Genomic DNA, 523,388 nt, shown 5'->3' on the forward strand with positions numbered 1-523,388 from the left:
GTCCCCCCGTGTCTCTCCCCCAGCCATGCCGAGGCTGTGTGAGACTTGCGGCGAGCGCCGAGCCTCCCTTTGCCGCCCCAAGACGCGTCGCTTGTTTAGTTAAGGCGGTCAGCTGTGGTGAGGGTGGAGACAGAGACACGGGGAGACAGAGACACGTGGTGAGGGTGGAGACAGAGACACGTGGTGAGGGTGGAGACAGAGACACGTGGTGAGGGTGGAGACAGAGACACGGGGAGACAGAGACACGTGGTGAGGGTGGAGACACGTGGTGAGGGTGGAGACACGTGGTGAGGGTGGAGACAGAGACACGTGGTGAGGGTGGAGACACGTGGTGAGGGTGGAGACAGAGACACGTGGTGAGGGTGGAGACAGAGACACGTGGTGAGGGTAGAGACAGAGACACGTGGTGAGGGTGGTGACAGACACGTGGTGAGGGTGGAGACAGAGACACGTGGTGAGGGTGGAGACAGAGACACGGGGAGACAGAGACACGTGGTGAGGGTGGAGACAGAGACACGTGGTGAGGGTGGTGACAGAGACACGGGGAGACAGAGACACGTGGTGAGGGTGGAGACAGAGACACGTGGTGAGGGTGGAGACAGAGACACGTGGTGAGGGTGGAGACAGAGACACGGGGAGACAGAGACACGTGGTGAGGGTGGAGACAGAGACACGGGGAGACAGAGACACGTGGTGAGGGTGGAGACAGAGACACGTGGTGAGGGTGGAGACAGAGACACGTGGTGAGGGTGGAGACAGAGACACGTGGTGAGGGTGGAGACAGAGACACGTGGTGAGGGTGGAGACAGAGACACGTGGTGAGGGTGGAGACACGTGGTGAGGGTGGAGACAGAGACACGTGGTGAGGGTGGTGACAGACACGTGGTGAGGGTGGAGACAGAGACACGTGGTGAGGGTGGAGACAGAGACACGGGGAGACAGAGACACGTGGTGAGGGTGGAGACAGAGACACGTGGTGAGGGTGGAGACAGAGACACGTGGTGAGGGTGGTGACACGTGGTGAGGGTGGAGACAGAGACACGTGGTGAGGGTGGAGACAGAGACACGTGGTGAGGGTGGAGACAGAGACACGTGGTGAGGGTGGAGACAGAGACACGTGGTGAGGGTGGAGACACGTGGTGAGGGTGGAGACAGAGACACGTGGTGAGGGTGGAGACAGAGACACGTGGTGAGGGTAGAGACAGAGACACGTGGTGAGGGTGGTGACAGACACGTGGTGAGGGTGGAGACAGAGACACGTGGTGAGGGTGGAGACAGAGACACGGGGAGACAGAGACACGTGGTGAGGGTGGAGACAGAGACACGTGGTGAGGGTGGTGACAGAGACACGTGAGGGTGGAGACAGAGACACGTGAGGGTGGAGACAGAGACACGTGGTGAGGGTGGAGACAGACACGTGGTGAGGGTGGAGACAGAGACACGTGGTGAGGGTGGAGACAGAGACACGTGGTGAGGGTGGAGACAGAGACACGTGGTGAGGGTGGAGACAGAGACACGTGGTGAGGGTGGAGACAGAGACACGTGGTGAGGGTGGAGACAGAGACACGTGGTGAGGGTGGAGACAGAGACACGTGGTGAGGGTGGAGACAGAGACACGGGGAGACAGAGACACGTGGTGAGGGTGGAGACAGAGACACGTGGTGAGGGTGGAGACAGAGACACGGGGAGACAGAGACACGTGGTGAGGGTGGAGACAGAGACACGTGGTGAGGGTGGAGACAGAGACACGTGGTGAGGGTAGAGACAGAGACACGGGGAGACAGAGACACGTGGTGAGGGTGGAGACAGAGACACGTGGTGAGGGTGGAGACAGAGACACGTGGAGACAGAGACACGTGGTGAGGGTAGAGACAGAGACACGTGGAGACAGAGACACGGGGAGACAGAGACACGTGGTGAGGGTAGAGACAGAGACACGTGGTGAGGGTGGAGACAGAGACACGGGGAGACAACTGCTGTGCCACCACTCCCCGTGTCTCTCCGTGTCTCCCCCCGTGTCTCCCCGTGTCTCCCCGTGTCTCTGTCTCCCCCAGCCATGCCGAGGCTGTGTGAGACTTGCGGCGAGCGCCGAGCCTCCCTTTGCCGCCCCAAGACGCGCCGCTTGTTTAGTTAAGGCGGTCAGCTGTGGTGAGGGTGGTGGTGAGGATTGTGAGGGTGGTGAGGGTGGTGGTGGTGGTGAGGGTGGTGGTGGTGGTGGTGATGGTGGTGGTGAGGATTGTGAGGGTGGTGGTGGTGAGGGTGGTGGTGGTGGTGGTGGTGAGGGTGGTGGTGGTGGTGAGGATTGTGAGGGTGGAGACAGAGACACGTGGTGAGGGTGGTGGTGGTGAGTAGCGCGCTAACTGCTGTGCCACCACTCCCCGTGTCTCTCCTCGTGTCTCCCCGTGTCTCCCCCCGTGTCTCCCCGTGTCTCTCTCTGTCTCCCCCCGTGTCTCTCTCTGTCTCCCCCCGTGTCTCTCTCTGTCTCTCCCCGTGTCTCTCTCTGTCTCCCCGTGTCTCTCTCTGTCTCCCCCCGTGTCTCTCTCTGTCTCCCCCCGTGTCTCTCTCTGTCTCTCTCCGTGTCTCTCTCTGTCTCCCCCCGTGTCTCTCTGTCTCCCCCCGTGTCTCTCTCTGTCTCCCCCCGTGTCTCTCTCTGTCTCCCCCCGTGTCTCTCTGTCTCCCCCCGTGTCTCTCTCTGTCTCCCCCCGTGTCTCTCTCTGTCTCCCCGTGTCTCTCTCTGTCTCCCCCCGTGTCTCTCTCTGTCTCCCCGTGTCTCTCTCTGTCTCCCCCCGTGTCTCTCTCTGTCTCCCCGTGTCTCTCTCTGTCTCCCCGTGTCTCTCTCTGTCTCCCCGTGTCTCTCTCTGTCTCCCCGTGTCTCTCTCTGTCTCCCCGTGTCTCTCTCTGTCTCCCCGTGTCTCTCTCTGTCTCCCCGTGTCTCTCTCTGTCTCCCCGTGTCTCTCTCTGTCTCCCCGTGTCTCTCTCTGTCTCCCCGTGTCTCTCTCTGTCTCCCCCCGTGTCTCTCTCTGTCTCCCCCCGTGTCTCTCTCTGTCTCCCCCCGTGTCTCTCTCTGTCTCCCCCCGTGTCTCTCTCTGTCTCCCCCCGTGTCTCTCTCTGTCTCCCCCCGTGTCTCTCTCTGTCTCCCCCCGTGTCTCTCTCTGTCTCCCCCCGTGTCTCTCTCTGTCTCCCCGTGTCTCTCTCTGTCTCCCCCCGTGTCTCTCTCTCTGTCTCCCCGTGTCTCTCTCTGTCTCCCCCCGTGTCTCTCTCTGTCTCCCCGTGTCTCTCTCTGTCTCCCCCCGTGTCTCTCTCTGTCCCCCCGTGTCTCTCTCTGTCTCCCCCCGTGTCTCTCTCTGTCTCCCCGTGTCTCTCTCTGTCTCCCCCCGTGTCTCTCTCTGTCTCCCCCCGTGTCTCTCTCTGTCTCCCCCCGTGTCTCTCTCTGTCTCCCCGTGTCTCTCTCTGTCTCCCCCCGTGTCTCTCTCTCTGTCTCCCCGTGTCTCTCTCTGTCTCCCCGTGTCTCTCTCTGTCTCCCCGTGTCTCTCTCTGTCTCCCCGTGTCTCTCTCTGTCTCCCCGTGTCTCTCTCTGTCTCCCCGTGTCTCTCTCTGTCTCCCCGTGTCTCTCTCTGTCTCCCCCCGTGTCTCTCTCTGTCTCTCCGTGTCTCTCTCTGTCTCCCCGTGTCTCTCTCTGTCTCCCCGTGTCTCTCTCTGTCTCCCCGTGTCTCTCTCTGTCTCCCCGTGTCTCTCTCTGTCTCCCCGTGTCTCTCTCTGTCTCCCCGTGTCTCTCTCTGTCTCCCCGTGTCTCTCTCTGTCTCCCCGTGTCTCTCTCTGTCTCCCCCCGTGTCTCTCTCTGTCTCTCCCCGTGTCTCTCTCTGTCTCCCCCCGTGTCTCTCTCTGTCTCCCCCCGTGTCTCTCTCTGTCTCCCCCCGTGTCTCTCTCTGTCTCCCCGTGTCTCTCTCTGTCTCCCCCCGTGTCTCTCTCTCTGTCTCCCCGTGTCTCTCTCTGTCTCCCCCCGTGTCTCTCTCTGTCTCCCCGTGTCTCTCTCTGTCTCCCCCCGTGTCTCTCTCTGTCCCCCCGTGTCTCTCTCTGTCCCCCCGTGTCTCTCTCTGTCTCCCCGTGTCTCTCTCTCTGTCTCCCCGTGTCTCTCTCTCTGTCTCCCCGTGTCTCTCTCTGTCTCCCCGTGTCTCTCTCTGTCTCCCCCCGTGTCTCTCTCTGTCCCCCCGTGTCTCTCTCTGTCCCCCCGTGTCTCTCTCTGTCTCCCCGTGTCTCTCTCTCTGTCTCCCCGTGTCTCTCTCTGTCTCCCCGTGTCTCTCTCTCTCTGTCTCCCCGTCTCTCTCTGTCTCCCCGTGTCTCTCTCTGTCTCCCCGTGTCTCTCTCTGTCTCCCCGTGTCTCTCTCTGTCTCCCCCCGTGTCTCTCTCTGTCTCCCCCCGTGTCTCTCTCTGTCTCCCCGTGTCTCTCTCTGTCTCCCCCCGTGTCTCTCTCTGTCTCCCCCCGTGTCTCCCCGTGTCTCCCCGTGTCTCCCCGTGTCTCTCTCTGTCTCTCCCCGTGTCTCTCTCTGTCTCTCCCCGTGTCTCTCTCTGTCTCCCCCCGTGTCTCTGTCTCCCCGTGTCTCTCTCTGTCTCTCCCCGTGTCTCCCCGTGTCTCTCTCTCTGTCTCCCCGTATCTCTCTCTGTCTCTCCCCGTGTCTCTCTCTGTCTCTCCCCGTGTCTCTCTCTGTCTCTCCCCGTGTCTCCCCGTGTCTCTCTCTCTGTCTCCCCGTGTCTCTCTCTCTGTCTCCCCCGTGTCTCTGTCTCCCCGTGTCTCTCTCTCTGTCTCTCCCCGTGTCTCTGTCTCCCCGTGTCTCTCTCTGTCTCCACGTGTCTCTCTCTGTCTCCCCCCGTGTCTCTCTCTGTCTCCCCCCGTGTCTCCCCGTGTCTCCCCGTGTCTCTCTCTGTCTCCCCCCGTGTCTCCCCCCGTGTCTCCCCCAGCCATGCCGAGGCTGTGTGAGACTTGCGGCGAGCGCCGAGCCTCCCTGCGTCGCCCCAAGACGCGTCGCTTGTTTAGTTAAGGCGGTCACGTGTGGTGAGGGTGGTGGTGAGGATTGTGAGGGTGGTGGTGAGGATTGTGAGGGTGGTGGTGGTGGTGGTGGTGAGGGTGGTGGTGGTGGTGGTGAGGGTGGTGGTGGTGGTGGTGAGGGTGGTGGTGGTGGTGGTGAGGGTGGTGAGGGTGAGGTGGTGAGGGTGGTGGTGGTGGTGAGGATTGTGAGGGTGGAGACAGAGACACGTGGTGAGGGTGGAGACAGAGACACGTGGTGAGGGTGGAGACAGAGACGTGGTGAGGGTGGTGACAGTGACACGTGGTGAGGGTGGAGACAGAGACACGTGGTGAGGGTGGAGACAGAGACACGTGGTGAGGGTGGAGACAGAGACACGGGGAGACAGAGACACGTGGTGAGGGTGGAGACAGAGACACGGGGAGACAGAGACACGTGGTGAGGGTAGAGACAGAGACACGTGGTGAGGGTGGAGACAGAGACACGTGGTGAGGGTGGTGACAGAGACACGTGGTGAGGGTGGAGACAGAGACACGTGGTGAGGGTGGAGACAGAGACACGTGGTGAGGGTGGAGACAGAGACACGGGGAGACAGAGACACGTGGTGAGGGTAGAGACAGAGACACGTGGTGAGGGTGGTGACAGTGACACGTGGTGAGGGTGGAGACAGAGACACGTGGTGAGGGTGGAGACAGAGACACGTGGTGAGGGTGGAGACAGAGACACGTGGTGAGGGTGGAGACAGAGACACGTGGTGAGGGTGGAGACAGAGACACGTGAGGGTGGAGACAGAGACACGTGGTGAGGGTGGAGACAGAGACACGTGGTGAGGGTGGAGACAGAGACACGGGGTGAGGGTGGAGACAGAGACACGTGGTGAGGGTGGAGACAGAGACACGTGGTGAGGGTGGAGACAGAGACACGTGGTGAGGGTGGTGACAGAGACACGTGGTGAGGGTGGAGACAGAGACACGTGGTGAGGGTGGAGACAGACACGTGGTGAGGGTGGTGGTGAGGATTGTGAGGGTGGTGGTGGTGAGGGTGGTGGTGGTGGTGAGGATTGTGAGGGTGGAGACAGAGACACGTGGTGAGGGTGGTGGTGGTGAGTAGCGCGCTAACTGCTGTGCCACCACTCCCCGTGTCTCCCCGTGTCTCTCTCTGTCCCCCCGTGTCTCTCTCTGTCTCCCCGTGTCTCTCTCTGTCTCCCCCCGTGTCTCTCTCTGTCTCCCCGTGTCTCTCTCTCTGTCTCCCCGTGTCTCCCCGTGTCTCTGTCTCTCCCCAGCCATGCCGAGGCTGTGTGAGACTTGCGGCGAGCGCCGAGCCTCCCTTTGCCGCCCCAAGACGCGTCGCTTGTTTAGTTAAGGCGGTCAGCTGTGGTGAGGGTGGTGGTGAGGATTGTGAGGGTGGTGGTGAGGATTGTGAGGGTGGTGGTGGTGGTGAGGGTGGTGGTGGTGAGGATTGTGAGGGTGGAGACAGAGACACGTGGTGAGGGTGGTGGTGGTGAGTAGTGCGCTAACTGCTGTGCCACCACTCCCCGTGTCTCTCTCTGTCTCCCCCCGTGTCTCCCCGTGTCTCCCCCCGTGTCTCCCCGTGTCTCTCTCTGTCTCCCCGTGTCTCTCTCTGTCTCCCCCCGTGTCTCCCCGTGTCTCTCTCTGTCTCCCCGTGTCTCTCTCTGTCTCCCCCCGTGTCTCTCTCTCTGTCTCCCCGTGTCTCCCCGTGTCTCCCCGTGTCTCCCCCAGCCATGCCGAGGCTGTGTGAGACTTGCGGCGAGCGCCGAGCCTCCCTTCGCCGCCCCAAGACGCGTCGCTTGTTTAGTTAAGGCGGTCAGCTGTGGTGAGGGTGGTGGTGAGGATTGTGAGGGTGGTGGTGAGGGTGGTGGTGGTGGTGGTGGTGGGTGGTGGTGGTGAGGGTGGTGGTGGTGGTGGTGGTGAGTGTGGTGGTGGTGGTGAGGGTGGTGGTGGTGGTGGTAAGGGTGGTGGTGAGGGTGGTGAGGGTGGTGGTGAGGGTGGTGGTGGTGGTGGTGAGGATTGTGAGGGTGGAGACAGAGACACGTGGTGAGGGTGGTGGTGGTGGTGAGTAGTGCGCTAACTGCTGTGCCACCACTCCCCGTGTCTCTCTCTGTCTCACCGTGTCTCTCTCTGTCTCCCCCCGTGTCTCCCCGTGTCTCCCCCCGTGTCTCCCCGTGTCTCTCTCTGTCTCCCCCCGTGTCTCTCTCTGTCTCCCCCCGTGTCTCCCCGTGTCTCTCTCTGTCTCCCCGTGTCTCTCTCTGTCTCACCGTGTCTCTCTCTCTGTCTCCCCGTGTCTCTCTCTGTCCCCCCGTGTCTCTCTCTGTCTCACCGTGTCTCTCTCTCTGTCTCCCCGTGTCTCTCTCTGTCTCCCCGTGTCTCTCTCTGTCTCCCCGTGTCTCCCCGTGTCTCTCTCTGTCTCCCCGTGTCTCCCCGTGTCTCTCTCTCTGTCTCCCCAGCCATGCCGAGGCTGTGTGAGACTTGCGGCGAGCGCCGAGCCTCCCTTCGCCGCCCCAAGACGCGTCGCTGCGTCTGCCGCCGCTGCTTCTCGGCCCTGCTGGAGGAGGAAGTTCACAGCCACGTCACCGCCTCTCGCCTCTTCAGGCCCGGCATCACCGTCGCGCTGGGAGCCTCGGGGGGGAAAGACTCCACCGTGTTGGCCTACATCTTGAAGGTGGGGGGGGGGAGGTGGTGGGGGGGGGGGGGGGTGGTGGGGGGTGGTGGTGGGGGGGGGTGGTGGTGGGGGGGTGAAGACTCCAAATCAACCACTCACTCACCCACTCACTCACTCACCTACTCACTCACCCACTCACTCACCTACTCACTCACCCACTCACACACTCACCCACTCACACACTCACTCACCTACTCACCCACCCGCTCACTCACCCACTCACCCACTCACCTACTCACACATCCACCCACCCACTCACTCACCTACTCACACACCCACTCACTCACCCACTCACTCACCCACCCACCTACTCACCCACCCACTCACCCACCCACCTACTCACCCACTCACTCACCCACTCACCTACTCACACATCCACCCACCCACTCACTCACTCACCCACTCACTCACTCACTCACCCACTCACTCACTCACCCACTCACACACCCACTCACTCACTCACCTACTCACCCACTCACTCACCCACTCACTCACTCACCCACCCACCTACTCACTCACCTACTCACACGCTCACTCATCCACTCACTCACCCACTCACTCACCCACTCACTCACCCACCCACCTACTCACCCACCTACTCACCCACTCACTCACCCACTCACCTACTCACACATCCACCCACCCACTCACTCACCTACTCACACACCCACTCACTCACTCACCTACTCACTCACTCACCTACTCACACACCCACTCACCCACTCACTCACTCACCCACCCACCTACTCACCCACCCACTCACACACCCACCCACTCACCCACCCACCTACTCACCCACTCACTCACCCACTCACCCACTCACACACTCACCCACTCACCCACTCACCCACCCATTCACTCACCCACCTACTCACCCACCCACCTACTCACCCACTCACTCACCCACTCACCCACTCACACACCCACTCACCCACTCACCCACCCACACACTCACCCACACACTCACCCACCCACTCACCCACCCACCCTTCCACTCACTCACCCACCCACTCACCCACCCACCTACTCACCCACCCACTCACCCACCCACTCACCCACTCCTCACTCACCCACCCACCTACTCACCCACCCATTCACCCACCCACCTACTCACCCACCCATTCACCCACCCACCTACTCACCCACCCATTCACCCACCCACCCACCCTTCCACTCACTCACCCACCCACCCACCCTTCCACTCACTCACCCACCCACCCTTCCACTCACCCACCCACTCACCCACTCCTCACTCACCCACCCACTCACCCACTCACTCACTCACCCACCCACCCTTCCACTCACTCACCCACCCACCCACCCTTCCACTCACTCACCCACCCACCCACCCTTCCACTCACTTACCCACCCATCCACCCTTCCACTCACCCACCCACTCACCCACTCCTCACTCACCCACCCACCCACTCACTCACCCACTCACCCACTCACTCACCCACCCACTCACTCACCCACCCACTCACCCACTCACCCACTCACCCACTCACTCACCCACTCACCCACCCACTCACCCACTCACCCACTCACTCACCCACCCACTCACCCACTCACCCACCCACCCACCCACTCTCCCACCCACCTACTCACCCACCCACTCACTCACCCACTCACTCACCCACCCACCCACCCACTCACCCACCCACCCACTCACTCACCCACTCCCCACTCACTCCACCCACTCACTCACCCACTCACCCACTCACTCACCCACCCCACTCACCCACTCACTCACCACCCACCCACTCACTCACTCACCCACTCACTCACTCACCCACTCACTCACTCACTCACCCACTCACCCACTCACCACTCACTCACTCACCCACTCACTCACTCACCCACCCACCCACTCACTCACTCACCCACTCACTCACTCACCCACCCACCCACTCACTCACTCACCCACTCACTCACTCACCCACTCACCCACTCACCCACTCACTCACCCACCCACCCACCCACTCACCCACCCACCCACCCACTCACCCACGCACACACTCACCCACCCACTCACTCACTCACTCACCCACCCACCTACTCACCCACCTACTCACCCACTCACTCACCCACACCTACTCACACATCCACTCCACCCACACACACTAGCACTCACACTACACACCCACTCACTCACTCACGCTACTCACCCACCCACCTACTCACCCACCTACTCACCCACTTCACTCACTCACCCACTCACCCACCACCCACGTCACCCCTCACTCACTCACTCCACTCACCCACTCCACCTCACTCACCATCACTCACTCCACTCACTTCCACACTCACCTCACCCACTCACTCACTCACCCACTCCTCACTCACCACTCTCTCACCGTCACTCACCCACCCAACTCACCCACCCACCCACTCACCCACCCACACTCACCCACTCTCACTCACCACTCACTCACCCACTCACCTACTCCCCACCTACTCACCCACTCACTCACCACTCACCTACTCACACATCCACCCACCCACATCACTCACCTACTCACACACCACTCACTCACTCACTCCTACTCACTCACCACCTACTCACCCATAACTCACCACTCACTCACTCACCCACCTACACACCCACCACTCACCACCCACCCACTCACCCACCTAGCTCACCCACTCACTCACCACTCACTCACTCACTCACACTCCACTCACCCACCACCCACCCCACTCACCCCCACTCACGCCACACCCCACTCACCCACACACTCACCCACCCACTCACCCCACCCTTCCACTCACTCACCCACCCACTCACTCACCCACCACCTACTCACCCTCCACGTCACTCACCCACTCACCCACTCCTCACTCACCCACCCACCTACTCACCCACCCATTCACCCACCCACCTCTCACCCACCCATTCACCCACCCACCTACTCACCCACCCATTCACCACCCACCCCCCTTCCACTCACTCACCCACCCACCCACCCTTCCACTCACTCACCCACCCACCCACCCTTCCACTCACCCACCCACTCACCCACTCCTCACTCCACCCACCCCACTCACTCACCCACTCACTCACTCACTCACCCACCCACCCTTCCACTCACTCACCCACCCACCCACCCTTCCACTCACTCACCCACCCACCCACCCTTCCACTCACCCACCCACTCACCCACTCCTCACTCACCCACCCACCCACTCACTCACCCACTCACCCACTCACTCACCCACCCACTCACCCACTCATCACTGACCCACTCACTCACCTCTCTCACCCACCACTCACCCACTCACCCACTCACCCACTCACTCACCCACCCACTCACTCACCCACTCACTCACTCACCCACCCACCCTTCCACTCACTCACCCACCCACCCACCCTTCCACTCACTCACCCACCCACCCACCCTTCCACTCACCCACCCACTCACCCACTCCTCACTCACCCACCCACCCACTCACTCACCCACTTACCCACTCACCCACCCACTCACCCACTCACCCACTCACTCACCCACCCACTCACCCACTCACCCACTCACTCACCCACTCACCCACCCTCCACCACTCACCCACTCACTCACCTACTCACACACCCACCACTCACTCACCTACCTCTCACCCACCCACCTACTCACCCACCCTACTCACCCACTCACTCACCCACTCACCCACTCCCCACCCACTCACCCACTCACCACTCACTCACTCACCCACTCACTCACACATCACCCACCACCCACTCACTCACTCACTCACCCACTCACTCACTCACCCACCCACCCACTCACTCACTCACCCACTCACTCACTCACTCACCCACTCACTCACTCACCCACCCACCCACTCACCCACCCACCCACTCACCCACCCACACACTCACCCACTCACTCACCCACTCACTCACCACCCACCTACTCACCCACCTACTCACCCACTCACTCACCCACTCACCTACTCACACATCCACCCACCCACTCACTCACCTACTCACACACCCACTCACTCACTCACCTACTCACTCACTCACCTACTCACACACCCACTCACCCACTCACTCACTCACCCACCCACCTACTCACCCACCCACTCACACACCCACCCACTCACCCACCCACCTACTCACCCACTCACTCACCCACTCACGCACACTCACTCACCCACTCACCCACTCCACCCACCCACTCACCCACCCACCTACTCACCCACTCACCTACTCACCCCACTCACTCACCCACTCACACACCCACTCACCATCACCCACCCACTCACCCACACACTCACCCACACACTCACCCACCCACTCACCCACCCACCCTTCCACTCAACCCACCACTCACTCACCCACCCACCTACTCACCCACCCACTCACCCACCCACTCACCCACTCCTCACCCACCCACCCACCTACTCACCCACCCATCCACCCACCCACCTACTCGCCCACCCATTCACCCACCCACCTACTCACACTCCCACCCATTCACCCACCCCCACCCTTCCACTCACTCACCCACCCACCCACCCTTCCACTCACTCACCCACCCACCCACCCTTCCACTCACCCACCCACCTCACCCACTCCTCACTCACCCACCCACCCACTCACTCACCCACTCACTCACTCACTCACCCACCCACCCTTCCACTCACTCACCCACCCACCCACCCTTCCACTCACTCACCCACCCACCCACCCTTCCACTCACCCACCCTTCCACTCACCCACTCACCCACTCCTCACTCACCCACCCACCCACTCTCACCCACTCACCCACTCACTCACCCACCCACTCACCCACTCACCCACTCACCTACTCACACATCCACCCACCCACTCACTCACCTACTCACACACCCACTCACTCACTCACCTACTCACCCACCCACCTACTCACCCACCTACTCACCCACTCACTCACCCACTCACCCACTCACTCACCCACCCACCCACTCACTCACTCACTCACCCACCCACTCACTCACCCACCCACCCACTCACTCACTCACCCACTCACTCACTCACTCACCCACTCACCCACTCACCCACTCACTCACCCACCCACCAACTCACCCACCCACCCACTCACCCACCCCCACACTCACCCCACTCACTCACCCACTCACTCACCCACCCACCTACTCACCCACCTACTCACCCACTCATCCACCCACTCACCTACTCACACATCCTCCCACCCACTCACTCACCTACTCACACACCCCACTCACTCACCACCACTCACTCACCCACACCACACACCCCCTCACCCACTCACTCACTCACCCACCCACCTACTCACCCACCCACTCACACACCCACCCACTCACCCACCCACCTACTCACCCACTCACTCACCCACTCACCCACTCACACACTCACCCACCACCCACTCACCCACCCACTCACCCACCCACCTACTCACCCACTCACCTACTCACCCACTCACTCACCCACTCACCCACTCACACACCCACTCACCCACTCACCCACCCACTCACCCACTCACCCACACACACCCACACACTCACCCACCCACTCACCCACCCACCCTTCCACTCACTCACCCACCCACTCACTCACCCACCCACCTACTCACCCACCCACTCACCCACCCCTCACCCACTCCTCACTCACCCACCCACCTACTCACCCACCCATTCACCCACCCACCTACTCACCCACCCATTCACCCACCCACCTACTCACCCACCCATTCCCCACCCACCCACCCTTCCACTCACTCACCCACCCACCCACCCTTCCACTCACTCACCCACCCACCCACCCTTCCACTCACCCACCCACTCACCCACTCCTCACTCACCCACCCACCCACTCACTCACCCACTCACTCACTCACTCACCCACCCACCCTTCCACTCACTCACCCACCCACCCACCCTTCCTCTCACTCACCCACCCACCCACCCTTCCACTCACCCACCCACTCACCCACTCCTCACTCACCCACCCACTCACTCACCCACTCACCCACTCACTCACCCACCCACTCACCCACTCACCCACTCACCCACTCACTCACCCACTCACTCACCCACTCACCCACTCACTCACCCACTCACCCACCCACTCACCCACTCACCCACTCACCCACTCACTCACCCACCCACTCACCCACCCACCCACTCACTCACCCACTCACTCACTCACCCACCCACCCTTCCACTCACTCACCCACCCACCCACCCTTCCACTCACTCACCCCCCACCCACCCACCCTTCCACTCACCCACCCACCCACCCACCCTTCCACTCACCCACCCACTCACCCACTCCTCACTCACCCACCCACTCACTCACCCACTCACCCACTCACTCACCCACCCACTCACCCACTCACCCACTCACTCACCCACCCACTCACCCACTCACCCACTCACCCACTCACTCACCCACTCACCCACCCACTCACCCACTCACTCACCCACCCACTCACCCACCCACCCACTCACCCACCCACCCACTCTCCCACCCACCTACTCACCCACCCACTCACTCACTCACCCACTCACTCACCCACCCACCCACCCACTCACCCACCCACCCACTCACCCACTCACTCACCCACCCACTCACTCACCCACTCACCCACTCACTCACCCACCCACTCACCCACTCACTCACCCACCCACCCACTCACTCACTCACCCACTCACTCACTCACCCACTCACCCACTCACTCACCCACTCACCCACTCACCCACTCACTCACTCACCCACTCACTCACTCTCCACCCACCCACTCACTCACTCACTCACCCACTCACTCACTCACCCACCCACCCACTCACTCACTCACCCACTCACTCACTCACCCACTCACCCACTCACCCACTCACCCACTCACTCACCCACCCACCCACCCACTCACCCACCCACACACTCACCCACTCACTCACTCACTCACCCACCCACCTACTCACCCACCTACTCACCCACTCACTCACCCACTCACCTACTCACACATCCACCCACCCACTCACTCACCTACTCACACACCCACTCACTCACTCACCTACTCACCCACCCACCTACTCACCCACCTACTCACCCACTCACTCACCCACCCACCTCATCACTCACTCACCCACTCACCCACTCACTCACTCACCCACTCACTCACTCACTCACCCACCCACCCACTCACTCACTCACCCACTCACTCACTCACCCACCCACTCACTCACTCACCCACTCACTCACTCACTCACCCACTCACCCACTCACCCACTCACTCACCCACCCACCCACTCACCCACCCACCCACTCACCCACCCACACACTCACCCACTCACTCACCACTCACTCACCCACCCACCTACTCACCCACCTACTCACCCACTCACTCACCCACTCACCTACTCACACATCCACCCACCCACTCACTCACCTACTCACACACCCACTCACCCACTCACTCACTCACCCACCCACCTACTCACCCACCCACTCACACACCCACCCACTCACCCACCCACCTACTCACCCACTCACTCACCCACTCACCCACTCACACACTCACCCACTCACCCACTCACCCACCCACTCACCCACCCACCTACTCACCCACTCACCTACTCACCCACTCACTCACCCACTCACACACCCACTCACCCACTCACCCACCCACTCACCCACACACTCACCCACACACTCACCCACCCACTCACCCACCCACCCTTCCACTCACTCACCCACCCACTCACTCACCCACCCACCTACTCACCCACCCACTCACCCACCCACTCACCCACTCCTCACTCACCCACCCACCTACTCACCCACCCATTCACCCACCCACCTACTCACCCACCCATTCACCCACCCACCTACTCACCCACCCATTCACCCACCCACCCACCCTTCCACTCACTCACCCACCCACCTACCCTTCCACTCACTCACCCACCCACCCACCCTTCCACTCACCCACCCACTCACCCACTCCCTCACTCACCCACCCACCCACTCACTCACCCACTCACTCACTCACCCACCCACCCTTCCACTCACTCACCCACCCACCCACCCTTCCACTCACTCACCCACCCACCCACCCTTCCACTCACCCACCCACTCACCCACTCCTCACTCACCCACCCACCCACTCACTCACCCACTCACCCACTCACTCACTCACCCACTCACCCACTCACCCACTCACTCACCCACTCACTCACCCACTCACCCACTCACTCACCCACTCAGCCACCCACTCACCCACTCACCCACTCACCCACTCACTCACCCACCCACTCACCCACCCACCCACTCACCCACCCACCCACTCACCCACCCACCTACTCACCCACCCACCTACTCACCCACCCACTCACTCACCCACCCACCCACCCACCCACTCACCCACCCACCCACTCACTCACCCACTCACTCACCCACCCACTCACTCACCCACTCACCCACTCACTCACCCACCCACTCACCCACTCACTCACTCACCCACCCACCCACTCACTCACCCACTCACTCACTCACTCACCCACTCACTCACTCACTCACCCACTCACCCACTCACTCACCCACTCACCCACTCACTCACTCACCCACTCACTCACCCACCCACTCACTCACTCACCCACTCACTCACTCACCCACCCACCCACTCACTCACTCACCCACTCACTCACTCACCCACTCACTCACCCACCCCACTCACTCACCCACTCACCCACCCACCCACTCACTCACCCACTCACTCACCCACCCACTCACTCACCCACCCACCCACCCACTCACCCACCCACCTACTCACCCACCCACTCACTCACTCACCCACTCACTCACCCACCCACCCACCCACTCACCCACCCACCCACTCACTCACCCACTCACTCACCCACCCACTCACTCACCCACTCACTCACCCACTCACTCACCCACTCACTCACTCACCCACCCACCCACTCACTCACTCACCCACTCACTCACTCACCCACTCACCCACTCACTCACCCACTCACCCACTCACCCACTCACTCACTCACCCACTCACTCACCCACCCACCCACTCACTCACTCACTCACCCACTCACTCACTCACCCACCCACCCACTCACTCACTCACCCACTCACTCACTCACCCACTCACTCACCCACCCACTCACTCACCCACTCACCCACCCACCCACTCACTCACCCACTCACTCACCCACCCATTCACTCACCCACCCACCCACCCACTCACCCACCCACTCACCCACCCACTCACCCACCCACCCACCTACTCACCCACCCACTCACTCACCCACTCACCCACTCACTCACCCACTCACACACTCACCCACTCACCCACCCACCTACTCACACACCCTTCCACCCACCCACCCACCCACTCACCCACCCACTCACCCACCCACCCTTCCACTCACGACTTTCCTGAGTGAGGCTGTCCCGGTTACCGTGACGACCCTGCCTCCCCCGGTTACCGTGACGACCCTGCCTCCCCCGGTTACCGTGACGACCCTGCCTCCCCGGGTTGCCGTGACGACCCTGCCTCTCCCCGGTTACCGTGACGACCCTGCCTCCCCTCCGCCAGTTGCTGAACGATCGCCACGGTTACGGCCTCAAGCTGGTGCTGCTCTCTGTGGACGAGGGTATCGCCGGTTACCGTGACGACTCCCTGGCAACGGTGAAGCGTAACCAGGCGGCGTACTCCCTGCCGCTGACTGTCGTGTCGTACGAGCATCTCTACGGCTGGACCATGGACCAAGTGGTGCAGCAGGCCAGTTCACTATCACTACTATCACTACTACTATCACTATTACTATTATCACTACTACTATCACTATTACTACTACACTACTACTACTACTACACACTACTACTACACTACTACTACACTACTACTACTACTGTCGTGTCGTACGAGCATCTCTACGGCTGGACCATGGACCAAGTGGTGCAGCAGGCCAGTTCACTATCACTACTATCACTATTATCACTACTACTACTACAACTACTACAACACTACTACCACACTACTACTACAACTACTACTACTATTACTATCACTATTATTATTACACTACTACTACACTACTACTACTACACTACTACTACTACACTACTACTACACTACTACTACTACACTACTACTACACTACTACTACAACTACTACTACACTACTACTACTACACTACTACTACACTACTACTACTACACTACTACTACACTACTACTACAACTACTACTACACTACTACTACTACTACACTACTACTACACTACTACTACTACTGTCGTGTCGTACGAGCATCTCTACGGCTGGACCATGGACCAAGTGGTGCAGCAGGCCAGTTCACTACCACTATTACTATCACTACTATTACTACTATTACTATTACACTACTACTATTACTACTATCACTACTACTATGAGCATCTCTACGGCTGGACCATGGACCAAGTGGTGCAGCAGGCCAGTTCACTACTATCACTACTATCACTATTACTACTACCACTACTACTACCACTACTACTACACTACTATTACTACTACTACACTACTACTACACTACTACTACTACACTATTACTACTATACTACTACTACACTACTACTACACTACTACTACTACTACACTACTACTACTACTACACTACTACTACTACACTACTACTACACTACTACTATCACTACTACTACTACACTACTACTACACTACTACTACACTACTACTACACACTACTACACTACTACTACTACTACACTACTACACACTACTACTACACTACTACTACCACTACTACTACTACACTACTACTACTACTACTACACTACTACTACACTACTACTACACTACTACTACACTACTACACTACTACTACTACTACACTACTACTACTACTACACTACTACTACACTACTACTACTACACTACTACTACCACTACTACTACTACACACTACTACACTACTACTACTACACTACTACACACTACTACTACACTACTACTACTACACTACTACTACACTACTACTACTACTACACTACTACTACACTACTACTACTACACTACTACTACACTACTACTACTACTACACTACTACTACACTACTACTATCACTACTACTACTACTACACTACTACTACTACACTACTACTACACTACTACTACTACACACTACACTACTACACACTACACTACACACTACACTACTACTACACACTACTACACTACTACTACACTACTACTACACTACTACTATCACTACTACTACTACTACACTACTACTACTACACTACTACTACACTACTACTACTACACACTACACTACTACACACTACACTACTACACTACACACTACACTACTACTACACACTACTATCACTACTACAACTACTACACTACTACTACTACACTACTACTACTACACTACTACTACTACTGTCGTGTCGTACGAGCATCTCTACGGCTGGACCATGGACCAAGTGGTGCAGCAGGCCAGTTCACTACTACCACTACTATTACTACTACTATTACTATCACTATTATTATTACACTACTACTACTACTACACTACTACTACACTACTACTACTACACTACTACTATCACTACTACTACACTACTACTACTACACACTACTACACTACTACTACACTACTACTACTACACACTACTACACTACTACTACTACACTACTACTACTACACTACTACTACTACACTACTACTACTACACACTACTACACTACTACTACACTACTACTACACTACTACTACTACACACTACTACACTACTACTACTACACTACTACTACACTACTACTACACTACTACTACTACACTACTACTACACTACTACTACTACACTACTACTACACTACTACTACTACACTACTACTACTACACTACTACTACTACACACTACTACACTACTACTACTACACTACTACACACTACTACTACACTACTACTACCACTACTACTACTACACTACTACTACACTACTACTACTACTACACTACTACTACACTACTACTACTACACTACTACTACTACTACACTACTGCTACACTACTACTATCACTACTACTACACTACTACTACTACACTACTACTACTACTACTACACTACTACTACACTACTACTATCACTACTACTACACTACTACTACTACTACACTACTACTACACTACTACTACTACACTACTACTACTACTACACTACTACTACACTACTACTATCACTACTACTACTACTACACTACTACTACTACTACACTACTACTACACTACTACTACTACACACTACACTACTACACACTACACTACTACACTACACACTACACTACTACTACACACTACTATCACTACTACAACTACTACACTACTACTACTACACTACTACTACTACACTACTACTACTACACTACTACTACTACACTACTACTATACTACTACTACACTACACACTACACTACTACTACACACTACTACAACTACTACACTACTACTACTACACTACTACTACTACACTACTACTACTACTGTCGTGTTGTACGAGCATCTCTACGGCTGGACCATGGACCAAGTGGTGCAGCAGGCCAGTTCACTACCACTACTACTACTATCACTACTACTACTACTATCACTACTACTATCACTACTACACTACTACTATCACTACTACTACTACACTACTACTACACTACTACTACACTACTACTACTACTACACTACTACTATTACTATCACTATTATTATTACACTACTACTACTACACTACTACTACACTACTACTACTACACTACTACTACACTACTACTACACTACTACTACTACACACTACTACACTACTACTACACTACTACTACACTACTACTACTACACACTACTACACTACTACTACTACACTACTACTACTACACTACTACTACTACACACTACTACACTACTACTACACTACTACTACACTACTACTACTACACACTACTACAATACTACTACTACACTACTACTACACTACTACTACACTACTACTACTACACTACTACTACACTACTACTACCACTACTACTACTACACTACTACTACTACACTACTACTACACTACTACTACTACACTACTACTACACTACTACTACACTACTACTACTACACACTACTACACTACTACTACTACACTACTACTACTACACTACTACTACTACACTACTACTACTACACTACTACTACACTACTACTACTACACTACTACTACACTACTACTACACTACTACTACACTACTACTACTATACTACTACTACACTACTACTACTACACTACTACTACTACACTACTACTATACTACTACTACACTACTACTACTACACTACTACTACACACTACTACTACTACTACACTACCACTACTACTACACTACTACTACACTACTACTACACTACTACTACTACTGTCGTGTCGTACGAGCATCTCTACGGCTGGACCATGGACCAAGTGGTGCAGCAGGCCAGTTCACTATCACTACTATCACTATTATCACTACTACTACTACAACTACTACAACACTACTACCACACTACTACTACAACTACTACTACTATTACTATCACTATTATTATTACACTACTACTACACTACTACTACTACACTACTACTACTACACTACTACTACACACTACTACTACTACTACACTACCACTACTACTACACTACTACTACACTACTACTACACTACTACTACTACTGTCGTGTCGTACGAGCATCTCTACGGCTGGACCATGGACCAAGTGGTGCAGCAGGCCAGTTCACTACTACCACTACTATCACTACTACTACTACTATCACTACTACTATCACTACTACTATCACTACTACTATCACTACTACTATCACTACTACTATCACTACTATTATCACTACTACTATCACTACTACTATCACTACTACTATCACTACTACTATCACTACTATTATCACTACTACTATCACTACTACTATCACTACTACTATCACTATTACTATCACTACTACTATCACTACTACTATCACTATTACTACCACTACTACTATCACTACTACTATCACTACTACTATCACTACTACTATCACTACTACTATCACTATTACTACCACTACTACTATCACTACTACTATCACTATTACTACCACTACAACTACTACAATTACTACACTACTACTACACTACTACTACTATACTACTACTACACTATTACTACTATACTACTACTACACTACTACTACACTACTACTACTACACTACCACTACACTACTACACTAGTACTACTACACTACTACTACTACAACTACTACTACACTACTACTACTACCACTACTACTACACTACTACACTACTACTACTACACTACTACTACTACTACACTACTACTACACTACTACTACTACTACACTACTACTACACTACTACTACACTACTACTACTACTGTCGTGTCGTACGAGCATCTCTACGGCTGGACCATGGACCAAGTGGTGCAGCAGGCCAGTTCACTACTACCACTACTATCACTACTACTACTATCACTACTATCACTACCACTACTATTACTACTATTACTACACTATCACTACTATCACTACAACTACTACAACACTACTACTACCACTACTACTACAATTACTACACTACTATTACTATTACACTACTACTATCACTACTATCATTACTATCACTACAACTACTACACTACTACTATCACTATTACTACTACCACTACTACTACACTACTACTATCACTATTACTACTACACTACTACTACTACTACACTACTACTACTACACTACTATCACTACTATCACTACTACACTACTACTACACTACTACTACACTACTACTACTACTACACTACTACACTACTACTACACTACTACTACACACTACTACACTACTACTACACTACTACTACACTACTACTACTACACTACTACTACTACACTACTACACTACTACTACTACACTACTACTACACTACTACTACTACACTACTACTACTACACTACTACTACTACACTACTACTACACTACTACTACTACACTACTACTACACTACTACTACACTACTACTACTATACTACTACTACACTACTACTACTACACTACTACTACTACACTACTACTATACTACTACTACACTACTACTACTACACTACTACTACACACTACTACTACTACTACACTACCACTACTACTACACTACTACTACACTACTACTACACTACTACTACACTACTACTACTACTGTCGTGTCGTACGAGCATCTCTACGGCTGGACCATGGACCAAGTGGTGCAGCAGGCCAGTTCACTACCACTACTATCACTACTACTACTACTATCACTACTACTATCACTACTATTATCACTACTACTATCACTACTACTATCACTACTACTATCACTACTACTATCACTACTATTATCACTACTACTATCACTACTACTATCACTACTACTATCACTATTACTATCACTACTACTATCACTACTACTATCACTATTACTACCACTACTACTATCACTACTACTATCACTACTACTATCACTACTACTATCACTACTACTATCACTATTACTACCACTACTACTATCACTACTACTATCACTATTACTACCACTACAACTACTACAATTACTACACTACTACTACACTACTACTACTATACTACTACTACACTATTACTACTATACTACTACTACACTACTACTACACTACTACTACTACACTACCACTACACTACTACACTAGTACTACTACACTACTACACTACTACTACTACAACTACTACTACACTACTACTACTACCACTACTACTACACTACTACACTACTACTACTACACTACTACTACTACTACACTACTACTACACTACTACTACTACTACACTACTACTACACTACTACTACTACTGTCGTGTTGTACGAGCATCTCTACGGCTGGACCATGGACCAAGTGGTGCAGCAGGCCAGTTCACTACTACTACTATTACTACTATCACTACTACACTACTACACTACTACTACTACTACACTACTACTACTACACTACAACTACTACTACACTACTACTACACTACTACTACTACACTACTACTACTACACTACTACTATCACTACTACTACTACCACTACTACTACACTACTATCACTACTACAATATTACTATTACTACTACTACTACACTACTACACTACTACTACTACACTACTACTACTACACTACTACTACTACACTACTACTACTACAATATTACTATTACTACTACACTACTACTACTATCACTACTACTACTACACTACTACTACAATATTACTATTACTACTACTACTACACTACTACTACACTACTACTACTACACTACTACTACACACTACTACTAGAACTACTACACTACTACTACTACACTACTACTACTACAACTATTACTACAACTATCACTACTACTACAACTATCTCAACAACTATTACTACCACTACAACAACTACACTACTACAACTACTACAACTGCACCTACCACGTGGTATCTACACGTACCACTGTGCTGCTGGTTCTAGGTAGGTACCCGTGGTATCTACACCTACCACGTGGTACCTACACCTACCACTGTGTGGTGGTTCTAGGTGGGTCCCCGAGGTACCTGCACCTACTGTGGGGTGCTAGCTACACCTACCACGTGGTACATACACATACCACGTGGTACCTACACGTACCACTGTGTGCTGGTTCTAGGTAGGTACCCGAGGTACCTGCACCTACTGCGGGGTGCTAGCTACACGTACCACGTGGTACCTGCACCTACCACGTGGTACCTACACCTACCACTGTGTGCTGGTTCTAGGTAGGTACCCGAGGTACCTGCACCTACTGCGGGGTGCTAGCTACACCTACCACGTGCTAGCTACACCTACCACTGTGTGGTTCTTCTAGGTGGGTACCCGTGGTACCTGCACCTACTGCGGTGTGCTAGCTACACCTACCACGGTGTATCTACACCTACCACTGTGCTGCTGGTTCTTCTAGGTAGGTACCCGAGGTACCTGCACCTACTGCGGGGTATCTACACCTACCACTGTGTGGTTCTTCTAGGTAGGTACCCGAGGTACCTGCACCTACTGCGGGGTATCTACACCTACCACTGTGTGGTTCTAGGTAGGTACCCGTGGTACCTGCACCTACTGCGGGGTGCTGGTTCTAGGTAGGTCCCCGAGGTACCTACACGTACCACTGTGTGGTGGTTCTAGGTAGGTACCCGAGGTACCTGCACCTACTGCGGGGTGCTAGCTACACCTACCACGTGGTATCTACACGTACCACGTGCTAGCTACACGTACCACTGTGTGGTTGTGCTGGTTCTAGGTAGGTCCCCGAGGTATCTACACCTACCACTGTGTGGTTGTGTGGTTCTAGGTAGGTACCCGTGGTACCTGCACCTACTGCGGGGTATCTACACGTACCACGTGGTACCTACACGTACCACTGTGTGGTGGTTCTAGGTAGGTACCCGAGGTACCTGCACCTACTGTGGTGTATCTACACCTACCACGTGCTAGCTACACCTACCACGTGCTAGCTACACGTCCCACGTGCTAGCTACACCTACCACGTGGTATCTACACCTACCACTGTGTGGTGGTTCTTCTAGGTAGGTACCCGAGGTATCTACACGTACCACGTGCTAGCTACACCTACCACGAGGTACCTACACGTACCACTGTGTGGTTCTTCTAGGTAGGTACCCGAGGTACCTGCACCTACTGTGGTGTATCTACACCTACCACGTGGTATCTACACGTACCACTGTGTGGTGGTTCTAGGTAGGTCCCCGAGGTATCTACACGTACCACTGTGTGGTTCTTCTAGGTAGGTACCCGAGGTACCTGCACCTACTGCGGGGTGCTAGCTACACGTACCACGTGGTATCTACACCTACCACTGTGCTGCTGGTTCTAGGTAGGTACCCGTGGTACCTACACGTACCACTGTGTGGTTCTAGGTAGGTACCCGAGGTACCTGCACCTACTGCGGGGTGCTAGCTACACGTACCACGAGGTATCTACACGTACCACTGTGCTGGTTCTTCTAGGTAGGTACCCGTGGTACCTACACGTACCACTGTGTGGTTCTTCTAGGTAGGTACCCGAGGTACCTGCACGTACTGCGGGGTGCTAGCTACACCTACCACGTGCTAGCTACACCTACCACGTGCTAGCTACACCTACCACGTGGTACCTACACCTACCACGTGGTACCTACACGTACCACTGTGTGGTTCTTCTAGGTAGGTACCCGAGGTACCTGCACCTACTGCGGGGTGCTAGCTACACGTACCACTGTGTGGTTCTTCTAGGTGGGTACCCGAGGTATCTACACCTACCACTGTGTGGTTCTTCTAGGTGGGTACCCGAGGTACCTACACCTACCACGTGCTAGCTACACCTACCACTGTGTGCTGGTTCTAGGTGGGTACCCGAGGTACCTGCACCTACTGCGGGGTGCTAGCTACACGTACCACTGTGTGGTTGTGTGGTTCTAGGTAGGTACCCGAGGTACCTGCACCTACTGCGGGGTGCTAGCTACACGTACCACTGTGTGGTTGTGGTGGTTCTAGGTGGGTACCCGAGGTACCTACACGTACCACTGTGTGGTGGTTCTAGGTAGGTACCCGAGGTACCTGCACCTACTGTGGTGTACCTACACGTACCACTGTGTGCTGGTTCTAGGTAGGTCCCCGTGGTACCTACACGTACCACTGTGTGCTGGTTCTAGGTAGGTACCCGAGGTACCTGCACGTACTGCGGGGTGCTAGCTACACCTACCACGTGCTAGCTACACGTACCACTGTGTGGTGGTTCTTCTAGGTAGGTCCCCGAGGTACCTACACGTACCACTGTGTGGTTGTGGTGGTTCTAGGTGGGTACCCGAGGTACCTGCACCTACTGTGGTGTACCTACACCTACCACTGTGTGGTGGTTCTAGGTGGGTACCCGAGGTACCTACACGTACCACGAGGTACCTACACGTACCACTGTGTGCTGGTTCTAGGTAGGTACCCGAGGTACCTGCACGTACTGCGGGGTGCTAGCTACACCTACCATGTGCTAGCTACACCTACCACGTGGTACCTACACGTACCACTGTGTGGTTGTGTGGTTCTAGGTAGGTACCCGAGGTACCTGCACCTACTGTGGTGTACCTACACGTACCACTGTGTGGTTGTGTGGTTCTAGGTAGGTACCCGAGGTACCTACACGTACCACTGTGTGGTTCTAGGTAGGTACCCGAGGTACCTGCACCTACTGTGGTGTACCTACACGTACCACTGTGTGCTGGTTCTAGGTAGGTACCCGAGGTACCTGCACCTACTGTGGTGTACCTACACGTACCACTGTGTGGTTGTGTGGTTCTAGGTGGGTACCCGAGGTACCTGCACCTACTGTGGTGTATCTACACCTACCACGTGCTAGCTACACCTACCACTGTGTGCTGGTTCTTCTAGGTAGGTACCCGAGGTACCTACACCTACCACGTGGTACCTACACCTACCACGTGGTATCTACACGTACCACTGTGTGGTGGTTCTAGGTAGGTACCCGAGGTACCTGCACCTACTGTGGTGTATCTACACGTACCACTGTGTGGTTGTGGTGGTTCTAGGTAGGTACCCGAGGTACCTACACGTACTGTGGTGTATCTACACGTACCACTGTGTGGTGGTTCTAGGTAGGTACCCGAGGTACCTGCACCTACTGTGGTGTATCTACACGTACCACTGTGTGGTTCTAGGTAGGTACCCGAGGTACCTGCACCTACTGCGGGGTGCTAGCTACACCTACCACTGTGTGGTTCTAGGTGGGTACCCGAGGTACCTGCACCTACTGCGGGGTGCTAGCTACACCTACCACGAGGTACCTACACGTACCACTGTGTGCTGGTTCTAGGTAGGTACCCGTGGTACCTGCACCTACTGTGGGGTGCTAGCTACACCTACCACGAGGTACCTACACGTACCACTGTGTGGTTCTTCTAGGTGGGTACCCGTGGTACCTGCACCTACTGTGGTGTACCTACACCTACCACTGTGTGCTGGTTCTAGGTAGGTACCCGAGGTACCTGCACCTACTGTGGGGTGCTCCGTCGCCAGGCGCTGGAGCGAGGCGCCCGCAGCGTTGGGGCCGACCTCCTGGCCACCGGCCACAACGCCGACGACCTCGCCGAGACGGTGCTGATGAACGTGTTGCGTGGGGACGGGGCGCGGCTGGCACGCTGTGTGGGGACACTCACCTCGTCACACGGTGATCATCACACTCACCTCGTCACACGGTGACCACCTCATCACACTCACCACTAACACGATCACCATCACCACCATCACCACGAACTCACCGAGACGGTGCTGATGAACGTGTTGCGTGGGGACGGGGCCCGGCTGGCACGCTGTGTGGGGACACTCACCTCGTCACACGGTGATCACCTCGTCACACTCACCTCGTCACACTCACCAACACACTCACCACGATCACCACCATCACCACGATCACCATCACCACGATCACCACGACCTCGCCGAGACGGTGCTGATGAACGTGTTGCGTGGGGACGGGGCGCGGCTGGCACGCTGTGTGGGGACACTCACCACCTCACATGGTACACACCTCGTCACACTCACCTCGTCACACTCACCAACACACTCACCACCACCACCACCTCACCGAGACGGTGCTGATGAACGTGTTGCGTGGGGACGGGGCCCGGCTGGCACGCTGTGTGGGGACACTCACCTCGTCACACGGTGATCATCACACTCACCTCGTCACACGGTGACCACCACCACACTCACCAACACCACCATCACCACCACCACCTCACCGAGACGGTGCTGATGAACGTGTTGCGTGGGGACGGGGCCCGGCTGGCACGCTGTGTGGGGACACTCACCACCTCACATGGTACACACCTCGTCACACTCACCTCGTCACACTCACCAACACACTCACCACCACCATCACCACCATCACCACGATCACCATCACCACCACCACCTCACCGAGACGGTGCTGATGAACGTGTTGCGTGGGGACGGGGCCCGGCTGGCACGCTGTGTGGGGACACTCACCTCGTCACATGGTACTCACCTCGTCACTCACCTCGTCACACGGTGACCACCACCACGATCACCACACTCACCACCACCACGATCACCATCACCACCATCACCACCACCACACTCACCACCACGACCTCACCGAGACGGTGCTGATGAACGTGTTGCGTGGGGACGGGGCCCGGCTGGCACGCTGTGTGGGGACACTCACCACCTCGTCACACGGTGACCACCTCATCACACTCACCTCGTCACACTCACCACTAACACACTCACCACCATCACCACCATCACCACGATCACCACCACCACCACACTCACCAACACACTCACCACCACCACACTCACGACCTCACCGAGACGGTGCTGATGAACGTGTTGCGTGGGGACGGGGCCCGGCTGGCACGCTGTGTGGGGACACTCACCTCGTCACACGGTACTCACCTCGTCACTCACCTCGTCACACGGTGACCACCACCACGATCACCACACTCACCACCACCACGATCACCATCACCACCATCACCACCACCTCACCGAGACGGTGCTGATGAACGTGTTGCGTGGGGACGGGGCCCGGCTGGCACGCTGTGTGGGGACACTCACCTCGTCACATGGTACACACTCCAACACACTCACCTCGTCACTCACCTCGTCACACTCACCAACACACTCACCACCACCATCACCACCACCTCGCCGAGACGGTGCTGATGAACGTGTTGCGTGGGGACGGGGCCCGGCTGGCACGCTGTGTGGGGACACTCACCTCGTCACATGGTACACACTCCAACACACTCACCTCGTCACTCACCTCGTCACACTCACCAACACACTCACCACCACCATCACCACGACCTCACCGAGACGGTGCTGATGAACGTGTTGCGTGGGGACGGGGCCCGGCTGGCACGCTGTGTGGGGACACTCACCTCGTCACACGGTACTCACCTCATCACTCACCTCGTCACACTCACCATCACCACACTCACCACCTCACCGAGACGGTGCTGATGAACGTGTTGCGTGGGGACGGGGCGCGGCTGGCACGCTGTGTGGGGACACTCACCTCGTCACACGGTGATCACCTCATCACTCACCTCGTCACACTCACCACACTCACCACCAACACACTCACCACCACACTCACCACCACGTCGCTCACCACCACGCTCACCACCAACAAACTCACCACCACGCTCACCACCACCACGTCGCTCACCACGTCGCTTACCACTGGGCTCACCACATCGCTTACCACGTCGCTTATCACCACGCTCACCACCACGCTCACCACATCGCTCACCACGTCGCTCACCACGTCGCTCACCACGGGGCTCACCATGGTGCTCACCACGCGGTCTGTGTGTCTGTGTGTGTGTCTGTGTGTGTGTCTATGTCTATGTCTATGTGTGTGTCTGTGTGTGTGTCTGTGTGTGTGTCTGTGTGTGTGTGTGTCTGTGTGTGTGTGTCTGTGTGTCTGTGCGTGTGTGTGTCTATGTGTGTCTGTGTCTGTGTGTGTGTGTCTGTGTGTGTGTGTCTATGTGTGTGTGTGTCTGTGTGTGTCTGTGCGTGTGTGTCTGTGTGTGTGTCTGTGTGTGTCTGTGTGTGTGTCTGTGTGTGTGTCTATGTGTGTCTGTGTGTGTGTCTGTGCGTGTGTCTGTGCGTGTGTCTGTGTGTGTGTGTGTGTCTGTGTGTGTGTCTGTGTGTGTCTGTGCGTGTGTGTGTGTATGTGTCTGTGTGTGTGTGTCTGTGTGTCTATGTCTATGTGTGTGTATCTATGTGTGTGTGTCTATGTGTGTGTGTCTGTGTGTGTGCGTGTGTGTGTGTGTCTGTGTGTGTGTGTCTGTATGTCTATGTGTGTGTGTCTATGTGTGTGTGTGTGTAGGAGAGGGAGCCATCCCACGGTGTAAGCCCCTCATGTACTGCTATGAGAAGGAAATTGTCCTGTACGCCTACTTCAACAAGCTGGACTACTTCAGGTGTGTACACACGCGTGTGACTGTGTCTGTAAGTGTGTGGCACAGTAGGGGGCACAGGTGGTGCATCAGCCACTCATCTCAGTCGTCTCAGTCAGTCATCTCAGCCACTCATCTCAGTCGTCTCAGCCAGTCATCTCAGTCAGTCGACCCGTGGCACCTGCTGGGTCTGCCCCGTGACCTCCTGGTGCACCTAGCCTGGCACAGTAGGGGGGCACAGGTGGTGCACCAGCCACTCATCTCAGTCGTCTCAGTCATCTCAGCCACTCATCTCAGTCATCTCAGTCAGTCATCTCAGTCATCTCAGTCAGTCATCTCAGTCAGTCAACCCGTGGCACCTGCTGGGTCTGCCCCGTGACCTCCCGGTGCACCTAGCCTGGCACAGTAGGGGGCACAGGGGGTGCATCAGCCAGTCATCTCAGTCAGTCGACCCGTGGCACCTGCTGGGTCTGCCCCGTGACCTCCTGGTGCACCTAGCCTGGCACAGTAGGGGGCACAGGTGGTGCATCAGCCACTCATCTCAGTCGTCTCAGTCATCTCAGCCACTCATCTCAGTCATCTCAGTCATCTCAGTCGTCTCAGCCAGTCATCTCAGTCAGTCGACCCGTGGCACCTGCTGGGTCTGCCCCGTGACCTCCTGGTGCACCTAGCCTGGCACAGTAGGGGGCACAGGTGGTGCACCAGCCAGTCATCTCAATCAGTCAACCCGTGGCACCTGCTGGGTCTGCCCCGTGACCTCCTGCCAGCGGGCGTGTCTCTGTGTATCTGTCTCACCGTGTCTCTGTGTCTCACCGTGTCTCTGTCTCACCGTGTCTCTGTGTCTCTGTGTCTCACCTTGTGTGTCTCACTGTGTCTCTGTGTCTCACCGTGTGTGTCTCACCGTGTCTCTGTGTCTCACCGTGTCTCACCGTGTCTCTGTGTCTTACCGTGTCTCTGTGTCTCACCATGTCTCTGTGTCTCACCGTGTCTCTGTGTCTCACCGTGTCTCTGTCTTACCGTGTCTCTGTGTCTCTGTGTCTCACCTTGTGTGTCTCACTGTGTCTCTGTGTCTCTGTCTCTCTGTGTGTCTGTGTGTCTCTGTGTGTCTCTGTGTCTCAGCACTGAGTGTGTGTACTCGCCCGGGGCCTACCGAGGCCGTGCCCGCGCCCTGCTCAAGGACCTGGAGCGTGTCCGCCCGTGTCTCTGTGTCTCTGTGTCTCTGTGTCTCACTTTGTGTGTGTCTCTGTGTCTCTGTGTGTGTCTGTGTCTCTCTCTGTGTGTATCTCTGTGTCTCTGTGTGTGTCTGTGTCTCACCGTGTCTCTGTGTCTCTCTCTGTGTCTCTCTGTGTCTCTGTGTGTCTCAGCACTGAGTGTGTGTACTCGCCCGGGGCCTACCGAGGCCGTGCCCGCACCCTGCTCAAGGACCTGGAGCGTGTCTCTCTGTGTCTCTGTGTGTGTCTCTGTGTCTCTGTCTGTGTCTCTGTGTCTGTGTGTCTCAGCACTGAGTGTGTGTACTCGCCCGGGGCCTACCGAGGCCGTGCCCGCGCCCTGCTCAAGGACCTGGAGCGTGTCTCTCTGTGTGTCTCTCTGTGTCTCTGTGTCTCTGTGTGTGTCTCACTGTGTCTCTGTGTCTCTGTGTCTCACCGTGTGTCTGTGTGTCTCAGCACTGAGTGTGTGTACTCGCCCGGGGCCTACCGAGGCCGTGCCCGCGCCCTGCTCAAGGACCTGGAGCGTGTCTCTCTGTGTCTCTGTGTGTGCCACTGTGTCTCACTGTGTCTCTGTCACTGTGTGTGTCTCTGTGTCTCTCTGTGTCTCACTGTGTCTCACTGTGTCTCTGTATCTCTGTGTGTCTCTGTGTCTCAGCACTGAGTGTGTGTACTTGCCCGGGGCCTACCAAGGCCGTGCCCGCGCCCTCCTCAAGGACCTGGAGCGTGTCCGCCCGTGTCTCTCTGTGTGTCTCACTGTGTGTCTCTGTGTCTCTGTGTGTGTCTGTGTCTCACCGTGTGTGTCTCTGTGTGTCTCTGTGTCTCTGTGTCTCACCCTGTGTGTCTCTGTGTGTCTGTGTGTCTGTGTGTCTCAGCACTGAGTGTGTGTACTCGCCCGGGGCCTACCGAGGCCGTGCCCGCGCCCAGCTCAAGGACCTGGAGCGTGTCCGCCCGTGTCTCTGTGTGTCTCACTGTGTGTGTCTCTGTGTCTCTCTCTGTGTCTCTGTGTCTCTGTGTGTCTCACTGTGTCTCTGTGTCTCACTGTGTCTCTCTGTGTCTCTGTGTCTCTGTGTGTCTGTGTCTCTGTGTGTGTCTCTGTGTGTCTCTGTGTCTCTGTGTGTGTCTCTGTGTCTCTGTGTGTGTCTCTGTGTGTGTCTCTGTGTGTCTCTGTGTCTCTGTGTGTGTCTCTGTGTCTCACCCTGTGTGTCTCTGTGTCTCACCGTGTGTCTCTCTGTGTGTGTCTCTGTGTGTCTGTGTGTCTCAGCACTGAGTGTGTGTACTCGCCCGGGGCCTACCGTGGCTGTGCCCGCGCCCTGCTCAAGGACCTGGAGCGTGTCTCTCTGTGTCTCTGTGTGTCTCTCTGTGTCTCTGTGTCTCACCGTGTCTCTGTGTGTGTCTCTGTGTCTCTCTGTGTCTCTGTGTCTCTGTGTGTGTCTCTCACTGTGTCTCTGTGTCTCTGTGTCTCACCTTGTGTGTCTCACTGTGTCTCTCTGTGTGTCTCTCACTGTGTCTCTGTGTCTCACTGTGTCTCAGCACTGAGTGTGTGTACTCGCCCGGGGCCTACCGAGGCCGTGCCCGCGCCCTGCTCAAGGACCTGGAGCGTGTCTCTCTGTGTCTCTGTGTGTCTCTGTGTCTCTGTGTCTCACCCTGTGTGTCTGTGTGTCTCTCTGTGTCTCTGTGTCTGTGTGTCTCTGTGTCTCAGCACTGAGTGTGTGTACTCGCCCGGGGCCTACCGAGGCCGTGCCCGCGCCCTGCTCAAGGACCTGGAGCGTGTCTCTCTGTGTCTCTGTGTCTCTGTGTCTCTGTGTGTCTCTCTGTGTCTCTCTGTGTCTCTGTGTGTCTCTGTGTGTCTCTGTGTGTCTGTGTGTCTCAGCACTGAGTGTGTGTACTCGCCCGGGGCCTACCGAGGCCGTGCCCGCGCCCTCCTCAAGGACCTGGAGCGTGTCTCTCTGTGTCTCTGTGTCTCACTGTGTGTCTCTCTGTGTGTGTCTCTGTGTCTGTGTGTCTCAGCACTGAGTGTGTGTACTCGCCCGGGGCCTACCGTGGCTGTGCCCGCGCCCTGCTCAAGGACCTGGAGCGTGTCTCTCTGTGTCTCTGTGTGTCTCTCTGTGTCTCTGTGTCTCACCGTGTCTCTGTGTGTGTCTCTGTGTCTCTCTGTGTCTCTGTGTCTCTGTGTGTGTCTCTCACTGTGTCTCTGTGTCTCTGTGTCTCACCTTGTGTGTCTCACTGTGTCTCTCTGTGTGTCTCTCACTGTGTCTCTGTGTCTCACTGTGTCTCAGCACTGAGTGTGTGTACTCGCCCGGGGCCTACCGAGGCCGTGCCCGCGCCCTGCTCAAGGACCTGGAGCGTGTCTCTCTGTGTCTCTGTGTGTCTCTGTGTCTCTGTGTCTCACCCTGTGTGTCTGTGTGTCTCTCTGTGTCTCTGTGTCTGTGTGTCTCTGTGTCTCAGCACTGAGTGTGTGTACTCGCCCGGGGCCTACCGAGGCCGTGCCCGCGCCCTGCTCAAGGACCTGGAGCGTGTCTCTCTGTGTCTCTGTGTCTCTGTGTCTCTGTGTCTCTGTGTGTCTCTCTGTGTCTCTCTGTGTCTCTGTGTGTCTCTGTGTGTCTCTGTGTGTCTGTGTGTCTCAGCACTGAGTGTGTGTACTCGCCCGGGGCCTACCGAGGCCGTGCCCGCGCCCTCCTCAAGGACCTGGAGCGTGTCTCTCTGTGTCTCTGTGTCTCACTGTGTCTCACCCTGTGTGTCTCTGTGTTTCTGTGTGTCTGTGTGTCTCAGCACTGAGTGTGTGTACTCGCCCGGGGCCTACCGAGGCCGTGCCCGCGCCCTGCTCAAGGACCTGGAGCGTGTCTCTCTGTGTCTCTGTGTGTCTCTCTGTGTGTCTCTGTGTGTCTCACTGTGTCTCTCTGTGTCTCACTGTCTCCTTGTGTCTCTGTGTCTCACTGTGTCTCTGTGTCTCTGTGTGTCTCTGTGTCTCACTGTGTCTGTGTCTCTGTATGTGTCTCTGTGTCTCTGTGTCTGTGTGTCTCTGTGTCTCTGTGTGTCTCAGCACTGAGTGTGTGTACTCGCCCGGGGCCTACCGAGGCCGTGCCCGCGCCCTCCTCAAGGACCTGGAGCGTGTCTCTCTGTGTCTCTGTGTCTCACTCTGTGTGTGTCTCTGTGTCTCACTGTGTCTCACTGTGTCACTGTGTCTGTGTGTCTCAGCACTGAGTGTGTGTACTCGCCCGGGGCCTACCGAGGCCGTGCCCGCGCCCTGCTCAAGGACCTGGAGCGTGTCTCTCTCTGTCTCTCTGTGTGTCTCACCCTGTGTGTCTCTGTGTCTCTCTGTGTCTCTGTGTCTCAGCACTGAGAGTGTGTACTCGCCCGGGGCCTACCGAGGCCGTGCCCGCACCCTGCTCAAGGACCTGGAGCGTGTCCGCCCGTGTCTCTGTGTCTCTGTGTCTCTCTGTGTCTCTGTGTCTCTCTCTGTGTCTTTGTGTGTCTGTGTGTCTCAGCACTGAGTGTGTGTACTCGCCCGGGGCCTACCGAGGCCGTGCCCGCGCCCTGCTCAAGGACCTGGAGCGTGTCTCTCTGTGTGTCTCTCTGTGTCTCTGTGTCTCTGTGTCTCTGTGTCTCTCTCTGTGTCTCTGTGTGTCTCAGCACTGAGTGTGTGTACTCGCCCGGGGCCTACCGAGGCCGTGCCCGCGCCCTGCTCAAGGACCTGGAGCGTGTCTCTGTGTGTCTCACTGTGTCTCTGTGTCTGTGTGTGTCTCTGTGTGTCTCACCGTGTGTCTGTGTGTCTCAGCACTGAGTGTGTGTACTCGCCCGGGGCCTACCGAGGCCGTGCCCGCGCCCTCCTCAAGGACCTGGAGCGTGTCTCTCTGTGTGTGTCTCTCTGTGTGTCTCTGTGTCTCTCTGTGTCTCAGCACTGAGTGTGTGTACTCGCCCGGGGCCTACCGAGGCCGTGCCCGCGCCCTCCTCAAGGACCTGGAGCGTGTCTCTCTGTGTCTCTGTGTGTGTCTCTGTGTCTCACCCTGTGTGTCTCTGTGTCTCTGTGTCTGTGTGTCTCAGCACTGAGTGTGTGTACTCGCCCGGGGCCTACCGAGGCCGTGCCCGCGCCCTGCTCAAGGACCTGGAGCGTGTCTCTCTGTGTCTCTCTGTGTCTGTGTGTGTCTCTGTGTCTCACTGTGTCTCTCTCTGTGTCTCTGTGTCTCACTGTGTCTCTGTCACTGTGTGTGTCTCACCCTGTGTCTCACTGTGTCTCTGTGTCTCTCTGTGTCTCAGCACTGAGTGTGTGTACTCGCCCGGGGCCTACCGAGGCCGTGCCCGCGCCCTCCTCAAGGACCTGGAGCGTGTCTCTCTGTGTCTCTCTGTGTCTCTGTGTCTCTCTGTGTCTCTCTGTGTCTCTGTGTCTCTGTGTCTCTCTGTGTCTCACTGTGTCTCTCTCACTGTGTCTGTGTGTCTCAGCACTGAGTGTGTGTACTCGCCCGGGGCCTACCGAGGCCGTGCCCGCGCCCTCCTCAAGGACCTGGAGCGTGTCTCTCTGTGTGTCTCTGTGTCTCACTGTGTCTCACTGTGTCTCTGTGCCTCTCACTGTGTCTCTGTGTCTCTGTGTGTCTGTGTGTCTCAGCACTGAGTGTGTGTACTCGCCCGGGGCCTACCGAGGCCGTGCCCGCGCCCTCCTCAAGGACCTGGAGCGTGTCTCTCTGTGTCTCTCTGTGTCTCTGTGTCTCTGTGTCTCACCGTGTCTCTGTGTGTCTCTGTGTCTGTGTGTCTCAGCACTGAGTGTGTGTACTCGCCCGGGGCCTACCGAGGCCGTGCCCGCGCCCTCCTCAAGGACCTGGAGCGTGTCCGCCCCCGCGCCATCATTGACGTCGTCCACGCCGCCCAGCGTCTCCACATCGTCACCGGCGGTGGCTCCGGCGGTGGCTCCGGCGTCACCGGCGGTGGCTCCCACTCCCACCACCACCACCACCACCGCCCCTACCACCACCCTGTGCTGGAGTGCTGCTCTCTCTGTGGCCTAGCTGCCAGCTCTGCCGTGTGCTCAGCCTGCAGGCTACTGGCAGGCCTCAGGCAGGGCCGGGCCCGGCTCGGAGTGGGCGGGGCGTCGGAGAGGGGGCGGGGTCGGGGGGAAGGGGTGAGGGGGGGTGGGGTGGGTGGGGTGGTGGGTGGGGGGGAGGGGGTGAGGGGGGTGGGTGGGGGGGAGGGTGGGGGGGAGGGGGTAAGGGGGGTGGGTGGGGGGGAGGGGGTGAGGGGGGTGGGTGGGGGGTTGGGTGGGGGGGAGGGGGTGAAGGGGGTGGGTGGGGGGGAGGGGGTAAAGGGGTGAAGGGGGGTGAGGTGGGTGGGGGGGAGGGGGTGAGGGGGTGAGGGGGGTGGGTGGTGAGGTGGGTGGGGGGGAGGGGGTGAAGGGGTGAAGGGGGGTGAGTTGGGTGGGGTGGGTGGGGTGAAGGGGTGTGAGGGGGGGGCGGGTGGGGGGGTGGGGGTGAAGGGGGTGGGGGGGAGGGTGGGGAGGGGGTGAGGGGGGTGGGTGGGGGGGAGGGGATGGGGTGAGGGGTGGAGGACGAGGGGGAGGGGGGTGGGGTCAGGAGGGTGGGGGTGAGAGACAGAGACACGGGTGGTGGTGGTGACCGTGGTGAGACCAGCGTCACCATCGTTACCGTGGTTACCATCGTTACCGTGGTTACCATCGTTACCGTGGTTGCCGTGGTTACCGTGGTTACCGTGGTCATCTTCATGGTTACCGTGGCCACCATCGTTACCGTGGTTACCATCGTTACCGTGGTTACCATCGTTACCGTGGTTACCATCGTTACCATGGTTACCATCGTTACCGTAGTTGCCGTGGTTACCATCGTCATCTTCATGGTTACCGTGGCCACCATCGTTACCGCAGTTACCGTCGTTACCGTGGTTACCAGCGTTACCGCGGTTACCATCGTTGCCGTGGTTGCCATCGTTACCGTGGTTACCATTGTTACCGTGGTTACCATCGTTACCGTGGTTACCATCGCTGTTTCAATTATTAAACGAATTGAACACAAAGATGCCCGCTGGGGTAGTGAATACATCAGCTGGTGATGGTGGTGATGGTGGTGGTGGTGATGGTGGTGGTGGTGGTGGTGGTGATGGTGGTGATGGTGGTGATGGTGGTGGTGATGGTGGTGGTGGTGATGGTGGTGATGATGATGGTGGTGGTGGTGATGGTGGTGATGGTGGTGGTGGTGGTGATGATGATGATGGTGGTGATGGTGGTGGTGGTGGTGATGATGATGGTGGTGGCGATGGTGGTGATGGTGGTGGTGGTGATGGTGATGATGGTGGTGGTGGTGATGGTGGTGATGAGCTCCTCCGGCGGGCAAGGCTGCGATGGCTGGGTCATGTAGCCCGCATGCCCAGCCACCGCATGCCGAAACAGCTTTTGTTCGGCCGGATTGAGGGGGCTAAACGGGCGCGGCACGGGCTAGAGAAGAGATGGAGTGACGTGGTACAGGAGGACGTGGAGCTGAGTGGACTTGCCGATGACTGGTACCAGCGGTGTCAAGATCGGCCTGTGTGGAGGAGGCTCGTGAAGGATGCTACTGGGTAGTTGGAGGTAGTCGCCTTCCAACAACAACGGAGGGCGGAGGAGCGACGCTCACAACAACGAGCGGAGCGCCGGGTGGCTAAAGCACAGCAGGTTGGCACAGTAGGGGGCACAGGTGGTGCATCAGCCAGTCATCTCAGTCACCTGAGTCAGTCGACCCGTGGCACCTGGGTCTGCCCCATGACCTGCCAGCGGGCGTTCGACACTTCACGTGGCCTCAAGGTGCACATAGCCTGGCACAAGCGTCGTGGTGAGGAGCTCACAAATCCTTGAAAGATCTGGGCAAGGTCCCATCGGTGAGCTCCTCCGGCAGGCAAGGCTGCGTTGGCTGGGTCATGTAGCCCGCATGCCCAGTCACCGCATGCCGAAACAGCTTTTGTTCGGCCGGATTGAGGGGGCTAAGCGGGCGCAGCACGGGCTGGAGAAGAGATGGAGTGATGGGTGAGTGGGTGAGTGAGTGAGTGAGTTGGTGACACGGGCTAGAGACGAGATGGAGTGATAGGTGAGTGAGTTGGTGAGTTGGTGACACGGGCTAGAGAAGAGATGGAGTGATGGGTGAGTGGGTGAGTGAGTGAGTGAGTTGGTGACACGGGCTAGAGACGAGATGGAGTGATGGGTGAGTGGGTTAGTTGGTGAGATGGGCTAGAGAAGAGATGGAGTGATGTGTGAGTGGGTGAGTGAGTGAGTTGGTGACACGGGCTAGAGACGAGATGGAGTGATGGGTGAGTGGGTTAGTTGGTGAGACGGGCTAGAGAAGAGATAGAGTGATGGGTGAGTGGGTTAGTTGGTGACACGGGGTAGAGAAGAGATGGAGTGATGGGTGAGTGGGTTAGTTGGTGACACGGGCTAGAGAAGAGATGGAGTGATGGGTGAGTGAGTGGGTGGGTGAGTGAGTGAGTGGCACGGGCTCGAGAAGAGATGGAGTGATGAGTCAGTGGGTGAGTGAGTGAGTTGGTGACACGGGCTAGAGAAGAGATGGAGTGATGGGTGAGTGGGTGAGTGAGTGGGTTAGTTGGTGACACGGGCTGGAGAAGAGATGGAGTGATGGGTTAGTGGGTGAGTGAGTGGGTGAGTTGGTGACACGGGCTAGAGACGAGATGGAGTGATGGGTGAGTGGGTTAGTTGGTGACACGGGGTAGAGAAGAGATGGAGTGATGGGTGAGTGAGTGAGTTGGTGACACGGGCTAGAGAAGAGATGGAGTGATGGGTGAGTGGGTGAGTGAGTGAGTTGGTGACACGGGCTAGAGAAGAGATGGAGTGATGGGTGAGTGGGTGAGTGAGTGGGTTAGTTGGTGACACGGGCTAGAGAAGAGATGGAGTGAGTGGGTGAGTGAGTGAGTGGGTGAGTGAGTGACACGGGCTAGAGAAGAGATGGAGTGATGGGTGAGTGGGTGAGTGAGTGGGTGAGTTGGTGACACGGGCTAGAGAAGAGATGGAGTGATGGGTGAGTGCGTGAGTGAGTGACACGGGATAGAGAAGAGATGGAGTGATGGGTGAGTGGGTGGGTGAGTGGGTGACACGGGCTAGAGACGTGATGGAGTGATGGGTCAGTGGGTGAGTGAGTGGGTGAGTGAGTGACACGGGCTAGAGAAGAGATGGAGTGATGTGGTACAGGAGGACGTGGAGCTGAGTGGACTTGCCGATGACCGGTACCAGCGGTGTCAAGGTCGGCCTCTGTGGAGGAGGAGGCTCGTGAAGGACGCTGCTGCTGCTGGGCAGTGCCAGGCTAGGTGCACCGTGAGGCTACTGGGCAGTTGGAGGCAGTCGTCCTCCAGCAACAACAACGGAGGGCAGAGGAGCGGCGCTCACAACAACGAGCGGAGCGCCGGGCGGATAAAACGCAGCGTGTTGGCACAGTACGGGGCACAGCGGGTGTGGTGCACCTAGCCTGGCACAGCGGGTGTGGTGCATCAGCCACTCATCTCAGTCAGTCAACCCGTGGCACCTGCAGGGTCTGTCACGTGACCTCCTCCTCCTGCACCTAGCCTGGCACAGCAGTCAACCCGTGGCACCTGCTGGGTCTGTCACGTGACCTCCTCCTCCTGCACCTAGCCTGGCACAGCAGTCAACCCGTGGCACCTGCAGGGTCTGTCCCGTGACCTCCTCGTGCACCTAGCCTGGCACAGCAGTCAACCCATGGCACCTGCTGGATCTGTCACGTGGCCTCCACCTGCACCTAGCCTGGCACAGCAGTCAACCCGTGGCACTTGCAGGGTCTGTCACGTGGCCTCCTCCACCTGCACCTAGCCTGGCACAGCAGTCAACGCGTGGCACCTGCAGGGTCTGTCACGTGGCCTCCACCTGCACCTAGCCTGGTACAGCAGTCAACCCATGGCACCTGCAGGGTCTGTCCCGTGACCTCCTCCTCGTGCACCTAGCCTGGCACAGCAGTCAACCCATGGCACCTGCTGGATCTGTCACGTGGCCTCCACCTGCACCTAGCCTGGCATAGGTGCCGTTGTGACGTCACCAGCATTTCAGTTGGTGTTGCCGTGGAAACGGGATCGCGTCGCTTCCCGTGATTGGCTGTTCACAGGAAACCTGGATTGAGGCGCCCGCTATGATTGGTTGCCGGAGCGTTCGTCCCTAGGCAACCAGAATGAGTCGCCACTCCTGATTGGCTGTCCCCGGCTTGTTTTGGATACGGGGGAATGAGTCGCCTGCTGTGATTGGCTGAGCGCCCGGGGGAGGTGGTGCAGTTGGAGTTTCGGCCGCTGCGATTGGCTGAGCAAAGGGGGGGGGGCGGGGTTAACATGGTAACTGAGGGGTGGGCGGGGAGGGGGCGTTTGGGCCGCTGCGATTGGCTCAGCGCGGGGGTGGTTATCATGGTAACGGAGGGGAGAAGGGGGGAGTTTGGGCCGCTGCGATTGGCTGAGCGCGGGGGGGGGGGTGTCATAGTAACGAGGGGTGGGGGAGTTTGGAGTTTGGGCCCCTGCGATTGGCTGAGCGCGGGGGGGGGTGGTGTCATAGTAACGAGGGGTGGGGGAGTTTGGAGTTTGGGCTGCTGCGATTGGCTGAGCGCCGGGGGGGGGGTGGTTGTCACGGTAACGGGGGGGGAGAGGGGGGAGCGTTTGGGCCGCTGCGATTGGCTGAGCGCCGGACGACGGCAGTTGAGCCGGGCGCTGCGATTGGCTGGCGCCGTCACTTCCTGGGAACGTCAACTCGAGGACGGAGAAGGTGGAGCGGGAGGTGAGAGACACGGAGATAGACACTCAGACAGATAGACACGGAGATAGACACGGAGATAGACACTCAGACAGATAGACACACTGACACGGAGATAGACACTCAGATATACACACACTCAGATAGACACTCAGATAGACACTCAGATATACACACACTCAGATAGACACTCAGATAGACACTCACTCAGATAGACACTCAGATAGACACTCAGATAGACACTCACTCAGATAGACACTCAGATAGACACGGAGATAGACACTCAGATAGACACTCACTCAGATAGACACTCAGATAGACACTCAGATAGATAGACACTCACTCAGATAGACAGATAGACACACAGATAGATATACACACACTCAGATAGACACTCAGATAGACACTCACTCAGATAGACACTCAGATAGACACTCAGATAGACACTCAGATAGACACTCAGATAGACACGGAGATAGACACTCAGATAGACACTCAGATAGACACTCACTCAGATAGACACTCAGATAGACACTCAGATAGATAGACACTCACTCAGATAGACAGATAGACACACAGATAGATAGACACACACTCAGATAGACACTCAGATAGACACTCACTCAGATAGACACTCAGATAGACACGGAGATAGACACTCAGATAGACACTCAGATAGACACTCACTCAGATAGACACTCAGATAGACACTCAGATAGATAGACACTCACTCAGATAGACAGATAGACACACAGATAGATAGACACACACTCAGATAGACACTCAGATAGACACACAGATAGACACACAGATAGACACACACTCAGATAGACAGACAGATAGATAGACACACAGATAGATAGACACACAGATAGACACACAGATAGACACTCAGATAGACACACAGACACTCAGATAGACACTCAGATAGATAGACACTCAGATAGACACTCAGATAGACACTCAGATAGACAGACACACAGATAGACACTCAGATAGATAGACACACTCAGATAGACACACAGATAGACACTCAGATAGACACGGAGATAGATAGACACACAGATAGACAGACACACAGATAGATAGACACACAGATAGATAGACACACAGATAGACACTCAGATAGATAGACACACAGATAGACACTCAGACACACAGATAGACACACAGATAGACACTCAGATAGATAGACACACAGATAGACACTCAGACACACAGATAGACACTCAGATAGATAGACACGGAGATAGACACTCAGATAGATAGACACTCAGATAGACACTCAGATAGACACTCAGATAGATAGACACACAGATAGACACACAGATAGATAGACACTCAGATAGACACAGATAGATAGACACACAGATAGATAGACAGATAGATAGACACACAGATAGACACTCAGATAGATAGACACTCAGATAGATAGACACACAGACACTCAGACACACAGATAGACACTCAGATAGATAGACACACAGATAGACACTCAGACACACAGATAGACACTCAGATAGATAGACACTCAGATAGACACACAGATAGATAGACACGGAGATAGACACTCAGATAGATAGACACACAGATAGACAATCAGACACACAGATAGACACTCAGATAGACACACAGATAGACACTCAGATAGACACTCAGATAGACACACAGATAGACACACAGACACTCAGATAGACACACAGATAGACACACAGATAGACACTCAGATAGACACTCAGATAGATAGACACACAGATAGATAGACACGGAGATAGACACACAGATAGATAGACACTCAGATAGATAGACACACAGATAGACACACAGACACTCAGATAGACACACAGATAGATAGACACTCAGATAGACACTCAGATAGACACACAGATAGATAGACACACAGATAGACACACAGATAGACACTCAGATAGACACACAGATAGACACACAGATAGACACACAGATAGACACTCAGATAGACACACAGATAGATAGACACACAGATAGACACTCAGATAGACACACAGATAGACACTCAGATAGACACGGAGATAGACACTCAGATAGACACGGAGATAGACACTCAGATAGACACTCAGATAGATAGACACGGAGATAGATAGACACACAGATAGATAGATAGACACACAGATAGATATACACACAGATAGACACTCAGATAGACACACAGATAGACACTCAGATAGACACACAGATAGATAGACACGGAGATAGATAGACACACAGATAGATAGATAGACACACAGATAGATATACACACAGATAGACACTCAGATAGACACACAGATAGACACGGAGATAGACACACAGATAGATAGACACACAGATAGATATACACACAGATAGACACACAGATAGACACACAGACACTCAGATAGACACTCAGATAGACACACAGATAGACACACAGACACTCAGATAGACACACAGATAGATAGACACACAGATAGATAGACACACAGATAGATAGACACACAGATAGACACTCAGATAGATACTCAGATAGATACTCAGATAGACACACAGATAGACACGGAGATAGACACTCAGATAGATAGACACGGAGATAGACACTCAGATAGACACACAGATAGATAGACACACACACAGATAGACACACAGATAGACACACAGATAGACACGGAGATAGACACTCAGATAGACACTCAGATAGATAGACACACAGATAGATAGACACACAGATAGACACACAGATAGACACTCAGATAGACACTCAGATAGATAGACACACAGATAGACACTCAGATAGACACACAGATAGATAGACACACAGATAGATAGACACTCAGATAGATAGACACGGAGATAGACACTCAGATAGACACACAGATAGATAGACACACAGATAGATAGACACGGAGATAGACACTCAGATAGACACTCAGATAGATAGACACACACTCAGATAGACAGATAGACACTCAGATAGACACTCAGATAGACACACAGATAGACACACAGATAGATAGACACACAGATAGACACTCAGATAGACACACAGATAGACACTCAGATAGATAGACACACAGATAGATAGACACGGAGATAGACACACAGATAGACACACAGATAGATAGACACACAGATAGATAGACACGGAGATAGACACTCAGATAGACACTCAGATAGATAGACACACACTCAGATAGACAGATAGACACTCAGATAGACACTCAGATAGACACACAGATAGACACACAGATAGACACACAGATAGATAGACACGGAGATAGACACTCAGATAGACACTCAGATAGATAGACACACACTCAGATAGACAGATAGACACTCAGATAGACACTCAGATAGACACTCAGATAGACACACAGATAGACACTCAGATAGACACACAGAGACACACAGATAGATAGACACACAGATAGACACTCAGATAGATACTCAGATAGATATACACACAGATAGACACTCAGATAGACAGATAGACACACAGATAGACACACAGATAGATAGACACACAGATAGATAGACACGGAGATAGACACTCAGATAGACACTCAGATAGACACTCAGATAGATAGACACACAGATAGATAGACACTCAGATAGATAGACACACAGACACTCAGATAGACACTCAGATAGATAGACACTCAGATAGATAGACACACAGACACTCAGATAGACACTCAGATAGATAGACACTCAGATAGACACACAGATAGATAGATAGACACTCAGATAGATATACACACAGATAGACACTCAGATAGATACTCAGATAGACACTCAGATAGACACTCAGATAGATAGACACACAGACACTCAGATATATATACACACAGATAGACACTCAGATAGACAGATAGACACACAGATAGACACTCAGATAGACGCTCAGATAGACACACAGATAGACACTCAGATAGACACTCAGATAGATAGACACTCAGATAGACACACAGATAGATAGATAGACACTCAGACACACAGATAGACACTCAGACACACAGATAGATAGACACACAGACACTCAGATAGACAGATATACACACAGATAGACACTCAGATAGACGCTCAGATAGACGCTCAGATAGATAGACACTCAGACACACAGATAGACACTCAGATAGACACACAGATAGATAGACACACAGACACTCAGATAGACAGATATACACACAGATAGACACTCAGATAGACGCTCAGATAGATAGACACTCAGATAGACAGATAGACACTCAGACACACAGATAGACACTCAGATAGACACACAGATAGACACAGATAGACACTCAGATAGATAGACACTCAGACACACAGATAGACACACATATAGACACTCAGATAGACACTCAGATAGACACACAGATAGACACTCAGATAGATAGACACACAGATAGACACTCACACAGACAGACACTCAGACACACACACAGATAGACACTCACACAGACAGACACTCAGACACACACACAGATAGACACTCACACAGGCAGACACTCAGACACACACACAGATAGACACAGAGAGACACACAGAGACACTCACACGGACACTCAGACACACACACAGATATAGACACACAGATAGATAGACACACAGATAGACACACAGATAGACACTCACACACACAGATAGACACTCAGATAGACACACAGACACACAGATAGACACTCAGATAAATAGACACAGATAGACACTCACACACACAGATAGACACACAGATAGACACACAGACACACATATAGACACTCAGATATATAGACACAGATAGACACTCACACACAGATAGACACACAGATAGACACACAGACACACAGATAGAGACAGACACACAGATAGACACTCACACAGATATACACTCAGATAGACGCTCAGATAGACACACAGATAGATAGACACACAGATAGACACTCACACAGATAGATAGACACAGAGATAGACCCAGATAGACACTCACACAGACAGATAGACACAGATAGACACGGAGATAGACACTCACACAGACACTCACACAGATAGACACACAGATAGACACTCAGACACAGACACACACAGAGACACGCAGACAGATAGACACTCAAACAGACAGATAGATAGACACTCACACAGACACTCACACAGATAGACACTCACATAGATAGACACTCACACAGATAGACACAGATAGACACAGAGACACACAGATAGACGCAGATAGACACTCACACAGACAGATAGACACAGAGATAGACACAGATAGACACACACAGATAGACACTCACACAGATAGACACTCAGACACTGAGACACACACAGAGACACGCAGACAGATAGACACTCAGACAGACACACAGATAGATAGTCACTCACACGGATAGACACTAAGAGAGAGAGACACGGGGAGAGAGACACGTGGGGAGAGACACGAGGAGAGAGACACGGGGAGAGAGACACGGAGACAGAGACACGGGGACAGAGACACGGGGAGTGAGACACGGGGTGTGAGACACGGGGAGAGAGACACGTGGGGAGAGAGACACGGGGACAGAGACACGGGGAGAGAGACACGGGGTGAGAGACACGGGGAGAGAGACACGGGAAGAGAGACACGGTGAGAGAGAGACACGGGGAGAGAGACACGTGGGGAGAGAGACACGGGGAGTGAGACACGGGGACAGAGACACGTGGGGAGAGAGACACGGGGAGTGAGACACGGGGAGTGAGACACGGGGTGAGAGACACGGGGACAGAGACACGGTGAGAGAGAGACACGGGAAGAGAGACACGGGGAGAGAGACACGGGGTGAGAGACACAGGGAGAGAGACACAGGGAGAGAGACACGTGGGGAGAGAGACACGGGGAGAGAGACACGGGGTGAGAGACACGGGGAGAGAGACACAGGGAGTGAGACACGGGGAGTGAGACACGCGGAGAGAGACACGGGGAAAGAGACACGGGGAGAGAGACACGGGGAGAGAGACACGGGGAGAGAGACACGGGGAGAGAGAGACACGGGGAGTGAGACACAGGGAGAGAGACACGGGGAGGGAGACACGGGGAGAGAGACACGGGGAGTGAGACACGGGGAGAGAGATACGTGGGGAGAGAGACACGGGGAGAGAGACACGGGGAGAGAGACACGGGGACAGAGACACGGTGAGAGAGACACGGGGAGAGAGAGACACGGGGAGAGAGACACGTGGGGAGAGACACGAGGAGAGAGACACGGGGAGAGAGACACGGAGACAGAGACACGGGGACAGAGACACGGGGAGTGAGACACGGGGTGTGAGACACGGGGAGAGAGACACGTGGGGAGAGAGACACGGGGACAGAGACACGGGGAGAGAGACACGGGGTGAGAGACACGGGGAGAGAGACACGGGAAGAGAGACACGGTGAGAGAGAGACACGGGGAGAGAGACACGTGGGGAGAGAGACACGGGGAGTGAGACACGGGGACAGAGACACGTGGGGAGAGAGACACGGGGAGTGAGACACGGGGAGTGAGACACGGGGTGAGAGACACGGGGACAGAGACACGGTGAGAGAGAGACACGGGAAGAGAGACACGGGGAGAGAGACACGGGGTGAGAGACACAGGGAGAGAGACACAGGGAGAGAGACACGTGGGGAGAGAGACACGGGGAGAGAGACACGGGGTGAGAGACACGGGGAGAGAGACACAGGGAGTGAGACACGGGGAGTGAGACACGCGGAGAGAGACACGGGGAAAGAGACACGGGGAGAGAGACACGGGGAGAGAGACACGGGGAGAGAGACACGGGGAGAGAGAGACACGGGGAGTGAGACACAGGGAGAGAGACACGGGGAGTGAGACACGGGGAGAGAGACACGGGGAGAGAGACACGGGGAGAGAGACACGGGGAGTGAGACACGGGGAGAGAGATACGTGGGGAGAGAGACACGGGGAGAGAGACACGGGGAGAGAGACACGGGGAGAGAGAGACACGGGGAGAGAGAGACACGGGGAGATAGGGAGAGACACGGGGAGAGAGACACGGGGAGAGAGAGACACGGGGAGTGAGACACAGGGAGAGAGACACGGGGAGTGAGACACGGGGAGAGAGACACGGGGAGAGAGACACGGGGAGTGAGACACGGGGAGAGAGATACGTGGGGAGAGAGACACGGGGAGAGAGACACGGGGAGAGAGACACGGGGACAGAGACACGGTGAGAGAGAGACACGGGGAGAGAGAGACACGGGGAGAGAGACACGGGGACAGAGACACGTGGGGAGAGAGACACGGGGACAGAGACACGGGGACAGAGACACGGGGAGTGAGACACGGGGAGAGAGACACGGGGAGAGAGACACGGGGAGAGAGACATGGGGAGAGAGAGACACGGGGAGAGAGACACGGGGAGAGAGACACGAGGAGAGACACGGGGAGTGAGACACGGGGTGAGAGACACGGGGTGAGAGAGACACGGGGACAGAGACACGGGGACAGAGACACAGGGAGAGAGACACAGGGACAGAGACACGGTGAGAGAGAGACACGGGAAGAGAGACACGGGGAGTGAGACACGGGGTGAGAGACACGGGGACAGAGACACAGGGAGAGAGACACAGGGACAGAGACACGGTGAGAGAGAGACACGGGAAGAGAGACACGGGGAGAGAGACACGTGGGGAGAGACACGGGGAGAGAGAGACACGGGGAGAGAGAGACACACGGGGAGAGAGACACACGGGGAGAGAGACACACGGGGAGAGAGAGACACGGGAAGAGAGACACACGGGGAGAGAGAGACACGGGGAGAGAGACACACGGGGAGAGAGACACGAGGAGAGACACGGGGAGAGAGAGACACGGGGACAGAAACACGGGGAGAGAGACACGGGGAGTGAGACCTTTGTCACACTCAGAGATGGAGCTCCACCGTGGGCCCCTCACCTTGTATCCGTAGGGTTCACACGGCTCCGTCTGTGAGATGGAGCTCCACCGTGGGCCCCCTCACCTTGTACCCCTAGGGTTCACACGGCTCCGTCTGTGAGATGGAGCTCCGCCGTGGGCCCCCTCACCTTGTACCCGTAGGGTTCACACGGCTCCGTCTGTGAGATGGAGCTCCACTGTGGGCCCCTCACCTTGTATCCGTAGGGTTCACACGGCTCCGTCTGTGAGATGGAGCTCCGCCGTGGGCCCCTCACCTTGTACCCGTAGGGTTCACGCGGCTCCGTCTGTGAGATGGAGCTCCACCGTGGGCCCCCTCACCTTGTACCCCTAGGGTTCACACGGCTCCGTCTGTGAGATGGAGCTCCACCGTGGGCCCCCTCACCTTGTACCCCTAGGGTTCATGCGGCTCCGTCTGTGAGATGGAGCTCCGCTGTGGGCCCTTCACCTTGTATCCGTAGGGTTCACACGGCTCCGTCTGTGAGATGGAGCTCCTCTGTGGGCCCCTCACCTTGTACCCCTAGGGTTCATGCGGCTCCGTCTGTGAGATGGAGCTCCGCTGTGGGCCCCCTCACCTTGTACCCCTGGGGTTCACGCGGCTCCGTCTGTGAGATGGAGCTCCGCCGTGGGCCCCTCACCTTGTACCCGTAGGGTTCACGCAGCTCCGTCTGTGAGATGGAGCTCCACCGTGGGCCCCCTCATCTTGTACCCCTAGGGTTCACACGGCTCCGTCTGTGAGATGGAGCTCCACCGTGGGTCCCCTCACCTTGTACCCGTAGGGTTCACACGGCTCCGTCTGTGAGATGGAGCTCCGCCGTGGGCCCCCTCACCTTGTACCCCTAGGGTTCATGCGGCTCCGTCTGTGAGATGGAGCTCCGCCGTGGGCCCCCTCACCTTGTACCCGTAGGGTTCACGCGGCTCCGTCTGTGAGATGGAGCTCCGCCGTGGGCCCCCTCACCTTGTACCCCTAGGGTTCACGCGGCTCCGTCTGTGAGATGGAGCTCCGCTGTGGGCCCCCTCACCTTGTACCCCTGGGGTTCACACGGCTCCGTCTGTGAGATGGAGCTCCGCCGTGGGCCCCCTCACCTTGTACCCCTAGGGTTCACACGGCTCCGTCTGTGAGATGGAGCTCCGCCGTGGGCCCTTCACCTTGTATCCCTAGGGTTCACGCGGCTCCGTCTGTGAGATGGAGCTCCGCTGTGGGCCCCCTCACCTTGTACCCCTAGGGTTCACATGGCTCCGTCTGTGAGATGGAGCTCCGCCGTGGGCCCTTCACCTTGTATCCCTAGGGTTCACGCGGCTCCGTCTGTGAGATGGAGCTCCGCTGTGGGCCCTTCACCTTGTACCCGTAGGGTTCACACGGCTCCGTCTGTGAGATGGAGCTCCGCTGTGGGCCCTTCACCTTGTACCCGTAGGGTTCACACGGCTCCGTCTGTGAGATGGAGCTCCGCTGTGGGCCCTTCACCTTGTACCCGTAGGGTTCACACGGCTCCGTCTGTGAGATGGAGCTCCGCCGTGGGCCCCCTCACCTTGTACCCGTAGGGTTCACGCGGCTCCGTCTGTGAGATGGAGCTCCGCTGTGGGCCTCCTCACCTTGTACCCGTGGGGTTCACACGGCTCCGTCTGTGAGATGGAGCTCCACCGTGGGCCCCCTCACCTTGTACCCCTAGGGTTCACACGGCTCCGTCTGTGAGATGGAGCTCCGCCGTGGGCCCCCTCACCTTGTACCTGTAGGGTTCACACGGCTCCGTCTGTGAGATGGAGCTCCACTGTGGGCCGCTCACCTTGTACCCGTAGGGTTCACACGGCTCCGTCTGTGAGATGGAGCTCCGCTGTGGGCCTCCTCACCTTGTACCCGTAGGGTTCACACGGCTCCGTCTGTGAGATGGAGCTCCGCCGTGGGCCCTTCACCTTGTATCCCTAGGGTTCACGCGGCTCCGTCTGTGAGATGGAGCTCCGCTGTGGGCCCTTCACCTTGTACCCGTAGGGTTCACACGGCTCCGTCTGTGAGATGGAGCTCCGCTGTGGGCCCTTCACCTTGTATCCGTAGGGTTCACACGGCTCCGTCTGTGAGATGGAGCTCCGCTGTGGGCCCTTCACCTTGTACCCGTAGGGTTCACACGGCTCCGTCTGTGAGATGGAGCTCCGCTGTGGGCCCTTCACCTTGTACCCGTAGGGTTCACACGGCTCCGTCTGTGAGATGGAGCTCCGCTGTGGGCCCTTCACCTTGTACCCGTAGGGTTCACACGGCTCCGTCTGTGAGATGGAGCTCCGCTGTGGGCCCCCTCACCTTGTACCCGTAGGGTTCACACGGCTCCGTCTGTGAGATGGAGCTCCGCTGTGGGCCCCTTCACCTTGTACCCCTAGGGTTCACGCGGCTCCGTCTGTGAGATGGAGCTCCGCCGTGGGCCCTTCACCTTGTACCCGTAGGGTTCACACGGCTCCGTCTGTGAGATGGAGCTCCGCTGTGGGCCCCCTCACCTTGTACCCCTAGGGTTCACACGGCTCCGTCTGTGAGATGGAGCTCCACCGTGGGCCTCCTCACCTTGTATCCGTAGGGTTCACACGGCTCCGTCTGTGAGATGGAGCTCCGCCGTGGGCCCCCTCACCTTGTACCCGTAGGGTTCACGCGGCTCCGTCTGTGAGATGGAGCTCCGCTGTGGGCCTCCTCACCTTGTACCCGTAGGGTTCACGCGGCTCCGTCTGTGAGATGGAGCTCCGCCGTGGGCCCCCTCACCTTGTACCCCTAGGGTTCACGCGGCTCCGTCTGTGAGATGGAGCTCCGCCGTGGGCCCCCTCACCTTGTACCCCTAGGGTTCACGCGGCTCCGTCTGTGAGATGGAGCTCCGCCGTGGGCCCCCTCACCTTGTACCCCTAGGGTTCACGCGGCTCCGTCTGTGAGATGGAGCTCCGCCGTGGGCCCCCTCACCTTGTACCCCTAGGGTTCACGCGGCTCCGTCTGTGAGATGGAGCTCCGCCGTGGGCCCCCTCACCTTGTACCCCTAGGGTTCACACGGCTCCGTCTGTGAGATGGAGCTCCGCCGTGGGCCCTTCACCTTGTACCCGTAGGGTTCACACGGCTCCATCTGTGAGATGGAGCTCCGCCGTGGGCCCCCTCACCTTGTACCCCTAGGGTTCACACGGCTCCGTCTGTGAGATGGAGCTCCGCCGTGGGCCCTTCACCTTGTACCCGTAGGGTTCACACGGCTCCATCTGTGAGATGGAGCTCCGCCGTGGGCCCCCTCACCTTGTATCCGTAGGGTTCACGCGGCTCCGTCTGTGAGATGGAGCTCCGCCGTGGGCCCCCTCACCTTGTACCCGTAGGGTTCACGCGGCTCCGTCTGTGAGATGGAGCTCCGCCGTGGGCCCCCTCACCTTGTATCCGTAGGGTTCACACGGCTCCGTCTGTGAGATGGAGCTCCGCCGTGGGCCCCCTCACCTTGTACCCCTAGGGTTCACGCGGCTCCGTCTGTGAGATGGAGCTCCGCCGTGGGCCCCCTCACCTTGTACCCGTAGGGTTCACGCGGCTCCGTCTGTGAGATGGAGCTCCGCCGTGGGCCCCCTCACCTTGTACCCGTAGGGTTCACACGGCTCCGTCTGTGAGATGGAGCTCCGCTGTGGGCCCTTCACCTTCACGTCGCACTTCGACTCCGGCAACCTCGCCCGGGTGGAGCTCGCCGGTTGCCATGACGACAACGGCGGCGGCAGCGGCGGCGGCGACGACCCCGGCGTGGGGGGTCGGGGCCTGGGGGGTGGGGGCGGAGCGGGGGGGGTGGGGGGCGGGGTGGGGGGCGGGGTGGGGGGCGGGGTGGGGGGCGGGGTGGGGGGCGGGGGGCTTCGTCCCGACTGGAGGTTCCGGCTTTGGACCCGGCCGGACTGCGCTGGCACCGAGTTTGAGAACTCCAACAGGTGGTGGTGGTGGTGATGGTGATGGTGGTGGTGATGGTGGTGGTGAGGGTGGTGGTGGTGGTGGTGATGGTGGTGAGGGTGGTGGTGGTGGTGAGGGTGGTGATGAGGGTGGTGGTGGTGGTGGTGGTGAGGGTGGTGGTGAGGGTGGTGGTGGTGGTGGTGATGGTGGTGAGGGTGGTGGTGGTGGTGAGGGTGGTGATGAGGGTGGTGGTGGTGGTGGTGGTGAGGGTGGTGGTGAGGGTGGTGGTGGTGGTGGTGATGGTGGTGAGGGTGGTGGTGGTGGTGAGGGTGGTGATGATGGTGATGGTGGTGGTGGTGGTGAGGGTGGTGGTGGTGGTGGTGGTGAGGGTGGTGGTGGTGGTGGTGGTGAGGGTGGTGGTGAGGGTGGTGGTGAGGGTGGTGGTGGTGGTGATGGTGGTGGTGGTGGTGATGGTGGTGGTGGTGGTGAGGGTGAGGGTGGTGGTGGTGGTGATGGTGGTGGTGGTGGTGAGGGTGAGGGTGGTGAGGGTGGTGGTGGTGGTGGTGATGGTGGTGGTGATGGTGGTGGTGAGGGTGGTGAGGGTGGTGGTGGTGGTGGTGAGGGTGGTGGTGGTGGTGGTGGTGAGGGTGGTGAGGGTGGTGGTGGTGAGGGTGGTGGTGGTGGTGGTGGTGAGGGTGGTGAGGGTGGTGGTGAGGGTGGTGGTGGTGGTGGTGAGGGTGGTGGTGGTGGTGGTGGTGAGGGTGGTGGTGGTGGTGAGGGTGAGGGTGGTGGTGGTGGTGGTGAGGGTGGTGGTGGTGGTGGTGAGGGTGGTGGTGGTGGTGGTGATGGTGGTGGTGGTGGTGGTGGTGGTGAGGGTGGTGGTGGTGGTGAGGGTGGTGGTGGTGAGGGTGGTGGTGGTGGTGGTGGTGAGGGTGGTGAGGGTGGTGGTGGTGATGGTGGTGGTGGTGGTGGTGGTGAGGGTGGTGGTGGTGGTGAGGGTGGTGGTGGTGGTGAGGGTGAGGGTGGTGGTGGTGGTGATGGTGGTGGTGGTGGTGAGGGTGAGGGTGGTGAGGGTGGTGGTGGTGGTGGTGATGGTGGTGGTGATGGTGGTGGTGAGGGTGGTGAGGGTGGTGGTGGTGGTGGTGAGGGTGGTGGTGGTGGTGGTGGTGAGGGTGGTGAGGGTGGTGGTGGTGAGGGTGGTGGTGGTGGTGGTGGTGAGGGTGGTGAGGGTGGTGGTGAGGGTGGTGGTGGTGGTGGTGAGGGTGGTGGTGGTGGTGGTGGTGAGGGTGGTGGTGGTGGTGAGGGTGAGGGTGGTGGTGGTGGTGGTGAGGGTGGTGGTGGTGGTGGTGAGGGTGGTGGTGGTGGTGGTGATGGTGGTGGTGGTGGTGGTGGTGGTGAGGGTGGTGGTGGTGGTGAGGGTGGTGGTGGTGAGGGTGGTGGTGGTGGTGGTGGTGAGGGTGGTGAGGGTGGTGGTGGTGATGGTGGTGGTGGTGGTGGTGGTGAGGGTGGTGGTGGTGGTGAGGGTGGTGGTGGTGAGGGTGGTGGTGGTGGTGGTGGTGAGGGTGGTGAGGGTGGTGGTGGTGATGGTGGTGGTGGTGGTGAGGGTGGTGAGGGTGGTGGTGGTGATGGTGGTGGTGGTGGTGGTGGTGGTGATGGTGGTGAGGGTGGTGGTGGTGGGGGTGGTGGTGAGGGTGGTGAGGGTGGTGGTGGTGATGGTGGTGGTGGTGGTGGTGGTGGTGAGGGTGGTGGTGGTGAGGGTGGTGGTGGTGGTGAGGGTGGTGGTGGTGGTGGTGAGGGTGGTGGTGGTGGTGGTGGTGAGGGTGGTGGTGGTGGTGAGGGTGGTGGTGGTGGTGGTGGTGAGGGTGGTGGTGGTGGTGAGGGTGGTGGTGGTGGTGGTGAGGGTGGTGGTGGTGGTGAGGGTGGTGGTGGTGAGGGTGGTGGTGGTGGTGGTGAGGGTGGTGGTGGTGGTGAGGGTGGTGGTGGTGGTGGTGGTGGTGAGGGTGGTGGTGGTGGTGAGGGTGGTGGTGAGGGTGGTGGTGGTGGTGGTGATGGTGGTGGTGATGGTGGTGGTGAGGGTGGTGAGGGTGGTGGTGGTGGTGGTGAGGGTGGTGGTGGTGGTGGTGGTGAGGGTGGTGAGGGTGGTGGTGGTGAGGGTGGTGGTGGTGGTGGTGGTGAGGGTGGTGAGGGTGGTGGTGAGGGTGGTGGTGGTGGTGGTGAGGGTGGTGGTGGTGGTGGTGGTGAGGGTGGTGGTGGTGGTGAGGGTGAGGGTGGTGAGGGTGGTGGTGGTGGTGAGGGTGGTGGTGGTGGTGGTGGTGAGGGTGGTGAGGGTGGTGGTGAGGGTGGTGGTGGTGGTGGTGAGGGTGGTGGTGGTGGTGGTGGTGAGGGTGGTGGTGGTGGTGAGGGTGGTGGTGGTGGTGAGGGTGAGGGTGGTGAGGGTGGTGGTGGTGGTGGTGGTGGTGGTGATGGTGGTGGTGGTGGTGATGGTGAGGGTGGTGGTGGTGGTGGTGAGGGTGGTGGTGGTGGTGGTGAGGGTGGTGGTGGTGGTGGTGATGGTGGTGGTGGTGATGGTGGTGGTGGTGGTGGTGGTGGTGAGGGTGGTGGTGGTGGTGAGGGTGGTGGTGGTGAGGGTGGTGGTGGTGGTGGTGGTGAGGGTGGTGAGGGTGGTGGTGGTGATGGTGGTGGTGGTGGTGAGGGTGGTGAGGGTGGTGGTGGTGATGGTGGTGGTGGTGGTGAGGGTGGTGGTGGTGGTGAGGGTGGTGGTGGTGAGGGTGGTGGTGGTGGTGGTGGTGAGGGTGGTGAGGGTGGTGGTGGTGATGGTGGTGGTGGTGGTGAGGGTGGTGAGGGTGGTGGTGGTGATGGTGGTGGTGGTGGTGGTGGTGATGGTGGTGAGGGTGGTGGTGGTGGGGGTGGTGGTGAGGGTGGTGAGGGTGGTGGTGGTGATGGTGGTGGTGGTGGTGGTGGTGGTGAGGGTGGTGGTGGTGAGGGTGGTGGTGGTGGTGAGGGTGGTGGTGGTGGTGGTGAGGGTGGTGGTGGTGGTGGTGGTAAGGGTGGTGGTGGTGGTGGTGATGGTGATGGTGGTGATGGTGATGGTAGTGGTGGTGGTTGTGATGGTGGTGGTGGTGGTGGTGGCTGCGGCTGCGGTGACAGCAACACAGCCCGCTACATGAAGACGACCGCTTGCGTTGCGATCGAAACGTCGGCCCTGCCTGCGTGACTTTAACGATAGACCCAAGACAAAGCTGAAGCCCCCACCCACCTCCGCGCTGGTGCCAGACGGTAAGGCTGTGGTGAGCAGTGCCGTGGCTGCAGGGCCAATTGTCGATCGGCCGTTCCGCCTCATGGCGTCTGTGGCCACCACAGCAGCCAAAGGGGGCTTCTGGACGGGTGCGAGGGGCTGGTAACCCATCCACTTTCAAATAATTACCGCAAAACCACGTCTAAGATATCTAATTAATGAGCCTGTGCCGGAGGCCCCGGGGGGTACAGGCGTCCGTGACGTCTCCTGGCCAAACCCTGTTTGGCGGAGCCAGGAGGTTGAATCCTTACCCGAGGGGCTCCTCCAGAAACAACGAAAAGCCACTGCGGGTGGCCACGTGGAATGTTCGAACGCTCGCCGCGGAGGAGAGGCTGCCGCTCCTCTGGTCGGGAGCTGGACCGGTGCCGCCTGGGTCTCTGCGGCATTCAGGAGGTCCGGTGGACCGGCTCTGGCTCCTGCCACCATGAGGGGTGGACAGTCCTCTACTCGGGGCAGCAGACTGCCAAACAACAGGGAGTGGCTGCTCTTCTGAACAAAAGAATGAAGGGGGACGTGTGAGCGCGGCAGTGAGGTGTGGGAAGCTGTAAGCCCCAGGCTACTTTGGGCTCGCCTTGCCATCAATCAGAGGCGAGGAGTGGTGGTCGTGGTTACTTATGCCCCCACCGAAGACGAACATCAGTGGAGGGATGCAGGCAAGGCCGATGAGTCAGATGCCTTCTATGACCTCCTGTCACAGGTGTTGGCTAAAGTGGCCCCTCGGGATAGAGTCATCATGTTGGGTGACTTCAATGCCCGAGTTGGTCATGATGCTGGCACCTGGTCTGGAGTGATTGGAGGGCATGGGCCAGATCAGCTCAATAACAACGGTAGGAGGCTGCTAGACTATTGTGCAGCCCATGGGCTTGTAATTACCAACACGCTGTTCCGGCATCGGCGCATCCACACATCATGGAAGCATGCCGGGTCCAAGTAAGAACATCTGCTGGACTACGTAGTGACGGAACAGCGGATGCGAGCCCATGTCTTTGACACCAGGGCCTACCATGAAGCTGATCTACCCACTGACCATTGACTTGTCATCTGTAAGATGTGCCTGCCATTCTTCTGGTGGTGAGTGTATACTCAGGACCCCATTCAAACCCATAGTGGTCTGGTCTCAGCTAGCTGATGAAAGTTGCAAGCGAGAATTTCATCATCGCTTGCGGCTGGGGTTGGCATCGTCCCCCACTCCTCCTGATGTCGAGGGGAAATGGTCGAGGTTTAGGACTGTGACTCATGCAGCTGCAGTGGTTGCTTTGGATACACGGTCCAGACCTCCCCAGAGACCCTGGCTGACAGAGGAGGTGTTCAGGCTGACTGAGCAAAAGCGACAGGCCCACTCTCATCGTCTACAGCATCCCACGTCGGAGATTGAGGAGGCTTACCGCAGCCTTCGCTCGGATGTCCGGAGAGCCATGAGGCACTGCAAGGATGGGTGGTGGTCGCAGGTTGCTGAGATGGAATCTTTAATTCAATTAAAAAAGTAACTTGTAGTGCCACACCTATTACCATAATTAGGGGAAAGAACGGTGATCCAATCTCCAACCCCCAGGAAGAGGTTTGCAGATTTGCTGAGCATTTCTGTGAGGTCCTGGGAGAGGGGAAATTCCTCCCCCAGGAAAAACATCGTGGCACAAAGTGGGGATGACCCTGTCAAGGCTGCGGTGCCTCAAATATTGGCAGAAGTAGTCACCTGTGAGTGGCTGGCTGAGGTGCAATCTGTTGAGGAAGTACTGAAGGCGATCCAGAGTCTGAGACCAGGAAAGGCAGCGGGCAGAGATGATCTCCCAAGCGAAATGCTGAGGGAGGGTGGCGTTTGTGCACAGACTGCCCTATATGACATCATAACAACAGTCTGGACCACTGGACAGGTTCCGCAGGATTGGAAGGATGCCCTGGTGGTCCCCCTCTTTAAGAAGGGGGACCGCACAGACTGTAACAACTACAGGGACATCTCACTCCTCAGTGTGCCGGGAAAGGTCCTGGCAAGGATTATTCAACATCGCCTTGCCAGGCACGCTGATGAGAGACTTGCGGAGCCCCAATGCGGTTTCAGGAAAGGGCGGTCCTGCACAGATGCCATATTTTCTGTCCGTCTGCTACAGCAGAGGTGTAGGGAATTCCAACAAAACCTGCATCTCTGCTTTATTGACTTGGTCAAGGCCTATGATACCATCAGTAGTCCTGGGCTCTGAGTTGTTCTTCGTGATTTCGGAGTCCCTGACTCTCTGCTCGCGATTATTAAGGACCTATATGATGGTGAGCAGGCCCAGGTAAAACTACGTGGCCGGGAGTCAGAGCCATTCCCTCTACACCTTGGGGTGCGACAGGGATGTCCTCTGGCTCCCACATTTTTTAACATCTATTTCGACCACGTAGTTCGTGAAGCCTTCTATAGCTGTACTGGAGAAATTTCCATATGGCACAGATACAATGGGCGGTTGATCGATGCAGTCAAGGGATGGCTCCCTATTGGTCAACCATGTTATGTATGCTGATGATTTGGTAATAGCTGCTCAGTCAGAGGAGGAGTTGGAGGCGCTTCTGCTGGACCTGGAACTTGCAACTAAGAGGTGGGGTCTTACCATCAGCCCCACCAGAACTAAGCACCTGCCTGGGTATTTTGTACCATCGGACACTCCACCCCCACAACTCCCAATCGGTGATGGGGCAGTTGTGGAGAGAGTGGAGAGTTTCCCATACCTGGGCAGTGTGCTCATGACCGGCTCCGGTTTGACAGCAGAGGTCTCGCTCCGAATCAGTCGAGCGGCATTATCTTTTCATCGGTTGCGTAACGCTGTGTGGAAGCTACCTGGTCTGTCGCTCCGCACTAAGCTTCAGGTCTTCTCGGCCACGGTCATTCCCTCCCTTCTCTACGCTTGTGAAACGTGAACCCCCCGAATGAAACACCTTTGCCAGTTTAAAACATTCAGGTTAGCCTGCCTACGATCCATCCTGGGTTTAACCAGCAGGCTGGATTGTGTGAGGAGCTCACAAATCCTTGGAACGATCTGGACAGAAAGTACCATTGGTGAGCTCCTCCGGCAGGCAAGGCTGCGTTGGCTGGGTCATGTATCCCGCATGCCCAGCCACCGCATGCCGAAACAGCTTTTGTTCGGCCGGATCGAGGGGGCCAAACGGGCGCGGCACGGGTGAGTGGGTGAGTGACACGGGCTAGAGAAGAGATGGAGTCATGGGTGAGCGGGTGGGTGAGTGGGTGAGTGAGTGACACGGGCTAGAGAAGAGATGGAGTGATGTGGTACAGGAGGACGTGGGGCTGAGTGGACTTGCCGATGACTGGTACCAGCGGTGTCAAGATTGGCCTCTGTGGGGGAGGCTCGTGAAGGACGCTACTGGGCAGTTGGAGGCAGTCGCCCTCCAACAACAACGGAGGGCGGAGGAGCGACGCTCACAACAACGAGCGGAGCGCCGGGTAGCTAAAGCACAGCAGGTTGGCACAGTAGGAGGCACAGGTGGTGTATCAGCCAGTCATCTCAGTCAGTCGACCCGTGGCACCTGGGTCTGCCCCGTGACCTCCTGCCACCGGGCGTTCGACACTTCACCTGGCCTCAACGTGCACCTAGCCTGGCACAAGCGTCGTGGTGACGTTACTGCCACCACTTAGTGGCGAATGGCGGTTGTTGTTGTTGTGGTGATGGTGGTGGTGGTGATGGTGGTGGTGATGATGATGACGGTAGTGATGGTGATGATGATGATGATTATGGTGGTGATGTTGGTGAAGATGACAATGATGTTGATGATGATGGTGGTGGTGGTGGTGATGGTGTTGGTGATGTTGATGGTGGTAGTGGTGGTGACGATGCCGGTGATGATGTTGATGGCGTTGATGGTGATGATGGTGACGATGATGACGACATTTATGTTGATGATGGTGGTGATGTTGGTGATGTTCATCGTGATGTTGGTAATGTTGATGGCAGTGATGTTGACGATGGTGGTGATGGTGGTGGTGGTGATGATGATGTTGATGGCGGTGACGTTGATGGCGGTGATGGTGATGGCGGTGGATGTTGACGGTGGTAGTGGTGGTGACGATGGTGGTGAGTGTGGTGATTATGTTGATGGTGATGAGGATGGTGATGACGGTGTAGTGATGGCGACGATGATGATGGTGGTGACGGTGGTGACGATGGTGGTGAGTGTGGTGATTATGTTGATGGTGATGAGGATGGTGATGACGGTGTAGTGATGGCGACAATGGTGACGGTGGTGACGGTGGTGGTGAGTGTGGTGATTATGTTGATGAGGATGGTGATGACGGTAGTGACGGTGACGACGACGATGATGACGGTGTAGTGATGGTGACGATGGTGACGATGGTGACGATGGTGATGGTGGCGTTGACAGTGGTGACGGTGGTGACGGTGGTGACGATGGTGGTGACGGTGGTGACGATGGTGGTGACGGTGGTGACGATGGTGGTGGTGACGATGGTGAAGGCGGTGTTGACGATGGTGACGATGATGACGATGTTGACGGTGGTGACGATGATGACGATGTTGACGGTGGTGACGGTGGTGACGATGTTGACGATGTTGACGATGATGATTATGTTGATGGTGATGAGGATGGTGACGACGGTGTAGTGATGGTTACGATGGTGACGGTGGTGACGATGGCGTTGACGGTGGTGACGATGACGACGATGTTGACGGTGGTGGTGACGATGACGATGACGACGATGTTGACGGTGGCGTTGACGATGATGACGGTGGTGACGGTGGTGACGGTGGTGACGGTGGTGACGATGACGATGACGACGACGATGTTGACGGAGTTGACGGTGTGTGACGGTGGTGACGACGATGTTGACGATGTTGACGGTGTGTGACGGTGGTGGTGACGATGTTGACGATGTTGACGGAGTTGACGGTGTGTGACGGTGGTGACGACGATGTTGACGATGTTGACGGTGTGTGACGGTGGTGGTGACGATGACGATGATGACGACGATGATGACGGTGGTGACGGTGGTGACGACGGTGTTGACGGTGGTGGTGACGATGTTGACGATGTTGACGATGTTGACGGTGCCGGTGACGATGACGATGATGACGACGATGATGACGGTGGTGACGGTGGTGACGACGATGTTGACGGTGGTGTTGACGATGTTGACGATGTTGACGATGTTGACGGTGTGTTGACGGTGTTGATGGTGTTGTTGACGATGTTGACGGTGCCGGTGACGGCATCACGGCAGGACGTGGTTCCACTTTGGCGTGCGCGGCAGCGGCGGTGCCGCCACCACCGCTGCCACCACCACCGCTGCCACCACCGCTGCCACCACCACCGCTGCCACCACCACCGCTGCCACCACCACCGCTGCCACCACCACCGCTGCCACCACCACCGCTGCCACCACCACCGCTGCCACCACCGCTGCCACCACCACCGCTGCCACCACCACCGCTGCCACCACCGCTGCCACCACCGCCGCCGCCGCCCGCGACAAGCTGCTGCTGTGCTTCACGTTGGTGAACATGAACCGCCAGAGCCGCCTCTACTCACAGGGAGCCACTCCGCTTGTCCGCACGGTGCCCGGCCAGCCGCACTGGGAGCCACTCGCACACAGGCCAACCTTCCGGGTGATTCATTCACTCGTTGGTTCGCTCGCTCGTTCGTTCGCTCGTTCGCTCACTCGTTCATTCACTCGTTCGTTCGCTCGTTCGCTCACTCATCCGGTCATCCAGTCACTCACTCATCCACTCGGTCATTCAGTCATCCAGCCATTCAGTCATCCGGCCATTCACTCATCCGGCCATTCACTCATCCGGTCATTCACTCATCCGGTAATTCGTGCATTCACTTTGCCATTCACTCATTCATTCACCCATACGGTCATTCACTCCTTCATTCACGCAATCATTCGTGCGTTCACTCATTCGGCCATTCACCCACCCAGTCACTTAGGCGTTCCACCGCCGCGTGCTGGAGGTGGCCGAGTCCACCACCGCTTCTCCCCTTAGTGACTAAGGGGAGAAGCGGGTGCAGTCGAGGGCCAGCAGGTGTGTGAGCGGTGGGGCGTGAGGAGCGACGGCGGTGACTAAGGGGAGAAGCGGGTGCAGTCAGGGGCCAGCAGGTGTGTGAGCACTGGGGCATGAGGAGCGACGGCGGTGACTAAGGGGAGAAGCGGGTGCAGTCGGGGGCCAGCAGGTGTGAGCACTGGGGCGTGAGGAGCGACGGTAGTGACTAAGGGGAGAAGCGGGTGCAGTCGAGGGCCAGCAGGTGTGTGAGCGGTGGGGCGTGAGGAGAGACGGCGGTGACTAAGGGGAGAAGCGGGTGCAGTCAGGGGCCAGCAGGTGTGTGAGCACTGGGGCATGAGGAGCGACGGCGGTGACTAAGGGGAGAAGCGGGTGCAGTCGGGGGCCAGCAGGTGTGAGCGCTGGGGGATAAGGAGCGACGGTGACTAAGGGGAGAAGCGGGTGCAGTCGAGGGCCAGCAGGTGTGAGCGTTGGGGCGCGAGGAGAGACGGCGGTGACTAAGGGGAGAAGCGGGTGCAGTCGGGGGCCAGCAGGTGTGAGCACTGGGGGATAAGGAGCGACGGTGACTAAGGGGAGAAGCGGGTGCAGTCGGGGGGCAGCAGGTGTGAGCGCTGGGGCGTGAGGAGCGACGGTAGTGACTAAGGGGAGAAGCGGGTGCAGTCGAGGGCCAGCAGGTGTGTGAGCGGTGGGGCGTGAGGAGCGACGGCGGTGACTAAGGGGAGAAGCGGGTGCAGTCGAGGGCCAGCAGGCGTGAGCACTGGGGGATAAGGAGCGACGGTGACTAAGGGGAGAAGCGGGTGCAGTCGGGGGCCAGCAGGTGTGAGCACTGGGGCGTGAGGAGCGACGGTGACTAAGGGGAGAAGCGGGTGCAGTCGGGGGCCAGCAGGTGTGAGCGCTGGGGCGTGAGGAGCGACGGTAGTGACTAAGGGGAGAAGCGGGTGCAGTCGGGGGCCAGCAGGTGTGAGCGCTGGGGGATAAGGAGCGACGGCGGTGACTAAGGGGAGAAGCGGGTGCAGTCGAGGGCCACCAGGTGTGAGCGCTGGGGGATAAGGAGCGATGGCGGTGACTAAGGGGAGAAGCAGGTGCAGTCGGGGGCCAGCAGGTGTGATTACTGGGGCCTGAGGAGAGACGGCGGTGACTAAGGGGAGAGGCGGGTGCAGTCGAGGGCCAGCAGGTGTGAGCGTTGGGGCGTGAGGAGAGACGGCGGTGACTAAGGGGAGAAGCGGCTGCAGTCGAGGGCCAGCAGGTGTGAGAGCAGGGGCGTGAGGAGAGACGGTAGTGACTAAGGGGAGAGGCGGGTGCAGTCGGGGGCCAGCAGGTGTGAGCGTGGGGGCGTGAGGAGACACGGTAGTGACTAAGGGGAGAGGCGGGTGCAGTCGGGGGCCAGCAGGTGTGTGAGCACTGGGGGATAAGGAGCGACGGTGGTGACTAAGGGGAGAAGCGGGTGCAGTCGGGGGCCAGCAGGTGTGAGCACTGGGGCCTGAGGAGACACAGCGGTGACTAAGGGGAGAAGCGGGTGCAGTCGGGGGCCAGCAGGTGTGAGCACTGGGGCGTGAGGAGAGATGGTGGTGACTAAGGGGAGAAGCGGGTGCAGTCGGGGGCCAGCAGGTGTGAGTACTGGGGCGTGAGGAGCGACAGTGGTGACTAAGGGGAGAAGCGGGTGCAGTCGGGGGCCAGCAGGTGTGAGCGTGGGGGCGTGAGGAGCGACGGTAGTGACTAAGGGGAGAAGCGGGTGCAGTCGGGGGCCAGCCGGTGTGAGAGCTGGGGCGTGAGGAGCGACGGTGGTGACTAAGGGGAGAAGCGGGTGCAGTCGGGGGCCAGCAGGCGTGAGTACTGGGGCCTGAGGAGACACGGTAGTGACTAAGGGGAGAAGCGGGTGCAGTCGAGGGCCAGCAGGTGTGAGCGCTGGGGGATAAGGAGCGAAGGTAGTGACTAAGGGGAGAAGCGGGTGCAGTCGGGGGCCAGCAGGTGTGAGCGCTGGGGCGTGAGGAGCGACGGTAGTGACTAAGGGGAGAAGCGGGTGCAGTCGAGGGCCAGCAGGTGTGAGCACTGGGGCGTGAGGAGAGACGGTAGTGACTAAGGGGAGAAGCGGGTGCAGTCGGGGGCCAGCAGGTGTGAGCACTGGGGCGTGAGGAGCGACGGCGGTGACTAAGGGGAGAAGCGGGTGCAGTCGGGGGCCAGCAGGTGTGTGAGCGGTGGGGCGTGAGGAGCGACGGCGGTGACTAAGGGGAGAAGCGGGTGCAGTCGAGGGCCAGCAGGCGTGAGCACTGGGGGATAAGGAGCGACGGTGACTAAGGGGAGAAGCGGGTGCAGTCGGGGGCCAGCAGGTGTGAGCACTGGGGCGTGAGGAGCGACGGTGACTAAGGGGAGAAGCGGGTGCAGTCGGGGGCCAGCAGGTGTGAGCGCTGGGGCGTGAGGAGCGACGGTAGTGACTAAGGGGAGAAGCGGGTGCAGTCGGGGGCCAGCAGGTGTGAGCGCTGGGGGATAAGGAGCGACGGCGGTGACTAAGGGGAGAAGCGGGTGCAGTCGAGGGCCACCAGGTGTGAGCGCTGGGGGATAAGGAGCGACGGTGACTAAGGGGAGAAGTGGGTGCAGTCGGGGGCCAGCAGGTGTGACCACTGGGGCGTGAGGAGTGACGGTAGTGACTAAGGGGAGAAGCGGGTGCAGTCGAGGGCCAGCAGGTGCGAGCACTGGGGGATAAGGAGCGACGGTGACTAAGGGGAGAAGTGGGTGCAGTCGAGGGCCAGCAGGTGTGAGCGTTGGGGCGTGAGGAGACACGGTAGTGACTAAGGGGAGAAGCGGGTGCAGTCGGGGGCCAGCAGGTGTGAGCATGCTGGGGCCTGAGGAGCGACGGTAGTGACTAAGGGGAGAAGCGGGTGCAGTCGAGGGCCAGCAGGTGTGAGCACTGGGGCGTGAGGAGACACGGCGTTGACTAAGGGGAGAAGTGGGTGCAGTCGACTGTAGTGAGTCCACCCTTCTCTCTCTCTGTAGTGAGTCCACCCTTCTCTCTCTACCAGTAGTGAGTCCACCCTTCTCTCTCTCTACCAGTAGTGAGTCCACCCTTCTCTCTCTCTGTAGTGAGTCCACCCTTCTCTCTCTACCAGTAGTGAGTCCACCCTTCTCTCTCTCTACCAGTAGTGAGTCCACCCTTCTCTCTCTCTACCAGTAGTGAGTCCACCCTTCTCTCTCTCTGTAGTGAGTCCACCCTTCTCTCTCTACCAGTAGTGAATCCACCCTTCTCTCTCTCTACCAGTAGTGAGTCCACCCTTCTCTCTCTCTCTACCAGTAGTGAGTCCACCCTTCTCTCTCTCTGTAGTGAGTCCACCCTTCTCTCTCTACCAGTAGTGAGTCCACCCTTCTCTCTCTCTACCAGTAGTGAGTCCACCCTTCTCTCTCTCTTTACCAGTAGTGAGTCCACCCTTCTCTCTCTCTACCAGTAGTGAGTCCACCCTTCTCTCTCTCTACCAGTAGTGAGTCCACCCTTCTTTCTCTCTCTACCAGTAGTGAGTCCACCCTTCTCTCTCTCTGTAGTGAGTCCACCCTTCTCTCTCTACCAGTAGTGAGTCCACCCTTCTCTCTCTCTACCAGTAGTGACTCCACCCTTCTCTCTCTCTCTCTACCAGTAGTGAGTCCACCCTTCTCTCTCTCTGTAGTGAGTCCACCCTTCTCTCTCTGTAGTGAGTCCACCCTTCTCTCTCTCTACCAGTAGTGAGTCCACCCTTCTCTCTCTCTCTCTAGTGAGTCCACCCTTCTCTCTCTCTCTACCAGTAGTGAGTCCACCCTTCTCTCTCTCTGTAGTGAGTCCACCCTTCTCTCTCTCTGTAGTGAGTCCATCCTTCTCTCTCTCTAGTGAGTCCACCCTTCTCTCTCTCTACCAGTAGTGAGTCCACCATTCTCTCTCTCCACCAGTAGTGAGTCCACCCTTCTCTCTCTCTAGTGAGTCCACCCTTCTCTCTCTCTCCCTCTCTCTCTACCAGTAGTGAGTCCACCCTTCTCTCTCTCCACCAGTAGTGAGTCCACCCTTCTCTCTCTCTCTCTCTCCCTCTCCCTGTCTGTCTGCAGGTGGACAACGGCGAGTTCACGCTGACGTTCCACCACCGCGTGGTGGACGCGGCCGAGTCCACCACCTACTTCGCCTTCTGCTACCCCTACTCGTACGAGCAGGGCCAGCAGCAGCTGCAGCTGCTGGACGAGCAGTTCAGGGACGCACGCAACCTCACCCCGGACAGGTGGGGGCACGGGTAGGGGCACGGGTAGGGGCACGGGTAGGGGCACGGGTAGGGGTAGGGGCACGGGTAGGGGCACGGGTAGGGGTAGGGGCACGGGTAGGGGCACGGGTAGGGGTACGGGTAGGGGTAGGGGTACGGGTAGGGGCACGGGTAGGGGCACGGGTAGGGGTAGGGGCACGGGTAGGGGCACGGGTAGGGGTACGGGTAGGGGTAGGGGTACGGGTAGTGGTTCACGTAGGGGTTTGGGTATCGGTCTGGCATGGGTTCAGGTGGCGGGTTCTGCTACTATTCTCGTACCAGTTCAGGTGCTGGTTGAGGTGTGGGTTCACTTTCTGTCTATACTCACCTCCATACCCCCCCCACACGTGACCCCACGTGACCCCCCCCCCACGTGACCCTCTCCCCCCCACGTGACCCTCTCCCCCCCCACGTGACTCTCTCCCCCCCCCACGTGACCCTCCCCCCCCCACGTGACTCTCTCCCCCCCCACGTGACCCTCCCCCCCCTCCCACGTGACTCTCTCCCCCCCCCACGTGACTCTCTCCCCCCCCACGTGACTCTCTCCCCCCCACGTGACCCCACGTGACCCCCCCCCCACGTGACCCTCTCCCCCCCCACGTGACCCTCTCCCCCCCCCCCCACGTGACTCTCTCCCCCCCCACGTGACCCTCCCCCCCCCCACGTGACTCTCTCCCCCCCCCACGTGACCCTCCCCCCCCCCCACGTGACTCTCTCCCCCCCCCACGTGACTCTCTCCCCCCCCCACGTGACTCTCCCCCCCCCCACGTGACTCTCCCCCCCCCACGTGAGTCTCTCCCCCCCACGTGACCCTCTCTCCCCCCCCACGTGACCCCCCTCTCCCCCCCCACGTGACCCTCTCCCCCCCCACGTGACCCCCCTCTCCCCCCACGTGACCCTCCCCCCCCCCACGTGACTCTCTCCCCCCCCACGTGACCCTCTCCCCCCCCACGTGACTCTCTCCCCCCCCACGTGACCCTCTCCTCCCCCACGTGACCCCCCCTCTCCCCCCCCCACGTGACCCTCTCCCCCCCCCACGTGACCCCCCCCCCACGTGACCCCCTCTACCCCCCGTGATCCCCCCCACGTGACCCCCTCTCTGTACCCCCTCCCCCATGTGACCCTCTCCCACGTGACCCTCTCCCCCCCACGTGACCCCCCCCTCCCCCCCACGTGACTCTCCCCCCCCCCCCAGCCCCCCAGACGCTGTGTTCTACCAGCGTGAGCTGCTGTGCCACTCGCTGTGTGGCCTCAGGGTGGACCTGCTGACAGTCACCGACTGCTGTGGCATGGCGCCTGGCAGGGAGGAGAGGCCTCACGGCCTCTTCCCCTGCACGGCCGAGCCACGCCCGCCATCGTTCCCGCACAAGAAGGTGGGGGGAGGGGGGTCACGTGGGGGGGTCACGTGGGGGGGTCACGTGGGGGGGGGAGTGGCGGTGCAGTGGTTAGCGCCGAGCTGGCAAAAGCCGGCAATCCGGGTTCCATTCCCGCTCACAGGCAACATCGTCTGTTTATTTGTCTGTGTTTATAACTAGCCCCCGCCGGCTCGCTCGCTCACTCGCTCACCCACTCATCCATCCACTCACCCACGCACTCACTCACCCACTCACTCACTCACTCACCCGCTCACCCACTCACTCAACCACCCGCTCACTCACTCACTCACTCGCTCACCCACTCACCCACTCACCCACTCACTCACCCACTCACCCACCCACTAACCCACTCACTCACTCACTCACCCACTCACCCACCCACCCACTCACTCACCCCCCCACCCACTCACCCACCCACTCATCCACCCACTCACCCACTCACTCACTCATCCACCCACTCACTCACCCACTCGCTCACCCACTCACCCACTCACTCACCCACTCACCCACCCACTCACCCACTCACTCACTCACTCACCCACTCACCCACCCAGCCCACCCACTCACTCACCCACCCACCCACTCACCCACCCACTCATCCACCCACTCACCCACTCACTCACTCATCCACCCACTCACTCACCCACTCACTCACCCACTCACTCACTCACCCACGCACTCACTCACCCACTCACCCACCCACTCACTCACCCACTCACCCACTCACTCACCCACTGACTCAACCACCCACACACTCACTCACCCACTCACTCACCCACCCACCCCACCCACTCACTCACTCACCCACCCACTCACCCGCTCACTCACCCACTCACCCCCCCACCCACTCACTCACCCACTCACTCACTCACTCACCCACTCACTCACCCACCCACCCACCCACCCACCCCACCCACTCACTCACCCCCCCACCCACTCACCCACCCACTCATCCACCCACTCACCCACTCACTCACTCATCCACCCACACACTCACCCACTCACTCACTCACCCACGCACTCACTCACCCACTCACCCACCCACTCACTCACCCACTCACCCACTCACTCACCCACTGACTCAACCACCCACACACTCACTCACCCACTCACTCACCCACCCACCCCACCCACTCACTCACTCACCCACCCACTCACCCGCTCACTCACCCACTCACCCCCCCACCCACTCACCCGCTCACTCACCCACCCACTCACCGACTCACTCACTCATCCACCCACCCACTCACTCACTCACCCACCCACCCCACCCACCCACTCACTCACTCACTCACCCGCTCGCTCACCCTCTCACTCACTCATCCACCCACTCACTCACTCACCCACTGACTCAACCACCCGCTCACCCACTCACTCACTCACTCACCCACTCACTCACCCACTCACCCACTCACCCACTCACTCACCCACTCACCCACTCACCCACTCACTCACTCACCCACTCACCCACCCACCCACCCACTCACCCACTCACTCACCCACTCACCCACTCACTCACCCACTCACTCACTCACCCACTCACTCACCCACTCACCCACTCACTCACTCACTCACCCACTCACCCACCCACCCACCCACTCACCCACTCACTCACCCACCCACCCACCCACTCACTCACCCGCTCACTCACTCACCCACTCACTCACCCACCCACCCACTCACCCGCTCACTCACCCACCCATCCACCCACTCACCCATCCCACCCACCCACCCACTCATCCACCCACCCACCCCTCCCACTCACTCATTCACTCACCCACTCATCCACTCACTCACTCACTCACCCACTCACTCACCCACTGACTCAACCACCCGCTCACCCACTCACTCACTTACTCACCCACTCACTCATTCACTTATCCACTCACCCACTCACTCACTCACTCACCCACTCACTCACCCACTCACTCACCCACTCACTCACTCACCCACTCACCCACCCACCCACCCCCCCACCCACCCCCCACCACTCCCCCACCCACCCCCCCACCCACCCCCCCACCACTCCCCCACCCACCCCCCCACCCACCCCCCCAGGTGTTCCTGCTCACCGCCCGTGTCCATCCTGGTGAGACTCCGTCCAGCTTCGTGTTCCGCGGATTCCTCGAGTTCATCGTGCGGGAGCAAGATCCTCGGGCGGCAGCGCTGAGACGGAGATTCCTCTTCAAGCTGGTGCCCATGTTGAACCCTGACGGGGTACAGCGTGGACACTACAGGTCTGTGAGTGTGTGTGTGTGTCTGTGTGTGTGTGTGAGTGTGTGTGAGTGTGTGTGTGTGTGAGTCTCTGTGTGAGTGTGTGTGTGAGTGTGTGTGAGTGAGTGAGTGTGTGTGAGTCTCTGTGTGTGTGTGTGAGTGTGTGTGTGTGAGTGTGTGTGTATGCTGATGACTTGGTAATAGCTGCTCAGTCAGAGGAGGAGTTGGAGACGCTGCTGCTGAGACTGGAGCATGCCACTAAGAGGTGGGGCCTTACCATCAGCCCCACCAAAACTAAGCACCTGCCTGGGTATTTTGTACCATCGGACACTCCACCACCACAACTCCCAATCGGTGATGGGGCAGTTGTGGAGAGAGTGGAGAGTTTCCCATACCTGGGCAGTGTGCTTATGACTGGCTCCAGTTTAACAGCAGAGGTCTCACTCCGAATCAGTCGAGCGGCAATATCTTTTCATCGGTTGCGTAACGCTGTGTGGAAGCTACCTGGTCTGTCGCTCCGCACTAAGCTTCAGGTCTTCTCGGCCACGGTCATTCCCTCCCTTCTCTATGCTTGCGAAACGTGGACCCCCCTAATGGAACATCTTCGCCGGTTAGAAACATTTAGGCTGGCCTGCCTACGATCCATCCTGGGTTTAACCAGACTGGATTGTGTGAGGAGCTCACAAATCCTTGAAAGATCTGGGCAGGGTCCCATCGGTGAGCTCCTCCGGCAGGCAAGGCTGCGATGGCTGGGTCATGTAGCCCGCATGCCCAGCCACCGCATGCCGAAACAGCTTTTGTTTGGCCGGATTGAGGGGGCTAGGCGGGCGCGGCACGGGCTAGAGAAGAGATGGAGTGATGTGGTACAGGAGGACGTGGAGCTGAGTGGACTTGCCGATGACTGGTACCAGCGGTGTCAAGATCGGCCTCTGTGGAGGAGGCTCGTGAAGGATGCTACTGGGCAGTTGGAGGCAGTCGCCCTCCAACAACAACGGAGGGCGGAGGAGCGACGCTCACAACAGCGAGCGGAGCGCCGGGTGGCTAAAGCACAGCAGGTTGGCACAGTAGGGGGCACAGGTGGTGCATCAGCCAGTCATCTCAGTCAGTCGACCCGTGGCACCTGGGTCTGCCCCGTGACCTCCTGCCAGCGGGCGTTCGACACTTCACGTGGCCTCAGGGTGCACATAGCCTGGCACAAGCGTCGTGGTGACGTCACCGCCACTTAGTGGCGAATGGCGGTTGTTGTTGTTGTTGTTGTGTGAGTCTCTGTGTGTGTGAGTGTGTGTGTGAGTGTGTGTGAGTGAGTGTGTGTGAGTCTCTGTGTGTGTGTGTGAGTCTCTGTGTCTGTGAGTCTCTGTGTGTGTGTGAGTCTCTGTGTGAGAGATTCCTCTTCAAGCTGGTGCCCATGTTGAACCCTGACGGGGTGCAGCGTGGACACTACAGGTCTCTGTGTGTGTGTGAGTGTGTGTGTGTGAGTGTGTGTGTGAGTCTCTGTGTGTGTGAGTGTGTGTGTGAGTGTGTGTGAGTGAGTGAGTCTGTGAGTCTCTGAGTGTGTGTGAGTCTCTGTGTCTGTGAGTCTCTGTGTGTGTGTGAGTCTCTGTGTGAGAGATTCCTCTTCAAGCTGGTGCCCATGTTGAACCCTGACGGGGTACAGCGTGGACACTACAGGTCTGTGAGTGTGTGTGTGAGTGAGTGTGTGTGAGAGTGTGTGTGTGAGTCTGTGTGTGTGAGTCTGTGTGTGTGTGTGAGTGTGTGTGTGAGTGTGTGAGTGTGTGTGTGTCTCTGTGTGTGTGAGTCTCTGTGTGTGTGAGTCTCTGTGTGAGAGATTCCTCTTCAAGCTGGTGCCCATGTTGAACCCTGACGGGGTACAGCGTGGACACTACAGGTCTGTGAGTGTGTGTGAGTGTGTGTGAGTGTGTGTGAGTCTCTGTGTGTGTGAGTCTCTGTGTGTGAGTGTCTCTGTGTGTGAGTGTCTCTGTGTGTGTGAGTGTCTGTGTGTGTGAGTCTCTGTGTGAGAGATTCCTCTTCAAGCTGGTGCCCATGTTGAACCCTGACGGGGTACAACGTGGACACTACAGGTCAGTCTGTGTATGTGAGTCTCTGTGTGTGTGTGAGTGTGTGTGTGAGTCTCTGTGTGTGTGTGTGAGTCTCTGTGTCTGTGAGTCTCTGTGTGTGTGTGAGTCTCTGTGTGAGAGATTCCTCTTCAAGCTGGTGCCCATGTTGAACCCTGACGGGGTACAACGTGGACACTACAGGTCTGTGAGTGTGTGTGAGTGTGTGTGAGTGTGTGTGAGTCTCTGTGTGTGTGTGTGAGTCTCTGTGTGTGTGTGTGTGAGTCTCTGTGTGTGTGTGTGTGAGTCTCTGTGTGTGTGTGTGAGTCTCTGTGTGTGTGTGAGTCTCTGTGTGAGAGATTCCTCTTCAAGCTGGTGCCCATGTTGAACCCTGACGGGGTACAGCGTGGACACTACAGGTCAGTGAGTGTGTGTGTGTGTGAGTGTGTGTGAGTGTGTGTGTGAGTGTGTGAGTGTGTGTGTCTCTGTGTGTGTGTGAGTCTCTGTGTGTGTGAGTCTCTGTGTGTGTGAGAGATTCCTCTTCAAGCTGGTGCCCATGTTGAACCCTGACGGGGTGCAGCGTGGACACTACAGGTCAGTCTGTGTGTGTGTGTGTGTGTCTCTGTGTGTGTGTGTGTGTGTCTGTGTGTGTGTGAGTCTCTGTGTGTGTGTGTGTGAGTGTGTGTGAGTCTCTGTGTGTGAGTCTGTGTGTGTGTGTGTGAGTGTGTGTGAGTGTGTGAGTGTGTGTGTGTCTCTGGGTGTGTGAGTCTCTGTGTGTGTAAGTCTCTGTGTGTGTGTGAGTCTCTGTGTGTGTGATTCTCTGTGTGTGTGAGTCTCTGTGTGAGAGATTCCTCTTCAAGCTGGTGCCCATGTTGAACCCTGACGGGGTACAGCGTGGACACTACAGGTCTGTCTGTGTGTGTGTGTGAGTGTGTGTGTGAGTATGTGTGTGAGTCTCTGTGTGTGTGAGTCTCTGTGTGTGTGTGAGTCTCTGTGTGTGTGTGTGTGAGTCTCTGTGTGTGTGTGAGTCTCTGTGTGTGTGTGAGTGTGTGTGTGAGTATGTGTGTGAGTGTGTGTGAGTCTCTGTGTGTGTGTGTGTCTCTGTGTGTGTGTGAGAGTGTGTGAGTGTGTGAGTCTGTGTGTGAGTGTGTGTGTGAGTCTCTGTGTGTGAGTCTCTGTGTGTGTGTGAGTCTCTGTGTGTGTGAGTCTGTGTGTGAGAGATTCCTCTTCAAGCTGGTGCCCATGTTGAACCCTGACGGGGTACAGCGTGGACACTACAGGTCAGTCTGTCAGTGTGTGTGTGTCTGTGTGTGTGTGTGTGAGTCTCTGTGTGTGTGTGTGAGTCTCTGTGTGAGTGTGTGTGTGAGTCTCTGTGTGTCTGTGAGTGTGTGTGTGAGTGTGTGTGTGTGTGAGTCTGTGTGTGTGTGTGTGAGTCTCTGTGTGTGAGTGTGTGTGTGTGAGTGTGTGTGTCTGTGTGTGTCTCTGTGTGTGTGTGAGTCTCTGTGTGTGTGTGTGTCTGTGTGTGTGTGTCTGTGTGTGTGTGAGTCTGTGTGTGTGTGTGAGTCTCTGTGTGTGTGAGTCTCTGTGTGTGTGTGAGTCTCTGTGTGTGTGATTCCTCTTCAAGCTGGTGCCCATGTTGAACCCTGATGGGGTGCAGCGTGGACACTACAGGTCAGTCTGTGTGTGTCTGTGTGTGTGTGTGTGTGAGTCTCTGTGTGTGTGTGTGAGTCTCTGTGTGTGTGTGTGAGTCTCTGTGTCTGTGAGTCTCTGTGTGTGTGTGAGTCTCTGTGTGAGAGATTCCTCTTCAAGCTGGTGCCCATGTTGAACCCTGACGGGGTACAACGTGGACACTACAGGTCAGTCTGTGTGTGTGAGTCTCTGTGTGTGTGTGTGTGTGAGTCTCTGTGTGTGTGTGTGAGTCTCTGTGTCTGTGAGTCTCTGTGTGTGTGTGAGTCTCTGTGTGAGAGATTCCTCTTCAAGCTGGTGCCCATGTTGAACCCTGACGGGGTACAGCGTGGACACTACAGGTCTCTGTGTGTGTGTGTGTGTGTCTCTGTGTGTGTGTGTGTGAGTGACTCTGTGTGTGTGTGTGAGTCTCTGTCTGTGTGTGTGTGTGTCTCTGTGTGTGTGTGTGTGAGTGACTCTGTGTGTGTGTGAGTCTCTGTGTGTGAGTGTGAGTCTCTGTGTGTGTGTGAGTGTCTGTGTGTGTGTGTGTGTCTCTGTGTGTGTGTGTGAGTCTCTGTGTGTGTGTGAGTCTCTGTGTGTGTGTGTGAGTGTGTGTGTGTGTCTCTGTGTGTGTGTGTAAGTCTCTGTGTGTGTGTGAGTCTCTGTGTGTGAGATTCCTCTTCAAGCTGGTGCCCATGTTGAACCCTGACGGGGTACAGCGTGGACACTACAGGTCTGTCTGTGTGTGTGAGTGAGTGTGTGAGTGTGTGTGAGTGTGTGTCTGTGTGTGTGTGTGAGTCTCTGTGTGTGTGAGTGTGTGTGTGTCTGTGTGTGTGTGAGTCTCTGTGTGTGTGTGTGTGGGTGTGAGTCTCTGTGTGTGTGTGAGTGTGAGTCTCTGTGTGTGTGTGAGTCTCTGTGTGAGAGATTCCTCTTCAAGCTGGTGCCCATGTTGAACCCTGACGGGGTACAACGTGGACACTACAGGTCAGTCTGTGTGTGTGAGTCTCTGTGTGTGTGTGTGAGTGTGTGTGAGTCTCTGTGTGTGTGTGTGAGTCTCTGTGTCTGTGAGTCTCTGTGTGTGTGTGAGTCTCTGTGTGAGAGATTCCTCTTCAAGCTGGTGCCCATGTTGAACCCTGACGGGGTACAACGTGGACACTACAGGTCAGTCTGTGTGTGTGAGTCTCTGTGTGTGTGTGTGAGTGTGTGTGAGTCTCTGTGTGTGTGTGTGAGTCTCTGTGTCTGTGAGTCTCTGTGTGTGTGTGAGTCTCTGTGTGAGAGATTCCTCTTCAAGCTGGTGCCCATGTTGAACCCTGACGGGGTACAGCGTGGACACTACAGGTCAGTCTGTGAGTGTGTGTGTCTCTGTGTGTGTGTGTGTGAGTGACTCTGTGTGTGTGTGAGTCTCTGTGTGTGTGTCTCTGTGTGTGTGAGTCTCTGTGTGTGTGTGTGAGTCTCTGTGTCTGTGAGTCTCTGTGTGTGTGTGTGAGTCTCTGTGTGTGTGTGAGTCTGTGTGTGTGTGAGTCTCTGTGTGTGTGTGTGAGTCTCTGTGTGTGTGAGTCTCTGTGTGTGTGTGAGTCTCTGTGTGAGAGATTCCTCTTCAAGCTGGTGCCCATGTTGAACCCTGACGGGGTACAGCGTGGACACTACAGGTCTGTCTATGTGTGTGTGTGAGTGTGTGAGTCTCTGTGTGTGTGTGTGAGTGTGTGTGTGAGTGTGTGAGTGTGGGTGTGTGAGTGTGTGAGTGTGTGTGTGAGTCTCTGTGTGTGTGAGTCTCTGTGTGTGTGTGTGAGTCTCTGTGTGTGTGAGTCTCTGTGTGTGTGTGAGTCTCTGTGTGTGTGTGTGAGTCTCTGTGTGTGTGTGTGAGTCTCTGTGTGTGTGTGTGAGTCTCTGTGTGTGTGAGTCTCTGTGTGTGTGTGTGAGTCTCTGTGTGTGTGAGTGAGTCTCTGTGTGTGTGAGTCTCTGTGTGTGTGTGTGAGTCTCTGTGTGTGTGAGTCTCTGTGTGTGTGTGTGAGTCTCTGTGTGTGTGAGTGAGTCTCTGTGTGTGTGAGTCTCTGTGTGAGAGATTCCTCTTCAAGCTGGTGCCCATGTTGAACCCTGACGGGGTACAGCGTGGACACTACAGGTCAGTCTGTGTGTGTGTGTGAGTCTCTGTGTGTGTGTGTCTCTGTGTGTGTGTGAGTCTCTGTGTGTGTGTGTGTGAGTCTCTGTGTGTGTGTGAGTCTCTCTGTGTGTGTGTGTGTGTGAGTCTCTGTGAGTCTCTGTGTGTGTGTGTGAGTCTCTGTGTGAGTGTGTGTGAGTCTCTGTGTGTGTGTGAGTCTGTGTGTGTGTGAGTGTGTGTGTGTGAGTCTCTGTGTGTGTGTGTCTCTGTGTGAGAGATTCCTCTTCAAGCTGGTGCCCATGTTGAACCCTGACGGGGTGCAGCTTGGACACTACAGGTCTGTGAGTGTGTGTGAGTGTGTGGGTGTGTGAGTGTGTGTGAGTGTGTGGGTGTGTGAGTGTGTGTGAGTGTGTGTGAGTGTGTGTGAGTGTGTGAGTGTGTGTGTGTGAGTCTCTGTGTGTGTGAGTGTGTGTGTGGGTCTCTGTGTGTGTGTGTCTGTGTGTGTGTGTGAGTCTGTGGTCTGTGTGTGTGTGAGTGTGTGTGTGTGTGAGTGTGTGTGTGTGTGAGTGTGTGTGTGTGAGTGTGTGTGTGTGAGTGTGTGTGTGAGTGTGTGTGTGAGTCTGTGTGTGTGTGTGTCTGTGTGTGAGTGAGTCTGTGTGTGTGTGAGTGTGTGTGTGAGTGTGTGTGTGAGTGTGTGTGAGTCTCTGTGTGTGTGTGTGTGGGAGTCTCTGTGTGTGTGTGTGTGAGTCTCTGTGTGTGTGTGAGTCTGTGTGTATGTGTGAGTGAGTGTGTGTGTGAGAGTCTCTGTGTGTGTGTCTCTGTGTGTGTGAGTGTGTGTGTGAGTCTCTGTGTGTGAGTCTCTCTGTGTGTGTGTGAGTCTCTGTGTGTGTGAGTCTCTGTGTGTGTGAGTCTCTGTGTGTGTGTGTCTCTGTGTGTGTGTCTCTGTGTGTGTGTGTGAGTCTCTGTGTGTGTGAGAGTCTGTGTGTGTGTGTGTCTGTGTGTGTGTGTGTCTCTGTGTGTGTGTGAGAGTCTCTGTGTGTGTGTGTGTGAGTCTCTGTGTGAGCGTCTCTGTGTGTGTGTGAGTCTTTGTGTGAGTGTGTGAGTGTGTGTGTGAGTGTGTGTGTGACTGTGTGGGTCTCTGTGTGTGTGTGAGTCTGTGTGTGTGTGTGTGGGTCTCTGTGTGAGTCTGTGGGTCTCTGTGTGAGTCTGTGGGTCTCTGTGTGAGTCTGTGGGTCTCTGTGTGAGTCTGTGGGTCTCTGTATGAGTCTGTGGCTCTCTGTGTGAGTCTGTGGGTCTCTCCGTGTGAGTCTGTGGGTCTCTTTGTGAGTCTGTGGGTCTCTGTGTGAGTCTGTGGGTCTCTGCTTGAGTCTGTGGGTCTCTGTGTGAGTCTGTGGGTCTCTGTGTGAGTCTGTGGGTCTCTCCGTGTGAGTCTGTGGGTCTCTTTGTGAGTCTGTGGGTCTCTGTGTGAGTCTGTGGGTCTCTCCGTGTGAGTCTGTGGGTCTCTTTGTGAGTCTGTGGCTCTCTTTGTGCGTCTGTGGGTCTCTGCGTGAGTCTGTGGGTCTGTGTGTGAGTCTGTGGGTCTCTGTGTGTGTCTGTGGGTCTCTGTATGAGTCTGTGGCTCTCTTTGTGTGTGTGTGGATCTCTGTATGAGTCTGTGGCTCTCTTTGTGTGTGTGTGGATCTCTGTATGAGTCTGTGGGTCTGTTTGTGAGTCTGTGGGTCTCCGCGCGAGTCTACGGTGATTGTGGTGTTGACCCTGCGGTGGTTGTGGTTGTCGCGATGGTGGCGGTGCCGGTGTTGACGGTGGTTGTGGTTGTCGCGAGGGTGCTGACGGTGGTGGTGGTGGTGGTGGTGTTGGCGGTTGTTGCCTTGTGCAGGACGGACACACGCGGGGTCAACTTGAACCGTGTTTACTCCAACCCCAGCCCAACGCTCCACCCCTCCATCTATGCCGTGCACTCCCTGGCGCTGTATCACCACGCCGCTAACCGCCCGCGGCACAACCACAGTCACCGCGACAACCAGAGTCACCACGACAACCAGAGTCACCACGACAACCAGAGTCACCCCGACAACCAGAGTCACCGCGACAACCAGAGTCACCCCGACAACCACAGTCACCCAGACCCAGCCACTCACAACCACAGTCACCGTGACAACCACAGTCACCCTGACCCAGCCACTCACAACCACAGTCACCGTGACAACCACAGTCACCCAGACCCAGCCACTCACAACCACAGTCACCGTGACAACCACAGTCACCCTGACCCAGCCACTCACAACCACAGTCACCGTGACAACCACAGTCACCCAGACCCAGCCACTCACAACCACAGTCACCGTGACAACCACAGTCACCCCGACCCAGCCACTCACAACCACAGTCACCGTGACAACCACAGTCACCCTGACAACCACAGTCACCCAGACCCAGCCACTCACAACCACAGTCACCCTGACAACCACAGTCACCCAGACCCAGCCACTCACAACCACAGTCACCGTGACAACCACAGTCACCCCGACCCAGCCACTCGCTCACCCAACCTCACACCAACCCCACCGATAACCGCACCAACCACACGAACCTCACCAGTTCAGTGCCAAACAACCACCACAACCACCACAACCACCACAACCACCACAACCACCACAACCTCCACAACCACCACAACCACCACTACCACCACAACCACCACAACCACCACAACCTCCACAACCACCACAACCACCACAACCACCACAACCACCGCCGCTCAGCGGTGAAACGCAGCCAGTCCGATTCGGCGTGCGGACTCCGGCAGATGGTGAACTTCTCCGGTGATGGTGGTGGTGGTGACGGTGGTGGTGGCGATGGTGGTGGTGGTGGTGGTGATGGTGTTGGTGGTGGTGGTGGTGATGATGATGATGATGGTGGTGGTGGTGATGGTGGTGATGGTGGTGATGGTGGTGGTGATGGTGGTGGTGACGGTGATGGTGGTGATGGTGATGCTGGGAGTGGCGGTGGTGACGATAGCGATGGTGGTGGTGATGGTGGCGATAGTGTTGGTTGCGATTATGGTGGTGGTGGTGGTAGTGGCGTTGTCGGTGGTGGTGGTTGTTGTGGTGGTGGTGGTGATTATGGTGGTGGTGTTGATGATGGTTGTGGCGGTAGTGTTGGTGTTTGCGGTTGTAGTGGTGGTTGTAGTGGTGGTTGTTGTGGCTGTAGTGGTGGTGGTTGTTGTTGTGGTGGTGGTGATTATGGTGGCGGTGGTTGCGTCTGTGGTGGTGGCGGTTGTGGCTGTGGTGGTGGCTGTGGTGTTGGTGGTGGAGCGGGGAGGAGTGGGAGTCCGGGATCGGGATCCGCCCAGGAGAGCCCGGAGCGGACTCCACTCCGGGCTTTCCCGGCACGAGGGGAGAAAGCGCAGGGAGGTGGAACCACCAACACCACCACCACCACCACCGACACCACCACCACCACCACCGACACCACCACCACCACCACCGACACCACCACCACCACCACCGACACCACCACCACCGACACCACCACCACCGACACCACCACCACCACCACCGACACCACCACCACCGACACCACCACCACCGACACCACCGCCACCACCAACACCAGCACCGCCACCACCACCACCGACACACCACCACCACCACCGACACCACCACCGACACCACCACCGACACCACCACCACCACCACCGACACCACCACCACCGACACCATCAGCACCGTCGCTGCAGCGACTGCGGAGGTACGAGATACAGGAGGACTCACTCACTCACCCACTCACTCACTCATACACTCACTCACTTCACCCACTCACCCACTCACCACTCACCCACCCACTCACTCACCCACTCACTCACTCACCCACTCACTCACCCACTCACCCCACTCACCCTCACTCACCCACTCACTCACCCACTCACCCACTCACTCACTCACCACCTCTCTTCACTCACCCACTCACTCACTCACCCACTCACTCACTCACTCACCCACTCACTCACTCACTCACACTCACCCACTCACTCACTCACTCACTCCACTCACCCACTCACTCACTCACTCACCCACTCACCCACTCACTCACTCACCCACTCACTCACTCACTCACCCACCCACTCACTCACTCACCCACTCACTCACCCACTCACTCACTCACTCACCCACTCACTCACTCACCCACTCACTCACTCACCCACTCACTCACTCATCCACTCACTCACTCTCACTCACTCACCCACTCACTCACTCACCCACTCACTCACTCACCCACCCACTCACTCACTCATTCACTCACCCACTCACTCACCCACTCACTCACTCACTCACCCACTCACTCACTCACACACTCACTCACTCACTCACCCACTCACTCACTCACTCACCCACTCACTCACTCACTCACCCACTCACTCACTCATACACTCACTCACTCACCCACTCACTCACTCACTCATACACTCACTCACCCACTCACTCACTCACCCACTCACTCACTCACTCACCCACTCACTCACCCACTCACTCACTCACTCACCCACTCACCCACTCACCCACTCACCCACTCACTCACTCACCCACTCACCCACTCACCCACCCACTCACTCACCCACTCACTCACTCACCCACTCACTCACCCACTCACCCACTCACCCACTCACTCACTCACTCACCCACTCACTCACTCACCCACTCACCCACTCACTCACTCACCCACTCACCCACTCACTCACTCACCCACTCACTCACTCACTCACCCACTCACTCACTCACTCACCCACTCACCCACTCACTCACTCACTCACCCACTCACTCACTCACTCACCCACTCACCCACTCACTCACTCACCCACTCACTCACTCACCCACCCACTCACTCACTCACCCACTCACTCACTCACTCACCCACTCACTCACTCACCCACCCACTCACTCACTCACCCACTCACTCACCCACTCACTCACTCACTCACCCACTCACTCACTCACCCACTCACTCACTCACCCACTCACTCACTCATCCACTCACTCACTCACCCACTCACTCACTCACCCACTCACTCACTCACCCACTCACTCACTCACCCACTCACTCACTCATTCACTCACCCACTCACTCACCCACTCACTCACTCACTCACCCACTCACTCACTCACACACTCACTCACTCACTCACCCACTCACTCACTCACTCACCCACTCACTCACTCACTCACCCACTCACTCACTCACTCATCCACTCACTCACTCACCCACTCACTCACTCACTCACCCACTCACTCACTCACTCACCCACTCACTCACTCACTCACCCACTCACTCACTCATTCACTCACCCACTCACTCACCCACTCACTCACTCACTCACCCACTCACTCACTCACTCACCCACTCACTCACTCACCCACCCACTCACTCACCCACTCACTCACTCACTCACCCACTCACCCACTCACTCACCCACTCACTCACTCACTCACCCACTCACTCACTCACTCACCCACTCACTCACTCACCCACTCACCCACTCACTCACTCACTCACCCACTCACTCACTAACCCACTCACTCACTCACTCACCCACTCACTCACTCACTCACCCACTCACTCACTCATTCACTCACTCACCCACCCACTCACTCACCCACTCACTCACTCACTCACCCACTCACCCACTCACTCACCCACTCACTCACTCACTCACCCACTCACTCACTCACCCACTCACTCACTCACTCACCCACTCACCCACTCACTCACTCACCCACTCACTCACTCACTCACCCACTCACTCACTCACCCACTCACTCACTCACTCACCCACTCACCCACTCACTCACTCACTCACCCACTCACTCACTCACTCACCCACTCACTCACTCACCCACTCACTCACTCACTCACCCACTCACTCACTCACCCACTCACTCACTCACTCACCCACTCACTCACTCACTCACCCACTCACTCACCCACTCACCCACTCACTCACTCACTCACCCACTCACTCACTCACCCACTCACCCACTCACCACTCACCCACTCACTCGCTCACTCACCCACTCACTCACCCACTCACTCACTCACTCACCCACTCACTCACTCACCCACTCACTCACTCACCCACTCACTCACTCACTCACCCACTCACTCACCCACTCACTCACTCACCCACTCACTCACTCACTCACCCACTCACTCACCCACTCACCCACTCACCCACTCACTCACTCACCACTCACCTATCTCACTCACTCACTCACCCACTCACTCACCCACCCACCCACCCACTCACTCACCCACTCACTCACTCACCCATTCACCCCACTCACTCTCCCACTCACTCACTCACCCACTCACCCACTCACTCACTCACTCACCCACCCACCCACTCACCCACTCACCCCACTCACTCACTCACTCACCCACTCACTCACTCACCCACTCACTCACTCACCCACTCACTCACTCACCCACTCACTCACTCACCCACCCACTCACTCACTCACCCACTCACTCACCACTCACCCACTCACTCACTCACCCACTCACTCACTCACCCACTCACTCACTCACTCACCCACTCACTCACTCACTCACCCACTCACTCACTCACTCACCCACTCACCACTCACCCACTCACTCACTCACCCACTCACTCACCCACTCACTCACTCACCCACTCACTCACTCACTCACCCACTCACTCACTCACCCACTCACCTCACTCACTCACCCACTCACTCACTCACCCACTCACTCACTCACTCACCCACTCACTCACTCACTCACCCACCACTCACTCACCCACTCACTCACCCACTCACTCACTCACTCACCCACTCACTCACTCACCCACTCACTCACTCACTCACCCACTCACTCACTCACCCACTCACTCACCCACTCACTCACCCACTCACTCACCACTCACCCACTCACTCACCCACTCACCCACTCACCCACCCACTCACTCACCCACTCACTCACTCACCACTCACCCACTCACCCACCCACTCACTCACCCACTCACTCACTCACCCACTCACTCACCCACTCACCCACTCACCCACTCACTCACTCACTCACCCACTCACTCACTCACTCACCACTCACCCACTCACTCACTCACCCACTCACCCACTCACCCACTCACCCACTCACTCACTCACTCACCCACTCACTCACCCACTCACCCACTCACTCACTCACCCACTCACTCACTCACTCACTCACTCACCCACTCACCCACTCACCCACTCACTCACTCACCCACTCACTCACTCACTCACCCACTCACCCACTCACTCACTCACCCACTCACTCACTCACCCACTCACTCACTCACCCACTCACTCACCCACTCACTCACTCACCCACTCACTCACTCACCCACTCACTCACTCACCCACTCACTCACCCACTCACTCACTCACCCACTCACTCACTCACCCACTCACTCACTCACCCACCTCACTCACTCACTCACTCATCACTCACCCACTCACTCACCCACCACTCACTCACTCCACCCACTCACTCACTCACACACTCACTCACTCACTCACCCACTCACTCACTCACTCACCCACTCACTCACTCACTCACCCACTCACTCACTCACTCATCCACTCACTCACTCACCCACTCACTCACTCACTCACCCACTCACTCACTCACTCACCCACTCACTCACTCACTCACCCACTCACTCACTCATTCACTCACCCACTCACTCACCCACTCACTCACTCACTCACTCACCCACTCACTCACTCACTCACCCACTCACTCACTCACCCACCCACTCACTCACCCACTCACTCACTCACTCACCCACTCACCCCACTCACTCACCCACTCACTCACTCACTCACCCACTCACTCACTCACCCACTCACTCACTCACCCACACCCACTCACTCACTCACTCACCCACTCACTCACTCACCTCACTCACTCACTCACTCACCCACTCACTCACTCACCCACTCACCCACTCACTCACTCATTCACTCACTCACCCACCCACTCACTCACCCACTCACTCACCTCACTCACCCACTCACCCACTCACTCACCCACTCACTCACTCACTCACTCACCCACTCACTCACTCACCACTCACTCACTCACTCACCCACTCACCCACCCACTCACTCACTCACCACTCACTCACCACCACTCACTCACTCACCTCACTCACTCACCCACTCACCCACTCACTCACTCACTCACCCACTCACTCACTCACTCACCCACTCACTCACTCACTCACCCACTCACTCACTCACCCACTCACTCACTCACTCACCCACTCACTCACTCACTCACCCACTCACTCACTCACCCACTCACTCACTCACCCACTCACCCACTCACTCCCACTCACCACTCACCCACTCACTCGCTCACTCACCCACTCACTCACCCACTCACTCACTCACCCACTCACTCACTCACTCACCCACTCACTCACTCACTCACCCCACTCACTCACTCACTCACCCACTCACTCACCCACTCACTCACCCACTCACTCACTCACTCACCCACTCACTCACCCACTCACTCACTCACTCACCCACCCACCCACTCACTCACTCACCCACTCACTCACTCACTCACCCACTCACCTACTCACTCACTCACTCACCCACTCACTCACCCACCCACCCACCCACTCACTCACCCACTCACTCACTCACCCACTCACTCACCCACTCACTCACTCACCCACCCACTCACTCACTCATTCACTCACTCACCCACCCACTCACTCACCCACTCACTCACTCACTCACCCACTCACCCACTCACTCACCCACTCACTCACTCACTCACCCACTCACTCACTCACCACTCACTCACTCACTCACCCCACTCACCCACTCACTCACTCACCCACTCACTCACTCACTCACCCCTCACTCACTCACCCACTCACTCACTCACTCACCCACTCACCCACTCACTCACTCACTCACCCACTCACTCACTCACTCACCCACTCACTCACTCACCCACTCACTCACTCACTCACCCACTCACTCACTCACCCACTCACTCACTCACTCACCCACTCACTCACTCACTCACCCACTCACTCACCCACTCACCCACTCACTCACTCACTCACCCACTCACTCACTCACCCACTCACCCACTCACCACTCCCCCACTCACTCGCTCACTCACCCACTCACTCACCCACTCACTCACTCACCCACTCACTCACTCACCCACTCACTCACTCACCCACTCACTCACTCACTCACCCACTCACTCACCCACTCACTCACTCACCCACTCACTCACTCACTCACCCACTCACTCACCCACTCACCCACCCACCCACTCACTCACTCACCCACTCACTCACTCACCCACTCACCTACTCACTCACTCACTCACCCACTCACTCACCCACCCACCCACCCACTCACTCACCCACTCACTCACTCACCCCATTCACCCACTCACTCACCCACTCACTCACTCACCCACTCACCCACTCACTCACTCACTCACCCACCCACCCACTCACCCACTCACCCACTCACTCACTCACTCACCCACTCACTCACTCACCACTCACTCACTCACCCACTCACTCACTCACCCACTCACTCACCCACTCACTCACTCACTCACCCACTCACTCACCCACTCACACTCACCTCACTCACCCACTCACTCACCCACTCACTCACTTCACTCACTCCACTCACTCACTCACTCACCCACTCACTCACTCACTCACCCACTCACCACTCACCCACTCACTCACTCACCCACTCACTCACCTCACTCACTCACCCACTCACTCACTCACTCACCCACTCACTCACTCACCCACTCACTCACTCACTCACCCACTCACTCACTCACCCACTCACTCACTCACTCACCCACTCACTCACTCACTCACTCACTCACTCACTCACCCACTCACTCACCCCACTCACTCACTCACTCACCCACTCACTCACTCACCCTCTCACTCACCACTCACCCACTCACTCACCCACCACTCACTCACCCACTCACTCACCCACTCACTCACTCACTCACCCACTCACTCACCCACTCACCCACTCACCCACCCACTCACTCACCACTCACTCACTCACCCACTCACCCACTCACCCCCACTCACTCACCCACTCACTCACTCACCCACTCACCCACTCACCCACTCACCCACTCACCCCTCACTCACTACCACTCACTCACTCACTCACCCACTCACCCACTCACTCACTCACTCACCACTCACTCACCCACTCACACTCACCCACTCACCCACTCACTCACCCACTCACCCACTCACTCACTCACTCACCCACCACTCACTCACCACTCACTCACACTCACTCACTCACTCACCCACTCACCCACTCACTCACTCACCCCTCTCACTCACCACCCACTCACTCACCCACTCACTCCCCACTCACTCACTCACCCACTCACTCACTCCACCACTCACTCACCCACTCACTCACTCACCCACTCACTCACCCACTCACTCTCCACTCACTCACTCACCCACTCACTCACTCACCCCTCACTCACTCACCCACTCACTCACTCACCCCTCACTCACTCACTCACCCACTCACTCACCCACTCACTCACTCACCCACTCACTCACTCACACTCACTCACCCACTCACCACCACTCACTCACTCACTCACCCACTCACTCACTCACTCACCCACTCACTCACTCACTCACTCATCCACTCACTCACTCACCCACTCACTCACTCACTCACCCACTCACTCACTCACTCACCCACTCACTCACTCACTCACCCACTCACTCACTCATTCACTCACCCACTCACTCACCCACACTCACTCACCCACTCACTCACCCACTCTCACTCACCCACCCACTCACTCACCCACTCACTCACTCACTCACCCACCCCACTCACTCACCCACTCACTCACTCACTCACCCACTCACTCACTCACCCACTCACTCACCCACTCCACTCACTCACTCACTCACCCACTCACTCACTCACTCACCCACCCACTCACTCACCCACTCACCCACTCACTCACTCACCTCACTCACCCACCCACTCACTCACCCACTCACTCACTCACTCACCCACCACCCACTCACTCACCCACTCACTCACTCACTCACCCACTCACTCACTCACCCACTCACTCACTCACTCACCCACTCACCCACTCACTCACTCACCCACTCACTCACTCACCCACTCACTCACTCACCCACTCACTCACTCACCCACTCACCCACTCACTCACTCACTCACCCACTCATCACTCACTCACCCACTCACTCACTCACTCACCCACTCACTCACTCACCCACTCACTCACTCACTCACCCACTCACTCACTCACTCCCCACCTCACTCTCACCCACTCACTCACTCACCCACTCACCCACTCACTCACCCACTCACCACTCACCCACTCACTCGCTCACTCACCCACTCACTCACCCACTCACTCACTCACCCACTCACCACTCACTCACCCACTCACTCACTCACTCACCCACTCACTCACTCACTCACCCACTCACTCACCCACTCACTCACCCACTCACTCACTCACCCCCCACTCACTCACCACCTCACCACTCACTCACTCACCCACCCACCCACTCACTCACTCACCCACTCACTCACTCACTCACCCACCACCTACTCACTCACTCACTCACCCACTCACTCACCCACCCACCCACCCACTCACTCACCCACTCACTCACTCACCCACTCCACCCACTCACTCACTCACCCACCCACTCACTCACTCACTCACCCACCCACCCACTCACCACTCACTCACTCACTCACCCACTCACTCACTCACCCACTCACTCACTCACCCACTCACTCACTCACCCACTCACTCACTCACCCACCCACTCACTCACTCACCCACTCACTCACCCACTCACCCACTCACTCACTCACCCACTCACTCACCACTCACCCACTCACTCACTCACTCACCCACTCACTCACTCACTCACCCACTCACTCACTCACTCACCCACTCACCACTCACCCACTCACTCACTCACCCACTCACTCACCCACTCACTCACTCACTCACCCACTCACTCACTCACTCACCCACTCACTCACTCACCCACTCACTCACTCACTCACCCACACTCACTCACCCACTCACTCACTCACTCACCCACTCACTCACTCACCCACTCACTCACTCACTCACCCACTCACCACTCACTCACTCACCCACTCACTCACCCACTCACTCACTCACTCACCCTCACTCACTCACTCACCCACTCACTCACTCACCCACTCACTCACTCACCCACTCACTCACCCACCCACTCACTCACTCACTCACCCACTCACTCACTCACTCACCCACTCACTCACCCACTCACTCACTCACCCACCCACTCACTCACTCACCCACTCACTCACTCACTCACCCACTCACCTACTCACTCACTCACCCACTCACTCACCCACCCACTCACTCACTCACCCACTCACTCACTCACCCACTCACCCACTCACTCACCCACTCACTCACTCACCCACTCACTCACCCACCCACCCACTCACCCACTCACCCACCCACTCACCCACCCACTCACTCACCCACTCACTCACCCACTCACTCGCTCGCTCACTCACTTGCTCACTCACTCGCTCACTCACTCACCCACTCACTCACTCACCCACTCACTCAATCACTCACTCACCCACCCACTCACTCACTCCCCCACTCACCCACCCACTCACTCACTCCCCCACTCACCCACCCACTCACTCACCCACCCACTCACTCACTCGTCCCCTTGCTCGCTCACTCACTTGCTCACTCACTCACCCACCCACTCACTCACCCACTCACTCACCCACTCACTCACTCACTCACCCACTCACCCACTCACTCACTCACCCACTCACTTACTCACCCACTCACCCACTCACTCACCCACTCACTCACTCACCCACTCACTCACTCACCCACTCACTCACTCACCCACTCACCCACTCACTCACTCACTCACTCACCCACTCACTCACTCACTCACCCACTCACCCACTCACTCACCCACTCACTCACCCACTCACTCACTCACCGACTCACTCACTCACTCACCCACTCACCCACCCACTCACTCACTCCCCCACTCCCCCACTCACTCACTCACCCACTCACCCACTCACTCACTCACCCACTCACTCACTCACTCCCCCACTCACCCACCCACTCCCCCACTCCCCCACTCACCCACTCACTCACTCACCCACTCACTCACCCACGCACTCACTCACTCACCCACTCACTCACCCACGCACTCACTCACTCACCCACTCACCCACCCACTCACTCACCCACTCACTCACTCACTCACCCACTCACTCACGCACTCACTCACTCACCCACTCACTCACTCACTCCCCCACTCACCCACTCACTCCCCCACTCACCACCACTCACCACCACTCACCTTCACCACTCACCCTGCAGGAGCAGCGAGGCGACAGCAGTGGGCTGGCCTACTACGTGGACCTGCACGGCCATGCGACGCGTCGAGGCTGCTTTGTCTACGGCAACGCTCTGGGTGACGAGGAGCGGCAGGTACAGCTCCTGCTGCTACAACTACTCACCACCTACTACTCACCTACTCACCACCTACTACTCACCACCTACTACTCACCACCTACTACTCACCACCTACTACTCACCTACTCACCACCTACTACTCACCACCTACTCATCACCTACTCACCACCTACTACTCACCACCTACTACTCACCTACTCACCACCTACTACTCACCACCTACTACTCACCACCTACTACTCACCTACTACTCACCACCTACTACTCACCACCTACTCACCACCTACTACTCACCACCTACTACTCACCACCTACTACTCACCACCTACTCACCACCTACTACTCACCACCTACTACTCACCACCTACTACTCACCTACTCACCACCACCTACTCACCACCTACTACTCACCACCTACTACTCACCACCTACTCACCACCTACTACTACTCACCACCTACTACTCACCACCTACTACTCACCTACTACTCACCACCTACTACTCACCACCTACTACTCACCACCTACTACTCACCACCTACTACTCACCACCTACTCACCACCTACTCACCACCTACTACTCACCACCTACTACTCACCTACTCACAACCTACTCACCACCTACTCACCACCTACTACTCACCACCTACTACTCACCTACTCACCACCTACTACTCACCACCTACTACTCACCACCTACTACTCACCTACTCACCACCTACTACTCACCACCTACTACTCACCTACTACTCACCACCTACTACTCACTACGGCAACGCTCTGGGTGACGAGGAGCGGCAGGTACAGCTCCTGCTGCTGCTACTACTCACCACCTACTACTCACCACCTACTACTCACCACCTACTACTCACCACCTACTACTCACCACCTACTACTCACCACCTACTACTCACCACCTACTACTCACCTACTCACCACCTACTACTCAGCACCTACTACTCACCACCTACTACTCACCACCTACTACTCACCACCTACTACTCACCTACTCACCACCTACTACTCACCACCTACTACTACTACTCACCACCTACTACTCACCACCTACTACTCACCACCTACTACTCACCTACTCACCACCTACTACTCACCACCTACTACTCACCACCTACTACTCACCACCTACTACTCACCTACTCACCACCTACTACTCACCACCTACTACTCACCACCACCTACTACTCACCACCTACTACTCACCTACTCACCACCTACTACTCACCACCTACTACTCACCACCTACTACTACTACTCACCACCTACTACTCACCACCTACTACTACTCACCTACTCACCACCTACTACTACTCACCTACTCACCACCTACTACTCACCTACTCACCACCTACTACTACTCACCACCTACTACTCACCACCTACTACTACTCACCACCTACTACTCAACTACTCACCACCTACTACTCACCTACTCACCACCTTCTACTCACCACCTACTACTACTCACCACCTACTACTCACCACCACCTACTACTCACCACCTACTACTCACCACCTACTACTCACCACCTACTACTCACCACCTCCTCCTCACCACCACCTCACCACCACCTCCTCACCACCACCACCTCCTCACCACCACCTCACCACCTCCTCACCACCACCTCCTCACCACCTCCTCACCACCACAACCTCCTCACCACCTCCTCACCACCACCTCCTCACCACCTCCTCACCACCTCTTCACCACCACCTCCTCACCACCTCCTCCTCCTCACCACCACCTCCTCACCACCTCTTCACCACCACCTCCTCACCACCACCACCTCCTCACCACCACCACCTCCTCACCACCTCCTCCTCCACCTCCTCACCACCACCTCCTCACCACCTCCTCACCACCACCTCACCACCACCTCCTCACCACCACCACCACCTCCTCACCACCTCCTCACCACCACCTCCTCACCTCCTCCTCACCACCACCTCCTCACCACCACCTCCTCACCACCACCTCCTTACCACCTCCTCCTCACCACCTCCTCACCACCTCCTCCTCACCTCCTCACCTCCTCACCACCACCTCACCTCACCACCACCAGGTAGAGAACGTGCTGTACGCCCGCCTGCTGGAGCTCAACTGCCCCCACTTTGAGCTGTCTGCATGCAACTTCTCGGCCAAGGGAATGAGCGCCGTGGACAGCCGCGACGGGCAGAGCAAAGAGGGCAGTGGGAGAGTGTCCCTGCACAGAGCCACGGGCATCACTCACTGGTACACACACTGGTACACACACAGTGGTACACACACACTGTGGTACACACACTGGTACACACACACAGTGGTACACACACACACACACTGGTACACACACACACTGGTACACACACACACAGACACAGTGGTACACACACACAGTGGTACACACACACAGACACAAGGGAATGAGCGCCGTGGACAGCCACGACGGGCAGAGCAAAGAGGGCAGTGGGAGAGTGTCCCTGCACAGAGCCACGGGCATCACTCACTGGTACACACCACACACTGGTACACACACACTGGTACACACACACAGTGGTACACACACATACACACACTGGTACACAAGGGAATGAGCGCCGTGGACAGCCGCGACGGGCAGAGCAAAGAGGGCAGTGGGAGAGTGTCCCTGCACAGAGCCACGGGCATCACTCACTGGTACACACACACACACTGTGGTACACACACACACACAGACTGGTACACACACACTGTGGTACACACACACTGGTACACACACACACACAGTGGTACACACACACACCACACACACACACACACACCACACACACACACCACACACACACACACACTGGTACACACACTGGTACACACACACACACCACACACAGACACAAGGGAATGAGCGCCGTGGACAGCCGCGACGGGCAGAGCAAAGCGGGCAGTGGGAGAGTGTCCCTGCACAGAGCCACGGGCATCACTCACTGGTACACACTGGTACACACACTGTGGTACACACACTGTGGTACACACACACACACACTGGTACACACACACAGACACAAGGGAATGAGCGCCGTGGACAGCCGCGACGGGCAGAGCAAAGCGGGCAGTGGGAGAGTGTCCCTGCACAGAGCCACGGGCATCACTCACTGGTACACACACAGTGGTACACACACACACTGTGGTACACACACTGGTACACACACAGTGGTACACACACACAGACACACACTGGTACACACACACACAGTGGTACACACACACACACACTGGTACACACACACACAGTGGTACACACCACACACACACCACACACACACCACACACACACTGGTACACACACACACACACTGGTACACACCACACACACACAGTGGTACACACACCACACACACACACCACACACACACACAGTGGTACACACACACACACACCACACACACACCACACACACACACTGGTACACACACACACACACCACACACACACCACACACACACACTGGTACACACACACACAGTGGTACACACACACACTGGTACACACACACACAGTGGTACACACAGTGGTACACACCACACACACTGGTACACAAGGGAATGAGCGCCGTGGACAGCCGCGACGGGCAGAGCAAAGAGGGCAGTGGGAGAGTGTCCCTGCACAGAGCCACGGGCATCACTCACTGGTACACACACTGGTACACACACACACCACACACTGGTACACACAGTGGTACACACACACACACACTGGTACACACACACACACACACTGGTACACACACTGGTACACACACACACACAGTGGTACACACACACTGGTACACACACTGGTACACACCACACTGTGGTACACACACACTGGTACACACACTGGTACACACACACACAGACACACACACACACACCACACACACACACTGGTATACACCACACACACACACCACACACACCACACACACACAGACACAAGGGAATGAGCGCCGTGGACAGCCGCGACGGGCAGAGCAAAGAGGGCAGTGGGAGAGTGTCCCTGCACAGAGCCACGGGCATCACACACTGGTACACACACAGTGGTACACACACACACCACTCACTGGTACACACACACTGGTACACACACACACAGACACAAGGGAATGAGCGCCGTGGACAGCCGCGACGGGCAGAGCAAAGAGGGCAGTGGGAGAGTGTCCCTGCACAGAGCCACGGGCATCACTCACTGGTACACACAAACACACTGGTACACACACACAGTGGTACACACACACACACCACACACAGTGGTACACACACAGTGGTACACACACACACACTGGTACACATCACACACTGGTACACACACAGTGGTACACACAGTGGTACACACCACACACACACAGACACAAGGGAATGAGCGCCGTGGACAGCCGCGACGGGCAGAGCAAAGAGGGCAGTGGGAGAGTGTCCCTGCACAGAGCCACGGGCATCACTCACTGGTACACACACACTGTAGTACACACACACACAGTGGTACACACACAGTGGTACACACCATACACACACAGACACCACACACACACACAGTGGTACACACACACACAGACACACACACCACACTGGTACACACACACACTGGTACACACACACACACTGGTACACACACACACACTGGTACACACACACACACACTGGTACACACACACAGACACAAGGGAATGAGCGCCGTGGACAGCCGCGACGGGCAGAGCAAAGAGGGCAGTGGGAGAGTGTCCCTGCACAGAGCCACGGGCATCACTCACTGGTACACACACACACACTGGTACACACACACACAGACACAGTGGTACACACACACAGTGGTACACACACACAGACACAAGGGAATGAGCGCCGTGGACAGCCGCGACGGGCAGAGCAAAGAGGGCAGTGGGAGAGTGTCCCTGCACAGAGCCACGGGCATCACTCACTGGTACACACAGTGGTACACACAGTGGTACACACACACAGACACACAGACACACACAGTGGTACACACACACAGTGGTACACACACACAGTGGTACACACACAGTGGTACACACACACCACACACACTGGTACACACACACACACTACACACAGTGGTACACACAGACACACAGACACACACAGTGGTACACACACACACAGACACACACACACACCACACAGACACAAGGGAATGAGCGCCGTGGACAGCCGCGACGGGCAGAGCAAAGAGGGCAGTGGGAGAGTGTCCCTGCACAGAGCCACGGGCATCACACACTGGTACACACCACACACAGTGGTACACACACTGGTACACACCACACAGTGGTACACACACACACAGTGGTACACACACAGTGGTACACACACACACACACAGTGGTACACACACACACTGGTACACAAGGGAATGAGCGCCGTGGACAGCCGCGACGGGCAGAGCAAAGAGGGCAGTGGGAGAGTGTCCCTGCACAGAGCCACGGGCATCACTCACTGGTACACACACACACACACTGTGGTACACACACAGTGGTACACACACAGTGGTACACACACACAGTGGTACACACACTGGTACACACCACACTGTGGTACACACACAGTGGTACACACACAGTGGTACACACACTGGTACACACACACACACACCACACACTGGTACACACACACAGTGGTACACACACTGGTACACACACACAGTGGTACACACACACACTGGTACACACACACTGGTACACACACACACTGGTACACACACACTGGTACACACACACACTGGTACACACACACACTGGTACACACACACACTGGTACACACACACTGGTACACACACACACTGGTACACACACACAGACACAAGGGAATGAGCGCCGTGGACAGCCGCGACGGGCAGAGCAAAGCGGGCAGTGGGAGAGTGTCCCTGCACAGAGCCACGGGCATCACTCACTGGTACACACACACTGTGGTACACACCACACACACACAGTGGTACACACACACACAGTGGTACACACACACAGACACACACACACAGACACACACACAGTGGTACACACACACTGTGGTACACACACACACTGGTACACACACACAGTGGTACACACACAGTGTACACACACACAGTGGTACACACACAGTGGTACACACACACACACTGGTACACACACACACACTGGTACACACAGTGGTACACACACACACACACTGGTACACACACACACAGTGGTACACACAGTGGTACACACCACACACACACACTGGTACACACACTGTGGTACACACACACTGGTACACACCATACACACACAGACACACACACTGGTACACACCACACACACACACCACACACACACCACACACACACTGGTACACACAGACACACACACACAGTGGTACACACACAGTGGTACACACACACACTGGTACACACACACACACACAGTGGTACACACCACACACACACTGGTACACAAGGGAATGAGCGCCGTGGACAGCCGCGACGGGCAGAGCAAAGAGGGCAGTGGGAGAGTGTCCCTGCACAGAGCCACGGGCATCACACACTGGTACACACACACAGTGGTACACACACACTGGTACACACACACAGTGGTACACACACACACACAGTGGTACACACACTGGTACACACACACTGGTACACACACACTGGTACACACACACTGGTACACACACACACACACAGTGGTACACACCACACACACACAGTGGTACACACACACTGGTACACACACACACAGACACACACACATGCGCACACACACACATACACACACACTGGTACACACACAGTGGTACACACACAGTGGTATACACCACACACACTGGTACACACACACTGGTACACACACAGTGGTACACACCACACACACTGGTACACACACACAGTGGTACACACACTGGTACACACACACACACTGGTACACACACACACCACACACTGGTACACACCACATACACACAGTGGTACACACACACACCACACACTGGTACACATCACACACTGGTACACACACAGTGGTACACACACACAGTGGTACACACACACACACAGACACACACACACACACTGGTACACACAGTGGTACACACACACTGGTACACACACACAGTGGTACACACACACACAGTGGTACACACACACTGGTACACACACACAGTGGTACACACACTGGTACACACACACACAGTGGTACACACACACTGGTACACACACTGGTACACACACACTGGTACACACCACACACACACACTGGTACACACACTGGTACACACAGTGGTACACACACACACAGTGGTACACACACACATACACACACACACACCACACACACACACTGGTACACACACACACACTGGTACACACACACACAGACACACACACAGTGGTACACACACACAGTGGTACACACACACACAGTGGTACACACACACAGTGGTACACACACTGGTACACACACACAGTGGTACACACACACAGACACACACACACAGACACACACACTGGTACACACCACACACACACACACCACACACTGGTACACACCACACACACACACACCACACACACACACCACACAGACACACACACCCGTCCTCCGGGCGGCGCCGTGTTCTCTCCACAGCTACACGCTGGAGTGTAACTACAACACGTGGTCTCTACAGCTACACGCTGGAGTGTAACTACAACACGTGGTCTCTCCCCACAGCTACACGCTGGAGTGTAACTACAACACGTGGTCTCTCCCCACAGCTACACGCTGGAGTGTAACTACAACACGTGGTCTCTACAGCTACACGCTGGAGTGTAACTACAACACGTGGTCTCTCCCCACAGCTACACGCTGGAGTGTAACTACAACACGTGGTCTCTCCCCACAGCTACACGCTGGAGTGTAACTACAACACGTGGTCTCTACAGCTACACGCTGGAGTGTAACTACAACACGTGGTCTCTCCCTACAGCTACACGCTGGAGTGTAACTACAACACGTGGTCTCTACACACAGCTACACGCTGGAGTGTAACTACAACACGTGGTCTCTACAGCTACACGCTGGAGTGTAACTACAACACGTGGTCTCTACAGCTACACGCTGGAGTGTAACTACAACACGTGGTCTCTCCCTACAGCTACACGCTGGAGTGTAACTACAACACGTGGTCTCTACACAGCTACACGCTGGAGTGTAACTACAACACGTGGTCTCTCCCTACAGCTACACGCTGGAGTGTAACTACAACACGTGGTCTCTACAGCTACACGCTGGAGTGTAACTACAACACGTGGTCTCTCCCCACAGCTACACGCTGGAGTGTAACTACAACACGTGGTCTCTACAGCTACACGCTGGAGTGTAACTACAACACGTGGTCTCTCCCTACAGCTACACGCTGGAGTGTAACTACAACACGTGGTCTCTCCCTACAGCTACACGCTGGAGTGTAACTACAACACGTGGTCTCTCCCCACAGCTACACGCTGGAGTGTAACTACAACACGTGGTCTCTCCCTACAGCTACACGCTGGAGTGTAACTACAACACGTGGTCTCTCCCTACAGCTACACGCTGGAGTGTAACTACAACACGTGGTCTCTCCCTACAGCTACACGCTGGAGTGTAACTACAACACGTGGTCTCTACAGCTACACGCTGGAGTGTAACTACAACACGTGGTCTCTCCCTACACAGCTACACGCTGGAGTGTAACTACAACACGTGGTCTCTCTATACAGCTACACGCTGGAGTGTAACTACAACACGTGGTCTCTCCACACAGCTACACGCTGGAGTGTAACTACAACACGTGGTCTCTCCAGCTACACGCTGGAGTGTAACTACAACACGTGGTCTCTCCCTACAGCTACACACTGGAGTGTAACTACAACACGTGGTCTCTACAGCTACACGCTGGAGTGTAACTACAACACGTGGTCTCTCCCCACAGCTACACGCTGGAGTGTAACTACAACACGTGGTCTCTCCCTACAGCTACACGCTGGAGTGTAACTACAACACGTGGTCTCTCCCTACAGCTACACGCTGGAGTGTAACTACAACACGTGGTCTCTACAGCTACACGCTGGAGTGTAACTACAACACGTGGTCTCTCTTTACACAGCTACACGCTGGAGTGTAACTACAACACGTGGTCTCTACAGCTACACGCTGGAGTGTAACTACAACACGTGGTCTCTACAGCTACACGCTGGAGTGTAACTACAACACGTGGTCTCTACAGCTACACGCTGGAGTGTAACTACAACACGTGGTCTCTCCCTACAGCTACACGCTGGAGTGTAACTACAACACGTGGTCTCTCCCTACAGCTACACGCTGGAGTGTAACTACAACACGTGGTCTCTCCCCACAGCTACACGCTGGAGTGTAACTACAACACGTGGTCTCTCCACACAGCTACACGCTGGAGTGTAACTACAACACGTGGTCTCTCTACAGCTACACGCTGGAGTGTAACTACAACACGTGGTCTCTCCCCACAGCTACACGCTGGAGTGTAACTACAACACGTGGTCTCTCCACACAGCTACACGCTGGAGTGTAACTACAACACGTGGTCTCTACAGCTACACGCTGGAGTGTAACTACAACACGTGGTCTCCACAGCTACACGCTGGAGTGTAACTACAACACGTGGTCTCTCCCTACAGCTACACGCTGGAGTGTAACTACAACACGTGGTCTCTCCCTACAGCTACACGCTGGAGTGTAACTACAACACGTGGTCTCTACAGCTACACGCTGGAGTGTAACTACAACACGTGGTCTCTCCCTACAGCTACACGCTGGAGTGTAACTACAACACGTGGTCTCTCCCTACAGCTACACGCTGGAGTGTAACTACAACACGTGGTCTCTCCCCACAGCTACACGCTGGAGTGTAACTACAACACGTGGTCTCTACAGCTACACGCTGGAGTGTAACTACAACACGTGGTCTCTCCCCACAGCTACACGCTGGAGTGTAACTACAACACGTGGTCTCTACACAGCTACACACTGGAGTGTAACTACAACACGTGGTCTCTCCCCACAGCTACACGCTGGAGTGTAACTACAACACGTGGTCTCTCCCTACAGCTACACGCTGGAGTGTAACTACAACACGTGGTCTCTCCCCACAGCTACACGCTGGAGTGTAACTACAACACGTGGTCTCTCCCTACAGCTACACGCTGGAGTGTAACTACAACACGTGGTCTCTCCCCACAGCTACACACTGGAGTGTAACTACAACACGTGGTCTCTACAGCTACACGCTGGAGTGTAACTACAACACGTGGTCTCTACAGCTACACGCTGGAGTGTAACTACAACACGTGGTCTCTCCCTACAGCTACACGCTGGAGTGTAACTACAACACGTGGTCTCTCCCCACAGCTACACGCTGGAGTGTAACTCCAACACGTGGTCTCTCCCTACAGCTACACGCTGGAGTGTAACTACAACACGTGGTCTCTCCCCACAGCTACACGCTGGAGTGTAACTACAACACGTGGTCTCTCCACACAGCTACACGCTGGAGTGTAACTACAACACGTGGTCTCTCCCTACAGCTACACACTGGAGTGTAACTACAACACGTGGTCTCTCCCTACAGCTACACGCTGGAGTGTAACTACAACACGTGGTCTCTCTCTACACAGCTACACGCTGGAGTGTAACTACAACACGTGGTCTCTCCCCACAGCTACACGCTGGAGTGTAACTACAACACGTGGTCTCTCCCTACAGCTACACGCTGGAGTGTAACTACAACACGTGGTCTCTCCCTACAGCTACACGCTGGAGTGTAACTACAACACGGGGCGTAAGGTGGGGGTGCTGGCTCCGGTGGTGGGCGATGGGGGGCGAGCTACCCCCCCCGCCCACTCGCCCACGGAGGGTGGGGGGCCATCGGCACCCCCCCACTACACGCCGAGCATCTACGAGCAGGTGAGGGGAGCGAGGGATGCTGGCCACTCGTCATTCGCTCACTCTCTCACGCTCTCTCACACTCTCACACACACACACACACTCTTACACACACACACACTCTTACACACACACACACACTCTTACACACTCTCACACACACACACTCTTACACACACACTCTCACACTCTTACACACACACACTCTTACACACACACACACTCTTACACACTCTCACACACACTCTTACACACACACTCTCACACTCTTACACACACACACTCTTACGTACACACACACACACTCTTACACACTCTCACACACACACGCACTCTTACACACTCTCACACACACATACACACTCTTACACATGCTCTCACACTCTTACACACACACACTCTCTCACACTCTTACACACTCTCACACACACACTCTTACACACACACACTCTCACACACACTCTCACACTCTTACACACACACACTCTCTCACACTCTTACACACTCTCACACACACACACTCTTACACACACACACACTCTTACACACACACACACTCTTACACACTCTCACACACACACTCACACTCTTAGACACACACACTCTCTCACACTCTTACACACACACACTCTCTCACACTCTTACACACACACACTCTCACACACACACTCTCACACACACACACACACATTCTTACGTACACACACACACACTCTTACACACTCTCACACACACACACTCTTACACACACACACTCTGACACACTCTCTCACACTCTTACACACACACACACACTCTCTCACACTCTCACACACTTACACACACACATACACTGCCACTCTCAAACAACTCACACACATTCTCACACACTGGCTGGGCATGCGGGCTACATGGCCCAGCCAACGCAGCCTTGCCCGCCGGAGGAGCTCACCGATGGGACCCTGCCCAGATCTTTCAAGGATTTTTGAGCTCCTCACACAATCCAGTCTGGTTAAACCCAGGATGGATCGTAGGCAGGCCAGCCTAAATGTTTCTAACCGGCGAAGATGTTCCATTAGGGGGGTCCACGTTTCGCAAGCGTAGAGAAGGGAGGGAATGACCGTGGCCGAGAAGACCTGAAGCTTAGTGCGGAGCGACAGACCAGGTAGCTTCCACACAGCGTTACGCAACCGATGAAAAGATATTGCCGCTCGACTGATTCGGAGTGAGACCTCTGCTGTTAAACTGGAGCCAGTCATAAGCACACTGCCCAGGTATGGGAAACTCTCCACTCTCTCCACAACTGCCCCATCACCGATTGGGAGTTGTGGGGGTGGAGTGTCCGATGGTACAAAATACCCAGGCAGGTGCTTAGTTTTGGTGGGGCTGATGGTAAGGCCCCACCTCTTAGTGGCACGCTCCAGTCTCAGCAGCAGCGTCTCCAACTCCTCCTCTGACTGAGCAGCTATTACCAAGTCATCAGCATACATAACGTGGTTGAGCAATAGGGAGCCATCCCTTGACCGCACCCGGGCATCGATTAGCCTCCCATTATATCTGTACCATATGGAGATTCCCCCGGTACAGCTATTGAAGGCTTCACGAACTACGTGGTCAAAATAGATGTTAAATAATGTGGGAGCCAGAGGACATCCCTGTCGCACCCCAAGGTGTACAGGGAATGGCTCTGACTCCCGGCCACGTAGTTTTACCCGGGCCCGCTCACCATCATGAAGGTCCTTAATGATCGTGAGCAGAGGGTCAGGTACTCCAAAAGCACGAAGAACGACCCAGAGCCCAGGCCTACTGATGGTATCATAGGCCTTGACCAGGTCAATAAAGCAGAGATGTAGGTCTTGTTGGAATTCCCTACACCTCTGCTGTAGCAGACGGACAGAAAATATGGCATCTGTGCAGGACCGCCCTTTCCTGAAACCACATTGGGGCTCCGCAAGCCTCTCCTCAGCGTGCCTGGCAAGGCGATGCTGAATAATCCTTGCCAGGACCTTTCCCGGCACACTGAGGAGTGAGATGCCCCTGTAGTTGTTACAGTCTGTGCGGTCCCCCTTCTTACTCACTCATACACTCACTCACACACTCTCACACTCGTACACTCACTCATACACTCATACACTCACTCACTCATACACTCACTCATACACTCACTCATACACTCACTCACTCATACACTCACTCACTCATACACTCACTCACTCATACACTCACTCATACACTCACTCGTACACTCACTCACACACTCATACACTCACGCATACACTCACACACTCATACACTCACTCACACACTCACTCATACACTCACTCACTCATACACTCACTCATACACTCACGCATACACTCACTCACTCATACACTCACTCATACACTCACGCATACACTCACACACTCATACACTCACTCACTCTCACTCTCTCACTCTCACCACCCCCCACCTCCCTCCTCCAGGTGGGCCGTGCTCTGGCCGTGGCGGTGCTGGACCAGGCCGGAGTGAACCCTTGGCCCCGGACGTCGCTGGCGGAGGCCGGGGGCCTCGCGGGCCTCCGGGCCTGGGTTCGACACCAACTCCGCACCGGGCGTTTCGGCAGCGGCCACGTAAGGGGGCCGGCGGCGGCGGCGGCGGCGGCAGGGGCAGCCACACGCAGAGGGCCCGGAGGGCCCACCGGCAACCCCACCGCCAAGAGCAGGTGAGGAGCCCCCTGGGCCAAGCCCTGGGTTAGGCCCTGGGTTAGGCCCTGGGTTAGGCCCTGGGTTAGGCCCTGGGTTAGGGTCTGGGTTAGGGTCTGGGCTAAGCCCTGGGTTAGGCCCTGGGTTAGGGTCTGGGTTAGGGTCTGGGTTAGAGTCTGGGTTAGAGTCTGGGTTAGGGTCTGGGTTAGAGTCTGGGTTAGGGTCTGGGTTAGGGTCTGGGTTAGAGTCTGGGTTAGGCCCTGGGTTAGGCCCTGGGTTAGGGTCTGGGTTAGGGTCTGGGTTAGGCCCTGGGTTAGGGTCTGGGTTAGGGTCTGGGATAGTGTCTGGGTTAGGGTCTGGGTTAGAGTCTGGGTTAGAGTCTGGGTTAGTGTCTGGGTTAGGCCCTGGGTTAGGGTCTGGGTTAGTGTCTGGGTTAGAGTCTGGGTTAGGGTCTGGGTTAGGGTCTGGGTTAGGGTCTGGGTTAGGGTCTGGGTTAGGGTCTGGGTTAGTGTCTGGGTTAGGGTCTGGGTTAGGGTCTGGGTTAGGGTCTGGGTTAGTGTCTGGGTTAGTGTCTGGGTTAGGGTCTGGGTTAGGCCCTGGGTTAGGCCCTGGGTTAGTGTCTGGGTTAGTGTCTGGGTTAGGGTCTGGGTTAGTGTCTGGGTTAGGCCCTGGGTTAGGGTCTGGGTTAGTGTCTGGGTTAGTGTCTGGGTTAGGGTCTGGGTTAGGCCCTGGGTTAGGGTCTGGGTTAGGCCCTGGGTTAGTGTCTGGGTTAGTGTCTGGGTTAGGGTCTGGGTTAGTGTCTGGGTTAGGCCCTGGGTTAGGGTCTGGGTTAGGCCCTGGGTTAGGGTCTGGGTTAGTGTCTGGGTTAGGTCCTGGGTTAGGCCCTGGGTTAGTGTCTGGGTTAGGGTCTGGGTTAGGGTCTGGGTTAGTGTCTGGGCTAAGCCCTGGGTTAATGTCTGGGTTAGGGTCTGGGTTAGTGTCTGGGTTAGGGTCTGGGTTAGGGTCTGGGTTAGGGTCTGGGTTAGGCCCTGGGTTAGGGTCTGGGTTAGGGTCTGGGTTAGGGTCTGAGTTAGGGTCTGGGTTAGTGTCTGGGTTAGTGTCTGGGTTAGGGTCTGGGTTAGGGTCTGAGTTAGGGTCTGGGTTAGTGTCTGGGTTAGGCCCTGGGTTAGGGTCTGGGTTAGTGTCTGGGTTAGGGTCTGGGTTAGTGTCTGGGTTAGGTTCTGGGTTAGAGTCTGGGTTAGTGTCTGGGTTAGAGTCTGGGTTAGGGTCTGGGTTAGTGTCTGGGTTAGTGTCTGGGTTAGAGTCTGGGTTAGTGTCTGGGTTAGGGTCTGGGTTAGGGTCTGGGTTAGTGTCTGGGTTAGGGTCTGGGTTAGGGTCTGGGTTAGGGTCTGGGTTAGTGTCTGGGTTAGGGTCTGGGTTAGGCCCTGGGTAAGGGTCTGGGTTAGGGTCTGGGTTAGGGTCTGGGTTAGGGTCTGGGTTAGGGTCTGGGTTAGGGTCTGGGTTAGGCCCTGGGTTAGGCCCTGGGTTAGGGTCTGGGTTAGGCCCTGGGTTAGGGTCTGGGTTAGGCCCTGGGTTAGGGTCTGGGTTAGGCCCTGGGTTAGTGTCTGGGTTAGGGTCTGGGTTAGGGTCTGGGTTAGGGTCTGGGTTAGAGTCTGGGTTAGTGTCTGGGTTAGGGTCTGGGTTAGGGTCTGGGTTAGTGTCTGGGTTAGTGTCTGGGTTAGCGTCTGGGTTAGGCCCTGGGTTAGGCCCTGGGTTAGGGTCTGGGTTAGGCCCTGGGTTAGGGTCTGGGTTAGGGTCTGGGTTAGGCCCTGGGTTAGGGTCTGGGTTAGGGTCTGGGTTAGGGTCTGGGTTAGGGTCTGGGTTAGGGTCTGGGTTAGGGTCTGGGTTAGGGTCTGGGTTAGTGTCTGGGTTAGGGTCTGGGTTAGTGTCTGGGTTAGGGTCTGGGTTAGGGTCTGGGTTAGGGTCTGGGTTAGGCCCTGGGTTAGGGTCTGGGTTAGGCCCTGGGTTAGGGTCTGGGTTAGTGTCTGGGTTAGGGTCTGGGTTAGGGTCTGAGTTAGGGTCTGGGTTAGTGTCTGGGTTAGGCCCTGGGTTAGGGTCTGGGTTAGTGTCTGGGTTAGGGTCTGGGTTAGTGTCTGGGTTAGGTTCTGGGTTAGAGTCTGGGTTAGTGTCTGGGTTAGAGTCTGGGTTAGGGTCTGGGTTAGTGTCTGGGTTAGTGTCTGGGTTAGAGTCTGGGTTAGTGTCTGGGTTAGGGTCTGGGTTAGGGTCTGGGTTAGTGTCTGGGTTAGGGTCTGGGTTAGGGTCTGGGTTAGGGTCTGGGTTAGGGTCAGGGTTAGTGTCTGGGTTAGGGTCTGGGTTAGGCCCTGGGTTAGGGTCTGGGTTAGGCCCTGGGTTAGGGTCTGGGTTAGTGTCTGGGTTAGGGTCTGGGTTAGGCCCTGGGTTAGGGTCTGGGTTAGGGTCTGGGTTAGGGTCTGGGTTAGGGTCTGGGTTAGGGTCTGGGTTAGGCCCTGGGTTAGGCCCTGGGTTAGGGTCTGGGTTAGGCCCTGGGTTAGGGTCTGGGTTAGGCCCTGGGTTAGGGTCTGGGTTAGGCCCTGGGTTAGTGTCTGGGTTAGGGTCTGGGTTAGGGTCTGGGTTAGGGTCTGGGTTAGAGTCTGGGTTAGTGTCTGGGTTAGGGTCTGGGTTAGGGTCTGGGTTAGTGTCTGGGTTAGTGTCTGGGTTAGCGTCTGGGTTAGGCCCTGGGTTAGGCCCTGGGTTAGGGTCTGGGTTAGGCCCTGGGTTAGGGTCTGGGTTAGGGTCTGGGTTAGGCCCTGGGTTAGGGTCTGGGTTAGGGTCTGGGTTAGGGTCTGGGTTAGTGTCTGGGTTAGTGTCTGGGTTAGGGTCTGGGTTAGGCCCTGGGTTAGGGTCTGGGTTAGGGTCTGGGTTAGGCCCTGGGTTAGGGTCTGGGTTAGGGTCTGGGTTAGAGTCTGGGTTAGGCCCTGGGTTAGGGTCTGGGTTAGGGTCTGGGTTAGGGTCTGGGTTAGAGTCTGGGTTAGTGTCTGGGTTAGTGTCTGGGTTAGGGTCTGGGTTAGGTTCTGGGTTAGAGTCTGGGTTAGTGTCTGGGTTAGAGTCTGGGTTAGAGTCTGGGTTACTGTCTGGGTTAGTGTCTGGGTTAGTGTCTGGGTTAGGGTCTGGGTTAGTGTCTGGGTTAGAGTCTGGGTTAGTGTCTGGGTTAGAGTCTGGGTTAGTGTCTTGGTTAGAGTCTGGGTTAGTGTCTGGGTTAGTGTCTGGGTTAGGCCCTGGGTTAGGGTCTGGGTTAGGCCCTGGGTTAGGCCCTGGGTTAGTGTCTGAGTTAGTGTCTGGGTTAGGGTCTGGGTTAGGCCCTGGGTTAGGGTCTGGGTTAGTGTCTGGGTTAGTGTCTGGGTTAGGGTCTGGGTTAGGGTCTGGGTTAGTGTCTGGGTTAGAGTCTGGGTTAGGGTCTGGGTTAGGGTCTGGGTTAGTGTCTGGGTTAGGGACTGGGTTAAGCCCTGGGTTAGGGTCTGGGTTAGTGTCTGGGTTAGGGTCTGGGTTAGGGTCTGGGTTACGGTCTGGGTTAGTGTCTGGGTTAGTGTCTGGGTTAGTGTCTGGGTTAGGGTCTGGGTTAGGGTCTGGGTTAGTGTCTGGGTTAGGGTTTGGGTTTGTGTCTGGGTTAGGCCCTGGGTTAGGCCCTGGTTTAGTGTCTGGGTTAGGCCCTGGGTTAGTGTCTGGGTTAGGCCCTGGGTTAGTGTCTGGGTTAGTGTCTGGGTTAGTGTCTGGGTTAGGGTCTGAGTTAGGGTCTGAGTTAGGGTCTGGGTTAGGGTCTGGGTTAGGGTCTGGGTTAGTGTCTGGGTTAGGGTCTGGGTTAGGGTCTGGGTTAGGGTCTGGGTTAGGGTCTGGGTTAGTGTCTGGGTTAGTCCCTGGGTTAGGGTCTGGGTTAGTGTCTGGGTTAGGCCCTGGGTTAGTGTCTGGGTTAGTGTCTGGGTTAGGCCCTGGGTTAGTGTCTGGGTTAGGGTCTGGGTTAGGGTCTGGGTTAGGGTCTGGGTTAGGGTCTGGGTTAGTGTCTGGGTTAGGCCCTGGGTTAGTGTCTGGGTTAGGGTCTGGGTTAGGGTCTGGGTTAGGCCCTGGGCTAGGCCCTGGGCTAGGCCCTGGACTAGGCCCTGGCTTTAGGCCCTGGACTAGGCCCTGGACTAGGCCCTGGACTAGGGCCCTGGCTTTAGGCCCTGGGCTAGGCCCTGGACTAGGCCCTGGACTAGGCCCTGGGCTAGGCCCTGGACTAGGCCCTGGGCTAGGCCCTGGACTAGGCCCTGGGCTAGGCCCTGGACTAGGCCCTAGGCTAGGCCCTGGGCTAGGCCCTGGACTAGGCCCTGGGCTAGGCCCTGGGCTAGGCCCTGGACTAGGCCCTGGGCTAGGCCCTGGGCTAGGCCCTGGGCTAGGCCCTGGACTAGGCCCTGGGCTAGGCCCTGGGCTAGGCCCTGGGCTAGACCCTGGACTAGGCCCTGGGCTAGGCCCTGGACTAGGCCCTGGACTAGGCCCTGGCTTTAGGCCCTGGACTAGGCCCTGGACTAGGCCCTGGGCTAGGCCCTGGGCTAGGCCCTGGACTAGGCCCTGGACTAGGCCATGGACTAGGCCCTGGGCTAGGCCCTGGGCTAGGCCCTGGGCTAGGCCCTGGACTAGGCAATGTGCTAGGCCCTTGGCTAGGCCCTGGGCTAGGCCCTGGACTAGGCCCTGGGCTAGACCCTGGACTAGGCCCTGGACTAGGCCCTGGACTAGGCCCTGGCTTTAGGCCCTGGGCTAGGCCCTGGGCTAGGCCCTGGACTAGGCCCTGGACTAGGCCCTGGCTTTAGGCCCTGGGCTAGGCCCTGGACTAGGCCCTGGACTAGGCCCTGGGCTAGGCCCTGGGCTAGGCCCTGGACTAGGCCCTGGACTAGGCCCTGGGCTACTCCCTGGGCTAGACCCTGGGCTAGGCCCTGGGCTAGGCCCTGGGCTAGGCCCTGGACTAGGCCCTGGACTAGGCCCTGGACTAGGACCTGGGCTAGGTCCTGGAATAGGCCCTGGCTTTAGGCCCTGGGCTAGGCCCTGGACTAGGCCCTGGACTAGGCCCTGTACTAGGCCCTGGACTAGGCCCTGGACTAGGCCCTGGACTAGACCCTGGGCTAGGTCCTGGACTAGGCCCTGGCTTTAGGCCCTGGACTAGGCCCTGGACTAGGCCCTGGACTAGGCCCTGGACTAGGCCCTGGACTAGGCCCTGGGCTAGGCCCTGGGCTAGGCCCTGGACTGGGCCCTGGACTAGGCCCTGGACTAGGCCCTGGGCTAGGTCCTGGACTAAGCCCTGGCTTTAGGCCCTGGACTAGGCCCTGGGCTAGGCCCTGGACTAGGCCCTGGACTAGGCCCTGGACTAGGCCCTGGCTTTAGGCCCTGGACTAGGCCCCTGGCTTTAGGCCCTGGACTAGGCCCTGGGCTAGGCCCTGGACTAGGCCCTGGACTAGACCCTGGACTAGGCCCTGGACCAGACCCTGGACCAGGCCCTGGGCCAGGCCCTGAACTAGGCCCTGGGCTAGGCCCTGGGCTAGGCCCTGGACTAGGCCCTGGACTAGGCGCTGGACTAGGCCCTGGGCTAGGCCCTGGACTAGGCCCTGGACAAGGCCCTGGACTAGGCCCTGGACTAAGCCCTGGGCTAGGTCCTGGACTAGGCCCTGGCTTTAGGCCCTGGACTAGGCCCTGGACTAGGCCCTGGACTAGGCCCTGGACTAGGCCCTGGCTTTAGGCCCTGGCTTTAGGCCCTGGACTATGCCCTGGACTAGGCCCTGGACTAGGCCCTGGGCTAGGCCCTGGACTAGGCCCTGGACTAGGCCCTGGGCTAGGCCCTGGACTAGGCCCTGGGCTAGGCCCTGGGCTAGGCCCTGGACTAGGCCCTGGGCTAGGTCCTGGACTAGGCCCTGGCTTTAGGCCCTGGGCTAGGCCCTGGACTAGGCCCTGGGCTAGGCCCTGGACTAGGCCCTGGACTAGGCCCTGGACTAGGCCCTGGACTAGGCCCTGGGCTAGGCCCTGGACTAGGCCCTGGACTAGGCCCTGGGCTAGGCCCTGGGCTAGGCCCTGGACTAGGCCCTGGACTAGGCCCTGGCTTTAGGCCCTGGACTAGGCCCTGGACTAGGCCCTGGACTAGGCCCTGGGCTAGGCCCTGGACTAGGCCCTGGGCTAGGCCCTGGACTAGGCCCTGGACTAGGTCCTGGACTAGGCCCTGGGCTAGGCCCTGGACTAGCCCTGGCTTTAGGCCCTGGACTAGGCCCTGGGCTAGGCCCTGGACTAGGCCCTGGACTAGGCCCTGGACTAGGCCCTGGCTTTAGGCCCTGGACTAGGCCCTGGACTAGGCCCTGGACTAGGCCCTGGGCTAGGCCCTGGACTAGGCCCTGGATTAGGCCCTGGGCTAGGCCCTGGGCTAGGCCCTGGACTAGGCCCTGGACTAGGCCCTGGACTAGGCCCTGGACTAGGCCCTGGACTAGGCCCTGGGCTAGGCCCTGGACTAGGCCCTGGCTTTAGGCCCTGGACTAGGCCCTGGGCTAGGCCCTGGACTAGGCCCTGGACTTGGCCCTGGACTAGGCCCTGGGCTAGGCCCTGGACTAGGCCCTGGACTATGACCTGGGCTAGGCCCTGGGCTAGGCCCTGGACTAGGCCCTGGACTAGGCCCTGGGCTAGGTCCTGGGCTAGGCCCTGGACTAGGCCCTGGGCTAGGCCCTGGGCTAGGCCCTGGACTAGGCCCTGGGCTAGGCCCTGGGCTAGGCCCTGGACTAGGCCCTGGACTAGGCCCTGGGCTAGGCCCTGGGCTAGGCCCTGGGCTACTGGGTTAAGCCCTGGACTAGGCCCTGGACTAGGCCCTGGACTAGGCCGATCACCGATTCCGAAACCCTCCCCCCTCCCCCACCCTTGCAGCAGCCTCACCACGTCCACGTCGGCCGGCCGGCTGTGCCGGAACAACAACAACAACAACAACGGCGGCCCCCACAGCCACAACAACAACCACAACAACCACAACAACCACAACAACCACAACAACGGCGGTGGCGGCGGCTGCGGCGGATTTGGATTCTCCGGCTCACCGCAGGGGCGTCTCCTCCCCCGTGGCTCGCCGGGGGCGGCGACGGGGAGCCTCAGGGGGAGCCTCAGGGGGAGCCTCAAGGGGGACACCGTGGGGAGCCTCAGGGGGAGTCTCAAGGGGGACACCGGGGGGAGCCTCAGGGGGAGTCTCAAGGGGGACACCGGGGGGAGCCTCAGGGGGAGTCTCAAGGGGGACACCGGGGGGAGCCTCAGGGGGAGTCTCAAGGGGGACACCGTGGGGAGCCTCAGGGGGAGCCTCAGGGGGAGCCTCAAGGGGGACACCGGGGGGAGCCTCAGGGGGAGCCTCAGGGGGAGTCTCAAGGGGGACACCGGGGGGAGCTTCAGGGGGAGCTTCAGGGGGAGTCCCAGGGGGAGCCTCAGGGGGAGTCTCAAGGGGGACACCGGGGGGAGGCCAGGGGTGGACCCCAGGGGTAACGACAAGGTCTACCCCAGGGCTCCTCCTGGGGGGGATCACGACCCCAGGGGTACCCCCAGAGGGGATCACGAGCCCAGGGGTAACGACAAGGCCTACCCCAGGGGTACCCCCAGAGGGGATCACGAGCCCAGGGGTAACGACAAGGTCTACCCCAGGGGTACCCCCAGAGGGGATCACGAGCCCAGGGGTAACGACAAGGTCTACCCCAGGGGTACCCCCAGAGGGGATCACGAGCCCAGGGGTAACGACAAGGTCTACCCCAGGGGTACCCCCAGAGGTGACCCCACGACTCCCACGTCAGGGAGTCTGAACACCCCTCCTAGAATCCATCACTTTCACCACCACCACCTTAACCACCTCCACCTTAACCACCACAACCACCTCCGCCACCACCACCATCCTCCTCCTCCTCTTCCTCTCAAGACTCCGAGACTCAACCACAACCACCACAACCACCACCAACCACTTCCTCACCACAACCACCACCACCTCCACCTCGGGTTGATTCACCACCACGCCACCACCACCACCACCACCGGGCAACCCTCCACGCCACCTCCGTTGCTGCCCTTCGCGCGCTGCCCCAGGGTAGCTGGGCAGCAGGGGCAGCAGCAGGGGCAGGGGCAGCAGCAGGGGCAGCTGCTGGTGCGCGTCAGTCTCGCTCCACTGCTGCACCGATCGGCGTCGCTGGGGAACGCACGGCCGGAGAGATTGACGGCAACCACCACCGGCACAACAACAACAACAACCACCGGCACTACAACAACAACCGGCACTACAACAACAACCGGCACAACAACCACCACGGCAGCGGTGGTGACAGTGTCACTACCACAACAACAACAACCACCGGCACAACAACAACAACAACCACCACAACAACAACCACCACCACAATCACGGCAGCAGCAGCAGCAGCAGCGTCGGTGGTGATGGGTTGGGTGGGTTGGTGAGTGGGTGGGTGGGTGAGTGAGTGAGTGGGTGAGTGGGTGGGTGGGTGAGTGAGTGAGTGGGTGAGTGAGTGGGTGGGTGAGTGGGTGAGTGGGTGAGTGAGTGGGTGAGTGAGTGGGTGGGTGAGTGAGTGGGTGAGTAAGTGAGTGGGTGGGTGAGTGGGTGGGTGAGTGAGTGAGTGAGTGGGTGGGTGGGTGAGTGAGTGAGTGAGTGGGTGGGTGAGTGGGTGGGTGAGTGAGTGAGTGGGTGGGTGAGTGGGTGAGTGGGTGAGTGAGTGGGTGAGTGAGTGAGTGGGTGAGTGGGTGGGTGGGTGGGTGAGTGAGTGAGTGGGTGAGTGAGTGAGTGAGTGGGTGAGTGGGTGAGTGAGTGGGTGAGTGAGTGGGTGGGTGGGTGAGTGAGTGGGTGAGTGAGTGAGTGGGTGAGTGGGTGGGTGAGTGGGTGGGTGAGTGGGTGGGTGAGTGAGTGAGTGAGTGGGTGAGTGGGTGAGTGAGTGGGTGGGTGGGTGAGTGAGTGAGTGGGTGAGTGAGTGAGTGAGTGGGTGAGTGGGTGAGTGAGTGGGTGAGTGAGTGGGTGAGTGGGTGGGTGGGTGAGTGAGTGAGTGGGTGAGTGAGTGAGTGGGTGAGTGGGTGAGTGAGTGGGTGAGTGAGTGGGTGGGTGGGTGAGTGAGTGGGTGAGTGAGTGAGTGGGGAGTGGGTGGGTGGGTGAGTGAGTGAGTGGGTGGGTGAGTGGTGGAGTGGGTGAGGGGTGGGTGAGTGGGTGTGAGTAGGGTGAGTGAGTGGTGAGTGAGTGAGTGGGTGAGTGGGTGGGTGAGGGTGAGTGAGTGGGTGAGTGAGTGGTGAGTGGGGTGAGTGAGTGAGTGGGTGAGTGAGTGGGTGAGTGGTGGGTGGGGTGAGTGAGTGGGTGGGTGAGTGGGTGGGTGAGTGAGAGGGTGGTGAGTGGGTGGGTGAGTGAGTGGGTGAGTGATGAGTGAGTGAGTGGAGTGGGTGTGAGAGGATGGAGTGAGTGGGTGAGTGAGTGAGGTGAGTGGGTGGTGTGAGTGGGTGGTGAGTGAGTGAGTGGGTGGGTGAGTGGGTGAGTGGGTGGAGTGTGGGTGAGTGTGGGTGGGTGTGAGTGGGTGGGTGAGTGAGGGGGTGGGTGAGTGAGTGGGTGGGTGGGTGAGTGAGTGGGTGAGTGAGTGAGTGGGTGAGTGGGTGGGTGAGTGGGTGGGTGAGTGGGTGGGTGAGTGAGTGAGTGAGTGGGTGAGTGGGTGAGTGAGTGGGTGGGTGGGTGAGTGGGAGTGGGTGAGTGAGTGAGTGAGTGGGTGAGTGGGTGAGTGAGTGGGTGAGTGAGTGGGTGAGTGGGTGGGTGGGTGAGTGAGTGAGTGGGTGAGTGAGTGAGTGGGTGAGTGGGTGAGTGAGTGGGTGAGTGAGTGGGTGGGTGGGTGAGTGAGTGGGTGAGTGAGTGAGTGGGTGAGTGGGTGGGTGGGTGGGTGAGTGAGTGAGTGGGTGAGTGAGTGAGTGAGTGGGTGAGTGGGTGAGTGAGTGGGTGAGTGAGTGGGTGGGTGGGTGAGTGAGTGGGTGAGTGAGTGAGTGGGTGAGTGGGTGGGTGAGTGGGTGGGTGAGTGGGTGGGTGAGTGAGTGAGTGAGTGGGTGAGTGGGTGAGTGAGTGGGTGGGTGGGTGAGTGAGTGAGTGGGTGAGTGAGTGAGTGAGTGGGTGAGTGGGTGAGTGAGTGGGTGAGTGAGTGGGTGAGTGGGTGGGTGGGTGAGTGAGTGAGTGGGTGAGTGAGTGAGTGGGTGAGTGGGTGAGTGAGTGGGTGAGTGAGTGGGTGGGTGGGTGCGTGAGTGGGGTGAGTGAGTGAGTGGGTGAGTGGGTGGGTGGGTGGGTGAGTGAGTGAGTGGGTGGGTGAGTGGGTGGGTGAGTGAGTGAGTGGGTGGGTGAGTGGGTGAGTTGGGTGAGTGAGTGGGTGGGTGAGTGAGTGAGTGGGTGAGTGAGTGAGTGAGTGGGTGGGTGAGTGGGTGAGTGAGTGGGGGTGAGTGAGTGGGTGGGTGGGTGAGTGAGTGGGTGAGTGGGTGGGTGGGTGAGTGAGTGAGTGGGTGGGTGAGTGGGTGGGTGAGTGAGTGAGTGAGTGGGTGAGTGAGTGGGTGGGTGGGTGAGTGAGTGGGTGAGTGAGTGAGTGGGTGAGTGAGTGAGTGGGTGAGTGGGTGGGTGGGTGAGGTGCGTGAGTGGGTGGGTGAGTGGGTGGGTGAGTGAGTGAGTGGGTGGGTGAGTGGGTGAGTGGGTGAGTGAGTGGGTGAGTGAGTGGGTGGGTGGGTGAGTGAGTGGGTGAGTGAGTGAGTGGGTGAGTGGGTGGGTGAGTGGGTGGGTGAGTGGGTGGGTGAGTGAGTGAGTGAGTGGGTGAGTGGGTGAGTGAGTGGGTGGGTGGGTGAGTGAGTGAGTGGGTGAGTGAGTGAGTGAGTGGGTGAGTGGGTGAGTGAGTGGGTGAGTGAGTGGGTGAGTGGGTGGGTGGGTGAGTGAGTGAGTGGGTGAGTGAGTGAGTGGGTGAGTGGGTGAGTGAGTGGGTGAGTGAGTGGGTGGGTGGGTGAGTGAGTGGGTGAGTGAGTGAGTGGGTGAGTGGGTGGGGTGGAGTGAGTGAGTGGGTGGGTGAGTGGGTGGGTGAGTGAGTGAGTGGGTGGGTGAGTGGGTGAGTGGGTGAGTGAGTGGGTGAGTGAGTGAGTGGGTGAGTGGGTGGGTGGGTGAGTGAGTGGTGTGGGTGAGTGAGTGAGTGAGTGGGTGGGTGAGTGGGTGAGTGAGTGGGTGAGTGAGTGGGTGGGTGGGTGAGTGAGTGGGTGAGTGGGTGGGTGGGTGAGTGAGTGAGTGGGTGGGTGAGTGGGTGGGTGAGTGAGTGAGTGAGTGGGTGAGTGAGTGGGTGGGTGGGTGAGTGAGTGGGTGAGTGAGTGAGTGGGTGAGTGAGTGAGTGGGGTGAGTGGGTGGGTGGGTGAGTGAGTGAGTGGGTGGGTGAGTGGGTGGGTGAGTGAGTGAGTGGGTGGGTGAGTGGGTGAGTGGGTGAGTGAGTGGGTGAGTGAGTGAGTGGGTGGGTGGGTGGGTGAGTGAGTGAGTGGGTGGGTGAGTGGGTGAGTGGGTGGGTGGGTGGGTGAGTGAGTGAGTGGGTGAGTGAGTGAGTGAGTGGGTGAGTGGGTGAGTGGGTGAGTGAGTGGGTGAGTGAGTGGTGGGTGAGTGAGTGGGTGAGCGAGTGAGTGGGTGAGTGGGTGGGTGGGTGAGTGAGTGAGTGGGTGGGTGAGTGGGTGGGTGAGTGAGTGAGTGAGTGGGTGGGTGAGTGGGTGAGTGGGTGAGTGAGTGGGTGAGTGAGTGAGTGGGTGAGTGGGTGGGTGGGTGAGTGAGTGAGTGGGTGGGTGAGTGGGTGAGTGAGTGGGTGGGTGGGTGGGTGAGTGGGTGGGTGGGTGAGTGAGTGAGTGAGTAGGTGGGTGGGTGGGTGAGTGAGTGGGTGGGTGGGTGAGTGAGTGAGTGAGGGGTGAGTGGGTGAGTGAGTGGGTGAGTGAGTGAGTGGGTGAGTGGGTGGGTGGGTGAGTGAGTGAGTGGGTGGGTGAGTGGGTGGGTGAGTGGGTGGGTGAGTGAGTGGGTGGGTGGGTGAGTGAGTGAGTGGGTGGGTGGGTGAGTGAGTGAGTGAGTGGGTGGGTGAGTGGGTGAGTGGGTGAGTGAGTGGGTGGGTGAGTGAGTGAGTGGGTGGGTGAGTGAGTGGGTGAGTGGGTGAGTGGGTGGGTGGGTGAGTGGGTGGGTGGGCGGGTGGGTGGGTGAGTGGGTGGGTGGGTGAGTGGGTGGGTTGAGTGGGTGGGTGGGCGAGTGGGTGGGTGAGTGAGTGAGTGAGTGGGTGGGTGAGTGGGTGAGTGAGTGGGTGAGTGAGTGAGTGGGTGAGTGGGTGGGTGGGTGAGTGAGTGAGTGGGTGAGTGGGTGAGTGAGTGGGTGGGTGGGTGGGTGAGTGGGTGGGTGGGTGAGTGAGTGAGTGAGTAGGTGGGTGGGTGGGTGAGTGAGTGGGTGGGTGGGTGAGTGAGTGAGTGGGTGAGTGGGTGAGTGAGTGGGTGAGTGAGTGAGTGGGTGAGTGGGTGGGTGGGTGAGTGAGTGAGTGGGTGGGTGAGTGGGTGGGTGAGTGAGTGGGTGGGTGGGTGGGTGAGTGAGTGAGTGGGTGGGTGAGTGAGTGAGTGAGTGGGTGGGTGAGTGGGTGGGTGAGTGGGTGAGTGGGTGGGGTGAGTGGGTGGGTGAGTGAGTGAGTGGGTGGGTGGGTGAGTGAGTGAGTGAGTGGGTGAGTGGGTGAGTGGGTGGGTGGGTGAGTGAGTGAGTGAGTAGGTGGGTGGGTGGGTGAGTGAGTGGGTGGGTGGGTGAGTGAGTGAGTGGGTGAGTGGGTGAGTGAGTGGGTGAGTGAGTGAGTGGGTGAGTGGGTGGGTGGGTGAGTGAGTGAGTGGGTGGGTGAGTGAGTGGGTGGTGAGTGAGTGGGTGGGTGGGTGGGTGAGTGAGTGAGTGGGTGGGTGAGTGAGTGAGTGGGTGGGTGAGTGGGTGGGTGAGTGGGTGACTGGGTGAGTGAGTGGGTGGGTGAGTGAGTGAGTGGGTGGGTGAGTGAGTGAGTGGGTGGGTGAGTGAGTGGGTGAGTGGGTGAGTGGGTGGGTGAGTGGGTGAGTGAGTGAGTGGGTGGGTGGGTGGGTGAGTGAGTGAGTGAGTGGGTGAGTGAGTGGGTGAGTGGGTGGATGAGTGAGTGGGTGAGGGGTGAGTGGGTGGGTGGGTGAGTGAGTGAGTGGGTGAGTAGGTGGGTGGGTGGGTGAGTGGGTGGGTGAGTGGGTGGGTGAGTGAGTGTGTGAGTGAGTGTGTGAGTGTGTGAGTGCGTGGAGTTGGTGAGTGAGTGGGTGAGTTGTTAAGTGAGTGGGTGAGTGAGTGAGTGGGTGAGTGAGTGAGTGGGTGAGTGAGTGAGTGGGTGGGTGAGGGAGGGGGTGGGTGGGTGGGTGAGGGAGGGGGTGGGTGGGTGGGTGAGTGGGTGGGTGAGTAGGTGAGGGGTGGGTGAGTAGTGTGAGTGAGTGGGTGGGTGAGTGGGTGAGTGAGTGGGTGGGTGAGTGGGTGAGTGAGTGGGTGGGTGGGTGGGTGAGTGAGTGGGGTGGGTGAGTGGGTGGGTGAGTGAGTGGGTGGGTGAGTGAGTGGGTGGGTGAGTGAGTGGGTGGGTGAGTGAGTGAGTGGGTGAGTGAGTGGTGAGTGGGTGAGTGGGTGAGTGAGTGAGTGGGTGAGTGAGTGAGTGAGTGGTGGGTGAGTGGGTGAGTGAGTGGGTGGGTGGGTGGGTGAGTGGGTGGGTGGGTGAGTGAGTGAGTGAGTAGATGGGTGGGTGGGTGAGTGAGTGGGTGAGTGGGTGAGTGAGTGGGTGAGTGAGTGAGTGGGTGAGTGGGTGGGTGGGTGAGTGAGTGAGTGGGTGGGTGAGTGGGTGGGTTGAGTGGGTGGGTGAGTGAGTGGGTGGGTGGGTGGGTGAGTGAGTGAGTGAGTGGGTGGGTGAGTGGGTGGGTGGGTGGGTGAGTGAGTGAGTGAGTGGGTGAGTGGGTGAGTGGGTGAGTGAGTGGGTGAGTGGGTGGATGAGTGAGTGGGTGAGGGGTGAGTGGGTGGGTGGGTGAGTGGGTGGGTGGGTGAGTGAGTGAGTGGGTGAGTAGGTGAGTGGGTGGGTGAGTGGGTGGGTGAGTGGGTGGGTGAGTGAGTGTGTGAGTGAGTGAGTTGGTGAGTGAGTGGGTGAGTTGTTAAGTGAGTGGGTGAGTGAGTGAGTGGGTGGGTGAGTGAGTGAGTGGGTGGGTGAGGGAGGGGTGGGGGTGAGTGGGTGGGTGAGTAGGTGAGTGGGTGGGTGAGTAGGTGAGTGGGTGGGTGAGTGAATGAGTGGGTGAGTGGAATGAGTGGGTGAGTGAGTGGGTGGGTGAGTGGGTGAGTGAGTGGGTGGGTGAGTGAGTGGGTCGGTGAGTGGGTGGGTGAAGGGGTGGGTGGGTTAGGGGGTGGGTGGGTGAGTAGGTGAGTGGGTGATTGAATGAGTGATTGAATGAGTGAGTGAATGGGTGAGTGGGTGGGTGGGTGAGTGGGTGGGTGAGTGAGTGAGTGGGTGAGTAGGTGGGTGGGTGGGTGAGTGGGTGGGTGAGTGGGTGGGTGGGTGAGTGGGTGGGTGGGTGAGTGAGTGAGTGGGTGAGTTGGTGAGTGAGTGGGTGAGTTGTTAAGTGAGTGGGTGAGTGAGTGAGTGAGTGGGTGGGTGAGTGAGTGGGTGGGTGAGTGAGTGGGTGGGTGAGTGAGTGGGTGAGTAGGTGGGTGGGTGGGTGAGTGGGTGGGTGAGTGGGTGGGTGAGTGAGTGTGTGAGTTGGTGAGTGAGTGGGTGAGTTGTTAAGTGAGTGGGTGAGTGAGTGAGTGGGTGGGTGGGTGAGTGAGTGAGTGGGTGGGTGAGGGAGGGGGTGGGTGGGTGGGTGAGTGGGTGGGTGAGTAGGTGAGTGGGTGGGTGAGTAGGTGAGTGGGTGGGTGAGTAGGTGAGTGGGTGGGTGAGTGAATGAGTGGGTGAGTGAATGAGTGGGTGAGTGAGTGGGTGGGTGAGTGGGTGAGTGAGTGAGTGGGTCGGTGAGTGGGTGGGTGAAGGGTGGGTGGGTTAGGGGGTGGGTGGGTGAGTAGGTGAGTGGGTGATTGAATGAGTGAATGAGTGAGTGAATGGGTGAGTGGGTGGGTGAGTGAGTGAGTGGGTGAGTAGGTGGGTGGGTGGGTGAGTGGGTAGGTGAGTGGGTGGGTGGGTGAGTGAGTGAGTGGGTGAGTTGGTGAGTGAGTGGGTGAGTTGTTAAGTGAGTGGGTGAGTGAGTGAGTGGGTGGGTGAGTGAGTGGGTGGGTGAGTAGTGAGTGAGTGGGTGAGGGAGGGGGTGGGTGGGTGGGTGAGTGGGTGGGTGAGTAGGTGAGTGGGTGGGTGAGTGAATGAGTGGGTGAGTGAATGAGTGGGTGAGTGAGTGGTGGGTGAGTGGGTGAGTGAGTGGGTGGGTGAGTGAGTGGGTGGGTGAGTGGGTCGGTGAGTGGGTGGGTGAAGGGGTGGGTGGGTTAGGGGGGTGGGTGGGGTGAGTAGGTGAGTGGGTGATTGAATGAGTGAGTGAATGGGTGAGTGAGTGGGTGAGTGGGTAAGTGGGTGGGTGAGTGGGTGAGTGGGTGGGTGAGTGGGTGGATGAGTGAGTGGGTGAGTGAGTGAGTGGGTGAGGGGTGAGTGGGTGAGGGGTGAGTGAGTGAGTGGGTGGGTGAGTGAGTGGGTGAGTGGGTGGGTGAGTGGGTGGGTGGGTGAGTGAGTGGGTGGGTGAGGGAGGGGGTGGGTGGGTGGGTGAGTAGGTGAGTGGGTGGGTGAGTGGGTGAGTGAATGAGTGGGTGGGTGAGTGGGTGGGTGACGGGGTGGGTGAGTGGGTGGGTGAGGGGGTGGGTGAGTAGGTGAGTGGGTGAGGGGGTGGGTGAGTGGGTGGCTGAGGGGGTGGGTGAGGGGGTGGGTGAGTGGGTGGGTGGGTGAGTGGGTGGGTTGGTGAGTGGGTGGGTGGGTGGGTGAGTGGGTGGGTGGGTGGGTGAGTGGGTGGGTGGGTGAGTGGGTGGGTGGGTGAGTGGGTGGGTGGGTGAGTGGGTGAGTAGGTGAGTGAGTGGGTGGGTGGGTGGGTGAGTGGGTGAGGGGTGAGTGAGTGAGTGAGTGGGTGGGTGGGTGAGTGGGTGAGTGGGGGTGAGTGAGTGGGTGAGTGGGTGGGTGAGTGAGTGGGTGAGTGATTGGGTGAGTGAGTGGGTGATTGGATGAGTGAGTGATTGGGTGAGTGAGTGGGTGAGTGGGTGGGTGGGTGAGTGATTTGGTGAGTGAGTGGGTGAGGGGTGAGTGGGTGGGTGAGTGGGTGGGTGAAGGGGTGGGTGGGTTAGGGGGTGGGTGGGTGAGTAGGTGAGTGGGTGATTGAATGAGTGAGTGAATGAGTGAGTGAATGGGTGAGTGAGTGGGTGAGTGGGTGAGTGGGTGGGTGAGTGGGTGAGTGGGTGAGTGGGTGGGTGAGTGGGTGAGTGGGTGGATGAGTGAGTGGGTGAGTGAGTGAGTGGGTGAGGGGTGAGTGGGTGAGGGGTGAGTGAGTGGGTGGGTGAGTGAGTGGGTGGGTGAGTGGGTGGGTGGGTGAGTGAGTGGGTGGGTGAGGGAGGGCGTGGGTGGGTGAATGGGTGGGTGAGTAGGTGAGTGGGTGGGTGAGTGGGTGAGTGAATGAGTGAGTGGGTGAGTGGGTGAGTGGGTGGGTGAGTGGGTGGGTGGGTGAGTGAGTGGGTGGGTGAGGGAGGGGGTGGGTGGGTGAGTAGGTGAGTGGGTGGGTGAGTGGGTGAGTGAATGAGTGGGTGGGTGAGTGGGTGGGTGAGTGGGTGGGTGAGGGGGTGGGTGAGTGGGTGGGTGAGGGGGTGGGTGAGTGGGTGGGTGAGTGGGTGGCTGAGGGGGTGGGTGAGGGGGTGGGTGAGTGGGTGGGTGGGTGAGTGGGTGGGTGGGTGAGTGGGTGGGTGAGTGGGTGGGTGGGTGAGTGGGTGAGGGGTGAGTGAGTGGGTGGGTGAGTGGGTGAGTGGGTGGGTGAGTGAGTGGGTGAGTGATTGGGTGAGTGAGTGGGTGGGTGGGTGAGTGATTTGGTGAGTGAGTGGGTGAGGGGTGAGTGGGTGGGTGAGTGAGTGGGTAGGTGAGTTGGTGAATGAGTGAGTTGGTGGGTGAGTGAGTGAGAGGAGCGGTGGGTGTTGTGGTTAGCGCTACGAATCCGCCAGAGACAGCCACCCCCCACCACTTGCCCCCCCCCCCCGCCCTTAAACGGCCTCTTAAAGCCCTCAAGGCTGAGACTCTACACACACAGCAGACGTTCCAGGCAACGGGCCTTCTCCAGAGCGTTGTGCGTAACCAGGCGGAGAGTTTTGTGGATAAATACCGAAGGAGGGAGGGAGGGGGTGGGACGTTTTTTTTTAAATAATTTTTACTTTGTATGAACTTTAATCAGCGTTGTGTGAATAAATTAGTCGCTTAGAACCCTCACGATAGCCCAGTGGCCTCGTTACTCACTCACCCACTCACTCACCCACTCACTCACTCACCCACTCACTCACCCACTCACCCACTCACTCACTCACCCACTCACTCATTAACCCACTCACTCACTCACCCACCCACTCACCCACTCACTCACACACTCACCCACTCACTCACCCACTCACTCATTAACCCACTCACTCACTCACCCACCCACTCACCCACTCACCCACTCACTCACCCACTCACTCACCCACTCACCCACTCACTCACCCACTCACTCACTCACCCACTCACCCACTCACTCACCCACTCACCCACTCACTCACTCACCCACTCACTCACTCACCCACTCACGCACCCACTCACTCATTCACCCACTCACTCACCCACTCACTCAACCACTCACTCACTCACCCACTCACTCACTCACCCACTCACTCACTCACCCACTCACCCACTCACTCATTCACCCACTCACTAACCCACTCACTCAACCACTCACTCACTCACCCACTCACTCACCCACTCACCCACCCACTCACTCACCCACTCACTCACTCATTCACCCACTCACCCACTCACTCATCCACTCACTCACTCACCCACCCACTCACTCACCCACTCACTGTGTATGTGTGTGTATATATATGTGTGTATGTATGTGTGTGTATATGTGTGTATGTGTATATATGTGTGTATATATGTGTATATATATGTGTGTATATGTGTATATATATGTGTGTATATATGTGTATATATATGTGTGTGTATATGTGTATATATGTGTATATGTGTATATGAGGGAGCGGTGGGTGTAGTGGTCAGCGCTACGCTGTGCTACGAACCCGGCGAACCGGGTTCGATTCCCGGTGACGATTCGCTGAACCGGTCATGGGTCCCCCCTAGGTCGACTCAGCCTCAAATGAGTACCTGGTGCGGTGTGTAGTAAACATCGCCACTGGGGAGACAAAGGCGGTCGGGCGTGGTGCTGGCCACCCACCCCCTCGTGTGCCGTTACCGGCCTTCATAGGTGCTCGCTAACAGCACTTGCCCCTACAGTCTGTTAAGGCTACACGGGGGATCTTTGTAAGTGTGTGTGTATTGATGATGGTGGTGATAATGGTGGTGGTGATAATTATGATGGTGGTGATAATGGTGGTGGTGGTGGTGATGATGGTGGTGATGATGATGGTGGTGATGGTGGTGATGATGATGCTGATGATGGTGATGATGATGGTGGTGATGATGGTGATGATGATGGTGGTGATGATGGTCATGGTGGTGATAATGATGGTGGTGGTGATGGTGGTGATAATGATGGTGGTGGTGATGGTGGTGGTGATAATGATGGTGGTGGTGATGGTGGTGGTGATGATGATGGTGGTGGTGATGGTGGTGGTGATGATGCTGATGATGGTGATGATGATGGTGGTGATGATGGTGATGATGATGGTGGTGATGATGATGATGGTGGTGATGATGATGATGGTGATGATGATGGTGGTGGTGATGGTGGTGATAATGATGGTGGTGTTGGTGATGGTGGTGGTGATGATGATGGTGGATGATGATGGTGATGATGATGGTGGTGATGATGGTGATGATGATGATGGTGGTGGTGATGATGATGATGATGGTGGTGATGATGGTGGTGGTGATGATGGTGGTGATGATGATGATGGTGGGGGTGATGATGATGGTGATGACGATGGTGGTGGTGGTGATGACGGTGGTGGTGGTGATGATGGTGGTAGTGATGATGATGGTGGTGATGATGGTGGTGATGATGATGGTGATGATGGTGGTGATGATGATAATGATTATGATGGTAGTGATGATGGTGGTGGTGATGATGATGGTGGTGTTGATGATGATGGTGGTGGTGGTGGTGATGATGATGATGGTGGTGGTGATGATGATGGTGGTGATGATGATGATGGTGGTGATGGTGGTGATGATGATGGTGGTGATTATGATGATGGTGATGATGATGATGGTGGTGGTGATGATGGTGGTGGTGATGATGATGGTGGTGATGATGGTGATGATGATGGTGGTGATTATGATGATGGTGATGATGATGATGGTGGTGGTGATGATGATCATGGTGATGATGGTGATTGTGATGATGGTGGTGATGATGATGGTGGTGGTGATGATGGTGGTGGTGGTGATGATGGTGGTGGTGGTGGTGATGATGATGATGGTGGTGATGATGATGATGGTGATGATGATGGTGGTAATGATGGTGGTGATGATGATGGTGGTGTTGCTGGTGATGATGATGGTGGTGGTGATGATGGTGATGATGATGGTGGTGATGATTGTGATGATGATGGTGATGATGGTGATGATGATGGTGATGATGATGGTGGTGATGATGATGGTGGTATTGCTGGTGATAATGGTGGTGATGATGGTGTTGCTGGTGATGATGATGGTGGTGGTGATGATGGTGATGATGATGGTGATGATGATGATGGTGATGATGATGATGATGGTGGTGGTGATGATGGTGATGATGATGGTGGTGATGATGGTGATGATGATGGTGGTGATGATGGTGGTGATGATGGTGATGGTGGTGGTGATGATGATGGTGATGATGATGATGATGGTGGTGATGAGGGTGTTGCTGGTGATGATGATGGTGGTGGTGATGATGGTGATGATGATGATGATGGTGGTGATGATGATGGTGGTGGTGATGATGGTGATGATGATGGTGATGATGATGGTGATGATGGTGGTGATGATGGTGGTGATGATGATGGTGGTGTTGCTGGTGATGATAGTGGTGGTGATAATGGTGATGATGATGATGGTGGTGATGATGATGATGATGGTGGTGGTGATGGTGATGATGGTGTTGCTGGTGATGATGGTGGTGGTGATGATGGTGTTGCTGGTGATGATGGTGATGGTGGTGATGACGATGGTGGTGTTGCTGGTGACGATGGAGGTGGTGCTGGTGATGATGGTGGTGATGATGATGGTGATGATGGTGATGATCATGGTGGTGATGATGGTGGTGATAATGGTGTTGGTGATGATGGTGGTGATGATGATTGTGGTGTTGCTGGTGATGATGGTGGTGGTGATGATGGTGTTGCTGGTGATGATGATGGTGGTGATGATGGTGATGATGATGGTGGTGATGATGATGATGGTGGTGGTGATGATGGTGATGATGATCAGAATCAGAATCAGAAAGGGTTTTATTCGCCATGTAAGTTCACACCGACACGGAATTTACTTTGGCAGGATGGTGCATACATTCAACATATAGGAATCTAAAATCTTAAATAAGTTTTAAACAAGTCTTACTATAATAAGGGTTAAAAGTCTAACACTAAGGGGCTGAATTATATAAAATTAAATAAATATCGAATATAAAATAGCTTTAAGATATAATTTAAAAATACAAATAGGGAAACATAGTTAATATCAGCAACGTGTCGTTATGTAGATCAAATGTTAAAAACAGTGTTAGCCCTTGGCCTTGTTTAACAGGCCAGCAGCAGATGGGAAGAAACTGTTTTTATGGCGTGAGGTTTTGGTCCTGATGGACCGAAGCCTTCTGCCGGAGGGGAGTAGCTGAAACAGAGAGTGTCCAGGGTGGGAGAAATCGGCCATAATCTTCCTCGCTCGCCTCATAGACCTTGTCGTGTGCAGGTCCTCGAGGGTCGGTAGATTGCAGGCAATTACCTTCTCAGCAGTGTGGATGATACGCTGCAGTCTGCTCTTGTCCTTGGCAGTGGCAGCAGCGTACCAGACGGTTATGGAGGAGGTGAGGATGGATTCAATGATCGCTGTATAGAATTGCACCATCATTGTCTTTGGCAGGTTGAATTTCTTCAGCTGCCGTAGAAAGTACATCCTCTGTTGAGCTTTCTTGGTGAGGGAGCTGATGTTCAATTCCCACTTGAGGTCCCGGGAGAGAATAGTGCCCAGGAAGCGGAAGGACTCTACAATTTTTACTGGGGAGTCTAACAGGGTGATGGGGGTGAGTGGTGCTGTATTCTTCCTGAAGTCCACAACCATCTCAACTGTCTTTAGAGCATTTAGCTCTAAGTTGTTCTGGCTACACCAGGTCACCAGATTGTCAGCTTCCCACCTATAGTCAGACTCATCCCCACCAGAGATCAGCCCAATGAGGGTGGTGTCATCCGCAAACTTCAATAGTTTGACGAACAGATGATTGGAGGTGCAGCTGTTGGTATACAGGGAGAAGAGCAGAGGGGAAAGGACGCAGCCCTGAGGAGTTCCGGTGCTGATGGACCTGGAGCCAGAGACTTGTGTTCCCAGCTTAACGCACTGCTTCCTGTCAGACAGGAAGTCTGTGATCCATTTACAGGTGGTGTATGGCACGTTCAGCTGGAAGAGCTTGTCCTGAAGCAGGGCAGGGATGATGGTGTTGAAGGCAGAGCTGAAGTCCACAAACAGGATCCTGGCGTAGGATGCTGGGGCGTCCAGATGCTGTAGGGTGAAGTGGAGGGCCATGTTAACTGCATCGTCCACAGACCTGTTGGCTCTGTAGGCAAACTGAAGGGGGTCCAGGAGAGGGTCTGTGATGGCTTTGAGGTGTGCCAGGACCAGGCGCTCAAAAGACTTCATTACCACAGATGTAAGGGCGACCGGTCTGTAATCATTTAGTCCTGTTGGCCTTAGCTTTTTGGGCACAGGGATGATGGTGGAGGACTTGAGACAGGCTGGTACATGGCATGTCTCCAGGGAGGTGTTAAAGATGTTGGTGAACACCGGAGACAGCTGGTCAGCGCAGTGCCTGAGGGTGGCTGGAGAGACAGAGTCCGGCCCGGCTGCTTTGCGTGGATTCTGCCTCTTGAAAAGTCTATTAACTTCTTCCTCCTGAAAGGAGATAGTCGTCTCTGTAGTATTGGTGGGGGATGGGGCCTCTTGGGTTGGAAGGGGTGGTTCAGGACAGTCCAATTGTCTTTCAAATCTACAGTAGAACTCGTTCAGGTCGTTGGCTAGGCGGGAGTCGTTAGTGGTGTGGGGGGCTCTGGGTTTGTAGTTGGTGATCTGCCTGAGCCCTCTCCAGACAGAAGCAGCGTCGTTTGTAGAGAACTGGTGTTTTAGTCTCTCTGAGTACAGTCGTTTAGCCTCTCTCACCGCTTTGCTAAACCTGTTCTTCGACTCCTTGAATCTGTCTCTATCTCCACTCCTAAACGCTTCCTCCTTCTCCAACCTCAACCTTCTGAGCTTTGCTGAGAACCAGGGCTTATTGTTGTTAAAGTTCACCCTGGTACGTGTTGGGATACAGCAGTCCTCACAGAAGCTGATGTAGGACGTCACAGCCTCTGTGAGTTCATCCAGACTATTGGTAGCAGTCGTGAACATATCCCAGTCAGTACAGTCTAAGCACGCCCGCAAATCTTCCACAGCCTCACTGGTCCACTGTTTAGATGTCCTCACAGCAGGTTTACAGAGTTTTAGTTTCTGCCTGTATGCAGGAATCAGGTGGACCATGGCATGGTCAGAGTGTCCTAGTGCTGCTCGGGGGACGGCATGGTAGGCTCTACTGACTGTAGTGTAGCAGTGATCCAGAGTGTTCCCTTCTCTGGTTGGGCATTTAATGAATTGTATGTATTTGGGGAGTTCGTGGCTGAGATTACCTTTGTTAAAGTCGCCAAGTACGATAACCAACGAATCTGGATTTGCTCGCTCCACACTCAGAATCTGATCGGCGAGCATGCGTTGGGCTTCTTTAACCTGAGGACAAGGCGGCAAATAAACTCCGACCAAAATGAGCGACGCGAACTCGCGAGGCGAGTAAAACGGTTTACAGGTTGATGGTGGTGATGATGGTGATGATGATGGTGGTGATGATGGTGGTGATGATGGTGGTGATGATGGTGATGGTGGTGGTGATGATGATGGTGATGATGATGATGGTGGTGATGAGGGTGTTGCTGGTGATGATGATGGTGGTGGTGATGATGGTGATGATGATGATGGTGATGATGATGGTGGTGATGATGATGATGATGGTGGTGGTGATGATGGTGATGATGATGATGGTGATGATGATGATGGTGGTGATGATGATGGTGGTGGTGATGATGGTGATGATGATGGTGATGATGATGGTGATGATGGTGGTGATGATGGTGGTGATGATGATGGTGGTGTTGCTGGTGATGATGGTGGTGGTGATAATGGTGATGATGATGATGGTGGTGATGATGATGATGATGGTGGTGGTGATGGTGATGATGGTGTTGCTGGTGATGATGGTGGTGGTGATGATGGTGTTGCTGGTGATGATGGTGATGGTGGTGATGACGATGGTGGTGTTGCTGGTGACGATGGAGGTGGTGCTGGTGATGATGGTGGTGATGATGATGGTGATGATGGTGATGATCATGGTGGTGATGATGGTGGTGATAATGGTGTTGGTGATGATGGTGGTGATGATGATTGTGGTGTTGCTGGTGGTGATGGTGGTGGTGATGATGGTGTTGCTGGTGATGATGATGGTGGTGATGATGGTGATGATGATGGTGGTGATGATGATGATGGTGGTGGTGATGATGGTGATGATGATGATGGTGGTGATGATGGTGATGATGATGGTGGTGATGATGGTGGTGATGATGGTGGTGATGATGGTGATGGTGGTGGTGATGATGATGGTGATGATGATGATGGTGGTGATGAGGGTGTTGCTGGTGATGATGATGGTGGTGGTGATGATGGTGATGATGATGATGGTGATGATGATGGTGGTGATGATGATGATGGTGGTGGTGATGATGGTGATGATGATGGTGATGATGATGGTGATGATGGTGGTGATGATGATGGTGGTGTTGCTGGTGATGATGGTGATAATGGTGATGATGATGATGATGGTGGTGATGATGATGGTGGTGGTGATGATGGTGATGATGGTGTTGCTGGTGATGATGGTGATGGTGGTGATGACGATGGTGGTGTTGCTGGTGACGATGGAGGTGGTGCTGGTGATGATGGTGGTGATGATGATTGTGGTGTTGCTGGTGATGATGGTGGTGATGATGGTGGTGGTGATGATGGTGGTGGTGGTGATGATGATGGTGATGATGATGATGGTGTTGCTGGTGATGATGGTGGTGATGGTGATGATGGTGGTGGTGATGATAGTAATGATGATGATGATGGTGGTGGTGATGATGGTGGTGGTGATGATGGTGGTGATGATGATGGTGATGATGATGATGGTGGTGATGATAGTGATGATGATGGTGGTGGTGATGATGATGATGGTGATGATGATGATGGTGGTGTTGCTGGTGACGATGATGATGGTGATGATGGTGGTGATGATGGTGATGATGGTGGTGATGATGGTGGTGATGGTGGTGACGATGGTGGTGGTGGTGATGATGATGGTGCTGGTGATGATGGTGGTGATGACGATGGTGGTGGTGGTGATGATGATGATGGTGGTGATGATGATGGTGGTGTTGCTGGTGATGATGGTGGTGGTGATGATGATGATGATGGTGGTGATGACGATGGTGGTGGTGATGATGGTGGTGATGATGATGATGATGGTGGTGATGATGATGGTGGTCGTGATGTGATGACCCTAACGTGACCCTTTCGGGCCAAACTTTCCATTGCAGGGCCGCTCACTGTAAGGATCATTGCAGGCCGCTCACTGTAACGACCCTGGGCGACATTTAGGCGTAGGGTCACGAATGTTTTCCAGGCCGCGTGAGTCAGTAAACGTGGCTTCAATGTTGCGGGTGGTGGTGGTGGCAGAGGAGGAGGAGGGATCACTGGAGGTGACACAACGAGGTTCTCACACGAACCTCGATCGAGCGCAGACACGCGGTGGGACAACTACTCACTAACAACTCATTACTAACAACTTACTAACAACTACTTACTAACAACTACTCACTAACAACTCATTACTAACAACTTACTAACAACTACTTACTAACAACTTACTAACAACTCCTTACTAACAACTCGTTACTAACAACTTACTAACAACTTACCAACAACTTACCAACAACTTACTAACAACTTACTGACAACTACTTACTAACAACTACTTACTAACAACTCCTTACTAACAACTCCTTACTAACAACTACTCACTAACAACTCATTACTAACAACTACTCACTAACAACTCATTACTAACAACTACTCACTAACAACTCATTACTAACAACTACTCACTAACAACTCCTTACTAACAACTTACTAACAACCACTTACTAACAACTACTTACTAACAACTACTTACTAACAACTTACTAACAACCACTTACTAACAACTACTTACTAACAACTCACTAACAACTTACTACTAACAACTCCTTACTAACAACTTACTAACAACTACTCACTAACAACTCCTTACTAACAACTTACTAACAACTACTCACTAACAACTCCTTACCGACAACTTACGAACAACTTACTAACAACAACTTACTAACAACTTACTAACAACTTACTAACAACTACCTACTAACAACTCATTACTAACAACCACTTACTAACAACTACTTACTAACAACTACTTACTAACTACTCGATAACAACTCCTTACTAACAACTACTCACTAACAACTCATTACTAACAACTACTTACTAACAACTACTCACTAACAACTCATTACTAACAACAACTTACTAACAACCACTCACTAACAACTCCTTACTAACAACTCCTTACTAACAACTACTCACTAACAACTCATTACTAACAACTACTCACTAACAACTCATTACTAACAACTACTCACTAACAACTCATTACTAACAACAACTTACTAACAACTACTCACTAACAACTCATTACTAACAACAACTTACTAACAACCACTCACTAACAACTCCTTACTAACAACTTACTAGCAAGTCCTTACTAACAACTACTCACTAACAACTCATTACTAACAACTACTTACTAACAACTCCTTACTAACAACTACTTACTAACAACTTACTAACAACTACTCGCTAACAACTCCTTACTAACAACTACATACTAACAACTTATTACTAACTACATACTAACAACTCATTACTAACAACTCCTTACTAACAACTCCTTACTAACAACTACTTCCTAACAACTACTTACTAACAACTACTTACTAACAACTTACTAACAACTATTTACTAACAACTTACTAACAACTACTTACTAACAACATCTTACTAACAACTACTTGCTAACAACTACCTACCAACAACTACTTACTAACAACTACTTACCAACAACTCCTTGCCAACAACTTACTAACAACCACCTACTAACAACTACTTACTAACAACTACCTACCAACAACTGCTTACCAACAACTACTTACTAACAACTCCTTACTAACAACTACTTACTAACAACGACTTACTAACAACTTACTAACAACTACTTACTAACAACATCTTACTAACAACTACTTACTAACCTACCTACCAACAACTACTTACCAACAACTACTTACTAACAACTACCTACCAACAACTACTTACTAACAACTACTCACTAACAATGCCTCACTAACAATGCCTCACTAACAACTACTTAATAACAACGTCTTGCTAACAACGTCTTACCAACAATTACTTACTAACAACTCCTCACTAACAACTACTTACTAACAACGTCTTACTAACAACGTCTTACCAACAATTACTTACTAACTCCTCACTAACAATGCCTCACCGACAACGCCTCACTAACAACGTCTTACTAACAACTACTTACTAAAAACTCCTCGCCAACAACTCCTCACTAACAATGCCTCACTAACAATTACTTACTAACAACGTCTTACTAACGTCTTACTAACAACTCCTTACTAACAACTCTTCACTAACAACGCCTCACCAACAACGCCTCACTAACAACTACTTACTAACAATGCCTCACTAACAACTACTTACCAACAACTACTTACTAACAACTACTTACCAACTATTTACTAACAACACCTAACTAACAACTCCTCACTAACAACGCCTCACTAACAATGCCTCACTAACAACTACTTACAAACTACTTACTAACAACGCCCCACTAACAACTCATTACCAACAACTACTTACCAACTACTTACTAACAACGCCTTACCAACAATGCCTTACTGACAACGCCTTACCAACAACTCCTTACTAACAACTCCTTACTAACAACTCCTTGCCAACAACGCCTTACTAACAACTACTTACTAACAACGCCTCACTAACTACTTACTAACTCCTTACTAACAGCGCCTTATTAACAACGCCTCACTAACAACTACATACTAACAACCACTTACTAACAACTCCTTACTAAAAACTCCTTATCAACAACACCTCACTAACAACTACATACTAACAACTACATACTAACAACTACTTACTAACAACGACTTACTAACAACTACTTACCAACAACGCCTTACTTACTAACATCACCTTACTAACAACGCCTCACTAACAACTACATACTAACAACTACATACTAACAACTACTTACTAACAACCACTTACTAGCAACGCCTTACTTACTAACAACGCCTTACTAACAACCCCTTACCAACAACGCCTTACCAACAACTCCTTACTAACAACCCCCCACTAACAAATCCTTACTAACAACGCCTTACTAACAACTCCTAACTAACAGCTACTTACTAACGCCTTACTAACAACTCCTTACCTAATAACAACACCTTACTAACAACTCCTTATTTACTAACTACATACTAACAATGCCTTACTAACAACTCCTCGCTTATTAACAACTCCTTACTTACTAACTACTTAGTAACAACTCCTTACTTACCAACAACGCCTTACTAACCACGCCTTACTCACTAACAACGCCTTGCTAACAACGCCTTACTAACAACTCCTTACTGACAACACCTTGCAAACAACACCTTGCTTACTAACAACACCTTACTATGTATGAGTGAGTCAGTGTATGAGTGAGTGAGTGAGTGTATGAGTGTATGAGTGAGTGAGTGTATGAGTGAGTGAGTGTATGAGTGAGTGTATGAGTGTATGAGTGAGTGAGTGTATGAGTGAGTGTATGAGTGAGTGTATGAGTGTATGAGTGAGTGAGTGTATGAGTGAGTGTATGAGTGAGTGTATGAGTGAGTGAGTGTATGAGTGAGTGAGTGTGTGAGTGAGTGTATGAGTGTATGAGTGAGTGAGTGTATGAGTGTATGAGTGAGTGAGTGTATGAGTGAGTGTATGAGTGAGTGTATGAGTGTATGAGTGAGTGAGTGTATGAGTGAGTGAGTGTGTGAGTGAGTGTATGAGTGTATGAGTGAGTGAGTGTATGAGTGAGTGAGTGTATGAGTGAGTGTATGAGTGTATGAGTGAGTGAGTGTATGAGTGAGTGTATGAGTGAGTGAGTGTATGAGTGAGTAAGTGAGTGAGTGTATGAGTGAGTGTATGAGTGAGTGAGTGTGAGTGAGTGTATGAGTGTATGAGTGAGTGAGTGTATGAGTGAGTGAGTGAGTGTATGTATGAGTGAGTGAGTGTATGAGTGAGTGAGTGTATGAGTGAGTGAGTGTATGAGTGAGTCTATGAGTGAGTGAGTGAGTGTATGAGTGAGTGAGTGTATGAGTGAGTGAGTGAGTGTATGAGTGAGTGAGTGTATGAGTGTATGAGTGAGTGAGTGTATGAGTGAGTGTATGAGTGAGTGTATGAGTGAGTGAGTGTATGAGTGAGTGTATGAGTGTATGAGTGAGTGAGTGTATGAGTGAGTGTATGAGTGTATGAGTGAGTGAGTGTATGAGCGAGTGAGTGTATGAGTGAGTGAGTGTATGAGCGAGTGAGTGTATGAGTGAGTGAGTGTATGAGTGAGTGTATGAGTGAGTGAGTGTATGAGTGAGTGAGTGTATGAGTGAGTGAGTGAGTGTATGAGTGAGTGTATGAGTGTATGAGCAAGTGAGTGAGTGTATGAGTGAGTGTATGAGTGAGTGTATGAGTGAGTGTATGAGTGAGTGAGTGTAAGAGTGAGTGCGTGTATGAGTGAGTGAGTGTATGAGTGAGTGTATGAGTGAGTGAGCGTATGAGTGAGTGAGTGTATGAGTGAGTGAGTGTATGAGTGAGTGTATGATTGAGTGAGTGTATGAGTAAGTGAGTGAGTGTATGAGTGAGTGTATGAGTGAATGAGTGTATGAGTGAGTGAGTGTATGAGTGAGTAAGTGAGTGAGTGTATGAGTGAGTGTATGAGTGAGTGAGTGTATGAGTGAGTGAGTGTATGAGTGAGTGTATGAGTGAGTGAGTGTATGAGTGAGTGAGTGTATGAGTGAGTGAGTGTATGAGTGAGTGTATGAGTGAGTGTATGAGTGAGTGTATGAGTGAGTGAGTGTATGAGTGAGTGTATGAGTGAGTGAGTGAGTGTATGAGTGAGTGTATGAGTGAGTGAGTGTATGAGTGAGTGAGTGTATGAGTGAGTGAGTGTATGAGTGAGTGAGTGTATGAGTGAGTGTATGAGTGAGTGAGTGTATGAGTGAGTGTATGAGTGAGTGAGTGTATGAGTGAGTGTATGAGTGTATGAGTGAGTGAGTGAGTGTATGAGTGAGTGTATGAGTGTATGAGTGAGTGAGTGTATGAGTGAGTGAGTGTATGAGTGAGTGTATGAGTGAGTGAGTGTATGAGTGAGTGTATGAGTGAGTGAGTGTGTGAGTGTATGAGTGAGTGAGTGTATGAGTGTATGAGTGAGTGAGTGAGTGTATGAGTGAGTGTATGAGTGTATGAGTGAGTGTATGAGTGAGTGTATGAGTGTATGAGTGAGTGAGTGTATGAGCGAGTGAGTGTATGAGTGAATGAGTGTATGAGTGAGTGAGTGTATGAGTGAGTGAGTGTATGAGTGAGTGAGTGTATGAGTGAGTGAGTGTGTGAGTGTGTGAGTGAGTGAGTGTATGAGTGAGTGAGTGTATGAGTGAGTGAGTGTATGAGTGAGTGAGTGAGTGTATGAGTGAGTGTATGAGTGTATGAGTGAGTGAGTGTATGAGTGAGTGAGTGTATGAGTGAGTATATGAGTGAGTGAGTGTATGAGTGAGTGTATGAGTGAGTGTATGAGTGAGTGAGTGTAACAGTGAGTGTATGAGTGAGTGAGTGTCTGTCCGTGGCACTGGGGACACAAAGGCGGCCGGGCCAGGCCACCCACCCCCTCTGTACCACCCCACCCACCCACCCCAATCCGCCGAGCGGTCAAAACGGATTTCCTCAAACAAAGACAAAGATCCCCCGTGTAGCCTCTAACAGGGCTGTAGGGGCAAGTGCTGTGTCAGTAGCGAGTAGCAGCACCTACACACACACAGACAAAGATCCCCCGTGTAGCCTCTAACAGGACTGTAGGGGCAAGTGCTGTCAGTAGCAGCAACTACACACACAGACAAAGATCCCCCGTGTAGCCTCTAACAGGGCTGTAGGGGCAAGTGCTGTCAGTAGCGAGTAGCAGCACCTACACAGACAGACAAAGGTCCCCCGTGTAGCCTCTAACAGGCTGTGGGGGCAAGTGCTGTGTTAGTAGCGAGTGGAAGCACCTACACACACAGACAAAGATCCCCCGTCTAGCCTCTAGCAGGCTGTAGGGGCAAGTGCTGTGTTAGTAGCGAGTAGCAGCACCTACACACACAGACAAAGGTCCCCCAGGTAGCCTCTAACAGGGCTGTAGGGGCAAGTGCTGTCAGTAGCGAGTAGCAGCACATACACACACAGACAAAGATCCCCCGTGTAGCCTCTAACAGGCTGTAGGGGCAAGTGCTGTGTTAGTAGCGAGTAGCAGCACCTACACACACAGACAAAGCTGTCCCGTGTAGCCTCTAACAGGGCTGTAGGGGCAAGTGCTGTTAGTAGCGACTAGCAGCACCTACACACAGACACAGCCAAAGATCCCCCCTTTAGCCTCTAAGACTCACCACACAGAGACCCACAGACTCACTCACACAGAGACCCATAGACTCACTCACACAGAGACCCACAGACTCACTCACACAGAGACCCACAGACTCACTCACACAGAGACCCACAGACTCACCACATAGAGACCCACAGACTCACTCACACAGAGACCCACAGACTCACTCACACAGAGACCCACAGACTCACACAGAGACCCACAGACTCACTCACACAGAGACTCACACTCACACAGAGAAGCACAGACTCACTCACACAGATACCTACAGACTCACTCACACAGAGACCCACAGACTCACTCACACAGAGACCCACAGACTCACCACTCACACAGAGACCCACAGACTCACTCACACAGAGACCCACAGACTCGCTCACACAGAGACTCACAGACTCACCACACAGAGACCCACAGACTCACTCACACAGAGACCCACAGACTCACTCACACAGAGACCCACAGACTCACTCACACAGAGACCCACAGACTCACTCACACAGAGACCCACAGACTCACTCACACAGAGACCCACAGACTCACTCATACAGAGACCCACAGACTCACTCACACAGAGACCCACAGACTCACCACTCACACAGAGACCCACAGACTCACTCACACAGAGACCCATAGACTCACTCACACAGAGACCCACAGACTCACTCACACAGAGACCCACAGACTCACTCACACAGAGACCCACAGACTCACTCACACAGAGACCCATAGACTCACTCACACAGAGACCCACAGACTCACTCACACAGAGACCCACAGACTCACTCACACAGAGACCCACAGACTCACTCAAACAGAGACCCACGGACTCACACAGAGACCCACAGACTCACTCACACAGAGACCCACAGACTCACTCACACAGAGACCCACAGACTCACTCACACAGAGACCCACAGACTCACTCACACAGAGACCCACAGACTCACTCACACAGAGACTCACACTCACACAGAGAATCACAGACTCACTCACACAGATACCTACAGACTCACTCACGCAGAGACCCACAGATTCACTCATACAGAGACCCACAGACTCACTCACACAGAGACCCACAGACTCACTCACACAGAGACCCACAGACTCACTCATACAGAGACCCACAGACTCACTCACACAGAGACCCACAGACTCACTCACACAGAGACCCATAGACTCACTCACACAGAGACCCACAGACTCACTCATACAGAGACCCACAGACTCACTCACACAGAGACCCACAGACTCACTCACACAGAGACCCACAGACTCACTCACACAGAGACCCACAGACTCACCACTCACACAGAGACCCACAGACTCACACAGAGACCCACAGACTCACTCACACAGAGACCCACAGACTCACACAGAGACCCACAGACTCACCACACAGAGACCCACAGACTCACTCACACAGAGACCCACAGACTCACTCACACAGAGACCCACAGACTCACACAGAGACCCACAGACTCACTCACACAGAGACCTACAGACTCACTCACACAGAGACCCACAGACTCACCACACAGAGACCTACAGACTCACCACACAGAGACCCACAGACTCACTCACACAGAGACCCACAGACTCACTCACACAGAGACCTACAGACTCACACAGAGACCCACAGACTCACCACACAGAGACCTACAGACTCACCACACAGAGACCCACAGACTCACTCACACAGAGACCCACAGACTCACTCACACAGAGACTCACAGACTCACCACACAGAGACCCACAGACTCACTCACACAGAGACCCACAGACTCACTCACACAGAGACCCACAGACTCACTCACACAGAGACCCACAGACTCACTCACACAGAGACCTACAGACTCACACAGAGACCCACAGATTCACTCACACAGAGACCTACAGACTCACACAGAGACCCACAGACTCACTCACACAGAGACCTACAGACTCACACAGAGACCCACAGATTCACTCACACAGAGACCTACAGACTCACCACACAGAGACCCACAGACTCACCACACAGAGACCCACAGACTCACTCACACAGAGACCCACAGACTCACTCACACAGAGACCCACAGACTCACACAGAGACCCACAGACTCACCACACAGAGACCCACAGACTCACACAGAGACCCACAGACTCACTCACACAGAGACCCACAGACTCACACAGAGACCCACAGACTCACTCACACAGAGATCTACAGACTCACTCACACAGAGACCTACAGACTCACACAGAGACCCACAGACTCACTCACACAGAGACCCACAGACTCACTCACACAGAGACCTACAGACTCACTCACACAGAGACCCACAGATTCACACAGAGACCCACAGACTCACCACACAGAGACCCACAGACTCATCACACAGAGACCCACAGACTCACCACTCACACAGAGACCCACAGACTCACTCACACAGAGACCCACAGACTCACTCACACAGAGACCTACAGACTCACACAGAGCCCCACAGACTCACTCACACAGAGACCCACAGACTCACCACTCACACAGAGACCCACAGACTCACTCACACAGAGACCCACAGACTCACACAGAGACCCACAGACTCACTCACACAGAGCCCCACAGACTCACTCACACAGAGACTCACAGACTCACCACTCACACAGAGACCCACAGACTCACTCACACAGAGACCCACAGACTCACTCACACAGAGACCTACAGACTCACACAGAGACCCACAGACTCACTCACACAGAGACCCACAGACTCACTCACACAGAGACCCACAGACTCACTCACACAGAGACCCACAGACTCACTCACACAGAGACCTACAGACTCACTCACACAGAGACCCACAGACTCACCACACAGAGACCCACAGATTCACACAGAGGCCCACAGATTCACTCACACAGAGACCTACAGACTCACACAGAGACCCACAGACTCACCACTCACACATAGACCCACAGACTCACTCACACAGAGACCCACAGACTCGCTCACACAGAGACCCACAGACTCACTCACACAGAGACCCACAGACTCACTCACACAGAGACCCACAGACTCACCACTCACACAGAGACCCACAGACTCACCACTCACACACAGACCCACAGACTCACCACACAAAGACCCACAGACTCACTCACACAGAGACCCACAGACTCACTCACACAGAGACCCACAGACTCACCACATAGAGACCCACAGACTCACTCACACAGAGACCCACAGACTCACCACTCACAACAGAGACCCACAGACTCACTCACACAGAGACCCACAGACTCACTCACACAGAGACCCATAGACTCACTCACACAGAGACCCACAGACTCACTCATACAGAGACCCACAGACTCACTCACACAGAGACCCACAGACTCACTCACACAGAGACCCACAGACTCACTCACACAGAGACCCACAGACTCACCACTCACACAGAGACCCACAGACTCACACAGAGACCCACAGACTCACTCACACAGAGACCCACAGACTCACACAGAGACCCACAGACTCACCACACAGAGACCCACAGACTCACTCACACAGAGACCCACAGACTCACTCACACAGAGACCCACAGACTCACACAGAGACCCACAGACTCACTCACACAGAGACCTACAGACTCACTCACACAGAGACCCACAGACTCACCACACAGAGACCTACAGACTCACTCACACAGAGACCCACAGACTCACTCACACAGAGACCTACAGACTCACACAGAGACCCACAGACTCACCACACAGAGACCTACAGACTCACCACACAGAGACCCACAGACTCACTCACACAGAGACCCACAGACTCACTCACACAGAGACTCACAGACTCACCACACAGAGACCCACAGACTCACTCACACAGAGACCCACAGACTCACTCACACAGAGACCCACAGACTCACTCACACAGAGACCCACAGACTCACTCACACAGAGACCTACAGACTCACACAGAGACCCACAGATTCACTCACACAGAGACCTACAGACTCACACAGAGACCCACAGACTCACTCACACAGAGACCTACAGACTCACACAGAGACCCACAGATTCACTCACACAGAGACCTACAGACTCACCACACAGAGACCCACAGACTCACCACACAGAGACCCACAGACTCACTCACACAGAGACCCACAGACTCACTCACACAGAGACCCACAGACTCACACAGAGACCCACAGACTCACCACACAGAGACCCACAGACTCACACAGAGACCCACAGACTCACTCACACAGAGACCCACAGACTCACACAGAGACCCACAGACTCACTCACACAAAGACCTACAGACTCACTCACACAGAGACCTACAGACTCACACAGAGACCCACAGACTCACTCACACAGAGACCCACAGACTCACTCACACAGAGACCTACAGACTCACTCACACAGAGACCCACAGACTCACACAGAGACCCACAGACTCACCACACAGAGACCCACAGACTCATCACACAGAGACCCACAGACTCACCACTCACACAGAGACCCACAGACTCACTCACACAGAGACCCACAGACTCACTCACACAGAGACCTACAGACTCACACAGAGCCCCACAGACTCACTCACACAGAGACCCACAGACTCACCACTCACACAGAGACCCACAGACTCACTCACACAGAGACCCACAGACTCACACAGAGACCCACAGACTCACTCACACAGAGCCCCACAGACTCACTCACACAGAGACTCACAGACTCACCACTCACACAGAGACCCACAGACTCACTCACACAGAGACCCACAGACTCACTCACACAGAGACCTACAGACTCACACAGAGACCCACAGACTCACTCACACAGAGACCCACAGACTCACTCACACAGAGACCCACAGACTCACTCACACAGAGACCCACAGACTCACTCACACAGAGACCTACAGACTCACTCACACAGAGACCCACAGACTCACCACACAGAGACCCACAGATTCACACAGAGGCCCACAGATTCACTCACACAGAGACCTACAGACTCACACAGAGACCCACAGACTCACCACTCACACATAGACCCACAGACTCACTCACACAGAGACCCACAGACTCGCTCACACAGAGACCCACAGACTCACTCACACAGAGACCCACAGACTCACTCACACAGAGACCCACAGACTCACCACTCACACAGAGACCCACAGACTCACCACTCACACACAGACCCACAGACTCACCACACAAAGACCCACAGACTCACTCACACAGAGACCCACAGACTCACTCACACAGAGACCCACAGACTCACCACATAGAGACCCACAGACTCACTCACACAGAGACCCACAGACTCACCACTCACAACAGAGACCCACAGACTCACCACTCACACAGAGACCCACAGACTCACCACTCACACAGAGACCCACAGACTCACTCACACAGAGACCCACAGACTCACTCACACAGAGACCCACAGACTCACTCACACAGAGACCCACAGACTCACTCACACAGAGACCCACAGACTCACACAGAGACCCACAGATTCACTCACACAGAGACCTACAGACTCACACAGAGACCCACAGACTCACCACACAGAGACCCACAGACTCATCACACAGAGACCCACAGACTCACTCACACACAGACCCATAGACTCACTCACACAGAGACCTACAGACTCACACAGAGACCCACAGACTCACTCACACAGAGACTCACAGACTCACCACTCACACAGAGACCCACAGACTCACTCACACAGAGACTCACAGACTCACCACTCACACAGAGACCCTGTGAATTGAACAGTAAACTCTTTAACATTGTACACTTGGTAGACTGCATAAGCAACAGGTGTCATACAAATTGTATTTGGTATACCGGATAAGCGCAGTCTACAACTTGTACAATTGCTACACTAGATAAGAACGGTAAACTTTTAAACATTGTGTACAGTTGGTAGACTGCATTAGCAACGAGTGTAACACGGATTATATTTGGTATACCGGATACGCGTGTATGACTGACAGCCTGTACAATTTCTACACTAGATAAGATTGGAACACTTTTAAACATTGTATATACTTCGTAGACTTGGTAAACTGCATAAGCAATGGGTGTGATACCCCGATTGCATTTGGTACACCAGATAAGCGTGTACGGTCTAGTCTGTAGAATTGTTACACTAGATAAGAACTAAACTTATAAACATTGTACATTGTGTTGACCGAATAAGCAATGAGGGTCCAACAGATTGGAATTGGCACACCGGATAAGTGCACAAGGTCCATAACCTGTAGAATTGCTACACTCGATAAGAACGGTAAACGTTTTAACATCGTGTACACTTGGTAGACTGTATAAGCAATGTGTGATACCTCGATTGGAATTAATACACCAGATAAGCGTTTACGGTTTAGTCTGTAGAATTGCTACACTAGAAAAGAACTACACTTTTTAAATATTTTAGACCGCATAAGCAATGAGGGTGCTATAGATTGGAATTGGTACACCGAATAAGTGCGCATGGTCTATAATCTGTAAAATTGCTACACTCGATAAGAACGGTAAACGTTTTAACATCGTGTACACTTGGTAGACTGCATAAGCAATGAGTGTGCCACACAGATTGGAATTGGTACACCGGATAAGTGCACATGGTCTATAATCTGTAGAATTGCTACACTCGATAAGAACGGTAAACGTTTTAACATCGTGTACACTTGGTACACCGCATAAGCAATGAGTGTGCCACACAGATTGGAATTGGTACACCGGATAAGTGCACATGGTCTATAATCTGTAGAATTGCTACACTCGATAAGAACGGTAAACGTTTTAACATCGTGTACACTTGATAGACTGTATAAGCAATGAGTGTGATACCTCGATTGATTGGAATTGGTACATCAGATAAGCGTGTACGGCCTAGTCTGTAGAATTACTACACTAAATAAGAACTGTACAATTTTTACGTAACATTGTATATTGTGTAGACTGCATCAGCAAAAACGGTGCTATACAGATTGCTATTGGTACACCGGATAAGCATTATGGTCTACAACCTATAGAATTGTTACACTAGATAACAATGGTAAACCCTTCAACACTGTACACTTCGTAGACTGCATAAGCAATGGGTAGCATACACCGATTGGAAATGATACACCAGATAAGCGCGCGCGCGAGGTCAACGCTACACACACACACTTGGTAGACTGCATAAGCGGCACACCGATTGCATTTGGAGCAACGGATAAGCGTCGTCGTCGGAAGCGCCGCTGGATATGAGCGGGGAAACTCTGTTTTTTTTTAGAAATAAAAAAATAAAAACGTCGTCTCTACTCTCGGCGACTCTTGGGAGATTGCAAAAGCATTTTTGGGGGTGGTGGAGGTGGAGGAGGAGGTATGGGGATATATGGGGATATATGGAGTTACACCACTTACATTCGTTAAAACAAAGCGACCAGACGCCACTTTAAAGAGTCGGTAAGATTGCATCAGCGTTGCCGCCGGATTTTGGTCGACTGCATAGGCGGAACGAGCCTCGGATAAGCCACTTAAAGGATTTTTGGTAGACTGGATGAGCATCAGATTTGGTAGCCAGTGTAAGGCGGTGCAGTGGTTTTTTCTTTTTTTGCGAGCGCACTGCCCTGAGGAGCTCCACGTGGCCCCCCCGTTCCGATTTCCGGCCCACGTGGTAACGCTTTGCCCCAAAACCGTTCGTCCCAACGTCGGGCCAACGTTGCCACCCGACGTTGGGTCAGCGTCGAGGGCCCCAAGCGTCCCGTTGCTCACGACACCAGCGCCAGGAGGCCCATCTCCATCCCCTCCTGGGCGGCCGCTCCGGCGGCCCCCGCTCGCGAGGCCGCCGGGCCTCCCGCACAGCTCCCGGCTGCGGCTGCAGGAGCCACGGCCATCTTGCTGACGTTTTCAGACTCACCCGCCACCACCATCTCCATTCCCTCCTCTGCGGCCATTTTCTTTCCCGCCTCCGCCATTTTATTTTTCTCCTCCTCCTCGACCGTGGCCGCCACCTTGGGGGTCATCGACTCGATCGCTCCTCCTCCTCCTTCACCGCCTCCTCCTTCACCGCCTTCACCACCGCCTCCTCCTCCTTCACCGCCTCCTCCTCCTGCTCCGCCTCCTCCTTCACCGCCTCCTCCTCCTTCACCGCCTCCTCCTCCTGCTCCGCCTCCTCCTTCACCGCCTCCTCCTCCTTCACCGCCTCCTCCTCCTGCTCCGCCTCCTCCTTCACCGCCTCCTCCTCCTTCACCGCCTCCTCCTCCTCCGCCTTCACCGCCGCCTCCTCCTCCTTCACCGCCTCCTCCTCCTTCACCGCCTCCTCCTTCACCGCCTTCTCCACCGCCTCCTCCTCCTTCACCGCCTCCTCCTCCTCCTCCGCCTTCACCGCCTCCTCCACCTCCTCCGCCTTCACCACCACCTCCTCCTCCTCCGCCTTTACCACCACCTCCTCCTCCTCCGCCTTCACCACCGCCTCCTCCGCCTTCACCGCCTCCTCCTCCGCCTTCACCGCCTCGTCCTCCTCCTCCGCCTTCACCGCCTCCTCCTCCGCCTTCACCACCTCCTCCTCCGCCTGCCGCTCCGCCGCCTTCACCACCACCTCCGCCGCCTTCACCGCCTCGTCCTCCGCCTTCACCGCCTCCTCCTCCTCCGCCTTCACCACCGCCTCCTCCGCCTTCACCGCCTCCTCCTCCGCCTTCACCACCACCTCCTCCGCCTTCACCACCGCCTCCTCCTCCTCCTCCGCCTGCCGCTCCGCCGCCCACGGCCGGCCCCGCCGCCCCGCCTCCCTTCCTCTTCTTCGTCGCCGCCATCTTCATGCACTCGGCCATCTTGTTGCGCGTGATGTCAATCTCCCTCTGGGGCTTCAGCGGTTTGGCCGTCGTCGCCGCCGCCGCCTCCGCCGCCTCCGCCGCCATCTCCGTGGCAACAACAACAACAACACCGCCGCCGCCCTCGTCCTCGTCCTTGTCCGCCAGTTGCGCGGCTTTCTTGGCCACGGCCGCCATGATCTCCGTCATCCTCGCCATCTCTGCCGCCGAACGCTTCTCCGGCGTCGGCTGCCGAGCGGCAGGGACGCCGCCGCCGCCGCCGCCATGACAGCCTCCGTTCTCCACCCTGCCCGGATCGGCGGGCGGCCGCGAGGAGCCATAATCAGGGGCGGACGAGGCCACGGCGCCAGGGGAAGAAGCACACGATGCCGATGCCGACGCCGATGCCGACGCCGGTTCCTTGCCGCCTCGCGCTCCGGCGTCTCCGTCTCTGTCGTCGTCTCCGTCGTCTCCGTCGTCTCCGTCGCCGTCGCCTCCGCTCAGGAGCTCGCCGACCCCTCGGCCTCCGCAAGCCCCGCCGCCCGGGGCGACGTAGCGGCCGCCCGAGACGGCGTGGGGCCGGCGGCACCGCAGGAGGAGCCGGCGGCCCCGGCGGGACAAAGCCAGCGCCACGGCGGCCGCGGCCGCAGCCGCCGCGGCCGCGGCCACGGCCACGGCCGCGGCCACGGCCGCGGCCTGCTTCGGCAGCCCTCCGCCACCCCCTCCTCTCGTGCCTCCATCGTCGGCGGCGGCGGCAGGCGTCGTCGACGGCGTCGGCGACGTCGCCGCCGCCGATCGATTTCTCTCCGCGCCCGTAGCGGTTGCCGTGGCGCTTCCGGCGGAGCAGGAGGTGGTCGCCACGGCGACGGCGAAGGCCACGGCGACGGTCGCTAAGGCACGGGTCGCCATGGTGCCCTGGCTGGGGGGAGAGAATGAGCGGAGGACGAGGAGAGAGGACGAGGAGAGAGGAGGAGGGGAGGAGGGGAGGTGTCCATCATTGACACCGCCATCGCGATCGTCAGAAATTGACGATGTCACCGTCCTCATTATCGTCACTGCCATCGACACCATCATCACCGTCGTCAATATCAACAACGTCACCATCATCATCATCATCATCATCTCCATCATTTATCATTGACACCTTCATAATCACCATCATCGCCATCACTATCATCATCATCATCATCACTATCCCTATCGACATCACCAACATCGCCATCACTATCATTGACAACACCAACATCGCCATCACTATCATTGACAACACCATCATCGCCATCACTACCATCATCGCCATCACTACCATCGACACCACCACAGCCATCACTATCATCAACACCACCATCATTATCATTGACAACACCATCATCGCCATCACTACCATCATCGCCATCACTACCATCGACACCACCACAGCCATCACCATCACTATCATCGACACCGCCAACATCACCATCACTATCATTGACAACACCATCATCGCCATCACTACCATCGACACCACCACAGCCATCACTATCATCAACACCACCATCATCGCCATCACTATCATCGACACCATCATCGCCATCACTACCATCATCGCCATCACTACCATCGACACCACCACAGCCATCACCATCACTATCATTGACAACACCATCATCGCCATCACTACCATCATCGCCATCACTACCATCGACACCACCACAGCCATCACCATCACTATCATCGACACCGCCAACATCACCATCACTATCATCGACAACACCATCATCGCCATCACTACCATCATCGCCATCACTACCATCGACACCACCACAACCATCACCATCACTATCATCGAGACCACCAACATCACCATCACTGTCACTGACACCACCATCATCACCATCACTGTCATCATCGCCATCACTACCATCGACACCACCACAACCATAACCATCACTATCATCGAGACCACCAACATCACCATCACTGTCACTGACACCACCATCATCACCATCACTGTCATCATCGTCATCATCACGATCGGGACCACCGCAACCATCACCACCATCACCACCACCACCACGATCATCGACACCACCACCGCCGCCAACCACCACCACCACCATCATCATCACCATCATCAATGTGATCCTCAAGTCGTCTGTGTGGAACTTCTTTCGCGCCGTACGTGGCCAACCGTGCCCATCGGAGGTGCAAATGGTGCAGGAGGACAAACTAAACACAACAACAACAAACAGCAGTCCTCAAGACGCGAGTTCGTCAACCAGGGGTGGGGAACGTCCGGCCCACGGGCTGTACGAGGCCCCGCGAAATAATTTGGGTCTCTGGCCCTGCCAAGGCAGCCGCAGGCAGGACTCGAAGTTCAATAAATCTAGGTAGGAGCAAACCTGGAAAAGCAGTCGCGAGTAGCAACAACATCGTCAACACCAGCTAACATCATCAATACCAGCTAACATCGTCAACACCAGCTAACATCATCAATACCAGCTAACATCGTCAATACCAGCTAACATCATCAACACCAGCTAACATCATCAATACCAGCTAACATCATCAACACCAGCTAACATCATCAATACCAGCTAACATCACCAATACCAGCTAACATCACCAACACCAGCTAACATCATCAATACCAGCTAACATCGTCAATACCAGCTAACATCATCAACACCAGCTAACATCATCAATACCAGCTAACATCATCAATACCAGCTAACATCATCAATACCAGCTAACATCACCAATACCAGCTAACATCGTCAATACTAGCTAACATCATCAACACCAGCTAACATCACCAATACCAGCTAACGTTAATATCAGCTAACATCATCAATACCAGCTAACATCACCAACACCAGCTAACATCATCAACACCAGCTAACATCATCAATACCAGCTAACATCATCAATACTAGCTAACATCACCAACACCAGCTAACATCATCAACACCAGCTAACATCATCAATACCAGCTAACATCATCAACACCAGCTAACATCATCAACACCAGCTAACATCATCAACACCAGCTAACATCATCAATACCAGCTAACATCATCAATACCAGCTAACATCATCAATACCAGCTAACATCACCAATACCAGCTAACATCGTCAATACTAGCTAACATCATCAACACCAGCTAACATCACCAATACCAGCTAACGTTAATATCAGCTAACATCATCAATACCAGCTAACATCACCAACACCAGCTAACATCATCAACACCAGCTAACATCATCAATACCAGCTAACATCATCAATACTAGCTAACATCACCAACACCAGCTAACATCATCAACACCAGCTAACATCATCAATACCAGCTAACATCATCAACACCAGCTAACATCATCAACACCAGCTAACATCATCAACACCAGCTAACATCGTCAATACTAGCTAACATCATCAATACCAGCTAACATCATCAACACCAGCTAACATCATCAACACCTGCTAACATCATCAACACCAGCTAACATCATCAATACCAGCTAACATCATCAACACCAGCTAACATCATCACCAGCTAACATCATCAACACCAGCTAACATCATCAACACCAGCTAACATCGTCAATACTAGCTAACATCATCAATACCAGCTAACATCGTCAATACCAGCTAACATCAACACCAGCTAACATCGTCAATACCAGCTAACATCATCAATACCAGCTAACATCATCAACACCAGCTAACATCACCAATACCAGCTAACATCACCAACACCAGCTAACATCATCAACACCAGCTAACATCACCAATACCAGCTAACATCACCAATACCAGCTAACATCATCAATACCAGCTAACATCATCAACACCAGCTAACATCAATACCAGCTAACATCATCAACACCAGCTAACATCATCAATACCAGCTAACATCATCAATACCAGCTAACATCATCAACACCAGCTAACATCATCAACACCAGCTAACATCGTCAATACCAGCTAACATCATCAACACCAGCTAACATCATCAACACCAGCTAACATCATCAACACCAGCTAACATCATCAACACCAGCTAACATCATCACCAACACCAGCTAACATCATCAACACCAGCTAACATCATCACCAGCTAACATCATCAATACTAGCTAACATCACCAATACCAGCTAACATCATCAACACCAGCTAACATCATCAATACCAGCTAACATCATCAATACCAGCTAACATCACCAACACCAGCTAACATCATCAACACCAGCTAACATCATCAATACCAGCTAACATCATCAATACTAGCTAACATCACCAACACCAGCTAACATCATCAACACCAGCTAACATCATCAATACCAGCTAACATCATCAACACCAGCTAACATCATCAACACCAGCTAACATCATCAACACCAGCTAACATCGTCAATACTAGCTAACATCACCAATACCAGCTAACATCATCAACACCAGCTAACATCATCAACACCAGCTAACATCATCAATACCAGCTAACATCATCAACACCAGCTAACATCGTCAATACTAGCTAACATCATCAATACCAGCTAACATCATCAACACCAGCTAACATCATCAACACCAGCTAACATCATCAACACCAGCTAACATCATCAATACCAGCTAACATCATCAATACCAGCTAACATCATCAACACCAGCTAACATCATCACCAGCTAACATCGTCAACACCAGCTAACATCATCAATACCAGCTAACATCGTCAATACTAGCTAACATCATCGACACCAGCTAACATCACCAATACCAGCTAACATCGTCAATACTAGCTAACATCACCAATACCAGCTAACATCATCAATACCAGCTAACATCATCAATACCAGCTAACATCACCAATACCAGCTAACATCACCAACACCAGCTAACATCACCAATACCAGCTAACATCATCAACACCAGCTAACATCATCACCAACACCAGCTAACATCATCAACACCAGCTAACATCATCACCAGCTAACATCATCAATACTAGCTAACATCACCAATACCAGCTAACATCATCAACACCAGCTAACATCATCAATACCAGCTAACATCATCAATACCAGCTAACATCACCAACACCAGCTAACATCATCAACACCAGCTAACATCATCAATACCAGCTAACATCATCAATACTAGCTAACATCACCAACACCAGCTAACATCATCAACACCAGCTAACATCATCAATACCAGCTAACATCATCAACACCAGCTAACATCATCAACACCAGCTAACATCATCAACACCAGCTAACATCGTCAATACTAGCTAACATCACCAATACCAGCTAACATAATCAACACCAGCTAACATCATCAACACCAGCTAACATCATCAATACCAGCTAACATCATCAACACCAGCTAACATCGTCAATACTAGCTAACATCATCAATACCAGCTAACATCATCAACACCAGCTAACATCATCAACACCAGCTAACATCATCAACACCAGCTAACATCATCAATACCAGCTAACATCATCAATACCAGCTAACATCATCAACACCAGCTAACATCATCACCAGCTAACATCATCAACACCAGCTAACATCATCAACACCAGCTAACATCGTCAATACTAGCTAACATCGTCAATACCAGCTAACATCAACACCAGCTAACATCGTCAATACCAGCTAACATCATCAATACCAGCTAACATCATCAACACCAGCTAACATCACCAATACCAGCTAACATCACCAACACCAGCTAACATCATCAACACCAGCTAACATCACCAATACCAGCTAACATCACCAATACCAGCTAACATCATCAATACCAGCTAACATCATCAACACCAGCTAACATCAATACCAGCTAACATCATCAACACCAGCTAACATCATCAATACCAGCTAACATCATCAATACCAGCTAACATCATCAACACCAGCTAACATCATCAACACCGGCTAACATCATCAACACCAGCTAACATCGTCAATACTAGCTAACATCGTCAATACCAGCTAACATCACCAATACCAGCTAACATCATCAATACCAGCTAACATCACCAATACCAGCTAACATCACCAATACCAGCTAACATCATCAACACCAGCTAACATCGTCAATACTAGCTAACATCATCAACACCAGCTAACATCATCAACACCAGCTAACATCATCAACACCAGCTAACATCATCAACACTAGCTAACATCATCAACACCAGCTAACATCAATACCAGCTAACATCATCAACACCAGCTAACATCATCACCAGCTAACATCATCAATACCAGCTAACATCACCAACACCAGCTAACATCATCAACACCAGCTAACATCATCAACACCAGCTAACATCAATACCAGCTAACATCACCAACACCAGCTAACATCATCAATACCAGCTAACATCACCAATACCAGCTAACATCATCAACACCAGCTAACATCATCAACACCAGCTAACATCACCAATACCAGCTAACATCATCAACACCAGCTAACATCATCAATACCAGCTAACATCATCAACACCAGCTAACATCATCAATACCAGCTAACATCACCAATACCAGCTAACATCATCAACACCAGCTAACATCATCAATACCAGCTAACATCACCAACACCAGCTAACATCATCAATACCAGCTAACATCATCAACACCAGCTAACATCACCAACACCAGCTAACATCATCAACACCAGCTAACATCACCAATACCAGCTAACATCATCAACACCAGCTAACATCGTCAACACCAGCTAACATCATCAACACCAGCTAACATCATCACCAGCTAACATCATCAATACTAGCTAACATCATCAACACCAGCTAACATCATCAACACCAGCTAACATCATCAATACCAGCTAACATCATCAACACCAGCTAACATAATCAATACCAGCTAACATCATCAACACCAGCTAACATCACCAATACCAGCTAACATCATCAATACCAGCTAACATCATCAACACCAGCTAACATCACCAATACCAGCTAACATCATCAACACCAGCTAACATCATCAATACCAGCTAACGTCATCAACACCAGCTAACATCATCAACACTAGCTAACATCATCAACACCAGCTAACATCATCAACACCAGCTAACATCATCAATACCAGCTAACATCATCACCACGCCTCACCAAAGAGAAGCAGTTTAAATGTTTGACCAAATATACAGAGAGGAGAAAAAGTATTTGATCCCCTGCTGATTTCGTACGTTTGCCCACTGACAAAGAAATGATCAGTCTATAATTTAAATGGTAGGTTTATTTGAACAGTGAGAGACAGAATAACAACAAAAAAATCCAGAAAAACGCATGTCAAAAATGTTATAAATTGATTTTACATTTTAATGAGGGAAATAAGTATTTGACACCTCTGCAAAACATGACTTAGTACTTGGTGGCAAAACCCTTGTTGGCAATCACAGAGGTCAGACGTTTCTTGTAGTTGGCCACCAGGTTTGCACGCATCTCAGGAGGGATTTTGTCCCACTCCTCTTTGCAGATCTTCTCCAAGTCATTAAGGTTTCGAGGCTGACGTTTGGCAACTCGAACCTTCAGCTCCCTCCACAGATTTTCTACGGGATTAAGGTCTGGAGACTGGCTAGGCCACTCCAGGACCTTAATGTGCTTCATCTTGAGCCACTCCTTTGTTGCCTTGGCCGTGTGTTTTGGGTCATTGTCATGCTGGAATACCCATCCACCACCCATTTTCAATGCCCTGGCTGAGGGAAGGAGGTTTCTCACCTAAGATTTGACGGTACATGAAAGCGGCTGCAAACGGCTGCTTAATTATCAGGTAGTTAAAGTTTGATATGCAGCTACTAAGCAAAGGAAGTGGCTGTGCCAAAAAATTGAAAGGCATCTAACCCTTAGACTTGATTGAAGGCATCTTTCAAGTGATTGCTCAATTTGAAACCATCCTCTCGGTGGAAGCTGTGTCTGTAAATCTGGATGGCCTCGTGGGTAGGGCCTACTCAATGATGGGAGTTACTCAGGAATTAAAAAAAAAATGACCCTACTAACAGCCTAACGATGAAAACCAACGAGACCATCACGGGTTCGACTTCCCAAAACACCTCCGCTGCAAGACCTCCCAGATTCTGTGGTCTTCCCAAGATCCATAAAAAGAAGGTACCCCCACTACTACCCATCGTGTCCACTGTCAACTCACCTACGTACAAGCTGGCCCGTTTGCTGTCAGATACTCTGGCGTCTTCACTGGCAAGACCAGCTCAGCAGCACTCAACTCAGCCCAGTTGGTCTCTATGGTCAAGGACATTGTGTACCGTCTCCCGACGACATCCTCCTCAGCTTTGATGTGGTCTCTCTGTTCACCAAGGTCCCAGTGCCTGACACCATCACAACATATTCTTAGTTTTTTCGGTAAAGTCACGTTGAAGAGAAACAACAAAATAATATAATATATAAAACAATAAAAATTCTCACGACGTTTCGACCATAACTCAAACGGTCATCTTCAGGTGACCGTTTGAGTTATGGTCGAAACGTCGTGAGAATGTTTTTATTGTTTTATATATATTATATTATTTTGTTGTTTCCCTTCAACGTGGTGACTTTACCGAAAAAACTAAGAATATGAATTACTGCAGTCACGAAAGCTTTAAATCAAAATACCATCACAACAATCGAAGAGTTGGTCCCAACGTGGACTCGACCCCGATGTACCAGCGCTGGTTTGGCACTGCCTGACCAACACCTACTTTACCTGGAACGGCGCCTTGTCACCACCAGCGATAGCCGAAGTTTTCATGGGGAAATTTGAATCAGACGCCATCCAGACATCCACCCTCAGCAACTTCCCTGTAGCGTTAAGAGATACGTGGATGACACTTTCGTCATTTGGCCACATGGCCTCCCGGCTCTGAACCTTTTCCTACACCACATCAATTGCAGACACCCCGCCAATCAAATTCACCATGGAAGTGGAGAAAAGATGGCAAGCTGCCATTCCTGGATGTTGTCCTGTTTGAGAGGAGGCCTGATGGCTCTTTGGGACATTCCGTTCACAGGAAGCCCACCCACACAGACTCCAACTTGAAACCTGAATTCCAACCACCACCCGACTCGGAAGAATTCTCTCATCAAAACGTTCATCCATAGGGCCCTTTCCCATCTCTGACAAACACCACCTGGCCAGTGAATTAAAACACGTACGCCTGGCCCTCAAGATGAACGGTTATTCTGACCGTACCATCCGCCAAGCTGTTTCTCCCACCACACAGAAACAACCACCCGACACTCCGGTCAAAATCATCACGTTGCCGTGCATAGCAGGCGTTACCAAAAAGATTTCCAAAATTCTAAACAGACACAAGATCCAGGTCCGGTTCAACACAGTGCACAAAATCCGTGATCTGATCCCGTCAGTAAAGGATGTTATCCCTGACTTGCAGTACCCCGGGGTTTACAAACTCAGTTGTACCTGCGGGGAGTGCTACATCGGGGAGACGAAGCGACACGCCTCTGACCGAATTCGCGAGCACAAATCAGATTTGAAACACGGCAGAACTAATTCTTCCTCAGCCGTGGCTGACCACTGTTACAAACGCTGTGGGTGATCACGATATTGTTTTCTCCGATGCCAAGGTTCCCTGCAAACCTACCGGTTATCATCAGAGATTCGTGCACGAGGCCATCCAGATTTACAGACACAACTTCCACCGAGAGGATGGTTTCAAATTGAGCAATCACTGGAAAGATGCTTTCAATCAAGTCTAAAGGTTAGATGCCTTTCAATTTATCGGCACAGCCATTTCCTTTCCTTAGTAGTTGCATATCAAACCTTAACTACCTGATAATGAAACGGCCTATTCTAGATTGGAAGCTTTCGTGACTGCAAGGATCCACACTCTTTGGATCTATTCGGTAAAGTCACCACGTAGGTAGAACAAAAATTTTAAACAACCAAAAATCGCACGACGTTTCGGCCACAACACAAGCGGCCTTCATCAGGTGAAGGGACGAGACTGCCTCAGCGGACAACTCCAACGCTGTCCTACCAGACAGTCTCGTCCCTTCACCTGATGAAGGCCGCTTGTGTTGTGGCCGAAACGTCGTGCGATTTTTTTTGGGTTGTTTAAATTGTTTTCCTACCTACGTGGTGACTTTAACCGAATAGAACCAAAGAGTTTTGATTGAAAGCTTTCAGTAATTCACATTGTTAGCTCTCTCGGTAAAGTCGCCACGTTGAAGGGAAACAATAAAATAACAAAACACACACATATATATAAAACAATTTTAAAAAATCCTCACGACGTTTCGACCGTAACACAAACGGTCGTCATCAGGTGTGTCGTTTAGCAAGCATTTATTTATTTATTTTATTAAACGGTGTACTTATTTATTTATAAAAACCATCAGCGCCACGCGCAGCGATTGGTCAGTTTATTTAGAAGGACTAGTCCATCTATCGTCTTTGGTTCTTTCGGTAAAGTCACCACCACGTAGAATGAGAACAAAATAATACATTTATCAATTTATTATTTTATTCTATAATAAATTGATGAATGTATTATTTTATTCTCATTCTACGTGGTGGTGACTCTACCGAAAGAACCAAAGAAGATGAATCGTTGCAGTCACGAAAGCTTTAAATCGAAATTCAGTCCATCTATTTTTTTTATTTAAAGCTTTCGTGACTGCAGTAATTCATCATATTCTTAGTTTTTTTCGGTAAAGTCACCACGTTGAAGGGAAACAACGAAATAATAAAAAATATATATATAAAACAATAAAAAAAAATTCTCACGACGTTTCGACCATAACACAAACAGTCGTTTGAGGTTTTTATTGTTATATATATATATTTTATTATTTTGTTGTTTCCCTTCAACGTGGTGACTTTACCGAAAAAACTAAGAATATGAATATTAGTCCATCTATGTTCTGAAAAGAGGAGGGGGAGGGAGACGAAAAATTAATGCGTGCTGTCTGAAAGCCACCGTAAGCGTGAACAATCAATGAAGACCTGACGTTTTTTTTTCATTATAAACAAATAAATAAATAGATGCACCATTTAAAAATAAATAAATTTATGCAAACCGGCGCACCTGATGACGACCGTTTGTGTTACGGTCGAAACGTCGTGAGAATTTTTTATTTTTTTACTGTTTTATATATATGTGTTTTATCTTCTTTGGTTCTTTCGGTAAAGTCACCACCACCACGTAGAATGAGAATAAAACAATAAATTGATAAAATAAAATAACATAACACAACAATAATATTCTCACGACGTTTCGGCAACACAACACAAGCGGGCCTTCATCAGGGTGAAGGGGACGAGACTGTCTGGTAGGACAGCGCTGGAGTGAAAAGAAGCCACGTTCAGATCGCGGCCTTTAAGCGTCAACTTTAGCAACAACAACAACAATAACAACAACAACAATAACAACAACAACAATAACAACAATAACAACAACAACAATAACAACAATAACAACAACAACAATAACAACAACAACAATAACAACGAAATTTCGATTTAAAGCTTTCGTGACTGCAAGGATTCATCTTCGTTGGTTCTTTCGGTAAAGTCACCACCACCACCACCACCACCACGTAGAATGAGAATAAAATAATAAATTGATGAAATAAAATAACACAACAATAATATTCTCACGACGTTTCGGCCACACAACACAAGCAGGCCTTCATCAGGGTGAAGGGGACGAGACTGTCTGGTAGGACAGCGCTGGAGTGAAAAGAAGCCACGCTCAGATCGCAGCCTTTAAGCCTCAACTCAAGGCCGTGATCTGAACGTGGCCTCAACTCAAGGCCGTGATCTGAACGTGGCCTCAACTCAAGGCCGTGATCTGAACGTGGCCTCAACTCAAGGCCGTGATCTGAACGTGGCCTCAACTCAAGGCCGTGATCTGAACGTGGCCTCAACTCAAGGCCGTGATCTGACCGTGGCCTCTTTCACTCCAGCGCTGTCCTACCAGACAGTCTCGTCCCCTTCACCCTGATGAAGGCCCGCTTGTGTTGTGGCCGAAACGTCGTGAGAATATTATTGTTGTGTTATGTTATTTTATCAATTTATTATTTTATTCTCATTCTACGTGGTGGTGGTGGTGGTGGTGACTTTACCGAAAGAACCAACGAAGATGAATGAATCCTTGCAGTCACGAAAGCTTTAAATCGAAATTTCGTTGTTGTTGTTGTTATTGTTGTTATTGTTGTTATTGTTGTTGTTATTGTTGTTGTTATTATTGTTGTTGTTATTGTTGTTGTTATTGTTGTTGTTATTGTTGTTATTGTTGTTATTGTTGTTGTTGTTATTGTTGTTGTTGTTATTGTTGTTGTTGCTAAAGTTGAGGCTTAAAGGCCGCGATCTGAACGTGGCCTCTTTCACTCCAGCGCTGTCCTACCAGACAGCCTCGTCCCCTTCACCCTGATGAAGGCCCGCTTGTGTTGTGGCCGAAACGTCGTGAGAATATTATTGTGTTATGTTATTTTATTTTATCAATTTATTGTTTTATTCTCATTCTACGTGGTGGTGGTGGTGGTGACTTTACCGAAAGAACCAAAGAAGACGAACCGTTGCAGTCACGAAAGCTTTAAATCGAAATGTGTTTTGTTATTTTGTTGTTTCCCTTCGACGTGGTGACTTTACACGAAAGAGGCTAAGGATACAGCCCGAAGAGTTACCAAACAGCCGTTTTGCCGCCGCTTTTTTCAAAACAAAAAAATAGAACTGGGAGACGTACACATGCGGAATGTCTCTCCCCCTTTCCGCGGTGACGCCCCTCGTGGCATAACAACCGGTGCCTTTCAACCACTCTCGGGCAGTGCGAAGTAGTTGTTACCCGCAGCGGCCTATCATAAGGGCTGCTTTAGCCCGGCACTCCCACCCAAGCCACTCCCCCTTACTGACTCCTCCTCCTACTCCTCCTCCTCCCGCCCCCTTAACCGGTATATAAACCCCCGGTCGTCTCTGAACTGTGGCTCCGGACGCAGATTGTTCCCGCCTTGACTGTTCCACCTGAAGAAGGGAGCTTGTGTTTGCCTCCGAAACGTCGTGATTTTTATTGTTTTGTTTGATTTCGTTTTTATTTTATTTTTTTACCGACGTGGATTCGCCGAAATAAACCCAAAGATTGTGAATCTCCTTGCAGTCACGGAAGCTTCAAATCTAGGATCAATGACTTTTTTTTTCCCTCACTCTGTGAGTGTGTGAGTGAGTGTATGAGTGAGTGAGTGTATGTATGAGTGAGTGAATGTATGAGTGAGTGTATGAGTGAGTGTATGAGTGAGTGAATGTATGAGTGAGTGTATGAGTGAGTGTATGAGTGAGTGTGTGAGTGAGTGTATGAGTGAGTGAGTGAGTGTATGAGTGAGTGAGTGTATGAGTGAGTGAGTGTATGAGTGAGTGAGTGTATGAGTGAGTGAGTGTATGAGTGAGTGTATGAGTGTTGTGTATGAGTGAGTGAGTGTATGAGTGAGTGTATGTGTGAGTGTATGAGTGAGTGAGTGTATGAGTGAGTGAGTGTATGAGTGAGTGAGTGTATGAGTGAGTGTATGAGTGAGTGAGTGTATGAATGAGTGAGTGTATGAGTGAGTGAGTGTATGAGTGAGTGAGTGTATGTGTGAGTGAGTGTATGAGTGAGTGAGCGTATGAGTGAGTGAGTGTATGAGTGAGTGTATGAGTGTTGTGTATGAGTGAGTGAGTATATGAGTGAGTGTATGAGTGAGTGTTTGAGTGAGTGAGTGTTTGAGTGAGTGAGTGTATGAGTGAGTGAGTGTATGAGTGAGTGTATGAGTGAGTGTATGAGTGAGTGAGTGTATGAGTGAGTGAGTGAGTGTATGAGTGAGTGAGTGTATGAGTGAGTGAGTGTATGAGTGAGTGTATGTGTGAGTGTATGAGTGAGTGAGTGTATGAGTGAGTGAGTGTATGAGTGAGTGTATGAGTGAGTGTATGAGTGAGTGAGTGTATGAGTGAGTGAGTGTATGAGTGAGTGAGTGTATGTGTGAGTGAGTGTATGAGTGAGTGAGTGTATGAGTGAGTGAGTGTATGAGTGAGTGTATGAGTGTTGTGTATGAGTGAGTGAGTGTATGAGTGAGTGTATGAGTGAGTGAGTGTATGAGTGAGTGAGTGTGTGCGTGAGTGTATGAGTGAGTGAGTGTAGGAGTGAGTGAGTGAGTGTATGAGTGAGTGTATGAGTGAGTGAGTGAGCGAGTGAGTGTATGAGTGAGTGAGTGTATGAGTGAGTGAGTGTATGAGTGAGTGAGTGTAGGAGTGAGTGAGTGAGTGTATGAGTGAGTGTATGAGTGAGTGAGTGAGCGAGTGAGTGTATGAGTGAGTGTATGAGTGAGTGAGTGTAGGAGTGAGTGAGTGTATGAGTGAGTGTATGAGTGTATGAGTGAGTATATGAGTGAGTGTATGAGTGAGTGTATGAGTGAGTGAGTGTATGAGTAAGTGAGTGAGTGAGTGTGTGCGTGAGTGTATGAGTGAGTGAGGGAGTGTATGAGTGAGTGAGTGTATGAGTGAGTGAGTGTATGAGTGAGTGAGTGAGCGAGTGAGTGTATGAGTGAGTGAGTGTATGAGTGAGTGAGTGTATGAGTGAGTGAGTGTATGAGTGAGTGAGTGAATGAGTGAGGGAGTGTATGAGTGAGTGAGTGTATGAGTGAGTGAGTGTAGGAGTGAGTGAGTGTATGAGTGAGTGAGTGAATGAGTGAGTGAGTGTATGAGTGAGTGAGTGTATGAGTGAGTGTATGAGTGAGTGAGTGAGTGTATGAGTGAGTGTATGAGTGAGTGAATGAGTGAGTGTATGAGTGAGTGAGTGTATGAGTAAGTGAGTGAGTGTATGAGTGAGTGAGAGTATGAGTGAGTGTATGAGTGAGTGAGTGTATGAGTGAGTGTATGAGTGTATGAGGAAGTGAGTGGGTGAGTGAGTGAGTGTGTGAGTGAGTGTATGAGTGAGTGAGGGAGTGTATGAGTGAGTGAGTGTATGAGTGAGTGAGTGTATGAGTGAGTGAGTGAGCGAGTGAGTGTATGAGTGAGTGAGTGTATGAGTGAGTGTATGAGTGAGTGTATGAGTGAGTGAATGAGTGAGTGAGTGTATGAGTGAGTGAGTGTATGAGTGAGTTAGTGAATGAGTGAGTGTATGAGTGAGTGAGTGTATGAGTGAGTGAGTGAGCGAGTATGTGTATGAGCGAGTGAGTGTATGAGTGAGTGAGTGTATGAGTGAGTGAGTGTATGAGTGAGTGAGTGTATGAGTGAGTGAGTCAATGAGTGAGTGTATGAGTGAGTGAGTGTATGAGTGAGTGTATGATTGAGTGAGTGTATGAGTAAGTGAGTGAGTGTATGAGTGAGTGTATGAGTGAGTGTATGAGTGAGTGTATGAGTGAGTGTATGAGTGAGTGTATGAGTGAGTGAGAGTATGAGTGAGTGAGTGTATGAGTGAGTGAGTGTATGAGTGAGTGAGTGAGTGTATGAGTGAGTGTATGAGTGAGAGTGTGTGTGTCAGTGTGAGTTAATGTGTGAGTGCTAGTGTGAGTCTATCAGTGTTAGTGTGAGTGAGTGTCTTGAGTGTTAGTGTGAGTGTCTGAGTGTTAGTGTGAGTATTTACCATTACGATAATCACTACACCCATCACTACACCCATCACTACCATCATCACGACACCCACTAACATCATCACTACACCCACTACCATCACCACAAACCCATCACTACCATCATCACTACACCCATCACTACCATCATCACTACACCCACTACCATCACCACTACACCCACTACCATCACCACTACACCCACTACCATCATCACTACACCCACCACCATCACCACTACACCCACTACCATCACCACTACACCCACTACCATCATCACTACACCCACCACCATCACCACTACCATCACCACTACACCCACCACCATCACCACTACACCCACTACCATCACCACTACACCCACCACCATCACCATTACACCCAGTACCATCACCACTACACCCACTACCATCATCACTACACCCAGTACCATCACCACTACACCCAGTACCATCACCACTACACCCACTACCATCACCACTACACTCACTACCATCACCACTACACCCACCACCATCACCATTACACCCAGTACCATCATCACTACACCCAGTACCATCACCACTACACCCACTACCATCACCACTACACCCACTACCATCATCACTACACCCACTACCATCACCACTACAACCACTACCATCACCACTACACTCACTACCATCACCACTACACTCACTACCATCACCACTACACCCACTACCATCACCACTACACCCACTACCATCACCACTACACCCACTACCAACATCACTACACCCACTACCATCATCACTACACCCACTACCATCACCACTACACTCACTACCATCACCACTACACCCACTACCATCACCACTACACCCACTACCATCACCACTACACTCACTACCATCACCACTACACCCACTACCATCACCACTACACCCACTACCATCACCACTACACCCACCACCATCACCACTACACCCACTACCATCATCACTACACCCACTACCATCACCACTACACCCACCACCATCACCACTATCATCACCACTACACCCACCACCATCACCATTACACCCACTACCATCATCACTACACCCAGTACCATCACCACTACACCCAGTACCATCACCACTACACCCAGTACAATCACCACTACACCCACTACCATCATCATTACACCCACTACCATCACCACCATCACCACTACCATCATCACTACACCAACCACCATCACCACTACACCCACTACAATCACCACTACACCCACTACCATCATCACCACACCCACTACCATCACCACTACACCCACTACCATCACCACTACACACACTACCATCACCACTACACCCACTACCATCATCACTACACCCACTACCATCACCACTACACCCACTACCATCATCACTACACCCACTACCATCACCACTACACCCACTACCATCATCACTACAGCCACTACTATCATGATGATGCTAGCTGTGATAATGATGGTTGTGCTGATGGTGATGATATCCGTAATGATGATGGCTGTGATGGTGATGATAGCCGTGATAATGCTAGCCATGATGACGCTTGAAATGGTGGTGGTGATGATGGTATCCGTGATGATGATTGTGGTGGCGATGATCGCTGCATTGATAATGGCTGTGATGGTGGTGATGATGACAGCTGTGATGATTATGATGGTTGTGATGGTGATGATGGAGATTGTGATGGTGTTGATGATAGCTGTGATGATGATCGTGATGGTAGTGATGATGATATCCGTGCTGATATAAGGTGGTGGTGATGGTTGTGATGGTGGTGATGATGGCTGTGATGATGATGGTTGTGATGGCGGTGATAATAGCTGTGCTGATGATCGTGATGGTAGTGATGGTGGTGATATCTGTGATGATATAAGGTGATGATGATGGCTGTGATGGTGATGGTGATTGTGATGATGGTAGTTGTGGTGATGATAATGATCTTCGTGATGATGGATATGATGATTATAGTGGGTGTGATGGTGATGATGGTGGTGATGATGGTGGTGATGATGGTGGTTGTGATAATGGTGATGATGATTGTGGTAATGATGATGGTGGTGGTTGTGATGATGATAATGATAACCGTGATGGTGATGATGGCTCTGATGGTGGTGATGATGGCTGTGATGGTGATGATGGCTGTGATGGTGATGATGGTGGTGATGATATCCGCGATGATGGTGATGGTTGTGGTGATGATGATGGCTCTGATGGTGATGATGGCTGTGATGGTGATGATGGCTGTGATGGTGATGATGGCTGTGATGGTGATGATGGTGGTGATGATATCCGCGATGATGGTGATGGTTGTGGTGATGATGATGGCTCTGATGGTGATGATGATGGTGGTGGTGATGGTGGCTCTGATGATAATTATATCCGTGATGATGATGGCTGTGATGGTGGTGATGATGACTGTGGTGATGATGATGGTGGTGGCTGTGATGATGATATTAACTGTGATGATGATGGTGACTCTGATGGTGATGATGATGGTGGTGATGTTGGTGATGATGATGATGTTATCCGTAATGATGATTGTGATGATGATGATGGTGGTTGTGATGATGATAATGACGGTGGTTGTGATGGTGATGATAATGATATCCGTGATGGTGATGATAATGGTTGTGATGATGATGATGATAATGACGGTGGTTGCGATGGTAATGATAATGACATCCGTGATGGTGATGCTGATGATGATAATGGTTGTGATGATGATGATGATAATGACGGTGGTTGTGACCGTGATGACAATGACATCCGTGATGGTGATGACGATGGCTATGATGCTGCGGTATTTTTAGCCCATATCTAATGACCACGTGCTCGGCATTATCTGTGCGCGTGATGCTGCGTTGTATCCCGCCTGCTCACACTAACCACTCACCCCAACCCCCCCGTGCCTACACCACAGTGTTACTCACCACGAGACAAAGATCCCCCGTGTAGCCTCTAACAGACAGCCGGGGGCAAGTGCTGTCAGTCGCGAGTAGCAGCAGCAGCAGCGGCAGTAGCAAGCGAGGTCTCTTGACCGAAAGGCAGCTGTGGTATACGCAGAGTGGGTGGGTGGGTGGCTGGCTGGCTGGCCTGCACCACGCCCCGACTCAGATAGGGGTGTAGTGGATTGTGCCTGAGTAGTCTGTCTGTGGGTGAGTATGTCTGTGTGTGTGTGTGTCTGTGAGGCTGTGTGTCTATGTGAGTGTGTGTGTCTGTGTGTGTGTGAGTCTGTGTGTGTCTGTGAGTCTTTGTGTCTATGTGAGTGTGTGTGTCTGTGTGTGTGTCTGTGTGTGTGTGTGCCTGTGAGTATATATTTACGCGAGTGGTTGTGTCTATGTGAGTGTGTGTGTGTGTCTCTGCGAGTATGTGTGTGTGTGTCTGTGAGTCTTTGTTTCTATGTGAGTGTGTGTGTGTCTCTGCGAGTATGTGTGTGTGTGTCTGTGAGTCTTTGTGTCTATGTGAGTGTGTGTGTGTCTCTGCGTGTGTGTGTGTCTGTGAGTCTTTGTGTCTATGTGAGTGTGTGTGTCTGTGTGTGTGAGTCTGTGTGTCTGTGAGTCTTTGTCTTTGTGTCTATGTGAGTGTGTGTCTGTGTGTGTGTCTGTGTGTGTGAGTCTGTGTGTCTGTGAGTCTTTGTGTCTATGTGAGTGTGCCTGAGTCTGTCTGTGTGTGAGTATGTCTGTCTGTGTGTGTGTGTGCCTGTGAGTATATATTTACGCGAGTGTTTGTGTCTATGTGAGTGTGTGTGTCTCTGCGTGTGTGTGTGTGTCTGTGAGTCTTTGTGTCTATGTGAGTGTGTGTGTCTGAGTGTTTGTCTTTGTGTCTATGTGAGTGTGTGTCTGTGAGTGTGTGTGTCTGTGAGTGTGTGTGAGTGTGTGAGTGTGTGTCTGTGAGTGTGTGTGTCTGTGAGTGTGTAAGTCTCTGCGTGTGTGAGTGTGTGTCTGTGAGTGTGTGAGTCTATATGTGTGTGAGTCTATATGTGAGTGTGTGTGTCTGTGAGTGTTTGTATTTGTGTCTATGTGAGTCTATATGTGAGTGTCTGTGTGTGTGTCTATGTGTCTATGTGAGTCTATATGTGAGTGTGTGTGTCTGTGAGTCTTTGTGTCTATGTGTCTATGTGAGTCTATATGTGAGTGTGTGTGTCACTGTGTGTGTCACTGTGTGTGTGTCTGTGTGGGGAGCGATAGTGTAGTGGTTAGCGCTACGCTGCGCTATGAACCTGGCGACCCGGGTTCAATTCCCGCTCACGGCCAACACCAGTGACGATTATCTGAACCGGTCCCGGGCCTCCCCTAGGTCGACTCAGCCTCAAATGAGTACCTGGTGCGGTGTGTAAACATTGCCACTAGGGAGACAAAGGCGGTCGGGCGTGGTGCTGGCCACCCACCCCCTCGTGTACCGTTCCGGCCTTCATAGGTGCTCGCTAACAGCACTTGCCCCTACAGTCTGTTAAGGCTATACGGGGGATCTTTGTCTGTGAGTGTGTGTGTCTATGTGAGTGTGTGTCTATGTGAGTGTGTGTCTATGTGAGTGTGTGTCTATGTGAGTGTGTGTCTATGTGAGTGTGTGTCTATGTGAGTGTGTGTCTGTGAGTCTTTGTCTTTGTGTCTATGTGAGTCTATAAGTGTGAGCGTGTGAGCGTGTGTCTATGTGAGTGTGTGAGTGTCTGTGTCTGTGAGTGTGTGTGTCTGTGAGTCTTTGTCTTTGTGTCTATGTGAGTGTGCCTGAGGAGTCTGTCTGTGTGTGTGAGTATGTCTGTCTGTGTGTGCTTGTGAGTATATATTTACGCGAGTGTTTGTGTCTATGTGAGTGTGAGTGTGTGTGTCTGTGTGTGTGTGAGTGTTTGTCTTTGTGTCTATGTGAGTCTATATGTGAGTGTTTGTGTCTATGTGAGTGTTTGTGTCTATGTGAGTGTGTGTGTCTGTGTGTGTGTGAGTGTGTGTGTCTGTGAGTGTTTGTCTTTGTGTCTATGTGAGTCTATATGTGAGTGTGTGTGTCTGTGAGTCTTTGTGTCTATGTGGATGTGTAAGTCTCTGTGTGTGAGTGTGTGTGTCTATGTGAGTCCAAATGTGAGTGTGTGTGTCTGTGAGTGTGTTAGTCTATATGTGTGAGTGTGAGTCTATAAGTGTGTGTGTCTGTGTGTGTGTGTCTATGTGAGTGTGTGTCTGTGAGTGTGAGTCTATATGTGAGTGTGTGTGTCTGTGAGTGTGTTAGTCTATGTGTGAGTGTGAGTGTATAAGTGAGTGTGTGTGTCTGTGTGTGTTTGTGTCTATGTGAGCGTGTGTGTCTGCGTGTGTGAGTGTGTGTGAGTGTGTGTCTGTGAGTGTGTGTGTTAGTCTCTATGTGTGTGTTAGTCTCTATGTGTGTGAGTGAGTCTCTATGTGTGTGTGAGTGAGTCTCTATGTGTGTGTGAGTGAGTCTCTATGAGTGTGTGTGTGTGTTAGTCTCTATGTGTGTGTAAGTCTCTATGTGTGTGTGAGTGAGTCTCTATGAGTGTGTGTGTGTTATTCTTTATGTGTGTGTGTGAGTGAGTCTCTATGTGTGTGTGAGTGAGTCTCTATGTGTGTGTGTGAGTCTGTGTCTATGTGTGTGTGTGTGTGAGTCTCTATGTGTGTGTGTGAGTCTGTCTATGTGTGTGTGTGTTATTCTTGATGTGTGTGTGTGAGTGAGTCTCTATGAGTGTGTGTGTTATTCTTTATGTGTGTGTGAGTCTCTATGTGTGTGTGTGAGTGAGTCTGTGTCTATGTGTGTGTGTGAGTGAGTCTCTATGAGTGTGTGTGTGTGTTAGTCTCTATGTGTGTGTTAGTCTCTATGAGTGTGTGTGTGTTATTCTTTATGTGTTTGTGAGTGAGTCTCTATGAGTGTGAGTCTGTGTCTATGTGAGTGTGTGTGAGTCTGTGTGTGTCTGTGTGTGTGAGTCTGTGTGTGTGTCTATGTGTGTGAGTCTGTGTGTCTGTGTGTGTGTGAGTCTGTGTCTATGTGTGTGTGAGTGAGTCTCTATGAGTGTGTGTGTGTTAGTCTTTATGTGTGTGTGTGAGTGAGTCTCTATGTGTGTGTGTGAGTCTGTGTCTATGTGTGTGTGTGAGTGAGTCTCTATGTGTGTGTGTGAGTCTGTCTATGTGTGTGTGTGTGAGTGAGTCTCTATGTCTGTGTGTGTGTTATTCTTTGTGTGTGTGAGTGAGTCTCTATGTGTGTGTGTGAGTGAGTCTCTATGTGTGTGTGTTATTCTTTATGTGTGTGTGAGTGAGTCTATATGTGTGTGTGTGAGTGAGTCTCTATGAGTGTGTGTTATTCTTTATGTGTGTGTGAGTGAGTCTCTATGAGTGTGTGTGAGTCTCTATGTGTGTGTGTGAGTGAGTCTCTATGTGTGTGTGAGTGAGTCTCTATGTGTGTGTGTGTGAGTGAGTCTCTATGTGTGTGAGTGAGTCTCTATGTGTGTGTGAGTGAGTCTCTATGTGTGTGAGTCTCTATGAGTGTGTGTGTGTGTATGTTAGTCTCTATGAGTGTGTGTGTGAGTGAGTCTCTATGTGTGTGAGTGAGTCTCTATGAGTGTGTGTGTGTGCTAGTCTTTATGTGTGTGTGAGTGAGTCTCTATGTGTGTGTGAGTCTCTATGAGTGTGTGTTATTCTTTATGTGTGTGTGAGTCTCTATGTGTGTGTGTGAGTGAGTCTGTGTCTATATGTGTGTGTGTGTGAGTGAGTCTCTATGTGTGTGTGTGAGTGAGTCTCTATGAGTGTGTCTGAGTCTCTATGTGTGTGTGTGAGTGAGTCTATATGTGTGTGTGAGTGAGTCTCTATGTGTGTGCGTGAGTGAGTCTCTATGTGTGTGTGTTAGTGTCTATGTGTGTGTGTGAGTGAGTCTCTATGTGTGTGTGTGAGTCTCTATGTGTGTGTGTGTGAGTCTCTATGTGTGTGTGAGTGAGTCTCTATGAGTGTGTGTGAGTCTCTATGAGTGTGTGAGTCTCTATGTGTGTGTGTGAGTCTCTATGTGTGTGTGTGTGAGTCTCTATGTGTGAGTGAGTCTCTATGAGTGTGTGTGAGAGAGTCTCTATGAGTGAGTCTCTATGTGTGAGTGAGTCTCTATGTGTGAGTGAGTCTCTATGAGTGTGTGTGAGTCTCTATGTGTGTGTGTTATTCTCTATGTGTGTGTGAGTGAGTCTCTATGAGTGAGTCTCTATGTGTGTGTGTGTTATTCTCTATGTGTGTGTGAGTGAGTCTCTATGAGTGAGTCTCTATGTGTGAGTGAGTCTCTATGTGTGAGTGAGTCTCTATGTGTGTGAGTGAGTCTCTATGTGTGAGTGAGTCTCTATGTGTGAGTCTCTATGTGTGAGTGAGTCTCTATGTGTGAGTGAGTCTCTATGAGTGTGTGTGTTATTCTCTATATGTGTGAGTGAGTCTCTATGTGTGTGTGAGTCTCTATGTGTGTGTGTGAGTGAGTCTCTATGAGTGTGTGTGTGTTATTCTCTGTGTGTGTGTTAGTCTCTATGTGTGTGTGAGTGAGTCTCTATGTGTGTGTTATTCTCTATGTGTTATTCTCTCTGTGTGTGTGAGTCTCTATGTGTGTGTTATTCTCTATGTGTGTGTGAGTGAGTCTCTATGAGTGAGTCTCTATGAGTGTGTGTTATTCTCTATGAGTGTGTGAGTGAGTCTCTATGAGTGTGTTAGTCTCTATGAGTGTGTGTGTTAGTCTCTATGTGTGTGTGTGAGTCTCTATGAGTGAGTCTCTCTATGTGAGTGTGTGTGTGAGTCTCTATGAGTGTGTGTGTGAGTCTCTATGAGTGTGTGTGTGAGTCTCTATGAGTGTGTGTGTTATTCTCTATGTGTGTGTGTGTGAGTCTCTATGAGTGTGTGTTATTCTTTATGAGTGTGTGTGTGTGAGTCTCTATGTGTGTGTGAGTCTCTATGTGTGTGTGAGTCTCTATGTGTGAGTGAGTCTCTATGAGTGTGTTAGTCTCTATGAGTGTGTGAGTCTCTATGTGTGTGTGAGTCTCTATGAGTGTGTTATTCTCTATGTGTGTGTGTGAGTGAATCTCTATGTGTGTGTTATTCTCTATGAGTGAGTGTGAGTCTGTGTCTATGAGTGTGTGTTATTCTCTATGTGTGTGTGGGAGTGAGTCTCTATGTGTGAGTCTCTATGAGTGTGTGTGTGAGTGAGTCTCTATGAGTGAGTCTCTATGAGTGTGTGTTATTCTTTATGTGTGTGTGTTATTCTCTATGTGTGTGTGAGTGAGTCTCTATGAGTGTGTGTGAGTGAGTCTCTATGAGTGTGTTATTCTCTGTGTGTGTGTGTGAGTCTCTATGAGTGAGTATCTATGTGTGTGTGTTAGTCTCTATGTGTGTGAGTGAGTCTCTATGTGTGTGAGTGAGTCTCTATGAGTCTCTATGTGTGTGTGTTATTCTCTATGAGTGTGTGTGAGTCTCTATGTGTGTGTTATTCTCTATGAGTGAGTCTCTATGTGTGAGTGAGGCTCTATGAGTGAGTCTCTATGTGTGTGTGTGTCTCTATGTGAGTGTGTGTGTTATTCTCTATGAGTGTGAGTGAGTCTCTATGCGAGTCTACGGTAGTGTAGTGGTTAGTGCCCTGCGCTGCGAACCCGGCAACTCGAGTTCAACTCCCGCCACCACCACCGATGATACCTGAACCGGTCTGCTGGTTCTCCCCTGGGTCGACTCAACCTCAAATGAGTACCTGGTTCTGCGTAGCAAAACATCGACACGAGGGAGACAAAGGCGGTCGGGTGGGGGTGCTCCTGGCCACCCACCCCCTCGTGTTCCGTCCCGACTCTCATAGGCGCTAACAGCACTTGCCCCGACAGCCTGTTAAAGGCTATGCCGTGGGGGGGAGGATCTTTGTCTTTGTCTCTGAGCGGGTGAGTGAGTGGGTGAGTGGGTGAGTGAGTGAGTGAGCGAGCGGGTGAGTGGGTGAGTGATTGAGTGAGTGGGTGAGTGGGTGAGTGAGTGGGTGAGTGAGTGAGTGAGTGGGTGAGTGAGTGAGTGAGCGAACGAGCGGGTGAGTGAGTGAGTGGGTGAGTGAGTGAGTGGGCGGGTGAGTGAGTGAGTGGGCGGGTGAGTGAGTGAGCGGGTGAGTGAGTGAGTGAGCAGGCGGGTGAGTGAGTGGGTGAGCGGGTGAGTGAGCGGGTGAGTGAGTGAGTGAGTGGGTGAGTGAGTGAGTGGGCGGGTGAGTGAGTGAGCGGGTGAGTGAGTGAGTGAGCAGGCGGGTGAGTGAGTGAGTGAGTGGATAAGTGAGTGAGTGAGCGGGTGAGTGAGTGAGCGGGTGAGTGAGTGGGCGGGTGAGTGAGTGAGTGAGTAGGTGAGTGAGTGAGTGGGTGAGTGAGCGAGCGAGTGAGCGAGCGAGTGAGTGAGTGAGTGGGTGAGTGGGTGAGTGAGTGAGTGAGTGGGCGGGTGAGTGAGTGAGTGAGTGGATAAGTGAGTGAGTGAGCGGGTGAGTGAGTGAGCGGGTGAGTGAGTGGGCGGGTGAGTGAGTGGGCGGGTGAGTGAGTGGGCGGGTGAGTGAGTGGGCGGGTGAGTGAGTGAGTGAGTAGGTGAGTGAGTGAGTGGGTGAGTGGGTGAGTGAGTGAGTGGGTGAGCGGGTGAGTGAGTGGGTGAGTGAGTGCGTGAGTGGGCGGGTGAGTGAGTGAGTGGGTGAGTGAGTGAGCGAGTGAGTGCGTGGGTGAGCGGGTGAGTGAGTGAGTGAGCGGGTAAGTGAGTGATTGAGCGGGTGAGTGAGTGGGTGAGTGAGTGAGTGAGCGGGTGAGTGAGTGGGTGAGTGAGTGCGTGAGTGGGCGGGTGAGTGAGTGAGTGGGTGAGTGAGTGAGCGAGTGAGTGCGTGGGTGAGCGGGTGAGTGAGTGAGTGAGCGGGTAAGTGAGTGAGTGAGCGGGTGAGTGAGTGAGTGAGCGGGTGAGTGAGTGAGTTAGTGAGTGAGTGAGTGGGTGAGTGAGCGGGTGAGTGAGTGAGTGAGTTAGTGAGTGACTGGGTGAGTGAGCGGGTGAGTGAGTGAGTGAGCGGGTGAGTGAGTGAGTGAGCGGGTGAGTGAGCGGGTGAGTCAGTGAGTGGGTGAGTGAGTGGGTGAGTGAGCGAGTGAGTGGGTGAGTGAGTGAGTGAGTGGGTGAGTGAGCGACTGAGTGAGCGACTGAGTGAGTGAGTGAGCGGGTGAGTGAGCGACTGAGTGAGTGAGTGAGCGGGTGAGTGAGTGAGTGAGCGGGTGAGTGAGTGAGTGGGTGAGTGAGTGGGTGAGTGAGTGGGTGGGTGAGTAGGTGTGTGAGTGAGTGAGTGGGTGAGTGAGTGAGTGGGTGAGCGGGTGAGTGAGCGGGTGAGTGAGCGAGCGAGCGGGTGAGTGAGTGGGTGGGTGAGCGGGTGAGTGAGCGGGTGAGTGAGTGAGCGAGCGAGCGGGTGAGTGAGTGAGCGGGTGAGTGAGTGAGCGGGTGAGTGCGTGAGCGGGTGAGTGAGTGAGCGGGTGAGTGAGTGAGTGGGTGAGCGGGTGGGTGAGTGGGTGAGTGAGTGGGTGAGTGAGTGAGTGGGTAAGTGAGTGAGTGGGTGAGTGAGTGAGTGAGTGGGTGAGTGAGTGAGTGAGTGGGTGGTTGGGTGAGTAAGTGAGTGAGTGGGTGAGTGAGTGAGTGAGCGGGTGAGTGAGTGAGCGGGTGAGTGAGTGGGTGAGCGGGTGGGTGAGCGGGTGAGTGAGCGGGTGAGTGAGTGGATGAGCGGGTGAGTGAGTGAGTGGGTGAGTGAGTGAGTGGGTGAGTGAGTGAGTGGGTGAGTGAGTGAGTGGGTGAGTGAGTGAGTGAGTGGGTGAGTGAGTGAGTGGGTGGTTGGGTGAGTAAGTGAGTGAGTGGGTGAGTGAGTGAGTGAGTGGGTGAGTGAGTGAGTGAGTGGGTGAGTGAGTGAGTGAGTTGGTGAGTGAGTGAGTGGGTGAGTGAGTGAGTGAGTGGGTGAGTGAGTGAGTGGGTGAGTGAGTGAGTGGGTGAGTGAGTGAGTGGGTGAGTGAGTGAGTGAGTGGGTGGTTGGGTGAGTAAGTGAGTGAGTGGGTGAGTGAGTGGGTGAGTGAGTGGGTGAGTAAGTGAGCGGGTGAGTGAGTGAGTGAGCGAGCGGGTGAGTGGGTGATTGGGCGGATGGGTGGGTGAGTGAGTGGGTGGATGGGTGGGTGAGCGACTGAGTGGGTGGATGGGTGGGTGAGTGAGTGAGTGGGTGAGCGAGTGGATGAGCGAGTGGGTGAGCGAGTGAGTGGGCGGATGAGTGGGTGAGCGACTGACTGGGTGGATGGGTGGGTGAGCGATTGGGTGAGTGAGTGGGTGAGCGATTGGGTGAGTGAGTGATTTGGTGAATGAGTGAATGAGTGGTTGAATTGGTGAGTGAGTGAGCGAGCGAGTGGGCGGATGGGTGAGTGAATGGGTGAGTGAGCGAGCGGGTGGGTGGGTGAGTGAGTTGAGTGGATGGTTGAGTGAATCGGTGAGTGAGCGAGTGATTGGAGGCAATCTGTCTGTATCATTATGTGCGTCCGTGGCTCTATGTACCTGTCTCTGTGTACGTGTCTCTCGCTGTCTGTCTGTGTCCCTCTGTGCGTCTCTCACCCACCCACCCACTCGCTCACCCACTCACTCACTCGCTCAACCACTCGCTCAACCACTCGCCCATCCACTCGCTCACCCACTCGCTCGCCCACTCACCCACCCACCCACTCACTCACCCACTCGCTCACCCACCCACTCGCTCACCCACTCACCCACTCGCTCACCCACTCACCCAACCACCCACTCGCTCACTCGCTCACCCACTCGCTCAACCACTCACCCACCCACCTACTCGCTCACCCACTCGCTCACCCACTCACCCACCCACTCGCTCACCCACTCACTCACTCGCTCAACCACTCGCTCACCCACTCACTCACTCGCTCACCCACCCACCCACCCACTCGCTCACCCACTCACTCACTCGCTCAACCACTCGCTCACCCACCCACCCACTCGCTCACCCACCCACCCACTCGCTCACCTACTCACTCACCCACTCGCTCACCCACTCACCCACCCACTCGCTCACCCACTCACTCGCTCGCTCAACCACTCGCTCACCCACTCACCCACCCACCCACTCGCTCACCCACTCGCTCAACCACTCACCCACCCACCCACTCGCTCACCCACTCACTCACTCACTCGCTCAACCATCACCCACCCACTCGCTCACCCACTCACTCACCCACTCGCTCACCCACTCACCCACCCACTCACTCGCTCACCTACTCACTCACCCACTCGCTCACCCACTCGCTCACCCACTCGCTCACCCACTCGCTCAACCACTCGCCCACCCACTCGCTCACCCACTCACCCACCCACTCAGCCACCCACCCACTCGCTCACCCACTCGCTCAACCACTCACCCACCCACTCGCTCACCCACCCACCCACTCGCTCACCCACTCACCCACCCACTCACTGTGTGTGTATATGTGTGTGTGTATATGTGTGTGTGTAAATGTGTGTATATGGGGGAGTGATAGTGTAGTGGTTAGCGCTACGAAGTTCGATTTCCGCTCACGACCACCAACACCGCCGCTGATAGCGATCATCTGAACCGGTCCTGGTCATCCCCTAGAGCGACTCAGCCTCAAATGAGTACCTGGTGCGGTGTGTAGTAAACATCGCCACTGGGGAGACAAAGGCGGTCGGGCGTGGTGCTGGTCACCCACCCCCTCGTGTACCGTTCCGGCCTTCATAGGTGCTCGCTAACAGCACTTGCCCCTACAGTCCGTTAAGGCTACACGGGGGATCTTTGTGTGTCTCTGTCTCTCAATCTCTTTGTCTTCCGCAGTCTCCTCTCTCCACACTCTCTGTCTGTGTCCTTACTCTGTCTGTCTGTGTCTGTGTCTCTGTGTGTCTCTGTCTGTCTCTCTGTCTCTCTGTCTCTCTGTCTGTCTCTCTGTCTGTGTCTCTGTCTGTCTCTCTGTCTCTCTGTCTGTGTCTCTGTCTCTGTCTCTCTGTCTGTGTCTCTCTGTCTGTGTCTCTGTCTCTGTCTCTCTGTCTGTGTCTCTGTCTCTCTGTCTGTCTCTCTGTCTGTGTCTCTCTGTCTGTCTCTCTGTCTGTGTCTCTCTGTCTGTCTCTCGGTCTCTGTCTCTCTGTCTGTGTCTCTGTCGCTCTGTCTCTCTATCTGTCTCTCGGTCTCTGTCTCTCTGTGTCTCTGTCTGTGTCTCTGTCTCTCTGTCTCTCTGTCTGTCTCTCTGTCTGTGTCTCTGTCTGTGTCTCTCTGTCTCTCTGTCTCTGTCTCTCTGTCTGTGTCTGTGTCTCTCTGTCTGTGTCTCTCTGTCTCTGTCTCTCTGTCTGTGTCTCTGTCTCTCTGTCTCTTTGTCTCTCTGTCTCTCTGTCTGTGTCTGTGTCTCTCTGTCTGTCTCTCTGTGTCTCTGTCTCTCTGTCTCTGTCTCTCTGTCTGTGTCTCTCTGTCTCTCTGTCTCTGTGTCTCTCTGTCTGTGTGTCTCTCTCTGTCTCTTTGTCTATGTCTCTCTGTCTCTGTCTCTCTGTCTGTGTCTCACTCTCTCTGTCTGTCTCTCACTCTGTCTGTGTCTCACTCTCTCTGTGTCTCACTCTGTCTGTGTCTCACTCTCTCTCTGTCTGTGTCTCTCTGTCCGTGGCTCTCTGTCTGTGTCTCTCTCTGTCTGTGTCTCACTCTCTCTCTGTCTGTCTGTGTCTCTGTCTGTGCCTCTCTGTCCGTGTCTCTCTGTCTGTGTCTCTCTGTCTGTGTCTCTCTGTGTCTCACTCTCTCTCTGTCTGTCTGTGTCTCTCGGTGTCTCACTCTCTCTCTGTCTGTCTGTGTCTCTCTGTCCGTGGCTCTCTGTCTGTGTCTCTCTCTGTCTGTGTCTCACTCTCTCTCTGTCTGTCTGTGTCTCTGGCTGTGTCTCTGTCTGTGCCTCTCTGTCCGTGTCTCTCTGTCCGTGGCTCTCTGTCTGTGTCTCTCTGTCTGTGTCTCTCTGTGTCTCTCTCTCTGTCTGTCTGTGTCTCTGTGTGTGTCTCTCTGTCTGTCTGTGTCTCTGTCTGTGTCTCACTCTCTGTCTGTGTCTCTCTGTCTGTGTCTCACTCTCTCTCTGTCTGTCTGTGTCTCTGTCTGTGTCTCTCTGTCCGTGGCTCTCTGTCTGTGTCTCTCTGTCTGTGTCTCTCTGTCTGTGTCTCACTCTCTCTCTCTGTCTGTGTCTCTGTGTCTCACTCTCTCTCTCTGTCTGTGTCTCTGTGTGTGTCTCTCTGTCTGTCTGTCTGTGTCTCTGTCTGTGTCTCTCTGTCTGTGTCTCTCTGTCTGTGTCTCTCTCTGTCTGTCTGTGTCTCTGTCTGTGTCTCACTCTCTCTGTCTGTCTGTGTCTCTGTCTCTCTGTCTGTGTCTCTGTGTGTGTCTCTCTGTCTGTCTGTGTCTCTGTCTGTGTCTCACTCTCTCTCTGTCTGTCTGTGTCTCTGTGTGTCTCTCTGTCTGTCTGTGTCTCTGTCTGTGTCTCTGTCTGTGTCTCTGTCTGTGTCTCTCTGTCTGTCTGTGTCTCTCTGTCCGTGTCTCTCTGTCTGTGTCTCTCTGTCTGTCTCTGTCTGTGTCTCTCTGTCCGTGTCTCACTCTGTCTGTCTGTCTGTGTCTCTGTGTCTCACTCTCTCTGTCTGTCTGTGTCTCACTCTCTCTCTGTCTGTGTCTCTCTGTCTCTCTATCTCTGTCTCTGTCTGTGTGTCTCTCTCTCTGTCTGTCTGTGTCTCTGTCTGTGTCTCTGTCTGTGTCTCTCTGTCTGTGTTTCTCTGTCTGTGTCTCTCACCGTGTCGGTGTTTCCCCTCCCCACGTCCCGTGTCTCCTCCGCGTGCTTTTCTCAAAGAGCCGTGAAACTCCAACAGGAAACCACCAGCTCCCTGGGGAACCATCCCCCCTCCTCCCCCTCCATCCCTTCTCCTCCCCCTCCATCCCTCCTCCTCCTCCCCCTCCATCCCTCCTCCATGCCTCCTCCTCCTCCATCCCTCTTCCTCCTCCCCTCCTCCATCCCTCCTCCATCCCTCCATCCCTCCTCCTCCTCCATCCCTCTTCCTCCTCCCCTCCTCCATCCCTCCTCCTCCATCCCTCCTCCATCCCTCCATCCCTCCTCCATCCCTCCTCCTCCTCCTCCATCCTTCTTCCTCCTCCCCTCCTCCATCCCTCCTCCTCCATCCCTCCTCCATCCCTCTATCCCTCCTCCATCCCTCCTCCACCCCTCCTCCATGCCTCCTCCTCCTCCTCCTCCATCCCTCTTCCTCCTCCCCTCTCCCTCCTCCCCTCCTCCATCCCTCCATCCCTCCTCCATGCCTCCTACAATCTGACACAGCCCGATGCCTGACACAGCCCTAGCCCTGACTCAACCCTAGCCCTGACTCAACCCTAGCCCTGACTCAACCCTAGCCCTGACACAACCCTAGCCCTGACTCAACCCTAGCCCTGACTCAACCCTAGCCCTGACTCAACCCTAGCCCTGACACAACCCTAGCCCTGACACAGCCCTAGCCCTGACTCAACCCTAGCCCTGACTCAACCCTAGCCCTGACTCAACCCTAGCCCTGACTCAACCCTAGCCCTGACTCAACCCTAGCCCTGACTCAACCCTAGCCCTGACTCAACCCTAGCCCTGACACAGCCCTAGCCCTGACACAGCCCTAGCCCTGACTCAACCCTAGCCCTGACACAGCCCTGACACAACCCTAGCCCTGACACAACCCTAGCCCTGACACAACCCTAGCCCTGACACAACCCTGACTCAACCCTAGCCCTGACTCAACCCTAGCCCTGACACAGCCCTAGCCCTGACACAACCCTAGCCCTGACACAACCCTAGCCCTGACACAACCCTGACTCAACCCTAGCCCTGACTCAACCCTAGCCCTGACACAGCCCTAGCCCTGACACAACCCTAGCCCTGACACAACCCTAGCCCTGACACAACCCTAGCCCTGACACAACCCTGACTCAACCCTAGCCCTGACTCAACCCTAGCCCTGACACAACCCTAGCCCTGACTCAACCCTAGCCCTGACTCAACCCTAGCCCTGACACAGCCCTAGCCCTCACACAACCCTAGCCCTGACACAACCCTAGCCCTGACACAACCCTAGCCCTGACTCAACCCTAGCCCTGACTCAACCCTAGCCCTGACTCAACCCTAGCCCTGACACAGCCCTGACACAACCCTAGCCCTGACACAACCCTAGCCCTGACACAACCCTGACTCAACCCTAGCCCTGACTCAACCCTAGCCCTGACACAACCCTAGCCCTGACACAACCCTAGCCCTGACACAACCCTAGCCCTGACACAACCCTAGCCCTGACACAACCCTAGCCCTGACACAACCCTAGCCCTGAATCAACCCTAGCCCTGACTCAACCCTAGCCCTGACTCAACCCTAGCCCTGACTCAACCCTAGCCCTGACACAACCCTGACTCAACCCTAGCCCTGACTCAACCCGAGCCCTGACACAACCCTAGCCCTGACTCAACCCGAGCCCTGACACAACCCTAGCCCTGACTCAACCCTAGCCCAGACACAACCCTAGCCCTGACTCAACCCTAGCCCTGACACAACCCTAGCCCTGACACAACCCTAGCCCTGACTCAACCCGAGCCCTGACACAACCCTAGCCCTGACACAACCCTAGCCCTGACTCAACCCTAGCCCTGACTCAACCCTAGCCCTGACTCAACCCTAGCCCTGACACAACCCTAGCCCTGACACAACCCTAGCCCTGACTCAACCCTAGCCCTGACACAACCCTAGCCCTGACTCAACCCTAGCCCTGACTCAACCCTAGCCCTGACACAGCCCTAGCCCTCACACAACCCTAGCCCTGACACAACCCTAGCCCTGACACAACCCTAGCCCTGACTCAACCCTAGCCCTGACTCAACCCTAGCCCTGACTCAACCCTAGCCCTGACACAACCCTAGCCCTGACACAACCCTAGCCCTGACACAACCCTAGCCCTGACACAACCCTAGCCCTGACTCAACCCTAGCCCTGACTCAACCCTAGCTATGACACAACCCTAGCCCTGACACAGCCCTGACTCAACCCTAGCCCTGACACAGCCCTGACTCAACCCTAGCACTGACACAACCCTAGCCCTGACACAACCCTAGCCCTGACTCAACCCTAGCCCTGACTCAACCCTAGCCCTGACACAACCCTAGCCCTGACTCAACCCTAGCCCTGACTCAACCCTAGCTATGACACAACCCTAGCCCTGACTCAACCCTAGCCCTGACACAACCCTAGCCCTGACACAACCCTAGCCCTGACTCAACCCTAGCCCTGACTCAACCCTAGCCCTGACTCAACCCTAGCCCTGACTCAGCCCTAGCCCTGACACAGCCCTAGCCCTGACACAACCCTAGCCCTGACACAACCCTAGCCCTGACTCAACCCTAGCCCTGACTCAACCCTAGCCCTGACACAACCCTAGCCCTGACACAACCCTAGCCCTGACTCAACCCTAGCCCTGACTCAACCCTAGCCCTGACTCAGCCCTAGCCCTGACACAACCCTAGCCCTGACTCAACCCTAGCCCTGACTCAACCCTAGCCCTGACTCAACCCTAGCCCTGACACAACCCTAGCCCTGACTCAACCCTAGCCCTGACTCAACCCTAGCCCTGACTCAACCCTAGCCCTGACACAGCCCTAGCCCTGACACAACCCTAGCCCTGACACAACCCTAGCCCTGACACAACCCTAGCCCTGACTCAACCCTAGCCCTGACACAACCCTAGCCCTGACACAACCCTAGCCCTGACTCAACCCTAGCCCTGACACAACCCTAGCCCTGACACAATCCTAGCCCTGACTCAACCCTAGCCCTGACACAACCCTAGCCCTGACACAATCCTAGCCCTGACTCAACCCTAGCCCTGACACAACCCTAGCCCTGACACAACCCTAGCCCTGACTCAACCCTAGCCCTGACTCAACCCTAGCCCTGACACAACCCTAGCCCTGACTCAACCCTAGCCCTGACTCAACCCTAGCCCTGACACAATCCTAGCCCTGACACAGCCCTGACTCAACCCTAGCCCTGACTCAACCCTAGCCCTGACACAACCCTAGCCCTGACTCAACCCTAGCCCTGACACAACCCTAGCCCTGACACAACCCTAGCCCTGACACAACCCTAGCCCTGACTCAACCCTAGCCCTGACTCAACCCTAGCCCTGACACAACCCTAGCCCTGACACAACCCTAGCCCTGACTCAACCCTAGCCCTGACACAACCCTAGCCCTGACTCAACCCTAGCCCTGACTCAACCCTAGCCCTGACACAACCCTAGCCCTGACACAACCCTAGCCCTGACACAACCCTAGCCCTGACTCAACCCTAGCCCTGACAAAACCCTAGCCCTGACACAACCCTAGCCCTGACACAACCCTAGCCCTGACACAACCCTAGCCCTGACACAGCCCTAGCCCTGACACAACCCTAGCCCTGACTCAACCCTTGCCCTGACACAACCCTAGCCCTGACATAACCCTAGCCCTGACTCAACCCTTGCCCTGACACAACCCTAGCCCTGACACAACCCTAGCCCTGACACAACCCTAGCCCTGACACAGCCCGAGCCCTGACTCAACCCTAGCCCTGACTCAACCCTAGCCCTGACTCAACCCTAGCCCTGACACAACCCTAGCCCTGACACAACCCTAGCCCTGACACAGCCCTAGCCCTGACACAACCCTAGCCCTGACTCAACCCTAGCCCTGACTCAACCCTAGCCCTGACTCAACCCTAGCCCTGACTCAACCCTAGCCCTGACACAGCCCTGACTCAACCCTAGCCCTGACTCAACCCTAGCCCTGACACAACCCGAGCCCTGACTCAACCCTAGCCCTGACTCAACCCTAGCCCTGACTCAACCCTAGCCCTGACACAACCCTAGCCCTGACACAACCCTAGCCCTGACTCAACCCTAGCCCTGACACAACCCTAGCCCTGACTCAACCCTAGCCCTGACACAACCCTAGCCCTGACACAACCCTAGCCCTCACACAACCCTAGCCCTGACACAACCCTAGCCCTGACACAACCCTAGCCCTGACACAACCCTAGCCCTGACACAACCCTAGCCCTGACACAACCCTAGCCCTGACACAACCCTAGCCCTGACTCAACCCTAGCCCTGACACAACCCTAGCCCTGACACAACCCTAGCCCTGACACAACCCTAGCCCTGACACAGCCCTAGCCCTGACACAGCCCTAGCACAGCCCTAGCCCTGACTCAACCCTAGCCCTGACACAACCCTAGCCCTGACACAACCCTAGCCCTGACATCGCTGACATTAGAAGCATCCAATCGTGATTTGAATCTTTCGTAACTGCAGGAATCCATACTCGTTGGTTCTTTCGGCAAAGTCACGTGGGTAGAAAAATAAAACAGAATAAAAAAATAACGTTCTATTTTTCTACCCACGTGACTTTACCGAAAACACCGAAGAGTATTAGAAGCATTATCATCATCATCAATATCATCACCATCATCGCCATGACTACCCATTACCACCACAGATATCTCTATGCCCATGCAGACCCCTCGTCTATCGTAGATATTCGCCCTCACTCACTCACCCTCATCCATCCACTCACTCACCCACTCACTCTCTCACTCACCCACTCACTCACTCACTCACCCACTCACCCACCCACTCACTCACTCACCCACTCACTCACTCACCCACTCACTCACTTACCCACTCACTCACTCACCCACTCACTCACTCACCCACTAACTCACCCACTCACTCACTCATCCATCCACTCACTCACCCACTCACTCACCCACTCACCCTCACCCATACACTCACTCACCCACTCACTCTCTCACTCACCCACTCACTCTCTCACTCACTCTCTCACTCACCCACTCACTCACTCACCCACTCACTCACTCACCCTCACCCATCCACTCACTCACCCACTCACTCTCTCACTCACTCTCTCACTCACTCTCTCACTCACCCACTCACTCTCTCACTCACTCACCCTCACCCATCCACTCACTCACTCACTCACCCACTCACTCACTCACCCTCACCCACTCACTCACCCACTCACTCTCTCACTCACTCTCTGACTCTCACTCACCCTCACTCACCCTCACCCATCCACTCACTCACTCACCCTCACCTACCCACTCACTCAGTCACCCACTCACTCACTCACCCTCACCCATCCACTCACTCACTCACTCACCCATTCACTCACTCACCCTCACCCATCCACTCACTCACCCACTCACTCTCTCACTCTCTCACTCATCCACCCACTCACTCACTCTCTCACTCACCCACCCACTCTCTCACTCCCTCACTCACCCTCACCCATCCACTCACTCACTCACCCTCACCTACCCACTCACTCACTCACCCTCACCCATCCACTCACTCACCCACTCACTCTCTCACTCACCCACTCACTCTCTCACTCACTCTCTCACTCACCCACTCACTCACTCACCCTCACCTACCCACTCACTCAGTCACCCACTCACTCACTCACTCACCCTCACCCATCCACTCACTCACTCACTCACCCATTCACTCACTCACCCTCACCCACCCACTCTCTCACTCACTCACCCTCACTCACCCTCACCCATCCACTCACTCACCCTCACTCACCCTCACCCATCCACTCACTCACTCACCCTCACCTACCCACTCACTCACCCTCACTCACTCACCCTCACCCATCCACTCACTCACCCACTCACACTCTCACTCACCCACTCACTCTCTCACTCACTCTCTCACTCACTCTCTCACTCACCCACTCACTCACTCACCCACTCACTCACTCACCCTCACCCATCCACCCACTCACTCACCCTCACTCACTCACCCTCACCCATCCACTCACTCACCCACTCACTCTCTCACTCACTCTCTGACTCTCACTCACCCTCACTCACCCTCACCCATCCACTCACTCACTCACCCTCACCTACCCACTCACTCACTCACCCTCACCCACCCACTCACTCACTCACCCATTCACTCACTCACCCTCACCCATCCACTCACTCACTCACCCACTCATTCACTCACCCTCACCCATCCACCCACTCACTCACCCTCACTCACTCACCCTCACCCATCCACTCACTCACCCACTCACTCTCTCACTCACTCTCTGACTCTCACTCACACTCACTCACCCTCACCCATCCACTCACTCACTCACCCTCACCTACCCACTCACTCACTCACCCTCACCCACCCACTCACTCACTCACCCACTCACTCACTCACCCTCACCCATCCACTCACTCACTCACCCTCACCCATCCACTCACTCACTCACCCACTCACTCACTTACCCTCACCCATCCACTCACTCACTCACTCACCCACTCACTCACTCACCCTCACCCATCCACTCACCCATCCACTCACCCACTCACTCTCTCACTCACTCTCTGACTCTCACTTACTCTCACTCACCCACTCACTCACTCACCCTCACCCATCCACTCACTCACTCACCCACTCACTCACTCTCTGACTCTCACTCTCACTTACTCTCACTCACTCACTCACCCACTCACTCACTCACCCTCACTCACTCACCCACTCACTCACTCAATCACTGACTCTCACTCACCCTCACCTATTCATCCACTCACTCACCCACTCACTCACTGACTCTCACTCACCCTCACTCACTCACTCACCCTCACCCATCCACTCACTCACTCACCCACTCACTCACTCACCCTCACCTATTCATACACTCACTCACCCACTCACTCACTCTCTGACTCTCACTCACCCTCACTCACTCACCCTCACCCATCCACTCACTCACTCACCCTCACCTATTCATCCACTCACTCACTCACTCACCCACTCACTAACTCTCTGACTCTCACTCACCCATCCACTCAATCACTCACCCACTCACTCTCTGACTCTCACTCACCCTCACTCACTCACCCTCACCCATCCACTCACTCACACTCACCCACTCACCCACTCACTCTCACTTACTCTCACTCACCCTCACCTATCCATCCACTCACTCACTCACCCACTCACCCATCTACCCATCCACTCGTTCACTCACCTACTCACCCATTCACCCACTCAGAGACAAAGATCCCCCGTGTAGCCTTAACAGACTGTAGGGGCAAGTGCTGTTAGCGAGCACCTATGAAGGCCAGAATGGCACACGAGAGGGTGGGTGGCCAGCCCCACGCCCGGCCGCCTTTGTCTCCCCAGTGGTGATGTTTACACACCGCACAAGGTACTCATTTAAGGCTGAGTCGACCTCCACACACCTACACAACAACACACCCCTACACAACACACTATACACACCTACACAACACACACTACACACACCTACACAACACACTACACAGACCTACACAACACACACTACACACACCTACACAACACACTATACACCCCTACACAACACACACTACACACACCTACACAACAGACACTACACAACCCTAGCCCTGATTCAACCCTAGCCCTGACACAGCCCTGACTCAACCCTAGCCCTGACTCAACCCTAGCCCTGACACAACCCTGACACAACCCTAGCCCTGACTCAACCCTAGCCCTGACACAACCCTAGCCCTGACTCAACCCTAGCCCTGACTCAACCCTAGCCCTGACTCAACCCTAGCCCTGACACAACCCTAGCCCTGACTCAACCCTAGCCCTGACACAACCCTAGCCCTGACTCAACCCTAGCCCTGACTCAACCCTAGCCCTGACTCAACCCTAGCCCTGACACAACCCTAGCCCTGACACAGCCCTGACTCAACCCTAGCCCTGACACAACCCTAGCCCTGACTCAACCCTAGCCCTGACTCAACCCGAGCCCTGACACAACCCTAGCCCTGACACAACCCTAGCCCTGACACAATCCTAGCCCTGACACAACCCTGACTCAACCCTAGCCCTGACTCAACCCTAGCCCTGACTCAACCCTAGCCCTGACTCAACCCTAGCCCTGACACAACCCTAGCCCTGACACAACCCTAGCCCTGACACAACCCTAGCCCTGACACAGCCCTAGCCCTGACTCAACCCTAGCCCTGACACAGCCCGAGCCCTGACACAGCCCTAGCCCTGACTCAACCCTAGCCCTGACACAACCCTAGCCCTGACTCAACCCTAGCCCTGACTCAACCCTAGCCCTGACACAACCCTAGCCCTGACACAACCCTAGCCCTGACACAACCCTAGCCCTGACACAGCCCTAGCCCTAGCACAGCCCTAGCCCTGACTCAACCCTAGCCCTGACTCAACCCGAGCCCTGACTCAACCCTAGCCCTGACATCGCTGACATTAGAAGCATCCAATCGTGATTTGAATCTTTCGTAACTGCAGGAATCCATACTCGTTGGTTCTTTCGGTAAAGTCACGTGGGTAGAAAAATAAAACAGAATAAAAAATAACGTTCTATTTTTCTACCCACGTGACTTTACCGAAAACACCGAAGAGTATTAGAAGCATTATCATCATCATCTTCATCATCATCATCAATATCATCACCATCATCGCCATGACTACCCATCACCACCACAGATATCTCTATGCCCATGCAGACCCCTCGTCTATCGTGGATATTCGCCCTCACTCACTCACCATCACCCACCCACTCACTCACCCTCACCCACCCACTCACTCACTCACCCACTCACTCACTCACCCACTCACTCACTCACTCACCCACTCACTCTCTCACTCATCCACCCACTCACTCTCTCACTCACCCACTCACTCACTCACTCACCCACTCACTCACTCACTCACCCACCCACTCACTCACTCACCCACTCACTCTCTCACTCACCCACCCACTCACTCACCCACTCACCCACTCACTCTCTCACTCACCCACTCACTCACCCACTCACCCACTCACTCACCACTCACTCACCCTCACCCACCCACTCACTCACTCACTCACCCACTCACTCACTCACTCACCCACTCACTCACTCACTCACCCACTCACTCTCTCACTCATCCACCCACTCACTCTCTCACTCACCCACTCACTCACTCACTCACCCACTCACTCACTCACTCACCCACCCACTCACTCACTCACCCACTCACTCTCTCACTCACCCACCCACTCACTCACCCACTCACTCTCTCACTCACCCACTCACTCTCTCACTCGCTCTCTGACTCTCACTCACCCTCACTCACCCTCACCCATCCACTCACTCACTCACCCTCACCTACCCACTCACTCACTCCCTCACCCTCACCCACCCACTCACTCACCCACTCACTCACTCACCCTCACCCATCCACTCACTCACACACCCTCACCCATCCACTCACTCACTCACCCTCACCTACCCACTCACTCACTCACCCTCACCCACCCAGTCAGTCACTCACCCACTCACTCACTCACCCTCACCCATCCACTCACTCACTCACCCTCACCTACCCACTCACTCACTCACCCTCACTTATCCACTCACTCACTCACCCTCACCTACCCACTCACTCACTCACCCTCACCCACCCACTCAGTCACTCACCCACTCACTCACTCACCCTCACCTACCCACTCACTCACTCACCCTCACCCACCCACTCACTCACTCACCCACTCACTCACACTCACTCACTCACCCTCACCCATCCACTCACCCACCCACTCACTCTCTCACTCACCCATCCACTCACTCACTCACTCACCCACTCACTCACTCACCCTCACCCATCCACCCACTCACTCACCCACTCACCCACTCACTCACCCACTCACTCTCTCACTCACTCTCTCACTCACTCTCTCACTCACTCTCTGACTCTCACTCACCCTCACTCACCCTCACCCATCCACTCACTCACTCACCCTCACCTACCCACTCACTCACTCACCCTCACCCACTCACTCACTCACCCACTCACTCACTCACCCTCACCCATCCACTCACTCACTCACCCACTCACTCACTCACCCTCACCCATCCACTCACTCACTCACCCACTCACTCACTCACCCACTCACTCACTCACTCACCCACTCACTCTCTCACTCATCCACCCACTCACTCTCTCACTCACCCACTCACTCACTCACTCACCCACTCACTCACTCACTCACCCACCCACTCACTCACTCACCCACTCACTCTCTCACTCACCCACCCACTCACTCACCCACTCACCCACTCACTCTCTCACTCACCCACTCACTCACCCACTCACCCACTCACTCACCACTCACTCACCCTCACCCACCCACTCACTCACTCACTCACCCACTCACTCACTCACTCACCCACTCACTCACTCACTCACCCACTCACTCTCTCACTCATCCACCCACTCACTCTCTCACTCACCCACTCACTCACTCACTCACCCACTCACTCACTCACTCACCCACCCACTCACTCACTCACCCACTCACTCTCTCACTCACCCACCCACTCACTCACCCACTCACTCTCTCACTCACCCACTCACTCTCTCACTCGCTCTCTGACTCTCACTCACCCTCACTCACCCTCACCCATCCACTCACTCACTCACCCTCACCTACCCACTCACTCACTCCCTCACCCTCACCCACCCACTCACTCACCCACTCACTCACTCACCCTCACCCATCCACTCACTCACACACCCTCACCCATCCACTCACTCACTCACCCTCACCTACCCACTCACTCACTCACCCTCACCCACCCAGTCAGTCACTCACCCACTCACTCACTCACCCTCACCCATCCACTCACTCACTCACCCTCACCTACCCACTCACTCACTCACCCTCACTTATCCACTCACTCACTCACCCTCACCTACCCACTCACTCACTCACCCTCACCCACCCACTCAGTCACTCACCCACTCACTCACTCACCCTCACCTACCCACTCACTCACTCACCCTCACCCACCCACTCACTCACTCACCCACTCACTCACACTCACTCACTCACCCTCACCCATCCACTCACCCACCCACTCACTCTCTCACTCACCCATCCACTCACTCACTCACTCACCCACTCACTCACTCACCCTCACCCATCCACCCACTCACTCACCCACTCACCCACTCACTCACCCACTCACTCTCTCACTCACTCTCTCACTCACTCTCTCACTCACTCTCTGACTCTCACTCACCCTCACTCACCCTCACCCATCCACTCACTCACTCACCCTCACCTACCCACTCACTCACTCACCCTCACCCACTCACTCACTCACCCACTCACTCACTCACCCTCACCCATCCACTCACTCACTCACCCACTCACTCACTCACCCTCACCCATCCACTCACTCACTCACCCACTCACTCACTCACCCTCACCCATCCACTCACTCACTCACCCACTCACTCACTCACCCTCACCCATCCACCCACTCACTCACCCTCACTCACTCACCCTCACCCATCCACTCACTCACCCACTCACTCTCTCACTCACCCACTCACTCTCTCACTCACTCTCTGACTCTCACTCACCCTCACTCACCCTCACCCATCCACTCACTCACTCACCCTCACCAACCCACTCACTCACTCACCCTCACCCACTCACTCACTCACCCATTCACTCACTCACCCTCACCCATCCACTCACTCACTCACCCACTCATTCACTCACCCTCACCCATCCACCCACTCACTCACCCTCACTCACTCACCCTCACTCACTCACCCTCACCTATCCACTCACTCACCCACTCACTCTCTCACTCACTCTCTGACTCTCACTCACCCTCACTCACCCTCACCCATCCACTCACTCACTCACCCTCACCTACCCACTCACTCACTCACCCTCACCCACCCACTCACTCACTCACCCACTCACTCACTCACCCTCACCCATCCACTCACTCACTCACCCTCACCCATCCACTCACTCACCCACTCACTCACTTACCCTCACCCATCCACTCACTCACTCACTCACCCACTCACTCACTCACCCTCACCCATCCACTCACCCACTCACTCACTCACCCTCACCCATCCACTCACCCACTCTCTCTCTCTCACTCACTCTCTGACTCTCACTTACTCTCACTCACTCACCCACTCACTCACTCACCCTCACTCACTCACCCTCACCCATCCACTCACTCACTCACCCACTCACTCACTCTCTGACTCTGACTCTCACTTACTCTCACTCACTCACTCACCCACTCACTCACCCTCACTCACTCACCCACTCACTCACTCAATCACTGACTCTCACTCACCCTCACCTATTCATCCACTCACTCACCCACTCACTCACTGACTCTCACTCACCCTCACTCACTCACCCTCACCCATCCACTCACTCACTCACCCACTCACTCACTCTCTGACTCTCACTCACCCTCACTCACTCATCTCACCCATCCACTCACTCACCCTCACCTATTCATCCACTCACTCACTCACCCACTCACTCACTCTCTGACTCTCACTCTCACTTACTCTCACTCACTCACCCACTCACTCACCCTCACTCACTCACTCAATCACTGACTCTCACTCACCCTCACCTATTCATCCACTCACTCACCCACTCACTCACTGACTCTCACTCACCCTCACTCACTCACCCTCACCCAGCCACTCACTCACTCACCCACTCACTCACTCACCCTCACCTATTCATCCACTCACTCACCCACTCACTCACTCTCTGACTCTCACTTACCCTCACTCACTCACCCTCACCCATCCACTCACTCACTCACCCTCACCTATTCATCCACTCACTCACTCACCCACTCACTAACTCTCTGACTCTCACTCACCCTCACTCACTCACCCTCACCCATCCACTCACTCACCCACTCACTCTCTGACTCTCACTCACCCTCACCCACTCACCCACTCACTCTCACTTACTCTCACTCACTCACCCTCACCTATCCATCCACTCACTCACTCACCCACTCACCCATCTACCCATCCACTCGTTCACTCACCTACTCACCCATTCACCCACTCAGAGACAAAGATCCCCCGTGTAGCCTTAACAGACTGTAGGGGCAAGTGCTGTTAGCGAGCACCTATGAAGGCCAGAATGGCACACGAGAGGGTGGGTGGCCAGCCCCACGCCCGGCCGCCTTTGTCTCCCCACTGGTGATGTGTACACACCGCACAAGGTACTCATTTAAGGCTGAGTCGACCTCCACACACCTACACAACAACACACCCCTACACAACACACTATACACACCTACACAACACACACTACACACACCTACACAACACACACTATACACACCTACACAACACACACTACACACACCTACACAACACACACTACACACACCTACACAACAAACACTACACACACCTACACAAGACACACTACACACACCTACACAACACACACCTACACACACCTACACAACACACACTACACACACCTACACAACACACACTACACACACCTACACAACACACACTACACACACCTACACAACACACTATACACACACCTACACAACACACACTACACACACCTACACAACACACACTATACACACCTACACAACACACACCCCAACACACTACACCCACCCACACACTACACCTACCCACACACTACACCTACCCACACACTACACACCCCTATACACGACACCTACCCACCCACACACTACACCTACCCACCCACACGCTACACACCCCTACACACTACACCCACCCACACACTACACCTACCCACACACTACACCTACCCACACACTACACACCCCTATACACTACACACCCCTACACTACACCCACCCACACACTACACCTATACACTACACCTACCCACCCACACACTACACCTACGCACCCACACACTACACACCCCTACACACTACACCCACCCACACACCCTACACCTACCCACACACGACACCCACCCACCCACACACTACACCCACCCACACACCCTACACCCACCCACACCCTACACCCACCCACACACTACACCCACCCACCCACACACCCTACACCCACCCACCCACCCACACACCCTACACCCACCCACACACCCTACACCCACCCACACCCTACACCCACCCACACACTACACCCACCCACACACCCTACACCCACCCACACACCCTACACCCACCCACACACCCTACACCCACCCACACACCCTACACCCACCCACACCCTACACCCACCCACACACCCTACACCCACCCACACACCCTACACCCACCCACACACTACACCCACCCACACACACTACACACCCCTACACACTACACCCACCCACACACCCTACACCCACCCATACACCCTACACCCACCCACACAATACACCCACCCACACACCCTACACCCACCCACACACTACACCCACCCACACACCCTACACCCACCCACACACCCTACACCCACCCACACACCCTACACCCACCCACACCCTACACCCACCCACACACCCTACACCCACCCACACCCTACACCCACCCACACACTACACCCACCCACACACCCTACACCCACCCACACACCCTATTACCCACCCACCCACACCCTACACCCACCCACACACTACACCCACCCACACACCCTACACCCACCAACACACTACACCCACCCACACACCCTACACCCACCCACACACCCTACACCCACCCACACACCGTACACCCACCCACACACCCTACACCCACCCACACACCCTACACCCACCCACACCCTACACCCACCCACACACCCTACACCCACCCACACCCTACACCCACCCACACACTACACCCACCCACACACCCTACACCCACCCACACACCCTATTACCCACCCACCCACACACTACACCCACCCACACACCCTACACCCACCCACACACCCTACACCCACCAACACACTACACCCACCCACACACCCTACACCCACCCACACACCCTACACCCACCCACACACCGTACACCCACCCACACACCCTACACCCACCCACACACCCTACACCCACCCACACACTACACCCACCCACACACCCTACACCCACCCACACACCCTACACCCACCCACACACCCTACACCCACCCACACCCTACACCCACCCACACACCCTACACCCACCCACACCCTACACCCACCCACACAGTACACCCACCCACACACCCTACACCCACCCACACACCCTATTACCCACCCACCCACACACTACACCCACCCACACACCCGACACCCACCCACACACCCTACACCCACCAACACACTACACCCACCCACACACCCTACACCCACCCACACACCCTACACCCACCCACACACCGTACACCCACCCACACACCCTACACCCACCCACACACCCTACACCCACCCACACGCTACACCCACCCACACACCCTACACCCACCCACACCCTACACCCACCCACACACTACACCCACCCACACACCCTACACCCACCCACACACCCTATTACCCACCCACCCACACACTACACCCACCCACACACCCTACACCCACCCACACACCCTACACCCACCAACACACTACACCCACCCACACACCCTACACCCACCCACACACCCTACACCCACCCACACACCGTACACCCACCCACACACCCTACACCCACCCACACACCCTACACCCACCCACACACTACACCCACCCACACACCCTACACCCACCCACACACCCTACACCCACCCACACACCCTACACCCACCCACACACCCTACACCCACCCACACGCTACACCCACCCACACACCCTACACCCACCCACACCCTACACCCACCCACACACTACACCCACCCACACACCCTACACCCACCCACACACCCTATTACCCACCCACCCACACACTACACCCACCCACACACCCTACACCCACCCACACACCCTACACCCACCAACACACTACACCCACCCACACACCCTACACCCACCCACACACCCTACACCCACCCACACACCGTACACCCACCCACACACCCTACACCCACCCACACACCCTACACCCACCCACACACTACACCCACCCACACACTACACCCACCCACACACCCTACACCCACCCACACACTACACCCACCCACACACTACACCCACCCACACACCCTACACCCACCCACACACCCTACACCCACCTAACAGGCGGGACACGACAGCCACCACAACCCACGACAATGAAATCGCTCGCTCACATCGGCGACAGAAACGCTCGCAAATCCTCCTCACCCTCCCTCCTCACCACTCCTCACCCTCCCCAATCACTCACCACCACTCACTCACTCACCACCACTCACTCACTCACCACCACTCACTCACCACCACTCACTCACTCACTCACCACCCTCCCCACTCACTCACCACCACTCACTCACCACCACTCACTCACTCACCACCCTTCCCACTCACTCACCACCACTCACTCACTCACCACCACTCACTCACTCACCACCCTCCCCACTCACTCACCACCACTCACTCACTCACTCACCACCCTCCCCAATCACTCACCACCACTCACTCACTCACCACTCACCACCACTCACTCACTCACCACCACTCACTCACTCACCACCACTCACTCACTCACCCACTCACTCACTCACCACCCTCCCCACTCACTCACCACCACTCACTCACTCACCACCACTCACTCACCACCCTCCCCACTCACTCACCACCACTCACTCACTCACCACCCTCCCCACTCACTCACCACCACTCACTCAGTCACCACCACTCACTCACTCACCACCACTCACTCACTCACCACCCTCCCCACTCACTCACCACCACTCACTCACTCACCACTCACCACCACCACTCACTCACCACCACTCACTTACCACCACTCACTCACTCACCACCACTCACTCACCACCCTCCCCACTCACTCACCACCACTCACTCACTCACCACCACTCACTCACTCACCACTCACTCACTCACCACCCTCCCTACTCACTCACCACCACTCACTCACTCACCACCCTCCCCACTCACTCACCACCACTCACTCACTCCCCACTCACCACCACTCACTCCCCACTCACCACCACTCACTCCCCACTCACCACCACTCACTCCCCAATCACCACCACGCACTCCCCACTCACCACCACTCACTCCCCACTCACCACCACTCACTCCCCACTCACCGCCACTCACTCCCCACTCACCACCACTCACTCCTCTCCCCCCACTCCCTCCTCACCATTCCCCCATTTTGATTCTCACCACTACCCTGCAACTCACCACGATGTTCACTGCTCACTCGATCACGGGGCTCCCGTGGCCGGGCTAATCGCTTAAGCCCCCTCCCTCTCTCTCTAAATACAATACCCCTATGTGTCCTGACTTCTGGGCCACCCTGTATGACGTCACCCCCTCTGTGTCCTGACTTGTGGGCCACCCTGTATGACATCACCCCCTATGTGTCCTGACTTCTGGGCCACCCTGTATGACATCACCCCCTATGTGTCCTGACTTCTGGGCCACCCTGTATGACGTCACCCCCTCTGTGTCCTGACTTGTGGGCCACCCTGTATGACGTCACCCCCTATGTATCCTGACTTCTGGGCCACCCTGTATGACGTCACCCCCTCTGTGTCCTGACTTCTGGGCCACCCTGTATGACGTCACCCCTATGTGTCCTGACTTGTGGGCCACCCTGTATGACGTCACCCCCTATGTGTCCTGACTTCTGGGCCACCCTGTATGACGTCACCCCCTATGTGTCCTGACTTTTGGGCCACCCTGTATGACGTCACCCCCTATGTGTCCTGACTTCTGGGCCACCCTGTATGACGTCACCCCTGTGTCCTGACTTCTGGGCCACCCTGTATGACATCACCCCCTATGTGTCCTGACTTCTGGGCCACCCTGTATGACGTCACCCCCTATGTGTCCTGACTTCTGGGCCACCCTGTATGACGTCACCCCCTATGTGTCCTGACTTCTGGGCCACCCTGTATGACGTCACCCCCTATATGTCCTGACTTTTGGGCCACCCTGTATGACAATACCCCTATGTGTCCTGACTTGTGGGCCACCCTGTATGACGTCACCCCCTCTGTGTCCTGACTTGTGGACCACCCTGTATGACGTCACCCCCTATGTGTCCTGGCTTCTGGGCCACCCTGTATGACGTCACCCCCTCTGTGTCCTGACTTGTGGGCCACCCTGTATGACGTCACCCCCTCTGTGTCCTGACTTCTGGGCCACCCTGTATGACGTCACCCCCTATGTGTCCTGACTTCTGGGCCACCCTGTATGACGTCACCCCCTATGTGTCCTGACTTCTGGGCCACCCTGTATGACGTCACCCCCTATGTGTCCTGACTTCTGGGCCACCCTGTATAACAACACCGTATGGGAAGGGAGCCTCAGTCTGGCACCGTGAGCCTCACCCATTAACACTGAACCCTATGGGAGTGAGCCTCACCCATTAACACTGAACCCTATGGGAGTGAGCCTCACCCATTAACACTGAACCCTATGGGGAGTGAGCCTCAGTCTGGCTCTATGAGCCTCACCCATTAGCACTGAACCCTATGGGAGTGAGCCTCACCCATTAACACTGAACCCTATGGGAGTGAGCCTCACCCATTAACACTGAACCCTATGGGAGTGAGCCTCACCCATTAACACTGAACCCTATGGGGAGTGAGCCTCACCCATTAACACTGAACCCTATGGGGAGCGAGCCTCACCCATTGACACTGAACCCTATGGGGAGTCTCACCCATTAACACTGAACCCTATGGAAGTGAGCCTCACCCATTAACACTGAACCCTATGGGGAGCGAGCCTCACCCATTAACACTGAACCCTATGGGGAGTGAGCCTCACCCATTAACACTGAACCCTATGGGGAGCGAGCCTCAGTGATTGACACTGAACCCTATGGGAAGCGAGCCTCACCCATTAACACTGAACCCTATGGGAAGTGAGCCTCAGTCTGGCTCAGTGAGCCTCACCCATAAACACTGAACCCTATGGGGAGCGAGCCTCACCCATTAACACTGAACCCTATGGGGAGCGAGCCTCACCCATTAACACTGAACCCTATGGGAGTGAGCCTCACCCATTAACACTGAACCCTATGGGGAGCGAGCCTCACCCATTGACACTGAACCCTATGGGAAGTGAGCCTCACCCATTAACACTGAACCCTATGGGAGTGAGCCTCACCCATTGACACTGAACCCTATGGGAGTGAACCTCACCCATTGACACTGAACCCTATGGGAGTGAGCCTCACCCATTGACACTGAACCCTATGGGGAGCGAGCCTCACCCATTAACACTGAACCCTATGGGGAGTGAGCCTCACCCATTAACACTGAACCCTATGGGGAGCGAGCCTCACCCATTGACACTGAACCCTATGGGGAGTGAGCCTCACCCATTAACACTGAACCCTATGGGGAGTGAGCCTCACCCATTAACACTGAACCCTATGGGGAGTGAGCCTCACCCATTAACACTGAACCCTATGGGGAGCGAGCCTCACCCATTAACACTGAACCCTATGGGGAGCGAGCCTCACCCATTAACACTGAACCCTATGGGGAGTGAGCCTCACCCATTAACACTGAACCCTATGGGGAGTGAACCTCACCCATTAACACTGAACCCTATGGGGAGTGAGCCTCACCCATTAACACTGAACCCTATGGGGAGTGAGCCTCACCCATTAACACTGAACCCTATGGGGAGCGAGCCTCACCCATTAACACTGAACCCTATGGGAGTGAGCCTCACCCATTAACACTGAACCCTATGGGGAGTGAGCCTCAGTCTGGCTCTATGAGCCTCACCCATTAGCACTGAACCCTATGGGAGTGAGCCTCACCCATTAACACTGAACCCTATGGGGAGTGAGCCTCACCCATTAACACTGAACCCTATGGGGAGTGAGCCTCACCCATTAACACTGAACCCTATGGGGAGCGAGCCTCACCCATTGACACTGAACCCTATGGGGAGTCTCACCCATTAACACTGAACCCTATGGAAGTGAGCCTCACCCATTAACACTGAACCCTATGGGGAGCGAGCCTCACCCATTAACACTGAACCCTATGGGGAGTGAGCCTCACCCATTAACACTGAACCCTATGGGGAGCGAGCCTCAGTGATTGACACTGAACCCTATGGGAAGCGAGCCTCACCCATTAACACTGAACCCTATGGGAAGTGAGCCTCAGTCTGGCTCAGTGAGCCTCACCCATAAACACTGAACCCTATGGGGAGCGAGCCTCACCCATTAACACTGAACCCTATGGGGAGCGAGCCTCACCCATTAACACTGAACCCTATGGGAGTGAGCCTCACCCATTAACACTGAACCCTATGGGGAGCGAGCCTCACCCATTGACACTGAACCCTATGGGAAGTGAGCCTCACCCATTAACACTGAACCCTATGGGAGTGAGCCTCACCCATTGACACTGAACCCTATGGGAGTGAACCTCACCCATTGACACTGAACCCTATGGGAGTGAGCCTCACCCATTGACACTGAACCCTATGGGGAGCGAGCCTCACCCATTAACACTGAACCCTATGGGGAGTGAGCCTCACCCATTAACACTGAACCCTATGGGGAGCGAGCCTCACCCATTGACACTGAACCCTATGGGAAGTGAGCCTCACCCATTAACACTGAACCCTATGGGGAGTGAGCCTCACCCATTAACACTGAACCCTATGGGGAGTGAGCCTCACCCATTAACACTGAACCCTATGGGGAGCGAGCCTCACCCATTAACACTGAACCCTATGGGGAGCGAGCCTCACCCATTAACACTGAACCCTATGGGGAGTGAGCCTCACCCATTAACACTGAACCCTATGGGGAGTGAGCCTCACCCATTAACACTGAACCCTATGGGGAGTGAGCCTCACCCATTAACACTGAACCCTATGGGGAGTGAGCCTCACCCATTAACACTGAACCCTATGGGGAGCGAGCCTCACCCATTAACACTGAACCCTATGGGAGTGAGCCTCACCCATTAACACTGAACCCTATGGGGAGTGAGCCTCAGTCTGGCTCTATGAGCCTCACCCATTAGCACTGAACCCTATGGGAGTGAGCCTCACCCATTAACACTGAACCCTATGGGAGTGAGCCTCACCCATTAACACTGAACCCTATGGGGAGTGAGCCTCACCCATTAACACTGAACCCTATGGGGAGTGAGCCTCACCCATTAACACTGAACCCTATGGGGAGCGAGCCTCACCCATTGACACTGAACCCTATGGGGAGTCTCACCCATTAACACTGAACCCTATGGGAGTGAGCCTCACCCATTAACACTGAACCCTATGGGGAGCGAGCCTCAGTGATTGACACTGAACCCTATGGGAAGCGAGCCTCACCCATTAACACTGAACCCTATGGGAAGTGAGCCTCAGTCTGGCTCAGTGAGCCTCACCCATAAACACTGAACCCTATGGGGAGCGAGCCTCACCCATTAACACTGAACCCTATGGGGAGCGAGCCTCACCCATTAACACTGAACCCTATGGGAGTGAGCCTCACCCATTAACACTGAACCCTATGGGGAGCGAGCCTCACCCATTGACACTGAACCCTATGGGAAGTGAGCCTCACCCATTAACACTGAACCCTATGGGAGTGAGCCTCACCCATTGACACTGAACCCTATGGGAGTGAACCTCACCCATTGACACTGAACCCTATGGGAGTGAGCCTCACCCATTGACACTGAACCCTATGGGGAGCGAGCCTCACCCATTAACACTGAACCCTATGGGGAGCGAGCCTCACCCATTAACACTGAACCCTATGGGGAGCGAGCCTCACCCATTGACACTGAACCCTATGGGGAGTGAGCCTCACCCATTAACACTGAACCCTATGGGGAGTGAGCCTCACCCATTAACACTGAACCCTATGGGGAGTGAGCCTCACCCATTAACACTGAACCCTATGGGGAGTGAGCCTCACCCATTAACACTGAACCCTATGGGGAGCGAGCCTCACCCATTAACACTGAACCCTATGGGGAGCGAGCCTCACCCATTAACACTGAACCCTATGGGGAGTGAGCCTCACCCATTAACACTGAACCCTATGGGGAGTGAGCCTCACCCATTAACACTGAACCCTATGGGGAGTGAGCCTCACCCATTAACACTGAACCCTATGGGGAGCGAGCCTCACCCATTAACACTGAACCCTATGGGAGTGAGCCTCACCCATTAACACTGAACCCTATGGGAGTGAGCCTCACCCATTAACACTGAACCCTATGGGAGTGAGCCTCACCCATTAACACTGAACCCTATGGGAGTGAGCCTCACCCATTAACACTGCACCCTATGGGAGTGAGCCTCACCCATTAACACTGAACCCTATGGGAGTGAGCCTCACCCATTGACACTGAACCCTATGGGGAGCGAGCCTCAGTCTGGCTCCGTGAGCCTCGGCGTATAAAAATCTAAACCCTAAGCCCGACTGAACGGCCGCCCCCCATCTAGTCTACACATTACAAAGGCAACCGATGTCACCGTTTGTAATCGTAGCGCGGATAGGCGACACGACGTCGCGTGACGTCGCGGGGAGCGCGTGCTACCTTCACGGCGGCCATCTTGCTCAGGGGCTGGTGGGTTTACAAAACTCGATTCGATTGGCCGTTAAAAAGTTAACAAATTAAAAAATAAAATAAAACGTAATAGGCCTTCGCAAACAACATCATTCACACCGTAAACTAGATTCGAAACTTTCGTGACTGCAGGAATTACTTTTTTCGTTTGTTATTTCGGTAAAGTCACGTGGAAAAAAAAATCAAAATAATAATAATGGAATACGACGTTTCGGTTGCAACACAAGCAACCACCGTCAGGAAAGAATGAATGGATAAAACACAGACACAGAGACAGCATAGGCAGACACACATGCAGAGTAGGACTCGGTAAGGTAAAAGGTTAAAAACAACGACCCTACCTTTACCCTACCTTTTACTTTACCACAATACAATCACTCTACCCTTACCTTTTACCCTTCAGCAGGTAAGGTAAAAGATTAAAAACAACGACCCTACCTTTAACTTTACTTTAGCACAATACAATCACTCTACCCTTACCTTTTACCCTTCAACAGGTAAGGTAAAAGGTTAAAAACAACGAGCCTACCTTTAACTTTACCTTTTACTTTACCACAAATCACTCTACCCTTACCTGTTACTCTTCAGCAGGTAAGGTAAAAGGTTAAAAACAACGAGCCTACCTTTAGCCTACCTTTTACTTTACCACAATACAATCACTCTACCCTACCTTTAAAGGTAAGGGTAGAGTGATTGTATTGTGGTAAAGTAAAAGGTAAAGTTAAAGGTAGGGTCGTTGTTTTTACCTTACCTGCTGAAGGGTTAACCCTTCAGCAGGTAAGGGTTAACCCTTCAGCGGGTAAGGTAAAAACAACGACCCTACCTTTACCCTACCTTTTACTTTACCACAAATCACTCTACCCTATATTTTACCCTTCAGCAGGTAAGGTAAAAGGTTAAAAACAACGAGCCTACCTTTACCCTACCTTTTACTTTACCACAAATCACTCTACCCTTACCTGTTACCCTTCAGCAGGTAAGGTAAAAGGTTAAAAACAACGAGCCTACCTTTACCCTACCTTTTACTTTACCACAAATCACTCTACCCTTACCTGTTACTCTTCAGCAGGTAAGGGTAAAGGTTAAAAACAACGACCCTACCTTTACCCTACCTTTTACTTTACCACAAATCACTCTACCCTTACCTTTTACCCTTCAGCAGGTAAGGTAAAAGGTTAAAAACAACGACCCTACCTTTAACTTTACCTTTTACTTTACCACAACACAATCACTCTACCCTTACCTTTTACCCTTCAGCGGGTAAGGTTAAAAACAACGAGCCTACCTTTACCCTACCTTTTACTTTACCACAAATCACTCTACCCTTACCTGTTACCCTTCAGCAGGTAAGGTAAAAGGTTAAAAACAACGAGCCTACCTTTACCCTACCTTTTACTTTACCACAAATCACTCTACCCTTACCTTTAACCCTTCAGCAGGTAAGGTAAAAGATTAAAAACAACGACCCTACCTTTAACTTTACCTTTTACTTTAGCACAATACAATCACTCTACCCTTACCTTTTACCCTTCAGCGGGTAAGGTACAAGCAACAAGCCTACCTTTACCCTACCTTTTACTTTACCACAAATCACTCTACCCTTACCTGTTACCCTTCAGCAGGTAAGGTAAAAGGTTAAAAACAACGAGCCTACCTTTACCCTACCTTTTACTTTACCACAAATCACTCTACCCTTACCTGTTACCCTTCAGCAGGTAAGGTAAAAGGTTAAAAACAACGAGCCTACCTTTACCCTATCTTTTACTTTACCACAATACAATCACTCTACCCTTACCTTTTACCCTTCAGCAGGTAAGGGTAAAGGTTAAAAACAACGAGCCTACCTTTACCCTACCTTTTACTTTACCACAAATCACTCTACCCTTACCTGTTACTCTTCAGCAGGTAAGGTAAAAGGTTAAAAACAACGAGCCTACCTTTACCCTACCTTTTACTTTACCACAAATCACTCTACCCTACCTTTAACCCTTCAACGGGTAAGGTAAAAACAACGACCCTACCTTTACCCTACCTTTTACTTTACCACAACACAATCACTCTACCCTTACCTTTTACCCTTCAGCAGGTAAGGTAAAAGGTTAAAAACAACGAGCCTACCTTTACCCTACCTTTTACTTTACCACAATACAATCACTCTACCCTACCTTTTACCCTTCAGCGGGTAAGGTTAAAAACAACGAGCCTACCTTTACCCTACATTTTAATTTACCACAATACAATCACTCTACCCTACCTTTTACCCTTTAGCAGGTAAAGTAAAAGGTTAAAAACAACGACCCTACCTTTAACTTTACCTTTTAAAAAAAGGGTGGCACCCCGTGACGTAAACGGGTGTCGTGGCGGGAGAGTAGGGGTCTGAGAAGGGTCCGAACGGGGAGCCAGGGGCAAGAGGGCAGGGATAGGGGAGAGGTCACAGTGCCAGGGCTGGACGTGGCCGTGCGCCTCGCTCGGCCGTGTTGGTTGATCCCACGGCCGGGGGCAGAGGAAGACAGCACGGGGCAGCCGGCTGTGTCGGGACCTGGCCCGGGACCCCTAACCCCTGGGGAGTTCTTCTTTGGTTCTTTCGGCAAAGTCACCACCACCACGCTCAGAATGAGAATAAAATAAGAAATTGATAAAATAAAATAACACAACAATAATATTCTCACGACGTTTCGGCCACAACACAAGCGGCCTTCATCAGGTGATGAAGGCCGCTTGTGTTGTGAAGGGACGAGACGTCTCGTCCCTTCACCTGATGAAGGCCGCTTGTGTTGTGGCCGAAACGTCGTGAGAATTTTATTGTGTTATTTTATTTTATCAATTTGGTTATTTTATTCTCATTCTACGTGGTGGTGACTTTACCGAAAGAACCAAAGAAGATGAATCACTGCAGTCACGAAAGCTTTCAATCGAAAAATCCCTGGGGAATTGTTCACCCCCCTGTGTGTTGTTAAAGATTTGTAATAAAACCTTGGCGGAAGCCCCTTACCTTAGCCTCCGAGTGAGTCGTCGGCAACTCCTTTACACTTCTTTTAACTCACTCTGTCTGTTGTTGTTGTTGTATCCTCAAATCTTGTAACTCAATTGTAACCCACTTCCCAATGTGCTTTCGACTGCAAACTTGGTATGTCTATGCCACACTGATGACGATACCATGTTCTATCATTAAAAAAAATGTAAAAAAAATTATTTTCAAACATTTTTTGTTATTATATGTCACGTTTCGGCTTGGCTCTAATTGCCCACGGTAAACTGACGATGGCTGTAGTTGCCCACGGTAAACTGGCGATGGCTGTAGTTGCCCACGATGAACTGGCGATGGCTGAAGTTGCCCACGGTAAACTGACGATGGCTCTAATTGCCCACGATAAACTGACGATGGTTGTAGTTGCCCACGATAAACTGACGATGGCTGTAGTTGCCCATGATGAACTGGCGATGGCTGTAGTTGCCCACGGTAAACTGGCGATGGCTGTAGTTGCCCACGGTAAACTGGCGATGGCTGTAGTTGCCCACGGTAAACTGGCGATGGCTGTAGTTGCCCACGGTAAACTGGCGATGGCTGTAGTTGCCCACGGTAAACTGACGATGGCTGTAGTTGCCCACGGTAAACTGGCGATGGCTGTAGTTGCCCACGGTAAACTGGCGATGGCTGTAGTTGCCCACGATAATCTGACGATGGCTGTAGTTGCCCACGATAAACTGGCGATGGCTGTAGTTGCCCACGGTAAACTGGCGATGGCTGTAGTTGCCCACGGTAATCTGACGATGGCTGTAGTTGCCCACGGTAAACTGACGATGGCTGTAGTTGCCCACGGTAAACTGGCGATGGCTGTAGTTGCCCACGGTAAACTGGCGATGGCTGTAGTTGCCCACGGTAAACTGGCGATGGCTGTAGTTGCCCACGGTAAACTGGCGATGGCTGTAGTTGCCCACGGTAAACTGGCGATGGCTGTAGTTGCCCTCGATAAACTGGCGATGGCTGTAGTTGCCCACGGTAAACTGGCGATGGCTGTAGTTGCCCACGATGAACTGACAATGGCTGTAGTTGCCCACGGTAAGCTGGCGATGGCTGTAGTTGCCCACGGTAAACTGGCGATGGCTGTAGTTGCCCACGATGAACTGGCGATGGCTGTAGTTGCCCACGATAAACTGGCGATGGTTGTAGTTGCCCACGGTAAACTGACGATGGCTGTAGTTGGCCACGGTAAACTGGCGATGGCTGTAGTTGCCCACGATAAACTGACGATGGCTGTAGTTGCCCACGATGAACTGGCGATGGCTGTAGTTGCCCACGGTAAACTGACGATGGCTGTAGTTGCCCACGGTAAGCTGACGATGGCTGTAGTTGCCCACGGTAAACTGACGATGGCTGTAGTTGCCCTCGATAAACTGGCGATGGCTGTAGTTGCCCACAATAAACTGGCGATGGCTGTAGTTGCCCACGATGAACTGGCGATGGCTGTAGTTGCCCACGGTAAACTGGCGATGGCTGTAGTTGCCCACGGTAAACTGGCGATGGCTGTAGTTGCCCACGATGAACTGGCGATGGCTGTAGTTGCCCACGGTAAACTGGCGATGGCTGTAGTTGCCCACGGTAAACTGGCGATGGCTGTAGTTGCCCACGATGAACTGGCGATGGCTGTAGTTGCCCACGATAAACTGGCGATGGTTGTAGTTGCCCACGGTAAACTGACGATGGCTGTAGTTGGCCACGGTAAACTGGCGATGGCTGTAGTTGCCCACGATAATCTGACGATGGCTGTAGTTGCCCACGGTAATCTGACGATGGCTGTAGTTGCCCACGATGAACTGGCGATGGCTGTAGTTGCCCACGGTAAACTGACGATGGCTGTAGTTGCCCACGGTAAGCTGACGATGGCTGTAGTTGCCCACGGTAAACTGACGATGGCTGTAGTTGCCCTCGATAAACTGGCGATGGCTGTAGTTGCCCACGGTAAACTGGCGATGGCTGTAGTTGCCCACGGTAAACTGACGATGGCTGTAGTTGCCCACGGTAAACTGACGATGGCTGTAGTTGCCCACGGTAAACTGGCGATGGCTGTAGTTGCCCACGGTAATCTGACGATGGCTGTAGTTGCCCACGGTAATCTGACGATGGCTGTAGTTGCCCTCGATAAACTGGCGATGGCTGTAGTTGCCCACGGTAAACTGGCGATGGCTGTAGTTGCCCACGGTAAGCTGACGATGGCTGTAGTTGCCCACGGTAAACTGGCGATGGCTGTAGTTGCCCACGATGAACTGACAATGGCTGTAGTTGCCCACGGTAAGCTGGCGATGGCTGTAGTTGCCCACGGTAAACTGGCGATGGCTGTAGTTGCCCACGATGAACTGGCGATGGCTGTAGTTGCCCACGATAAACTGGCGATGGTTGTAGTTGCCCACGGTAAACTGACGATGGCTCTAGTTGGCCACGGTAAACTGGCGATGGCTGTAGTTGCCCACGATAATCTGACGATGGCTGTAGTTGCCCACGGTAATCTGACGATGGCTGTAGTTGCCCACGATAAACTGGCGATGGCTGTAGTTACCCACGGTAAACTGGCGATGGCTGTAGTTGCCCACGGTAAACTGACGATGGCTGTAGTTGCCCACGGTAAACTGACGATGGCTGTAGTTGCCCATGGTAATCTGACGATGGCTGTAGTTGCCCACGATAAACTGGCGATGGCTGTAGTTGCCCACGATCAACTGGCGATGGCTGTAGTTGCCCACGATAATCTGACGATGGCTGTAGTTGCCCACGGTAAACTGACGATGGCTGTAGTTGCCCACGATAAACTGGCGATGGCTGTAGTTGCCCACGGTAAACTGCCGATGGCTGTAGTTGCCCACGGTAAACTGCCGATGGCTGTAGTTGCCCACGGTAAACTGACGATGGCTCTAGTTGCCCACGATAAACTGGCGATGGCTGTAATTGCCCACGATAAACTGGCGATGGCTGTAGTTGCCCACGGTAAACTGGCGATGGTTGTAGTTGCCCACGATAAACTGACGATGGCTGTAGTTGCCCACAGTAAACTGACGATGGCTGTAGTTGCCCACGGTAAACTGACGATGGCTGTAGTTGCCCACGGTAAACTGACGATGGCTGTAGTTGCCCACGGTAATCTGATGATGGCTGTAGTTGCCCACAGTAAACTGGCGATGGCTGTAGTTGCCCACGGTAATCTGACGATGGCTGTAGTTGCCCACGGTCAACTGGCGATGGCTGTAGTTGCCCACGGTAAACTGACGATGGCTGTAGTTGCCCACGGTAAGCTGACGATGGCTGTAGTTGCCCACGGTAATCTGACGATGGCTGTAGTTGCCCACGGTAAACTGGCGATGGCTGTAGTTGCCCACGGTAATCTGACAATGGCTGTAGTTGCCCACGGTAAACTGGCGATGGCTGTAGTTGCCCACGGTAAACTGGCGATGGCTGTAGTTGCCCACGGTAAACTGGCGATGGCTGTAGTTGCCCACGGTAAACTGGCGATGGCTGTAGTTGGCCACGATAAACTGACGATGGCTGTAGTTGCCCACGATGAACTGGCGATGGCTGTAGTTGCCCACGGTAAACTGGCGATGGCTGTAGTTACCCACGGTAAACTGGCGATGGCTGTAGTTGCCCACGATAAACTGGCGATGGCTGTAGTTGCCCACGGTAAACTGGCGATGGCTGTAGTTGCCCACGATGAACTGGCGATGGCTGTAGTTGCCCACGGTAAACTGGCGATGGCTGTAGTTGCCCACGGTAAACTGGCGATGGCTGTAGTTGCCCACGATAAACTGGCGATGGCTGTAGTTGGCCACGGTAAACTGCCGATGGCTGTAGTTGCCCACGGTAAACTGGCGATGGCTGTAGTTGCCCACGGTAAACTGGCGATGGCTGTAGTTGGCCACGGTAAACTGGCGATGGCTGTAGTTGCCCACGATAAACTGGCGATGGCTGTAGTTGCCCACGATAAACTTGCGATGGCTGTAGTTGCCCACGATAATCTGACGATGGCTGTAGTTGCCCACGATAAACTGGCGATGGCTGTAGTTGCCCTCGATAGTGACGATGGCTGTAGTTGCCCACGATAAACTGGCGATGGCTGTAGTTGCCCACGGCAATCTGACGATGGCTGTAGTTGCCCACGGTAAACTGACGATGGCTGTAGTTGCCCACGGTAAACTGACGATGGCTGTAGTTGCCCACGGTAAACTGACGATGGCTGTAGTTACGATAAACTAACGATGGCTGTAGTTGCCCACGATAAACTGGCGATGGCTGTAGTTGCCCACGGTAAACTGGCGATGGCTGTAGTTGCCCACGATAAACTGGCGATGGCTGTAGTTGCCCACGATGAACTGACGATGGCTGTAGTTGCCCACGGTAAACTGGCGATGGCTGTAGTTGCCCACGATAAACTGGCGATGGCTGTAGTTGCCCACGATAAACTGGCGATGGCTGTAGTTGCCCACGGTAAACTGACGATGGCTGTAGTTGCCCACGGTAAACTGACGATGGCTGTAGTTGCCCACGGTAAACTGACGATGGCTGTAGTTGCCCACGGTAATCTGACGATGGCTGTAGTTGCCCACGATAAACTGGCGATGGCTGTAGTTGCCCACGATCAACTGGCGATGGCTGTAGTTGCCCACGATAATCTGACGATGGCTGTAGTTGCCCACGGTAAACTGACGATGGCTGTAGTTGCCCACGATAAACTGGCGATGGCTGTAGTTGCCCACGGTAAACTGCCGATGGCTGTAGTTGCCCACGGTAAACTGCCGATGACTGTAGTTGCCCACGGTAAACTGACGATGGCTCTAGTTGCCCACGATAAACTGGCGATGGCTGTAGTTGCCCACGATAAACTGGCGATGGCTGTAGTTGCCCACAGTAAACTGGCGATGGTTGTAGTTGCCCACGATAAACTGGCGATGGCTGTAGTTGCCCACAGTAAACTGACGATGGCTGTAGTTGCCCACGGTAAACTGACGATGGCTGTAGTTGCCCACGGTAAACTGACGATGGCTGTAGTTGCCCACGATAATCTGATGATGGCTGTAGTTGCCCACGGTAAACTGGCGATGGCTGTAGTTGCCCACGGTAATCTGACGATGGCTGTAGTTGCCCCCGGTAAACTGGCGATGGCTGTAGTTGCCCACGGTAAACTGACGATGGCTGTAGTTGCCCACGGTAAGCTGACGATGGCTGTAGTTGCCCACGGTAATCTGACGATGGCTGTAGTTGCCCACGGTAAACTGGCGATGGCTGTAGTTGCCCACGGTAATCTGACGATGGCTGTAGTTGCCCACGGTAAACTGGCGATGGCTGTAGTTGCCCACGGTAAACTGACGATGGCTGTAGTTGCCCACGGTAAGCTGACGATGGCTGTAGTTGCCCACGGTAAACTGACGATGGCTGTAGATGCCCACGATAAACTGGCGATGGCTGTAGTTGCCCATGATAAACTGGCGATGGCTGTAGTTGCCCACGGTAAACTGGCGATGGCTGTAGTTGCCCTCGATAAACTGACGATGGCTGTAGTTGCCCACGGTAAACTGACGATAGCTGTAGTTGCCCACGGTAAGCTGACGATGGCTGTAGTTGCCCTCGATAAACTGGCGATGGCTGTAGTTGGCCACGGTAAACTGGCGATGGCTGTAGTTGCCCACGGTAAACTGACGATGGCTGTAGTTGGCCACGGTAAACTGGCGATGGCTGTAGTTGGCCACGGTAAACTGACGATGGCTGTAGTTGGCCACGGTAAACTGGCGATGGCTGTAGTTGGCCACGGTAAACTGACGATGGCTGTAGTTGCCCACGATGAACTGGCGATGGCTGTAGTTGCCCACGATGAACTGGCGATGGCTGTAGTTGCCCACGGTAAACTGACGATGGCTGTAGTTGGCCACGGTAAACTGACGATGGCTGTAGTTGCCCACGGTAAACTGACGATGGCTGTAGTTGCCCACGATGAACTGGCGATGGCTGTAGTTGCCCACGGTAAACTGACGATGGCTGTAGTTGCCCACGGTAAACTGGCGATGGCTGTAGTTGCCCACGATGAACTGGCGATGGCTGTAGTTGCCCACGATAATCTGACGATGGCTGTAGTTGCCCACGGTAATCTGACGATGGCTGTAGTTGCCCACGATGAACTGACGATGGCTGTAGTTGCCCACGGTAAGCTGACGATGGCTGTAGTTGCCCACGATGAACTGACGATGGCTGTAGTTGCCCACGATAAACTGGCGATGGCTGTAGTTGCCCACGGTAAGCTGACGATGGCTGTAGTTGCCCACGGTAAACTGGCGATGGCTGTAGTTGCCCACGGTAAACTGACGATGGCTGTAGTTGCCCACGGTAAGCTGACGATGGCTGTAGTTGCCCACGGTAAACTGACGATGGCTGTAGATGCCCACGATAAACTGGCGATGGCTGTAGTTGCCCACGATAAACTGGCGATGGCTGTAGTTGCCCACGGTAAACTGGCGATGGCTGTAGTTGCCCTCGAAAAACTGACGATGGCTGTAGTTGCCCACGGTAAACTGACGATAACTGTAGTTGCCCACGGTAAGCTGACGATGGCTGTAGTTGCCCTCGATAAACTGGCGATGGCTGTAGTTGGCCACGGTAAACTGGCGATGGCTGTAGTTGCCCACGGTAAACTGACGATGGCTGTAGTTGGCCACGGTAAACTGGCGATGGCTGTAGTTGGCCACGGTAAACTGACGATGGCTGTAGTTGGCCACGGTAAACTGGCGATGGCTGTAGTTGGCCACGGTAAACTGACGATGGCTGTAGTTGCCCACGGTAAACTGACGATGGCTGTAGTTACGATAAACTAACGATGGCTGTAGTTGCTCACGATAAACTGGCGATGGCTGTAGTTGCCCACGGTAAACTGGCGATGGCTGTAGTTGCCCACGGTAAACTGGCGATGGCTGTAGTTGCCCACGATAAACTGGCGATGGCTGTAGTTGCCCACGATGAACTGACGATGGCTGTAGTTGCCCACGGTAAACTGGCGATGGCTGTAGTTGCCCACGATAAACCGGCGATGGCTGTAGTTGCCCACGATAAACTGGCGATGGCTGTAGTTGCCCACGGTAAACTGGCGATGGCTGTAGTTGCCCACGATAAACTGGCGATGGCTGTAGTTGCCCACGATGAACTGACGATGGCTGTAGTTGCCCACGGTAAACTGGCGATGGCTGTAGTTGCCCACGATAAACTGGCGATGGCCGTAGTTGCCCACGATAAACTGGCGATGGCTGTAGTTGCCCACGGTAAACTGACGATGGCTGTAGTTGCCCACGATAAACTGGCGATGGCTGTAGTTGCCCACGATCAACTGGCGATGGCTATAGTTGCCCACGATAATCTGACGATGGCTGTAGTTGCCCACGGTAAACTGACGATGGCTGTAGTTGCCCACGATAAACTGGCGATGGCTGTAGTTGCCCACGGTAAACTGCCGATGGCTGTAGTTGCCCACGGTAAACTGCCGATGGCTGTAGTTGCCCACGGTAAACTGACGATGGCTGTAGTTGGCCACGGTAAACTGACGATGGCTGTAGTTGCCCACGGTAAACTGACGATGGCTGTAATTGCCCACGATGAACTGGCGATGGCTGTAGTTGCCTACGGTAAACTGACGATGGCTGTAGTTGCCCACGGTAAACTGGCGATGGCTGTAGTTGCCCACGATGAACTGGCGATGGCTGTAGTTGCCCACGATAATCTGACGATGGCTGTAGTTGCCCACGGTAATCTGACGATGGCTGTAGTTGCCCACGATGAACTGACGATGGCTGTAGTTGCCCACGATAAACTGGCGATGGCTGTAGTTGCCCACGGTAAGCTGACGATGGCTGTAGTTGCCCACGGTAAACTGGCGATGGCTGTAGTTGCCCACGGTAAACTGACGATGGCTGTAGTTGCCCACGGTAAGCTGACGATGGCTGTAGTTGCCCACGGTAAACTGACGATGGCTGTAGATGCCCACGATAAACTGGCGATGGCTGTAGTTGCCCACGATAAACTGGCGATGGCTGTAGTTGCCCACGGTAAACTGGCGATGGCTGTAGTTGCCCTCGATAAACTGACGATGGCTGTAGTTGCCCACGGTAAACTGACGATGGCTGTAGTTGCCCACGGTAAGCTGACGATGGCTGTAGTTGCCCTCGATAAACTGGCGATGGCTGTAGTTGGCCACGGTAAACTGGCGATGGCTGTAGTTGCCCACGGTAAACTGACGATGGCTGTAGTTGGCCACGGTAAACTGGCGATGGCTGTAGTTGGCCACGGTAAACTGACGATGGCTGTAGTTGGCCACGGTAAACTGGCGATGGCTGTAGTTGGCCACGGTAAACTGACGATGGCTGTAGTTGCCCACGGTAAACTGACGATGGCTGTAGTTACGATAAACTAACGATGGCTGTAGTTGCCCACGATAAACTGGCGATGGCTGTAGTTGCCCACGGTAAACTGGCGATGGCTGTAGTTGCCCACGGTAAACTGGCGATGGCTGTAGTTGCCCACGATAAACTGGCGATGGCTGTAGTTGTCCACGATGAACTGACGATGGCTGTAGTTGCCCACGGTAAACTGGCGATGGCTGTAGTTGCCCACGATAAACTGGCGATGGCTGTAGTTGCCCATGATAAACTGGCGATGGCTGTAGTTGCCCACGGTAAACTGACGATGGCTGTAGTTGCCCACGGCAAACTGACGATGGCTGTAGTTGCCCACGGTAAACTGGCGATGGCTGTAGTTGCCCACGATAAACTGGCGATGGCTGTAGTTGCCCACGGTAAACTGACGATGGCTGTAGTTGCCCACGGCAAACTGACGATGGCTGTAGTTGCCCACGGTAAACTGGCGATGGCTGTAGTTGCCCACGATAAACTGGCGATGGCTGTAGTTGCCCACGGTAAACTGACGATGGCTGTAGTTGCCCACGGTAAACTGACGATGGCTGTAGTTGCCCACGGTAAACTGACGATGGCTGTAGTTGCCCACGGTAATCTGACGATGGCTGTAGTTGCCCACGATAAACTGGCGATGGCTGTAGTTGCCCACGATCAACTGGCGATGGCTGTAGTTGCCCACGATAATCTGACGATGGCTGTAGTTGCCCACGGTAAACTGACGATGGCTGTAGTTGCCCACGATAAACTGGCGATGGCTGTAGTTGCCCACGGTAAACTGCCGATGGCTGTAGTTGCCCACGGTAAACTGCCGATGGCTGTAGTTGCCCACGGTAAACTGACGATGGCTCTAGTTGCCCACGATAAACTGGCGATGGCTGTAGTTGCCCACGATAAACTGGCGATGGCTGTAGTTGCCCACAGTAAACTGGCGATGGTTGTAGTTGCCCACGATAAACTGGCGATGGCTGTAGTTGCCCACAGTAAACTGACGATGGCTGTAGTTGCCCACGGTAAACTGACGATGGCTGTAGTTGCCCACGGTAAACTGACGATGGCTGTAGTTGCCCACGATAATCTGATGATGGCTGTAGTTGCCCACGGTAAACTGGCGATGGCTGTAGTTGCCCACGGTAATCTGACGATGGCTGTAGTTGCCCACGGTAAACTGGCGATGGCTGTAGTTGCCCACGGTAAACTGACGATGGCTGTAGTTGCCCACGGTAAGCTGACGATGGCTGTAGTTGCCCACGGTAATCTGACGATGGCTGTAGTTGCCCACGGTAAACTGGCGATGGCTGTAGTTGCCCACGGTAATCTGACGATGGCTGTAGTTGCCCACGGTAAACTGGCGATGGCTGTAGTTGCCCACGGTAAACTGACGATGGCTGTAGTTGCCCACGGTAAGCTGACGATGGCTGTAGTTGCCCACGGTAAACTGACGATGGCTGTAGATGCCCACGATAAACTGGCGATGGCTGTAGTTGCCCATGATAAACTGGCGATGGCTGTAGTTGCCCACGGTAAACTGGCGATGGCTGTAGTTGCCCTCGATAAACTGACGATGGCTGTAGTTGCCCACGGTAAACTGACGATAGCTGTAGTTGCCCACGGTAAGCTGACGATGGCTGTAGTTGCCCTCGATAAACTGGCGATGGCTGTAGTTGGCCACGGTAAACTGGCGATGGCTGTAGTTGCCCACGGTAAACTGACGATGGCTGTAGTTGGCCACGGTAAACTGGCGATGGCTGTAGTTGGCCACGGTAAACTGACGATGGCTGTAGTTGGCCACGGTAAACTGGCGATGGCTGTAGTTGGCCACGGTAAACTGACGATGGCTGTAGTTGCCCACGATGAACTGGCGATGGCTGTAGTTGCCCACGATGAACTGGCGATGGCTGTAGTTGCCCACGGTAAACTGACGATGGCTGTAGTTGGCCACGGTAAACTGACGATGGCTGTAGTTGCCCACGGTAAACTGACGATGGCTGTAGTTGCCCACGATGAACTGGCGATGGCTGTAGTTGCCCACGGTAAACTGACGATGGCTGTAGTTGCCCACGGTAAACTGGCGATGGCTGTAGTTGCCCACGATGAACTGGCGATGGCTGTAGTTGCCCACGATAATCTGACGATGGCTGTAGTTGCCCACGGTAATCTGACGATGGCTGTAGTTGCCCACGATGAACTGACGATGGCTGTAGTTGCCCACGGTAAGCTGACGATGGCTGTAGTTGCCCACGATGAACTGACGATGGCTGTAGTTGCCCACGATAAACTGGCGATGGCTGTAGTTGCCCACGGTAAGCTGACGATGGCTGTAGTTGCCCACGGTAAACTGGCGATGGCTGTAGTTGCCCACGGTAAACTGACGATGGCTGTAGTTGCCCACGGTAAGCTGACGATGGCTGTAGTTGCCCACGGTAAACTGACGATGGCTGTAGATGCCCACGATAAACTGGCGATGGCTGTAGTTGCCCACGATAAACTGGCGATGGCTGTAGTTGCCCACGGTAAACTGGCGATGGCTGTAGTTGCCCTCGAAAAACTGACGATGGCTGTAGTTGCCCACGGTAAACTGACGATAACTGTAGTTGCCCACGGTAAGCTGACGATGGCTGTAGTTGCCCTCGATAAACTGGCGATGGCTGTAGTTGGCCACGGTAAACTGGCGATGGCTGTAGTTGCCCACGGTAAACTGACGATGGCTGTAGTTGGCCACGGTAAACTGGCGATGGCTGTAGTTGGCCACGGTAAACTGACGATGGCTGTAGTTGGCCACGGTAAACTGGCGATGGCTGTAGTTGGCCACGGTAAACTGACGATGGCTGTAGTTGCCCACGGTAAACTGACGATGGCTGTAGTTACGATAAACTAACGATGGCTGTAGTTGCTCACGATAAACTGGCGATGGCTGTAGTTGCCCACGGTAAACTGGCGATGGCTGTAGTTGCCCACGGTAAACTGGCGATGGCTGTAGTTGCCCACGATAAACTGGCGATGGCTGTAGTTGCCCACGATGAACTGACGATGGCTGTAGTTGCCCACGGTAAACTGGCGATGGCTGTAGTTGCCCACGATAAACCGGCGATGGCTGTAGTTGCCCACGATAAACTGGCGATGGCTGTAGTTGCCCACGGTAAACTGGCGATGGCTGTAGTTGCCCACGATAAACTGGCGATGGCTGTAGTTGCCCACGATGAACTGACGATGGCTGTAGTTGCCCACGGTAAACTGGCGATGGCTGTAGTTGCCCACGATAAACTGGCGATGGCCGTAGTTGCCCACGATAAACTGGCGATGGCTGTAGTTGCCCACGGTAAACTGACGATGGCTGTAGTTGCCCACGATAAACTGGCGATGGCTGTAGTTGCCCACGATCAACTGGCGATGGCTATAGTTGCCCACGATAATCTGACGATGGCTGTAGTTGCCCACGGTAAACTGACGATGGCTGTAGTTGCCCACGATAAACTGGCGATGGCTGTAGTTGCCCACGGTAAACTGCCGATGGCTGTAGTTGCCCACGGTAAACTGCCGATGGCTGTAGTTGCCCACGGTAAACTGACGATGGCTGTAGTTGGCCACGGTAAACTGACGATGGCTGTAGTTGCCCACGGTAAACTGACGATGGCTGTAATTGCCCACGATGAACTGGCGATGGCTGTAGTTGCCCACGGTAAACTGACGATGGCTGTAGTTGCCCACGGTAAACTGGCGATGGCTGTAGTTGCCCACGATGAACTGGCGATGGCTGTAGTTGCCCACGATAATCTGACGATGGCTGTAGTTGCCCACGGTAATCTGACGATGGCTGTAGTTGCCCACGATGAACTGACGATGGCTGTAGTTGCCCACGATAAACTGGCGATGGCTGTAGTTGCCCACGGTAAGCTGACGATGGCTGTAGTTGCCCACGGTAAACTGGCGATGGCTGTAGTTGCCCACGGTAAACTGACGATGGCTGTAGTTGCCCACGGTAAGCTGACGATGGCTGTAGTTGCCCACGGTAAACTGACGATGGCTGTAGATGCCCACGATAAACTGGCGATGGCTGTAGTTGCCCACGATAAACTGGCGATGGCTGTAGTTGCCCACGGTAAACTGGCGATGGCTGTAGTTGCCCTCGATAAACTGACGATGGCTGTAGTTGCCCACGGTAAACTGACGATGGCTGTAGTTGCCCACGGTAAGCTGACGATGGCTGTAGTTGCCCTCGATAAACTGGCGATGGCTGTAGTTGGCCACGGTAAACTGGCGATGGCTGTAGTTGCCCACGGTAAACTGACGATGGCTGTAGTTGGCCACGGTAAACTGGCGATGGCTGTAGTTGGCCACGGTAAACTGACGATGGCTGTAGTTGGCCACGGTAAACTGGCGATGGCTGTAGTTGGCCACGGTAAACTGACGATGGCTGTAGTTGCCCACGGTAAACTGACGATGGCTGTAGTTACGATAAACTAACGATGGCTGTAGTTGCCCACGATAAACTGGCGATGGCTGTAGTTGCCCACGGTAAACTGGCGATGGCTGTAGTTGCCCACGGTAAACTGGCGATGGCTGTAGTTGCCCACGATAAACTGGCGATGGCTGTAGTTGTCCACGATGAACTGACGATGGCTGTAGTTGCCCACGGTAAACTGGCGATGGCTGTAGTTGCCCACGATAAACTGGCGATGGCTGTAGTTGCCCATGATAAACTGGCGATGGCTGTAGTTGCCCACGGTAAACTGACGATGGCTGTAGTTGCCCACGGCAAACTGACGATGGCTGTAGTTGCCCACGGTAAACTGGCGATGGCTGTAGTTGCCCACGATAAACTGGCGATGGCTGTAGTTGCCCATGATAAACTGGCGATGGCTGTAGTTGCCCACGATAATCTGACGATGGCTGTAGTTGCCCACGGTAAACTGACGATGGCTGTAGTTGCCCACGATAAACTGGCGATGGCTGTAGTTGCCCACGGTAAACTGCCGATGGCTGTAGTTGCCCACGGTAAACTGCCGATGGCTGTAGTTGCCCACGATAAACTGGCGATGGCTGTAGTTGCCCACGATAAACTGGCGATGGCTGTAGTTGCCCACGGTAAACTGGCGATGGTTGTAGTTGCCCACGATAAACTGGCGATGGCTGTAGTTGCCCACAGTAAACTGACGATGGCTGTAGTTGCCCACGGTAAACTGACGATGGCTGTAGTTGCCCACGGTAAACTGACGATGGCTGTAGTTGCCCACGGTAATCTGATGATGGCTGTAGTTGCCCACGGTAAACTGGCGATGGCTGTAGTTGCCCACGGTAATCTGACGATGGCTGTAGTTGCCCACGGTAAACTGGCGATGGCTGTAGTTGCCCACGGTAAACTGACGATGGCTGTAGTTGCCCACGGTAAGCTGACGATGGCTGTAGTTGCCCACGGTAATCTGACGATGGCTGTAGTTGCCCACGGTAAACTGGCGATGGCTGTAGTTGCCCACGGTAATCTGACGATGGCTGTAGTTGCCCACGGTAAACTGGCGATGGCTGTAGTTGCCCACGGTAAACTGACGATGGCTGTAGTTGCCCACGGTAAGCTGACGATGGCTGTAGTTGCCCACGGTAAACTGACGATGGCTGTAGATGCCCACGATAAACTGGCGATGGCTGTAGTTGCCCACGATAAACTGGCGATGGCTGTAGTTGCCCACGGTAAACTGGCGATGGCTGTAGTTGCCCACGGTAAGCTGACGATGGCTGTAGTTGCCCACGGTAAACTGACGATGGCTGTAGTTGCCCACGGTAAGCTGACGATGGCTGTAGTTGCCCACGGTAAACTGGCGATGGCTGTAGTTGCCCTCGATAAACTGGCGATGGCTGTAGTTGCCCACGGTAAACTGGCGATGGCTGTAGTTGCCCTCGATAAACTGACGATGGCTGTAGTTGCCCACGATGAACTGACAATGGCTGTAGTTGCCCACGGTAAGCTGGCGATGGCTGTAGTTGCCCACGGTAAACTGGCGATGGCTGTAGTTGCCCTCGATAAACTGGCGATGGCTGTAGTTGGCCATGGTAAACTGGCGATGGCTGTAGTTGCCCACGGTAAACTGACGATGGCTGTAGTTGGCCACGGTAAACTGGCGATGGCTGTAGTTGGCCACGGTAAACTGACGATGGCTGTAGTTGGCCACGGTAAACTGCCGATGGCTGTAGTTGGCCACGGTAAACTGACGATGGCTGTAGTTGCCCACGATGAACTGGCGATGGCTGTAGTTGCCCACGGTAAACTGACGATGGCTGTAGTTGGCCACGGTAAACTGACGATGGCTGTAGTTGCCCACGGTAAACTGACGATGGCTGTAGTTGCCCACGATGAACTGGCGATGGCTGTAGTTGCCCACGATGAACTGGCGATGGCTGTAGTTGCCCACGGTAAAACTGGCGATGGCTGTAGTTGCCCACGGTAAACTGGCGATGGCTGTAGTTGCCCACGGTAAACTGACGATGGCTGTAGTTGCCCACGGTAAACTGACGATGGCTGTAGTTGGCCACGGTAAACTGACGATGGCTGTAGTTGCCCACGGTAATCTGACGATGGCTGTAGTTGCCCACGGTAATCTGACGATGGCTGTAGTTGCCCACGATAAACTGGCGATGGCTGTAGTTGCCCACGGTAATCTGACGATGGCTGTAGTTGCCCACGGTAATCTGACGATGGCTGTAGTTGCCCACGATGAACTGGCGATGGCTGTAGTTGCCCACGGTAATCTGACGATGGCTGTAGTTGCCCACGGTAATCTGACGATGGCTGTAGTTGCCCACGATGAACTGGCGATGGCTGTAGTTGCCCACGGTCCCCCCCCGCTCCCCTCACGTCGTGGCGAGATTCGGGATCACTTCCTGGAGTCGTGCCATTACTCGTAGATTTCATAACAGCGCGTTTTTAAAAAAAAATAGTTTTTTTACAAAAATGTTGCTCGTTAAATGGAGGCCACGGACTTCACCACAGAGCTTTTAGCGGAGAACAAGGGCTCCGTATTTACCGGGTTAATACTTACCGCTATTCTAGCGGTAAACAAGGGCACCGCATTTACCGGGTTAACGCTTCGCGCTATTCTAGCGGTGAAAAAGGGCTCCGTATTTACCGGGTTAATACTTAACGCTATTCTAGTGGTAAACAAGGGCTCCGTATTTACCAGGTTAACGCTTCGCGCTCTATCAGCGGTAAACAAGGCACCGTATTTACCGGGTTAATACTTGACTGAACAAGGCACCGTATTTACCGGGTTAATACTTCGTGTTATTCTAGCGGTGAACAAGGGCTCCGTATTTACCGGGTTAATGCTTAACGCTATTCTAGCAGTGAACAAGGCACCGTATTTACCGTGTTAACGCTTCGTGCTATTCTAGCGGTGAACAAGGCACCGTATTTACCGTGTTAACGCTTCGTGCTATTCTAGCGGTGAACAAGGCACCGTATTTACCGTGTTAACGCTTCGCGCTATATCAGCGGTGAACAAGGGCTCCGTATTTACCGGGTTAACGCTTCGCGCTATATCAGCGGTAAACAAGGCACCGTATTTACCGGGTTAATACTTGACTGAACAAGGCACCGTATTTACCGGGTTAATACTTCGTGTTATTCTAGCGGTGAACAAGGGCTCCGTATTTACCGGGTTAATGCTTAACGCTATTCTAGCGGTGAACAAGGCACCGTATTTACCGTGTTAACGCTTCGTGCTATTCTAGCGGTGAACAAGGCACCGTATTTACCGTGTTAACGCTTCGTGCTATTCTAGCGGTGAACAAGGCACCGTATTTACCGTGTTAACGCTCCGTGCTATTCTAGCGGTGAACAAGGCACCGTATTTACCGTGTTAACGCTTCGCGCTATATCAGCGGTGAACAAGGGCTCCGTATTTACCGGGTTAACGCTTCGCGCTATATCAGCGGTAAACAAGGCACCGTATTTACCGGGTTAATACTTGACTGAACAAGGCACCGTATTTACCGGGTTAATACTTCGTGTTATTCTAGCGGTGAACAAGGGCTCCGTATTTATCGGGTTAATGCTTAACGCTATTCTAGCGGTGAACAAGGCACCGTATTTACCGTGTTAACGCTTCGTGCTATATCAGCGGTGAACAAGGGCTCCGTATTTACCGGGTTAACGCTTCGCGCTATATCAGCGGTGAACAAGGGCTCCGTATTTACCGGGTTAACGCTTCGCGCTATATCAGCGGTAAACAAGGGCACCGTATTTACCGGGTTAATACTTCCGAACTACTTTTACCCAGCTTCACATTCCCTATTTGCCGTACAAAAACCGGAGGAAGGGCCTTTGCTATTGATGCCCCCAGGGTCTGGAATGCTATTGCCAATAAACTGCAACTTGAATCGCTACCAACGAGATCTTTACTAAAAAACTGCTCTAGAGGAGTTGTTACACCCCTAGCTGCCACTGCCATTATAGTGGCCTAAAATAAAATAAAATGTTTCGCTCCGGATGACCGCTGCAAAGTACTATTCTGTATTTTGATTTAGCGTGCTGATCTTAAAGGTGCTTTAAAAAAATGTTGATACTCCGACCTGATGCTCCTGTTGTTTGTGGAGTGACTCAGGCAGACAGCCGTGGCTCTAGGGTTTGGTGTTACATGTTGTTTATGTAGTTTCTCGTTAAAAAATTCGGTCACAGTTCCTATGATCACTGTTACATTGCATTTATGGCTTTTATTTCGGTGATTTCTAAAAGTTTTTTGGTTTGGCCATGTTTTTGTTTATTGTAGTACGGAGTTAGACTGACGGCCTTAATCTAAAGTTTTCTTGTTGTTGTGGTTGTTGTTGTTGTTTGACTTGCATCCCACTGGGATTTTTGCACACAGCGTTAGCGGTGGTGTACGGTGCTTTTTCAGGAATATTTTGATGGTTTTTTTTTCCTGGATTTTCCGTTTTGCACACAGTCAACACGTAGTCACTTTAAAAGATGTTTTTTTCCTGTTCACGGTTTTTGTTTTTTGTGTTTGTTGCGGTTGTACCCGATTCAAGAACCGAATGGCACACAGGGCTATACCAAAATAAATGAAAACTATGAAACTGTGAACTAAACCCTACCCTTCACGTTACCCCTTGGCATGTCCGATAGCTTTACCCTTTTAGCCGGTAAAAAAGGGTAAATTACCCCTTCTACTTGGTTTCTTTCGGTAAAGTGACGTAGCTACTAAGATTCGTAGTAGCGTCTTTAAAGACGCTGCTAAGATTCCTAGCGTCTTCTAAGACGCTATTAAGATTCGTAGTAGCGTCTTTAAAGACGCTGCTAAGATTCGTAGCAGCATCTTTTAAGACGCTGCTAAGATTCGTAGTAGCGTCTTTTAAGACGCTGCTAAGATTCGTAGTAGCGTCTTTTAAGACGCTGCTAAGATTCGTAGTAGTGTCTTTTAAGACGCTAAGATTCTTAGCGTCTTTTAAGACGCTGCTGAGATTCGTAGTAGCGTCTTTTAAGACGCTACTAAGATTCGTAGTAGCGTCTTTTAAGACGCTGCTAAGATTCGTAGTAGCGTCTTTTAAGACGCTAAGAATCTTTTAAGACGCTGCTAAGATTCGTAGTAGCGTCTTAAAAGACGCTGCTAAGATTCGTAGTAGCGTCTTTTAAGACGCTGCTAAGATTCGTAGTAGCGTTTTAAAAGACGCTGCTAAGATTCCTAGCGTATTTTAAGACGCTGCTAAGATTCGTAGTAGCGTCTTAAAAGACCCTGCTAAGATTCGTAGTAGCGTCTTTTAAGACGCTGCTAAGATTCGTAGTAGCGTCTTTTAAGACGCTGCTAAGATTCGTATATTGATATACAGAATGTGTATATTATAGGGATATTGATACACAGTGTGTATATTATAGGGATATCGATATACAGTGTATATATTATAGGGAAATTAATATACAGAGTGTATATTATAGGGATATAGATATACAGAATGTGTATATTATAGGGATATTGACATAGTGTGTATATATTATAGAGATATTGATATACAGAGTGTGTATATTATAGGGATATTGATATACAGAGTGTATATTATAGGGATATTGATATACAGTGTGTATATTATAGGGATATTGATACAGTGTATATTATAGGGATATTGATATACAGTGTGTATATTATAGGGATATTGATATACAGTGTATATTATAGGGATATTGATATACAGAGTGTATATATTATAGGGATATTGATATACAGAATGTGTATATTATAGGGATATTGATATACAGAATGTGTATATTATAGGGATATTGATATAGAGTGTGTATATTATAGGGATATTGATATACAGTGTGTATATTATAGGGATATTGACATACAGAGTGTGTATATTATAGGGATATTGATATACAGAGTGTATATTATAGGGATATTGATACAGTGTATATTATAGGGATATTGATATACAGTGTGTATATTATAGGGATATTGATATACAGTGTATATTATAGGGATATTGATATACAGAGTGTATATATTATAGGGATATTGATATACAGAATGTGTATATTATAGGGATATTGATATACAGAATGTGTATATTATAGGGATATTGATATAGAGTGTGTATATTATAGGGATATTGATATACAGTGTGTATATTATAGGGATATTGACATACAGAGTGTGTATATTATAGGGATATTGATATACAGAGTGTATATTATAGGGATATTGATATACAGTGTGTATATTATAGGGATATTGATATACAGAGTGTATATATTATAGGGATATTGATATACAGAATGAATATATTATAGGGATATTGATATACAGAATGTGTATATTATAGGGATATTGATATACAGAGTATATTATAGGGATATTGATATACAGTGTGTATATTATAGGGATATCGATATACAGTGTGTATATTATAGGGATATTGATATACAGTGTGTATATTATAGGGATATTGATATACAGTGTATATTATAGGGATATTGATATACAGAGTGTATATATTATAGGGATATTGATATACAGAATGTGTATATTATAGGGATATTGATATACAGAATGTGTATATTATAGGGATATTGATATAGAGTGTGTATATTATAGGGATATTGATATACAGTGTGTATATTATAGGGATATTGACATACAGAGTGTGTATATTATAGGGATATTGATATACAGAGTGTATATTATAGGGATATTGATATACAGTGTGTATATTATAGGGATATTGATATACAGAGTGTATATATTATAGGGATATTCATATACAGAATGAATATATTATAGGGATATTGATATACAGAATGTGTATATTATAGGGATATTGATATACAGAGTATATTATAGGGATATTGATATACAGTGTGTATATTATAGGGATGTTGATATACAGTGTGTATATTATAGGGATATCGATATACGGAGTGTAAATATTATAGGGATATTGATATACAGTGTGTATATTATAGGGATATTGATATACAGTGTGTATATTATAGGGATATTGACATACAGAGTGTGTATATTATAGGGATATTGATATACAGAGTGTATATTATAGGGATATTGATACAGTGTATATTATAGGGATATTGATATACAGAGTGTATATATTATAGGGATATTGATATACAGAATGTGTATATTATAGGGATATTGATATACAGAATGTGTATATTATAGGGATATTGATATAGAGTGTGTAGATTATAGGGATATTGATATACAGTGTGTATATTATAGGGATATTGATATACAGAGTGTATATTATAGGGATATTGATATACAGAATGTGTATATTATAGGGATATTGATATACAGTGTGTATATTATAGGGATATTGATATACAGTGTATATTATAGGGATATTGATATACAGTGTGTACATTATAGGGATATTGATATACAGAATGTATATATTATAGGGATATTGATATACAGTGGGTATATTATAGGGATATTGAGATACAGAATGTGTATATTATAGGGATAATGATATAGAGAATGTGTATATTATAGGGATATTGATATACAGTGTGTACATTATAGGGATATTGATATACAGTGTGTATATTATAGGGATATTGATATACAGTGTATATAATAGGGATATTGGTATACAGTGTTTATATTATAGGGATATTGATATACAGTGTGTATATTATAGGGATATTGATATACAGAGTGTTTATATTATAGGGATATTGATATACAATGTGTATATTATAGGGATATTGATATACAGTGTGTATATTATAGGGATATTGATATACAGTGTGTACATTATAGGGATATTGATATACAGAATGTATATATTATAGGGATATTGATATACAGTGGGTATATTATAGGGATATTGATATACAGAATGTGTATATTATAGGGATATTGATATACAGACTGTATATTATAGGGATATTGATATACATGGTGTGTATATTATAGGGATATTGATATACAGAATGTGTATAGTATAGGGATATTGATATACAGAATGTATATATTATAGGGATATTGATAGACAGAATGTGTATATTATAGGGATATTGATATACAGAATGTGTATAGTATAGGGATATTGATATACAGAATGTATATATTATAGGGATATCGATATAGTGTGTATATTATAGGGATATTGATATACAGTGTGTATATTAGAGATATTGATATACAGTGTGTATATTATAGGGATATTGATATACAGAGTGTATATTATAGGGATATTGATATACATGGTGTGTATATTATAGGGATATTGATATACAGAATGTGTATAGTATAGGGATATTGATATACAGAATGTATATATTATAGGGATATTGATAGACAGAATGTGTATATTATAGGGATATTGATATACAGAATGTGTATATTATAGGGATATTGATATACAGAATGTATATATTATAGGGATATCGATATAGTGTGTATATTATAGGGATATTGATATACAGTGTGTATATTATAAGGATATTGATATACAGTGTGTATATTATAGGGATATTGATACACAGAGTGTATATTATAGGGATATTCTTAGCGTCTTTTAAGACGCTGCTAAGATTCATAGTAGCGTCTTTTAAGACGCTGCTAAGATTCGTAGTAGCGTCTTTTAAGACGCTGCTAAGATTCATAGTAGCGTCTTTTAAGACGTTGCTAAGATTAGTAGTAGCGTCTTAAAAGACGCTGCTAAGATTCGTAGTAGCGTCTTTTAAGACGCTGCTAAGATTCGTAGTAGCGTCTTTTAAGACGCTGCTAAGACTAGTAGCGTCTTCTAAGACGCTGCTAAGACTAGTAGCGTCTTCTAAGACGCTGCTAAGACTAGTAGCGTCTTCTAAGACGCTGCTAAGATTCGTGTATATTATAGGGATATTGATATACATAGGGATATTGATATACAGTGTGTATATTATAGGGATATTGATATACAGTGTATATTATAGGGATATTGATATACAGAATGTGTATATTATAGGGATATTGATATACAGAATGTATATATTATAGGGATATTGATATACAGAGTGTATATTATAGGGATATTGATATACAGAATGTATATATTATAGGGATATTGATATACAGTGTATATTATAGGGATATTGATATACAGTGTGTATATTATAGGGATGTTGATATACAGTGTGTATATTATAGGGATATCGATATACGGAGTGTAAATATTATAGGGATATTGATATACAGTGTGTATATTATAGGGATATTGATATACAGAGTGTATATTATAGGGATATTGATACAGTGTATATTATAGGGATATTGATATACAGTGTGTATATTATAGGGATATTGATATACAGTGTATATTATAGGGATATTGATATACAGAGTGTATATATTATAGGGATATTGATATACAGAATGTGTATATTATAGGGATATTGATATACAGAATGTGTATATTATAGGGATATTGATATAGAGTGTGTATATTATAGGGATATTGATATACAGTGTGTATATTATAGGGATATTGACATACAGTGTGTATATTATAGGGATATTGATATACAGTGTGTATATTATAGGGATATTGATATACAGTGTGTACATTATAGGGATATTGATATACAGAATGTGTATATTATAGGGATATTGATATAGAGTGTGTATATTATAGGGATATTGATATACAGAGTGTTTATATTATAGGGATATTGATATACAGTGTGTATACTATAGGGATATTGATATACAGTGTGTATATTATAGGGATATTGATATACAGTGTGTACATTATAGGGATATTGATATACAGAATGTATATATTATAGGGATATTGATATACAGTGGGTATATTATAGGGATATTGATATACAGAATGTGTATATTATAGGGATATTGATATACAGACTGTATATTATAGGGATATTGATATACATGGTGTGTATATTATAGGGATATTGATATACAGAATGTGTATAGTATAGGGATATTGATATACAGAATGTATATATTATAGGGATATTGATAGACAGAATGTGTATATTATAGGGATATTGATATACAGAATGTGTATAGTATAGGGATATTGATATACAGAATGTATATATTATAGGGATATCGATATAGTGTGTATATTATAGGGATATTGATATACAGTGTGTATATTATAGAGATATTGATATACAGTGTGTATATTATAGGGATATTGATATACAGTGTATATTATAGGGATATTGATATACATGGTGTGTATATTATAGGGATATTGATATACAGAATGTGTATAGTATAGGGATATTGATATACAGAATGTATATATTATAGGGATATTGATAGACAGAATGTGTATATTATAGGGATATTGATATACAGAATGTGTATATTATAGGGATATTGATATACAGAATGTATATATTATAGGGATATCGATATAGTGTGTATATTATAGGGATATTGATATACAGTGTGTATATTATAGGGATATTGATATACAGTGTGTATATTATAGGGATATTGATACACAGAGTGTATATTATAGGGATATTCTTAGCGTCTTTTAAGACGCTGCTAAGATTCATAGTAGCGTCTTTTAAGACGCTGCTAAGATTCGTAGTAGCGTCTTTTAAGACGCTGCTAAGATTCATAGTAGCGTCTTTTAAGACGTTGCTAAGATTAGTAGTAGCGTCTTAAAAGACGCTGCTAAGATTCGTAGTAGCGTCTTTTAAGACGCTGCTAAGATTCGTAGTAGCGTCTTTTAAGACGCTGCTAAGACTAGTAGCGTCTTCTAAGACGCTGCTAAGACTAGTAGCGTCTTCTAAGACGCTGCTAAGATTCGTGTATATTATAGGGATATTGATATACATAGGGATATTGATATACAGTGTGTATATTATAGGGATATTGATATACAGAATGTGTATAGTATAGGGATATTGATATACAGAATGTATATATTATAGGGATATTGATAGACAGAATGTGTATATTATAGGGATATTGATATACAGAATGTGTATATTATAGGGATATTGATATACAGAATGTATATATTATAGGGATATCGATATAGTGTGTATATTATAGGGATATTGATATACAGTGTGTATATTATAGGGATATTGATATACAGTGTGTATATTATAGGGATATTGATACACAGAGTGTATATTATAGGGATATTCTTAGCGTCTTTTAAGACGCTGCTAAGATTCATAGTAGCGTCTTTTAAGACGCTGCTAAGATTCGTAGTAGCGTCTTTTAAGACGCTGCTAAGATTCATAGTAGCGTCTTTTAAGACGTTGCTAAGATTAGTAGTAGCGTCTTAAAAGACGCTGCTAAGATTCGTAGTAGCGTCTTTTAAGACGCTGCTAAGATTCGTAGTAGCGTCTTTTAAGACGCTGCTAAGACTAGTAGCGTCTTCTAAGACGCTGCTAAGACTAGTAGCGTCTTCTAAGACGCTGCTAAGATTCGTGTATATTATAGGGATATTGATATACATAGGGATATTGATATACAGTGTGTATATTATAGGGATATTGATATACAGTGTATATTATAGGGATATTGATATACAGAATGTGTATATTATAGGGATATTGATATACAGAATGTATATATTATAGGGATATTGATATACAGAGTGTATATTATAGGGATATTGATATACAGAATGTATATATTATAGGGATATTGATATACAGTGTATATTATAGGGATATTGATATACAGTGTGTATATTATAGGGATATTGATATACAGAGTGTTTATATTATAGGGATATTGATATACAGTGTGTATACTATAGGGATATTGATATACAGTGTGTATATTATAGGGATATTGATATACAGTGTGTACATTATAGGGATATTGATATACAGAATGTATATATTATAGGGATATTGATATACAGTGGGTATATTATAGGGATATTGATATACAGAATGTGTATATTATAGGGATATTGATATACAGACTGTATATTATAGGGATATTGATATACATGGTGTGTATATTATAGGGATATTGATATACAGAATGTGTATAGTATAGGGATATTGATATACAGAATGTATATATTATAGGGATATTGATAGACAGAATGTGTATATTATAGGGATATTGATATACAGAATGTGTATAGTATAGGGATATTGATATACAGAATGTATATATTATAGGGATATCGATATAGTGTGTATATTATAGGGATATTGATATACAGTGTGTATATTATAGAGATATTGATATACAGTGTGTATATTATAGGGATATTGATATACAGTGTATATTATAGGGATATTGATATACATGGTGTGTATATTATAGGGATATTGATATACAGAATGTGTATAGTATAGGGATATTGATATACAGAATGTATATATTATAGGGATATTGATAGACAGAATGTGTATATTATAGGGATATTGATATACAGAATGTGTATATTATAGGGATATTGATATACAGAATGTATATATTATAGGGATATCGATATAGTGTGTATATTATAGGGATATTGATATACAGTGTGTATATTATAGGGATATTGATATACAGTGTGTATATTATAGGGATATTGATACACAGAGTGTATATTATAGGGATATTCTTAGCGTCTTTTAAGACGCTGCTAAGATTCATAGTAGCGTCTTTTAAGACGCTGCTAAGATTCGTAGTAGCGTCTTTTAAGACGCTGCTAAGATTCATAGTAGCGTCTTTTAAGACGTTGCTAAGATTAGTAGTAGCGTCTTAAAAGACGCTGCTAAGATTCGTAGTAGCGTCTTTTAAGACGCTGCTAAGATTCGTAGTAGCGTCTTTTAAGACGCTGCTAAGACTAGTAGCGTCTTCTAAGACGCTGCTAAGACTAGTAGCGTCTTCTAAGACGCTGCTAAGATTCGTGTATATTATAGGGATATTGATATACATAGGGATATTGATATACAGTGTGTATATTATAGGGATATTGATATACAGTGTATATTATAGGGATATTGATATACAGAATGTGTATATTATAGGGATATTGATATACAGAATGTATATATTATAGGGATATTGATATACAGAGTGTATATTATAGGGATATTGATATACAGAATGTATATATTATAGGGATATTGATATACAGTGTATATTATAGGGATATTGATATACAGTGTGTATATTATAGGGATGTTGATATACAGTGTGTATATTATAGGGATATCGATATACGGAGTGTAAATATTATAGGGATATTGATATACAGTGTGTATATTATAGGGATATTGATATACAGAGTGTATATTATAGGGATATTGATACAGTGTATATTATAGGGATATTGATATACAGTGTGTATATTATAGGGATATTGATATACAGTGTATATTATAGGGATATTGATATACAGAGTGTATATATTATAGGGATATTGATATACAGAATGTGTATATTATAGGGATATTGATATACAGAATGTGTATATTATAGGGATATTGATATAGAGTGTGTATATTATAGGGATATTGATATACAGTGTGTATATTATAGGGATATTGACATACAGAGTGTGTATATTATAGGGATATTGATATACAGAGTGTATATTATAGGGATATTGATATACAGTGTGTATATTATAGGGATATTGATATACAGAGTGTATATATTATAGGGATATTGATATACAGAATGTGTATATTATAGGGATATTGATATACAGAGTGTATATATTATAGGGATATCGATATACGGAGTGTAAATATTATAGGGATATTGATATACAGTGTGTATATTATAGGGATATTGATATACAGTGTGTATATTATAGGGATATTGACATACAGAGTGTGTATATTATAGGGATATTGATATACAGAGTGTATATATTATAGGGATATTGATATACAGAGTGTATATATTATAGGAATATTGATATACAGAGTGTATATATTATAGGGATATTGATATACAGAATGTGTATATTATAGGGATATTGATATACAGAATGTGTATATTATAGGGATATTGATATAGAGTGTGTAGATTATAGGGATATTGATATACAGTGTGTATATTATAGGGATATTGATATACAGAGTGTATATTATAGGGATATTGATATACAGAATGTGTATATTATAGGGATATTGATATACAGTGTGTATATTATAGGGATATTGATATACAGTGTATATTATAGGGATATTGATATACAGTGTGTACATTATAGGGATATTGATATACAGAATGTATATATTATAGGGATATTGATATACAGTGGGTATATTATAGGGATATTGAGATACAGAATGTGTATATTATAGGGATAATGATATAGAGAATGTGTATATTATAGGGATATTGATATACAGTGTGTACATTATAGGGATATTGATATACAGTGTGTATATTATAGGGATATTGATATACAGTGTATATAATAGGGATATTGGTATACAGTGTTTATATTATAGGGATATTGATATACAGTGTGTATATTATAGGGATATTGATATACAGAGTGTTTATATTATAGGGATATTGATATACAATGTGTATATTATAGGGATATTGATATACAGTGTGTATATTATAGGGATATTGATATACAGTGTGTACATTATAGGGATATTGATATACAGAATGTATATATTATAGGGATATTGATATACAGTGGGTATATTATAGGGATATTGATATACAGAATGTGTATATTATAGGGATATTGATATACAGACTGTATATTATAGGGATATTGATATACATGGTGTGTATATTATAGGGATATTGATATACAGAATGTGTATAGTATAGGGATATTGATATACAGAATGTATATATTATAGGGATATTGATAGACAGAATGTGTATATTATAGGGATATTGATATACAGAATGTGTATAGTATAGGGATATTGATATACAGAATGTATATATTATAGGGATATCGATATAGTGTGTATATTATAGGGATATTGATATACAGTGTGTATATTAGAGATATTGATATACAGTGTGTATATTATAGGGATATTGATATACAGAGTGTATATTATAGGGATATTGATATACATGGTGTGTATATTATAGGGATATTGATATACAGAATGTGTATAGTATAGGGATATTGATATACAGAATGTATATATTATAGGGATATTGATAGACAGAATGTGTATATTATAGGGATATTGATATACAGAATGTGTATATTATAGGGATATTGATATACAGAATGTATATATTATAGGGATATCGATATAGTGTGTATATTATAGGGATATTGATATACAGTGTGTATATTATAGGGATATTGATATACAGTGTGTATATTATAGGGATATTGATACACAGAGTGTATATTATAGGGATATTCTTAGCGTCTTTTAAGACGCTGCTAAGATTCATAGTAGCGTCTTTTAAGACGCTGCTAAGATTCGTAGTAGCGTCTTTTAAGACGCTGCTAAGATTCATAGTAGCGTCTTTTAAGACGTTGCTAAGATTAGTAGTAGCGTCTTAAAAGACGCTGCTAAGATTCGTAGTAGCGTCTTTTAAGACGCTGCTAAGATTCGTAGTAGCGTCTTTTAAGACGCTGCTAAGACTAGTAGCGTCTTCTAAGACGCTGCTAAGACTAGTAGCGTCTTCTAAGACGCTGCTAAGATTCGTGTATATTATAGGGATATTGATATACATAGGGATATTGATATACAGTGTGTATATTATAGGGATATTGATATACAGTGTATATTATAGGGATATTGATATACAGAATGTGTATATTATAGGGATATTGATATACAGAATGTATATATTATAGGGATATTGATATACAGAGTGTATATTATAGGGATATTGATATACAGAATGTATATATTATAGGGATATTGATATACAGTGTATATTATAGGGATATTGATATACAGTGTGTATATTATAGGGATGTTGATATACAGTGTGTATATTATAGGGATATCGATATACGGAGTGTAAATATTATAGGGATATTGATATACAGTGTGTATATTATAGGGATATTGATATACAGAGTGTATATTATAGGGATATTGATACAGTGTATATTATAGGGATATTGATATACAGTGTGTATATTATAGGGATATTGATATACAGTGTATATTATAGGGATATTGATATACAGAGTGTATATATTATAGGGATATTGATATACAGAATGTGTATATTATAGGGATATTGATATACAGAATGTGTATATTATAGGGATATTGATATAGAGTGTGTATATTATAGGGATATTGATATACAGTGTGTATATTATAGGGATATTGATATACAGTGTGTATATTATAGGGATATTGATACACAGAGTGTATATTATAGGGATATTCTTAGCGTCTTTTAAGACGCTGCTAAGATTCATAGTAGCGTCTTTTAAGACGCTGCTAAGATTCGTAGTAGCGTCTTTTAAGACGCTGCTAAGATTCATAGTAGCGTCTTTTAAGACGTTGCTAAGATTAGTAGTAGCGTCTTAAAAGACGCTGCTAAGATTCGTAGTAGCGTCTTTTAAGACGCTGCTAAGATTCGTAGTAGCGTCTTTTAAGACGCTGCTAAGACTAGTAGCGTCTTCTAAGACGCTGCTAAGACTAGTAGCGTCTTCTAAGACGCTGCTAAGATTCGTGTATATTATAGGGATATTGATATACATAGGGATATTGATATACAGTGTGTATATTATAGGGATATTGATATACAGTGTATATTATAGGGATATTGATATACAGAATGTGTATATTATAGGGATATTGATATACAGAATGTATATATTATAGGGATATTGATATACAGAGTGTATATTATAGGGATATTGATATACAGAATGTATATATTATAGGGATATTGATATACAGTGTATATTATAGGGATATTGATATACAGTGTGTATATTATAGGGATATTGATATACAGAGTGTTTATATTATAGGGATATTGATATACAGTGTGTATACTATAGGGATATTGATATACAGAATGTGTATATTATAGGGATATTGATATAGAGTGTGTATATTATAGGGATATTGATATACAGTGTGTATATTATAGGGATATTGACATACAGTGTGTATATTATAGGGATATTGATATACAGTGTGTATATTATAGGGATATTGATATACAGTGTGTACATTATAGGGATATTGATATACAGAATCTGTATATTATAGGGATATTGATATAGAGTGTGTATATTATAGGGATATTGATATACAGAGTGTTTATATTATAGGGATATTGATATACAGTGTGTATACTATAGGGATATTGATATACAGTGTGTATATTATAGGGATATTGATATACAGTGTGTACATTATAGGGATATTGATATACAGAATGTATATATTATAGGGATATTGATATACAGTGGGTATATTATAGGGATATTGATATACAGAATGTGTATATTATAGGGATATTGATATACAGACTGTATATTATAGGGATATTGATATACATGGTGTGTATATTATAGGGATATTGATATACAGAATGTGTATAGTATAGGGATATTGATATACAGAATGTATATATTATAGGGATATTGATATACAGAATGTATATATTATAGGGATATCGATATAGTGTGTATATTATAGGGATATTGATATACAGTGTGTATATTATAGGGATATTGATATACAGTGTGTATATTATAGGGATATTGATACACAGAGTGTATATTATAGGGATATTCTTAGCGTCTTTTAAGACGCTGCTAAGATTCATAGTAGCGTCTTTTAAGACGCTGCTAAGATTCGTAGTAGCGTCTTTTAAGACGCTGCTAAGATTCATAGTAGCGTCTTTTAAGACGTTGCTAAGATTAGTAGTAGCGTCTTAAAAGACGCTGCTAAGATTCGTAGTAGCGTCTTTTAAGACGCTGCTAAGATTCGTAGTAGCGTCTTTTAAGACGCTGCTAAGACTAGTAGCGTCTTCTAAGACGCTGCTAAGACTAGTAGCGTCTTCTAAGACGCTGCTAAGATTCGTGTATATTATAGGGATATTGATATACATAGGGATATTGATATACAGTGTGTATATTATAGGGATATTGATATACAGTGTATATTATAGGGATATTGATATACAGAATGTGTATATTATAGGGATATTGATATACAGAATGTATATATTATAGGGATATTGATATACAGAGTGTATATTATAGGGATATTGATATACAGAATGTATATATTATAGGGATATTGATATACAGTGTATATTATAGGGATATTGATATACAGTGTGTATATTATAGGGATATTGATATACAGAGTGTTTATATTATAGGGATATTGATATACAGTGTGTATACTATAGGGATATTGATATACAGAATGTGTATATTATAGGGATATTGATATAGAGTGTGTATATTATAGGGATATTGATATACAGTGTGTATATTATAGGGATATTGACATACAGTGTGTATATTATAGGGATATTGATATACAGTGTGTATATTATAGGGATATTGATATACAGTGTGTACATTATAGGGATATTGATATACAGAATGTGTATATTATAGGGATATTGATATAGAGTGTGTATATTATAGGGATATTGATATACAGAGTGTTTATATTATAGGGATATTGATATACAGTGTGTATACTATAGGGATATTGATATACAGTGTGTATATTATAGGGATATTGATATACAGTGTGTACATTATAGGGATATTGATATACAGAATGTATATATTATAGGGATATTGATATACAGTGGGTATATTATAGGGATATTGATATACAGAATGTGTATATTATAGGGATATTGATATACAGACTGTATATTATAGGGATATTGATATACATGGTGTGTATATTATAGGGATATTGATATACAGAATGTGTATAGTATAGGGATATTGATATACAGAATGTATATATTATAGGGATATTGATAGACAGAATGTGTATATTATAGGGATATTGATATACAGAATGTGTATAGTATAGGGATATTGATATACAGAATGTATATATTATAGGGATATCGATATAGTGTGTATATTATAGGGATATTGATATACAGTGTGTATATTATAGAGATATTGATATACAGTGTGTATATTATAGGGATATTGATATACAGTGTATATTATAGGGATATTGATATACATGGTGTGTATATTATAGGGATATTGATATACAGAATGTGTATAGTATAGGGATATTGATATACAGAATGTATATATTATAGGGATATTGATAGACAGAATGTGTATATTATAGGGATATTGATATACAGAATGTGTATATTATAGGGATATTGATATACAGAATGTATATATTATAGGGATATCGATATAGTGTGTATATTATAGGGATATTGATATACAGTGTGTATATTATAGGGATATTGATATACAGTGTGTATATTATAGGGATATTGATACACATAGTGTATATTATAGGGATATTCTTAGCGTCTTTTAAGACGCTGCTAAGATTCATAGTAGCGTCTTTTAAGACGCTGCTAAGATTCGTAGTAGCGTCTTTTAAGACGCTGCTAAGATTCATAGTAGCGTCTTTTAAGACGTTGCTAAGATTAGTAGTAGCGTCTTAAAAGACGCTGCTAAGATTCGTAGTAGCGTCTTTTAAGACGCTGCTAAGATTCGTAGTAGCGTCTTTTAAGACGCTGCTAAGACTAGTAGCGTCTTCTAAGACGCTGCTAAGACTAGTAGCGTCTTCTAAGACGCTGCTAAGATTCGTGTATATTATAGGGATATTGATATACATAGGGATATTGATATACAGTGTGTATATTATAGGGATATTGATATACAGAATGTGTATAGTATAGGGATATTGATATACAGAATGTATATATTATAGGGATATTGATAGACAGAATGTGTATATTATAGGGATATTGATATACAGAATGTGTATATTATAGGGATATTGATATACAGAATGTATATATTATAGGGATATCGATATAGTGTGTATATTATAGGGATATTGATATACAGTGTGTATATTATAGGGATATTGATATACAGTGTGTATATTATAGGGATATTGATACACAGAGTGTATATTATAGGGATATTCTTAGCGTCTTTTAAGACGCTGCTAAGATTCATAGTAGCGTCTTTTAAGACGCTACTATGAATCTGCTAAGATTCGTAGTAGCGTCTTTTAAGACGCTGCTAAGATTCATAGTAGCGTCTTTTAAGACGTTGCTAAGATTAGTAGTAGCGTCTTAAAAGACGCTGCTAAGATTCGTAGTAGCGTCTTTTAAGACGCTGCTAAGATTCGTAGTAGCGTCTTTTAAGACGCTGCTAAGACTAGTAGCGTCTTCTAAGACGCTGCTAAGACTAGTAGCGTCTTCTAAGACGCTGCTAAGATTCGTGTATATTATAGGGATATTGATATACATAGGGATATTGATATACAGTGTGTATATTATAGGGATATTGATATACAGTGTATATTATAGGGATATTGATATACAGAATGTGTATATTATAGGGATATTGATATACAGAATGTATATATTATAGGGATATTGATATACAGTGTATATTATAGGGATATTGATATACAGAATGCATATATTATAGGGATATTGATATACAGTGTATATTATAGGGATATTGATATACAGTGTGTATATTATAGGGATATTGATATACAGAGTGTTTATATTATAGGGATATTGATATACAGTGTGTATACTATAGGGATATTGATATACAGTGTGTATATTATAGGGATATTGATATACAGTGTGTACATTATAGGGATATTGATATACAGAATGTATATATTATAGGGATATTGATATACAGTGGGTATATTATAGGGATATTGATATACAGAATGTGTATATTATAGGGATATTGATATACAGACTGTATATTATAGGGATATTGATATACATGGTGTGTATATTATAGGGATATTGATATACAGAATGTGTATAGTATAGGGATATTGATATACAGAATGTATATATTATAGGGATATTGATAGACAGAATGTGTATATTATAGGGATATTGATATACAGAATGTGTATAGTATAGGGATATTGATATACAGAATGTATATATTATAGGGATATCGATATAGTGTGTATATTATAGGGATATTGATATACAGTGTGTATATTATAGAGATATTGATATACAGTGTGTATATTATAGGGATATTGATATACAGTGTATATTATAGGGATATTGATATACATGGTGTGTATATTATAGGGATATTGATATACAGAATGTGTATAGTATAGGGATATTGATATACAGAATGTATATATTATAGGGATATTGATAGACAGAATGTGTATATTATAGGGATATTGATATACAGAATGTGTATATTATAGGGATATTGATATACAGAATGTATATATTATAGGGATATCGATATAGTGTGTATATTATAGGGATATTGATATACAGTGTGTATATTATAGGGATATTGATATACAGTGTGTATATTATAGGGATATTGATACACAGAGTGTATATTATAGGGATATTCTTAGCGTCTTTTAAGACGCTGCTAAGATTCATAGTAGCGTCTTTTAAGACGCTGCTAAGATTCGTAGTAGCGTCTTTTAAGACGCTGCTAAGATTCATAGTAGCGTCTTTTAAGACGTTGCTAAGATTAGTAGTAGCGTCTTAAAAGACGCTGCTAAGATTCGTAGTAGCGTCTTTTAAGACGCTGCTAAGATTCGTAGTAGCGTCTTTTAAGACGCTGCTAAGACTAGTAGCGTCTTCTAAGACGCTGCTAAGACTAGTAGCGTCTTCTAAGACGCTGCTAAGATTCGTGTATATTATAGGGATATTGATATACATAGGGATATTGATATACAGTGTGTATATTATAGGGATATTGATATACAGTGTATATTATAGGGATATTGATATACAGAATGTGTATATTATAGGGATATTGATATACAGAATGTATATATTATAGGGATATTGATATACAGAGTGTATATTATAGGGATATTGATATACAGAATGTATATATTATAGGGATATTGATATACAGTGTATATTATAGGGATATTGATATACAGTGTGTATATTATAGGGATGTTGATATACAGTGTGTATATTATAGGGATATCGATATACGGAGTGTAAATATTATAGGGATATTGATATACAGTGTGTATATTATAGGGATATTGATATACAGAGTGTATATTATAGGGATATTGATACAGTGTATATTATAGGGATATTGATATACAGTGTGTATATTATAGGGATATTGATATACAGTGTATATTATAGGGATATTGATATACAGAGTGTATATATTATAGGGATATTGATATACAGAATGTGTATATTATAGGGATATTGATATACAGAATGTGTATATTATAGGGATATTGATATAGAGTGTGTATATTATAGGGATATTGATATACAGTGTGTATATTATAGGGATATTGACATACAGAGTGTGTATATTATAGGGATATTGATATACAGAGTGTATATTATAGGGATATTGATATACAGTGTGTATATTATAGGGATATTGATATACAGAGTGTATATATTATAGGGATATTGATATACAGAATGTGTATATTATAGGGATATTGATATACAGAGTGTATATATTATAGGGATATCGATATACGGAGTGTAAATATTATAGGGATATTGATATACAGTGTGTATATTATAGGGATATTGATATACAGTGTGTATATTATAGGGATATTGATATACAGAATGTGTATATTATAGGGATATTGATATACAGAGTGTATATATTATAGGGATATTGATATACAGAGTGTATATATTATAGGAATATTGATATACAGAGTGTATATATTATAGGGATATTGATATACAGTGTGTATATTGTAGGGATATTGATATACAGAGTGTATATATTAAAGGGATATTGATATACAGAGTGTATATTATAGGGATATTGATATACAGTGTGTATATTATAGGGATATTGATATACAGAATGTGTATATTATAGGGATATTGATATACAGAGTGTATATATTATAGGGATATTGATATACAGAGTGTATATATTATAGGGATATTGATATACAGAGTGTATATATTATAGGGATATTGATATACAGTGTGTATATTGTAGGGATATTGATATACAGAGTGTATATATTAAAGGGATATTGATATACAGTGTATATTATAGGGATATTGATATACAGTGTGTATATTATAGGGATATTGATATAGTGTGTATATTATAGGGATATTGATATACAGTGCGTATATTATAGGGATATTGATATACAGAATGTGTATATTATAGGGATATTGATATACAGAGTGTATATATTATAGGGATATTGATATACAGAGTGTATATTATAGGGATATTGATATACAGAATGTATATATTATAGGGATATTGATATACAGTGTATATTATAGGGATATCGATATACAGTGTGTATATTATAGGGATATTGATATACAGTGTATATATTATAGGGATATTGATATAGAGTGTGTATATTATAGGGATATTGATATACAGAGTGTATATTATAGGGATATTGATATACAGTGTGTATATTATATGGATATTGATATACAGTGTGTATAATATAGGTATATCGATATGCAGTGTGTATAGGGATATTGATATACAGTGTGTATATTATAGGGATATCGATATAGTGTGTATATTATAGGGATATTGATATACAGTGTGTATATTATAGGGATATTGATATACAGTGTGTATATTATAGGGATATTGATATACAGAGTGTGTATATTATAGAGATATTGATATACAGTGTGTATATTATAGGGATATTGATATACAGTGTGTATATTATAGGGATATTGATATACAGAATGTATATATTATAGGGATATTGATATACAGAGTATATTATAGGGATATTGATATACAGTGTGTATATTATAGGGGTGTTGATATACAGTGTGTATATTATAGGGATATCGATATACGGAGTGTAAATATTATAGGGATATTGATATACAGTGTGTATATTATAGGGATATTGATATACAGTGTGTATATTATAGGGATATTGATATACAGAATGTATATATTATAGGGATATTGATATACAGTGTATATTATAGGGATATTGATATACAGTGTATATTATAGGGATGTTGATATACAGTGTGTATATTATAGGGATATTGATATACAGTGTGTATATTATAGGGATATTGATATACAGTGTATATTATAGGGATATTGATATACAGAATGTATATATTATAGAGATATTGATATACAGAATGTATATATTATAGGGATATTGATATACAGAATGTATATATTATAGGATATTGATATACAGAATGTGTATATTATAGGGATATTGATATACAGAATGTATATATTATAGGGATATTGATATACAGAGTGTATATTATAGGGATATTGATATACAGAGTGTATATTATAGGGATATTGATATACAGAATGTGTATATTATAGGGATATGGATAGACAGAATGTATATATTATAGGGATATTGATATACAGTGTATAATATAGGGATGTTGATATACAGTGTGTATATTATAGGGATGTTGATATACAGAGTGTATATTATAGGGATATTGATATACAGAATGTATATTATAGGGATATAGGGATGTTGATATACAGTGTATATTATAGGGATATTGATAAGACAGAATGTGTATATTATAGGGATATTGATATACAGAGTGTGTATATTATAGGGATATTGATATACATGGTGTGTATATTATAGGGATATCTTATATATAAAATATATGCTATACTGTACTTATAGTCTGACGAGATTCACATCTCGCCCCAGATGATTGTGGTGATGATGAGGATTGTGAAAACGACTATGGTGATGATTGTGATGAATGCGGTGACGATGATGACGACTACGTGATGATCAAAGTGAACATTCTAAAGATTGTGGTCATGACGATTGTAACTATTGTGGGTAGCAAATTGTCAATGTGCTGCTGGGTTTGACTCTCCAACCCTCTCTTAACCCCCCCCACACACCACAATACCAAATTATAGAACTTCCATCACTCCTTACAAAGACGTTTAGAACTTCCATCACTCCTTACAAAGATGTTTAGAACTTCCATCACCCCTTACAAAGATGTTTAGAACTTCCATCACCCCTTACAAAGATGTTTAGAACTTCCATCAGCCCTTACAAAGATGTTTAGAACTTCCATCACAACTTACAAAGATGTTTAGAACTTCCATCACAACTTACAAAGATGTTTAGAACTTCCATCACAACTTACAAAGATGTTTAGAACTTCCATCACTCCTTACAAAGATGTTTAGAACTTCCATCACCCCTTACAAAGATGTTTAGAACTTCCATCACCCCTTACAAAGATGTTTAGAACTTCCATCAGCCCTTACAAAGATGTTTAGAACTTCCATCAGCCCTTACAAAGATGTTTAGAACTTCCATCACAACTTACAAAGATGTTTAGAACTTCCATCACAACTTACAAAGATGTTTAGAACTTTCATCACAACTTACAAAGATGTTTAGAACTTCCATCACAACTTACAAAGATGTTTAAAACTTCCATCACTCCTTACAAAGATGTTTAGAACTTCCATCACAATTTACAAAGATGTTTAGAACTTCCATCACCTCTTACAAAGATGTTTAGAACTTCCATCACAACTTACAAAGATGTTTAGAACTTCCATCAGCCCTTACAAAGATGTTTAGAACTTTCATCACAACTTACAAAGATGTTTAGAACTTCCATCACTCCTCACAAATATGTTTAGAACTTCCATCACAACTTACAAAGATGTTTAGAACTTCCATCAGCCCTTACAAAGATGTTTAGAACTTTCATCACAACTTACAAAGATGTTTAGAACTTCCATCACAACTTACAAAGATGTTTAGAACTTCCATCAGCCCTTACAAAGATGTTTAGAACTTCCATCACCCCTTACAAAGATGTTTAGAACTTCCATCACTCCTCACAAATATGTTTAGAACTTCCATCAGCCCTTACAAAGATGTTTAGAACTTCCATCACTCCTTACAAAGATGTTTAGAACTTCCATCATAACTTACAAAGATGTTTAGAACTTCCATCACAAATTACAAAGATGTTTAGAACTTCCATCAGCCCTTACAAAGATGTTTAGAACTTGCATCAGCCCTTACAAAGATGTTTAGAACTTCCATCACCCCTTACAAAGATGTCCGTCCTAACGTCACGGGCTACCCGCTCACCCGGAGGGGAGGTTAAAGGTCAGAGCAGGAGACCACGTGCCCCACCCACCCACGTGTCTCGTCACACTCGCCACTCACAAGCCTGTGTGGTTGGAGGAGCGGTGGGCGCAGTGGTTAGCGCGTTTTTTTGTTACAACGATTACAAAGCCGGCAGGACAGAAAGACGACCCCGGTTTGATTCACGCTCGCGGCCATCGGCGAAGGCAAAAAAAAAAGATCTTCCTCCTGACTCCGTGTAGCCTTCACAGACTGTTGGGGCAAGTGCTGTTCGCGAGACATCACCAGCACCCTCACCACCACCACCCTCATCACCACCACCACCACCCTCATCACCACCACCACACTACCCTTATCACCACCACACCACCCTCACCACAGACGTCACCACCACACCACCCTCACCACCACCAGCGTCACCACCACCAACCACTCTCATCATCACCACCACCACCCTCACCACCACCACACTCATCACCACCACCACCACCACACTACCCTTATCACCACACCACCCTCACCACAGGCGTCACCACCACCACCACCACACTCATCACCAGCGTCACCACCACCACCCTCATCACCAGCATCACCACCAACCACTCTCATCACCGCCACCACCACCACTAGCGTCACCACCACCCTCATCACCAGCGTCACCACCACCAACCACTCTCATCATCACCACCACCACCCTCACCACCACCACACTCATCACCAGCGTCACCACCACCACCACCCTCATCACCAGCATCACCACCACCAACCACTCTCTTCACCGCCACCCTCACCACCACCATCCACTCTCATCATCACCGCCACCACCACCACCCAACGAGTGGGTGAGCATTTGAACCGGTTACCGTCCACCACCACCACCACGCGTAGGTCGACTCGGCATTGAATAAACTCTGGCTCAGTGTGTGCGTGAACGTGTAGCGGACACCACCACCAGCGATTACCTTTGAACCGGTCTTCCTGGGCATCCCCTAGGTCGACTCAGCCCCCAAACGGAGAGCGTAGTGTATAGTGTAGTGTATAGTTAAGGTGGTGTAGTGTATAGTAGTGTATAGTTAAGGTGGTGTAGTGTATAGTAGTGTATAGTGTATAGTAGTGTATAGTTAAGGTGGTGTAGTGTATAGTAGTGTATAGTGTATGGTGAAGGTGGTGTAGTGTATAGTGTAGTGTATAGTTAAGGTGGTGTAGTGTATAGTAGTGTATAGTTACGGTGGTGTAGTGTATAGTAGTGTATAGTGTAGTATATAGTGTATAGTTAAGGTGGTGTAGTGTATAGTGTAGTGTATAGTTAAGGTGGTGTAGTGTATAGTTAAGGTGTAGTGTATAGTGTAGTGTATAGTTAAGGTGGTGTAGTGTATAGTGTAGTGTATAGTTAAGGTGGTGTAGTGTATAGTGTAGTGTATAGTTAAGGTGGTGTAGTGTAGTGTATAGTGTATAGTAGTGTATAGTTAAGGTGGTGTAGTGTATAGTGTAGTGTATAGTTAAGGTGGTGTAGTGTATAGTGTATAGTAGTGTATAGTGTAGTGTATAGTTAAGGTGGTGTAGTGTATAGTGTAGTGTATAGTTAAGGTGGTGTAGTGTATAGTTAAGGTGGTGTAGTGTATAGTAGTGTATAGTGTAGTGTATAGTTAAGGTGGTGTAGTGTATAGTGTAGTGTATAGTAGTGTATAGTTAAGGTGGTATAGTGTATAGTGTAGTGTATAGTAGTGTAGTTAAGGTGTAGTGTATAGTAGTGTAGTTAAGGTGGCGTGGTTTATAGTGTAGTATATAGTAGTGTAGTTAAGGTGTAGTGTATAGTGTTGCGTGTAGTGTATAGTAGTGTGTATTATATTGGAAGTATATAGTAGTGTATAGTAGTGTGTGAAGTGTATAGTATAACGTATTGTAGTGTATAGTGTAGTGTATAGTGTAGTAGTGTATAGTATAGTAACGTGTAGTGTATAGTGTAGTGTATAGTAACGTGTAGTGTATAGTGTAGTAGTGTATAGTATAGTAACGTGTAGTGTATAGTGTAGTAGTGTATAGTATAGTAACGTGTAGTGTATAGTGTAGTGTATAGTAACGTGTAGTGTATAGTGTAGTGTATAGTATAGTAACGTGTATAGTGTAGTGTAGGTACTGCACGTTGAACTTCCCTCGTACCGTACATAGCCAACCGCGCTAATCGCAGGGGAAGGATATTAAACTAAACACAAAGTATCGATTATCCGCCCGATTAATCGCGTTTCGCCTCTCGATTCATGCGCCTCCCGTTCAACCGCTCTCCCCTGCTGTTTATCCGCTCTCTCCACCCGTTTATCCGCTCTCTCCACCCCTTTAACCGCTCTCCCCACCCGTTTATCCGCTCTCCCCACCCGTTTATCCGCTCTCTCCACCCGTTTAACCGCTCTCCCCACCCGTTTATCCGCTCTCTCCACCCCTTTAACCGCTCTCTCCACCCGTTTAACCGCTCCCCGCTAGCGTTTAACCGCTCTGCCCTCCCGCTAATCTGCTGTGCGATGGACTGGACACCCTCAAATGTCACCGGAGCCGGGGAGAGTGGTGGTGGCGGCGGTGATAGCCCCACCACCGTATCATCATCATCATCTTCACCGCCGCCATCTACAGCCGCCAGACAGAAGCTCCTGGGCCTGTCCAAAGACGAACTCGTCGCAAGAATCGAGGAGCTCAAGAGGAAGGTGGCGGCGGCGGCCATGAGCGAGGCGTCCAGGTCGAGGCCGCCGGGCTACGGGGGCGGTGGCAGCAGAGGAGGTGGTGGTGGTGGCAGAGGAGGTGGTGGTGGTGGCAGAGGAGGAGGTGACGGCAGAGGAGATGCAGCAGTGGGTGCAGGGGGCATTGACGAAAGGGGCGGCAAGGATGGAGGAGTCGGAGGTCATCGCGATGGCGGTGGTGGCGATGGCGGTGGCGGTGGTGGTCATCACGGTGGTGATGGCGGTGGCGATGGTGGCGATGGTGGTGGCGATGGTGGTCATCACGGTGGTGATGGCGGTGGCGATGGTGGCGATGGTGGTGATGGTGGTGGCGATGGTGGTGGCGATGGTGGTCATCACGGTGGTGATGGCGGTGGCGATGGTGGCGATGGTGGTGATGGTGGTGGCGATGGTGGTGGCGATGGTGGTCATCACGGTGGTGATGGCGGTGGCGATGGTGGCGATGGTGGTGATGGTGGTGGCGATGGTGGTCATGGCGGTGGCGATGGCGGTGGCGATGGCGGTGGCGATGGTGGTGGCGATGGTGGTGGCGATGGTGGTCATCACGGTGGCGATGGTGGTGGCGATGGTGGTGGCGATGGTGGTCATCGCGGTGGCGGTGGTGGTGGCGATGGTGGTGGCGATGGTGGTCATCGCGGTGGCGGTGGCGATGGCAGAGGAGGAGTCAAAGGTGGCAAGGCTGGCAAAGGCAACAAGGGCAGAGAGGGTGGCAAAGCGGCGGTGGCACGGAGGCCGTTTGACTTCTCCAGGCACAATCGGCGCCACGTGCTGCTCAAGCTCGCTTACCTGGGCTGGGACTACCATGGGTACGCGGCCCAGGACAACACTCGCAACACCGTGGGTGAGTGGGCGGGTGGGTGGGAGGGTGAGCGAGTGACCGAGCGAGTGACTGAGCGGGTGAGTGGGCGGGCGGGTGGGAGGGTGAGCGAGTGACTGAGCGGGTGAGTGGGCGGGCGGGTGGGAGGGTGAGCGAGTGACCGAGCAAGTGACTGAGCGGATGAGTGGGCGAGTGAGTGAGTGGGCTAGTGAGTGACTGACTGAGCGAGAGGGTGAGTGACTGAGCGGGCGAGCGAGTGACTAAGCGGGTGAGTGAGTGGGTGATCGAGCGGGTGAGCGAGTGACTGAGCGGGTGAGTGAGTGAGTGAGTGACCGAGCGGGTGAGCGAGTGACTAAGCGGGTGAGTGAGTGGGTGAGTGACCGAGCGGGTGAGCGAGTGACTGAGCGGGTGAGTGAGTGAGTGAGTGACCGAGCGAGTGGGAGAGTGACTGATTGAGCAAGTGACTGAGCGGGTGAGTGAGTGAGTGACCGAGCGAGTGGGAGAGTGACTGATTGAGCGAGTGACTGAGTGGGTGGGTGAGTTTGTGAGTCAGTGACTAAGCGGGTGAGTGAGTGGGTGAGTGACCGAGCGGGTGAGCGAGTGACTGAGCGGGTGAGTGAGCGGGTGAGTGAGTGACCGAGCGAGTGACTGAGCGGGTGAGTGGGCGAGTGAGTGACTGACCGAGCGAGAGGGTGAGTGACCGAGCGGGCGGGCGAGCGAGTGACTAAGCGGGTGAGTGAGTGACCGAGCGAGTGGGAGAGTGACTGATTGAGCGAGTGACTGAGCGGGTGAGTGAGTGAGTGAGTGACCGAGCGAGTGGGAGAGTGACTGATTGAGCGAGTGACTGAGTGGGTGGGTGAGTTTGTGAGTCAGTGACCGAGCGGGTGGCTGAGTGGGTGAGTGACCGAGTGAGTGACTGAGCGGGTGACTGAGCGGGTGAGTGAGCGGGTGAGTGAGCGGGTGAGTGAGTGACCGAGCGAGTGACTGAGCGGGTGAGTGGGCGAGTGAGTGACTGACCGAGCGAGAAGTCGAGTGACCGAGCGGGCGGGCGAGCGAGCGACTAAGCGGGTGAGTGAGTGGGTGAGTGAGTGAGTGATCGAGCGGGTGGGAGAGTGACTGAGCGGGTGAGTGAGTGAGTGAGTGACCGAGCGAGTGGGAGAGTGACTGAGTGGGTGGGTGAGTTTGTGAGTCAGTGACTAAGCGGGTGAGTGAGTGGGTGAGTGACCGAGCGGGTGAGCGAGTGACTGAGCGGGTGAGTGAGTGAGTGAGTGACCGAGCGAGTGGGAGAGTGACTGAGTGGGTGGGTGAGTTTGTGAGTCAGTGACCGAGCGGGTGGCTGAGTGGGTGAGTGACCGAGCGAGTGACTGAGCGGGTGAGTGAGCGGGTGAATGAGTGACCGAGCGAATGAGTGAGCGGGTGAGTGGGCGAGTGAGTGAGTGACCGAGCGAGCGGGAGAATGACTGACTTAGCGAGTGGATGAGTGATTGACTGAGCGGGTGAGTGAGTGAGCGAGTGAGTGACCGAGCGAGAGGGTGAGTGACCGAGCGAGTGAGTGAGCGGGTGAGTGAGTGAGTGAGTGACCGAGCGAGCGGGAGAGTGACTGACTTGGCGAGTGGGTGAGTGATTGACTGAGCGAGTTACTGAGTGGGTGAGTTTGTGAGCGAGTGAGTGAGTGACCGAGCTAGAGGGTGAGTGACCGAGCGAGCGAGTGACTGAGCGGGTGAGTGAGCGGGTGAGTGAGTGACCCAGCGAGTGGGTGAGTAATTGACTGAGCGAGTTACTGAGTGGGTGATTTTGTGAGCGAGCGAGCAGGTGAGCGGGCGAGCGAACGAGTGACTGAGCGGGTGAGTGAGTGGGTGAGTGACCCAGCTAGCGGGTGAGCGAGTGACTGAGTGGGTGAGCGAGTGACCCAGCGAGCGGGCGAGTGACTGAGCGGGTGAGTGAGTGACCGAGCGAGCGGGTGACCCAGCGAGCGTGTTTGTGAGCGAGTGAGCGAGTGAGCGAGCGAGTGGACAGGTGAGTGACCGAGCGGGTGAGTGACCGACCGAGCGGGTGAGTGAGTGACCGAGCGATCGGGCGAGCGAGTGACCCAGCGAGTGACCGAGCGGGCGAGTGACCGAGCGGGCGAGTGACCGAGCGGGCGAGCGAGTGACTGAGCGAGTGACCGAGCGAGTGACCGAGCGAGTGACCGAGTGAGCGAGTGAGCGAGCGACCGAGCGAGCGACCGAGTGAGCGAGCGACCGAGCGAGCGAGCGAGTGACTGAGCGAGTGACTGAGCGAGCGAGTGACTGAGCGGGTGAGTGAGTGACCGAGCGAGCGGGCGAGCGAGTGACCGAGCGAGCGAGTGACCGAGCGAGCGAGCGAGTGACTGAGCGAACGAGTGACTGAGCGGGTGAGTGAGTGGGTGAGTGACCCAGCTAGCGGGTGAGCGAGTGACTGAGTGGGTGAGCGAGTGACCCAGCGAGCGGGCGAGTGACTGAACGGGTGAGTGAGTGACCGACCGAGCGGGTGAGTGAGTGACCGACCGAGCGGGTGAGTGAGTGACCGACCGAGCGGGTGAGCGAGTGACCCAGCGAGTGGGCGAGCGAGTGACCGAGCGGGTGAGTGAGTGACCGAGCGAGCGGGTGACCCAGCGAGCGTGTGAGTGAGCGAGTGAGCGAGCGAGTGGACAGGTGAGTGAGCGAGCGAGCGACCGAGCGGGTGAGTGAGTGACCGAGCGAGCAGGCGAGCGAGTGACCCAGCGAGTGACTGAGCGAGCGAGTGACCGAGCGGGCGAGCGAGTGACTGAGCGAGTGACCGAGCGAGCGAGTGACTGAGCGTGTGACCGAGCGGGCGAGTGACCGAGCGGGCGAGCGAGTGACTGAGCGAGTGACCGAGCGAGCGAGTGACCGAGCGAGCGAGCGAGCGAGTGACCGAGCGGGTGAGCGAGTGACCCAGCGAGTGACCGAGCGAGCGAGTGACCGAGCGAGCGAGTGACCGAGCGAGCGAGCGAGTGACTGAGCGAGCGAGCGACTGAGCGAGCGAGCGACTGAGCGGGCGAGCGAGTGACCGAGCGAGTGACCGAGCGAGCGACTGAGCAAGCGGGCGAGCGCCGGAGCGAGCGTTGCGGGCCCACGCGTGCGTCCCCTCGGCGTGCGTGTGCCCTAGAGGAGCAGCTGTTCGAGGCGCTGGACAAGACGCGGCTCGTCGAGTCGCGTCAGGCGGCCAACTACCACCGCTGCGGACGCACGGACCGAGGGGTGAGCGCCATCGACCAGGTGGTGTCCATCACCCTGCGCTCCAACCTCGCTCAAGGTGGCCTGGCGATCGTGCCGCTGACGGTGTGACGGTGTCGGGAGTAGTGCGGTGACAATCAGTGATGATGTCAACGTCAGTGATTGTCAGTGATGTCGGTGATGTCACTCGTGAATGTCGATGACGATGATGCCGGCGATGACGTCAGCAGCGTTGTTGACGGTGATGTCACTCGTGAGTGTCGATGACGTCAGCGATGACGTCAACGTCAGTGATTGTCAGTGATGTCACTCGTGAGTGTTGATGACGATGATGCCGGTGATGACGTCAGCAGCGTTGTTGACGGTGATGTCACTCGTGTCGATGACGATGATGTCAGTGATGATGTCAACGTCAGTGATTGTCAGTGATGTCGGTGATGTCACTCGTGAGTGTCTGACGATGATGCCGGTGATGACGTCAGCTGCGTTGTTGACGGTGATGTCACTCGTGAGTGTCGATGACGTCAGCGATGATGTCAACGTCAGTGATGTCGGTGATGTCACTCGTGAGTGTCGACGTCAGTGCCGATGACGACGATGACAGTGATGTCAGTGATGACGTCAGCGTCTATGACGTCACAGGCAAAGGCGTCATCCCCACGCCCAATGCCGACGTCCCTCCGGGAGCGACGGAGCTCCGCTACGCACACATCCTGAACAAGGTGAGCGTCGCCATCACGGCGTGGAGGTTGGATTCAACGTTTCTACCGCAGCCGTTGCCGCTCCCTGTTACCTAGCACAACCACCAACACCACTAACACCACCAACACTAACCCTACCATCACCACCAACACTAACCCTACCACCACCACCACCACTAACCCTACCACCACCACCACCACTAACCCTACCACCACCACCACCACTAACCCTACCACCACCACTAACCCTACCACCACCACCACTAACCCTACTACCACCACTAACCCTACCACCACCACCAACCCTACCACCACCACTTACCCTACCACCACCACCAACCCTACCACCACTAACCCTACCACCACCACTAACCCTACCACCACCACTTACCCTACCACTACCACCACCACCAACCCTACCACCACTAACCCCACCACCACCACTAACCCCACCACCACCACTAACCCCACCACCACCACCACTAACCCTACCACCACCATCACCACTAACCCTACCACCACCACCACTAACCCTATCACCACCACCACTAACCCTACCACCACTAACCCTACCACCACTAACCCTACCACCACCACTAACCCTACCACCACCACTAACCCTACCACCACCACCACTAACCCTACCACCACCCCTAACCCTACCACCACCACTAACCCTACCACCACCACCACCACCACTAACCCTACCACCACTAACCCTACCACCACCACTAACCCTACCACCACCACTAACCCTACCACCACCACCACTAACCCTACCACCACCACTAACCCTACCACCACCACCACTAACCCTACCACCACCCCTAATCCTACCACCACCACTAAGCCCACCACCACCACTAACCCTACCACCACCGCCACCACCAACCCTACCACCACCACCACCACTAACCCCACCACCACCACTAACCCCAACCCCACCACCACCGCCGCCACCAGGTCCTCCCGCGTGACATCCGCGTGCTGTGCTGGGCCCCCGTTGAGGCTGGCTTCAGCGCGCGTTTCGACTGCAGCCGCCGCCGCTACCGCTACTGGTTCCCTCGCGGGCGCCTGGACATCATGGCCATGAGGGAGGCCGCCCGCGGCCTCGTGGGCAGCCACGACTTCCGCAACCTGTGCAAGATGGACGTGGCCAACGGCGTCGTCGGCTTCCGCCGCACGGTGATCAGCGCGGACGTGAGGCGTGCCGACGGTGAGGAGGGTGGGTGAGGGGTGCCGGTGGTTGTTTGGGAGGTGGGGTGGTGGTGTAGCGGTTGGATTGCTGGTAGGAGTGGTGGTGGTGGTGGTGGTGGTGGTGTTGGTAGTGGTGGTGGTGGTTGTTGGGGCGGTGGCGGTAGTGGTCGGGGTGGTGGTAGTTGTGGCGGTAGTGATGGGTGTGGTGGTGGTCGTGGTTGTTGGGGTGGCGGTAGTGGTGGTGGCGGTGGTAGGGGTGGTGGTAGGGGTGGTGGTGGCGGTAGTGGTGGTCCTGGTTGGGGCGGTGGCGGTAGTGGTCGGGGTGGTGGTAGTTGTGGCGGTAGTGATGGGTGTGGTGGTGGTCATGGTTGGGGTGGTGGTGGTTGTTGGGGTGGTGGCAATAGTGGTGGTGGTGGTCATGGTGGTAGTGGTGGTTGTTGGGGTGGTGGCAATAGTGGTGGTGGTGGTGGTCATGGTGGTAGTGGTGGTTGTTGGGATGGTGGCAGTAGTGGTGGTGGTAGTGGTGGTTGTTGGGGTGGTGGCAGTAGTGGTGGTAGTGGTGGTTGTTGGGGTGGTGGCAGTAGTGGTGGTAGTGGTGGTTGTTGGGGTGGTGGCAGTAGTGGTGGTGGTAGTGGTGGTTGTTGGGGTGGTGGCAGTAGTGGTGGTAGTTGTTGGGGTGGTGGCAGTAGTGGTGGTAGTGGTGGTTGTTGGGGTGGTGGCAGTAGTGGTGGTAGTGGTGGTTGTTGGGGTGGTGGCAGTAGTGGTGGTGGTAGTGGTGGTTGTTGGGGTGGTGGCAGTAGTAGTGGTAGTGGTGGTTGTTGGGGTGGTGGCAGTAGTGGTGGTAGTGGTGGTTGTTGGGGTGGTGGCAGTAGTGGTGGTAGTGGTGGTTGTTGGGGTGGTGGCAGTAGTGGTGGTAGTGGTGGTTGTTGGGGTGGTGGCAGTAGTGGTGGTGGTAGTGGTGGTTGTTGGGGTGGTGGCAGTAGTGGTGGTGGCGGTGGTCGTGGTGGTTGTTGGGGTGGTGGCAGTAGTGGTGGTAGTGGTAGTGGTGGTTTGTGGTGGTGGTGGTGGCAGTAGTGGTGGTGGTTGTTGGGGTGGTGGCAGTAGTGGTGGTGGTGGTGGTTTGTGGTGGTGGCAGTAGTGGTGGTGGTGGTGGTGGTAGTGGTGGTTGTTGGGGTGGTGGCAGTAGTGGTGGTGGTGGTAGTGGTGGTTTGTGGTGGTGGTGGTGGCAGTAGTGGTGGTGGTGGTAGTGGTGGTTGTTGGGGTGGTGGCAGTAGTGGTGGTGGTGGTAGTGGTGGTTGTTGGGGTGGTGGCAGTAGTGGTGGTGGTAGTGGTGGTTGTTGGGGTGGTGGCAGTAGTGGTGGTGGTGGTAGTGGTGGTTGTTGGGGTGGTGGCAGTAGTGGTGGTAGTGGTGGTTGTTGGGGTGGTGGCAGTAGTGGTGGTGGTAGTGGTGGTTGTTGGGGTGGTGGCAGTAGTGGTGGTGGTGGTAGTGGTGGTTGTTGGGGTGGTGGCAGTAGTGGTGGTGGTGGTAGTGGTGGTTGTTGGGGTGGTGGCAGTAGTGGTGGTGGTGGTGGTAGTGGTGGTTTGTGGTGGTGGTGGTGGCAGTAGTGGTGGTGGTGGTGGTGGTAGTGGTGGTTGTTGGGGTGGTGGCAGTAGTGGTTGTGGTGGTAGTGGTGGTTTGTGGTGGTGGTGGTGGCAGTAGTGGTGGTGGGTGGTAGTGGTGGTTGTTGGGGTGGTGGCAGTAGTGGTGGTGGTGGTAGTGGTGGTTGTTGGGGTGGTGGCAGTAGTGGTGGTGGTGGTAGTGGTGGTTGTTGGGGTGGTGGCAGTAGTGGTGGTGGTGGTGGTAGTGGTGGTTTGTGGTGGTGGTGGCAGTAGTGGTGGTAGTGGTGGTTGTTGGGGTGGTGGCAGTAGTGGTGGTGGTAGTGGTGGTTGTTGGGGTGGTGGCAGTAGTGGTGGTGGTGGTAGTGGTGGTTGTTGGGGTGGTGGCAGTAGTGGTGGTGGTGGTAGTGGTGGTTGTTGGGGTGGTGGCAGTAGTGGTGGTGGTGGTAGTGGTGGTTTGTGGTGGTGGTGGTGGCAGTAGTGGTGGTGGTGGTGGTGGTAGTGGTGGTTGTTGGGGTGGTGGCAGTAGTGGTGGTGGTGGTAGTGGTGGTTTGTGGTGGTGGTGGTGGCAGTAGTGGTGGTGGTGGTAGTGGTGGTTGTTGGGGTGGTGGCAGTAGTGGTGGTGGTGGTAGTGGTGGTTGTTGGGGTGGTGGCAGTAGTGGTGGTGGTGGTAGTGGTGGTTGTTGGGGTGGTGGCAGTAGTGGTGGTGGTAGTGGTGGTTGTTGGGGTGGTGGCAGTAGTGGTGGTGGTGGTAGTGGTGGTTGTTGGGGTGGTGGCAGTAGTGGTGGTGGTGGTAGTGGTGGTTGTTGGGGTGGTGGCAGTAGTGGTGGTGGTGGTAGTGGTGGTTGTTGGGGTGGTGGCAGTAGTGGTGGTGGTGGTAGTGGTGGTTGTTGGGGTGGTGGCAGTAGTGGTGGTAGTGGTGGTTGTTGGGGTGGTGGCAGTAGTGGTGGTGGTAGTGGTGGTTGTTGGGGTGGTGGCAGTAGTGGTGGTGGTGGTAGTGGTGGTTGTTGGGGTGGTGGCAGTAGTGGTGGTGGTGGTAGTGGTGGTTGTTGGGGTGGTGGCAGTAGTGGTGGTGGTGGTAGTGGTGGTTGTTGGGGTGGTGGCAGTAGTGGTGGTGGTGGTAGTGGTGGTTTGTGGTGGTGGTGGTGGCAGTAGTGGTGGTGGTGGTGGTGGTAGTGGTGGTTGTTGGGGTGGTGGCAGTAGTGGTGGTGGTGGTAGTGGTGGTTTGTGGTGGTGGTGGCAGTAGTGGTGGTGGTGGTAGTGGTGGTTGTTGGGGTGGTGGCAGTAGTGGTGGTGGTGGTAGTGGTGGTTGTTGGGGTGGTGGCAGTAGTGGTGGTGGTGGTAGTGGTGGTGGTTGTTGGGGTGGTGGCAGTAGTGGTGGTGGTGGTAGTGGTGGTTGTTGGGGTGGTGGCAGTAGTGGTGGTGGTAGTGGTGGTTGTTGGGGTGGTGGCAGTAGTGGTGGTGGTGGTAGTGGTGGTTTGTGGTGGTGGTGGTGGCAGTAGTGGTGGTGGTGGTAGTGGTGGTTGTTGGGGTGGTGGCAGTAGTGGTGGTGGTGGTAGTGGTGGTTGTTGGGGTGGTGGCAGTAGTGGTGGTGGTGGTGGTTGTTGGGGTGGTGGCAGTAGTGGTGGTGGTGGTAGTGGTGGTTGTTGGGGTGGTGGCAGTAGTGGTGGTAGTGGTGGTTGTTGGGGTGGTGGCAGTAGTGGTGGTGGTAGTGGTGGTTGTTGGGGTGGTGGCAGTAGTGGTGGTGGTGGTAGTGGTGGTTGTTGGGGTGGTGGCAGTAGTGGTGGTGGTGGTAGTGGTGGTTGTTGGGGTGGTGGCAGTAGTGGTGGTGGTGGTAGTGGTGGTTTGTGGTGGTGGTGATGGCAGTAGTGGTGGTGGTGGTGGTGGTAGTGGTGGTTGTTGGGGTGGTGGCAGTAGTGGTGGTGGTGGTAGTGGTGGTTGTGGTGGTGGTGGTGGCAGTAGTGGTGGTGGTGGTAGTGGTGGTTGTTGGGGTGGTGGCAGTAGTGGTGGTTGTTGGGGTGGTGGCAGTAGTGGTGGTGGTGGTAGTGGTGGTTGTTGGGGTGGTGGCAGTAGTGGTGGTGGTGGTAGTGGTGGTTGTTGGGGTGGTGGCAGTAGTGGTGGTAGTGGTGGTTGTTGGGGTGGTGGCAGTAGTGGTGGTGGTAGTGGTGGTTGTTGGGGTGGTGGCAGTAGTGGTGGTGGTGGTAGTGGTGGTTGTTGGGGTGGTGGCAGTAGTGGTGGTGGTGGTAGTGGTGGTTGTTGGGGTGGTGGCAGTAGTGGTGGTGGTGGTAGTGGTGGTTTGTGGTGGTGGTGGTGGCAGTAGTGGTGGTGGTGGTAGTGGTGGTTGTTGGGGTGGTGGCAGTAGTGGTGGTGGTGGTAGTGGTGGTTGTTGGGGTGGTGGCAGTAGTGGTGGTAGTGGTGGTTGTTGGGGTGGTGGCAGTAGTGGTGGTGGTAGTGGTGGTTGTTGGGGTGGTGGCAGTAGTGGTGGTGGTGGTAGTGGTGGTTGTTGGGGTGGTGGCAGTAGTGGTGGTGGTGGTAGTGGTGGTTGTTGGGGTGGTGGCAGTAGTGGTGGTGGTAGTGGTGGTTGTGGTGGTGGTGGTGGCAGTAGTGGTGGTGGTGGTAGTGGTGGTTGTTGGGGTGGTGGCAGTAGTGGTGGTGGTGGTAGTGGTGGTTGTTGGGGTGGTGGCAGTAGTGGTGGTGGTGGTAGTGGTGGTTGTTGGGGTGGTGGCAGTAGTGGTGGTGGTAGTGGTGGTTGTTGGGGTGGTGGCAGTAGTGGTGGTGGTGGTAGTGGTGGTTGTTGGGGTGGTGGCAGTAGTGGTGGTGGTGGTAGTGGTGGTTGTTGGGGTGGTGGCAGTAGTGGTGGTGGTGGTAGTGGTGGTTGTTGGGGTGGTGGCAGTAGTGGTGGTGGTGGTAGTGGTGGTTTGTGGTGGTGGTGGTGGCAGTAGTGGTGGTGGTGGTGGTGGTAGTGGTGGTTGTTGGGGTGGTGGCAGTAGTGGTGGTGGTGGTAGTGGTGGTTGTTGGGGTGGTGGCAGTAGTGGTGGTGGTGGTAGTGGTGGTTGTTGGGGTGGTGGCAGTAGTGGTGGTGGTAGTGGTGGTTGTTGGGGTGGTGGCAGTAGTGGTGGTGGTGGTAGTGGTGGTTGTTGGGGTGGTGGCAGTAGTGGTGGTGGTGGTAGTGGTGGTTGTTGGGGTGGTGGCAGTAGTGGTGGTGGTAGTGGTGGTTGTTGGGGTGGTGGCAGTAGTGGTGGTGGTGGTAGTGGTGGTTGTTGGGGTGGTGGCAGTAGTGGTGGTGGTGGTAGTGGTGGTTGTTGGGGTGGTGGCAGTAGTGGTGGTGGTGGTAGTGGTGGTTGTTGGGGTGGTGGCAGTAGTGGTGGTGGTGGTAGTGGTGGTTGTTGGGGTGGTGGCAGTAGTGGTGGTGGTGGTAGTGGTGGTTTGTGGTGGTGGTGGTGGCAGTAGTGGTGGTGGTGGTAGTGGTGGTTGTTGGGGTGGTGGCAGTAGTGGTGGTGGTGGTAGTGGTGGTTGTTGGGGTGGTGGCAGTAGTGGTGGTGGTGGTAGTGGTGGTTGTTGGGGTGGTGGCAGTAGTGGTGGTGGTAGTGGTGGTTGTTGGGGTGGTGGCAGTAGTGGTGGTGGTGGTAGTGGTGGTTGTTGGGGTGGTGGCAGTAGTGGTGGTGGTGGTAGTGGTGGTTGTTGGGGTGGTGGCAGTAGTGGTGGTGGTGGTGGTTGTTGGGGTGGTGGCAGTAGTGGTGGTGGTAGTGGTGGTTGTTGGGGTGGTGGCAGTAGTGGTGGTGGTGGTAGTGGTGGTTGTTGGGGTGGTGGCAGTAGTGGTGGTGGTGGTTGTTGGGGTGGTGGCAGTAGTGGTGGTGGTAGTGGTGGTTGTTGGGGTGGTGGCAGTAGTGGTGGTGGTGGTGGTGGTTGTTGGGGTGGTGGCAGTAGTGGTGGTGGTGGTAGTGGTGGTTGTTGGGGTGGTGGCAGTAGTGGTGGTGGTGGTAGTGGTGGTTGTTGGGGTGGTGGCAGTAGTGGTGGTGGTGGTAGTGGTGGTTTGTGGTGGTGGTGGTGGCAGTAGTGGTGGTGGTGGTGGTGGTAGTGGTGGTTGTTGGGGTGGTGGCAGTAGTGGTGGTGGTGGTGGTTGTTGGGGTGGTGGCAGTAGTGGTGGTGGTGGTGGTTTGTGGTGGTGGTGGTGGCAGTAGTGGTGGTGGTGGTAGTGGTGGTTGTTGGGGTGGTGGCAGTAGTGGTGGTGGTGGTGGTTGTTGGGGTGGTGGCAGTAGTGGTGGTGGTGGTAGTGGTGGTTGTTGGGGTGGTGGCAGTAGTGGTGGTAGTGGTGGTTGTTGGGGTGGTGGCAGTAGTGGTGGTGGTAGTGGTGGTTGTTGGGGTGGTGGCAGTAGTGGTGGTGGTGGTAGTGGTGGTTGTTGGGGTGGTGGCAGTAGTGGTGGTGGTGGTAGTGGTGGTTGTTGGGGTGGTGGCAGTAGTGGTGGTGGTGGTGGTTTGTGGTGGTGGTGGTGGCAGTAGTGGTGGTGGTGGTGGTGGTAGTGGTGGTTGTTGGGGTGGTGGCAGTAGTGGTGGTGGTGGTAGTGGTGATTTGTGGTGGTGGTGGTGGTGGCAGTAGTGGTGGTGGTAGTGGTGGTTGTTGGGGTGGTGGCAGTAGTGGTGGTTGTTGGGGTGGTGGCAGTAGTGGTGGTGGTGGTAGTGGTGGTTGTTGGGGTGGTGGCAGTAGTGGTGGTGGTGGTAGTGGTGGTTGTTGGGGTGGTGGCAGTAGTGGTGGTAGTGGTGGTTGTTGGGGTGGTGGCAGTAGTGGTGGTGGTAGTGGTGGTTGGGGTGGTGGCAGTAGTGGTGGTGGTGGTAGTGGTGGTTGTTGGGGTGGTGTCAGTAGTGGTGGTGGTGGTAGTGGTGGTTGTTGGGGTGGTGGCAGTAGTGGTGGTGGTGGTAGTGGTGGTTTGTGGTGGTGGTGGTGGCAGTAGTGGTGGTGGTGGTAGTGGTGGTTGTTGGGGTGGTGGCAGTAGTGGTGGTGGTGGTAGTGGTGGTTGTTGGGGTGGTGGCAGTAGTGGTGGTAGTGGTGGTTGTTGGGGTGGTGGCAGTAGTGGTGGTGGTAGTGATGGTTGTTGGGGTGGTGGCAGTAGTGGTGGTGGTGGTAGTGGTGGTTGTTGGGGTGGTGGCAGTAGTGGTGGTGGTGGTAGTGGTGGTTGTTGGGGTGGTGGCAGTAGTGGTGGTGGTGGTAGTGGTGGTTGTTGGGGTGGTGGCAGTAGTGGTGGTGGTAGTGGTGGTTGTTGGGGTGGTGGCAGTAGTGGTGGTGGTAGTGGTGGTTGTTGGGGTGGTGGCAGTAGTGGTGGTGGTGGTAGTGGTGGTTGTTGGGGTGGTGGCAGTAGTGGTGGTGGTGGTAGTGGTGGTTGTTGGGGTGGTGGCAGTAGTGGTGGTGGTGGTAGTGGTGGTTGTTGGGGTGGTGGCAGTAGTGGTGGTGGTGGTAGTGGTGGTGGTTTGTGGTGGTGGTGGTGGCAGTAGTGGTGGTGGTGGTGGTGGTAGTGGTGGTTGTTGGGGTGGTGGCAGTAGTGGTGGTGGTGGTAGTGGTGGTTGTTGGGGTGGTGGCAGTAGTGGTGGTGGTGGTAGTGGTGGTTGTTGGGGTGGTGGCAGTAGTGGTGGTGGTGGTTGTTGGGGTGGTGGCAGTAGTGGTGGTGGTGGTAGTGGTGGTTGTTGGGGTGGTGGCAGTAGTGGTGGTGGTGGTAGTGGTGGTTGTTGGGGTGGTGGCAGTAGTGGTGGTGGTGGTAGTGGTGGTTGTTGGGGTGGTGGCAGTAGTGGTGGTGGTGGTAGTGGTGGTTTGTGGTGGTGGTGGTGGTGGCAGTAGTGGTGGTGGTGGTAGTGGTGGTTGTTGGGGTGGTGGCAGTAGTGGTGGTGGTGGTAGTGGTGGTTGTTGGGGTGGTGGCAGTAGTGGTGGTGGTGGTAGTGGTGGTTGTTGGGGTGGTGGCAGTAGTGGTGGTGGTAGTGGTGGTTGTTGGGGTGGTGGCAGTAGTGGTGGTGGTGGTAGTGGTGGTTGTTGGGGTGGTGGCAGTAGTGGTGGTGGTGGTAGTGGTGGTTGTTGGGGTGGTGGCAGTAGTGGTGGTGGTAGTGGTGGTTGTTGGGGTGGTGGCAGTAGTGGTGGTGGTAGTGGTGGTTGTTGGGGTGGTGGCAGTAGTGGTGGTGGTGGTAGTGGTGGTTGTTGGGGTGGTGGCAGTAGTGGTGGTGGTGGTAGTGGTGGTTGTTGGGGTGGTGGCAGTAGTGGTGGTGGTGGTAGTGGTGGTTGTTGGGGTGGTGGCAGTAGTGGTGGTGGTGGTAGTGGTGGTTTGTGGTGGTGGTGGCAGTAGTGGTGGTGGTGGTAGTGGTGGTTGTTGGGGTGGTGGCAGTAGTGGTGGTGGTGGTAGTGGTGGTTGTTGGGGTGGTGGCAGTAGTGGTGGTAGTGGTGGTTGTTGGGGTGGTGGCAGTAGTGGTGGTGGTAGTGGTGGTTGTTGGGGTGGTGGCAGTAGTGGTGGTGGTGGTAGTGGTGGTTGTTGGGGTGGTGGCAGTAGTGGTGGTGGTGGTAGTGGTGGTTGTTGGGGTGGTGGCAGTAGTGGTGGTGGTGGTGGTTGTTGGGGTGGTGGCAGTAGTGGTGGTGGTAGTGGTGGTTGTTGGGGTGGTGGCAGTAGTGGTGGTGGTGGTAGTGGTGGTTGTTGGGGTGGTGGCAGTAGTGGTGGTGGTAGTGGTGGTTGTTGGGGTGGTGGCAGTAGTGGTGGTGGTGGTAGTGGTGGTTGTTGGGGTGGTGGCAGTAGTGGTGGTGGTGGTAGTGGTGGTTGTTGGGGTGGTGGCAGTAGTGGTGGTGGTGGTAGTGGTGGTTGTTGGGGTGGTGGCAGTAGTGGTGGTGGTGGTAGTGGTGGTTTGTGGTGGTGGTGGTGGCAGTAGTGGTGGTGGTGGTGGTGGTAGTGGTGGTTGTTGGGGTGGTGGCAGTAGTGGTGGTGGTGGTAGTGGTGGTTGTTGGGGTGGTGGCAGTAGTGGTGGTGGTGGTAGTGGTGGTTGTTGGGGTGGTGGCAGTAGTGGTGGTGGTAGTGGTGGTTGTTGGGGTGGTGGCAGTAGTGGTGGTGGTGGTAGTGGTGGTTGTTGGGGTGGTGGCAGTAGTGGTGGTGGTCGTAGTGGTGGTTGTTGGGGTGGTGGCAGTAGTGGTGGTGGTGGTAGTGGTGGTTGTTGGGGTGGTGGCAGTAGTGGTGGTGGTAGTGGTGGTTGTTGGGGTGGTGGCAGTAGTGGTGGTGGTGGTAGTGGTGGTTGTTGGGGTGGTGGCAGTAGTGGTGGTGGTGGTAGTGGTGGTTGTTGGGGTGGTGGCAGTAGTGGTGGTGGTGGTAGTGGTGGTTGTTGGGGTGGTGGCAGTAGTGGTGGTAGTGGTGGTTGTTGGGGTGGTGGCAGTAGTGGTGGTTGTTGGGGTGGTGGCAGTAGTGGTGGTTGTTGGGGTGGTGGCAGTAGTGGTGGTGGTAGTGGTGGTTGTTGGGGTGGTGGCAGTAGTGGTGGTGGTGGTGGTGGTTTTTGGGGTGGTGGCAGTAGTGGTGGTGGTGGTGGTAGTGGTGGTTGTTGGGGTGGTGGCAGTAGTGGTGGTGATAGTGGTGGTTGTTGGGGTGGTGGCAGTAGTGGTGGTGGTAGTGGTGGTTGTTGGGGTGGTGGCAGTAGTGGTGGTGGTGGTAGTGGTGGTTGTTGGGGTGGTGGCAGTAGTGGTGGTAGTGGTGGTTGTTGGGGTGGTGGCAGTAGTGGTGGTGGTGGTTGTTGGGGTGGTGGCAGTAGTGGTGGTGGTAGTGGTGGTTGTTGGGGTGGTGGTGGTAGTGGTGGTTGTTGGGGTGGTGGCAGTAGTGGTGGTGGTAGTGGTGGTTGTTGGGGTGGTGGCAGTAGTGGTGGTGGTTGTTGGGGTGGTGGCAGTAGTGGTGGTAGTGGTGGTTGTTGGGGTGGTGGCAGTAGTGGTGGTGGTGGTGGTCGTTCTGGGGGGGGGGTGGAGGTTGGGTTGGATGGTGATTGTAATGGTGGTGATGGTGGTTATTGTAATGGTGGTGATAATGGTAGTGGTGATGGTGGTGATGATGATGACGGTGTTAGTGGTCATGGTAGGTGGTGATGATGGTGGTGGACAAGTTTTAGATGATGGTGTTGGTGGTGATTATGGTGGTAATGGTGATTATGGTGGTAATGGTGATAATGGTGATTATGGTGGTAATGGTGGTGATGGTGGTGATGGCATTGATGAGTTTTAGATGATTGTGTTGGTGGTGATGATGGTGGTAATGGCGTTGATGAGTTTTAGATGATGGTGTTGGTGGTGATGATGGTGTTGGTGGTGGTGATGGCGGTGACGAGTTTGAGATGATGGTGTTGGTGGTGATGGTTGATGGTGATGATGGTGTTGATGGTGATGATGGTGGTGATGGTGGTGACGAGTTTGAGATGATGGTGTTGATGGTGATGATGGTGGTGATGGCGTTTATGAGTTTTAGATTATGGTGTTGGTTTGTGATGGTAGGTGGTGGTGATGTTGGTGGTGATGGCGGTGATGAGTTTGAGATGATGGTGTTGGTGGTGATGATGGTGTTGATGGTGATGATGGTGGTGATGGCATTGATGAGTTTTAGAAGATGGTGTTGGTGGTGAAGATGGTGGTGATGATGGTGAAGATGGTGGTAATGAGTTTTAGATTATGGTGTTGGTGGTGATAGTAGGTGGTGGTGATGTTGGTGGTGATGGCGGTGATGAGTTTGAGATGATGGTGTTGGTGGTGATGATGGTGTTGATGGTGATGATGGTGGTGATGGCGTTGATGAGTTTTAGAAGATGGTGTTGGTGGTGATGATGGTGGTGATGATGGTGAAGATGGTGGTAATGAGTTTTAGATTATGGTGTTGGTGGTGATGGTAGGTGGTGATGGTGATGATGGTGGTGACGAGTTTGAGATGATGGTGTTGATAGTGATGATGGTGGTAATGGCGTTGATGAGTTTTAGATGATGGTGTTGGTGGTGATGATGGTGGTAATGGCGTTGATGAGTTTTAGATGATTGTGTTGGTGGTGATGATGGCGTTGGTGGTGGTGATGTTGGTGGTGATGACGAGTTTGAGATGATGGTGTTGGTGGTGATGGTAGGTGGTGATGGCGTTGATGAGTTTGAGATGATTGTGTTGGTGGTGATGATGGTGTTGGTGGTGGTGATGTTGGTGGTGATGGCAGTGACAAGTTTGAGATGATGGTGTTGGTGGTGATGGTAGGTGGTGATGGTGATGATGGTGGTGATGGCGGTGACGAGTTTGAGATGATGGTGTTCGAGGTGGTGGGACTGGCATTCCTCTACCACCAGGTATGGCATCCAGGAAGGCCACCACACCTACCACTACTACCACACATACCACTACTACCACACATACCACTACTACCACACATACCACTACTACCACACATACCACTACTACCACACCTACCACTACTACCACTACCACCACTACCACCACCACACCTACCACTCCTACCACCACTACCACTACTACCACGACTAATACCACTACTACCACCACACCTACCACTACTACCACACCTACCATGACTACTACTACCACCACCACACCTACCACTCCTACCACTACTACCACACCTACCACGACTAATACTACTACTACCACTACTACTACCACCACACCTACCACGACTACTACCACTACCACCATCACACCTACCACTACTACTACCACCACACCTACCACTACCACCACACCTACCACTACCACCACACCTACCATTACTACTACCACCACACCTACCACTACCACTACACCTACCACTACCACCACACCTACCATTACTACTACTACTACCACCACACCTACCACTACTACCACCACCCCTACCCCCCTACCACCACCACCCCCTACCACCACTACCCCCCTACCCCAACCACCACTCCCCCTACCACCGCCACCCCTACCACCACCTCCTTCACAACCCCCACCACGACCACGAATCAACACCCCCCCCACAACCTCCCCCCAACCACCACCACCCCTACCACCACCACCACCACCACCCTCCCGTGTGTGTGTGTGTGTGCGCCGAAGGTACGCTGCATGATGGCGGTGCTGCTGCTGGTGGGCGAGGGGCTGGAGAGGCCGCAGGTCGTGTCCCAGCTGCTGGACGTCGAGAGGCACCCGTGCAAGCCGCAGTACAGGTGGGGGGGGTGGTGGTGGGACTCGGCGTGGACTCGTGGACCCGTAGACTCAGCGCGGACTCGTAGACTCGGCAAGGACTCGTAGACTCAACATGGTCTCATAGACTCAACATGGTCTCATAGACTCAACATGGTCTTATAGACTAGTAGCGGACTCGTAGACTCAGCGCGGACTCGTGGACCCATAGACTCAGCGTGGACTCGTAGACTCAGCAAGGACCCGTAGACTCAGTACAGACTTATAGACTCAACATGGTCTCATAGACTAGTAGCGGACTCGTAGACTCAGCGCGGACTCGTGGACCCATAGACTCAGCGCGGACTCATGGACTCGTAGACTCAGTAAAGACTCATAGACTCAACATGGTCTCATAGACTAGTAGCGGACTTGTAGACTTGGCATGGACTCATGGACCCGTAGACTCAGTACAGACTTATAGACTCAACATGGTCTCATAGACTCATAGCGGACTCGTAGACTCGGCAAGGACCCGTAGACTCAGTACAGACTTAGACTCAACATGGTCTCATAAACTAGTAGTGGACTTGTAGACTCATGGACCCGTAGACTCAGTATAGACTTATAGACTCAACATGGTCTCATAGACACGTAGCGGACTTGTAGACTTGGCATGGACTCATGGACTCGTAGACTCAGTACAGACTCATAGACTCAACATGGTCTCATAGACTAGTAGCGGACTCGTAGACTCAGCGCGGACTCGTGGACTCGTAGACTCAGTACAGACTCATAAACTCAACATGGTCTCATAGACTAGTAGCGGACTTGTAGACTTGGCATGGACTCACGGACTCGTAGACTCAGTAAAGACTCGTAGACTCAACATGGTCTCATAGACTAGTAGCGGACTTGTAGACTCGGCAAGGACTCACGGACCCGTAGACTCAGTATAGACTCATAGACTCAACATGGTCTCATAGACTAGTAGCGGACTTGTAGACTTGGCATGGACTCACGGACTCGTAGACTCAGTAAAGACTCATAGACTCAACATGGTCTCATAGACTAGTAGCGGACTTGTAGACTTGGCATGGACTCACGGACTCGTAGACTCAGTAAAGACTTATAGACTCAACATGGTCTCATAGACACGTAGCGGACTTGTATACTTGGCTTGGACTCAAGAACTCGTAGACTCAGTACAGACTTGTAGACTCAACATGGTCTCATAGACTAGTAGCGGACTTGTAGACTCATGGACTCGTAGACTCAATACAGACTCATAGACTCAACATGGTCTCATAGACTAGTAGCGGACTTGTAGACTTGGCTTGGACTCAAGGACTCGTAGACTCAGTATAGACTTATAGACTCAACATGGTCTCATAGACTAGTAGCGGACTCGTAGACTCAGCGCGGACTCGTAGACTCAGTACAGACTCATAGACTCCACATGGTCTCATCGACTCGTAGCGGACTCGTAGACTCGGCATGGACTCAAGGACTCGTAGACTCAGTACAGACTCGTAGACTCAACATGGTCTCATAGACTAGTAGCGGACTTGTAGACTCGGCAAGGACTCACGGACCCGTAGACTCAGTACAGACTCATAGACTCCACATGGTCTCATCGACTCGTAGCGGACTCGTAGACTCGGCATGGACTCAAGGACTCGTAGACTCAGTACAGACTCGTAGACTCAACATGGTCTCATAGACTAGTAGCGGACTTGTAGACTTGGCATGGACTCACGGACTCGTAGACTCAGTAAAGACTTATAGACTCAACATGGTCTCATAGACACGTAGCGGACTTGTAGACTTGGCTTGGACTCAAGGACTCGTAGACTCAGTACAGACTTATAGACTCAACATGGTCTCATAGACTAGTAGCGGACTTGTAGACTCGGCAAGGACTCACGGACCCGTAGACTCAGTACAGACTCATAGACTCCACATGGTCTCATCGACTCGTAGCGGACTCGTAGACTCGGCATGGACTCAAGGACTCGTAGACTCAGTACAGACTCGTAGACTCAACATGGTCTCATAGACTAGTAGCGGACTTGTAGACTTGGCATGGACTCACGGACTCGTAGACTCAGTAAAGACTTATAGACTCAACATGGTCTCATAGACACGTAGCGGACTTGTAGACTTGGCTTGGACTCAAGGACTCGTAGACTCAGTACAGACTTATAGACTCAACATGGTCTCATAGACTAGTAGCGGACTTGTAGACTTGGCTTGGACTCATGGACCCGTAGACTCAGTATAGACTTATAGACTCAACATGGTCTCAGAGACTGGTAGCGGACTTGTAGACTTGGCATGGACTCATGGACCCCTAGACTCAGTATAGACTTATAGACTCAACATGGTCTCATAGACTAGTAGCGGACTCGTAGACTTGGCATGGACTCATGGACCCGTAGACTCAGTAAAGACTTATAGACTCAACATGGTCTCATCGACTAGTAGCGGACTTGTAGACTCATGGACTCGTAGACTCAGTAAAGACTTATAGACTCAACATGGTCTCAGAGACTGGTAGCGGACTTGTAGACTTGGCATGGACTCATGGACCCATAGACTCAGTATAGACTTATAGACTCAACATGGTCTCATAGACTCATAGCAGACTCGTAGACTCGGCGCGTACTCGTAGACTCAGTACAGACTTGTAGACTCAACATGGTCTCATAGACTAGTAGCGGACTTGTAGACTCATGGACTCGTAGACTCAATACAGACTCATAGACTCAACATGGTCTCATAGACTAGTAGCGGACTTGTAGACTTGGCTTGGACTCAAGGACTCGTAGACTCAGTATAGACTTATAGACTCAACATGGTCTCATAGACTAGTAGCGGACTCGTAGACTCAGCGCGGACTCGTAGACTCAGTACAGACTCATAGACTCCACATGGTCTCATCGACTCGTAGCGGACTCGTAGACTCGGCATGGACTCAAGGACTCGTAGACTCAGTACAGACTCGTAGACTCAACATGGTCTCATAGACTAGTAGCGGACTTGTAGACTCGGCAAGGACTCACGGACCCGTAGACTCAGTACAGACTCATAGACTCCACATGGTCTCATCGACTCGTAGCGGACTCGTAGACTCGGCATGGACTCAAGGACTCGTAGACTCAGTACAGACTCGTAGACTCAACATGGTCTCATAGACTAGTAGCGGACTTGTAGACTTGGCATGGACTCACGGACTCGTAGACTCAGTAAAGACTTATAGACTCAACATGGTCTCATAGACACGTAGCGGACTTGTAGACTTGGCTTGGACTCAAGGACTCGTAGACTCAGTACAGACTTATAGACTCAACATGGTCTCATAGACTAGTAGCGGACTTGTAGACTCGGCAAGGACTCACGGACCCGTAGACTCAGTACAGACTCATAGACTCCACATGGTCTCATCGACTCGTAGCGGACTCGTAGACTCGGCATGGACTCAAGGACTCGTAGACTCAGTACAGACTCGTAGACTCAACATGGTCTCATAGACTAGTAGCGGACTTGTAGACTTGGCATGGACTCACGGACTCGTAGACTCAGTAAAGACTTATAGACTCAACATGGTCTCATAGACACGTAGCGGACTTGTAGACTTGGCTTGGACTCAAGGACTCGTAGACTCAGTACAGACTTATAGACTCAACATGGTCTCATAGACTAGTAGCGGACTTGTAGACTTGGCTTGGACTCATGGACCCGTAGACTCAGTATAGACTTATAGACTCAACATGGTCTCAGAGACTGGTAGCGGACTTGTAGACTTGGCATGGACTCATGGACCCCTAGACTCAGTATAGACTTATAGACTCAACATGGTCTCATAGACTAGTAGCGGACTCGTAGACTTGGCATGGACTCATGGACCCGTAGACTCAGTAAAGACTTATAGACTCAACATGGTCTCATCGACTAGTAGCGGACTTGTAGACTCATGGACTCGTAGACTCAGTAAAGACTTATAGACTCAACATGGTCTCAGAGACTGGTAGCGGACTTGTAGACTTGGCATGGACTCATGGACCCATAGACTCAGTATAGACTTATAGACTCAACATGGTCTCATAGACTCATAGCAGACTCGTAGACTCGGCGCGTACTCGTAGACTCAGTACAGACTTATAGACTCAACATGGTCTCATCGACTAGTAGCGGACTTGTAGACTTGACGTGGACTCATGGACCCGTAGACTCAGTACAGACTTATAGACTCAACATGGTCTCATAGACTAGTAGCGGACTCGTAGACTCGGCAAGGACTCGTAGACTCAGTACAGACTCATAGACTCAACATGGTCTCATAGACTAGTAGCGGACTTGTAGACTTGACGTGGACTCATGGACCCGTAGACTCAGTACAGACTCGTAGACTCAACATGGTCTCATAGACTAGTAGCGGACTTGTAGACTTGGCATGGACTCACGGACTCGTAGACTCAGTAAAGACTTATAGACTCAACATGGTCTCATAGACACGTAGCGGACTTGTAGACTTGGCTTGGACTCAAGGACTCGTAGACTCAGTACAGACTTATAGACTCAACATGGTCTCATAGACTAGTAGCGGACTTGTAGACTTGGCTTGGACTCATGGACCCGTAGACTCAGTATAGACTTATAGACTCAACATGGTCTCAGAGACTGGTAGCGGACTTGTAGACTTGGCATGGACTCATGGACCCCTAGACTCAGTATAGACTTATAGACTCAACATGGTCTCATAGACTAGTAGCGGACTCGTAGACTTGGCATGGACTCATGGACCCGTACACTCAGTAAAGACTTATAGACTCAACATGGTCTCATCGACTAGTAGCGGACTTGTAGACTCATGGACTCGTAGACTCAGTAAAGACTTATAGACTCAACATGGTCTCAGAGACTGGTAGCGGACTTGTAGACTTGGCATGGACTCATGGACCCATAGACTCAGTATAGACTTATAGACTCAACATGGTCTCATAGACTCATAGCGGACTCGTAGACTCGGCAAGGACTCGTAGACTCAGTACAGACTTATAGACTCAACATGGTCTCATAAACTCATAGCGGACTTGTAGACTTGGCATGGACTCATGGACCCGTAGACTCAGTACAGACTCATAGACTCAACATGGTCTCATAGACTAGTAGCGGACTTGTAGACTCGGCAAGGACTCGTAGACTCAGTATAGACTTATAGACTCAACATGGTCTCATAGACTAGTAGCGGACTTGTAGACTCATGGACTCGTAGACTCAGTAAAGACTTATAGACTCAACATGGTCTCAGAGACTGGTAGCGGACTCGTAGACTTGGCATGGACTCATGGACCCGTAGACTCAGTAAAGACTTATAGACTCAACATGGTCTCATCGACTAGTAGCGGACTTGTAGACTCATGGACTCGTAGACTCAGTAAAGACTTATAGACTCAACATGGTCTCAGAGACTGGTAGCGGACTTGTAGACTTGGCATGGACTCATGGACCCATAGACTCAGTATAGACTTATAGACTCAACATGGTCTCATAGACTCATAGCAGACTCGTAGACTCGGCGCGTACTCGTAGACTCAGTACAGACTTATAGACTCAACATGGTCTCATCGACTAGTAGCGGACTTGTAGACTTGACGTGGACTCATGGACCCGTAGACTCAGTACAGACTTATAGACTCAACATGGTCTCATAGACTAGTAGCGGACTCGTAGACTCGGCAAGGACTCGTAGACTCAGTACAGACTCATAGACTCAACATGGTCTCATAGACTAGTAGCGGACTTGTAGACTTGACGTGGACTCATGGACCCGTAGACTCAGTACAGACTCGTAGACTCAACATGGTCTCATAGACTAGTAGCGGACTTGTAGACTTGGCATGGACTCACGGACTCGTAGACTCAGTAAAGACTTATAGACTCAACATGGTCTCATAGACACGTAGCGGACTTGTAGACTTGGCTTGGACTCAAGGACTCGTAGACTCAGTACAGACTTATAGACTCAACATGGTCTCATAGACTAGTAGCGGACTTGTAGACTTGGCTTGGACTCATGGACCCGTAGACTCAGTATAGACTTATAGACTCAACATGGTCTCAGAGACTGGTAGCGGACTTGTAGACTTGGCATGGACTCATGGACCCCTAGACTCAGTATAGACTTATAGACTCAACATGGTCTCATAGACTAGTAGCGGACTCGTAGACTTGGCATGGACTCATGGACCCGTACACTCAGTAAAGACTTATAGACTCAACATGGTCTCATCGACTAGTAGCGGACTTGTAGACTCATGGACTCGTAGACTCAGTAAAGACTTATAGACTCAACATGGTCTCAGAGACTGGTAGCGGACTTGTAGACTTGGCATGGACTCATGGACCCATAGACTCAGTATAGACTTATAGACTCAACATGGTCTCATAGACTCATAGCGGACTCGTAGACTCGGCAAGGACTCGTAGACTCAGTACAGACTTATAGACTCAACATGGTCTCATAAACTCATAGCGGACTTGTAGACTTGGCATGGACTCATGGACCCGTAGACTCAGTACAGACTCATAGACTCAACATGGTCTCATAGACTAGTAGCGGACTTGTAGACTCGGCAAGGACTCGTAGACTCAGTATAGACTTATAGACTCAACATGGTCTCATAGACTAGTAGCGGACTTGTAGACTTGGCATGGACTCATGGACTCAGTACAGACTTATAGACTCAACATGGTCTCATAGACTAGTAGCAGACTTGTAGACTCATGGACTCGTAGACTCAGTACAGACTTATAGACTCAACATGGTCTCCTAGACTCATAGCGGACTTGTAGACTTGGCTTGGACCCATGGACCCGTAGACTCAGTACAGACTCATAGACTCAACATGGTCTCATAGACTAGTAGCGGACTTGTAGACTCGGCAAGGACTCGTAGACTCAGTATAGACTTATAGACTCAACATGGTCTCATAGACTCGTAGCGGACTTGTAGACTCGGCAAGGACTCGTAGACTCAGTATAGACTTATAGACTCAACATGGTCTCATAGACTAGTAGCGGACTTGTAGACTTGACGTGGACTCAAGGACTCGTAGACTCAGTACAGACTTATCGACTCAACATGGTCTCATAGACTAGTAGCGGACTTGTAGACTCGTGGACTCGTAGACTCAGTATAGACTTATAGACTCAACATGGTCTCCTAGACTCATAGCGGACTCGTAGACTCGGCAAGGACTCGTAGACTCAGTACAGACTTATAGACTCAACATGGTCTCATAGACTAGTAGCGGACTTGTAGACTTGACGTGGACTCATGGACCCGTAGACTTAGTATAGACTTATAGACTCAACATGGTCTCATAGACTCGTAGCGGACTTGTAGACTCGGCAAGGACTCGTAGACTCAGTATAGACTTATAGACTCAACATGGTCTCATAGACTAGTAGCGGACTTGTAGACTTGACGTGGACTCAAGGACTCGTAGACTCAGTACAGACTTATCGACTCAACATGGTCTCATAGACTAGTAGCGGACTTGTAGACTCGTGGACTCGTAGACTCAGTATAGACTTATAGACTCAACATGGTCTCCTAGACTCATAGCGGACTCGTAGACTCGGCAAGGACTCGTAGACTCAGTACAGACTTATAGACTCAACATGGTCTCATAGACTAGTAGCGGACTTGTAGACTTGACGTGGACTCATGGACCCGTAGACTTAGTATAGACTTATAGACTCAACATGGTCTCATAGACTAGTAGCGGACTTGTAGACTCATGGACCCGTAGACTCCGTATAGACTTATAGACTCAACATGGTCTCATAGACTAGTAGCGGACTTGTAGACTTGGCTTGGACTCGTAGACTCAGTACAGACTAATAGACTCAACATGGTCTCATAGACTCATAGCGGACTCGTAGACTCGGCAAGGACTCGTAGACTCAGTACAGACTTATAGACTCAACATGGTCTCATAAACTCATAGCGGACTTGTAGACTTGGCATGGACTCATGGACCCGTAGACTCAGTACAGACTCATAGACTCAACATGGTCTCATAGACTAGTAGCGGACTTGTAGACTCGGCAAGGACTCGTAGACTCAGTATAGACTTATAGACTCAACATGGTCTCATAGACTAGTAGCGGACTTGTAGACTTGGCTTGGACCCATGGACCCGTAGACTCAGTACAGACTCATAGACTCAACATGGTCTCATAGACTAGTAGCGGACTTGTAGACTCGGCAAGGACTCGTAGACTCAGTATAGACTTATAGACTCAACATGGTCTCATAGACTCGTAGCGGACTTGTAGACTCGGCAAGGACTCGTAGACTCAGTATAGACTTATAGACTCAACATGGTCTCATAGACTAGTAGCGGACTTGTAGACTTGACGTGGACTCAAGGACTCGTAGACTCAGTACAGACTTATCGACTCAACATGGTCTCATAGACTAGTAGCGGACTTGTAGACTCATGGACTCATAGACTCAGTACAGACTTATAGACTCAACATGGTCTCATAGACTAGTAGCGGACTTGTAGACTTGGCTTGGACTCATGGACCCGTAGACTCAGTATAGACTTGTAGACTTGGCTTGGACTCATGGACCCCTAGACTTAGTACAGACTCATAGACTCAACATGGTCTCATAGACTAGTGTAGTCTCTACGGTAACGACGTGTAGTCTCTACGGTAACGAGGTGATGGAGTGTCACTACGATAACGAGGTGTAGTCTCTACGGTAACGAGGTGTAGTCTCTACGGTAACGAGGTGATGGAGTGTCTCTACGGTAACGAGGTGTAGTCTCTACGGTAACGAGGTGTAGTCTCTACGGTAACGAGGTGATGGAGTGTCTCTATGGTAACGAGGTGTAGTCTCTACGGTAACGAGGTGTAGTCTCTACGGTAACGAGGTGATGGAGTGTCTCTATGGTAACGAGGTGATGGAGTGTCTCTATGGTAACGAGGTGATGGAGTGTCTCTACGGTAACGAGGTGATGGAGTGTCTCTATGGTAACGAGGTGTAGTCTCTACGGTAACGAGGTGATGGAGTGTCTCTACGGTAACGAGGTGTAGTCTCTACGGTAACGAGGTGTAGTCTCTACGGTAACGAGGTGTAGTCTCTACGGTAACGAGGTGATGGAGTGTCTCTACGGTAACGAGGTGTAGTCTCTACGGTAACGAGGTGTAGTCTCTATGGTAACGAGGTGTAGTCACTACGGTAACGAGGTATAGTCTCTATGGTAACGAGGTGTAGTCTCTACGGTAACGAGGTGATGGAGTGTCTCTACGGTAACGAGGTGTAGTCTCTACGGTAACGAGGTGTAGTCTCTACGGTAACGAGGTGTAGTCTCTACGGTAACGAGGTGTAGTCTCTACGGTAACGAGGTGTAGTCACTACGGTAACGAGGTGTAGTCTCTACGGTAACGAGGTGTAGTCTCTACGGTAACGAGGTGTAGTCTCTACGGTAACGAGGTGTAGTCTCTACGGTAACGAGGTGTAGTCTCTACGGTAACGAGGTGTAGTCACTAAGGTAACGAGGTGTAGTCTCTACGGTAACGAGGTGTAGTCTCTACGGTAACGAGGTGTAGTCTCTACGGTAACGAGGTGTAGTCTCTACGGTAACGAGGTGTAGTCTCTACGGTAACGAGGTGTGGTCACTACGGTGACGAGGTGATGGAGTGTCTCTATGGTAACGAGGTGTAGTCTCTACGGTAACGAGGTGTAGTCTCTATGGTAACGAGGTGTAGTCTCTATGGTAACGAGGTGTAGTCACTAAGGTAACGAGGTGTAGTCTCTACGGTAACGAGGTGTAGTCTCTACGGTAATGAGGTGTAGTCTCTACGGTAACGAGGCGTAGTCTCTACGGTAACGAGGTGTAGTCTCTATGGTAACGAGGTGTAGTCTCTACGGTAACGAGGTGTAGTCACTAAGGTAACGAGGTGTAGTCTCTACGGTAACGAGGTGTAGTCTCTATGGTAACGAGGTGTAGTCTCTATGGTAACGAGGTGTAGTCACTAAGGTAACGAGGTGTAGTCTCTATGGTAACGAGGTGTAGTCTCTACGGTAACGAGGTGTAGTCTCTACGGTAACGAGGTGTAGTCTCTACGGTAACGAGGTGTAGTCTCTACGGTAACGAGGTGTAGTCACTAAGGTAACGAGGTGTAGTCTCTATGGTAACGAGGTGATGGAGTGTCTCTATGGTAACGAGGTGTAGTCTCTACGGTAACGAGGTGTAGTCTCTACGTTAACGAGGTGTAGTCTCTATGGTAACGAGGTGTAGTCTCTACGGTAACGAGGTGTAGTCTCTACGGTAACGAGGTGTAGTCTCTACGGTAACGAGGTGTAGTCTCTACGGTAACGAGGTGATGGAGTGTCTCTATGGTAACGAGGTGTAGTCTCTACGGTAACGAGGTGTAGTCTCTACGGTAACGAGGTGTAGTCTCTATGGTAACGAGGTGTAGTCTCTACGGTAACGAGGTGTAGTCTCTACGGTAACGAGGTGTAGTCTCTACGGTAACGAGGTGTAGTCTCTACGGTAACGAGGTGATGGAGTGTCTCTACGGTAACGAGGTGTAGTCTCTACGGTAACGAGGTGTAGTCTCTACGGTAACGAGGTGTAGTCTCTACGGTAACGAGGTGTAGTCTCTACGGTAACGAGGTGTAGTCTCTACGGTAACGAGGTGATGGAGTGTCTCTACGGTAACGAGGTGTAGTCTCTACGGTAACGAGGTGTAGTCTCTACGGTAACGAGGTGTAGTCTCTACGGTAACGAGGTGATGGAGTGTCTCTACGGTAACGAGGTGTAGTCTCTACGGTAACGAGGTGTAGTCTCTACGGTAACGAGGTGTAGTCTCTACGGTAACGAGGTGTAGTCTCTACGGTAACGAGGTGTAGTCTCTACGGTAACGAGGTGTAGTCTCTACGGTAACGAGGTGTAGTCACTACGGTAACGAGGTGATGGAGTGTCTCTATGGTAACGAGGTGTAGTCTCTACGGTAACGAGGTGTAGTCTCTACGGTAACGAGGTGATGGAGTGTCTCTATGGTAACGAGGTGTAGTCTCTACGGTAACGAGGTGATGGAGTGTCTCTATGGTAACGAGGTGTAGTCTCTACGGTAACGAGGTGATGGAGTGTCTCTACGGTAACGAGGTGTAGTCTCTACGGTAACGAGGTGATGGAGAGTCTCTACAGTAACGAGGTGTAGTCTCTACGGTAACGAGGTGTAGTCTCTACGGTAACGAGGTGATGGAGTGTCACTACGGTAACGAGGTGTAGTCTCTACGGTAACGAGGTGTAGTCTCTACGGTAACGAGGTGTAGTCTCTACGGTAACGAGGTGATGGAGTGTCACTACGGTAACGAGGTGTAGTCACTACGGTAACGAGGTGTCGCTGCGTGAACAGCATGGCCTCCGAGCTCCCACTGGTGCTGGACCGGTGCCTCTATTACCGCCGCCGTAACCACTGCCTCGGCAACGCCGGCGGCGACGAGGTCACCGGCGACGAGGAGGAGGAGGAGGAGGTGGTGCAGTGGGTCTACGATGAGGAGTCGTCGCGGTGTCTGCGCCGGCAGCTGCAGGGGGAGCGGGCGCGGTGCGCCGTGCGAACTCGCATCCTGGCCAGCCTGCTGGCACGCGTGCCAGCCGCAGACACCGCGGGTAACCGCCTGTCTCTGTCTCTGTGTGTGTGTCTCTGTGTGTGTGTGTCTCTGTGTGAGTCTCTGTCTCTGTGTGTCTCTGTGTGTGTCGCTGTCTGTGTGTCTCTGTGTGTATGTGTCTCTGTGTGTGTGTCTCTGTGTGTGTCTCTGTGTCTCTGTGTGTGTGTCTCTGTGTGTGTCTCTGTCTCTGTGTGTCTCTGTGTGTGTGTGTGTGTCGCTGTGTGAGTCTCTCTGTGCGCCGTGCGAACTCGCATCCTGGCCAGCCTGCTGGCACGCGTGCCGGCCGCAGACACCGCGGGTAACCGCCTGTCTCTGTCTCTGTGTGTGTGTCTCTGTGTGTGTGTGTCTCTGTGTGTGTCTCTGTCTCTGTGTGTCTCTGTGTGTGTCGCTGTCTGTGTGTCTCTGTGTGTATGTGTCTCTGTGTGTGTGTCTCTGTGTCTCTGTGTGTGTGTCTCTGTGTGTGTGTCTCTGTGTGTGTCTCTGTCTGTGTGTGTCTCTGTCTCTGTGTGTCTCTGTGTGTGTCGCTGTCTGTGTGTCTCTGTGTGTATGTGTCTCTGTGTGTGTGTCTCTGTGTCTCTGTGTGTGTGTCTCTGTGTGTGTGTCTCTGTGTGTGTCTCTGTCTCTGTGTGTCTCTGTGTGTGTCTCTGTGTGTGTGTGTGTGTCGCTGTGTGAGTCTCTCTGTGCGCCGTGCGAACTCGCATCCTGGCCAGCCTGCTGGCGCGCGTGCCAGCCGCAGACACCGCCGGTAACCGCCTGCCTCTGTCTCTGTGTGTGTCTCTGTGTGTGTCTCTGTCTGTGTGTGTCTCTGTGTGTCTCTGTGTGTCTCTGTGTGTGTGTGTCTCTGTCTGTGTGTGTCTCTGTCTGTGTGTGTGTCTCTGTGTGTGTGTGTCTCTGTCTGTGTGTGTGTCTCTGTCTGTGTGTGTGTGTCTCTGTCTGTGTGTCTCTGTGTGTGTCTCTGTGTGTATCTGTGTGTGTCTCTGTGTGTGTGTCTCTGTGTGTCGCTGTATGTGTCGCTGTGTGTGTCGCTGTGTGTGTCTCTGTGTGTGTCTCTGTGTGTGTGTTTCTCTCTGTCTCTGTGTGTGTCTCTGTGTGTGTGTTTCTCTCTGTCTCTGTGTGTGTCTCTGTGTGTGTCTCTGTGTGTGTCTCTGTGTGTCTCTGTGTGTGTCTCTGTGTGTCTCTGTGTGTGTGTGTCTCTGTCTGTGTGTGTCTGTGTGTGTGTGTGTGTCTCTGTCTGTGTGTGTGTCTCTGTCTGTGTGTGTGTCTCTGTCTGTGTGTGTGTCTCTGTCTGTGTCTCTGTGTGTATCTGTGTGTGTCTCTGTGTGTGTGTCTCTGTGTGTCGCTGTATGTGTCGCTGTGTGTGTCGCTGTGTGTGTCTCTGTGTGTGTCTCTGTGTGTGTGTTTCTCTCTGTCTCTGTGTGTGTCTCTGTGTGTGTGTTTCTCTCTGTCTCTGTGTGTGTCTGTGTGTGTCTCCGTGTGTGTCTCTGTGTGTGTATCTCTGTGTGTGTCTCTGTGTGTGTCTCTGTGTCTCTGTGTGTGTCTGTGTGTGTCTCTGTGTGTGTCGCTGTGTGTCTCTGTGTGTGTGTGTCTCTCTGTCTGTGTCTGTGTGTCTCCACTCACATCCTTGCCACTCTTGATGGTGCGTGTGCCTATGGGAGCTATCCACGGTAACCGCCTGTCTCCAATCTCTCTCCCCCCCCACATTCACCCCCCTCCCCCCTCTCCCCCCCCCCCCGCACAATCACCCCCCTCCCCCCTCTACAATCACCCCCCTCCCTCCACAATCACCCCCCCCCTACAATCACCCCCTCCCCCCTCTCTCCCCCCCCCTACAATCACCCCCCTCCCCCCTCTCTCCCCCCCCTACAATCACCCCCCTCCCCCCACAATCACCCCCCCCACCCCACAATCACCCCAACCCCCCTCTCCCCCCCCCTACAATCACCCCCCTCCCTCCACAATCACCCGCCCCCCCACCGCCACCCCACAATCACCCCCAACCCCCATCAGAAGGAGGTTCCAAGGGGTCTCCGACGTCGACTCCCCCCACCACCCCCACCACCACCACCACCCCCACCCCCACGACAACGACGACGTCACCGCCGCCGTCGTCACGTGCCCAGTGGGCCGGGGGTGCGGGCGGGGGCGGGGTGACCTCGTGGCTGCACGAGGGCCCCGGTCGCCGCGTCTACCGCCCGCTGCTCCAGCGCCCTCGCTGCGAGGCGCTGGAGCAGCGGATAGAGCACTACGCCCGCAAGCGCCGCCGCACGGACGCCGCTCAGGGTCACAGCCGGGGGCACGGCGCCACGGGGCCGACGTAGCGACCGCAGGCGCACGCTTACACAGCCACTTACACGCTTACACAGCCACTTACTTACACACTTACACAGCCACTCGCTTACACAGCCACTAGCTTACACAGCCACTAGCTTACACAGCCACTAGCTTACACAGCCACTAGCTTACACAGCCACTAGCTTACACAGCCACTTACTTACACACTTACACAGCCACTTACACGCTTACACAGCCACTAGCTTACACAGCCACTTACTTACACACTTACACAGCCACTTACACGCTTACACAGCCACTAGCTTACACAGCCACTTACTTACACACTTACACAGCCACTTACACGCTTACACAGCCACTAGCTTACACAGCCACTCGCTTACTCACCACTTACACGCTTACACAGCCACTCGCTTACTCACCACTTACACGCTTACACAGCCACTCGCTTACTCACCACTTACACGCTTACACAGCCACTCGCTTACTCACCACTTACACGCTTACACAGCCACTCGCTTACTCACCACTTACACGCTTACACAGCCACTAGCTTACACAGCCACTTACACGCTTACACAGCCACTAGCTTACACAGCCACTTACACACTTACACAGCCACTCGCTTACACAGCCACTTACACGCTTACACAGCCACTCGCTTACACAGCCACTTACTTACACACTTACACAGCCACTCGCTTACTCACCACTTAGACGCTTACACAGCCACTAGCTTACACAGCCACTAGCTTACACACTTACACAGCCACTCGCTTACACAGCCACTTACACGCTTACACAGCCACTCGCTTACACAGCCACTTACTTACACACTTACACAGCCACTCGCTTACTCACCACTTAGACGCTTACACAGCCACTAGCTTACACAGCCACTAGCTTACACACTTACACAGCCACTCGCTTACACAGCCACTTACACGCTTACACAGCCACTCGCTTACACAGCCACTTACTTACACACTTACACAGCCACTCGCTTACTCACCACTTAGACGCTTACACAGCCACTAGCTTACACAGCCACTAGCTTACACACTTACACAGCCACTCGCTTACACAGCCACTTACACGCTTACACAGCCACTCGCTTACACAGCCACTTACTTACACACTTACACAGCCACTCGCTTACACAGCCACTTACACGCTTACACAGCCACTCGCTTACTCACCACTTACACACTTACACAGCCACTCGCTTACACAGCCACTTACACGCTTACACAGCCACTCGCTTACTCACCACTTACACAGCCACTCGCTTACACAGCCACTTACACGCTTACACAGCCACTTACACGCTTACACAGCCACTCGCTTACACAGCCACTTACACGCTTACACAGCCACTCGCTTACACAGCCACTTACACGCTTACACAGCCACTCGCTTACTCACCACTTACACGCTTACACAGCCACTCGCTTACTCACCACTTACACGCTTACACAGCCACTCGCTTACACAGCCACTAGCTTACACAGCCACTAGCTTACACACTTACACAGCCACTCACTTACACAGCCACTCGCTTACACAGCCACTAGCTTACACACTTACACAGCCACTCACTTACACAGCCACTCGCTTACACAGCCACTAGCTTACACACTTACACAGCCACTCACTTACACAGCCACTCGCTTACACGCTCACTTACACGCTTACACAGCCACTTACACAGCCACTAGCTTACACGCTTACATAGCCACTCGCTTACACAGCCACTAGCTTACACACTTACACAGCCACTAGCTTACACAGCCACTAGCTTACACACTTACACAGCCACTTACACAGCCACTCGCTTACACAGCCACTCACTTACACAGCCACTCGCTTACACACTTACACAGCCACTCGCTTACACAGCCACTCACTTACACAGCCACTAGCTTACACACTTACACAGCCACTCGCTTACACGCTCACTTACACGCTTACACAGCCACTCGCTTACACACTTACACAGCCACTCACTTACACAGCCACTCACTTAAACAGCCACTCACTTAAACAGCCACTCACACAGCCACTTACTCACACAGCCACTCACTCACACAGCCACTCACTTACACAGCCACTCACTTACACAGCCACTCACACAGCCACTCACCAACACGGCCACTCACTCACCCACTTACACAGCCACTTATACAGCCACTCACTGACACAGCCACTCACTTACACAGCCACTCACTTACACAGCCACTGACTTACACAGCCACTCACTTACACAGCCACTCACTTACCCACTTACACAGCCACTCACTCGCTTACCACCCACTTACACAGCCACTCGCTCGCTCACTTACACAGCCACTCACTCACTCACCACCCACCTACACAGCCACTCACCACCCACTTACACAGCCACTCACCACCCATTTACACAGCCACCCACTTACACAGCCACTCACTCACCACCCACCTACGCAGCCACTCACCCACTTACACAGCCACTCACTTACACAGCCACTCACTTACACAGCCACTCACTTACACAGCCACTGACTTACACAGCCACTCACTTACACAGCCACTCACTTACCCACTTACACAGCCACTCACTCGCTTACCACCCACTTACACAGCCACTCGCTTACACAGCCACTCGCTCGCTCACTTACACAGCCACTCACTCACTCACCATTCACCTACACAGCCACTCACCACCCACTTACACAGCCACTCACCACCCATTTACACAGCCACCCACTTACACAGCCACTCACTCACCACCCACCTACGCAGCCACTCACTCACCCACTTACACAGCCACCCACTTACACAGCCACTCACTCGCTCACCCACTCACTCACCCACCTACACAGCCACTCGCTCGCTCACCCACTTACACAGCCACTCGCTCACCCACCTACACAGCCACTCGCTCGCTCACCACCCACTTACACAGCCACTCGCTCACCCACCTACACAGCCACTCGCTCGCTCACCACCCACTTACACAGCCACTCGCTCGCTCACCCACCCACTCACTCACCCACTCACTTGCCTACCCACTCATCCACTCTCACCCACTCACCCACTCACTCGCTCACCCACTTACACACCCACCCACCCGCTCACCCACCCGCTCACCCACCCGCCCACCCACCCGCTCACCCACCCGCTCACCCACCCACCCACTCACTTGCCTACCCACTCATCCACTCTCATCCACTCACTCACTCACCCACCCATTCACCCACCAACTCACTCACCCACCCACCCACTCGCCTACCCACTCACTCACTCGCACCCACTCATCCACTCACTCACCCACTCACCCACCCACTCACTCACCCACTCACCCAACTCACCCACTCATCCACACTCACCCACCCACCCATTCACTCACCCAACTCACCCACCCACCCACTCACCCACCCACTCACTCACCCACTCACTCACCCACTCACTCACTCACTCACCCAATCACCCACTCACCCACTCACTGACTCACCCACCCACTCACCAACTCACCCACCCACCCACTCACTCACTCACCCACCCACTCACTCACCCACTCACCCACCCACCCACTCACTCACTCACTCACTCACCCACTCACTCACCCACTCACTCACTCACTCACCCAATCACCCACTCACCCACTCACTGACTCACCCACCCACTCACCAACTCACCCACCCACCCACTCACTCACTCACCCACCCACTCACTCACCCACTCACCCACCCACCCACTCACTCACTCACTCACCCACTCACTCACCCACCCACTCACTCACCCACTCACCCACCCACTCACTCACCCACTCACCCACCCACCCACTCGCCCACTCACTCACCCACTCACCCACTCGCTCACCCACCCACTCACCCACCCGCTCACTCACCCACTCGCTCACTCACCCACTCACTCACCCACCCACTCACCCACCCACCCACTCACCCATTCACCCACCCACTCACCCACTCGCCCACTCACTAACCCACCCACTCACCCACCCACTCACTCACCCACTCACTCACCTACCCACCCACTCACTCGCCCACTCACCCACCCACTCACCCACCCACTCACTCACCCACTCACTCACTCACTCGCCCACCCACCCACTCACTCGCCCACCCACTCACTCGCCCACCCACTCACTCGCCCACCCACTCACTCACCCACTCACTCACCCACCCACTCACCCACTCACTCACCCACTCACCCACCCACTCACCCACCCACCCACTCACTCACCCACTCACTCACCCACTCGCCCACCTGTGCTACGACCAAACCAGCGGAGGCCAGAGCCGAGAGTACTTTCTGGGATTCACCCCGGCCAGCTCCCTCGCCGCTCCGCTGCTGACGAAGAGGACACGGACGAGAGAGATCGCCTCCATCAGTGCGGAGTCATGTCGGCGTTGTTCATCCAGCAGTGGAGAGAGACCACGGCGATGACGACGACGACAACAACCGGGGAGGCTAAAACGTTTTATTCTGTTGGTACTTGGCGTTTGTTCAGCGAATGTATCCCTAATGTATAATAATAATAGACGTTCACGACGCTAATTCCCGTAAAGTTAGTACTCGTACATACTTTATAATCCTCCAGCCCTCCCAAATTAACAAGTTAGTACCGTGAGTACCATATTTTATCGACCCCCCTCCCTTTGCATTGTGTTATGGTTGGTGATGATGATGATGGGTCTGAGAGTCGACGTCATGTCCAGAGCCCCCAAAGTATTGCACTTTTGTCCACTGGATCTGTGTCATATTTTTTTTGTCTCTCTCCAATTTAAACAACTCAACGTCTGTAAATTACAGCGTAACAATCGGTTGACCTTAAAAGGTTCTGGGGTGGTCGTATTGAATTTGTAAACAAACAAAAAAAATTGTCCTAAAAACGCGTGGATATTGCATTTGTGAGGTAAAATGTACTAAACTAAGAACTATTACTTACTTTTTTATTAACTATAAAGTTTTTTTTTTTTTTCACCAGGTCAAGGCCCACTGAGCTCTACGGTACTAAAACCGTCATGGGATTATTGTTCTGAAGTAAACATTTGGACTAAAAACGTAAGGATTGTACTGCTGATGTAAAATGTTGTACTAAACTAACAAGGATTAAACGTTTAAAATGATAAAACTACTCTTATTTTATTTTTTTACCGGGTTCAGGCCCACTTAGCTCCACGGTAACTTATAAACCGTCAGGGTTTAGTTTTTCTGAGGTAAACTTTGGACGAGAAACATAAGGATTGCACTTCTGAGGTCAAATGTTGTACTAAACTAACAACGATGAAACTTTTTTTTTAAATAAGCTACTTTTATTTAAAAAAAATTCCACCAGGTTAAGGCCCACAGAGCTCCACAAGTACTAAACCCGTTAAGGGGATTATTTTTCTGAGGTAAATTTTGAACAAAAAAAATCGAAGGAATGCACTGCTGAGGTAAAATGTGCTCAGCTAAAAACTGTTGAACCATAAAAATTTTAAAAAATTTAAACTATAAACTTTTTTTTATTTGTACCAGGTGCAATAAGGCCCCAACTGAGCTCCGTCGATCTTTACCAGAAGCGACTCGACCAAGTTAGTGGGTGGCTCCTATCAATAATGTGGAAAGTTATAGCAGCCAAATACTAACGTAAAACGTGAGGGGGCTACGAGGTAAAATTTGGTATTTTTAAAGGTGAGAATGTACACCCGAGGTAACATTTAGTACTAAAAACGTGATGGGAATGTACTTTCTGAGGTAAAATCTGGTACTGAGCACGTGACGGATGATACTTCTGAGGTAAATTTTGATACTAAAAACGTCACGGATTGTACTTGAGGTCACATTTTGGACTAAAACGTGAGGAGGGTTTACTTCTGAGGTAAAATGTAATACGAAAAACGTGATGGGAATGTACTTTTTCTGAGGTAAAATCTGGTACTGAGCACGTGACGGATGGTACTTCTGAGGTAAATTTTGATACTAAAAACGTCACGGATTGTACCTGAGGTCACATTTTGGACTAAAACGTGAGGAGCGTTTACTTCTGAGGTAAAATGTAATACGAAAAACGTGATGGGAATGTACTTTTTCTGAGGTAAAATCTGGTACTGAGCAAGTGACCGATGGTACTTCTGAGGTAACTTTTGATACTAAAAACGTCACGGATTGTACTTGAGGTCACATTTTGGACTAAAACGTGAGGGTTTACTTCTGAGGTAAAATGTTATACGAAAAACGTGATGGGAATGTACTTTTTCTGAGGTAAAATCTGGTACTGAGCACGTGACGGATGGTACTTCTGAGGTAAATTTTGATACTAAAAACGTCACGGATTGTACTTGAGGTCACATTTTGGACTCAAACGTGAGGAGTGTTTACATCTGAGGTAAAATGTAATACGAAAAACGTGATGGGAATGTACTTTTTCTGAGGTAAAATCTGGTACTGAGCACGTGACGGATGGTACTTCTGAGGTAACTTTTGATACTAAAAACGTCACGGATTGTACTTGAGGTCACATTTTGGACTAAAACGTGAGGAGTGTTTACATCTGAGGTAAAATGTAATACGAAAAACGTGATGGGAATGTACTTTCTGAGGTAAAATCTGGTACTGAGCACGTGACGGATGGTACTTCTGAGGTAACTTTTGATACTAAAAACGTCACGGATTGTACTTGAGGTCACGTTTTGGACTAAAACGTGAGGAGTGTTTACATCTGAGGTAAAATGTAATACGAAAAACGTGATGGGAATGTACTTTTTCTGAGGTAAAATCTGGTACTGAGCACGTGACGGATGGTACTTCTGAGGTAACTTTTGATACTAAAAACGTCACGGATTGTACTTGAGGTCACATTTTGGACTAAAACGTGAGGAGTGTTTACATCTGAGGTAAAATGTAATACGAAAAACGTGATGGGAATGTACTTTCTGAGGTAAAATCTGGTACTGAGCACGTGACGGATGGTACTTCTGAGGTAACTTTTGATACTAAAAACGTCACGGATTGTACTTGAGGTCACATTTTGGACTAAAACGTGAGGAGGGTTTACTTCTGAGGTAAAATGTAATACGAAAAACGTGATGGGAATGTACTTTTTCCGAGGTAAAATCTGGTACTGAGCACGTGACCGATGGTACTTCTGAGGTAAAATGTAGTAACTCCAATGTGTAACTGCACTTCTGAGTTAACATTGGACATAACACGTGAGAATTTACTTCTGAGGTAATTAGTTGGACTGAAACGTGAGGAGAGTACTTCTGAGGTAAAACTTAGTAACTAAAATGCGAGACTACTTAAGTAATATTTCGTAGAGTACTAAAACGTGAGGAGTGTAATTCTGAGGTAAAATTTAGTACGAAAAACGTGAGCAGAATGTAATTCTGAGGTAAAATGTTGGACTAAAACGTGAGAATGTACTTCTGAAGTAAAAGTAGTAACTACAATGCCAGACGACTTCTGAGGTAATATTTCGAGCACTAAAACGTGAGAGAGAGTGAACTTCTGAAGTAAAAATTTAGTACAAAAAAAATGTGAGAATTTACTTCTGAGGTAAACATTTAGGACAAAAAAAACGTTAGGAGAATGTACTTCTGAGGTAACATTTAATACAAAAAACGCGAGAATTTACTTCTGAGGTAAACATTTAGGACCAAAAAAACGTGAGCATGTTCTTGAGGTAAAATTTAGTACAAAAAAACTTGAAAATGTACTTCTGAGGTAAACATTTAAGACAAAAAAAACGTTAGGAGAATGTACTTCTGAGGTAACATTTAATACAAAAAACGTGCGAATTTACTTTCATTTAGGACCAAAAAAAAACGTGAGCATGTTCTTGAGGTAAAATTTAGTACAAAAAAAACGTGAGAATTTACTTCTGAGGTAAACATTTAGGACAAAAAAAAACGTTAGGAGAATGTACTTCTGAGGTAACATTTAGTACAAAAAACGTGAGAATTTACTTCTGAGGTAAACATTTAGGACCAAAAAAAAAACGTGAGCATGTTCTTGAGGTAAAATTTAGTACAAAAAACGTAAAAATGTACTTCTGAGGTAAACATTTAAGACAAAAAAAACGTGAGGAGAATGTACTTCTGAGGTAACATTTAGTACAAAAAACGTGAGAATTTACTTCTGAGGTAAACATTTAGGACCAAAAAAACGTTAGGAGAATGTACTTCTGAGGTAACATTTAATACAAAAAACGTGAGAATTTACTTTCATTTAGGACCAAAAAAAACGTGAGCATGTTCTTGAGGTAAAATTTAGTACAAAAAAAACGTCCAAATGTACTTCTGAGGTAAACATTTAAGACAAAAAAACGTTAGGAGAATGTACTTCTGAGGTAACATTTAATACAAAAAACGTGAGAATTTACTTTCATTTAGGACCAAAAAAAACGTGAGCATGTTCTTGAGGTAAAATTTAGTACAAAAAAAACGTCCAAATGTACTTCTGAGGTAAACATTTAAGACAAAAAAAACGTTAGGAGAATGTACTTCTGAGGTAACATTTAATACAAAAAACGTGAGAATTTACTTTCATTTAGGACCAAAAAAAAACGTGAGCATGTTCTTGAGGTAAAATTTAGTACAAAAAAACGTCAAAATGTACTTCTGAGGTAAACATTTAAGACAAAAAAAACGTGAGGAGAATTTACTTCTGAGGTAAACATTTAGGACCCAAAAAAAAACGTGAGCATGTTCTTGAGGTAAAATTTAGTACAAAAAAACGTGAAAATGTACTTCGGAGGTAAACATTTAATACAAAAAACGTGAGAATTTACTTTCATTTAGGACCAAAAAAAACCGTGAGCATGTTCTTGAGGTAAAATTTAGTACAAAAAAAATGTGAGAATTTACTTCTGAGGTAAACATTTAAGACAAAAAAAACGTGAGGAGAATGTACTTCTGAGGTAACATTTAGTACAAAAAACGTGAGAATTTACTTCTGAGGTAAACATTTAGGACCAAAAAAAAAACGTGAGCATGTTCTTGAGGTAAAATTTAGTACAAAAAAAACGTGAAAATGTACTTCTGAGGTAACATTTAATACAAAAAACGTGAGAATTTACTTTCATTTAGGACCAAAAAAAACCGTGAGCATGTTCTTGAGGTAAAATTTAGTACAAAAAAACGTGAAAATGTACTCCTGAGGTAAACATTTAAGACAAAAAAAACGTGAGGAGAATTTACTTCTGAGGTAAACATTTAGGACCAAAAAACGTGAGAATTTACTTTCATTTAGGATAAAAAAAACGTGAGCATGTTCTTGAGGTAAAATTTAGTACAACAAAAACGTCAAAATGTACTTCTGAGGTAAACATTTAAGACAAAAAAAACGTTAGGAGAATGTACTTCTGAGGTAACATTTAATACAAAAAACGTGAGAATTTACTTTCATTTAGGACCAAAAAAAAACGTGAGCATGTTCTTGAGGTAAAATTTTGTACAAAAAAACGTGAGAATTTACTTCTGAGGTAAACATTTAAGACAAAAAAACGTTAGGAGAATGTACTTCTGAGTAACATTTAATACAAAAAACGTGAGAATTTACTTTCATTTAGGACCAAAAAAAAACGTGAGCATGTTCTTGAGGTAAAATTTAGTACAAAAAAACGTAAAAATGTACTTCTGAGGTAAACATTTAAGACAAAAAAAAAACGTGAGGAGAATGTACTTCTGAGGTAAACATTTAATACAAAAAACGTGAGAATTTACTTTCATTTAGGACCAAAAAAAAACGTGAGCATGTTCTTGAGGTAAAATTTAGTACAAAAAAACGTCAAAATGTACTTCTGAGGTAAACATTTAAGACAAAAAAAACGTTAGGAGAATGTACTTCTGAGGTAACATTTAATACAAAAAACGTGAGAATTTACTTTCATTTAGGACCAAAAAAAAACGTGAGCATGTTCTTGAGGTAAAATTTAGTACAAAAAAACGTCAAAATGTACTTCTGAGGTAAACATTTAAGACAAAAAAAAAACGTGAGGAGAATGTACTTCTGAGGTAACATTTAATACAAAAAACGTGAGAATTTACTTCTGAGGTAAATATTTAGGACAAAAAAAACGTGAGCATGTTCTTGAGGTAAAATTTAGTACAAAAAAAACGTGAAAATTTACTTCTTAGGTAAACATTTAAGACAAAAAAAACGTGAGGAGAATGTACTTCTGAGGTAACATTTAGTACAAAAAAAATGAGGCTGTACTTCTGAGGTAAACATTTAATTAAAAACGTTAGAATTTACTTCTGAGGTAAACATTTAGGACCAAAAAAAACCCCGTTATGTACTTGAGGCAAACATTTAGAAGTACATTCTCCTCACGTTGTTTTGTACTGAGGTAAACATTTTAATGCAAAAAAAAGACTGTGAGGTAAATTTAGAACCGTTCACCACTGCCCCTCTCACCCTCCCCAAAAAAAGACTTAAAACTATTTATCTTACCGCGGTAAACCTCACAATCCCATGGTAGCCATCAATTCCTAGCAGTGGCGTGCGTGGTGGTACACAATGTCGAGTTATTGTTGTTGTTACCTTCAATGACCGCCGATGTAGCTCGTCTGTGACGAGAGTGTGCACCGCAAATGGGAGCTTGTCGTTATCGTTGAGTGGTACGGTGGTGAGGGTGGTTGGGTGGTGAGTGGTTGTGGTGGTGAGTGGTTGTGGTGAGGGTGGTTGTGGTGAGGAGGGGATGGGTGGTGAGTGGTTGTGGTGAGGGTGGTTGTGGTGAGGAGGGGATGGGTGGTGAGTGGTTGTGGTGAGGAGGGGATGGGTGGTGAGTGGTGGGGTGGTGAGTGGTTGTGGTGAGGGTGGTTGGGTGGTGAGTGGTGGGGTGGTGAGTGGTTGTGGTGAGGGTGGTGAGTGGTTGTGGTGAGGAGGGGATGGGTGGTGAGTGGTTGTGGTGAGGGTGGGGTGGTGAGTGGTTGTGGTGAGGAGGGGATGGGTGGTGAGTGGTTGTGGTGAGGGGGTGGGTGGTGAGGGTGGTTGTGGTGAGTGGTTGTGGTGAGGAGGGGATGGGTGGTGAGTGGTTGTGGTGAGGGTGGGGTGGTGAGTGGTTGTGGTGAGGGTGGTGAGTGGTTGTGGTGAGGGTGGGGTGGTGAGTGGTTGTGGTGAGGAGGGGATGGGTGGTGAGGGTGGTTGTGGTGAAGGAGGGGATGGGTGGTGAGTGGTTGTGGTGAGGGTGGGGTGGTGAGTGGTTGTGGTGAGGGTGGTGAGTGGTTGTGGTGAGGGTGGGGTGGTGAGTGGTTGTGGTGAGGAGGGGATGGGTGGTGAGGGTGGTTGTGGTGAAGGAGGGGATGGGTGGTGAGTGGTTGTGGTGAGTGTGGGGTGGTGAGGGTGGTTATGGTGAGGAGGGGATGGAGGGGATGGGTGGTGAGTGGTTGTGGTGAGGGTGGAGTGGTTGTGGTGAGGTGATGGGTGGTTGTGGTGAGGGTGGTGAGTGGTTGTGGTGAGGGTGGATGGTAGAGGGTGGTGAGTGGTTGTGGTGAGGGGGTGGGTGGTGAGTGGTAGTAGTGAGGGTGGTGAGTAGTTGTGGTGAGGGGGTGGGTGGTGAGGGTGGTGAGTGGTTATGGTAAGAGTGGTGAGTGGTAAGGGTGGTGAGTGGTTGTGGTGAGGGTGGATGGTAGAGGGTGGTGAGTGGTTGTGGTGAGGGGTGGTTGCTAAAACTTTGCGCGGGAAAATATAAAAAATATATATATTTTTTAACTCACCTCGAGTGCCGAGTTCACCGTGGCCGCGTGCACGAGGAAAATCTTTTTTTTCCCGCCAAAAAAACTGAACGCACGCGAGTGGTCGTGGCAGTGGGGAGGATTGGGTTTGAAGGGGGGGAGGCAAGGGAGAGGGGGGGAGGGGCGTGGGGGGGAGGGGCATGTGTGTGTGGGCGTGTACCCCGCATGACGTCACGGACACTTCAATAAAACGTCACAGCTCGCGCGATGGGACGGCGGCTGTTGTGACGTCACGGGACCGGATGTCTGCAGGGGCGGGGGAAAAAAGGCACGTGCGAGCGGCCATCTTGATTAGTTCAACCCGAGCCGGTTGAGTTCACGGCGGCGTGGTCCTGGTCACGTGCGAGCGGACATCTTGATTAGTTCAACCCGAGCCGGTTGAATTCACGGCGGCGTAGTCCTGGTCATCGTGTGAGCGGCCATCTTGATTAGTTCAACCCGAGCCGGTTGAGCTTGAAGAGGCCGCAACTCTTCCCAAGTTTCAGAGACTGCAGGGGCACCCCCAGTGGCAGCTGTCCCTGTGTGTTAGTCTGCTGTGTGGTGCTGTAGCCCAGGGACACCCCCAGTGGCAGCTGTCCCTGTGTGTTAGTCTGCTGTGTGGTTCTGTAGCCTAGGGGCACCCCCAGTGGCAGCTGTCCCTGTGTGTTAGTCTGCTGTGTGGTGCTGTAGCCTAGGGGAACCCCCAATGGCAGCTGTCCCTGTGTTAGTCTGCTGTGTGGTTGAGCTTAAAGAGGCCGCAACTCTTCCCAAGTTTCAGAAACTGCCCAGGGGCACCCCCAGTGGCAGCTGTCCCTGTGTGTTAGTCTGCTGTGTGGTGCTGTAGCCCAGCAGCACCCCCAGTGGCAGCTGTCCCTGTGTGTTAGTCTGCTGTGTGGTCTGTAGCCCAGGGACACCCCCAATGGCAGCTGTCCCTGTGTTAGTCTGCTGTGTGGTGCTGTAGCCCAGGGGCACCCCCAGTGGCAGCTGTCCCTGTGTTAGTCTGCTGTGTGGTGCTGTAGCCTAGGGGAACCTCCAATGGCAGCTGTCCCTGTGTTAGTCTGCTGTGTGGTTGAGCTTAAAGAGGCCGCAACTCTTCCCAAGTTTCAGAAACTGCCCAGGGGCACCCCCAGTGGCAGCTGTCCCTGTGTGTTAGTCTGCTGTGTGGTGCTGTAGCCCAGGGGCACCCCCAGTGGCAGCTGTCCCTGTGTGTTAGTCTGCTGTGTGGTCTGTAGCCCAGGGACACCCCCAATGGCAGCTGTCCCTGTGTTAGTCTGCTGTGTGGTGCTGTAGCCCAGGGGCACCCCCAGTGGCAGCTGTCCCTGTGTTAGTCTGCTGTGTGGTGCTGTAGCCCAGGGGCACCCCCAGTGGCAGCTGTCCCTGTGTGTTAGTCTGCTGTGTGGTGCTGTAGCCCAGGGACACCCCCAGTGGCAGCTGTCCCTGTGTGTTAGTCTGCTGTGTGGTCTGTAGCCTAGGGGCACCCCCAGTGGCAGCTGTCCCTGTGTTAGTCTGCTGTGTGGTCTGTAGCCTAGGGGCACCCCCAGTGGCAGCTGCCCCTGCGAGGATGGGCCGGGTTATTCCGCTGGATCGCGGTCGCGAGCGAGTGAGCGAGCAAAGTTAGCAAACGAGTGAACTTTATTTCCCACCGACATCACGATCGCGATGCATGCATTTACTTGAGTACAAATAGCAGTCGTAGCGGTAGCGGTCGTAGTGGTGGTGGTAGTAGTAGTCCTAGTTGTAGTGGCAGTAGTCGTAGTGATAGCAGTCTTCGGGTTAGCAGTCTCGGTAGTAGTGATGGTGGTAGTCGTAGTGGTAGCAGTGGTGGTAGTAGTCGTAGTAGTAGTCCTAGTCGTAGTGGCAGTAGTCGTAGTAATAGCAGTCATAGTGGTAGTAGTAGCTGTAGTAGTAGTTCTAGTAGTAGCTGTAGTAGTTGTAATCATAGCTGTAGTAGTAGTAGTTGTAATCATAGCTGTAGTAGTAGTTGTAATCATAGCTGTAGTAGTAGTAGTTGTAATCATAGCTGTAGTAGTAGTTGTAATCATAGCTGTAGTTGTAATCATAGCTGTAGTAGTAGTTGTAATCATAGCTGTAGTAGTTGTAATCATAGCTGTAGTAGTAGTTGTAATCATAGCTGTAGTAGTAGTAGTTGTAATCATAGTAGTAGTAGTTGTAATCATAGCTGTAGTAGTAGTGTAGTAGTGGTAGTAGTTGTAATCATAGCTGTAGTAGTAGTGGTAGTAGTTGTAATCATAGCTGTAGTAGTAGTAGCTGCAGTAGTTGTAGTAGTAGAAGCTGTAGTCGCTGTAGTAGTAGCTGCAATACTTGCAGTAGCTGTAGTAGTCGTGTAGTAGTAGCTGCAGTTGCTGTAGTAGTGTAGTAATGTTAGTAGTGTAGTAATGTTAGTAGTGTAGTAATGGTAGTAGTGTAGTAATGGTAGTAGTGTAGTAATGGTAGTAGTGTAGTAATGGTAGTAGTGTAGTAATGGTAGTAGTGTAGTAATGGTAGTAGTAGCTGTGGTAGTCCCCCCCTCTGCCCCCTCCGCCCCCTCCTCCTCCCCCCCTGCCGCTTGCAACTTCGGTTGCATGCAACTGAAACCGTGAACATATTTGGAACTTTTCCCTGCAACCGGCTGCGAGCGAGGTCGCCTGCCACTTTGGTGGCGTTCAACTGAAACCTCTTAAACTGCACGGATCTTTGCCTGCAACTGGTTGCGAGCGAGGTCGCCTGCAACTCTGGATTGCGCGCAACTCGAACACCATCTGACGTGCGCGCGGGTGCGGAACATTTCCCGCAACCGGTTGCCTTGCAACTCCGGTTGCCCGTCACGTGACCGCGATTGGAGCAACCGCTCGCTCGGATGTGGGCAAAGCAGCTCATTAGCATACGATTCGGTGCTATGCTCATACGGTTTACATATGCTTAGCATATGATTTGCATACGATTTGCATGCGGAATAGATTACCTCGCCAAACCATCACCCACCCCACTAACCCATCACCCACCCCAGTTAACCCATCACCCACCCCACTAACCCATCACCCACCCCACTAACCCATCACCCACCCCACTAACCCATCACCCACCCCACTAACCCATCACCCACCCCACTAACCCATCACCCACCCCACTGACCCATCACCCACCCCACTAACCCATCACCCACCCCACTAACCCATCACCCACCCCACTAACCCATCACCCATCCCACTAACCCATCACCCACCCCACTAACCCATCACCCACCCCACTAACCCATCACCCACCCCACTAACCCATCACCCACCCCACTAACCCATCAACCATCCAACTAACCCATCAACCATCCCACTAACCCATCACCCACCCCACTAACCCATCACCCACCCCACTAACCCATCAACCACCCCACTAACCCATCAACCACCCCACTAACCCATCACCCACCCCACTAACCCATCACCCACCCCACTAACCCATCACCCACCCCACTAACCCATCACCCACCCCACTAACCCATCACCCACCCCACTAACCCATCACCCACCCCACTAACCCATCACCCACCCCACTAACCCATCACCCACCCCACTAACCCATCAACCACCCCACTAACCCATCACCCACCCCACTAACCCATCACCCACCCCACTAACCCATCACCCACCCCACTAACCCATCACCCACCCCACTAACCCATCACCCACCCCACTAACCCATCACCCACCCCACTAACCCATCACCCATCCCACTAACCCATCACCCACCCCACTAACCCATCACCCACCCCACTAACCCATCACCCCTCCCACTAACCCATCACCCATCCCACTAACCCATCACCCACCCCACTAACCCATCACCCACCCTACTAACCCATCACCCACCCCACTAACCCATCAACCACCCCACTAACCCATCACCCACCCCACTAACCCATCACCCACCCCACTAACCCATCACCCACCCCACTAACACATCACCCACCCCACTAACCCATCACCAACCCCACTAACCCATCACCCACCCCACTAACCCATCACCCACCCCACTAACCCATAAACCATCCCACTAACCCATCACCCACCCCACTAACCCATCACCCACCCCACTAAACCATCACCCACCCCACTAACCCATCACCCATCCCACTAACCCATCACCCACCCCACTAACCCATAACCCACCCCAATAACCCATCACCCATCCCACTAACCCATCACCGACCCCACTAACCCATCACCCACCCCACTAACCCATCACCCACCCCACTAACCCATCACCCACCCCACTAACCCATCACCCACCCCACTAACCCATCACCCACCCCACTAACCCATCACCCATCCCACTAACCCATCACCCACCCCACTAACCCACCTACCATCCCACTAACCCATCACCCATCCCACTAACCCATCACCCACCCCACTAACCCATCACCCACCCCACTAACCCATCAACCACCCCACTAACCCATCACCCACCCCACTAACCCATCAACCATCCCACTAACCCATCACCCACCCCGCTAACCCATCAACCATCCCACTAACCCATCACCCACCCCGCTAACCCATCACCCACCCCACTAACCCATCCCACTAACCCATCACCCACCCCACTAACCCATCACCCACCTCACTAACCCATCACCCACCTCACTAACCCATCACCCACCCCACTAACCCATCACCCACCCCACTAACCCATCACCCACCCCACTAACCCATCACCCACCCCACTAACCCATCAACCATCCCACTAACCCATCACCCACCCCGCTAACCCATCACCCACCCCACTAACCCATCCCACTAACCCATCACCCACCCGACTAACTCATCACCCACCTCACTAACCCATCACCCACCCCACTAACCCATCCCACTAACCCATCACCCACCCCACTAACCCATCACCACCTCACTAACCCACCTACCAGGCATCCAACCCTACCACATCTCTTCGCCACACATAGCCAACCGTGCTAATCGGAGGTATAGTGGTGGAGTTAGAGCGTGGTCTGTGTAGTGTATAGCGTAGCATACAGCGTAGTGTGTGCAGTGTATAGCGTAGTGTAGTGTATAGAGTAGTGTAGTGTATAGCGTAGCGTATTATGCACGTTGAACTTATTTGGCACAGTACGTAGCCAACCATGCTAATCGGATGAATACAGAGGTGTGATGTGTAGTGTATAGTGTAGTGTATATTGTAGTGTATAGTGCAGTGTAGTGTCGTGTATAGTGTAGTGTCGGGTATAGTGTAGTGTATAGTGTAGTAGTGTGTAGTGTAGTAGTGTGTAGTCTAGTAGTGTATAGTGTAGTGTATAGTGTAGAAGTGTAGTAGTGTGTAGTTGTAGTGTATAGTGTAGTGTCTAGTGTCTAGTGTAGTATTGTGTAGTGTAGTAGTGTGTAGTGTAGTAGTGTGTAGTTGTAGTAGTGTGTAGTGTAGTAGTGTGTAGTGTATAGTGTAGTAGTGTGTAGTGTAGTAGTGTATAGTGTAGTAGTGTGTAGTTGTAGTGTAGTAGTGTAGTAGTGTGTAGTGTAGTAGTGTGTAGTAGTGTGTAGTGTAGTAGTGTATAGTGTAGTAGTGTGTAGTGTATAGTGTAGTAGTGTGTAGTGTAGTAGTGTGTAGTGTGTAGTTGTAGTGTATAGTGTAGTGTGTAGTGTAGTAGTGTGTAGTGTAGTAGTGTGTAGTGTGGTAGTGTATAGTGTAGTAGTGTGTAGTGTAGTAGTGTATAGTGTAGTAGTGTGTAGTTGTATAGTGTAGTAGTGTATAGTGTAGTAGTGTATAGTGTGTAGTTGTAGTGTATAGTCTAGTAGTGTATAGTGTAGTAGTGTGTAGTTGTAGTGTATAGTGTAGTAGTGTGTAGTTGTAGTGCATAGTCTAGTAGTGTATAGTGTAGTAGTGTGTAGTAGTGTGTAGTGTAGTAGTGTATAGTTATAGTGTAGTAGTGTATAGTGTAGTGTATAGTGTAGTAGTGTACAGTGTGTAGTTGTAGTGTATAGTCTAGTAGTGTATAGTGTAGTAGTGTGTAGTAGTGTGTAGTGTAGTAGTGTATAGTTATAGTGTAGTAGTGTAGTAGTGTGTAGTTGTAGTGCATAGTGTAGTGTATAGTGTAGTAGTGTAGAGTGTAGTGTATAGTGTAGTGTATAGTGTAGTGTCTAGTGCAGACGTGGGCAAAGTACGACCCAACGGGCCATGTACGGCCCCTTGGGCTTTTGAATCCGTCCTGCCGAACTTCTCCAAATATAATTATTAAATTAAATTTTACCTTTCTCCTGCAATGCCCCCATTTCCCCACTAGATGGCGAACTTTGACCGGGAGTTACGACCTGTTTCTGTATTGTTCATGTTCGTGCAGTTTGTTAAATTGCCTTGCAAATAAATACTTTGCCACCTGTTTAAGGCCAAATCATTTCATGTAATGATTTTTAACACGTCATTTATACTTAGTTCACACAAACTCTCCCATCCATCTGTTCCTGGCCCGGCCCCTCTTGTCAAATTTTAGAACCCATTGTGGCCCGCGAGTCAAAAAATTTGCCCACCCCTGGTCTAGTGTATAGTAGTGTATAGTGTAGCGTATACCTGTAGTGATGTAGTGTAGCGCGTAGTGTGTGTTGTGTATAGTGTAGTGTGTGTAGTCTATGGTGTAGTGTGTAGTGTATAGCGTAGTGTGTAGTATATTGAATAGTATAGTGTAGTGTATAGTATAGTGCAGTGTATAGTGTAGTTTTGCGTGTGTAGTGTAGTGTAGAGTGTAGTGTACAGTGTAGTGTGTAGTGTAGTGTATAGTGTAGTGTACAGTGTAGTGTAGCCTTCAACCTCGCAGGATGGGTGGAAAGGCGGCGGAGTCCTGAGCTGTGGCACCACCACCACAACCGTCTTCACGGCCGCCACCACCACCACCACCACCACATCCACCACCGCCGCCACATCCACCACCACCTCCACCACCACCTCCACCACCACCACCAACAGCCGCCGTTTGCACTGAGTGGCAGTGACGTAAACACGGTGACGGTGCCAGGCAAGGTGTGGGAGGAGGAGGAGGTCACGTGACAGACCCTGCAGGTGCCATGGGTTGACTGCTGTGCCAGGCTAGGTGCAGGAGGAAGTGGTCACGGGACAGACCCAGCAGGTGCCATGGGTTGACTGCTGTGCCAGGCTAGGTGCAGGAGGTCACGGGACAGACCCTGCAGGTGCCATGGGTTGATCGACTGAGATGAGTGGCTGATGCACCACACCCGCTGTGCCAGGCTAGGTGCACCACACCCGCTGTGCCCCGTACTGTGCCAACACGCTGCGCTTAATCCGCCCGGCGCTCCGCTCGTTGTTGTGAGCGTCGCTCCTCCGCCCTTCCGCTGTTGCTGGAGGGCGACTGCCTCCAACTACCCAGTAGCCTCAGGGTGCACCTAGCCTGGCACTGCCCAGTAGCAGCAGCAGCGTCCTTCACGAGCCTCCTCCTCCTCCTCCTCCACAGAGGCCGATGTTGACAACGCCGATATCGCTCATCGGCAAATTCCGGAATCAGAATCGGAATATTTATTCAGACCGCGGGAGAAATCCGAAAAACTGTAAAGCTCTCGTTCACAGATGTCCAGCAAGGTCCCATCAGCTCCCATCTCTTCGCCAGCCCTTGACGCTCGCTCACCCGCTCGCCCACCCGCTCACCCACCCGCTCGCCCATCAGCTCACCCACCCGCTCGCCCATCAGCTCACCCACCCGCTCGCCCACCCGCTCGCCCATCAGCTCACCCACCCGCTCACCCGCCCATCAGCTCCCCAACTCTTCACCAGTCCTTGACGCTCACCCAGCCGCTCCCCGGCCCGCTCACCCGCCCGCCCGCTCACCCGCCCGCCCGCTCACCCGCCCGCTCACCCTCTCATCAGCTCCATCTCTTCCCTATAGCCTTTGCCGTACCACGTTTAGCGCCACCACCGACACCACCACCACCACCACCGACACAACAACCACCACCACCACCACCACATCGCCACCACCGCCGTCAATGGACCGGGGGAATGTAGGGGGGGGGGGGGAGAGGAGGATACATCAACAACAACAACAACAACGACAACAACATCAACAACAACAACATCATCTGGTATCTGGCGGAGGAGATCCGCCACCACCACCACCAGCGGCGTTGGGAGTCAGCCGCTCGCTACGGCTGAGAGAGCTCCAGGTGGCGGCGGGTAGATGGAGGAGGAGGGGAATCAGGATGAGGAGGAGGGGAATCAGGATGATGAGGAGGAGGAGGGGAATCAGGATGAGGAGGAGGGGAATCAGGATGATGAGGAGGAGGAGGGGAATCAGGATGAGGAGGAGGGGAATCAGGATGAGGAGGAGGGGAATCAGGAGGAGGGGAATCTTCAAGGAGACCCTTTGGCCCAATGGCAACAAAACATCACCGCCGCTCGCCACCGCTAACGCTCCACCACGGTGAGACGGAGCTCCGTGCCACGGAGGTGGATGGAGCTCTGTGCCACGGTGAGGACGGAGCTCCGTGCCACGGTGGGGGACGGAGCTACGTGCCACGGTGAGACGGAGCTCCGTGCCGCGGTGGGGGACAGAGCTCCGTGCCACGGAGGTGGATGGAGCTCCGTGCCACGGTGGGGGACGGAGCTCCGTGCCACGGTGGGGGACGGAGCTCCGTGCCACGGAGGTGGACGGAGCTCCGTGCCACGGTGGAGGACGGAGCTCCGTGCCACGGAAGTGGACGGAGCTCCGTGCCACGGAGGTGGATGGAGCTCCGTGCCACGGTGGGGGACGGAGCTCCGTGCCACGGTGAGGACGGAGCTCCGTGCCACGGTGGGGGACGGAGCTCCGTGCCACGGTGGGGGACGGAGCTCCGTGCCACGGAGGTGGATGGAGCGCCGTGCCATGGTGAGACGGAGCTCCGTGCCACGGTGGGGACCGAGCTCTGTGCCACGGTGAGATGGAGCTCTGTGCCACGGTGAGATGGAGCTCCGTGCCACGGTGGGGACGGAGCTCTGTGCCACGGTGAGATGGAGCTCTGTGCCACGGTGAGATGGAGCTCCGTGCCACGGTGGGGACGGAGCTCCGTGCCACGGTGAGATGGAGCTCCATCTCAGGGTAGAAGATGCCACCACCGCAATAGTCAGCCACCAACGTGATCAATGGAGCAGTAGCCACCACCGTAGTCAGTGTAGCAGCCACCACCGTAGTCAGTGTAGCAGCCACCACCGTAGTCAGTGTAGTAGCCACCACCGTAGTCAGTGTAGTAGCCACCACCGTAGTCACTACCGTAGCCACCACCGTAGTCATTGTAGCAGCCACCACCGTGGTCAGTGTAGCAGCCACCACCGTAGTCAGTGTAGCAGCCACCACCGTAGTCAGTGTAGTAGCCACCACCGTAGTCAGTGTAGTAGCCACCACCGTAGTCAGTGTAGTAGTCACCACCGTAGTCAGTGTAGTAGCCACCACCGTAGCCACCACCGTAGTCAGTGTAGTAGCCACCACCGTAGTCAGTGTAGCAGCCACCACCGTGGTCAGTGTAGCAGCCACCACCGTAGTCACCACCGTAGCCACCACCGTAGTCAGTGTAGTAGCCACCACCGTAGCCATTGTAGTAGCCACCACCGTAGTCAGTGTAGCAGCCACCACCGTAGTCAGTGTAGTAGCCACCACCGTAGTCAATGTAGTAGCCACCACCGTGGTCAGTGTAGTAGCCACCACCGTAGTCAGTGTAGTAGCCACCACCGTAGTCCGTGTAGTAGCCACCACCGTAGTCACCACCGTAGTCACCACCGTAGTCAGTGTAGCAGCCACCACCATAGTCAGTGTAGTAGCCACCACCGTAGTCCGTGTAGTAGCCACCACCGTAGTCAGTGTAGCAGCCACCACCGTAGCCACCACCGTAGTCACCACCGTAGCCACCACCGTAGTCAGTGTAGTAGCCACCACCGTAGTCAGTGTAGTAGCCACCACCGTAGTCAGTGTAGTAGCCACCACCGTAGTCAGTGTAGCAGCCACCACCGTAGTCAGTGTAGCAGCCACCACCATAGTCAGTGTAGCAGCCACCACCGTAGTCAGTGTAGTAGCCACCACCGTAGTCACCACCGTAGTCACCACCGTAGTCAGTGTAGCAGCCACCACCGTAGTCAGTGTAGTAGCCACCACCGTAGTCAGTGTAGCAGCCACCACCGTAGCCACCACCGTAGTCACCACCGTAGCCACCACCGTAGTCAGTGTAGTAGCCACCACCGTAGTCAGTGTAGCAGCCACCACCGTAGTCAGTGTAGCAGCCACCACCGTAGTCACCACCGTAGTCCGTGTAGCAGCCACCACCGTAGTCAGTGTAGTAGCCACCACCGTAGTCAGTGTAGAAGCCACCACCGTAGTCAGTGTAGCAGCGACCACCGTAGTCACCACCGTAGTCCGTGTAGTAGCCACCACCGTAGTCACCACCGTAGTCACCACCGTAGCCATCTTCAAAGGAGGCTGGTGGTTCATTGTCATTTTGTGGCTGTTGGCTTCACCATCACCATAACCACTGTCCACCAACATCACCACCAACATCACCACCACTGTCACCACCACTGTCACCACCACCGTCACCACCACTGTCACCACCACCGTCACCACCACTGTCACCACCACCGTCACCACCACCGTCACCACCACCGTCACCACCACCACCATCACCACCACCGTCACCACCACCGTCACCACCACCGTCACCACCACCACCATCACCACCACCGTCACCACCACCGTCACCACCACCGTCACCACCACTGTCACCACCACTGTCACCACCACTGTCACCACCACTGTCACCACCACCGTCACCACTACTGTCACCACCACCGTCACCACCACCGTCACCACCAATGTCACCACCACTGTCACCACCACTGTCACCACCACCGTCACCACCACTGTCACCACCACCGTCACCACCACCGTCACCACCACCGTCACCACCACTGTCACCACCACCGTCACCACCACTGTCACCACCAATGTCACCACCACCGTCACCACCACTGTCACCACCACCGTCACCACCACCGTCACCACTACTGTTACCACCACCGTCACCACTACTGTCACCACCACTGTCACCACCACTGTCAACACCAATGTCACCACCACCGTCACCACCACCGTCATCACCACCGTCACCACCACCGTCACCACTACTGTTACCACCACCGTCACCACCACTGTCACCACCACTGTCACCACCACTGTCACCACCAATGTCACCACCACCGTCACCACCACCGTCATCACCACCGTCACCACCACCGTCACCACTACTGTTACCACCACCGTCACCACCACTGTCACCACCACTGTCACCACCACTGTCACCACCACCGTCATCACCACCGTCACCACCACCGTCACCACCACCGTCACCACCACCGTCACCACCACCGTCACCACCACCGTCACCACTACTGTTACCACCACCGTCACCACTACTGTCACCACCACTGTCACCACTACTGTTACCACCACCGTCACCACCACCGTCACCACCACCGTCACCACTACTGTCACCACCACTGTCACCACTACTGTTACCACCACTGTCACCACCACCGTCACCACCACCGTCACCACCACCGTCACCACCACCGTCACCACCACCGTCACCACCACTGTCACCACCACCGTCACCACCACCGTCACCACCACCGTCACCACTACTGTCACCACCACCGTCACCAGCACTGTCACCACCACCACCGTCACCACTACTGTCACCACCACCGTCACCACCACCGTCACCACCACTGTCACCACCACTGTCACCACCAATCAACTTCACCGGCGGTAGCCGGGTCGGACGCAGGAACAAAAAGCAGTAGCAGCGAGTGCCGGGTGTCGTGCACACCCCACACACACCACACACACCACACACACACCACACACACCATACACACACCACACACACACACCACACACACACCACACACACCACACACACACCACACACACACCACACACACACCACACACACCACACACACCACACACACCACACACACACACACCACACACACACACACACCACACACAACACACACAACACACACCACACACACCACACACACCACACACACACACCACACACACACACCACACACACCACACACACACCACACCACACACACCACACACACACACACCACACACACCACACACCACACACACACACCACACACATCACACACCACACACACCACACACACACCACACACACCCCACACACACCACACACATCACACACACATCACACACCACACACACCACACACACACCCCACACACACCACACACACACCACACACACACCACACACACCCACCACACTACACACACCACACACACCACACCACACACACCACACAACACCACACGCACGCCACACACACCACACACACACAACACCACACCACACACACCACACAACACCACACCACAAACACACAACACCACACACACACAACACCACACCACACACAACACACACCACACACACCACACCACACACACACCACACACACACAACACCACACCACACACACACACCACACACACACCACACAACACTACACACACCACACCACACACCACACGCCACACACCACACCACACACCACACACACACACACCACACACACCACACATACCACACACACCACACACACCACCCACACCACACATACCACACACACCACACACACACCACACGCACACCACGCACACCACACACAACACCACACCACACACACACCACACAACACTACACACACCACACCACACACTACACACACACCACCCCACACACACCACACACACCCACACACACATCACACACCACACACACCACACACACACCACACACCCCACACAACACTACACACACCACACCACACCACACACACACCACACACCACACCACACACACCACTACACACACCACACACTACACACACACCACACACACACACAACACACACCACCCCACACCACACACACACCACACACACACCACACACACACCACACACACACCACACAACACCACACACACCACACCACACACACACCACACCACACACACCACACACTACACACACACACCACACACACACCACACAACACACACCACACACACCACACATCACACACACACCACACAACACCACACACACACACACCACACACACACACACACCACACACCACACACACACACACTACACACACCACACACACCACACACACACCACACACACCACACACACCACACACACACCCACCCGGCACCGACCAACCCCACCGATCCAACCACACCTAACCAACCCAACCCCATCGATTGACCGACCGACCAAACCAAACCGGATCTGTCGACCGACCGAGCAACCAAATCCAACCGATGTCGACCGACGGATCGACGGACCGATCGACCGATCGACCGACCGACGGATCGACGGACTGATCGACCGATCGACCGAACGACGAATCGACGGACTGATCGACCGACCGACGGATCGACGGACCGATCGACCGGACCGACCCCGTCGCCCAACTCAACCCCCGACCGACACCCTGGCCCGGCCCGAATCGACCGAAACTCGACCGAGACCAACGACCGCACCCCCCACCCAACCCCGGCAAGAACAAAACGAAAAAAAAAATAAAAACAAGCAAAGCCGTCGGGCGAGGGCGGGGCGAGGCGAGGCGGGGCGGGGCGAGGCGAGGCGGCGCTGCTCGCTCCAAGCGGGTGGAAAGATCAGCAGAGGCCGATGTACTTGAGGTTGTTCTGGATGATGACGTCGGTGACGGCGTCGAACACGAACTGGATGTTGCTGGTGTCCGTGGCGCACGTGAAGTGCGAGTAGATCTCCTTCGCCTCCTTGTTGCGGTTCAGGTCCTCGAACTGCCGCTGGATGTACACGGCGGCCTCCTCGTACGTGTCCTGGCCCGGGTAGTCGGGGAAGCAGACCGAGAGGGCCACGCGGCGGATCTTCTCGGCCAGCAGGTCCTTCTTGTTGAGGAAGAGGATGAGCGACGTGCTCACGAACCAGTTGTTGTTGCAGATCGAGTCGAAGAGGCGGAGGCTCTCCGCCATGCGGCTCTGGCGGGTCGGGCGGGAGTGGGGTGGTGGTGGGTGGGTGGGTGGTGGTGGGAAGAGGGGGGTGGAGGTGGGTGGTGGTGGAGGTGGTGGAGGTGGGGGGTGGTGGTGGGTGGTGGTGGAGGTGGTGGAGGGGGGTGGTAGTGGTGGGTGGTGGTGGTGGGTGGTGGGAAGAGGGGGGTGGTGGTGGGTGGTGGTGGAGGGGGGTGGTGGTGGTGGGTGGTGGAGGTGGTGGAGGGGGGGGGTTGGTGGTGGTGGGTGGTGGAGGGTGGTGGTGGTGGGTGGTGGTGGTGGGAAGAGGGGGGTGGTGAAGATGGTGAGAAGAGGGAATAGGTGGAGATGAGAGGGAGGGGAGAGGGGAGGGGAGAGGGGGAGAGGGGGGAGAGGGAGGGGGGGAGAGAAGGGGGAGAGGGAGGGGGGAGCGGGGGGGGGGAGAGAGGGGGGGTTTAGTTTTCGCTCTGCCGCGTCACCCCTGTACATCGGCCTGCTGCCAGTAGGGGTCACCACCACACTACCACCACCTCAACACCATCACCATCACAACTCACCACCACACTACCACCACCTCCACCTCAACACCACCACCACAACTCACCACCACACTACCACCACCTCCACCTCAACACCACCACCACAACTCACCACCACCTCAACACCACCACCACCACCACAACTCACCACCACACTACCACCACCTCCACCTCAACACCACCACCACCACCACCACAACTCACCACCACCTCAACACCACCACCACCACCACAACTCACCACCACACTACCACCACCTCCACCTCAACACCACCACCATCACAACTCACCACCACCTCCACCTCAACACCACCACCACAACTCACCACCACACTACCACCACCTCCACCTCAACACCACCACCATCACAACTCACCACCACACTACCACCACCTCCATCTCAACACCACCACCACAACTCACCACCACACTACCACCACCTCCACCTCAACACCACCACCACAACTCACCACCACACTACCACCACCTCCACCTCAACATCACCACCACCACAACTCACCACCACACTACCACCACCTCCACCTCAACACCACAACTCACCACCAACACTACCACCACCTCCACCTCAACACCACCACCACCATCACAACTCACCACCACACTACCACCACCTCCACCTCAACACCACCACCACAACTCACCACCACACTACCACCACCTCCACCACAACTCACCACCACACTACCACCACCTCCACCTCAACACCACCACCACAACTCACCACCAACACTACCACCACCTCCACCTCAACACCACCACCACAACTCACCACCACACTACCACCACCTCCACCTCAACACCACCACCACCACCACCACAACTCACCACCACACTACCACCACCTCCACCTCAACACCACCACCACCATCACAACTCACCACCACACTACCACCACCTCCACCTCAACACCACCACCACCACTCACCACCACACTACCACCACCTCCACCACAACTCACCACCACACTACCACCACCTCCACCTCAACACCACCACCACAACTCACCACCAACACTACCACCACCTCCACCTCAACACCACCACCACAACTCACCACCACACTACCACCACCTCCACCTCAACACCACCACCACCACCACCACAACTCACCACCACACTACCACCACCTCCACCTCAACACCACCACCACAACTCACCACCACACTACCACCACCTCCACCTCAACACCACCTCCACCACAACTCACCACCACACTACCACCACCTCCACCTCAACACCACCACCACCACAACTCACCACCACACTACCACCACCTCCACCTCAACACCACCACCACCACAACTCACCACCACACTACCACCACCTCAACACCACCACCACAACTCACCACCAACACTACCACCACCTCCACCTCAACAACACCACCATCACAACTCACCACCACACTACCACCACCTCAACACCACCACAACTCACCACCACACTACCACCACCTCCACCACATCACCACCACCACCACAACTCACCACCAACACTACCACCACCTCAACACCACCATCACAACTCACCACCACACTACCACCACCTCCACCACATCACCACCACCACAACTCACCACCAACACTACCACCCACCCCATCGTGTGCCACAGTTCCAGCATTCACAAGTGCTGCAACTCGCTAACAGCACTTGCCCCTACAGTCCGTTAGAGGCTACAGAAGACAGCTGTGTGTGTGTGTGTAATGCGCTGTGTGTGTGTGTGTAATGCGCTGTGTGTGTGTGTAATGCGCTGTGTGTGTGTGTAATGCCCTGTGTGTGTGTGTAATGCGCTGTGTGTGTGTGTAATGCCCTGTGTGTGTGTGTAATGCGCTGTGTGTGTCTGTAATGCCCTGTGTGTGTGTGTAATGCGCTGTGTGTGTGTAATGTGCTGTGTGTGTGTGTAATGCGCTGTGTGTGTGTGTAATGCCCTGTGTGTGTGTGTAATGCGCTGTGTGTGTCTGTAATGCCCTGTGTGTGTGTGTAATGCGCTGTGTGTGTCTGTAATGCCCTGTGTGTGTGTGTAATGCGCTGTGTGTGTGTAATGTGCTGTGTGTGTGTGTAATGCGCTGTGTGTGTGTGTAATGCCCTGTGTGTGTGTAATGCGCTGTGTGTGTGTGTAATGCGCTGTGTGTGTAATGCGCTGTGTGTGTGTGTAATGTGATGTGTGTGTGTGTAATGCGCTGTGTGTGTGTGTAATGCGCTGTGTGTGTGTAATGCGCTGTGTGTGTGTGTGTAATGCGCTGTGTGTGTGTGTAATGTGATGTGTGTGTATGTGTAATGCGTTGTGTGTGTGTGTAATGCGCTGTGTGTGTGTGTAATGCGCTGTGTGTGTGTGTGTGTAATGCACTGTGTGTGTAATGCCCTGTGTGTGTAATGCCCTGTGTGTGTGTGTGTGTAATGCGCTGTGTGTGTGTAATGCGCTGTGTGTGTGTGTAATGCGCTGTGTGTGTGTGTAATGCGCTGTGTGTGTGTGTAATGCGCTGTGTGTGTGTGTAATACCCTGTGTGTGTGTGTAATGTGCTGTGTGTGTGTGTAATGCGCTGTGTGTGTGTAATGCCCTGTGTGTGTGTGTGTGTAATACCCTGTGTGTGTGTGTGATGTGCTGTGTGTGTGTGTGTAATGCGCTGTGTGTGTGTGTAATGCCCTGTGTGTGTGTGTAATGCCCTGTGTGTGTGTGTAATGCGCTGTGTGTGTGTAATGCCCTGTGTGTGTGTAATGCGCTGTGTGTGTGTGTGCAATGCGCTGTGTGTGTGTGTAATGCGCTGTGTGTGTGTGTAATGCCCTGTGTGTGTGTGTGTAATGCCCTGTGTCTGTGTGTAATGCCCTGTGTGTGTGTGTGTAATGCGCGGTGTGTGTGTAATGCCTTGTGTGTGTGTGTGTAATGCGCTGTGTGTGTGTAATGCGCTGTGTGTGTAATGCGCTGTGTGTGTGTGTAATGCGCTGTGTGTGTAATGCGCTGTGTGTGTAATGCGCTGTGTGTGTAATGCGCTGTGTGTGTAATGCGCTGTGTGTGTGTGTAATGCGCTGTGTGTGTGTGTGTGTAATGCGCTGTGTGTGTGTGTGCGTCTGTGCGTGCGTAATGCGTGTGAGTCACACTGAGACATTACTGGCGATGTGGGGGATGTGAGTGAGAGCGTGTGAGTGTATGTGTGAGAGAGTACGTGAGTGTATGTGTGTGAGCGGCAATATCTTTTCATCGGTTGCGTAACGCTGTGTGGAAGCTACCTGGTCTGTCGCTCCGCACTAAGCTTCAGGTCTTCTCGGCCACGGTCATTCCCTCCCTTTCTCTACGCTTACGAAACGTGGACCCCCCTCTAATGGAACATCTTCGCCGGTTAGAAACATTTAGGCTGGCCTGCCTACGATCCATCCTGGGTTTAACCAGGCTGGATTGTGTGAGGAGCTCACAAATCCTTGAAAGATCTGGGCAAGGTCCCATCGGTGAGCTCCTCCGGCGGGCAAGGCTGCGTTGGCTGGGTCATGTAGCCCGCATGCCCAGCCACCGCATGCCGAAACAGCTTTTGTTTGGCCGGATCGAGGGGGCTAAACGGGCGCGGCACGGGCTAGAGAAGAGATGGAGTGATGTGGTACAGGAGGACGTGGAGCTGAGTCGACTTGCCGATGACTGGTACCAGCGGTGTCAAGATCGGCCTCTGTGGAGGAGGCTCGTGAAGGACGCTACTGGGCAGTTGGAGGCAGTCGCCCTCCAACAACAACGGAGGGCGGAGGAGCGACGCTCACAACAGCGAGCGGAGCGCCGGGTGGCTAAAGCACAGCAGGTTGGCACAGTAGGGGGCACAGGTGGTGCATCAGCCAGTCATCTCAGTCAGTCGACCCGTGGCACCTGGGTCTGCCCCGTGACCTCCTGCCAGCGGGCGTTCGACACTTCACGTGGCCTCAAGGTGCACATAGCCTGGCACAAGCGTCGTGGTGACGTCACCGCCACTTAGTGGCGAATGGCGGTTGTTGTTCTTGTTGTGTGAGTGTGTGTGTACGTGAGAGTGACAGCGTGTGTGAGTGTGTGTGAGTGTGTGTGAGTGTATGTGTGATTGTGTGCGAGTGAGTGTGTGAGTGTGTGTGTGATTGTGTGTGACAGAGTGTGCGTGAGTGTGTGAGTAGGTGTGATTATGTGTGTGCGAGTGTGCGAGTGTGTGATTGTGTGAGTGTGTGATTATGTGTAAGTGTTAGTGTACGTGTGTGAGTGTGCGTGCCAGTGAGTGTGCGAGTGTGTGATTGTGAGCGAGTGAGTGTGTGATTACGTGTGAAAGTGAGTGTGTGATTATGTGTGTGTTAGTGTCCGTGTGTGCGTGTGCGTGTCAGTGTGTGCGTGTCAGTGTGGGCGAGCCAGAGTCAAGCTACGTGGCCGGGAGTCGGAGCCATTCCCTGTTCACCTTGGGGTGCGACAGGGATGTCCTCTGGCTCCCACATGATTTAACGTCATCTTCGACCACGTAAGTTCGTGACGCCTTCCGTGGCTGTACCGGAGTTAATTTCCATCTGGTACAGATATAATGGGAGGCTGATCGATGCCTGGGTGCGGTCGAGGAATAGCTCCCTATTGATCAATCACGTTATGTTACTAACAACACTTGCCCCTACAGTCTGTTGAGGCCACACAGGGGATCTTTGTCTGTGTGCGTTGCCTATAAACATCTGGGCGGTTCAGCATTGGGATGCTGCGGTGCCTAGGTGATGTTGACTACCTCGCCTGGTGTACGGGAGGTCGTGGGTTCTTAGCCAGACGATGCCTGCCTGCTGTTGTACACGTGGAATCTGTGTCTCTCTCGCCGTGGTGAGATGTTGACTACCTCGCCTGGTACGCAGGAGGTCGTGATTGTGATGGAGTCTGAGCCTCTCTCTCTCTCTCTCCACGTGGTGAGATGTTGACTACCTCGCCTGCTACGCAGGAGGTCGTGATTGTGATGGAGTCTGAGTCTCTCTCTCCACGTGGTGAGATGTTGACTACCTCGCCTGGTACACAGGAGGTCGTGACTGTGATGGAGTCTGATGGAGTCACGACCTCCTGTGTACCAGGCGAGGTAGTCAACATCTCACCACGTGGAGAGAGAGAGAGAGAGAGACTCAGACTCCATCACAATCACGACCTCCTGTGTACCAGGCGAGGTAGTCAACATCTCACCACGTGGAGAGCGAGAGACTCAGACTCCATCACAATCACGACCTCCTGTGTACCAGGCGAGGTAGTCAACATCTCACCACGTGGAGAGAGAGAGAGAGAGACTCAGACTCCATCACAGTCACGACCTCCTGTGTACCAGGCGAGGCAGTCAACATCTCACCACGTGGAGAGAGAGAGAGAGACTCAGACTCCATCACAATCACGACCTCCTGTGTACCAGGCGAGGCAGTCAACATCTCACCACGTGGAGAGACAGAGAGAGACTCAAACTCCATCACAGTCACGACCTCCTGTGTACTAGGCGAGGTAGTCAACATCTCACCACGTGGAGAGAGAGAGAGAGACTCAGACTCCATCACAGTCACGACCTCCTGCATAACCAGGCGAGGTAGTCAACATCTCACCACGTGGAGAGACAGACAGAGAGAGAGACTCAGACTCCACGTGTACAACAGCGGCAGGCATCGCCTGGCTAAGAACCCACGACCTCCTGTGTACCAGGCGAGGTAGTCAACATCTCACCACGTAGAGAGAGAGAGAGACTCAGACTCCATCACAATCACGACCTCCTGTGTACCAGGCGAGGTAGTCAACATCTCACCACGTAGAGAGAGAGAGACTCAGACTCCATCACAATCACGACCTCCTGTGTACCAGGCGAGGTAGTCAACATCTCACCACGTGGAGAGAGAGAGAGAGAGAGACTCAGACTCCATCACAATCACGACCTCCTGTGTACCAGGCGAGGTAGTCAACATCTCACCACGTGGAGAGAGAGAGAGAGACTCAGACTCCATCACAATCACGACCTCCTGTGTACCAGGCGAGGTAGTCAACATCTCACCACGTGGAGAGAGAGAGAGAGAGAGACTCAGACTCCATCACAGTCACGACCTCCTGTGTACCAGGCGAGGTAGTCAACATCTCACCACGTGGAGAGACAGAGAGACTCAGACTCCATCACAGTCACGACCTCCTGTGTACCAGGCGAGGTAGTCAACATCTCACCACGTGGAGAGAGAGAGACTCAGACTCCATCACAGTCACGACCTCCTGTGTACCAGGCGAGGTAGTCAACATCTCACCACGTGGAGAGAGACGCAGACTCCATCACAATCACGACCTCCTGCGTACCAGGCGAGGTAGTCAACATCTCACCACGTGGAGAGACAGACAGAGAGAGAGACTCAGACTCCACGTGTACAACAGCGGCAGGCATCGCCTGGCTAAGAACCCACGACCTCCTGCGTAACCAGGCGAGGTAGCCGTGATTGATTTTATTTTCTGACCTACGTGGACTTTACCGGAAGGACCAACAATGTACGGGTCGCCTGCAGTCAGGTGAAGCTTCGCATCAAGAGCTTCGATAGCGCGCGGCGGAACTCATCGGCGACGCCCTTACACCCTGGCACGATTAAAACGGTCGGGAAGCGCGGATTGATTTTGTTTAAAAATGGAACACGCGGAAAAAAACTAAACGAATGTGCCGACTAAACCCAAGCATTTTCTCGCTTCCTGTGACCGTAAATTAAAATGGTTGATAGTTTCTGTAGGTGCCTACGTACGGTGAGGACGAAGGGAATGCGCAGATGCTTGCAGATCGATGGACGGATGGATTCCCATTTCTAATCGATAGGAAGAGAGAGGGGGTGGCTTGGAGAGTGAGGGATGTAGGGGAGCTGAGGGGGGGGGGAGGGAGAGATGGAGAGAGAGATGGAGAGAGAGATGGAAAGAGAGATGGAGAGAGATGGAAAGAGAGATGGAGAGAGGGAGGGAGGGAGAGAGGGAGGGAGGGAGAGAGATGGAGAGAGATGGAGATGGAGAGAGATGGAGAGAGATGGAGAGAGATGGAGAGAGATGGAGAGAGATTGAGAGAGAGATGGAGAGAGATGGAGAGAGATGGAGAAAGAGATGGAGAGAGAAATGGAGAGAGAAATGGAGAGAGAAATGGAGAGAGAAATGGAGAGAGATGGAGAGAGGGAGAAAGAGAGGGAGAGAGAGAGGGAGAGAGATGGAGAGAGATTGAGAGAGAGATGGAGAGAGATGGAGAGAGATGGAGAAAGAGATGGAGAGAGAAATGGAGAGAGAAATGGAGAGAGAAATGGAGAGAGATGGAGAGAGATGGAGAGAGATGGAGGGAGAGATGGAGAGAGATGGAGGGAGATGGAGGGGAGAGATGGAGAGAGAGATGGAGAGAGATGGAGGGAGATGGAGAGAGAGATGGAGAGAGATGGAGAGAGATGGAGGGAGATGGAGAGAGAGATGGAGGGAGAGATCGAGAGAGATGGAGAGAGATGGAGAGAGATGGAGGGAGAGATGGAGGGGAGAGGGAGGAGGGGAGAGAGATGGAGGGAGAGATGGAGGGGAGAGGGAGGAGGGGAGAGAGATGGAGGGAGAGATGGAGGGGAGAGATGGAGGAGGGAAGAGAAATGGAGGGAGAGATGGAGGGGAGAGATGGACGGGAGAGGGAGGAGGGGAGAGAGAGATGGAGGGAGGGAGGGACGGAGGGAGGGACGGAGGGAGAGATGGAGAGAGATGGAGGGGAGAGAAATGAGTGACTAACTAAATAAATAAACAATTGGCCCACCGCTTACGCGCTTCGCGCCGGGTTGCCCCGGCAACGGTCGCCAGGGTAACTGGGCCCGGTCCCCTCCCCCACCACCTCCCCCATCTCCCCGTGTGTGAGTGATTCTCTCTGTAGCACTCTCTCTCCTCCACTCCTCCCTCGCCACAGACTCACACAGAGACCCACAGACTCACACAGAGACCCACAGTGTTATATAGACTCACACAGAGACCCACAGACTCACACAGAGACCCACAGACTCACACAGAGACCCACAGACTCACACAGAGACCCACAGACTCACACAGAGACCCACCGTGTTATATAGACTCACACAGAGACCCACAGACTCACACAGAGACCCACAGACTCACACAGAGACCCACAGACTTACACAGAGACCCACAGACCCACACAGAGACCCACAAAATCACACAGAGACCCACAGACTCACACGGAGACCCACACACACACACACAGACCCACAGACTCACACAGAGACCCACACACTCACACAAAGACCCACAGACTCAGAGAGACCCACAGACTCACACAGAGTCCCACAGACGCACACACTGAGACCCACAGACTCACGCGGAGACCCACAGACTCACACAGAGACCCACAGACTCACCCAGAGACCCACATACTCACACAGAGGCCCACAGACTCACACAGAGACCCACAGACTCACACGGAGACCCACAGACTCACACGGAGACCTGCAGAATCCTCACACAGAGACCCACAGACTCACACGGAGACTCACAGACTCATATAGACTCACACAGAGACCCATAGACTCATATAGACTCACAGAGAGACTCGCAGACTCACATGGAGACCCACAAACTCACAGAGACCCACAGACTCACACGGAGACTCACAGACTCATATAGACTCACACAGAGACCCATAGACTCATATAGACTCACAGAGAGCCTCGCAGACTCACAGAGGCCCACAGACTTACACGGAGACCCACAGACTCACACGGAGACCCGCAGACTCACAAAGAGACGCACAGACCCACACAGAGACTCACAGACCCACACAGAGACCCACAGACTCACACGAAGACCCACAGACTCACACGGAGACTCACAGACTCATATAGACTCACACAGAGACCCATAGACTCATATAGACTCACAGAGAGACTCGCAGACTCACACGGAGACCCACAAACTCACAGAGGCCCACAGACTCACACGGAGACTCACAGACTCATATAGACTCACACAGAGACCCATAGACTCATATAGACTCACACAGAGACCCATAGACTCATATAGACTCACAGAGAGTCACGCAGACTCACAGAGGCCCACAGATTTACACGGAGACCCACAGACTCACACGGAGACTCACAGACTCATATAGACTCACACAGAGACCCATAGACTCATATAGACTCACAGAGAGACTCGCAGACTCACACGGAGACCCACAAACTCACAGAGGCCCACAGACTCACACGGAGACTCACAGACTCATATAGACTCACACAGAGACCCATAGACTCATATAGACTCACACAGAGACCCATAGACTCATATAGACTCACAGAGAGGCTCGCAGACTCACAGAGGCCCACAGACTTACACGGAGACCCACAGACTCACACGGAGACTCACAGACTCATATAGACTCACACAGAGACCCATAGACTCATATAGACTCACAGAGAGTCTCGCAGACTCACAGAGGCCCACAGACTTACACGGAGACCCACAGACTAACACGGAGACCCGCAGACTCACACAGAGACCCACATACGCACACAGAGACCCACAGACTCACACGAAGACCCACAGACTCACACGGAGACCCACAGACTCACACAGAGACCCGTAGACTCACACGGAGACCCACAGACTCATATAGAGACCCACAGATTCACAGAGACCAACAGACTGACACAGAGACCCATCGACTCTTATAGACTCACAGAGAGTCTCGCAGACTCACAGAGGCCCACAGACTTACACGGAGACCCACAGACTAACACGGAGACCCGCAGACTCACACAGAGACCCACATACGCACACAGAGACCCACAGACTCACACGAAGACCCACAGACTCACACGGAGACCCACAGACTCACACAGAGACCCGTAGACTCACACGGAGACCCACAGACTCATATAGAGACCCACAGATTCACAGAGACCAACAGACTGACACAGAGACCCATCGACTCTTATAGACTCACACAGAGACCCACAGACTCACACGGAGACCTGCAGAATCCTCACAGAGACCCACAGACTCACACAGAGGCCCACAGACTCACACAGAGACCAACAGACTCACACACAGAGACCCATAGACTCATATAGACTCACACAGAGACCCACAGACTCACACGGAGTCCCACAGACGCACACACTGAGACCCACAGATTCACACAGAGACCCACAGATTCACACAGAGACCCACAGACTCACACACTGAGACCCATAGACTCACACAGAGACCCACAGACTCACACGGAGTCCCACAGACGCACACACTGAGACCCACAGACTCAAGCAGAGACCCACAGACTCACACAGAGACCCACAGACTCACACGGAGACCCACAGACTCACTCATACAGAGACCTACATACGCACACGGAGACCCACACACACACACAGAGACCCACATACGCACACAGAGACCCACAGACTCACACGGAGACCCACAGACTCACACGGAGACCCACAGACTCACACGGAGACCCACAGACTCACACGGAGACCCACAGACTCATATAGAGACCCACAGACTCACAGAGACCAACAGACTGATACGGAGACCCATAGACTCATATAGACTCACACACAGACCCACAGACTCACGGAGTCCTGCAGAATCCTCACACGGAGACCCACAGACTCACACGGAGACCCGCAGACTCACAAAGAGACGCACAGACCCACACAGAGACTCACAGACCCACACAGAGACCCACAGACTCACACGAAGACCCACAGACTCACACGGAGACTCACAGACTCATATAGACTCACACAGAGACCCATAGACTCATATAGACTCACAGAGAGACTCGCAGACTCACACGGAGACCCACAAACTCACAGAGGCCCACAGACTCACACGGAGACTCACAGACTCATATAGACTCACACAGAGACCCATAGACTCATATAGACTCACACAGAGACCCATAGACTCATATAGACTCACAGAGAGTCTCGCAGGCTCACAGAGGCCCACAGATTTACACGGAGACCCACAGACTCACACGGAGACTCACAGACTCATATAGACTCACACAGAGACCCATAGACTCATATAGACTCACAGAGAGACTCGCAGACTCACACGGAGACCCACAAACTCACAGAGGCCCACAGACTCACACGGAGACTCACAGACTCATATAGACTCACACAGAGACCCATAGACTCATATAGACTCACACAGAGACCCATAGACTCATATAGACTCACAGAGAGGCTCGCAGACTCACAGAGGCCCACAGACTTACACGGAGACCCACAGACTCACACGGAGACTCACAGACTCATATAGACTCACACAGAGACCCATAGACTCATATAGACTCACAGAGAGTCTCGCAGACTCACAGAGGCCCACAGACTTACACGGAGACCCACAGACTAACACGGAGACCCGCAGACTCACACAGAGACCCACATACGCACACAGAGACCCACAGACTCACACGAAGACCCACAGACTCACACGGAGACCCACAGACTCACACAGAGACCCGTAGACTCACACGGAGACCCACAGACTCATATAGAGACCCACAGATTCACAGAGACCAACAGACTGACACAGAGACCCATCGACTCTTATAGACTCACACAGAGACCCACAGACTCACACGGAGACCTGCAGAATCCTCACAGAGACCCACAGACTCACACAGAGGCCCACAGACTCACACAGAGACCAACAGACTCACACACAGAGACCCATAGACTCATATAGACTCACACAGAGACCCACAGACTCACACGGAGTCCCACAGACGCACACACTGAGACCCACAGATTCACACAGAGACCCACAGATTCACACAGAGACCCACAGACTCACACACTGAGACCCATAGACTCACACAGAGACCCACAGACTCACACGGAGTCCCACAGACGCACACACTGAGACCCACAGACTCAAGCAGAGACCCACAGACTCACACAGAGACCCACAGACTCACACGGAGACCCACAGACTCACTCATACAGAGACCTACATATGCACACGGAGACCCACACACACACACAGAGACCCACATACGCACACAGAGACCCACAGACTCACACGGAGACCCACAGACTCACACGGAGACCCACAGACTCACACGGAGACCCACAGACTCACACGGAGACCCACAGACTCATATAGAGACCCACAGACTCACAGAGACCAACAGACTGATACGGAGACCCATAGACTCATATAGACTCACACACAGACCCACAGACTCACGGAGTCCTGCAGAATCCTCACACGGAGACCCACAGACTCACACAGAGACCCACAGAAAGGCGCGTGTGTCAGGCTAGGTGCACGTTGAGGCCACGTGAAGTGTCGAACGCCCGCTGGCAGGAGGTCAGGGGGCAGACCCAAGTGCCACGGGTCGGCTGACTGAGATGACTGAGATGACTGGCTGATGCACCCCCTACTGTGCCAACCTGCTGTGCTTTAGCCACCCGGCGCTCCGCTCGTTGTTGTGAGCGTCGCTCCTCCGCCCTCCGTTGTTGTTGGAGGGCGACTGCCTCCAACTTCCCAGCAGCGTCCTTCAATAGCCTCCTCCAGAGGCCGATCTTGACACCGCTGGTACCAGTCATCGGCAAGTCCACTCAGCAACACATCCTCCTGTACCAAATCACTCCATCTCTTCTCTAGCCTATGCCGCGCCCGTTTAGCCCCCTATATCCGGCTGAACAAAAGTTGTTTAGGCATGCGGTGACCGGGCATGCGGGCTACATGACCCAGCCAACGCAGCCTTGCCCGCCGGAGGAGCTCACCGATGGGACCTTGCCCAGATCTTTCAAGGATTTGTGAGCTCCTCACACAATCCAGCCTGGTTAAACCCAGGATGGATCGTAGGCAGGCCAGCCTCAATGTTTCTAACCGGCGAAGATGTTCCATTAGAGGGGGGTCCATGTTTTGCAAGCGTAGAGAAGGGAGGGAATGACCGTCGCCGAGAAGACCTGAAGCTTAGTGCGGAGCGACAGACCAGGTAGCTTCCATACAGCGTTACGCAACCGATGAAAAGATATTGCCGCTCGACTGATTAGGAGTGAGACCTCTGCTGTCAAACCAGAGCCGGTCATGAGCACACTGCCCAGGTATGGGAAACTCTCCACTCTCTCCACAACTGCCCCATCACCGATTGGGAATCGTGGGGGTGGAGTGTCCGATGGTACAAAATACCCAGGCAGGTGCTTAGTTCTGGTGGGGCTGATGGTAAGGCCCCACCTCTTAGTGGCACGCTCCAGTCTCAGCAGCAGCGTCTCCAACTCCTCCACTGAGTGAGCGGCAATTACCAGATCATCAGCATACATAATGTGGTTGACCAATAGGGAGCCATCCCTTGACCGCACGCGGGCATCGATCAGCCTCCCATTGTATTTACACCATATGGAGATTCCCCCGGTACAGCTATTGAAGGCTTCACGGACTACGTGGTCAAAATAGATGTTAAATAATGTGGGAGCCAGAGGACATCCCTGTCGCACCCCAAGGTGTACAGGGAATGGCTCTGACTCCCGGCTACGTAGTTTTACCCGGGACCGCTCACCATCATGAAGGTCCTTAATGATCGTGAGCAGCGGGTCAGGGACTCCAAAAGCACGAAGAACAACCCAGAGCCCAAGCCTACTGATGGTATCATAGGCCTTGACCAGGTCAATAAAGCAGAGATGTAGGTCTTGTTGGAATTCCCTACACCTCTTCTGTTGGAGACGGACAGAAAACACGGCATCTGTGCAGGACCGCCCTTTCCTGAAACCACACTGGGGCTCTGCAAGCCTCTCATCAGCGTGCCTGGCAAGGCGATGTTGAATAATCCTTGCCAGGACCTTTCCCGGCACACTGAGGAGTGAGATGCCCCTGTAGTTGTTACAGTCTGTGCGGTCCCCCTTCTTAAAGAGAGGGACTACCAGGGCATCCTTCCAATCCTGCGGAACCCGTCCAGTGGTCCAGACTGTTGTTATGATGTCACGTAGGGCAGTCTGTGCACAAACGCCACCCTCCCAAATACACTTACTCACTCACACACTCACTCATAGACTCGCTCACTCATACACTCACTCATACACTCACTCATACACTCACTCATATACTCACTCGCTCACTCATACACTCGCTCACTCATACACTCACTTACCCACTCACTCACGCACCCATCACTCACTCATTCACTAACTCCCTCATACACTCACTCACTCATTCACTCACTCACTCATACACTCACTCATACACTCACTCACTCATACACTCACTCACTTACTCATACACTCACTCACTTACTCATACACTCACTCACTCACACACTCACTCACACACTCACTCACTCACTCATACACTCACACATACACTCACTCACTCACACACTCACTCACACACTCACTCACTCACTCATACACTCACACATACACTCACTCACTCACACACTCACACATACACTCACTCATACACTCACTCACTCACTCCCCCCATCACTCACTCACTCACACGCACACTCACCCACCCCACCCCGCTCGCCACACCACCACCACCACCACGCTCGCCACACCACCACCCACCACGCTCGCCACACCACCACTCACCACGCTCGCCACACCCGCTCACCGTCAGGTTATCCTCGTACAGCTTCAGGTCGTAGCCGCTCAGCTCCACGCAGAAGATGATGGCCGTGACGCCCTCGAAGCAATGGATCCACTTCTTACGCTCGGACCGCTGTCCGCCCACGTCCACCATCTTGAAGGTGAGCTCCTTGAAGGTGAAGCGGTTCTCCACAATGCCCGTGGTCATGTCGCGCGACCGCAGGATGTCCTCCACCGTCGGTACGTAGCCCGGCGCGGCGATGCGCTCCAGGTCGCCGAGGTAGTAGGCCGCGTTGTCCTCCAGGTGGTACTCGCTGGAGCGTCCGAAGCAAAGCTGCACACCCGGGTCGCACCAAAGGCGCCTCATGATGGCGAGGAGCTCGGGGCTGATCTCGCCCTTGCTCTCCGCCGGGCCGGTCAGGGCGAAGAGCTGCACCGCATCGTAGGCACGCTCCTGCGGGCGGGCGGGGCGGAGGGTGGTTGGCGAGTGTGGTGGGTTGGTTTGGTGGTGGTGGTGAGTGTGGTGGGTGGTGAGTGGTGTGTGTGGTGGTGTGTGGTGAGTGTGGTGGTGGTGGTGGGTGTGGTGGTGAGTGTGGTGGTGGTGGTGGTGGGGTGTGGTGTGATGGTAGTGGTGAGTGTGGTGGTGGTGGTGGTGGTGGTGGGGTGTGGTGGTGAGTGTGGTGGTGGTGGTGGGTGTGGTGTGTGTGGTGTGATGGTAGTGGTGGTGGGGTGGTGGTGGGGTGTGGTGGTGGTGGTGGGTGTGGTGGTGGGGTGTGGTGGTGAGGTGGTGGTGGTGAGTGTGGTGGTGGTGGGGTGTGGTGTGATGGTAGTGGTGAGTGTGGTGGTGGTGGTGGTGTGGTGGTGGTGAGTGTGGTGTGATGGTAGTGGTGGTGAGTGTGGTGTGATGGTAGTGGTGGTGAGTGTGGTGTGATGGTAGTGGTGAGTGTGGTGGTGGTGGTGGTCAGTGTGGTGGTGGTGAGTGTGGTGGTGGTGGTGAGTGTGGTGTGGTGGTGGTGGTGGTGAGTGTGGTGGTGGTGAGTGTGGTGGTGGTGGTGATGAGTGTGGTGGTGGTGAGTGTGGTGGTGGTGGTGATGAGTGTGGTGGTGGTGAGTGTGGTGGTGGTGCGTGTAGTGGTGGTGGGGTGTGGTGTGATGGTAGTGGTGAGTGTGGTGGTGGCGAGTGTGGTGGTGGTGAGTGTGGTGGTGGTGGTGGTGAGTGTGGTGGTGGTGAGTGTGGTGTGATGGTAGTGGTGGTGGGGTGTGGTGTGATGGTAGTGGTGAGTGTGGTGGTGGTGGTGATGAGTGTGGTGGTGGCGAGTGTGGTGGTGGTGGGGTGTGGTGGTGGTGAGGTGGGGTGTGCTGTGGGTGTGTGGGGTGTGGTGTGGATGGGTGAGTGGGTGGGTGAGTGGGTGGGTGAGTGGGTGAGTTGGTGGGTAGGTGGGTGCGTGAGTTAGTGGGTGTATAGGTGGAATGGTGGGTGGGTGGGTTGGTGGGTGAGTGGGTGGGTGAGTGGGTGGCTTGGTGCATGAGTGGGTGGGTGGGTGAGTGGGTGGCATGGTGGGTGAGTGGGTGTGTGGTTGAGTGACTTAGGAACCGAGTGAGCGACTGAACGAGTGAGTGAGTCAATGAATCACCGAGTAAGCGAGTGACTCAGCTAGCGAGTGAGCGAGCGACTCAGCGAGCGAGCGACGAGCAAGCGAGTGACTGAGCTAGTGAGGGAGTGAGCGACTGAACGAACGAGCGACTGAGCGAGCGACGAGCAAGTGAGTGACCGAGCGACTGAGCGAGGGAGGGAGTGAGCGACTGAGCGAGCGAGCTAAAGAGCGATCGACGAGCAAGCGAGTGACTGAGCAAGCGAGTGACTAAGCTAGTGAGTGACTAAGCTAGTGAGTGACCGAGCGGCTGGGCGAGCGAGTAACTGAGCGAGTGAGCGACTGAGTGAGCGAGCGAGCAACTGAGCGAGCGAGCGACTGGGCGAGCGAGTAACTGAGCGAGTGAGTGACCGAGCGACTGAGCGACTGGGCGAGCGAGTAACTGAGTGATCGAGCGACTGAGCGAGCGACTGAGCGACTGGGCGAGCGAGTAACTGAGCGAGTGAGCGACTGAGTGAGCGAGTGAGCGACTGGGCGAGTGAGTAACTGAGCGAGCGAGTAACTGAGCGAGCGACTGAGCGACTGAGCGAGCGAGTAACTGAGCGAGTGAGCGACTGAGCGAGCGAGCGACTGAGCGGGCGAGTAACTGAGCGAGCGAGTGACTGAGCGAGTGAGCGACTGGGCGAGCGAGCGACTTAGCGAGCGAGTAACTGAGCAAGCGACTGAGCGACTGGGCGAGCGAGTAACTGAGCGAGTGAGCGACTGGGCGAGCGAGCGACTGAGCGAGCGAGTAACTGAGCGAGCGAGCGACTGGGCGAGCGAGCGACTGGGCGAGCGAGTAACTGAGCAAGCGACTGAGCGAGCGAGTAACTGAGTGAGCGACTGGGCGACTGAGTGAGCGAGTAACTGAGCGAGTAACTGAGCGAGTAACTGAGCAAGCGACTGAGCGACTGAGCGAGCGAGTAACTGAGCGACTGAGCGACTGAGCGAGCGAGCGACTGAGCGAGTGAGCGACTGAGCGAGCGAGCGACCTAGCGAGCGAGTAACTGAGCGAGCGAGCGACTGAGCGAGCGAGCGACTGAGCGAGTGAGCGACTGGGCGAGCGAGCGACTGAGCGAGCGAGTAACTGAGCGAGCGAGCGACTGAGCGAGCGAGCGACCTAGCGAGCGAGTAACTGAGCAAGCGACTGAGCGACTGAGCGAGCGAGTAACTGAGCGAGCGAGTGACTGAGCGAGCGAGTGACTGAGTGAGCGAGTGACTGAGCGAGCGAGCGACTGAGCGAGCGAGCGACTGAGCGAGCGAGTGACTGAGCGAGCGACTGGGCGAGCGAGCGACCTAGCGGGCGAGTAACTGAGCGAGCGAGTGACTGAGTGAGCGACCGAGCGACCGAGCGACCGAGCCAGCGACCGAGCGAGCCAGCGACCGAGCGAGCGAGCGAGCAGCTCCCCCCTCCCCACCCCGCCCGCCGCCACTCCCACCCCCACACACCGACCTGGTTGCCGAAGTCGATCTTGAGCACGCCGACGGCACGGATGATCCGCGTGAGCGAGTCGATGGCGTTGTAGACGATGAGCGGGCGGTACTCGCGACACGCGTCCAGGTTGAAGCCCCCGCTGTGGATGATCTTCATCTGCTTCACGATGGTGCTCTTGCCCGAGTTGCTGGTGCCCAGCAGGAGCAGCTTGATCTCCCGCCGCTGCCGCTGGCTCTCCGAGCGGAGGTGGCGGTCGATGCGGCGCGAGCGACGAGCGGCCTCCTTCTCCTCGGCGCTCTGGCGGCAGCCCATGGCTGCTGCTGCTGCTGGTGGTGGTGGTGTGGGTAGGGGTGTGGGTAGGGGTGTGGTGTGGTGTGGGTGTGGTGTGGTGTGGGTAGGGGTGTGGTGTGGTGTGGGTAGGGGTGTGGTGTGATGGGGGTGTGGTGTGAGTGGTGTGGGTGGTGTGGGTAGGGGGTGTGGTGTGGGTAGGGGTGTGGTGTGCGTGGTGTGGTGGGGGTGTGGTGTGGTGAGAGTGGTGTGGTGGAGGTGGTGTGGGTGGTGTGGTGTGAGTGGTGTGGTGGGGGTGTGGTGTGTGTGGTGGGGGTGTGGTGAGTGGTGTGGTGGAGGTGGTGTGTGTGGTGTGGTGTGTGTGGTGTGGTAGAGGTGGTGTGTGTGGTGTGGTGTGAGTGGTGTGGTGGGGGTGTGGTGTGTGTGGTGGGGGTGTGGTGAGTGGTGTGGTGGAGGTGGTGTGTGTGGTGTGGTGTGTGTGGTGTGGTGGAGGTGGTGTGTGTGGTGTGGTGTGAGTGGTGTGGTGGGGGTGTGGTGTGTGTGGTGGGGGTGTGGTGAGTGGTGTGGTGGAGGTGGTGTGTGTGGTGGGGGTGTGGTGTGTGTGGTGTGGTGGAGGTGGTGTGGGTGGTGTGGTGGTGGTCATGGTGGTGGATGGTGCACCATGGTGAAGGGAAAAACAAGGATAGTAAATTATTAACTCTACGTAGATATTTACATAACCACCACCCCCACCACCACCTCCTCCACACCCACCACCACAACCTCCACCACCATCACCCCCTAGTCCACCACCTCCACCACCACCTCCTACTAAAACTAAACCATGATTATTGTAGCCAGGGTCTAAGGGGCTCCATCAGTGAGCTGATCTCTGTGTAAATCTTTGTTTTGTTTAGAGAAGCAACCTGGCCATCAAACAATATCATCATCATCATCACCATCATCATCATGTAGACATTGAGAGCAAATCAACTAAAACTAAACCATGATTATTGTAGCCAGGGTCTAAGGGGCTCCATCAGTGAGCTGGTCTCTGTGTAGCTCGTTGTTTTGTTTAGAGAAGCAACCTGGCCATCAAACAATATCATCATCATCATCACCATCATCATCATGTAGACATTGAGAGCAAATCAACTAAAACTAAACCATGATTATTGTAGCCAGGGACTAAGGGGCTCCATCAGTGAGCTGGTCTCTGTGTAGCTCGTTGTTTTGTTTAGAGAAGCAACCTGGCCATCAAACAATATCATCATCATCATCACCATCATCATCATGTAGACATTGAGAGCAAATCAACTAAAACTAAACCATGATTATTGTAGCCAGGGTCTAAGGGGCTCCATCAGTGAGCTGGTCTCTGTGTAGCTCGTTGTTTTGTTTAGAGAAGCAACCTGGCCATCAAACAATATCATCATCATCATCACCATCATCATCATGTAGACATTGAGAGCAAATCAACTAAAACTAAACCATGATTATTGTAGCCAGGGACTAAGGGGCTCCATCAGTGAGCTGGTCTCTGTGTAGCTCGTTGTTTTGTTTAGAGAAGCAACCTGGCCATCAAACAATATCATCATCATCATCACCATCATCATCATGTAGACATTGAGAGCAAATCAACTAAAACTAAACCATGATTATTGTAGCCAGGGACTAAGGGGATCATCAATGAGCTGGTCTCTGTGTAGCTCGTTGTTTTGGTTAGAGAAGCAACCTGGCCATGAAACAATATCATCATCATCAGCATCATCATGTAGACATTGGAGAGCAAATCAACTAAAACTAAACCATGATTATTGTAGCCAGGGACTAAGGGGATCCATCAGTGAGCTGGTCTCTGTGTAGCTCGTTGTTTTGTTTAGAGAAGCAACCTGGCCATCAAACAATATCATCATCATCACGATCATCATGTAGACATTGGAGAGCAAATCAACAAAAACTAAACCATGATTATTGTAGCCAGGGACTAAGGGGAACATCAATGAGCTGGTCTCTGTGTAGCTCGTTGTTTTGTTTAGAGAAGCAACCTGGCCATCAAACAATATCATCATCAGCATCATCATCATCATGTAGACATTGAGAGCAAATCAACTAAAACTAAACCATGATTATTGTAGCCAGGGACTAAGGGGATCCATCAATGAGCTGGTCTCTGTGTAGCTCGTTGTTTTGTTTAGAGAAGCAACCTGGCCATCAAACAATATCATCATCAGCATCATCATCATCATGTAGACATTGAGAGCAAATCAACTAAAACTAAACCATGATTATTGTAGCCAGGGTCTAAGGGGCTCCATCAGTGAGCTGGTCTCTGTGTAGCTCGTTGTTTTGTTTAGAGAAGCAACCTGGCCATCAAACAATATCATCATCAGCATCATCATCATCATGTAGACATTGAGAGCAAATCAACTAAAACTAAACCATGATTATTGTAGCCAGGGTCTAAGGGGCTCCATCAGTGAGATGCTCTCAGTGTAACTCTTTGTTTTGTTTAGAGAAGCAACCTGGCCATCAAACAATATCATCATCAGCATCATCACCATCATCATCATGTAGACATTGAGAGCAAATCAACAAAAACTAAACCATGATTATTGTAGCCAGGGTCTAAGGGGCTCCATCAGTGAGCTGGTCTTTGTGTAGCTCGTTGTATTATTTAGAGAAGCAACCTGGCCATCAAACAATATCATCATCAGAATCATCATGTCGACATTGAGAGCAAATCAACTACAACTAAACCATGATTATTGTAGCCAGGGTCTAAGGGGCTCCATCAGTGAGCTGATCTGTGTAAATCTTTGTTTTGTTTAGAGAAGCGACCTGGCCATCAAACAATATCATCAGCATCATCACCATCATCATCATGTAGACAATGAGAGCAAATCAACTACAACTAAACCATGATTATTGTAGCCAGGGTCTAAGGGGCTCCATCAGTGAACTGCTCTCTGTGTAGCTCTTTGTACAGACAAGCCGCCTTGGCCATCACGGCTCAATCACGTGGCTGATATCATCGTCGCCACCGTCACCGCGCGGACATTCGTGGTGAAAGTCAAACACCCGGAGCACGTGCAGAGGACAAAGCGGAGGTCCAGGAGATAAATCCACAGCAGTGAGAGAGAGAGAGACGCAGACTCCACACGTATAGAAGTAGGCATCGTCAGGGTCCGGGATCGAACCCACGACCTCCTGGAGACCAGGCGAGGTAGTCAACATCTCATCAGGGTCGGGATTTAACCCAAAACCTCCTGCATACCAGGCGAGGTAGTCAACATCTCATCAGGGTCGGGATCGAACCCACGATCTCCTGCAGACCAGGCGAGGTAGTCAACATCTCATCAGGGTCTGGGATCGAACCCACAACCTGCTGCAGACCAGGCGAGGTAGTCAACATCTCATCAGGGTCGGGATTTAACCCAAAACCTCCTGCATACCAGGCGAGGTAGTCAACATCTCATCAGGGTTGGGATAGAACCCACGACCTCCTGCGTACCCGGCGAGGTAGTCAACATCTCATCAGGGTCTGGGATCGAACCCACGACCTGCTGCAGACCAGGCGAGGTAGTCAACATCTCATCAGGGTCGGGATTTAACCCAAAACCTCCTGCATACCAGGCGAGGTAGTCAACATCTCATCAGGGTTGGGATAGAACCCACGACCTCCTGCGTACCCGGCGAGGTAGTCAACATCTCATCAGGGTCGGGATCAAACCCACGACCTGCTGCAGACCAGGCGAGGTAGTCAACATCTCATCAGGGTCTGGGATCGAACCCACGACCTCCCGCAGACCAGGCGAGGTAGTCAACATCTCATCATGGACTGAGATCGAACCTAAGACCTCCTGCGTACCAGGCGAGGTAGTCAACATATCAAGGTCGGGATCGAACCCACGACCTCCTGCAGACCAGGCGAGGTAGTCAACATCTCATCAGGGTCTGGGATCGAACCCACGACCTCCTGCAGACCAGGCGAGGTAGTCAACATCTCATCAGAGACGGGATTTAACCCACAACCTCCTGCATACCAGGCGAGGTAGTCAACATCTCATCAGGGTTGGGATAGAACCCACGACCTCCTGCGTACCAGGCGAGGTAATCAACATATCATCAGGGTCAGGATCGAACCGACAACCTCCTGCAGACCAGGCGAGGTAGTCAACATCTCATCAGGGTCTGGGATCGAACCCACGACCTGCTGCAGACGAGGCGAGGTAGTCAACATCTCATCAGGGTCTGGGATCGAACCCACGACCCCTGCAGACCAGGCGAAGTAGTCAACATCTCATCAGGGTCTGGGATCGAACCTACGACCTCCTACAGACCAGGTGAGGTAGTCAACATCTCATCAGGGTCGGGATTTGACCCACAACCTCCTGCAGACCAAGCGAGGTAGTCAACATCTCATCAGGGTTGGGATAGAACCCACGACCTCCTGCGTACCAGGCGAGGTAGTCAACATATCATCAGGGTCGGGATCGAACTGACAACCTCCTGCAGACCAGGCGAGGTAGTCAACATCTCATTAGGGTCGGGATCGAACTGACAACCTCCTGCAGACCGGGCGAGGTAGTCAACATCTCATTAGGGTCGGGATCGAACCCACGACCTGCTGCAGACCTGGCGAGGTAGTCAACATCTCATCAGGGTCTGGGATCGAACCAACGACCTCCTGCAGACCAGGCGAGGTAGTCAACATCTCATCAGGGTCTGGGATCGAACCCACGACCTCCTGCATACCAGGCGAGGTAGTCAACATCTCATCAGGGTCTGGGATCGAACCAACGACCTCCTGCGTACCAGGCGAGGTAGTCAACATATCATCAAGGTCGGGATTTAACCCACAACCTCCTGCAGACCAAGCAAGGTAGTCAACATCTCATCAGAGTTGGGATAGAACCCACGACCACCTGCGTACCCGTTGAAGTAGTCAACATCTCATTAGGGTGGTGATCGAACCCACGACCTCCTGCATACCAGGCGAGGTAGTCAACATCTCATCAGGGTTGGAATCGAACCCACGACCCCCTGCAGACCAGGCGAGGTAGTCAACATCTCAACACGGGGAGAGACGCAGACTCCAACATATACAGCGGCAGGCAGCATCAGGGTCTGGGATTGAACCCACAAACTCCTGTGTACCTGGCGAGGTAGTCAACATCTCATCAGGGTCTGGGATCGAACCAACGACCCCTGCAGACCAGGCGAGGTAGTCAACATCTCATCAGGGTCTGGGATCAAACCCACGACCTCCTGCAGACCGGGCGAGGTAGTCAACATCTCATCAGGGTCTGGGATCGAACCCACGACCTCCTGCAGACCAGGCGAGGTAGTCAACATCTCATCAGGGTCTGGGATCGAACCCACGACCTCCTGCAGACTTGGCGAGGTAGTCAACATCTCATCAGGGTCGGGATTTAACCCACAACCTCCTGCAGACCAAGCAAGGTAGTCAACATCTCATCAGGGTCGGGATCGAACCCACGACCTCCTGCAGACCAGACGAGGTAGTCAACATCTCATCAGGGTCTGGGATCGAACCAATGACCTCCTGCAGACCAGACGAGGTAGTCAACATCTCATCAGGGTCTGGGATCGAACCCACGACCCCCTGCAAACCAGGCGAGGTAGTCAACATATCATCAGGGTCTGGGATCGAACCCACGACCTCCTGCAGACCAGGCAAGGTAGTCAACATCTCATCAGGGTCTGGGATCGAACCCACGACCTCCTGCAGATCAGGCGAGGTAGTCAACATCTCATCAGGGTCTGGGATCGAACCTACGACCTCCTGTGTACCTGGCGAGGTAGTCAACATATCATCAATGTCGGGATCGAACCCACGACCTCCTGCAGACCAGGCGAGGTAGTCAACATCTCATCAGGGTCTGGGATCGAACCCACGACTACCTTCAAACCAGGCGAGGTAGTCGACATCTCATCAGGGTCTGGGATTGAACCCACGACCTCCTGCAGACCAGGCGAGGTAGTCAACATCTCATCAGGGTCGGGATAGAACCCACGACCTTCTGCAGACCAGGCGAGGTAGTCAACATCTCATCAGGGTCGGAATTTAACCCACAACCTCCAGCATACAGGGCGAGGTAGTCAACATCTCATCAGGGTCGGGATCGAACCCACGACCTCCTGCAGACCAGGCAAGGTAGTCAACATCTCATCAGGGTCTGGGATCGAACCCACGACCCCCTGCAAACCAGGCGAGGTAGTCAACATCTCATCAGGGTCTGGGATCGAACCCACGACCCCCTGCATACCAGGCGAGGTAATCAACATCTCATCAGGGTCAGGATCGAACCCACGACTTCCTGCAGACCAGGCGAGGTACTCAACATCTCATCAGGGTCGGGATCAAACCCACGACCTCCTGCAGACCAGGCGAGGTAGTCAACATCTCATCAGGGTCTGAGATCGAACCTAAGACCTCCTGCATACCAGGCGAGGTAGTCAACATATCAAGGTCGGGATCGAACCCACGACCTCCTGCAGACCAGGCGAGGTAGTCAACATCTCATCAGGGTCTGGGATCGAACCCACGACCTCCTGCAGACCAGGCGAGGTAGTCAACATCTCATCAGGGTCGGGATTTAACCCACAACCTCCTGCATACCAGGCGAGGTAGTCAACATCTCATCAGGGTTGGGATAGAACCCACGACCTCCTGAAGACCAGGCAAGGTAGTCAACATCTCATCAGGGTCTGGGATCGAACCCACGACCCCCTGCAAACCAGGCGAGGTAGTCAACATCTCATCAGGGTCTGGGATCGAACCCACGACCCCCTGCAAACCAGGCGAGGTAATCAACATCTCATCAGGGTCAGGATCGAACCCACGACCTCCTGCACACCAGGCGAGGTACTCAACATCTCATCAGGGTCGGGATCAAACCCACGACCTCCTGCGTACCAGGCGAGGTAGTCAACACCTCATCAGGGTCTGGGATCGAACCTACGACCTCCTGCGTACCAGGCGAGGTAGTCCACATATCATCAAGGTCGGGATCGAACCCACGACCTCCTGCAGACCAGGCGAGGTAGTCAACATATCATCAGGGTCGGGATCGAACCGACAACCTCCTGCAGACCAGGCGAGGTAGTCAACATCTCATCAGGGTCGGGATAGAACCCACGACCTCCTGCGTACAAGGCGAAGTAGTCAACATCTCATTAGGGTGGTGATCGAACCCACGACCTCCTGCATACCAGGCGAGGTAGTCAACATCTCATCAGGGTTGGAATCGAACCCACGACCCCCTGCAGACCAGGCGAGGCAGTCAACATCTCATCAGGGTCGGGATCGAACCCACGACCTCCTGCAGACCAGGCGAGGTAATCAACATCTCAACACGGGGAGAGAGACGCAGACTCCAACATATACAGCGGCAGGCATCGTCAGGGTCTGGGATTGAAACCACTAACTCCTGTGTACCTGGCGAGGTAGTCAACATCTCATCAGGGTCTGGGATCGAACCAACGACCCCTGCAGACCAGGCGAGGTAGTCAACATCTCATCAGGGTAGGGATCAAACCCACGACCTCCTGCAGACCAGGCGAGGTAGTCAACATCTCATCAGGGTCTGGGATCGAACCCACGACCTCCTGCACACCAGGCGAGGTAGTCAACATCTCATCAGGGTCTGGGATCGAACCCACGACCTCCTGCAGACTTGGCGAGGTAGTCAACATCTCATCAGGGTCGGGATTTAACCCACAACCTCCTGCAGACCAAGCAAGGTAGTCAACATCTCATCAGGGTCGGGATCGAACCAATGACGTCCTGCAGACCAAGCGAGGTAGTCAACATCTCATCAGGGTCGGGATTTAACCCACAAACTCCTGCATACCAGGCGAGGTATTCAACATCTCATCAGGGTTGGGATAGAACCCACGACCTCCTGCAGACCAGGCAAGGTAGTCAACATCTCAACAGGGTCTGGGATCGAACCCACGACCCCCTGCAAACCAGGCGAGGTAGTCAACATCTCATCAGGGTCTGGGATCGAACCCACGACCCCCTGCAAACCAAGCGAGGTAATCAACATCTCATCAGGGTCAGGATCGAACCCACGACCTCCTGCACACCAGGCGAGGTACTCAACATCTCATCAGGGTCGGGATCAAACCCACGACCTCCTGCAGACCAGGCGAGGTAGTCAACATCTCATCAGGGTCTGGGATCGAACCTACGACCTCCTGCAGACCAGGCGAGGTAGTCAACATCTCATCAGGGTCGGGATTTAACCCACAACCTCCTGCAGACCAAGCGAGGTAGTCAACATCTCATCAGGGTTGGGATAGAACCCACGACCTCCTGCATACCAGGCGAGGTAGTCAACACCTCATCAGGGTCTGGGATCGAACCTACGACCTCCTGCGTACCAGGCGAGGTAGTCCACATATCATCAAGGTCGGGATCGAACCCACGACCTCCTGCAGACCAGGCGAGGTAGTCAACATATCATCAGGGTCGGGATCGAACCGACAACCTCCTGCAGACCAGGCGAGGTAGTCAACATCTCATCAGGGTCGGGATAGAACCCACGACCTCCTGCGTACAAGGCGAAGTAGTCAACATCTCATTAGGGTGGTGATCGAACCCACGACCTCCTGCATACCAGGCGAGGTAGTCAACATCTCATCAGGGTTGGAATCGAACCCACGACCCCCTGCAGACCAGGCGAGGCAGTCAACATCTCATCAGGGTCGGGATCGAACCCACGACCTCCTGCAGACCAGGCGAGGTAATCAACATCTCAACACGGGGAGAGAGACGCAGACTCCAACATATACAGCGGCAGGCATCGTCAGGGTCTGGGATTGAAACCACTAACTCCTGTGTACCTGGCGAGGTAGTCAACATCTCATCAGGGTCTGGGATCGAACCAACGACCCCTGCAGACCAGGCGAGGTAGTCAACATCTCATCAGGGTAGGGATCAAACCCACGACCTCCTGCAGACCAGGCGAGGTAGTCAACATCTCATCAGGGTCTGGGATCGAACCCACGACCTCCTGCACACCAGGCGAGGTAGTCAACATCTCATCAGGGTCTGGGATCGAACCCACGACCTCCTGCAGACTTGGCGAGGTAGTCAACATCTCATCAGGGTCGGGATTTAACCCACAACCTCCTGCAGACCAAGCAAGGTAGTCAACATCTCATCAGGGTCGGGATCGAACCAATGACGTCCTGCAGACCAAGCGAGGTAGTCAACATCTCATCAGGGTCGGGATTTAACCCACAAACTCCTGCATACCAGGCGAGGTATTCAACATCTCATCAGGGTTGGGATAGAACCCACGACCTCCTGCAGACCAGGCAAGGTAGTCAACATCTCAACAGGGTCTGGGATCGAACCCACGACCCCCTGCAAACCAGGCGAGGTAGTCAACATCTCATCAGGGTCTGGGATCGAACCCACGACCCCCTGCAAACCAAGCGAGGTAATCAACATCTCATCAGGGTCAGGATCGAACCCACGACCTCCTGCACACCAGGCGAGGTACTCAACATCTCATCAGGGTCGGGATCAAACCCACGACCTCCTGCAGACCAGGCGAGGTAGTCAACATCTCATCAGGGTCTGGGATCGAACCTACGACCTCCTGCAGACCAGGCGAGGTAGTCAACATCTCATCAGGGTCGGGATTTAACCCACAACCTCCTGCAGACCAAGCGAGGTAGTCAACATCTCATCAGGGTTGGGATAGAACCCACGACCTCCTGCATACCAGGCGAGGTAGTCAACACCTCATCAGGGTCTGGGATCGAACCTACGACCTCCTGCGTACCAGGCGAGGTAGTCCACATATCATCAAGGTCGGGATCGAACCCACGACCTCCTGCAGACGAGGCGAGGTAGTCAACATATCATCAGGGTCGGGATCGAACCGACAACCTCCTGAAGACCAGGCGAGGTAGTCAACATCTCATCAGGGTCGGGATAGAACCCACGACCTCCTGCGTACAAGGCGAAGTAGTCAACATCTCATTAGGGTGGTGATCGAACCCACGACCTCCTGCAGACCAGGCGAGGTAGTCAACATCTCATCAGGGTCTGGGATCGAACCAATGACCTCCTGCAGACCAGAAGAGGTAGTCAACATCTCATCAGGGTCTGGGATCGAACCCACGACCCCCTGCAAACCAGGCGAGGTAGTCAACATCTCATCAATGTCGGGATCGAACCCACGACCTCCTGCAGACCAGGCGAGGTAGTCAACATCTCATCAGGGTCTGGGATCGAACCCACGACTACCTTCAAACCAGGCGAGGTAGTCGACATCTCATCAGGGTCTGGGATTGAACCCACGCCCTCCTGCAGACCAGGCGAGGTAGTCAACATCTCATCAGGGTCGGGATAGAACCCACGACCTTCTGCAGACCAGGCGAGGTAGTCAACATCTCATCAGGGTCGGAATTTAACCCACAACCTCCAGCATACCAGGCGAGGTAGTCAACATCTCATCAGGGTCGGGATCGAACCCACGACCTCCTGCAGACCAGGCAAGGTAGTCAACATCTCATCAGGGTCTGGGATCGAACCCACGACCCCCTGCAAACCAGGCGAGGTAGTCAACATCTCATCAGGGTCTGGGATCGAACCCACGACCCCCTGCATACCAGGCGAGGTAATCAACATCTCATCAGGGTCAGGATCGAACCCACGACTTCCTGCAGACCAGGCGAGGTAGTCAACATCTCATCAGGGTCTGGGATCGAACCCACGACCTCCTGCAGACTTGGCGAGGTAGTCAACATCTCATCAGGGTCGGGATTTAACCCACAACCTCCTGCAGACCAAGCAAGGTAGTCAACATCTCATCAGGGTCGGGATCGAACCCACGACCTCCTGCAGACCAGGCGAGGTAGTCAACATCTCATCAGGGTCTGGGATCGAACCAATGACGTCCTGCAGACCAGGCGAGGTAGTCAACATCTCATCAGGGTCGGGATTTAACCCACAAACTCCTGCATACCAGGCGAGGTATTCAACATCTCATCAGGGTTGGGATAGAACCCACGACCTCCTGCAGACCAGGCAAGGTAGTCAACATCTCAACAGGGTCTGGGATCGAACCCACGACCCCTGCAAACCAGGCGAGGTAGTCAACATCTCATCAGGGTCTGGGATCGAACCCACGACCCCCTGCAAACCAGGCGAGGTAATCAACATCTCATCAGGGTCAGGATCGAACCCACGACCTCCTGCACACCAGGCGAGGTACTCAACATCTCATCAGGGTCGGGATCAAACCCACGACCTCCTGCAGACCAGGCGAGGTAGTCAACATCTCATCAGGGTCTGGGATCGAACCTACGACCTCCTGCAGACCAGGCGAGGTAGTCAACATCTCATCAGGGTCGGGATTTAACCCACAACCTCCTGCAGACCAAGCGAGGTAGTCAACATCTCATCAGGGTTGGGATAGAACCCACGACCTCCTGCGTACCAGGCGAGGTAGTCAACACCTCATCAGGGTCTGGGATCGAACCTACGACCTCCTGCGTACCAGGCGAGGTAGTCCACATATCATCAAGGTCGGGATCGAACCCACGACCTCCTGCAGACCAGGCGAGGTAGTCAACATATCATCAGGGTCGGGATCGAACCGACAACCTCCTGAAGACCAGGCGAGGTAGTCAACATCTCATCAGGGTCGGGATAGAACCCACGACCTCCTGCGTACAAGGCGAAGTAGTCAACATCTCATTAGGGTGGTGATCGAACCCACGACCTCCTGCAGACCAGGCGAGGTAGTCAACATCTCATCAGGGTCTGGGATCGAACCAATGACCTCCTGCAGACCAGAAGAGGTAGTCAACATCTCATCAGGGTCTGGGATCGAACCCACGACCCCCTGCAAACCAGGCGAGGTAGTCAACATCTCATCAATGTCGGGATCGAACCCACGACCTCCTGCAGACCAGGCGAGGTAGTCAACATCTCATCAGGGTCTGGGATCGAACCCACGACTACCTTCAAACCAGGCGAGGTAGTCGACATCTCATCAGGGTCTGGGATTGAACCCACGCCCTCCTGCAGACCAGGCGAGGTAGTCAACATCTCATCAGGGTTGGGATAGAACCCACGACCTTCTGCAGACCAGGCGAGGTAGTCAACATCTCATCAGGGTCGGAATTTAACCCACAACCTCCAGCATACCAGGCGAGGTAGTCAACATCTCATCAGGGTCGGGATCGAACCCACGACCTCCTGCAGACCAGGCAAGGTAGTCAACATCTCATCAGGGTCTGGGATCGAACCCACGACCCCCTGCAAACCAGGCGAGGTAGTCAACATCTCATCAGGGTCTGGGATCGAACCCACGACCCCCTGCATACCAGGCGAGGTAATCAACATCTCATCAGGGTCAGGATCGAACCCACGACTTCCTGCAGACCAGGCGAGGTACTCAACATCTCATCAGGGTCGGGATCAAACCCACGACCTCCTGCAGACCAGGCGAGGTAGTCAACATCTCATCAGGGTCTGAGATCGAACCTAAGACCTCCTGCGTACCAGGCGAGGTAGTCAACATATCAAGGTCGGGATCGAACCCACGACCTCCTGCAGACCAGGCGAGGTAGTCAACATCTCATCAGGGTCTGGGATCGAACCTACGACCTCCTGCGTACCAGGCGAGGTAGTCAACATCTCATCAGGGTCGGGATTTAACCCACAACCTCCTGCATACCAGGCGAGGTAGTCAACATCTCATCAGGGTTGGGATAGAACCCACGACCTCCTGCAGACCAGGCGAGGTAGTCAACAACTCATCAGGGTCTGGGATCGAACCTACGACCTCCTGCAGACCAGGCGATGTAGTCAACATCTCATCAGGGTCGGGATTTAACCCACAACCTCCTGCAGACCAAGCGAGGTAGTCAACATCTCATCAGGGTTGGGATAGAACCCACGACCTCCTGCGTACCAGGCGAGGTAGTCAACACCTCATCAGGGTCTGGGATCGAACCTACGACCTTCTGCGTACCAGGCGAGGTAGTCCACATATCATCAAGGTCGGGATCGAACCCACGACCTCCTGCAGACCAGGCGAGGTAGTCAACATATCATCAGGGTCGGGATCGAACCGACAACCTCCTGCAGACCAGACGAGGTAGTCAACATCTCATCAGGGTCGGGATAGAACCCACGACCTCCTGCGTACAAGGCGAAGTAGTCAACATCTCATTAGGGTGGTGATCGAACCCACGACCTCCTGCATACCAGGCGAGGTAGTCAACATCTCATCAGGGTTGGAATCGAACCCACGACCCCCTGCAGACCAGGCGAGGCAGTCAACATCTCATCAGGGTCGGGATCGAACCCACGACCTCCTTGCGTACCAGGCGAGGTAATCAACATCTCAACACGGGGAGAGAGACGCAGACTCCAACATATACAGCGGCAGGCATCGTCAGGGTCTGGGATTGAAACCACAAACTCCTGTGTACCTAGCGAGGTAGTCAACATCTCATCAGGGTCTGGGATCGAACCAACGACCCGTGCAGACCAGGCGAGGTAGTCAACATCTCATCAGGGTCGGGATCGAACCCACGACCTCTTGCATACCAGGCAAGGTAGTCAACATCTCATCAATGTCGGGATCGAACCCACGACCTCCTGCAGACCAGGCGAAGTAGTCAACATCTCATCAGGGTCTGGGATCGAACCCACGACCTCCTGCAGACCAGGCGAGGTAGTCAACATCTCATCAATGTTGGGATCGAACCCACGACCTCCTGCAGACCAGGCGAGGTAGTCAAAATCTCATCAGGGTCTGGGATCGAACCCACGACTACCTTCAAACCAGGCGAGGTAGTCGACATCTCATCAGGGTCTGGGATTGAACCCACGACCTCCTGCAGACCAGGCGAGGTAGTCAACATCTCATCAGGGTCGGGATAGAACCCACGACCTCCTGCATACCAGGCGAGGTAGTCAACATCTCATCAGGGTCGGAATTTAACCCACAACCTCCAGCATACCAGGCGAGGTAGTCAACATCTCATCAGGGTCGGGATCGAACCCACGACCTCCTGCAGACCAGGCAAGGTAGTCAACATCTCATCAGGGTCTGGGATCGAACCCACGACCCCCTGCAAACCAGGCGAGGTAGTCAACATCTCATCAGGGTCTGGGATCGAACCCACGACCCCCTGCATACCAGGCGAGGTAATCAACATCTCATCAGGGTCAGGATCGAACCCACAACTTCCTGCAGACCAGGCGAGGTACTCAACATCTCATCAGGGTCGGGATCAAACCCACGACCTCCTGCAGACCAGGCGAGGTAGTCAACATATCAAGGTCGGGATCGAACCCACGACCTCCTGCAGCCCAGGCGAGGTAGTCAACATCTCATCAGGGTCTGGGATCGAACCCACGACCTCCTGCAGACCAGGCGAGGTAGTCAACATCTCATCAGGGTCGGGATTTAACCCACAACCTCCTGCATACCAGGCGAGGTAGTCAACATCTCATCAGGGTTGGGATAGAACCCACGACCTCCTGCAGACCAGGCGAGGTAGTCAACATCTCATCAGGGTCTGGGATCGAACCTACGACCTCCTGCAGACAAGGCGAGGTAGTCAACATCTCATCAGGGTCGGGATTTAACCCACAAACTCCTGCAGACCAAGCGAGGTAGTCAACATCTCATCAGGGTTGGGATAGAACCCACGACCTCCTGCGTACCAGGCGAGGTAGTCAACACCTCATCAGGGTCTGGGCTCGAACCTACGACCTCCTGCGTACCAGGCGAGGTAGTCCACATATCATCAAGGTCGGGATCGAACCCACGACCTCCTGCAGACCAGGCGAGGTAGTCAACATATCATCAGGGTCGGGATCGAACCAACAACCTCCTTCAGACCAGGCGAGGTAGTCAACATCTCATCAGGGTCGGGATAGAACCCACGACCTCCTGCGTACAAGGCGAAGTAGTCAACATCTCATTAGGGTGGTGATCGAATCCACGACCTCCTGCATACCAGGCGAGGTAGTCAACATCTCATCAGGGTCTGGGATCGAACCAACGACCCCTGCAGACCAGGCGAGGTAGTCAACATCTCATCAGGGTCGGGATAGAACCCACGACCTCTTGCATACCAGGCGAGGTAGTCAACATCTCATCAGGGTCGGGATCAAACCCACGACCTCCTGCAGACCAGGCGAGGTAGTCAACATCTCATCAGGGTCGGGATCAAACCCACGACCTCCTGCAGACCAGGCGAGGTAGTCAACATCTCATCAGGGTCTGGGATCGAACCCACGACCTCCTGCAGACCAGGCGAGGTAGTCAACATCTCATCAGGGTCTGGGATCGAACCCACGACCTCCTGCAGACTTGGCGAGGTAGTCAACATCTCATCAGGGTCGGGATTTAACCCACAACCTCCTGCAGACCAAGCAAGGTAGTCAATATCTCATCAGGGTCGGGATCGAACCCACGACCTCCTGCAGACCAGGCGAGGTAGTCAACATCTCATCAGGGTCTGGGATCGAACCAATGACCTCCTGCAGACCAGACGAGGTAGTCAACATCTCATCAGGGTCTGGGATCGAACCCACGCCCCCTGCAAACCAGGCGAGGTAGTCAACATATCATCAGGGTCTGGGATCGATCCCACGACCTCCTGCAGACCAGGCGAGGTAGTCAACATCTCATCAGGGTCTGGGATCGAACCCACGACCTCCTGCAGATCAGGCGAGGTAGTCAACATCTCATCAGGGTCTGGGATCGAACCTACGACCTCCTGCGTACCTGGCGAGGTAGTCAACATATCATCAATGTCGGGATCGAACCCACGACCTCCTGCAGACCAGGCGAGGTAGTCAACATCTCATCAGGGTCGGAATTTAACCCACAACCTCCAGCATACCAGGCAAGGTAATCAACATCTCATCAGGGTCTGGGATCGAACCCACGACCCCCTGCAAACCAGGCGAGGTAGTCAACATCTCATCAGGGTCTGGGATCGAACCGACGACCCCCTGCATACCAGGCGAGGTAATCAACATCTCATCAGGGTCAGGATCGAACCCACGACTTCCTGCACACCAGGCGAGGTACTCAACATCTCATCAGGGTCGGGATCAAACCCACGACCTCCTGCAGACCAGGCGAGGTAGTCAACATCTCATCAGGGTCTGGGATCGAACCTACGACCTCCTGCGTACCTGGCGAGGTAGTCAACATATCATCAATGTCGGGATCGAACCCACGACCTCCTGCAGACCAGGCGAGGTAGTCAACATCTCATCAGGGTATGGGATCGAACCCACGACCTCCTGCAGATCAGGCGAGGTAGTCAACATCTCATCAGGGTCTGGGATCGAACCTACGACCTCCTGCGTACCTGGCGAGGTAGTCAACATATCATCAATGTCGGGATCGAACCCACGACCTCCTGCAGACCAGGCGAGGTAGTCAACATCTCATCAGGGTCGGAATTTAACCTACAACCTCCAGCATACCAGGCAAGGTAATCAACATCTCATCAGGGTCTGGGATCGAACCCACGACCCCCTGCAAACCAGGCGAGGTAGTCAACATCTCATCAGGGTCTGGGATCGAACCGACGACCCCCTGCATACCAGGCGAGGTAATCAACATCTCATCAGGGTCAGGATCGAACCCACGACTTCCTGCACACCAGGCGAGGTACTCAACATCTCATCAGGGTCGGGATCAAACCCACGACCTCCTGCAGACCAGGCGAGGTAGTCAACATCTCATCAGGGTCTGGGATCGAACCTACGACCTCCTGCGTACCTGGCGAGGTAGTCAACATATCATCAATGTCGGGATCGAACCCACGACCTCCTGCAGACCAGGCGAGGTAGTCAACATCTCATCAGGGTCTGGGATCGAACCCACGACATCCTGCAGACCAGGCGAGGTAGTCAACATCTCATCAGGGTCGGGATTTAACCCACAACCTCCTGCATACCAGGCGAGGTAGTCAACATCTCATCAGGGTTGGGATAGAACCCACGACCTCCTGCGTACCAGGCGAGGTAGTCAACATCTCATCAGGGTTGGGATTTAACCCACAACCTCCTGGAGACCAAGCAAGGTAGTCAACATCTCATCAGGGTTGGAATCGAACCCACGACCCCCTGCAGACCAGGCGAGGTAGTCAACATCTCATCAGGGTCGGGATAGAACCCACGACCTCCTGCAGACCAGGCGAGGTAGTCAACATCTCATCAGGGTCGGAATTTAACCCACAACCTCCAGCATACCAGGCGAGGTAGTCAACATCTCATCAGGGTCGGGATCGAACCCACGACCTCCTGCAGACCAGGTAAGGTAGTCAACATCTCATCAGGGTCTGGGATCGAACCCACGACCCCCTGCAAACCAGGCGAGGTAGTCAACATCTCATCAGGGTCTGGGATCGAACCCATGACCCCTGCATACCAGGCGAGGTAATCAACATCTCATCAGGGTCAGGATCGAACCCACGACTTCCTGCAGACCAGGCGAGGTACTCAACATCTCATCAGGGTCTGGATCAAACCCACGACCTCCTGCAGACCAGGCGAGGTAGTCAACATCTCATCAGGGTCTGAGATCGAACCTAAGACCTCCTGCGTACCAGGCGAGGTAGTCAACATATCAAGGTCGGGATCGAACCCACGACCTCCTGCAGACCAGGCGAGGTAGTCAACATCTCATCAGGGTCTGGGATCGAACCTACGACCTCCTGCGTACCAGGCGAGGTAGTTCACATATTATCAAGGTCGGGATCGAACCCACGACCTCCTGCAGACCAGGCGAGGTAGTCAACATATCATCAGGGTCGGGATCGAACCGACAACCTCCTGCAGACCAGGCGAGGTAGTCAACATCTCATCAGGGTCTGGGATCGAACCCACGACCTCCTGCAGACTTGGCGAGGTAGTCAACATCTCATCAGGGTCGGGATTTAACCCACAACCTCCTGCAGACCAAGCAAGGTAGTCAATATCTCATCAGGGTCGGGATCGAACCCACGACCTCCTGCAGACCAGGCGAGGTAGTCAACATCTCATCAGGGTCTGGGATCGAACCAATGACCTCCTGCAGACCAGACGAGGTAGTCAACATCTCATCAGGGTCGGGATCAAACCCACGACCTCCTGCAGACCAGGCGAGGTAGTCAACATCTCATCAGGGTCTGAGATCGAACCTAAGACCTCGTGCGTACCAGGCGAGGTAGTCAACATATCAAGGTCGGGATCGAACCCACGACCTCCTGCAGACCAGGCGAGGTAGTCAACATCTCATCAGGGTCTGGGATCGAACCCACGACCTCCTGCAGACCAGGCGAGGTAGTCAACATCTCATCAGGGTCGGGATTTAACCCACAACCTCCTGCATACCAGGCGAGGTAGTCAACATCTCATCAGGGTTGGGATAGAACCCACGACCTCCTGCGTACCAGGCGAGGTAGTCAACATCTCATCAGGGTTGGGATTTAACCCACAACCTCCTGCAGACCAAGCAAGGTAGTCAACATCTCATCAGGGTTGGAATCGAACCCACAACCCCCTGCAGACCAGGCGAGGTAGTCAACATCTCATCAGGGTCGGGATCGAACCCACGACCTCTTGCATACCAGGCGAGGTAGTCAACATCTCATCAGGGTCGGGATCAAACCCACGACCTCCTGCATACCAGGCGAGGTAGTCAACATCTCATCAGGGTCGGGATCGAACCCACGACCTCTTGCATACCAGGTGAGGTAGTCAACATCTCATCATGGTCGGGATCAAACCCACGACCTCCTGCAGACCAGGCGAGGTAGTCAACATCTCATCAGGGTCGGGATCAAACCCACGACCTCCTGCAGACCAGGCGAGGTAGTCAACATCTCATCAGGGTCTGGGATCGAACCCACGACCTCCTGCAGACCAGGCGAGGTAGTCAACATCTCATCAGGGTCTGGGATCGAACCCACGACCTCCTGCAGACTTGGCGAGGTAGTCAACATCTCATCAGGGTCGGGATTTAACCCACAACCTCCTGCAGACCAAGCAAGGTAGTCAATATCTCATCAGGGTCGGGATCGAACCCACGACCTCCTGCAGACCAGGCGAGGTAGTCAACATCTCATCAGGGTCTGGGATCGAACCAATGACCTCCTGCAGACCAGACGAGGTAGTCAACATCTCATCAGGGTCTGGGATCGAACCCACGACCCCCTGCAAACCAGGCGAGGTAGTCAACATATCATCAGGGTCCGGGATCGAACCCACGACCTCCTGCAGACCAGGCGAGGTAGTCAACATCTCATCAGGGTCTGGGATCGAACCCACGACCTCCTGCAGATCAGGCGAGGTAGTCAACATCTCATCAGGGTCTGGGATCGAACCTACGACCTCCTGCGTACCTGGCGAGGTAGTCAACATATCATCAATGTCGGGATCGAACCCACGACCTCCTGCAGACCAGGCGAGGTAGTCAACATCTCATCAGGGTCGGAATTTAACCCACAACCTCCAGCATACCAGGCGAGGTAGTCAACATCTCATCAGGGTCGGGATCGAACCCACGACCTCCTGCAGACCCGGCAAGGTAGTCAACATCTCATCAGGGTCTGGGATGGAACCCACGACCCCCTGCAAACCAGGCGAGGTAGTCAACATCTCATCAGGGTCGGGATCGAACCCACGACCTCCTGCAGACCAGGCAAGGTAGTCAACATCTCATCAGGGTCTGGGATCGAACCCACGACCCCCTGCAAACCAGGCGAGGTAGTCAACATCTCATCAGGGTCTGGGATCGAACCCACGACCCCCTGCATACCAGGCGAGGTAATCAACATCTCATCAGGGTCAGGATCGAACCCACGACTTCCTGCAGACCAGGCGAGGTACTCAACATCTCATCAGGGTCGGGATCAAACCCACGACTTCCTGCAGACCAGGCGAGGTAGTCAACATCTCATCAGGGTCTGGGATCGAATCCACGACCTCCTGCAGACCAGGCGAGGTAGTGAACATCTCATCAGGGTCGGGATTTAACCCACAACCTCCTGCATATCAGGCGAGGTAGTCAACATCTCATCAGGGTTGGGATAGAACCCACGACCTCCTGCGTACCAGGCGAGGTAGTCAACATCTCATCAGGGTTGGGATTTAACCCACAACTTCATGCAGACCAAGCAAGGTAGTCAACATCTCATCAGGGTTGGAATCGAACCCACGACCCCCTGCAGACCAGGCGAGGTAGTCAACATCTCATCAGGGTCGAGATCAAACCCACGACCTCCTGCAGATCAGGCGAGGTAGTCAACATCTCATCAGGGTCTGGGATCGAACCCATGACCTCCTGCAGACCAGACGAGGTAGTCAACATCTCATCAGGGTCTGGGATCGAACCCATGACCTCCTGCAGATCAGGCGAGGTAGTCAACATCTCATCAGGGTCTGGGATCGAACCTACGACCTCCTGCAGACCAGGAGAGGTAAGTCAACATCTCATCAGGGTCGGGATCGAACCCACGTCCTCCGGCATACCAGGCGAGGAAGTCAACATCTCATCAGGGTCGGGATAGAACCCACGACCTCCTGCAGACCGGGCGAGGTAGTCAACATCTCTTCAGGGTCGGGATAGAACCCACAACCTCCTGCAGACCAGGCGAGATAGTAAACATCTCATTAGGGTCGGGATCGAACCCACAACCTCCTGCGTAGCAGCCGAGGTAGTCAACATCTCATTGGGGTGATGATCGAACACACGACCTCCTGCAGACCAGGCGAGGAAGTCAACATCTCATCAGTGTCTGCGATCGAACCCAAAACCTCCTGCAGACCAGGCGAGGTAGTCAACATCTCATCAGGGTCGGGATAGAACCCACGACCTCCTACAGACCAGGCGAGGTAGTCAACATCTCATCAGGGTCTGCGATAGAACCCACAACCTCCTGCAGACCAGGCGAGGTAGTCAACATCTCATCAGGGTCGGGATAGAACCCACGACCTCCTGCAGACCAGGCGAGGTAGTCAACATCTCATCAGGGTCTGCGATAGAACCCACGACCTCCTGCAGACCAGGCGAGGTAGTCAACATCTCATCAGGGTCTGGGATCGAACCCACGACCTCCTGCATACCAGGCGAGGTAGTCAACATCTCATCAGGGTCTGGGATCGAACCCACGACCTCCTGCGTACCTGGCGAGGTAGTCAACATATCATCAATGTCGGGATCGAACCCACGACCTCCTGTGGACCAGGTGAGGTAGTCAACATCTCATCAGGGTCTGGGATCGAACCCACGACTACCTGCAGACCAGGCGAGGTAGTCAACATCTCATCAGGGTCGGGATAGAACCCACGACCTCCTGCATACCAGGCGAGGTAGTCAACATCTCATCAGGGTCGGAATTTAACCCACAACCTCCAGCATACCAGGCGAGGTAGTCAACATCTCATCAGGGTCGGGATCAAACCCACGACCTCCTGCAGACCAGGCGAGGTAGTCAACATCTCATCAGGGTCTGAGATCGAACCTAAGACCTCCTGCGTACCAGGCAAGGTAGTCAACATATCAAGGTCGGGATCGAACCCACGACCTCCTGCATACCAGGCGAGGTAGTCAACATCTCATCAGGGTCTGAGATCGAACCTAAGACCTCCTGCGTACCAGGCGAGGTAGTCAACATCTCATCAGGGTCGGAATTTAACCCACAGCCTCCAGCATACCAGGCGAGGTAGTCAACATCTCATCAGGGTCGGAATTTAACCCACAACCTCCAGCATACCAGGCGAGGTAGTCAACATCTCATCAGGGTCGGGATCGAACCCACGACCTCCTGCAGACCAGGCAAGGTAGTCAACATCTCATCAGGGTCTGGGATCGAACCCACGACCCCTGCAAACCAGGCGAGGTAGTCAACATCTCATCAGGGTCTGGGATCGAACCCACGACCCCCTGCATACCAGGCGAGGTAATCAACATCTCATCAGGGTCAGGATCGAACCCACGACCTCCTGCAGACCAGGTGAGGTACTCAACATCTCATCAGGGTCGGGATCAAACCCACGACCTCCTGCAGACCAGGCGAGGTAGTCAACATCTCATCAGGGTCTGAGATCGAACTTAAGACCTCCTGCGTACCAGGCGAGGTAGTCAACATATCAAGGTCAGGATCGAACCCACGACCTCCTGCAGACCAGGCGAGGTAGTCAACATATCAAGGTCGGGATCGAACCCACGACCTCCTGCACACCAGGCGAGGTAGTCAACATCTCATCAGGGTCTGGGATCGAACCCACGACCTCCTGCAGACCAGGCGAGGTAGTCAACATCTCATCAGGGTCGGGATTTAACCCACAACCTCCTGCATACCAGGCGAGGTAGTCAACATCTCATCAGGGTTGGGATAGAACCCACGACCTCCTGCGTACCAGGCGAGGTAGTCAACATATCATAAGGGTCGGGATCGAACCGACAACCTCCTGCAGACCAGGCGAGGTAGTCAACATGTCATCAGGGTCTGGGATCGAACCTACGTCCTCCTGCGTACCAGGCGAGGTAGTCCACATATCATCAAGGTCGGGATCGAACCCACAACGTCCTGCAGACCAGGCGAGGTAGTCAACATCTCATCAGGGTTGGGATTTAACCCACGACCTCCTGCAGGCCAAGCAAGGTAGTCAACATCTCATCAGGGTTGGAATCGAACCCACGACCCCCTGCAGACCAGGCGAGGTAGTCAACATCTCATCAGGGTTGGGATTTAACCCGCAACCTCCTGCAGACCAAGCAAGGTAGTCAACATCTCATCAGGGTTGGAATCGAACCCATGACCTCCTGCATATCAGGCGAGGTAGTCAACATGTCATCAGGGTCTGGGATCGAACCTACGACCTCCTGCAGACCAGGAGAGGTAAGTCAACATCTCATCAGGGTCGGGATCGAACCCACGTCCTCCGGCATACCAGGCGAGGAAGTCAACATCTCATCAGGGTCGGGATAGAACCCACGACCTCCTGCAGACCGGGCGAGGTAGTCAACATCTCATCAGGGTCGGGATTTAACCCACAACCTCCTGCAGACGAGGCGAGGTAGTCAACATCTCATCAGGGTCGGGATCGAACCCACAACCTCCTGCAGACCAGGCGAGATAGTAAACATCTCATTAGGGTCGGGATCGAACCCACGACCTCGTGCAGACCAGGCGAGGAAGTCAACATCTCATCAGTGTCTGCGATCGAACTCAAAACCTCCTGCAGACCAGGCGAGGTAGTCAACATCTCATCAGGGTCGGGATAGAACCCACAACCTCCTGCAGACCAGGCGAGATAGTAAACATCTCATTAGGGTCGGGATCGAACCCACAACCTCCTGCGTAGCAGCTGAGGTAGTCAACATCTCATTGGGGTGATGATCGAACACACGACCTCCTGCAGACCAGGCGAGGAAGTCAACATCTCATCAGTGTCTGCGATCGAACCCAAAACCTCCTGCAGACCAGGCGAGGTAGTCAACATCTCATCAGGGTCGGGATAGAACCCACGACCTCCTGCAGACCAGGCGAGGTAGTCAACATCTCATCAGGGTCTGCGATAGAACCCACAACCTCCTGCAGACCAGGCGAGGTAGTCAACATCTCATCAGGGTCGGGATAGAACCCACGACCTCCTGCAGACCAGGCGAGGTAGTCAACATCTCATCAGGGTCTGCGATAGAACCCACGACCTCCTGCAGACCAGGCGAGGTAGTCAACATCTCATCAGGGTCTGGGATCGAACCCACGACCTCCTGCATACCAGGCGAGGTAGTCAACATCTCATCAGGGTCTGGGATCGAACCCACGACCTCCTGCGTACCTGGCAAGGTAGTCAACATATCATCAATGTCGGGATCGAACCCACGACCTCCTGTGGACCAGGTGAGGTAGTCAACATCTCATCAGGGTCTGGGATCGAACCCACGACTACCTGCAGACCAGGCGAGGTAGTCACCATCTCATCAGGGTCGGGATAGAACCCACGACCTCCTGCATACCAGGCGAGGTAGTCAACATCTCATCAGGGTCGGAATTTAACCCACAACCTCCAGCATACCAGGCGAGGTAGTCAACATCTCATCAGGGTCGGGATCAAACCCACGACCTCCTGCAGACCAGGCGAGGTAGTCAACATCTCATCAGGGTCTGGGATCGAACCAATGACCTCCTGCAGACCAGACGAGGTAGTCAACATCTCATCAGGGTCTGGGATCGAACCCACGACCCCCTGCAAACCAGGCGAGGTAGTCAACATATCATCAGGGTCCGGGATCGAACCCACGACCTCCTGCAGACCAGGCGAGGTAGTCAACATCTCATCAGGGTCTGGGATCGAACCCACGACCTCCTGCAGATCAGGCGAGGTAGTCAACATCTCATCAGGGTCTGGGATCGAACCTACGACCTCCTGCGTACCTGGCGAGGTAGTCAACATATCATCAATGTCGGGATCGAACCCACGACCTCCTGCAGACCAGGCGAGGTAGTCAACATCTCATCAGGGTCGGAATTTAACCCACAACCTCCAGCATACCAGGCGAGGTAGTCAACATCTCATCAGGGTCGGGATCGAACCCACGACCTCCTGCAGACCCGGCAAGGTAGTCAACATCTCATCAGGGTCTGGGATGGAACCCACGACCCCCTGCAAACCAGGCGAGGTAGTCAACATCTCATCAGGGTCGGGATCGAACCCACGACCTCCTGCAGACCAGGCAAGGTAGTCAACATCTCATCAGGGTCTGGGATCGAACCCACGACCCCCTGCAAACCAGGCGAGGTAGTCAACATCTCATCAGGGTCTGGGATCGAACCCACGACCCCCTGCATACCAGGCGAGGTAATCAACATCTCATCAGGGTCAGGATCGAACCCACGACTTCCTGCAGACCAGGCGAGGTACTCAACATCTCATCAGGGTCGGGATCAAACCCACGACTTCCTGCAGACCAGGCGAGGTAGTCAACATCTCATCAGGGTCTGGGATCGAATCCACGACCTCCTGCAGACCAGGCGAGGTAGTCAACATCTCATCAGGGTCGGGATTTAACCCACAACCTCCTGCATACCAGGCGAGGTAGTCAACATCTCATCAGGGTTGGGATAGAACCCACGACCTCCTGCGTACCAGGCGAGGTAGTCAACATCTCATCAGGGTTGGGATTTAACCCACAACTTCATGCAGACCAAGCAAGGTAGTCAACATCTCATCAGGGTTGGAATCGAACCCACGACCCCCTGCAGACCAGGCGAGGTAGTCAACATCTCATCAGGGTCGGGATCAAACCCACGACCTCCTGCAGATCAGGCGAGGTAGTCAACATCTCATCAGGGTCTGGGATCGAACCCATGACCTCCTGCAGACCAGACGAGGTAGTCAACATCTCATCAGGGTCTGGGATCGAACCCATGACCTCCTGCAGATCAGGCGAGGTAGTCAACATCTCATCAGGGTCTGGGATCGAACCTACGACCTCCTGCAGACCAGGAGAGGTAAGTCAACATCTCATCAGGGTCGGGATCGAACCCACGTCCTCCGGCATACCAGGCGAGGAAGTCAACATCTCATCAGGGTCGGGATAGAACCCACGACCTCCTGCAGACCGGGCGAGGTAGTCAACATCTCTTCAGGGTCGGGATAGAACCCACAACCTCCTGCAGACCAGGCGAGATAGTAAACATCTCATTAGGGTCGGGATCGAACCCACAACCTCCTGCGTAGCAGCCGAGGTAGTCAACATCTCATTGGGGTGATGATCGAACACACGACCTCCTGCAGACCAGGCGAGGAAGTCAACATCTCATCAGTGTCTGCGATCGAACCCAAAACCTCCTGCAGACCAGGCGAGGTAGTCAACATCTCATCAGGGTCGGGATAGAACCCACGACCTCCTACAGACCAGGCGAGGTAGTCAACATCTCATCAGGGTCTGCGATAGAACCCACAACCTCCTGCAGACCAGGCGAGGTAGTCAACATCTCATCAGGGTCGGGATAGAACCCACGACCTCCTGCAGACCAGGCGAGGTAGTCAACATCTCATCAGGGTCTGCGATAGAACCCACGACCTCCTGCAGACCAGGCGAGGTAGTCAACATCTCATCAGGGTCTGGGATCGAACCCACGACCTCCTGCATACCAGGCGAGGTAGTCAACATCTCATCAGGGTCTGGGATCGAACCCACGACCTCCTGCGTACCTGGCGAGGTAGTCAACATATCATCAATGTCGGGATCGAACCCACGACCTCCTGTGGACCAGGTGAGGTAGTCAACATCTCATCAGGGTCTGGGATCGAACCCACGACTACCTGCAGACCAGGCGAGGTAGTCAACATCTCATCAGGGTCGGGATAGAACCCACGACCTCCTGCATACCAGGCGAGGTAGTCAACATCTCATCAGGGTCGGAATTTAACCCACAACCTCCAGCATACCAGGCGAGGTAGTCAACATCTCATCAGGGTCGGGATCAAACCCACGACCTCCTGCAGACCAGGCGAGGTAGTCAACATCTCATCAGGGTCTGAGATCGAACCTAAGACCTCCTGCGTACCAGGCAAGGTAGTCAACATATCAAGGTCGGGATCGAACCCACGACCTCCTGCATACCAGGCAAGGTAGTCAACATCTCATCAGGGTCTGAGATCGAACCTAAGACCTCCTGCGTACCAGGCGAGGTAGTCAACATCTCATCAGGGTCGGAATTTAACCCACAGCCTCCAGCATACCAGGCGAGGTAGTCAACATCTCATCAGGGTCGGAATTTAACCCACAACCTCCAGCATACCAGGCGAGGTAGTCAACATCTCATCAGGGTCGGGATCGAACCCACGACCTCCTGCAGACCAGGCAAGGTAGTCAACATCTCATCAGGGTCTGGGATCGAACCCACGACCCCTGCAAACCAGGCGAGGTAGTCAACATCTCATCAGGGTCTGGGATCGAACCCACGACCCCCTGCATACCAGGCAAGGTAATCAACATCTCATCAGGGTCAGGATCGAACCCACGACCTCCTGCAGACCAGGTGAGGTACTCAACATCTCATCAGGGTCGGGATCAAACCCACGACCTCCTGCAGACCAGGCGAGGTAGTCAACATCTCATCAGGGTCTGAGATCGAACTTAAGACCTCCTGCGTACCAGGCGAGGTAGTCAACATATCAAGGTCAGGATCGAACCCACGACCTCCTGCAGACCAGGCGAGGTAGTCAACATATCAAGGTCGGGATCGAACCCACGACCTCCTGCACACCAGGCGAGGTAGTCAACATCTCATCAGGGTCTGGGATCGAACCCACGACCTCCTGCAGACCAGGCGAGGTAGTCAACATCTCATCAGGGTCGGGATTTAACCCACAACCTCCTGCATACCAGGCGAGGTAGTCAACATCTCATCAGGGTTGGGATAGAACCCACGACCTCCTGCGTACCAGGCGAGGTAGTCAACATATCATAAGGGTCGGGATCGAACCGACAACCTCCTGCAGACCAGGCGAGGTAGTCAACATGTCATCAGGGTCTGGGATCGAACCTACGTCCTCCTGCGTACCAGGCGAGGTAGTCCACATATCATCAAGGTCGGGATCGAACCCACGACGTCCTGCAGACCAGGCGAGGTAGTCAACATCTCATCAGGGTTGGGATTTAACCCACGACCTCCTGCAGGCCAAGCAAGGTAGTCAACATCTCATCAGGGTTGGAATCGAACCCACGACCCCCTGCAGACCAGGCGAGGTAGTCAACATCTCATCAGGGTTGGGATTTAACCCGCAACCTCCTGCAGACCAAGCAAGGTAGTCAACATCTCATCAGGGTTGGAATCGAACCCATGACCTCCTGCATATCAGGCGAGGTAGTCAACATGTCATCAGGGTCTGGGATCGAACCTACGACCTCCTGCAGACCAGGAGAGGTAAGTCAACATCTCATCAGGGTCGGGATCGAACCCACGTCCTCCGGCATACCAGGCGAGGAAGTCAACATCTCATCAGGGTCGGGATAGAACCCACGACCTCCTGCAGACCGGGCGAGGTAGTCAACATCTCATCAGGGTCGGGATTTAACCCACAACCTCCTGCAGACGAGGCGAGGTAGTCAACATCTCATCAGGGTCGGGATCGAACCCACAACCTCCTGCAGACCAGGCGAGATAGTAAACATCTCATTAGGGTCGGGATCGAACCCACGACCTCGTGCAGACCAGGCGAGGAAGTCAACATCTCATCAGTGTCTGCGATCGAACTCAAAACCTCCTGCAGACCAGGCGAGGTAGTCAACATCTCATCAGGGTCGGGATAGAACCCACAACCTCCTGCAGACCAGGCGAGATAGTAAACATCTCATTAGGGTCGGGATCGAACCCACAACCTCCTGCGTAGCAGCTGAGGTAGTCAACATCTCATTGGGGTGATGATCGAACACACGACCTCCTGCAGACCAGGCGAGGAAGTCAACATCTCATCAGTGTCTGCGATCGAACCCAAAACCTCCTGCAGACCAGGCGAGGTAGTCAACATCTCATCAGGGTCGGGATAGAACCCACGACCTCCTGCAGACCAGGCGAGGTAGTCAACATCTCATCAGGGTCTGCGATAGAACCCACAACTTCATGCAGACCAAGCAAGGTAGTCAACATCTCATCAGGGTTGGAATCGAACCCACGACCCCCTGCAGACCAGGCGAGGTAGTCAACATCTCATCAGGGTCGGGATCAAACCCACGACCTCCTGCAGATCAGGCGAGGTAGTCAACATCTCATCAGGGTCTGGGATCGAACCCATGACCTCCTGCAGACCAGACGAGGTAGTCAACATCTCATCAGGGTCTGGGATCGAACCCATGACCTCCTGCAGATCAGGCGAGGTAGTCAACATCTCATCAGGGTCTGGGATCGAACCTACGACCTCCTGCAGACCAGGAGAGGTAAGTCAACATCTCATCAGGGTCTGGGATCGAACCCACGTCCTCCGGCATACCAGGCGAGGAAGTCAACATCTCATCAGGGTCGGGATAGAACCCACGACCTCCTGCAGACCGGGCGAGGTAGTCAACATCTCTTCAGGGTCGGGATAGAACCCACAACCTCCTGCAGACCAGGCGAGATAGTAAACATCTCATTAGGGTCGGGATCGAACCCACAACCTCCTGCGTAGCAGCCGAGGTAGTCAACATCTCATTGGGGTGATGATCGAACACACGACCTCCTGCAGACCAGGCGAGGTAGTCAACATCTCATCAGTGTCTGCGATCGAACCCAAAACCTCCTGCAGACCAGGCGAGGTAGTCAACATCTCATCAGGGTCGGGATAGAACCCACGACCTCCTACAGACCAGGCGAGGTAGTCAACATCTCATCAGGGTCTGCGATAGAACCCACAACCTCCTGCAGACCAGGCGAGGTAGTCAACATCTCATCAGGGTCGGGATAGAACCCACGACCTCCTGCAGACCAGGCGAGGTAGTCAACATCTCATCAGGGTCTGCGATAGAACCCACGACCTCCTGCAGACCAGGCGAGGTAGTCAACATCTCATCAGGGTCTGGGATCGAACCCACGACCTCCTGCATACCAGGCGAGGTAGTCAACATCTCATCAGGGTCTGGGATCGAACCCACGACCTCCTGCGTACCTGGCGAGGTAGTCAACATATCATCAATGTCGGGATCGAACCCACGACCTCCTGTGGACCAGGTGAGGTAGTCAACATCTCATCAGGGTCTGGGATCGAACCCACGACTACCTGCAGACCAGGCGAGGTAGTCAACATCTCATCAGGGTCGGGATAGAACCCACGACCTCCTGCATACCAGGCGAGGTAGTCAACATCTCATCAGGGTCGGAATTTAACCCACAACCTCCAGCATACCAGGCGAGGTAGTCAACATCTCATCAGGGTCGGGATCAAACCCACGACCTCCTGCAGACCAGGCGAGGTAGTCAACATCTCATCAGGGTCTGAGATCGAACCTAAGACCTCCTGCGTACCAGGCAAGGTAGTCAACATATCAAGGTCGGGATCGAACCCACGACCTCCTGCATACCAGGCGAGGTAGTCAACATCTCATCAGGGTCTGAGATCGAACCTAAGACCTCCTGCGTACCAGGCGAGGTAGTCAACATCTCATCAGGGTCGGAATTTAACCCACAGCCTCCAGCATACCAGGCGAGGTAGTCAACATCTCATCAGGGTCGGAATTTAACCCACAACCTCCAGCATACCAGGCGAGGTAGTCAACATCTCATCAGGGTCGGGATCGAACCCACGACCTCCTGCAGACCAGGCAAGGTAGTCAACATCTCATCAGGGTCTGGGATCGAACCCACGACCCCTGCAAACCAGGCGAGGTAGTCAACATCTCATCAGGGTCTGGGATCGAACCCACGACCCCCTGCATACCAGGCAAGGTAATCAACATCTCATCAGGGTCAGGATCGAACCCACGACCTCCTGCAGACCAGGTGAGGTACTCAACATCTCATCAGGGTCGGGATCAAACCCACGACCTCCTGCATACCAGGCGAGGTAGTCAACATCTCATCAGGGTCTGAGATCGAACTTAAGACCTCCTGCGTACCAGGCGAGGTAGTCAACATATCAAGGTCAGGATCGAACCCACGACCTCCTGCAGACCAGGCGAGGTAGTCAACATATCAAGGTCGGGATCGAACCCACGACCTCCTGCACACCAGGCGAGGTAGTCAACATCTCATCAGGGTCTGGGATCGAACCCACGACCTCCTGCAGACCAGGCGAGGTAGTCAACATCTCATCAGGGTCGGGATTTAACCCACAACCTCCTGCATACCAGGCGAGGTAGTCAACATCTCATCAGGGTTGGGATAGAACCCACGACCTCCTGCGTACCAGGCGAGGTAGTCAACATATCATAAGGGTCGGGATCGAACCGACAACCTCCTGCAGACCAGGCGAGGTAGTCAACATGTCATCAGGGTCTGGGATCGAACCTACGTCCTCCTGCGTACCAGGCGAGGTAGTCCACATATCATCAAGGTCGGGATCGAACCCACGACGTCCTGCAGACCAGGCGAGGTAGTCAACATCTCATCAGGGTTGGGATTTAACCCACGACCTCCTGCAGGCCAAGCAAGGTAGTCAACATCTCATCAGGGTTGGAATCGAACCCACGACCCCCTGCAGACCAGGCGAGGTAGTCAACATCTCATCAGGGTTGGGATTTAACCCGCAACCTCCTGCAGACCAAGCAAGGTAGTCAACATCTCATCAGGGTTGGAATCGAACCCATGACCTCCTGCATATCAGGCGAGGTAGTCAACATGTCATCAGGGTCTGGGATCGAACCTACGACCTCCTGCAGACCAGGAGAGGTAAGTCAACATCTCATCAGGGTCGGGATCGAACCCACGTCCTCCGGCATACCAGGCGAGGAAGTCAACATCTCATCAGGGTCGGGATAGAACCCACGACCTCCTGCAGACCGGGCGAGGTAGTCAACATCTCATCAGGGTCGGGATTTAACCCACAACCTCCTGCAGACGAGGCGAGGTAGTCAACATCTCATCAGGGTCGGGATCGAACCCACAACCTCCTGCAGACCAGGCGAGATAGTAAACATCTCATTAGGGTCGGGATCGAACCCACGACCTCGTGCAGACCAGGCGAGGAAGTCAACATCTCATCAGTGTCTGCGATCGAACTCAAAACCTCCTGCAGACCAGGCGAGGTAGTCAACATCTCATCAGGGTCGGGATAGAACCCACAACCTCCTGCAGACCAGGCGAGATAGTAAACATCTCATTAGGGTCGGGATCGAACCCACAACCTCCTGCGTAGCAGCTGAGGTAGTCAACATCTCATTGGGGTGATGATCGAACACACGACCTCCTGCAGACCAGGCGAGGAAGTCAACATCTCATCAGTGTCTGCGATCGAACCCAAAACCTCCTGCAGACCAGGCGAGGTAGTCAACATCTCATCAGGGTCGGGATAGAACCCACGACCTCCTGCAGACCAGGCGAGGTAGTCAACATCTCATCAGGGTCTGCGATAGAACCCACAACCTCCTGCAGACCAGGCGAGGTAGTCAACATCTCATCAGGGTCGGGATAGAACCCACGACCTCCTGCAGACCAGGCGAGGTAGTCAACATCTCATCAGGGTCTGCGATAGAACCCACGACCTCCTGCAGACCAGGCGAGGTAGTCAACATCTCATCAGGGTCTGGGATCGAACCCACGACCTCCTGCATACCAGGCGAGGTAGTCAACATCTCATCAGGGTCTGGGATCGAACCCACGACCTCCTGCGTACCTGGCAAGGTAGTCAACATATCATCAATGTCGGGATCGAACCCACGACCTCCTGTGGACCAGGTGAGGTAGTCAACATCTCATCAGGGTCTGGGATCGAACCCACGACTACCTGCAGACCAGGCGAGGTAGTCACCATCTCATCAGGGTCGGGATAGAACCCACGACCTCCTGCATACCAGGCGAGGTAGTCAACATCTCATAAGGGTCGGAATTTAACCCACAACCTCCAGCATACCAGGCGAGGTAGTCAACATCTCATCAGGGTCGGGATCAAACCCACGACCTCCTGCAGACCAGGCGAGGTAGTCAACATCTCATCAGGGTCTGAGATCGAACCTAAGACCTCCTGCGTACCAGGCAAGGTAGTCAACATATCAAGGTCGGGATCGAACCCACGACCTCCTGCATACCAGGCGAGGTAGTCAACATCTCATCAGGGTCTGAGATCGAACCTAAGACCTCCTGCGTACCAGGCGAGGTAGTCAACATCTCATCAGGGTCGGAATTTAACCCACAACCTCCAGCAAACCAGGCGAGGTAGTCAACATCTCATCAGGGTCGGAATTTAACCCACAACCTCCAGCATACCAGGCGAGGTAGTCAACATATCAAGGTCAGGATCGAACCCACGACCTCCTGCAGACCAGGCGAGGTAGTCAACATATCAAGGTCGGGATCGAACCCACGACCTCCTGCACACCAGGCGAGGTAGTCAACATCTCATCAGGGTCTGGGATCGAACCCACGACCTCCTGCAGACCAGGCGAGGTAGTCAACATCTCATCAGGGTCGGGATTTAACCCACAACCTCCTGCATACCAGGCGAGGTAGTCAACATCTCATCAGGGTTGGGATAGAACCCACGACCTCCTGCGTACCAGGCGAGGTAGTCAACATATCATAAGGGTCGGGATCGAACCGACAACCTCCTGCAGACCAGGCGAGGTAGTCAACATGTCATCAGGGTCTGGGATCGAACCTACGTCCTCCTGCGTACCAGGCGAGGTAGTCCACATATCATCAAGGTCGGGATCGAACCCACGACGTCCTGCAGACCAGGCGAGGTAGTCAACATCTCATCAGGGTTGGGATTTAACCCACGACCTCCTGCAGGCCAAGCAAGGTAGTCAACATCTCATCAGGGTTGGAATCGAACCCACGACCCCCTGCAGACCAGGCGAGGTAGTCAACATCTCATCAGAGTTGGGATAGAACCCACGACCTCCTGCGTACCAGGCGAGGTAGTCAACATCTCATCAGGGTTGGGATTTAACCCGCAACCTCCTGCAGACCAAGCAAGGTAGTCAACATCTCATCAGGGTTGGAATCGAACCCATGACCTCCTGCATATCAGGCGAGGTAGTCAACATCTCATCAGGGTCTGGGATCGAACCTACGACCTCCTGCAGACCAGGAGAGGTAAGTCAACATCTCATCAGGGTCGGGATAGAACCCACGACCTCCTGCAGACCGGGCGAGGTAGTCAACATCTCATCAGGGTCGGGATTTAACCCACAACCTCCTGCAGAAGATGCGAGGTAGTCAACATCTCATCAGGGTCGGGATCGAACCCACAACCTCCTGCAGACCAGGCGAGATAGTAAACATCTCATTAGGGTCGGTATCGAACCCACAACCTCCTACGTAGCATGTCGAGGTAGTCAACATCTCATTGGGGTGATGATCGAACACACGACCTCCTGCAGACCAGGCGAGGAAGTCAACATCTCATCAGTGTCTGCGATCGAACTCAAAACCTCCTGCAGACCAGGCGAGGTAGTCAACATCTCATCAGGGTCGGGATAGAACCCACAACCTCCTGCAGACCAGGCGAGATAGCAAACATCTCATTAGGGTCGGGATCAAACCCACAACCTCCTGCGTAGCAGCCGAGGTAGTCAACATCTCATTGGGGTGATGATCGAACACACGACCTCCTGCAGACCAGGCGAGGAAGTCAACATCTCATCAGTGTCTGCGATCGAACCCAAAACCTCCTGCAGACCAGGCGAGGTAGTCAACATCTCATCAGGGTCGGGATAGAACCCACGACCTCCTGCAGACCAGGCGAGGTAGTCAACATCTCATCAGGGTCTGCGATAGAACCCACAACCTCCTGCAGACCAGGCGAGGTAGTCAACATCTCATCAGGGTCGGGATAGAACCCACGACCTCCTGCAGACCAGGCGAGGTAGTCAACATCTTATCAGGGTCTGCGATAGAACCCACGACCTCCTGCAGACCAGGCGAGGTAGTCAACATCTCATCAGGGTCTGGGATCGAACCCACGACCTCCTGCAGACCAGGCGAGGTAGTCAACATTTCATCAGGGTCTGGGATCGAACCCACGACCTCCTGCAGATCAGGCGAGGTAGTCAACATCTCATCAGGGTCTGGGATCTAACCTACGACCTCCTGCGTACCTGGCGAGGTAGTCAACATATCATCAATGTCGGGATCGAACCCACGACCTCCTGCAGACCAAGTGAGGTAGTCAACATCTCATCAGGGTCTGGGATCGAACCCACGACTACCTGCAAACCAGGCGAGGTAGTCAACATCTCATCAGGGTCTGGGATCGAACCCACGACCTCCTGCAGACCAGGCGAGGTAGTCAACATCTCATCAGGGTCGGGATAGAACCCACGACCTCCTGCATACCAGGCGAGGTAGTCAACATCTCATCAGGGTCGGAATTTAACCCACAACCTCCAGCATACCAGGCGAGGTAGTCAACATCTCATCAGGGTCGGGATCAAAGCCACGACCTCCTGCAGACCAGGCGAGGTAGTCAACATCTCATCAGGGTCTGAGATCGAACCTAAGACCTCCTGCGTACCAGGCGAGGTAGTCAACATATCAAGGTCGGGATCGAACCCACGACCTCCTGCATACCAGGCGAGGTAGTCAACATCTCATCAGGGTCGGAATTTAACCCACAACCTCCAGCATACCAGGCGAGGTAGTCAACATCTCATCAGGGTCGGGATCGAACCCACGACCTCCTGCAGACCAGGCAAGGTAGTCAACATCTCATCAGGGTCTGGGATCGAACCCACGACCCCTGCAAACCAGGCGAGGTAGTCAACATCTCATCAGGGTCTGGGATCGAACCCACGACCCCCTGCATACCAGGCGAGGTAATCAACATCTCATCAGGGTCAGGATCGAACCCACGACCTCCTGCAGACCAGGTGAGGTACTCAACATCTCATCAGGGTCGGGATCAAACCCACGACCTCCTGCAGACCAGGCGAGGTAGTCAACATCTCATCAGGGTCTGAGATCGAACTTAAGACCTCCTGCGTACCAGGCGAGGTAGTCAACATATCAAGGTCGGGATCGAACCCACGACCTCCTGCAGACCAGGCGAGGTAGTCAACATATCAAGGTCGGGATCGAACCCACGACCTCCTGCACACCAGGCGAGGTAGTCAACATCTCATCAGGGTCTGGGATCGAACCCACGACCTCCTGCAGACCAGGCGAGGTAGTCAACATCTCATCAGGGTCGGGATTTAACCCACAACCTCCTGCATACCAGGCGAGGTAGTCAACATCTCATCAGGGTTGGGATAGAACCCACGACCTCCTGCGTACCAGGCGAGGTAGTCAACATATCATAAGGGACGGGATCGAACCGACAACCTCCTGCAGACCAGGCGAGGTAGTCAACATGTCATCAGGGTCTGGGATCGAACCTACGTCCTCCTGCGTACCAGGCGAGGTAGTCCACATATCATCAAGGTCGGGATCGAACCCACGACGTCCTGCAGACCAGGCGAGGTAGTCAACATCTCATCAGGGTTGGGATTTAACCCACGACCTCCTGCAGACCAAGCAAGGTAGTCAACATCTCATCAGGGTTGGAATCGAACCCACGACCCCCTGCAGACCAGGCGAGGTAGTCAACATCTCATCAGAGTTGGGATAGAACCCACGACCTCCTGCGTTCCAGGCGAGGTAGTCAACATCTCATCAGGGTTGGGATTTAACCCGCAACCTCCTGCAGACCAAGCAAGGTAGTCAACATCTCATCAGGGTTGGAATCGAACCAACGACCCCCTGCAGACCAGGCGAGGTAGTCAACATCTCATCAGGGTCGGGATCGAACCCACGACCTCCTGCAGACCAGGCGAGGTAGTCAACATCTCATCAGGGTCTGGGATCGAACCCATGCCCTCCTGCAGACCAGACGAGGTAGTCAACATCTCATCAGGGTCTGGGATCGAACCCACGGCCCTCCTGCAGATAAGGCGAGGTAGTCAACATCTCATCAGGGTCTGGCATCGAACCTACGACCTCCTGCAGACCAGGCGAGGCAGTCAACATCTCATCAGGGTCGGGATTTAACCCACAACCTCCTGCAGACCAAGCGAGGTAGTCAACATCTCATCAGGGTCTGGGATCGAACCTACGACCTCCTGCGTACCACGCGAGGTAGTCAACATCTCAACACAAGGCGAGAGACGCAGACTCCGACATATACAGCGGCAGGCATCGTCATGGTCTGGGATTGAACCCACAAACTCCTGTGTACCAGGCGAGGTAGTCAACATCTCATCAGGGTCTGGGATCGAACCAACGACCCCTGCAGACCAGGCGAGGTAGTCAACATCTCATCAGGGTCTGGGATCAAACCCATGACCTCCTGCAGACCAGGCGAGGTAGTCAACATCTCATCAGGGTCGGGATTTAACCCACAACCTCCTGCAGACCAAGCGAGGTAGTCAACATCTCATCAGGGTTGGGATAGAACCCACGACCTCCTGCGTACCAAGCAAGGTAGTCAACATCTCATCAGGGTTGGAATCGAACCCACGACCCCCTGCAGACCAGGCGAGGTAGTCAACATCTCATCAGGGTCTGGGATCGAACCCATGACCTCCTGCAGACCAGACGAGGTAGTCAACATCTCATCAGGGTCTGGGATCGAACCCACGACCTCCTGCAGATCAGGCGAGGTAGTCAACATCTCATCAGGGTCTGGGATCGAACCCATGCCCTCCTGCAGACCAGACGAGGTAGTCAACATCTCATCAGGGTCGGAATTTAACCCACAACCTCCAGCATACCAGGCGAGGTAGTCAACATCTCATCAGGATCGGGATCGAACCCACGAACCCCTGCAAACCAGGCGAGGTAATCAACATCTCATCAGGGTCAGGATCGAACCCAAAACCTCCTGCAGACCAGGCGAGGTACTCAACATCTCATCAGGGTCGTGATCAAACCCACGACCTCCTGCAGACCAGGCGAGGTAGTCAACATCTCATAAGGGTCTGAGATCGAACCTAAGACCTCCTGCGTACCAGGCGAGGTAGTCAACATATCAAGGTCGGGATCAAACCCACGACCTCCTGCAGACCAAGCGAGGTAGTCAACATCTCATCAGGGTCTGGAATCGAACCCACGACCCCCTGCAGACCAGGCGAGGTAGTCAACATCTCATCAGGGTCGGGATCGAACCCACGACCTCCTGCAGACCAGGCAAGGTAGTCAACATCTCAACAGGGTCTGGGATCGAACCCATGCCCTCCTGCAGACCAGACGAGGTAGTCAACATCTCATCAGGGTCTGGGATCGAACCCACGACCTCCTGCAGATCATGCGAGGTAGTCAACATCTCATCAGGGTCTGGGATCGAACCTACGATCTCCTGCAGACCAGGCGAGGTAAGTAAACATATTATCAGGGTCGGGATCTAACACACAACCTCCTGCAGACCAGGCAAGGTAGTCAACATCTCATCAGGGTCGGGTTCGAACCCACGTCCTCCTGCATACCAGGCGAGGTAGTCAACATCTCATCAGGGTCGGGATAGAACCCACGACCTCCTGCGTACCAGGCGAGGTAGTCAACATCTCATCAGGGTTGGAATCGAACCTACGACCTCCTGCAGACCAGGCGAGGTAGTAAACATCTCATCAGGGTCTGGGATCGAACCCACGACCTCCTGCACACCAGGCGAGGTAGTCAACATCTCATCAGGGTCGGGATTTAACCCACAACCTCCTGCAGACCAGGCGAGATAGTAAACATCTCATTAGGGTCGGGATCGAACCCACAACCTCCTGCGTAGCTGGCGAGGTAGTCAACATCTCATTGGGGTGATAATCGAACACACGACCTCCTGCAGACCAGGCGAGGTAGTCAACATATCATCAGGGTCTGCGATAGAACCCACGACCTCCTGCAGACCAGGCGAGGTAGTCAACATCTCATCAGGGTCGGGATCGAACCCACGACCTCCTGCAGGCCAGGCGAGGTAGTCAACATCTCATCAGGGTCGGGATAGAACCCACGACCTCCTGCAGACCAAGCGAGGTAGTCAACATATCAAGGTCGGGATCGAACCCACAACCTCCTGCGTAGCAGGCGAGGTAGTCAACATCTCATTGGGGTGATAATCGAACACACGACCTCCTGCAGACCAGGCGAGGTAGTCAACATCTCATCAGGGTTGGGATAGAACCCACGACCTCCTGCGTACCAGGCGAGGTAGTCAACATATCATCAGGGTCGGGATCGAACCGACATCCTCCTGCAGACCAGGCGAGGTAGTCAACATCTCATCAGGGTCTGGGATCGAACCTACGACCTCCTGCGTACCAGGCGAGGTAGTCCACATATCATCAAGGTCGGGATCGAACCCACGACGTCCTGCAGACCAGGCGAGGTAGTCAACATCTCATCAGGGTTGGGATTTAACCCACAACTTCCTGCAGACCAAGCAAAGTAGTCAACATCTCATCAGAGTTGGGATAGAACCCACGACCTCCTGCGTACCAGCCGAGGTAGTCCACATATCATCAAGGTCGGGATCGAACCCACGACCTCCTGCAGACCAGGCGAGGTAGTGAACATCTCATCAGGGTTGGAATCGAACCCACGACCCCCTGCAGACCAGGCGAGATAGTCAACATCTCATCAGGGTCGGGATCGAACCCACGACCTCCTGCAGACCAGGCGAGGTAGTCAACATATCAAGGTCGGGATCGAACCCACGACCTCCTGCACACCAGGCGAGGTAGTCAACATCTCATCAGGGTCGGGATTTAACCCACAACCTCCTGCAGACCAGGCGAGATAGTAAACATCTCATTAGGGTCGGGATCGAACCCACAACCTCCTGCGTAGCAGGCGAGGTAGTCAACATCTCATTGGGGTGATAATCGAACACACGACCTCCTGCAGACCAGGCGAGGTAGTCAACATATCATCAGGGTCTGCGATAGAACCCACGACCTCCTGCAGACCAGGCGAGGTAGTCAACATCTCATCAGGGTCGGGATCGAACCCACGACCTCCTGCAGGCCAGGCGAGGTAGTCAACATCTCATCAGGGTCGGGATAGAACCCACGACCTCCTGCAGACCAAGCGAGGTAGTCAACATATCAAGGTCGGGATCGAACCCACAACCTCCTGCGTAGCAGGCGAGGTAGTCAACATCTCATTGGGGTGATAATCGAACACACGACCTCCTGCAGACCATGCGAGGTAGTCAACATCTCATCAGGGTTGGGATAGAACCCACGACCTCCTGCGTACCAGGCGAGGTAGTCAACATATCATCAGGGTCGGGATCGAACCGACATCCTCCTGCAGACCAGGCGAGGTAGTCAACATCTCATCAGGGTCTGGGATCGAACCTACGACCTCCTGCGTACCAGGCGAGGTAGTCCACATATCATCAAGGTCGGGATCGAACCCACGACGTCCTGCAGACCAGGCGAGGTAGTCAACATCTCATCAGGGTTGGGATTTAACCCACAACTTCCTGCAGACCAAGCAAAGTAGTCAACATCTCATCAGAGTTGGGATAGAACCCACGACCTCCTGCGTACCAGCCGAGGTAGTCCACATATCATCAAGGTCGGGATCGAACCCACGACCTCCTGCAGACCAGGCGAGGTAGTCAACATCTCATCAGGGTTGGAATCGAACCCACGACCCCCTGCAGACCAGGCGAGATAGTCAACATCTCATCAGGGTCGGGATCGAACCCACGACCCCCTGCAAACCAGGCGAGGTAGTCAACATCTCATCAGAGTTGGGATAGAACCCACGACCTCCTGCGTTCCAGGCGAGGTAGTCAACATCTCATCAGGGTTGGGATTTAACCCGCAACCTCCTGCAGACCAAGCAAGGTAGTCAACATCTCATCAGGGTTGGAATCGAACCAACGACCCCCTGCAGACCAGGCGAGGTAGTCAACATCTCATCAGGGTCGGAATCGAACCCACGACCTCCTGCAGACCAGGCGAGGTAGTCAACATCTCATCAGGGTCTGGGATCGAACCCATGCCCTCCTGCAGACCAGACGAGGTAGTCAACATCTCATCAGGGTCTGGGATCGAACCCACGACCTCCTGCAGATAAGGCGAGGTAGTCAACATCTCATCAGGGTCTGGCATCGAACCTACGACCTCCTGCAGACCAGGCGAGGCAGTCAACATCTCATCAGGGTCGGGATTTAACCCACAACCTCCTGCAGACCAAGCGAGGTAGTCAACATCTCATCAGGGTCTGGGATCGAACCTACGACCTCCTGCGTACCACGCGAGGTAGTCAACATCTCAACGCAAGGCGAGAGACGCAGACTCCGACATATACAGCGGCAGGCATCGTCATGGTCTGGGATTGAACCCACAAACTCCTGTGTACCAGGCGAGGTAGTCAACATCTCATCAGGGTCTGGGATCGAACCAACGACCCCTGCAGACCAGGCGAGGTAGTCAACATCTCATCAGGGTCTGGGATCAAACCCATGACCTCCTGCAGACCAGGCGAGGTAGTCAACATCTCATCAGGGTCGGGATTTAACACACAACCTCCTGCAGACCAAGCGAGGTAGTCAACATCTCATCAGGGTTGGGATAGAACCCACGACCTCCTGCGTACCAAGCAAGGTAGTCAACATCTCATCAGGGTTGGAATCGAACCCACGACCCCCTGCAGACCAGGCGAGGTAGTCAACATCTCATCAGGGTCGGGATCGAACCCACGACCTCCTGCAGACCAGGCGAGGTAGTCAACATCTCATCAGGGTCTGGGATCGAACCCATGACCTCCTGCAGACCAGACGATGTAGTCAACATCTCATCAGGGTCTGGGATCGAACCCACGACCTCCTGCAGATCAGGCGAGGTAGTCAACATCTCATCAGGGTCTGGGATCGAACCCATGCCCTCCTGCAGACCAGACGAGGTAGTCAACATCTCATCAGGGTCGGAATTTAACCCACAACCTCCAGCATACCAGGCGAGGTAGTCAACATCTCATCAGGATCGGGATCGAACCCACGAAGCCCTGCAAACCAGGCGAGGTAATAAACATCTCATCAGGGTCAGGATCGAACCCAAAACCTCCTGCAGACCAGGCGAGGTACTCAACATCTCATCAGGGTCGGGATCAAACCCACGACCTCCTGCAGACCAGGCGAGGTAGTCAACATCTCATAAGGGTCTGAGATCGAACCTAAGACCTCCTGCGTACCAGGCGAGGTAGTCAACATATCAAGGTCGGGATCAAACCCACGACCTCCTGCAGACCAAGCGAGGTAGTCAACATCTCATCAGGGTTGGAATCGAACCCACGACCCCCTGCAGACCAGGCGAGGTAGTCAACATCTCATCAGGGTCGGGATCGAACCCACGACCTCCTGCAGACCAGGCGAGGTAGTCAACATCTCATCAGGGTCTGGGATCGAACCCATGACCTCCTGCAGACCAGACGATGTAGTCAACATCTCATCAGGGTCTGGGATCGAACCCACGACCTCCTGCAGATCAGGCGAGGTAGTCAACATCTCATCAGGGTCTGGGATCGAACCCATGCCCTCCTGCAGACCAGACGAGGTAGTCAACATCTCATCAGGGTCGGAATTTAACCCACAACCTCCAGCATACCAGGCGAGGTAGTCAACATCTCATCAGGATCGGGATCGAACCCACGAAGCCCTGCAAACCAGGCGAGGTAATCAACATCTCATCAGGGTCAGGATCGAACCCAAAACCTCCTGCAGACCAGGCGAGGTACTCAACATCTCATCAGGGTCGGGATCAAACCCACGACCTCCTGCAGACCAGGCGAGGTAGTCAACATCTCATAAGGGTCTGAGATCGAACCTAAGACCTCCTGCGTACCAGGCGAGGTAGTCAACATATCAAGGTCGGGATCAAACCCACGACCTCCTGCAGACCAAGCGAGGTAGTCAACATCTCATCAGGGTCTGGAATCGAACCCACGACCCCCTGCAGACCAGGCGAGGTAGTCAACATCTCATCAGGGTCGGGATCGAACCCACGACCTCCTGCAGACCAGGCAAGGTAGTCAACATCTCAACAGGGTCTGGGATCGAACCCATGCCCTCCTGCAGACCAGACGAGGTAATCAACATCTCATCAGGGTCTGGGATCGAACCCACGACCTCCTGCAGATCATGCGAGGTAGTCAACATCTCATCAGGGTCTGGGATCGAACCTACGATCTCCTGCAGACCAGGCGAGGTAAGTAAACATATCATCAGGGTCGGGATCTAACACACAACCTCCTGCAGACCAGGCAAGGTAGTCAACATCTCATCAGGGTCGGGATCGAACCCACGTCCTCCTGCATACCAGGCGAGGTAGTCAACATCTCATCAGGGTCGGGATAGAACCCACGACCTCCTGCGTACCAGGCGAGGTAGTCAACATCTCATCAGGGTTGGAATCGAACCTACGACCTCCTGCAGACCAGGCGAGGTAGTAAACATCTCATCAGGGTCTGGGATCGAACCCACGACCTCCTGCACACCAGGCGAGGTAGTCAACATCTCATCAGGGTCGGGATTTAACCCACAACCTCCTGCAGACCAGGCGAGATAGTAAACATCTCATTAGGGTCGGGATCGAACCCACAACCTCCTGCGTAGCAGGCGAGGTAGTCAACATCTCATTGGGGTGATAATCGAACACACGACCTCCTGCAGACCAGGCGAGGAAGTCAACCATTATCATCAGGGTCTGCGATAGAACCCACGACCTCCTGCAGACCAGGCGAGGTAGTCAACATCTCATCAGGGTCGGGATCGAACCCACGACCTCCTGCAGGCCAGGCGAGGTAGTCAACATCTCATCAGGGTCGGGATAGAACCCACGACCTCCTGCAGACCAAGCGAGGTAGTCAACATATCAAGGTCGGGATCGAACCCACAACCTCCTGCGTAGCAGGCGAGGTAGTCAACATCTCATTGGGGTGATAATCGAACACACGACCTCCTGCAGACCAGGCGAGGTAGTCAACATCTCATCAGGGTTGGGATAGAACCCACGACCTCCTGCGTACCAGGCGAGGTAGTCAACATATCATCAGGGTCGGGATCGAACCGACATCCTCCTGCAGACCAGGCGAGGTAGTCAACATCTCATCAGGGTCTGGGATCGAACCTACGACCTCCTGCGTACCAGGCGAGGTAGTCCACATATCATCAAGGTCGGGATCGAACCCACGACGTCCTGCAGACCAGGCGAGGTAGTCAACATCTCATCAGGGTTGGGATTTAACCCACAACTTCCTGCAGACCAAGCAAAGTAGTCAACATCTCATCAGAGTTGGGATAGAACCCACGACCTCCTGCGTACCAGCCGAGGTAGTCCACATATCATCAAGGTCGGGATCGAACCCACGACCTCCTGCAGACCAGGCGAGGTAGTCAACATCTCATCAGGGTTGGAATCGAACCCACGAACCCCTGCAGACCAGGCGAGATAGTCAACATCTCATCAGGGTCGGGATCGAACCCACGACCTCCTGCAGACCAGGCAAGGTAGTCAACATCTCATCAGGGTCTGGGATCGAACCCATGGCCTCCTGCAGACCAGACGAGGTAGTCAACATCTCATCAGGGTCTGGGATCGAACCCACGACCTCCTGCAGATCAGGCGAGGTAGTCAACATCTCATCAGGGTCTGGGATCGAACCTACGACCTGCTGTGTACCTGGCGAGGTAGTCAACATATCATCAATGTCGGGATCGAACCCACGACCTCCTGCAGACCAGGCGAGGTAGTCAACATCTCATCAGGTTCGGAATTTAACCCACAACCTCCAGCATACCAAGCGAGGTAGTCAACATCTCATCAGGATCGGGATCGAACCCACGACCCCCTGCAAACCAGGCGAGGTAATCAACATCTCATCAGGGTCAGGATCGAACCCAAAACCTCCTGCAGACCAGGCGAGGTACTCAACATCTCATCAGGGTCGGGATCAAACCCACGACCTCCTGCAGACCAGGCGAGGTAGTCAACATCTCATAAGGGTCTGAGATCGAACCTAAGACCTCCTGCGTACCAGGCGAGGTAGTCAACATATCAAGGTCGGGATCGAACCCACGACCTCCTGCAGACCAAGCGAGGTAGTCAACATCTCATCAGGGTCTGGAATCGAACCCACGACCCCCCGCAGACCAGGCGAGATAGTCAACATCTCATCAGGGTCGGGATCGAACCCACGACCTCCTGCAGACCTGGCAAGGTAGTCAACATCTCAACAGGGTCTGGGATCGAACCCATGACCTCCTGCAGACCAGACGAGGTAGTCAACATCTCATCAGGGTCTGGGATCGAACCCACGACCTCCTGCAGATCATGCGAGGTAGTCAACATCTCATCAGGGTATGGGATCGAACGTACGATCTCCTGCAGACCAGGCGAGGTAAGTAAACATATCATCAGGGTCGGGATCGAACACACAACCTCCTGCAGACCAGGCAAGGTAGTCAACATCTCATCAGGGTCGGGATCGAACCCACGTCCTCCTGCATACCAGGCGAGGTAGTCAACATCTCATCAGGGTCGGGATAGAACCCACGACCTCCTGCGTACCAGGCGAGGTAGTCAACATCTCATCAGGGTTGGAATCGAACCTACGACCTCCTGCAGACCAGGCGAGGTAGTAAACATCTCATCAGGGTCGGGATTTAACCCACAACCTCCTGCAGACGAGGCGAGGTAGTCAACATCTCATCAGGGTCGGGATCGAACCCACAACCTCCTGCAGACCAGGCGAGATAGTAAACATCTCATTAGGGTCGGGATCGAACCCACAACCTCCTGCGTAGCAGGCGAGGTAGTCAACATCTCATTGGGGTGATAATCGAACACACGACCTCCTGCAGACCAGGCGAGGAAGTCAACATCTCATCAGTGTCTGCGATCGAACCCAAAACCTCCTGCAGACCAGGCGAGGTAGTCAACATCTCATCAGTTTCGGGATAGAACCCACGACCTCCTGCAGACCAGGCGAGGTAGTCAACATATCAGGGTCTGCGATAGAACCCACGACCTCCTGCAGACCAGGCGAGGTAGTCAACATCTCATCAGGGTCGGGATCGAACCCACGACCTCCTGCAGGCCAGGCGAGGTAGTCAACATCTCATCAGGGTCGGGATAGAACCCACGACCTCCTGCAGACCAGGCGAGGTAGTCAACATATCAAGGTCGGGATCGAACCCACAACCTCCTGCAGACCAGGCGAGGTAGTCAACATCTCATCAGGGTTGGGATTTAACCCACAACTTCCTGCAGACCAAGCAAAGTAGTCAACATCTCATCAGAGTTGGGATAGAACCCACGACCTCCTGCGTACCCGGCGAGGTAGTCCACATATCATCAAGGTCGGGATCGAACCCACGACCTCCTGCAGACCAGGCGAGGTAGTCAACATCTCATCAGGGTTGGAATCGAACCCACGACCCCCTGCAGACCAGGCGAGGTAGTCAACATCTCATCAGGGTCGGGATCGAACCCACGACCTCCTGCAGACCAGGCAAGGTAGTCAACATCTCATCAGGGTCTGGGATCGAACCCATGGTCTCCTGCAGACCAGACGAGGTAGTCAACATCTCATCAGGGTCTGGGATCGAACCCATGGCCTCCTGCAGACCAGACGAGGTAGTCAACATCTCATCAGGGTCGGGATCGAACCCACGACCTCCTGCAGACCAGGCAAGGTAGTCAACATCTCAACAGGGTCTGGGATCGAACCCATGACCTCCTGCAGACCAGACGAGGTAGTCAACATCTCATCAGGGTCTGGGATCGAACCCACGACCTCCTGCAGATCATGCGAGGTAGTCAACATCTCATCAGGGTATGGGATCGAACCTACGATCTCCTGCAGACCAGGCGAGGTAAGTAAACATATCATCAGGATCGGGATCGAACCCACGACCACCTGCAAACCAGGCGAGGTAATCAACATCTCATCAGGGTCAGAATCGAACCCAAAACCTCCTGCAGACCATGCGAGGTACTCAACATCTCATCAGGGTCGGGATCAAACCCACGACCTCCTGCAGACCAGGCGAGGTAGTCAACATCTCATAAGGGTCTGAGATCGAACCTAAGACCTCCTGCGTACCAGGCGAGGTAGTCAACATATCAAGGTCGGGATCGAACCCACGACCTCCTGCAGACCAAGCGAGGTAGTCAACATCTCATCAGGGTCTGGAATCGAACCCACCACCCCCTGCAGACCAGGCGAGGTAGTCAACATCTCATCAGGGTCGGGATCGAACCCACGACCTCCTGCAGACCAGGCAAGGTAGTCAACATCTCAACAGGGTCTGGGATCGAACCCATGACCTCCTGCAGACCAGACGAGGTAGTCAACATCTCATCAGGGTCTGGGATCGAACCCACGACCTCCTGCAGATCATGCGAGGTAGTCAACATCTCATCAGGGTATGGGATCGAACCTACGATCTCCTGCAGACCAGGCGAGGTAAGTAAACATATCATCAGGGTCGGGATCGAACACACAACCTCCTGCAGACCAGGCAAGGTAGTCAACATCTCATCAGGGTCGGGATCGAACCCACGTGCTCCAGCATACCAGGCGAGGTAGTCAACATCTCATCAGGGTCGGGATAGAACCCACGACCTCCTGCGTACCAGGCGAGGTAGTCAACATCTCATCAGGGTTGGAATCGAACCTACGACCTCCTGCAGACCAGGCGAGGTAGTAAACATCTCATCAGGGTCGGGATTTAACCCACAACCTCCTGCAGACGAGGCGAGGTAGTCAACATCTCATCAGGGTCGGGATCGAACCCACAACCTCCTGCAGACCAGGCGAGATAGTAAACATCTCATTAGGGTCGGGATCGAACCCACAACCTCCTGCGTAGCAGGCGAGGTAGTCAACATCTCATTGGGGTGATAATCGAACACACGACCTCCTGCAGACCAGGCGAGGAAGTCAACATCTCATCAGTGTCTGCGATCGAACCCAAAACCTCCTGCAGACCAGGCGAGGTAGTCAACATCTCATCAGTTTCGGGATAGAACCCACGACCTCCTGCAGACCAGGCGAGGTAGTCAACATATCAGGGTCTGCGATAGAACCCACGACCTCCTGCAGACCAGGCGAGGTAGTCAACATCTCATCAGGGTCGGGATAGAACCCACGACCTCCTGCAGACCAGGCGAGGTAGTCAACATATCAAGGTCGGGATCGAACCCACAACCTCCTGCAGACCAGGCGAGGTAGTCAACATCTCATCAGGGTTGGGATTTAACCCACAACTTCCTGCAGACCAAGCAAAGTAGTCAACATCTCATCAGAGTTGGGATAGAACCCACGACCTCCTGCGTACCCGGCGAGGTAGTCCACATATCATCAAGGTCGGGATCGAACCCACGACCTCCTGCAGACCAGGCGAGGTAGTCAACATCTCATCAGGGTTGGAATCGAACCCACGACCCCCTGCAGACCAGGCGAGGTAGTCAACATCTCATCAGGGTCGGGATCGAACCCACGACCTCCTGCAGACCAGGCAAGGTAGTCAACATCTCATCAGGGTCTGGGATCGAACCCATGGTCTCCTGCAGACCAGACGAGGTAGTCAACATCTCATCAGGGTCTGGGATCGAACCCATGGCCTCCTGCAGACCAGACGAGGTAGTCAACATCTCATCAGGGTCGGGATCGAACCCACGACCTCCTGCAGACCAGGCAAGGTAGTCAACATCTCAACAGGGTCTGGGATCGAACCCATGACCTCCTGCAGACCAGACGAGGTAGTCAACATCTCATCAGGGTCTGGGATCGAACCCACGACCTCCTGCAGATCATGCGAGGTAGTCAACATCTCATCAGGGTATGGGATCGAACCTACGATCTCCTGCAGACCAGGCGAGGTAAGTAAACATATCATCAGGGTCGGGATCGAACACACAACCTCCTGCAGACCAGGCAAGGTAGTCAACATCTCATCAGGGTCGGGATCGAACCCACGTCCTCCTGCATACCAGGCGAGGTAGTCAACATCTCATCAGGGTTGGAATCGAACCTACGACCTCCTGCAGACCAGGCGAGGTAGTAAACATCTCATCAGGGTCTGGGATCGAACCCACGACCTCCTGCATACCAGGCGAGGTAGTCAACATCTCATCAGGGTCGGGATTTAACCCACAACCTCCTGCAGACGAGGCGAGGTAGTCAACATCTCATCAGGGTCGGGATCGAACCCACAACCTCCTGCAGACCAGGCGAGATAGTAAACATCTCATTAGGGTCGGGATCGAACCCACAACCTCCTGCGTAGCAGGCGAGGTAGTCAACATCTCATTGGGGTGATAATCGAACACACGACCTCCTGCAGACCAGACGAGGAAGTCAACATCTCATCAGTGTCTGCGATCGAACCCAAAACCACCTGCAGACCAGGCGAGGTAGTCAACATCTCATCAGGGTCGGGATAGAACCCAAAACCTCCTGCAGACCAGGCGAGGTAGTCAACATCTCATCAGGGTCGGGATAGAACCCACGACCTCCTGCATACCAGGCGAGGTAGTCAACATCTCATCAGGGTCGGGATAGAACCCACGACCTCCTGCGTACCAGGCGAGGTAGTCAACATCTCATCAGGGTTGGAATCGAACCTACGACCTCCTGCAGACCAGGCGAGGTAGTAAACATCTCATCAGGGTCGGGATTTAACCCACAACCTCCTGCAGACGAGGCGAGGTAGTCAACATCTCATCAGGGTCGGGATCGAACCCACAACCTCCTGCAGACCAGGCGAGGTAGTCAACATCTCATCAGGGTTGGGATAGAACCCACGACCTCCTGCGTACCAGGCGAGGTAGTCAACATATCATCAGGGTCGGGATCGAACCGACAACCTCCTGCAGACCAGGCGAGGTAGTCAACATCTCATCAGGGTCTGGGATCGAACCTACGACCTCCTGCGTACCAGGCGAGGTAGTCCACATATCATCAAGGTCGGGATCGAACCCACGACGTCCTGCAGACCAGGCGAGGTAGTCAACATCTCATCAGGGTTGGGATTTAACCCACAACTTCCTGCAGACCAAGCAAAGTAGTCAACATCTCATCAGAGTTGGGATAGAACCCACGACCTCCTGCGTACCCGGCGAGGTAGTCCACATATCATCAAGGTTGGGATCGAACCCACGACCTCCTGCAGACCAGGCGAGGTAGTCAACATCTCATCAGGGTTGGAATCGAACCCACGACCCCCTGCAGACCAGGCGAGGTAGTCAACATCTCATCAGGGTCGGGATCGAACCCACGACCTCCTGCAGACCAGGCAAGGTAGTCAACATCTCATCAGGGTCTGGGATCGAACCCATGGCCTCCTGCAGACCAGACGAGGTAGTCAACATCTCATCAGGGTCTGGGATCGAACCCATGGCCTCCTGCAGACCAGACGAGGTAGTCAACATCTCATCAGGGTCGGGATCGAACCCACGACCTCCTGCAGACCAGGCAAGGTAGTCAACATCTCATCAGGGTCTGGGATCGAACCCATGGCCTCCTGCAGACCAGACGAGGTAGTCAACATCTCATCAGGGTCTGGGATCGAACCCACGACCTCCTGCAGATCATGCGAGGTAGTCAACATCTCATCAGGGTATGGGATCGAACCTACGATCTCCTGCAGACCAGGCGAGGTAAGTAAACATATCATCAGGGTCGGGATCGAACACACAACCTCCTGCAGACCAGGCAAGGTAGTCAACATCTCATCAGGGTCGGGATCGAACCCACGTCCTCCTGCATACCAGGCGAGGTAGTCAACATCTCATCAGGGTCTGGGATCGAACCTACGACCTCCTGCGTACCAGGCGAGGTAGTCCACATATCATCAAGGTCGGGATCGAACCCACGACGTCCTGCAAACCAGGCGAGGTAGTCAACATCTCATCAGGGTCTGGGATCGAACCTACGACCTCCTGCGTACCAGGCGAGGTAGTCCACATATCATCAAGGTCGGGATCGAACCCACGACGTCCTGCAGACCAGGCGAGGTAGTCAACATCTCATCAGGGTTGGGATTTAACCCACAACTTCCTGCAGACCAAGCAAAGTAGTCAACATCTCATCAGAGTTGGGATAGAACCCACGACCTCCTGCGTACCCGGCGAGGTAGTCCACATATCATCAAGGTCGGGATCGAACCCACGACCTCCTGCAGACCAGGCGAGGTAGTCAACATCTCATCAGGGTTGGAATCGAACCCACGACCCCCTGCAGACCAGGCGAGGTAGTCAACATCTCATCAGGGTCGGGATCGAACCCACGACCTCCTGCAGACCAGGCAAGGTAGTCAACATCTCATCAGGGTCTGGGATCGAACCCATGGCCTCCTGCAGACCAGACGAGGTAGTCAACATCTCATCAGGGTCGGGATCGAACCCACGACCTCCTGCAGACCAAGCAAAGTAGTCAACATCTCATCAGAGTTGGGATAGAACCCACGACCTCCTGCGTACCCGGCGAGGTAGTCCACATATCATCAAGGTCGGGATCGAACCCACGACCTCCTGCAGACCAGGCGAGGTAGTCAACATCTCATCAGGGTTGGAATCGAACCCACGACCCCCTGCAGACCAGGCGAGGTAGTCAACATCTCATCAGGGTCGGGATCGAACCCACGACCTCCTGCAGACCAGGCAAGGTAGTCAACATCTCATCAGGGTCTGGGATCGAACCCATGGCCTCCTGCAGACCAGACGAGGTAGTCAACATCTCATCAGGGTCTGGGATCGAACCCATGGCCTCCTGCAGACCAGACGAGGTAGTCAACATCTCATCAGGGTCGGGATCGAACCCACGACCTCCTGCAGACCAGGCAAGGTAGTCAACATCTCATCAGGGTCTGGGATCGAACCCATGGCCTCCTGCAGACCAGGCGAGGTAGTCCACATATCATCAAGGTCGGGATCGAACCCACGACGACCTGCAGACCAGGCGAGGTAGTCAACATCTCATCAGGGTCGGGATCGAACCCACGACCTCCTGCAGACCAGGCAAGGTAGTCAACATCTCAACAGGGTCTGGGATCGAACCCATGACCTCCTGCAGACCAGACGAGGTAGTCAACATCTCATCAGGGTCTGGGATCGAACCCACGACCTCCTGCAGATCATGCGAGGTAGTCAACATCTCATCAGGGTCGGGATCGAACCCACAACCTCCTGCAGACCAGGCAAGGTAGTCAACATCTCATCAGGGTCTGGGATCGAACCCATGGCCTCCTGCAGACCAGACGAGGTAGTCAACATCTCATCAGGGTCTGGGATCGAACCCATGGCCTCCTGCAGACCAGACGAGGTAGTCAACATCTCATCAGGGTCGGGATCGAACCCACGACCTCCTGCAGACCAGGCAAGGTAGTCAACATCTCATCAGGGTCTGGGATCGAACCCATGGCCTCCTGCAGACCAGGCGAGGTAGTCCACATATCATCAAGGTCGGGATCGAACCCACGACGTCCTGCAGACCAGGCGAGGTAGTCAACATCTCATCAGGGTCGGGATCGAACCCACGACCTCCTGCAGACCAGGCAAGGTAGTCAACATCTCAACAGGGTCTGGGATCGAACCCATGACCTCCTGCAGACCAGACGAGGTAGTCAACATCTCATCAGGGTCTGGGATCGAACCCACGACCTCCTGCAGATCATGCGAGGTAGTCAACATCTCATCAGGGTATGGGATCGAACCTACGATCTCCTGCAGACCAGGCGAGGTAAGTAAACATATCATCAGGGTCGGGATCGAACACACAACCTCCTGCAGACCAGGCAAGGTAGTCAACATCTCATCAGGGTCGGGATCGAACCCACGTCCTCCTGCATACCAGGCGAAGTAGTCAACATCTCATCAGGGTCGGGATAGAACCCACGACCTCCTGCGTACCAGGCGAGGTAGTCAACATCTCATCAGGGTTGGAATCGAACCTACGACCTCCTGCAGACCAGGCGAGATAGTAAACATCTCATCAGGGTCTGGGATCGAACCCACGACCTCCTGCATACCAGGCGAGGTAGTCAACATCTCATTAGGGTCGGGATTTAACCCACAACCTCCTGCAGACGAGGCGAGGTAGTCAACATCTCATCAAGGTCGGGATCGAACCCACAACCTCCTGCAGACCAGGCGAGATAGTAAACATCTCATTAGGGTCGGGATCGAACCCACAACCTCCTGCGTAGCAGGCGAGGTAGTCAACATCTCATTGGGGTGATAATCGAACACACGACCTCCTGCAGACCAGGCGAGGAAGTCAACATCTCATCAGTGTCTGCGATCGAACCCAAAACCTCCTGCAGACCAGGCGAGGTAGTCAACATCTCATCAGGGTCGGGATAGAACCCACGACCTCCTGCAGACCAGGCGAGGTAGTCAACATATCAGGGTCTGCGATAGAACCCACGACCTCCTGCAGACCAGGCGAGGTAGTCAACATCTCATCAGGGTCGGGATCGAACCCACGACCTCCTGCAGGCCAGGCGAGGTAGTCAACATCTCATCAGGGTCGGGATAGAACCCACGACCTCCTGCAGACCAGGCGAGGTAGTCAACATATCAGGGTCTGCGATAGAACCCACGACCTCCTGCAGGCCAGGCGAGGTAGTCAACATCTCATCAGGGTCGGGATAGAACCCACGACCTCCTGCAGACCAGGCGAGGTAGTCAACATATCAAGGTCGGGATCGAATCCACAACCTCCTGCAGACCAGGCGAGGTAGTCAACATCTCATCAGGGTTGGGATAGAACCCACGACCTCCTGCGTACCAGGCGAGGTAGTCAACATATCATCAGGGTCGGGATCGAACCGACAACCTCCTGCAGACCAGGCGAGGTAGTCAACATCTCATCAGGGTCTGGGATCGAACCTACGACCTCCTGCGTACCAGGCGAGGTAGTCCACATATCATCAAGGTCGGGATCGAACCCACGACGTCCTGCAGACCAGGCCAGGTAGTCAACATCTCATCAGGGTTGGGATTTAACCCACAACTTCCTGCAGACCAAGCAAAGTAGTCAACATCTCATCAGAGTTGGGATAGAACCCACGACCTCCTGCGTACCCGGCGAGGTAGTCAACATCTCATCAGGGTTGGAATCGAACCCACGACCCCCTGCAGACCAGGCGAGGTAGTCAACATCTCATCAGGGTCGGGATCGAACCCACGACCTCCTGCAGACCAGGCAAGGTAGTCAACATCTCATCAGGGTCTGGGATCGAACCCATGGCCTCCTGCAGACCAGACGAGGTAGTCAACATCTCATCAGGGTCTGGGATAGAACCCACGACCCCTGCAGACCAGGCGAGGTAATCAACATCTCATCAGGGTCAGGACCGAACCCACGACCTCCTGCAGATCAGGCGAGGTAGTCAACATCTCATCAGGGTCTGGGATCGAACCTACGACCTCCTGCAGACCAGGCGAGGTAGTCAACATATCATCAGGGTCGGGATTGAACCCACAACCTCCTGCAGACCAGGCAAGGTAGTCAACATCTCATCAGGGTCGGGATCGAACCCACGTCCTCCTGCATACCAGGCGAGGTAGTCAACATCTCATCAGGGTCGGGATAGAACCCACGACCTCCTGCGTACCAGGCGAGGTAGTCCACATCTCATCAGGGTTGGAATCGAACCTACGACCTCCTGCAGACCAGGCGAGGTAGTCAACATCTCATCAGGGTTGGGATAGAACCCACGACCTCCTGCGTACCAGGCGAGGTAGTCAACATATCATCAGGGTCGGGATCGAACCGACAACCTCCTGCAGACCAGGCGAGGTAGTCAACATCTCATCAGGGTCTGGGATCGAACCTACGACCTCCTGCGTACCAGGCGAGGTAGTCCACATATCATCAAGGTCGGGATCGAACCCACGACGTCCTGCAGACCAGGCCAGGTAGTCAACATCTCATCAGGGTTGGGATTTAACCCACAACTTCCTGCAGACCAAGCAAAGTAGTCAACATCTCATCAGAGTTGGGATAGAACCCACGACCTCCTGCGTACCCGGCGAGGTAGTCAACATCTCATCAGGGTTGGAATCGAACCCACGACCCCCTGCAGACCAGGCGAGGTAGTCAACATCTCATCAGGGTCGGGATCGAACCCACGACCTCCTGCAGACCAGGCAAGGTAGTCAACATCTCATCAGGGTCTGGGATCGAACCCATGGCCTCCTGCAGACCAGACGAGGTAGTCAACATCTCATCAGGGTCTGGGATCGAACCCATGGCCTCCTGCAGACCAGACGAGGTAGTCAACATCTCATCAGGGTCTGGGATCGAACCCACGACCTCCTGCAGATCAGGCGAGGTAGTCAACATCTCATCAGGGTCTGGGATCGAACCTACGACCTCCTGCAGACCAGGCGAGGTAGTCAACATATCATCAGGGTCGGGATTGAACCCACAACCTCCTGCAGACCAGGCAAGGTAGTCAACATCTCATCAGGGTCGGGATCGAACCCACGTCCTCCTGCATACCAGGCGAGGTAGTCAACATCTCATCAGGGTCGGGATAGAACCCACGACCTCCTGCGTACCAGGCGAGGTAGTCCACATCTCATCAGGGTTGGAATCGAACCTACGACCTCCTGCAGACCAGGCGAGGTAGTAAACATCTCATCAGGGTCTGGGATCGAACCCACGACCTCCTGCATACCAGGCGAGGTAGTCAACATCTCATCAGGGTCGGGATTTAACCCACAACCTCCTGCAGACGAGGCGAGGTAGTCAACATCTCATCAGGATCGGGATCGAACCAACGACCCCTGCAGACCAGGCGAGGTAGTCAACATCTCATCAGGGTCTGGGATTGAACCAACGACCCCTGCAGACCAGGCGAGGTAGTCAACATCTCATCAGGGTCTGGGATCAAACCCATGACCTCCTGCAGACCAGGCGAGGTAGTCAACATCTCATCAGGGTCGGGATTTAACCCACAACCTCCTGCGTAGCAGGCGAGGTAGTCAACATCTCATTGGGGTGATGATCGAACACACGACCTCCTGCAGACCAGGCGAGGAAGTCAACATCTCATCAGTGTCTGCGATCGAACCCAAAACCTCCTGCAGACCAGGCGAGGTAGTCAACATCTCATCAGGGTCGGGATAGAACCCACGACCTCCTGCAGACCAGGCGAGGTAGTCAACATCTCATCAGGGTCGGGATGGAACCCACGACCTCCTGAAGGCCAGGCGAGGTAGTCAACATCTCATCAGGGTCTGGGATAGAACCCACGACCCCTGCAAACCAGGCGAGGTAATCAACATCTCATCAGGGTCAGGATCAAACCCACGACCTCCTGCAGACCAGGCGAGGTAGTCAACATCTCCTCAGGGTCGGGATCGAACCCACGACCCCCTGCAAACCAGGCGAGGTAATCAACATCTCATCAGGGTCAGGATCGAACCCACGACCTCCTGCAGACCAGGCGAGGTAGTCAACATCTCCTCAGGGTCGGGATCGAACCCACAACCTCCTGCAGACCAGGCGAGGTAGTCAACATCTCATCAGGGTCTGGGATGGAACCCACGACCCCCTGCAATCCAGGCGAGGTAATCAACATCTCATCAGGGTCGGGATCGAACCCACGACCTCCTGAAGGCCAGGCGAGGTAGTCAACATCTCATCAGGGTCTGGGATAGAACCCACGACCCCTGCAAACCAGGCGAGGTAATCAACATCTCATCAGGGTCAGGATCGAACCCACGACCTCCTGCAGACCAGGCGAGGTAGTCAACATCTCCTCAGGGTCGGCATCGAACCCACGACCCCCTGCAAACCAGGCGAGGTAATCAACATCTCATCAGGGTCAGGATCGAACCCACGACCTCCTGCAGACCAGGCGAGGTAGTCAACATCTCCTCAGGGTCGGGATCGAACCCACAACCTCCTGCAGACCAGGCGAGGTAGTCAACATCTCATCAGGGTCTGGGATGGAACCCACGACCCCCTGCAAACCAGGCGAGGTAATCAACATCTCATCAGGGTCAGGACCGAACCCACGACCTCGTGCATACCAGGCGAGGTAGTCAACATCTCATCAGGGTCGGGATCGAACCCACAACCCCCTGCAGACCAGGCGAGGTAGTCAACATCTCATCAGGGTCGGGATAGAACCCACGACCTCCTGCATACCAGGCGAGGTAGTCAACATATCATCAGGGTCTGGGATCGAACCTACGACCTCCTGCGTACCAGGCGAGGTAGTCAACATCTCATTAGGGTGGTGATCGAACCCACGACCTCCTGCAGACCGGGCGAGGTAGTCAACATATCATCAAGGTCGGCATCGAACCCACAACCTCCTGCAGACCAGGCGAGGTAGTCAACATCTCATCAGGGTCTGGGATCGAACCCACAACCTCCTGCACACCAGGCGAGGTAGTCAACATCTCATCAGGGTCGGGATAGAACCCACGACCTCCTGCAGACCAGGCGAGGCAGTCAACATCTCATCAGGGTCGGGATAGAACCCACGACCTCCTGCGTACCAGGCGAGGTAGTCAACATCTCATCAGGGTTGGAATCGAACCTACGACGTCCTGCATACCAGGCGAGGTAGTAAACATCTCATCAGGGTCTGGGATAGAACCCACGACCTCCTGCAGACCAGGCGAGATAGTAAACATCTTATTAGGGTCGGGATCGAACCCACAACCTCCTGCGTAGCAGGCGAGGTAGTCAACATCTCATTGGGGTGATGATCGAACACACGACCTCCTGCAGACCAGGCGAGGTAGTCAACATCTCATCAGGGTTGGAATCGAACCCACGACCTCGTGCAGACCAGGCGAGGAAGTCAACATCTCATCAGTGTCTGCGATCTAACCCAAAACCTCGTGCAGACCAGGCGAGGTAGTCAACATATCATCAAGGTCGGCATCGAACCCACGACCTCCTGCAGACCAGGCTAGGTAGTCAACATATCATCAAGGTCGGGATCGAACCAACAACCTCCTGCAGAGCAGGCGAGGTAGTCAACATCTCATCAGGGTCTGGGATCGAACCCACGACCCCCTACAAACCAGGCGAGGTAATCAACATCTCATCAGGGTTAGGATCGAACCCACGACCTCCTGCAGACCAGGCGAGGTAGTCAACATCTCATCAGGGTCGGGATCGAACCCACGACCTCCTGCAGACCAGGCGAGGTAGTCAACATCTCATTAGGGTCGGGATCGAACCCACGACCTCCTGCATACCAGGCGAGGTAGTCAACATCTCATCAGGGTCGGGATCGAACCCACGACCTCCTGCAGACCAGGCGAGGTAGTCAACATCTCATTAGGGTCGAGATAGAACCCACGACCTCCTGCAGACCAGGCGAGGTAGTCAACATATCATCAAGGTCGGGATCGAACCCACGACCTCCTGCAGACCAGGCGAGGTAGTCAACATCTCCTCAGGGTCGGGATCGAACCCACAACCTCCTGCAGACCAGGCGAGGTAATCAACATCTCATCAGGGTCTGGAATCGAACCTACGACCTCCTGCGTACCAGGCGAGTTAGTCAACATCTCATCAGGGTCTGGGATCGAACCCACGACCCCCTGCAAACCAGGCGAGGTAATCAACATCTCATCAGGGTCAGGATCGAACCCACAACCTCCTGCAGACCAGGCGAGGTAGTCAACATCTCATCAGGGTCGGGATCGAACCTACAACTTCCTGCAGACCAGGCGAGGGAGTCAACATATCATCAAGGTCGGGATCGAACCCACGACCTCCTGCAGACCAGGCGAGGTAAGTCAACATATCATCAGGGTGGGGATCGAACCCACAACCTCCTGCATACCAGGCAAGGTAGTCAACATCTCATCAGGGTCGGGATCGAACCCACGTCCTCCTGCATACCAGGCGAGGTAGTCAACATCTCATCAGAGTCGGGATAGAACCCACGACCTCCTGCGTACCAGGCGAGGTAGTCAACATCTCATCAGGGTTGGAATCGAACCTACGACGTCCTGCAGACCAGGCGAGGTAGTAAACATCTCATCAGGGTCTGGGATAGAACCCACGACCTCCTGCAGACCAGGCGAGATAGTAAACATCTTATTAGGGTCGGGATCGAACCCACAACCTCCTGCGTAGCAGGCGAGGAAGTCAACATCTCATCAGTGTCTGCGATCTAACCCAAAACCTCCTGCATACCAGGCAAGGTAGTCAACATCTCATCAAGGTCGGCATCGAACCCACGACCTCCTGCAGACCAGGCTAGGTAGTCAACATATCATCAAGGTCGGGATCGAACCCACAACCTCCTGCAGAGCAGGCGAGGTAGTCAACATCCCATCAGGGTCTGGGATCGAACCCACGACCCCCTACAAACCAGGCGAGGTAATCAACATCTCATCAGGGTTAGGATCGAACCCACGACCTCCTGCAGACCAGGCGAGGTAGTCAACATCTCATCAGGGTCGGGATCGAACCCACGACCTCCTGCAGACCAGGCGAGGTAGTCAACATCTCATCAGGGTCTGGGATCGAACCTACGACCTCCTGTGTACCAGGCGAGGTAGTCAACATCTCATTAGGGTGGTGATCGAATCCACGACCTCCTGCAGGCCAGGCGAGGTAGTCAACATCTCATCAGGGTCTGCGATAGAACCCACAACCTCCTGCAGACCAGGCGAGGTAGTCAACATCTCATCAGGGTCGGGATAGAACCCACGACCTCCTGCATACCAGGCGAGGTAGTCAACATCTCATCAGGGTCTGGGATCGAACCCACGACTACCTGCACACCAGGCGAAGTAGTCAACATCTCATCAGGGTCGGGATAGAACCCACGACCTCCTGCAGACCAGGCGAGGCAGTCAACATCTCATCAGGGTCGGGATAGAACCCACGACCTCCTGCGTACCAGGCGAGGTAGTCAACATCTCATCAGGGTTGGAATCGAACCTACGACGTCCTGCATACCAGGCGAGGTAGTAAACATCTCATCAGGGTCTGGGATAGAACCCACGACCTCCTGCAGACCACGCGAGATAGTAAACATCTTATTAGGGTCGGGATTGAACCCACAACCTCCTGCGTAGCGGGCGAGGTAGTCAACATCTCATTGGGGTGATGATCGAACCCACGACCTCGTGCAGACCAGGCGAGGAAGTCAACATCTCATCAGTGTCTGCGATCGAACCCAAAACCTCCTGCAGACCAGGCGAGGTAGTCAACATATCATCAAGGTCGGCATCGAACCCACGACCTCGTGCAGACCAGGCGAGGAAGTCAACATCTCATCAGTGTCTGCGATCGAACCCAAAACCTCCTGCAGACCAGGCGAGGTAGTCAACATATCATCAAGGTCTGCATCGAACCCACGACCTCCTGCAGACCAGGCTAGGTAGTCAACATATCATCAAGGTCGGGATCGAACCAACAACCTCCTGCAGAGCAGGCGAGGTAGTCAACATCTCATCAGGGTCTGGGATCGAACCCACGACCCCCTACAAACCAGGCGAGGTAATCAACATCTCATCAGGGTTAGGATCGAACCCACGACCTCCTGCAGACCAGGCGAGGTAGTCAACATCTCATCAGGGTCGGGATCGAACCCACGACCTCCTGCAGACCAGGCGAGGTAGTCAACATCTCCTCAGGGTCGGGATCGAACCCACAACCTCCTGCAGACCAGGCGAGGTAATCAACATCTCATCAGGGTCTGGAATCGAACCTACAACCTCCTGCGTACCAGGCGAGTTAGTCAACATCTCATCAGGGTCTGGGATCGAACCCACGACCCCCTGCAAACCAGGCGAGGTAATCAACATCTCATCAGGGTCAGGATCGAACCCACAACCTCCTGCAGACCAGGCGAGGTAGTCAACATCTCATCAGGGTCGGGATCGAACCTACAACTTCCTGCAGACCAGGCGAGGTAGTCAACATATCATCAAGGTCGGGATCGAACCCACGACCTCCTGCAGACCAGGCGAGGTAAGTCAACATATCATCAGGGTGGGGATCGAACCCACAACCTCCTGCATACCAGGCAAGGTAGTCAACATCTCATCAGGGTCGGGATCGAACCCACGTCCTCCTGCATACCAGGCGAGGTAGTCAACATCTCATCAGAGTCGGGATAGAACCCACGACCTCCTGCGTACCAGGCGAGGTAGTCAACATCTCATCAGGGTTGGAATCGAACCTACGACGTCCTGCAGACCAGGCGAGGTAGTAAACATCTCATCAGGGTCTGGGATAGAACCCACGACCTCCTGCATACCAGGCGAGATAGTAAACATCTTATTAGGGTCGGGATCGAACCCACAACCTCCTGCGTAGCAGGCGAGGTAGTCAACATCTCATTGGGGTGATGATCGAACACACGACCTCCTGCAGACCAGGCGAGGTAGTCAACATCTCATCAGGGTTGGAATCGAACCCACGACCTCGTGCAGATCAGGCGAGGAAGTCAACATCTCATCAGTGTCTGCGATCTAACCCAAAACCTCCTGCAGACCAGGCGAGGTAGTCAACATATCATCAAGGTCGGCATCGAACCCACGACCTCCTGCAGACCAGGCTAGGTAGTCAACATATCATCAAGGTCGGGATCGAACCCACAACCTCCTGCAGAGCAGGCGAGGTAGTCAACATCCCATCAGGGTCTGGGATCGAACCCACGACCCCCTACAAACCAGGCGAGGTAATCAACATCTCATCAGGGTTAGGATCGAACCCACGACCTGCTGCAGACCAGGCGAGGTAGTCAACATCTCATCAGGGTCGGGATCGAACCCACGACCTCCTGCAGACCAGGCGAGGTAGTCAACATCTCATCAGGGTCTGGGATCGAACCTACGACCTCCTGTGTACCAGGCGAGGTAGTCAACATCTCATTAGGGTGGTGATCGAATCCACGACCTCCTGCAGGCCAGGCGAGGTAGTCAACATCTCATCAGGGTCTGCGATAGAACCCACAACCTCCTGCAGACCAGGCGAGGTAGTCAACATCTCATCAGGGTCGGGATAGAACCCACGACCTCCTGCATACCAGGCGAGGTAGTCAACATCTCATCAGGGTCTGGGATCGAACCCACGACTACCTGCACACCAGGCGAGGTAGTCAACATCTCATCAGGGTCGGGATAGAACCCACGACCTCCTGCAGACCAGGCGAGGCAGTCAACATCTCATCAGGGTCGGGATAGAACCCACGACCTCCTGCGTACCAGGCGAGGTAGTCAACATCTCATCAGGGTTGGAATCGAACCTACGACGTCCTGCATACCAGGCGAGGTAGTAAACATCTCATCAGGGTCTGGGATAGAACCCACGACCTCCTGCAGACCAGGCGAGATAGTAAACATCTTATTAGGGTCGGGATCGAACCCACAACCTCCTGCGTAGCAGGCGAGGTAGTCAACATCTCATTGGGGTGATGATCGAACACACGACCTCCTGCAGACCAGGCGAGGTAGTCAACATCTCATCAGGGTTGGAATCGAACCCACGACCTCGTGCAGACCAGGCGAGGAAGTCAACATCTCATCAGTGTCTGCGATCTAACCCAAAACCTCCTGCAGAGCAGGCGAGGTAGTCAACATCTCATCAGGGTCTGGGATCGAACCCACGACCCCCTACAAACCAGGCGAGGTAATCAACATCTCATCAGGGTTAGGATCGAACCCACGACCTCCTGCAGACCAGGCGAGGTAGTCAACATCTCATCAGGGTCGGGATCGAACCCACGACCTCCTGCAGACCAGGCGAGGTAGTCAACATCTCATTAGGGTCGGGATCGAACCCACGACCTCCTGCATACCAGGCGAGGTAGTCAACATCTCATCAGGGTCGGGATCGAACCCACGACCTCCTGCAGACCAGGCGAGGTAGTCAACATCTCATTAGGGTCGAGATAGAACCCACGACCTCCTGCAGACCAGGCGAGGTAGTCAACATATCATCAAGGTCGGGATCGAACCCACGACCTCCTGCAGACCAGGCGAGGTAGTCAACATCTCCTCAGGGTCGGGATCGAACCCACAACCTCCTGCAGACCAGGCGAGGTAATCAACATCTCATCAGGGTCTGGAATCGAACCTACGACCTCCTGCGTACCAGGCGAGTTAGTCAACATCTCATCAGGGTCTGGGATCGAACCCACGACCCCCTGCAAACCAGGCGAGGTAATCAACATCTCATCAGGGTCAGGATCGAACCCACAACCTCCTGCAGACCAGGCGAGGTAGTCAACATCTCATCAGGGTCGGGATCGAACCTACAACTTCCTGCAGACCAGGCGAGGTAGTCAACATATCATCAAGGTCGGGATCGAACCCACGACCTCCTGCAGACCAGGCGAGGTAAGTCAACATATCATCAGGGGGGGGATCGAACCCACAACCTCCTGCATACCAGGCAAGGTAGTCAACATCTCATCAGGGTCGGGATCGAACCCACGACCTCGTGCAGACCAGGCGAGGAAGTCAACATCTCATCAGTGTCTGCGATCGAACCCAAAACCTCCTGCAGACCAGGCGAGGTAGTCAACATATCATCAAGGTCTGCATCGAACCCACGACCTCCTGCAGACCAGGCTAGGTAGTCAACATATCATCAAGGTCGGGATCGAACCAACAACCTCCTGCAGAGCAGGCGAGGTAGTCAACATCTCATCAGGGTCTGGGATCGAACCCACGACCCCCTACAAACCAGGCGAGGTAATCAACATCTCATCAGGGTTAGGATCGAACCCACGACCTCCTGCAGACCAGGCGAGGTAGTCAACATCTCATCAGGGTCGGGATCGAACCCACGACCTCCTGCAGACCAGGCGAGGTAGTCAACATCTCATTAGGGTCGGGATCGAACCCACGACCTCCTGCATACCAGGCGAGGTAGTCAACATCTCATCAGGGTCGGGATCGAACCCACGACCTCCTGCAGACCAGGCGAGGTAGTCAACATCTCATTAGGGTCGAGATAGAACCCACGACCTCCTGCAGACCAGGCGAGGTAGTCAACATATCATCAAGGTCGGGATCGAACCCACGACCTCCTGCAGACCAGGCGAGGTAGTCAACATCTCCTCAGGGTCGGGATCGAACCCACAACCTCCTGCAGACCAGGCGAGGTAATCAACATCTCATCAGGGTCTGGAATCGAACCTACGACCTCCTGCGTACCAGGCGAGTTAGTCAACATCTCATCAGGGTCTGGGATCGAACCCACGACCCCCTGCAAACCAGGCGAGGTAATCAACATCTCATCAGGGTCAGGATCGAACCCACAACCTCCTGCAGACCAGGCGAGGTAGTCAACATCTCATCAGGGTCGGGATCGAACCTACAACTTCCTGCAGACCAGGCGAGGTAGTCAACATATCATCAAGGTCGGGATCGAACCCACGACCTCCTGCAGACCAGGCGAGGTAAGTCAACATATCATCAGGGTGGGGATCGAACCCACAACCTCCTGCATACCAGGCAAGGTAGTCAACATCTCATCAGGGTCGGGATCGAACCCACGTCCTCCTGCATACCAGGCGAGGTAGTCAACATCTCATCAGAGTCGGGATAGAACCCACGACCTCCTGCGTACCAGGCGAGGTAGTCAACATCTCATCAGGGTTGGAATCGAACCTACGACGTCCTGCAGACCAGGCGAGGTAGTAAACATCTCATCAGGGTCTGGGATAGAACCCACGACCTCCTGCAGACCAGGCGAGATAGTAAACATCTTATTAGGGTCGGGATCGAACCCACAACCTCCTGCGTAGCAGGCGAGGAAGTCAACATCTCATCAGTGTCTGCGATCTAACCCAAAACCTCCTGCATACCAGGCAAGGTAGTCAACATCTCATCAAGGTCGGCATCGAACCCACGACCTCCTGCAGACCAGGCTAGGTAGTCAACATATCATCAAGGTCGGGATCGAACCCACAACCTCCTGCAGAGCAGGCGAGGTAGTCAACATCCCATCAGGGTCTGGGATCGAACCCACGACCCCCTACAAACCAGGCGAGGTAATCAACATCTCATCAGGGTTAGGATCGAACCCACGACCTCCTGCAGACCAGGCGAGGTAGTCAACATCTCATCAGGGTCGGGATCGAACCCACGACCTCCTGCAGACCAGGCGAGGTAGTCAACATCTCATCAGGGTCTGGGATCGAACCTACGACCTCCTGTGTACCAGGCGAGGTAGTCAACATCTCATTAGGGTGGTGATCGAATCCACGACCTCCTGCAGGCCAGGCGAGGTAGTCAACATCTCATCAGGGTCTGCGATAGAACCCACAACCTCCTGCAGACCAGGCGAGGTAGTCAACATCTCATCAGGGTCGGGATAGAACCCACGACCTCCTGCATACCAGGCGAGGTAGTCAACATCTCATCAGGGTCTGGGATCGAACCCACGACTACCTGCACACCAGGCGAGGCAGTCAACATCTCATCAGGGTCGGGATAGAACCCACGACCTCCTGCGTACCAGGCGAGGTAGTCAACATCTCATCAGGGTTGGAATCGAACCTACGACGTCCTGCATACCAGGCGAGGTAGTAAACATCTCATCAGGGTCTGGGATAGAACCCACGACCTCCTGCAGACCACGCGAGATAGTAAACATCTTATTAGGGTCGGGATTGAACCCACAACCTCCTGCGTAGCGGGCGAGGTAGTCAACATCTCATTGGGGTGATGATCGAACCCACGACCTCGTGCAGACCAGGCGAGGAAGTCAACATCTCATCAGTGTCTGCGATCGAACCCAAAACCTCCTGCAGACCAGGCGAGGTAGTCAACATATCATCAAGGTCGGCATCGAACCCACGACCTCGTGCAGACCAGGCGAGGAAGTCAACATCTCATCAGTGTCTGCGATCGAACCCAAAACCTCCTGCAGACCAGGCGAGGTAGTCAACATATCATCAAGGTCTGCATCGAACCCACGACCTCCTGCAGACCAGGCTAGGTAGTCAACATATCATCAAGGTCGGGATCGAACCAACAACCTCCTGCAGAGCAGGCGAGGTAGTCAACATCTCATCAGGGTCTGGGATCGAACCCACGACCCCCTACAAACCAGGCGAGGTAATCAACATCTCATCAGGGTTAGGATCGAACCCACGACCTCCTGCAGACCAGGCGAGGTAGTCAACATCTCATCAGGGTCGGGATCGAACCCACGACCTCCTGCAGACCAGGCGAGGTAGTCAACATCTCCTCAGGGTCGGGATCGAACCCACAACCTCCTGCAGACCAGGCGAGGTAATCAACATCTCATCAGGGTCTGGAATCGAACCTACAACCTCCTGCGTACCAGGCGAGTTAGTCAACATCTCATCAGGGTCTGGGATCGAACCCACGACCCCCTGCAAACCAGGCGAGGTAATCAACATCTCATCAGGGTCAGGATCGAACCCACAACCTCCTGCAGACCAGGCGAGGTAGTCAACATCTCATCAGGGTCGGGATCGAACCCACGTCCTCCTGCATACCAGGCGAGGTAGTCAACATCTCATCAGAGTCGGGATAGAACCCACGACCTCCTGCGTACCAGGCGAGGTAGTCAACATCTCATCAGGGTTGGAATCGAACCTACGACGTCCTGCAGACCAGGCGAGGTAGTAAACATCTCATCAGGGTCTGGGATAGAACCCACGACCTCCTGCATACCAGGCGAGATAGTAAACATCTTATTAGGGTCGGGATCGAACCCACAACCTCCTGCGTAGCAGGCGAGGTAGTCAACATCTCATTGGGGTGATGATCGAACACACGACCTCCTGCAGACCAGGCGAGGTAGTCAACATCTCATCAGGGTTGGAATCGAACCCACGACCTCGTGCAGATCAGGCGAGGAAGTCAACATCTCATCAGTGTCTGCGATCGAACCCAAAACCTCCTGCAGACCAGGCGAGGTAGTCAACATATCATCAAGGTCGGCATCGAACCCACGACCTCGTGCAGACCAGGCGAGGAAGTCAACATCTCATCAGTGTCTGCGATCGAACCCAAAACCTCCTGCAGACCAGGCGAGGTAGTCAACATATCATCAAGGTCTGCATCGAACCCACGACCTCCTGCAGACCAGGCTAGGTAGTCAACATATCATCAAGGTCGGGATCGAACCAACAACCTCCTGCAGAGCAGGCGAGGTAGTCAACATCTCATCAGGGTCTGGGATCGAACCCACGACCCCCTACAAACCAGGCGAGGTAATCAACATCTCATCAGGGTTAGGATCGAACCCACGACCTCCTGCAGACCAGGCGAGGTAGTCAACATCTCATCAGGGTCGGGATCGAACCCACGACCTCCTGCAGACCAGGCGAGGTAGTCAACATCTCCTCAGGGTCGGGATCGAACCCACAACCTCCTGCAGACCAGGCGAGGTAATCAACATCTCATCAGGGTCTGGAATCGAACCTACAACCTCCTGCGTACCAGGCGAGTTAGTCAACATCTTATCAGGGTCTGGGATCGAACCCACGACCCCCTGCAAACCAGGCGAGGTAATCAACATCTCATCAGGGTCAGGATCGAACCCACAACCTCCTGCAGACCAGGCGAGGTAGTCAACATCTCATCAGGGTCGGGATCGAACCCACGTCCTCCTGCATACCAGGCGAGGTAGTCAACATCTCATCAGAGTCGGGATAGAACCCACGACCTCCTGCGTACCAGGCGAGGTAGTCAACATCTCATCAGGGTTGGAATCGAACCTACGACGTCCTGCAGACCAGGCGAGGTAGTAAACATCTCATCAGGGTCTGGGATAGAACCCACGACCTCCTGCATACCAGGCGAGATAGTAAACATCTTATTAGGGTCGGGATCGAACCCACAACCTCCTGCGTAGCAGGCGAGGTAGTCAACATCTCATTGGGGTGATGATCGAACACACGACCTCCTGCAGACCAGGCGAGGTAGTCAACATCTCATCAGGGTTGGAATCGAACCCACGACCTCGTGCAGATCAGGCGAGGAAGTCAACATCTCATCAGTGTCTGCGATCTAACCCAAAACCTCCTGCAGACCAGGCGAGGTAGTCAACATATCATCAAGGTCGGCATCGAACCCACGACCTCCTGCAGACCAGGCTAGGTAGTCAACATATCATCAAGGTCGGGATCGAACCCACAACCTCCTGCAGAGCAGGCGAGGTAGTCAACATCCCATCAGGGTCTGGGATCGAACCCACGACCCCCTACAAACCAGGCGAGGTAATCAACATCTCATCAGGGTTAGGATCGAACCCACGACCTGCTGCAGACCAGGCGAGGTAGTCAACATCTCATCAGGGTCGGGATCGAACCCACGACCTCCTGCAGACCAGGCGAGGTAGTCAACATCTCATCAGGGTCTGGGATCGAACCTACGACCTCCTGTGTACCAGGCGAGGTAGTCAACATCTCATTAGGGTGGTGATCGAATCCACGACCTCCTGCAGGCCAGGCGAGGTAGTCAACATCTCATCAGGGTCTGCGATAGAACCCACAACCTCCTGCAGACCAGGCGAGGTAGTCAACATCTCATCAGGGTCGGGATAGAACCCACGACCTCCTGCATACCAGGCGAGGTAGTCAACATCTCATCAGGGTCTGGGATCGAACCCACGACTACCTGCACACCAGGCGAGGTAGTCAACATCTCATCAGGGTCGGGATAGAACCCACGACCTCCTGCAGACCAGGCGAGGTAGTCAACATCTCATCAGGGTTGGAATCGAACCCACGACCTCGTGCAGATCAGGCGAGGAAGTCAACATCTCATCAGTGTCTGCGATCGAACCCAAAACCTCCTGCAGACCAGGCGAGGTAGTCAACATATCATCAAGGTCGGCATCGAACCCACGACCTCGTGCAGACCAGGCGAGGAAGTCAACATCTCATCAGTGTCTGCGATCGAACCCAAAACCTCCTGCAGACCAGGCGAGGTAGTCAACATCTCATCAGGGTCGGGATCGAACCCACGTCCTCCTGCATACCAGGCGAGGTAGTCAACATCTCATCAGAGTCGGGATAGAACCCACGACCTCCTGCGTACCAGGCGAGGTAGTCAACATCTCATCAGGGTTGGAATCGAACCTACGACGTCCTGCAGACCAGGCGAGGTAGTAAACATCTCATCAGGGTCTGGGATAGAACCCACGACCTCCTGCATACCAGGCGAGATAGTAAACATCTTATTAGGGTCGGGATCGAACCCACAACCTCCTGCGTAGCAGGCGAGGTAGTCAACATCTCATTGGGGTGATGATCGAACACACGACCTCCTGCAGACCAGGCGAGGTAGTCAACATCTCATCAGGGTTGGAATCGAACCCACGACCTCGTGCAGATCAGGCGAGGAAGTCAACATCTCATCAGTGTCTGCGATCTAACCCAAAACCTCCTGCAGACCAGGCGAGGTAGTCAACATATCATCAAGGTCGGCATCGAACCCACGACCTCCTGCAGACCAGGCTAGGTAGTCAACATATCATCAAGGTCGGGATCGAACCCACAACCTCCTGCAGAGCAGGCGAGGTAGTCAACATCCCATCAGGGTCTGGGATCGAACCCACGACCCCCTACAAACCAGGCGAGGTAATCAACATCTCATCAGGGTTAGGATCGAACCCACGACCTGCTGCAGACCAGGCGAGGTAGTCAACATCTCATCAGGGTCGGGATCGAACCCACGACCTCCTGCAGACCAGGCGAGGTAGTCAACATCTCATCAGGGTCTGGGATCGAACCTACGACCTCCTGTGTACCAGGCGAGGTAGTCAACATCTCATTAGGGTGGTGATCGAATCCACGACCTCCTGCAGGCCAGGCGAGGTAGTCAACATCTCATCAGGGTCTGCGATAGAACCCACAACCTCCTGCAGACCAGGCGAGGTAGTCAACATCTCATCAGGGTCGGGATAGAACCCACGACCTCCTGCATACCAGGCGAGGTAGTCAACATCTCATCAGGGTCTGGGATCGAACCCACGACTACCTGCACACCAGGCGAGGTAGTCAACATCTCATCAGGGTCGGGATAGAACCCACGACCTCCTGCAGACCAGGCGAGGTAGTCAACATCTCATCAGGGTTGGAATCGAACCCACGACCTCGTGCAGATCAGGCGAGGAAGTCAACATCTCATCAGTGTCTGCGATCGAACCCAAAACCTCCTGCAGACCAGGCGAGGTAGTCAACATATCATCAAGGTCGGCATCGAACCCACGACCTCGTGCAGACCAGGCGAGGAAGTCAACATCTCATCAGTGTCTGCGATCGAACCCAAAACCTCCTGCAGACCAGGCGAGGTAGTCAACATATCATCAAGGTCTGCATCGAACCCACGACCTCCTGCAGACCAGGCTAGGTAGTCAACATATCATCAAGGTCGGGATCGAACCAACAACCTCCTGCAGAGCAGGCGAGGTAGTCAACATCTCATCAGGGTCTGGGATCGAACCCACGACCCCCTACAAACCAGGCGAGGTAATCAACATCTCATCAGGGTTAGGATCGAACCCACGACCTCCTGCAGACCAGGCGAGGTAGTCAACATCTCATCAGGGTCGGGATCGAACCCACGACCTCCTGCAGACCAGGCGAGGTAGTCAACATCTCCTCAGGGTCGGGATCGAACCCACAACCTCCTGCAGACCAGGCGAGGTAATCAACATCTCATCAGGGTCTGGAATCGAACCTACAACCTCCTGCGTACCAGGCGAGTTAGTCAACATCTTATCAGGGTCTGGGATCGAACCCACGACCCCCTGCAAACCAGGCGAGGTAATCAACATCTCATCAGGGTCAGGATCGAACCCACAACCTCCTGCAGACCAGGCGAGGTAGTCAACATCTCATCAGGGTCGGGATCGAACCCACGTCCTCCTGCATACCAGGCGAGGTAGTCAACATCTCATCAGAGTCGGGATAGAACCCACGACCTCCTGCGTACCAGGCGAGGTAGTCAACATCTCATCAGGGTTGGAATCGAACCTACGACGTCCTGCAGACCAGGCGAGGTAGTCAACATCTCATCAGGGTTGGAATCGAACCTACGACGTCCTGCAGACCAGGCGAGGTAGTAAACATCTCATCAGGGTCTGGGATAGAACCCACGACCTCCTGCATACCAGGCGAGATAGTAAACATCTTATTAGGGTCGGGATCGAACCCACAACCTCCTGCGTAGCAGGCGAGGTAGTCAACATCTCATTGGGGTGATGATCGAACACACGACCTCCTGCAGACCAGGCGAGGTAGTCAACATCTCATCAGGGTTGGAATCGAACCCACGACCTCGTGCAGATCAGGCGAGGAAGTCAACATCTCATCAGTGTCTGCGATCTAACCCAAAACCTCCTGCAGACCAGGCGAGGTAGTCAACATATCATCAAGGTCGGCATCGAACCCACGACCTCCTGCAGACCAGGCTAGGTAGTCAACATATCATCAAGGTCGGGATCGAACCCACAACCTCCTGCAGAGCAGGCGAGGTAGTCAACATCCCATCAGGGTCTGGGATCGAACCCACGACCCCCTACAAACCAGGCGAGGTAATCAACATCTCATCAGGGTTAGGATCGAACCCACGACCTGCTGCAGACCAGGCGAGGTAGTCAACATCTCATCAGGGTCGGGATCGAACCCACGACCTCCTGCAGACCAGGCGAGGTAGTCAACATCTCATCAGGGTCTGGGATCGAACCTACGACCTCCTGTGTACCAGGCGAGGTAGTCAACATCTCATTAGGGTGGTGATCGAATCCACGACCTCCTGCAGGCCAGGCGAGGTAGTCAACATCTCATCAGGGTCTGCGATAGAACCCACAACCTCCTGCAGACCAGGCGAGGTAGTCAACATCTCATCAGGGTCGGGATAGAACCCACGACCTCCTGCATACCAGGCGAGGTAGTCAACATCTCATCAGGGTCTGGGATCGAACCCACGACTACCTGCACACCAGGCGAGGTAGTCAACATCTCATCAGGGTCGGGATAGAACCCACGACCTCCTGCAGACCAGGCGAGGTAGTCAACATCTCATCAGGGTTGGAATCGAACCCACGACCTCGTGCAGATCAGGCGAGGAAGTCAACATCTCATCAGTGTCTGCGATCGAACCCAAAACCTCCTGCAGACCAGGCGAGGTAGTCAACATATCATCAAGGTCGGCATCGAACCCACGACCTCGTGCAGACCAGGCGAGGAAGTCAACATCTCATCAGTGTCTGCGATCGAACCCAAAACCTCCTGCAGACCAGGCGAGGTAGTCAACATCTCATCAGGGTCGGGATCGAACCCACGTCCTCCTGCATACCAGGCGAGGTAGTCAACATCTCATCAGAGTCGGGATAGAACCCACGACCTCCTGCGTACCAGGCGAGGTAGTCAACATCTCATCAGGGTTGGAATCGAACCTACGACGTCCTGCAGACCAGGCGAGGTAGTAAACATCTCATCAGGGTCTGGGATAGAACCCACGACCTCCTGCATACCAGGCGAGATAGTAAACATCTTATTAGGGTCGGGATCGAACCCACAACCTCCTGCGTAGCAGGCGAGGTAGTCAACATCTCATTGGGGTGATGATCGAACACACGACCTCCTGCAGACCAGGCGAGGTAGTCAACATCTCATCAGGGTTGGAATCGAACCCACGACCTCGTGCAGATCAGGCGAGGAAGTCAACATCTCATCAGTGTCTGCGATCTAACCCAAAACCTCCTGCAGACCAGGCGAGGTAGTCAACATATCATCAAGGTCGGCATCGAACCCACGACCTCCTGCAGACCAGGCTAGGTAGTCAACATATCATCAAGGTCGGGATCGAACCCACAACCTCCTGCAGAGCAGGCGAGGTAGTCAACATCCCATCAGGGTCTGGGATCGAACCCACGACCCCCTACAAACCAGGCGAGGTAATCAACATCTCATCAGGGTTAGGATCGAACCCACGACCTGCTGCAGACCAGGCGAGGTAGTCAACATCTCATCAGGGTCGGGATCGAACCCACGACCTCCTGCAGACCAGGCGAGGTAGTCAACATCTCATCAGGGTCTGGGATCGAACCTACGACCTCCTGTGTACCAGGCGAGGTAGTCAACATCTCATTAGGGTGGTGATCGAATCCACGACCTCCTGCAGGCCAGGCGAGGTAGTCAACATCTCATCAGGGTCTGCGATAGAACCCACAACCTCCTGCAGACCAGGCGAGGTAGTCAACATCTCATCAGGGTCGGGATAGAACCCACGACCTCCTGCATACCAGGCGAGGTAGTCAACATCTCATCAGGGTCTGGGATCGAACCCACGACTACCTGCACACCAGGCGAGGTAGTCAACATCTCATCAGGGTCGGGATAGAACCCACGACCTCCTGCAGACCAGGCGAGGTAGTCAACATCTCATCAGGGTTGGAATCGAACCCACGACCTCGTGCAGATCAGGCGAGGAAGTCAACATCTCATCAGTGTCTGCGATCGAACCCAAAACCTCCTGCAGACCAGGCGAGGTAGTCAACATATCATCAAGGTCGGCATCGAACCCACGACCTCGTGCAGACCAGGCGAGGAAGTCAACATCTCATCAGTGTCTGCGATCGAACCCAAAACCTCCTGCAGACCAGGCGAGGTAGTCAACATATCATCAAGGTCTGCATCGAACCCACGACCTCCTGCAGACCAGGCTAGGTAGTCAACATATCATCAAGGTCGGGATCGAACCAACAACCTCCTGCAGAGCAGGCGAGGTAGTCAACATCTCATCAGGGTCTGGGATCGAACCCACGACCCCCTACAAACCAGGCGAGGTAATCAACATCTCATCAGGGTTAGGATCGAACCCACGACCTCCTGCAGACCAGGCGAGGTAGTCAACATCTCATCAGGGTCGGGATCGAACCCACGACCTCCTGCAGACCAGGCGAGGTAGTCAACATCTCCTCAGGGTCGGGATCGAACCCACAACCTCCTGCAGACCAGGCGAGGTAATCAACATCTCATCAGGGTCTGGAATCGAACCTACAACCTCCTGCGTACCAGGCGAGTTAGTCAACATCTTATCAGGGTCTGGGATCGAACCCACGACCCCCTGCAAACCAGGCGAGGTAATCAACATCTCATCAGGGTCAGGATCGAACCCACAACCTCCTGCAGACCAGGCGAGGTAGTCAACATCTCATCAGGGTCGGGATCGAACCCACGTCCTCCTGCATACCAGGCGAGGTAGTCAACATCTCATCAGAGTCGGGATAGAACCCACGACCTCCTGCGTACCAGGCGAGGTAGTCAACATCTCATCAGGGTTGGAATCGAACCTACGACGTCCTGCAGACCAGGCGAGGTAGTAAACATCTCATCAGGGTCTGGGATAGAACCCACGACCTCCTGCATACCAGGCGAGATAGTAAACATCTTATTAGGGTCGGGATCGAACCCACAACCTCCTGCGTAGCAGGCGAGGTAGTCAACATCTCATTGGGGTGATGATCGAACACACGACCTCCTGCAGACCAGGCGAGGTAGTCAACATCTCATCAGGGTTGGAATCGAACCCACGACCTCGTGCAGATCAGGCGAGGAAGTCAACATCTCATCAGTGTCTGCGATCTAACCCAAAACCTCCTGCAGACCAGGCGAGGTAGTCAACATATCATCAAGGTCGGCATCGAACCCACGACCTCCTGCAGACCAGGCTAGGTAGTCAACATATCATCAAGGTCGGGATCGAACCCACAACCTCCTGCAGAGCAGGCGAGGTAGTCAACATCCCATCAGGGTCTGGGATCGAACCCACGACCCCCTACAAACCAGGCGAGGTAATCAACATCTCATCAGGGTTAGGATCGAACCCACGACCTGCTGCAGACCAGGCGAGGTAGTCAACATCTCATCAGGGTCGGGATCGAACCCACGACCTCCTGCAGACCAGGCGAGGTAGTCAACATCTCATCAGGGTCTGGGATCGAACCTACGACCTCCTGTGTACCAGGCGAGGTAGTCAACATCTCATTAGGGTGGTGATCGAATCCACGACCTCCTGCAGGCCAGGCGAGGTAGTCAACATCTCATCAGGGTCTGCGATAGAACCCACAACCTCCTGCAGACCAGGCGAGGTAGTCAACATCTCATCAGGGTCGGGATAGAACCCACGACCTCCTGCATACCAGGCGAGGTAGTCAACATCTCATCAGGGTCTGGGATCGAACCCACGACTACCTGCACACCAGGCGAGGTAGTCAACATCTCATCAGGGTCGGGATAGAACCCACGACCTCCTGCAGACCAGGCGAGGCAGTCAACATCTCATCAGGGTCGGGATAGAACCCACGACCTCCTGCGTACCAGGCGAGGTAGTCAACATCTCATCAGGGTTGGAATCGAACCTACGACGTCCTGCATACCAGGCGAGGTAGTAAACATCTCATCAGGGTCTGGGATAGAACCCACGACCTCCTGCAGACCAGGCGAGATAGTAAACATCTTATTAGGGTCGGGATCGAACCCACAACCTCCTGCGTAGCAGGCGAGGTAGTCAACATCTCATTGGGGTGATGATCGAACACACGACCTCCTGCAGACCAGGCGAGGTAGTCAACATCTCATCAGGGTTGGAATCGAACCCACGACCTCGTGCAGACCAGGCGAGGAAGTCAACATCTCATCAGTGTCTGCGATCTAACCCAAAACCTCCTGCAGAGCAGGCGAGGTAGTCAACATCTCATCAGGGTCTGGGATCGAACCCACGACCCCCTACAAACCAGGCGAGGTAATCAACATCTCATCAGGGTTAGGATCGAACCCACGACCTCCTGCAGACCAGGCGAGGTAGTCAACATCTCATCAGGGTCGGGATCGAACCCACGACCTCCTGCAGACCAGGCGAGGTAGTCAACATCTCATTAGGGTCGGGATCGAACCCACGACCTCCTGCATACCAGGCGAGGTAGTCAACATCTCATCAGGGTCGGGATCGAACCCACGACCTCCTGCAGACCAGGCGAGGTAGTCAACATCTCATTAGGGTCGAGATAGAACCCACGACCTCCTGCAGACCAGGCGAGGTAGTCAACATATCATCAAGGTCGGGATCGAACCCACGACCTCCTGCAGACCAGGCGAGGTAGTCAACATCTCCTCAGGGTCGGGATCGAACCCACAACCTCCTGCAGACCAGGCGAGGTAATCAACATCTCATCAGGGTCTGGAATCGAACCTACGACCTCCTGCGTACCAGGCGAGTTAGTCAACATCTCATCAGGGTCTGGGATCGAACCCACGACCCCCTGCAAACCAGGCGAGGTAATCAACATCTCATCAGGGTCAGGATCGAACCCACAACCTCCTGCAGACCAGGCGAGGTAGTCAACATCTCATCAGGGTCGGGATCGAACCTACAACTTCCTGCAGACCAGGCGAGGTAGTCAACATATCATCAAGGTCGGGATCGAACCCACGACCTCCTGCAGACCAGGCGAGGTAAGTCAACATATCATCAGGGGGGGGATCGAACCCACAACCTCCTGCATACCAGGCAAGGTAGTCAACATCTCATCAGGGTCGGGATCGAACCCACGTCCTCCTGCATACCAGGCGAGGTAGTCAACATCTCATCAGAGTCGGGATAGAACCCACGACCTCCTGCGTACCAGGCGAGGTAGTCAACATCTCATCAGGGTTGGAATCGAACCTACGACGTCCTGCAGACCAGGCGAGGTAGTAAACATCTCATCAGGGTCTGGGATAGAACCCACGACCTCCTGCAGACCAGGCGAGATAGTAAACATCTTATTAGGGTCGGGATCGAACCCACAACCTCCTGCGTAGCAGGCGAGGAAGTCAACATCTCATCAGTGTCTGCGATCTAACCCAAAACCTCCTGCATACCAGGCAAGGTAGTCAACATCTCATCAAGGTCGGCATCGAACCCACGACCTCCTGCAGACCAGGCTAGGTAGTCAACATATCATCAAGGTCGGGATCGAACCCACAACCTCCTGCAGAGCAGGCGAGGTAGTCAACATCCCATCAGGGTCTGGGATCGAACCCACGACCCCCTACAAACCAGGCGAGGTAATCAACATCTCATCAGGGTTAGGATCGAACCCACGACCTCCTGCAGACCAGGCGAGGTAGTCAACATCTCATCAGGGTCGGGATCGAACCCACGACCTCCTGCAGACCAGGCGAGGTAGTCAACATCTCATCAGGGTCTGGGATCGAACCTACGACCTCCTGTGTACCAGGCGAGGTAGTCAACATCTCATTAGGGTGGTGATCGAATCCACGACCTCCTGCAGGCCAGGCGAGGTAGTCAACATCTCATCAGGGTCTGCGATAGAACCCACAACCTCCTGCAGACCAGGCGAGGTAGTCAACATCTCATCAGGGTCGGGATAGAACCCACGACCTCCTGCATACCAGGCGAGGTAGTCAACATCTCATCAGGGTCTGGGATCGAACCCACGACTACCTGCACACCAGGCGAGGTAGTCAACATCTCATCAGGGTCGGGATAGAACCCACGACCTCCTGCAGACCAGGCGAGGCAGTCAACATCTCATCAGGGTCGGGATAGAACCCACGACCTCCTGCGTACCAGGCGAGGTAGTCAACATCTCATCAGGGTTGGAATCGAACCTACGACGTCCTGCATACCAGGCGAGGTAGTAAACATCTCATCAGGGTCTGGGATAGAACCCACGACCTCCTGCAGACCAGGCGAGATAGTAAACATCTTATTAGGGTCGGGATTGAACCCACAACCTCCTGCGTAGCGGGCGAGGTAGTCAACATCTCATTGGGGTGATGATCGAACCCACGACCTCGTGCAGACCAGGCGAGGAAGTCAACATCTCATCAGTGTCTGCGATCGAACCCAAAACCTCCTGCAGACCAGGCGAGGTAGTCAACATATCATCAAGGTCGGCATCGAACCCACGACCTCGTGCAGACCAGGCGAGGAAGTCAACATCTCATCAGTGTCTGCGATCGAACCCAAAACCTCCTGCAGACCAGGCGAGGTAGTCAACATATCATAAAGGTCGGCATCGAACCCACGACCTCCTGCAGACCAGGCTAGGTAGTCAACATATCATCAAGGTCGGGATGGAACCAACAACCTCCTGCAGAGCAGGCGAGGTAGTCAACATCTCATCAGGGTCTGGGATCGAACCCACGACCCCATACAAACCAGGCGAGGTAATCAACATCTCATCAGGGTTAGGATCGAACCCACGATCTCCTGCACACCAGGCGAGGTAGTCAACATCTCATCAGGGTCGGGATCGAACCCACGACCTCCTGCAGACCAGGCGAGGTAGTCAACATCTCCTCAGGGTCAGGATCGAACCCACAACCTCCTGCAGACCAGGCGAGGTAATCAACATCTCATCAGGGTCTGGAATCGAACCTACAACCTCCTGCGTACCAGGCGAGTTAGTCAACATCTCATCAGGGTCTGGGATCGAACCCACGACCCCCTGCAAACCAGGCGAGGTAATCAACATCTCATCAGGGTCAGGATCGAACCCACAACCTCCTGCAGACCAGGCGAGGTAGTCAACATCTCATCAGGGTCGGGATCGAACCTACAACTTCCTGCAGACCAGGCGAGGTAGTCAACATATCATCAAGGTCGGGATCGAACCCACGACCTCCTGCAGACCAGGCGAGGTAAGTCAACATATCATCAGGGTGGGGATCGAACCCACAACCTCCTGCATACCAGGCAAGGTAGTCAACATCTCATCAGGGTCGGGATCGAACCCACGTCCTCCTGCATACCAGGCGAGGTAGTCAACATCTCATCAGAGTCGGGATAGAACCCACGACCTCCTGCGTACCAGGCGAGGTAGTCAACATCTCATCAGGGTTGGAATCGAACCTACGACGTCCTGCAGACCAGGCGAGGTAGTAAACATCTCATCAGGGTCTGGGATAGAACCCACGACCTCCTGCAGACCAGGCGAGATAGTAAACATCTTATTAGGGTCGGGATCGAACCCACAACCTCCTGCGTAGCAGGCGAGGTAGTCAACATCTCATTGGGGTGATGATCGAACACACGACCTCCTGCAGACCAGGCGAGGTAGTCAACATCTCATCAGGGTTGGAATCGAACCCACGACCTCGTGCAGATCAGGCGAGGAAGTCAACATCTCATCAGTGTCTGCGATCTAACCCAAAACCTCCTGCAGACCAGGCGAGGTAGTCAACATATCATCAAGGTCGGCATCGAACCCACGACCTCCTGCAGACAAGGCTAGGTAGTCAACATATCATCAAGGTCGGGATCGAACCCACAACCTCCTGCAGAGCAGGCGAGGTAGTCAACATCCCATCAGGGTCTGGGATCGAACCCACGACCCCCTACAAACCAGGCGAGGTAATCAACATCTCATCAGGGTTAGGATCGAACTCACGACCTGCTGCAGACCAGGCGAGGTAGTCAACATCTCATCAGGGTCGGGATCGAACCCACGACCTCCTGCAGACCAGGCGAGGTAGTCAACATCTCATCAGGGTCTGGGATCGAACCTACGACCTCCTGTGTACCAGGCGAGGTAGTCAACATCTCATTAGGGTGGTGATCGAATCCACGACCTCCTGCAGGCCAGGCGTGGTAGTCAACATCTCATCAGGGTCTGCGATAGAACCCACAACCTCCTGCAGACCAGGCGAGGTAGTCAACATCTCATCAGGGTCGGGATAGAACCCACGACCTCCTGCATACCAGGCGAGGTAGTCAACATCTCATCAGGGTCTGGGATCGAACCCACGACTACCTGCACACCAGGCGAGGTAGTCAACATCTCATCAGGGTCGGGATAGAACCCACGACCTCCTGCAGACCAGGCGAGGCAGTCAACATCTCATCAGGGTCGGGATAGAACCCACGACCTCCTGCGTACCAGGCGAGGTAGTCAACATCTCATCAGGGTTGGAATCGAACCTACGACGTCCTGCATACCAGGCGAGGTAGTAAACATCTCATCAGGGTCTGGGATAGAACCCACGACCTCCTGCAGACCAGGCGAGATAGTAAACATCTTATTAGGGTCGGGATTGAACCCACAACCTCCTGCGTAGCGGGCGAGGTAGTCAACATCTCATTGGGGTGATGATCGAACCCACGACCTCGTGCAGACCAGGCGAGGAAGTCAACATCTCATCAGTGTCTGCGATCGAACCCAAAACCTCCTGCAGACCAGGCGAGGTAGTCAACATATCATCAAGGTCGGCATCGAACCCACGACCTCCTGCAGACCAGGCTAGGTAGTCAACATATCATCAAGGTCGGGATCGAACCAACAACCTCCTGCAGAGCAGGCGAGGTAGTCAACATCTCATCAGGGTCTGGGATCGAACCCACGACCCCCTACAAATCAGGCGAGGTAATCAACATCTCATCAGGGTTAGGATCGAACCCACGACCTCCTGCAGACCAGGCGAGGTAGTCAACATCTCATCAGGGTCGGGATCGAACCCACGACCTCCTGCAGACCAGGCGAGGTAGTCAACATCTCATTAGGGTCGGGATCGAACCCACGACCTCCTGCAGACCAGGCGAGGTAGTCAACATCTCATCAGGGTCGGGATCGAACCCACGACCTCCTGCAGACCAGGCGAGGTAGTCAACATCTCATTAGGGTCGAGATAGAACCCACGACCTCCTGCAGACCAGGCGAGGTAGTCAACATATCATCAAGGTCGGGATCGAACCCACGACCTCCTGCAGACCAGGCGAGGTAGTCAACATCTCCTCAGGGTCGGGATCGAACCCACAACCTCCTGCAGACCAGGCGAGGTAATCAACATCTCATCAGGGTCTGGAATCGAACCTACAACCTCCTGCAGACCAGGCGAGGTAATCAACATCTCATCAGGGTCTGGAATCGAACCTACAACCTCCTGCGTACCAGGCGAGTTAGTCAACATCTCATCAGGGTCTGGGATCGAACCCACGACCCCCTGCAAACCAGGCGAGGTAATCAACATCTCATCAGGGTCAGGATCGAACCCACAACCTCCTGCAGACCAGGCGAGGTAGTCAACATCTCATCAGGGTCGGGATCGAACCTACAACTTCCTGCAGACCAGGCGAGGTAGTCAACATATCATCAAGGTCGGGATCGAACCCACAACCTCCTGCATACCAGGCAAGGTAGTCAACATCTCATCAGGGTCGGGATCGAACCCACGTCCTCCTGCATACCAGGCAAGGTAGTCAACATCTCATCAGGGTCGGGATCGAACCCACGTCCTCCTGCATACCAGGCGAGGTAGTCAACATCTCATCAGAGTCGGGATAGAACCCACGACCTCCTGCGTACCAGGCGAGGTAGTCAACATCTCATCAGGGTTGGAATCGAACCTACGACGTCCTGCATACCAGGCGAGGTAGTAAACATCTCATCAGGGTCTGGGATAGAACCCACGACCTCCTGCAGACCAGGTGAGATAGTAAACATCTTATTAGGGTCGGGATCGAACCCACAACCTCCTGCGTAGCAGGCGAGGTAGTCAACATCTCATTGGGGTGATGATCGAACACACGACCTCCTGCAGACCAGGCGAGGTAGTCAACATCTCATCAGGGTCTGCGATAGAACCCACAACCTCCTGCAGACCAGGCGAGGTAGTCAACATCTCATCAGGGTCGGGATAGAACCCACGACCTCCTGCATACCAGGCGAGGTAGTCAACATCTCATCAGGGTCTGGGATCGAACCCACGACTACCTGCACACCAGGCGAGGTAGTCAACATCTCATCAGGGTCGGGATAGAACCCACGACCTCCTGCAGACCAGGCGAGGCAGTCAACATCTCATCAGGGTCGGGATAGAACCCACGACCTCCTGCGTACCAGGCGAGGTAGTCAACATCTCATCAGGGTTGGAATCGAACCTACGACGTCCTGCATACCAGGCGAGGTAGTAAACATCTCATCAGGGTCTGGGATAGAACCCACGACCTCCTGCAGACCAGGCGAGATAGTAAACATCTTATTAGGGTCGGGATTGAACCCACAACCTCCTGCGTAGCGGGCGAGGTAGTCAACATCTCATTGGGGTGATGATCGAACCCACGACCTCGTGCAGACCAGGCGAGGAAGTCAACATCTCATCAGTGTCTGCGATCGAACCCAAAACCTCCTGCAGACCAGGCGAGGTAGTCAACATATCATCAAGGTCGGCATCGAACCCACGACCTCCTGCAGACCAGGCTAGGTAGTCAACATATCATCAAGGTCGGGATCGAACCAACAACCTCCTGCAGAGCAGGCGAGGTAGTCAACATCTCATCAGGGTCTGGGATCGAACCCACGACCCCCTACAAATCAGGCGAGGTAATCAACATCTCATCAGGGTTAGGATCGAACCCACGACCTCCTGCAGACCAGGCGAGGTAGTCAACATCTCATCAGGGTCGGGATCGAACCCACGACTTCCTGCAGACCAGGCGAGGTAGTCAACATCTCATCAGGGTCTGGGATCGAACCCACGACCCCCTACAAATCAGGCGAGGTAATCAACATCTCATCAGGGTTAGGATCGAACCCACGACCTCCTGCAGACCAGGCGAGGTAGTCAACATCTCATCAGGGTCGGGATCGAACCCACGACCTCCTGCAGACCAGGCGAGGTAGTCAACATCTCATTAGGGTCGGGATCGAACCCACGACCTCCTGCAGACCAGGCGAGGTAGTCAACATCTCATCAGGGTCGGGATCGAACCCACGACCTCCTGCAGACCAGGCGAGGTAGTCAACATCTCATTAGGGTCGAGATAGAACCCACGACCTCCTGCAGACCAGGCGAGGTAGTCAACATATCATCAAGGTCGGGATCGAACCCACGACCTCCTGCAGACCAGGCGAGGTAGTCAACATCTCCTCAGGGTCGGGATCGAACCCACAACCTCCTGCAGACCAGGCGAGGTAATCAACATCTCATCAGGGTCTGGAATCGAACCTACAACCTCCTGCAGACCAGGCGAGGTAATCAACATCTCATCAGGGTCTGGAATCGAACCTACAACCTCCTGCGTACCAGGCGAGTTAGTCAACATCTCATCAGGGTCTGGGATCGAACCCACGACCCCCTGCAAACCAGGCGAGGTAATCAACATCTCATCAGGGTCAGGATCGAACCCACAACCTCCTGCAGACCAGGCGAGGTAGTCAACATCTCATCAGGGTCGGGATCGAACCTACAACTTCCTGCAGACCAGGCGAGGTAGTCAACATATCATCAAGGTCGGGATCGAACCCACAACCTCCTGCATACCAGGCAAGGTAGTCAACATCTCATCAGGGTCGGGATCGAACCCACGTCCTCCTGCATACCAGGCAAGGTAGTCAACATCTCATCAGGGTCGGGATCGAACCCACGTCCTCCTGCATACCAGGCGAGGTAGTCAACATCTCATCAGAGTCGGGATAGAACCCACGACCTCCTGCGTACCAGGCGAGGTAGTCAACATCTCATCAGGGTTGGAATCGAACCTACGACGTCCTGCATACCAGGCGAGGTAGTAAACATCTCATCAGGGTCTGGGATAGAACCCACGACCTCCTGCAGACCAGGTGAGATAGTAAACATCTTATTAGGGTCGGGATCGAACCCACAACCTCCTGCGTAGCAGGCGAGGTAGTCAACATCTCATTGGGGTGATGATCGAACACACGACCTCCTGCAGACCAGGCGAGGTAGTCAACATCTCATCAGGGTCTGCGATAGAACCCACAACCTCCTGCAGACCAGGCGAGGTAGTCAACATCTCATCAGGGTCGGGATAGAACCCACGACCTCCTGCATACCAGGCGAGGTAGTCAACATCTCATCAGGGTCTGGGATCGAACCCACGACTACCTGCACACCAGGCGAGGTAGTCAACATCTCATCAGGGTCGGGATAGAACCCACGACCTCCTGCAGACCAGGCGAGGCAGTCAACATCTCATCAGGGTCGGGATAGAACCCACGACCTCCTGCGTACCAGGCGAGGTAGTCAACATCTCATCAGGGTTGGAATCGAACCTACGACGTCCTGCATACCAGGCGAGGTAGTAAACATCTCATCAGGGTCTGGGATAGAACCCACGACCTCCTGCAGACCAGGCGAGATAGTAAACATCTTATTAGGGTCGGGATTGAACCCACAACCTCCTGCGTAGCGGGCGAGGTAGTCAACATCTCATTGGGGTGATGATCGAACCCACGACCTCGTGCAGACCAGGCGAGGAAGTCAACATCTCATCAGTGTCTGCGATCGAACCCAAAACCTCCTGCAGACCAGGCGAGGTAGTCAACATATCATCAAGGTCGGCATCGAACCCACGACCTCCTGCAGACCAGGCTAGGTAGTCAACATATCATCAAGGTCGGGATCGAACCAACAACCTCCTGCAGAGCAGGCGAGGTAGTCAACATCTCATCAGGGTCTGGGATCGAACCCACGACCCCCTACAAATCAGGCGAGGTAATCAACATCTCATCAGGGTTAGGATCGAACCCACGACCTCCTGCAGACCAGGCGAGGTAGTCAACATCTCATCAGGGTCGGGATCGAACCCACGACTTCCTGCAGACCAGGCGAGGTAGTCAACATCTCATTAGGGTCGGGATCGAACCCACGACCTCCTGCAGACCAGGCGAGGTAGTCAACATCTCATCAGGGTCGGGATCGAACCCACGACCTCCTGCAGACCAGGCGAGGTAGTCAACATCTCATTAGGGTCGAGATAGAACCCACGACCTCCTGCAGACCAGGCGAGGTAGTCAACATATCATCAAGGTCGGGATCGAACCCACGACCTCCTGCAGACCAGGCGAGGTAGTCAACATCTCCTCAGGGTCGGGATCGAACCCACAACCTCCTGCAGACCAGGCGAGGTAATCAACATCTCATCAGGGTCTGGAATCGAACCTACAACCTCCTGCGTACCAGGCGAGTTAGTCAACATCTCATCAGGGTCTGGGATCGAACCCACGACCCCCTGCAAACCAGGCGAGGTAATCAACATCTCATCAGGGTCAGGATCGAACCCACAACCTCCTGCAGACCAGGCGAGGTAGTCAACATCTCATCAGGGTCGGGATCGAACCTACAACTTCCTGCAGACCAGGCGAGGTAGTCAACATATCATCAAGGTCGGGATCGAACCCACAACCTCCTGCATACCAGGCAAGGTAGTCAACATCTCATCAGGGTCGGGATCGAACCCACGTCCTCCTGCATACCAGGCAAGGTAGTCAACATCTCATCAGGGTCGGGATCGAACCCACGTCCTCCTGCATACCAGGCGAGGTAGTCAACATCTCATCAGAGTCGGGATAGAACCCACGACCTCCTGCGTACCAGGCGAGGTAGTCAACATCTCATCAGGGTTGGAATCGAACCTACGACGTCCTGCATACCAGGCGAGGTAGTAAACATCTCATCAGGGTCTGGGATAGAACCCACGACCTCCTGCAGACCAGGTGAGATAGTAAACATCTTATTAGGGTCGGGATCGAACCCACAACCTCCTGCGTAGCAGGCGAGGTAGTCAACATCTCATTGGGGTGATGATCGAACACACGACCTCCTGCAGACCAGGCGAGGTAGTCAACATCTCATCAGGGTTGGAATCGAACCCACGACCTCATGCAGATCAGGCGAGGAAGTCAACATCTCATCAGTGTCTGCGATCTAACCCAAAACCTCCTGCAGACCAGGCGAGGTAGTCAACATATCATCAAGGTCGGCATCGAACCCACGACCTCCTGCAGACCAGGCTAGGTAGTCAACATATCATCAAGGTCGGGATCGAACCCACAACCTCCTGCAGAGCAGGCGAGGTAGTCAACATCCCATCAGGGTCTGGGATCGAACCCACGACCCCCTACAAACCAGGCGAGGTAATCAACATCTCATCAGGGTTAGGATCGAACCCACGACCTCCTGCAGACCAGGCGAGGTAGTCAACATCCCATCAGGGTCTGGGATCGAACCCACGACCCCCTACAAACCAGGCGAGGTAATCAACATCTCATCAGGGTTAGGATCGAACCCACGACCTCCTGCAGACCAGGCGAGGTAGTCAACATCTCATCAGGGTCGGGATCGAACCCACGACCTCCTGCAGACCAGGCGAGGTAGTCAACATCTCATCAGGGTCTGGGTTCGAACCTACGACCTCCTGTGTACCAGGCGAGGTAGTCAACATCTCATTAGGGTGGTGATCGAATCCACGACCTCCTGCAGGCCAGGCGAGGTAGTCAACATCTCATCAGGGTCTGCGATAGAACCCACAACCTCCTGCAGACCAGGCGAGGTAGTCAACATCTCATCAGGGTCGGGATAGAACCCACGACCTCCTGCATACCAGGCGAGGTAGTCAACATCTCATCAGGGTCTGGGATCGAACCCACGACTACCTGCACACCAGGCGAGGTAGTCAACATCTCATCAGGGTCGGGATAGAACCCACGACCTCCTGCAGACCAGGCGAGGCAGTCAACATCTCATCAGGGTCGGGATAGAACCCACGACCTCCTGCGTACCAGGCGAGGTAGTCAACATCTCATCAGGGTTGGAATCGAACCTACGACGTCCTGCATACCAGGCGAGGTAGTAAACATCTCATCAGGGTCTGGGATAGAACCCACGACCTCCTGCAGACCAGGCGAGATAGTAAACATCTTATTAGGGTCGGGATTGAACCCACAACCTCCTGCGTAGCGGGCGAGGTAGTCAACATCTCATTGGGGTGATGATCGAACCCACGACCTCGTGCAGACCAGGCGAGGAAGTCAACGTCTCATCAGTGTCTGCGATCGAACCCAAAACCTCCTGCAGACCAGGCGAGGTAGTCAACATATCATCAAGGTCGGCATCGAACCCACGACCTCCTGCAGACCAGGCTAGGTAGTCAACATATCATCAAGGTCGGGATCGAACCAACAACCTCCTGCAGAGCAGGCGAGGTAGTCAACATCTCATCAGGGTCTGGGATTGAACCCACGACCCCCTACAAACCAGGCGAGGTAATCAACATCTCATCAGGGTTAGGATCGAACCCACGACCTCCTGCAGACCAGGCGAGGTAGTCAACATCTCATCAGGGTCGGGATCGAACCCACGACCTCCTGCAGACCAGGCGAGGTAGTCAACATCTCATTAGGGTCGGGATCGAACCCACGACCTCCTGCAGACCAGGCGAGGTAGTCAACATCTCATCAGGGTCGGGATCGAACCCACGACCTCCTGCAGACCAGGCGAGGTAGTCAACATCTCATCAGGGTCTGGGATCGAACCTACGACCTCCTGTGTACCAGGCGAGGTAGTCAACATCTCATTAGGGTGGTGATCGAACCCACGACCTCCTGCAGACCAGGCGAGGTAGTCAACATCTCATCAGGGTCGGGATCGAACCCACGACCTCCTGCAGACCAGGCGAGGTAGTCAACATCTCATCAGGGTCTGGGATCGAACCTACGACCTCCTGTGTACCAGGCGAGGTAGTCAACATCTCATCAGGGTCGGGATAGAACCCACGACCTCCTGCATACCAGGCGAGGTAGTCAACATCTCATCAGGGTCTGCGATAGAACCCACGACCTCCTGCAGACCAGGCGAGGTAGTCAACATCTCATCAGGGTCGGGATCGAACCCACAACCTCCTGCAGACCAGGCGAGGTAATCAACATCTCATCAGGGTCTGGAATCGAACCTACAACCTCCTGCAGACCAGGCGAGGTAATCAACATCTCATCAGGGTCTGGAATCGAACCTACAACCTCCTGCGTACCAGGCGAGTTAGTCAACATCTCATCAGGGTCTGGGATCGAACCCACGACCCCCTGCAAACCAGGCGAGGTAATCAACATCTCATCAGGGTCAGGATCGAACCCACAACCTCCTGCAGACCAGGCGAGGTAGTCAACATCTCATCAGGGTCGGGATCGAACCTACAACTTCCTGCAGACCAGGCGAGGTAGTCAACATATCATCAAGGTCGGGATCGAACCCACAACCTCCTGCATACCAGGCAAGGTAGTCAACATCTCATCAGGGTCGGGATCGAACCCACGTCCTCCTGCATACCAGGCAAGGTAGTCAACATCTCATCAGGGTCGGGATCGAACCCACGTCCTCCTGCATACCAGGCGAGGTAGTCAACATCTCATCAGAGTCGGGATAGAACCCACGACCTCCTGCGTACCAGGCGAGGTAGTCAACATCTCATCAGGGTTGGAATCGAACCTACGACGTCCTGCATACCAGGCGAGGTAGTAAACATCTCATCAGGGTCTGGGATAGAACCCACGACCTCCTGCAGACCAGGTGAGATAGTAAACATCTTATTAGGGTCGGGATCGAACCCACAACCTCCTGCGTAGCAGGCGAGGTAGTCAACATCTCATTGGGGTGATGATCGAACACACGACCTCCTGCAGACCAGGCGAGGTAGTCAACATCTCATCAGGGTTGGAATCGAACCCACGACCTCATGCAGATCAGGCGAGGAAGTCAACATCTCATCAGTGTCTGCGATCTAACCCAAAACCTCCTGCAGACCAGGCGAGGTAGTCAACATATCATCAAGGTCGGCATCGAACCCACGACCTCCTGCAGACCAGGCTAGGTAGTCAACATATCATCAAGGTCGGGATCGAACCCACAACCTCCTGCAGAGCAGGCGAGGTAGTCAACATCCCATCAGGGTCTGGGATCGAACCCACGACCCCCTACAAACCAGGCGAGGTAATCAACATCTCATCAGGGTTAGGATCGAACCCACGACCTCCTGCAGACCAGGCGAGGTAGTCAACATCCCATCAGGGTCTGGGATCGAACCCACGACCCCCTACAAACCAGGCGAGGTAATCAACATCTCATCAGGGTTAGGATCGAACCCACGACCTCCTGCAGACCAGGCGAGGTAGTCAACATCTCATCAGGGTCGGGATCGAACCCACGACCTCCTGCAGACCAGGCGAGGTAGTCAACATCTCATCAGGGTCTGGGTTCGAACCTACGACCTCCTGTGTACCAGGCGAGGTAGTCAACATCTCATTAGGGTGGTGATCGAATCCACGACCTCCTGCAGGCCAGGCGAGGTAGTCAACATCTCATCAGGGTCTGCGATAGAACCCACAACCTCCTGCAGACCAGGCGAGGTAGTCAACATCTCATCAGGGTCGGGATAGAACCCACGACCTCCTGCATACCAGGCGAGGTAGTCAACATCTCATCAGGGTCTGGGATCGAACCCACGACTACCTGCACACCAGGCGAGGTAGTCAACATCTCATCAGGGTCGGGATAGAACCCACGACCTCCTGCAGACCAGGCGAGGCAGTCAACATCTCATCAGGGTCGGGATAGAACCCACGACCTCCTGCGTACCAGGCGAGGTAGTCAACATCTCATCAGGGTTGGAATCGAACCTACGACGTCCTGCATACCAGGCGAGGTAGTAAACATCTCATCAGGGTCTGGGATAGAACCCACGACCTCCTGCAGACCAGGCGAGATAGTAAACATCTTATTAGGGTCGGGATTGAACCCACAACCTCCTGCGTAGCGGGCGAGGTAGTCAACATCTCATTGGGGTGATGATCGAACCCACGACCTCGTGCAGACCAGGCGAGGAAGTCAACGTCTCATCAGTGTCTGCGATCGAACCCAAAACCTCCTGCAGACCAGGCGAGGTAGTCAACATATCATCAAGGTCGGCATCGAACCCACGACCTCCTGCAGACCAGGCTAGGTAGTCAACATATCATCAAGGTCGGGATCGAACCAACAACCTCCTGCAGAGCAGGCGAGGTAGTCAACATCTCATCAGGGTCTGGGATTGAACCCACGACCCCCTACAAACCAGGCGAGGTAATCAACATCTCATCAGGGTTAGGATCGAACCCACGACCTCCTGCAGACCAGGCGAGGTAGTCAACATCTCATCAGGGTCGGGATCGAACCCACGACCTCCTGCAGACCAGGCGAGGTAGTCAACATCTCATTAGGGTCGGGATCGAACCCACGACCTCCTGCAGACCAGGCGAGGTAGTCAACATCTCATCAGGGTCGGGATCGAACCCACGACCTCCTGCAGACCAGGCGAGGTAGTCAACATCTCATCAGGGTCTGGGATCGAACCTACGACCTCCTGTGTACCAGGCGAGGTAGTCAACATCTCATTAGGGTGGTGATCGAATCCACGACCTCCTGCAGGCCAGGCGAGGTAGTCAACATCTCATCAGGGTCTGCGATAGAACCCACAACCTCCTGCAGACCAGGCGAGGTAGTCAACATCTCATCAGGGTCGGGATAGAACCCACGACCTCCTGCATACCAGGCGAGGTAGTCAACATCTCATCAGGGTCTGCGATAGAACCCACGACCTCCTGCAGACCAGGCGAGGTAGTCAACATCTCATCAGGGTCGGGATCGAACCCACAACCTCCTGCAGACCAGGCGAGGTAGTCAACATATCAAGGTCGGGATCGAACCCACAACCTCCTGCAGACCAGGCAAGGTAGTCAACATCTCATCAGGGTCTGGGATCGAACCCACGACCCCCTGCAAACCAGGCGAGGTAATCAACATCTCGTCAGGGTCAGGATCGAACCCACGACCTCCTGCAGACCAGGCGAGGTAGTCAACATCTCATCAGGGTCTGGGATCGAACCCACGACCCCCTGCAAACCAGGCGAGGTAATCAACATCTCATCAGGGTCAGGATCGAACCCACGACCTCCTGCATACCAAGCGAGGTAGTCAACATCTCATCAGGGTCTGGGATAGAACCCACGACCTCCTGCATACCAGGCAAGGTAGTCAACATCTCATCAGGGTCGGGATCGAACCCACGTCCTCCTGCATACCAGGCAAGTTAGTCAACATCTCATCAGAGTCGGGATAGAACCCACGACCTCCTGCGTACCAGGCGAGGTAGTCAACATCTCATCAGGGTTGGAATCGAACCTACGACGTCCTGCAGACCAGGCGAGGTAGTAAACATCTCATCAGGGTCTGGGATAGAACCCACGACCTCCTGCAGACCAGGCGAGATAGTAAACATCTTATTAGGGTCGGGATCGAACCCACAACCTCCTGCGTAGCAGGCGAGGTAGTCAACATCTCATCAGGGTCTGGGATCGAACCTACGACCTCCTGTGTACCAGGCGAGGTAGTCAACATCTCATTAGGATGGTGATCGAATCCACGACCTCCTGCAGGCCAGGCGAGGTAGTCAACATCTCATCAGGGTCTGCGATAGAACCCACAACCTCCAGCAGACCAGGCGAGGTAGTCAACATATCAAGGTCGGGATCGAACCCACAACCTCCTGCAGACCAGGCGAGGTAGTCAATATCTCATCAGGGTCTGGGATCGAACCCACGACCCCCTGCAAACCAGGCGAGGTAATCAACATCTCGTCAGGGTCAGGATCGAACCCACGACCTCCTGCAGACCAGGCGAGGTAGTCAACATCTCATCAGGGTCTGGGATCGAACCCACGACCCCCTGCAAACCAGGCGAGGTAATCAACATCTCATCAGGGTCAGGATCGAACCCACGACCTCCTGCATACCAAGCGAGGTAGTCAACATCTCATCAGGGTCTGGGATAGAACCCACGACCTCCTGCATACCAGGCAAGGTAGTCAACATCTCATCAGGGTCGGGATCGAACCCACGTCCTCCTGCATACCAGGCGAGTTAGTCAACATCTCATCAGAGTCGGGATAGAACCCACGACCTCCTGCGTACCAGGCGAGGTAGTCAACATCTCATCAGGGTTGGAATCGAACCTACGACGTCCTGCAGACCAGGCGAGGTAGTAAACATCTCATCAGGGTCTGGGATAGAACCCACGACCTCCTGCAGACCAGGCGAGATAGTAAACATCTTATTAGGGTCGGGATCGAACCCACAACCTCCTGCGTAGCAGGCGAGGTAGTCAACATCTCATTGGGGTGATGATCGAACCCACGACCTCCTGAAGACCAGGCGAGGAAGTCAACATCTCATCAGTGTCTGCGATCTAACCCAAAACCTCCTGCAGACCAGGCGAGGTAGTCAACATCTCATCAGGGTTGGAATCGAACCCACGACCTCGTGCAGATCAGGCGAGGAATTCAACATCTCATCAGTGTCTGCGATCTAACCCAAAACCTCCTGCAGACCAGGCGAGGTAGTCAACATATCATCAAGGTCGGCATCGAACCCACGACCTCCTGCAGACCAGGCTAGGTAGTCAACATATCATCAAGGTCGGGATCGAACCCACAACCTCCTGCAGAGCAGGCGAGGTAGTCAACATCCCATCAGGGTCTGGGATCGAACCCACAACCCCCTACAAACCAGGCGAGGTAATCAACATCTCATCAGGGTTAGGATCGAACCCACGACCTCCTGCAGACCAGGCGAGGTAGTCAACATCTCATCAGAGTCGGGATAGAACCCACGACCTCCTGCGTACCAGGCGAGGTAGTCAACATCTCATCAGGGTTGGAATCGAACCTACGACGTCCTGCAGACCAGGCGAGGTAGTAAACATCTCATCAGGGTCTGGGATAGAACCCACGACCTCCTGCAGACCAGGCGAGATAGTAAACATCTTATTAGGGTCGGGATCGAACCCACAACCTCCTGCGTAGCAGGCGAGGTAGTCAACATCTCATTGGGGTGATGATCGAACACACGACCTCCTGCAGACCAGGCGAGGAAGTCAACATCTCATCAGTGTCTGCGATCTAACCCAAAACCTCCTGCAGACCAGGCGAGGTAGTCAACATCTCATCAGGGTTGGAATCGAACCCACGACCTCGTGCAGATCAGGCGAGGAAGTCAACATCTCATCAGTGTCTGCAATCTAACCCAAAACCTCCTGCAGACCAGGCGAGGTAGTCAACATATCATCAAGGTCGGCATCGAACCCACGACCTCGTGCAGACCAGGCGAGGTAGTCAACATCTCATCAGGGTCTGGGATCGAACCTACGTCCTCCTGTGTACCAGGCGAGGTAGTCAACATCTCATTAGGGTGGTGATCGAATCCACGACCTCCTGCAGGCCAGGCGAGGTAGTCAACATCTCATCAGGGTCTGCGATAGAACCCACAACCTCCTGCAGACCAGGCGAGGTAGTCAACATCTCATCAGGGTCGGGATAGAACCCACGACCTCCTGCATACCAGGCGAGGTAGTCAACATCTCATCAGGGTCTGGGATCGAACCCACGACTACCTGCACACCAGGCGAGGTAGTCAACATCTCATCAGGGTCGGGATAGAACCCACGACCTCCTGCAGACCAGGCGAGGCAGTCAACATCTCATCAGGGTCGGGATAGAACCCACGACCTCCTGCGTACCAGGCGAGGTAGTCAACATCTCATCAGGGTTGGAATCGAACCTACGACGTCCTGCATACCAGGCGAGGTAGTCAACATCTCCTCAGGGTTGGGATCGAACCCACAACCTCCTGCAGACCAGGCGAGGTAATCAACATCTCATCAGGGTCTGGAATCGAACCTACGACCTCCTGCGTACCAGGCGAGTTAGTCAACATCTCATCAGGGTCTGGGATCGAACCCACGACCCCCTGCAAACCAGGCGAGGTAATCAACATCTCATCAAGGTCAGGATCGAACCCACAACCTCCTGCAGACCAGGCGAGGTAGTCAACATCTCATCAGGGTCGGGATCGAACCTACAACTTCCTGCAGACCAGGCGAGGTAGTCAACATATCAACAAGGTCGGGATCGAACCCACGACCTCCTGCAGACCAGGCGAGGTAAGTCAACATATCATCAGGGTGGGGATCGAACCCACAACCTCCTGCATACCAGGCAAGGTAGTCAACATCTCATCAGGGTCGGGATCGAACCCACGTCCTCCTGCATACCAGGCGAGGTAGTCAACATCTCATCAGAGTCGGGATAGAACCCACGACCTCCTGCGTACCACGCGAGGTAGTCAACATCTCATCAGGGTTGGAATCGAACCTACGACGTCCTGCAGACCAGGCAAGGTAGTAAACATCTCATCAGGGTCTGGGATAGAACCCACGACCTCCTGCAGACCAGGCGAGATAGTAAACATCTTATTAGGGTCGGGATCGAACCCACAACCTCCTGCGTAGCAGGCGAGGTAGTCAACATCTCATTGGGGTGATGATCGAACACACGACCTCCTGCAGACCAGGCGAGGAAGTCAACATCTCATCAGTGTCTGCGATCTAACCCAAAACTTCCTGCAGACCAGGCGAGGTAGTCAACATCTCATCAGGGTTGGAATCGAACCCACGACCTCGTGCAGATCAGGCGAGGAAGTCAACATCTCATCAGTGTCTGCGATCTAACCCAAAACCTCCTGCAGACCAGGCGAGGTAGTCAACATATCATCAAGTTCGGCATCGAACCCACGACCTCCTGCAGACCAGGCTAGGTAGTCAACATATCATCAAGGTCGGGATCGAACCCACAACCTCCTGCAGAGCAGGCGAGGTAGTCAACATCCCATCAGGGTCTGGGATCGAACCCACGACCCCCTACAAACCAGGCGAGGTAATCAACATCTCATCAGGGTTAGGATCGAACCCACGACCTCCTGCAGACCAGAAGAGGTAGTCAACATCTCATCAGGGTCGGGATCGAACCCACGACCTCCTGCAGACCAGGCGAGGTAGTCAACATCTCATCAGGGTCTGGGATCGAACCTACGACCTCCTGTGTACCAGGCGAGGTAGTCAACATCTCATTAGGGTGGTGATCGAATCCACGACCTCCTGCAGGCCAGGCGAGGTAGTCAACATCTCATCAGGGTCTGCGATAGAACCCACAACCTCCTGCAGACCAGGCGAGGTAGTCAACATCTCATCAGGGTCGGGATAGAACCCACGACCTCCTGCATACCAGGCGAGGTAGTCAACATCTCATCAGGGTCGGGATCGAACCCACAACCTCCTGCAGACCAGGCGAGGTAGTCAACATATCAAGGTCGGGATCGAACCCACAACCTCCTGCAGACCAGGCGAGGTAGTCAACATCTCATCAGGGTCTGGGATCGAACCCACGACCCCCTGCAAACCAGGCGAGGTAATCAACATCTCGTCAGGGTCAGGATCGAACCCACTACCTCCTGCAGACCAGGCGAGGTAGTCAACATCTCATCAGGGTCTGGGATCGAACCCACGACCCCCTGCAAACCAGGCGAGGTAATCAACATCTCATCAGGGTCAGGATCGAACCCACGACCTCCTGCATACCAAGCGAGGTAGTCAACATCTCATCAGGGTCTGGGATAGAACCCACGACCTCCTGCATACCAGGCAAGGTAGTCAACATCTCATCAGGGTCGGGATCGAACCCACGTCCTCCTGCATACCAGGCGAGTTAGTCAACATCTCATCAGAGTCGGGATAGAACCCACGACCTCCTGCGTACCAGGCGAGGTAGTCAACATCTCATCAGGGTTGGAATCGAACCTACGACGTCCTGCAGACCAGGCGAGGTAGTAAACATCTCATCAGGGTCTGGGATAGAACCCACGACCTCCTGCAGACCAGGCGAGATAGTAAACATCTTATTAGGGTCGGGATCGAACCCACAACCTCCTGCGTAGCAGGCGAGGTAGTCAACATCTCATTGGGGTGATGATCGAACACACGACCTCCTGCAGACCAGGCGAGGAAGTCAACATCTCATCAGTGTCTGCGATCTAACCCAAAACCTCCTGCAGACCAGGCGAGGTAGTCAACATCTCATCAGGGTTGGAATCGAACCCACGACCTCGTGCAGATCAGGCGAGGAATTCAACATCTCATCAGTGTCTGCGATCTAACCCAAAACCTCCTGCAGACCAGGCGAGGTAGTCAACATATCATCAAGGTCGGCATCGAACCCACGACCTCCTGCAGACCAGGCTAGGTAGTCAACATATCATCAAGGTCGGGATCGAACCCACAACCTCCTGCAGAGCAGGCGAGGTAGTCAACATCCCATCAGGGTCTGGGATCGAACCCACGACCCCCTACAAACCAGGCGAGGTAATCAACATCTCATCAGGGTTAGGATCGAACCCACGACCTCCTGCAGACCAGGCGAGGTAGTCAACATCTCATCAGAGTCGGGATAGAACCCACGACCTCCTGCGTACCAGGCGAGGTAGTCAACATCTCATCAGGGTTGGAATCGAACCTACGACGTCCTGCAGACCAGGCGAGGTAGTAAACATCTCATCAGGGTCTGGGATAGAACCCACGACCTCCTGCAGACCAGGCGAGATAGTAAACATCTTATTAGGGTCGGGATCGAACCCACAACCTCCTGTGTAGCAGGCGAGGTAGTCAACATCTCATTGGGGTGATGATCGAACACACGACCTCCTGCAGACCAGGCGAGGAAGTCAACATCTCATCAGTGTCTGCGATCTAACCCAAAACCTCCTGCAGACCAGGCGAGGTAGTCAACATCTCATCAGGGTTGGAATCGAACCCACGACCTCGTGCAGATCAGGCGAGGAAGTCAACATCTCATCAGTGTCTGCGATCTAACCCAAAACCTCCTGCAGACCAGGCGAGGTAGTCAACATATCATCAAGGTCGGCATCGAACCCACGACCTCGTGCAGACCAGGCGAGGTAGTCAACATCTCATCAGGGTCTGGGATCGAACCTACGTCCTCCTGTGTACCAGGCGAGGTAGTCAACATCTCATTAGGGTGGTGATCGAATCCACGACCTCCTGCAGGCCAGGCGAGGTAGTCAACATCTCATCAGGGTCTGCGATAGAACCCACAACCTCCTGCAGACCAGGCGAGGTAGTCAACATCTCATCAGGGTCGGGATAGAACCCACGACCTCCTGCATACCAGGCGAGGTAGTCAACATCTCATCAGGGTCTGGGATCGAACCCACGACTACCTGCACACCAGGCGAGGTAGTCAACATCTCATCAGGGTCGGGATAGAACCCACGACCTCCTGCAGACCAGGCGAGGCAGTCAACATCTCATCAGGGTCGGGATAGAACCCACGACCTCCTGCGTACCAGGCGAGGTAGTCAACATCTCATCAGGGTTGGAATCGAACCTACGACGTCCTGCATACCAGGCGAGGTAGTCAACATCTCCTCAGGGTTGGGATCGAACCCACAACCTCCTGCAGACCAGGCGAGGTAATCAACATCTCATCAGGGTCTGGAATCGAACCTACGACCTCCTGCGTACCAGGCGAGTTAGTCAACATCTCATCAGGGTCTGGGATCGAACCCACGACCCCCTGCAAACCAGGCGAGGTAATCAACATCTCATCAAGGTCAGGATCGAACCCACAACCTCCTGCAGACCAGGCGAGGTAGTCAACATCTCATCAGGGTCGGGATCGAACCTACAACTTCCTGCAGACCAGGCGAGGTAGTCAACATATCAACAAGGTCGGGATCGAACCCACGACCTCCTGCAGACCAGGCGAGGTAAGTCAACATATCATCAGGGTGGGGATCGAACCCACAACCTCCTGCATACCAGGCAAGGTAGTCAACATCTCATCAGGGTCGGGATCGAACCCACGTCCTCCTGCATACCAGGCGAGGTAGTCAACATCTCATCAGAGTCGGGATAGAACCCACGACCTCCTGCGTACCACGCGAGGTAGTCAACATCTCATCAGGGTTGGAATCGAACCTACGACGTCCTGCAGACCAGGCAAGGTAGTAAACATCTCATCAGGGTCTGGGATAGAACCCACGACCTCCTGCAGACCAGGCGAGATAGTAAACATCTTATTAGGGTCGGGATCGAACCCACAACCTCCTGCGTAGCAGGCGAGGTAGTCAACATCTCATTGGGGTGATGATCGAACACACGACCTCCTGCAGACCAGGCGAGGAAGTCAACATCTCATCAGTGTCTGCGATCTAACCCAAAACTTCCTGCAGACCAGGCGAGGTAGTCAACATCTCATCAGGGTTGGAATCGAACCCACGACCTCGTGCAGATCAGGCGAGGAAGTCAACATCTCATCAGTGTCTGCGATCTAACCCAAAACCTCCTGCAGACCAGGCGAGGTAGTCAACATATCATCAAGTTCGGCATCGAACCCACGACCTCCTGCAGACCAGGCTAGGTAGTCAACATATCATCAAGGTCGGGATCGAACCCACAACCTCCTGCAGAGCAGGCGAGGTAGTCAACATCCCATCAGGGTCTGGGATCGAACCCACGACCCCCTACAAACCAGGCGAGGTAATCAACATCTCATCAGGGTTAGGATCGAACCCACGACCTCCTGCAGACCAGAAGAGGTAGTCAACATCTCATCAGGGTCGGGATCGAACCCACGACCTCCTGCAGACCAGGCGAGGTAGTCAACATCTCATCAGGGTCTGGGATCGAACCTACGACCTCCTGTGTACCAGGCGAGGTAGTCAACATCTCATTAGGGTGGTGATCGAATCCACGACCTCCTGCAGGCCAGGCGAGGTAGTCAACATCTCATCAGGGTCTGCGATAGAACCCACAACCTCCTGCAGACCAGGCGAGGTAGTCAACATCTCATCAGGGTCGGGATAGAACCCACGACCTCCTGCATACCAGGCGAGGTAGTCAACATCTCATCAGGGTCTGCGATAGAACCCACGACCTCCTGCAGACCAGGCGAGGTAGTCAACATCTCATCAGGGTCGGGATCGAACCCACAACCTCCTGCAGACCAGGCGAGGTAGTCAACATATCAAGGTCGGGATCGAACCCACAACCTCCTGCAGACCAGGCGAGGTAGTCAACATCTCATCAGGGTCTGGGATCGAACCCACGACCCCCTGCAAACCAGGCGAGGTAATCAACATCTCGTCAGGGTCAGGATCGAACCCACTACCTCCTGCAGACCAGGCGAGGTAGTCAACATCTCATCAGGGTCTGGGATCGAACCCACGACCCCCTGCAAACCAGGCGAGGTAATCAACATCTCATCAGGGTCAGGATCGAACCCACGACCTCCTGCATACCAAGCGAGGTAGTCAACATCTCATCAGGGTCTGGGATAGAACCCACGACCTCCTGCATACCAGGCAAGGTAGTCAACATCTCATCAGGGTCGGGATCGAACCCACGTCCTCCTGCATACCAGGCGAGTTAGTCAACATCTCATCAGAGTCGGGATAGAACCCACGACCTCCTGCGTACCAGGCGAGGTAGTCAACATCTCATCAGGGTTGGAATCGAACCTACGACGTCCTGCAGACCAGGCGAGGTAGTAAACATCTCATCAGGGTCTGGGATAGAACCCACGACCTCCTGCAGACCAGGCGAGATAGTAAACATCTTATTAGGGTCGGGATCGAACCCACAACCTCCTGCGTAGCAGGCGAGGTAGTCAACATCTCATTGGGGTGATGATCGAACACACGACCTCCTGCAGACCAGGCGAGGAAGTCAACATCTCATCAGTGTCTGCGATCTAACCCAAAACCTCCTGCAGACCAGGCGAGGTAGTCAACATCTCATCAGGGTTGGAATCGAACCCACGACCTCGTGCAGATCAGGCGAGGAATTCAACATCTCATCAGTGTCTGCGATCTAACCCAAAACCTCCTGCAGACCAGGCGAGGTAGTCAACATATCATCAAGGTCGGCATCGAACCCACGACCTCCTGCAGACCAGGCTAGGTAGTCAACATATCATCAAGGTCGGGATCGAACCCACAACCTCCTGCAGAGCAGGCGAGGTAGTCAACATCCCATCAGGGTCTGGGATCGAACCCACGACCCCCTACAAACCAGGCGAGGTAATCAACATCTCATCAGGGTTAGGATCGAACCCACGACCTCCTGCAGACCAGGCGAGGTAGTCAACATCTCATCAGAGTCGGGATAGAACCCACGACCTCCTGCGTACCAGGCGAGGTAGTCAACATCTCATCAGGGTTGGAATCGAACCTACGACGTCCTGCAGACCAGGCGAGGTAGTAAACATCTCATCAGGGTCTGGGATAGAACCCACGACCTCCTGCAGACCAGGCGAGATAGTAAACATCTTATTAGGGTCGGGATCGAACCCACAACCTCCTGTGTAGCAGGCGAGGTAGTCAACATCTCATTGGGGTGATGATCGAACACACGACCTCCTGCAGACCAGGCGAGGAAGTCAACATCTCATCAGTGTCTGTGATCTAACCCAAAACCTCCTGCAGACCAGGCGAGGTAGTCAACATCTCATCAGGGTCTGGGATCGAACCTACGACCTCCTGTGTACCAGGCGAGGTAGTCAACATCTCATTAGGGTGGTGATCGAATCCACGACCTCCTGCAGGCCAGGCGAGGTAGTCAACATCTCATCAGGGTCTGCGATAGAACCCACAACCTCCTGCAGACCAGGCGAGGTAGTCAACATCTCATCAGGGTCGGGATAGAACCCACGACCTCCTGCATACCAGGCGAGGTAGTCAACATCTCATCAGGGTCTGCGATAGAACCCACGACCTCCTGCAGACCAGGCGAGGTAGTCAACATCTCATCAGGGTCGGGATCGAACCCACAACCTCCTGCAGACCAGGCGAGGTAGTCAACATATCAAGGTCGGGATCGAACCCACAACCTCCTGCAGACCAGGCGAGGTAGTCAACATCTCATCAGGGTCTGGGATCGAACCCACGACCCCCTGCAAACCAGGCGAGGAAATCAACATCTCGTCAGGGTCAGGATCGAACCCACTACCTCCTGCAGACCAGGCGAGGTAGTCAACATCTCATCAGGGTCTGGGATCGAACCCACGACCCCCTGCAAACCAGGCGAGGTAATCAACATCTCATCAGGGTCAGGATCGAACCCACGACCTCCTGCATACCAAGCGAGGTAGTCAACATCTCATCAGGGTCTGGGATAGAACCCACGACCTCCTGCATACCAGGCAAGGTAGTCAACATCTCATCAGGGTCGGGATCGAACCCACGTCCTCCTGCATACCAGGCGAGTTAGTCAACATCTCATCAGAGTCGGGATAGAACCCACGACCTCCTGCGTACCAGGCGAGGTAGTCAACATCTCATCAGGGTTGGAATCGAACCTACGACGTCCTGCAGACCAGGCGAGGTAGTAAACATCTCATCAGGGTCTGGGATAGAACCCACGACCTCCTGCAGACCAGGCGAGATAGTAAACATCTTATTAGGGTCGGGATCGAACCCACAACCTCCTGCGTAGCAGGCGAGGTAGTCAACATCTCATTGGGGTGATGATCGAACACACGACCTCCTGCAGACCAGGCGAGGAAGTCAACATCTCATCAGTGTCTGCGATCTAACCCAAAACCTCCTGCAGACCAGGCGAGGTAGTCAACATATCATCAAGGTCGGCATCGAACCCACGACCTCCTGCAGACCAGGCTAGGTAGTCAACATATCATCAAGGTCGGGATCGAACCCACAACCTCCTGCAGAGCAGGCGAGGTAGTCAACATCCCATCAGGGTCTGGGATCGAACCCACGACCCCCTACAAACCAGGCGAGGTAATCAACATCTCATCAGGGTTAGGATCGAACCCACGACCTCCTGCAGACCAGGCGAGGTAGTCAACATCTCATCAGAGTCGGGATAGAACCCACGACCTCCTGCGTACCAGGCGAGGTAGTCAACATCTCATCAGGGTTGGAATCGAACCTACGACGTCCTGCAGACCAGGCGAGGTAGTAAACATCTCATCAGGGTCTGGGATAGAACCCACGACCTCCTGCAGACCAGGCGAGATAGTAAACATCTTATTAGGGTCGGGATCGAACCCACAACCTCCTGTGTAGCAGGCGAGGTAGTCAACATCTCATTGGGGTGATGATCGAACACACGACCTCCTGCAGACCAGGCGAGGAAGTCAACATCTCATCAGTGTCTGTGATCTAACCCAAAACCTCCTGCAGACCAGGCGAGGTAGTCAACATCTCATCAGGGTTGGAATCGAACCCACGACCTCGTGCAGATCAGGCGAGGAAGTCAACATCTCATCAGTGTCTGCGATCTAACCCAAAACCTCCTGCAGACCAGGCGAGGTAGTCAACATATCATCAAGTTCGGCATCGAACCCACGACCTCCTGCAGACCAGGCTAGGTAGTCAACATATCATCAAGGTCGGGATCGAACCCACAACCTCCTGCAGAGCAGGCGAGGTAGTCAACATCCCATCAGGGTCTGGGATCGAACCCACGACCCCCTACAAACCAGGCGAGGTAATCAACATCTCATCAGGGTTAGGATCGAACCCACGACCTCCTGCAGACCAGGCGAGGTAGTCAACATCTCATCAGGGTCGGGATCGAACCCACGACCTCCTGCAGACCAGGCGAGGTAGTCAACATCTCATCAGGGTCTGGGATCGAACCTACGACCTCCTGTGTACCAGGCGAGGTAGTCAACATCTCATTAGGGTGGTGATCGAATCCACGACCTCCTGCAGGCCAGGCGAGGTAGTCAACATCTCATCAGGGTCTGCGATAGAACCCACAACCTCCTGCAGACCAGGCGAGGTAGTCAACATCTCATCAGGGTCGGGATAGAACCCACGACCTCCTGCATACCAGGCGAGGTAGTCAACATCTCATCAGGGTCTGCGATAGAACCCACGACCTCCTGCAGACCAGGCGAGGTAGTCAACATCTCATCAGGGTCGGGATCGAACCCACAACCTCCTGCAGACCAGGCGAGGTAGTCAACATATCAAGGTCGGGATCGAACCCACAACCTCCTGCAGACCAGGCGAGGTAGTCAACATCTCATCAGGGTCTGGGATCGAACCCACGACCCCCTGCAAACCAGGCGAGGTAATCAACATCTCGTCAGGGTCAGGATCGAACCCACGACCTCCTGCAGACCAGGCGAGGTAGTCAACATCTCATCAGGGTCTGGGATCGAACCCACGACCCCCTGCAAACCAGGCGAGGTAATCAACATCTCATCAGGGTCAGGATAGAACCCACGACCTCCTGCATACCAAGCGAGGTAGTCAACATCTCATCAGGGTCTGGGATAGAACCCACGACCTCCTGCAAACCAGGCAAGGTAGTCAACATCTCATCAGGGTCGGGATCGAACCCACGTCCTCCTGCATACCAGGCGAGTTAGTCAACATCTCATCAGAGTCGGGATAGAACCCACGACCTCCTGCGTACCAGGCGAGGTAGTCAACATCTCATCAGGGTTGGAATCGAACCTACGACGTCCTGCAGACCAGGCGAGGTAGTAAACATCTCATCAGGGTCTGGGATAGAACCCACGACCTCCTGCAGACCAGGCGAGATAGTAAACATCTTATTAGGGTCGGGATCGAACCCACAACCTCCTGCGTAGCAGGCGAGGTAGTCAACATCTCATTGGGGTGATGATCGAACACACGACCTCCTGCAGACCAGGCGAGGAAGTCAACATCTCATCAGTGTCTGCGATCTAACCCAAAACCTCCTGCAGACCAGGCGAGGTAGTCAACATCTCATCAGGGTTGGAATCGAACCCACGACCTCGTGCAGATCAGGCGAGGAATTCAACATCTCATCAGTGTCTGCGATCTAACCCAAAACCTCCTGCAGACCAGGCGAGGTAGTCAACATATCATCAAGGTCGGCATCGAACCCACGACCTCCTGCAGACCAGGCTAGGTAGTCAACATATCATCAAGGTCGGGATCGAACCCACAACCTCCTGCAGAGCAGGCGAGGTAGTCAACATCCCATCAGGGTCTGGGATCGAACCCACGACCCCCTACAAACCAGGCGAGGTAATCAACATCTCATCAGGGTTAGGATCGAACCCACGACCTCCTGCAGACCAGGCGAGGTAGTCAACATCTCATCAGAGTCGGGATAGAACCCACGACCTCCTGCGTACCAGGCGAGGTAGTCAACATCTCATCAGGGTTGGAATCGAACCTACGACGTCCTGCAGACCAGGCGAGGTAGTAAACATCTCATCAGGGTCTGGGATAGAACCCACGACCTCCTGCAGACCAGGCGAGATAGTAAACATCTTATTAGGGTCGGGATCGAACCCACAACCTCCTGCGTAGCAGGCGAGGTAGTCAACATCTCATTGGGGTGATGATCGAACACACGACCTCCTGCAGACCAGGCGAGGAAGTCAACATCTCATCAGTGTCTGCGATCTAACCCAAAACCTCCTGCAGACCAGGCGAGGTAGTCAACATCTCATCAGGGTTGGAATCGAACCCACGACCTCGTGCAGATCAGGCGAGGAAGTCAACATCTCATCAGTGTCTGCTATCTAACCCAAAACCTCCTGCAGACCAGGCGAGGTAGTCAACATATCATCAAGGTCGGCATCGAACCCACGACCTCCTGCAGACCAGGCTAGGTAGTCAACATATCATCAAGGTCGGGATCGAACCCACAACCTCCTGCAGAGCAGGCGAGGTAGTCAACATCCCATCAGGGTCTGGGATCGAACCCACGACCCCCTACAAACCAGGCGAGGTAATCAACATCTCATCAGGGTTAGGATCGAACCCACGACCTCCTGCAGACCAGGCGAGGTAGTCAACATCTCATCAGGGTCGGGATCGAACCCACGACCTCCTGCAGACCAGGCGAGGTAGTCAACATCTCATCAGGGTCTGGGATCGAACCTACGACCTCCTGTGTACCAGGCGAGGTAGTCAACATCTCATTAGGGTGGTGATCGAATCCACGACCTCCTGCAGGCCAGGCGAGGTAGTCAACATCTCATCAGGGTCTGCGATAGAACCCACAACCTCCTGCATACCAGGCGAGGTAGTCAACATCTCATCAGGGTCGGGATAGAACCCACGACCTCCTGCATACCAGGCGAGGTAGTCAACATCTCATCAGGGTCTGCGATAGAACCCACGACCTCCTGCAGACCAGGCGAGGTAGTCAACATCTCATCAGGGTCGGGATCGAACCCACAACCTCCTGCAGACCAGGCGAGGTAGTCAACATATCAAGGTCGGGATCGAACCCACAACCTCCTGCAGACCAGGCGAGGTAGTCAACATCTCATCAGGGTCTGGGATCGAACCCACGACCCCCTGCAAACCAGGCGAGGTAATCAACATCTCGTCAGGGTCAGGATCGAACCCACGACCTCCTGCAGACCAGGCTAGGTAGTCAACATATCAAGGTCGGGATCGAACCAACAACCTCCTGCAGAGCAGGCGAGGTAGTCAACATCTCATTGGGGTGATGATCGAACCCACGACCTCGTGCAGACCAGGCGAGGAAGTCAACATCTCATCAGTGTCTGCGATCGAACCCAAAACCTCCTGCATACCAGGCGAGGTAGTCAACATATCAAGGTCGGCATCGAACCCACGACCTCCTGCAGACCAGGCTAGGTAGTCAACATATCAGCAAGGTCGGGATCGAACCAACAACCTCCTGCAGAGCAGGCGAGGTAGTCAACATCTCATCAGGGTCTGGGATCGAACCCACGACCCCCTACAAACCAGGCGAGGTAATCAACATCTCATCAGGGTTAGGATCGAACCCACGACCTCCTGCAGACCAGGCGAGGTAGTCAACATCTCATCAGGGTCGGGATCGAACCCACGACCTCCTGCAGACCAGGCGAGGTAGTCAACATCTCATTAGGGTCGGGATAGAACCCACGACCTCCTGCAGACCAGGCGAGGTAGTCAACATATCATCAGGGTAGGGATAGAACCCACGAACTCCTGCAGACCAGGCGAGGTAGTCAACATATCATCAAGGTCGGGATCGAACCCACGACCTCCTGCAGACCAGGCGAGGTAGTCAACATCTCCTCAGGGTCGGGATCGAACCCACAACCTCCTGCAGACCAGGCGAGGTAATCAACATCTCATCAGGGTCTGGGATCGAACCTACAACCTCCTGCAAACCAGGCGAGGTAATCAACATCTCATCAGGGTCAGGATCGAACCCACAACCTCCTGCAGACCAGGCGAGTTAGTCAACATCTCATCAGGGTCTGGGATCGAACCCACGACCCCCTGCAAACCAGGCGAGGTAATCAACATATCATCAGGGTGGGGATCGAACCCACAACCTCCTGCATACCAGGCGAGGTAGTCAACATCTCATCAGAGTCGGGATAGAACCCACGACCTCCTGCGTACCAGGCGAGGTAGTCAACATCTCATCAGGGTTGGAATCGAACCTACGACGTCCTGCAGACCAGGCGAGGTACTAAACATCTCATCAGGGTCTGGGATAGAACCCACGACCTCCTGCAGACCAGGCGAGGCAGTCAACATCTCATCAGGGTCGGGATTTAACCCACAACCTCCTGCAGACGAGGCGAGGTAGTCACCATCTCATCAGGGTCTGGGATCGAACCCACGACCCCCTGCAAACCAGGCGAGGTAATCAACATCTCATCAGGGTCAGGATCGAACCCACAACCTCCTGCAGACCAGGCGAGTTAGTCAACATCTCATCAGGGTCTGGGATCGAACCCACGACCCCCTGCAAACCAGGCGAGGTAATCAACATATCATCAGGGTGGGGATCGAACCCACAACCTCCTGCATACCAGGCGAGGTAGTCAACATCTCATCAGAGTCGGGATAGAACCCACGACCTCCTGCGTACCAGGCGAGGTAGTCAACATCTCATCAGGGTTGGAATCGAACCTACGACCTCCTGCAGACCAGGCGAGGTAGTCAACATCTCATCAGGGTCGGAATTTAACCCACAACCTCCTGCAGACGAGGCGAGGTAGTCACCATCTCATCAGGGTCTGGGATCGAACCCACGACCCCCTGCAAACCAGGCGAGGTAATCAACATCTCATCAGGGTCAGGATCGAACCCACAACCTCCTGCAGACCAGGCGAGTTAGTCAACATCTCATCAGGGTCTGGGATCGAACCCACGACCCCCTGCAAACCAGGCGAGGTAATCAACATATCATCAGGGTGGGGATCGAACCCACAACCTCCTGCATACCAGGCGAGGTAGTCAACATCTCATCAGAGTCGGGATAGAACCCACGACCTCCTGCGTACCAGGCGAGGTAGTCAACATCTCATCAGGGTTGGAATCGAACCTACGACGTCCTGCAGACCAGGCGAGGTAGTAAACATCTCATCAGGGTCTGGGATAGAACCCACGACCTCCTGCAGACCAGGCGAGGTAGTCAACATCTCATCAGGGTCGGGATTTAACCCACAACCTCCTGCAGACGAGGCGAGGTAGTCACCATCTCATCAGGGTCGGGATCGAACCCACGACCTCCTGCAGACCAGGCGAGATAGTAAACATCTTATTAGGATCGGGATCGAACCCACAACCTCCTGCGTAGCAGGCGAGGTAGTCAACATCTCATTGGGGTGATGATCGAACCTACGACCTCCTGCAGACCAGGCGAGGTAGTCAACATCTCATCAGGGTCGGAATTTAACCCACAACCTCCTGCAGACGAGGCGAGGTAGTCACCATCTCATCAGGGTCTGGGATCGAACCCACGACCCCTGCAAACCAGGCGAGGTAATCAACATCTCATCAGGGTCAGGATCGAACCCACAACCTCCTGCAGACCAGGCGAGTTAGTCAACATCTCATCAGGGTCTGGGATCGAACCCACGACCCCCTGCAAACCAGGCGAGGTAATCAACATATCATCAGGGTGGGGATCGAACCCACAACCTCCTGCATACCAGGCGAGGTAGTCAACATCTCATCAGAGTCGGGATAGAACCCACGACCTCCTGCGTACCAGGCGAGGTAGTCAACATCTCATCAGGGTTGGAATCGAACCTACGACGTCCTGCAGACCAGGCGAGGTAGTAAACATCTCATCAGGGTCTGGGATAGAACCCACGACCTCCTGCAGACCAGGCGAGGTAGTCAACATCTCATCAGGGTCGGGATTTAACCCACAACCTCCTGCAGACGAGGCGAGGTAGTCACCATCTCATCAGGGTCGGGATCGAACCCACGACCTCCTGCAGACCAGGCGAGATAGTAAACATCTTATTAGGGTCGGGATCGAACCCACAACCTCCTGCGTAGCAGGCGAGGTAGTCAACATCTCATTGGGGTGATGATCGAACACACGACCTCCTGCAGACCAGGCGAGGTAGTCAACATCTCATCAGGGTTGGAATCGAACCCACGACCTCGTGCAGACCAGGCGAGGAAGTCAACATCTCATCAGTGTCTGCGATCTAACCCAAAACCTCCTGCAGACCAGGCGAGGTAGTCAACATATCATCAAGGTCGGCATCGAACCCACGACCTCCTGCAGACCAGGCTAGGTAGTCAACATATCATCAAGGTCGGGATCGAACCCACAACCTCCTGCAGAGCAGGCGAGGTAGTCAACATCTCATCAGGGTCTGGGATCGAACCTACGACCTCCTGTGTACCAGGCGAGGTAGTCAACATCTCATTAGGGTGGTGATCGAATCCACGACCTCCTGCAGGCCAGGCGAGGTAGTCAACATCTCATCAGGGTCTGCGATAGAACCCACAACCTCCAGCAGACCAGGCGAGGTAGTCAACATATCAAGGTCGGGATCGAACCCACAACCTCCTGCAGACCAGGCGAGGTAATCAACATCTCATCAGGGTCTGGGATCGAACCCACGACCCCCTGCAAACCAGGCGAGGTAATCAACATCTCATCAGGGTCAGGATCGAACCCACGACCTCCTGCAGACCAGGCGAGGTAGTCAACATCTCCTCAGGGTCGGGATCGAACCCACAACCTCCTGCAGACCAGGCGAGGTAGTCAACATCTCATCAGGGTCTGGGATCGAACCCACGACCCCCTGCAAACCAGGCGAGGTAGTCAACATCTCATCAGGGTTGGGATCAAACCCACGACCTCCTGCAGACCAGGCGAGGTAGTCAACATCTCATCAGGGTTGGGATCAAACCCACGACCTCCTGCAGACCAGGCGAGGTAGTCAACATCTCATCAGGGTCTGGATAGGACCCACGACCTCCTGCAGACAAGGCGAGGTAGTCAACATCTCCTCAGGGTCGGGATCGAACCCACAACCTCCTGCAGACCAGGCGAGGTAATCAACATCTCATCAGGGTCTGGGATCGAACCTACGACCTCCTGCGTACCAGGCGAGGTAGTCAACATCTCATTAGGGTGGTGATCGAACCCACGACCTCCTGCAGACCAGGCGAGGTAGTCAACATATCATCAAGGTCGGCATCGAACCCACGACCTCCTGCAGACCAGGCTAGGTAGTCCACATATCATCAAGGTCGGGATCGAACCCACAACCTCCTGCAGACCAGGCGAGGTAGTCAACATCTCATCAGGGTCTGGGATCGAACCCACGTCCCCCTGCAAACCAGGCGAGGTAGTCAACATCTCATTAGGGTCTGGGATCGAACCCACGCGCTCCTGCGGACCAGGCGATGTAGTCAACATGTCATCAGGGTCAGGATCGAACCCACGACCTCCTGCAGACCAGGCGAGGTAAGTCAACATATCATCAGGGTCGGGAACAAACCCACAACCTCCTGCAGACCGGGCGAGGTAGTCAACATCTCATCAGGGTCTGGGATCGAACCCACGTCCTCCTGCGGACCAGGCGATGTAGTCAACATGTCATCAGGGTCAGGATCGAACCCACGACCTCCTGCAGACCAGGCGAGGTAAGTCAACATATCATCAGGGTCGGGAACAAACCCACAACCTCCTGCAGACCGGGCGAGGTAGTCAACATCTCATCAGGGTCTGGGATCGAACCCACGTCCTCCTGCATACCAGGCGAGGTAGTCAACATCTCATCAGGGTCTGGGATCGAACCTACGACCTCCTGTGTACCAGGCGAGGTAGTCAACATCTCATTAGGGTGGTGATCGAATCCACGACCTCCTGCAGGCCAGGCGAGGTAGTCAACATCTCATCAGGGTCTGCGATAGAACCCACAACCTCCAGCAGACCAGGCGAGGTAGTCAACATATCAAGGTCGGGATCGAACCCACAACCTCCTGCAGACCAGGCGAGGTAATCAACATCTCATCAGGGTCTGGGATCGAACCCACGACCCCCTGCAAACCAGGCGAGGTAATCAACATCTCATCAGGGTCAGGATCAAACCCACGACCTCCTGCAGACCAGGCGAGGTAGTCAACATCTCCTCAGGGTCGGGATCGAACCCACAACCTCCTGCAGAACAGGCGAGGTAGTCAACATCTCATCAGGGTCTGGGATCGAACCCACGACCCCCTGCAAACCAGGCGAGGTAGTCAACATCTCATCAGGGTTGGGATCAAACCCACGACCTCCTGCAGACCAGGCGAGGTAGTCAACATCTCATCAGGGTCTGGATAGGACCCACGACCTCCTGCAGACCAGGCAAGGTAGTCAACATCTCCTCAGGGTCGGGATCGAACCCACAACCTCCTGCAGACCAGGCGAGGTAATCAACATCTCATCAGGGTCTGGGATCGAACCTACGACCTCCTGCGTACCAGGCGAGGTAGTCAACATCTCATTAGGGTGGTGATCGAACCCACGACCTCCTGCATACCAGGCGAGGTAGTCAACATATCATCAAGGTCGGCATCGAACCCACGACCTCCTGCAGACCAGGCTAGGTAGTCCACATATCATCAAGGTCGGGATCGAACCCACAACCTCCTGCAGACCAGGCGAGGTAGTCAACATCTCATCAGGGTCTAGGATCGAACCCACGTCCCCCTGCAAACCAGGCGAGTTAATCAACATCTCATCAGGGTCAGGATCGAACCCACGACCTCCTGCATACCAGGCGAGGTAGTCAACATCTCATCAGGGTCGGGATCGAACTCACAACCTCATGCAGACCAGGCGGGGTAATCAACATCTCATCAGGGTCTGGGATCGAACCTACAACCTCCTGCGTACCAGGGAGGTAGTCAACATCTCATTAGGGTGGGGATCGAACCCACGACCTCCTGCAGACCAGGCGAGGTAGTCAACATCTCATTAGGGTCTGGGATCGAACCCACGCCCTCCTGCGGACCAGGCGATGTAGTCAACATGTCATCAGGGTCAGGATCGAACCCACGACCTCCTGCAGACCAGGCGAGGTAAGTCAACATATCATCAGGGTCGGGAACAAACCCACAACCTCCTGCAGACCGGGCGAGGTAGTCAACATCTCATCAGGGTCTGGGATCGAACCCACGTCCTCCTGCATACCAGACGAGGTAGTCAACATCTCATCAGGGTCGGGATAGAACCCACGACCTCCTGCGTACCAGGCGAGGTAGTCAACATTTCATCAGGGTTGGAATCGAACCCACGACCTCCTGCAGACCAGGCGAGGTAGTAAACATCTCATCAGGGTCTGGGATAGAACCCACGACCTCCTGCAGACCATGCGAGGTAGTCAACATCTCATCAGGGTCGGGATTTAACCCACAACCTCCTGCAGACCAGGCGAGGTAGTCAACATCTCATCAGGGTCGGGATCGAACCCACAACCTCCTGCAGACGAGGCGAGATAGTCAACATCTCATCAGGGTCGGGATCGAACCCACAACCTCCTGCAGACCAGGCGAGGTAGTCAACATCTCATCAGGGTCGGGATCGAACCCACGACCCCCTGCAAACCAGGCGAGGTAATCAACATCTCATCAGGGTCAGGATCGAACCCACGACCTCCTGCAGACCATGCGAGGTAGTCAACATCTCATCAGGGTCGGGATTTAACCCACAACCTCCTGCAGACCAGGCGAGGTAGTCAACATCTCATCAGGGTCGGGATCGAACCCACAACCTCCTGCAGACGAGGCGAGATAGTCAACATCTCATCAGGGTCGGGATTTAACCCACAACCTCCTGCAGACCAGGCGAGGTAGTCAACATCTCATCAGGGTCGGGATCGAACCCACGACCCCCTGCAAACCAGGCGAGGTAATCAACATCTCATCAGGGTCAGGATCGAACCCACGACCTCCTGCAGACCAGGCGAGGTAGTCAACATCTCCTCAGAGTTGGAATCGAACCCACGACCTCCTGCAGACCAGGCGAGGTAGTCAACATCTCATCAGGGTCTGGGATCGAACCCACAACCTCCTGCAGACCAGGCGAGGTAGTCAACATCTCATCAGGGTCGGGATAGAACCAACGACCTCCTGCGTACCAGGCGAGGTAGTCAACATCTCATTAGGGTGGTGATCGAACCCACGACCTCCTGCAGGCCAGGCGAGGTAGTCAACATCTCATCAGGGTCTGGGATCGAACCCACGATCTCCTGCATACCAGGCGAGGTAGTCAACATCTCATCAGGGTCGGGATAGAACTCACGACCTCCTGCATACCAGGCGAGGTAGTCAACATCTCATCAGGGTTGGAATCGAACCCACGACCTCCTGCAGACCAGGCGAGGTAGTAAACATCTCATCAGGGTCTGGGATAGAACCCACGACCTCCTGCAGACCAGGCTAGGTAGTCAACATCTCATCAGGGTCTGGGATCGAACCCACAACCTCCTGCAGACCAGGCGAGGTAGTCAACATCTCATCAGGGTCTGGGATCAAACCCACAACCTCCTGCGTAGCAGGCGAGGTAGTCAACATCTCATCAGGGTCGGGATTTAACCCACAACCTCCTGCAGACCAGGCGAGGTAGTCAACATCTCATCAGGGTCTGGGATCAAACCCACAACCTCCTGCGTAGCAGGCGAGGTAGTCAACATCTCATTAGGGTGGTGATCGAACCCACAATCTCCTGCAGACCAGGCGAGGTAGTCAACATCTCATCAGGGTCGGGATTTAACCCACAACTTCCTGCAGACCAGGCGAGGTAGTCAACATCTCATCAGGGTCGGGATTTAACCCACAACCTCCTGCAGACCAGGCGAGGTAGTCAACATCTCATCAGGGTCTGGGATCTAACCCACAACCTCCTGCAGACCAGGCGAGGTAGTCAACATCTCATTAGGGTGGGGATCGAACCCACAACCTCCTGCAGACCAGGCGAGGTAGTCAACATCCCGCTAGCCACCGTGGCTGGCCCCACCTGGCACGAGGAAGTCGCCCTCCTCGTCGCAGAAGTCGAGGGGCTCCTCCTCGTCGCCTCTCACGGCCCACACATCCAGCAGGGCGCGGGGGGCGGAGGAGGTGGGGGGAAGAGATGGGTGTGGGGGGAGGAGGTGGGGGGAGGAGGTGGGGGGAGGAGGAGGAGGAGGTGGAGGGAGGAGGTGGTGGAGGGAGGAGGTGGGGGGAGGAGGTGGGGGTGGGGAGGAGGAGATGGGGCGAGGGATCGTTAGATCCTTCCAACGTTGTTGTTGTTGTTGTTGTCGTTTCGGTTGTTGTTGTTGTTGTCGTTGTTGTTGTGTATCGTCGTCGTCGTCGTTGTTGTTGTTGTGTATCGTCGTCGTTGTTTCCTCCGCCGCTGCAGCAGCAGCAGCAGCAGTCTCCTCCCGTCACCCGGCGGCCAGTCCCCTCCGCTCAGCTCGCCCAGTGGCAGCGAGGAAGCAGCCGCTAGGGGCAGCAGCAGCTAGGAGCAGCTAGGAGCAGCTAGGAGCAGCAGCAGCTAGGAGCAGCAGCAGCTAGGAGGAGCAGCAGCAGCTAGGGGCAGCTAAGAGCAGCAGCAGCTAGGGGCAGCAGCAGCTAGGGGCAGCAGCAGCTAGGAGCAGCAGCAGCTAGGAGCAGCAGCAGCTAGGAGCAGCAGCAGCTAGGAGCAGCTAGGGGCAGCTAGGAGCAGCAGCAGCTAGGAGCAGCTAGGAGCAGCAGCAGCTAGGAGCAGCTAGGAGCAGCAGCTAGGAGCAGCTAGGGGCAGCAGCAGCTAGGAGCAGCTAGGGGCAGCAGCAGCAGCTAGGAGCAGCTAGGAGCAGCTAGGAGCAGCAGCAGCTAGGAGCAGCAGCAGCTAGGGGCAGCAGCAGCTAGGAGCAGCTAGGGGCAGCAGCAGCTAGGGGCAGCTAGGGGCAGCAGCAGCAGCTAGGAGCAGCTAGGGGCAGCAGCAGCTAGGAGCAGCAGCAGCTAGGAGCAGAGAGGAGGAATAGTGAAGCGACGTCTCGAATCCGGCTTGGAGAGAATCATTGAGCGTCTGGGGTTTCCCTCATTCTCATTCTCACTCCCTCCACCCTCCCCACCCTCCACCCTCCCCACCCTCCACTCTCCCCACCCTCCACTCTCCCCACCCTCCACTCTCTCCCCTCCCTCTCCCCTATCTCTCTTTTTTTTACGATCAGAGGAACCAAGAGGATGCTCGGTGTCGTCGGCACTTTGCTTCGTTCATCATTTCGGTTGTGTTTTTTGCGATGCTTTGCTTTATGTAACCCCCCCCCCCCTTTTTAAACGAAATATTTCACAAAAGATTTCACGCTCTGCCCTCCTTACCCCTTGCCTCTCTCTCTCTCTACCCCCTCTCTCTCTCTACCCCCTCTCTCTCTCTACCCCCTCTCTCTACCCCCTCTCTCTCTACTCTCCCTCTCTCTCTACCCCCTCTCTCTCTACCCTCTCTCTCTACCCCCTCCCTCTCTCTCTACCCCCTCCCTCTCTCTCTACCCCCTCCCTCTCTCTCTACCCCCTCCCTCTCTCTCTACCCCCTCTCTCTCTATCCTCTCTCTCTCTACCCCTCTCTCTCTCTCTCTCTACCCCCTCTCTCTCTACCCCCTCTCTCTCTACCCCTCTCTCTCTCTCTCTACCCCCTCTCTCTCCCCCCTCTCTCTCTCTCTCTACCCCCTCTCTCTCTACCTCCTCTCTCTCTACCCCTCTCTCTCTACCCCCTCTCTCTCTACCCCCTCTCTCTCTACCCTCTCTCTCTACCCCCTCTCTCTCTACCCCTCTCTCTCTACCCCCTCTCTACCCCTCTCTCTCTACCCCCTCTCTCTCTACCCCCTCTCTCTCTACCCTCTCTCTCTCTACCCCCTCTCTCTCTACCCCTCTCTCTCTACCCCTCTCTCTCTACCCCCTCTCTCTCTACCCCCTCTCTCTCTACCCCTCTCTCTCTACCCCTTCTCTCTACCCCCCTCTCTCTCTACCCCCTCTCTCTCTACCCCCTCTCTCTCTACCCCTCTCTCTCTACCCCCTCTCTCTCTACCCCTCTTTCTCTACCCCCTCTCTCTCTCTACCCCCTCTCTCTCTCTACCCCCTCTCTCTCCCCCCCTCTCTCTCTACCCCCTCTCTCTCTACCCCTCTCTCTCTCTACCCCTCTCTCTCTACCCCCTCTCTCTCTACCTCTCTCTCTCTACCCCTCTCTCTCTACCCCCTCTCTCTCTACCCCTCTCTCTCTACCCCCTCTCTCTCTACCCCCTCTCTCTCTACCCCCTCTCTCTCTACCCCCTCTCTCTCTACCCCCCCTCTCTCTCTACCCCCCCTCTCTCTCTACCCCCCCCCCCTCTCTCTCTACCCCTCCCTCTCTCTCTACCCCCTCTCTCTCTACCCCCTCCCTCTCTCTCTACCCCCTCTCTCTCTACCCCCTCCCTCTCTCTCTACCCCCTCTCTCTCTACCCCCCTCTCTCTATCCCTCTCTCTCTACCCCCTCTCTCTCTACTCCCTCCCTCTCTCTCTACCCCCTCTCTCTCTACCCCTCTCTCTCTCACCCCCTCTCTCTCTCTCCCCCTCTCTCTCTCTACCCCCCTCTCTCTCTACCCCCTCTCTCTCTACCCCCTCTCTCTCTCTCTACCCCCTCTCTCTCTCTCTACCCCCTCTCTCTCTCTACCCCCTCTCTCTCTCTCTACCCCCTCTCTCTCTACCCCCTCTCTCTCTCTCTCTACCCCCTCTCTCTCTCTCTCTACCCCCTCTCTCTCTCTACCCCCTCTCTCTCTCTCTACCCCCTCTCTCTCTCTACCCCCTCTCTCCCTACTCCGACTCCCAACTATCGATCTGCCAACTCTACCACAGTAGCACCTGTAGCAGCTGTTAGTAGTAGCAGCTGTATGAGTAGCAGCTGTGGTAGTAGCTGTAACAGCTGTGCCAGTAGCTGTAGCAGTTGTAATAGCAGCAGCAGCTGTAGTAGTATGTGCTGTAGTAGTTGCAGCAGTAGTTGTAGCAGTAGCAGTAGTAGCTGCAGTCGTAGCAGAAGCTGTAGTAGCAGCTGTAGTAGCTGTAGTAGTTGAGGTAGCTGTAGTAGTTGCAGTAGCTGTAGTAGTAGCTGCTGTAGTAGTTGCAGTAGGAGCTGTAAAAGCTGTAGCAGTTGCAGTAGCTGTGGTAGTAGCTGCTGTAGTAGCTGCAGTGGCTGTAGTTGCAGCAGTAGCTGTAGTAGTTGCAGTAGCTGTAGTAGCTGATGTAGTAGCTACAGTAGCTGTAGAAGCTGTAGTAGTAGCTGCTGTAGCTGTAGTAGCTGTAGTAGTAGCTGTAATAGTAGCTCTAGTAGCTGCAGTAGTAGCTGCTGTAGTAGCTGCAGTAGTAGCTGCTGTAGTAGCTGTAGTAGTAGCTGCAGTAGCTGTAGTAGTCACAGTGGCTGTAGCAGCTGCTGTTGTTATAGTGGCTGTAGAAGTTGTAGTAGCTGTGGTAGCAGCTGTAGCAGCTTTAGCTGTAGTAGTTACAGTAGCTGTAGTAGCTGCTGTAGTAGCTGCAGTAGCTGTAGTAGTAGCTGCTGTAGTAGCTGCTGTAGTAGCTGCGATAGCTGTAGTAGTAGCTGCTGTAGTAGCTGCAGTAGCTGTAGTAGTAGCTGCTGTAGTAGCTGCAGTAGCTGTAGTAGTAGCTGCTGTAGTAGCTGCGGTAGCTGCAGTAGTAGCTGCTGTAGTAGCTGCGGTAGCTGTAGTAGTAGCTGCTGTAGTAGCTGCAGTAGTAGCTGCTGTAGTAGTAGTAGCTGCTGTAGTAGCTGCTGTAGTAGTAGCTGCTGTAGTAGCTGCTGTAGTAGCTGCGGTAGCTGTAGTAGTTACAGTGGCTGTAGTAGCTGCTGTAGTTATAGTGGCTGTAGAATCTGTGGCAGCAGTTTTAGCTGTAGTAGTTACGCTAGCTGAGATTCGTAGCCGAAGCAGTTGCAGTAGTAGCTGTGGTAATATCAGCAGTGGCTGCAACAGCAGTCGCTACAGAAGCAGTAGCTCCTGTAGCAGCAGCTGTAGCAGCAGTAGCAGTAGACGCGATTGTAGCAGCAGCTGCTGTCCCTGTAGGAGCTGTAGTAGCAGTAGCAACAGTGGCAGCTGTAGTAGCAGCTGTAGTAGCAGCTGTAGATGCCGCAGCAGCTGTAGCAGTTGTTGCAGCTTTAGTAGCTGCTGCAGTTGTAGTAGGTGTAGTAGCTCTAGCGGTGGCGGTAGCTGCCGCAGCAGCTGTATCAGCTGCAGTAGGAGTAGCTCGTGTAGCTGTAGTAGCAGCTGCACAGCACCAGCAGCTGTAGTAGCAGCTGTAGTAACAGCTGTAGCAGCAGCTGATTAAGGAGCAGCTGTAGTAGCAGCTGTAGTAACAGCTGTAGTAGCAGCTGATTAAGGATCAGCTGTAGCAGCTGTAGTAGCAGCTGTTTAGGGAGTAGCTGTAGCAGCAGCTGTAGTAGCAGCAGCTGTTTAAGGAGTAGCTGTAGCAGCAGCTGTAGTAGCAGCTGTAGTAGCAGCTATTTAAGTAGCAGCTGCAACACCAGCTGTAGTAGTAGCAGCTGTAGTACTAGTAGCAGCTATAGTCGTAGCAGCTGTAATGCCAGCTGTAGTAGTAGCAGCTGTAGTAGCAGCTGTAGCAACAGCTGTTTAAGTAGCAGCTGTAGTCACTATATGAGGAGCTGTAGCAGCAGCAGCTCTAGTAGTAGTAGCTGTAGTAGTTGTAGCTTTAATATCTGTGGTAGTAGCAGCAGCTGTAGTAGCTGGAGTGGTAATAGCTGTAGAAGCAGCTGTAGTAGTAGTAGTAGCTGTAGTAGTAGCAGCAGCTGTAGTCGTAGCTGTAGTCGCTAGCTCACAGCTGCAGGGCGCTGCTGCTGTTGCTGTTGGAGCTGCTGCTGCTGCTGTTGGAGCTGCTGCTGCTGTTGGAGCTGCTGCTGCTGTTGGAGCTGCTGCTGCTGTTGGAGCTGCTGCTGCTGTTGGAGCTGCTGCTGCTGTTGGAGCTGCTGTTGGAGCTGCTGCTGCTGCTGCTGTTCCGGTCGCCGGCTCATTCCTGGTGGGAGCCGGAGTTCGCCATCGGTCAGCGCGGTTCTTGGGTGGATGACGCAGATGCTGTGGGTGATGCTGTAGCTGCTGTGTCTGCTGTGAGTGATGCTGTAGCTGCTGTGTCTGCTGTGAGTGATGCTGTAGCTGCTGTGTCTGCTGTGAGTGATGCTGTAGCTGCTGTCTGCTGTGAGTGATGCTGTAGCTGCTGCGGGTGATGCTATAGCTGCTGTGTCTGCTGTGAGTGATGCTGTAGCTGCTGTGGGTGATGCTGTGAGTGATGCTATAGCTGCTGTGTCTGCTGTGAGTGATGCTGTGTCTGCTGTGGGTGATGCTGTAGCTGCTGTGTCTGCTGTGAATGATGCTATAGCTGCTGTGTCTGCTGTGAGTGATGCTATAGCTGCTGTGTCTGCTGTGAGTGATGCTGTGTCTGCTGTGGGTGATGCTGTAGCTGCTGTGTCTGCTGTGAATGATGCTATAGCTGCTGTGTCTGCTGTGAGTGATGCTGTAGCTGCTGTGGGTGATGCTGTAGGTGCTGTGTCTGCTGTGAGTGATGCTGTAGCTGCTGTGTCTGATGTGAGTGATGCTGTGTCTGATGTGAGTGATGCTGTAGCTGCTGTGGGTGATGCTGTAGCTGCTGTGAGTGATGCTGTAGCTGCTGTGAGTGATGCTGTAGCTGCTTGAGTGATGCTGTAGCTGCTGTGAGTGATGCTGTAGCTGCTGTGAGTGATGCTGTGTCTGATGTGAGTGATGCTGTAGCTGCTGTGACTGCTGTAGCTGTGGCTGCCACGGCCGATGTGGCTGTAGCTCAGCTGTCGAGCAACTCAGCTCACCCAGCGGCTCAGCCGACCCCGGCAATGACAAAAAAACGCCCACAATAGCAACCACCCACTCAGCCCCTCAGTCACCCACCCACCCATCCCCTCAGCCACCCACCCACCCAGCCCCTCAGCCACCCACTTACTCACTCAGCCCCTCAGCCACCCACCCACCCACCCATCCCCTCAGCCACCCACCCACCCAGCCCCTCAGCCACCCACTTACTCACTCAGCCACCCACCCACCCAGCCCCTCAGTCACCCACTTACTCACCCAGCCCCTCAGCCACCCACCCACCCACCCATCCCCTCAGCCACCCACCCACCCAGCCCCTCAGCCACCCACCCACCCAGCCCCTCAGCCACCCACTTACTCACTCAGCCCCTCAGCCACCCACCCACCCACCCAGCCCCTCAGCCACCCACCCACCCAGCCCCTCAGTCACCCACTTACTCACCCAGCCCCTCAGCCACCCACCCACCCACTCAGCCCCTCAGTTACCCACTTACTCACCCAGCCCCTCAGCCACCCACCCACACACTCAGCCCCTCAGTCACCCACCCACCCAGCTCCTCAGCCACCCACCCACCCACCCAGCCCCTCAGCCACCCACCCACCCCAGCCACCCACCCACCCAGCCCCTCAGCCACCCACCCACCCAGCCCCTCAGCCACCCACCCACCCACTCAGCCCCTCAGCCACCCACCCACCCAGCCCCTCAGCCACCCACCCACCCAGCCCCTCAGCCACCCACCCACCCAGCCCCTCAGCCACCCACCCACCCAGCCCCTCAGCCACCCACCCACCCAGCCCCACACCCACTCACCCAGCACCTCACCCACCCACCCAGCACCTTACCCACCCACCCAACCCCTCAGCCACCCACCCACCCAGCCCCTCAGCCACCCACCCAGCCCCTCAGCCACCCACCCAGCCCCTCAGCCACCCACGAAGCCCCTCAGCCACCCACCCAGCCCCTCAGCCACCCACCCAGCCCCTCAGCCACCCACTTACTCACCCAGCCCCTCATTCACTCACCCACCCACTCATTAACTCACCGACCCACTGATTCACTCACCCACCCACTCATTCATTCACCCACCCACCCACTAATTCACTCACTCACCCACCCACTCATTCACTCACCCACCCACTCGTTCACTCACTCACCCACCCACTCATTCACTCACCCACCCACCCAGCCCCTCACCCACCCATCCACTCACTCACACTCACCAACTACTCGCTCACTCACACTCACCAATTACCTACTCACTCACACTCACCAACTACCTACTCACTCACACTCACCAACTACCTACTCACTGATGCTGATGATGATGATGCTGATACTGCTGTTGCTGTGTGTTTAAGTTACGAATCTTAAAAACATGAAGGGCTGAACCGTGGGAAGATCACCGCATGTCGTGTGGCGGTGGTGGTAATGTTGGTGGTGGTGATAGTAGCAGTGGTAGTGATAGTAGCAGTGGTAGTGATAGTAGTAGTGATAGTAGCAGTGGTAGTGATAGTGGTAGTGATAGTAGCAGTGGTAGTGATAGTGGTAGTGATAGTAGCAGTGGTAGTGATAGTGGTAGTGATAGTGGTAGTGATAGTAGCAGTGGTAGTGATAGTGCTGGTGATTGTAGTGGTGGTGATAGTGGTGGTTATGGTGATGGTGGTGGTAGTGATAGTAGTGGTGGTGGTAGTGATGGTGATTGTAGTGGTGGTGATAGTGGTGGTTATGGTGATGGTGGTGGTAGTGATAGTAGTGGTGGTGGTAGTGATGGTGGTAGTGATTGTAGTGGTGGTGATAGTGGTGGTTATGGTGATGGTAGTGATAGTAGTGGTGGTGGTAGTGATGGTGGTAGTGATTGTAGTGGTGGTGATAGTGGTAGTGGTGGTTATGGTGGTGGTGCTAGTGGTGGTAGTGATGATGGTGGTTATGGAGGTCGTGGTGGTGGTAGTGGTGAAGACAGTAGCAGTGGTAGTAATGATGGTGGTGATAATGATGGTGATAGTGGTCGTGATGATGTGGTGATGATGGTGATGGTGGTGATAGTGATGATAGTGATGGTGGTGGTCGTGATGATGATGGTGATAGTGGTCGTGATGATGGTGATAGTGGTCGTGGTGATGATGATGGTGATAGTGGTAGTGATGATGGTGGTGGTCGTGACAGTGATGATGGTGGTCGTGATAGCGATGGTGATGATGGTAGTGACCACTGCTATCACGAACATCACCACCTTCCACCACCACTCATCACCAAAAAACAAAGATCCCCCGTGTAGCCTTCAAAGACGGTAGGGGCAAGTGCTGTTAGCGAGCAGCACCTATGAAGGCCGGCACGGCACACGAGGGGGTGGGAGGCCAGCACCACGCCCGGCCGCCTTTGTCTCCCCAGCGGCGATGTTTACACACCGCACCAGGTACTCATTTGAGGCTGAGTCGACCTAGGGGAGGCCCAGCACCACCAGTGTTGGCCGTGAGCGGGAATCGAACCCGGGTCGCCAGGTTCGTAGCGCAGCGTAGCGCTAACCGTTACACTACCGCTACCCACTGATGTTTCACGCACACACACACACGCACACAGGAACTAATTTAAGGCTGAGTCGACCTAAGGGGAGAGAGGGGCAGAACCGGTTGAGGAATCCGCCTGCCACTGACGTTGGCCGTGAGTGGGAATCGAACTCGGCTCTCTGTCCGCCGGGGTTTCGGCAGAGCGGCGAAGCGCTAACCCCTGTGCCACCACTCCCCCCGCTACTCCACCACCACCACTACTACAGTATTACTACCACCACGTTTACTACCGCTATCACCACCACCTCCACCACTACTACAGTATTACTACCACCACGTTTACTACCGCCATCACCACCACCACTACAGTATTACTACCACCACATTCACTACCGCTATCACCGCCACCACCACCACTACTACAGTATTACTACCACCACGTTTACTACCGCTATCACCACCACCTCCACCACTACTACAGTATTACTACCACCACATTCACTACCGCTATCACCACCACCACTACTACAGTATTGCTATCACGTTAACTACCGCTATCACCGCCACCACTACTACAGTATTACTATCACGTTAACTACCGCTATCACCGCCACCACTACTACAGTATTACTACCACCACGTTTACTACCGCTATCACCACCACCACTACTACAGTATTACTACCACCACATTCACTACCGCTATCACGACCACTACTACCACTACTACAGTATTACTACCACCTCATTCACTACCGCCATCACCACCACCAAACTACAGTATTACTACCACCACATTCACAACCACTATCACCACCACCACCACTACTACAGTATTACTACCACCACGTTTACTACCGCTATCACCACCACCTCCACCACTACTACAGTATTACTACCACCACATTCACTACCGCTATCACCACCACCACTACTACAGTATTACTATCACGTTAACTACCGCTATCACCGCCACCACTACTACAGTATTACTATCACGTTAACTACCGCTATCACCGCCACCACTACTACAGTATTACTACCACCACGTTTACTACCGCTATCACCACCACCACTACTACAGTATTACTACCACCACGTTTACTACCGCTATCACCACCACCACTACTACAGTATTACTACCACCACATTCACTACCGCTATCACGACCACTACTACCACTACTACAGTATTACTACCACCACATTCACTACCGCCATCACCACCACCACTACTACAGTATTACTACCACCACGTTTACTACCGCCATCACCACCACCACTACTACAGTATTACTACCACCACATTCACTACCGCTACCACCACCACCACTACTACAGGATTACTACCACCACATTCACTACCGCTATCACCACGACCACTACTACAGTATTACTACCACCACATTCACAACCACTATCACCACTACTACCACGACTACAGTATTACTACCACCACATTCACTACCGCCATCACCACCACCACTACTACGGGTATTACTACCACCACATTCACAACCACTATCACCACCACCACGACTACAGTATTACTATCACATTCACTACTGCCATCACCACCACTACTATCACTACTACCACTATCACTACCACCATCACTACTATCACTACGACCACTATCACTACCACCATCACCACCACTACTATCACTACGACCACAATCACTACCACCATCACCACCACTACTATCACTACCACCACTATCACTACCACCATCACTGCTATCACTACCACCACTATCCCAACCACCATCACCAGCACTATCACGATCACCACTACCACCACTATCACTACCACCATCACAACCATCACCACTATCAATCACTAACGCCATCACCGCCAGCAACAACAACAGCTGCTGAAACGTTCACTGGCCCCGGGGCTATGGAGATCACACAAACTCCACTCACTCTGTAAAACAGGGGGAGATCACACAAACTCCACTCACTCTGTAGAACAGGGGGAGATCACACAAACTCCACTCACTCTGTAGAACAGGGGGAGATCACACAAACTCCACTCACTCTGTAGAACAGGGGGAGATCACACAAACTCCACTCACTCTGTAGTACAGGGGGAGATCACACAAACTCCACTCACTCTGTAGAACAGGGGGAGATCACACAAACTCCACTCACTCTGTAGTACAGGGGAAGATCACACAAACTCCACTCACTCTGTACAACAGGGGGAGATCACACAAACTCCACTCACTCTGTAGAACAGGGGGAGATCACACAAACTCCACTCTCTCTGTAGAACAGGGGGAGATCACACAAACTCCACTCTGTAGAACAGGGGGAGATCACACAAACTCTACTCTCTCTGTAGAACAGGGGGAGATCACACAAACTCCACTCACTCTGTAGAACAGGGGGAGATCACACAAACTCCACTCTGTAGAACAGGGGGAGATCACACAAACTCCACTCACTCTGTAGAACAGGGGGAGATCACACAAACTCCACTCTCTCTGTAGAACAGGGGGAGATCACACAAACTCCACTCACTCACTCTATAGAACAGGGGGAGATCACACAAACTCCACTCACTCTGTAGAACAGGGGGAGATCACACAAACTCCACTCACTCTGTAGAACAAGGGGAGATCATACAAACTCTACTCACTCTGTAGAACAGGGGGAGATCACACAAACTCCACTCACTCTGTAGAACAGGGGGAGATCACACAAACTCCACTCACTCTGTAGAACAGGGGGAGATCACACAAACTCTACTCTCTCTGTGGAACAGGGGGAGATCACACAAACTCCACTCACTCTGTAGAACAGGGGGAGATCACACAAACTCCACTCACTCTGTAGAACAGGGGGAGATCACACAAACTCCACTCTGTAGAACAGGGGGAGATCACACAAACTCTACTCTCTCTGTAGAACAGGGGGATATCACACAAACTCCACTCACTCTGTAGAACAGGGGGAGATCACACAAACTCCACTCACTCTGTAGATCAGGGGGAGATCACACAAACTCCACTAACTCTGTAGTACAGGGGGAGATCACACAAACTTCACTCACTCTGTAGAACAGGGGGAGATCACACAAACTCCACTCTCTCTGTAGAACAGGGGGAGATCACACAAACTCTACTCTCTCTGTAGAACAGGGGGAGATCACACAAACTCCACTCACTCTATAGAACAGGGGGAGATCACACAAACTCCACTCACTCTATAGAACAGGGGGAGATCACACAAACTCCACTCACTCTATAGAACAGGGGGAGATCACACAAACTCCACTCACTCTGTAGTACAGGGGGAGATCACACAAACTCCACACACTCTGTAGAACAGGGGGAGATCACACAAACTCCACTCACTCTGTAGAACAGGGGGAGATCATACAAACTCCACTCTCTCTGTAGAACAGGGGGAAATCACACAAACTCCACACACTCTGTAGAACAGGGGGAGATCACACAAACTCCACTCACTCTGTAGAACAGGGGGAGATCACACAAACTCCACTCACTCTGTAGAACAGGGGGAGATCACACAACCTCTACTCTCTCTCTCTGTAGAACAGGGGGAGATCACACAAACTCCACTCACTCTGTAGAACAGGGGGAGATCACACAAACTCCACTCTCTCTGTAGAACAGGGGGAGATCACACAAACTCCACTCACTCTGTAGTACAGGCGGAGATCACACAAACTCCACTCACTCTGTAGAACAGGGGGAGATCACACAAACTCCACTCACTCTGTAGAACAGGGGGAGATCACACAAACTCCACTCTCTCTGTAGAACAGGGGGAGATCACACAAACTCCACTAACTCTGTAGTACAGGGGGAGATCACACAAACTCCACTCACTCTGTAGTACAGGGGAAGATCACACAAACTCCACTCACTCTGTACAACAGGGGGAGATCACACAAACTCCACTCTGTAGAACAGGGGGAGATCACACAAACTCCACTCACTCTGTAGAACAGGGGGAGATCACACAAACTCTACTCTCTCTGTAGAACAGGGGGAGATCACACAAACTCCACTCACTCTGTAGAACAGGGGGAGATCACACAAACTCCACTCTCTCTGTAGAACAGGGGGAAATCACACAAACTCCACTCTCTCTGTAGAACAGGGGGAGATAATACAAACTCCACACTCTCTGTAGAACAGGGAGAGATCACACAAACTCCACTCTGTAGAACAGGGGGAGATCACACAAACTCCACTCTCTCTGTAGAACAAGGGGAGATCACACAAACTCCACTCACTCTGTAGAACAGGGGGAGATCACACAAACTCTACTCACTCTGTAGAACAGGGGGAGCTCACACAAACTCCACTCACTCTGTAGTACAGGGGGAGATCACACAAACTCCACTCTCTCTGTAGAACAGGGGGAGATCACACAAACTCCACTCACTCTGTAGAACAGGGGGAGATCACACAAACTCCACCCACTCCGTAGAACTGGGGAAGATCACACAAACTCCACTCACTCTGTAGAACAGGGGGAGATCATACAAACTCCACTCTCTCTGTAGAACAGGGGGAGATCACACAAACTCCACTCTCTCCGTAGAACAGGGGGAGATCACACAAACTCCACTCTGTAGAACAGGGGGAGATCACACAAACTCCACTCACTCTGTAGAACAGGGGGAGATCACACAAACTCCACTCTCTCTGTAGAACAAGGGGAGATCACACAAACTCCACTCACTCTGTAGAACAGGGGGAGATCACACAAACTCCACTCTGTAAAACAGGGGGAGATCACACAAACTCCACTCACTGTGTAGAACAGGGGGAGATCACACAAACTCCACTCTCTCTGTAGAACAGGGGGAGATCACACAAACTCCACTCACTCTGTAGAACAGGGGGAGATCACACAAACTCCACTCTCTCTGTAGAACAGGGGGAGATCACACAAACTCCACTCACTCTGTAGAACAGGGGGAGATCACACAAACTCCACTCACTCTGTAGAACAGGGGGAGATCACACAAACTCCACTCACTCTGTAGTACAGGGGGAGATCACACAAACTCCACTCACTCTGTAGAACAGGGGGAGATCACACAAACTCCACTCACTCTGTAGTACAGGGGAAGATCACACAAACTCCACTCACTCTGTACAACAGGGGGAGATCACACAAACTCCACTCACTCTGTAGAACAGGGGGAGATCACACAAACTCCACTCTCTCTGTAGAACAGGGGGAGATCACACAAACTCCACTCTGTAGAACAGGGGGAGATCACACAAACTCTACTCTCTCTGTAGAACAGGGGGAGATCACACAAACTCCACTCACTCTGTAGAACAGGGGGAGATCACACAAATTCCACTCTCTCTGTAGAACAGGGGGAGATCACACAAACTCCACTCACTCTGTAGAACAGGGGGAGATCACACAAACTCCACTCACTCTGTAGAACAGGGGGAGATCACACAAACTCCACTCTCTCTGTAGAACAGGGGGAGATCACACAAACTCCACTAACTCTGTAGAACAGGGGGAGATCACACAAACTCCACTCACTCTGTAGTACAGGAGGAGATCACACAAACTCTACTCTCTCTGTAGAACAGGGGGAGATCACACAAACTCCACTAACTCTGTAGAACAGGGGGAGATCACACAAACTCCACTCACTGTAGAACAGGGGGAGATCATACAAACTCCACTCACTCTGTAATACAGGGGGAGATCACACAAACTCCACTCACTCTGTAGAACAGGGGGAGATCACACAAACTCCACTCTCTCTGTAGAACAGGGGGAGATCACACAAACTCCACTAACTCTGTAGTACATGGGGAGATCACACAAACTCTACTCTCTCTGTAGAACAGGGGGAGATCACACAAACTCCACTCACTCTATAGAACAGGGGGAGATCACACAAACTCCACTCTCTCTGTAGAACAGGGGGAGATCACACAAACTCCACTAACTCTGTAGTACAGGGGGAGATCACACAAACTCTACTCTCTGTAGAACAGGGGGAGATCACACAAACTCCACTCTCTCTGTAAGAACAGGGGGACATCACACAAACTCCACTCTCTATGTAGAACAGGGGGAGATCACACAAACTCCACTAACTCTGTAGTACAGGGGGAGATCACACAAACTCCACTCTCTCTGTAGAACAGGGGGAGATCACACAAACTCCACTCACTCTGTAGAACAGGGGGAGATCACACAAACTCCACTCACTCTGTAGAACAGGGGGAGATCACACAAACTCCACTCTCTCTGTAGAACAGGGGGAGATCACACAAACTCCACTAACTCTGTAGAACAGGGGGAGATCACACAAACTCCACTCACTCTGTAGTACAGGAGGAGATCACACAAACTCTACTCTCTCTGTAGAACAGGGGGAGATCACACAAACTCCACTAACTCTGTAGAACAGGGGGAGATCACACAAACTCCACTCACTGTAGAACAGGGGGAGATCATACAAACTCCACTCACTCTGTAATACAGGGGGAGATCACACAAACTCCACTCACTCTGTAGAACAGGGGGAGATCACACAAACTCCACTCTCTCTGTAGAACAGGGGGAGATCACACAAACTCCACTAACTCTGTAGTACATGGGGAGATCACACAAACTCTACTCTCTCTGTAGAACAGGGGGAGATCACACAAACTCCACTCACTCTATAGAACAGGGGGAGATCACACAAACTCCACTCTCTCTGTAGAACAGGGGGAGATCACACAAACTCCACTAACTCTGTAGTACAGGGGGAGATCACACAAACTCTACTCTCTGTAGAACAGGGGGAGATCACACAAACTCCACTCTCTCTGTAAGAACAGGGGGACATCACACAAACTCCACTCTCTATGTAGAACAGGGGGAGATCACACAAACTCCACTAACTCTGTAGTACAGGGGGAGATCACACAAACTCCACTCTCTCTGTAGAACAGGGGGAGATCACACAAACTCCACTCTCTGTAGAACAGGGGGAGATCACACAAACTCCACTCTCTGTAGAACAGGGGGAGATCACACAAACTCCACTCTCTCTGTAGAACAGGGGGAGATCACACAAACTCCACTCTCTGTAGAACAGGGGGAGATCACACAAACTCCACTCTCTCTGTAGAACAGGGGGACATCACACAAACTCCACTCTCTATGTAGGACAGGGGGAGATCACACAAACTCTACTCACACACTGACACACTCACTGACACATTCACCCTCACTCATATTCACTGCCACACTCACTCACTTATACACTCACTCATTCACACACTGACTCATACACGTACTAACTCACACTCACTCATACACTCACTCACTCATTCATACACTCACTCACTCATACGCGCTCACGCATACACTCACTCATACACTCACTCACTCATACACTCACGCATACACTCACTAATACACTCACTAATACACTCACTAATACACTCACTCACACACTCACTCACTCACACACTCACTCACACACACACTCACTCACTCATACACTCACTCACATATACACTCACTCACACACTCACTCATTCATAGACTCACTCACTCATACGCGCTCACACATACACTCACTCATACACTCACTCACGCATACACTCACGCATACACTCACTAATACTCACTAATACACTCACTCACACACTCACTCACACACTCACTCACTCACACACTCACTCACACACTCACTCACACACTCACTCACTCATACACTCACTCACACATACACTCACTCACACACTCACTCATTCATAGACTCACTCATACACTCACTCACACACTCACTCACACACTCACTCACACACTCACTCATACACACACTCACTCACTCATACACTCACTCACACATACACTCACTCACTCATTCATACACTCACTCACTCATACACTCACTCACTCACTCATACACTCACTCACACACTCACTCATACACTCACTCACACATACACTCACTCACACACTCACTCACTCACACACTCACTCACTGATACACCACTCACTCAGCCACACACTCACACAGCGGCGCCATCTGCCCACAGCACGGGACCACCATCCGTGCGACAGCTTCAACTCAAGCGATGCGCGGGCGGGGGGGAGGGGCACTTGCAGGGGCTGCGCCTTCATAGCTGCGCGCGTGAGAGAGCGAGCGAGCCAGTGGGGTTGGCCTATTTACCCCTCACTCGAGATGCTTGCCATGGCGACTGGAGATTATGTACATTTATATATTTTATTTTATTTCGTATTTACACAGAGAGAGATAGAGAGAGCACGGGCCAATGCAGAGCAAAGGGTGCGTGTGAGAGAGGGGGGGGGAGGGGGGGTGAGAGAGAGGGGGGGTGTGAGAGTGAGGGGGTGTGAGAGAGGGGGTGTGAGAGGGGGTGTGAGAGGGGGTGTGAGAGAGGGGGTGTGAGAGAGGGGGTGAGAGAGAGGGTGTGAGAGAGGGGGTGTGAGAGAGGGGGTGTGAGAGAGGGGGGTGTGAGAGGGGGTGTGAGAGGGGGTGTGAGAGAGGGGGTGTAAGAGAGAGGGGGTGTGAGAGGGGGGTGTGAGAGAGGGGATGTGAGAGAGGGGGTGTGAGAGAGGGGGTGTGAGAGAGAGGGGTGTGAGAGAGGGGTGTGAGAGAGGGGGGTGTGAGAGGGGGTGTGAGAGAGGGGGTGTAAGAGAGAGGGTGTGAGAGAGGGGGTGTGAGAGAGGGGGTGGGTGGGGAGGTGGGTGGGTGAGGAGGGTGGGTGGGGAGGTGGGTAGGTGAGGAGGTGGGTGGGTGAGGAGGTGGGTGGGTGGGTGAGGAGGTGGGTGGGTGGGTGAGGAGGTGGGTAGGTGAGGAGGTGGGTGAGGAGGTGTGTGGGTGGGTGAGGAGGTGGGTGGGTGAGGAGGTGGGTGAGGAGGTGTGTGGGTGGGTGAGGAGGTGGGTGGGTGGGTGAGGAGGTGGATGGGTGGGTGAGGAGGTGGATGGGTGGGTGAGGAGGTGGATGGGTGGGTGAGGAGGTGGGTGGCGACTGGAGATTATGTACATTTATATATTTTATTTTATTTCGTATTTACACAGAGAGAGATAGAGAGAGCACGGGCCAATGCAGAGCAAAGGGTGCGTGTGAGAGAGGGGGGGGGGGAGGGGGGGTGAGAGAGAGGGGGGGTGTGAGAGAGAGGGGTGTGAGAGAGGGGGGTGTGAGAGGGGGTGTGAGAGAGGGGGTGTGAGAGAGGGGTGTGAGAGAGGGGGTGAGAGAGAGGGTGTGAGAGAGGGGGTGTGAGAGAGAGGGTGTGAGAGAGGGGTGTGTGAGAGAGGGGTGTGAGATTGAGGGGGTGTGAGAGAGAGGTGTGAGAGAGAGGGTGTGAGAGAGGGTGTGAGAGGGGTGTGAGCGTGAGGGGTGTGAGTGAGGGTGTGAGAGAGGGGGTGTGAGAGAGGGGGTGTGAGAGAGGGGGTGTGAGAGTGAGGGGTGTGAGAGGGGGGTGTGAGAGAGGGGGTGAGAGAGGGGTGTGAGAGAGGGGGTGTGAGAGAGAGGGGTGTGAGAGAGAGGGTGTGAGAGAGGGGGTGTGAGAGGGGGGTGTGAGAGAGGGGGTGTGAGAGAGGGGGTGTGAGAGAGGGGGTGTGAGAGAGGGGTGTGAGAGAGAGGTGTGAGAGAGAGGTGTGAGAGAGAGGGTGTGAGAGAGGGGGTGTGAGAGGGGGGTGTGAGAGAGGGGTGTGAGAGAGGGGGTGTGAGAGAGGGGTGTGAGAGAGAGGTGTGAGAGAGAGGTGTGAGAGAGAGGGTGTGAGAGAGGGGGTGTGAGAGGGGGGTGTGAGAGAGGGGGTGTGAGAGAGGGGGTGTGAGAGGGGGGTGTGAGAGAGGGGGTGTGAGAGAGGGGGTGTGAGAGAGGGGGTGTGAGAGGGGGGTGTGAGAGAGGGGGTGTGAGAGAGGGGGGTGTGAGAGAGGGGGTGAGAGAGGGTGTGAGAGAGGGGGTGTGAGAGGGGGGTGTGAGAGAGGGGGTGTGAGAGAGGGGGTGTGAGGGAGGGGTGTGAGAGGGGGGTGTGAGAGAGGGGGTGTGAGAGGGGGTGTGAGAGAGGGGGTGTGAGAGAGGGGGTGTGAGAGAGGGGGTGTGAGAGGGGGGTGTGAGAGAGGGGGTGTGAGAGAGGGGGTGTGAGAGAGGGGGGTGTGAGAGAGGGGGTGAGAGAGGGTGTGAGAGAGGGGGTGTGAGAGAGGGGGTGAGAGAGGGTGTGAGAGAGGGGGTGTGAGAGGGGGGTGTGAGAGAGGGGGTGAGAGAGGGGGTGTAAGAGAGAGGGTGTGAGAGAGGGGGTGTGAGAGAGGGGGTGGGTGGGGAGGTGGGTGGGTGAGGTGGGTGGGTGGGGAGGTGGGTGGGTAGGTGAGGAGGTGGGTGGGTGGGTAGGTGAGGAAGTGGGTGGGTGAGGAGGTGGGTGGGTGGGTGAGGACGTGGGTGGGTGGCTGAGGAGGTGGTGGGTGAGGAAGTGGGTGGGTGAGGAGGAGGTGGGTGAGGAGTTGTGTGGGTGGGTGAGGTGGGTCGGTGGGTGGGTGGATGAGGAGGTGGGTGGGTGGGTGAGGAGGTGGGTGGGTGAGTTGGTGGGTGAGTGGGTGAGGAGGTGGGTGGGTGAGGTGGGTGGGTGAGTAGGTGGGTGGGTGAGGTGGGTGGGTGAGTAGGTGGGTGGGTGAGTAGATGGGTGGGTGGGTAGATGGGTGGGTGGGTGAGGAGGTGGGTGGGTGAGGAGGTGGGTGGGTGGGTGAGGTGGGTGGGTGAGGAGGTGGATGGGTGGGTGAGGAGGTGGGTGGGTGAGGAGGTGAGTGGGTGGGTGAGGAGGTGGGTGGGTGAGGAGGAGGTGGGTGAGGAGTTGTGTGGGTGGGTGAGGTGGGTCGGTGGGTGGGTGGATGAGGAGGTGGGTGGGTGGGTGAGGAGGTGGGTGGGTGAGTTGGTGGGTGAGTGGGTGAGGAGGTGGGTGGGTGAGGTGGGTGGGTGAGTAGGTGGGTGGGTGAGTAGGTGGGTGGGTGAGTAGGTGGGTGGGTGAGTAGATGGGTGGGTGGGTAGATGGGTGGGTGGGTGAGGAGGTGGGTGGGTGAGGAGGTGGGTGGGTGGGTGAGGTGGGTGGGTGAGGAGGTGGATGGGTGGGTGAGGAGGTGGGTGGGTGAGGAGGTGAGTGGGTGGGTGAGGAGGTGGGTGGGTGAGGAGGAGGTGGGTGAGGAGTTGTGTGGGTGGGTGAGGTGGGTCGGTGGGTGGGTGGATGAGGAGGTGGGTGGGTGGGTGAGGAGGTGGGTGGGTGGGTGAGGAGGTGGGTGGGTGAGTTGGTGGGTGAGTGGGTGAGGAGGTGGGTGGGTGGGTGAGGAGGTGGGTGGATGAGTAGGTGGGTGGGTGGGGAGGTGGGTGGGTGAGGAGGTGGGTGGGTGAGGAGGTGGGTGGGTGGGTGAGTAGGTGGGTGGGTGAGTTGGTGGGTGAGTGAGTAGATGGGTGGCCCAGGACCGGTTCAGATAATCGTCACTGGTATTGGCCGTGAGCTGGAATCGAACTCAGGTCGCCAGGTTCATAGCGCAGCGTAGCGCTAACCGCTACACTACCGCTCCCCACACACACGCACGACCACCCACACACCTCACCCTCTCACCCCCACACTCACACTCACACACCCGTACAACCACCCACACACTCACCCACACTCTCACCCCCACACTCTCACCCCCACACTCACACACCCGCACAACCACCCACACACTCACCCACACTCTCACCCCCACACTCACACACCCGCACAACCACCCACACGCTCACCCCCACACTCACACACCCACACAACCACCCACACACTCACCCACACTCTCACCCCCACACTCACACACCCGTACAACCACCCACACATTCACCCACACTCTCACCCCCACACTCACACACCCGCACAACCACCCACACGCTCACCCCCACACACACACACCCACACGCTCACCCCCACACTCACACACCCACACAACCACCCACACACTCACCCACACTCACACACCCGCACAACCACCCACACGCTCACCCCCACACTCACACACCCACACAACCACCCACACACCTCACCCTCTCACCCCCACACACCCGCACAACCACCCACAAGCTCACCCACACACACCCACACCACCCTTACACCAACCTACACACCCACACCACCCACACCACCCACACACACCCACCCACCCTCACACTCACGTACACTCTCACGCCCACACTCACACACCCACGTACACTCTCACCCACACACTCGCTCACCCACAGACACGCACAAAATCACCTCTCTCTCTCCCCACCACCATTTCTCCAGGGCAATGTTGGCTCGTGGCTAGCTGTTAACCAACTAAGTGTTTGGTGCTAATTCGGTTGGAATGAAGCTTCCACTATCAAACAGCGTGGACCGCGGGGACCAGATAAGCTATCCGACAATGATAACGGCATCAAACACAAGGCACGTGCAGGCCTCCAAGGCCCACGTATGGCGCGAAAGAAGTTCAATGCACGTACATGCTATACGCTGCTATATACACTATACACTACACTGCACTATACACTAATAGACACTATACACTACTATCCACTACACACTATACACCACTATACACTACACTCCACTATACACCAGACACCACTATACACTACACGATACACTGCATTACTATACACTACACTACACACTACATTACTATACAAATAACACAATACACTATACACATACTACACTGTACACCATGCTATACACTGCGCTATACACTACACACTACATTGCTATACACTATACAATACACACACTGCACTATGCACTACATTGCTATACACTATACAATACACACACTACACTATACACTACATTACTATACAAATGACACACTATACTATACACACACGACACTGTACACTAGGTTATACAGTGAGGGAAAAAACGTATTTGATCCCCTGCTGATTTTGTACGTTTGCCCACTGACAAAGAAATGATCAGTCTATAATTTTAATGGTAGGTTTATTTGAACAGTGAGAGACAGAATAACAACAAAAAAATCCAGAAAAACGCATGTCAAAAATGTTATAAATTGATTTGCATTTTAATGAGGGAAATAAGTATTTGACCCCCTCTCAATCAGAAAGATTTCTGGCTCCCAGGTGTCTTTTATACAGGTAACGAGCTGAGATTATGAGCACACTCTTAAAGGGAGTGCTCCTAATCTCAGCTTGTTACCTGTATAAAAGACACCTGTCCACAGTGTGTGAGTGGGTGAGTAGGTGGGTGAGTGAGTGAGTGTGTGAGTGAGTGGGTGAGTGCGTGAGTGGGTGAGTGAGTATGTTAGTTGGTGAGTGAGTGGGTGAGTGAGTGAATGAGTGGGTGGGTTGGTGTGTGAGTGTGTGGGTGAGCGAGTGAGTGAGCGGGTGAGTGAGTGTGTGAGTGAGTGGGTGAGTGAGTGGGTGAGTGAGTGAGTGGGTGAGGGAGGATGTTAGTTGGTGAGTGAGTGGGTGAGTGGGTGAGTGCGTGAGTGAGTGGATGAGTGAGTGGGTGAGCGAGTGGGTGGGTGAGTGCATGAGTGAGGATGTTAGTTGGTGAGTGAGTGGGTGAGTGGATGATTGAGTGGGAGAATGAGAGAGTGAGTGGGAGTGGATGGGTTGGTGTGTGAGTGAGTGGGTAAGCGAGTGAATGGGTGAGTGCGTGAGTGAGTGCACGAGTGAGTGGATGAGTGAGTGAGTGGGTGAGTGGGTGAGTAGGTGGGTGAGTGAGTGAGTGTGTGAGTGTGTGAGTGGGTGAGTGGGTGAGTGAGTGGGTGAGTGAGTGGGTGAGTGAATGAGTGGGTGGGTTGGTGTGTGAGTGTGTGGGTGAGCGAGTGAGTGAGTGAGCGGGTGAGTGGGTGAGTGAGTGGGTGAGTGAGTGAGTGGGTGAGTGAGTGGGTGAGTGAGTGAGTGGGTGAGTGAGTGAGTGGGTGAGTGAGTGGGTAAGTGAGTGGGTGAGTGAGTGGGTGAGTGAATGAGTGGGTGAGTGGGTGGGTTGGTGTGTGAGTGTGTGGGTGAGCGAGTGAGTGAGTGAGCGGGTGAGTGGGTGAGTGAGTGGGTGAGTGAGTGGGTGAGTGAGTGGGTGAGTCAGTGAGTGGGTGAGTGAGTGGGTGAGTGAGGATGTTAGTGGGTGAGTGAGTGGGTGAGTGAGTGGGTGAGTGTGTGGGTGAGCGAGTGAGTGAGTGGGTGAGTGAGTGAGCGGGTGAGTGGGTGAGTGAGTGGGTGAGCGAGTGAGTGAGCGGGTGAGTGGGTGAGTGAGTGAGTGTGTGAGTGGGTGAGTGAGTGGGTGAGTGAGTGGGTGAGTAAGTGAGTGAGTGTGTGAGTGTGTGGGTGAGTGAGTGGGTGAGTGAGTGGGTGAGTAAGTGAGTGAGTGATTGTAACCTGCAGTGGTGGTGGTTGTGGAACACAGCGTGTAGGCTGACATGGCACGGTTAGTGTCTGGTAGATCAATCAACCAGGGAAGTCGATGGGAATGGTAACCATGGCAGCAGAGTGATCTGGGTGAGTGGGTGGGTTGGTGTGTGAGTGATTGAGTGAGTCAGTGTGTGTGGAGTTGGCACAGTAGTGGGGTACAGCTGGTTCATCTCCCAGTCAACCCATGGCACCTGCTGGGTCTGTCCCGTGACCTCCTGCACCTAGCCTGGCACAGCAGTCAACCCATGGCACCTGCTGAGTCTGTCCCGTGACCTCCTCCTCATGCACCTAGCCTGGCACAGCAGTCAACCCATGGCACCTGCTGAGTCTGTCCCGTGACCTCCTCCTCATGCACCTAGCCTGGCACAGCAGTCAACCCCATGGCACCTGCTGAGTCTGTCCCGTGACCTCCTCCTCATGCACCTAGCCTGGCACGGCAGTCAACCCATGGCACCTGCTGAGTCTGTCCCGTGAGCTCCTCCTCATGCACCTAGCCTGGCACAGCAGTCAACCCATGGCACCTGCTGAGTCTGTCCCGTGACCTCCTCCTCATGCACCTAGCCTGGCACGGCAGTCAACCCATGGCACCTGCTGAGTCTGTCCCGTGACCTCCTCCTCATGCACCTAGCCTGGCACAGCAGTCAACCCATGGCACCTGGGTCTGTCACGTGAGCTCCTCCTCATGCACCTAGCCTGGCACAGCAGTCAACCCGTGGCACCTGCTGGGTCTGTCACGTGACCTCCTGCCAGCAGCAGTGAACCTTCGACACTTCACGTGGCCTCAAAGCGCACCTAGCCTGGCACAAGCGCCTCGGTAACGTTACCGGCGCTGAGTGGCGAATGGCCGGGCATTGTTATTGGGTGAGTGGGTGAGTGTGGGTGAGTGTGTGTGAGTGTGGGTGAGTGTGGGTGAGTGTGGGTGAGTGTAGGGGAGTGGGTGAGTGGGTGAGTGTAGGTGAGTGTGGGTGAGTGTAGGTGAGTGTGGGTGAGTGTAGGGGAGTGTGGGTGAGTGTAGGTGAGTGTGGGTGAGTGTAGGGGAGTGGGTGAGTGTGGGTGAGTGTAGGTGAGTGTGGGTGAGTGTGGGTGAGTGGGTGAGTGTGGGTGAGTGTAGGGGAGTGGGTGAGTGGGTGAGTGTAGGTGAGCGGGTGAGTGTAGGGGAGTGGGTGAGTGTAGGTGAGTGTGGGTGAGTGGGTGAGTGTGTCCGGCAAAACAACCCCCTACCTCCTCGCGGTGCCGGACGGGCAACTCTGTCGTGGACAGTGCTGTGGGGGGAGATCCAATTTTGATTGGCTCCTCCCCTCATGGCATATGTGTCCACCACAGGGGCTAAACGGGGGCTCTGGACGGGTGCGAGGGGCTGGTAACCCCTCCACCTTCAATTAATTACCACGAAACCACGATTTAAACTGAAATATGTAACTAATAAGCCTGTGCCGGAGGCCACGGGGGGCCAGGTGTCTATGACGTCTCCGGGCCAAACCCCAATTGGCGGAGCCAGGAGATTGAATACCTACCCTCGGGGCTACTCCAGAAACAACGAAAAGCCACTATGGGTGGCCACGTGGAATGTTCGAACGCTCACTGCGGAGGAGAGACTGCCACTCCTCTGTCGGGAGCTGGACCGGTACCGCCTGGATCTATGCGGCATTCAGGAGGTCCGGTGGACCGGCTCTGGCTCTTGCCACCATGAGGGGTGGACAGTCCTCTACTCGGGGCAGCAGACTGCCAAACAACAGGGTGTGGCTCTTCTTTTGAACAAAAGAATGAAGGGGGCGTGGGAGCGTGGCGGTGAGGTGTGGGAATCTGTAAGCCCCAGGCTACTTTGGGCTCGCCTTCCCATCAACCGGAGGCGAGGAATGGTGGTCGTGGTTACTTATGCCCCCACCGAAGATGAACATCCGTGGAGGGATGCAGGCAAAGCCAATGAGTCAGATGCCTTTTATGACCTCCTGTCACAGGTACTGGCTAAAGTGGCCCCTCGGGATAGAGTCATCATGTTGGGTGACTTCAATGCCCGAGTTGGTCATGATACTGGCACCTGGTCTGGAGTGATTGGAGGGCATGGGCCAGATCAGCTCAATAACAACGGTAGGAGGCTGCTAGATTTTTGTGCAGCCCATGGGCTTGTAATTACCAACACGCTGTTCCGGCATCGGCGCATCCACACAACATCATGGATGCATGCCGGGTCCAAGCAAGAACATCTGCTGGACTACATAGTTATGGACCAGCGGATGCGAGCCCATGTCCTTGACACCAGGACCTACCGTGGAGCTGATCTGCCCTCTGACCATCGACTAGTCATCTGTAAGATGCGCCTGCCATTCATCCACTCCGGTGGTGGGTGTACACCCAGGACCCCATTCCAACCTAAAGTGGCCTGGTCTCAGTTATCTGATGAAAGTTGCAAGCGAGAATTTCATCATCGCTTGCGGCTGGGATTGGCATCGTCCCCGACTCCTCCTGATGTCGAGGGTAAATGGGCGAGGTTTAGGACTGTGACTCATGCAGCTGCAATGGCTGCTTTGGGTACGCGGTCCAGACCTCCCCAGAGACCCTGGCTGACAGAGGAAGTGTTCAGGATGGTTGGGAAAAAGCGACAGGCCCACTGTCATCGGCTACAGAATCCCACGTCAGAGAATGAGGAGGCTTACCGCAGCCTTCGCTCGGAGGTTCGGAGAGCCGTGAGGCGCTGCAAGGATGGGTGGTGGTCGCGGGTTGCTGAGGAGATGGAGTCTGCCTCAGTGGCCCGTGATCACAAATCTCTATTTAACTCCATCAAAAAAGTAACCTGCAGCGCCACACCTATTACCATCATTAGGGGAAAAAACGGTGATCCAATCTCCGACCCCCAGGAACAGGTTCGCAGATTTGCTGAGCATTTCTGTGAGGTCCTGGGGGAGGGAAAATCCCTCAGCCAGGAAAACATCATGGCACAAAGTGAGGATGACCCTGCTGAGGCTGCGGTGCCTCAAATATTGGAAGAAGTCACCCCCTGTGAGTGGCTGGCTGAGGTGCCATCTGCTGAGGAAGTATTGAAGGCGATCCGGAGTCTGAGACCAGGAAAGGCAGCGGGCAGAGATGATCTCCCAAGCGAAATGCTGAGGGAGGGTGGCGTTTGTGCACAGACTGCCCTATATGACATCATAACAACAGTCTGGACCACTGGACGGGTTCCGCAGGATTGGAAGGATGCCCTGGTGGTCCCCCTTTTTAAGAAGGGGGACCGCACAGACTGTAACAACTACAGGGGCATCTCACTCCTCAGTGTGCCGGGAAAGGTCCTGGCAAGGATTATTCAGCATCGCCTTGCCAGGCACGCTGAGGAGAGGCTTGCGGAGCCCCAATGCGGTTTCAGGAAAGGGCGGTCCTGCACAGATGGCATATTTTCTGTCCGTCTGCTACAGCAGAGGTGTAGGGAATTCCAACAAGACCTACATCTCTGCTTTATTGACCTGGTCAAGGCCTATGATACCATCAGTAGGCCTGGGCTCTGGGTCGTTCTTCGTGCTTTTGGAGTACCTGACCCTCTGCTCACAATCATTAAGGACCTTCATGATGGTGAGCGGGCCCGGGTAAAACTACGTGGCCGGGAGTCAGAGCCATTCCCTGTACACCTTGGGGTGCGACAGGGATGTCCTCTGGCTCCCACATTATTTAACATCTATTTTGACCACGTAGTTCGTGAAGCCTTCAATAGCTGTACCGGGGGAATCTCCATATGGTACAGATATAATGGGAGGCTAATCGATGCCCGGGTGCGGTTAAGGGATGGCTCCCTATTGCTCAACCACGTTATGTATGCCGATGATTTGGTAATAGCTGCTCAGTCAGAGGAGGAGTTGGAGACGCTGCTGCTGAGACTGGAGCGTGCCACTAAGAGGTGGGGCCTTACCATCAGCCCCACCAAAACTAAGCACCTGCCTGGGTATTTTGTACCATCGGATACTCCACCCCCACAACTCCCAATCGGTGATGGGGCAGTTGTGGAGAGAGTGGAGAGTTTCCCATACCTGGGCAGTGTGCTTATGACTGGCTCCAGTTTAACAGCAGAGGTCTCACTCCGAATCAGTCGAGCGGCAATATCTTTTCATCGGTTGCGTAACGCTGTGTGAAAGCTACCTGGTCTGTCGCTCCGCACTAAGCTTCAGGTCTTCTCGGCCACGGTCATTCCCTCCCTTCTCTACGCTTGCGAAACGTGGACCCCCCTAATGGAACATCTTCGCCGGTTAGAAACATTTAGGCTGGCCTGCCTACGATCCATCCTGGGTTTAACCAGACTGGATTGTGTGAGGAGCTCACAAATCCTTGAAAGATCTGGGCAGGGTCCCATCGGTGAGCTCCTCCGGCAGGCAAGGCTGCGATGGCTGGGTCATGTAGCCCGCATGCCCAGCCACCGCATGCCGAAACAGCTTTTGTTTGGCCGGATTGAGGGGGCTAAGCGGGCGCAGCACGGGCTAGAGAAGAGATGGAGTGATGTGGTACAGGAGGACGTGGAGCTGAGTGGCCTTGACGATGACTGGTACCAGCGGTGTCAAGATCGGCCTCTGTGGAGGAGGCTCGTGAAGGATGCTACTGGGCAGTTGGAGGCAGTCGCCCTCCAACAACAACGGAGGGCGGAGGAGCGACGCTCAGAACAACGAGCGGAGCGCCGGGTGGCTAAAGCACAGCAGGTTGGCTCAGGAGGGGGCACAGGTGGTGCATCAGCCAGTCATCTCAGTCAGTCGACCCGTGGCACCTGGGTCTGCCCCGTGACCTCCTGCCAGCGGGCGTTCGACACTTCACGTGGCCTCACGGTGCACATAGCCTGGCACAAGCGTCGTGGTGACGTCACCGCCACTTAGTGGCGAATGGCGGTTGTTGTTGTGTGGGTGAGTGTAGGTGAGTGTGGGTGAGTGGGGGTGAGTGTAGGTGAGTGTGGGTGAGTGTGGGTGAGTGTTGGTGAGTGTAGGTGAGTGTGGGTGAGTGTGGGTGAGTGTGGGTGAGTGAGTGTGAGTGAGTGTGGGTGAGTGTGGGTGAGTGTAGGTGAGTGTGGGTGAGTGTAGGTGAGTGTGGGTGAGTGTGGGTGAGTGTGGGTGAGTGTAGGGGAGTGTGGGTGAGTGTGGGTGAGTGTAGGTGAGTGTGGGTGAGTGTGGGTGAGTGTAGGTGAGTGTGGGTGAGTGTGGGTGAGTGTAGGTGAGTGTGGGTGAGTGTGGGTGAGTGTAGGTGAGTGTGGGTGAGTGTGGGTGAGTGTAGGTGAGTATAGGTGAGTGTGGGTGAGTGACCCGGGTTGCTCTACAGTGCAGTAGAACATCTCCAGCACTGGGGAGACAAAGGCGGCCGGGCGGGCTCGGTTCTGGCGACCCCTCCCACTCCCGCCCGTGTGTCACAGTGGCGGCCTTCATAGGCGCTGCGACACGCGACTCACAGCACTTGCCCCAACTGTCTGTGTTAAGGCTACACGGGGGACCTTTGTCTGTGTACTTGCGTGCGATTTAGTGAATGGGTTAATGGGGGTACGTGAGTGGGTGAGTCGGTGAATGAATGAGTGTGTGAGTGAGTGATTGAGCGAATGTGTGAATGATTAAGTGAGTGACTGAGTGGGTGAGAGTGAATGAGTAAGTGTGTGAGTGATTGAGCGAATGTGTTAATGATTAAGTGAGTGACTGAGTGGGTGAGTCAGTGAATGAGTGACTTGAGTGGGTGAGTCAGTGAATGAATGAGTGTGTGAGTGATTGAGCGAATGTCTGACTGAGTCAGTGAATGATTGAATCCGTGAACGTGTGAGTGATTGAGTGAACGTGTGAGTGATTGAGTGAATGTCTGAGTCAGTGAATGAATGAGTGGGTGAGTGCGTGAGTGGACGTGCAAGTGATTAAGTGAATGTCTGACTGAGTGAGTCAGTGAATGAATGAGTGCGTGAGTGAACGTGCGAGTGATTAAGTGAATGTCTGACTGAGACAGTAAATGAACGAGTGCGTGAGTGATTGAGCGAGCGAGTGATTAAGTGAATGTGTGACCGAGTGGGTGAGTCGGTGAATGAATGGGTGCGCGAGTGATTGAGCGAGCGTGTGAATGCGTGACTGAACGTGTGAACGGGGCGGTCGAGCGAGTGAACGCTTAATTGAATGTGCCAGAAACAGAATATGTATTTGTCCTGGAGGATTCTGACCATCTATATAGGCACAGACCGTTGCAACAAACACAACAGACACGATAACAGCGCAGGGTATTGTAAAGGTAAACGAATGACTCTACAAAAATTAGGCAAACAATAAAACTAAACTATGGTTTTTTTTAATCTTAGCAGGTAAAGCCCCCTGAGCTACAGTATTACCTTATTTTTTTAACAAGCGACCGGGCTTTCACAAACTATGCCTACACACAAGTCAGTAGTTACTACTACTGACTGATACTGATACTACTGACACACCCTACTACTACTGACTGATACTGATACTACTGACACACCCTACACACAAGTCAGGAGATACTACTACTGACTGGTACTACTGACACACAAGTCAGAAGATACTACTACTGATACTACTGACACACCCTATGCACAAGTCAGTAGTTACTACTACTGACTGATACTGATACTACTGACACACCCTACACACAAGTCAGTAGATACTACTACTGACTGATACTGATACTACTGACACACCCTATACACAAGTCAGTAGTTACTACTAGTAGTATCAGTATCAGTCAGTAGTTACTACTACTGACTGATACTGATACTACTGACACACCCTATACACAAGTCAGTAGATACTACTACTGATACTACTGATACACCCTATACACAAGTCAGTAGATACTACTGACTGGTACTACTGACACACCCTATACACAAGTCAGTAGTTACTACTACTGACTGATACTGATACTACTGACACACCCTACAGACAAGTCAGTAGATACTACTACTGACTGGTACTACTGACACGCCCTATACACAAGTCAGTAGGTACTACTACTGACTGGTACTACTGATACACCCTACACACAAGTCAGTAGATACTACTACTGACTGATACTACTGTCACACCCTATACACACGTCAGTAGATACTACTACTGACTGATACTGATACTACTGACACACCCTATACACAAGTCAGTAGTTACTACTACTGACTGATACTGATACTACTGACACACCCTACACACAAATCAGTAGATACTACTACTGACTGATACTGATACTACTGACACATCCTATACACAAGTCAGTAGATACTACTACTGATACTACTGATACACCCTATACACAAGTCAGTAGATACTACTACTGACTGATACTGATACTACTGATACACCCTATACACAAGTCAGTAGATACTACTACTGACTGGTACTACTGACACACCCTACATACAAGTCAGTAGATACTACTAGTGACTGATACTACTGTCACACCCTATACACAAGTCAGTAGATACTACTACTGACTGGTACTACTGACATCCTATACACAAGTCAGTAGATACTACTACTGACTGATACTACTGACACACCCTACACACAAGTCAGTAGATACTACTACTGACTGGTACTACTGACAGACCCTATACACAAGTCAGTAGATACTACTACTGACACATCCTATACACAAGTCAGTAGATACTACTACTGATACTACTGATACACCCTATACACAAGTCAGTAGATACTACTACTGACTGATACTACTGACACACCCTATACACAAGTCAGTAGGTACTACTACTGACTGGTACTACTGACACACCCTACATACAAGTCAGTAGATACTACTAGTGACTGATACTACTGTCACACCCTATACACAAGTCAGTAGTTACTACTACTGACTGATACTGATACTACTGACACACCCTACACACAAGTCAGTAGATACTACTACTGACTGATACTGATACTACTGACACACCCTACACACAAGTCAGTAGATACTACTACTGACTGGTACTACTGACACGCCTTACACACAAGTCAGTAGATACTACTACTGACTGATACTACTGTCACACCCTACACACAAGTCAGTAGATACTACTACTGACTGATACTGATACTACTGACACACCCTATGCACAAGTCAGTAGATACTACTACTGACTGGTACTGACACACCCTATACACAAGTCAGTAGATACTACTACTGACTGATACTACTGACACACCCTATACACAAGTCAGTAGATACTACTACTGACTGATACTGATACTACTGACACACACTATACACAAGTCAGTAGATACCACTACTGACTGGTACTACTGACACACCCTATACACAAGTCAGTAGATACTACTACTGACTGATACTGATACTACTGACACACCCTACACACAAGTCAGTAGATACTACTACTGACTGATACTACTGACACACCCTATACACAAGTCAGTAGTTACTACTACTGACTGATACTGATACTACTGACACACCCTACACACAAGTCAGTAGATACTACTACTGACTGATACTACTGACACACCCTATACACAAGTCAGTAGATACTACTACTGACTGATACTACTGACACATCCTATACACAAGTCAGTAGATACTACTACTGACTGATACTACTGACACACCCTACACACAAGTCAGTAGATACTACTACTGACTGGTACTACTGACACACCCTACACACAAGTCAGTAGATACTACTACTGACTGGTACTACTGACACACCCTATACACAAGTCAGTAGATACTACTACTGACTGATACTGATACTACTGACACACCCTACACACAAGTCAGTAGATACTACTACTGACTGATACTGATACTACTGACACACACTATACACAAGTCAGTAGATACCACTACTGACTGGTACTACTGACACACCCTATACACAAGTCAGTAGTTACTACTACTGACTGATACTGATACTACTGACACACCCTACACACAAGTCAGTAGATACTACTACTGACTGATACTACTGACACACCCTATACACAAGTCAGTAGATACTACTACTGACTGATACTACTGACACACCCTATACACAAGTCAGTAGATACTACTACTGACTGATACTGATACTACTGACACACCCTATACACAAGTCAGTAGTTACTACTACTGACTGATACTGATACTACTGACACACCCTATACACAAGTCAGTAGATACTACTACTGACTGGTACTACTGACACACCCTATACACAAGTCAGTAGATACTACTACTGACTGATACTGATACTACTGACACACCCTATACACAAGTCAGTAGATACTACTACTGACTGATACTACTGACACACCCTATACACAAGTCAGTAGATACTACTACTGACTGGTACTGATACTACTGACACACCCTATACACAAGTCAGTAGATACTACTACTGACTGGTACTACTGACAGTCAGTAGTTTCATTGTTGGATCAACTTTTAACCCGCACGACTGGCCGGCAGCGGCAGGCATCGTCAGGGTCGGGGGTCGAACCCACGACCCCCTGCGCGAGCGAGCGAGCGAGCGAGCGAGCGAATGGATCAATGACTCGGTTAGGCTTGAGCGCGTTGAGTCGGTGAGTGAGCGACTGTTCGGGACAGCGAGCGAGCGGGCGGGCGGGCGGGCGGGCGGGCTGAGGGTTCACGGCAGCGGTAACCGTGGCAATGGCAGCGTTCAGAAGGGCGATAAGCGGACGGCTGGGGCTGTCGCGACTCGCTCTCCGTTGATTGGCGCGCCCCGGTGAACCGACCCCAGTCCGTAGCGTCACCATAAACCGGCTTGCGCACACACGGACGGCGCCCCCTCTGTGCGTCGTGTCCACACGGCTGTGTTTGCCAGCGCCACGTGTGTGGCCCAAGGGGGACGTTAACCACCTCGCCTGGTTGGCGCGGTGAACTATCGCCGCCGCAGGGAGACAAAGGCGGCCGGGCGCGGCGCTGGCCAAAACCCACCCACCCACCCAACCGACCAACTCCGTGTGGCACAGTGCCGGCCTTCATAGGTGCCGCTCGCTAACGGCGCTTCATTTCAGTTTCATTCGTTAGGTGTAGCCCTGTGAGCCATGCGGCTCTTGACTCAGGTGCTTGCATCCCACCCCCCCCCCCCCCCCGCAAAGGCTATACGGGGGAGCTTTGTCTTTGTGAGTCTGTGTTGTGTGTTGTGTGCATGAGTTTTTTGGTGCCACGGTGGCTAAGGAGATGTCAACTACCTCGCCTGGTGCGCAGGAGGTCGCGGATTCAATCAATACCCTGAACGCATGCATATTCGAAGTTTGAGAGCGTCTAGCTCTCTCTGTCTCTCTCCGTCTCTCTCTCTCTGTCTATCTCTCTGTCTCTCTCTCAGTCTCTCTGTCTCTCTCTCTATCTCTATCTATCTCTCTGTCTCTCTCTATCTCTCTGTCTCTCTCTATCTGTCTCTCTGTCTCTACCTATCTCTCTGTCTCTCTCTATCTGTCTCTCTGTCTCTACCTATCTCTGTCTCTCTCTATCTCTATCTCTCTGTCTCTCTCTATCTCTCTCTATCTCTGTCTCTCTCTGTCTCTGTGTCTCTCTACCTCTCCGTCTATCTCTCTCTCTCTCCTTCTGTCTATCTCTCTATCTATCTCTCTGTCTTTATCTCTCTGTCTCTCTCTATATCTCTATCTATCTGTGTCTCTCTGTGTCTCTCTGTCTCTCTATCTCTCTATCTCTCCGTCTCTCTCTCTTTCTGTCTATCTCTCTATCTATCTCTGTCTTTCTCTCTATATCTCTATCTATCTCTGTCTCTCTGTGTCTCTCTGTCTCTCTCTGTGTCTCTCTCTCTCTGTCTCTCTCTCTCTGCAGTGCAAGCCCCCTACGGGATGGGGTGCGAGAGCGCCGGGCACAGAACGAGGTTGGCAAGGGGCTGTGACTTACACGGGAATCCCCAAATGGGGGGGGGGGGGCTAGGGGTGATCACGTGTCCGGGTGGAAATCCTCCTCGAGGATTCTAGAACGTGGCCGAGGCTCGGGGCAGAGCGAGCCCCGCCCACACAGGATATAAGGGGCCGTCCATAAATGACGTCACGCGATTTTGGACGATCTTTGACCTCCCAGCCCCCCCTAAAATGTGATGATAAAACACGCTTCAAATCGCTTTAAACTATCGCCATCGCAGCGCGAGTTTGATGCGACGCTGCGCTCCGACGCTGTAGGAGTGTCGTCGCAACGATCACGTGTTCATTTTAAAAAGTTGCGCATTCTGATGCGACGTCACATCTCTCGAACCCACCCCACCACCACCCCCAGCCTGCCACGACCCCCTTCCTTCCCTCATTCCCCTCGTCACAAATGTCTTGGACGCCACACCCTCCCGCCGCCTAGGTGCGTGACGTCATTCATGGACGGGGGGCCACCCCCGCTCCCCCCCCCCCCCTAAGCCGGTGCCGCCCCCGATGGGGACCAGGCCGCCGTTGTTCATCGTGAAGGTTCCACAGGCCTCCACGTCCCTACAGACTCCTCCCTACAGGCACGTGGACACGGGGGGTCCCGAGATGTGGGGGGGGGGAGTCCCCGGGGGTCCCCGGGGTCCCCGGGGTCCCGTTGCGGCTCGCCACGGGTGCGGTTGGTGTAGCCGCTTTAGCCCGGTGGTCCACCACCACTGCTTGTAATCTGGTAAAGGGGTAGTGGTGACCCCCCGCCCGCCACCCCCCGCCGCCCCCGGCCCCCCACCTTTGTGTGAAGCGTGTTGGTGTAAACTGCGGGAGGTAAGGGAAACTTTTGTTCTGCCAAGGGGCCATTTGGATTGTTTGTAAAACATCATTCGCGGGCCACTGCAAAAATTATCAACTTAAAAATTAGCCCCGTTATATTTGGTCAAACATTGAATTAACGCGCCCCGCCCTCCCCCCTAATGCGATGGCCTGTAGCTGCTTCTCTTTTGGTGAAGCGTGGTGATGATGTTAGCTGGTGTCGATGATGTTAGCTGGTGTCGATGATGTTAGCTGGTGTCGATGATGTTAGCTGGTGTCGATGATGTTAGCTGGTGTTGATGATGTTAGCTGGTATTGGTGATGTTAGGTGGTGTTGATGATGTTAGCTGGTGTTGATGATGTTAGCTGGTGTTGGTGATGTTAGCTGGTATTGGTGATGTTAGCTGGTGTTGATGATGTTAGCTGGTGTTGGTGTTAGCTGGTGTTGATGATGTTAGCTGGTGTTGATGATGTTAGGTGGTGTCGATGATGTTAGCTGGTGTTGATGATGTTAGCTGGTGTTGATGATGTTAGCTGGTGATGATGTTAGCTGGTATTGATGATGTTAGCTGGTGTCGATGATGTTAGCTGGTGTTGATGATGTTAGCTGGTGTTGATGATGTTAGCTGGTGTTGATGATGTTAGCTGGTGTTGATGATGTTAGCTGGTGTCGATGATGTTAGCTGGTGTTGATGATGTTAGCTGGTGTTGATGATGTTAGCTGGTGTTGGTGTTAGCTGGTATTGATGATGTTAGCTGGTGTTGGTGTTGTTAGCTGGTGTTGATGATGTTAGCTGGTGTTGATGATGTTAGCTGGTGTCGATGATGTTAGCTGGTGTTGGTGTTAGCTGGTGTCGATTATGTTAGCTGGTGATGATGTTAGCTGGTGATGATGTTAGCTGGTGTCGATGATGTTAGCTGGTGTTGGTGTTAGCTGGTGTTGGTGATGTTAGCTGGTATTGATGATGTTAGCTGGTGTTGGTGATGTTAGCTGGTGTTGATGATGTTAGCTGGTGTTGATGATGTTAGCTGGTATTGATGTTAGCTGGTGTTGACGATGTTAGCTGGTGTTGGTGATGTTAGCTGGTGTCGGTGTTAGCTGGTGTTGGTGTTAGCTGGTGTTGATGATGTTAGCTGGTGTTGATGATGTTAGCTGGTGTTGATGATGTTAGCTGGTGTTGATGATGTTAGGTGGTGTTGATGATGTTAGCTGGTGTCGATGATCTTAGCTGGTGTTGACGATGTTAGCTGGTGTTGACGATGTTAGCTGGTGTTGGTGATGTTAGCTGGTGTTGATGATGTTAGCTGGTATTGATGTTAGCTGGTGTTGATGATGTTAGCTGGTATTGATGATGTTAGCTGGTATTGATGATGTTAGCTGGTGTTGATGATGTTAGCTGGTATTGGTGATGTTAGCTGGTATTGATGATGTTAGCTGGTGGTGATGATGTTAGCTGGTATTGATGATGTTAGCTGGTATTGATGTTAGCTGGTGTTGGTGATGTTAGCTGGTGTTGATGATGTTAGTTGGTGTTGATGATGTTAGCTGGTATTGATGATGTTAGCTGGTATTGATGTTAGCTGGTGTTGATGATGTTAGCTGGTGTTGACGATGTTAGCTGGTGTTGGTGATGTTAGCTGGTGTTGATGATGTTAGCTGGTGTTGATGATGTTAGCTGGTGTTGATGATGTTAGCTGGTATTGGTGATGTTAGCTGGTGATGATGTTAGCTGGTATTGACGATGTTAGCTGGTATTGACGATGTTAGCTGGTATTGGTGATGTTAGCTGGTGTTGGTGATGTTAGCTGGTGTTGATGATGTTAGCTGGTATTGGTGATGTTAGCTGGTGTTGGTGATGTTAGCTGGTGTTGATGATGTTAGCTGGTGTTGATGATGTTAGCTAGTATTGATGATGTTAGCTGGTGTTGATGATGTTATCTGGTATTGATGATGTTAGCTGGTATTGGTGATGTTAGCTGGTATTGATGATGTTAGCTAGTATTGACGATGTTAGCTGGTATTGGTGATGTTAGCTGGTATTGATGATGTTAGCTGGTATTGGTGATGTTAGCTGGTATTGATGATGTTAGCTGGTGTTGATGATGTTATCTGGTATTGATGATGTTAGCTGGTATTGATGATGTTAGCTGGTATTGATGATGTTAGCTGGTATTGGTGATGTTAGCTGGTGATGATGTTAGCTGGTGATGATGTTAGCTGGTGTTGATGATGTTAGCTGGTGTTGGTGATGTTAGCTAGTATTGATGATGTTAGCTGGTGTTGGTGATGTTAGCTAGTATTGATGATGTTAGCTGGTGTTGGTGATGTTAGCTAGTATTGATGATGTTAGCTGGTATTGATGATGTTAGCTGGTGTTGATGATGTTAGCTGGTGTCGATGATGTTAGCTGGTATTGACGACGTTAGCTGGTGTTGACGATGTTAGCTGGTGTTGATGATGTTAGCTGGTGTTGATGATGTTAGCTAGTGTTGATGATGTTAGCTGGTATTGACGATGTTAGCTGGTGTTGATGATGTTAGCTAGTATTGACGATGTTAGCTGGTGTTGATGATGTTAGCTAGTATTGACGACGTTAGCTGGTGTTGATGATGTTAGCTAGTATTGACGATGTTAGCTGGTGTTGATGATGTTAGCTGGTATTGACGACGTTAGCTGGTGTTGATGATGTTAGCTGGTATTGATGATGTTAGCTAGTATTGATGATGTTAGCTGGTATTGATGATGTTAGCTGGTGTTGATGATGTTAGCTGGTGTTGATGATGTTAGCTGGTATTGACGTTAGCTGGTGTTGACGATGTTAGCTGGTGTTGACGATGTTGCTGCTACTCGCGACTGCTTTTCCAGGTTTGCTCTCCTAGATTTATTGAATTTCGAGTCCCGCCTGCGGCTGCCTTGGCAGGGCCCAGGCTCAAATTATTTCGCGGGCCTCGTACGGCCCGCGGGACAAACGTTCCCCACCCCAGGTGTAAATAAATGTGTTGCTTCAAAGATTGTCTGCGAGTCAGTTTGAGCCCACTACACAAATATCATCACAATTGCCATAACCAATTACACCACCACCATCATCATCATCATTCCCGTCATCATCACAACCATCACCACGATTACCAACATCATCACCACCACCTCCACCACCATCATCATCATCAACATCAACCACCTCGATATCACCAATTACAGTCACAACTATCACCACGATTACAAACATCATCACCATCTTCGCCATCATCATCACCAGTCCAGCCATCATCATCACCAATTACACTCATAACCATCATCACGATTACAAACATCATCACCAAATACAGTCATCACCATCATCATCATTACAAACATCATCACCATCTCCACCAGTCCAGCGATCATCATCATCACCAATTACACTCGTAACCATCATCACGATTACAAATACCATCACCATTACCATCACCAATTACACAGTCATAACTATCATCACCACGATTACAAACACCATCACCACCTTTGCCATCACCTCCACCACCATCATGATCATCACCCACCGTCACCACCACCATCATCATCCACCTCCATCATCAATTACAGTCACAGCTATCACCACGATTACAAACACCATCACCACCATCGCCGCCATCACCATCACCACCACCTCCACCACCATCATCACCCACCATCATCACCATCACCTCCACCACCATCACCACCACCATCATCATCCACCTCCATCATCAATTACAGTCACAACTATCACCACGATTACAAACACCATCACCACCATCGCCACCTTCGCCATCACCATAACCTCCACCATCATCACCCACCATCATCACCATCATCATCATCCACCTCCATCATCAATTACAGTCACAGCTATCACCACGATTACAAACACCATCACCACCATCGCCGCCATCACCATCACCACCACCTCCACCACCATCATCACCCACCATCATCACCATCACCTCCACCACCATCACCACCACCATCATCATCCACCTCCATCATCAATTACAGTCACAACTATCACCACGATTACAAACACCATCACCACCATCGCCACCTTCGCCATCACCATAACCTCCACCACCATCATCACCCACCATCATCACCATCATCATCATCCACCTCCATCATCAATTACAGTCACAACTATCACCACGATTACAAACACCATCACCACCATCACCACCATCGCCACCTTCGCCATCACCATAACCTCCACCACCATCATCACCCACCATCATCACCATCACCACCATCATCACCCACCATCATCACCATCACCTCCACCACCATCATCACCACCATCACCACGATCATCACCATCATCACCCACCACCATCATCACCATCACCTCCACCACCATCATCACCATCACCACCATCACCTCCACCACCATCATCATCACCATCACCACGATCATCACCATCATCACCACCACCATCATCACCCACCACCATCATCACCATCACCACCATCATCACCCACCACCATCATCACCATCACCTCCACCACCATCACCTCCACCACCATCACCTCCACCAGCATCATCACCCACCACCATCACCACCATCATCACCCACCACCATCATCACCCAACATCACCAGCACACCCGCCCATTAAATCAGCGCTGCGCCCTTTTGTGTATGGCCACCACCAAAACTCACTCCCATCACCGCACAATGCACCACCCAACCACCATCACCAACAACCACCATCACCGCACAATGCACCACCCAACCACCATCACCAACAACAACAACAACCACCATCATCAACAACAACCATCATCAACAACAACCATCATCAACAACAACCACCATCACCAACAACCACCATCACCGCACAATGCACCACCCAACCACCATCACCAACAACAACAACAACCACCATCATCAACAACAACCATCATCAACAACAACCATCATCAACAACAACCACCATCACCAACAACAACAACCACCATCACCAACAACAACCACCATCACCAACAACAACAACAACAACCACCATCACCAACAACAACAACCAGCATCACCAACAACAACCACCATCACCAACAACAACCACCATCACCAACAACAACCACCATCACCAACAACAACCATCACCAACAACCATCATCAACAACCACCATCACCAACAACAACCACCATCACCAACAACCATCAACAACCACCATCACCAACAACCACCATCATCATCATCATCAACAACAACAACCACCATCAACAACAACAACCACCACCATCAACAACAACCACCACCATCAACAACAACCACCATCACCAACAACAACCACCATCACCAACAACAACCACCATCACCAACAACAACAACCACCATCACCAACAACAACCACCATCACCAACAACAACCACCATCACCAACAACAACAACCACCATCACCAACAACAACAACCACCATCACCAACAACCACCATCACCATCATCAACAACAACCACCATCACCAACAACAACAACAACCGTCACCAACAACAACCACCATCATCAACAACAACAACCACCAACAACAACCACCATCACCAACAACAACCACCAACAACAACCACCATCACCAACAACAACAACCACCATCACCAACAACAACAACCACCATCACCGCACAATGCACCACCCAACCACCATCACCAACAACCACCACCATCATCATCAACAACAACCATCATCAACAACCAGCATCACCAACAACAACCACCATCACCAACAACAACCACCATCATCAACAACCACCATCACCAACAACAACCACCATCACCAACAACAACAACCATCAACAACCACCATCACCAACAACCACCATCATCATCAACAACAACAACCATCATCATCAACAACAACAACCACCAACAACAACCACCACCACCATCATCAACAACCACCATCACCAACAACAACCACCATCACCAACAACAACAACCATCAACAACCACCATCACCAACAACCACCATCATCATCAACAACAACAACCACCAACAACAACCATCATCATCAACAACAACAACCACCAACAACAACCACCATCATCAACAACAACCACCATCACCAACAACAACAACAACCGTCACCAACAACAACCACCATCATCAACAACCACCATCACCAACAACCACCATCACCAACAACCAACATCACCAACAACCACCACCATCACCAACAACCACCATCACCAACAACAGCCATCACCAACAACAACCACCATCACCAACAACAACCACCAACAACCACCACCATCACCAACAACAACCACCATCACCAACAACCACCACCAACAACAGCCATCACCAACAACAACCACCATCACCAACAACAACCACCAACAACCACCACCATCACCAACAACAACCACCATCAACAACCACCATCACCAACAACAACCACCATCACCAACAACAACCACCAACAACAACCACCATCATCAACAACAACCATCACCAACAACAACCACCATCACCAACAACAACCACCATCACCAACAACCACCATCACCAACAACAACCACCATCAACAACCACCATCACCAACAACAACCACCATCACCAACAACAACCACCATCACCAACAACCACCATCACCAACAACAACCACCATCACCAACAACCACCATCACCAACAACAACCACCATCATCAACAACAACCATCACCAACAACAACCACCATCACCAACAACAACCACCAACAACAACCACCACCATCATCAACAACAACCATCACCAACAACAACCACCATCACCAACAACAACCACCAACAACAACCACCATCACCAACAACCACCATCACCAACAACAACCACCATCACCAACAACCACCATCACCAACAACAACCACCACCAACAACAACAACCACCATCACCAACAACAACCACCATCATCATCAACAACAACCATCACCAACAACAACCACCATCACCAACAACAACCACCAACAACAACCACCATCACCAACAACAACCACCATCACCAACAACAACCACCATCACCAACCACCAACAACAACCATCACCAACAACAACCACCACCAACAACAACAACCACCATCACCAACAACAACCACCATCATCACCAACAACCACCATCACCAACAACAGCCATCACCAACAACAACCACCATCACCAACAACAACCACCATCACCAACAACAACCACCATCACCAACAACCACCACCAACAACAACCACCATCACCAACAACAACCACCATCACAAACAACAACCACCATCACCAACAACAACCACCAACAACAACCACCATCACCAACAACTACCACCATCAACAACCACCATGATCATCAACAACAACAACCACCAACAACAACCACCATCACCAACAACAACCACCATCACCAACAACAACCACCATCACCACCACCACCACTGCCCGTCGAGACGCACGCTAACAGTGCCGGTGGTGGTGCTAACATTGATGACGCTGACGATGGTAATAATGGTGGTGGTGGTGGTAATGATGGTGATGATGGTGGTGGCAATAATGATGGTGATGGTAATAATGATGGTGGTAATGATGGTGATAATAGCGGTGGTAATAATGATGATGATGGTAACAGTGGTGGTGGTTGTGTTGATGGTACAGATGGTGATGATGGTGATGCAGCAGCAATGTTTATGGTGGTGGTGGTAACAGTGATGGTTGTGTTGATGGTTGTGTTGATGGTTGTGTTGATGGTGGTTATGGTGAGCAGCAAATGTTTATGGTGGTGGTGATAACAGTGATGGTGATGGTTGTGTTGATGGTACTGATGATGGTGGTGATGCAGCGGCAATGTTTATGCTGGTAACAGTGACGGTTGTGTTTATGGTGGTGATACAGAAGCAGTGTGTGGTGGTGCTAGCGGTGGTAACAGTGGTGGTGGTTGTGTTGATGGTACTGATGGTGATGATACAGCAGCAATGTTTACGGTGGTGGTGGTAAATGTGGGGGTGATGGTTGTGTGTGATGGTACTCATGGTGAAGGTGGTGATTGTGGGAATACACAAGCAACGTTTATGGTGGTGGTGATAATGATGGTAATGTTGATAGTGTTGGTAATATTGGTGGTGGTAAAATAGGTGGTGATGGCAATGATGGTGATGGTGGTAGTTACATTGATGATGATGTTGGTAATATTGGTGGTAATGTTAACGGTGAAGGTATTGGTGCTGATGGTTATATTTATGGTAATGATGTTGGTGAAACTAATGGTAATCATGGTGATGACCCTGCATCAATGGTGGTCATTTGTTGATGGTGATGATGGTAGTTGGTGGTGGTGATGATGATGATAGGGGTTGTGATGATGTTACTTATGACTGGCATAGCAAATGATTGGTTGTGATGATGGTGGTGGTGGTGATCATGACAATGGTTGTAACTGGCACAGTAAATCATAGTGATGATGATGGTAGTGTGTTGTGGTGACTGTGATGACAACAGCATCACCATTTATAGTTAACGATGTCGCCATTGCAACATCATCACATCGTCATTACATCATCTCATCATTAAAACACCATTACATCATCATCACAACATGACAAACCATCATCACATCTCATTACATCATATCATCACACCATCATCATTACATAATTACGTCATCATTACATCAGCACACCACCACAATATCATCGTGACATCACACCACCATATCATCATTACATCACACTATCTTATCATTACATCATCTTATCATTACATCATCTTAACAACATCACACGATCATCATGACATCATAATCTCATCATTACATCATCACACCACGTCACGATCTCATCATCACATCATCTCACCATTGTCATCTCATTACATCATCACAACACACCACCATCACATGATCATTACATCATCAACATCACATGATCATCACATCATTACCACATAATATCACACCATCATCTTGCATCATCTCATCATCACACCATTAACACATCACACCATCATCATTACATCATCTCATTACATCATAATCAGACCACATTCCCATCACACCATCATCATTACATCACACCACACCATCAACACATCTCATCATCACATCATTTCATCATCACACCACATGACCATCACACCATCTCATCACCATCACACCATTAACACATCACACCATCATCATCTCATTACATCACACCATCATCATTACATCATCTCATTAAAGCATCACAACACATCCCAATCACACCATCGCATCATTACCACATCATATCACACCATCATCACTGCATCACACGATCATTACATCACACCATCATCATTACATCACACCATCTCATCATCATCAAATCACACCATCATCATATCATTACATCATCTCATCATTACAGCAACATCTCATAATTCCATAATCTCATTGCATCATCACACCACATCCCCATCACAACATCGCATCATTATCACACCATCATCACATCATCATTGCATCACACGATCATTACATCATCACGCAATCATCATTACATCATCTCATCATTACATCATCACGCCACATGACCATCACACCATCTCATCATCACATCGTCATTGCATCATCCTTATATATTAACATCACACCATCATCATCATCACACATCACATCGTCATTACATCATCCTCATATTAACATCATCACCATCATCATCACACCACGTCGTCATTACATCACTCATATATTAACATAATTACATCACACCGCCATCATCATCTCACCACATCACGTCGTCATTACATCATCCTCATATTAACATCACACCAACATCGACACACCACATCACATCGTCATTACATCATCCTCATATTAACATCATCATCACATCACATCGCCATGACATCATCCTCATATATTAACATCACACCATCAATCATCATCACACCACATCACATCGTCATTACATCCTCATATTAACATCATCATCACCATCACATCGTCATTACATCATCCTTATATATTAACATCATCACCATCATCACCATCACAACGTCATTACATCATCCTTATATATTAACATCATCACCATCACATCGTCATTACATCATCCTCATATATCAACATCACACCAACATCATCAACACACCACATCACATCGTCATAACATCATCCTCATATATTAACATCATCATCACACCACGTCGTCATTACATCATCCTCATATATTAACATCATCGCCATCACATCGTCATTACATCATCCTCATATATTAACATCATCATCATCACACCACGTCGTCATTACATCATCCTCATATATTAACATCATCGTCATCACATCGTCATTACATCATCCTCATATATTAACATAATCGTCATCACATCGTCATTACATCATCCTCATATATTAACATCATCATTCCCCACTCATTACTCACTGAGAAATGAAAATTTTAACCGATGCTATCAACAACTTAAGGGATGATTTGTTACTTACTACTCACTGACTTTCCAAATATACACATTTTAAAAGAACACCATTAGAATGTTAATATATTAGAAGGTCAATATATGTCAACAGCACCATTAGAATGTTAATATATTGTAATGTCCACATGCATATTAATATCACCATAAGAATGTTAATATATAATTATGTCCACATACATGTTAATATCACAATTAGAATGTTAATATATTACAATGTCCACATACATGTTAATATCACCATAATAATGTTATATTATGTCCACATGTTAATATCACCATAAGAATGTTAATATATTGTAATGTTCACATGTTAATATCACCATAAGAATATTAATATATAATAATGTCCACATACACGTTAATATCACCATTATAATGTAAATATATTGTAATGTCCACATGTTAATATCACCATTAAAATGTTAATATATTACGTCCACATACACGTTAATATCACCATTAGAATGTTAATATACTGTAATGTCCACATGTTAATATCACCATTAGAATGTTATTATATTATGTCCACATACACGTTAATATCACCATTAGAATGTTAATATACTGTAATGTCCACATGTTAATATCACCATTAAAATATGAATATATTATGTCCACATACACGTTAATATCACCATTAGAATGTTAATATACTGTAACGTCCACATGTTAATATCACCATTAAAATGTTGTTATATTACGTCCACATACACGTTAATATCACCATTAGAATGTTAATATACTGTAACGTCCACATGTTAATATCACCATTAAAATGTTGTTATATTACGTCCACATACACGTTAATATCACCATTAGAATGTTAATATACTGTAATGTCCACATGTTAATATCACCATTAGAATGTTATAATATAATCGCAACACACGTTACGCTGATGCTGGCAAATTAAACCATCGAAATTAAATCTTCCTAGACGCGAATTAAAATAATTACGTTAATACCTGAGATTATTAGCAATGTGTTCTTCTTGCGAGGGGAAATTATTTTATTTGCCGATTGCTATGAACGACTAAATTCATATTATTATTATTGAGTTTATCACAATTGTTATTGCGATAAACGTGTTTAAAAAAAAACCAATTTCGCTGCGTTAAATCGTAAAGCCTCGGTCATGATTCTTATAGAGTCCTTGTGGTGAACGTACTCTCATCATATATCACTGCATATACTGTTACATTCACCGTTTTGTATAAAAAAATATAGCTAGTGCGGCCAATGTCTTAACATTTAAACACAAATATGCTCTCGTTACGTACGACGACTATATTATAATAATAAAGCGGTATTCATCATTTTTTTGGGGCATAACAATTGCTAAGAACCCAATGGGGGTAGAATTGCTACGTTAAATCACAAACCACCACCACCACCACTCGCTCGCTCGCTCCGCTATTATAACTCTTATTAAATATAGGGTTTGCTTTTTGTGGTGAACATCCAAACACAAACATGCTCTCGTCATACGCTATTATATAATAGTAATAATAATAAAGTATCGTCTTTTTTTTTAAAATAACAATTGTGCTATGAATCCATCTCGTGAATCGCTCCGTCGGGGCGTTATAATAATAACAACACGAACCTTAAACCACCAACCAAACAACGATGATGATGCTGATGATGATATCGTTCTTATTATTTTTTTTTTAAAAAAATATAAGCTAAGAAAACAAATTGAACGCGCACGTGAGGTAAAAAAAACACATTTTTTTTAGATAAAATAAAACAAAGAGTCACAACGAATACTGCTAGTGGCGGGCGGTAGGTGTGGTGTAAAAATGTAAGTGTTTATTTGATAATAATAATATAAAATCGTTACGTTATTGTCGAGAAGAAGAAGATGATGAAGACGAAGAAGAAGATGATGAAGAAGAAGAAGATGATGAGGAGGAATTGGAGATTCTCAGCAGCATCTTCACAACCTCCTTCGCCGAAAGTCGCCGTCCGTCCGTGTCACCTATGACCACCGCGGCGATAATAATTTTTTATTTATTTAAAAAAACCACACAATTTTTTTTTTAAAATTAAGATATAAAACAATTAATCGGGTGGAGTGTGATTATTATATTATCGCTACGCCAACAACCAGGAGGGCCCCCCGCGTGTCAAACGTTATTGTGGGATTCTCTCTCTCTCTCCCCCCTTAAAATATATAAATTTATAATTTTGAGGAAGAAATTTAAGGGTTAAGGGTGGTGGTTTATATAATCTCCTCCCACCCAGCCTTGAAACGTGAGGGGGTGAATAATTTATTGATCTCGTGTGTATGTTGTTAATAAATAAATAATCGCTACTTTTTTTCTCCTCTCTCTGTTGTTGTTGTTGATTTTTTTTCCCGCTCAAATTGATAACACGCGGGGTGGTAATTATCGCCTCAACGTTGTTATTGTTGTTGCTGTTGCTGCTGTTGTTGTTATAAGAGTCATCGTTGCGATCGTACGATGCGACAGCGGTTGTAGAATAACAGCGGCGGGTGTTGTTGTTGTTGTTGACTGTGGTGGTGGTTGTTGTTGTTGTTGTTGACTGTGGTGGTGGTTGTTGTTGTTGTTGACTGTGGTGGTGGTGGTTGTTGTTGACTGTGGTGGTGGTTGTTGTTGACTGTGGTGGTGGTTGTTGTTGACTGTGGTGGTGGTTGTTGTTGTTGACTGTGGTTGTTGTTGACTGTGGTGGTGGTTGTTGTTGTTTGTGGTTGTTGTTGACTGTGGTTGTTGTTGTTGTTGACTGTGGTGGTTGTGGTTGTTGTTGTTGACTGTGGTGGTTGTTGTTGACTGTGGTGGTGGTTGTTGTTGACTGTGGTGGTTGTTGTTGTTGACTGTGGTGGTGGTTGTTGTAGTTGTTGACTGTGATGGTGGTTGTTGTTGTTGACTGTGGTGGTTGTTGTTGTTGTTGACTGTGGTGGTTGTGGTTGTTGTTGTTGACTGTGGTGGTGGTTGTTGTTGTTGACTGTGGTGGTGGTGGTTGTTGTTGTTGACTGTGGTGGTGGTGGTTGTTGTTGTTGACTGGTGGTGGTTGTTGTTGTTGACTGTGGTGGTTGTTGTTGTTGTTGACTGTGGTGGTTGTTGTTGTTGACTGTGGTGGTTGTTGTTGTTGACTGTGGTGGTGGTTGTTGTTGTTGTTGACTGTGGTGGTTGTTGTTGTTGTTGACTGTGGTGGTGGTTGTTGTTGTTGACTGTGGTTGTTGTTGACTGTGGTGGTGGTTGTTGTTGTTGACTGTGGTTGTTGTTGACTGTGGTGGTGGTTGTTGTTGACTGTGGTGGTGGTGGTTGTTGTTGGTGGTTGTTGTTGATGGTGGTTGTTGTTGGTGACGGTTGTTGTTGTTGATGGTGGTTGTTGTTGACTGTGGTTGTTGTTGACTGTGGTGGTTGTTGTTGTTGTTGACTGTGGTGGTGGTTGTTGTTGACTGTGGTGGTGGTTGTTGTTGTTGACTGTGGTGGTTGTTGTTGTGGAGTGGTGGTGGTTGTTGTTGTTGACTGTGGTGGTTGTTGTTGTTGACTGTGGTGGTGGTTGTTGTTGTTGACTGTGGTTGTTGTTGACTGTGGTGGTTGTTGTTGTGGAGTGGTGGTGGTTGTTGTTGTTGACTGTGGTGGTGGTTGTTGTTGTTGACTGTGGTGGTGGTTGTTGTTGACTGTGGTGGTGGTTGTTGTTGTTGTTGACTGTGGTGGTGGTTGTTGTTGACTGTGGTTGTTGTTGACTGTGGTGGTTGTTGTTGACTGTGGTGGTGGTTGTTGTTGACTGTGGTGGTGGTTGTTGTTGACTGTGGTGGTGGTTGTTGTTGACTGTGGTGGTGGTTGTTGTTGACTGTGGTGGTGGTTGTTGTTGACTGTGGTGGTGGTTGTTGTTGACTGTGGTGGTGGTTGTTGTTGACTGTGGTGGTTGTTGTTGACTGTGGTGGTTGTTGTTGTTGACTGTGGTGGTTGTTGTTGTTGACTGTGGTGGTGGTTGTTGTTGTTGACTGTGGTTGTTGTTGACTGTGGTTGTTGTTTGTGTGGGAGAGCGAGAGGCTGCGGCTCTTGCTGTGAATGGGGAGCGCGAGACGGGGGGGGGTGGGTGGGGGGTGCCCCGCCCACTCACCCACCCACAAGCCACTCCCCCTCACGAGCCCCGCCCCCTCACGGGCCACGCCCCCTCACTGGCCCCGCCCCTCATAGGCCCCGCCCCCGCCCCTCATTCCTGCACGAGCTTCGCCCCTGACCCCCCCTCACCCCCTCACGAGCTCCCCCCTCCCGAGCCCCGCCCTTCAGCAGCCGCAACTCGCCCCACCCCCTTACAAAAAAGCCACGCCCCCCCACCCAAACCCCGCCCCTCACCGCCAAACACAAACCCCGCCCCTCATCTCCCCCCAAACCACCACATAAACCCCGCCCCCACACGAGCCCCGCCCTTGAGCAGCCGCTTAAGAGCTCCGCACCTCCAACTCGCCCCACCCCCTTACAAAAAAGCCACGCCCCCCCACCTAAACCCCGCCCCTCACCGCCAAACACAAACCCCGCCCCTCATCCCCCCCCAACCACCACATAAACCCCGCCCCCTCACCCCCCCACACAAATTGAATCAGAGTCTGTGGATTTATGCTGCAGCTGCAGGAGAAATCCGAAGAGCTGTGAAGCTCTTTGTTCACAGAGGCCCAGTAGATTTTTTGTGTGCTCTCGATGACGTCATTGCGCAAGGAGGTCTGAGAGTGGTGATGTCATCGAGCGCGATGACGTCATTGAATCCGGGCGCGGCTGTCGATGACGGCATCGCTTTGCGAGGGCGTGTTTCCGTTGACAATGACGTCACGCGCAAGATGTGCCTGATGGGATTACGTCACAACCGCAGGGCGTGTCTCCTGCTCCGGGTTTTCATCACGTGCGGGTGACGACGTCTTGGCCGTGACGTCACCGCAGGCGTGTCACCGCCCCCTCCCCCCACGGGAAGTGACGTCACTTAGGGGGAAAAAATGGACGCCCCTCAAGCCACGTGGCAAGGGAGCGGGTTCCCACTTTCAGTGTCTCATCAGCAGCGTCAGAGCCAGGGTTTGTGTTAGTGAACTGCCCTAGATGGCTATAGGAGGGAGCGGGTTTCCACTTTCAGTGTCTCATCAGCAGTGTCAGAGTCAGGTTTTGTGTTAGTGAACTGCCCTAGATGGCTATAGGAGGGAGCGGGTTCCCACTTTTAGTGTCTCATCAGCAGTGTCAGAGTCAGGTTTTGTGTTAGTGAACTGCCCTAGATGCCTATAGGAGGGAGCGGGTTCCCACTTTCAGTGTCTCATCAGCAGCGTCAGAGCCAGGTTTTGTGTTAGTGAACTGCTCTAGATGGCTATACGAAGGAGCGGGTTCCCACTTTCATTGTCTCATCAGCAGCGTCAGAGTCAGGTTTTGTGTTAGTGAACTGCCCTAGATGGCTATAAGAGGGAGCGGGTTCCCATTTTCAGTGTCTCATCAGCAGCGTCAGAGTCAGGTTTTGTGTTAGTGAACTGCCCTAGATGGCTATAGGAGGGAGCGGGTTCCCACTTTCAGTGTCTCATCAGCAGCGTCAGAGTCAGGTTTTGTATTAGTGAACTGCCCTAGATGGCTATAGGAAGGAGCGGGTTCCCACTTTCAGTGTCTCATCAGCAGCGTCAGAGCCAGGTTTTGTGTTAAGTGAACTGCCCTAGATGGCTATAGGAGGGAGCGGGTTCCCACTTTCAGTGTCTCATCAGCAGCGTCAGAGCCAGGTTTTGTGTTAGTGAACTGCCCTAGATGGCTATAGGAAGGAGCGGGTTCCCACTTTCAGTGTCTCATCAGCAGCGTCAGAGTCAGGTTTTGTGTTAGTGAACTGCCCTAGATGGCTATAGGAGGGAGCGGGTTCCCACTTTCAGTGTCTCATCAGCAGCGTCAGAGTCAGGTTTTGTGTTAGTGAACTGCCCTAGATGGCTATAGGAAGGAGCGGGTTCCCACTTTCAGTGTCTCATCAGCAGCGTCAGAGCCAGGTTTTGTGTTAGTGAACTGCCCTAGATGGCTATAGGAAGGAGCGGGTTCCCACTTTCAGTGTCTCATCAGCAGCGTCAGAGCCAGGTTTTGTGTTAGTGAACTGCCCTAGATGGCTATAGGAGGGAGCGGGTTCCCACTTTCTGCGTCTCATCAGCAGCGCCAGAGCCAGGTTTTGTGTTAGTGAACTGCCCTAGATGGCTATAGGAGGGAGCGGGCTCCCACTTTCCGCGTCTCATCAGCAGCGTCAGAGCCAGGTTTTGTCTTAGTGAACTGCCCTAGATGGCTATAGGAAGGAGCGGGTTCCCACTTTCAGTGTCTCATCAGCAGCGTCAGAGTCAGGTTTTGTGTTAGTGAACTGCCCTAGATGGCTATAGGAAGGAGCGGGTTCCCACTTTCAGGGTCTCATCAGCAGCGTCAGAGTCAGGTTTTTGTGTTAGTGAACTGCCCTAGATGGCTATAGGAGGGAGCGGGTTCCCACTTTCAGTGTCTCATCAGCAGCGTCCGAGCCAGGTTTTGTGTTAGTGAACTGCCCTATATGGCTATAGAAAGGAGCGGGTTTCCCACTTTCAGTGTCTCATCAGCAGCGTCAGAACCAGGTTTTGTGTTAGTGAACTGCCCTAGATGGCTATAGGAGGGAGCGGGTTCCCACTTTCTGCGTCTCATCAGCAGCGCCAGAGCCAGGTTTTGTGTTAGTGAACTGCCCTAGATGGCTATAGGAGGGAGCGGGCTCCCACTTTCCGCGTCTCATCAGCAGCGTCAGAGCCAGGTTTTGTCTTAGTGAACTGCCCTAGATGGCTATAGGAAGGAGCGGGTTCCCACTTTCAGTGTCTCATCAGCAGCGTCAGAGTCAGGTTTTGTGTTAGTGAACTGCCCTAGATGGCTATAGGAAGGAGCGGGTTCCCACTTTCAGGGTCTCATCAGCAGCGTCAGAGTCAGGTTTTTGTGTTAGTGAACTGCCCTAGATGGCTATAGGAGGGAGCGGGTTCCCACTTTCAGTGTCTCATCAGCAGCGTCCGAGCCAGGTTTTGTGTTAGTGAACTGCCCTATATGGCTATAGAAAGGAGCGGGTTTCCCACTTTCAGTGTCTCATCAGCAGCGTCAGAACCAGGTTTTGTGTTAGTGAACTGCCCTAGATGGCTATAGGAGGGAGCAGGTTCCCACTTTCAGAGTCTCATCAGCAGCGTCAGAGCCAGGTTTTGTGTTAGTGAACTGCCCTAGATGGCTATAGGAGGGAGCGGGTTCCCACTTTCAGTGTCTCATCAGCAGCGTCAGAGTCAGGTTTTGTGTTAGTGAACTGCCCTAGATGGCTATAGGAAGGAGCGGGTTCCCACTTTCAGTGTCTCATCAGCAGCGTCAGAGCCAGGTTTTGTGTTAGTGAACTGCCCTAGATGGCTATAGGAAGGAGCGGGTTCCCACTTTCAGAGTCTCATCAGCAGCGTCAGAGCCAGGTTTTGTGTTAGTGAACTGCCCTAGATGGCTATAGGAGGGAGCGGGTTCCCACTTTCAGTGTCTCATCAGCAGCATCAGAGTCAGGTTTTGTGTTAGTGAACTGCCCTAGATGGCTATAGGAGGGAGCGGGTTCCCACTTTCAGTGTCTCATCAGCAGCGTCAGAGTCAGGTTTTGTTTTAGTGAACTGCCCTAGATGGCTATAGGAAGGAGCGGGTTCCCACTTTCAGTGTCTCATCAGCAGCGTCAGAGCCAGGTTTTGTGTTAGTGAACTGCCCTAGATGGCTATAGGAGGGAGCGGGTTCCCACTTTCAGTGTCTCATCAGCAGCGTCAGAGCCAGGTTTTGTGATAGTGAACTGCCCTAGATGGCTATAGGAGGGAGCGGGTTCCCACTTTCAGTGTCTCATCAGCAGCGTCAGAGTCAGGTTTTGTTTTAGTGAACTGCCCTAGATGGCTATAGGAAGGAGCGGGTTCCCACTTTCAGTGTCTCATCAGCAGCGTCAGAGCCAGGTTTTGTGTTAGTGAACTGCCCTAGATGGCTATAGGAGGGAGCGGGTTCCCACTTTCAGTGTCTCATCAGCAGCGTCAGAGCCAGGTTTTGTGTTAGTGAACTGCCCTAGATGGCTATAGGAGGGAGCGGGTTCCCACATTCAGTGTCTCATCAGCAGCGTCAGGGTCAGGTTTTGTGTTAGTGAACTGCCCTAGATGGCTATAGGAAGGAGCGGGTTCCCACGTTACTTAGGGGGCCGTCCATAAATGACGTCACGCACCTAGGGGGTGGGGGGGTCAGAGCTTTGTGACGTCATATCTAAGGGGGGGTGGGGCAGAGCTTTGTGACGTCATATCTGGGGGGGTGGGTAGAGCTTTGTGACGTCATATCTAGGGGGGTGGGGTGGGGCAGGGCATTGTGACGTCGTATCTAAGGGGGGTGGGGCAGAGCTTTGTGACGTCATATCTAAGGGGGGGTGGGGCAGAGCTTTGTGACGTCATATCTGGGGGGCAGAGCTTTGTGACGTCATATCTAAGGGGGTGTGGCATAGCTTTGTGACGTCATATCCAAGGGGTGGGGCAGAGCTTTGTGACGTCATATCTAAGGGGGGTGGGGTAGAGCTTTGTGACGTCATAGCCGAGGGGGGGGTGGAGCTTTGAGACGTAATATCTAAGGGGGGGGGGGTGGGGCAGAGCTTTGTGACGTCATATATAAAGGGGGGGATCTAACTGTTTGTGACGTCATATCTAAGGGGGGTGGGGTAGAGCTTTGTGACGTCATAGCCGAGGGGGGGGTGGAGCTTTGAGACGTAAAATCTAAGGGGGGGGGGGTGGGGCAGAGCTTTGTGACGTCATATATAAAGGGGGGGGATCTAACTGTTTGTGACGTCACATCTAAGGAGGGGGGGTGGGGGATCTGACTGTTTGTGACGCCGCGTGACGAGAGAGGCGCCGGGGGTGGGGGGTTGGGGGGGTGGGGGGGGGTGGGGGGGGGTGGGGGGGGTGGGGGGGTGGGGGGGGTGGGGGTGGGGGGAGCGGTGGCGGTCACAAATCGTCCAAACTCGTGTGACGTCGTTAATGGACGGCCCCTCAAGCGGCTGCTGCGTCGGGCGGTGGCTGGTTTGACGACACAACGTTGAAGCTCGCTGCCACCGCTTCCAAAGCTCCGTCATCGCAAATCGCAAATCGCAAAGGGGTTTCCTTCGCCACGAAAGTTCGCACACGGACGAGGAATTCACTTTGGGCAGGAAGGTGCATACATTGGACATGTAGTAATCGTAAATCCAGCGGTATGACAAGTCTAAGCTGTGCTCAAGGTACCAAAGTCTAGCTGACGTCGAGGGGTTGGAGCATGTAAAATAAAATAAAAAATGTTTTTGAATAAATATTGAATGCAAAGCAGCTACGAGATGCAATAAAAAAATAACCCCCAAGGTACCAAAGTCTAGCTAATGCCGAGGGGTTGGAGCATGTAAAATAAAATAAAAAAATGTTTTGAATAAATATTGAATACAAAGCAGCTACGAGATGCAATCAAAAAATAACCCCCCCCCAAAAATTTACCAATAGGGTAACATAGCGTAAATATTACGATTGAAAGCTTTCGTGTCCGCAGTAATTCATATTGTTAGCTCTTTCGGTGAAGTCACGTTGAAGGGAAAACAATAAAATAACAAAATATATGTAAAACAATGTTTTTATATATAAAGCAATAAAATAACAAAATATATGTAAAACAATGTTTTTTTTATATAAAACAATAAAATAACAAAATATATATAAAACAATGTTTTTTATATAAAACCATAAAATAACAAAATATATATAAAACAATGTTTTTTATATAAAACAATAAAATAACAAAATATATATAAAACAATGTTTTATATATAAAGCAATAAAATAACAAAATATATGTAAAACAATGTTTTTTTTATATAAAACAATAAAATAGCAAAATATATATAAAACAATGTTTTTATATAAAACAATAAAATAACAAAATATATGTAAAACAATGTTTTATATATAAAGCAATAAAATAACAAAATATATATACAACAATGTTTTTTATATAAAGCAATAAAATAACAAAATATATGTAAAACAATGTTTTTTATATAAAACAATAAAATAACAAAATATATGTAAAACAACGTTTTTTATATAAAACAATAAAATAACAAAATATATGTAAAACAATGTTTTATATATAAAACAATAAAATAACAAAATATATATAAAACAATGTTTTATATATAAAGCAATAAAATAACAAAATATATGTAAAACAATGTTTTTTTTATATAAAACAATAAAATAGCAAAATATATATAAAACAATGTTTTTATATAAAACAATAAAATAACAAAATATATGTAAAACAATGTTTTATATATAAAACAATAAAATAACAAAATATATGTAAAACAATGTTTTATATATAAAGCAATAAAATAACAAAATATATATACAACAATGTTTTTTATATAAAGCAATAAAATAACAAAATATATGTAAAACAATGTTTTTTATATAAAACAATAAAATAACAAAATATATGTAAAACAACGTTTTTTATATAAAACAATAAAATAACAAAATATATGTAAAACAATGTTTTATATATAAAACAATAAAATAACAAAATATATATAAAACAATGTTTTATATATAAAACAATAAAATAACAAAATATATTTAAAACAATGTTTTTTATATAAAACAATAAAATAACAAAATTTATGTAAAACAATGTTTTTTTTATATAAAACAATAAAATAACAAAATATATGTAAAACAATGTTTTATATATAAAACAATAAAATAACAAAATATATGTAAAACAATGTTTTATATATAAAACAATAAAATAACAAAATATATGTAAAACAATGTTTTTTTTATATAAAACAATAAAATAACAAAATATATATAAAACAATGTTTTATATATAAAGCAATAAAATTACAAAATATATATAAAACAATGTTTTTTATATAAAACAATAAAATAACAAAATATATATAAAACAATGTTTTTTATATAAAACAATAAAATAACAAAATATATGTAAAACAATGTTTTTTTTATATAAAACAATAAAATAACAAAATATATATAAAACAATGTTTTTTATATAAAACAATAAAATAACAAAATATATATATAAAACAATGTTTTACATATATAAAGCAATAAAATAACAAAATATATATAAAACAATGTTTTTTTATATAAAACAATAAAATAACAAAATATATATAAAACAATGTTTTATATATAAAGCAATAAAATAACAAAATATATATAAAACAATGTTTTATATATAAAGCAATAAAATAACAAAATATATATAAAACAATGTTTTATATATAAAGCAATAAAATAACAAAATATATATAAAACAATGTTTTTTATATAAAACAATAAAATAACAAAATATATATAAAACAATGTTTTTTATATAAAACAATAAAATAACAATATATATAAAACAATGTTTTTTTATATAAAACAATAAAATAACAAAATATATAAAACAATGTTTTTTATATAAAGCAATAAAATAACAAAATATATATAAAACAATGTTTTTTTATATAAAACAATAAAATAACAAAATATATGTAAAACAATGTTTTTATATAAAACAATAAAATAACAAAATATATATAAAACAATGTTTTTTTTATATAAAACAATAAAATAACAAAATATATATAAAACAATGTTTTTTTTGTATATATATAAAACAATGTTTTTTATATATATCATTTTTAAATCATCTTATTGTTTCCCTTCAACGTGACTTTACCGAAAGAGCTAAGAACGCAGCGTCAACATGGCAAGGCGTAAGGCCCTGGGCCTTGCTGAAGAGGCCTGCAGCTAGCGTCGCTAACGCCTGCTGTGTCGTCACCCTACGCGCGCGCGTAGGGGAAGGTAACAACACGCACGGCCTCAAACCACGTCCAGCTACAGCCCCGGAGCCTCAGCGGTGCCTGGGTAATGAAGGGCTCGTGGGAGCCGGAGTAGCTGGGGGTGGGGCGGGCAGAGCGTTGGGGCCTAGAGTGAAGAACCAAGGCCTGCTAGGATAGACCCTGGCGGACCTCCCCCCCTCCCCACCCCCAACTGTGTGACCGCTGTCCCTTGCGAGGGCCGGGAGGGTGAGCTGGCGGCCGAGGCCCCGGTGCTCCGGGGCCTCGGGGCCCCTACTCAAGGCGCCGGTCCGTCTGCTTGGGCCGGGGTGCCGCTATCTGTGCCGTGGCCGTGGCCGGGAGGAACTTGGAGCGCAGGAACGAGGTCGGTGGAGCCCCAAGGGGTGGGGGGCCGTACCCCTGGCAAGCTCGAATGAGCAGTGCTGCCCCGAGCTCCACCGTCTCGGCGTCCCGTGAACCCCGCCTGCACGCGTGCTGAGGCGGAAGACGATGACACTAAAGGCACCGTCGTCTGGGCCAAGGGCCTTCGCCAAGGGTTCATTAGGAGGCTTGCGGCAGCAGCAACTGACGTGAGGGGTGGAATATTTCACTTGTCCCCCCCCCCCCGCGCCCCCCCCCCCAGGGGTATGGGGGTACCGTGAGATCGCTCGCAAACATCCACGGGGTTACACCAGCCCCGTGCTAATGGTACCGTGAGATCGCTCGCACACACATCCACGGGGCTACAGCAGCCACGTGCTAATGGTACCGTGAGATCCCTCGCACACATCCACGGCCTACACCAGCCCCGTGCTAATGGTACCGTGAGATCGCTAGTACACACATCCACGGGGCTACACCAGCCCCGTGCTAATGGTACCGTGAGACCGCTCGCACACACATACACGGGGCTACACCAGCCCCGTGCTAATGGTACCGTGAGATCGCTCGCACACACATCCACGGGGCTACACCAGCCCCGTGCTAATGGTACCGTGAGATCGCTCGCAAACATCCACGGGCTACACCAGCCCCGTGCTAATGGTACCGTGAGACCGCTCGCAAACACATCCACGGACTACACCAGCCCCGTGCTAATGGTACTGTAAGATCGCTAATACACATCCACGAGCTACACCAGCCCCGTGCTAATGGTACCGTGAGACCGCTCGCAAACACATCCACGGACTACACCAGCCCCGTGCTAATGGTACTGTAAGATCGCTAGCACACATCCACGGGGTTACACCAGCCCCGTGCTAATGGTACCGTGAGATCGCTAGTACAAACACCCACGGGGCTACACCAGCCCCGTGCTAATGGTACCGTGAGATCGCTCGTACACACATCCACGGACTACACCAGCCCCGTGCTAATGGTACCGTGAGATCGCTCGCACACACACCCATGGGCTACACCAGCCCCGTGCTAATGGTACCGTGAGATCGCTAGTACACATCCACGGACTACACCAGCCCCGTGCTAATGGTACCGTGAGATCGCTCGCACACACATCCACGGGGCTACACCAGCCCAGTGCTAATGGTACCGTGAGATCTCTCGTACACACATCCACAGGGCTACACCAGCCCAGTGCTAATGGTACTGTGAGATCGCTAGTACACATCCACGAGCTATACCAGCCCCGTGCTAATGGTACCGTGAGATCGCTAATACATCCACGGACTACAGCAGCCCCGTGCTAATGGTACCGTGAGATTGCTCACAAACATCCACGGGGCTACACCAGCCCCGTGCTAATGGTACTGTAAGATCGCTAATACATCCACGGGCTACACCAGCCCGGTGCTAATGGTACCGTGAGATCGCTCGCACACACATCCACGGGGCTACACCAGCCACGTGCTAATGGTACCGTGAGACCGCTAGTACACATCCACAGGGCTACACCAGCCACGTGCTAATGGTACCGTGAGATCGCTCGCACACACACCCATGGGCTACATCAGCCCCGTGCTAATGGTACTGTGATATCGCTAATACATCCACGGGGTACAGCAGCCCCGTGCTAATGGTACCGTGAGACCGCTCGTACACATCCATGGGCTACACCAGCCCCGTGCTAATGGTACTGTGAGATCGCTCGCACACACATCTACGGGGTTACACCAGCCCCGTGCTAATGGTACCGTAAGATCGCTCGCACACACATCTACGGACTACACCAGCCACGTGCTAATGGTACCGTGAGATCGCTCGCACACATCCACGGGGCTACACCAGCCCCGTGCTAATGGTACTGTAAGATCGCAATACATCCACGGGGCTACACCAGCCCAGTGCTAATGGTACCGTGAGATCGCTCGTACACATCCACGGGGTTACACCAGCCCAGTGCTAATGGTACCGTGAGATCGCTAATACACATTCACGGGGTTACACCAGCCCCGTGCTAATGGTACCGTGAGATCGCTCGCACACACATCCACGGGCTACACCAGCCCCGTGCTAATGGTACCGTGAGATCGCTCGCACACACATCCACGGGCTACACCAGCCCCGTGCTAATGGTACCGTGAGATCGCTAATACATCCACGAGCTACACCAGCCCCGTGCTAATGGTACCGTAAGATCGCTCGCACACACATCCACGGGCTACAGCAGCCCCGTGCTAATGGTACTGTGAGATCGCTCGCACACACATCCACGAGCTACACCAGCCCCGTGCTAATGGTACCGTGAGATCGCTCGCACACAGATCCATGGGCTACACCAGCCCCGTGCTAATGGTACCGTGAGATCGCTAGTACACATCCACGGGGCTACACCAGCCCCGTGCTAATTTCCCCCCCCCCCCCTACAGCTGGGTCCCGGACTTCCACCCTTCAGACTCTCCAAACGACCTCGAACACGTTGACCGGTTCCAGCTTAAATACCCCGGGGGGGGGGACATGACGTCACCGTCCCTACCCCCCCCCGCGTGCGTGACGTCACCGCCCGTGACGTCATCGCCCGTGACGTCACCGCCCGTGACGTCACCGCCCGTGACGTCATCGCGCCCGGAGGGGGCGAGCGTGACATGGACGCCGCTGGCCACTGCCCTACAAAATCTGTGGTGTTGTAAACGAAGGCCGGGCGACCTCTCGCCTTCTTCCACGTCATCGCAGCCCGCTCGCGCAACCGCAGCAACAACAACAACAACAACAAATCTGTCTCGGTTATGCCGAGGATCCGCGGTCCGTCGCTCGTTCGCTCCCTCAACCGGGCCGCGTCCCTTTCCATCCCTCACCGCCGCCTAAGCGGGTCGACATCACGGCAGCCCCCGGGGCGGGGATTGGGTGGGGGGGGTCCACACAGAGACACCGCTCTCGCCCCCACCCCCACCCCCCCCCCCTCCCGCCCCCCCAAAGACCGCTCAAGCTAGCGTTAGCGGGGTCCCGGCCTTCAGCCTCTCTCGACGCCCCCTCAATCTCATTTCTCCAGAAGGTCTCCTCTGGCGATCGGGCGGACGCGGAAAACGCCTTTGGGTCGCGCGGAGCCAAAAATTCGCTTTTTTTTTACCGGTACCCGCGCTCTGCAAAAACACCAAAGCAACTCTGAGCATCAAGGAACCGACGCACGTGTCGGTTGGGTGATCACGTGACGCTCAGCAGTAGCACGTGCGCGCTGCACGACGGCTAGTGTTCACTCAAGCAACAATTCGCTCAAGGGAGTGCTGCCCGTCTTGCGAAACACTCGCCGACCAAGTGACGCGCAAGCCGAGGTTTTACCGCACGCCGCTTTTCAATTCCGGTTCCCCGCTTGTTTAACCCCCGACGGAATCACCCGAAAAGGTCACCGTGACCCCCCCCCCCCCCCCCGGCTGCTCTCGATGTGGCCAGGATGAGGCTCACCGAAAGGCGTTCTTACCGGTCGCCGAAGGCGGATCACGCAGCCGTCCGCGAATGTGTTCACGCTGTACACTGTACACTATACCACTATATACTACACTGTACACTACTATACACTAGACCACTATATACTACACCACGATATACTACACTGTACACTACTATACACTACACTATATACTACACTGTACACTACTATACACTATACTAGACCACTATATACTACACCACTATATACTACACTGTACACTACTATACACTACACTAGACCACTATATACTACACTGTACACTACTATACACTACACTAGACCACTATATACTACACTGTACACTACACTACTATACACTACACTATACCACTATATACTACACCACTATATACTACACTGTACACTACTATACACTAGACCACTATATACTACACCACTATATACTACACTGTACACTACACTACTATACACTACACTATATACTACATTGTACACTATACCACTATATACTACACCACTATATACTACACTGTACACTACTATACACTACACTAGACCACTATATACTACACTGTACACTACACTACTATACACTACACTACACCACTATATACTACACTGTACACTACTATACACTACACTAGACCACTATATACTACACTGTACACTACACTACTATACACTACACTAGACCACTATATACTACACCACTATATACTACACTGTACACTACACTACTATACTAGACCACTATATACTACACCACTATATACTACACTGTACACTACACTACTATACACTACACTATACCACTATATACTACACTGTACACTACACTACTATACACTACACAAGACCACTATATACTACACCACTATATACTACACTGTACACTACACTACTATACACTACACTATACCACTATATACTACACTGTACACTACACTACTATACACTACACAAGACCACTATATACTACACAACTATATACTACACTGTACACTACACTACTATACACTACACTATAGCACTATATACTACACTGTACACTACACTACTATACACTACACTATACCACTATATACTACACTGTACACTACACTACTATACACTAGACCACTATATACTACACCACTATATACTACACTAGACCACTATATACTACACTACTATACACTATACACTATACCACTATATACTACACTGTACACTACTATACACTACACTAGACCACTATATACTACACTGTACACCACACTACACTATACCACTATATACTACACTGTACACTAGACCACTATATACTACACTACTATACACTATACACTATACCACTATATACTACACTGTACACTACTATACACTACACTAGACCACTATAAACTACACTGTACACTACACTACACTATATACTACACTGTACACTACACTACTATACACTACACTAGACCACTATATACTATACCACTATATACTACACTGTACACTACACTACTAAACACTACACTAGACCACTATATACTACACTGTACACTATATACTACACTGTACACTACACTACTATAAACTACACTAGACCACTATATACTACACTGTACACTACACTACTATACACTACACTATACCACTATATACTACACCACTATATACTACACTGTACACTACTATACACTACTATACCACTATATACTACACCACTATATACTACACTGTACACTACACTACTATACACTACACTAGACCACTTTATACTACACCACTACATACTACACTGTACACTACACTACTATACACTACACTAGACCACTATATACTACACTGTACACTACTATACACTACACTATATACTACACCACTATATACTACACTAGACCACTATATACTACACTATTATACACTATACACTACACCACTATATACTACACCACTATATACTACACTGTACACTACTATACACTACACTACCACTATATACTACACTGTACACTACTATACACTACACTAGACCACTATATACTACACTACTATATACTACACTGTACACTACACTACTATACACTACACTATACCACTATATACTACACTGTACACTACACTACTATACACTACACTATATACTACACTGTACACTATACCACTATATACTACACCACTATATACTACACTAGACTACTATACACTACACTATACCACTATATACTACACTGTACACTACAATACTAGACACTACACTATACCACTATATACTATACTGTACACCAACTACTATATACTACACTGTACACTACTATACACTACACTAGACCACTATATACTACACTGTACACTACACTACTATACACTACACTAGACCACTATATACTACACTGTACACTACTATACACTACACTAGACCACTATATACTACACCATTATATACTACACTAGACCACTATATACTACACTGTACACTACACTACTATACACTAGACCACTATATACTACACCACTATATACTACACTAGACCACTATATACTACACTATTATACACTATACCACTATATACTACACTATACACTACACTACTATACACTACACTATACCACTATATACTACACTGTACACTACTATACACCACACTAGACCACTATATACTACACCACTATATACTACACTGTACACTACACTACTATACACTACACAAGACCATTATATACTATACCACTATATACTACACTGTACACTACACTACTATACACTACACTAGACCACTATATACTACACCACTATATACTACACTGTACACTACTATACACTACACTAGACCACTATATACTACACTGTACACTACACTACTATACACTACACTAGACCACTATATACTACACCACTATATACTACACTGTACACTACTATACACTACACTAGACCACTATATACTACACTGTACACTACACTACTATACACTACACTAGACCACTATATACTACACCACTATATACTACACTGTACACTACACTACTATACACTACACTATACCACTATATACTACACCACTATATACTACACTGTACACTACACTAGACCACTATATACTACACCACCATATACTACACTGTACACTACACTACTATACACTACACTAGACCACTATATACTACACCACTATATACTACACTGTACACTACACTACTATACACTACACTAGACCACTATATACTACACCACTATATACTACACTGTACACTACACTACTATACACTACACTAGACCACTATATACTACACCGTACACTACACGACTATACACTACACAACTATACACTACGCTATACACTACGCTATGCACTACACTATACACTACACTATACATTACACTATATTACACTACCATACACTACACTATAATACACTACAATATAATACACTACTATACAACAACAACCGCCATTCGCTACTCAGTGGCGGTGATGTCACCACCACGCTTGTGCCAGGCCATGTGCACTTTGAGGCCACGTGAAGTGTCGAACGCCCGCTGGCAGGAGGTCATGGGGCAGACCCAAGTGCCACGGGTCGACTGACTGAGATGACTGGCTGATGCACCAACTGTGCCCCCTACTGTGCAAACCTGCTGTGCTTTAGCCACCCGGCACTCCGCTCGTTGTTGTAAGCGTCGCTCCTCCGCCTCCATTGTTGTTGGAGGGCGACTGCTTCCAACTGCCCAGTAGCATCCTTCACGAGCCTCCTCCACAGAGGCCGATCTTGACACCGCTGGTACCAGTCATCGGCAAGTCCACTCAGCTCCACGTCCTCCTGTACCACATCATTCCATCTCTTCTCCAGCCCGTGCCTCGCCCGTTTAGCCCCCTCGATCCGGTCAAACAAAAGCTGTTTCGGCCTCAGAAATGCTCAGCAAATCTGCAAACCTGTTCCTGGGGGTCGGAGATTGGATCATCGTTCTTTCCCCTAATGATGGTAATAGGTGTGGGGCTGCAGGTTACTTTTTTGATGGAGTTAAATAGAGATTTGTGATCACGGGCCACTGAGGCAGACTCCATCTCCTCAGCAACCCGCGACCACCACCCATCCTTGCAGCGCCTCACGGCTCTCCGAACCTCCGAGCGAAGGCTGCGATAAGCTTCCTCATTCTCCGACGTGGGATAGCCGATGAGAGCTTGAACACCTCCTCTGTCAGCCAGGGTCTCTGGGGAGGTCTGAGCCGTGTACCCAAAGCAGCCATTGCAGCTGCATGAGTCACAGTCCTAAACTTCGCCCATTTCCCCTCGACATCAGGAGTGGGGGACAATGCCAACCCCAGCTGCAAGCGATGATGAAATTCTCGCTTGCAACTTTCATCAGCTAGCTGAGACCAGGTCACTAAGTGTTTGAATGGGGTACTGAGGATAAACACACCACCGGAGTGGAAGAATGGCAGGTGCATCTTACAGATGACAAGTCGATGGGCAGTGGGCAGATCAGTTCCACGGTAGGTCCTCGTGTCAAGGACATGGGCCCGTATCCGCTGTTCCGTCACTACGTAGTCCAGCAGATGTTTTTGCTTGGACCCGGCATGCATCCATGATGTGGTGTGGATGCACCGATGCCAGAACAGCGTGTTGGTAATTACAAGTCCATGGGCTGCACAAAAATCTAGCAGCCTCCTACCGTTGTTATTGAGCTGATCGTGCCCATGCCCTCCAATCACTCCAGACCAGGTGCCAGCATCATGACCAACTCGGGCATTGAAGTCAACCAAGAAGATGACTCTATCCCAAGGGCCCACTTTTGCCAGCACCTGTGACAGGTCATCGAAGGCATCTGACTCATCGGCTTTGCCTGCATCCCTCCACGGATGTTCGTCTTCGGTGGGGGCATAAGTAACCACGACCACCATTCCTCGCCTCCGGCTGATGGGAAGGCGAGCCCAAAGTAGCCTGGGGCTTAAAGCTTCCCACACCTCACCGCCACGCCCCCTTCATTCTTTTGTTCAAAAGAAGAGCCACACCCTGTTGTTTGACAGTCTCCTGCCCCGAGTAGAGGACTGTCCACCCCTCACAGCGGCAGGAGCCAGAGCCGGTCCACCGAACCTCCTGAATACCGCAGAGATCCAGGCGGTACCGGTCCAGCTCCCGACAGAGGAGTGGCAGCCTCTCCTCCGCAGTGAGCGTTCGAACATTCCACGTGGCCACACGTAGTGGCTTTTTGTTGCTCCTGGAGGAGCCCCGAGGGTAGAGATTCAGTCTCCTGGCTCCGTCAAATGGGGTTTGGCCAGGAGACGTCATAGACGCCTGTCCCCCCCGGGGCCTCCGGCACAAGCTTATTAGTTAGATATTTTTCAGTTGTGGTTTAGTGGTACCAGCCCCTCGCACCCGTCCAGAGCCCCCATTTAGCCGCTGTGGTGGTCACAGACGCCATGAGGGGAAAGGCCAATCGGAATTGGCCCTCCCCCCACGGCACTGTCCACGACAGCGTTGCCCGTCCGGCACCGCGAGGAGGTAGGGGGTTCATAATAAAGGTTTTTTGTGGGTCAGATCGCGTTATTTATGAATGTGTCGTAATCCTCCACCACCCGACACGGCCAATCGGCAAAAATAAAGTGTCACGTTGACAAAAGAACAAATGAGTTCACCACTTTAGCCCCATACCGGTGGTGTTGTTGAGTGAATCCACGGCATTTACAGTTTTGAGTAGCACGGCGTTTCGCCGGTGATTACATCTCCAGCGTCATATATTGTATTGTATCTTATAGCTATTTTATATTCGACATTTATTAAATTGTATCTACTTTAGCCCCTTGGTGTTAGTTCGACCTTGAACCCTTATTATAGTAATACTTGTTCACCACTTCATCAAGATTCTAGATTCCTATATGCTGAATGTGCGCACCATCCTGCCAAGGTAAACTCCGTGTCCGCGTGAAACTTTCACGGCGAACATAAAACCCTTTCCGATTCCGATCGTAACTAACGCGGTCTAAACAACCACCCCCCCAAAAAAAAAACCACACCTTCAATGCGGGTAACATTGGTCGCGAAAGCCTGCTACGTGCTAAACCGAGGTTGCGCCGGGGTTGTTTTTGCCGCAGAAGCAACAACAACATCAACAACAACATCAACAACAACATCAACAACAACATCAACAACATCAACAACAACATCAACAACAACATCAACAACAACATCAACAACATCAACAACATCAACAACAACATCAACAACAACAACATCAACAACATCAACAACAACATCAACAACAACATCAACAACAACATCAACAACAACATCAACAACAACATCAACATCAACAACATCAACATCAACAACAACATCAACAACATCAACAACATCAACAACAACATCAACAACATCAACAACATCAACAACAACATCAACAACATCAACATCAACAACAACATCAACAACAACACGCACGCACGTGCTGCTGCGTCTACCTGCACGGTTTTATTATAAAACAACACAAAATAAGAAACCCATCCACGACGAGTAACGGCGCAGAGCGAGGTCGCGGGAGGCCGCCGCCCATGTCCCGTGCCCCATCGCCGTCACCTCTCTCCCAATAATTCTGTACAGCGGCCGTGGGTCGGCGGGCAAAGGGGGGGGACTGTGCGTGGGGTCGGTGGTGGTGGTGGTGGTGGGGAGGTTGGTGATGGGGGAGGGGGTTGGTGACACACGGAGAGAGCCACGCATCGCGAGACGTCACGTAGCCAGCCAGCCACGCATCACGTTACCGCTGGGCGACGCATCGTTGGGGGCGGGTGGTGGTGTTGGTGGGTGGGGTTGGTGGTGGTGGGTGGTGTTGGTGGGTGGGGTTGGTGGTAAAAAAAATCCCAGACAGGACCACAAAGTCACAAAGAAAGAGGTTCCCCCCACCCCCACCCCCCCGCACACAAAGACAAAAGTCACACACCACGACTCACCACCACTCGCCACCACACACACAACGCTACACTCACACCGCTACACTCACTCACACACAGCACCACCACCACACACCACGCACACCGCTACACACACACACAATGCTACACACACACCGCTACACTCACACCGCTACACACACTCACACAGCACCACACACCACGCACACCGCTACACACACTCACACACAGCACCACCACCACACATACCGCTACACACACACCGCTACACACACCGCTACACACACTCACACCACCACACACACCACTACACACACTCACACCACCACACACCGCTACACACTCATTCACACACCACTACACACTCTACAACACAGAGATAGGTCTAACACTCACTCTACAACATAGAGATAGGTCTAACACTCACTCTACAGTACAGAGATAGGTCTAACACTCACTCTACAACACAGAGATAGGTCTAACACCCACTCTACAACACAGAGATAAGTCTAACACCCACTCTACAGTACAGAGATAGGTCTAACACCCACTCTACAGTACAGAGATAGGTCTAACACTCTACAACACAGAGATAGGTCTAACACTCTCTACAACACAGAGATAGGTCTAACACCCACTCTACAGTACAGAGATAGGTCTAACACCCACTCTACAACACAGAAATAGGTCTAACACCCACTCTACAGTACAGAGATAGGTCTAACACCCACTCTACAGCACAGAGATAGGTCTAACACTCACTCTACAACACAGAAATAGGTCTAACACCCACTCTACAACACAGAGATAGGTCTAACACTCACTCTACAGTACAGAGATAGGTCTAACACTCACTCTACAGTACAGAGATAGGTCTAACACTCACTCTACAACACAGAGATAGGTCTAACACTCACTCTACAACACAGAGATAGGTCTAACACTCACTCTACAACACAGAGATAGGTCTAACACCCACTCTACAGTACAGAGATAGGTCTAACACCCACTCTACAACACAGAGATAGGTCTAACACCCACTCTACAACACAGAGATAGGTCACTCACTCTACAACACAGATAGGTCTAACACTCACTCTACAACACAGAGATAGGTCTAACACTCACTCTACAGTACAGAGATAGGTCTAACACTCACTCTACAGTACAGAGATAGGTCTAACACCCACTCTACAACACAGAGATAGGTCTAACACTCACTCTACAACACAGAGATAGGTCTAACACTCACTCTACAACACAGAGATAGGTCTAACACCCACTCTACAGTACAGAGATAGGTCTAACACTCTACAGCACAGAGATAGGTCTAACACTCACTCTACAGTACAGAGATAAGTCTAACACCCGCTCTACAGCACAGAGATAGGTCTAACACTCACTCTACAACACAGAGATAGGTCTAACACTCACTCTACAACACAGAGATAGGTCTAACACCCACTCTACAACACAGAGATAGGTCTAACACCCACTCTACAACACAGAGATAGGTCACTCACTCTACAACACAGATAGGTCTAACACTCACTCTACAACACAGAGATAGGTCTAACACTCACTCTACAGTACAGAGATAGGTCTAACACTCACTCTACAGTACAGAGATAGGTCTAACACCCACTCTACAACACAGAGATAGGTCTAACACTCACTCTACAACACAGAGATAGGTCTAACACTCACTCTACAACACAGAGATAGGTCTAACACCCACTCTACAGTACAGAGATAGGTCTAACACTCTACAGCACAGAGATAGGTCTAACACTCACTCTACAGTACAGAGATAATTCTAACACCCGCTCTACAGCACAGAGATAGGTCTAACACTCACTCTACAACACAGAGATAGGTCTAACACTCACTCTACAACACAGAGATAGGTCTAACACCCACTCTACAACACAGAGATAGGTCTAACACTCACTCTACAACACAGAGATAGGTCTAACACCCACTCTACAACACAGAGATAGGTCTAACACCCACTCTACAACACAGAGATAGGTCTAACACTCACTCTACAACACAGAGATAGGTCTAACACCCACTCTACAACACAGAGATAGGTCTAACACTCACTCTACAGCACAGAGATAGGTCTAACACCCACTCTACAGCACAGAGATAGGTCTAACACCCACTCTACAGTACAGAGATAGGTCTAACACCCATTTTACAACACAGAGATAGGTCTAACACTCACTCTACAACACAGAGATAGGTCTAACACTCACTCTACAACACAGAGATAGGTCTAACACCCACTCTACAGTACAGAGATAGGTCTAACACTCACTCTACAGCACAGAGATTGGTCACTCACTCTACAGTACAGAGATAGGTCTAACACCCACTCTACAGCACAGAGATTGGTCTAACACTCACTCTACAGTACAGAGATAGGTCTAACACCCACTCTACAGTACAGAGATAGGTCTAACACCCACTCTACAGTACAGAGATAGGTCTAACACCCACTCTACAGCACAGAGATTGGTCTAACACTCACTCTACAGTACAGAGATAGGTCTAACACCCACTCTACAACACAGAGATAGGTCTAACACCCACTCTACAACACAGAGATGGGTCTAACACCGTCGACATGACGATGCCCATTCGGGATTCCAACGCTCGGATGGATCCCCAGGCGCTGGGCAATTCCAGATTCCGCTCAGACCCACGTGACCCACGTGACTCACCCACATGTCAAGTTAGTCTCTTCTCGAGCCCGTACCGCTCACTCACTCACTCCTCCGTCAACTAACCGCCTCGTCCATCCACCCGCTCATCCATCCACTCACCCAATCATCCATCCACTCACTCACTCATCCACTCACTCACACTCCTCCATCCACCCGCTCATCCATAAACTCACTCACCCAATCATCCATCCATCCACTCAACCAATCATCCATCCACTTACTCACCCACTCACTCACTCAGCCGTCCATCAGATATCCCACTAATCCACTCGCTCACCCAATCATCCATCCACTCGCTCACCCAATCATCCATTCACTCTCTCACCCACTCACTCACCCACTCCTCCATCAACGAACCCCCTTATCCATTCACTCGCTCACCCAATCACCCTCTCAACCACTCATATCTCCACTGACCAACCCACTCACTCACTCACCCACTCCTCCATCAACTAACCCCCTTATCCATCCACTCGCTCACCCAATCACTCTCTCACCCATTCATCTCTCCACTGACCAACCCACTCACTCACCCACTCCTCCATCAACTAACCCCCTTATCCATCCACTCGCTCACCCAATCATCCATCCACTCGCTCACCCAATCACTCTCTCACCCACTCATCTCTCCACTCACTAACCCACTCACTCACCCACTCCTCCATCAACTAACCCCCTTATCAATCCACTCGCTCACCCAATCACTCTCTCACCCACTGATCTCTCCACTGACTAAACCCACTCACTCACCCACTCCTCCATCAACTAACCCCCTTATCAATCCACTCGCTCACCCAATCATCCATCCACTCGCTCACCCACTCATCTCTCCACTGACTAACCCACTCACTCACCCACTCCTCCATCAACTCACCCATTCCTCCATCCACTCGTTCACCCAATCATCCATCCACTCGCTCGCCCAATCACTCTCTCACCCACTCATCTCTCCACTGACTAAACCCACTCACTCACCCACTCCTCCATCAACTAACCCCCTTATCAATCCACTCGTTCACCCAATCATCCATCCACTCGCTCGCCCAATCACTCTCTCACCCACTCATCTCTCCACTGACTAAACCCACTCACTCACCCACTCCTCCATCAACTAACCCCCTTATCAATCCACTCGTTCACCCAATCATCAATCCACTCGCTCGCCCAATCACTCACCCACTCCTCCATCAACTAACCCCCTTATACATCCACTCGCTCACCTTACCATCTGCTCGCCAACTCATGCATCCACTCACGCACCCAATCACTCACTCACACACTCCTCCATCAACTAACCCACTCAGCCATCCCCTCAACCACCCACTCACTCACCCATCATCAGCCCATCTATGCCCCAGCCCGTGCCACTCACCAACCCACCCACGTGGAGGCCGACGTGACCCAGAAAACGGCACTGCTAGAACAGCTCACCACCACCACCACCCACCACCACCAACAACAGCAACAACAATTACCAGCGAGGATGGCGAACCCCTGCAGAGATGATACGAAGCACCTGGTTTAAATAACAACAACCCCAAACGGAGCTCTCAAACAACAGAGCGCGAATACAACCAGCCGCCCGCTCCATCCCTCTCATCATCCTCCCTTCCTCCACGCCTCTCCTCCCTCCCCAGCTGCCACTGGGGGTGTCCCCTAGGCTACAGACTCACACAGAGACAGCTGTCACTGGGGGTGTCCCCTAGGCTACAGACACACACAGAGACAGCTGTCACTGGGGGTGTCCTCTAGGCTACAGACTCACACAGAGACAGCTGCCACTGGGGGTGTCCCCTAGGCTACAGACTCACACAGAGACAGCTGTCACTGGGGGTGTCCCCTAGGCTACAGACACACACAGAGACAGCTGTCACTGGGGGTGTCCTCTAGGCTACAGACTCACACAGAGACAGCTGTCACTGGGGGTGTCCCCTAGGCTACAGACACACACAGAGACAGCTGTCACTGGGGGTGTCCTCTAGGCTACAGACTCACACAGAGACAGCTGCCACTGGGGGTGTCCCCTAGGCTACAGACTCACACAGAGACAGCTGTCACTGGGGGTGTCCTCTAGGCTACAGACTCACACAGAGACAGCTGTCACTGGGGGTGTCCCCTAGGCTACAGACACACACAGAGACAGCTGTCACTGGGGGTGTCCCCTAGCCTACAGACTCACACACAGAGACAGCTGTCACTGGGGGTGTCCCCTAGCCTACAGACTCACACACAGAGACAGCTGTCACTGGGGGTGTCCCCTAAGCTACAGACACACACACAGGGACAGCTGTCACTGGGGGTGTCCCCTAGGCTACAGACTCACACAGAGACAGCTGTCACTGGGGGTGTCCCCTAGGCTACAGACTCACACAGAGACAGCTGCCACTGGGGGTGTCCCCTAGGCTACAGCCCCACAGAGACAGCTGCCACTGGCGGTGTCCCCTAGGCTACAGACACCCACACAGAGACAGCTGTCACTGGGGGTGTCCCCTAGGCTACAGACCCACACAGAGACAGCTGTCACTGGGGGTGTCCCCTAAGCTACAGACACACACACAGGGACAGCTGTCACTGGGGGTGTCCCCTAGGCTACAGACTCACGCAGAGACAGCTGTCACTGGGGGTGTCCCCTAGGCTACAGACTCACACAGAGACAGCTGTCACTGGGGGTGTCCCCTAGGCTACAGCCCCACACACAGAGACAGCTGTCACTGGGGGTGTCCCCTAGGCTACAGCCACACACAGAGACAGCTGTCACTGGGGGTGTCCCCTAGGCTACAGCCCCACACACAGAGACAGCTGTCACTGGGGGTGTCCCCTCGGCTACAGATCCACACAGGGACAGCTGTCACTGGGGGTGTCCCCTAGGCTACACTCACACACAGACAGCTGTCACTGGGGGTGTCCCCTAGGCTACAGACCCACACACAGGGCAAGCATCATCATCATCCCTCAGGGTGGATAAAATCAGTACCGCGTTGAGCGAGCGCATGCTCCAACCACACGGCGGAACAAGTTCAATCCCTGGCCGCAAGGGGTTTCCGCGTGCGATGTGGGTGTCTGAATGGACCCATCGCCACCGCCACCATCATCCCTTGCGGCGGGTAAAATCAGTACCGCCTTGAGGGGGATGACGTGAAGGATTGTGTCGTATGGGACCCGGTTCTCAACTCTAGACACTTAGACCCTGAGACCCGGTCTCTACTCTAGACACTGAGACCCGGTCTCTACTCTAGACACTGACCCTGAGACCTGGTCTCTACTCTAGACACTGACCCTGAGACCCGGTCTCTACTCTAGACACTGAGACCCGGTCTCTACTCTAGACACTGACCCTGAGACCCGGTCTCAACTCTAGACACTGACCCTGAGACCCGGTCTCTACTCTAGACACTGACCCTGAGACCCGGTCTCTACTCTAGACACTGACCCTGAGACCCAGTCTCTACTCTAGACACTGAGACCTGGTCTCTACTCTAGACTCTGAGACCCTGAGACCCGGTCTCTACTCTAGACTCTGACCCTGAGACCTGGTCTCTACTCTAGACTCTGAGACCCGGTCTCTACTCTAGACTCTGAGACCCTGAGACCCGGTCTCTACTCTAGACACTGACCCTGAGACCCGGTCTCTACTCTAGACACTGAGACGCGGTCTCTACTCTAGACACTGACCCTGAGACCCGGTCTCTACTCTAGACACTGAGACCCGGTCTCTACTCTAGACACTGAGACACTGAGACCCGGTCTCTACTCTAGACACTGACCCTGAGACCCGGTCTCTACTCTAGACACTGAGCCCCGGTCTCTACTCTAGACACTGACACTGAGACCCGGTCTCTACTCCAGACACTGAGACCCTGAGACCCGGTCTCTACTCTAGACACTGACCCTGAGACCCGGTCTCTACTCTAGACACTGACCCTGAGACCTGGTCTCTACTCTAGACTCTGAGACCCGGTCCCAACTCTAGACACTGACCCTGAGACCCGGTATCTACTCTAGACTCTGAGACCCGGTCTCTACTTTAGACTCTGAGACCCGGTCTCCACTCTAGACACTGACCCTGAGACCCGGTCTCTACTCTAGACACTGAGACCTGGTCTCTACTCTAGACACTGACACTGAGACCCGGTCTCTACTCTAGACACTGACCCTGAGACCCGGTCCAAACTCTAGACACTGACCCTGAGACCTAATCTCTACTCTAGACACTGAGACACTGAGACCCGGTCTCTACTCTAGACACTGAGACCCGGTCTCTACTCTAGACTCTGACCCTGAGACCCGGTCTCTACTCTAGACACTGACCCTGAGACCCGGTCTCTACTCTAGACTCTGACCCTGAGACCCGGTCTCTACTCTAGACTCTGAGACCCGGTCCCAACTCTAGACACTGACCCTGAGACCCGGTATCTACTCTAGACTCTGAGACCCGGTCTCTACTTTAGACTCTGAGACCCGGTCTCCACTCTAGACACTGACCCTGAGACCCGGTCTCTACTCTAGACACTGAGACCTGGTCTCTACTCTAGACACTGACACTGAGACCCGGTCTCTACTCTAGACACTGACCCTGAGACCCGGTCTCTACTCTAGACTCTGACCCTGAGACCCGGTCTCTACTCTAGACTCTGAGACCCGGTCCCAACTCTAGACACTGACCCTGAGACCCGGTCTCTACTCTAGACACTCACCCTGAGACCCGGTCTCTACTCTAGACTCTGAGACACTGAGACCCGGTCTCTACTCTAGACAGTGACCCTGAGACCCGGTCTCTACTCTAGACACTCACCCTGAGACCCGGTCTCTACTCTAGACACTGACCCTGAGACCCGGTCTCTACTCTAGACTGTGACCCTGAGACCTGGTCTCCACTCTAGACACTGAGACCCGGTCTCTACTCTAGACTCTTGAGACCCTGAGACCCGGTCTCTACTCTAGACTCTGACCCTGAGACCCGGTCTCTACTGTAGACACTGACCCTGAGACCCGGTCTCTACTCTAGACTCTGAGACACTGAGACCCGGTCTCTACTCTAGACACTGACCCTGAGACCCGGTCTCTACTCTAGACTCTGAGACACTGAGACCCGGTCTCTACTCTAGACTCTGAGACCCTGAGACCCGGTCTCTACTCTAGACTCTGAGACACTGAGACCCGGTCTCTACTCTAGACTCTGACCCTGAGACCCGGTCTCTACTCTAGATACTGACCCTGAGACCCGGTCTCTACTCTAGACCCTGAGACCCGGTCTCTACTCTAGACTCTGAGCCCCGGTCTCTACTCTAGACTCTGAGACACTGAGACCCGGTCTCTACTCTAGACACTGAGACCCTGAGACCCGGTCTCTACTCTAGACTCTGAACCTGAGACCCAGTCTCTACTCTAGACACTGACCCTGAGTCCCGGTCTCTACTCTAGACACTGAGACCCTGAGACCCGGTCTCTACTCTAGACACTGACTCTGAGACCCGGTCTCTACTCTAGACACTGACCCTGAGACCCGGTCTCTACTCTAGACACTGACCCTGAGACCCGGTCTCTACTCTAGACTCTGACCCTGAGACCCGGTCTCTACTCTAGACTCTGACCCTGAGACCCGGTCTCTACTCTAGACTCTGACCCTGAGACCCGGTCTCTACTCTAGACTCTGACCCTGAGACCCGGTCTCTACTCTAGACACTGACCCTGAGACCTGGTCTCTACTCTAGACTCTTGAGACCCTGAGACCCGGTCTCTACTCTAGACACTCACCCTGAGACCCGGTCTCTACTCTAGACACTGAGACCCGGTCTCTACTCTAGACACTGACCCTGAGACCTGGTCTCTACTCTAGACTCTGAGACCCTGAGACCCGGTCTCTACTCTAGACACTGACCCTGAGACCTGGTCTCTACTCTAGACAATGAGACCTGGTCTCTACTCTAGACTCTGACCCTGAGACCCGGTCTCTACTCTAGACACTGAGACCCGGTCTCTACTCTAGACCCTGAGACCCGGTCTCTACTCTAGACTCTGAGCCCCGGTCTCTACTCTAGACACTGACACTGAGACCCGGTCTCTACTCCAGACATTGAGACCCTGAGACCCGGTCTCTACTCTAGACTCTGACCCTGAGACCCGGTCTCTACTCTAGACTCGGCACAGTCTGTGTGTGCCGGTCTCTACTCTAGACACTGAGACCCGGTCTCTACTCTAGTCTCTGAGACCCTGAGACCCGGTCTCTACTCTAGTCTCTGAGACCCTGAGACCCGGGGTCTCTACTCTAGACACTGACCCTGAGACCCGGTCTCTACTCTAGACTCTGACTCTGAGACCCGGTCTCTACTCTAGACACTGACCCTGAGACCCGGTCTCTACTCTAGACTCTGAGACCCTGAGACCCGGTCTCTACTCTAGACTCTGAGACCCGGTCTCTACTCTAGACTCTGAGATCCTGAGACCCGGTCTCTACTCTAGACACTGACTCTGAGACCCGGTCTCTAGACTCTGAGACCCTGAGACCCGGTCTCTACTCTAGACACTGACCCTGAGACCCGGTCCCTACTCTAGACTCGGCACAGCCTGTGTGTGCCGGTCTCTACTCTAGACACTGAGACCCGGTCTCTACTCTAGTCTCTGAGACCCTGAGACCCGGTCTCTACTCTAGACACTGACCCTGAGACCCGGTCTCTAGACTCTGAGACCCTGAGACCCGGTCTCTACTCTAGACTCTGACCCTGAGACCCGGTCTCTAGACTCTGAGACCCTGAGACCCGGTCTCTACTCTAGACACTGACCCTGAGACCCGGTCTCTACTCTAGACTCTGACCCTGAGACCCGGTCTCTACTCTAGACTCTGAGACCCTGAGACCCGGTCTCTACTCTAGACACTGACCCTGAGACCCGGTCTCTACTCTAGACTCTGACCCTGAGACCCGGTCTCTACTCTAGACACTGACCCTGAGACCCGGTCTCTACTCTAGACTCGGCACAGCCTGTGTGTGCCGGTATAAACCGAGGTATTATCGCGTTGACCACCCAAAGCATCACATGGACAGTGGTGGCTACACAGCCAACAACATCAGACGATGGAGGGAGCAGGGATGACGACGATGATGATGACGATGATGATGACGACGATGATGACGATGATGCTGACGACGATGATGATGATGACGATGATGATGACGACGATGACGACGATTATGATGATGAAGATGACGACGACGATGATGATGATGACGATGATGACGATGATGCTGACGACGATGACGATGCTGACGACGATGATGATGATGATGACGATGATGCTGACGACGACGTCTATGAGTGTTGCCTCGTCCGTGCCAGGCTAGGTGTCCCTGCCCCCCCCCTAACCCCACCCCCACCCCCCATACACCCCCACGCCTCCTCCCCCCCCCCCCACACCCCAGGCCGTGCCAGGCTAGGTGTCAGATGATCGCCGGGTCGATTCTGCACGCGATCTTTTAGCGGGGGGCAAAACGGACTCCTCCTCCTCCTCTTCCTCCTCCTCTTCCTCCTCCTCCTCATCCTCCTCCTCACCATCACCACCATCACCACCACCATCACCACCACCACCATCACCACCATCACCACCACCGTCATCGTCATCATCGTCGTTGTCTTCGCGAGCCCTCTGCAGGACACAGAAACAAATTCGCGCTAGCGATCACTCACGGATGTGATGTGATGGTGGTGGTGGTGATGGTGGTGATGGTGGTGATGGTGGTGATGGTGGTGATGGTGGTGGTGGTGATGATGATGATGGTGGTGGTGATGGTGGTGGTGATGGTGGTGGTGATGATGATGGTGGTGGTGGTGGTGATGGTGGTGGTGGTGGTGATGATAGTGGTGGTGATGGTGGTGGTGATGGTGGTGATGGTGGTGGTGATGGTGGTGATGGTGGTGGTGATGGTGGTGGTGATGGTGGTGGTGATGGTGGTGATGGTGGTGATGGTGGTGGTGATGGTGGTGGTGATGGTGGTGGTGGTGGTGATGGTGGTGGCAGTGGTGGTGGTGGTGGCGGTGGTGATGGTGGCGGTGGTGATGGGGGTGATGGTGATGGTGGTGATGGTGGTGGTGGTGGTGATGGTGGTGGTGGTGGTGATGGTGGTGGTGGTGATGGTGGTGGTGGTGGTGATGGTGGTGGCAGTGGTGGTGGCGGTGGTGATGGTGGCGGTGGTGATGGGGGTGATGGTGATGGTGGTGATGGTGGTGGTGGTGATGGTGGTGGTGATGGTGGTGATGGTGGTGGTGATGGTGGTGGTGATGGTGGTGGTGGTGGTGATGGTGGTGGTGATGGTGGTGATGGTGGTGGTGGTGATGGTGGTGATAGTGGTGATGATGATGGTGGTGATGGTGGTGATGGTGGTGATGATGGTGGTGGTGATGATGATGGTGGTGGTGATGGTGGTGGTGATGGTGGTGGTGGTGGTGATGATAGTGGTGGTGGTGATGGTGGTGGTGATGGTGGTGATGGTGGTGGTGATGGTGGTGGTGATGGTGGTGGTGATGGTGGTGATGGTGGTGATGGTGGTGGTGATGGTGGTGGTGGTGGTGATGGTGGTGGCAGTGGTGGTGGTGGTGGCGGTGGTGATGGTGGCGGTGGTGATGGGGGTGATGGTGATGGTGGTGATGGTGGTGGTGATGGTGGTGGTGATGGTGGTGGTGGTGATGGTGGTGGCAGTGGTGGTGGTGGTGGCGGTGGTGATGGTGGCGGTGGTGATGGGGGTGATGGTGATGGTGGTGATGGTGGTGGTGGTGATGGTGGTGGTGATGGTGGTGATGGTGGTGGTGATGGTGGTGGTGGTGGTGATGGTGGTGATGGTGATGGTGGTGATGGTGGTGATGGTGGTGGTGGTGGCAGTGGTGGTGGTGGTGGCAGTGGTGATGGTGGCGGTGGTGATGGGGGTGATGGTGGTGATGGTGGTGATGGTGGTGGTGATGGTGGTGGTGATGGTGGTGGTGGTGATGGTGGTGGTGATGATGATGGTGGTGATGATGGTGGTGATGATGGTGGTGGTGATGGGGATGGTGGTGGTGATGGTGGTGGTGATGGTGGTGGTGATGGTGGTGGTGATGGTGGTGATGGTGATGGTGGTGATGGTGGTGGTGATGATGATGGTGGTGGTGATGGTGGTGATGATGATGGTGATGGTGGTGGTGGTGATGGTGGTGGTGATGGTGGTGGTGATGGTGGTGGTGATGGTGGTGGTGATGGTGGTGGTGATGATGATGGTGGTGGTGATGGTGGTGATGATGATGGTGATGGTGGTGGTGGTGATGGTGGTGGTGATGGTGGTGGTGATGGTGGTGGTGATGGTGGTGATGGTGGTGGTGATGGTGGTGATGGTGATGGTGGTGGTGATGGTGGTGGTGATGGTGGTGATGGTGGTGGTGGTGATGGTGGTGATGGTGGTGATGATGGTGGTGGTGATGATGGTGGTGATAGTGGTGGTGGTGATGATGGTGGTGATAGTGGTGGTGGTAGTGATGGTGATGATGGTGATGGTGATGATGGTGGTGATGATGGTGGTGATGGTGGTGATGATGGTGGTGGTAGTGATGGTGGTGATGGTGGTGGTGATGGTGGTGGTGGTAGTGATGGTGGTGGTGATGGTGGTAATGGTGGTGGTGATGGTGGTGATGGTAGTGATAGTGGTGGTGATGGTGGTGGTAGTGATGGTGGTAATGGTAGTGGTGATGATGGTGGTGGTGATGATGGTGATGGTGGTAATGGTGGTGGTGGTAGTGATGGTGGTGATGGTGATGGTGGTGATGGTGGTGATGGTGGTGGCAGTGGTGGTGGTGGCGGTGGTGATGGTGGCGGTGGTGATGGTGGCGGTGGTGATGGGGGTGATGGTGATGGTGGTGATGGTGGTGATGGTGGTGGTGATGGTGGTGGTGGTGATGGTGGTGGTGGTGATGGTGGTGATGGTGGTGGTGATGGTGGTGGTGGTGATGGTGGTGATGGTGGTGGTGATGGTGGTGATGGTGGTGGTGATGGTGGTGGTGGTGATGATGGTGGTGATGATGGTGGTGATGGTGGTGGTGATGGTGGTGGTGATGGTGGTGGTAGTGATGGTGGTGGTGATGGTGGTGATGGTGATGATGGTGGTGATGATGGTGGTGATGGTGGTGATGATGGTGGTGGTAGTGATGGTAGTGATGGTGGTGGTGATGGTGGTGGTGGTAGTGATGGTGGTGGTGATGGTGGTAATGGTGGTGGTGATGGTGGTGATGGTAGTGATAGTGGTGGTGATGGTGGTGGTAGTGATGGTGGTAATGGTGGTGGTGATGGTGATGATGGTGGTGGTGATGATGGTGATGGTGGTAATGGTGGTGGTGGTAGTGATGGTGGTGATCGTGATGATGGTGGTGGTGGTGGTGATGGTGATGATGGTGGTGGTGACGGTGGTGGTGATGGTGGTGACGGTGGTGATGGTGGTGGTGATGGTGATGATGGTGGTAATGGTGGTGATGATGGTGGTAGTAGTAATGGTGGTGATGGTAGTGATAGTGGTGGTGATGGTGGTGGTAGTGATGGTGGTAATGGTGGTGGTGATGGTGATGATGGTGGTGGTGATGATGGTGATGGTGGTAATGGTGGTGGTAGTGATGGTGGTGATGGTGATGATGGTGGTGGTGGTGATGGTGATGATGGTGGTGGTGACGGTGGTGGTGACGGTGGTGGTGATGGTAGTGATGGTGGTGGTGATGGTGGTGGTGGTGGTGGTGATGATGATGGTGGTGGTAGGGATGGTAGTGATGGTGGTGGTGATGGTGGTGGTGGTAGTGGTGGTGATGATGGTGGTGGTAGTGATGATGGTGGTGGTGATGGTGGTGGTGGTGATGGTGGTGGTGATGGTGATGATGGTGGTGGTGGTGACGGTGGTGGTGGTGATGGTGGTGATGATGGTGGTGATGGTGGTGGTGGTGGTAGTGATGGTGGTGGTGATGGTGGTGGTGGTGATGATGATGGTGGTGGTGGTGATGGTGGTGATGGTGGTGGTGGTGACGGTGACGGTGGTGACCCACACCACCACCACCTCCTCCTCCACCTCCTCACCTTGGCATCTCCTCCCCCACCGCGGTTGTCCGTGGCAACCGTTGGGGAGCTCTGATCCCTGTCCTGATTGGCTGAGGCTGCTGCTGCTGCGGTGGTGGTGGTGGTGGCGGCGGTGGTGGCGGTGGTGGCGGTGGTGGCGGTGGTGGACACAAGAGGAGGTGGAGGTGGCGAAGGTGGCGGTGGTGGCGGTGGTGCGTCCACCACTCCACCACCACCACCACCACCTTCAACAACACCACCACAACCACCACCACCACCCCCCGCTCCACCACCACCACCACCACCACCGGCCCCTCCCCTCGCCTCCTCCACCTCCTCCGCCTCCTCCTCCGCCTCCTCCTCCTCCGCCTCCTCCTCCTCCGCCTCCTCCTCCTCCTCCTCGTCGTCGTTGCCGGGCGCCGTATCCAAGGGCCTGGCGGTCGCCGTGGCGACGGGGGGCTCGTGGGCGGGGCTAGCGCTGCCGCTGGTGTCCTGTTTCCGTGGCGACGCGTCGGGGGCGGAGCTGTGGTTGCTGCTCTCGTCTGGGGGGGGAGGGGCGGGGTGAGAGGGAGGGGGGGGGAGGGGGGGGTGAGAGGGGGGGGTGAGAGAGGGGGGGGTGAGAGGTCAATGTCTCTGTGTCTGCGTCTCCCATAACTCCCCCCGCTGACCCCACCCCCCACCCCCCCACGTACCATTGAGCTCGGCCACGCTGGGTGAGGAGGAGTTGTTGTTGTTGTTGTTGTTGTAGTTGTTGTTGTTGTTGTTGGCCTCGCCGCCGGCGCCGTCGAGAGCCGTGAACCTTCCCCCCCCATCCTTGCAGACCTTCTTCTTGCTCTTGAGCTTCTAGCGGGGGCAGAGATGGAGGTGTGAGTGTGTGTGTGAGTGTGTGTGTGAGTGTGTGTGTGAGTGTGTGTGTGAGTGAGTGTGTGAGTGTGTGTGTGTGAGTGTGTGTGAGTGTGTCTGTGTGTGTGTGAGTGTGTGTGAGTGTGTCCGGTAAAAACAACCCCCTACCTCCTCGCGGTGCCGGACGGGCAACTCTGGTCATGGACAGTGCTGTGGGGGGGAGAGGGCCAATTCCGATTGGCTCCTCTCCCCCTCGTGGCGTCTGTGACCACCACAGGGGCTAAACGGGGGGCTCTGGACGGGTGCGAGGGGCTGGTAACCCCTCCACCTTCAAAAAATTACCACGAAACCACGACCTAAATATGTAATCAATAAGCTTGTGCCGGAGGCCCCGGAGGTACAGGCGTCTATGACGTCTCCTGGCCAAACCCCAATTGGCGGAGCCAGGAGATTGAATCTCTACCCTCGGGGCTCCTCCAGAAACAACGAAAAGCCACTACGGATGGCCACGTGGAATGTTCGAACGCTCACTGCGGAGGAAAGGCTGCCGCTCCCCTGTCGGGAGCTGGACCGGTACCGCCTGGATCTCTGCGGCATTCAGGAGGTCCGGTGGACCGGCTCTGGCTCCTGCCACCATGAGGGGTGGACAGTCCTCTACTCGGGGCAGCAGACTGTCAAACAACAGGGAGTGGCTCTTCTTTTGAACAAAAGAATGAAAGAAGCATGGGAGTATGGCGGTGAGGTGTGGGAAGCTGTAAGCCCCAGGCTACTTTGGGCTCGCCTTCCCATCAATCGGAGGCGAGGATTGGTGGTTGTGGTTACTTATGCAACCACCGAAGAGGAACATCCGTGGAGGGATGCAGGCAAAGCCGATGAGTCAGATGCCTTCTATGATCTCCTGTCACAGGTGCTGGCTAAAGTGGCCCCTTGGGATAGAGTCATCTTGTTGGGTGACTTCAATGCCCGAGTTGGTCATGATGCTGGCACCTGGTCTGGAGTGATTGGAGGGCATGGGCCGGATCAGCTCAATAACAATGGTAGGAGGCTGCTAGATTTTTGTACAGCCTATGGGCTTCTAATTACCAACACGCTGTTCCGGCATCGACGCATCCATACAACATCATGGATGCATGCCGGGTCCAAGCAAGAACATCTGCTGGACTACATAGTGACGGACCAGCGGATGCGAGCCCATGTCCTTGACACCAGGACCTACCGTGGAGCTGATCTGCCCTCTGACCATCGACTTGTCATCTGTAAGATGCGCCTGCCATTCTTCCGCTCCGGTGGTGGGTGTACACCCAGGACCCCATTCCAACCAAAAGTGGCCTGGTCTCAGTTATCTGATGAAAGTTGCAAGCGAGAATTTCATCATCGCCTGCGGCTGGGGTTGGCATCGTCCCCTACTCCTCCTCATGTCGAGGGTAAATGGGCGAGGTTTAGGACTGTGACTCATGGAGCTGCAATGGCTGCTTTGGGTACGCGGTCCAGACCTCCCCAGAGACCCTGGCTGACAGAGGAGGTGTTCAGGATGGTTGAGAAAAAGCGACAGGCCCACTGTGATCGGCTACAGAATCCCACGTCAGAGAATGAGGAGGCTTACCGCAGCCTTCGCTCCGAGGTTCGGAGCCGTGAGGTGCTGCAAGGATTGGTGGTGGTCGCGGGTTGCTGAGGAGATGGAGTCTGCCTCAGTGGCCCGCGATCACAAATCTTTATTTAACTCCATGAAAAAGTAACCTGCAGCCCCACACCTATTACCATCATTAAGAGAAAAAACGGTGATCCAATCTCCGACCCCCAGGAACAGGTTTGCAGATTTGCTGAGCATTTCTGTGAGGTCCTGGGGGAGGGAAAATCCCTCAGCCAGGAAAACATCGTGGCGCAAAGTGAGGATGACCCTGCTGAGGCTGCGGTGCCTCAAATATTGGAAGAAGTCACCCGCTGTGAGTGGCTGGCTGAAGTGCCATCTGTTGAGGAAGTACTGAAGGCGATCCGGAGTCTGAGACCAGGAAAGGCAGCGGGCAGAGATGATCTCCCAAGCGAAATGCTGAGGGAGGGTGGCGTTTGTGCACAGACTGCCCTATATGACATCATAACAACAGTCTGGACCAATGGACGGGTTCCGCAGGATTGGAAGGATGCCCTGGTGGTCCCCCTCTTTAAGAAGGGGGACCGCACAGACTGTAACAACTACAGGGGCATCTCACTCCTCAGTGTGCCGGGAAAGGTCCTGGCAAGGATTAATCAACATCGCCTTGCTAGGCACACTGAGGAGAGGCTTGCGGAGCCCCAATGCGGTTTCAGGAAAGGGCGGTCCTGCACAGATGCCATATTTTCTGTCTGTCTGCTACAGCAGAGGTGTAGGGAATTCCAGCAAGACCTACATCTCTGCTTTATTGACCTGGTCAAGGCCTATGATACCATCAGGCCTGGGCTCTGGGTTGTTCTTCGTGCTTTTGGAGTACCTGACCCTCTGCTCACGATCATTAAGGACCTTCATGATGGTGAGCGGGCCAGGGTAAAACTACGTGGCCGGGAGTCCGAGCGATTCCCTGTACACCTTGGGGTGCGACAGGGATGTCCTCTGGCTCCCACATTATTTAACATCTATTTTGACCATGTAGTTCGTGAAGCCTTCAATAGCTGTATCGGGGGAATCTCCATATGGCACAGATATAATGGGAGGCTGATCGATGCCCGGGTGCGGTCAAGGGATGGCTCCCTATTGCTCAACCACATTATGTATGCCGATGATGTGGTAATAGCTGCTCATTTAGAGGAGGAGTTGGAGACGCTGCTGCTGAGACTGGAGCGTGCCACTAAGAGATGGGGCCTTACCATCAGCCCCACCAAAACTAAGCACCTGCCTGGGTATTTTGTACCATCGGACACTCCACCCCCACAACTCCCAATCGGCGATGGGGCAGTTGTGGAGAGAGTGGAGAGTTTCCCATACCTGGGCAGTGTGCTTATGACCGGCTCCAGTTTAACAGCAGAGGTCTCACTCCGAATCAGTCGAGCGGCAATATCTTTTCCTCGGTTGCGTAACGCTGTGTGGAAGCTACCTGGTCTGTCGCTCCGCACTAAGCTTCAGGTCTTCTCGGCCACGGTCATTCCCTCCCTTCTCTAAGCTTGCGAAACGTGGACCCCCTAATGGAACATTTTCGCCGGTTAGAAACATTTAGGCTGGCCTGCCTACGATCCATCCTGGGTTTAACCAGACTGGATTGTGTGAGGAGCTCACAAATCCTTGAAAGATATGGACACAATCCCATCGGTGAGCTCCTCCGGCAGGCAAGGCTGCGTTGGCTGGGTCATGTAGCCCGCATGCCCAGCCACCGCATACCGAAACAGCTTTTGTTCGGCCGGATCGAGGGGGCTAAACGGGCGCGGCACGGGCTAGAGAAGAGATGGAGTGACGTGGTACAGGAGGACGTGGAGCTGAGTGGACTTGCCGATGACTGGTACCAGCGGTGTCAAGATCGGCCTCTGTGGAGGAGGCTCGTGAAGGATGCTACTGGGCAGTTGGAGGTAGTCGCCCTCCAACAACAACGGAGGGCGGAGGAGCGACGCCCACAACAACGAGCGGAGCGCCGGGTGGCTAAAGCACAGCAGGTTGGCACAGTAGGGGGCACAGGTGGTGCATCAGCCAGTCATCTCAGTCAGTCGACCCGTGGCACCTGCTGGGTCTGCCCCGTGACCTCCTGCCAGCGGGCGTTCGACACTTCACGTGGCCTCAGGGTGCACATAGCCTGGCACAAGCGTCATGGTGACGTCACCACCACTTAGTGGCGAATGGCGGTTGTTTTGTGAGTCTGTTTGTGTGAGTGTGTGTCTGTGTGTGTGTGAGTGTGTGAGTGAGTGAATGTGTGAGTGTGTGAGTGAGTGTGCGAGTCTGTTTGTGCGAGTGTGTCTGTGTATGTGTGAATGTGTGTGAGTCTGTTTGTGTGAGTGTGTGTGAGTCTGTTTGTGTGTGTGTCTGTGTGTGTGTGTGAGTTAGTGAGTGTGTGAGTGAGTGTGCGAGTCTGTTTGTGTGAATGTGTGTGAGTGTGTGTGAATGTGTGTGAGTCTGTTTGTGTGAGTGTGTGTGAGTGACTGAGCGAGAGAGCAGGCAGGCGAGCTGGGCGACTGAACGAGCAAGCGAGTGACTGAGCGAGCGGGCGAGCAAGTGACTGGGCGAGAAAGCGGGCGAGTGACTGAGCGAGTGGGCAAGCGGGCGGACGAGCGAGTGACTGAGTGAGCGAGCGAGTGACTGAGCGAGAGAGCGGGCGGACGAGCGAGTAACTGAGCGAGTGACTGAGCGAGCGAGTGACTGAGCGAGCGGGCGGACAAGCGAGTGACTGAGTGAGCGAGTGACTGAGCGAGCGACTGAGCGAGTGACTGAGCGAGCGACTGAGCGAATGAGTGACTGAGCAAGTAAGTGACTGAGTGAGTGACTGAGCGTGCGAATGACTGAGCGAGCGAGTGACTGAGCGAGCAAGTGACTGAGCGACTGAGCGAGCGGGCGAGCGAGTGACTGAGCGAGCAAGTGACTGAGCGAGCGAGTGACTGAGCGAGCGAGTGACTGAGCGAGCGAGTGACTGAGCGAGCGAGTGACTGAGCGAGCGAGTGACTGAGCGACTAAGCGTGCGAGTGACTGAGCGAGCGAGTGACTGAGCGACTGAGCGAGCGGGCGAGCGAGTGACTGAGCGAGAGAGTGACTGAGCGAGCGGGCGGGCCAACTCACCTCCTCACTCTTGGACTCGATGACGGGCACCCACGAGCGAGTGACTGAGCGAGAGAGCGGGCGGGCGAGCGAGTGACTGAGCGAGCGAGTGACTGAGCGAGCGGGCGACTGAGCGAGAGAGCGGGCGGGCGAGCGAGTGACTGAGCGAGCAAGTGACTGAGCGAGCGAGTGACTGAGCGAGCGAGTGACTGAGCGTGCGAGTGACTGAGCGAGCGAGTGACTGAGCGAGCGAGTGACTGAGCGAGCGAGTGACTGAGCGAGCGAGTGACTGAGCGAGCGAGTGACTGAGCGAGCGGGCGGGCCAACTCACCTCCTCACTCTTGGACTCGATGACGGGCACCCACTTGTAGATGCGTAGGGAGGTGTCGTCAATCGTCACCCACTTCTTCTCCCTGGCAACGGGGGGTAACAGTGGGGGGTAGCAGTGGGGGGCAGCAGTGGGGGGTAGCAGTGGGGGGTAGCAGCGGGGGGTAGCAGTGGGGGGTAGCAGCGAGGGGTAGCAGCGGGGGGTAGCAGTGGGGGGTAGCAGCGGGGGGTAGCAGTGGGGGGTAGCAGTGGGGGGTAGCAGCGAGGGGTAGCAGTGGGGGGTAGCAGTGGGGGGTAGCAGCGGGGGGTAGCAGTGGGGGTAGCAGTGGGGGGTAGCAGTGGGGGGTAGCAGTGGGGGGTAGCAGCGGGGGGCAGCAGTGGGGGGCAGCAGTGGGGGTCAGCAGGATTCAATGATTTGTGAGCTCCTCACACAATCCAGTCTGGTTACACCCAGGATGGATCGTAGGCAGGCCAGCCTAAATGTTTCTAACCGGCGAAGTTGCTCCATTAGGGGGGGGTCCACGTTTCGCAAGCGTAGAGAAGGGAGGGAATGACCGTGGCCGAGAAGACCTGAAGCTTAGTGCGGAGCGACAGACCAGGTAGCTTCCACACAGCGTTACGCAACCGATGAAAAGATATTGCCACTCGACTGATTCGGAGTGAGACCTCTGCTGTTAAACTGGAGCCGGTCTTAAACACACTGCCCAGGTATGGGAAACTCTCCACTCGCTCCACAACTGCCCCATCGCCGATTGGGAGTTGTGGGGGTGGAGTGTCCAATGGTACAAAATACCCAGGCAGGTGCTTAGTTTTGGTGGGGCTGATGGTAAGGCCCCACCTCTTAGTTGCACGCTCCAGTCTCAGCAGCAGCGTCTACAACTCCTCCTCTGAATGAGCAGCTATTACCAAATCATCGGCATACATAACGTGGTTGAGCAATAGGGAGCCATCCCTTGACCGCACCCGGGCATCGATCAGCCTCCCATTATCTGTACCAAATGGAGATTCTCCCGGTACAGCTATTGAAGGCTTCTCGAACTACGTAGTCACGTAGTTTTATCCGGGCCTGCTCACCATCATGAAGGTTCTTAATGATCGTGAGCAGAGGGTCAGGGACTCCAAAAGCACGAAAAACAACCCAGAACCCAGTCCTACTGATGGTATCATAGGCCTTGACCAGGTCAATAAAGCAGAGATGTAGGTCTTGTTTGAATTCCCTACACAGCTGCTGTAGCAGACGGACAGAAAAAATGGCATCTGTGCAGGACCGCCCTTTTCTGAAACCGCATTGGGGCTCCGCAAGCCTCTCCTCAGTGTGCCTAGCAAGGCGACATTGAATAATCCTTGCCAGGACCTTTCCCAGCACACTGAGGAGTGAGATGTCCCTGTAGTTGTTACAGTCTGTGCGGTCCCCCTTCTTAAAGAGGGGGACCACCAGGGCATCCTTTCAATCCTGCGGAACCCGTCCAGTGGTCCAAACTGTTGTTATGATGTCATATAGGGCAGTCTGTGCACAAATGCCACCCTCCCTCAGCATTTTGCTTGGGAGATCATCTCTGCCCGGTGCCTTTCCTGGTCTCAGACTCCGGATCGCCTTCAGTACTTCCTCAACAGATGGCACCTCAGCCAGCCACTCAAAGGGGGTGACTTCTTCCAATATTTGAGGCACCGCAGCCTGAGCAGGGTCATCCTCACTTTGTGCCACGATGTTTTCCTGGCTGAGGGATTTTCCCTCCCCCAGGACCTCACAGAAATGCTCAGCAAATCTGCGAACCTGTTCCTGGGGGTCGGAGATTGGGTCACCGTTTTCCCCCTAATGATGGTAATAGGTGTGGCGCTGCAGGTTACTTTTTTGATGGAGTTAAATAGAGATTTGTGATCACGGGCCACTGAGGCAGACTCCACCTTCTCAGCAACCCACGACCACCACCCATCCTTGCAGCGCCTCACGGCTCTCCGAACCTCCGAGCAAAGGCTGCGGTAAGCCTCCTCATTCTCTGACGTGGGATTCTGTAGCCGATGACAATGGGCCTGTCGCTTTTTCTCAACCATCCTGAACACCTCCTCTGTCAGCCAGGGTCTCTGGGGAGGTCTGGACCACGTACCCAAAGCAGCCATTGCAGCTGCATGAGTCACAGTCCTAAACCTTGTCCATTTACCCTTCGACATCAGGAGTGGGGGACGATGCCAACCCCAGCCGTAAGCGATGATGAAATTCTCACTTGCAACTTTCATCAGCTGAGACCAGGCCACTTTAGGTTGGAATGAGGTCCTGGGTATACACCCACCACCGGAGTGGAAGAATGGCAGGCCCATCTTACAGATGACTAGTCGATGGTCAGAGGGAAGACCAGCTCCACGGTAGGTCCTGGTGTCAAGGACATGGGCTCGCTTCTGCTGGTCCGTCACTATGTTGTCCAGCAGATGTTCTTGCTTGGACCCGGCATGCATCCACGATGTTGTGTGGATGCGCCGATGCCGGAACAGCGTGTTGGTAATTACAAGCCCATGGGCTGCACAAAAATATAGCAGCCTCCTACCGTTGTTATTGAGCTGATCTGGCCCATGCCCTCCAATCACTCCAGACCAGGTGCCAGCATCATCACGAACTCGGGGATAGAAGTCACCCAACAAGATGACTCTATCCCGAGGGGCCACTTTAGCCAGCACCTGTGACAGGTCACAGAAGGCATCTGAGTCATCAGCTTTGCCTGCATCCCTCCACGGATGTTCATCTTCGGTGGGGGCATAAGTAACCACGACAACCATTCCTCGCCTCCGGTTGATGGGAAGGCGAGCCCAAAGTAGCCTGGGGCTTACAGCTTCCCACACCTCACCGCCACGCTCCCACGCCCCCTTCATTCTTTTGTTCAGAAGAAGATCCACACCCCTGTTGTTTGGCAGTACACACAACAACAACCGCCATTCGCCATTAAGTGGCGGTGACGTCACCACGACGCTTGTGCCAGGACATGTGCACCTTGAGGCCACGTTGAGTGTCGAACGCCCGCTGGCAGGAGGTCACGGGGCAGACCCAGGTGCCACGGGTCGACTGAGATGACTGGCTGATGCACCACCTGTGCCCCCTACTGTGCCAACATGCTGTGCTTTAGCCACCCGGCGCTCCGCTCGTTGTTTTGAGCGTCGCTCCTCCGCCCTCCGTTGTTGTTGGAGGGCGACTGCCTCCAACTGCCCAGTAGCAGCGTCCTTCACGAGCCTCCTCCACAGAGGCCGGTCTTGACACCGCTGGTACCAGTCATCGGCAAGTCCACTCACCTCCACGTCCTCCTGTACCACATCACTCCATCTCTTCTCTAGCCCGTGCCGTGCCCGTTTAGCCCCCTCGATCCGGCCGAACAAAAGCTGTTTCGGCATGCGGTGGCTGGGCATGCGGGCTACACGACCCAGCCAACGCAGCCTTGCCCGCCGGAGGAGCTCACCGATGGGACCTTGCCCAGATCAAAACAACCCCCTACCTCCTCGCGGTGCCGGACGGGCAACTCTGTCGTGGACAGTGCTGTGGGGGGGAGGGCCCAATTCCGATTGGCTCCTCCCCTCATGGCGTCTGTGACCACCACAGGGGCTAAACGGGGGCCTCTGGACGGGTGCGAGGGGCTGGTAACCCCCTCCACCTTCAAAAAACTACCACGAAACTACGAAACTGCAGTACACACGCACACTGTACCACACACACAGACACTGTCACATTGTAGTGTAGGCACGTGCGTGCAACAGCAAGTTGTGGTTATCACGGAGGGTGGGGGTAACGTGGACGTTACCATCGACGAACTCTCTCGATGGCCCCCATCACCCGCTTGATGTCGTCCTTGGCTCGGCTCCGAGTCTCCGCTCGGATTGAGCGACCCGACATTGTCTCTGTGTGTCTCTGTCTCTGTGTGTCTCTGTGTCTCTGTCTGTGGGTGTCTCTGTGTGTGTCTGTCTGTGTCTCGGGGTGTCTCTGTCTGTCTCTGGGTGTCTCTGTCTCTGTGTGTCTCTGTGTCTCTGTCTGTGGGTGTCTCTGTGTGTGTCTGTCTGTGTCTCGGGGTGTCTCTTTCTGTCTCTGGGTGTCTCTGTCTCTGTGTGTCTCTGTCTCTGGGTGTCTCTGTCTCTGGGTGTCTCTGGGTGTCTCTGTGTGTGTCTCTGGGTGTCTCTGTGTGTCTCTGGATGTCTCTGGGTGTCTCTAGGTGTGTCTCTGGGTGTCTCTGGGTGTCTCTGTGTCTCTGTCTCTGGGTGTCTCTGGGTGTCTCTAGGTGTGTCTCTGGGTGTCTCTGGGTGTCTCTGTCTCTGGGTGTCTCCGTGTGTCTCTGTCTCTGGGTGTCTCTGGGTGTCTCTGGGTGTCTCTGGGTGTCTCTAGGTGTCTCTGGGTGTCTCTGTCTGTCTCTGGGTGTCTCTGTGTCTGTCTCTCACTGTCTCTGTGTGTCTCTGTCTCTGGGTATCTCTGTCTGTCTCTGGGTGTCTCTGTCTCTGTGTGTCTCTGTGTCTGTCTCTGTGTGTCTCTGGGTCTGTCTCTGTGTGTCTGTCTCTGTGTGTCTCTGTCTCTGGGTGTCTCTAGGTGTCTCTGTGTCTCTGTGTGTCTCTAGGTGTCTCTAGGTGTCTGTCTCTCACTGTCTCTGGGTGTCTCCGTGTGTCTCTGTCTCTGGGTGTCTCTGTGTGTCTCTGTCTCTGGGTGTCTCTGTGTGTCTCTAGGTGTCTCTAGGTGTCTGTCTCTCACTGTCTCTGTCTGTCTCCGTGTGTCTCTGTGTGTGTCTCTCACTGTCTCTGTCTGTCTCTGTGTGTCTCTGTGTCTGTCTCTCACTGTCTGTGTCTCTGTGTGTCTCCGTGTGTCTCCGTGTCTCTGTGTCTGTCTCTGGGTCTGTCTCTCACTGTCTGTGTCTGTCTCTGTGTCTCTGAGTGTCTCTGTGTCTGTCTCTGTGTGTCTGTCTCTGGGTGTCTCTGTCTCTGTCTGTCTCTGGGTGTCTCTGGATGTCTGTCTGTCTCTGTCTGTCTCTGGGTGTCTCTGGGTGTCTCTGTCTGTCTGTCTCTGGGTGTCTGTGTGTGTCTCTGGGTGTCTGTGTGTCTCTGTGTGTCTGTGTCTGTCTCTGTGTCTCTCAGTCTGTCTCTCTCTGTTTCTCACTGTCTCTACTCTGTCTCTCTCCTCAGTCTCTCTCTCTGTCTCTGTCCCTCTCTCTGTCTGTCTCTCAGTCTAAGTCTGTCTCTCACTGTCTCTCTGTGTTATCTCTCTCCTCAATATCTCTGTCTCTCTCTGTCTGTCTCTCTCAGTCTGTCTGTCTCTCTCAATCTGTCTCTCTGTCTGTCTCTCTCAGTCTCTGTTTCTCTGTCTCTCTCAGTCTCTCACTGTCTCAGTCTCTGTCTCACTGTCTCTGTGTCTCTCACTGTCTCTGTGTCTCTTACTGTCTGTGTCTCTCACTGTCTCTGTGTCTCACTGTCTCTGTGTCTCACTGCCTCTGTGTCTCACTGCCTCTGTGTCTCTGTCTCACAGTCTCTGTGTCTCACTGCCTCTGTGTCTCTGTCTCACAGTCTCTGTGTCTCACTGTCTCTCACTGTCTCTCTGTGTCTCACTGTCTCTGTCTCTCTCAGTCTCTCACTGTCTCTGTGTCTCTCACTGTCTCTGTGTGTGTCTCTCTCTCTCACTGTCTCTGTGTCTCTGTGTCTCACTGTCTCTCACTGTCCTCGTGTCTCACACTGTCTCTCACTGTCTCTCACTGTCTCTGTGTGTGTCTCTCTCTCTCACTGTCTCTGTGTCTCTGTGTCTCACTGTCTCTCACTGTCCTCGTGTCTCACTGCCTCTGTGTCTCACACAGTCTCTCACTGTCTCAGTGTGTCTCTCTCTCACTGTCTCTGTGTCTCACTGTCTCTGTGTCTCACTGCCTCTGTGTCTCACTGTCTCTCTGTGTCTCACTGTCTCTCACTGTCTCTCTGTGTCTCACTGTCTCTGTCTCACTGTCTCTGTGTCTCTTACTGTCTCACTGTCTC

At 52.7% G+C, this 523,388-nt stretch overlaps 11 protein-coding genes and 2 long non-coding RNA genes across 32 annotated transcripts in view; 7 read left to right on the forward strand and 6 right to left on the reverse strand.

The window, feature by feature from the left end:
• The window catches only part of LOC116936838 (thioredoxin reductase 2, mitochondrial-like), a 55,470-nt gene extending 53,283 nt beyond the window's left edge, over positions 1-2,187 (forward strand). The window contains exons 7-8 of the mRNA XM_076057763.1: positions 24-1,702; positions 2,055-2,187. The gene's annotated coding sequence lies outside the window, so the exon portion shown is untranslated. The remainder of the gene's footprint in view (positions 1-23; positions 1,703-2,054) is intronic.
• Positions 2,188-5,481: 3,294 nt separating this feature from the next.
• On the forward strand, positions 5,482-38,036 carry CTU1 (cytosolic thiouridylase subunit 1). Its single transcript, XM_076057813.1, has 9 exons — positions 5,482-5,625; positions 6,304-6,397; positions 6,761-6,844; positions 7,486-7,700; positions 17,273-17,458; positions 27,812-28,010; positions 30,708-30,801; positions 36,735-37,105; positions 38,002-38,036. Exons 4-9 carry the CDS (start codon positions 7,488-7,490, stop codon positions 38,034-38,036), a joined length of 1,098 nt encoding a protein of 365 aa, XP_075913928.1. The 5' UTR covers positions 5,482-5,625; positions 6,304-6,397; positions 6,761-6,844; positions 7,486-7,487.
• Positions 38,037-41,651: 3,615 nt separating this feature from the next.
• On the forward strand, positions 41,652-79,676 carry LOC142905301 (uncharacterized). Of its 2 annotated transcripts, none has more exons than XM_076057771.1 (7): positions 41,652-41,730; positions 53,194-53,522; positions 62,001-62,385; positions 66,844-67,010; positions 68,224-68,401; positions 70,463-70,641; positions 78,309-79,676. In XM_076057771.1, the coding sequence occupies exons 2-7, from the start codon at positions 53,218-53,220 to the stop codon at positions 79,198-79,200; spliced, it is 2,106 nt and encodes a 701-aa protein (XP_075913886.1). In that variant the 5' UTR covers positions 41,652-41,730; positions 53,194-53,217; the 3' UTR covers positions 79,201-79,676. The 2 variants fall into 2 exon arrangements, with proteins under 2 accessions (XP_075913886.1, XP_075913885.1); XM_076057770.1 differs by having other exon boundaries at positions 41,680-41,730; positions 50,903-53,522.
• LOC142907871 (uncharacterized) lies at positions 79,676-93,110 on the forward strand. Its single transcript, XM_076057772.1, has 3 exons — positions 79,676-80,182; positions 89,963-90,073; positions 92,139-93,110. The coding sequence occupies exon 3, from the start codon at positions 92,223-92,225 to the stop codon at positions 92,937-92,939; it is 717 nt and encodes a 238-aa protein (XP_075913887.1). The 5' UTR covers positions 79,676-80,182; positions 89,963-90,073; positions 92,139-92,222; the 3' UTR covers positions 92,940-93,110.
• Positions 93,111-95,556: 2,446 nt separating this feature from the next.
• On the forward strand, positions 95,557-111,754 carry LOC116936836 (AGBL carboxypeptidase 5). The gene is made up of 5 exons (XM_076057814.1): positions 95,557-95,974; positions 100,845-101,001; positions 103,425-103,663; positions 110,562-111,439; positions 111,750-111,754. Exons 1-5 carry the CDS (start codon positions 95,889-95,891, stop codon positions 111,752-111,754), a joined length of 1,365 nt encoding a protein of 454 aa, XP_075913929.1. The 5' UTR covers positions 95,557-95,888.
• Positions 111,755-139,034: 27,280 nt separating this feature from the next.
• Positions 139,035-140,350, reverse strand: LOC142907873 (uncharacterized). The gene is made up of 3 exons (XR_012931323.1): positions 139,894-140,350; positions 139,632-139,825; positions 139,035-139,587 (listed from the first exon to the last, which is right to left on the reverse strand). It is a non-coding gene; the product is annotated as an uncharacterized LOC142907873 (long non-coding RNA).
• A 2,456-nt stretch (positions 140,351-142,806) lies between these two features.
• LOC142907903 (uncharacterized) lies at positions 142,807-174,409 on the reverse strand. Its single transcript, XM_076057816.1, has 3 exons — positions 174,201-174,409; positions 143,547-144,766; positions 142,807-142,913 (listed from the first exon to the last, which is right to left on the reverse strand). Exons 1-3 carry the CDS (start codon positions 174,392-174,394, stop codon positions 142,807-142,809), a joined length of 1,521 nt encoding a protein of 506 aa, XP_075913931.1. The 5' UTR covers positions 174,395-174,409.
• A 64,820-nt stretch (positions 174,410-239,229) lies between these two features.
• Positions 239,230-278,708, forward strand: PUS3 (pseudouridine synthase 3). 6 transcript variants are annotated; one of them, XM_076057766.1, is made up of 9 exons: positions 239,230-240,859; positions 240,929-242,763; positions 245,887-246,033; positions 246,597-246,676; positions 247,619-247,871; positions 258,673-258,761; positions 259,513-259,622; positions 271,027-271,280; positions 273,287-278,708. In XM_076057766.1, the coding sequence occupies exons 2-9, from the start codon at positions 241,452-241,454 to the stop codon at positions 273,595-273,597; spliced, it is 2,556 nt and encodes an 851-aa protein (XP_075913881.1). In that variant the 5' UTR covers positions 239,230-240,859; positions 240,929-241,451; the 3' UTR covers positions 273,598-278,708. The 6 variants fall into 6 exon arrangements, with proteins under 6 accessions (XP_075913881.1, XP_075913884.1, XP_075913882.1 ...); XM_076057769.1 differs by having other exon boundaries at positions 239,230-240,783; XM_076057767.1 differs by having other exon boundaries at positions 239,230-240,421; positions 240,472-242,763.
• Positions 259,633-271,015, forward strand: LOC142907872 (uncharacterized). Of its 9 annotated transcripts, none has more exons than XR_012931320.1 (3): positions 259,633-270,012; positions 270,145-270,577; positions 270,894-271,015. It is a non-coding gene; the product is annotated as an uncharacterized LOC142907872 (long non-coding RNA). The 9 variants fall into 9 exon arrangements; XR_012931322.1 differs by having other exon boundaries at positions 270,145-270,423; positions 270,534-271,015; XR_012931314.1 differs by having other exon boundaries at positions 259,633-269,760; positions 269,805-270,012; positions 270,145-271,015.
• LOC142907904 (uncharacterized) lies at positions 277,793-285,436 on the reverse strand. The gene is made up of 2 exons (XM_076057817.1): positions 284,102-285,436; positions 277,793-277,921 (listed from the first exon to the last, which is right to left on the reverse strand). The coding sequence occupies exons 1-2, from the start codon at positions 285,434-285,436 to the stop codon at positions 277,793-277,795; spliced, it is 1,464 nt and encodes a 487-aa protein (XP_075913932.1).
• A 7,349-nt stretch (positions 285,437-292,785) lies between these two features.
• On the reverse strand, positions 292,786-477,797 carry GNAZ (G protein subunit alpha z). 6 transcript variants are annotated; one of them, XM_076057775.1, is made up of 5 exons: positions 477,673-477,797; positions 477,052-477,189; positions 317,537-317,838; positions 314,479-314,907; positions 292,786-299,377 (listed from the first exon to the last, which is right to left on the reverse strand). In XM_076057775.1, the coding sequence occupies exons 3-5, from the start codon at positions 317,828-317,830 to the stop codon at positions 299,033-299,035; spliced, it is 1,068 nt and encodes a 355-aa protein (XP_075913890.1). In that variant the 5' UTR covers positions 317,831-317,838; positions 477,052-477,189; positions 477,673-477,797; the 3' UTR covers positions 292,786-299,032. The 6 variants fall into 6 exon arrangements, with proteins under 6 accessions (XP_075913890.1, XP_075913891.1, XP_075913888.1 ...); XM_076057776.1 differs by lacking the exon at positions 477,673-477,797 and having other exon boundaries at positions 314,479-314,787; positions 477,052-477,328; XM_076057773.1 differs by lacking the exon at positions 477,673-477,797 and having other exon boundaries at positions 477,052-477,325.
• Positions 304,951-307,735, reverse strand: LOC142907885 (uncharacterized). Its single transcript, XM_076057786.1, has 3 exons — positions 307,727-307,735; positions 305,552-307,622; positions 304,951-305,432 (listed from the first exon to the last, which is right to left on the reverse strand). The coding sequence occupies exons 1-2, from the start codon at positions 307,733-307,735 to the stop codon at positions 306,690-306,692; spliced, it is 942 nt and encodes a 313-aa protein (XP_075913901.1). The 3' UTR covers positions 304,951-305,432; positions 305,552-306,689.
• Positions 477,798-507,880: 30,083 nt separating the features above from the next.
• Positions 507,881-522,114, reverse strand: LOC142907874 (uncharacterized). The gene is made up of 5 exons (XM_076057777.1): positions 521,195-522,114; positions 517,420-517,501; positions 512,233-512,383; positions 511,562-512,082; positions 507,881-508,129 (listed from the first exon to the last, which is right to left on the reverse strand). The coding sequence occupies exons 1-5, from the start codon at positions 521,284-521,286 to the stop codon at positions 507,917-507,919; spliced, it is 1,059 nt and encodes a 352-aa protein (XP_075913892.1). The 5' UTR covers positions 521,287-522,114; the 3' UTR covers positions 507,881-507,916.
• Between the last annotated feature and the right edge of the window lie 1,274 nt (positions 522,115-523,388).

Source organism: Petromyzon marinus, chromosome 84, assembly GCF_048934315.1.
Source record: "Petromyzon marinus isolate PM22_M1 ecotype Great Lakes invasive population chromosome 84, UKy_Petmar_22M1.pri1.0, whole genome shotgun sequence".
Lineage (NCBI taxonomy): Eukaryota > Metazoa > Chordata > Hyperoartia > Petromyzontiformes > Petromyzontidae > Petromyzon > Petromyzon marinus.

Bases quoted from the DNA above. Each gene is read 5' to 3' on its own strand.
- CTU1 (XM_076057813.1), top strand. From the start codon at position 7,488: ATGCCGAGGCTGTGTGAGACTTGCGGCGAGCGCCGAGCCTCCCTTCGC. The intron at 7,701-17,272 runs GTGGGGGGGGGG...CCCCTCCGCCAG, and splicing joins TGTTGGCCTACATCTTGAAG to TTGCTGAACGATCGCCACGG. The intron at 30,802-36,734 runs GTGTGTACACAC...TGTGTGTCTCAG, and splicing joins AACAAGCTGGACTACTTCAG to CACTGAGTGTGTGTACTCGC.
- LOC142905301 (XM_076057771.1), top strand. From the start codon at position 53,218: ATGGAGCTCCGCTGTGGGCCCTTCACCTTCACGTCGCACTTCGACTCC. The intron at 62,386-66,843 runs GTGATTCATTCA...GTCTGTCTGCAG, and splicing joins CACACAGGCCAACCTTCCGG to GTGGACAACGGCGAGTTCAC. The intron at 68,402-70,462 runs GTGGGGGGAGGG...CCACCCCCCCAG, and splicing joins CATCGTTCCCGCACAAGAAG to GTGTTCCTGCTCACCGCCCG.
- LOC142907871 (XM_076057772.1), top strand. From the start codon at position 92,223: ATGAGCGCCGTGGACAGCCGCGACGGGCAGAGCAAAGAGGGCAGTGGG.
- LOC116936836 (XM_076057814.1), top strand. From the start codon at position 95,889: ATGAGCGCCGTGGACAGCCGCGACGGGCAGAGCAAAGCGGGCAGTGGG. The intron at 95,975-100,844 runs GTACACACACAC...CTCTCCCTACAG, and splicing joins GCCACGGGCATCACTCACTG to CTACACGCTGGAGTGTAACT. The intron at 103,664-110,561 runs GTGAGGAGCCCC...CCACCCTTGCAG, and splicing joins AACCCCACCGCCAAGAGCAG to CAGCCTCACCACGTCCACGT.
- LOC142907903 (XM_076057816.1), bottom strand. From the start codon at position 174,394: ATGGAGGAGGAGGAGGCATGGAGGAGGGATGGAGGGGGAGGAGGAGGA. The intron at 144,767-174,200 runs GTGAGAGACACA...CTCTCCCCCCAG, and splicing joins GGAGGGGAAACACCGACACG to CCAGGGCACCATGGCGACCC. The intron at 142,914-143,546 runs GTGAAGGCGGAG...TGGCTCCTGCAG, and splicing joins CGGAGGAGGAGGACGAGGCG to CCGCAGCCGGGAGCTGTGCG.
- PUS3 (XM_076057766.1), top strand. From the start codon at position 241,452: ATGCGCCTCCCGTTCAACCGCTCTCCCCTGCTGTTTATCCGCTCTCTC. The intron at 258,762-259,512 runs GTATGGCATCCA...TGTGCGCCGAAG, and splicing joins TGGCATTCCTCTACCACCAG to GTACGCTGCATGATGGCGGT. The intron at 259,623-271,026 runs GTGGGGGGGGTG...CTGCGTGAACAG, and splicing joins CCGTGCAAGCCGCAGTACAG to CATGGCCTCCGAGCTCCCAC.
- LOC142907904 (XM_076057817.1), bottom strand. From the start codon at position 285,436: ATGCCCCTCCCCCCCACGCCCCTCCCCCCCTCTCCCTTGCCTCCCCCC. The intron at 277,922-284,101 runs GTAACAACAACA...CTTCGTCAGCAG, and splicing joins TACATCGGCGGTCATTGAAG to CGGAGCGGCGAGGGAGCTGG.
- GNAZ (XM_076057775.1), bottom strand. From the start codon at position 317,830: ATGGGCTGCCGCCAGAGCGCCGAGGAGAAGGAGGCCGCTCGTCGCTCG. The intron at 314,908-317,536 runs GTCGGTGTGTGG...GCCCGCCCGCAG, and splicing joins AGATCGACTTCGGCAACCAG to GAGCGTGCCTACGATGCGGT. The intron at 299,378-314,478 runs GTGAGCGGGTGT...CCGACCCGCCAG, and splicing joins TGTACGAGGATAACCTGACG to AGCCGCATGGCGGAGAGCCT.
- LOC142907874 (XM_076057777.1), bottom strand. From the start codon at position 521,286: ATGTCGGGTCGCTCAATCCGAGCGGAGACTCGGAGCCGAGCCAAGGAC. The intron at 512,384-517,419 runs GTGAGTTGGCCC...TGCCCCCGCTAG, and splicing joins TCGAGTCCAAGAGTGAGGAG to AAGCTCAAGAGCAAGAAGAA. The intron at 508,130-511,561 runs GTGAGGAGGTGG...TGTGTCCTGCAG, and splicing joins GTGGGGGAGGAGATGCCAAG to AGGGCTCGCGAAGACAACGA.